Here is a 530,584-nt window from a genome sequence, read left to right on the forward strand (position 1 = left end):
CGGAGCCCCGCCCAGCCGCCCTCGAGAGGGACCCGGAAGCATCCCGCATGCGCGCGACTCTTCTTGGAAAGTCTACGCCGCTGCGGGGCGCGTCTTTTCAGCAGTGCCGCGACGTCACCGCCCGCCCGCCCCTCTATTTCCGCTTCCGGTTGCCTTGCCCCGGGTGCTGACAACCCACGCTACGCCACTGGCACTCAGGTGAACTCACACAAAATGGAAGATGGCTTCTTCCTGCAACAAAGGTACAGAAACTCAGGATTTTACATGGAAACTTTATATATGTATAGAAAAACAGACAGACAGAAATTGGTGAGAAAAGTCCAACTAGGGGCCATTTTGTAGGTAATTCTCAACTCTAGTAAAGGAAGTCTTTTCTATCTCCAGATTACTCTGCTCATTTAACCTACCGTAGTTACTATCTTGCAAGTTAACACAGATTCCGGGCAATGTAGCATCAATCGGACTCTCAGAAGAGAGGTGGGAGGCACCTGCCAGATGAAGTGGTTCATTTCATTCAGACATGGAGGAAGAGACCTTTGCTTCTGCAGAAAGACTAGTCAGTGGGTAAGAAAGGAAAGGTAGGCAGGGGCTGGGCCCTGAACCTGGTTGTCGTGGCAACATTTTCTGTGCTAACTCACAAACATATATGTAAGGTGAGCAGCGCTCAATCTCATAGTTTTGGGGTTACTTGTTTGTCCTTATGGAATCTAGATAGACTGCTCAATGTACTATCAATGCTGGAAAAGTTGCAAGAATTGCGCATTTCCCATTCCTTACAGGGAGAGATTGCAGCCACCTCCTTCTGGTTTAGCTGTTGCATTGGATTTTTGAGATAGCTCGTGTCTATAGCAACAGGCTTGCAAGACTGACAGCAGAGGACTTTCTGAGATAACTGTGGGGGAACACAATAAGAGCTGGGGGCGTATGATGGAACTGCAGGCAAATTGAGTTGACTAGGAAATAAGTGTCCTGTTGTTTCAACTTGTTGGTCTACAGGGAACAAATCCTTATCAGACAAGCTTTTATCTAATATCAATCTTTGTCCTTTTTTCATCTGTCCATATTGCCCATAAGGGTGCTTGCATTTGCTAGGTAACCTGCCAGCTTGTTTTGGGAACCTCCCCTCCTGAGGAGAAACACCAAATTTGCATTAAATGGGGTCTGCAAGTGTTTGCAGCCAGTCTCTTTTTCATGGGTTCAGAGGCAAATGGTACCAATATACTGGTCATCTCCATGGATGTTACTGTCAGGTGAAAGCATTATCATGGAGTAAACCTAGCAATTTTATTCAGTCGGAATAAAAAATGACTTTGTAGCACATAATCAATTTATCACTCAATCAATTATCAAATTCCTCTAGTCCTGTTTCTTTCCATACAATTTTGTGCCTACTAAGAGAGAGGAGGGGAGGGAGAGAGGGAGAGAGAGAGAGAAAGAGGCAGAATTTCAGCTTTGTTTGGGCTTTGTGTGGGCATCTTGCACTGATTTGAAGAATTAGAATCCTTAATTTGTTTTCAAAACCAGGATAAAATTTGGACATCAGTTCTCACTAAAGATCTACTCTTGTCTGTCTCTCTGTCTACATGTTTTGCTAATTGCAGCAAAAAAATCTGAAGAAAGCAGGAGGAAACAGAATCTTCAATAAGCAAAAGAAAATCAGAAATTCTCATTCTTTGAAACAGTATCATTGTTCGATACTCTTCTTCCCTTCTTGTGTATCATACTTATAACTCAGCAGTGGAGTGCAGGAAGGCACAAAGTCACTGCTCAGTTGGGAGATGATGCCATCTAGGAGAGCATAGTGGCTGAAATCCAGGACAAATTCCTAATGTTTGAAGTGCTGTGAAGAGAATACCATCAGAAAGTTAACACAATGAGCAAAATTTGTAGATGGAAAAGAAAACAAGAATATTAAACCAAAACATGAAAAAGCACCTTGTTCTATTTCATTAGATCTACCACCCAGACAAAGAAAGGAAAATTCTCTTGTGAAAAGGCAGGTAGAAGGCCTTGAACTCTGGAATTTAGCTCTGACAAAGCAAAACAATTTAACAGGCTATTTTAAAAGGGGCAAGAGCTGAATCAAGTTAGGTTTAAATTACCCAGTGGCATTAATTCAAAATAATATTTCAAAATGGATCTGGTTTTCATGGTTTCATTCTGTTAACAGGATGTCCAGTAGCTCATTCTGCTTGAGGAATGTGAAGTGAGAAGATACCAAGGAAACTAGCAGATTTCAAAGTTTCTGGAACAATAAACATAGAGATAGGCTCCCACCAGTCTCAACAACACTCAATATAGTGACTACCTCAGGTAGGTCTGCGCTACTGGGCAAGGGAACAGTAAAACTCCCCACCTCAGGCATGTCCCCTGCCATTCTTCGATGGCTTTTCACAAATTAATTGAACATTTGGGTAGGAAAGAGAATAATTTTTATCCAACATTTTAGTTTAGCTACTATATTTGACTTATTTCAGGATGTACTGTAATGGAATTCTATGCACAGATATTTGTAACGTATTGCTATGTATGAGTCGTAATAGCTGTTAGCGGCAACACTTTTAACTACATGAAATCCAGTTTTTACGTACCTGATTCAGGAATGACAGATACAGGGCATCTCGATGAAGCCTAGAAACTGTTCTGTACCAGCCTGCTACCGGCCTTGCAGAAAAGGCAACCCCTTTACAGACGGCAAGAGGCTGGAATACGTCTGCCAAATTTATTACAAAAACAAACAAGACACGAACCAAGATACCGGAGCTTTGAAACACTATCTGAGCGGTTGCTTTCAGCAAACCAGCCCTCCCCAAACATTCCCTTTATAAAGAGTTCAGGGCGTGGCCTCTCTCTGCCTCCTTCCGAGAAGCCCCACAGCCTTCCTCTGTTTACTCCTACTTGACTGCCTCCTGCGTCGGGCGTCCTTGAACAGGGCCAGCTGTGGGTCATCTTCATCCACACTGTCAGGCTCACACAGCTGGGTCTCCATGGTGACCAAGTGGGAGGGGCCTGCCTGAGGGCTATCATCAGCAAGATCTTCAACCCCCTCAGCAAGGTCTTCAACACCCCCCTCCTCCTCTGATTCGTCTGACCCAACTGCCGAACCCACAGGCTGACCCTGAATCACAACAGAAACATCTATGGCAATTATAGTGACAGGGTGCTTTCTTACCATCTGTAAGTCTGTGAAATCTTCTCCACAACACTCACAGTAGCCTTTTTGTGCTTTGGGCACAACGGAGAGAGAGTTCATGGTTTACTGGGTGACTTTTCTGTTTCTGCAGAGATAGAAAGAGTCATGTATAAGAACTTCCATTTCCCCTCACACAAATCCAAAAAGATGTATAAAGATTTGTACAAACCAGTGAATGAAATCAATTAAATAAGGAAACGTCAATATATAGGACACAGCCAACTCAAATTTTCTTTTTGGCTAATTTAGGTAAGACAGTAAAGGGTTTAAATTAGTTCCTGGTTAGAGAATTAGCTGGCTGAAGTCAAAATGACTGAGGCTCACTCTAGGCAAAATGTCTATGAAGATTCTCAGTCATCCAGGTCATAACTATCCCAGAGATGCTTTTTCACAAGGCAACTGGACTTTCTTGTTTTTCTTTGAAAATGTTTCACTTCTCATCCAAGAAGTTTCTTCAGCTCTGACTGGATGGTGGGGAATGGAAATATTTATATTCCTTGCAGACAGTTACAAGACAGCACCCTAGGTAATAGAACCAACCTCAGCCCAGACCACATATCTGCCATGCTGAACTTTTGCCTGACCACTACCTATTTTCAATACAGTGAAGGTTTCTACAGACAAAAACATGGCTGAGCTATGGGCTCACCTGTGTCCCCCATTGTGGCCAATCTCTACATCAGGGTTGTCAAACTCAATTTCATTGAGGGCTGCATCAGCATTGCGTTTGCCCTTGGGGGGCCAGGTGGGTGTGGCCAGGGTGGGCACGACCTACTGGGTGGGCGTGGCTGGAATGTGTATGGCTTACTGGGTGGGCATGGCCAGCTCTACATCATTCACATCAAGGGTGCCTATGGGGGCCTGGGCAGAAGTGGGACAGATCTGAGGGTGTCTGGCAGAAGGAGATGGGACCGGGGCAAGTGCCAAGACATGGTCCACTGGAGGAGCCTCACTGTTCCTCTCAGGCCATGCGGGGGAGGGAGGCTGGACAGTGGTGCGGAGGTCAAATGCCCAGCCCTCAAGCACTAAGCCCAGCCTCACATTTCCAAGGGGGCGCCCAGCTGCACTTACCTCCTCCTCAAGGCTGCTGCTGCTGCTGTGCTTGCGCTCCTTAGCCAGGTTGCTCATGATGGGTAGGAGGGCAAAATCAAGAGGGAGGCCCACTCCCTCTCCATGTGAGGAGACCTGGCTTTGTATCCAAAGCTTCTTTAGCAATAGGATTGGAGACCCCCCCACCAGGATAGGCAAGGAGGAGGGGGCAAGGGGATGGTGAAAGGGCAGCAGGGCAGGGCTAAGGCAGGACTTCCCTCAGGGCCTCCCTCTCCTTCCTTCCTTCCTTCCTTCCTTCCTTCCTTCCTTCCTTCCTTCCAAGAACAGAGTGGTGGGAAAATATTATATCTGTTTTATCTCTCCCCTATAAGTAGTTTTCCATCGGTGTCATAATCTTTTTAATTAGCTTTATCAAGCCAACCCATCTTAAAATCCAAACAGACAAATCTTACGTAGTTCTTATCTTTCTATAATACTTTTATAATCCAATATGTTTCCAATTGTCAAGGCACAGACACCACTGAAATCAATATTTTGTGACAGTTTTTCTTTTCAGGGGTCTTGTAATTATCAACCAGTCAGGATTCAGTCCAAAGTATTTGACCATCTAAAAGTTTTCCAGTAATTTCTCCTTTAAAAGATTAGCCAAAGGCCAAGATTTTTCTTTCTCTGCAAACAGTTCTTAGATTTAAGAATGCAGGTCAGTGTGTTTATAATCCCAGAAGGTCAGCAATTTCTAACCATATGTAGTTTCACTCAGTAATAGATAGATCAATGCTTTGTTCCCAGCTGTTTTTTGCTATTTCTAGGCTTCTTGCCAAATTCTAGGTCAATGCTGCTATAGTTTTCTCTAATCCTCCACTAGATGTCACTGTTCATTTTTCAACTTTTTAAAACAGTTATTTTTGTTCTTTTTATATATATATATAATATCATCAATGCTTTTTTAGGTACAGAGTTTTAACAATTTTCTTAGCTTTCAAATTTATCCAAACTGTAGTGTTTTATATTTTTATTCCCCATAAGGGTTTGATTCGCTGCTTGCATCTATAAAAGCCTGAGGTAATTCCCTCCCTTCTCACTTTGGGAGGCTTTTTGTTTCTTGTAGAACTTTTCCAGGAAATCAGATATAAAATATCTGGGCTGGTTAGCGCCTTTGGACTTCAGCTGCAAGTAACTTGGGCAGAACAACCATTCCAGAATTGTTGGGGCACCCTTCTTTTCTTTGCCGCCCCTCTGGGGTGACTTAGACCCATTTAGGGTCCCCTGGCAGGGCAAAACTAGCTGTGGGGTGCGGAGGTCCACCATCCCGCAACCGTACAGTATGGCGCAAAACTGGAAGTCTCAATATTTACATTTTGATTCACACCACCCACTGGAGCACAAAATGGGAGTTATCAGAACCCTATACCACAGAGCTGAAGGCCTGCCTACCAGCAAAGAAGGAAAAGGAAAAGAAATAAAACACATCAAGGAAGCCCGTAGAACAGGGGTCGCAGGGCACGCTGGCTGAGGAATTCTGGGAGTTGAAGTCCACAAGTCATAAAAGGGCCAAGTTTGAAGACCCCTGCCGTAGAACATGTGAGCCTTCATCCAATCTCAAAAAAGGCCTAGCAGAGCTCCTCTGTAACGGATGAAGAAAACAATAAACAAAGCAACGTAGTCATTCCATATGTTGCAGGAATATTGGAAAACCTCAGGAGGATCTTCAACCAACACAACATTTGTGCACACTTCAAACTTAAGAATAAGGCAAAAGCTTGTCCACCCCAAGGATAAAACACCCAGACACAAACTGAGCAATGTGGTACATGCAGTACAATGCAGTGAGACATGTGCAAATCTGTACATTGGAAAATGAAACAACAACTTCATAAACGTATGGCACAACATAGGAGAATAAACACATCAGGATAAGAATCAGCAGTCCATCTGCATTTAAAAGACAACAGCCACTCTTTCAAAGACAGCAAAGTCCACATTTTGGACAGAGAGGACAGCTGGTTTGAAAGAGGGGTCAAAGAGGCCATCTATGTCAAAACTGAATAGCCTTCTCTCAACAGATATAACATCATCTATCTCCAGTCTACAACACAGTCCTTTCAGCAGCTCCAAGAAGGCTCCACACCCCTTTTCAGGTGACTCTGAAGACAGCCTCCAGGTAGCTTTAATGACTCGTTAAAAGAATGCAAATGAACAGTTGTCTGCAAGGAATATAAATCCTTTCATTTCCCACCATCCAGTCAGAGCTGAAGAGGCTTCTTGGATGAGAAGTGAAACATCTTCAAAGAAAAACAAGAAAGTCCAATTGCCTCATGAAAAAGCATATTTGGGGTCATTCTAAGCAAGTTGAAGTGTCTTTAAAAAGGTGGTATATCTATCCAAATGACTATGGCCACTCTGTTTTGGTTGAACATCCATTATGAAAATATATGTTAGGTTTAGTTATCCAAACTAACTGTATAGCCAGCTTGTAATGGTTAAGGTGCTGGCCTAGAAATGACTATGGCCACTCTGTTTTGGTTGAACATCCATTATGAAAATATATGTTAGGTTTAGTTATCCAAACTAACTGTATAGCCAGCTTGTAATGGTTAAGGTGCTGGCCTAGAAATGACTATGGCCACTCTGTTTTGGTTGAACATCCATTATGAAAATATATGTTAGGTTTAGTTATCCAAACTAACTGTATAGCCAGCTTGTAATGGTTAAGGTGCTGGCCTAGAAACTCAGGAGATTGTGAGTTCTAATCATACCTTAAGCATGAAAGCAGGCTAGGTAACTTTGGCCAGTCATTCTCTCTCAGCCCAGCTCGTCTCACAAGGTTCTTGTTATGGAGAAAAGGAGGAAGAGATAGGAATTTTATATAGGTTAAGCACCTTGAATTAGTTATAAAAGTAATAAAGGTGGGATAAAAAATTAATAAACAAATAAATCTCCCGTAATTTCTAGTTTAAATTACTATATGTAATGTATTATATGTAGGATAGCCTTTGATAAAAAATTTAAAACTCTGGTTAAATAAAACTATAGCAACCGAATGACAACATGTAACAGGGTTTGGATTTTTATGATCATGTTTCATTGAAGCTTCACTACTCAGTTATTCCTTCTCTGTTTCAAGGGGTTGTTTTTTGCACTAAAGGTCCTTCATCAGTTTCTGCCTCAATTCTTAAGATGACTTTTAAAAATCTTCCAGAAGATTTCTACCTCTTCAAATGTCTATTAGACTAAATAAAAGGAAGGATAAAAATGTCTATAACTTGTCCATAAATTACAGCTCTAAAACCAATTGTAATTCAGGAGTTACTGTCATTAAAGAGAATTGCGCTTTTAATTTTAGGAGATAATCATAATTATCTCAAAATGACAGATCATGAAAGGAGTGGACAATTTCAGCCTATGAGTCGGATATAGCCCATTAATCGTCCCTATCTAGTCTGCTGAAACATGGAAAGAACCTTGTACCACCCTTTGCTTTGTGCCCTTCTAGACTTGCAAAAAATGGACTGGGGATTAGCTGTGAGAAATGAAGTTCCAGAGAGGAGCAAAGGCCTCTTCGAAAGATCAGATAAAAATCTTAGGCTGCATCTGAATCACTCTAGCTGCATTCCCTAAAAGTGAATGAACTTGTGTGTTAGGGTGCACCAAAATCTTATGTATTCAACTTTAAAAAGCCAGAAAATGAAATTCTACTATGCTCCCCTTACCTCCTATGGTCTTCAATTTTCGCAAATGGTGGTCTTAGCCTTGCTGCAAGAAATAAAAGATAAGAGTGAACAGGGAGAAACAACTTTTGACAGCTATCAAAATAATAGAAACAACATAGATATCAATTTCCAGTTTTGAACTGAAATAAGATTAAAGGAAATCAGAAAATCTGAGCTCTACCGTTTTTCTTTAAAGTTAAAATAGTGAGCTGTCTCAGGCTGGGGGTTGTTGCTAAAGCAGCCAACTCTGCAAGAAACAGCTGAGCAAGCTAATGCAGGTGACCGTTACTTAAACGCTGTGCAACAAGACGATTATTATATTAAAACAACAGTCTGCCTCATGAGTAGGCACAGTGCCAGCACTAAGCCAATACAGCATTGTTAGTGAGTGGGACGCTGTCCAGGGCTGGCAGCCACGATATCACATCTCCAGAGAACAGGAGATGTTAGTCGTACAATGAAAATCCATCAGCAGATTCAGATATCAAGAAACACTTAAACATTTTCCAGAAGAGGTAGCCACTATGGTAAGGAGAAGTTGGATAGGCAAAGGCAAAGCTAAAATTTCCAAGAGTGAAAATTCCAGATTCTCACTGGCATTAAGAAAGGACTTAAAAACATACAAGTCTCAGGTGAATCAATTGTGGTAGGTCTATTCGGCATTTTTCCCCACAAAAGATTATTCATTATTTCTCCTGCTTGTTGTCACCAAATCTTCTGTAAGTTCTTTCGTTATTATCCCTTAACTGAATTGGTGTTTTTGACTTCATCCACCCACCTTTCTTTCTCTGGTGCCAGCAGGCAGACTGCTGTTTGTTCAGGACACATTGTCACTGTACAGTTACGGTACATTTCACTACCAGCCAGTTACTGTGATAGGTCAAAATGATCTGGCAAGAGTGATGTTTTCCATCAGAAAAGGCAATATAACTGCCTAGACAAATGTTCTGGTCGGCAGGGAGGATGAGCCTGACAAGGAATTGCAATCTGATTGGTTCCACTTGGCCTGCTTCTGGAGCAACTGCTCCCATCCAGTTATGGAGTTCTATGCCTTGGCAGCTGCCTGGCAATTACCCTCCCCCTTCCCACTCACATACACACACACACACACACACACACACACTTTTGAAGGAAGAATATCAACCTCCAGGAAGGCATTCCTCAAGGTTGATATTTTTCTCTGTAATCTCCACCCAAACTCCCCATTATGTTTTTCATTTTTCCAGCAGCTGTGTAGGTTTGTTAGAAGGAAAAATAAATGTGGCATAGTATTTCAGTTCTCCAGCAAATATGGAGAGAAAGCAGGTGGCTTTTCATATTCTAGGACAGGGGTCCCCAACCCCTGGTCTGTGGACTGGTACTGGGCCGCAGCATGCCAGCAACCGGGCCGCACAAACAACCAAAGCCCCATCCGCAGGAGGCAGCACACTAAACCACGCAGCCTCTGGTCCATGGAAAAATCTCTCCAAGGAACCGGTCCCTGGTGCCCAAAAGGTTGGGGACCTCTGTTCTAGGAGACATAGAACTTGGACAAAAAAAACCCTAGGGAAACAATGATTCTTCACTCTCCCCATTTTGGTGCTTGTCCCACAGTCATAGTCTCATCCTCAACCGGGAGTAACAACTTTATCTCATTTTGGAAGGAGTGTTCTTCTGAAGCAGTGTGTTTTCTTCCCATTTCAAAAACAGAAAAAAACGTGTTGCTGGGGAGTCAGGGGAAGTGTGGATTTTAAATGAAATTGCTTCCTTTTCTCACTTTTCTCATTTAAGCACAGTGTCCACAAAGTATATCAAGAGGTGCAACCAAGTCACAGTGAAAAGTCAGAATCTCAGCCAGGTTGCAACCAAACGGTAACAAAACAGATCAATATATCAATCATTTCTAAACAAACAATACTTTCTCTACTCGCTTTTTAAAAGTAGGGATCCAGAAGCAAGCACTTTCTCCTAAACTAAGAAGACTTATTAAGATAACGCAAAACTCTCAAACCAGAGCAGGCATTTTAAAAATATGCAAACTATACATGAAATATGAATGTTTGATTGTTATGAGTTGCCCAGAGTCATTGAGAGCCAGGCAGTATACAATTTACCATATAATTACTATAATGATTAATCCCATTATGACTAGTGTATCTTTATGATTCCTGGAATCAGTCTAGCCATAAAGAGCTTATGTGGCAGACAACTGAATATCAATAAACTAGTGGAGATTTTTACAGATGGTATTCATTGGGCAGTACTGAGCTTCAGGTTTAGTAGCTATGGTCTAGGTGACTGATTTTCTGACATTTTGCCAGCAACTGTGGCTGGCATCCTTAGAAGCAAGTGGTCTGTTATGCAGATCTGAGGCAACTAAACAGGGACTGACTGTACTCGTGTTTTTAAGCAGTCAGGTCACTAGGTATCTGAACTGTTTATGCTCCTGTGTCTCCAAAGCCAAGAGATGATGGTCATCAGACTTTTGCTCTCTTCAAATCAAGTCTAATTTCCATCAGCTGCCCTATATTATCTTGGAATTTCTTTGACGTTCTGCCTGTCATTTGATCATTTAACATTATGCAATCAGCTGAAAGAAAAATTAAAGGATCTTTTTATTAACTTTTGCTCTCATGATGAGACCCTTCCCCCAATTTCTATGATAAGCAAGAACTAAAGGAGTCATTTGTATGAGGTGAATGGAAGTCATAATAATTTCAACCTTGACAAACGTTGGTAGGCATTTGTTTGGCACAAGAAAGAATGCTCTATATCCAGTGCTTTTTTTCTAAAAAAAAATGTGCTGGAACTCTCATCTTGGCAGGTGCAGGAGGCGGGGGGGGTGGTGCTGCTGCAGTCACAGGTGCGAAGGGTGTTGGCGGCGGGCTCCCCTCCCTGGGGCCGGAGCCGGTGTGGCTGGTGCTGTGGGAGCAGCAGAGCCCACTCTATATGGCGGGGCTGCGCAATGCAGGCAGCGGAGGCAGTGCAGGCCAGGCGATGTTTTAATCTTATGATTTTAAAAATATATTTTTTCTATTGTAAGTTTCCCCAAACCTCGCCATGTGGATTGCATACAAATATTATATAACTGGTAAATAAAGGTAGAACATATGTTAAATATACATCAAATGATAATATGCTTCCCTACAAAGTCAATTCTTGCTCAATGACAGACCAAGGAGTTAACTCGGAAAGGCAAGAGGAAAATCTAGAAGAGGTCTGTGCAGCTCTTCAACATCTTCATCAATGATTTGGATGAGGGGATAGATGGGGAACTCATCAAATTTGCAGATGACACCAAGCTGGCAGGAATAGCCAATACTCCAGAAGATAGGCTTAAGATACAGGAGGATCTGGACAGACTCGAACACTGGGCACTATCTTACAAAATGAAATTCAATTGTGAAAAAAGTAAGGTTCTACATTTAGGCAGGAAAAATCAAATGCTCAGGTATAGTATAGGTGGTACCTTGCTCAATAGTAGTAACTGTGAGAGAGATCTCGGAGTCCTAGTGGACAATCACTTAAATATGAGCCAGCAGTGTGCTGCAGCTGCCCAAAAAGCCAACACAGTGCTAGGCTGCATTAACAGAGGGATAGAATCAAGATCACGTGAAGTACTAATACCACTTTACAATGCCTTGGTAAGGCCACACCTGGAATACTGCATCCAGTTTTGGTCACCACGATGTAAAAAAGATGTCGAGACTCTAGAAAGAGTACAGAGAAGAGCAACAAAGATGATTGGGGGACTGGAGGCTAAAACATATAGGGAACGGTTGCTGGAATTGGGTATGTGTAGTTTAACGAAGAGAAGGACGAGGGGTGACATGATAGCAGTGTTCCAATATCTCAGGGGCTGCCACAAAGAGGAGGGAGTCAAGCTATTCTCCAAAGCACCTGAAAGCAGGACAAGAAGCAACGGATGGAAACTAGTCAAGGAGAGAAGCAACCTAGAACTAAGGAGAAACTTCCTGGCAGTTAGAACAATTAACCAGTGGAACAACCTGCCTCCAGAAGCGGTGAATGCTCCAACACTGGAGGTTTTTAAGAAGAGACTGGCCAGCCATTTGTCTGAAATGGTATAGGGTTTCCTGCCTGAGCAAGGGGTTGGACTAGATGACCTCCAAGGTCCCTTCCAACTTCTTCTTCTTCTTCTTCTTCTTCTTCTTCTTCTTCTTCTTCTTCTTCTTCTTCTTCTTCTTCTTCTTCTTCTTATTATTATTATTATTATTATTATTATTATTATTATTATTATTATTATTATTATTATCATCATCATCATCATCATCATCATCTTGTAGAAAGGAAAGGCCCACACTGATAAATTAAAAATCTTTGTGGTCTGCAAAGGAATACTGGTGGGCTAATCAATGATTTGGTGACTAGAGGAGCATCTACAGTGTTGGAGCTTGTGGTCGTGGTAAGCCATGGAGGCACTAGGCAACATGACTTTCAGGGCAGTGGTGGTGATTTTATTACTTTTTTAAAAAAAATCTGTGCTCTGTCCAAAGGTGCTTGGTAGGCTGCATGTACAGGCCTGGTCTAGAATTTATTTTGGAGCATTCAACTATCTAGAGCAGGCATGTCAAACTCATTTTGTTTGAGGCAACCTTTTATGAAAGAATTGCCATTAATTTGTTTTGATAAAATAATTTAAATCAATTTTTCACTTGGTTTCAAATTAAATGAATGAGATTTTTTTTCAGTACAATTGCCAAATGCAATAGACTGGTTTTAGGTATATGTTACTGGAAGGAAAAAGCAATCCCTGTTGCGTTACTGATTCCAGAGAAACATTTGCATGTATGCAGGTATCCTTAGGGTGCCATAATTATGGATGAGAAATATTGGTTGCAAACTTGGCATTTCTGGATGTAATACAGATATTTTGGACTTATTTTTGTTTCTTTGCATGTTTGATATTTTTAAAAAGGCATATGCTACTGACTACGCTTATGCACATATGTAACATGATCACTGCTTGTCCAAAATTTTACTATACAGATAATACCCCCAGAAATTATTTTAGCCTTTTTAATAAATGTTGTTATTGATGTTAAGCTCAACAGGGAAAACATCATATATTGTTATGTATATACTAGGTTAATTATTTAAAGACTGAAGTGCAACATAACTAGATTCTAAATAATCTATTTTTCAAAACACACAACAGTCCAAACAGTAAAAGTAAAGTCCAAATTAAGAATATTTCATTCTTAAGAATTGTTTAGATTCAAAATAGTTTTCAAGAGTGTACAAAAGATACCGTATTTTCTGGCGTATAAGACGACTGGGCGTATAAGACGACCCTCTACATTTCCTGTTAAATTATAGGGTTTGGGCTATACTCACCGTATAAGACTACCCCTCTTCCAACGCACACCAAATAAAAATTAAAAAAACATCAGATTTGATTTTAATATGGTAATTTTAATTCAAATGTTTATGACATGCAGGTACTTAGTAGGAAAACTGTCACTTATAAACATAAGGCTGTTTGTCATCCAACATATAAACATAAAACAGTGCAAGTGGATTAAACTTTTCCTAATTCACTCTAAAGCTTTCCCTGCGCAGACCAAATGGGAGATCTGCTCCAGGTTTTCCAGCCAGCCCGCCCAGTTCCTGAGTCAAATGCGTCCTTAGAGCTAAGCAGCTGCTCTGGCTGCTGCATTCCCCACCTGCCTTTCAAGTTGGGATAGACTGCAGCTGCTCTTCAACTTTAGAAGGAAAGACGCCCAGACCCCAGCCTGTAAAAAATTACAGACTGCAGCTTCTTCTCCAATTGGTCCCATTTTCCCTGCGCAGACCAAATGGGAGATCCGCTCCAGGTTTTCCAGCCAGCCCTGTCCCTAAAGTTTCAGCACCCGGCGTATAAGACGACCCCTGACTTTTGAGAAGATTTTCATGGGTTAAAAAGTCATCTTATACGCCAGAAAATACGGTACTATTTTTTTATAGAATCAGCTAAATTAGACATATTACATTGAGAAAAATGTTTCTCATTTCTTTCCTGTTACCTTTGATTTCATTGCAGAGATGTTAACATAAGAAATAGACTATTTTGCTATCTTAATTTTACCTTCCAAAAGACAGAAGCAAATGAAAAATGTGAGGTTCTTTCCTGTTGGCTTTTCTAAATTAGCTGTTTTAGATTCTAAAAGTTTAGTTCCTAAAGAAGTAATCCTATAAATAATTTTAATGTCCTCCTCTAGTGCAGGCTCTTTTATGACTCAAGGACTTCAACTCCCAGAATTCCTGAGCCAGCATGTCTCAGCTTGGAAACCTCTCCCCTCAGCATGGCTGACTCAGGATTTCTGAGAGTTGAGGTCCACGAGTCATAAAAAAGAGCCAAGATTGCTAGCCCTGCAACAGGCTTAGGAAAACCAATAGGGGAGCTGGGTTGTTTTTGTTTGTTTGGTTTTTTTTGCAAAAAAAAGGTTCCGGAACGCAGTTCTGAGCGTTCTATGAGAAAAAAAAGCCCTGTCTATATCAGTGTTTCTGATTCTCTACAACTTTAAGATGTGTGGACAGAATTCCCCAGCCAGTCATGACTGAGAAACACACTAGTCGACATCGTGTCTCTCTTATTGCATGAAAAAGCATCTGTATCTTTAAAAGAAGGTGTTTTCCAATTGTCCTATTCCATGGCATAAATCTTCCTCTACTCCTATAATCAATCCTTCCTGCATAACCTTTCTTTGCAGAGGCTACTTCTTGGATAATCTTTCTATGAAGGATAACATTTCTTGAAGAAGAGCATTAAGGACAAATATCTCTTTTTTCCCCCCCCAAAGATAGTTGAGGGAAACAAAGCAAAACATTTCTACTTAATTCTTTGTCTTAGTAAAGAAAAGGGAGAACACAATAATCACAAATTAGTTCTATGTCAGATTATCAACTTTTCAATGCTATGCTATGTCTTTAAGCTCCAAATGCAGATAAAAGTTGAAATAAAAAAGATAAGATAATCTTTATTGTCATTTTTTTACTGTGGTCACAATGGTGCACATCAAAAATGAAATTTAGTTGCCCACTCTCAAAGTGAGACACATACATGACACACCTAAAATATACTACATACAACATATGTATAGACCCACATGCCTACATATACATAACAATAAAATATTAAATACTGTCTAACTTGAATATATAACGGAAGGAGGAAGCCTGAGAGTTCACAAGGTTAATGCTGTATGGAATGAAACTATGGTTGAATCTAGATGTTCTACTACGGATACCATGAAGCCTCCTCCCAGAAGGTAACAAGGAAATCAGGTTGCAGCGCTTTTCAATTAGTGGTACGGGTACCACCTGTGGTACATTGGCACCTGGTAGGTGGTACGTGACCATCCTAGAAAAGTGGTAGCAGGGGAGGGGAATGAGTTGAATTGGTGGCAGCACCACACAAGCCTGAGCAAGAGATGGCTGGAGCTTCAGGGCTGTCAGGGCTCAACTGAAGTGCCAGGATCAGCGCTTCTTCGGGGCTGTCAGGGCTCAGTGGAAGCACCAGGATCAGTGCCAGTCTCCAGCTGGAGCTCGGCACTGATCCTGGCGCTTCTGAGCCCAGAAGAAGCGCCGATCAGCTGGAATGTTGCAGCATCCCCAGGGTCTTGTGATTTACATTCAGATGCTTGGCAACTGATTCATATTTATGTTGGTCACAGTGTTTCAGGGTCATGTGAAGTGACCAAAACCTGCTGAAACCACCCAGCAGATGGGGGGAATAAAAACCAAACCCCACCCCCACTGCCAATCCTGCTCACAACAATGAAAACCTCGGACAAGAGGAAGAGCGCCGCCGGGCAGCAGGCATGTGTCTTGTTCGGCTGTGGCTTGGGGGGCACTTTTTTCAGTGCCATTGTAACTTCGAACAATCACTAAGTGAACTGTTGTAAGTTGAGGACTACCTGTACTTTTTTTCCTTTTTGGGGGGTCATCAAGTTTATGGCACCTTGCTAGGCGACTGGTGGTACTCAGATGTTGCCATATCCTAAAAGTGGTACAATGGGTGAAAAGGTTGAAAAGCCCTGGTGAAGAGGATGAGTAGTGTCCCAGATAATCTTACGGACCCTGTTCAAACAACACTTCTGTGCTATGTCCTGGATGGGAGGGAGGGAACTGCCAATGATCTTTTCGGCCATCCTCACCACTCTCTGCACTGCCTTTCTGTCTGAAGCAGTGATGCTTCCAAACCAGACTGTGATGCTGTATGACAGGATGCTCTCAATCGTCCCCCTGTAGAAAGTAGTCAGAACAGGGGAAGGGAGATGTGCTTTTTCTTTTGACACAAAAAGTGCAGGCGCTGCTGTGCCCGTTTCACCAGTTTCTCACTGTTGATCGGCCAAGCCAGCCTACTTGTTAGCTGCACACACAGGAGTTTGATGCTGGTAACCATCTCCACAGGTGAATCATTAATACACAGAGAAGTGTGGCTGTCCCTGCCTTTTCTGAAATCGACAATGATTTCTTTGGTTTTACCAGTATTTAAAACTAGGCTGTTTTCTTTACACCAGTTCACCAACCCCTCAACCTCCTTGCAGTAAGCTTCCACACTGTCATCATGAATAAGGCCCACTACTGTTGTATCATCTGCGAACTTTATAATATGGTTGGTAGCAAACCTAGCACAACAATCATGGGTCAACAAGGTGAACAGCAGTGTACTTAGGATGCAACCCTGAGGAGAACCTATGCTCAAGGAAATGGTATTACTGTAGAAGTATTAGTTCCAGCTCGCACATATTGGGGCCTGTTGGTAAGAAAATCCAGAATCCAATTGCACAAAGGGGTGTTTAAGCCTAAAAGGCCCAGTTTGTCTACTAGATGCTGGGGAATGATTGTGTTAAATGCCAAACTGAAGTCGACAAACAACAAATGTACATGAGCATTTCTTTCCTCTAAGTGCTTCAAGCTCAGATGGAGAACAGAAGAGATAGTATCCTCCATAGAGCGATTTGGTCGGTAGGCAAACTGAAGCGGGTCAAATGCTGGTGGGAGGCTAGATACAATAAAGTCCTTTATCAGCTTCTCAAAGCATTTCATAATGGTGGATGTTATTGCAACCGGATGGTAATCATGGAGGCTTGTAATTGTGGACTTTTTTGGCACTGGCAAGATGATGGCCGTCTTAAAACACGATGGGACCACTGCCTGCTACAATGAGAGATTGAAAATATCTGTGAGAACACAAGCATAATCTCTAAGGACACATCCAGGGATGTTATCATGGGGAGGCTGAGCACCACCACATGTTTATTGGACCCGTGCCCTTCCTGGCTGGTTTATGCAGCCCGGGAGAGGACACGCAGCTGGTTCCAGGCAGTTATATCGGCTTCTTTGAGTGAGGGTATCTTCCCCGCCGTCTTGAAGGAGGCGGTGGTGAGGCCTCTCCTCAAGAAGCCTGCCCTGGACCCGGCTGTATTGAATAACTTTCGTCCTGTCTCCAACCTTCGCTTTCTTGCGAAGGTTGTTGAGAGTGTGGTGGCGCATCAGCTCCCTCTGGTCCTGGATGAAGCGGATTATCTAGACCCGTACCAATCGGGTTTCAGGCCCGGGCACAGCACGGAGACGGCATTGGTCGCGCTGGTGAATGATCTCTGGAGGGCTCGGGACAGGGGGCATTCCTCTGTCCTAGTCCTATTAGACCTCTCGGCGGCTTTCGATACCATCGACCATGGTATCTTGCTGCGGCGTCTCAGGGGATTGGGAGTGGGAGGCACAGTTTTACGGTGGTTCTCCTCCTATCTCTTGGGACGTTCGCAGTCGGTGTTGGCAGGGGGGCAGAGGTCGACCGCGAGGTCTCTCATTTGTGGAGTTCCTCAGGGGTCGGTCCTCTCGCCTCTCCTGTTCAACATCTACATGAAGCCGCTGGGTGAGATCATTCGTGGCTTTGGAGTTGGGTATCATCAGTACGCTGATGATACCCAACTTTTCTTTTCGACCCCAAACCACCCCAGTGATGCCCTCGACGTGATGTCCCGTTGCCTGGAGGCGGTTCGGGTCTGGATGGGGAGGAACAGACTCCAGCTCAACCCCGACAAGACTGAGTGGCTTTGCATATCTTCATCCCGGGTTTATTCGGACATTCCACCTCTAACTATGGGGGGTGAATTATTACCCCCCGTAGATAGGGCTCGCAACTTGGGGGTCCTCCTAGATTCACGGCTCACCTTGGAAGATCATATAGGAGCCGTGACTAGGGGGGCCTTTGCACAGGTTCGCCTGGTGCGTCAGTTGCGGCCCTATCTTAGCCGGGATGATCTGTGCACGGTCACTCATGCGCTCGTGTCCTCTCGTCTGGACTACTGCAACGCTCTCTACATGGGGCTGCCCTTGAGGACCACTCGGAAGCTCCAACTGGTACAGAATGCAGCCGCGAGAGTGGTGTTGGGAGTCTCCCGATACTCCCACGTTACACCTCTGCTCCGTGAGCTGCATTGGTTGCCAGTTGTCTTCCGGGTGAGATTCAAGGTACTGGTAACGGTATTCAAAGCACTCCATGGCATGGGGCCGGAGTACCTCAGGGAACATCTGCTGCCGGCATCAAGCTCCCTGCGCCCTGTGCGTTCCCACAGAGAGGGCCTCCTCAGGGTGCCACCGATCAGAGAATGTCGATTGGTGGCCCCCAGGGGGAGATCCTTCTCTGTGGGCGCTCCGGAGCTGTGGAATCAGCTACCGGTAGAGCTCCGGATGGCGCCCGATCTTCGCTCCTTTCGCCGCGATCTCAAGACATTTTTGTTTGTACAAGCCGGCCTAGCCTGAGGGGGAGTGTTGGGGTTGTTTTATTTTTTGTTTTTTAATTTTTCTGGGGGTTTTTAGCGTTGTATTTATATTGTTTTTAACTAGGGCAATTGTTTAATTTGTTTTTAATGTTTGTATTGGTTATTTTATTCTGCCCTGTGAACCGCCCTGAGTCCTCAGGGAGAAGGGCGGTATATAAATGTTATTAAATTAAATTAAAAAAATTAATTATCTGGGCTTGCTGCTTTCCAAATGTTAACTTTCCATAGTGTTTTCCGGACATCAAAGCTTAGTACTTGCTCATCAGGATGGGGCACAGCTTTCCTAGCAGGAGTGCTTTTTGATGTCTCAAATTAGCAAAAAATGCATTGTTTGTTTAGGAAGTCCCATGTCGTCCTTGCATCTCGGTGGATTCACCTTGTAATCTGTAATGGTCTGGATTCCTTTCCACATTCGCCTGGTGTTTGTGGGGTCTTGAAAAAAGTTCTGAATTTTCTGGCAATGGGCTTGCTTTGCATCTTTTATGGCACTTTTCAGATTTGCTCTGGCTGTTCTAAGTGCCAGCATGTCGCCAGATTTAAAAGCCACGTTCCGTGCTTTCAGCATCTTGCGGACCTCATAAGTCATCCACGGTTTATCATTTGCCCTCACAACAATGGTTTTCAGGACACAGACATCATCTATGCACTTTTGGATATATGCAGATACCGTGGTGGTATACTCCTCAACATTTGTATGTTGGTTATCAGTAGCTGCTTCCTTAAACATGCCCCAATCTGTGCACTCAAAGCAGTCTTCTAATGCTTCTATAGCTCCCTCTGTCCAAACCCTCACCTGCTTTACTGCAGGTTTCACTCTGACTAATATATGCTGGAATAAGCAGCACTGAGAGATGGTCAGAGGAGCCCAAGTGAGGGCAGGGGATAGCTTTGAAAGCATTCTTGATGTTGGAATAAGCAAGATCCAGTGTATTTTCCCCCTCTGGTTGCAAATTCCACATATCTAGGTGGTGGCCTGGCAGTTGCAGAGAGTCTTGGATGAAATGGATTATCTGAAGCCCTTTCAGTCAGGATTCAGGCCCAGTTAGGGGATGGAAATAGTATTACTAGCACTTGTGCTAGCAAGAGCGGGATGGGAATAATGCAACCATCCTTGCTTTCCTTTACCTCTTAGCGACTTTCAATGGTATCCTTTTGGGTGGGCTGTGGGTTGGGAGGCATAATTCTGTGCTGGTTCAGCTCTTTACTCGGTGGGTGGTCCCAATCGGTACTGATAGGGAGTGAGAGGTCCAGTCCTTGGCTGCTATTTTGTGGTGTGCTGCAGGGCTTGATACTTTCTCCACTCTTCAACATCTATATGAAATTGCTGTGTGAGATCATTCCGTCCCCAACCTTTGCGGCTTGGTGGCCCAGGTGGGGGAGGGAAGAGGGGAAACAGGGACACACGAGCAGCAGGTTGGTGCACATGTACACAGAGCTTGACTGCAAGTTCTGCTGCACACTCATGCAGGTCCTGGCCCGCTGCTTGTGCGAGTTGAGCTGCAGGCATACCAGCCTGTCACTCATACAAGTTGCATGTGCACCAGCCTGCAGTGTGGTTGTGAATACACCACAGCCCTGTTCCACTGTACTCACAAGTCCTGCTCAAGGAGCAGGTGGCATTCATGGCTAGGAAAGCCTCGCTTCTGCATTGTGCACCAGATGCGACCTTTCTTGGATCAGAATTCCCTGCACTCAGTTGTTCAGTCCCTGGTCATCTCACAGCTGGTCTATTGTAATGCACTCTACATGGGACTACCCTTGAAGAGGTTTTGGAAGCTACAGCTGGTGCAGAGTGCGGTAGCACGGGCAGTTTTGGAAGGCCCAAGAATGGCCCTATAACACTGCTGCTCTGCAAGCTGCATTGGTTGCTAGTCTGCTTTCAAGTACAATTCAAGGGGTTGATCACCTTTAAAGCCCTTTATGGAATAGATCCAGGTTACTTGAGGAACTGTGCTACCCCATTCAGATTGACCCGTCACATTCATGCTGGCAGAAGAAGTATACTGTGGGTCCCATCAGCCTGATTTTCTGGTTGCCAAGGTACAGGAGGAGGGCCTTCTCTGCTGTGGCTCCTATCCTCTGGAATATGTTCCCCCCAATGTGAGGTTGGCCCCAACCCAGCTATCCTTTTGTAAGCACCTAAAGATGTGGCTCTGCCAGTTGGCTTTGGTACCAAAGGTGAAACAGCACAGTAGAGGTGGTTGATCGAGTAATGACCCCCCCACCCTCTCCATGTAACCTTTGATTTTAATTTATTTATATTTTAATGTATATGTATAGACATATTTTAATAACTAAATTTAATAAATAAATAGAGGGATGGATGGATGGATGGATGGATGGATGGATGGATGGATGGATAAAATATAATTTTTCCTCCTCTTAACTAGATCTGTTCTTTAATTTTAATTTATTGCACAGATGTTTTTAATTTTATTTTTATCTTGATTTCTGTACTTATTATATGTTTTGTTGTTAGCCGCCCTGAGTCCTTCGGGAGATAGGGTGGGATATAAATCCCATCAATAAATAAATAAATAAATAATTGACAAAGAGATTAAAATAAGATATGAAGGAGCATTGGTTACCCTTTTAAAGGTATGGATAGTCCTCCATTTATGAACACAATTGGGACTGGAATCTATCACTGAGCAAAGCAAGACTTTACATGACTGCTTTGCTCAACGATCAGAAATTTGGCATTCTTAGTTGTGATCGTTAAGCAAACTTGCAGGTTAAGCAAATGGTGTTCCACATTAAGAGCATGGGATGCCTCAAATGGGGGGTGGGGGGCGGGCGGGAGAGATCCTGAGAGGCTCTACTCAGAAGCTGAAAATCTTCCTTACTGAAATCGAAGCAAGATTTCAGATAGACATTTTGTAGTGTATGCTGGCATAGCATACACGTGTGACAGCTGAATAAGGAGGTGCGGAGCTGGAAAAGCTCTGTGCAGGAACAACGTTCAGCGGGAAAGCCGGATTTAAAGGGATTGGCTGCCCAGCTGGCGGGAAACCTGAGTTTAAACCTATTGGCCAGGCATTCACCTGGTCAGGTATAAAATAAGGCAGGTATAAAATATTAACTGAGGAACCTTTGTTCCTCAGTTCTGGACCACATTTCCTCCTAATAAAGTCATTGCACGCCTGAAGTCTGAGTCTCTCTGATTCCCGAACCGACACAACACATTTGGCATGCAGCCTATGCCAGTCCTCCTCTACCTCCCTGAGACACTCACACTCTTTACTTATATCATGCTGCCTCTCCATTATCTGCTTGGATTTCAGCTCCCTCTTATTTCTTGGGGCTGGCTAAAATAGCTTCCTGCCAAAAAAAGTTCACTCCTCAATGTGCACAGAAAGGAAATTTCTCTGACAGGGATAGCGCTTAAACATTCAAGATTTATGCTCTATTTCTACACCCCACCAAAGATGTCCCCACAGCAGAGAGCTCTTTCAATCAGTCCTTAGAGACAAGGGGGAATCCTCTTAGCAGACAGCAGCAGTTTACAACCATTCTCTACTGGTTTCCCCACTGTCTTTGTGGGGAAACAGGCAGGGATTACAAATGCAATCACATGATCACAGGGTGCTTGGCAACCAGTCCTAAGTGCAAATAGGTTGCCAAGCACCTAGATCACAATTACGTGACCACAGGAATGGCAGTGCAATATTTTAGAACAGCTGGATGTGTTTTATAGGCTATAAAGTACCTTTTCTAAGGCTGCATAATTCCAGATCGTCATTAAATAAGCAGACATAAGTCAAGAACTATTCGTAGTATGAGTCTAACATTATTGGTCTATATCAGTGTTTCTCAACTTCGACAATCTAAGATGCATGGATTTAAATTCCCAGGACTGAATAGGATAGTGTAGCATAGTATAATGTATTTTACCTACATGTAAGTATTAGTATGCACTCTGTAATGCCCATCACAGAAAAAATATTTATGTTATCCCTTTATATGCTTAGTTGCTTTCTGGCCCAGTTGAGGCTATATTTGCTAGCTGAGCAGAAATTAGATATTCTATGTCTTTAACAGCATCTTGACACCTTCCCACCCATCCACCCACCCCCCAAAAAGCCAAACCTTCCCCACTGCTTAGTCTTTTTAAGACAAAGATTATCATTACCTAATAATGATTACAGTACACATGACACTGCTGAAGGCATAGGTGTTACTGACAGTGAAATATTTGTCAACAATAATCAAATACCATACAACCCATCACCCCCTGAGTTATCATTTAAGAATTATTTACTTAACAGATTCCTCAATGCTTTCAACAATGACAGAGCTTTCAATGTACTGCCTTTACTGCAAAAGTTCTTAAAAATTCAGGGAGATATTCATAGATATATCTACCTTAGAAACAGCCCACCTTGAACTATAAATCACAATCAAACTTCACAGAATTGACCACAGGAAATGTTTTATGCTATTTTGTATTCGGACAGAAAATGTTTTATGATAATTTTTGTCATAAAATGTTTTATAATGTTTGCCAAATTTCAATTCCACAGGAGTCATGGATCCCAGATTTTGGACACATCTGTAAGTTAACCCATTGGAGGTATCTTGATTCAAAAACTGTTGTCCTGTGAGGCATTTTCACCAATTAAAGGTTACAGGAACAAGAGCTTTAGTACTCCACTATATGGATGAGTTTAGCCAGAGAGCCATTATATTGGTAAATACTTGATTGTTCTGACCTGTCATCTTCTGGTAAGATTAAAATACTACATTATTTTCACACACAAGAAAAAATTAACTACTTATTGTATATCATAAAGTAATGGTCTGATTTTTCTATATCTCAAAAAATCTGGCATTTTAACAAGGGTGCATAGACTTTTTATATCCACTCTAAAATGATTTGCCCCCACTGCTTCTAAGATATTTTGTTAACTTTCCAATTTAGCCACTACACTTGGGATTGACTGATAAACTCTCACAGAACTACTAACTGAGTCTACAATACATTGCTTATCTTTTTCAAGATCATCCAAATCAAGAGCCATTTCAAATAATCTATAAAAATGATTAAAACTGAAAAATTAATATACCAAATTTGAAGACAAAGTTTATCACAAAATAACAGTGTTAAAATCATAAGATTTTCAGTGAATCAATGCAGAGGCTTTTTATGATATTAAAAACTTAAAATATTAATATTACATGGAGAAAAATATATTTTGAAATCTAATGAAAACAAGTTTTGAAGGAGCCAATTATATTTCTTTTATGAGAGAGTTCTATAAATCTGGCCCATTCCTAAAAAGACTCTGCCACTTTTAAGCAAATTTGATGATGGGGCTTCAAGGTAATTATAACTTTGAGACCATTCCTAGAGATAAAATGGTCTTTAAGTAACTTAATCCTCAATACATCCACTTTCAATTGATCCCAGAAACAAATCAGGAACCAAACCTTCTGATATAAAATTGGAATAATATAGTGTGAATATATCCATGCCTTTACATGCTGTACCAACTGAGATTTACAAACTGACTTCAAAAGCTGTAGATAGAATACTGCAATACAGTAGTTGAATCCGCATGTAACCAGAGCCTAACTGAAGTAAGGCTGTTGCCTAAACTGATAAAAACATTCACTACTCCGCCATTTTGTTTGGATTAACTTTTAAGCCTATCCTCATTCATTAAAAAACTGTCTCCAAGCTCCCATTCAACAATTACACACTATACCTAAGATTTACATAGAGAAGTGAGTGGGAGATTAGTATACTATCTTCATATTGGGGATATGATCATTTAAGCCACATGAAATCTTTCATGATCATAATCATTACTACGAGCCACCAAAAGTATCTGGAGTTTTATATAGAGGTTAAACTACATGAAAAACCAACCCACCCCACAAACAATACCACTAACTGGATTCACCATTTTAGGACAGATTGGACACCAGAAGACACCAGAAGACACCAGAAATACTATGCTGCAAGCCCCAGAATTCCCAAACTATTATAGCCAAGTTCTGGAACATTAATACTGAGTTTTGGTGTCATGATGGCATTGACGAAAGAAACCAGGGCTCCGGTTGCCTAGTCCAATTTCTCTATGTCTGGAGACCCCAAAGGATCGGAAAGTTGCCCTGGAGAGGTGATTAGGAGGAAGGGAAGCCTTGGGAGCTTGGAGCCAACAGTGGTCAGCCCAATCGAACTGAGGAAACTCTTTAAACAGACAGGAAAAAGGCTGCCGGTAAACATACAGACAGCCCAAGTCATAGACAACCAGGAAAGAAAGCAAACAATGTGGCAAGCCATGGCATGCCGCTGAACAGCTGATTGTCAACGACATGTTTTGATCTGGGTGAGACTATTTTTTATTTCCTTTTCCCTATGGATTTAGAATATAAATCCCTAGATTGGACAACTTCCAAAAGCAAAGACCCCAGGAAGACATGGAAAGAAGGGAGTTAAAAGCAGCAAAAAATCTTAAATGGGGGAATGAAATTAAGGAATACAAAAGAATATACACAAAAAGAAATTGGGACTGATTTAAAGAAAACTTTGCTAACCTTTATGATGTGGGAAAGTTTCTCTGTTTATTTTTTGAAAGTATTTTTTAAAAAATACTTTTAAACCTGGATATAGACATTACAGTTAAAAGAGGACATTTAGTGGTGAGAAGAAGACACTACAATAATACAAAAAGAATCAGAGAAATTGCTGACCTTGGTTTAACACCTGTTGTAAATAAAAAGAACTTGCGACTCTGTACCAGAAAAGGCTTTCTACAATTATATCTTCTAGCTCTAGATATAGCTATTATAGAAACTATTTGGAGATAGGGCTTTTTATATTTTTGAACTGACTGGAACATTTGGATTAGCCTAAAGCAGTTGGCCTTTTTCAAGACTGGATTATAGCCTAAAGCAGTTGGCCTTTTTTCTTTTTTTTCTCTCCCTGTGGATTTATAAAACTTACTTAATTGAAAAAATGAGTGCTCCAAACCTTATTAAAATTTAAAAAAACTTCATCTGCACCCTCTTCTGGAACATCTAGCTCAGGGCTTTTCAACCGGTGGTACGCATACTACTGGTGGTACGCGAGCACCTGGCTGGTGGTACGAGGCGTCACCTTCCTCCCCCCACCTCCCCCCCGCTCTGTTCCTTCCCAGCTCGCTTGCTGCCAGAAAACATGCTGCTTGGCGGCGGCCTGCAGGAACCCTACCAAGGGTGCATGAAGAGCACAGGTGCAGAGCGAGGCCCCGCCCTCTCCAGGGACTAATTGTAGAGCAACCGGATTGAACTCTTCTTGTGCGGGATCTGTGTCATCCTTCCCCGCCTCTTCTTACTTCAGAAGCAAGGGCAAGCCTGAAGGGGACAGAGCCATCCACTCCCTCGGCAGATAGGTGTTTAAGACCGTTTGCATCGCAGCCCTGAGCACCAACCTCACAACCGCCCCTTTCTTTTTCCCCTTTTCTCTCCCTCTCTCTCTGTTGCGGCCTCAGTCTCTTCCATCTTCTTTTCCTCTCCCCCACCCCGTGAGCTTGCGATACCCCTCACGTTGCCTCCCGGGGCTCGAGACCTTTCCCCCCTCTCCTCTTCCCGAGGTGCCCAGTTTTATGGAGGGTAAAGCAAAGTGGCCAGACAGCGTGCGGCCTCTTTGAGGACTCATCCCGCAGCAGCAAGTGGGAATCGAGGCCCACGTTTGTTTTGCTAATGCGCACCAGGCAAAGCCATCAGAACGCAGGTGTGGAGGGAAAAACGTGCCCGCCTGACTCCCTCCCCCCAACTGTTGGCGACTCTGTACAGCTGGCCCCAACCTCCACTATCAGGCTCCAGTCCATGGAGAGCTCCGGCGGGTCAACACAGCAAGGCTGGTGCATGGGTGCGACACTGTGCACCCAGGAGGCCGCATCTGGGGCCGCCGATCAGCTGGTGACTTCGTATGATTTCAGGAGATTTCAATAGCCACCATACCCAATGGAGATATATGCTTAATGATACTAATGGCGAGACCCTCTGTGAATGGGCAGAGCAGAACAACTTATACCTAGTTTTTGATGCTAAAGATCGAGGTACTTTTAAATCAGCTGCATGGAAGAAAGAGTATAACCCTGACTTAAGTTTTGTTACACAAGATAAAACCAAACCTGTACCTGCCTCTCGGCAAGTGCTACCCCCATAGCCAACATAGACCTATTATCATTAAGACAGGAATAAAGATACCTATTATCAGATCTATACCCTGACCAAGGTGGAACCTGAAGATGGCCAACTGGGAAAAGTTTACGATGGACCTTGAGAACACAATAGGACGTATCCCGGCAGTTAGTAAAAGCTACTATCACTTTGTCAAAGCAATCATGTCATCGGCTAAAAACTCCATCCCACGTGGCTTCCGCAAGGAATATATCCCAGGATGGAATGAAACCTGCGAAAACCTGTACCGAAAACATCTAGAGAATGGTGATGCTGAGATAGCCGATGAACTTCTTCATAACCTTGACCTGGCGCGCAGGCAGAAATGGGAGCAAACTACATCTGGATTAGACTTTAAACACTCAAGCAGGAAGGCATGGAGCCTACTGAAAAAATTGGGAGGAGACCAACCAGCTCAACACAAACAACAAGAAGTTACTCCAGATCAAGTAGCAACTCGAATTGTCAACTTAACTAGAGTACCCCATAAGAAACATACTAAATTAGTGAAAAGAGAACTAAAGCACTTAAAAACTTTGTGCTCGCCTAGCCAGGAATATGCTCGACCCTTCCAAGTGGCTGAAATAGATACTGCCCTGAAGAATGTCAAAGCTGGAAAATCTCCTGGTTTTGATGGAGTAATGCCTGAATTTATCATCCATTCTGGGCCTCGCACAAAAGAATGGCTGGCAAACTTCTACACAGATATCCTAACTTCCAGTAAGCTCCCTCCAGAATTTAAGAGAACCAAGGTAATCGGCATATTAAAAGCTGGAAAAGAAAGCAACAATCCAGAAAACTATCGCCCCATTGCTCTGTTAAGTGTTTGTTATAAACTACTTGAAAGGTTGATACTTAACAGAATTGGACAGAAAATTAACGAACAAATACCGATTGAACAGGCTGAGTTTAGATCTTATCGGAGCTGTGCTGATCAAGTCCTTAGTCTTACTAGCCACATTGAAAGCAGCTATCAGAATAAATTGAAAACATCTGTTGAATTTATGGATCTCACAGCAGCATACGATACAGTGTGGAGGGATGGTTTATTAAGCAAATTCCTCCACGCTGTCCTTTGTAGTACCAAGGGCCGCCTAATAAATAACATGCTCTCAGCAAATACCGTTCAAGTCATCATGGGCGATAAGCAAAGACATCTGAATAATGGACTCCCTCAGGGCTCTGTATTGGCCCCATCCTTATTCAACTTATATATTTCCGATTTACCACCCAAACTATCAACAAAGTTCTCTTATGCTGACTTGGCATTAGCATATAGCCACAATGACATCGAAGTTACAGAAGGTGTACTTACAGCCGACCTTACAACTCTGAGCACATACTTCCACCAATGGAGGTTAATCCCAAGCGTAAGTAAGACAGTCACATCATGTTTCCACCTCAATAATAAACTGGCAAAAAGAGAACTCAATGTATACCTAAATAACAAATTGCTCCCATATGAGGCAACTCCAAAAATATCTGGGGGTCACCTTAGACAGGACCCTGTCTTTTAAAAAACATATTCAGAATATGGCTGCCAAGGTTAACAGCAGAAACAACATTCTGCAAAAACTATGTGGAACAAATTGGGGAGCTTCAGCTCCAACTCTTTGATGCGCAGCCCTTGGGCTTTTCTACTCTGTAGCGGAATACTGCGCACCTGTATAGATAAACAGCTCACATACAAGACTTGTTGAGGTTCAAATCAACCATACGATGAGATTAATTACTGGGTGCATAAAATCTACACCTATTCACTGGCTACCAGTTCTTAGCCACATACTTCCCCCGCACTTACGACGACAAGAAGCTCTCATTCGGGAGTATAGTAAGATCCTGCTAAACTCCTCTCTACCCATTCATGCCTATACCTCTGATCTCTTAAGATGTCGATTACAGTCAAGAAATCCACCACTCCTCCCAGCGCTTAAGCTGCTGGCCGAACATCAGAGCACTATACAAAAGTGGATGGAAGCATGGAGTAGCTATACCTCCCAAGATATTTCTGAGCATATTAGTCCTAATAGTATACCTCCAGGATTTAATCTACCCCGACACATATGGGTGACATACAATAGAATTAGAACGACTCATGGGGTATGTGCTGATTCTCTGTAAAAATGGGGAAAGACACCTTCAGCACAATGTGATTGCGGGGCTCCCCGACAGACTATCGAACACGAGGGAATGCATTAATAGAAGATACCCAGGAGATTTTAACGACTTCCTCTGCTTTACAACGGCAGCTACTGACTGGATCTCCAAACTCAACATTAAACTCTGAAATGTTATTTCTGTTTTCCTCTTAGGTTTTATAATTGCTTCTTTTTTTAAAAAAAATTGTTTTAACTGTTCTAACTTGTAAATATGAAGTGCTTTTAATTCTGTGTGTGACCAGCCATACACTAAATAAATAAATCCGTATGGCTGGCCCCGATCTCCGCCAATGGGCTCCAGTTCACAGAGAGCAACCAGCGGAAGGAAGGAAGGGACAAAGAGGGAAGGATGGAAGGAAAGGGAGGGAGGGAGGAAGGGAGAAAGAGAGAGGGAGGGAAGGAAGAAAGAAAGGAAGGAAAGAAGACATGAGGAAACCCCAGATGCAGGGCAAGCCAGGGAAAGTGTGTGTGTGAGGTGGGGGGGGGAGAAATCCCCGGCTGCAATTCCTGTGCAAGATTTCCTGCTTGAAAAAGGAAGGGACAAAGAGGGAGGGAAGGAAGGAAGGAAGAAAGGAAGGAAAGAAGAAAGGTAGGGACAATGGGAGGGAAGGAAGGAAGGAAGGGAGGGAGGGAGGAAGGAAGGGAGGGAGGGAGGGAGGGAGGGAGGGAGGGAGGGAGGGAAGGGACAAAGAGGGAAGGAAGGAAGGAAGAAAGGAAGGAAGGAAAGAAGAAATGAGGAAACCCCAGATGCACGGTGTGTGGCAGCGGGGGGGGGGGGGAATCCCCGGCTGTAATTTCTGTGCAAGATTTCCTGCTTGAAAAAGGAAGGGACAAAGAAGGAGGGAAGAAAAGAAGGAAAGAAGGAAGGAAGGGCCAATGGGAGAGGGAGGGAAGGAGGGCACCCACCTCAGTCCCACCCCCCTCCACCAGAGACCAATGGATTCTCCCCACAGAGGCACCCTGCAACCTGAGTGATGAGCTGCCCCCATTTACTTCGCTTGTCAAAAAGTTGCAAAAGGTAATCACATGACCCTGGGGCACTGTGAGCGTCAAAAGTATGAATCAGTTGCCATGCATCCAAATGTAAATCACATGACCCTGGGGATGCTAAAAACAGTCATAAGTGTGAAAAATGGCCATAAGTTACTTTTTTCAGTGGCGTTGTAACTTCAAACAGTCACTAAACAAACTGTTGTAAGTCGAGGACTACCTGTACTTTATCATTTTTTTCCTTTTTTTGGAGGGGGGGTCAAGTTTTTGACACTTTGCTGGGCGACTGGTGGTACTCAGATATTGCCTTATCCTAAAAGTGGTACAATGGGTGGAAAGGTTGAAAAGCCCTGTCCTACAGTATAAAGAGAAACTATTACGTGGAATGCCTGGATAATTTTCATTAAATCCTAGGGTACTGTTTGAATACCACTGATATAAGCCAACACATATATCAGGAGTAAATAATACAGAACAGGTCCTATTGTTTCCCCTGGCATCTTTGTCCTGGCCTAATTTTTAAAAAAAAGTTTAAAAATTTTTTAAAAACTTAAATTGGAAGATAGCGTGCTGTAAAGCAAAACACTTGCGCCTAGAAGAGCTATCTCTAATCTGATGCATTCCAAATGGGTTGGATTGCGAGAATCAAATTTTTTAGCCAAAAGTTTGGTGATGAATTCTGGGAATTAAAAGTCCTAAACTACAGTATTTGAAATGGTATAAACAGTTTCTAAATATCTACAGATAGCATTGTTTATGAAAATAATTACCCTACTGCACCTGGGAATAGTTATTAATGATTGTTTCACTAAGAAATCCAGTTTAATGAGTATGAGTTCACAGAACACACTGAACCACAAAGTAACAAGATGAACTAAATTTATACAATATGGTAGACTAAATGTATTGGGTATTTTGTGGTTCTGCTTCCTATGAAGCTTAAAATGCTTAATATAGGCACTTATTCTGGGCTGCAAATATCCACATGAACACTAAATGGCAACAAAGAGATATAGTAAAATATATTTTGCCATCTAATGGTTCAGACTTTTGCAGCTTAGATCTGATAACAGTACAGTACTTTACTTCTAGATGGACTAGATCTGGATCTCACATGATATTCATGTTTGGGAAGACCTTTAACCACATCCCTTTCTAGTTTAAATTCTGAAATGAACTACATACTGTTGAAAGAAAAATCTTCATCAGCGTCATCAAAGCAGGGAATAAACAAAATGGAGAATGCTTTAGAAAGAAGGTTGTAATTTATAGAATAGCAAAGCGAGACAAAAGCATGGCTCTAGGAAAGTTGACCACATGTAGCATGGAGTGGTGGGTTTTTATACCTTCTTGAGCTTTTGTTTGGAGTTGTTCCTGTGGCATGAACTTTGACCTGAGGCTGAGTGTGTCTTTCTGGTATTCTGATGGTGGTGGGTTAATCCTATTACGTCCCAAAGGTCATATCCTGCTTCCTTGGAGCTGTGGCTGATGATTATGTCCTATGTTGGATTTATTTTAGTGTGAGGGATTGTTGATTCTAGAGATCTGTCTTTCTAATCCCAATTACCTGGCTCCATTTTTTCTGACAATATTATCACACCTGCATTTCTGCAGACCTGGTTTGTGTTTGGGGCAGAGAGAATTGTTGGGGGGGGTGGAATTGGTTTCTGCCTTTAAGATCCTTTGAAAAAAATATAATATTCTGCCTTTTAATATTCCCGAAAATATTTCTTTCTCGGGGAGGTGGGGGCTGACTTCGCATAATATCTTATATTCCTTTGATTTGAATGAGCCTGTAATTCTACTGTATTTTTCAATATGTACGTACTCTAGATTCCCATTAGATGCCCATCCCTATTCAGTCTTAGATTATCTCAAAAATCTAAGCAGTCTAATTTGTTTAATACTTGCTAGTATTTTATTTGTACAGGACACACCAGTTATAAGAAGCACCAGGTTTAAACTCTTTAGAAAATATAAAAGCCAATATCTTTATCCTCCCCAATACAAAATATCTTTGTATTGGGGAGGATAAAACTAATGTGTATAACTTCATATACATTTTGGATCCTGATAAGCTGAGGATCCAAAAGGATCTTGACAGACTTGAAGAAAGGCCCCTATCCAACAAAATGAAATTTAATGTAGAGAAAAAGTTTTACACTTAGGCAGGAAAAACCAAAGGTACAAGTACAGATTAGATGAAGCCTCGCTCAAAAACAGGAAGGGACCATGGAGTCCTAGTGGATGATCACTTAAATATGAGTCACCAATGTGCGGCAGCAACCAAAAAAGGTAATGTAATCAAACAATGAATGGAAACTAATCAAGGAGAGATGTAACCTAGAAATAAGGAGAAATTTCCTAAGCATGAGAACAATTAACCAGTGTAACAGCTTGCCTTCAGAAATTGTGGGTACTTTCGTCACTAGAGATTTTTAAGAAAAAACTGGATAGCCACTGTCTTGAAATGGCTACTTGAGCAAGGGGTTGGACTAGAAGACCTCTAAGGTCCCTTCAAACTATTATGTATGTATATGTATGTACATGCAATATAGCTGAACACTGGTGACTATTATCTTTGCAAGTCAAGCTAGGCACTTGCACTTGATTCATGATTTATTTTTAAGTCCAAGTGTAAAGCCTGACAGTAGGTTAAATTTAAATTTAAAAAAATTCCTAAGAAGGCAATGTAAAATACTTCCAAGTTAGAAAAAACAGTACTTCCTACTGCTTGTTGCTACTTCCTTTGAAAACAAGACTTTTTGAGACACAATTACCGCTAAATTAAAAGCTTGCACTAATACCATTTTCTGTCGAGAGTTACCAGATGACAAGGCTTATTTTTTCGAAGCGTACCCTCCAATCCGAACACTTTGTTCGAACTTCCGCCGCCGGAGCACTGCGCATGTGTATTAATACGCGGCTGCTACTTCGGGCAGGTTATGACCCAAGATGGCGGCGCCCTGTGCTTTTGAGCTTTGGCTTGAGAGTCGTCTCGAGGCCCTGGGATTAGATGGAGATGTATATTGTGGATATATACGAGGCGTACTGCGGGAAGCGGAGTGCGATGCAGAGCGATTGGAAGGGCTAGCAGGGGCCTTGGCTGCGGGGGAACAGGTGAGAATGGACGGCTAATTGGTCCTGACCGGCTTCCGTAGCTATTTTTTTTCCTTCCTTCCTTCCTCCCTCCCTCCCTCCCTCCCTCCCACTCTTTCTTCCTTCCCCCTCGTATGACAGTATCAAAATGGATTTCGTATTTTTCCTTTCTTTTGGGATATATTTTATCCGTATGTGTAAAATGTATCCAAAGTGCGCATGATGAATTCCAGGAACAGCTATCTGTTTAGGTGTATTGCACCGAGTATAGTTTTAATTTTTGTCTCTACTTATTATTCACGTGACAAGTTACGTTTTCAAATTTGGTTTCAAATTTTGTTTATTCCTAATATTCACTGAATAGGTTTAGGCAAGAGTCTAGGTTCCATATCAAACATCCTCATTCCTTACATTAACAAATAGGAGCTTCTACTCTTCTGTCCTTGATTTCGTCAAGATTGTATTAAGTGTTTTGAAAAGTCTTAATGTAAATTTTATTGTTGCAACCACAGATCAAACCATATAGTGTGCCATAAACTACAATAGCAGTAAAATAATAACCATAATAAAAGTATTAAATGTAAAAAGGGTACAGAAATAAAACCAAGACTACAGCTAAGAATGTATGCATTTCTTTTTGAGTTTAGGGGATAAGAACAAAAATAGCAACTTGGCTGCTGACAGTTGGAAACATATCTGCAAGAAAATAGTTCAATTTTTTGAGATTGGAATTGTGTGAAAGTTATTTATTTATCAAATTTAATTTTAATTTAATTTAATTTAATAATATTTATATACCGCCCAACTTACTTTCAGAATCTTTTTGATTGCCTCACAAGTTTTGAGTCTTTTGTGTCTCAGGACTACAACTCAATAATGTTTTCTTTTGATTTCCACTATTAAAAAAAAGCCTAATAACACACCAGCCTGTTTTGTGGTAATGCTGCAATCCTGTATCAGTGTATTTACATTGAATAATAAGTGGTACTTGCATTCATAGCCTATCATCTACTTTTATGTAACTGTTTCAAAATACTTTCTTCTGAGTCACAAAATTCTAAGTTACCTCTCCTGTTCTGGTAATCATATATTTATTTGTTCTATTTTTCTCCTGCTACAGTTCAAGTGATTCAGTTTTTATTAGGAAGCAGTTTAAATCAGTCCATAGTCTAAAATATAATTCTGTTTATGAGCTGATTTCTTCACTAAATGATCAGGCTATATGATAAATTTGGCATCAACTAACATTAAAGGCTTCCCTATTAAGACACACTTTCAACCATTGATAGTGTAATAATTACACACATAATTATAAAAAGGTATAGATTTGCATCTTTAGTGGATATCAGATTACAGAACATATAGAATTATATTTTTGTTTTAGATAAGATTTTGATTCAACTGACTAATTTCTCTGATCTTGATCAGGATGAAGATGTATTACAAGAAGTTTGTAAAGAAATAATTGAAAAGTGGTCAGAGGCCCAAGATGTTGAAATCAGTGAGAAGAAAGAAGGTATTAAATGGCATTCTATGGTATTCAAGGTGTTGCTTGGATGTGGATAATTTTCCATGATTTTCATTGCAAAAATTACTTTTTTATCGCTCTTGTATTTTTTTTACCATTTTGATTTCATGAGACGGGCTCCTGTACTCAACTGTGCAGTCTCTTTATTTTATTTTTATTCTGTTTCATTTCATTTTTCATTGTTTTTATTTTTCTGAATAGTGTTATCTTTCTGGAATTAATGTATTTCACCTCAGGCTGTAAATTGAAGTTATTGTTATAATTCTGACTTTTTAAACATTGCATTCCAATTGGAGGAAATAACTGACTTCTGGAAAGCATCATGTTCCCATGCAAGGAAAACAAAAACTTCTTGGATGGACTTAATAATTACTTATTCTTGCTTCCCTCCCCAGATGAGATCCAAGCTATCACGAACATAATTGAAAAGCAGGCACAGATTGTGGTGAAACCTAAAGAGGTCTTGAAGGAGGATACACTTCAGAAAGCTGCTCTCCTGGCACAATATGCTGAAGTGACAGATGATGAGGAATATCCTTTCTGTGCTGTAAGTTCTGAAAGTGTCTATTCTTTAGCTGGCTGATTCAGTGATTCAGGGATGGGGTGAATTGTATTCTTTAGTTAGCTAGGTTTTTGTTATAACCTGTTCTGTTATAAATTTAGAGTAGAATGTATGCAAGAATTTTAAATGTGGGTCAGAGCAAAGATACTCCATAATGATTGGACAAGGATCAATAACCAACGGGTTTAATCAGAAAAGAATGGAGTCTCATTATTCATCTATTTAACAGATGTTATCTTTATGATTATGTCAAAAATAATAAGGGTTGTATACCCATATGATAAGTACTATTGAAGGTACAGCATTAAGTAGGAAGCTACTTCAAAATAATTTAAATGACTTTAGCATGGACTAAACATGCTTATGTTGATAAGTTCTTTATTTTAACCATGGTAGTTTGGGATAGAATTTCTTGTATTCCTAAGAAATCTCTGGTTAATACATACCAAGAACAAGTGGAGGTTGAAGATATCTATATTGCCATCCTTGATGGAGGAAAAACTACAAGCAACTATTTCTGAATATTTCAGTAGGAGAATGAAAGATTATTTCTGGCCTCTTAATTATTCTTCATAAGCATTTAGTACATTTTTCCATATTCCAAATATTTTATGATCCTTAACTCAGTACACTGAAATAAATGTACATGAAGATTTGGGAGCAGCAGCAATGCCTATTGCTTCTAACAAATGTATCCTTTTGTAGGATAGTTCTTGAAGTTAAATTTAGTCATTCTTGGAATAATAATGGGGAAGCATATTGGGATAAAATTTTAAAGAGTGTTCAGTCCCTAGAAGAGAATCTTGGGTAAAGAAGAATGGAATTTCCTTTTATTTCAATTATTATAGGAAATATTTTCTTGAAAGATATTCCAGCTTTCTTCAATGTCTTCCTGATGGGTTAATTGATTAGGTGCAGATCATGCTGCAACAGCAGCAGCAATTTTCTTGATAATTTCTGGTGCATCTTCTACTTTGTTAAATGCTCTTATTTTTCTTTATTTCTCTTCAGAATAAGCTTAGTAAATTGAGAAATAGTTATATTTTTTCTCACTGAGAAATGCAAGTCTGAATTGAGATTTGAATACTAATTTGAATACTAATCTGATTTTCCAAAGAACCATGTGAAATTGTATATATATATACAAAATATATATATATATATACTCTGTTTATATGGCTTAAGTAGAAGTTGCATATAAAGTCAAAGTCTTTATACGCTCAAAAGGTTTGTTCTCCTCAACTCAATTCTTGTTAGCTTTGTTCAAAAATACAAACCTGGAAGATGTTATGAATGCTCGTAAGCTGGAAAGAGAACATCTACGGGATGAATCCCAGCGAAAGAAAGAGCAGGACAAACTCCAGCGGGAGAAAGACAAGTTGACCAAGCAAGAACGCAAGGAGAAAGAGAAGAAGAGGACACAAAAAGGCGAGAAGAAGCGGTAGCCAAGAACAGCTGCTGGACTTTCTTCCCCTCCATTATCTAAAAGATGGCATAGCATGCACATTCAGCCAGAGTGATCAGCAGACAGAAGCTTTTTGAACATTTTTCTTTGTTTTTCCAAAGCAGCAGCATGCACTTGGCAAAATTTGCAGGGAGAGGGGATGGTTTCTCTCTCACGATAAAAACTTTTGATTTAAAATTTTGTGTATACAATTTTGCTGTCCAAGCATTTGGCTGCATTGTCATAGCCAAGATGTATAACCAAAGAACTGGTGACTTTTTGTTTTTCCTCATCACTTTCTATTCTTATAAGTATTTTCATGAAAACTAAAGTTAAGGAGCTTCTATAATATTCAGTCTACCCAAAGGTTACTTATAGGTGGTGGAATTGTTGAGGAAAAACCTGGTTTGCTACATGTATTTGTCAAGAAGAGATACTACACCTTGATGAGCATATAAGATTGGATTTAGAGCAATGCAGTAAACATCTGACATCAAATGTGAGACAACCTATTTCATTTGTTTAGGATTGGCCTAATAAAGTTTTGTGTAATTTCAGCAAAGCTGTACTGTTGCTACCTTAGGTACAGTTCTGTGAATTTAACTAGTATGTTACATGCTTGTTTGCTTGCTCCATGCATTCTTTATAATTACCGTACCATATTTATCCCAAACAAAGACTACTAAATTCAATATGATTTCTATCTGTAAAAATCCCTAATGTTTATAATAATAATTTTAGCAAATCTCAGATGACTTCCATTTTAGAGGGAAAGTATTTTGGAACAAGAATAATTTTCCTTTCATAGAAATACAATGTTTTGTATTTTTATGTGTACACATTGTGTTTATAGCAGTGAAGTCTCTTGCTTAAGTTTTGCTATAATGCAGAAGCATGATCATCTTAATTACATGGGGCCTAGTTATTGCTTAAAAAAAGGGACGCGGTGGCTAAGTGGGTTAGAACGCTGAGCTTGTCAGTCAGAAGGTCGGCAGTTTGGCGGGTCGAATCCTGAGTGCCGCGTAACAGAGTGAGCTTGTCCCAGCTTCTCCCAACCTAGCAGTTTGAAAGCACATAAAAATGCAAGTAGAAAAGTAGGAACCACTACTGTGGGAAGGTAACAGCGTTCTGTGCGCCTTTGGCGTCTAGTCATGCCGGCCACATGAGCACAGAGACATCCTCAGACAAGCGCTGGCTCTTCGGCTTTGAAACAGAGATGAGCACCATCCCCTAGAGTTGGAAATGACTAGCACGCATGTGCGGAGGAACCTTTACCTTTACCTTTAGTTATTGCTTTGCTTTCCTCTTTATTATAATAGATGCTCCCAAAGCATCTTTTTTATCCTGCTACTTATCCTATTATTGTTTTATAGTGTTAGTACAGCATCAACATTTCAGCATCCAGGATTCTGGCTACTTGATTCCAGACCCTTGTTTGATGCAGTCACTCTCTTAAATGTTTTAGAGTAATTGCTGTACCTTCCTCATTATCACCTTTTCCTTGCTGATACATTAACTGATGATTTATTGAAAATTGAAGGCCACAAACAGGAGAACATCAAGTAAAGGAAGGCTACATTAAATTTGCCCCATTCTTTTATTTATTACAATAGGTCTTGGTATTAATTGCAACATTTAATCATTTTGAGATATTAGCAAAGACATACTTAAAGTGACAATAAAGTTATTATTCTATTCCAATAACTATCTGATCACAAATAAGAAAATATTTCTAACATTTTGTTGAAAGAACTCACTACTTCATCTCTTACTTGATTAATACTGTGTTCCAATAACTTCATGTCTTGAGATTTTTTTAAGGATACAGCTGTTGTGACATATACTGTTGGCATTGCTGTCAAATCATGTTTTCTTTATATCTGCAGTACTAAATTTATTTTAAAAATAATTTCCTTGTCAATGCTCATAGGACACTATTACTTGTTCTTTATACGTATCTTCTCTCCAACTTGTTAATTGTGCCATTACTGTACTAAATGTAGCTATATTAACTTTCACATAACTTTTCCAAATGTCAACTTGGAGTTTTATATGTTTCATTCCCCTGAGGAACCTATGCAGGAAGAGGCTTTGCAACAATTAGTTTCAGAGGGTCTTGATTAAAAAGGTACATTCTAGCACCTGATGTGAATAATATGGGATGGAATGGGAATGGGAATGTAAAAGAGTAGAGTAGGTATTTTATTGGCCACATGTTATTGGACAAAGAAGGAATTTGTCTCCGGAGCAAAAGCTCTCAGTGTACATACAAAGTAATATAATCTTAAGATACCATTAGGAGAAGGTAGTTATTGGTATGGAGAGAATGAGCACATAGCCATTGGGGGTGGGGGTGCCTGTGCTAATTGAATGGGCATTCGATGTGCCTCTTTCCCGTTCTTTGCAATGGACTATCCTGCCTTGCCTTTGGCATGGGAAGGCTGGTTTTTATTTGTCCCTTGTTTTAGCAATTGCTAGATTTCCTGTTACAATATAAATTTTTTTTACTGACAACTAATTCTAACAGTTCAGGTAATGGAGAGCAGGTGGCTAAAAAGGAGAGTCACACTGCTATCTTCCCTGTCATTTTCACAGCAGCAGAATTGAGTTAGGAGAGATGTCCCTTTATTTCAATTACTACAATATCTCTTCCCCAACCAAGGAGAGGTACCAAGGAAAAAACAGTTGCCTTTTGGAAAAAAAGCACCTTTGAGAGGCTGGCAATGGTGCTGGTAATGCTGTTGAATGGGGTAAGAAACTGCAGCGTCAAAGGTAATGTAATGATGGTGGCCCCTCTTGCACCTCTCCTCCACTACTGTTTCTACCACAGAGGAATTTCCAGGACAAAATGACAAACACCCTGAATCTGTGATTATGGTCTTTATGATATGTGACACAGCATACAGGTTTGAAATAAGGAAGCTTGGATATATACACCTGCTGCCAGCATCAAGTTCCCTTCGTCCAGTGCGCTCTCACAGGGAGGGTCTTCTCAGGGTGCCGCCGGTAAAAGATTGCCGGCGGATAACACCCAGGGGGAGAGCCTTCTCAGTGGGTGCGCCTGCCCTCTGGAACCAGCTGCCCGTGGAGCTTAGGACTGCCCCCGACCTCCGTTCATTTCGCCAGGACCTGAAGACCTGGCTCTTCGAGCTCTCTGGCCCAAGCTGAGAATTTTAATTTTATTGGGGGTTTTATTTTTTTCAGGGATTGATGTAATTTTTAAAATTGTTTTTAACTTTTGTATTCCTTGTTTTAAATACCCTGTAAACCGCCCTGAGTCCTTTGGGAAAGGGCGGTATATAAATCTAATAAAATAAAATAAATAAATATTTGAAATAATAGTATTTGGCTGATGTACTCCAAAGAAATGTGGTGTGATTAATAGCCAGCTTTTTGGTTTGGATGCATCAATGCAATTAGTACATCAGTTGTTAAAAAAGTGTCCCCTGGTAATTAGCCAAGGCCCAAAATCCTAGAAATGGGAACAAGGTTGGATTATGTTTGATGTATTCATATGCAGCAGATTGTGGTCTTTGAATTCCGAGTTGAGAGTTGTACAGCTACATAATTCATTGCCATCAAAAAGATTTCTCATCTTTGTCAAAATCTTTTATATAAATACATTGACCTCAATCATTTATTTTATTTATTTATTTATTTTATTAGATTTATATACCGCCCTTTCCTGAATGCTGCTAGATGATCACCACCAGTTGTATAGGACTGAAATAAAAATCATATTTAAGAATGGATTTTTGGTGTTTTAGCATTGTAAAGGCCTCAGAAATGTATTGGATGATTTTTCTTGACTAAAAGCGAGTAATGAGAAATATCTCTTCCTTCTTTTCCTTAAGAGTTTTTAGTATATCATACTGTATATAGCTAATGCAGCAGCTGAATAAGTTTGGCAATTTGCTGAGTTTAATTTTCTGTTCTCTTTAATTACCAGAACAATGTATTTTTTGCTCCTTGTTATGTTTTGCTGTTATGGAATGTTGATAGTGATGTTGGAAAAAGAAATTGCATTTATCTTTTAGTCTATGTGCACTTCAATTTCCTGGAGTAGGAGGATAAGTGAGCAAAACAGAATATAGGCAACTAGAGTTTAATCAAAATGAACAACAAAAGCTAGTGTCAGGATAATGATTTAAAGGCTAAACAGCTAATGTAATGATGTAACATAAGGTAAGGTGGATGATGCAATGATAAGAATGACTCAGCAGGTGTGTGTATCCTTTTAAGAGTCTGGATATAAAAGGGAAGGCTTTGCTGGAGTCTTTCTCATCCATTTCCTGCTGTAATTGCTTTGTGTTGGAGTTTGCTGTATTACTACGTGAATGTATTTTATTCCTAGTGTATATTGTAGATAGTGTAATATAAACCCACAGAGTTTATATTACACTATCTACAATATACACTAGGAATAAAGGGTGCCTCCTGTCAAGGAATGTCGACTGGTGGCCCCCAGGGGGAGGGCCTTCTCTGTGGGTGCTCCGGCGTTATGGAATCAACTGCCGGTCGAGCTCCGGATGGCATCAGACCTCCGATCCTTCCGTCGCGGGTTGAAGACCCATTTATTTGAACTAGCGGGTCTGGCCTGATGGGGGTACTTGGGTTTTTTATTGGTTTGTTTTAGTATTCTGGTTTTAACTTGGGCATTAATTTAATTATTTTTTTTAATGTTTGTATTGGTGTTTATATTTATGCCCTGTGAACCGCCCTGAGTCCCTTTGGGAGAAGGGCGGTATAAAAATCTCAAAAAAAAAAAAAAAAACCACCATTTAATGCAAACCACTGTTTACTGTATTTACTCCTGAGTTACCTCAGCGCAATAAGACTGTGCATGCTCTAACATAAAGAAATAAGTACTGTAAGTTGGCTTTGTTGAACATCAAATCTAGAGTTCTGGCAATGTAGATGTAGTTATTACAAAGTTCAGACATTAGATGCAAACAAAAATCAGAATTAGAATCCTCCCTATCAGAAATGAAAAAAATGCATAACACTGATGTTAATATAATGAGAAGTTCACATGAGTTTGATGGCAAGACTTCCAGAAGATTTAGTAATACAACGTAGGAGGAATCAATAACATGGGCAGTGTCAGAATTTATGAAGCATCCTCAGGAAACAACTGGAAGAATTTTTACTGGAAATTTGGAGGAAGAGTCTCTTTGGCAGCTAGAATTTCATTGCAGAATCTGACCACAAGATGATCAGGGAGACAGTTTTCCGAAGATATAATAGGAGGATAGCAGGCATATTATGAGGAACCAGAATTCTATTTAAAGTTTGTTGAAAACTAAAATCTGTCCCATCATGATAACTGACAGTACATCTGTATTGATTGATATATTAATCATGGCTTCACAAACTTCTGATCTTCTGTAATGCAGTTCTGTGAATTGAAAACTGGCTTACTGGCTGGACTCAGCTGAAGAGTTTAGGCTTCAGACCAATTGATAGACAGATAAGGACATGATCAATGTAGGAAACAAAAGTCCATAACCAGGAAAAAAAAGTTGCAAGATAGCAACTGAGATGATTACTTTGAAGGTACCAAAGGAAACATTTGGTATCTTTTTTCAGAGTTCTCAGATGATTCTAGGTTTTTTCTAATGCTTGGGAAAAAATTTGTAGAGTGAGCAGATGTTATGGAGCTGATGAGATTAATAGTATTTGTGTAGCTTTGAAGTTAAGATTCCTTGTTTGATGGAAATTGCTTTAAACTAATTGTAATGAATCCAAAAGGCTAGAGAATGCTGATAATTTCATCTTCAGGGGTCTTTTTCAAAGGATGATCTGAAACTAAGCAGTCTTTTATAAACTATTGGCAATTTTTACAACTGCCAATGATACAAGATTCACTCAGGAATATTAGACACTGAGTGGCTCTCAGAGACAGAAGTTTGTTGCAACAACCCAAACATTACAGAGGTGATTTTGAAGTGATCACAACATCTAAAAATACTGTTAACATTGACCAGTCATTCTCAGCCCAAATCACTCACTTCAGATTTTTATATGGGAAAAATAGGAGGGAGAATTGAGTACTGGGTATGTTCATCACCTTGAGTTATTTATAAAAATAATAAAGGTAAAGTGTAAATAAACATCTATTTTCAAGGAAACGTAGATTACCCAATTCATTAAATAGGAAATAATCTCTCTTAAATGTTGTATTGATCTATCCAATAAGAACTGGAAGTTTACGTTTTGTGTTATGTTATTTCCAAATATTGGCCAGGTCAAATTTTGTCATTTCTACTGAACAAATAGTACTAAAATTCTCCATACGAGTGTGCAAAATGGGAAAGTGCATTGGATCTGATATTTATATGGTCAAGTTACCTGTCACTCCTTTTCCTGGGCTTGCAGTTCCAGGACATTCATAGTTTGTTGAAGGAACCAATGATAGGTACAGGAAGCACACTATGCTGGGTCCAAAACGCCTCTCCCACCTAAATTGAATAGAAGTGCATCCCTAGTTCTCAGACCCATTTAGAAAGTACAGCTAAAAGCTGGTAAAAATCTGGAAAAGCGAAACATGTGAGCCTAAAATTTTTAATTTATAAAAATCTATTTGCTACTATTTTGTCTATGAAAGACAAGGCAGACATAAGAAAAAATTATTGCAACAAAATCCAGTTTATTAATTGCGAGACTGAAGTCAGTACAATATTTGTTTTCATAACATGAAACATCAATGTCAAAACTCAACCCATCTTTTGCAGTGGCTACTATAGCATAGTGGTATGAATTTGCTGCCATCTGCAGTTTATTTTGGCAGCATGGAATGTCATATCAATGATCAAAATTGTTCCCTATATTTTCTCTTGCAATCTCAATCAATTCCTCTCATCATCTAAAAGGCAATTTATGTGGTTTGATTATACTTTTTAGCGCACCAGGATTTCTAAACGCTGGAAGAACACAAATATCTGTGTACCTAGCGAAGGGCAGATTAATAAATTTTATCCAGACATTATACAGTTTATGCTCATGCTATATTTTTAAAACCCAAGATCTCCTGAGCCACATAATAACATGCTAATTTAATAAGTTACTCACATTCAATAAAAAGTTATTAAAAGATATTAAGACAAAAGCAATTGTTCAACAGTGCTAAAGTATGCAGAAGCAAACAAAGGAAACAAAATATACATTAAACAATTTCAAACCAAACTGGCTAAAGTGTAACCGTAAAGAAAGTGCATTTCAGAACTTCTTGATACCCTTAAAGTAAACCAAGGGTATTAAAAATAATACTCATTATTTTAGTTGCAGCACAACTGTAAGGACACAGATTACATAAATGTAATTTTTGCTTACATTTAAATACTTTGAAACAGGCAACGCTTTATTGATATTATTTAAAATAATAGGTACAAATGATTTCAGAACTTCTTTTTATGTTCCCTAACATGCATGGTTGGATAATAACTTTATGACAGTATCACTAATTTGAGAAAATCAATTAATTTTTGGTACTTAAGCTTAGAATAAGATTTCAAATTCATAAATACATCTTCCTTTAAATATTTCCATTTTTTTAAATTTTCATACCGGGTATGTTTAGCTTTTTTTTCTTTCTGTTTCCAAGTACTCATTGTCTAAATGAAACCCTTTTTCTTTTCACAATCAAAGCTTGTCTCACTAGACTGCGCACACGATAATATGTGACAGTAATTCAGTTCATTATTTGAAAGTAATATTGTAATCTAAAATAATTTTTATTATACAACCAAACTCTGTGTGTACTTACACTGTAGAATGGATTTAGAAGTTTAAAATGTACTGATTTATTGAACCTAATACAATAGTTCAACCTCATTAATATACTGATTCCTACAGCTCTTAACATGGACATTGTGGCTTATGTTAACTGATACTTATCAGCTGCTGGATTCACATAAGCCAACTTTAGTTTCTTGTATTTATTTTTAATTTGGACAGAATGTTTAAACATATATTTACCGTTTTTAGTATACTGCTATATGTGTTTGTGTTTTGCCTTTGCTTTTCAATGCTTTTTTGTATCTCCCCTTTGAATCATAGGATTGCCACTATTTATCTGATCATACAATTTATCTTGAGATGTTACAAGCTCTTGTAGAACCTTTTCCATTTCAGCCGGTACAGATGTATAGGTTGTTTTAGGCAATGTCATCTGAAGAGCACACCACAGTGTAGTACGAGCTTTACGTGTTGCTATGCACATCTCTTTAATAGCCAATGCAAGAGCAAAGACATCTACAAGATGAGAAAAAATAGAAAATATAAATTCTTATGAACTACTCAAAATCATTACTAAGATACAAACCCACACCAATATCTGCTATTCATTTCAGCAATACTGCATTATTTTTACACTACTGTGGGAGAAAAATATTATATCTGAATCATACAGATCTGGTAACTATAATATTACCTATTCCTATCAAAAAGGAACATGAAAGGAATTCCCATTTGAGAAATCCTGACATTGCTTTGACAATGTAATAAGAGTAAAAATTATCTGTATAGTTTTCCCATTTTTAATGGAATATATTTCTAACTAAAGTGTACAATAACTAATCTGAAGTGGGCAAGAGTGCTTTGAATCTGATGCGGGCAGTCTCTTTATATCTATTGGCACCCCAGGTACAGAGAGTGCACCCATGCCAGATATGAAGTATTTTGTCCTGCTTTCAATCCAGTGCTGCACACTCATTTCTAAGTTTAATAATTATGCAGGCTAGAGAGAAGCTCCCTGAGAAGATGGAGGCTCTAGCACGAGTCCGAAAGCTCGGAAGAAAAAATCCTCTAGTCCTGGCAACCGACCCACATTGGATCCTGCAACATTATCCTGAAACACATATATTTGCTTTCATTCATAACTATCTTCCATTTTATTAATCAATACAGAATATGCCAATAACCATGGTTTCAAAGGAAGAGTAAAAAAATACAAGAATTATAATTCTATCTTTGAAAAGGTACATAATATAATATCTCACCATTTTTTATTATTACGGCAAGCGTACTTGCACTCTATTTTGATCTTTTTAAATATTTTTATAAATCCTATAAAATGAGCTTAGTTTCATGTAATGATGCATCAATCAACAGCAACTGTCAATACATGGTTTTGGAGATATTAAATAAATAGCTTATTTTGTGCTAAGGTGGAAAGTTGCAAATTATTATTAAATAAACTTTTTCCTTTCAGTAATAAATATTAAGAGCTAACAAGTTTTTGTTAAAAAATATGCAAAGATAGAATACTTTAATAAGTGTACCTTTTTTGCTCAGTTAATTAAGATATGCAAGAAGCACATCACAGTAATATTGGGGGACTTAACTATCCTAATATCAATTGGAAGGCAAACTGTCCCTAGTTAGAGATCAAATAGATTCTAGAGAAAACTTTGTCTCCCAAAATGTAGAGAAAAGAACTAGAGCAGGGGTCCCCAATCTGTGGGTTGTGGGACGGTAGTGGGCCGTGGCCTTCTGGACACCAGGCCACGGGACAGGCTGGCCAGTATGCGCACATCTGCATGCAAACCCTCACGCTAGTGCCACGGCTGTGGCGTGCAAAAACAGGCCGTGCCATGGGGCGCAAAAATGGGTTGCCGCTGCACCACAGGGTGCGAAAATGGGCCACTGTGGCGTACAAAAACAGGCTGACACATACTGCAAGGTGCAAAAATGGACAACACACCATGGGGCGTGGAAACAAGGCGCTGCGCCCCACAAGAATGGGGCAGGGCGAGTATCACAGGTGTTAGCCCTGCCCCATTTGTGGATCACGTGTGCTTATGGCCCAAACTGCACTCACGCATGTAAAATGCTTCTCCCTCCCTTTTCCTCTGGTCTGCCAACTACAAGGTCAGCTATACTGAACTTAATTCTTACTAACAGAGTTGAAAAGATAGAAGAGATTGAAGTTGTGGGACCTTTGGAGGAAAGTACCATGTCCTTTTGGAATTCAGTATAATATAATATAATAGGGGTGACATGATAGCAGTGTTCCAATATTTCAGGGGTTGCCACAAAGAAGAGGGAGTCAACCTATTCTCCAAAACACCTGAAGGCAGGACAAGAAGAAACGGATGGAAACTAATCAAAGAGAGAACCAACCCAGAACTAAGGAGAAATTTCCTGACAGTTAGAATAATTAATCAGTGGAACAGCCTGCTTCCAGAAGTTGTTAAGAGACTGGAATAGGGTCTCCTGTCTGAGCAGGGGGTTGGACTAGATGACCTCCAAGATCCATTCCAACTTTATTATTATTATTATTATTATTATTATTATTATTATTATTATTATTATTATTATTATTAACACAAGCAATAGAACAAAATCAAACTAGTGTCTTAGACTTTAATAGAGCTGATTTCAACCAACTTAGAATTTGGGAAGAATTCCATGGATGAAAATCTTAAAGGAAAAAACAACTCAAGAAGCTTGAGAAATCAGAAAAAAAATGAGATTATAAAACCCAGTCCAGCATAATACCACTGAAAAGAAAAGTAAGAGATACAAGAAGAAATTAGCATAGTTGCATAAAGAACTCTCTGTTAAACTTGAAGACAAGAAGGACAAGTATAAAAAATGGAAAGAGGGACCCATAACTAAGCAGAATACCAGGATATAGCCTGAAACTGCAAAAGTAAAGTCAGAAAAGCTGAGGCTCAGAATGAGCTAAGACTTGTAATAAATGTCAAAAATAATTTTTTAAAATTCTTTCAACATGCAAAAAATAAAAAAGTCAAGGAAACAATCAGTCCACTAATAGAACATTGAAGAAGTATCAGAGGACTAGAAAATGTGATTCCCATCTTTAGGAAAGATAATCAAACAACAAATCTGTGAACACCTAGAAGCAAACAAAGCTATTACTAAAAACCAATACATTTTGTCAAAACAGATCATGCCCAAATTTTATTGCATTTAGACAAAGTGGCTAAATTAGTGGACCGGTGAAATGTTGTGAACATGTTGTGAACACCAGTGAAATGTTGTGAAATGTTGTGAACATAATACTTACCAGATGGCTATGTAACTGGCTGACAAACTGTACTCACCATGTAGCACTTAATGGAACTAGATCTATATGGAGGGAAATATGCAATGGGGTACCCTAAGGTTCTGTCCTAGGCCTAATACTCTTCAACACCTTCACAGTTGATTTAAATGAGGGAATAGAAGAACTCATAAAATTTGCAGACAACACCAAGTAAGGGGGAATAGAAAAACACTTTAGAAGATAAACTCAAAATCCAGTGGGTGCTATCCAACAAAATGCAATTTGGCAATGAGAAAACTAAAGTTTTAGACTTAGGCAAGAAACCCCAAATACAGAGGTGCAGAATAAGTGGTACATGACTCTACAACAGTAATTGTGAGATGTATCTAAGAGTCCTAGTGGACAATCATTTAAGTATGAGCTAGCAGTATGCTGCTGCCAAAAAACCAATGTAGTCCTAGACTGCATTAACAAAAATTACTTCAAGTTCACAGGAAGTATTAGTATCGTTATATACTGCCTTAGTAAGATCACAGTTAGAATACTGTGCCCAGTTCTGGTCACCACAATACAAAAAAGATATTGAGATTGTAGAAAAAGTGCAGAGATGAACCAAGATGATTAGGGATCTGAAGACTAAAACATATGATGAACAGATAGGGTTGACATCATAGCAGTCTTCCAATATTTGAGGGACTGTTACAAAGAAGGGGATGTGTCTTGCCCTCAGGTGCTTCGGAGAATAGCAAGAAGTAATATACTGAAACTTGTCAAAGAGAAACAGAAAATAATGAGAAATTTCCGGACAGTGAGAAAAATTATCCAGTGGAATAGCTTGCCTTCAGAAGTTATGGGCGTTCCATCACTGGAAGTTTTTAAGAAGGGATTGGACAGCTACTTCTCCAAAATGATATAGGATCTCCTGTTTTGGCAGGTAATATTATGTATTACCTCTGTCATCTTGACACCGGGGGCCTCCTTGTCTTTGTCGATGTGAAGCATTGACAATTTCGTCCTTTCTGCGGGACTGTACAACATGTATTGCTTCCAAGTGCTTATCAAGAGCAGTACAGATATTAGCATGAAGGGGAGAACTTCGAAGCCGCTCCATCTTCCCCAGCAGAGTCACAACCTATGAATATTAATAGAAAACAGTTTAAACTCCATCATAATTGACTTCTGTCAAGAGACATTTAACCCTTTCTCAAAAATATTGAAAAGAAAAAATATTATTGAAGGCCCCACTATAAAACTATGAAATTTCTTTTTAAATATTTCAAAGAATTACATTTCTGTGAATCCAAGGCAACTGTCCTATTTGTGTTTGCTAAAGTATCCCCATGCCATTTTTTTTGTTTTTTGTTTTATCCCATTTATATCCCGCCCTTCTCTGAAGACTCAGGGCGGCTTACAATCTAAGAAGCACAAATCAATGTGCTTAGCAATAGCCTTCATTCTATGTATATGCCTGCTTATACACTACTCTGAATTTAAGAGTTTCAAAACATTTTGTTTTTGAAAATTATATTTATAGAACAATATTTCAGAGGTTGTCTTTTTTTACTGATAACTACAATAATTGGATCATGATAAAGTTACCTGTACCTGCGGGACCACTTACTCCAGCCAGTATCAGCCCAACCCGTTAGATCTATTAGGAAAAATTGTTAAAAATTCTTCACTTCTGGGAGGTTGGGGGAGGGACAAGCTGAAGCAAGATGTCACTGCTCTATAACAGCATAGAAATTGTGGAATAACTTCCACAAAGTAATTGCCTACCTTTTCTTTGCTTTTTAAAAACAAACAGTGAAAATCAAACTGATTCAGAAGGCTTTGCCCAATTTGATGTTGCCATTTTTATTGTCTATTTTTATGGTATTGCTGTGGTTATTGCTTAATGTATTTATTGCTATTGTTTCTACTTATCACTGTGTTTTTAGATTTTTTTCATGAATGTTCTAAAAGTATTTTTTTAATTCTATGTCCTCTGCCAAGACAAGTCATATTGTGTAACTTGTTTCACTTATTTATCTCCTTGAACTGTTCTTCAGATCTTAATAAACTTCAGATTAATGATATGAAGATAATTGTAGAATTAAAATATGCAAGCAAATACTTTTCCTCAGTGTTTGAAGGTACTTACTCCTTTTTTTAATGTGGTGATGTTCCCTTCCCAACACATGCCTGCTTCTACTTTCATCACTAACCCAAGAGCACAAGCAGGAGAAAAACCAGTAAGAGGGAGCAGGAATGCCAGCTTATAGCAAGAAAAGTTGATGGAAACTGCATTCAGTCCTCCTTCCTTAGAACTGACAGGACTGAAGATGAAACAAACTGTGTCCAACATCAATGAATTATATAAAATTGTTTTGTGCAGTCATGTCTATTAGGAGTGAGGTGGAGGAGCAAGGCATAAAAAGTTAAAGAAACATTTCACTGCATGTAAAGGTCAATCTTTCTGTTTAGCAGAATGTTTGCGCTCATTTGGGGAAAGTAACAAAGCTGATAAAATATGAGATTTGAAATTTAAATAACTCACTCTGGCTTGCTCTCGTAACTGATCCACAATTAAACGGTCAACTCTGGATGGATTTGATGTCAGTCTTGGGATAGGAGTGTTATTAGTGCTAGATACCTTCTTCCCAGGGTAATTCTTGGCAAGAGCAGATTCAGTCTGAAAAGCAGAATAACTAATGTCACATTAAGACTATAAACTAGTTATTTGCATCCACTTCAGGGATGCATATAGTGATATCAGCTCCAAACATAACTGCTGGATTCCAACTGTTAAATGTGTGTATGTGTGTGTGTGTGTGTGTGTGTGTGTGTGTGTGTGTGTGTCTAATATATATTCCCTAGCAGAAGTTTACAGTTCAAAATTTCAGTCATACAATCTTAGAAGAGAATAACTTGTTAAATTTAATAATAGGGAAAAAAACATTAAAATTTTGATATTGGTCAGACGTAAAGTTTTTTTCTGGTTGGCATGGAGGAAGTACAAAATTATATAACCTGTAATTACATAACCATGTATGTTGACTCAGCCTTCCTTTCCTTTGAGATGTAAAATGAGAACCCAGATTGTTGGGGGCAATGTGCTGACTCTGTTAAACCACTTAAGAGAGGATTGTAAAGTGGTGTATAAGTCAGGGCTTTTTTTCTCATAGAACACTCAGAACGGAGTTCCGGCACCTTTTTTGGATGGAACCTTGTAGGGTAGGCAAGGCAGGTTGTATAACATGTGTGAGTTCCAGCACCTTTTTCTTTTACAAAAAAAGCACTGGCTATAGCTGTTGCTATATCTTCTACTTTTCTACAGCCAAACTTAAATTAAAAATGTATATGAGGATAGCATTAGTAAGACAAAAGGTTATTATTTTATCATTAGTACCTGATAAACCTAGTTGAAGCTGAAATAGTGCTTAATCTTAGATAGTTCCTTTATATCAAATTAGAAGGAACCTTCAGATTAAATGTGATACCAGACTGGCATGTGAGTAAGAACAGATCTGTGGCAAACTGCATCTACTAAAGTTGCTTTTTAAATAAGTTAGTATGAAATAATAACTTATATTATTTAATGAAAGTATGTCCAGAAAGTTGCCATGCATATTTCCAAAAAGGAGACATAAGAAGAAAATATAGTTAAGGTGACAATCTTGTCAAAGTGCATGGGCAACAAGGGAAAGTTTAGAAAATTTGCTATCATAGGATCTGTAATTTAATATCTTTAAACTAATTAGCCAGAAAAGGGCTAGCTGCTTTCTTTCCTAGACAACTGGAATTAAATGGCACAAAAATGGAATCAGTAAGACAAAATAAGGATATATATTTAATATTCATTTTAATATCTTGCTAAAATGTGTAAGAATTTATAAACGGAAAGGGGAATCAGCTTGGAGATTCTTTTGGTCAAATTAATGATTATTTACCTGTACTACAGAAATGGGCCTGGAAGATATCAGAGATTCAGTGCGAGGTCTTGAGAATAATATTTGTTTGTTTGTTAAAAATTATTTGCTGCCTATCTTGCCATTAGGATGCTTAGGCAGCTTACAATAATAGTAAAATTTCTGATCAAAATACCATCTGTGCATCACAAGAGGATAAGAAGTACATTTCCATTCAGGAAGCGCTTGTGGATGGTATGGATCTGACACCTTATCAATATTTTTTCTAGAGATTAAAAAAACCCTAATGTATTCTAGGTATGTTTTTTTAAATGATAGGCGTAACGGAGATCACATACAGCATACATTGGAATATTAACCTTAATTCAAACCTGCACTCGAACTAAGAAGGATGATTAATGGATTCTCCAGGTATGAGTAAAGTCTTTTAGAGACTTAGTTACTAGGGGTTATCCAGATCTCAATCTGGGATCTCCCCTGAGAGATCCAGATGGCCCAGATGCTGTTAAGATCTTGTAAGGATCTGAAGACTTAGCTCTTTTTCCAGGCTTTGGAGCAAAATAGCTAGATGAGCAACATTGATGTGGTGATGTGCTTTTGTTTTGGGGATTATTGTTTAATTGGGACATCGTGAGTTTGCAATTTGTGATATTTTTAAAACTTTGTATAACACCCATTGTTTGAGATGGACAGCTATACAAATTGTTTAAACAGGTACATAAATAAAATATAGAAAACACCTTTGGGGCCCACGGCAAATAAAAAAATAAAGCTTAGAACTCAAGATGATTGTTTTGATAAGAAAATCAGAGAAATGTTTCTGCCACTATTATGGGAAAGTATCTTAAATCTCTGACAGATCAAATTAAATAAATAAAACCTAAAGTTTACAATAATAGTAAAATTTCTGATCAAAATACCATCTGTGCATCACAAGAGGATAAGAAGTACATTTCCATTCAGGAAGCGCTTGTGGATGGTATGGATCTGACACCTTATCAATATTTTTTCTAGAGATTAAAAAAACCCTAATGTATTCTAGGTATGTTTTTTTAAATGATAGGCGTAACGGAGATCACATACAGCATACATTGGAATATTAACCTTAATTCAAACCTGCACTCGAACTAAGAAGGATGATTAATGGATTCTCCAGGTATGAGTAAAGTCTTTTAGAGACTTAGTTACTAGGGGTTATCCAGATCTCAATCTGGGATCTCCCCTGAGAGATCCAGATGGCCCAGATGCTGTTAAGATCTTGTAAGGATCTGAAGACTTAGCTCTTTTTCCAGGCTTTGGAGCAAAATAGCTAGATGAGCAACATTGATGTGGTGATGTGCTTTTGTTTTGGGGATTATTGTTTAATTGGGACATCGTGAGTTTGCAATTTGTGATATTTTTAAAACTTTGTATAACACCCATTGTTTGAGATGGACAGCTATACAAATTGTTTAAACAGGTACATAAATAAAATATAGAAAACACCTTTGGGGCCCACGGCAAATAAAAAAATAAAGCTTAGAACTCAAGATGATTGTTTTGATAAGAAAATCAGAGAAATGTTTCTGCCACTATTATGGGAAAGTATCTTAAATCTCTGACAGATCAAATTAAATAAATAAAACCTAAAGTAAGATACAAAGTCCCAAAATGAAATCCTTATTTGATTGTAAACTCATTTCATCCAGAATGGACTTCTCCCTTTGGAAGATAACAAAGAAAAGAGGCTCTGGAAATATTAAGTATCTTAAAATTCAACTAACAAATTATTCAATTTCTTGAAAGCAAGAAAAGGATTGGAGTCCACACATCGACTTATGACCACAACTGAGCCCATAATTTCTGTTGCTAAGTGAGACATTTGTTAAATCAGTTATGTTCCATTTTATGACTTTTCTTGCCACATTTGTTAAATGAATCATGGCAGTTGTTAAGTTAGTCACACGGTTAAGTGAATCTGGTTTCCTCACTGACTTTGCTTCTAAGAGACATGACCCCAGGACACTGCCATAAATATAAGTCAGTTACCAAGCATCTGAATTTTGTCCATATGACCATAGGGATGCTGTTATGGTCTTAAATGTAAAAAATGGTCATAAATCACTTTTTTCAGTGCCATTGTAACTTTGAAGAGTCACTAAACTGTTGTACGTCAAGGACTATCTCTATATATGTATTCTGATATCAGATATCAAATACCATGAGTATCATGACATACCCAGCAACAGAACATGTTTGCATAGAAATAAGCATGGAGATTATCTTGATCTTTATAATTTGCGTTCTACCCACAAGAAAGAAATCTAGAAGAGGATGTTAATGAAGCCAAAACTGCTGTTTTATGGACTTTCTTAGAATTTAATATATCATCTACTAGGTCCACTTATGTAATACAATATACAGATAGTGTTTGACTTATCACAACAATTGGGATCAGAATTTCAGCCGTTAGGCAATACAGTCATTAAGCAATTCGATCATCATGTAACTGGACTCAATTTTACAACCATTTTTATCATGGTTGTTAATCAAATCACCATGATTTGATCAAAGTCATGTCATTATGTCAATCAAATGGTCATTATATGAATTTGGCTTCATCCATTGATTTTACTTGTTAGACGTTGGTTGGGAAGATCATAAATCATTACCATAAGACTTCAGGGTGCTGCAACCATTGTATAGTCCTCATGACCAGTCACTTAGAAATTGTTCAGTTACACTGACCTCCCAACAGATATTTATGACCTGGTTCCAAAGTTTCAAGAGCTGTCCTACCCCAATCATGTGACCACATTTCAGGTGCTTAGCAACTGGTCCACATTTACCACTATTTGCAGCATCCATATGTCACATGATTGTGATTTATGTTTTTGCCAGGATATATTTCTGGTTTTCAGCAAAAGCACAACAAAACAAACAAGTGCCATTGTAATTTCAGTCACTAAATGAATTGTTGTAAGCAGGGCTTTTTTTCTCATAGAACGCTCAGAACGGTGTTCCGGCACCTTTTTCTTGTAAAAAAAAAAAGCTCTCTATTGGCTTTCAAAAGCCTATTGCAGGGATAGGCAATCTTGGCTCTTTTTTATGACTCATGGACTTCAACTCCCAGAAATCCTGAGCCAGCCATGCTGAGGGGAAAGAGAGAAGTTTCCAAGTTGAGCCACGCTGGCTCAGGAATTCTGGGAGTTGAAGTCCTTGAGTCATAAAAGAGCCAAGATTGCCTACCCTGCACTAGAGGAGGACATTTAAATTATTTACAAGGTTACTTCTTTAGGAACTAAACTTTTAGAATCTAAAACAGCTAATTCAAAAAAGCCGACAGGAAAGAACCTCACATTTTTCATCTGCTTCTGTCTTTTGGAAGGTAAAATTAGTAACAAATAATCTATTTCCTATGTTAACATCTCTGCAATGAAATCAATAAATTTAACAAGAAAGAAATGAGAAACATTTTTCTCAATGTAATATGTCTAATTTAGCTGATGCAAGAAAAAATAGTATCTTTTGTAAATAATCTTGAAAATTATTTTGAATCTATAACCATCTATTACAACTAAACCACTTTAAATTAAACAATTCTTAAAAATGAAATATTCTTAATTTGGACTTTACTTTTACTGTTTGGACTGTTGTGTGTTTTGAAAAATAGATTATTTAGAATCTAGTTATGTTGCACTTCAGTCTTTAAATAATTAAGCTAATATACATAATAATATATGATGTTTTCCATGGTGAGCTTAACATCAATAACAACATTAAAAAGGCTAAAATAATTTCTGGTGGTATTATCTGTACATTAAAAAAAATTTAGTCACAATCTTTCACTTTTCACATTCTGGACAAGCAGTGGTCATGTATCCTAGCAAAAGATGTTACATATGTGCATAAGCGTAATCACTAGCATATGCCTTTTTAAAAATATCAAACATGCAAAGAAACAAAAATAAGTCCAAAATATCTGTATTACATCCAGAAATGCCAACTTTGCAACCAATATTTCTCATCCATAACTATGGCACCCTAAGGATACCTGCATACATGCAAATGCTTCTCTGGGATTAGTAATGCAGCAGGGATTGCTTTTTCCTTCCAGTAACAAATTGCTGGGAAATACCAAACATGGCACTGAGAATTCCAATGTTTGTTACAAATTTTTCTGGGTGTGGTTGGAAAGAGGTCTAGAAATGCCAGCACAAATACATTACACTTGCTGAACGTGCACACGCAACTAATTACAATCTTCAATTATATGTGATATACCGTATCTAAAATGAGATGGGCTGTCACAATTGCAACTCGCAAACCGTTCCGTTTTACGGCAAAACAATCCAGGACAAGCTGATTAGCAGAGGTTAGAGAGGACTCATTAACATAATTTTTGGGAAGGAAAGAAACAGAAGGACAGTTTAACGTCTTCCAGTTGATGTTATGTTATGTTAATATTATAGAAAAGCAAAAAGTTGAGGTTCAATGTTAATGCCTCCTTCTACTCCTGTAACAGAGGAAGTCAGAAGTCAGTGCTTTTTCTTTTTCCCTTCTCCCCTTTTCTTTTTCCCTTCTCCCCTTTTAATCTCACCCTTTGCTCGCAACCCCCCCCCGCTCACTTTGCTCACTAAAGCCTCCAGTCGCTCTCACTCACTCCTCCATCTCTTTCAAAGGCCTCTTGCTCACTCGCTCACTTACTGCCCCGTCGCTTCCAAACGCCATTTGCTCGTTCACTCACTCACTTACTGCCCCGTCACTTCCAAATGCCATTTGCTTGTTCACACACTCACTTACACTGCCCTGACGCTTCCAAATGCCATTTGCTCATTCACTCACTTGCCTTATCGCTTCCAAACGCCACTTGCTCGCTCACTCACTTACTGCATTTGGAAGCGACGGGGCAGTAAGTGAATGAGTGCCGGTGCCGGAGGCCATCTGCTGTTTGGCACCAGAGACCACTGCCACAAGGAACACAGCTCTGGGTCAGGGTTCGGAGCAGCTCCGGGTGGAGACTCAGCATAGGCCACGGTGTGGCAACTGCGGGGAGGGGAATCCCCACAGCATGTGGCTCCAAGCCGCAGGGGCGGGGATGCAAAGGACGGGCAGCGACACCATAGCAACACACCAGCATCACTCCCAGTGATAGCACTTCTGACTTCTGGCACCTTTTTTTTTTAAAAAAAAGCACTGGTTGTAAGTCAAAGACTACCTGTAGTAGGAAAGTAAATTGATAGTGCATCTTTGCCATCTGTAGGTAATCTTCAACTGGCAATAATTTGTTTAGTAAGCATTCAGAGTTACAACAGTGCTGAAAAACTGACTTAAAACCATTTTTCACACTTACAACTATTGCAGCATCCCCTGGATCCCTTGATTTGGATGCTTGGCAACTGGCATGTATTTATGACTGTTGCAATATCACGTAGTCATGTGACCACCTTTTGTGACTTTCTAACAAGCAAAGTCAATGGGGAAGCCAGATTCACTTAATAATCGTGTTATTATTAATTTAACAAATGCAGTGATTCACTTAACAACTGTAGCAAGGTCATAAAATGGGGGTAAACTCACTTAATAAACTTAGCAACGGAAGTTTTAGGCTCAATTGTTGTAAGTTGAAAACTACCTGTATTGTATTTTTGTTCCCCTCTATGGGATTCCTTTAGTGATGGCCTGATGGCTTATAGGTAGTCCTCAACTTAAAACAGTTCAGTGACTATTCATAGTTACAAGAGCACTGAAAAAACTGACAATACTTTTTGACACTTATGACCATTGCAGAATCCCCATGGTGACATGATCAAAATTCAGATACTTGGCAACTGACTCACTCTTATGACAGTTGCAGTGGCCCAAGGTCATGTGATCACCTTTTGCGACCTTCTAACAAACAAAGTCAATGGAGAAGCCAGATTCACTTAGCAACCATGTTACTAACTTAACTACTGCAGTATACACTTAAGAACTGTGGCAAGAAAGGTTTAAAATGGGGCAAAATTCACTTAACAACTGTCTCGTTTAGCAACAGAAATTTTGGGCTCAATTAAGGTTGTAAGTCAAGAACTATCTGTATTCAATTTTTGGATGAAAGCAGTACTTGGGTTCTCAAGTGTAATACTTTATTCTTCCATATAAAAATAAGATGCTACTTTCATTTTACGAGGAAAAGAGATAAATTTTGGAGTACCACTGTTGGGAAATCTAACACATGACCAAAAATAAGCCCACTGAATTCAATTGGATTAATACTAGAGAAAACGTATACATGACTGCTGCTCCTTTTCTTCTATTAAGGTAGCTATTAATAATTAATTTTTTCCATTGTTTTATATCTTGGGGTCTGGGTTTTTTAGACAGTAGAATATGGATATTTGGAACTTCTATTTCTTGTAGAAATAATAGTTTAAGAAGAAACTTAAAAATAAGACATATTATTTGTAATAACTATTCTACTCTGCGTTAAGTTTCTTACCTTTTTCCTTTCTTTTTCTAGAGCTCTCCACTGTTCATAACATTCTTCCAATCTAATATGAAGCTCACTGGCTGATCCACTTCGAGTTTTCACTGGTCTTTGAAATCCAAATGTTGGCATGAAGCCGGCGAAAGAATTGTCTCCATACATCATATCATTAAAATATGGGTAAAAATGGCTTAAATCCTCATAGGAAAACAAATCATAGGAATCCATCAAAGGAATAACTGACGGTCCAAAAGCATGGTTGGATTTCAAAGGAAATCTATTTGAATTTAGCTGTTGGGCATTTGGGCTATGTCTCAAATCACCCATCATATTTGAGAAACAAGAAACCTGGTTGCGATTTACACGGTTACTGACAATATTACTATCTCCACTTCCTTGTCTATGACTATTTAAGTGGCTTTGAGTCTCCAATATATCTTGGTAAGAATTTTGAGATAATCCATCTAAATGTTTTTGGCCTTCCTCAACCTCATAATGTCCAGTCTGTGGTTTAACTTGAAAATTGTGCTTGTTCACATTTTCAATGATCCCATATTGCTGTGAATAGTTATCACAAAAACCATTTGGTGGCTTAATTTTTTTGTCAATAATGCACTCAAAAAGGCTTTCTTCTACTTTACTTAATCCTTCTGTATGACTGGAAGCTCTGTCTGCAGCACCACCATCTTTGAAATCAAAATTTGAAAATACTGTAGGTGCTTCTTGGCGGTATTTCTGAAGAAACAAATTATTATTTAAAGTTACATTGGTTGATGATAGCTGAGAAAAATCGTAAGAATGATTGGAACCTTTTGAACCTGTAGATAAATTACCCAATTTTATCAAGGTGCTTTGATTCCGAATAGGGAGAGATGAACTGTTTTTAGCTTGTATATTTATCCATGTTGGTCTCAGATTTGTGCTTGGTGAAGTAGTTACCGGGTTTGTTGCTAAAATATTCAGTGATTTGAAATAATCTGAATTTTCTGTAACGTTTGCAAAATCACCACTGCCTGGAACAGTTATATGAGATTTCAGGGTAAAATCCGACTTTAAACCAAAATCAGGGCTAAATGAATTTTCATTCACAAACTGTTTTTCTGATATGAGTCCTGTAGTCTTTTGAAATGTAAAACTTTGCTGTTCTGAAGATATATCTTCCATTTTCTTTTGAACAACTTGTTTGTTTTGAAAAATTTTACTATAATTATCTGTATCTAACATTGGTAGCTCAGGTGTTCCACTTGGTAATTTTTTACTTTCTTGAACACCATAATTTATGTTTTTATTTTGTTTTACTTTATTAAGATGAGAATAATCCAGGTATCTATAATAATCAGCACTTTCACCATACCTATTAAATTGTGAAAGAAACATTTCAGCTTTCTTTTGATGTTGTGAATCATGTCCCTTAGGACCCATTTTATCTCTTCCATAAGTGTAGGTATCTGCTCCTGATTCTTTTATTGCTTCTAAAAAATTGCTTTGTGGGGTAAAACATGTTTTCACATATGGATAGTCTTGAAATTGTGATGGCTTTGCATTCTCATTGGACTGAACATTGTAACAGCTGAGATTATCATTCCTGGAAGGAAACAGCCATTGCTCATCAAGGTCTATATTAGTAAGCTCATGGTAAAGGTCATCCACCTTCTGCTGCGAAGTTACATTACCAGTGTGCAGATACTGTTTTTCAGAAACTGGTAATTCTCCACCATAAAAAGCCTGTTGAGGAATGACTCCATCTATTGCTCTTTTTGTTTCAGACAACAAGTCAGGGTGGTCTGTAAATCGAGTAGTGCTCACAGGCCATACAGATTTTAAACTGGAGGCACATGCTCTAGAAGAATGAAACATAAATAGTTTTGGCAATTCCTTACTAGGTTTTAAACGTTATGCTTTTAGTTTTGATGTGTCCTATAATTAATGTATTCAGAGAGCTATTAAAGGCTATTACTATTATAGTCTTAGAACAACATATATATATTAAAAATAAAAATAAAAATTAAAAAGGTAGGAATGCTGCTAATATGAGGAGGTTGCAAGTAACCTGCATACATCTTATTTAAGGAATAAATTCAAGAACATAGATTTTTGAAATAGATCCAATATACTATTCAAGACTTACTGAAAGCTGAAAAAATACTTAAAAATTTTAATTTTCAAATATGTATCTATCAAAGCTTTGCTAAAATAGGAACCGAAATTGCAACCTTTTACTATTAGAAGTAGGTGAACTACTGAAAAAGTGGCTATATATGATGAACGCTGCTTATAACAGTGAGCATCTATGTCAAATACAGTACTAACCCTTCAGTAAAATATGGCTGTGATTTATCTTGTTCTTCCAAGATGTTAGACACAAGTCCATATAGGTCTGTTTCACTGCCATAGTCATTTCTTTCTGTTTGAATCCTGAGGACAAATAAAGTGAATTGTTGCTTATTATCTAAATTTCTATTGTGTTTAGGCTTTTTAATTGTATAGTCTATACCTATGATATAATGAATTATCCAGAACTACAACTTATTTCACCAAGTTCCTTCTTACATAGCATAACTAAATTTTTTCTATATTTTACTCTACTAGCTTTCTATCAGACAACAACTGATAAAAATGAATTTCACAACCAAACGTGATCCAAATGACATATAATTGTACATTAATTCACATTTTAATACCATACAAGAACTTCTATAATTCAAATATATCCAAACTGCTATTGAAGGAAATCTCAAATGATTTAACAATTTGTCAGCCTTGCATTCATCTGACAACATATAAGCTTTGTATTGATTTGTATCGTAAAAGCCTGCTAAGATGACAGTTGTTCAGCAGTGCAACTTGGGAAATAACAGAATACTGTATAGTATCTCCATGTTTGATTGCTGCACTTACTTTAATAGTTATTCGGAGCAAATACATCCACATTAAAAATATAAAACTGATGTAATTTTCAAAGGCAAAAACAAGTGTCAGAGTTAAATTAAAAAACCTCCAAGATTCCATGGGTTGGAAAGGCCAAAACCACTTTTATTAATCCCTTTTTATAAATACAAGTAGTAATGCCAGAAAATTTACCCAAATTCCAAAATTCAGGCCCATATGATTTTATAAACTTCAGACCATCAAAATCATTCCTTAAAAGATTTTGCTGCCCTCATTCCCTAAACATTCTCACTAATGTCTTTTATAAATATAAAATGCAAGAGGAGACTTTTTTTCCATCTTCACTTGACTTCTCAGACTCTGTCATTTAAACTAACAAAATGATCAGCCACAGTAGAATACAGTACAACATAATGGGATATGGTGAAATATACAGTTCTAATTCTTAAATTATTCTCTTGCTATTAGAAGTGGAGAGACATTTGAAGGCTTTGGTTTTTACATCTATCACTGTATTTCTGTAAAAGAAAGGGTAGATCAAAGGCAAATATGTTTACAGAATGGAAGACATAACATTATTTGGAGCCCTTTAGTTTGTTTGTTTTTTTGCCAGGTTTCTTTTTTCTTTATCATTCTTTAAAAAACAAAAAACAAAACCCAAAGTTAGTAACAGGAGAGTATTTGAAATTTCACCCATTGTATAAAAGTTAAATATATGTTATAGATTAGGGGCAAAAATAAAAGTGCTCTGTGCAGATTGTTACACATTACAAACAATTTAGAAAATCCACAACATAATTCTGTCTTATGCCAGAAAGCAAAACAAATTTCAAAGTTCATTTAATTCTTAAATCATATACCTGCTCTTTACACTAATTTGAGAATTTGAAGGTTGTTTATTATCATCTGCATAAGTGGACCATGGGACGTAGAAAAGAGAAGAGTCATTGTGGTTTGAATATTCAGAGGTTGTAGAAAGTGAAGTACTGTAAGTCTGTCTTAAGTCTACATTCTCTTCATTCTGTATTTTAAAGAAGAAAAAAGAAATATACAAAGCAATATACAAAGCAGTACTTTTCTTTACTTACAATGTAAATTTTATAGTTACTTTCCATTATTGAGGTTAAACAGGTTGTAAAATGGAAAAGAACTATAGATTGTTTGCCTAATGGTAGGAAGTAATAGATTTCTACAAATGAATGAAGCTATACATTATTATTCAATTCAATTAACTAATTTCAAGCAAATTATTTCATGATCTTACCACTCCATAACTATTTATATTTCAATAGGTACTCAACATTTTACATTTTATAATTTCGTTTTTAACAAATGATATAAATTAGTTTTGTTTTCAAATTAAGCATTGGTAGAAAAAAAAATTCAAAATTGTACTTGTATTATATTAACTAATGTAAGCAAGAAACAGGAAGTGAAATACAGTACAACTTCCAGAAAATCCAGGGCATATAAAAAATTAAAAATGCAATTTGGATTTTACTTGTCAATAAAGCACTGAAAATATCATTCTTTATAATTTATTCTCACAACTAAAAATGAGTTTTATATCATCACATAATGAAAATCCATCCTCAAGCAAAAGTAGTAAACTGGATGTTTAAAGTCACTTAATATAGGAGTAATAAATATACCAATGGAATAATATATATAGCACTGCCAGTTAAAAAGGAACACTTTATCAAGTAATGCAATAGTGTGATACAGCTACCTATTATTTTTTGTGACATTGTAGGACTATTTTTGAAAATCTAAGCATTTATGTAATTTATTGTATTTTCCAAGATCAGTAAAAAACCAAGGTACAAGCTTTCCTTCAATTGCTGCCTTCAGTGGCAACCAGTCCATGAGACTACTTGAAACGTTTCCATCCCAGTCATCCCCTCTAGTTTCTCCCAGGTTCTTTCCCTGAAGTGTCATGTCATTTAAATTAGCACACTAAAACTACCATTTTCAAGCACAATACGTATTTTCTCCTGTCTGTAGGCTCAGCAGATTCTATAATAAAATAGATAACCTGACCAATAAAACGAAATAGTTAACCTGAACCTGACCAATAAAACGAAATAGTTAACCTGAACCTGACCAATAAAACGAAATAGTTAACCTGACCAATAAAACAAATTAAGTCAAGTTGATAGAAAACATCTGTATATTTTCCTCTTATTTATTCAGCCTCTATGTTGAGTATATACTTAGGAATGCTGGATTTGATGGTGAGCATGGTTTTAAAGCTGGAAGAAGAAACATAAATTATTTGCTATGGTGATGACACTATTCTGACTGCAACATCTAGTCATGGGTCAATGAATATGGTAAAAAATCAGATTAAGATTATATGTAAAGTAAATCAAAATTACGACAACAAATATAGCTACCAGCTTTAGAATGAGCAAGAGTCTAAAGTATTGAATATTCTTTTTCCTGTTATAATCTGCCTAGAATAGCCCCATATAGTGACAGGTCGCAAATAAATTAAACAAAGGAACAAATTCTGCATCTTCGGGTGAACCATCAATAGTAATCGAATTAGTAATCAAGAAATATTATGCAGACAAGCACTTGGTAAAGTAATAATAAAGTTCTTGGCAAAGCTATTTGGATGCCATTTCTGACTATATTCACAAAGATCAAAATGGTGCAGGCAATGGTTTTCCATGTGACATTCTATGGAAATGAAAACTGGGATTTGGAGAGGACAAAAAGGGTACTGATGTTATTGAATTTAAATGTCAAACAAGTCTATCCATTTTCATTTGAGGAACCAATAAGGTTCAAATTATTATATAAAATGAAGTCCTAGCTTTCTGGATAATGCTGGAGAAAGTAGAATAAAAGAGAAGAAGAACAGTAACAGGTGTATCACAAAGAGGTCAAAGGACCAGGCTGAGAACAGATCAGGGAGAAAATTGCTAAAAATAAAGAGCTGGTCATTAATAGTCAACATTGACTTAACAAGACATAATCATCACAGTCAGTAGTGAGGGCTGGAAATATTTGGTTTACTCCCAGTAATAAATGCTTGATTACATGCACGATTGTGTTCATTCTATGAGTGTGTCTAAAGCAGGGGGTAGGCAACCTCGGCTCTTTTATGACTCATGGACTTCAAGCTGACTCAGGAATTCTGGGAGTTGAAGACCATGAGTCATAAAAGAGCCGAGGTTGCCTACCCCTGGTCTAAAGCATGCTCACAAAATTTCAAAAGTACAGAGGTTTAATGATTTAAAGCCAGAAGTCTCCAACCTATTGGGCACCAGGGACTGGTTCTGTGGAGAGAGGTTTTTTACGCAGACTGGAGGTTGTGTGGTTTTGTGTGCTGCCTGCATCACGTGGATGGAGCTTTGCTTGTTTGTGCAGACCGGTTGCTGGCATGCCACGGCCCGGTACTGGTACATAGACCGGGGATTTAGGACCCCTGATTTAAGCTATATTCAGTTTTAGTCAAAAAGCAGAAAAAATAATTAAACTTCCTTAATTTTACATTTATTTTATACAAATAAGGTCCAAGAATGATACACCAAAATCAAATAGCTAAATAAAAGCATGAGTATTAGGAATGTACTTGTCCTGAACTTTATTTTTAAAGGGCTTAATTAACTGTAGTTAATTTTATAGTCATTTAGTAGAAAATGACTATAAAACTTACAAAAATTCTTCAATCTCATATTGCTTGGCAAGGCTATTATTACAAGGGCAATTCAGAAAAAACTGATTATCAATGACACTCGCAGATACAGAACTTTTATTACAGATTAGAAAACTACATTACTTTTTGACATAATCACCATTCAAATTGAGGCACTTGTCATAACGTCTTACAAGTTTTGAAATTCCTTAGTAGTAGTCACTTTGCACCAAATCTGCGGCCTGTGGGCAAGAATTATTGTGAACCAGCACATCAGAAGCGGTGCCATAGAAAATCCCGACAAATGTGAAGATGCCAAAGGAGTACTGCTAGTGAAATTCATGGAAAGTGGCTCGACCATCAATTCAGAAGTCTACTGTGAAACGTTATGAAAACTCAAATGAGCCATCCATAACAAGTGTTGGAGCATGCTGACTTCAGGTGTGGTGTTGGTTCACGATAATGCTCGCCCGCACACCGCTAGACACACCCAAGAACTTTTGAAGCAGTTCTGTTGGGATGTTTTTGATCACCTCCCCGCACATAGCCCAGATTTGGTGCCAAGCGACTACTAGAGAATTTCAAACATTGTAAGACATCATGACAAGTGCCTCAATTTGAATGGCAATTATGTCAAAAAGTAATGTAATGCTGTAGTTTTCTAATGTGTATAATAAAAGTTCTGTATCTGCGAGTGTGTCATTGATAACCAAACAGAGGTTTATTTCTGAATTGCCCTTGTATATGCAACTGTCCCATAGCTATGGTTCTTATAACTGCCCAATGCATAATGCAGCCTTTGACAATGTTGCAGTATTTTACTAACCGCTTTTAAGATCTAAATAAATCTCTAACCAGTTGCTTTTAGAAAATTTAAATCTTGGCATGACATCAATAGACATGTGTAGGATAAACGGCCCTCCAGATGTAGCTGAATTAGAATTTTCAGCAATCTTAATTTGTATGACACTTCATACATTATAATCAGATTTGAAGTTCAGAAATATCTGGCTTCACAGTAGCATGTTTGCAGTTGCCTTGCTCTTGATCAACTTATACTCATTCACCAATATATCACTGTAGATAGTCCTCGACCAGAATGTGTCTTCTTGCCACACCCAACTCGCCAGGAATAATTCAACAATTCAATTATTTAAAATAATTTTAAAAATTATTTAAATTTTTGTCATTCACATTTTCATTTCCCTTCTTTGGCATCCTTTCTTTAATGATTCTATTCCACCATTTCTTTGATATTAGTGTAACTCTTGTCCTGCAGCAAGTTGTCCCATGGTGTGTTGGCTATGGTGAACTGTCCCACAGCAAGTTGGCTGTGGCGAGTTGTTTAGACCCATCCTCGACTTATACAATTCACTTAGTGATTGTTCAAAGATACAACAGTGCTGAAAACAGTACTATATTTCACACTTAGAACCATTGCAGTAACCTCATGGTCCCATGTTCAAAATTGGGATGCCTGGAAACTTCCATGTATTTATGATAATTGTTGTATCCTAGGGTCATGTGATCACTGTTTACAACCTTCTGACAAGTAAATCTGGGAAAGCCAGATTTACTTAACAACCATGTTGCTAACTTACGTAACAACCGTGGCAAGAAAGGTCATAAAGTGGGGCAAAACTCAATTAACAACTGTCTTGCTTAGTAATGGAAATGTTGGGCTCAATTGTGGTCCTAAATTTGAGGACTACCTGTAATACAGTAAATTAATTGTATTATGGCCAAAGATCAGAAACATAAAATACAATCAAAAGCTGCAACAAGATTACACAAACACATCTGAGTTTCAAGTATCAACTTTCATGGGTCCACTGGATCCTGTGATCTCTTCATCTACTAAACTATAACAGAACAAAATGTGTCCTTAATACATTTTTGCTGTTATAGCAATGTACTGGAAAGCTGCATATCTATGAATTATGAAGATGAAAGAACAAAATACTATTCATTGAAAATGTTTATTAATTTTGGTATAAACACCATACTGGTTTGAAAGCAATTTAGTCAGAGCCTCCACAAGACCTAGATGAGCAATCACTTCGCAAGTCCCAACGCTTCACTCTGAGTTCCTGGAACACATAGTCCATTCAAATGCAAATATACTGGTGCTTTACTGTTCAAGTAGTGAAAATTTGGAGGCTTTTATTAATTTGTTTTTATTCATAACTATTAAGTATAATATACTGAATTCCCATTTAGTTTTCTTAGAATAACCACACAGAACAAAATATAAAATTAAAAAAGCAAATTAAAGATATGTATCTCCTGAATCTCACAAGAGACTATATAGTCAATCCTTTTTTCTGATACAGAAGTATTGCAAGGATAGCAGAGTAAAAAAAGTGTAACCATATTTAAATATTATTAACTTATTTGGGGGCATGGACTGTACATCTATTTTCATTGACCAAGAATCACAGGATGTTGAAATGAATCTTTAGAAACAGTACAGTAGAATATTCAAACCATTACCTTTGCTTAAAATTTTGAGATAAGATTTTTTTAAAGACATTGGTGTATTAAGCCTAACAAAATTGTGCCTTTTTTATTTCTCCCTGAAAATAAGTGGAACAGTCTATATTTATACTTTACTGCAAAGAAAATGGCAGTTTTGCTAACAAAAACCCTATAAAAACAAGATATCATTGTTATATGACTGATGAGCTGCCCATTTTATGAGATTCTGATAGCACTCCAATACTGAACTCACTCATGAACTCACTCACTTATTTCATAATGTATTTTAAATACAAAGTTTATTTTGAAGTCAATATAATAGAACTATACTGTCATACAATGCTTCAATGTGGTTACTTCCTAAAATGTTTTTGAAGTAAAATTATCTTTAAAAAAACTGATTGAACCTGCAATTTGTAGCAATCATAGAAGGAGCTGCAACCTGTCATGATAACGTTATTGAACACATCCGTCAGTCTTCCACTGGATTCTGTACTATTCAGATAACGGCTGGTACCTCTGAAAGCTAATTTAGGCTGGGATAAAACAATGAAAGTAGAGAGACAATTAACTCACATCTAAATTGTTTGCTTTACACTTAAAAATTGGTCAGTACATTTCTATGTGATGACTTTTTGGGAATCAGCCTATTAAAAATATCGCTCTCCATTTTTTTTTACATTAAAGAATTATGTACATAAAACATTTGGAAAGAATTGCACAAGAGTATCTGCATTTCCAATTTGGATGAATTCTGAGTCAAAATTTCTCAGAGTTTTAAAACCCACAGATTTGATTAGTTAGCAAAATGAATAGCTAAAGTCCAGATTTTTATTCAAATACCCACATATAACTGTAAATATAAATGAGCCAAACCAAAGGAACATTTTAGATTCCTCCACTGAGAACAGTTGACCCATGTGGAAAAATGTGACTGGAAAAACACTTCATTCCATTTGCTAAATGCAGGACGACTATATTGATGTGTAATTAAGGATAACCCCGTTGCTTCATAGTGATGTTTGCTTGTTAGGTTTTACAACTTCTGACTGTCAGTTTCCAAGTTCCTGTGTTTCCCCTTGCTTTGTAGTATTTGCACATCCCATTTATTTTTCTTAGCTACATTTCCAATCCTTAAAAATCTGCTAGCCTCCACTTTAAAACTCTTCTAAATTCTCTAGTTTGTACCCATTCCGTATTTTTCCTCTTGCCCTTCATCAATTCCTCATTATACTGCCCTTTTCAATTCCAGACGCCCCTTCTCCCGCCTGCCCTTTGCCTGACCCCCTCCGCTTCTGCTTCATACCTCAGTCTACCATTCTATTGTTCACCATTCTTCCCCTGCTGCTCACCCCCATTCCCCCCACCCCCTCACCTCCATCCCTTTCCCTACACAGTTTTAAGAACGCCTCTCACTCCCTTCCTTCAGGGAAACCTGGGGACAGAGAGACTTCGTGGAATCCCCGCCATATCCAGGGAAGCCGAGAGCGTCTCTCACAGCAGCCGGGGGAATGAAAACAACCGTTACCACACCTGACAGACTGGGGGAAGGGAGGGGGCGGGGAAGAGAAGGAAGCGACTTCCCAAGGGAACACACTCCCCCCCCCCCACACACACACCTCGCTCAGGCCTCCCCACAATTGGGTGCCGCAGATAAAATGACGACCAATAAGAAACGGCACTTCCCCCTCCCCCTCTCATATCCTTCCTTCCCCAGCAGCTTCCTCGGCGGGCAGCCACAGGGATAGGAAGCTCAGGGATGTCATTGGAGGGCCCCTCTAACTTTTTATCTTCTCTTCTGCTGAGCTCATGCCTGTAAGAGGGGGCTATTATCCTCAGTGCTCCTCCAGAGAGCCAATCAGATAGCAGGACACCATACCAACTTTGCCCAAATTTGGCCCCCTGGAGCATTGCGCTTCTTTTATAGTCGGTAGTGGTATTCCCGTTCTTTCTCCCCGCCCACTAATCTTAGTGGGCGTGAACTTCTGGCATGCAGTTGGATGAACTTCCTCCTACCCAATGAGAAGCCGGTGGATGATACTAATCACCCGGAGATAAGCAGAGGCAGTTGAAATAAGTTTTAACTTAAACCAAAACAAAACGCGAGGGCTAGAAAGGAATAAAACTCAGATGTTAATATGTTGCATTTAAAACTAGAGGAGGGAAAAGGAATTCCTCGCATTCCAGGCATGCTTAATTTCTCTTTTCTCCTGAGGGAGAAAGGAACTTTGGAAAGGGGAAGAGGGAATAAACCTGTGGTGGGATTCAGCCTGTTCGCACCAGATCAGCAGAACCGGTAGCTAAGTGGCATACACACAGAGAAGCGGTTGTTCACATATCTGAATCCCGCCACTGGAATAAACCATGATTTACAGTGGGAGATGTAGTATTCTGGTCTGTTATTAATTATCAGTCATGGAAAGCAAATCATAATTAAGGGTATAGTGGGGTCCCAGTGAGACCCAAAATGTCACAAGTTAAATATAAAGATTGGATTCCAACATTCCATTAAGTCATGGTTTGCTTAACCAAAATTTATTAACATTTGGCTATGTTCACACATACTTAGCCATGATTGTACACTCAATGACTGGGTTCCTAAAACAGACTTACTGTAAGTGGAAATCAAACACTGAGAAACTATATCTGCAATATAGAAAGTAGCAATAATGGAAAGTATTTGATGAAAAGTTAAAACACAGGATTTTTCATTTTGCTTTATTCTGAAATAATATTTAAATATTCATATATCGTATTTCTAGCCACAGTCCAGGATTTTAGTCAAAAAAATTTTTTTAAAAAAAGTTTGGACATAAAAATGACTATTATTCTGATTCTGCTTAGCATTTGAAATCATCCCGAAGTTAGCTAAGTGCTTCCTCATGATTTGTGGAACCCAGTTTTAAAACTTGGGGGAATTCACATTATGAATCCATATCGGATCAAGATATCCTTAGGCTTTTCTTTTAATTTTTTGTCCATTTTTTCTCAAGTAGTTTTAGCCTTCATTATAGGAGCTGGCTAATTATATCTATTTTTGTTATATAAAAAAACCTTGTGCAGTTCTAAAGCTGGATTTTAAATGAGATTCAATGTCAGGGTTAGCTAACTGCCCCAAATCCTTTCTTCTTCACAGAATTTTGCAGAATATTTTGCATAAGATTTAACCATTACATCAGACATGTCAAACTCGTCATGTCACATGATGTCACACAATGTATCCGGACAGTTTTGCCATTGCCAATAATGGGGTGGGCGCGGCTTCCGCATGACACATCCAGCCCGCAGGCCTGCAGTTTGACACCCCTGCATTACACTAACCTGAACTGCACACTCATGTAACAACAAAATGATTTTACAACAAAAAATAGCTAAAATCTAAATTCAAAAATTAAACATACATTAAATACTTTAAAAATAGGAATCTTGATCAGCAATAATTCCTAAGAATACAGTTGACCTTTCCAGAGAAGCATTTTCCTTAGGGCCACAAAAGAATAGATTGTATCTTTTCCCAATGTCTCATCCCCCCAAGTCTGCTACATGGAATGATTTTCTAATTTTTGTTTTCCCAGCAATTTTGTGCAGAGTACTAAGCAACAGATTTAAAACCTAGGATGTGGAGGAATATGTTTTACTGGATCAACTGGGATTGCTTAGGATCAGCTGTATATAAGCATGAGTTTGGAAGTAAATTACTGTATGTTGAAAACATGCATAATAGCAGTGATTCTTCATTACAAAAGGAAATGGGTGTCATAATATGAGTAAAGTTGGGTGGGATGGTAGGTCAAAAGCTCTGTAAAGAGTTCATTATGCCACTGTAATTTCTGTCTTGGCATTTTACTGTCAGTAGTTCAAGAGTGCCAGTTTGGTGTAGTGGGCTGTGAGGTCTAATCCCACTTTGAGCACAAAGCCAGCTGAGAGACCTGGGGTGAGTTACTCAGCTCTAGGAAGGAGGCAGTGGCAAACTACTTTTGAAAAACCTTGTCAAGTAAACAGCAGGGACTTGTCCAGGCAATCTTGGAAAACTGGATATAATTCAACAGAAAGGAAAAAAGGTTGACTGATCCAGTTGATCTTGAAAAAATTAAGCAAGGTCTGCTGATACTGAGATGGGAAACTAAAAAAATGCTCTGAATCTCAAACATTCCCTTCTCTGTCAATTCCAGTAATAACAGATGGTCTAATTCTCTTTCCCCTTACTCTTATTCTCCAGAATTTTTGCTTTGCTGTTAATTTGTTTTATAGCTCCAGATTCTTGTTTTACAGAGTTTTCCATCTTCTTAATTTGTTCTTTCATCCAGTGTTTCACCTTTACAAGTTTTTCATCCATACAGCTGTTCCAGTTTTAAAGTAGCTTTTTTTTTCTTTTGCCTTCTCCCAACACAATTGCTATATGAATGAACTACAATGCCTCACTGATGATATTGGCGCTAATAAGATCTACCCAATTCCAAATGACTATTTGACGCTGTTATATTCTGCTTCTCATCCTGGACTCTCCCCTTCTGGACCATATAGCCTTGATTGCCAGAAATACCAGTGTCTGGCTTCTGCAGAGGTATCTGCCTGCGTATTGCCTGTTTGCTGCTTAGAAAAACCACCATGTTGGTATCTTATATAGTACTGGACTTTTTTAAAAAAAAAACATGTTTAGTGTTCTTTTGAAAGAGTACCAAATCTTCCTGGGGGGAAAAATATTGGCAACTTCATCAATTTAAATCTGATAAGGGAGGTGGGTTCTGCTAGATGTATGTTGCTGATTCAGTCCCAAATGAATGTGTTACAACTTTCCATTGGTTCTGGGAACTGATTTCTTACAGCTGCCAATTTTACTGTTTTGGAAAATACCATTTTGGCCACTTTATCAGGTATTTCTACATTATGCCTTTCATTCATTCATTCATTCAATTCATTCGGACTTAGATAACTGCCTATCTACAGAATGCCATGTGATGAACAAAATATAAACCCAAAAAAGTAAAAATAAATAAATAAATAATGTTGAGGCCCCAATAAAACTCATATTCACCAACCAACTACCCCATTTAACTGTATAAAACATCCTGGCCTGTGCCTCAGGAAAAAGCCAGGTCTGTGTTGCTTTCTTGAAGACCAACCATATGTCTGTTCTATAAAGCAGGTACCATGACAGAAAAGTCACACTTCTAAGCCCTACTAGAAATGTAGAAAATGCTCACCTTTCTGGATCTAGTAGGATGAGCAGAAACTAGGGTAAGTGGTCTCACAAGTAACAACTCCATGCCATTTAAGGACAACTAGCATCTTGAACTGCACATACTTGGACTTCATTTAACAGTGGAGTTACATTAGTGGGTACACCTTTGTGTACTAATGCCCATGCTATTGTACTCTAGACCTGCTGCAGCTTCTGAATGATCAAGAGCAGCCCCATGTAGAATGCATTGCAATACACCAACTAGGAAGTATCAAAGTATAAGCAATATCCCCCAATCCAGGAAAGGATGCATCTTCTTGTGGTCCATCGGCTGCCAGCAGAGCTAGCAGCGGAGTCAGACAAGGAGGAGGGATAGGGGAAGCCACTGAAGCCAGCTTCTATTACCTGTTTTTCACTGGCACAGCTTGGGCTGAAGCCGCAAGAGGCCCCAGGAAACCACCTCAGTAGAGTGATTGACGGCCGAGGGGATGAGCAGGACTAAGCCCGCAGAGTGCCATCTGATTGGAGGAAGTTGCCTCCCTTGTGTGATGACATGGCCACTTGTTTTACCGCCACTAAAGATGTGGTTTGTTTAATATTTAAAGTGTTGATTTCTGAATTTTTGTTTAGAAAATTGGGGACCGTCTTATACAAGGGTGCGTCTTATAGACAGAAAAATACAGTATGTTAATCTTATCTTCCAGGTCTCTCTTTCCCAAAACAAAGATGCCTTGGGAGCAACAAAGATGATTAGGGGACTGGAAACTAAAACATATGAAGAATGATTGCAGGAATTGGCTATGTCTAGTCCAGGGGTCGGCAACCTAAAAAAGGAAAAGAGCCACTGGGAACCGGTTCCATCACAAATTAAAAAAAGGGGGAGCCGCGTGCATGTGTCCATGCACGCGCATGCGCAAAAAACATTTTGTGCATGCGCAAAACTGTTTTTTGTGCATGCGCGGACGCACACGGTTGCCAATTTTTTTAAAGTGAGATGGAACCGGTTCCCGGTTGCCTGACGGCGACGGCCCGTCTGCAAAGCTGCCACTTTCGGCAGCTTCGCAGACGGGCCGCGGCAGCTTCCTCAAAGAGCGGCACCGCTGCCCGTTCGCACGGAGGTATGTGCGCACCTCTCCAAAGGTTTGGGGAGGTGCGCGTGCACCTCCGGTCGTTCTGAGAGGTGCGCGCGCACCTCTCGGAATGGGCAGGGCGCCGCTCTTTGAGGAAGCTGCCGTAGCCCGTCTACAAAGCTGCCGCTTTCGGCAGCTTTGCAGACGGGCCGCGGCAGCTTCCTCAAAGAGCGGCACCACTGCCCGTTCACGCGGAGGTACCCGCGCACCTCTCCAAAGGTTTGGGGAGGTGCGCACGCACCTCTGGTCATTCGGAGAGGTGCACGCGCACCTCTTGGAATGGGCAGGGGCGCCGCTCTTTGAGGAAGCTGCCGCGGCCCGTCTGCGAAGCTGCCGAAAGTGGCAGCTTCGCAGACGGGCCGCGGCAGCTTCCTCAAAGAGCGGCGCCGCTGCCCCTTCACGCGGAGGTACGCGCGCACCTCTCCAAAGGTTTGGGGAGGTGCACGCGCACCTCCGCCCATTCGGGGAGGTGCACGCGCACCTCTCCAAACCGGCGGTGCCACTCTCCATTTGGAGAGGTGCGCGCGCACCACTTCCCTGTTCGAAGAGGTGCGCGCACACCGGGCGGCTGGGAGCCACAGGAGACGGCTCAAAGAGCCACATGCGGCTCCAGAGCCGCGGGTTGCCGACCCGTGGTCTAGTCTAATGAAAAGAAGGCCTAGGGGTGTGTCATGATAGCAAGTCTTTCAATAACTAAGGGACTGTTATAAAGAAGCACTTCTCCAAAGCACTTGAAGGCAGGACAAGAAGCAATGGGTGGAAACTAATCAAGGAGAGATCCAACCCAGAAATAAAGGGAAATTTCCTGACAGTTAGAAAAATTAATTAGTGGAATGGCTTCCCTTCAGAAGTTGTGAATGTTCCATTATTGGAGACTTTTACGAAGAGACTGGACAGCCATTGGTCTGAAATGGTATAGGGTTGGACTAAAAGACCTTTGCGTCATCACAAAGCCATGCCCACCCCATTGCCTGCAATGGCAAAAAAGCCCCGATATGTTGCACGACGTCATGTGACATCGCAAGTTTGACATGTCTGTTCTAGGGCAAGGGCGGAGTGCAGTGGAACATATGATTGTAATACTGGTACAGTTTTCTTCTCTAGTCAGTATTAATGTGTGAGAAGCACTGAAAGACAGAAATATGTAGGCCTTTCTTACAAAACAGGTAAGTGGCTGAAATTCTGTATATACTGTATTTCAGTTTCTATAAATGATAAGCAGCTGGTAACCTGAGGTTTACTGCTTTTGCCATCCAAATTCCTGTGAACCAAAGCTTTCTCCTCCTTTTCTATCACAGAATTGCACTTTAATAAAAGATTATTTCAAAACTTTGACCACTTTTTTGATCCAGGTGTCAAAAAGAGTCTGCAACATATTGCTTTCTGTCCTTTCTTTCCATTACAAATATTCTTCACATCATTTCTGCTCCTTCCAGTGGCTATTAGTGTCCCAAACCCAGACACCACATGTGTCAATAAATTATAGTTTTCATGCACCATTGAAAATAACACTGTTACTGTTACTGTTACTTGCATGTAAACAAGTATTATAACAAAACTGGGAGTTCAGGTCAGAAGATGCAATACTTGGCTACGTGTAAAATAGGAAATGATATCTCATAGTTCTAGTGCAGTGTTTCTCAACTTCAGCAATTTTATGATGCTGGCTGGGGAATTCTGGGAGTTAAAATCCATATATTTAACATTGCTGAGGTTGAAAAGCACTGCATTTGAAAATCACCATTTTTGTGTTAGGCCTATGAAGATGGAACAGAATCTACTCCACATGTAGAGAAGCAACGCATCTGCAGAAGCTGGAGCTGGATATGTTAATCAAGCTGCATTGTGCTAGGTCAGTGGCCCCCAACCTTTTGGAAACCAAGGCCTGATTCCAAGGAGAGAGGTGTCTTTGTAGGCCGGAGGGTGCGTGGTTTCATGTGCTGCTTGCATCCCACGGATGGAGCTTTGCTTGTTTTCTGGCATGCCATGGACTGGTGCTAGTCCACAGACCGGGGTTAGGGACCCCTGTGCTAGGCCACTTAATCACTAGTTCCTGGCAATCAAGAATTACAAAAGCACATAAATCAGAATGAATAACAAATTCAAACTAATTTATCTGATTATTCAATCATTAAACAATTGTGTTTTAAATTACATCTTCTCTACCTGTATGGGCTTGGTTCCTTCACATCTGTGTGGTATTTTAATTAATAAGGCTTTCTTGATGAAGATTTATCATGCTTCCACAACATTTTTTTGTTGTTGTTCTTTTAACAACCCTATAATTCCTTGCATCAGGGTGGATTCGGGGTGACTGAATGGAGCTCAAGAGGTTACTGGCTGGATGTCCTTCCTAATACATATTCTTCCACAACATACTACCCTTCACAAATATGTTCTCGCTATTTAGGAATAATGGAAGCTGAAGCTGCTTTCCTTAGTAGCAGGAATTAATCCTAGCACAGGAGAGTTGTTCTGTTTACGGCTATGCTCTAAGAATTCTAGTTCAGACTTTATATTCAGAAGTAGTTTTATTCTCCCTAGTGGGAAGGCTGATCTCGAAAGCACAAGATAAACAGTCTTCCCACAAGGCAGAATAAATCTACTCCTACCACAAACATTTAAATGCCTTAGGCTGGCCTGAGTAGTATGTGTATTCAGGACCACAGGGTAGGGGAGAGCAGCTTATATGTTTGTATTTATTAATGGGCTACTGGACTTCATTCCAACTCTGGGCAGTGTACATCATGAGACAAATTAAAATAGAATATTTCAGAGATTATACAAAACAAATGTTCAGAAGAAAACCACTTAATCCACCAAAGCAAGAAGTTTGCTCATTACTCTAGCCCAGACATGTCAAACACAAGGCCCGGGGGCCGGATCCGGCCCGCAAAGTGGTTTCATGTGGCCCGCAAAGCCATCCTGGAAACAGTGAGGGAACGGCCCCCACTGCCTTGGCCCTGGCCCAGAGACCCTCCTTCTGCCAGAGACCCTCAGATCTGTCCCACTCCTGCCCAGGCCCCCATAGGCACCCTTGATGCGAACGATGTAGAGCTGGCCACGCCCACCCAGTAGGCCATATGCACTCTAGCCATGCCCACCCAGTAGGCCACGCCCACCCTGGCCACACCCACCCGGCCCCCTGAGGGCAACCGCAATGCTGATGCGGCCCTCAATGAAATTGAGTTTGACACCCCTGCTCTAGCCCAAGGACTGGACAAAAAGTCAGGCTTTAAGGACACAGGGTCAGGATGGACACCATAGGAAAATGGTTTTAGGAAAACATCATTCTGGCATAACTAAATGTGGTAGCAGAAAAGCCCTGCTTCCGGGTCCCATTAGGTGACACTATTTAATCAATGGGATCCAAATAATGTTGATTCTTCCTGATCGTATAGGACAGGGAGGAAAAAGAGAGAAGGAAGAAGAGGCTGAATCTAATCAGTAACACCCGAGTCTCCCCCCCCCTTTTTTTTTTAGTCATCAGGTTTTTGAGACCTTGCTACCTGGTGGTACTTGAATATTGTCATGTCCTAAAAGTGCTACAATCTGTGAAAAAGGTTGAAAAGCCCTGTCATAGATGATTGCACCCAGAAGCTGACTGGTAATCCCTGTAGCTCACAAAGCAATAGCCTAATATTAACCTATTATGGCATGCACTTAACTACCCATGCTTATGGATTCTGGACTAGATACAGGTTCCAAGTGGATTTCAAGGATAAATATATAAAAAGTGCATTATAATAGTCTGTACATGAGGAGAAAATAGAATGACTAATTATCATATAGGCCTCCTGGTCCAGGTATGGGTAAAACTGTATGAATTTGGGCAAAGGCTTTTCTGGTCACAACTGCAGCCTAGTTTTTGAGCAGGAACTGTAAGTCCAGGACGATCCCCAAATTGCGGAATACTCCCAGAGAGAGAGGTGTAAACTCATTTCAGGTCTAAAGGTGGGATATTTTCAAATCCAAATGGTTCAAATACTTATAATTGCTTTGTCTTGTCAAGGTTGAGTTTAAGCCTGTTCCTCTCCACCTAGACTTGCACAGCTTCCAGATGCCAGGACAACACCTGGACAGCATCTTCTAGTCACTAAGGGTTTGAGGTGTACCACAGGAGGCCATCAGCATACTACTGGTATCTGACCCCAAACTAATAGATGATCTGACCCAAGTCTCACATGAGGAAGAGTGAGAGGGTCAAGGAAGAGTGAGAGGGTCAAGCCCTGAAGCACTCCCCATGTCAAGGGTCTCTGGCTTGATCTCTAATGATCAGTGCTCTGCCAACAGCAACTCATTGAAAAAGAAGAACCGTCACAATATGATACCAGTTATTACTAATCCCCATAAACGGGGGATTGAATGATAGCGTGATTGATGGCATCAAAACTCTATTTAATTCTCAGCAGTATTCTCAGCCTTAAAATAGTAGTAGTCAGCAAAAAGTTCTTTTAGGACAGAAATTGTATGTGGAAGCAATGGGCCAGCATTATTTGTACTTTCTTGCAGCTAAGTTCAGGCTGCCAGTTTATCTGCACCTGTGCCTTTTGTCCATTGCTATTGACCTCTGCATTTGCAAAAGTGATCATTTACACCAGTTGTGAACTTCTGTCTGTTTGATACCCCCAGAGTGTGGGCATGGAGAGAAATTAGAATAATGCTCCCAATAAAGGAAAAAGGAGGAACGAAGAAAGAAGAAATTATGAAGAGCTATGGATAGAACAAAGAAAGACTCAGTTCATGCTGTGAACTGGGAAGTAAGGGCAGGGCCCTTGAGACAAGCAGATGAAAGAAAATCCTTCTGATGTCCCTTTAAAAGGCTTCTCTTGACATCTGAGTTCCTGAGAAATTCTTAAGTCAGGAAGGCAAAGGGGAAAGGGGATGCCCTTCTTATCAAGAAAGTAAACAGAGCTGGGTTGATTAATGTCTAGCAAGCACTGTTATGTTATGATGTCTGTTTTCTTTTTTTAAAAAAAAAACTTTCTGCCAAAATAACCTTTGCTTTATTTGTTTGTTCTAAAACATGTGCACCCTTTTTTCAAGCTGGAAAGACTTGTATTAATAAATATTTTCCTTAAAATCTCTTGCTCAGTTGCTGCTATGTCAGACCTCACAAATATATGAGAAAGGTGAAGCAAATATAAATTAGTGTGTGTGTGTGTGTGTGTGTGTGTGTGTGTGTGTGTGTGTGTGTGTTTGTAGAACATAATATGCTGGTGAAGGATCACTCTATCCCTTCCAATCTAACTTAATTAGTCTTGCAAAACAGGCCACAACTCTTTTTCAGCCCTAGCCAATAACCATGTTAGCATTGGTTTTTAAGAGTTGGAGTCTATCCCTTTCTTAATGGAGTCTTCGTGTTCAGGACTGTTGGAAGATTTACCCTGACAAAACTCCCATATTCTCATGCCCATTAGAAAAACATGCAGACACACTTTTTTCTGTAAAAGCCTTTTGCTGAACTTCTGTGACACCTCATAAAATGTTGTAAAACCCCCGCTTGCCTGAGGCAAGCCAGCAATTGGGAAAATCAGATAGCAAAGCCACCAAGAACTTCTGCCCCTACCCCTGATGGGATTAACTCCCAGAATAGAAACTGGACAAAAGAAATATCACTTAAGACAAGAAAGGGAACATTGGACAACCATTAAAACACAAAAGAAGGAACTAGCAAACCCACAGCCCTAGGGCAGAAAAAGCATACAAAAATCACAACTCAGGACTGGGAGACCACCTTGCATGGCAGGAACGCTGAAGTCACTTCTCTGTCCCTTTTTTGCCTTCCTGAAATAAAGACCTGCTTTGCGGTAGCTGCTGTCCTTAAATTTCTTCACCATGGGCTTTCCCCAGCTGGAAACGAACCCAGGAAATTCTTCTGACAGGACAAAGTGCTTTTGAGGAGCAGATACAGGGAACAAAAAACAAGTGAAGACTGATGCATCTCTTTTTGAGATTTCCAGAGGCATTCAGGTTATGCCAATAGACAGAACACACACATACGCACAGACACTTAGTATGGTGCATGAGCCTTGCTACAATGCTTTGTAAACCATGGTTACTGTATAATTTGAAGGTGATACTAGTCATTTATGGATAATATTACAGAACTATTTAATCAAACTGCAGTTTAGTGTTATGAATGCTATCAACTGTTAGAGGTCAAATACAAGACAAGACAAAACCTTTCGTTTCATCTAGCAGAGCATAGTTAATGCCTTCACCCTGTACCCCATCAGTACTTAACTCCAGATTAGGTAATCAGTTGCAGAACTCATTTTTAAACCAGATGGATTTCTATTAATGAGTATCAGTGAGCATATACAGAGCACGTCTCCAGTTATCACTAATAATTTATTTATAAAAATATTTGGAGAGCAAAAAATATTGGGAAGGGCAGTGGCTGGGTTCAGTATATATGGTTGGCTTGTTATATTGCATAACATAACCAGTCTATTATCATTTATTCCACAACCATGATTAAGACATACTATAACTTTGCCATCCAGAGTTACCCTATGGAAGATGGGTGACAAATAAATTTAATAAAATAAATAAATAAATTTTAAAAACCTAGCACTACTTACAAACCCAGGAATTCCAGTGGCCACTCTACCAGTAGATATAAGACTGGTAAGATATTATTTTCACCAGAATGACACTGACTCAGCCTTCCGTCCTTCCGAGGTAGGTAAAATGAGGACCCAGATTGTTGGGGGCAATAAGCTGACTTTGTAATAATGCCGCTTGGGGGCCCCTGAAAGCCCTAATAAGCAGGCATATACATAGAATGAAGGCTATTGCTATAAGCACATTGATTTGTGCTTTAAATTGTAAGCCTCCCTGAGTCTTCGGAGAAGGGTGGGATATAAATGGGATTAAAAAAAATAAATAAAGGAACAGTTTTACATTTCTTTCAGTTAGTATTTCAGTATATATATATATAGGTCTTGGTTAGCTGGTAGATTTCCTCCCCGTAGAGGTAAGATATTTGTTTTCTGAGGTTTTCGCGGGTGCCTGTATGTGGATCCTTGGTTTTTCGGGTTTTTCCCCGCGTAGAATTAAAGGTGTAGGCGCAACGTTTCGACGGAATCCCATCCGTCATCATCAGGCTTCTGCTTCCTTCTTCTGGGAGAAGCATGTGGCTGTTTGTTCCTCTTTTTTAAACTGCCAGAGGGGGTGTGTTCTGTGGAGGTGTGCTCTGATTGGGTAGGGGACCAAGTGTGTTCTGATTGGGTGGGAGTGTGTTTTGAATGGTGGGTGTGTTCTGATTGGGTGGGGGTGTGTTCTGAGTGGATGGGCTGGTCTCAGCTGCCAGCTCCAGACCTGAGCTGGTGAGTTGTGCTGCTTTTGTTCGGCTTCGTGTTTGTGGTGGTGCCATGTTTTTATAGTGGGTGTCAGTTTGTTTATTGTGTGGTTTGGAGGGGTTTAAAGTGGCTGATGTTGCAGCTGTTGCAGCTGTAGTTAGGTTTCTGTTTTGTGGTTGTGTGTCTTTATCATTGTGGGTTCGGATTTGCTTTTTGAATGGTTGTGTGGTGGTGATGTCATGTGATGTTATCATGAGTTTGGGTCTGGTATCATTCTTGGTGGTTGGGCCCAATCAGAACACACTTGGTCCCCTACCCAATCAGAGCACACCTCCACAGAACACACCCCCTCTGGCAGTTTAAAAAAGAGGAACAAACAGCCACATGCTTCTCCCAGAAGAAGGAAGCAGAAGCCTGATGATGACGGATGGGATTCCGTCGAAACGTTGCGCCTACACCTTTAATTCTACGCGGGGAAAAACCCGAAAAACCAAGGATCCACATACAGGCACCCGCGAAAACCTCAGAAAACAAATATCTTACCTCTACGGGGAGGAAATCTACCAGCTAACCAAGACCTACGAAAAACTCGAAGTACGAAGAGCTTCCATTCTGTGTGACCTCACATTCCTACGCAACTGCCGAGATCAAAATTTAATCCCCATATCCTTCCAATTGAAATTCCACTCCAACTCTGCAGCCATCAAACGCATCCTGACAAGAACAGAACTGGCCCTAATCAGAAACGAACTCCACACAAAAAGATTCCTCTTGGACCGAATCAACAGAGACCTCCTCACACTTCACCTCAAACTCAGCAACAAGATCCACCCCACACTTTGGGACAAATTCAAACAAATCGCCGTCTGGAGAGCTGAAACAGAGACTGCCTACAAAACAGACACACACACCAATAAACTCCGAAGACTAAAGGAACGCCAGAAACAAACCCCTCCTCTCCCACAGCAACACATGAAACAAACTGTGCACAACATCTCAGATAGGATTCTCACCAAAGCCGAAACCAACGTCCTGTCTAAAGGATTTAATTTTGCAGTCGCTCCCAAACACATTCCCACGGAAACCATTATATGCGGAGTCGAATCCAGCCTGACCAAAATTAACCCTGATGACGCCAACAAAATCAGACTCGAAGTTACCAACATCCTCTGCACCAGCAAACCACCCAAAAGCAACTTACCCAAAGAGGAACAGACAGCACTACTTAACCTAAAAAATGACACCAGCATAATCATTCTGCCAGCAGACAAAGGCAACGCCACGGTGGTAATGAACTCATCTGACTACCATACCAAATTACCCAACCTACTCCGAGACTCCACATACAAACTCCTCAAGACAGATCCCACCACCTACCTGGAAAAAACCACAAAATCAAAAATAAAAGCCACCCCCATCAGTGAAGAGATCCAGAAAACAATCATTCCCAGAGAAAAATCATCCAGATGTCCTAAGCTCTATGGTCTGCCCAAGATACACAAAGAAGGAACCCCACTCAGACCCATAGTCAGCTCCATAGGCTCACCTCTACAAAATCTAGCCAAATTTCTTGCCAAACAACTACAGCCTTATGCAAATTCCATCACCTCACACGTACAAAACTCATTCCAATTCATAGAGATCATAAGTAAACTAAACTTACAGCCCTGGGACCTACTTGTGAGCTTCGATGTTGTATCCCTCTTCACCCAAGTGCCTATCAAAGAAGCCTTGACAGCTATCCTAAATAAATACAACCCCCCAAAACACATCCTAGATCTGACCAACCACTGCCTATCTAACACATACTTCATCTACAATGGACAAAGATACAAACAAATGGAAGGAGCACCCATGGGATCACCCCTCTCACCTGTCATCGCAAACCTCTACATGGAACACTTTGAAACCCTCGCTCTAGAAAAATCCAACCACAAACCCAAACTCTGGCTCAGATACGTAGATGACACCTTCGTAATCTGGCCACACGGCAAAGAAAAACTGGATGACTTCCTCATACACCTCAATAGCCTACACCCCAAAATACAATTCACCATGGAAACAGAAGCTAACAATCAACTTCCCTTCCTTGATGTCTTAGTCTACAAGAAATCCAACGGCTCCCTAGGACACACTATCTACCATAAAAAAACACACACAAACCGCTATCTGAACGCACTCTCACACCACCACCCAGCACAGATCAACTCCGTAGCCAAGACACTCATCTCCAGAACAAAACACCTAGCTGACGAACAACACCTAAAAACCGAACTACACACTCTCACTAATGTACTAACAGCCAATGGATTCCAAAGAAACACGATTACCAACTTAATCCGAAGAGAGACACCCACAAAAACCCAAGACAGAGAACAAGAAAATGGCAAAGCCCTCCTCCCATACTTAAAAGGGACCACAGACAGAATCAGCAAGGTCCTCCAAAAACACAACATCAAAACAGCATTCTACACAGACAGAAAAATATCCACCATCCTAAGAAACCCCAAGGACATAATTGGGTTAGAAAACCAAGGAGTATACGAAATCCCATGCACCACCTGCCCCACCACATACATCGGACAAACCAACAGAAGAATAAGTGCACGCATTGAAGAGCACAAAAACTCACTCAGAAAAGGAGAACAAACTTCATCCCTGGTCCAACACTTTGAAGCCACGGGACATGAAATTGATTTTAAAAAAACCAAAACTATCGCCAAAATTGAACATTTTAACAACAGAATAATCAGAGAAGCCATTGAGATAGAAAAACGCCCCCACAGCATGAATAAACGAGATGATACCTCTCGTCTACCAGCCATTTGGAAACCCGCCTTGATTGACAGACGAAGCCCAACCACCAAGAATGATACCAGACCCAAACTCATGATAACATCACATGACATCACCACCACACAACCATTCAAAAAGCAAATCCGAACCCACAACGATAAAGACACACAACCACAAAACAGAAACCTAACTACAGCTGCAACAGCTGCAACATCAGCCACTTTAAACCCCTCCAAACCACACAATAAACAAACTGACACCCACTATAAAAACATGGCACCACCACAAACACGAAGCCGAACAAAAGCAGCACAACTCACCAGCTCAGGTCTGGAGCTGGCAGCTGAGACCAGCCCATCCACTCAGAACACACCCCCACCCAATCAGAACACACCCACCATTCAAAACACACTCCCACCCAATCAGAACACACTTGGTCCCCTACCCAATCAGAGCACACCTCCACAGAACACACCCCCTCTGGCAGTTTAAAAAAGAGGAACAAACAGCCACATGCTTCTCCCAGAAGAAGGAAGCAGAAGCCTGATGATGACGGATGGGATTCCGTCGAAACGTTGCGCCTACACCTTTAATTCTACGCGGGGAAAAACCCGAAAAACCAAGGATCCATATATATATATATATATATATATATATATATATATATATATATATATATATATATATATATATATATATATAAAGGTTGAGATCCTCCTTCTCAATAGTTGCTTCATCCACCTGGTTAGTTTTTTAACTCAAATATAGGTGTTTTTCCTAAAAAGCTTTCAAATATGAATAATAGGATTGCCTTCTGAATGCCTCCATTGAGGCATTTTGCTCTTTTAATTCTTCCACAGAGCACTTTTCAGCATTATAATTTAATTGGTCTATAAATTTGTCCTGAATATATTCATGACCTACTTTAGGATTAAGTAATGGTGCAGGTCTGCATATATCACTATGGACATATGTGTTTTCTTTCCAATTTATTTTGCCGTCTTGTAGTGTTCATGACTGTGGAGTGGCAGATATTAACAGACAATTGTTCAAAATTACTGCAAGTGGAAATGGAGATGGAGAGAAGAAAGGGAGAAAATAAATTTATTATCGATGGTACCAAATAGTATTCAAAGCTTGGTTATTTTGAACATCATTGGGTGTGTCACAGAGTCAAATTCTCAGTTACTTATATTTATGAAATATTTGTAACTGATTTTTGGGATACCTGGGCACATGCTTCCCGCTTCCTCGCTCCCCCCCCGAAAATCATTATGATACTTCATCAAAAATTCTCCTGTAGTTTCAGTGGACTGCCTTATCTATACCTGACACTTATGCATAGAAGTGGCAAAAATCAGCTGCTGGCTGCTGCAATGGTTCAGTCAAGAGATGGTTGCAATTGAGCAGTGCAAATGTGGCAGAATGAGGAGAACCAGAAATTGAAAGAAAAAACAGAAAAAATGGTTTTCTGGGGGCAGCATTGTGTGTTACAAAGGACTGTTATATTGTGCCAAAAACTAGGGTCTCAGCAGGTGGCAGCATTTAGCCAGCTTTGTGCCCCAAAACTAAACAGGACTGAAATTCATCTAAGAAATACTAAAATTACAGGTTAGACAGAGAAATTAAAAAATAATTCTAGAGGAAGGTAATAGCAAACCATTTCTACATTGCCACTAAACAAAACCCTATTGCCCCACTCATTTGACTGCTTGAATTGTCACTTCCCAGCTCTCCAATAGCCCTTTAGAAATATGGTAATCAGCACTATGCACACATTTCAATATCTACAGATTATATACGCAGATCTGTTGTTTGATTATCTTTTCCAGGATCTTCCCAGGTATTGATCTCAGGCTGCTTTTTTGAAATTGGAACCACATCAGCTCTTTTCCAGTTCACAGGTAGTTCCCTGGTGCTCCAAGATCTTTGAAAGATGTGGCACAATGGTTCATAGATCATGTCAGCTTCAGAACTCTGGGATATAATCCGTCAGGTCCTGGTGATTTGAACTCTTCTATGGCAGACAGGCATTCTTTTACCATTTTCTTGCATATTTTAATTTGTATTCCTAGTCTTGTCCTCCTTCCATGGAGGATTTGTGCCTTCCATGAATTCATTGCTTATGACCTGCTGCAAATCCTGATAGAGAATATGCTGATTTGCTGGCTTCAGTAACTCAAGCAAAACAAGCATGGGTGAAATTTACTCTTTTGTGTGAAGGGAATGGAGGGAGTGGAGATTTTTGTAGATCCTCAATCTGCTTTTGAGAGAGTATAGAAGTGACTGGAAGGAGCTCCTTAAGATACTCTTTCACTCTTGTATTTCTTTTTCTCAAGCTCTTTTCTTTTCCTCTGAAAGGTGTTTTCAATTAATTTGGAGTGATTAATTTTTGTAAGACTTAAAATATTGCATGCAGTTTTGGTTACCATATTACAAAAAAGATGTTGAGGCTGTAGAACAGGGGTGTCAAACTGCCGGCCCACAGGCCGGATGCGTCACAATGAAACTGCACTTTGCCAGCAATGGGGAAAAAGTTCCGATACGTCACACAATGTCACGCAACATTGCGAGTTTGACATGTCTGCTCTAGAAAGACTGCAGAGAAAAGCACAAAGATGATTAGGGGACTGGAGGCTAAAACATAGGAAGAACAGTGGCAGGAATTGGGTATGTTTTAGTCTAATGAAAAGTAGGGCTAGGGGTGACATGAGTGCAATGTTCCAGTATTTAAGGGGCTGCCACAAAGAAGAGGGGGGTCAACCCATTTTTCCAAAGCACCAGAAGGCAAGAACAAAAACAATGGATGGAAAACTAATTAAGGAGAGAAGCAACCTAGAACTAAGGAGAAAGTTCCTAATAGTGAGAACAATTAATCAGTGGAATGTATGGGTGCTCCATCGCTGGAGGCTTTTAAGAAATGATTGGACAGCCACTTGTCTGGAATGGTACATGGTCTCCTGCTTGAGCAGCGGGTTGGACTGGAAGAACCCAAGGTCCCTTCCCTTCTGTTGTTATTATTCTGAGTATAACTGGGTGGATAAATCTGTATCATTTTTAAAGCTTGAATAATGCTGCATATTGGCTGTTTAGTTGTTTTAAATAATGCTAACAGTGGTTAATCTTGTATACATAAAATGCTATTCAAACAGTAAAACTATTATTATAGTTTAATTCAATTAATTATGGAGCTTTAGAATGTAACGCTCAGCCTCGCCAAGGGCACTTAAATAGTGCTCATAAAGAAATTGAAAGAGTCGTAGGGCCTTCTTACCAATTCCAAGCAGAAGGCCCAGATGTTATTTTGGCAATAATTATCTTACAGTGAATTCTGATCATGAACTGAAATCCAAGACTGTAATCAAAAAGTAGTAAGAAACTACTTTATTAGTGACTGTACTGAATTTATTTGGAATTTTGTTTTCTATCTAGAAACTGGACTTTATAACTCACTTTTTTTCACATGAAAAAGTGCATAGCTATATCTTTTTTTTCCAAGACTGGCACAACGTCTGGACCAAAGAGCCTTCTTTTCTATTATTCTATAGCAAAATAAATAGATAAATCATTGGTAGAAAACTAAAAAGTCCTCAGCCAACTGTGGTTACAATCTACCATAAATATCTTTTACTCAGGGATTCTTGCAAGAAAGGGTCTGCTATGAGGTTTTAAAGTGTCCCTTTTCATTTATTAAAAGGCACCTATATAAAGAGTTAGATGCATTGTCAGGTAAAGTTTTGCTTTCGAATTGAGAGGTGTTCAGCATTGTCTCTATTAGTGGCTAGTTGGGGAATTCTGGAACCTGGAGTCCACACACTTTAAAGTTGCTAAGCATGAAAAACACTGTTCTCAATCATTATCTCCAAATTTCTGAAAAATCTTTCATCTGGGCACACCCGTAAACCTCGGGATACATTCGGTCTGGTTTTTAACCTCATTCCTCTCATTATGTACATACATGATCATTACCACAATGGCCACATACACATCTCCAACCCTCCGGTAAGCAATGTACATAGTGAATTAACCTATTTTGAGACTTTTGAAGGAGAATGAAAACTCCTGTCTGCAAAGGTTTAACGGCAGGTCTGCAACAGACTCCCTCTCACAATGATTGTAGATATATGCAAAGTACAGTCTGCAAGAATAATTTTGATACGTAACTGGTCATGGAAAAATAAGAGCCAGTTTGTGTAGTACTTAAGGTACTGGCCTGGAAACCAGGGGGCATGAAAGCTGGCTAGATGATTGGCTGGGCCACTCAAACTCTCCCAGCACAACTCGTCTCACAGGGTTGTTATTGTGGGGAAAATAGGAGGAGGAAGGTGTATATGTGTATGTGGACATTAGGTATATTAGTTATAGGTATGTTCACCTCCTTGAATTACCCCCAGCTTAATTAACAAAGGCAGGATAAATATTAACAACAACTTTATTGATTAGCCCTTGGGTCATATCAAAGTGCAAATTTCCAGCACAAACTGTTACTAAAATTTGATACAAGCAATTTAAAATTGAATTTGATAAAATACAATTTAAAATGGAATTAGAATAAAATACGATTTAAAATGAAATGGTAGTAAAATGCAATCTAAAATGAAATTGTAATAATGTACAATAATTTAAGATATAAATAAAATATGATAAAATTATATTTCGGAGTCGCCCTTGCAATCTACCCCAATCAGCCCCACATATGCAGATCTCAGCTGGACCATTTTGTTTAGGTACTGTGCTACATTAAATGTTATTTTCAAGTTCTGGCCAGACATAAAGTATGTTGTTTTGATATGGGGATCCCAATGGGTCATTCGTTTGGTATATAAACCAAGATACCTGTGTCTCACCTTCTTATACAGGCAACAGTCAAATAGGATGTGAGCCAGGTCTTCTAATTCTGCTGCTCCGCAAATGCAGAGATGTTCATCATAGGGTATAGCATAAAATCTCCCATATCTGACCATTGTGTCAAGCTTTTCGAATCTCGCTCACGTAAATATCTCCCTGAGATGTTTTGGGAGGTGACTTCAAATAACTCTCTACTTGAAAAGTATGTTTGTATTTACTCAGCCATTTCAAGTTACCCACCTTACCAAGGATAGCTATATCAGTTTGTGCTTCTATATCCTTAATTCCTTGGGCAACTCTTTTTTTTTTTTGGATTGTTCTCCTGTTATGCAAGAGACAGGAAGGCCACAGCTTCTTACAAAATTTGTTAGTTTGGTGATCCAGGAGATTTGTGATAGTAGTTTTATTTGCTCTAGTAGGCATACCTTGGGGAGTCTATCAGTCTCCATTTCATTAACTTTGCACCAGTAGTTATAAGCTCTAATTTTAGATAATGCATGAATTATATGAATGCCAAATTCAGCTCTAACTGCTGCAGCAGATGTTCTTGGATCTACACCCAAAATACATCTCAAATGCTGGGACTGTGTTTGTTCTAGGGCTGTGGTTGAGTAAAGACCCCAAATGTCTGCTCCATACAAGAGCATTGTGGTTACCTTAGCCTTATAAATCTTGATTAACGGGGCTAGGGACCCCGGGTAACTATGGTTCTTTAGTATGAGCAGTGAACTCAAATGGGCTTTTGCTCTAAATGTACTCCGTTGATGATGGCAGGTCCAAGATCCAGTCTTGGAAAAAGTTACACCCAAATATACAAAGGTGTTAACTTGTTCAATTGGTTCACCATCTAATTGCCACTTATGTCTCTGATGGTTTCTTCCAAACACCATTATTTTTGATTTAGATTTGCTAATGATTAGGGATAAGGGACGCGGTGGCTCAGTGGGTTAGGACGCTGAGCTTGTCGATCGGAAGGTCGGCAGTTTGGCGGGTCGAATCCCGAGTGCCGCGTAACAGAGTGAGTGCCTGTTACTCGTCCCAGCTTCTGCCAACCTAGCAGTTCGAAAGCACGTAAAAATGCAAGTAGAAAAATAGGGACCACTACGGTGGGAAGGTAACAGCCTTCCGTGCGCCTTTGGCGTCTAGTCATGCCGGCCACATGACCACGGAGATGTCCTCAGACAAGCACTGGCTCTTCGGCTTTGAAACGGAGATGAGCACCGGCCCCTAGAGTCGGAAACGACTAGCACGCATGTGCGGGGGAACCTTTACCTTTACCTTTACCTAATGATTAGGGAGTTATCCTGGCAATAAGAGCTGAATCTTCTTAATAGCCTATGTAATCCTACTTGTGAGTATGATAATAAAATCATATCATCAGCATAAAGCAAGCTGTTACAGTAAGTATTTAGGATCATCGGCATGTGTACCATGGTATCCTTGATTAACCCAGGCAAGTCATTGATGTATAAATTAAATAATAATGGGGCCAGGATACACCCTTGCCTTATCCCTTTATTTGTGTGAATCCTGTTAGTCAGGGCCCCATTAATCCCATACCGCACCCTCAAACAGGTACTCGTGTAAAGGGCTTTAATCAAAGCCAGGAGTCTGGGTTCTATTTTAAGGGATGTCAATTTACTCCATAGTACTTTTCTATTTACCATATCAAATGCTGCTGTAAGGTCTATGAAAGCAGCAAACAGGGGTCTCCTCTTATAGGCATATTTGGCAATGAGATGGTTCAAGACAAAGCAGTTATCAATAGTAGATCTGTTTTGTCTAAAACCTGCTTGTTCTTCTGTGATGATGTTGTTTTCCTCTACCCAGATTTCTTTTCTGTTCAAAAGGTACCTAGCATATATTTTTGCTACAATGTCAATCAGGCTGATGGGCCTGTAGTTACTAGAATCCTTTTTATTCCTTTTTTTATATATGGGGACAACTATTGCCATCTTCCACCCATCTGGTATATGGCAGGTGTTATTTATGTGTAAAAAGACCTGCTAATACAGGGTCCCACCAATTGGGTAATTTCTTAAATAATTCGGCTGGTAAAAAATCCTCACCTGGGGCTTTATTGCTCTTTAAGCTTTTAATGATGGACTGTATCTTCTTTTCTGAGACTGGTGGGGGGGGAGTTTTAGGGTTTGCTAAATCACTGTTTAAAAATAGTTTCTTTACTGGTTTGGTGGGAGCAAACAAGCACTGATAATAATTCTCCCAGTCCGCAGCAGAGATTGGTATGTTGAATGCAAATCTCCGTTCCTTCAGGATACCTGCTACAGAGTGCCAAAATAATACTGAGTTATGACTTCTGGCAGCCAACTCGAGTTCTGACCAGATTGAAATGGCAAAACTTTTTTTCTTTAATGTTATAGGTTTTTTTTATTTTCCCTTGTGTGCAGCATTTTAGCTTGTATATGGGCAGTAGGATTCCTCTGGGCAAGGCTCATGGCTGCCCTCAATTTCTTTTTCAGTTGCTGGCAATCAGGATCAAACCAGACAGGTCTACCCACTCAGGCTCTTTTTGTAGCAGGTTTAGCTGTTAGGTGTTTCTTCAGTATGTTACAAAGATTGGAGAATGAATTGAAGGCTGACATCCAGACAGTAGTAGATGACTGGATTGTTCTAGCCCACTTAGTAGCATTCTCTGTTTTAAGGCATTCTAATATTGCCTTAGTATCAACTTTGGCCCAAATTAACCTTTTATTTTGGGTCACCTCTACCTTTTTGGTGAGCCATCTGTCAGCCATATTATATGGTCTTAAATCTGAGCGGCCTCACAATGTCACACTTACAGACTGATGGTTGCTATTGTTGCTAAGGTGTACTGTGACCTCCGAAAAGAGGTCACCCTTATCTCTAGACACGCAAAAGAGATCCAGTACGCTACTTGAATTGGCCGAGTGGTATGTATAAGGGTATATGTAATTCTTATCCTTATCCCCCAAAATTTGGAGGTTACCCTTAAAAATTAAGGAGACTAGGAGCAGGCCAGCAGCATTACTTTTACAGTCTCTCGAGAGCCAATGAGAATGGTTATCAAAGAACTCCCCTGGGATTCCCTTCTTCTGGGCAAGCTCATACAGAGAGGGACCCATCCTAGCATTCAGATCTCCTAGTAATACCACTATGGACTGAGGATACAGTAAAGATATATCTTCTAGGATAACTTCCAAGCCCATCCAGTATTCTGAATTATAGTGCTGGGATGTGCTTGGAGGAATATACACATTTATGAATATTAACTCAAACTGGTCATATTCAAATTTAACAGCTAGGAAGTACAGATACTTATCTTCATTATATAATTTCTCCCCCTGCCATTGCAACTCTTGCTTTAGAAGAATGCATAGCCCACCATAGGGTCTCCCTTTGTTCTCTGTTTTTTGGGCTGGGGAGGCCCATCCCTGAAAGCCTGGCAGCTGTACTTGTTCATTCACTTCAGTTAGCCAGGTTTCTTGAAAGGCTATTACGTCAAATATAGAGAGGAAGCTCATTAGTCCACTATCATCCATCCCTTTCCAGCCAGCTACATTCCAGGTCATCAACTGTATGGGGTTCTCGGAGGCAAGATGGTCTGGCTTGGTTGATTGGCTAGATCAGGGGTGTCAAACTGCCGGCCCGTGGGCCAAAGCGTCATGGAGAAACCGCGCCCATCCCATTGCCGGCAATGGGAAAAAGTTCCAATACATCATGCAACGTCACGTGACATCGTGAGTTTGACATGTCTGGACTAGATGGTAAAAATGCCAGATGTCAACTTGACATTGGAGCCAGGTCGATATCATCTATGCTTCCCATATAAACACAGTTGTTGTGAGGTTCTATATTTCTCCTTGTGGGTTGCAGGACTTGTTGCTGCTCCTCTATATCTTGGTTGCCAGTGTGCCTCTGCTCTTGCTCCAAGAATGACTTTTTTCCAATGGGCAGGTACTCCGGCTTAAGTCTATAAATGTAGATTTATGTCCATTTTTGGAGGGGCATAGCTGAGGATTCATCTTGTGAAAAGATGTTGTGGGAACTTCTAAATCAAATGAGGATGGAAGCTGGACTATATCCTTAGTGTTTGTCAGTTTAGGGGGCACTGTGTGATGAAGCCCTTTGTCTTTCAGTTGTTTCTCAGACTGGGTCAGTCAGTGCAGTTACCCCATTGTCAGCCTGTGTGATAGTACCTTTTTTACTATTGAGGTAAAGGCAGATTGTTGATTAAATATATTGTCACAAGGGTGCGTGGTTAGTGGAGCCAAATTAAATAGAGGCTTTGCTGTAGATTGAGTTGTTGTCAGTGCCTCTTTTAGGTCATCCAATATTTGAATGATATTAACTTGCTCAGGATCCAGCACTGAATAGGTCAATCAGCATTTCTTTTGGCACATCCTTAGCAGTTCCTGCAGCTGTGGGTAACACAGTTTGTATATTGCTCCTTTGCCTTCTCAGGGTCAGTTCAGTTGCAGTAGCCTCAGGCTTAGTAGTATGAGGGCTGTTGCAGCCTGGATTTAAAGTGATGGTTCCCTCTTGGTGATGCTGTTTCAGGAGTGGGCACACTTTGTCTGAGCAAAAGACCCTTATTGGAAATATTGAAAAGGTGCTCAGAAAGGGCTTCATTCTGAAGAGCATGGAGGGAATTGTGGGCTGCTTGAACGACAGGAGAATTCTCATACATTGCGTTCTTGCTGGCAGCCACTCTGCATGTAGTACATCTATCAGAGTGAATTCACAGTGAAGCAGCTGACTCAGGGACAGCCTAACAGTTTCTCTATTACTCCAACACCCTCTATTTACTCTCCTGTCATAAATTTGCAAAGTAACCTGGTTAGTTTGCAGACTGTAGTTATATTGGTCATCTCTTAGGCCTTTTCCTGATTGAGTGTTTTCTCTATGTGTGTTCAAATTTTTGGAATGAAGGCAAGGTCCTTCTCTACTTTCATTTTCTGAATTAGCCATCCCATGTCTATCCATGGTTGTCTTCCCAAGTCCTTCTACAGTATTTGGGTGGCTCCTAACAAACTTTGCAAAAGATTCTTTCAGGCAGTTGACCTTATTTATGACAATTGACAAAATATCATATATTGAGTTTACAGTTTGAGCTGTAAGCAAACATTGTCTGGAGAGGAAGTCTGGCACATTTTCCTCCTTTAAATTTGTTACATCTCCCTCCTGTGCAAAGAAGGCTGTTGCTGGGTTCCAAGGAGGGGAGCCATTCTCTGAGAGGGAGGAAGACAGCTCTACATGCTGTTTGCTTTACAGTTCAGTTTGTAAGTCCCATTCCAATGAGTCACATAAATTTATCTGATAAGGTGCCTGCGAATGAGTTACTTACTGGAACAGACTGTCTGTTTGCAATATAATCTTCCATTTTCTCCTGCTTCAATGGCTTGGATAAACTCTCTGCTGCAGAGTGCTGTCGCTTCCTTCTTTTTCCCATTCAAGTTTGTTAAAACAGGTTTAAAAATGTTTAAAACTAGGTTTAAAAAGGTTAGAATGGGTTAAAAATGGGTTTAAAAGGTTTAAAAAGGTTAAAATAGATTAAAAAGGGGTAGGTTAAAAATACAATATTAAAAGAGGTTAAAAAGTTAAAATAAAAATAAAGTAAAATAAAATAAAGCTTTTACTTTTGGAGGAGCTCTTTACAGCCTTTGCTGCCTGTCTACCATCTTGATTCCTCCCCCCAAGAACCTTAATTCCTGTTCTGATAGCATCAGGATAAATATTACCAATATTTCATACATACATAACGCGAGTCCAGAAAATCTTGAGATTAAAACTGAGTGGAGGAAATATTATAAAGTCGGTTAACACCTGAGCAGTGCCTATAATACGATCCTCAGCTGGAATAATTGATTGGACTCAGCTAGAACTTGATAACTTGGATTGAAAGATAAGAACACTAATGACAATACACTATGCTCTGCACCCAAAGGTGATATTGATTTGTTGCACTTGCCAAGATCTCAGGGTGGCAGAAAACTCTGTTAAGTGAGACAAACTGGAAGAGAGAAAACACGGCTTAAATGACTACATAAAAAAAGCAAAAGAGCCTCTGATGAAGGAGATGAACAAGGGAAAATTGTTGAAAACAACAAGATTGAGAGCAGAATATCAAAAGGAAACAATTGAGCATCAGGTTTCTAACTGAAAAAAGAAGCCTATGCACAGTCAATACCTGGAGGACATTGAAGGAAAGGTAAATACAAAGCTAACATAGAGATGGTTGAGTTCAGGGCTGCTAAAGAAAGAAACTGAAGGCTTTATTTTGGCTCCACAAGAAGAAGCCTTGCAGACCAATTCCATGAAACCAAAAATTCAACTTATCAGCAACAATAGCAAATATTGCTTATGCAACAAGAAAGATGAAACAGTGGATCACCTTATCAGTGGCTGCAGCAAAATCTCACAGACTGATTATCTACAACATCATGATCGAGGTACCAAAATCATACATTGGAACCTTTGCCAGAAGTTTGGGTTTGAATGAGCAAAAATTACTGGGAACACCAAATTGACAAACTTCTTGAAAATGAGCAAGTCAAGATCCTGTGGGACTTTCGGATTCAAACAGAGACATCTGGCCCATAACATGCCTGACATCACTATTGTGGAAAAGAAAAAAGTCTGGTTCATTGTTATTGTAATACCAGGTGATACATGAATTGAAGGGAAACAACTAGAAAAATAATGAAATACCGTGATCTGAAAATAGAAGTTGAGCTATTATGGAGGAAGAAATCAATGGTTGTACCAATAGTAATAGGAGCCCTTGGAGCAATACCCAAAGGTTTGTCTAGATACATGGAAATTGTGAACTTATTAGAACTGAATAATCTGAGTTTGCAAAATCCCACCTTACTCGGAACTGCTTATATGCACAGATAATATGTTAACAGCTCTTTGGTTAGGACCTGAACAGTTAAGTTTTTACCTGTCCCTGACTGTGAATCAAATAATAATAAATTGGTAAGCATATGTAGAGCTTACCCTTGGCAAGATATCATTTGGTAAACAGAGTATTAGTAACATTTCCTGTCACACCTGGATAGAGGCCACACTTGATTTAGAATTGTTTAAATTCTTAGGGCTTTTGAAAATAAAAGCTACAGGTTTGAAGATGATGTTATCTCAGAACCATTATACCATATATTTCAAAACATCCCAGAGCACTGGGGAACTACTTGAGTATTCTGGATCAAAGCCGTTGTACTGTAATTAATCCCTTGTTAAGACTTCTATGGTCTATATAAGCAGATGCCATTACCATTAACAGCTCTCTCTCCAGATAGTTGAACTCATGAAAACACCTTTTATCATCTAAAAATACCTTTATTGCTTGTAGAGTAGGATACAACAGGTGGGGTGCGTTAAGATGATGTCTGAAGCATTTCCAAGGTCAGAAAATGGTAATACTCCCAGTGTTACAATTTTTAGCAAAATGGTCATATGATGCACAGCACCTGTAGCATATTCCACGTTTTTGGAGAACCTCTTTCTGCTCTTGTATAGTCTTAGCTCTAAGCTCATGACATTTCCTGAGAGGGTGAGGTTTTTTGTGAATAGGACACTGACGATTAGGATGTTCATCTCCACCAGCTGAACCACTCCATTGAGGAGGAGATGGTACAGGATGTGAGATGCCACTACCTGAATCACTCCATTGGGGAAGAGGGTCTGACTGCCCACATTGTAATTTCTCCAAAACAGCCACGTGGTGGCAGCACACTGAGGATTGAAAAAGAACTGATGTGGTTCCCATCTTCAAAAAGTGGGAGAAAAATAGACCATGGAAACTACAGATCAATCAGCTTACATCAATATCTGGGAAGCTATTGAAAAAGATAATAAAAAAGCAGATCTGAGAACATCTAGAAACAAAGTTGTAACTTGAAGCCAGGACAAGTTTGTTAACTACAGATCTTGCCAAACCAATCTTATTTCATTCTTTGACAAAGTAACTACATTAGTAGACCAACAAAATGCTGTGGACTTAATATACTTTCAGTAAGGCATTTGACAAAGTACACCACAACCTACTTCTTGATAAGCTAGAAAAATGTGGAGTAGACAGCATCACCACCAGATGGATTTGTAACTGGCTGACAAACCCTACTCAACGAGTACCGTAATCCTTAATGGTACTACATCAACATGGAGGGAAGTAAGCAGTGGGGTAGCACAAGGTTCCGTCTTAGGCCCAGTGCTCTTCAATATCTTCATAAATGACTTACATAAAGAATAGAAGGGGAACTTATCAAATTTGGAGATGACACTAAACTGGCAGGAATAGCCAACACCCCAGAAGACAAGCTCAGGGTCCAAAAAGATCTCAATAAACTTGAACAATGGGGCCTATCCAACAAAATGAAATTTAATGTGGAGAAAAACAAGGTTTTCTATCTAAGCAGGAAAAACCTGTACAGATTAGGGGAAACATGGCTCAAAAACAGTAATTGTGAGAGGGATCTTGGAGTTCTAGTGGATGATCACTTAAAAATGAGCCAGCAGTGTGCAGCAGCAGCCAAAAAAAGCTAATACAATCCTTGGTTGTATAAACAGAGGCATAGAATCAAAATCACATGAAGTATGGAACACTGCATTGAGTTTTGGTCACCACACTACACTACAAAAAAAAATGTTGAGACTTTGGAAAAAATGCAGAGAAGAGCAACTAAGATGATTAAAGACCTGGAGACTAAAACATATGAAGAGGATTGCAGGACTTGGGACTGGCTAGTTTAGAGAAAAGAAGGACTTGGGGTGACATTATAGCAGTATTCCAATACTTGAGGGGTTGCCACAAAGAAAAGTGGATCAACTTATTTTCCAAAGCACCAGAGGGCAGGATAAGAAACAATGGATGGAAACTAATCAAGGAGAGATGCAGCTTAGAACTAAGGAGAAATTTCCTAACAGTGAGAACAATTAACCAGTGGAATAGTTTGAATTCAGAAATTGTGCATGCTTCATCACTGGAGGTTTTAAAGAAGAGACTGGACAGCCACCTGTTTGAAATGGTGTAGAGTCTTGCTTGAGGTAGACTAGAAGACCTCCAAGATCCCTTCCAGATCCTTTCTATTCTATTCTAAATGTCAAAAAGGATCTTAAAAACCCTACATATCTTTGTACATTAATGGAGATAACCTCCAGCACCTAGAACAACTCAAGATCATGTTTCTCAGTATTCAACAATCTATACCCTCCATGGAAGGTATAGGCACTGTTGACAAACTACAGTAAAATCTCTTTCAGAGTTATAGATAGAGTGGAGTGGAGCGGAGTGGGTGGGGTGGGGTGGGGCGGGACGTAATGTAACGGAACGGAACAGAACAGAACAGAACAGAACAGCTTTATTTTGCTGTGTTTAGACCTACAAGGAATTTGTCTCCAGTGCATAAACTCTCTATGCAGGTGTAAAACAACAGAGTAATACTAATCATAATAATGATACCAATAAGATATGGTAATAGAAAAGATGAGAAGGATAATAGAGTAAATATAGCTAGACATAAAACAGTACTGTGGTAATTAGGTGTTCAGCAGAGTGATGGCACGAGGAAACAAAACCTGTCTTTGTGTCTGGTTTTCTTTGGCATCCAATGCGGCATCCCAAGGGGAGGAGTTGAAACAGTTTATGTCCAGGATGTGAGATTTAATGAAGAAAATTGTTACTTCAGATTGATCTTATTTGGTCATTGTTATGTACTGGGCTTGTGGTGTCACACCACATGCGTTGCTGGAGCAGCCAACGGCTCTCCAGCAACCCAGACTGGCCGTCTCCGGTCCTGCAATTGGCTAGCCCCAAGCGGCAAGAGTGGGTTCAAACCCATTGGCTGCCGCCTAGGGGCTAGACTATATATTGTGGCTGGTTGCAGCCTAAGTTTCAGTACAGTTCCAGCAAGAATAAAGTATGAGTTATCCTGTACTCAGCCTCATGTCGTCATTCCTGCACCCAAGAGCCCACAACTTAACAGGCATCATTAGCTGTGCTGCAATTCTGTTGAAACTAAACAGAGGGAAATTGAGATAATATCATGCAATACCTATTGGGTAATATCCCACCCTTTAGATAACTGACAAGGACATAAATAATTGTTTTTAAATTTCTTGTTATGTAAATACAAGCTGCTTGACATCATCTTAAAAGATATGATTTATGTTTTATAATTTCTGAATCAACATCACCTATCAGTTTGAGGCCCTGTTTACCTTACTGTGGTGACTCCTGCTACAGCATATTTTCTGATTTTCCTGATTTGGTAGATGAATATGACCCCATGGTAGAAAGGCCACACTAGACTGCTGTCATTCCAGCAAAAATTAGCTTGATTGTGGCTGCAGCTTTCATTCATTTCATTCATAGATCAGACAGAAAAGTATACATTTTATAAAACAGTGTGATACAAAACTTGTTCTTCTAAAGATATTGATGATATCCAGTGATGTAGAAATGCCCTCTATATTTAAGTTGTCAATAAAAATATGATTTTAAGTTGACCTGCAATCATTTCTCCAAATCCTTTAAAATGTTTGAATACGAAAAAAAATGTGGAGCATTTATTATATCCTTGGTCATGTACAGAGTTATGGGATGTGAATTCCCTTCAGGGCAAAAGACTTATATCTTCATAAAACCTACAAAATTTTCCAGAGAAATCATGGAAAAAATTTGTCTTGTCATTCACAGATGTACTATTCTAAATATGGCGTCTTCTAAATGCATGCTGAAAATTACAAATAGATGCAGGTGAAGAACTCTTAAACCACCCTCTGAAGGAACTTTTAGAAATATTATTGTATTTATCACTTGGTCACTCAGAGTGAAATTAAAATAGCTGTAATGAAGACACTTCATTGCACCTTGAAAAGTAAACTATGGAGATATTTTACTGCTAGAAAAGCCCACCAGTTCATGGACATTTTAACGAATTTCTTCAGTACTACAGTATCACTTACCACCATAAAATCTGGGCTGCTTATGACATTGTAATCCTAGCTAATGAATGGGATCTGAGGGTAAGACTATACAAGGAAAATTTTATAGGCAAAAGGAAAGAAATAGAACAGGCACAAGAGAGTATCCATACTGAAAAGGTAATTAGAAAAAAGTAGACAGATGAAATATATATTATCAAAGGAATAGGGGCATGGGGTAAAAGAGCCCTTTTGCAGACAAGTTATAAAGGACTCTTTTTAGCCAAAGAGCCCTCCAAAAGATCTCCACTGCCCAACAACATTTACTACAGAACTGAAATGTTGCTTATAAAAGGAAGGTAGAAGAAACACAGACAATTTCTAATCAATTAGGCTGACTGGCCAGAGATGTTCCACAGCTGAGCTGAGACTGAGGTTACAGCATCTTTGACATAGCAGGTTTTTACATCCAGCAGTGGTTTCCTGTGAAAACAAAAATTTAAATTTTACTATTCAGTTAGCAGTCCCTAGACCATGGGAAATAGAAGTAGCAGTTCTTTGATACCGTACAGGTAAGATCACATTACACTCAAGTGCATATTTTGAAATTGCTAGTGAATTGGAAGCAGATAGAAGCAGGCCAATATCAAAGCATTTCTGGATTGCATGAAAAATCTTGTATTAGATGCCAAGGATGGCCCTAAAATGACGTCACAGGATTATCTGATGGTCCAAAAAAATTACTTTTAAAGGAAATGATATAGTTGCCTTTATAGCTTGTGAACAATTTTAATAATACAGGTAGTCCTCGACTTACAACAATTCATTTAATGACCATTCAAAGTTACAACAGCACTGAAAAAAGTAACTTATGACCATTTTCCTCACTTAACAACTGTTGCAGCATCCTCACGGTCACACAATGAAAATTCAGACGCTTGGCAACTGGCTCATATTTATGTCCCAGGGTCACGTGATCACTCTTTGCAATCTTCTGACAAACAAAGGTTCAATAGAGCTGCCAGATTCACTTAACAACCATGTTAGTAACTTAACAATTGCAGTGATTCATGTAACAATTGTGGCAATAAAGGTAATAAAATGGGGCAAAATTCGCTTAACAAATATCTTGCTTACCAGCAGAAATTTTCAGCTCAATAGTTATTATAAGTCAAGGACTACCTGTACATACTTGAATTAGGTCTGTTCTTGAAACTATTGTTTCAAAATATTCCTATTTGTAGCAGACATTACTGAAGGCTTCAACATGTTACAGATAGTCCTCAACTTACAACAGTTACTGAGCTTAGAATTACAGTCATAAGTTGTGGCAGTTGTTTTTTTTTATTTAAAAAGTTTTACAATACATTTTAACTTTAATCCCCCCTCCCCCACCCCTATCCAACCCTCCCTGTCCCTTTCCCCCACTCCCTCCCCCCCCCCGACTTCCCAGAGCTAAGTACAGGGCATAAAATCAAAAAACAAACATAAACACCCCTATGTTATCAACAATAAACTATAAATTCTATCTCTCTCTAGCTCATATAAAATGAATACAAACAATATTAACTTTACAAATAAAGTAAAGAAAAAAAGAGGAAAACAGAAAAAAAAGCTTTACTCAAAATAAATTTTCTTAATCCCAGTCCTTATTCATATTAATTTCAAAAAAAGAAAAAAGAAAAAAGAAAAGAAAAAAAAACAAAAAAACTTTCACCTGCAATTTGCATTCTCCCACCTTTCTCTAATTTCCAAACAAATTCTCAATTACACGCCAAAAGCGCCTATCTCTGTTAATCTTAATAATCTCCAACCAAACTAAACTACGATCAAAAATAGTTCTTGCACGTATCACGCCAAATGTCTCGCAGTTCCAAATCATCCTTAAGTTCAAATAAAAGTTCAAATACAAAGAATATATATAAAAAAAGGCAGTCTCTAAGACAACTTAGGTCCTATTAGACCTCTCGGCGGCTTTCGATACCATCGACCATGGTATCTTGCTGCGGCGTCTCAGGGGATTGGGAGTGGGAGGCACAGTTTTACAGTGGTTCTCCTCCTATCTCCGGGGACGTTCGCAGTCGGTGTTGGCAGGAGGACAGAGGTCGACCGCGAGGTCTCTCATTTGTGGAGTTCCTCAGGGGTCGGTCCTCTCGCCTCTCCTGTTCAACATCTACATGAAACCGCTGGGTGAGATCATTCGTGGCTTTGGAGTTGGGTATCATCAGTACGCTGATGATACCCAACTTTTCCTTTCGACCCCAAACCACCCCAGTGATGCCCTCAACGTGATGTCCCGGTGCCTGGAGGCGGTTCGGGTCTGGATGGGGAGGAACAGACTCCAACTCAACCCCGACAAGACTGAGTGGCTTTGCATACCTTCATCCCGGGTTTATTCGGATGTTCCACCTTTGGCTATGGGGGGTGAACTATTACCCCCCATAGATAGGGCTCGCAACTTGGGAGTCCTCCTAGATTCACGGCTCACCTTGGAAGACCATATAGGAGCTGTGACTAGGGGGGCCTTCGCCCAGGTTCGCCTGGTGCGCCAGTTGTGGCCCTATCTTAGCCGGGATGATTTGTGCACGGTCACTCATGCGCTCGTGTCCTCTCGTCTAGACTACTGCAACGCTCTCTACATGGGGCTGCCCTTGAGGACCACCCGGAAGCTCCAACTGGTACAGAATGCAGCCGCGAGAGTTGTGTTGGGAGTCTCCCGATACTCCCACGTTACACCGCTGCTCCGTGAGCTGCATTGGTTGCCAGTTGTCTTCCGGGTGAGATTCAAGGTACTGGTAACAGTGTTTAAAGCCCTTCATGGCATGGGGCCGGAGTACCTTAGGGAACATCTGCTGCCGGCATCAAGCTCCCTGCGCCCTGTGCGTTCCCACAGAGAGGGCCTCCTCAGGGTGCCACCGATCAGAGAATGTCGATTGGTGGTCCCCAGGGGGAGATCCTTCTCTGTGGGTGCTCCGGAGCTGTGGAATCAGCTACCGGTAGAGCTCCGGATGGCGCCCGATCTTCGCTCCTTTCGTCGCGATCTCAAGACGTTTCTGTTTGTTCAAGCCGGCCTAGCCTGATGGGGATTGGTGGGGTTTTTATTCTTGTGTTTTAATTTTAACTTGGTGTTTTAGAACTTGATTCCAACTGTTTTAATATGGGCAATTATTTAATCTTGTTTTAACGTTTGTATTTAGTATTTTATTCTGCCCTGTGAACCGCCCTGAGTCCTCAGGGAGAAGGGCGGTATATAAATATTATTAAATTAAAAATTAAATTAAATTAAACTTGTTGTTAATTCTTAGTTCAACACATACTTTAAGTCCATTACCCTAATATACTTTTCTAACAAGCAATCTTAAATTGTGTAAAATATTAACAAAAAGAAGAAAAAAAGAAAGAAAAAAAACCTTCTTTCTCCTCTATAATAATTTTACTCCATTGTGGCAGTTGTTAAGTGAATCACCACACGACCACTCCCAATTATATGACCTTTTTGCAGCAACCATAAATATCTGCAGCAGTTGTTAAATGAGTCCACTTTCTCCAATGGGTGTTTACTGCTGAAAACTGGGATTAAAACCAGAAACTGGCAAAAACCACTGAAAATCATAGTCACATGATTGCAGGATGCTGCAAACATAAATGTGAACCAGTTGCCATGTGCCTCAAATGCCAAATACATACCATGGTGTGTGTGTGTGTGTGCGTGTGGGTGTGGGTGTGGCTGTGGGTGTGTAGCTGCCAGAACTTCAAAAATGCATCATAAGTAACTCTAGAGAGGTTAGTCATAACTTCAAATGATCCTTAAGCAAGGATTATCTACATTTGTTTATGCAACCATTGCGACTTCTGTCTCTTATTACTGTGTATCTATATATCTTGTATAGAGCAAACATTATAACAATATTTTTACTGCGGAAATTAAAACTGATCCAAAACAAAAATAATAATCATTTTTTTAATCATGGGAAAATGGTTGCTAAACTTTATTTTAGGTTGCAGAAATGTGAAGCACGGTTTTGATCATGGGTCATAGAAGTCCTCAAATTTCACTGCTTACTACAGAACACAAGCTAGTGGAGATCTTGCAGGCTTCTGAGGATCTCTTATCATGTATTGGGTAAGTTTAGAAAGAGTGTGGACTTTTTTAAAAAAGAAAAGCCGTAACTTTGTTAAGCAGCACGTGTACCCTGCAGCTGGAAATTTGATTAGAGATGTGGGTGAGCTCATTTTGTTGAGGGAAGGCAGAAGATCAGATATGGCTATAATCTGGAAGAGTTATGCACCAAGTTAAAAAGAAGAACATCATGAAATAACTCTACTTTACAAATAGGAGAAGTTGATGGAAGAAGAAGCACTGTGACAAGCAGGACACATTCTAATTCAAAATGACCTTTATCCATGAGGTCTCTGAAGAATGTGCTTAATCTGAGCTGAATCTTTTTCAAGTGACATTCATACAAACCAGATCTGAAAATGGTATGTATCTTGAAATCCCTCAATTATCCACCCTCCCTTTGGAATGCCCCTTGGAATTTTTTTTTATCCCTGGCAAACATTACTCTGACTTAAAATCTTGTTGTAACATTGTTAAGGCTGATAGTACAGAATTTGAAAATGGTCCGTGAGTGGCCTTGATCACTACTCCAGCTAGATGTTACTATGAGAGACTATTTCCTCACATCGAGACACCATAATACACATTAAATTCCTAATCTCTACCCATTTTTCCAGCCACTGATAAAATACATCCCGTATTTGAAAATATTTCTTTAATCTTCAGTGTTAGTCTATCCATTTCTGCACAGTCCAATATTTTCTTGATTATCTCTTCTTCAGACGGTGTTTTTTTCATTTTTCCAATACTGAGCAAATACAATTCTTGCTGCCATTAATACATGCAACATTAAAAATACACTTTCTTTATCATATTTTCCTGATAATATACCTAATAAAAAAAGTTCTGGTTTAAAATCTACATGTTTTCTTAACATATTTTCTAGCCAGATATGTATTTTTATTCAATTTTTTTTTTGCTTTAGGGCACATTCACCAAAGATGGTGGTATGTGCTTGATTTTTTATTACACTTCCAACAGTTACTAGACATGTTTTTAAACATTTTTGCTAATCTCATAAGTAGTAAGTGCCATCTATAAAATGTTTTATAAAAATTTTCTTTAAAGCAGTTGCCATTGTCAATACCATTAGTATTCTTACTGGGCTATGGTTGAACTGGTCCTAAACTTTGGTAGTGATGCATTGGGGACTCAGTTTACACCTAGAGCATTTCAGAAAGAATTCATACAGGATACCCTGTTGCTGCCTGAAAGAAACCCCAACTTCCGGGCTGCAGCAAAATATACAACTTTGAATCATCAATAAAATCTGCTGGGCTCTTTGCTGGCTTTTTCCCCCTGAGACAAACTGCTGATTAATTGTGTTACTATGAAAGCCAAAATCAGACTTGATACAGGATACCAATGAGAATTAAAAGTGCAACTTCTGGCAGTCTCTCTTATTGTAAAGCTTATAAAAGTAACACCTGGGATGCATTTGGGCTATGCAGAAGTCTTGCTAATAGATATGCTATTGATCAAATGGGTATGAAGTATTCTGGTGGGCAGCCTTATTTGCAATCAGGAAAATCTTTTTCTGGAGCAGTTGTCTAAGCAAGTATTGATCAGCCTTCTGGACTATATAGTCTTCAGTGGTGATTATAGAGCAAACATATTCAATCCTCAGCAAAGCTTTATGTAAAGCAGTGGTCCCCAATCTTTCCAGCTCCAGGGACTGGCAGTGGTGGTGGCAGCAGGGGGGAGGAGATGATTTTGCATGCATGCCTGCCACTTCCACAAATGAAACTTCACACACTCGTCTCAAATACTGATATATAAATGCTCAAAGTTTGGGGAACATATAGGCGAACTAGAAGCATTAGTAGAGAAGGGTAGATATGATACAGTTGGTGGGATGAAACTCATGACTGGAATTTACTGATAGAAGGATACCAACTATTCAAAAGAAACAGACCTAACAAAAGAGGAGATGGAGTTGCATTATACATAAAATATCACTACATATCTACAGAAATACACAAGACCAAAGATGAAAACCCCCTAGAATGTATATGGCTCAATAATGACATTGCTATAGTGTATACTATAGGCCACCCAACCAGCAGAACTTTTTGCTAACCAGTCAACAAATATATGTGGGAAACACAGCACAATAGTAATTGTATATTTAACTACCCTGACATCAGCTGGGAAACAAACTGCATCAAGGAGATTGAACAGGTTTCTAACCATCCTAGCTAACAACTTTGTAATCCGAAAGGTAGAGGAAGGAACTAGAGGGAAAGCTATATTGGATTTAATTCTTACTAACATAGAGAAAGTGATAGAGGGGATTGAAGTCACTGGAACTTTGGTTGATAATGACCATGCCATATTGGAATTCAACATAATGCATACACAAACAACAGAGAATAACCAAACCAGTGTCCCAGACTTTAAAAGAGCCAATTTTTAAAAACTCAGAGAGAACCATGGACAAAAATCTTAAAGGGGATCCAAGAAACTTGGGAAATTCTGAAAAATATTATCAAAAAAATCTCAGTCCAGCACAATGCCACTGAAAAAAGGAAAAAAAAAGGAAACCCAAAAGGAAACCAGCATGGTTAAACAAAGATCCCTCTGATAAATTAAAATACAAAAAGGATACATACAGAAAATGGAAAGAAGGACACATAATTAAGACAGAATACCAACAAATAGCATGAATTTGCAAAGATGATATCAGGAAAGGTAAGTCTCAGAAGGAAATAGGATTTGCAACAAATGTCCAAAATAATAAAAAAAAGTTTTTTTAATCATAAAAATAGCAAAAAAATATCAAATGAAATAATTGGCTCACTAATGAAAATGGTAAGAAAGCAACAGGTAATAATAGAGAAAGCAGAACTGCTCAGTTCATTCTTTTCACCTAAAGGTAAAGGTAAAGGTTCCCCCGCACATGCATGCTAGTCATTTCCGACTCTAGGGGCTGGTGCTCATCTCCGTTTCAAAGCTGAAGAGCCAGCGCTTGTCTGAGGACATCTCTGTGGTCATGTGGCCGGCATGACTAGATGCCAAAGGCGCACGGAACACTGTTACCTTTCCACCGTAGTGGTCCCTATTTTTCTACTTGCATTTTATGTGCTTTCGAACTGCTAGGTTGGCAGAAGCTGGGACGAGTAACAGGCGCTCACTCTGCTACGCGGCACTCGGGATTTGACCCGCCAAACTGCCGACCTTCTGATCGACAAGCTCAGCATCCTAACCCACTGAGCCACTGCGTCCCTTTCTTTTCACCTTATCTTCATACAAAAAGAAAATACAACCCAACATACAAATAACACAACTATAAAAGACAAGGAATGCAAATTAAAAAAGGCAAAAAACAGTAAAATAACACCTGTCTGCATTACACATGTTCAAATCACCAGGGTCTGATGGATTGCATCCAGAGTATTTAAGGAACCAGTGGAAAAGATATCAGAACTACTAAACCATATCATTCAAAGCTTCTGTAGAACTGGAGAAAATAGCCAATGTGGTTCCCATCTTTAGGAAAGGGAAAAAACAGATCCAGAAAATTATAGACCAATCAGCCTGACATTAATACCTGGGAAGATCCTGGAAAAGATAATCAAACAACGGATCTATGAACACCTAGAAGCAAGCAAAGCTATTACTAGAAGCCAATATGTTTTGTCAAAAACAGATCATGTCAAACAAATCTTTTTTCATTCTTTGACAACATGAAAATTAGTGGATCAATAAGGCATTTGACAAAGTTGATTACAACCTACTTCTTGGCAGGCTAGAAAAATGTGGGATAAACTGGCTGATAAATTCTACTCAACATGTAGTCCTTAATGAAGCTACATCTACATGGAAAGAAGTAAGCAGTGGGATAGCAAAGGTTCTGTTTTAGGCCCAGTACTCTTCAACATCTCCCGATATTCCCATGTAACACCTCTACTCGGCGAGCTGCATTGGCTCCCGGTTGCCCTCTGGGTGAGATTCAAGGTGCTGGTGATGACCTATAAAGCCCTAAATGGCTTGGGTCCGGGATATCTGAGGGAACACCTGCTGCCAGCATCAAGCTCCCTTCGTCCAGTGCGCTCCCACAGGGAGGGTCTTCTCAGGGTGCCACCGGTAAGAGATTGCCGGCGGACGACACCCAGGGATAGGGCCTTCTCAGTGGGTGCGACTGCCCTTTGGAACCAGCTGCCAGTGGAGCTTAGGACTGCCCCCGACCTCCGTCCATTCCGCCGGGACCTGAAGACCTGGCTCTTCGAGCTCTCTGGCCCAGGCTGAAAATTTTAATTTTAGTTTTAATTTTAACTGGGGTTTTATTTATGCAGGGACGAATATAATTTTTTAAATCTGTTTTTAACTTTTGTATTTTTGCTTTTAATCACCCTGTAAACCGCCCTGAGTCCTTCGGGAAAGGGCGGTATATAAATGTAATAAAATAAATAAATAAATAAATCTTCATAAACAATTTAGAGAAGAAAAGAGAAAGGGAACTCATCAAATTTGCAAATTATACCAAGCTGGCAGGAATAGCCAACACCTCAGTAGATAGGCTCAGGATCCAGATGATCTCGATAGACTTGTTCACTGGGCCCTATCCAACAAAATGAAATTTAATGTAGGGAAAGCAAGGTCTTACATTTAGGCAAGAAAAATCAAAAGTACTGGTACAGACTAGGTCAGGCATGTCAAACTCGCGATGTCACGTGACGTCGCACGACATATTGGAACTTTTTCCCATTGCCGAAAATGGGATGGGCGCAATTTCTCTGTGATGCTCCGGCCTGTAGGCCGGCAGTTTGACACCCCTGGACTAGGTGAAACCAGGCTCAATACTAGTAACTGCAAGAAGGTTCTTAGGAGTCCTAGTGGACAACTATCTAATTATGAGCCAACTCTGTGTGACAGACACTGAAAATCCTAGGTTGCATTAATAGAGGAATAGAATCAAGATCACGTGAAGTGCCAGTACCCCTGTACAAAATCTTGGTAAGACCACATTTAGAATACTGCATTGAGTTTTGGTCAACCCAATACAAAAAAAGATGTTGAGACTTTGGAAAGAGTTCAGAGAAGAGCAACAAAACTTATTACAGGCTTAGAAGCTAAAACATATGAAGCATGATTGAAGCAACTGGGTATACCTAGTCTAGTGAAAAAAAGGACCAGGGGTGACATGATAATAGTCTTCCAAGACTTCAAGAGCTGCCACAAGTAAGAGGAGGCCAGCTTATTTACCAAAGCACCTGTAGGCAGGGCAGGTAAAATATGGATGGAAATAACCAAGGACAGAAGAAACCTAGAACTAAGGAGAAAATTCCTAACAGTAAGAACAATTAATATATGGAACAAATTGCCTTCGGAAGTTGTGGGTGCCCCATCAATGGAGGCTTTTAAGAAGAAACTGGACAGCCATTTATCAGAAATAGTACAGGTCTCCTGCGAGAACAGGGCACTAGACCACCTCCAAGGTCCCTCCCAACTCAGTTACTGTTACTTGGTGTCCATGCCTCTTCCTTGCTGGTAAAGATATTTGTATCATGATACAAAGAATTCTCACCTAACCCCCCCCAGAGAAGTGTGCAATTCCAATAAGGCATAAGCTATGGTAAAACAGGCAATGAATATGTTAATGCACATGGATTTGATGGGGTGTTTTTTGACAATGTATTGGGGTGTTTTTTTTCCCAACATGGTGGATGTGCAGGCGGTCGTGTGGGGCTGAGCTCTGCAGGTCCGAGAAGAGAGGCGTCCTAGGAGCCCCTCAGGGTTTTTTATGCCCTGGGTTGGGGTGAAGTGTAGTGGCGATGATTTTGGCAGTTGGCCAAAGCTTTTGCTAACTTGGTCGGCGTTCCGCTGGGCTGTCGGTTTGCTGCTCGCCGAGCTGGTTGTTTGCGGAGTTTCCTGTTATGTCGGGCGGCCTCCGGGCTTTCTTCGGCGGCGTCTGGTGTTCCCGGCGGCCGGCGGCGGTGTTTCGGCAGCGACGGAGCTGTTTGCAAGCTGCTCTGGCCCGTTCTCTTTGATCGGTCTGCCTCTGCTTTTGCCTGTATCGACGACGACGCTTTTGGTCCATCTTAATGGCGACGGCGACGGTGGCAGCGGCGGCATTGTTCCCGGGCCATTTTCGGGCCACTTTATCATCGACCGCTGCGGTCTGGCCTGCTTCTTCCGGACTGTTTGTCCCGCTACCGCCTGGGCCTTTTCGGCCCGTTTTCCATCGGCAGTGGCGGTGGCTTTTCCCGGATTGTTTGCGGCTTCGGCAACGTTCCGGTGGCAATGGTGATGGCGGCGGTGGCGTCCGTAGCGGCGCTTCGGCAGTGGCAGTGGCTCCGATGACTCAGCGGTGGTGTTATGGCCAGTCTGCCTGTTCCCCGGCTTGTTCTGCATGTTCCAGATGGTTTGGCACCCCCATTGTTCCTGGTGGCCCCGAAGGTTCCTGGGTTAGCCGGTTGACCCCGGTGGAGCCCAGTAGAGCCTTGTGGACCCGGGTTATTCCGAAGGATCCTGGAAGACCTGCACTCCCCAACGCACTCGTTGTGATCTGGTTGGTGTCTCTGGATTTCGAGGGGGCTCCGGGGAACTTAGTGGACTTGGGGGAGTCAATCTTTGTTGACCACAGTCTGGAAGGCCCAAATAACTATAGAACTGAGGGCCCATGGAGTTGTGGTCAGTTACAACCTCCTGGAATGGCGGAGCAGCGGGGGACTTGGCCGTTAGCAGACCTGACTATGATGGCTTGTTACCTTGCTTTATTCCTGCCTTTACAATCGACTGTGCATTGTCCTTTATACAACATCCCCAAAGGATTCAGAGAACTCTGGGTATTAGCCATCGTGAGAGGGTGGCTTGAACTTACATCTGCTGCCCCTAGAGGTGAGAGCTCTATGGGGCATGCTATACCCAGAGTGGTTGTTCCAGACTACCATCCCCCTGAGAATTGGTTTTGCGGCCGTCGTGAGAGGACAGTGGTGGGCCTGCCCGGGGGGTTTACCCAGCTGAGTGGCAGCGGCTGGGCGGAGGTCTGGGACACCTATCTACCCTCTGAACAGATCCTCCTCACGGACTATTATCTATGGACTGCCTTCTATCCGGACTGCTTCTTATGCCTTCCCTTAAATATTCTTCCACGGACTTGTTCGCCCTCAGGGGTGCTCCCCCTTCCTGGGTGCGACCCGCCTTTCTAGCCGATTATAACCTCGAGGAAGGGCCCATTTATTGGGACCCTGAGAGCTGGCTGGGCACGGGTAGGGGCCTTCGACGTAGACCTAACAAGAGGCCCCTGATTATTTTTCTGTCTAAATTTTTTAGGGGGTTAGGGAGGGGGGAGGGTTCTTTTGGTTGTTTGGACAAGGGGGGCGGTCCAACAACCTCTGTTCAGGCCAGTGCCGATGTAGATCGCAGGGGGGAGGAGCGGAGGTCGGTTGCCTCCGGGGCTTCAGGGCTGGTCGTGGGGTTACCTATTCCCACGACATCAGGGAATGGCAGCAGATGTAGGAGCAGAGGGCCGTATCGATTTCAGGGAAGGCCTCTCCGCTGCTTACAAGCGGTGGGGCACTCCGACCCTCTGGCTCCGCCCCAAGGTCCCGGGAGTGAGGATGTGCAGCCTCCTGAGCTCCGGCTGGTGTACCTGAATGCCAGGTCTGTCGCTAATAAGGCTCCTCTCGTCCGTGACTTGGTCGAGGGTGAACAGGCGGACCTGGCTTGCATCACGGAGACTTGGTTGGGCCCAGAGGGTGGGATTCCTCTGGTTGACCTTTGCCCACCAGGTTTCCGGGTGCTACACCGGCCTCGGGCTCAGGGTAGGGGTGGGGGTGTGGCTGTTGTTATGAGGGAGACTTTGTGTCCGCGGGAGGCCACCGTTCCCCAGATAGTCGGGTGTGAGTCTCTCTTTCTGAGATGCAGCCCTGGTGCGCAGTTGGGCTTGCTGCTGATGTACCTTTCGCCTAGTCATGCAGCAGCGGCCCTGCCTGAGCTGCTCGATGTCCTCTCTGGGCTGGTGATTGAGTTCCCGAAACTTATAGTTTTGGGGGACTTCAATCTACCATCACTGGGAGGATCATCTGAGTTGGCTCGGGAGTTCATGGCTTCCATGACGGCCATGGACCTGACGCAAGTAATTTTGGGACCGACTCATGAGGGAGGCCACACCCTTGACTTAGTTTTCTTATCTGGACGGTGGTTAGATGATCTTGGTGGGGGCTCTCCAATTACTATGCCCCTGTCATGGACCGATCATCATCTCCTGCGGCTGGTCTTCCGTCTTGCCACCCCCCATCGTGGGTGTGTGGAACCAATTAAATGGTACCGCCCCAGACGCTTAATGGATCCCCAGAGGTTCCAGGCGGCGCTGGGGTCCCCACCTGCCTCCCTGGCTCACAGCTCGGCAGATGCCTTAGTGGAAGCCTGGGAAAGGACAGCCACTGAGGCTCTTGACCAAGTTGTACCCCTGCGGCCCCTGACCCAGTGCAGATCCCGTCAAGCTCCATGGTTCTCCGTGGAGCTCCGGGAGATGAAGCGTCGGAGACGGGGCCTAGAGAGCGGTTGGAGATCCAGCCGATCCGAATCCGACCGATTGCGACTAAGAGCCTACATTAGGTCTTATCTCGCTGCGATAGGGGAGGCGAGGTCTAACCACTTCGCCACCCTTATCGCGTCCGCAGATAATCGCCTGGCCGCCCTGTTTAGGGTGACTCACTCCCTCCTAAATCAGGAGGTGAGGGAGGATCCCTTGCAGGGTCGTGCCGAGGAGTTTAACCAACATCTGTCAGACAAAATCGCTCGGATTCGGACCGGTCTGGACTCTGACTGGGCAGGGTCTGACGATCAGGACACGGGCGGTCTTGTTGATATCACCTGGGAGGAGTTTGATTCTGTGACTCCGGAGGAAGTGGATAGGATCATGGGGAGGCTGAGCACCACCACATGTTTATTGGACCCGTGCCCTTCCTGGCTGGTCTATGCAGCCCGGGAGAGGACACGCAGCTGGTTCCAGGCAGTTATATCAGCTTCTTTGAACGAGGGTAGCTTCCCTGCCGTCTTGAAAGAGGCGGTGGTGAGGCCCCTCCTCAAGAAGCCTGCCTTGGACCCAGCTATATTGAACAACTTCCGTCCTGTCTCCAACCTTCGCTTTCTTGCTAAGGTTGTTGAGAGTGTGATGGCACATCAGCTCCCTCTGGTCCTGGATGAAGCGGATTATCTAGACCCGTACCAATCGGGTTTCAGGCCCGGGCACAGCACGGAGACGGCATTGGTCGCGCTGGTGAATGATCTCTGGAGGGCTCGGGACAGGGGACATTCCTCTGTTCTAGTCCTATTAGACCTCTCAGCGGCTTTCGATACCATCGACCATGGTATCTTGCTTCGGCGTCTCAGGGGATTGGGAGTGGGAGGCACGGTCTTACAGTGGTTCTCCTCCTATCTCCAGGGACGTTCGCAGTCGGTGTTGGCAGGAGGGCAGAGGTCAACCGCGAGGTCTCTCGTTTGTGGAGTTCCTCAGGGGTCGGTCCTCTCGCCTCTCCTGTTCAACATCTACATGAAACCGCTGGGTGAGATCATTCGTGGTTTTTGAGTTGGGTATCATCAGTATGCTGATGATACCCAGCTTTTCCTTTCGACCCCAAACCACCCCAGTGATGCCCTCAACGTGATGTCCCGTTGCCTGGAGGCGGTTCGGGTCTGGATGGGGAGGAACAGACTTCAACTCAACCCCGACAAGACTGAGTGGCTTTGCATACCTTCATCCCGGGTTTATTCGGACATTCCACCTCTTGCTATGGGGGGTGAACTATTACCCCCCGTAGATAGGGCTCGCAACTTGGGAGTCCTTCTAGATTCACGGCTCACCTTGGAAGACCATATAGGAGCTGTGACTAGGGGGGCTTTCGCCCAGGTTCGCCTGGTGTGCCAGTTGCGGCCCTATCTAAGCCGGGATGATTTATGCACGGTCACTCATGCGCTCGTGACCTCTCGTCTGGACTACTGCAACGCTCTCTACATGGGGCTGCCCTTGAGGACCACCCGGAAGCTCCAACTGGTACAGAATGCAGCCGCGAGAGTTGTGTTGGGAGTCTCCCGATACTCCCACGTTACACCTTTGCTCCGTGAGCTGCATTGGTTACCAGTTGCCTTCCAGGTGAGATTCAAGGTACTAGTAATGGTGTTCAAAGCCCTACATGGCAGGGGGCCGGAGTACCTCAGGGAACACCTGCTGCCGGCATCAATCTCCCTGCGCCCTGTGCGTTCCCACAGAGAGGGTCTCCTCAGGGTGCTGTTGTGACTCAGGGCCAGCCTGTGGGTCCGGCAGCCGGCTCAGATGTCTCGGATGACTCAGATGAGGGGGAGGAGGAGTGTGTGGGAGACGAACCGGCTGATGATGGTTTGGAGGCTTCGCAGAGCCCCCAGCCGGGGCCCTCTTCTCAGCTGCGTGAGCCCGATAGTGCGGAGGATGATGACCCACAGCTGGCCCTGTTCAAGGACGCCTGACGCAGGAGGCAGTCGAGCAGGACCAAACAGAGAAAGGCTGTGGGACTCCTCGGGAGGAGGCACAGGGAGGCTACGCCCTGATCTCTAAATAAAAGGAGTGCTTGGGGAGGGGCTGGTTGCTGAAAGCAACCCTTCCGTTTGAGGATTCAAGTTCCAGTGTTTTTGTTTCTTGTTCTGGTGTTTGAGTAATAAATCTTGGCAGACGCTTTTCAGCCTCAGACGCTCTCCAATCTCTACTGTTTGAACAGGGGTTTGCCTTATTGCAAGGCTGGTAGCAGGCTGGTTCAGAACAGGTGCCACCGATCAGAGAATGTTGATTGGTGGCCCCCAGGGGGAGATCCTTCTCTGTGGGCGCTCCGGAACTATGGAATCAGTTACCGGTAGAGCTCCGGATGGCGCCCGATCTTCGCTCCTTTCGTCGCGATCTCAAGACGTTTTTGTTTGTACAAGCCGGCCTAGCCTGATGGGGGATTGGTGGGGTTTTTTATTCTTGTATTCTTAATATTATCTTTGGGGTTTTATAATTGTAATATATCAATTGTTTTAAAATCGGGCAATTATTTAATTTCTTTTTAATATTTGTAACTTTGTATTTTCTTCTTGCCCTGTGAACCGCCCTGAGTCCTCAGGGAGAAGGGCGGTATAGAAATATTATTAAATTAAATTAAATTAAATTAAATTAAATTAAATTAAATTAAATTAAATTAAATTAAATTAAATTAAATTAAATTTGCATGATGAAACTTCAGAAACAAAACATAAAAATTTGAAGAACCTCTGTGTATTTCTCACTGGGATGTTGCCCCTATTTACCACATTTTGAAATTATTTTAAAAAGACCTTAGAAATCTGTATTTTGAAAAGATTCAGCAATATGACCTAAACCAGATTAGCAGAAGAGAGTCTAGCAGAGAAAACCACCTACATGCCAAAGATAAGGCTGCTCAAGTACTCTGCACAATCAGCTATTTAGAAGCAACAACCGTGGTCCTCCAGATTGCTTCTACTGTAGGTGCTGCCTATCCACAGAATGGAACTGAAAAGAGTCATGTTGGCAGCTGTAGTGGTGGTGGGGTTGACCCATTTCATAGAAACATGGGTCCCTTGTTTCCAATTCCAATTCCCAAGAGTTAAAACAGATCTTGTTTTACAGGGGTGTCAAACTCAATTTCATGGAGGGCCGCATCAGCATTGCGGTTGCCCTCAGGGGGCCGGGTGGGTATGGCCTGGGTGGGCGTGGCCTACTGGGTGGGCGTGGCTAGAGTGCATATGGCCTACTGGATGGGCGTGGCCAGCTCTAGATCATTGGCATCAAGGGTGCCTATGGGGGCCTGGGCCGGAGTGGGACAGATCTGAGGGTCTCTGGCAGAAGGAGGGTCTCTGGGCCAGTGCCAAGGCAGTGGGGGCCGTTCCCTCACTGTTTCCAGGATGGCTTCGCGGGCCACATGAAACCACTTCGCGAGCCGGATCTGGCCCCCGGGCCTTGTGTTTGACATGTCTGTTGTTTTACATGAAAATAACTTTTATTATAAAAAGCCAAAGAGGTTCAGCTCTGTAAAGCCCAAGCAAAAAGTTTTAATTAATTCTGTTTCAGCACAACCATCAACTTGTTCAATATCCTGAGACCTCACAGTTTCTAAAAATAACACAAAAAATATAATTAGGGTATTGGGATTAGAACTAACTTGAAATACTATTTTTGTTACTGTTTATACTTAATCATTTGCTGTGTTGCAGAGCCTACAAAAACAAGATGGTATAACTCCAATTTATACATTCTCTTCCAAAAAGACTGTGTGGTTCAAGAATGCAGACTCTCCTACTCTTTACTTTGAAGCTTCAGAAGTTAATTTCACGTCAAACAAATCAGCTTCAACCTGACTTGAAAAAATGCCCATGCATCTGCCCAGGTGTGCTAGGATTTGTAACCAACACACGCTTTACTAAGTGACAGACAATTACACTTTCACAATATCTGCTGCAAATGTTTAAAACAATTACTATGGGCAGCCTAGGCATATACGTTGCCTCCTCTTGCATATGTTTTGCATATCTATGCAGCCATTGTGAAAATATTTTTTTACTCAGTTGTAGATCTGAAGCTAGATCTTTATTCATAGAAATTTAGATGGGATTTTTTTTTACTAGCTTTGATTTTCCTTCAGAAAGGCTCAAAATAAGCTATGCTTGTTGTCTTTATTTTTTTTCATTGCTTGCTGAAGAAAGGAGAATATGTGTGTTTATGTGATTTCAGTTCCATTTTGCAAACTTATGTGCACGTATGTTTGCAAAGTTTCAGAGAAGACAAAAAAAGTAGGCTGTATTTTTAAAAGTTATTTTTCTCTTTATTTAAAATGTTGGCTTTAAAACCAGAAACAAAACTTTATTAGGGCTTTGTTTACTTCAAAAACAGTCAAAATAGGTTTTGTTTCAAAATATAGATTTTCAGTACAACCAAGCCTTAGGGAGACAGGAGGTCAGTGCAGTCAAATGGAAGGTTATGTTAATCATTAACTTTAGGGCCAACAAGCAGCCTTTCCTGATGGATTGGATGACTTATCATATCCATCTGGGTTTGTCACCTGGTGATGGCCACACCATATGGGTTCTGATTATTTACTTTGATGATATCACTGTTGTAAATTGCATGTAGAAGCATCCTACTATATTTGCTCTCACATTCAGAGTTCATTCAAGAGAAGTCGGTTGGAGAATGATCATCTTTCTGCTCAGCAATTCCTTCTTTGCTGTTGCTTTTGTCCTTAGCATTATCTCAGTTAATTCTGCTATATGGTAAATTTTAAAAATTTCCCATTTCTTAAAGATGTTATCCCTGTAATAGTATCATTCCAGATGTGGCGGGTCATATTTTATTGTACTGTACATTTTGTGAATCTTTAACAGGAAGTTATCTGGCCTATTTTAAAATCTGAACAGGAAAACAAAACTTCTGAGTATGTAAAATTTATTAGCCAATGAAAATCTTAATGCTATAGTGGCAACAGCCAAATTTTAAATATGGCTATAAAAATAAGACTTTTAAAAACAAATTAGTAAGCTGGGGTTTTGAATCTATTATGTAATTTATTAAAATTTTCTTTATTAAACTGTTGTATTCAATGTCAGATTTAGATTATATAAGGGATGGTCAATTTTCCCAAGGGCCATATAAGAAACTGGGACTGTGATGCAGGCTCACTGCCACCCCCCTCCCACCATACCTTCTGCCCCCCCCCCCATCACCTGCCACCATCCTACCCCCAAGGCTACAGCAATGGACTTGACAGGAACAGTTAAAGGGGTGGATGTGACCCATGGGCCGTAAAATCTCCAGGTTTGGATATTGTAACTTGCATTTGAGCCATAGGGCTGGAAATAAAATTGATTAATTGAGAAATAAAGATTAGACTGGCTGTTGCAGATAAAATAACAGTGAGTTGAACTTACTTTCCCAACAGCTTTCATAAAAGTCCTGACTAGTTTTTAGAGTTATGTCTTTGGATGGAAAATATATTTCCATACCTTTCTTTGGAAAGTAAAGGTTAAATCCCATGTATTCTAGCCATTCAATATTGACCCAGCTTAACAGATATTTTAGAGAACATTATTTTTTTTTATTTTTTTTATTTAAAAAGTTTTACAATACATTTTAACTTTAATCCCCCCTCCCCCACCCCTATCCAACCCTCCCTATCCCTCCCCCCCACTCCCTCCCCCCCCCCCGACTTCCCAGAGCTAAATACAGGGCATAAAATCAAAAAACAAACATAGACACCCTTATGTTATCAACAATAAACTATAAATTCTATCTCTCTCTAGCTCATATAAAATGAATACAAACAATATTAACATTACAAATAAAGTAGAGGGGGAAAAAAGAGGAAAACAGAAAAAAGCTTTGCTCAAAATAAATTTTCTTAATCCCAGTCCTTATTCATATTAATTTCAAAAAAAAAGAAAAAGAAAAAAGAAAAGAAAAAAACAAAAAAAACTTTCACCTGCTATTTACATTCTCCCACCTTTCTCTAATTTCCAAACAATTTCTCAGTTACACGCCAAAAGCGCCTATCTCTGTTAGACTTAATAATCTCCAACCAAACTAAACTACAATCAAAAATAGTTCTTGCATGTATCACACCAAATGTCTCACAGTTCCAAATCATCCTTAAATTCAAATAAAAGTTCAAATACAAAGAATATATATAAAAAAGGGATTTAGGCAATCTCTAAGACAACTTGTTATTAATTAGGAGCTTACATACCCATTCTTAGTTCAACACATACTTTAAATCCATTACCCTAATATACTTTTCTAGCAAGCAATCTTAAATTGTGTAAAATATTAACAAAAAGAAAAAAAAAGAAAAAAAACCTTCTTTCTCCTCTATAATAATTTTACTCCATTGACATTCTAATCTAAAAATTAATCAGCAATCTTAACACCCCAAAACTTTTGGAGCACCTCTGTCATGACCCCCAAAACTTCTTTAGACCACTCCTCTCTCACATCTTCACTGTAAGCACGCTTTGGAGATTCCATAACTTTCTGCTGATCTTGCTCTTGCTCTCGTCTCGCTCTTCTTAGGGCGGCACGCGTCATCTTCTGGCCTCCTGCAGCAACCGATGAAACTGTGACTTGATCCCCTCCAACACCATTGTCCTCTGTCTGTCTATCTGCAACATCTTGAGGCTTTCCCCCACCGTATCCTTTTGCAGCTTCCAAAAATGATAGGGGGGTTGCTTTTAACACATTACTATAAAAATCACGTGCCTGAGCCACAGTAACCAAACGATGTCTTTTACCTTCATACGTCGCCACCAATCCAACTGGAATCTCCCATCTAAACTTAATATCACGTTTCTTAAGTTCCTGTACCAAAAATGCAAAATCTTTCCTTCTCCTTAGGATCTTCGGAGGGATCTCTTTTAAAACCAAAACTTCTTGCTCATCCACTACCAAATTAGTATCATAAGCAGCTTGAATAACTTCATCTCTCGTTACTCTCTTTGTAAAATAGACCACCACATCTCTGGGTAACTTCTTCTGTCTTGCAATCCATGAATTTACACGAAAAACTTTGTCCATATTTCCCTTAATTTCAGATGCTGACTGGCCCAGTACCCCTTCCAGAGCCTCAGAAATCAGCTGCTTTAAATCTTCTTTACCATTCTCCTTTAAACCCCTAATTCTAATAGCATACTGCATCTGATTATACTGAACAAGGCTCAATTCTTCGTCCATTTTATCCCTTATATTTTCATTTTCTAATACCTTTGCTTCTAATATAGAGTTCTTTTGACTGAGATCCTCCACTTTTATATCCAGCTGTAGCACACATTCAGCTACGGATTCAACCTTAGACAAAATGTCCCGCCTCATTGCTCTCAGCTTCTCTTCTATCTTCTTCTCCAATTTCTCCATTTTCTCCTCCATTTTCTCCTCCAGCTTTTTCAACTTTTCATCCATCATATCAGACATCAATTGTACATACTTTCCAAGAGCGTCTTGTAAATCCTTAAGCGTCAATGCCGGGGGAGATGCAGGAGGAAACAAAGCTTGCAATGAGGTCTCTTGCACCAGGGAAGACCCCACATTCCGAAGAGCTTTAGAAGTTTTAGCCGCCATCTTCCCCCACTTTCACTTATTACTCACTTTCACTTTGAAGCTATAAAATCCATTGAGCTAGAGAGTAAAAATAAAGAGTCCACTTCACCTTGACCTCCTGTACCGCTCTGCCTGCTTCTTGATAATCAAAAGTATTTCCATTTGGCAGGGGTGGTTGCTAACGCCTGGCTCTGCTCCAATAATCCCAGAGCAGAGGCGCTGCGCAGCTCGGAGCCACCCAGGCTTCGGGGGGGCTCATCCTTCAGCCGCCCAAGCTCTCAGCTCAGGCGGCCCCAGAGAGCTCAACCCCTACCTGGGGCCTCACCCCCTCCTCTTCTCCCGAGGAGGGGGCTTCAAATCCATCTAAACAGCTGATCGGCGCTGTTTACGATGGAAAAACACAGCTGCGGAGCGGGCAGCCCGAAAACGGCTGTCTTCGGCGTCGCGTCGCCACCGGAAGTCCATTTTAGAGGACATTATTGTGTCTTGGCAAAAACGGGGGTTTTGCCTCCGCCTCATGCTCCCTGAGTTATATAGCCCTTATGAAGAACCCATGGTTTCTGAGCCAAACGCAGGGTTTTTTAGATACTCAGAGAACATTACTTGCTGTGAAAAAGGCTTCAGGAGAAATGCATACTCAAATGATGCAATTATGCAATCTTCCACTGAACCTACAGCAGACCTGGTACAAGATTGGGAGAGATGTAGAATGCTAAAAAGGACAACTTGGAGAAACCATTGATGTAACACAGAGTTTGCAGGGTTTTTCTTATTGCTGTGCATGGTGTCCTGCTGTGCCATTACTGCTGTTGCTTCATGTGGTTTTTGGCTGCTTCTCATCACAATTTCTGTTGCTGCAGGTGATGTTATATCCTGGCACACAGCATCCCAATGGCTGCCTAGAGCATTCTATTGCAATTATGTTGTGCATGTCATATTGTTTTCAACTGTCAAATTCTGTATGATGTGCTCCTTTGTGTTTGTGTCAGTCTGTTAATCTGTGTACTTGTGCATGTCTGCCAGAGAGAGAGAAAGCAGTGCCATGTAGACTGGATATTATATTTGCCCAAAGCAAAATGCCTATTCATTAAGAGGTCTTCATTCAAATCACTTTGAAGCTGTAGAGCTTTGCTTTTGACTGCGGAGGGGAGGTTACATGGTTGAATACTTTTGCACTAAGACAGGGGTGTCAAACTCAATTTCATTGAGGGCTGCATCAGCATTGCGGGTGCCCTCAAGGGGCTGGGTGGGTATGGCCAGGGTGGGCGTGGCCTACTGGGTGGGCGTGACTAGAGTGCATATGGCCTACTGGGTGGGCATGGCCAGCTCTACATCATTCACATCAAGGGTGCCTATGGGGGCCTGGGCAGGAGTGGGACAGATCTGAGGGTCTCTGGCAGAAGGAGGGTCTCTGGGCTAGGGCCAAGGCAGTGGGGGCCGTTCCCTCACTGTTTCCAGGATAGCTTTGTGGGCCACATGAAACCACTTCGCGGGCCAGATCTGGCCCCCCCGGGCCTTGTGTTTGACATGTCTGCACTAAGATAAGACTGCAACGAGATGTACACAAGGCAAGTACTACCAAGTGAGTAATGTGTCACCCTTTGTTTCTGTTGCAAAGAGTAGTGAGGCATGAGGCAACTGATACCAACAAGTTCTAGTTTGCATGTTGAGTAGCAAATAAACGACATACACTGGGACAAAATTTTCTTGTCAAAATGCATTGAGTATCGAATTTGATGAATTTAAGTGCAGTTCAGGGCTAAGCTACCAATGTGTTTCTACACTTTGAACTGCCATATTTTGAGTCTTAGGGTTACATGTATCCCTCCAAAATTTTGAACACAGCTATCCCTATAACAAGTTGTCACCAAATTGTAAAATTTAATGTGACAGAAGAGATACATGCATTTAATTCAATCCAAATATAAATTGAATTTAATTTTCATAGTGACTCATTCCCTTTTTTATAATCCCACCTATTTAGAGAGTAAGGCACTTAAAACCGAATATGGTCCTTGTTCAAAGCCATTTTACATTCCTCCTCTTCTGCTGCAGCATCTACATACTGCTGTTTGTCAAGTACTTGGACACGTTTCTTGGGACCTATTGAAATCAGTTGTGATATTTTAGGCTGCAGTCCCAAGCCCACATATGGAATTTAGTTCAGTTCACTGAAGTGGAACTTAACATTATCCAAGAGAAAATCCCACTGAATATACTAAATTTAATTTTTTCATAGGGATTAAAAAAACTTACACAAAATATTTATCTAGAATTAAATAGGACTTAATTCCATATAAGTACCGGTATATTTAGGATTGCAGCCTAAATTATAGTTATCACTAGGATAAAAATAACAAATCATCTTAAACATTCTCAAAGAAAATTTCAATTGCACAGGAAGTATGCAGTAAAATTACATGCAGGTTCACCTCAGTGAACGTTGTAAGAGTTACTTCTGAGTCAGCATGCATTGATCAACACTAAGGCATTTTCACATACCACCATTTTCACTCCTCAAAAAGTAATTTAAAGCTAATACATATTTTTTTCAAATTTGTTGACCTCAAAACACCATAAACCTCCATTCCATTGTCTAACAGGAGAGTGCAAAAAACAAAAAGGGTGAATGCAATGCTCATTATCCATCACCCTCTACTGCTTCATCCTTCTCTGTCCTCTGCCTATCAACTGGGCTAGGTTGGAGAGCTTAGAGAAGAGCTCTCAACCCAACTCCAAAACCAAAGCAATTGAAGATTATAGTTATGGAGCCCCTCTGACTCTGCAACCTGTTTGACAGGGCAAATTGCTTTTCTTGCTTTGTCTCACATTAAAATAGCAAAGGCAGCACAATTGCTGGCCTCTTTACTAAGGCAAAATCCAGCTCAGCAGTAAAGGGCAATGCATTAGAAGAACACTTTAAATGGAGTAATCCAGCTGCTTCCTAAATCGCATTAGGATGAAGAAGCATTAGATGGGGAAAGAGACTGGTTTTGTTTAACAATCAATTACTATCTATAATGTTATTTTTTTTAATAAAAAAAGGCAACCATAAGCAAGTTCCTGCCAGGGGGTCTGGGAACAAGGCATCCTGGCAGAACACAAATAAAAATGGATTTGATGGTATAGGTATGTCTTTCCTAATTCTGCATGTGCTGCTTCTGGACAGTTTGACCTGTATAAAACTCCACATAGCTGAAACTCTTTTGTAAGTGTTGGGAAGTGATTATGGCTAGAACAAGAGACCCTGGGATTCAGAACCTGGTGTGAAAACTTGGGTTTTCAAAATTATAGTGTAGGTGTATAATTTGTTGCCACTATTTTGAACTTTTGTAAGGGGTGTGAGAATATATCAGAAGCATTCTAGGGGCATGGGCTATAGAAAAGGTTGGGAACCACTGTACTACAGAGTTCCGGCCAGCTGCAGATCAAACTGGAAATATGAAGAATTAAACTGCAAGCCCTAGAGATAGCCCTGAAGTCACAATGCACCTATTTGCACACATGGGTGAGCAAGCGAGTATACACATGCCTGCCTGTAGGAAACTCCAGCTCCTTTTGAGCTTTAAGGCTGGGATTAATAAAAGGAAAGGATCCTTCCTCTTTAATAGACTGCAGCTGCATAAACATTCCCAGCATTCATAGCCAGACCCATTGCTGACAGCCTCCTCCCTTCACAACTCTGAGACCAAGGCTAATTCCATCCTCCTCCTCCTCCTGCAAACTCAGGGACAGCTGTTCCGGAACTTCTCTCCCCAAAGTCTGCAAGCCTGGGGAGGTTTGCTTTCCATTAGGACATTATTTTGCCGAAGGTGAGAGCCCTTGGGAGGAAGAACTGCATGTTGGGAAAGTTAATTTGTGGCTGATGCTCGCCAAACCACTGTCTGCGAAGCTACCTCAGCTTGGAAAGGAAGCAAAGCTACTCTTTCAGGTCCTGAGGAATGTTCCCAATTGTGGGCAAGGAAGTTTGCATGAAGTCCCTTACCCAGGCAGGGCAAGCAGCAGCCCAAGTATTTGTGCTGTTCCAGTTCTTGCCTCTTCTGGTGGGATAAGGGCAGGAAGTGAAGCTACTAGTATCAGCATGACCAGGATGCTAGGCAATGTATAGCTTGTGAGCACAGGACCTCTGTCTCTCCTGAAGGACAAATAATCTCCACCTGGTTGACAAGTCTGGAATGGAAAGAAGGCCACAAATTATCCAGTGTCAACAAAGTGTGATCATAATACAGGAAGAGAACTGAATAATGCCAGAAGATTACAAACTAAGCTAAGATTTAAATATAATAGAGAAATGATATACTATGAATGGACACTCCTTGCCCCTTTGACTCTTTACTAGTTGCATAGCTGAGTTGATCTATTAAATAATCAAAGATAGATAATTGGGGATGAGGTTTAAAACTTTCATTTAAATCCTTCAGTCGCAAGGCAGATATATGATATTTTGCCATTACAGAAACCTGTTGGGATGAAACCCAGAAATGGAACATACAGACCAAATAAAAGAGGAAGTTGCACAGCTCTCTCTATATAAGAAATAACTACATCTCTACAGAAATAGAGCACAACATTGATGAAAATTGTGTTGAGTGCATTTGGGTCAATATAAAAGGTGAAAAAATGACATTGCCATAGGTGTATACTATAGGCCACAGAGGAAATAGATGAACTTTTTCCTAGTCAGTTAGCTATGGTACGTAGGAAGCATTTCACAATAGTAATGGAGGACTTTAACTATCCTGACATCAACTGGGAGATACACTCTGCACCAAGTGGAAGATCAAACAGGTTCCTGACAAACCTAGCAGACAACCTTGTCTCCCAAAGGGTAGAAAAGGGAACTATGGGATCAGCCATATTGGACTTAATCCTCACTAACAGAAGTGAAATGATAGAAGGTGTTGAAGCCACAGGAACCTTGGGGTAGAGTGATCATGCAATATGGACATTCAACATTATGCAAGCACAAGCAATAGAACAAAGTCAAACTAGAATCTTGGATTTTAAGAGAACTAATTTCAATAAACTTGGAGAGAGAATCTTCAAGGGGAAAGCAACTGTCAGAATCCATTTATATCATATTCATAAATGGAATGTTTCAAACATATCCCATGGATTCTGTCATCTCCCGAAGAGAAGAGGATAGATGTGTATTGAACCGGCAATAGGCATTTCAAAGGAAAGGAGAAGCCTTTTGAACTGGGAAAACAAAAGGGGGGGTTAGCATCTGGGTTTTGTCAGCAATAAACAAAAGGGTCCTAACTTCCTCTTTCCCACGAGATGGATGATACGAGAGGAAGGATGGGGGGGGACTGACCAAATGGGGATTAAGGGGGGTTAAACCGGGAACTCTTTATAAGGGTTTACATCGTGGAAATATTAAGCCCTGTCTCATTTCCTACAACCGAGCACGTCATAGTAAAGATTTCTTTTGGACTAAAATCCTGACTCCAAGAGTTTTTGTCTTCCTAAGACGTGGTTTGGGGTGGGTCCTGACATTAGACAGGGCTTGCAACGAAAGTCAACCTGGGAAGAAGAACCTTACCGGGGGACTTTGCAAATAAATATGATGTCTGACGATGAAGCAAGAAGGGAAGAAAGCCCCACGGAGAAGGAGCCTTCCCCCCAGCCGAACTCCCAGAAACATTGGGAAACTGAGGCATCATATTCCTCCTGGGAAGAAACGGCGGAGCAGCACGAACAAAAACCCCGGTGGTCGATGGGCGTTGGAAGGAAAAGTGAGTGGAAAAAGGCTTCGAGAGAAGTGACCCTGAGACGGAGCGACCACCAACCGGAATGGAAACAAGAGATGGAGAACTCCCTGCACGCCAGTGAGGAAGAGCGGATTCTGGAAAAAGCTATTGACTTGATGAAAACAACCCTGAGCTCACTAAGGGAGGAGAGAGCTGGAAACCACAACACCTGGGGTCGCAACTGGAGGGGTAACGGAAGGGACCCAACACCTGAAACCCCAGGGCTGTCCAATGGAACAGGAGCCGCTGACTCAGCGGTACCCACCCCCCCCAGACCCACAGATGGGGATCGAGATGAGGAGCGATACACTCCGCGGCGCAGACAACGATCCAGCCAAAGATTCCCACCCCTGGAAGCAAAATTCAAGGGGGAGCCATCACGACTGGGATTTTTCCTAACCCAAGTCCTCAGCTACATGGAAGAGTACGGACGGGACATCCCCAGTGACAAAACACGCATCCGAATTGTGCAATCTGCCCTGGACGGGACGGCCGCAGACTGGGTGGTGAACCTGCATGACTCCAACGCCCCAGAACTCAACGACTTCAACCGATTCATGTCATCCTTGAGGCGACGATTTGAGGACCCTTTGGCTGACCGGAAGGCCCGGGAGAGAATCAAGACGGTGAGGCAGGGCAGGAGAACAGTGGCCGAATATACCCAAGAATTCCGAGCCATCGCCAGCAAGCTGAACTGGCCAGAAGACATCCTCCTCAGCCATTTCAAAGACGGTCTAAACTACGACCTGTATGACGCTTGCCTGCCTCGGGGAGACCCCTACCATCTCGATGACTGGTATGTCCTGGCAGAGGAAGTGGAAATAGACCTATTGAAAAGACAACGCAGAGGAAAACCATGGGGCCGCCCGCCACTCGAGCAAACACGTGAGGGGGAAAACCCACCGGCCACGGCTAAAAAATCAAAGGGATGTTTCAATTGCGGGAGAGAGGGCCACCGTGCTGCAGAATGTCGTTCGAAAGCCCCTCCACGCAAAACAGAGGCACCATCTTCCAAAAAGCTGGGGAAGTCTCAAGGCAACCCAAAAGAATCTTCCATGAAGGGGACAGAGGCTGTAGAGTCCACAATTTCTGCCAAAACCTGGGATTGGACTCCGGCCTACACTGCAGGGGCGGTGGACACCTCGGAAGACAGCTCAGAGGGAGAACCTTTGGTAAGTGGACCTCTTCCACCCATACTTAAGACAGTAACTATATTAGCTTCCTCTGCACCAAAAGCCAATGAAATAAAAGCTTTGATAGACTCTGGCTGCATCCGCTGCCTCATCAGCCCAACACTGGTGGAGGAACTGAGCATCCCAGTGAGGAGGCTAAAACAACCAATCTCCTTCAGTCAATTAGACGGGTCTATAGCAGGGGGGGGACCAGCTACCCTAGCCACTCTACCACTCCACATGTCCCTGGGGTCCCATGAGGAAGACATAACATTTATAGTGGCCCCAGGCATGGCATGCCCAATGATTTTAGGACTGGAATGGCTGAAGAAATGGAACCCCGGGATAAACTGGAGGACTGCAGAACTCAACTTCCCAAAAGGGGAACAGGAAAACGTAAAACCCCCAAACACCCCCCCAACCCAGAGGGAGGAAAAAGCAGCAGTGGGGGAAGAGAAGGGGCTAACAGAGATACCGGAGGAATACAGGGACCTGGCTGAGGTTTTCAGTGAGGAAAGAGCAGATGAGCTCCCCCCCCACCGCCCCACAGACTGCACCATAGAATTCAAACCTGGGGCAAAACTCCCAAAACCCAGGATGTATGCCATGAGCCCAAGGGAAATGGCAGAAATGGAAAGATTCATAAAGAAAAACTTAGAAAGAGGATTTATTGAGCCCGCCAAACCCAAAGTAGCCGCCCCGGTTCTGTTCAGGGAGAAGAAGGATGGTTCCTTTCGTTTGGTTGTAGATTACCGGAACCTAAATACAATTAGTGAATGTAATCTATACCCCCTTCCCCTAATGAAGGATATGCTATCCCACCTATCGAAAGGAAAGATTTTTACCAAACTAGACCTGAGGGAAGCATACTACCGTATTAGGATTAAGGAAGGAGACGAATGGAAAACTGCATTCAACTGCCCAATGGGGTGCTATCAATTCAAAGTACTGCCATTTGGACTGCAAGGGGCCCCCGCAGTCTTTATGCAATTAATTAATGACGTACTGAGAGAGCACCTATATAAGGGGGTCCTGGTTTACCTCGATGACATCCTTATCTTCACAGAAACCAAAGAGGAACATATCAAACTAGTCAGAGCAGTCCTGAAGAAATTGCGAGCTGCCCATTTATATGCTAAATTATCGAAGTGTGAATTTCATAAGGAAAGAATCGACTACCTGGGATATCGCATATCCCCAGAGGGCATCGAAATGGACCCAGAGAAGGTCAGGGCAGTACTAGAGTGGGCACCCCCCCGCACACGGAAGCAATTGCAAAGTTTCCTGGGGTTTGCAAATTTCTACCGCCAATTCATCCCTGCATTTGGCCAAATAGCCATGCCCCTCACAAATTTGTTGAAAACGAAGGGGGGGTCACCCGTGAAGCCCAGCCAGCCTCTGAAATGGTCAATGGAATGTCAAGCAGCATTTGAGAGGCTAAAGAGACTCTTTTCTGCGGAACCTGTACTTAAACACCCAGATCCCAACAAACCTTTTGTAATACAGGCAGATGCGAGCGACGTAGCAGTCGGAGCCGTATTACTACAAGAAAATGATGAGGGGGCGTTGCAACCTTGCGCATATACATCCAGGAAACTTACAGAAACTGAACAACGATGGCCAATATGGGAGAAGGAAGCATTCTCATTAAGGTGGTCATTATTAACTTGGCGTCAATTTTTGGAAGGAAATAAAATACCTTTCCAAGTCTGGACTGACCACAAAAATTTAGAAGCACTAAAAATGCCCAGGAAGCTCACTCCTAAGCAAGCCCGCTGGTCCCAACACTTTCACCGATTCAATTTCACTCTCAAACACTTACCGGGGGGAAAGAACTTCCTGGCAGATGCATTATCCCGCATGCCCCAATATAACAGCACAAGAGTTACTGACTTTAAACCACTTGTACCGGAACAACAACTGGCAGCACCAGTCACCACCAGGGCACAAGAAAAAATGAAACCGAAGGTAGATAGCCAAACTGGAATAGAATTCAGGAAATCTTTGGAAAGTGATGAATGGTTCCAGAAAAATAAACATGTGTGCACAATTAAAGATGGACTGCCGTGGGTGGGGGAGAAGCTATATATACCTGCCACACAGAGAATCAATTTCATGCAACTGTGCCATGATACAAAATCAGCAGGACACTTTGGCTTTGTAAAAACCTTACACTTAACTAAAAGGCAATTTTGGTGGCCATCTATGAAAAAGGACATAGAAAGCTATGTGGGTAGCTGTCAAATTTGCGCAATGGCCAAGAGGTTACAAGGGAAATCGCCAGGACTGTTACAACCAGTGGCGAATCCCTCAGCCCCATGGAAAGAAATAGCCATGGATTTTATTGTGGAACTACCAGAAAGCAACGGAAACACCGTTATCTGGACTGTTACTGATCTGTTCTCTAAGCAAGTCCATTTCATACCTTGCCCAAAAATTCCTACTGCAAAAACATTAGCAAAACTTTTTGTACAACATATTTACAGATTGCATGGAGCACCACTACGCATCATATCTGACAGGGGGGTGCAATTTACCTCAGCATTCTGGAAGGAATTTTTATCTCTGTTAGGAACCACCCAAGGACTGACATCTAGTCATCACCCTCAGGGTAACGGGCAAGCGGAAAGGGCTAACTCTGTACTTGAACAATATTTAAGATGTTATGTACATTTTCAGCAGAACAATTGGACAGACCTGCTGCCTTTCGCAGAAGTGGCATATAACAACGCAATTCACTCCAGCACAGGTTACACTCCTTTTCAAGTAGCCACAGGCCAGAGCTTCAACCCCATACCTGACCTAACCCCAAAAGAACCAGTAATTCCAGAACTAAAGGAATGGATTGCTCAGTTACAATACACCTGGCCTATTGTCAGAAAAGCATTAACAGAGGCTAGATTAGCACACAAGACACAGGCAGACAAGAAAAGATCTGATCCCACACCGTTCAAGGTGGGAGAGATGGTATATCTGTCTACAAAATACCTTAAGTCTCTCCAACCCTGTAAAAAACTAGGACCAAAATACATTGGACCTTTTCCAATTAAAAGAATCATAAACCCAGTAACAGTTGAATTAGAACTACCTAAAAATCTTAGACGAATACACCCAATCTTTCACTGCAGTCTAATAAAGAGAGAACAACAATCTCCCCTACGAACAAAAATTCCACCACCACCACCTCCCATCATGGTGGAAGGAGAACAACATTTCGAGGTGAAGGAAATTCTGGATTCCAGGAGACATCATGGAACAACTCAATATCTAGTGGCTTGGAAACACCTCCCCTCCTCAGAAAATGAATGGGTCAGCAAACACCACGTTAAAGCACCAAAGCTGCTTAAGAGATTTCATACAGAATATCCAAACAAACCGAGTTAACATTTACACATGTTATTTTTTCTTCTCTTTTCTTTTCTCCCCCTACAGATGGACACACCTTTCTTCTAAGGAGAGCGGACTGTCAGAATCCATTTATATCATATTCATAAATGGAATGTTTCAAACATATCCCATGGATTCTGTCATCTCCCGAAGAGAAGAGGATAGATGTGTATTGAACCGGCAATAGGCATTTCAAAGGAAAGGAGAAGCCTTTTGAACTGGGAAAACAAAAGGGGGGGTTAGCATCTGGGTTTTGTCAGCAATAAACAAAAGGGTCCTAACTTCCTCTTTCCCACGAGATGGATGATACGAGAGGAAGGATGGGGGGGGGGACTGACCAAATGGGGATTAAGGGGGGTTAAACCGGGAACTCTTTATAAGGGTTTACATCGTGGAAATATTAAGCCCTGTCTCATTTCCTACAACCGAGCACGTCATAGTAAAGATTTCTTTTGGACTAAAATCCTGACTCCAAGAGTTTTTGTCTTCCTAAGACGTGGTTTGGGGTGGGTCCTGACAGCAACCCAAAAAGCTTTTGGAAACTTTAAAAAGTGAGATTATTAAAGTCCAATCTAGCATAATACCAATGAAGAAGAAAAATAACAGCTCTCAAAAGAAACCAGCATGGCTGCATAAAGAACTCTCTGATAAATTGAAAGACAAAAAGGACAAATATAAAAAGGGGAAGGAGGGGCACATAACTGAGACAGAATATCAGCAAATAGTCCGAGCCTGCAAAAGTGAGGAAAGCTAAGGCTCAAAATTAACTAAGGCTTGCAACAAAAGTAAAAAATAACAAAAATTCTTTCAACATGTAAAAAACAAGAAAAAAGTTAAGGAAATGATTGGTCCATTAGTGGGAGAAAGTGGCAAGAAGGTGACAAGCAACAGGGAGAAAACAGAAGTACTTAATTTGTTTTTTGCATCTGTCTTTACAGAAAAGGGAAAAAATAGTCCAACCTATCAAAAACAGTACCATAAAAAACAGATTAGAAACACAAGTTAAGATAGGCAAGAAAACGGTAAGTGAGCACCTGTCCATTAGGTGAATTCAAATCACCAGGACCAGATGGATTACACCCCAAAGTTCTGAAGGAACTGGTAGATGTGATCTCAGAACCACTAAGCTATATCTTTTAAAGATCCTGGAGTACTGGGGAACTACTAGAGGACTGGAAAAGAGCTGATGTAGTTCCTATCTTCAAAAAAAGGGGGGGGGAATGGATCCAGGAAACTACAGACCTATCAGCCTGACCTGAATACTTGGGAAGATTCTGGAAAAGATAATCAAGCAACAAATCAGCAAACAACTAGAGGCAAACAAGTCAAATCCCCTCTACCTTGCTTCTGGGAGTCTTGCTTTTGGGGTATTATAGAGAAGATTTTTACAGTTATAGAGTGGGAGAGTTAGTCTCACCCAGTTTCAGATGTGATGCTTTTCTGCTTGGTCGTGCTTTTTTCTGGCTGTCAGCAACTTCCAATTGTCTGCTTGCTTGCAGGCAGTGTTTGCCTGATTTGGATGAGGGGATAGATGGGGAACTCATCAAATTTGCAGACGACACCAAGCTGGGATGAATAGCCAACACTCCAGAAGATAGGCTTAAGATACAGAAGGATCTTGACAGACTTGAACATTGAGCGCTATCTAACAAAATGAAATTTAATGTGGAGAAAAGTAAGGTTTTATACCTAGGCAGGAAAAACCAAAGGTACAAGTACAGATTAGGGAAAACCTGGCTCAAAAACAGTAATTGTGAGAGGGATCTTGGAGTCCTAGTGGATGATCATTTAAACATGAGCCAGCAGTGTGCAGCAGCAGCCAAAAAAACCAACACAGAGCAAGACTGCATTAACAGAGGGATAGAATCAATATCATGTGAAGTGTTAATACCACTATATAATGCCTTGGTAGGGCCACACTTGGAATACTGCATCCATGTTTGTCACCATGATGTAAAAAAATGTTGAGACTCTAGAAAGAGTACAGAGAAGAGCAACAAAGATGATTAAGGGACTGGAGGCTAAAACATATAGAGAATGGTTGCTGGAATTGGATATGTCTAGTTTAATGAAGAGAAGGACTAGGAATGACATGATAGCAGTGTTCCAATATGTCAGGGGTTGCCACAAAGAAGAGGGAGTCAAGCTATTCTCCAAAGGCAGGACAAGAAGCAATGGATGGAAACTAATCAAGGAGAAAAGCAACCTAGAACTAAGGAGAAATTTCATGACAGTTAGAACAATCAGTGCCTCCAGAAGTTGTGAATGCTCCAACACTGGAAGTTTTTAAGAAGAGATTGGACAACTATTTGTCTGAAATGGTATAGAGTTTCCTGCCCGAGCAGGCAGTTGGACAGAAGACCTCCAAGGCCCCTTCCAACATCATCATCATCATCATCGTCATCGTCATCATCATTATTATTATTATTATTATTATTATTATTATTATTATTATTATTATTATTATTATTATTATTATTATTATCCACATTGGTTTCATTAGGATTTTCCTCCCCAATGAACATTGCAGCTTTGGAGAGGCTACCTTTGTCAAGAATCTAGTAGAGTTGAATACCTTCTCACTTCTCACTGTCACTTCAGGAACAATCCTTCCCCAATGCCTGGTATTGAAAAATTTTCAGCAACAAAGAGTGCCAACATATAGTTTGTCATATTTTTTGCCCTAAGAGAGGATCCTCTAATACAGGAGCAGGCAATTAATTTTCCCAAGGGGCCACATGAGGAACAGGGACTGTTGTGGAGGTCTGAAACAACAGTTCCACCCACCCCTCCAGTAGTCTGCAAGGTCACACTTAAACCAAGGTAGTGGTAGGTGGCTAAGCCCAGGTTCCCTCCATGCACTTACTATGTTCCAATATTCGAAGGGTTGTCACAGAGAGGAGGGGGCAGCTTCACCACCCCCCCCACACACACAAATGCTGCCTTGTCATGAAAGCAGGATGAAAATTCTGAAAAACACCAGGAAAAAAGGTTAAAACAGAAGAGTGTCTCTTCTGAACAAGAAAAAAATCACATCTGCATCCAGCTCTTGGGGGTGGAGTGGGGGATTTTTATTTTATCCCTCGTTTTGGTCTTTTAAAAAGACCACCCCCCACAACACCAGAAGCCGTGCACCATCACCTGTTCGCCTGCTGTACCCCCCACAGACCCAAATCCCCCGCCCCCCCAATCCTACCATTCCTCCCTTCTGAATTACAATGAAAGAAAGGTTTTTTTTTCCTTTTGTGGTCTTTACGTATTTAAATTGGTAGAAGGAAGTGGGAAAGCAAACCATCAGGAGACACTTCTGTTTTAACATTTTTCCCTTGTCCTTTTTTGGAGTTTTCATCCTGCTTTTGTGAGAGGGAAGCATTTGAGGGGGGGGAAGCTGCCCCCTTTCCCCCCCACCCTCAAGCCACAGCTGAGCAAGACCCCTGCCTGTCCACCCAGTTCCACTCTTCCTCCTGTCCTAGGTTTACGTTGTTGTGAGCATTTCTGTTGAGAACAGCCATTTGCCTGAAATGGTATAAGGTTTCCTGCCTGAGCAGGGGGTTGGACTAGATAACCTCCAAGGTCCCTTCCAACATCATCATCATCATCATCATCATCATCATCATTATTATTATTATTATTATTATTATTATTATTATTATTATTATTATTATTATTATTATTATTATTAAGAGCCTTGGGCTAATGCCTCCTTAAGTAACACCAGCTGCCTGCAATTAGTGCAGGTTCGCATCCCACCAGGCTCAAGGTTGACTCAGCCTTCCATCCTTCCAAGGTAGGTAAAATGAGGACCCAGATTGTTGGGGGCAATTAAGCTGACTTTGTAATAATGCCGCTTGGGGGTGTGTGTGAAAGCCCTAATAAGCAGGCATATACATAGAATGAAGGCTACTGCTAAGCTTGTAAGCCGCCCTGAGTCTTCGGAGAAGGGCGGGATATAAATGGAATTAAAATAAAAAAAAATAAAATAAAATAAAATAAATAAATAAATTATTATTATTATTATTATTATTATTATTATTATTATTATTATTAGAATTGGCAGCGGGGGGAGGGGGCTGTTTGGTTTTTATTACACACACACACTGTCTACTGGGTGGATGCAGCAGATTTTGGTCACTTCTGTTGCGCTGGGAGATTACCCACTAAGCACATTTGTTTTGGGGGGCATCCCCACTCTGGTTGCTAAGCTTGCTTAAATTCTGTTCCTCTACCTCCTCCTCACCAGAGCCCCGAGAAAGCACTGATCAGCTGGAGCCTGGCGCTGATCCTGGCGCTTCCGCTGAGCCCTGACAGCTCTGCAGCTCCAGCCATCTCTCGCTTAGACTTGTGCGGTGCTGCTGCTGGTTCAGCTCATTCCCCTCCCCCCACTACCACTTCTCTAGGATAGTCACATGCCACCTGCCAGGTGCCAATGTACCACCGGTAGTGCACATACCACTGGTTGAAAAGCCCTGGACCAGATGACCTACAAGGTCCCTTCCAACTTCGTTATTGCTGCACATTCTAAAGCAAGCAAGTCAAATAAATTAAAGATACAGGAAAATATAGTTGCTGGGGTTGAAAAGCACTGAACTAGAGGATGCTCATAATATTCTTTGCCTATTCTTAGTGTTCCAAGATTAGCAGAAATAAAGATAGTCAAATTGTCAACTTTAACATTGTTTATTTGTATGTTTCTATTTAGTTTTCGGGCCACCTAACTCCACAATGACTTGGGACATATAACAGCGAAAAGGAATATAACCTCATAATAAGGAGGGGGGAAAAACAGTAAAAATGCCAAAAGCCAAAGGGATTCCACCACCATCAATCCCAAAGTCTAGGAGAACAACCAAGCTTTTAACAGTTTGTGAAAAACCAGTAAGATGACCAGTTGGGCCTCTGCGGACAATGTCATTCTAGAAAGCAGGAGCCATTATTGACAAGGCACACTTTTTGGATTCTGCAAAATAACATTGTTTAATCAACTTAGAGCATGCCCAGTCTAAATGACTTCATGGGATGGGGAAAAACATATAGAGATAGGCAGGGTTTTATAGGTAATAACCTGCACCTTGTATTGCACTTGGAAGCCACGTTGGCTCCAAAGTAGCTATTAGGTGCAAATAATCAGGAGCATTCATTAAGTCCAAAACATAGAATTTATTATTGTTACCTCTACACAAGAATCTAGTGAACTAATGGTCAAACTAAATTGGCCCTAGATAAGGATCAACAGAATTCAAGAGCGTTGCACTTGGTTTCTTGTGCCAATGCAATGACTCCAAACTCATGATATGTTTAATCCTATTTTCTAGTTTGGCCTGCTCTTCTCCTACAACATGACATGCTCTTCATTGACCATACTGCTGCATTCTGGACCAGTGGAAGCTTCTGAGTTGTCCTTAAGGACAGCCCCATGTTGAGCACATTACAGTAAGGCAATTGAGACAAGATCAAGACATGGGTGACTGTCTGTAGGGCCTCTGTCAAGAACAGGTGCAACTAGCACACTGTAAACCTATGCAAAGGTCCTCTTGGCCCCACCTGTTCTTGAACAGAAACTGGGAATTCAAGAGGACCCCCAGATTCCATACCAGTCTTCCATGGGGAAGTATTAAAGATGGAATATCCCCACAATTGGAAGGAGGGCAAATAAAGTCACATCATCTGGTCAAGATTAAGTCTGAGTTTATTCCTCCCCATCTGGCTCTGCACAACCTCCAGGCACTATCCAGGATTTCAACAGTGACAGATTGTTCCTGGCTTCCTGACAGATCACCTCACCCACTGGTTTGACATAGATTTTAAAACAGGAGAATCAAGCCCTCCCCACATGTGAGGAGTTATAGGCATGACCTCTTACCCCTCCACCCTATTTGAAACTAGCCATAGAGAAAGGAAAACTATTGCAAAGTGGCACATCCCACTCCCAGCCCCAAAGCTGTCCCAGAAGGGTACCATGATTGATGAGCTCCTGTGAAATCAAGGAATGGATACACACACACACACCACACCAGCTATATCATAGGCCATTGAGCAAAGTGGCCAGTTTTGTCTATGTACTAAACCCTGACCTGAAACACAAGTAAAATAAGTCTAGACTATACATGTCAAACTCGCAACATCACATGACATCACACAACGTATCGGAGCCTTTTCGCCATTGCCGGCAATGGGGTGGGCGTGGCTTCTGGATGATGCGTCTGGCCTGCGGGATGGCAGTTTGACACCCCTGGTCTAGACAATCCATTTCCTTCAGGGTTCTCTGGATCTAGAGCCTGACTTCCTTCCTAAAAAGGGAACAAAATTATTCAGGATGGTTGGAACCAGCAAATGGCTTATTAAGGAATGAGCAAGTGAGTCTCCTTCAAACTTGAGGATATCATACCTTCCATAGAGAAGCAGACATCACCCACTGCAGACAATTTGCAGAATGGAAATGATGCCATCTAAAAATATCCTAAATCATTATGTAGTTTGCATTTTGGCTCAGTGTGGTATATCAAACTAGTTCTTGTACTTTCTAAAACACAATTTAAATGAATCCAAGTCAATATAAACAAATCAGTATAACTGGGAACTCAGTTTGAACTAGTGGTACCATTAGAATATCAGGCTAGAAAGCAGGAAACCATGAATTTAAATCCTGCCTTAGCCATGAAAGCCAGCTGGTGACTTTGGGCCAGTCACTTTCTCTCAGCCAAACACACTTCACAGGGTTGTTGTTGTGGGGAAAATAGGAGAAAGGTATTTTAGATATGTTCACCTTGGGTTGTTTGTAAAAATACTAAAGGCAGGTACAAATAAAAAAAGACATTGTCAGATAGGTTTGACGTGAATTAAATCTCAGTGCTTTGACTCAGCTCTATAAATAAAATGTCTCCACATTCCAAGTGAGTAGCCTCTTTTATGGTCGGGACATCAGTAGAGATTGAGGGAGTGCTTGGCCTTTCAGAGTGTCTTCATTTCAGAGTTTATCTTGAGACCTTGGAAGTTATAATAGAAAGCAAATGAAACATGTACAGGATATTTCTTTTCTCTGTATTACATAGTCCAGGCAAGTATCTTGTGGATTGCAAAGTTTTCCCCAGCATTATGACAAATTGATCATGTTCTACTGCTCACAGCCTTGTTAGATATATTCAAAGGGCACTTCTCGCATTTGTACAAGTTTTGATGTGATATTAGTATTGCTTGTAGTCATTTTATATGAGCTAGAGTGCGATAGACTTAATAGTTTATTGTTGTTAACACATGGTTGTTTATGATTGTTTTTACCTTTATACCTTGTATTTAGCTCTGGGAAGTCGGGGAGGGGGGAGGGGGGAAGGGGTGGGGGGAGGGGGAGGGAGGGGGAGGAAGGGTTGGGTGGGGGGAGGGAGGGAGGGATTGTTAAAGATAAAGTGTATTGAAAAACTTTTCAATAAAAAAGGGCACTTCTCTATGATTCAACATTCCCCCATCCTCCAAACATTGCTTCATTTAGCCTAGCTAAAATAACACTCCCTCCAGCCAATCATTCAAGGAGAGCAGAGATTGACCTCCTGCCAGTGCACCCTCCCATGCTTGTGTTGATCAGCCTGTAATAAGGGGTGGGTGAGGGGAAGAGAACAGTCTGCCTGCACTGTAACGTTCTGGAGACATTGCAACAAGGGAAAGCTATGCATTAGGAGGTAGGCACTGGCAGGAGTTTCAGCCATTGGGAAGGTTATTCAGCTCCAAGTCCTGCAGAGTTCAAGGATTGCAGATTGCAAATTGGAAGTTTTGCTATTTGAGATTTGGATAGCTGAACTAGAAAACATTGTTTGGGTTGCCCACAGAAGACACTAATGTGGAAACAAATGAATATAGGGGTGCCATGGGAGGGATGCTGAAGTACTATGTGGAAATGCCCCCAATGTGTTCCATTGTGGAACCACAAAATACTTAACATCAAAAATCTTATGCTCAGATTATGCCAATCAGAGGATAGGTCTGCTACTGTGCCAGTCAGATTCCAATTTATGTTGATATTGGTTAAGTTACAGCAATGAAGTGGCAGCATTACATTATCATAAACTTTAAAGCGTTTCAATTAAAGTCAATATTAACAGTGTGATAGTATGGGAACAAAAGAGAAGTGGCTAACTTAAAAAAATAACCTATGGCACTTTAGTCAGCAAATGTACAATACACTATTTGAAGATGGTGATTCCCTGAACCTATTTTTTTCCCAAAATTTTATTGAATATAGATTATTGGGGGCAATAAGCTGACTTTGTAATAATGCCGCTTGTGGGGGGGGGCGAAAGCCCTAATAAGCAGGCATATACATAGAATGAAGGCTATTGCTAAGCACATTGATTTGTGCTTTAGATTGTAAGCCGCCCTGAGTCTTTGGAGAAGGGCGGGATATAAATGGGATTAAATTAAATTAAATTAAATTAAATTAAAAACACAAAAAACACAGTGGACATGATACAACTTCCCTGGCTTAAGCACTACTATTAGTATTACCTTGTGAAAAGAAAAAGAAAAAGGTCTATTTACAATATAACAAAAGATACGTATAGAATCTGTGAACTCTCTAGTAAATTCCTTGAATCTATTGAAGCATTGGATCGCCGACAAGTCTATAGCAAATCCTGAATCAGCACAGCAGTAAATAATGCTAACTTAGCCAGGAAATGATAATCAAGATGGGAGGGTGGAAGTTTAACAAAGAGGGATCTGATCTAGAATTAAGGAGAAATTAATCAGTGGAATAGCTTTCCTTCAGAAATTATGCGTGCGCCATCACTGGAGGTTTTTAAAAAGAGTTTGGGCAGCCATTTGTCCAGAGTTATATATAGGGTCTCCTTCATGAGCAAGAGTTGGACTAGAAGACCTCTACTTGTAATCTCCTTCTTACTCTGTTATTCTACATGCTGTTACTAAGATGCATTGTGTGAAACTCTCTCACTGTATACATACTGTATACCAATGAGAAGCTGATCATGAAACTTCAGTAATGAGATTGCACCATCACCACAATCTACAGTGTAGAAGAATACAATAAAGATCACATTCTCAACTCTTTACCACAGTTTTCCTTAAACTATCATACCTCTAGGCTGCTGTATAACTCCATCATCCATCACTCAGCAGGAACATGCCACAAAGTGGCTTAATGATTTTCAATCCTTTTTTCTTGGGGGGGAAAAGTCTGTGTAATTTCTTAAGAATCTAATCTCCCCTTTCTGCTTTCTGATATTAGGACTTTAAAAAGTAAAAACGGGTGGAAATGTACATACTTGACAGAACATTTTTTTTAAAAAACTACTCAATTCATAACTTGAAATATTGTCCAAAGTTGCTGTGCACAAGAAAAAAGTGAACTGCTCTGAAGTGGGTGCAAGGTGGCCATTTGATCTGTTTGAATGGCTATCCGATCTAAGATTAGTTTAAAGGTTAAGAATTTTATGATGTCAAATACAGCAGCATTAAGTTATCTATTATCATCATGTAGACAAGTCACAAAATTCCCATGTTCCTCACTGTAATGAAATTTATATCTATTTAAATTATAATTAATCTTTCCAAATTGTCAGTTCTAAATTTGCAAATTTGATGAAAATGAACAATGAGTAAATAGCCACTCTAGGTGGCTGATAAAAGATGTCTGATAAAGGGAACATGAAGTGAGTAAAACTAATAGTGATGACTAAGGGCAATCATGGAGAAGTGCGAAATCTTGAAGATCTGGGAATATATTCAGTGGCTGGGTCGAGTGCTCACTGCCTGTTAGCTCCCTTAATGTGAGTAATGCAGCTAGGGAGCAAATTTTTTGCGTAGTAACCCTATGCTTGTCCATTGGTCTGATTCCACTAAAAGTTTTTAAATTCCATAAACAGTGTCACATACACCAAGCAGGAAAAATGCATGGCAGCTGAGAATATCAGAAAATTTGTCTGGGAAACATTTTTATGAGTATTGTAATCAAAATCACTTAAACATTTTGAAGGAAATTGAGGTCCATTGCTGGACTCAATGATGCAAAGTGAGTGCAGCTATTTTTGTCTTTCTTTTTTAAACTATTATAAGCCTATTTTAGGAGTTGCACTATGTTTTTCATGTTGTTCGATTTCAAAATGATGAGAAATAATTACTATCATTTTCAGTAATAGCAACAAGAAGATATTGTTGGAGCTTCGATGAATAGGATTTAGGAATACAGGTGCCATTGTGGAACTAAGACCATGCTTGATGGAGTGGGAAACCAGATTTTTGGACTTGCTTCCACTGTCCTGTGTCAAGTAACAACACTGGAGTACCTCATCAGATCACAATTCTCTTCTGTCTTCCAGGCCTTTGATACAATCAGATTTCTGAGATTCTTTTGAAAGGTTTGCAGAGATGGGGCCAACCTTTGGGGGAGTGATGATCCATAGTGCAGATGCCTATAGCAAAAAAGGCCTGTCTCCTGGGATCTGCCAGTTGTACCTGTTCTGCCAGACCTGAAGGGAAAGGCAAATGTAATTGAGAAGGGGCAGTCTTTCAAACAACCCAGGCTCAGGACATGAAAAGTGAAAACTAGCATCTTCAATTAGAGCTAGTAGGAAACTGGCAGTCAATGTGGCGCAAAGGTGTAATGTTTGCTACTGTAGAGCTATACATAACTGCCTACACCACAACATTTGTACCAGCTGAAACTTCTAGATATTCTTCAAAGACAGCTTGAAGAATATTGCATTATAGTGGCACATCTGGGAAGTGACCAGGGCAGACTATGAGCAGAACCTCTAGTTGCAGGAATAGTTGCAACTGATGCACAACGCAAAGCTATGCAAGGGCCTCCTAACCATGATGGCTACCTGTTCTTTAAGCAGACTTTATGAGTGTTGAAGGACTACTAAGTTGCACACCAGGTCTGTTTGAGCAGACCAACCCCATCAGTGCCAAAGATGGCATAGTCCCATAACTGGCAGGCCCCAAACCCAGATCCCCTCATTCTTGACAAGGTTTAGTTAAAGCTTGTTGTGGTTCCCCATCTAGATCCCCACAACTTCTAGGCACCAGAATAAGACATTAACAGTACTTTTAGATATCTCTGCAGCATGCTGTATGATGCTGCAGTTGGGTCTGTGTGAGTTAGTGCCAGCACAGCAAGTCTTTCATGACTTTAAATGTTTTTCAGAGAGCTCCACCACAGCCTCTTCCTTCTTCCCTGGGGCTTTCCTAGCTTCAGTAAAAATGTTGTGGAATGTAGAGACATATTCCAATCCTGGGCACTCATCAATCACTTCTTTCTATAACAAAACATAGTTCCCTTCTCCTTCTCTGCCTCCTGCTTCCTTCCCCATCACCCCTCCCTTAATGCTGCTTAGGTCATTCCCCCTCACACTTTTTTTGTTTTTATGCTCTGAACATTCTTCTCTGATCTTTTTGCTACATTTCTTTGTCCTCTCTGCTTTCTTGCCTATTTAAACTTTCGTCAGTCCTATTTCTCATCATTTATTTTGTGTTCTTTTACTTATTTCATTTTCCTCTATACAGTCACCCTCCCCTTCAATCACATGGAAACCCCACCCCCTTCTGTCCATCTTGAGGCCTCAGCTGTTGGCTCAGTGCGTGTCTCAGCATCTGGAGTTGTTTGAAGAGAGGAAATAAGCCCCCTCCATCCCTCATGGGCTTTGTTCTCTATGCTCCCCCCTCCCTCCCTCTTTCTCTTTTCTTCTGTTGTTCTTTTCATAGTTGGCTTGGCACTGAGAGGTACAACAGAAAGTGGGGAAAGTGGTGGAGACAGGGTGCTTGCTAGGTGGAAGCAAATAATGTTTGGGGGTGGGATAGGAATCCAGCAAGATAAGGGATGGGACATTACCTTCTAACTCCCTCCCCCACCTGAATCGCCTATATTAAAATTTCAGAACTGATCTTTAAGGTTTTATTTCACTATGCCAATTTAAAGTCAGAACATAGGACACATATTTTCAAGTTTTCCTGAACTTTTTCATGGGAAAGATGATTAGAAAACTGGGGAAGTGGCTAAAGAACTGTCTACATATGGTTATAGACACCAGCCAAACAGTGAAAGACCCAATCCACACATGGCAGTGGGAAGATGTCCACTTAATGTTACCCTAGTCTTGCCCATGCATATACAACTGGCCAAGTACAATGATGCCACAGTGCCCTCCAGTGCATAAATCACCTGGTTGCAGAGAGCAAGAACTAGGATTCTCTGTACAGTTCTAAACCTACATACTGATTGCTCACAGTTACTCTTTTGTTGCACACTAAACAATATACCACCCTTAAGGTGCTTGCCAGCTATCCCAGCACAAAGCTTAGAATCACTGAGTCATTGTCAAGTAGTTAGGGGAGGGAGGAGCTAGGAAAAGCAACAACTGAGGAGCCTAAAATTCTGTGACCAAAGGAATGGGACAACTTGCAAAATATTTCTGATCAGGGCTAAGGGGTAAGGGGTAAGTTGAAGCTCGGCAGCAAACATTAGAAGCAGCCAGAGCCTGCTGACATTTTGCTATTTTTGCCAGCAATAATCATTTTAGAGGAGAGGGGGGAAAGCGTTCCTTTCATTTACACCTACCCCCTTATACTCAAAAGCCAGTGCTTACAGCAATTATTATGGACACCTATTGACCTCCAGCTGCTGTCCTAAAGATCCAATAATCTGTGTTAGGGTCATGTTGGTTACATTAAGAGCTGGAACTTACCGTATTAATGGACAAATACTCAGATTTTGCCTGAGAGGAATCTCAAGGTAAATGTCACCTTCTGCAGACATAGGGGAGAGAAATGGAGCCTTAGTCAATCAGAAAGAACGCCACAGAGTTTGACTGATTTCACCCATCACAATCAGTCACAGTTTGCTTAGCCATGAATAAGCCACAGCTGATATTCCAATGATAATTTGTGCATTACAAGGCTATTCACATAACATGCTTAGCTATAAACAATGATTTATAAGTCATAATGGTAGAATTCACTATAACAAGTCAAATTATAACAAACCACATTATGACTTAGAGCAGGCATGTCCAACCCAGGGTCCGTGGGCCATATGCAACCCTGGACAGCTACCAGTAGTAATGCAGCTCCACAAGATATAATAACAATATAAATGTAATGTACTGGCCTGATATGCTGTAATTACTTGTTTGTGTTTAAACTGTTGTTAATGATTGACTTTACTTGCATGTTTTGTAACGGTTGCTGGGCCGAACTAGACTGGCTGTGTCCAGCCAGTTAAGTAGGTTTTTGGGTGGGAAACTGCTGCTTTAAATCTATTGGTCGCCGCCTAGAGGCCAACTGTATAAATAGCTGCACAGCAGCTATTAGCTTGCTTCTGTTATGTTCTGACTCTCAATAAAGCCTGTTGCTGTTTGAACCCTCCCTCTCACTCAGTGCTTGCAAGAACCAAATACACAACACTGGTGACGAGGATGGGATGTGCTGCTTCATTGTAAGAGTCTGAGGTCACTAGGGGGTGAGGCCAGCACAGAGCCTGGCAAAAACTACGTTCCACCTCCTTGGTCTGCCGAGCAAGCCATGCTGGAGATCACCCTAAGGATCCATCCTAGGGCCTATGCAGAAGCCAGCAGCACAAGGCAACATGAGACTCGAGCCATGAAGACTACTAACCATGGCGAAGGTCAGAAAGCTTGAAGAGTTCGATGTGACGCACCTGGAGAGATGGTTGTCCTACATTTCCCATGTGGAAAACTACCTCTGTGCCAATCAAGTCAGTGAAGATGGGCTGAAGGCCACAACCCTCCTCTGCGTGTGTGGCCCAGCCACCTTCAATATTGCCAAGAACTTGGTTGCCCTGGTGTTACTGGAGACCATCACCTATGCTGACTTAAAGAAACAACTCTGTGACCACTTCAAGCTAAAGTTATCTGTGATAGTGTGGAGGCAGGCCTTCGTGCAACGTGAAAAACAACTCGGTGAGTTGGTGATGAAATTCATCGTAGCGCTTTGGCAAGCATCACAACCTTGCAATTTCACCAACTTAGAACAGAGACTAAGAGACCGCTTAGTCTGTGGACTCAGGAACTGAGAGCTCCAACAAAAACTCTTTGCTAAGGAGACTCTCTCGCTTCAGGAGGCCTTGAAGGAGGTCATGATGGACGAAGCCGCTGGAGGACCTGTGAAGGTGCTGCGGCCCTCCAAAAGCATGCCAAACACAGAAACCATCCATCACGAGGACACCGAGTGGATGGAAGACACCGACTCCAACCATGAAGTTGACAAGATTCAGAGGCACCAGGAGAAGGGACCGAGGCCATCTGACAAGGCAGTTCTGTTCCCCAGGTACATGGGCTGCGGAGGCTGCTATCAACACGCGGATTGCCATTTCAGAACAGCAACATGCCAGGTGTGCGGAAAACCAGGCCACAATCCCGCCATCTGTCGAGGTCGCCAGAGGGACCGCCAACCAGATGGGTCATTCAAGAGAGGTACTGGGTCCACGGAGCAACACCGAGAAGGGTTCTGCTCCAGTTGTAGGAGCGTGTTCTGCACTGGTGCCCACCGACCTCTTAAGCAGAAGTTGCCACTGCAGGTTAAACTTCAGGGAGTTCCATGTAGAATGGAACTAGACACAGGCTCTGCTGTGTCCATATCAATCAGAATCTTCCGGCACATTTGCAGCTGTAGCAACAGATTGGTCAAACTTCAACCATCTACATTTTACTCACAGACTTTCAGAACTCCAGAGTGGCAGTCAAAGGTGAAGCCACACTTGCGGTGAAATTCAAGGGGTTTTCAGGCCCACTAGATGTTATTGTGGTGGAAGGCCAACATACAAGCCTCATAGGGCTTGATTGGTTCAATACATTGGGCATCCAAGTAACCGGCATTCACCGGACACAAATGACAGACTTGTCTTCAGTCTGCAAGGAATTCGCAGATGTTTTCAGCCCAAGCTTGGGAGAGTACAAGGGCCCACCAATAGTGTTTAAACTTGATCCCCTGGTAGCACCAATCTGGCTTAAGCCCCGTCAAGTGCCTTTTGCATTAAAGCATAAAATCAATGCAGAGCTGGACAAGCTTGTCATTCAGGGGGTTTTGCAGCCCGTAGACAGTGGGGAGTGGGAAACCCATATTGTCACACCACTCAAGGTCAACAGAGAGGTACGAATATGTGCTGACTACAAGTGTACCATTAACTGGGCACTAGAACAATAGCGTACCCTGTCCCAGTCATCAGCCATATTCTGGAGTCATTGCAAGGAGGCCATATGTTCGCTAAATTAGATTTAACACAGGCCTATCAACAGCTGCCGGTGGACGAGGCCATGGCAGCCGCCTAAACCAGGGCTTTTCAACTGGTGGTATGCATACCACTGGTGGTACGCGAGCACCTGGCCGGTGGTACATGGTGTCGCCTTCCCCCCCCCCCCCCGCCACTTTTCAGACAGGTTCTCTTTTCAGACAGACAGTTCCTACATTCCCACAGTCAAAAGTATTCTCTTAAAGTAAGCACTTGCTCCATCCTACTGGACACCTCTCTAAGTTTAGAACACAAGCTTTGAAATATTGAAACACAGAACTTGATGGGATGCTTTATGATAGTACAAGTCATCACCAATGATTTCAGTTGGAAAGTTATTGAGAGCTGTGTTAATACAGCCAGTAAGTATTTACTGGCCTCACTTAAGAAGCAACCTCAAGCTCCCAGAGAAGGGAGGGGAAGAGGGAGGGAGAGATGGGAGGGAAGGGAAGGGCTTTGACATTACAGATGTTCTTCTTGGAGGGGAGGTCTCCAGGTGGACAGAGCAAGGCAGAAAGGAGACTTCTGGAGACTTCATCTTTGCAGCAACTCCTCTGCCATTATACCACATCTGATAATGGAGAGAAAAGTGGACTTTCTAAGGATGTTTTCCATTAGAATTCCCTTTCTAGTGAGATCTACCCTGACATCTTCACTACATGCATTGTCTCTCTTGTTTGAATCTGCTTAATTGTAATTTCCTTGATTAGCTACAGTTTTCAAGCAGTTATAATCTCTTTTAATCTCGATCTATTTGATTTATCCAGTTTCTTATTTCTTCTTGTCAGTTGTAATACTGTATGTTACACATCAAGATCCTTGGCCCCCAAATTTTAATTACTTTACTTTTCATAGCAAATTTCTGCCAATTTGAATCAAAGCATAGCGCTCTCTGAGCTTGGTTGCAAAGAAAGAAAAAACCTTTAAGATCACTCCTCCCTATACTAACAGGGCAACCCACTACTAGAATATAAATTAACAGCAAACCCCATTCCCTACTAGCACTGCTGATGTTTCATAATTTGGGTAATGAAAATCTGCAAGAAAACAACCAAGAGAGAGCGTAAAGGACTCCTCATGTCAACCCTTAGCTGTAAATACTCTCCTTGATCAGTTGAATCAAATTGTTATTCTTTTCAATATTTCTCAACTTACTGCACCCTTCTGGGATGAATTATCATTATCATCATCTTAACTTTATTGCAGTCATTAACCAGAACAAAAGAATTGGTATTCAAATACTCAGAATATCCAAAGCTAATGTGAGAAATTCAGGATAGTTAAAAAAGTACTTTCAGACAACATTTTGGCTAAAAAACAATATCAAATCAGAATATGTTAAAAGGGTTATTTGTACTACAGATATACAGCAAGATGAAATTTAAATAAGCAATGTGGATAATATGAACTTTGAATAGCACTATAAAATATGAATATATGCACAAATAGATATGCATATTCACATACATTCTCCCTCTCCCTTTCTCACATACACACACTCACACACACACACACACACACACACACACACACACACACACAGGGAGCCCGTTTATCCTGGGGCTTCACTTAGCAAGCAGCATATTTGCCCTTCAGAGTATAAACAGTAACATGCCTACTGAAAAGTTTGGTTTCCCTCCTGCCCATTCACAATAGTAACAACTTTTGGGGTGTCTTTTGTGGTGGGTTGTAGTTCTTACACAAAGGCTGAGATTTCTTGCACCAGAATCTTGGCATGCAGTTTTTGCAACTGTTCCTGTATCAAGAGATTTAGTCATTCCTTTATATTGGACTTAACACTGCTCATCTTAATTATTACAGTAGCGGGGAGAGAGAGAGAGAAAGAGAGAGAGAGGGAGAAAGAGAGAGGGAGAGAGAGAGGGGAAGAACAGCCGACCAGCCATCTCACCATGAAGGTAGTGGTGCATATTAATATGGAGAAATTCCTTATACCATCATCAGTGCAAAAGGAAAGTGATTCAGCGAAGGAACCACCACCGAAGAAATCAAAACTGGCACCAAATCAAAAATACAGTGAAGATTATTTGAAGTTTGGATTTCATTTCCTGGAAGAGAATGATCAGCAGCTTCCTGTTTGTGTTATCTACAATGAAGTTTTATCCAAGCATTCCATGAAGTCTTCTTTGCTCCAGAGACATTTTACAACAAAACATAAAAAGCACACTGAAAAGCCAGTAGCATCTTTTGTGAAGAAGAGAAATGAATTTATAAAACGCTGTGCTGCTTTCAAGAAGTCCACTACTATCTCCCAAAAATGTCTGGAAGCATCTTCCATGTTCTGATAACACCGTCCAAAGACGAATACAAGATATGGCCAACGATGTTATCCAACAAGTGGTGGAAAAAAATCACAGCAGCAGAAAAATTTGCATTTCAATTAGATGAAAGCACTGACATTGGTTCACTTTTTTCCTGTTTTTGATTGGTCAATAAAGTTTTTGACACCTTGCTAAGCCACTGGTGGTACTTGAATATTGTCATGTCCTAAAGGTGGCAGTCTCTCTGCCTCTGCGCGTGCACAGGGAGGGCCATGATTTTCTCCAGGCTGGGGTCTGGGTGGCGTAGCGCTGGACAATGGGAGAGAGGGAGGGAAGGAAGGAAGGGACAAAGAAGGAGGAAAGGAAGGAAGGAATGAAGGACAATGGGAGAGAGGGAGGGAAGGAGGGTACCCACCCCAGTCCCACCCCCCTCCACCAGAGACCCATGGATTCCCCCCACACAGGCACCCTGCAACCTGAGTGATGAGCTGCCCCCACCTGGCCATTGACTTTGCTTGTCAAAAAGTTGCAAAAGGTGATCACATGACTCTGGGACACTGTGACCGTCATAAGTATGAATCAGTTGCCAAGCATCCGAATGTAAATCACAGGACCTTGGGAATAATGCAACAGTCGTAAGTGTGAAAAATGGTCATAAGTCACTTTTTTCAGTGCCGTCGTAACTTTGAACAGTCACTAAGCGAATAGTTCTAAGTCGAGGACTACCTGTACTTTATCTTTTTTTTTTCCTTTTTTTTGGGTCACGTTTTTCACACCTTGCTGGACGACTAGTGATACTCGGACAGTGCCTTATCCTAAAAGTGGTACAATGAGTGAAAAGGTTGAAAAGCCCTGGCCCAAACAATTGTCACACATAGGTGGGCCTTCAAGGTCAAGTGTCTACAATTTGGGGTGAGTGTAGCCCCAGGGATTTTTCAAGAAGTAATGGAGTGTATGCTCAAGGGTATTCTGGGGGTCTGCCCCTACTTCAATGATGTACTCATTGCCGGGGAGTCCACACAAGTTCTGGCTGAGCGGCTCAGAGCCATCCTTCAGCAGTTCCATGCAGTTGGACACAAATTAAAAAAGGAAAAATGCAAAATTGGGGTTCAGTCCACTGAATTCTTGGGGTTTCGTATCGATACCGATGGCATCCATCCTGCAGAGTCAAAGCTGAAGGTGATTCAGCTGGCACCCAGCCCTAGGTCCAAGGGGGAGCTTCAAGCCTTCTTGGGCCTTCTAAAATTTTATCATACATTCCTCCCAAACAAAGCCGCAGTGGCAGAGCCATTACACCGGCTCCTAGAAAAAAAACACTCAATGGCAATGGACCAAGGTCCACGAAAGAGGTTTCCAGGCAGTCGAACTCAGTGCTCACACACTTTAACAAAAAGCTGCTTATTTGCATCGCGTGTGATGCATCCCCTTATGGGGTTGGGGCTGTGTTGACCCATTTGTTGGCCAATGGGAAACAGTCTCCCTTCGCTTATTACTCGAGGACCCTGTCCTCTGTGCAAATTGACAAAGAGGCCTTGGCCATTGTGGCCAGGGTTAAAAAGTCCAATGACTATTTGTACGGGTGACATTTCACAGTCTTTACTGACCACAAGCCCTTGCTAGGATTGTTCACAACGAACAAGCAGACACCTCAAATTCTGTCACCGTGAATGTTGAGGTGGTCTATATTCCTTTCAGCCTACAGCTACAGGCTGATCCACAAGCCGGGCAAAGAAATGGGCCATGCAGACGGCCTTAGCAGATTGCCCTTTCCACACGTGGAGCCAGATCCAGCTCCGGCTGCATGCATTTTAGCCATACAGGATTTGCCAGAGTTCCCCCTACATGCGGGAGACGTCGCTGCAGAGACAGCAGCTGATAAAACCCTCAGTCATGTGTTGAAGTGGATTCATACAGGATGGCTTGAAAATAGCCCAGGACCAGAGTTCCAAAGTTTTTTTATACATAAAAATGAGCTGTCAGCTCATAAGGGGTGTATCCTTTGGGGCAGTAGGGTTATAGTCCCCAGCTCACTCAGGCCCAGGGTTTTCCAGTCTCTGCACGAAGGCCATCTGGGAATCATCTGGATGAAGGCACTGGTGAGGAGCAACCTCTGGTGGCCAAGGCTAGATACAGCTATCGAGGCCCAAGTACACGGGCGTTACATGTATCAACAATCCAGACTGGAGATGCCACAGGCCCCTGTCCACCGATGGGAGGAAACACACACACTGTCGTAAAGAATCGACGTAGATTTTGCCAGGCCCTTTCAGGGACAGCTGTTTTTAATAGTGGTTGATAGCCACTCTAAATGGTTGGAGGTGGTTCCAATTTCCAATATGACTACTGATAGGACCATCTAGGTGTTGTGGTCACTGTTTGCAACACATGGGCTTCCGGACATCATAATCTTCGACAACGGGGCCCAGTTCACCGCGTCAGAACTCCAGTCCTTTCTCAGGGCTAACGTCATAAGGCACGCCACGTTGGTTCCCTTTCACCTGTTGTCAAACGGGCAGGCAGAATGCATGGTTCGCACAACCAAGGAATTCCTGAAATGCATTGTCACAGGGGATTGGCACCATAGGCTGGCCGATTTCCTACTATGCCAGCACACAACGCCTTGCACCACCACAGGCAAGAGCCCAGCAGAGCTTCGCTGGGGCAGGCGGCTGATCACAAAACTGGACAGGCTGCACCCCAACAGAGTAGCTTCGGACTCGGCATGTCCAAAGGCACCAAGGAACTTACAAGTGGGGGACCAGGTTTGGACCCGGAATTATGGGCAGGGGGCCTTATGGGCAGTGAAGGTTGTTAAGGTGACAGGACCACTCTCTTATGAGTTGGTCCTGGGAGATGGGCAAGTCATTCGCCGACACATTGATCAGTTGCATCGGCGGTTAGCAGATCAGTTGCTGGCTCAGGACTTCCAAGAGGGACAGACATTGGGTCCACAAGCCAGTAATCCACCAGAGCAGTTTGCATGCTCTGAGAGAACTTTTGCACAAGAGAACAGGGAAGGGGCCATAGAAGCGTTCCCCCCAGAGATACAGACTGTATCACAGGAGCTGGACAGTCATCCTAAAACCAGTAGCAGCCCTGCCAATTTCGCTGAACAATTGGACTTTGGTTTGGGCTGACCAGGACAGGCCAGCCAAAGAGACTCGAGTCATTTTGACTCCACCGAACTGCAGAGCCCGGGTCTACTCAGCCTGGTAGGCAAGCAGGTAGACTGGGAGTTCCCGGTAGCCCCCTGACATTCCGAACGAACATGCAGGCCACCTAAGTATCTACAAGATTATGTAAGCAAATGAGAGTTTGTGCTATCCAGGGGGAAGGGGTGTAATGTACTGGTCTGATATGCTGTATTTACTTGCTTGTGTTTAAACTGTTGTTAATGGCTGACTTTACTTGCATATTTTGTAATGGTTGCTGGGCCAAACTAGACTGGCTGTCTCCAGCCGGTTAAGTAGTTTTTTGGGCGGGAAACTGCAGTTTTAAATCTATTGGTCACTGCCTAGAGGCCAGCCATATCAATAGCTGCACAGCAGCTATTAATTTGCTTCTGTTATGTTCTGCCTCTCAGTAAAGCCTGTTGCTGTTTGAACCCTTCGTCTCGCTCAATGCCTGCAAGAACCAAATACACAACAATAAAAATAAAGGAAGCTTGTTATATAGATATATACATGAACTACATTATATATTTTACATGCTGTCCAAGACAATTCCTCTTCACTCAGTGTGGCCCAGGCAAGCCAAAAGATTGAACAACCATGACTTAGAAGTCCAAGGAATAACTGTGCAATCTATTAGTCTTACAGGGGGCTGGTTGGAGAGAAGTCACCTGGACCTCTTGTTTGGGTACGTTATAGGCAGGCCTACCTTGTTCCTTCTAGCTTTTCTTTTCTTCCATTACCCCCCCCCCCACACACACACACACAATTTTTTAGACTATAGGCGATAAGTGAAAGCCAGGCTCTTTGAAGATACTGATTGTTCCTTTGCCCAATTAAGGGTAAAGTTCCACATACAATGTCCTGGAAGCAGTTCACAATTAGAAATTAACTAATTATCTAAACACACCTAATGTCATGGTTCCAATAGATGAAACCCATCAAAAGCATTTCAAGGCAAGAATTCTTCCTTAAAGAACATTTTATTTAGGAAACAAAGTATCAGCATTACATAGTTGAACCCAAAACTAAATTCCCTTCCCCTGGATAGAAAGTAAGAAATTGCAATTTCCACCCCCCAATAAGCAATCATAAATCATGTTCTCCAATTAGCTTGAAACTTGGGCTTTCTCTCCAGCTCCTCAGCCCACCAAACCATTATCGGTTTGTCCTTGAGTTCCCACAGACCAGCGTTATTATTATGGCTAGCTGAGCTCAAGCATTCATCCCAAAACCCTTCTGCACCTATTTCTAAATAGAAGAAAAAGCATGTTAAAAGCAAAGCGGAAATGGCTGCAATTTTCATCAGTTGTCAGAGCGGGAACATTCAACGTTTACAGCATTGACACCTTCCTAATAATCTTTGCTAAGGCATTCTTTGATTTTCACCAATTATACTTTTGTGTAGGTGGGCTTACATAGAAGAGGATTTTGGGGGGAAACAAAACCCCTATTCCATCTATTCCAAGCACTCAGCATGGAAAAGAGTTTATCAGTTTATACCAATATGGGTGTTTCCTATGGGGAAGACATTGCTTGTAAGGAAGAAAGGATTGTTTTAATAATGCAACCTGTTTCCACAAATAGCATTGGGATGGGGATGGGGAGTGGGAATACTGTAGGCATGTGACACATTTACAGTGGTTGATACCTTGTACTGCAATGTGGATCCTCACTTCCCAGGATGGGAGGTGCTGCTGGTGCCTGGACTTGGAGTATTGAACCAGAGAAGTTGTGAGGCTATTTGCAAGTTGCTCTTGTTCTAAGACAGGCTGTTTGCGTGAAGATCTTTTTCTCATTGGTTTTCTCATCTCCAAATATTATCTCTGTGTTCTACACCACAGGCCAGAGTAATATAGCTCAAGGTCTTATTATCTGAGTTGATTATTTCCTTCACTGGAGCTTATACACTACTTTTGGGACACTGTGAGGGAGCACAGAATCAGACTGAATGAATGCCCTGGGTCAATCTGAAACACCACCCCATGCATCAGACAATCCTTTAGTCACTTGGTCACAGTGTAAGCACAAACATGTAAGCAATTTGCAGATCACCTAGAACTGGAGGAACTAGTTCTTTGAATCAAGGCTTTTACAGCATTGCCTCTTTAACTGAATCCAGTTGATATGTTAATTAAACCTCTCCTCCTCTAAAGCTGAGAAAATTAAGTTATTTCAGGCTTCTTAAGAAAGCAGATTGCAGTGCCCAGTCTGTTTCATTCTTTATTACCCTCTCTAATGAAGGTTTGGTAATTTGTTGACCCAGCAATGTGTAACCAGATTACTTCCAGGTAATGGATTGGTGGGCTTGTTTCTGTCTCCCTTTTTCTCCATGAGAGCTGGCTAAAGGGTAGAACTGCCCTCTTGCCTTTTCGTTACCAGTCCTCTGACGGACTAGGTTACTCTAAATGTTTATGGTGGCAATCAAAATATATTTCTACTCTACAGAGTAAAGAGCAAAATGCCACCCTGCTACTTCTTTAACTTGTTCTATTTTGAAGATGTACTGAAAAAGCAAAATCTCTGAATAATACTGTGAAAATTGACTGGAAGGGTCCACAATCTGGAACAAATGCCAGTAACATTTAGGGCAGAGCTACTTTCCAAAACTGATATCTAGAAGTGACAATCAACAATGACCATAATGAGTATTTCAGAAAAGTGGGTGGCTCTGGAATTTCTCATTTACATTCTACTTTTAGTTTAACTATTGTCATTTTTCTGTGCATATATATTCTCTGCAATGCAGTAAAATGAATCTGCATTACATGGGCTTCTTACACTTGATAGTCTTGAATCATATATGCAAGTGACACTTCCTGGAATCCATCAAAGCATTCCTGAGATTCTTAAAGGAAGGGTGGAAAGATATAACAGTGAGAAATAGCACTGTGAACAAAACTCTAGAATAAATTTGGGCAGATGACACTTTAACACAAGGTGCTCGGATATGAATAGCTAATTCTCCATATGGTTGCTGATGTTTGTCTACATCTCCCTCACATTCAAATGTACTGAACAAAGGTACAGAACAAATATAAAATGTAACACATTCTCACATCTGGTTTGCTAAATTTGTCCACTCTTAAGTTTTGGTTTTAAGTTATTTTCCTTTCTCTGTCTATGCTGTTTAGTTTATGGTCCTTCTCATCTTCATTAAGATTTTCTAAATAACACTCCTATTTTTTAAAACATATTATTTTAAACATTTTACAGTTTGTGCAGAGCAAAATTCATTGACCGAATTTCTGATTGTTCTATAGATTTTGCAGGATTTTGATTCCTTTACATATTAATCTTTTCTAAATCTAGTTGCTTCATAGTTTATATCATAACTTGCCTTGTAACAATACCATAGGTATGAATCGTGGCATAGCTCATTTTCCCCAAAAGTATTGGGCTACTTTCTTGTAAACAAAACTACTGCTAAAATTATAAAATGATAATCTATTGCTCTACCATAAACATTAATACACATTTCAATTGAAGAAAAATACATTTACTATTTATAAATGTACAATATGATTTATAGATTTTTTTGCTGTGATCCATACAAAACATACTTGCAAGATTGTCCGGTATATTAAGACCACAAGATACTTGTTTGTACAATTGGCTTATATGTTGCAGCCATGCACTTTACCCCATTAAGACTTTTTATTTTGTATGACACACTAATTCACAAATGTCCACAAAGGCTAAAATTGGCATAGCTAATTGGCATTCAATATGTGGCTCAAAAAAGGCAGAGATTCACTCTGATGTCATGAAATAGTTCCTGGCGAAAGGGGAACTTATTTCAGTGATATTTTGCTTTGCAAATAAGTGGCTTAAACTGTGCCTACTACATTGGAAACTGCCACCTTTTCGGTGTGATAGAAAAGTGCAGGAAAGTATAGCAAAAACTAATGTTGCAGATTAGTATCCATTCCTCTAGGTTTCTTTACTGTACCACCTGTGATTTATGCTTGGTCTTTACATATTCTTCCCATTTAAAAATTGCACTGAACAATGTCTCATTACTGATGATCCACCTAGGTGTTTCGCCCTCTTCAGATTTGTTCTGTGCAGACTGAGCAGCTGGGGTGGAAAGGCAGGAAGGCTTAGCAGCCAGTCCCTCCCTGACTTTGAATTATAGTGATATACCCAAGAATTATGCTATCAATCTGTCTGTTTAAATGCAAAGGGTGCTTTTCTTCAAGAGAAACCAATAATCCAATCCTGTCCGCAACAAAGAGTGGGTGAAATAGTGGAGTTCATATTTAACTTCATTTGAGAAGTGGGGGAGCAATCAGCTGAATATCTACATTGCACCCTTCTTCCACAATTATCCCTCAAAGGTTGCAATTACCATAAATTAACAAAATAGTCAGGTCAAGGCCAGATGGATTTTACTTCTTGCCTACTTTTTTTAAACCAAGATTTAGTGTGTTTTCCAGACTGGCATGTTAATTGGGGATTATAGGAGCTGTAATTCAACGCAGTAGCAGTGCACATTTCCCTTAGCAATGACTTTTTCTGAAGACAAAATAATGTTAATTATCATAGTCTACTCTCTAGTTTTTGGTACCATCTACCATGGTTTCTTTCTGGATAAGATGTCTAGGTTGAGTGTAAGAATCATTGATTGTCAATGGTTCCTCTTCTGCTAAAATTCTATTTTTAGAAAAGGATGCTGGGAAATGTCAGATGATTATTTAGCCTCTTAGGAATTGGATATTAAGATTCTGTTCCTTCTTCTATTTCATATCACTTTTAAAAACTGTTGGGAGATTCAACTAGAAGATTTGGTTTGAGGCACCTCCTCCTCCTTCTTCCAACTAATTCTTGAACGTGGGACTGGATTGAAAAAAAGCTAGCAAAAAACCTTCATTCAGATGAGATGGAAATTGATCCTCACTACTGAGTGATGTTCAGCCTGTTTCAAATGGAATTAGTCTAAAGAAGAAGTGGGCAGGAAATCTTACATTTGCCCAGGAAAAACCCTTTGGAATTTATGAGTAAATAGGTCTATCTCATAGACATTTGGAGTGCCCATACCCATGTCAAACTGAACCATAATTTATTCTGCTTTGCTAGTTTCCAAGATTCTCACAACACAACACACCTAAGTATTTAGGATGGGTTTTTACCTGAAAGACTAGTTCATGGTTCAGTGCACTAGCAATGCACAACTATTCTCTAGATTTCTGAAAAAGAGTTCTTGATTTAATATCTCTCAAGGATCACGATAAAAGGAACATCATTGTTTTCCTACTGCTGTTGCAACAATTTTGCTCAGGTTTCCTAGGATAGAAGGAGGTTTAACATCTTCATCCAGTGATCTTGAATAAGCTTGCTGTGTATCATACAGCTGTGTATGAGCAGCTGTGTGGGGAAACCATGGGTACAATTCCTCGGGGCTCCTCAACTATAGAGAAAGCTGATGGGGGCTGAATGGAGTTCAAGAGCTATTGCAGTTCACTGTATTCACTGTATTCTAATGAACCAATTTTGTACTGTTGAGATTTGAAGTGTTTTCATCTGCTTTAGCTATTTCCCACTGTACCTAGATATTGTCCTTCTCCTGTTACTGTTACTGAGAAGTAAGGTAAAAGTAAAGATTTCCCCTGTATAGTCATTTCTGACTCTAGAGGGAGGTGCTCATCTCTGTTTCCTAAGCCAAGGGAGCCAATGTTGTCTGAAGATATTTCCGTGATCATGTGGCCGACATACGCTGTATGCTGAAGTGCATGGAATGCTGATACCTTCTCACTGAACTGGTACATATTTATCTACTCATGTTTTCATGCTTTCGAACTGCTAGATGAGCAGAAGCTGAGGCAAGAATGGGTGCTCACCCTGTTGCACAGCACTTGGGTCTCGAACCCCGGCTGTTAGCTTTCCAGCTGACAAGCACAGAGTCTTTAACCACTGAGCCATTGCACCCCCTTACTGAGAAGGAGTAGCTTCTAATTCAGCAACACTGATTTAGGAGATGAACCTAAAATGTGGGTGAATCTTTGAAGGCTTATTCAGTTTGGGAACAACCACTTTCTTTCATAATCACCTATAGACACCTAATCAGATTTTCAGACACTTTGTTTCTAGTAAGTAACCCCCTGGAAGTAAGATGGTCCATCAGCTTAATAAGATAAGTAACCATTAAGATGTAAGATAAGTAATCACCTAGAATTTCCTTTCCTAGGAAGAACATCTTTGTGGCTTTGGAACATTAAAGAAAGACCTTTTTGTTTACCCAGGGCTTTAAATTAATTTCTGCAATATAACTGTTTAAAAATGTATGTTTAAACATTATGGCTGAAATAGGTTTTATTTTCTATGGCCCTGTTTATTATGTTTTCAAAATGTTTAAGTCCATTATATTGTTTTAGTATTTTTTTATTGTCACATAGTGAAGTTTATTTTGGGGTAGTATACCAATATTGTTAATCAGTAAACAGTTCCTAAGGGATCCCAAAGGTGCTTTTTCATGAGGCAACTGGACTTCCTTGTGGCATTTTTCTTTGAAGACATTTTGCTTCTCATCCAAGAAGTTTTTTCAGCTTCTTTAGTTCCTAAGGGGCCAAATAGGAACAGAAATGGACAGCTTCAGCTGCTTTATTAGTGTTAAGAAACAACTGGATTTAGGGTGGTGGAAGTAAAGAATATAATGGAGGAGGAACACTTAGATTCTGGCACTTTGATTGGCTTTTCCCTAACTGAGCCATCTGGAAAAACATAGCAGAGGTAATTAATCCACATCAAAGCAGAGACGCTTTACCTAATTCCCCTGTCTGGCAAATAGCAGGAAGGCCCTCTTTTAAATAAAATAGAATACTTCTGCCTTCAACTCCAGTCATCAAAGACCTGCTGTCAAGGGGTCTGCCCCACTCCCATTCACCTGGTTCATTGTCTACCAAAACAATTAAGTAGAACATTGTTACTCTCAGTATCTTGGAGTAGAGGTCAAGTGTATGGATTATATATGTTTGCCAGTTTGGTCTATGGTGAAGGCACCAGGCTAAAAAGGCAGAGTTCTAGTCCTTCCTTAGCTGGGTGTGTTTGGGCCAGGCAGTCTCTCTCTCTCAGCCAGATTCACCTCACAGCATTGTTGTGGGGAAAATAAGACAAGGAAGGTGTGTTTGATATGTTTGCCAGCTTGAGTTATTTGTAAAAATAACAAAGGATATATAAATAAACCAGAAAAAAACATAATATAGGTAGTCCTTGACTTATGACTTCAGTTGGGACATTGCCAAGGGACATGGTTGTAAACTGTGTCATGCCTGATTTTATGACATTTTTTGCCATTATCATATGAATCACTGCAGTTGTCAAGTAAATAACATGGTTTCTAAGTGAATCTGCTTTTCTCTCCACTGACTTTGCTTGTCAGAAGCTAGCTGAGGATGTCACAAGTGGAGATTACATGATCCCAGAACTCTTCCAACTTCAACTTTCAACTGTCCTAAATATGCCAGTACCAAATGCCCCAATTTCGATCACATGATGCTTCTGATGGTAGTAAGAGGACACATTTTAAGTCACATTTTTCAGTGCTGTCGTAACCTTCAATGGTCACTAAATGAATGATTGTAAGTTGAGGGCTACTCGTAGAGCTGGGAACTGGTACAATTGGACCTAGGGTAGCCATTCCTTCCATATCCAGACTGTGAAAGTTCTGATGAGCAGAGATGGCAGAAAAAGGGATTGTTTTTGCAATCAAAGGCAGTTTGTATAACTTAGGGTCACATAAGGGAACTCCCACCAAACCCTCAGTTCCTGGGCATTTGTTGGCCTAGCTCCAACTTAACTATATTGTTTAGTGGAGATTTCCCATATGTGGACTCTTTAGGGCTCAAAAAGGGCCCCTTAGAAGAGTTTGGGATAGAGTCACCATAAATGGACTCCAAATACATGGGTGTACACTACAGTAGATATAAAAAAATCTACAGACTCCTGTTAAAATGCCAGGTTTTTGAGATGTAAAAAAAAATCAGACCAAGATAAATCACTTCAGAATTTCCACCTTTAATATAACATATAAGCTGCACAATTCAATTGAAAAACAAACTGAAATATTTTAGGGGGGAAGGAAAATAAAAACTTATAACAATGTGATTGCATAATGACGCACACCCTTAAACTAATACTTTGTTAAAGCTAATTCTTTGATTTTATGACAGCATTCAATCTTTTGGGGTGGGAGCCTATCAGTATGACACAACTTGACTTGGGAATCTTTGTCCTCTCTTCCTTGCAAAGGAGCTCCCCAAATCTGCCAGACTGCGAGGGCATCTCCTGTGCCTTCAGGTCACCACACAGAATTTCAATTGTATTTGGGTTCAGTCTCTGGCACAGCCATTCCCAAACTTTGATCTCCTTCTAGTGAAGCCATTCTTTTGTTAATTTGTTGAGGTATGCTTTGGATTGTTGTCATGTTGGAAGGTGAAATTCCTCTTCCTCTTCAGCATTTTAGCAGAGGCCTGAAGGCTTTGTGCCAAAATCGACTGATAGTTAGAACTGTTCATAATTTTCTCCACCTTGATTAAAGCCCCAGTTCCAGCTGAAGAAAAGCAGCCCCAAAGCATAACGCTGCCACCCCCATGCTTCACATTGAGTGTAGAGTACTTTTAGTGATGCATCAAACACACTTTTGGGAATTATGGCCCAAAAGTTGAACCTTGGTCTCATCAGACCATAGCACATTTTCCCACATGCTTTTTGTCAGAATTGATACAGAGATTTGCAAAATATAGCTAGGTTTGGATATTTTTCTTTGTAAAAAAAGTTTCCTTCTTGTCACCCCACTTTACAAACCAGGCACAATACAGGAGACTTTTCACAACCAGGACTCAGCAGAAATTCCTGCACCTCCTTTAGCTGTAGCTGTAAGGTCTCCTGGCAGCTTCTGAGACCAATTTTCATCTTATTTTTTCATCAACTTTGGAGGGACATCCAGTTCTTGATAATGTTACTGTTGTGCAACATTTTTTCTACCTTTTGATGACTGTCTTTACTATGTTCCATAGTATACCCAATGCCTTGGGATTTTTTTTTTGTATCCTTCTCCTAACTGATACCTTCCAACAATCAAAGAGAGCCCTTTAATGCTGTGTAAGCTTTTTGCAGATCATGGCTTTTGCTGTAAGATGCAACTTAGTAAATGTCAGGAAAAAATCCTGCTACCTCAGTTGAATATTATATGAGTTTAATTAGAGTCACTTTACTTGATGGCAAGTGTGTAGTGATATCAGTCGGAAAGTGATTAGTTCAACTTCATTCTGAACACAGTCACATCCCCACTTAGAAGAAAATGTGAAAATGCAGCCACATTTTCTAGTTATTTATTTTTTTTATTTTCCCCCTAAAAGATTTTAGTGTTGTTTTGCAACTGAATTGTACAGCTTATATGTTATATTAAAGACAGAAGAAATTCTGATGTGATTTATCTTGGTCTGATTTTTTTTTTACATCTCATAAACCTGGTATTTTAACAGAGGTTTACAGACTTTCTATATCTACTATATACGGCAGCAAGAAGTTAGAATGTTCTGGACCCCTTTGCTGCTATTTATTACTATATAGCTATCTGCCATATATTCCTTTAAGTGGACCTAAGCTATTTTGGCGCACTGTTGGTGCTTTTCCTGAGTCTTTCATTAGTTTTAGTGCTTGGGAAATAATGTTGCAAAACTACAACTTAAATCCATAAACTTTAACATGGGATTCTTCAGCATGCTTTTTTTTATTAAAGAGTTTTACAAAAACAAGATTTTACAATATATCCCCAAATCCCCCCCCACCCCAAACCCGCCCACTTCCCCCCCCTTCCCCAGCTAAATACAGGATTATAGTTATAATAATCATATTCTAAATAAAAATTATGCAAATATACAATTAACCAAATTCATAATGTGCTTTAACTCCCCTTTAACATAACTACAAACAAAGTACCAATAACAATATCCCACTAAAATCTACTCATAAGCTAAATGGAACTTTTTAGTCCCATATTTGTTCTGAATATAATCTATCCATCTCCTCCAAACTGAAATATATCTTTCCTGTGAATGATCTTTCAAATAAGCAGAAATCTTAGACATTTCTGCAAGATTAGAAACTTTAAACACCCATTCTTCTATAGTAGGCAAACTATCCTTCTTCCAATATTGTCCCACCAGTAACCGTGCTGCTGTTATCATATTCAACATCAAATTAGTTTCTTTAACATCACAATCTACAACAATACCCAATAAAAAAATTGCAGAGAAAACTTTATCTTTCTCTTAAAAATCTTTTGAATGTTCCACCAAATTTTGATCCAAAAAGCTTTTATATTTCTACAAGTCAGCATGCTTTCTAATCCTATATGCTTTCCGACATTTATTTGAAACTACTGGCTAATTTCTGCTGGAACGTAAAGAAATCAACATTCATTTATCCTTGTTCTAAATGTTTCTTTGGTTCAGATTCTCTTGATGAAACTCTCAATGAAAATTCTGAATTGATCTCCAGTTTATTTATTCAATACTTATTTATCTGCTTAATTTTAATATAGGACACAATAGGGTAGCAATAGTCTCCTGGAGGGTTCGTCATTCAAATGATGACCAAATTGACTTGCTTATCTCCAGCACATTGGCTGCATCAGTCGGCAACAGGCAATAATCTTGGCACTTGCAGTTTAACAAAGGTTAGCTGAGCTGGACTCCTTTGACAAAATGTTCAGCTGGCCCTATGAAACTTTTCCAAAGTCTGACTTTCTGGCCAATAGAACATTTTAAAATAAAAAAAAATCATCTGACTAAACACAGGCTAAGGAAAAAAAGATAAAAATGAGAAGTGTATATGCATAATTCGTTGCCGTTATTTCAAACTTTTGTAAGGGGTGCAAGAATATATCAGAAGTGTTCTAGAGTGCAGGGTATAGAAAAGGTTGGGGGCGGTAGTGAGGCTATTCTACAAGCATTTGGTCATATCCATTAATTCATCACCCGGGCTGTACCCTGGAAAGAGAAAAAAAAGTTTTGCAAGTTTGAGTCAGAGGATAGCTGCAAATACAATGCTGGAACTTTCCCTGCATTGCCACAATTCTGCCTCACAATATCATCATGACACCAAGAATTCTTTGTTTTGTACTTTAAAATATATTTCTTTAGCACCTGCTCTATTCCTGTGAAGCTTTTTAAAAGCTCTTAACAAGATGGCAGATTCACCTGAAGCATAGAAGGAGCAGACTGAACTGACATTCAGCTGGAGCTCAATTGCTGGTATGCGCACCTGTCATTTCCATCAAGTCCAGGCACAGCAGTTGGGTGAACAATCTTGAGTTGACATTATGCCTGCCTTTATCCTGCATTATGGATTCCTAAATTCCAGGGGAAAAACGAGTCACTGGTTTGCTTCATTCATCTTCCCAGAAAATCCTGATCAGCCTTGTCGGATAGGAGCTAGCCAAGCTGGCTTGATGAGAGGAACAGGATTTCTGCTTACCCACACTTTGGAAATGAAAATCCTTACTCACGACTCTTGGGTCCCTATCTGAATTTTGAGAAAAATATTGCAGTGCCCTTTAAAAAGACACATTGAAGCCTCATGGAGAATCGAGGCTTTATTGAGGAGGTAAGAGACAGGCATGGCAGCTGCTCTTCTCAACTGCCTGTCTTCGATAGAAATTGCAACTGAAGCCTGGTTAGGAATCCAGTTGTTCACCAACCCCCCTCCTTTATGCTATTTCATGAAACAGCACTGGTTGACTCTTTGCAAATGTGAGTCATTTAAAGAAAGCTTTTTTGTCTGCACGACTGGACAGCCTTCCCGTCTGCTGCAAAGGAATTTCATATTCCATCCTCTCCCCCCCCCAAATAGCTCTAGGTCTGTAACAGTTTATTGCAGGGAACAACCCCCACACTCTTGTCTTTTCAGTGGGGGCGGGAAGAGGAGAGGAATCCACCCTGCACAGATCAAACCTCTTCGCTCTCATTCCCTGGCAGCTGGGATTCTTAACGTGTTAAGCAGGCCTCTGCTTCACTGGGGGAGAAATCTCCATTTCAAAGCCTGTGTGTCAGTTTTAAGTGGGAATGCAAAAATGTCCAATGCAACATACTTTGGGGAGGAGGAAAGGGGGATGGGTCAGAGATCGATTCATTTGTTTTAAGTTAAATTGATTTAAAACAAAAAACAAAAAAAAACATGCTAGCTTCTGAGAGGATAACAAAAGTTTATTTCCCTCCCCCCTTTCTTAATAAGCCCTGCAAACAAAAAGGGGGCAAGGGAGCCAAAGGAGGATGGGGTTGAAGAAGTTGAACTGACCTGGAAAGAGGGTAAACATGGAGCTGGAGGGGAGGGGCACAATAATAATAATAGAGAAAGAAATGAACTTTAGACATTTGTTAAAATACACACGTATGTGGAAAAGAGCTTGCCCGATATAAACCATTCTGACATGAGATGGTCTTTCTTTTCCATAGGCTTCTAAAACCAGGAGGATTAAATTAAGAACAAAAGGGGGGAGAGAAACCCATGGCCCCAACATTCCTTGGCAGAGGAAGCCCACTCTCAGCTCTCCTCTGGTCCACGTTGCAAAGTTCTGTCCAGAGGAGAAAGAAAGTGGGGCGGGGGAAAAGGGTTTTTATTAAAAGTTTGGGTGTAGTCCCTGCTTGTGTGGGGCAAGCAGCTGAAAGACCCTTTGCCAAAAAGGGGACTAATGAGATCCATCTGTTGATGTATTTGCAAGGTTCATAAGACAGGTTTATAGGAAATGCTGGGGGGGGGGGAAAGAACCATATACCATAGATATAATTGGCTATTTTAAAAAATGGAAAAAGGATAGCAGAACTAAATTGGGTTTTAATATGAGCTTTAATATGAGCTAGAAACACACACACACCCCAAAAAACCCACTGGATCTTGAAAACGTAATGAGGAAAGGGAAATGCCTCTCTCATACTGAGAATTTTAATTTTAATAATTTTAACTGGGGTTTTATTTGTTCAGGGACAGATATAATTTTTTTAACTGTTTTTAACTTTTGTATTTTTTGTTTTAATCACCCTGTAAACCGCCCTGAGTCCTTCGGGAAAGGGCGGTATATAAATATAATAAAATAAATAAACAAATAAAATACTGATAGGAGAAAAAAATGTGTTGGGAGGTGGGGGTGGGAAGAGACGTTTGTAGTTGAAAGCTTTGGACAAAATGTTGTTCTTGAATTCGGGAGCTCTACTGGAATCTGTGGAAAACACCTCTAATTTACAACTTCTTGTCACCAGATGCTTTGGAAAAACCCAGTATTATGGTAGAAGGCAAAATACCGTAACTGGAAATAATAGAGATATTGACATGCTTCATTGCATAGTAGGCAATACTCAAGTACAAACTATATGCAGTGTTGCATTACACAATAACATTATTTTTTTTAAAGAAATAAAACCAGATAGAATGTGTGTTTTTTTTTGGTCCTAGATGGACACATGTTTATAGCATTCCAGGGTCCATCTGGTTCAATTTAGTCACCCTTTGATTTGGGGCTTTAAACCACACTCTTTTTTTCTCTGCTGAAGAGAAAGAGAGTGTATATCTGTTTGTGTGTGTGCCCGCACGTGCATGCAAGTAGTGTTAAGAAGAAAAATTAGAGGTTTTCATTTCCATCTCGTTTTAAAATGCAGGATTCAGAATAAGAAGCCTTTCTTACTTACTTCCTCCTCTTACCCCCCAGTATTATAAATCCCATTTTGCATTATTGTTTCCTCACCCAACCAAAATTGTTTCCTTTATGATCCTTTTGATGCAAACTGAGTGGGAAATTATTTATTTCTTTTAAAGTTTTAAACCTGTTCACACCAAATGACACAAGAAAGCAACCAACACCATTAGCAATACAAAAGCAGTCTTAAGAAAGACAATTTGCAAAGGGCAGGAGAGGGAGGAGAGGCCAGCAGAGTCTGCCACAGGGGAAAATTTTGAGATTTAATGGGAGTTTTTTTAATGCAACAAGGGGTTTCCTTTTTTCTCTTAACTTCTTCCAAGTATCCTTTAGCATCCTGTCCCATCTTTAGACTCAATTGCTAAGAGCTGTTATCATGCTTGAGAAATTGATGGAATTTGCTAACTAACTTCTAGGTAGGTAAGGACTGGAGCATTTTCAGTAAAGCCTTTTAGAAACTTTAACTCAGAAATGGCATTTTGTGTTTTTTTTTATAAAGAATTCCAATTGATTCCAATTCCACCCCGTTTCAAATTATCCAAATACTCTGAAAAAGTTCAAAAGAAGCAAACTGTTAGAAACATATTATTTAGAATATTGATCATTTTTCAAAATAAAACACCAAATTTTAAAACTGAAAACCTTCCTTCTACTATAATAATTTAGAGAGCAACTCTTAATTCTCATAAAAAATGCTCAGGATCCAATTGCTAAGATATATACCCTTTCACTGAAATGATACAGGCTTGCCAAAATTCTCAACATATTGGAAGTAAAAAGAGAAAAAAATTACAGCAGCCATATCTTTTCACAGCTTGCATAACAGATGCAAAACGCATACGTGTGCAGTCATCATATGCAAGGACTCAAAAGAAGAATTTCACATTTTGTTTGATGCTTTTTTCATAAAAAATGGTAAGAAGTTAATCAATCTACAGTGATTTCCATGGAAACTTTAGACTGTTCCTTAATGTTGTCGGAAATCAATTCCAAATCAGAGACATTTGATTTAGGGAAAAAATGGTTTAGATATAATGCTTTTTTCCCCCCACTGACTATATTGCTTTTTTGCTATTACAATTGTTTTGTTGAATAATGAATTGTTACTTTCCTATAAGAGGCATTTAGAAAAATTACCCAAACATCTGAAATTTCTTGAGAGCTGTAATAGAAGTTGAGAAAGGTATTCAAAAGAAGACAATTGTAGGAGGCAAAAATGTAGGGTTTTTTCCTCCTATATTGGGAAAAACTGGTAAAAAAAAGTTTCCTATGCTTCTCAAAGGACTGTATTTTTCAAGTGAAATAAATTCCCCTTAAACTTTCTAGAATGCCACCAAGCATGACCCAATAGCTTTTTTTTATAAAAAATGTTCCTTTTTTTAAGATCCTTCTCTTCAAGCAAATGGATATTGGCTGTGAAATATCAATTGCATTTTTAGTTACCTTTTAGAAGCTAAGTGGGTATTTCACAAATGAATTGCTTTAGAGGCCGTCGCTGTTGCTTTTGAAAAATACTCAAACTGAATTTGCAAAGAACAAGTCTGTTTAATAAAGGAAATGTCATTTTTAAAAAGCTACCTTTTGTACAAAACATCTAGGAAAAAAATAGAAACATACAAATGTAACAGAAAGAGAATTCTGTGGCTTAAGGCAAGAAAGACTTTCTTGAAGGTCATAATTCTCTAAAAGAAATAAACATAAGAAAATCTGCACAGCCAAGGCCCAAATTTCAGCAAAGGCAAGAAGGCTCAGCCATCTTCCCCAAACCCACCCCAAGTATATTTTCATAGACAAAACATTGCTTGCCAAACTTTCAGCCTCAAAAGGGAAAAATGAGATGGGAGAAGTCTTCCTGGAAATATATCAAAAACTGTAGCCTGCTAAAGGGAAGATGTTTAAGGTGGGTTGGGTGCTGGGAGTGATGCAAAACCTGGCTCTCATGAAAAGCTGAGGCAAAAATAGCCTGTTAGGGGCCAACCCAAACAGCACACAGTCCTCCTGGCTCCAGAGAGAGAGAGAAGGAAAGAAACAGAAAAAGGGGGAAAATAGCATTCAAAGAAGAGATGAAAAAATAGTTTTTCTTTCTTTGACCCCTCCATACTTTCCTGAAAAATAAAGTCCTTGCTGCTTTTTGTTTTTAAATAGAAATATATAATTAAATTTACAGATGCTATTTACAATTTTAATTACAAAAAAGACACCCTTTAATAGTTAATTAAAAACCTAAAACAAAGAAGTTTAGAACTTGTTTTAATTAAAATGAGAGAGTTTTAAATACTTGGGGGTTTTCTCCTTTTTTCCTCTCAGATTGTCAGAGGAGTTTCAGCTTTATGTAGCAAAGAAGCCCCGCTCCCCAAATTGCAGGGAGATTTTTCCAAAGAATGTCTCCTCATACATACAAACAGAATCAGCTCATGGAGGGAGATGCAGGCAGATCTGGTGTTTTCTTGAAATTCTGGAGCTGGCAATCTGCTTCCTCCATTTCCTTTCTCAAACAGTAGTCTCCCCATGTTTGCTGTTAGTTAGCCTGGTATAAAACTTTCTCCAGGAATGAAGGGTTTTCCCGGACCAGATCCAGAAACCTGAGGTGATGCCCACAATCAGCGTCATGAGATACTTGATCATGTAGACAGTGAAGTCAGGGGTCATGCGTGGGGTGTATTGAAGTGGACAAGGAATGGCCAAACTCTTACAGTTTTGGCTAATCCAGCTCCGTTCCCAGTGCTCCCGGAAGGCCTGTTCATAGAAGTAGCAAGCAATAACAATAGTGGCTGGCACCGTATAAAGGACACTGAAGACCCCAATGCGCACCATGAGACGCTCCAGTTTCTCTGTCTTGGTGCCCCCATGTTTCATGATGGTACGGATACGGAAAAGTGATACAAAGCCTGCCAAAAGAAATGAGGTGCCAATGAAGAGGTAGACAAAGAGGGGAGCTAAAACAAAGCCCCGAAGTGGATCTATGTTGTTGAGCCCCACAAAACAGACACCACTGAGGAGGTCACCATCAATTTGCCCCATGGCCAGGATGGTGATCGTTTTGATAGCCGGTACAGCCCAAGCTGCCAAATGAAAGTATTGTGAGTTGGCTTCAATGGCTTCATGTCCCCACTTCATGCCAGCTGCAAGAAACCAGGTGAGGGACAAGATGACCCACCAGATGGAACTGGCCATGCTGAAGAAGTACAGCATCATGAAAAGTATGGTGCAGCCTTCCTTTTTGGTACCCTGCACCACTGTCCGATAGCCATCATCTTGGAAACGTTCATTGCACACCACCCGTTCCTCCAGTACAAATCCTGCAATATAGGCTACAGAGACCATGGTGTAACAGCCAGAGAGGAAGATGATGGGTCGTTCTGGGTAGCGAAAGCGCTGCATGTCCACCAGATAGGTAGTGACAGTAAAGAAAGTAGAGGCACAGCACAGAACAGACCAAATGAGAATCCAGATACGTGCAAAGTGAATCTCCTCTTGATTGAAGAACATGTGTCCATCATTCTTGGTGGGTTCACATGGTGCCGCACAGTCTTTTTCTCCAAGAAATTTGTAGTTGAGGTAGCTGGGCACTTTAAGGACTCGTGGGCAGTGGAAAGGGCGGTCCAGAGTGGCATAACGGGGTGGCCCAGCAGTGCCATGTCCAGCAATCGGAGTGGCACTTGTAATCAGTGCTGGAGAGCCACCTTCCTCTGAATGGTTCTGTCCCACACAGATCTGCTCTGCCCCATGGCGGGGAAAGTTCTCACAGCGCAGTCGTTCTGGCCACTGGAAGCCAAATTTATTCATGAGGGCTTCACAGCCTTGGCGTGCTCTCTCACAAATGGATCGGCATGGTGGAATGGCTTGCTCCAAGACAGTGCACACAGGGGCATACATAGAGCAGAGGAAGAACTTGAGCTCTGGGGAGCACTGGACCTTCACCAGAGGGTAGAACTGGTGGACCTCCAAGCCAGCATCCTCTTGGCTAGTATGTCCCAGCAAATTGGGCATGATCGTCTGGTTATATGCAATGTCAGTGCACAACGGAATGGATATAGGCTGGCAGAAGCCATGGTCGGGGATAGAAATGCCCTTCTCTCCGTGGAACTGGGCCCAGCAGGATCCCAAGAGCAACGGCAGCAGCAGGCAACGGGCCAAGGACGCGTCGGCAAGGCGCATGGTGGTTTGCTCCCCGTCAGCTCTTACGGACACCCGAGCCCTTTTGTCTCCTCCCCAGGACGAGCTGGGATCTGTCACTTCCTTCGGGAACCCTAGTCCTGGCAAAACTTTTTGGGATCAGCCTCGGAGAGCTGAGGGAGGCAAAACTCCACTCACCCAGCGGGAACTCTTCCTCGCCGCGCGTCTCTCCAAGCGCCTTTCGCTTCCCTTTGTGTCTTCCCTCCCCAATTAGTCTGTTTCAAAGGAGGGCCCCCGGGCTGAGTTGAGCTTCGCCCAGCCTTCTCCTCTTTCTCCTCCTAACTTAATCAATTCCAGGCCGGCCCCTTCTCTCCTTGCCTCCCGCCCCCACCCACCCGCCTGGCCGCTTGCATCTCCATCAAAGAGATGCCTAAACCCCTTCCCAAAATTTATTCTCGCCCAATCAGATTCAAATTCAGGGACCAGCCCTCGACCCGTCCTTCCTTCCTGGGATTGGTCAGCCACCTCGGGGTAGGGGGGGGGGAGGAATAAAGAGATCACGTTATTCTGAAAGCCAAATTTGTTTCCTGCCCTGATGTCCTGTGCCTGTTTTTAAGGAGAAATAATTTACCCTGGATTATCATTATTCACCTCGTCGTAATTAAATTATTAGCAGGCAGATTACCTTAGTTATGCGGCAAACTCAACTCTTTCCCCGTTCCCCAATTTTAATAAATAACGTGTAAACCTCTTCCTTCTGCAATTTCCAATCAAAACACACACAAAAATCTGCCTGGAGCACAAGCTAATATGTTTCACAGAGATTTTTTCCCCCTCCTATTGCTTGTGTTGCTTTTGTTTTTTTAACCAATGAACTCCCTCGTATTTTGTATGGGAAAGCCCTCTGTTTCACACAATAGATTAATTGTTACAATCTAGGTAGAAAGATTATTCTTCCCGATATCTTTTCTGGGTAGTATAATGAGTGAGAGAGAGGGAAGAATGTTCTGCCTATCTTTGCTCTTCAATAAACAAAACTACATGTATGACAGGCTTAGAGGCCTTCCTGACTGTATTATTTCCTTATATAATAACTTGAGGTTTTCCGGATTGGTTCTTTCAGATTAATTAATTTAATTAATTTAATTAATTTCTTTCAGATTGCTAAGCACATTGATTTGTGCTTAGATTGTAAGCCGCCCTGAGTCTTCGGAGAAGGGTGGGATATAAATGGGATTAAAATAAATAAAATAAATAATAAATAATAATAGCCTCTATGAGGAGAAGGGGGGTGGGGTGGAGGAGGAGGAGGAGAATGTAGGTAACCATCCAGCTCCGGTTTGAAAACATTTATCCATCCCTGTTCTAGGCTTATTGTTTCACAGGTTAACCTTCCTCACCATCAGGAAAGCTTCCTATCATTCACATTCAATCTTCTTTCTTTTAACTTTTATTGTCTTTGTCCTGTTTTGGGTTTCAAACAAAAACATGTCCACCCCATTAACAGCCTTCTGTAGATATTAAAAGTTGGCTATCCTACCCTATTTCTTTTTAGTCTTCTGCTTTGCAAACTGTGTATGTAGAATTCTTTTCTCTACTTTTCACAGAGCATGGCTTTCCATTCGGAGTTTTGTGTTGTTGTTTTTTTTTGTTCTTTTTTTTTTTGCGGCAGCTCTCTCCTGAACCAATTCCTGATTATTTGTGCCTCTTTTGAAATGCAATGCTCAGAAGTAGACATGGTACTTCAGGTGTGGTTTAACCAAAGCAGAGTACAATGGAACTGTTACCTCCTGTGATTTGAATGCAATACTGTTGCTAATAGAGATTATAATTAGTCTTATGGCCAATTTTGACTTAATATAGATAAGTATAGTCAAATGCTCCAAGACTGCAGAGAGAATCCAAATTCCAAATGCTGCTGATGCCAAGTGCAATTGCAGCGTAGCTCAGCAGCATCTCAAAAGTTATTTCAAACTCAAAAGAAAGAGGAAAAGACCAGTACCTCTGATGCTAACTGCCAAAATTAATTCAAAAAGTGACCCTTGAAATATGGCCCAAGACTATGAGTGGGATTGACTGGAAGTGCCCACAGGATGGATTGAATAGGGAAAGTGGTGGCTAAACTGGAAAGTTTGCAATAGTGGGAATATCTGCAGCTCAGGTGTAGGATGAGGGTGAAAGTTCATTCTTCGAGCTTGTGGGTTGGTTTCCAAATGTTTCATTACCAGGCTAGGTAACATTTAATGTTTAACACCACTGAAGATGTTACCTGGCCTGGTAACAAAATGTTCAGAAACTGACCCACAAGCTTGGAGAACGAACCTTCACCCTCAAACTGGAAAGTATTCAGGAGCAATGTTAGGCAGAGCAACTTGCATTTCAAAAAGTGGGCTACTTCCAATGCTGTGCTAGGGTTAACCATCTAATCACAATTCAGTAGAAAACTATACTATGCCACATGAAATTTGCTTCCCTTATTGCATCTCTTCTCATTTGATAAGCAAAGTGATTGGCTGATTTCTCAGTATGATTGTCCTCCTTCATTGACACATAACTGTGCTTTTGGGTCTGGCTGTTTAAGAAGGCTACAGAGATTGGAGGAAAGGGCTAACTGCTCTGATCCTACCCATTACTGGTCACTGGATTATATACCAATAAAGGAGAATATTCGAGCTCAGGGTTGAAATGACAGGTGCTCTCTGAGTGTGGTTGTTTTCTTGCAGATGGTGCACTGATGATGTTACCCAGTTTGGGTAATGAAAAATCTGTAAGAAAACAACCACACTCAGAGAGCACCAAGGACCCCTGACTGGACTATATCTCTAATATTTGGTGGTGAAGCTTAACAATTTTTTCACATAGTTGGATGTTCAATAATTAAGGATACCTTAAGCCTATTGTGATCAATGGAGACAAAATCAAGGGGCCAATCAAGGTTAATACAAAGGGCGGAAGGTCAGTGAGTGCCTGCCCAAACCCATGTTCTTCTCTGGCATAGAAATAGCACTATATGCAACATGTGTCCCACAAAGTACAAGACTTGTTGCCATTTCTAGTTACGAAAAATTTAGGACTCAAGGACAGTGGAACTGGTGTTGGAACTAGGCCCAGAATATATTGAAGTGAATGAGTCTCTCATCCAGAAAAATGACACAATCTATGAATACAAGTAGTAATGATATAAGTGCTGGTCAAAACAAAATGGTATAGTATAGATTATTCCCTTCTTGCCATACTTTGATAGAAGAAAATATGGCTGATGAATATTTTTCTTCAATGCCAACTTCTTTCAACAGGAATGGATGGTGTCTAATGTTTCAAACGTAAACCTATGATTTTCAGCATCCCTCATCATTTGCTGTATGTCCTGGGAAAGGTGATAGTTTTCCATGCAACCTAATTTATCTTTTGGAAGAGGAAAGTTGGGAAAGCTGCAAACCTAAGATCTCCTCAAAATTATAGATAACTGAGAGGTGTACCAGTAGCAATCAGTGACAAAAGTTCAATAGGCTTTATATCATCAGAATGGGGAAATCAATAACCTATTTCTTATAATCTCTTAAAAATTTAATTTTTGTATTCAGAGGCAGAGTATCTGATTGTGAGATGCTATGGATAGATGACAGAGGTGAAGAATTTTGATTCTTGATTAAATAAAACAGTCTGTTGCTTTGCAACTGTTCTTTTACAATCCAGAGCACAGCAGCCTGAAATCTACCCCTAACTGCCACTTCCTTATGGGATGGATCTTTCCAATATTGATGAATCAAAAAGGAAAAGTAATGTGGAAACAGTGAGAAAAAAGCACATACAATTCCTCAAATGCTGAAAGCATCACCAAACCTTGGAATTACATTATACCAGGCATGTCAAACTCACGATGTCACGTGATGTCGCGTGACGTATCGTGACTTTTTCCCCATTGCCAGCAATGGGGAGGGCATGGTTTCGTTGTGATGCATCCAGCCCGCAGGCTGGCAGTTCGACATGCCTGCATTATACCCATTGATGATGGCTACTGGACTGAATCTGCCATAGCTCCTAAGTTTATTACCAAGATATAAAATCTGATGGATCAACTAAAAGTATAAAACTAAAAGGCCAAAAAATCTTAAATGCTTATATACAAATGCTCAAAGCTTGGGGAGGAAACAGGGTGAACTAGAATCAATAGTACATGAAGGGAGGGTATGACATAGTTGGCATTAGAGAAACCTGGTGGGACAAAACCCATGAATGGAATGGACTGATGGATGGATACAAATTGTTCAAAAGAAACAGGTCTACAAAAAGGAGGGGGAGTTGCACTATATGTAAGAGAACACTACATATCTACAGAAATGCACATGGTCCAAGATAAAATTTCTCCAGAATATATATGGATCAATATAAAAGAGAAAAAAAGTGACATTGCCATAGGTGTGTATTACAGGCCACCCAACCAATCAGAAGAAATAGATGAACTCTTTGCTAACCAGTTAACAAATGTAAGTAGGAAGCATACCATAGTAGTAATGGGAGACTTCAACTATCCAGATATCAACTGGGGGACAAACTCTGCAGTGAGCAGGAGATCAAATAGATTCCTAACCAACCTAGCCAACAACTTTGTCACCCCAAAGGTGGAGGAGGGAACTAGACGTAAAGCTATATTGGATTTAATTCTTACTAATAGAAAAGAAATGATAGAGGGAATTAAAGTTGCTGGAACCTTGGGTGAAAGTGACCGTGTGATACTGAAATTTAATGTAATGCAAACACTAGCAATAGAAAACAACCCAACCAGTGTCTTAAACTTCAAAAGAGCTGACTTTAACAAACTAAGAGAGAACCTAGGAAAGATCCCATGAGTGAAAATCCTAAAGGGGAAAACAACCCAAGAAGCGTGGGAAACTGAAAAATGCGATCATAAAGGCCCAGACAAGCACAATACCACTAAAAAAGAAAAACAAGAAATTCAAGAAGAAACCAACATGGCTACACAAACATCTCTCTGAAAGACAAAAAGGACAAATACAAAAAATGGAAAGAGGGGCACGTAACTAAGGCCGAATATCAGCAGACAGCCAGAACATGCAAAGATGAAGTCAGGAAAGCAAAGGCTCAGAACGAACAAAGACTTGCAACAGAAATCAAGGATAATAAAAAAAGGTTTCTTTTAATATATTAACAACAAGAAAAAAGTCAAGGAAACGTTAGGGTTAGGGTTAGGGAGAAGATGGCACTAAAGAGAGAAGATGGAAAGAAATAACAGGCAACAGGGAGAAAGCACAGCTGTTTAACTCATACTTTGCATCAGTCTTCACACAAAAAGAGACTATAGCCCAACAAACAAAAAAAAACCCATTGCAAAAGACAAACTAGAAGCAAAAATTAAAATAAGCAAGAAAATGGTAAGAGAACACCTATCTGACCTTGACAAATATAAATCATTGGAACCCGACAGATTATATCCCAGAGTTCTGAAGGAGCTGGCACAGTGGTGGGATTCAAATATGTGAACAACTGGTTCTCTGTGTGGATGCCACTTCCGGAAGTCCATTCTGGGCCTGGGCAACAAAAAATTAGCTACCGGTTCTGCCAAAGTGGTGCAAATCCTACCCCTGAGCTGGCAGATGTTATCTCAGAACCATTGCACCACATCTTTCATAAATCCAGGGGCACCGGGAAAGTACCTGAGGATTGGAAGAGGGCTGATGTGGTTTCCATCTTCAAGAAAGGGAAAAAAACAGACCCAGGAAACTAGAAACCAACCAGTTTAACATTAATACCTGGGAAGATCGTAGAAAAAGTAATAAAAAAACAGATCTGCGAACAACTAGAAGCAAACAAAGTTATAACTAGTAGCCAGCATGTGTTTGTTAAAAACAGATCATGCCAAACCAATCTTATTTCATTCTTCAATAAAGTGACTAAACTAATAGACCAGTGAAATGCTGTGGACTTAGTATACTTAGATTTCAGTATTTGATAAAGTAGACCACAACCTACTCCTTGGGAAGCTAGAAAAAGAGGGAATAGACAACATCACCAGATGGATCTATACCTGGCTGGCAAACCATACTCAATGAGTAGTCCTCAATGGCACTACATCCACATGGAGAGAAGTAAGCAGCAGGGTACCACAAGTTTCCGTCTTAGGCCCAGTACTCTTCAATATCACCATCAATGACTTAGATGAGGGAATTGAAGGGGAACTCATCAAATTTGCAGATGACACCAAACTGGCAGAAGTAGCCATCACCCCAGAAGGCAAGCTCAGGATCCAAAAAGATCTTGACAAACTTGAAAAATGGGGCCTATCCAACAAAATGAGTTTCAGTGTGGAGAAAAGCAAAGTTTTACATTTAAGCAGTTAAATCAAAGTACAGATACAGATTGGGTGAGACCTGGCTTAAAAACAGTAATTGTGAGAGGGATCTTGGAGTCCTAGTGGACGATCACTTGACTATGAGCCAGCAGTGTGCAGCTACAGCCAAAAAAGCTAATACAATCCTGGGTTATATAAATAGAGGCATAGAATCAAGATCACACAAAGTATTAGTACTGCTTTATAAAACACTAGTAAGACCTGAAATACTGCAGCAGTGGTGGGTTCAAATATGCGAACAACCGATTCTCTGTGTGGATGCCAATTCTGGAAGTCGATTCTGGGCCTGGGCAACAAAACATTAGCTACCAGATCTGCCAAACCGGTGCGAACTGGCTGAATCCCACCACTGTACTGCAGCCAATTTTGGTCACCATATCACAAAAAAGATGTTGAAAGTTTGGGGAAAAAAATCAAAGAAAAGCAACTAAGATGAGTAAAGGCCTGGAGACTAAAACATACGAAGAACGGCTGCAGGACTTGGGTTTGGCTAGTCTAAAGAAAAGAAGAAATAGGGGAGAGATGATAGCAGTATTCCAGTATTTGAGGGGCTGCCACAAAGAAAAGGGGGTCATGTTATTTTCCAAAGCACCAGAGGGCAGGACAAGAAAAAATGGTTGGAAACTGATCAAAGAGAGAAGCAACCTGGAATTTAGGAGAAACTTCCTGACAGTGAGGAAATTTAACCAGTGGAACAGCTTGCCTCCAGAAATTGTGGGCGCTCCATCACAGAGATTTTTAAGAAAAGGCTAGACAGTCACTTGTCTGAGATGGTACTATAGGTTCTCCTGCTTGAGCAGGGGGCTGGACTAGAAGACCTCCAAGGTCCCTTCCAGCTCTATTCTATTCTATTTTTCTTGCTTATCTTTTTTACCCTCCTTGTACTTTATTTTTAAAGTGGTAATAAGTACATGTTTAATAAAGAACTCCTTCAAAATCTTTATTCCCAGCCAACCTAAATCTCTTCTTTCCCCTGCCTCATGTATCAAATTTGCAAAGACTACTGGGATGCATCCCTGCAGTTTTCTTGGCAAAGCTTTTCAGAAGTTGTTTGCTACCAACTCTTTTCTAAGACTGGAAGAAGGTGACTGGCCCATAGTTATCAAGCTGGCTTTGTGATTAAGATAGAATTAGAACTCACAATCACCCAATTTCTAGCCTTATCCAGTACATAACACTAGCTCTCCTTTGCCTTCTCTTTACCTTCCTATAATCTCTTGTAAATGAGAAAGGAGTTTGGTTCTTTAAAAAAAGTCCTTTGAATGCAGATGCTGTTCCTTGCTTATAATTGCCCCTTTTCATTAACAAAGAAGGCCCATTATGACTCCTTTCTTTCTCAGGGGCACCTCTGTGCAAAGACAGTCTTTCACACTTTGATGTAAAGATTTATTTGGAAAGCGCAGAATTTACACTGGGATGGAAAAGAAGGAGGTTGGACATAATTATGCTAAATTTAGGGGCCATTACCAAGCAGATCTGAAGGCAACACTGATTGTGTTTTAATTACTGATAATGTTAGGCTGGAATTTTTCATGCCAGTTAGTGAGGTGGGGTGAGGATCTGAAAGGCAATCCAGTACTATCAGAATATAAACTTTGGGTTGGAAAATATGCAATTACAATTCAATTATTAAACAGTTATGAAATTGTGATTGATTAGATATCAAAATAACTAGTTAAATATTTGTATTTGTATATAGTGAGATGAACATACATACATACATACATACATACATACATACATACATAATTTACCTAATTTAGTGAGTCTCGTCACAGATTGACTCCTGATAAAACATGTCAGATATTTCTATAGGCCTACATCCTACCCACAGGGCCATTTTTTGTGCAAGTTCCATTAAAGCAAATGAATCCCACAATCAATTATTTTAGCCCCTGACAAAACTATTTCTCGCTTCCCATGGCAATAAAAATACAACACAAATAAACTAAGTTTCAGAAATTTCTAAATCAGCCGTTTCTGATCAAAACTGGTTTTTATATATAACTCCTTGCTTGTTCCCTTGCTTGCCCTACAGAGTCTCCTTTTCCACTAGGACCCTAAACTGTGGGAGAATCTGGTATGTGTAATAGGATCAGGTTGTATCTTAGCCTTTCTTTCTGAACAACTGACCCTAAGCCTTTCTTCCCTTATCTCTCCCCTTCTCTGCCAACTTAGCCTTCCCTTTTTCCCTTCCCCCTCCTGCCATCTTGACTTACCCTCAACTTCTTATCTTCCTACACTTGTAATTCTTCCCCTGTCATATTTCAAGTCCTGCTCTTACTTCTCTTCTGCCTGACCCAAGGCTTTTATCTGGGCCCATTTTCCCCCTGCAACGTGATCATGGTTTTTTCTTTTAAAAAGCACACCTTCCATTTTGTGCTTACTTTCCTTCCACTTTCCAAGTTTTTTTTTTCAAAACAGCTAGGCTTTTGTCCCTGGTGTAGCTAACCCCAGGAAAGCTGCTTCTATTTTCTTTGAAACTTGGCTTCCTTGTTTTGTTTCAAACCATTTCTGATTTTTTTCTTCATTTAAAATAACCCGGGCTAGGGCAACGTGATCCAATTCAAACCAGCCACAAAACTCTTCAGTTTTACATTCTTGGAGACGAATGAGTTGCCATTCATGACCACCATAAAAGGTACGTGGCTACTTCTGGTACAAAATGACAAGGAAATAGGACCAGAATTCTTTACATGTTCTACATAATGTCTTAGTCAAATTCTTCTGCCCACCCCTCCCCCTGCATACACACAGTCATCACAGTTTCTTGCTAGTGATATTTAATACCTGTCCATTATTGCACCGTTTCTTGATTGAGGGGTGGATCCTCATTGTAAGAGCAATGTCTTATTTTGGCCTGTTAAATGTAGCAACAAAATGTATCTCTAATAAATACCACTTTTCACCTCCAGGTTTTCACATAAGAAACCAAGATCAAATAAAGAACCTGATCTCCAAGCACAGTATGGGAATTCAGACAGAGAAATGAAGTTCTTGAGCACCATTCTTACTGCCTTTGACTTGACATGTCTTGCAATTAAAAAAAAATATGGCTCATACATTGCAGTAAACCATGGTTTATTTAACCATAGTTTATTGAATAAATTGCAATTGGATACTTTCCACCAACAAGTGAACCACACTTTGACTTAGCTTGTTCCATAAATCTAGCCACTGTCAGGCTAAACTGCTCTCCACTCTGACCAAGACTATATCCGATTATAAAAGAAGCATGCTGAAACTGCAAGAAAATTTCTAGCCTAATTATCATGCTAATCTTTCTCCTTAAGGAACTGCTTTATTATAAAATATTTTGAACAGCAAGTTCCCAAATCATTGAAGCTAGTCACATAATAATGTGCCAGAACATAGTGCTCTGTAGAGCAGGTGATGGCCAAACTGTGAATTGGCCCGGTCGAAGGCTGTATTTATTTTTCTCTCCTGCAAAGTAGCCAATTATCACACATGGCAGGAAATCACAGCCTGTCTATTCTGTACAGCTCTTGGGACTATATCATACATCGAGAGAGCCCCCCACCCCAATACAAAAATTAGAACAGTTTTTTTATACACTTTTGGAAAACAAAAGCACATGTTCATTAGCAAACCATAGGCAACAAATGACAAAATATTCACACCCCTGGTAGAAGATTATCCTCCCAGAAAATGGGATCCTTACTAAAACATTACAGCCCTCACAGTTTTGACCCTAACTGATAAGGCTGATAATGAAGTATGCAAAACCTTGTAGCTAATTTACCTGCAATAGGAAAGGGATTTTAGCCCTGAACCAACTGCTGGCCTGGTTTGAGTTCCTTGATCAGGCTGTCAGGTAGCCTTCCAGGAATTTTAAGGTAAGGATGTGAGGCCCAAGAATGAGAGGCCCCAAAGAGAGAAACACGAAAGTTTTTCAACACAATGAGGTTTCTTTGGTTAAAAGTAGCTATACCACTTTTACACAGGGATGGGCAGATTTCAACCATGTTTAATCTACTGTACTTCGGTCCCACCAGTTAGAGACAGGTGCAAAACTTTTCAAGCATGCTATCTAGAAACAGCAGTTGTGCAGGTTCACACAACACTCCAAGCTTAAGGCTTGGATAGATGAAGGATAGGTAAGCCCATTTGCTGAGCAGTATGGCTTTGTATGCAAAGAAAAGGCACTCGCAGAAATATAGATAGACCTCGACTTACCACAGTTTATTTAGTGACCGCTCAAAGTTACAACAGCCCTGAAAAAGTGACTTATGACCATTTTTCAGAGTTATGACTTTTGAAGCATCCCCATGATCATGTGATCAAAATTCAGATGCTTGGCAACTGCTTCATACTTATGACTGTTGCTGTATCCCAGGGTAATTGGATCACCTTTTTGAGACTTTCTGACAAGCAAACTCAATGGGGAGAAGTGGCTCACTCTTAACAACCATGTTACTAACACATCAACTGCAGTGATTCACTTAACAAATGTGACATGGTCCTAAAATGGGCCAAAACTCACTTAATATCTCACTTAACAACATAAATTCTGGGCTCGAATATGGTCATAAGTCGAGGACTACCTGTAACAGAGTGCCTTTGAGCATATTCGGATCTGTAGTATGGTAGAAGAATGAGATCCTAGCCCTTTTCTGCAAGCTATTCTTGCAAATCTTTCATTTCTGCATTTCATTTAGGCTGAAGAAAAAACCTTTGTTGTTATTAGAAGAGTTGATCAGCCCAGTACCTTGTTGATCTTTTTAAAAAAACATGGAGCGTGAGTTTGATTCTATCCTGGAACGGAATCACAGACTATATGTTGTTTCATGTCGCTCTTTTATGTGAAACTTTTCAGGCATTCTCCATTCTTATTGTGGTGAGAAAAAAATGTACTAGCATAATGCTGGAACATTCTTGCATTCCATTCCATCCTGAACTGAAGCTTCTTGGCTGAGCATCCCTGTGCAATAGGGCTGGGCTGCTTTTATTCCCCTCTCCTTTTTATCCCTGGGGCAACACCAACCCACAGTTACATGCTCAGCTGGGTTCATGTACAGAAAACCCTAATCCCAGATTAACAAATCACAATGGCAAATTGCATCTTATGCTATATTATTAGCATGAAGACATTACCTGATTCACACAATATGCTGGTACAATAGCTGACTTCACATAACACCATAATGCTTCAACTAACTGCCTTCATTTTAGACATATTTAATGTGTTGTATGTACTTATCCTTGTCTGCCTTTAAAATATCAAAATCAGAAACCAGAATATTGACTGTCAGTCTGGTTTATCTTTTGCACAAAATCTAGAATGAGTTGTAAAAGGAAACCAAGTATTGTAACGATTTCCATCTGATGGAAGTAATCAGATTGCTTTTATGATTTTCCTGAATAGCAAGCGGCCTTATGTTCCCAGCAGTCCTTGACCCTGGCTAGTGAGAGGAACAAGATTGCTTTCTTTGTTTTCTTAGAGGTTTCACCCTGGCAGCGAGATAAAACTCCTTGCAGCTGCTTCTGAGTCAGTGAAGGATCCCGAACTGGTGGTCCTCTGTAATGATGTTCTTTCTCAGGTTCTTTCTACGTGTAGGGAGGTTGTGTAGTACTTTGGGTTTAATTGCTGATAAATGCTTCAGAATACTCTACGGGAGAATGCAAATGTACCATGTTACTCATTAAAACAGACATGACTCTTCCCAAGAAGGAACATAGCTGCTCAGAGGTGTGAGAATGTCTGTATTTGCACAACAGGAGTTAGCTAGCCAAAATTTCAACCCATTTGCCAGCTTTGTATGACCACAAGAGGTGGGCTAGTAGAAAGTATAAAATTAAATTGTACTTAAATAGTTTGTGATTTAGTCTGTCATGCAAATAATGTCAGTCACTAGATTCATGTGTCATGCTAACTTGTGTGCTTGGTTTGAATTAGGTGTATTGTTTGAATTCCAACTATAAATTACAAGCTGTGATTTTTTTAAAGGAGTGCAAAAATGTGTCACTTGGGTACTGCATGTAGTCTGCAAATATTCCTTTTGCCATCCCTATAACCCAGTGAATGGTAGGTCCGAAAGCTCTGTGTGTCTACTGATAGAGGAAAATGCTCTCTCTTCTTGTGCATATATGAAGCTTGGTTGGTGCTGTGTTTTTGGGACACAGAAGAAAAGCAACAGAGAAGACCCACCTGAAAGAAAACAGGTGGACACAACTCATTGCATAAATACACTGAACTTTATTCATAAGAGACCATTTGCTCTATTCACACAATCTATAAATCATAAACCGTTGTTTACTATCTGCAATTGGTTTAAATCCTAATTAATTAGAAATATAAATTCTCATGGAATTCTAACAATATTTAAGAGGACTGTCACCAAAGATAACCGGCTGTCCCCTAAATCATGGACAGTTGAGAATCTATCAGTTCTACTTGTTCAGAGTGAAGTGTATTTCCAACTTACCCCAGTCGTCCTTTTTCTTTTCAACTACAGGTATGTTCAATAGTTCATTTATAGTAACCATTTGAAGTTACAATGGCCCTGAAAAAAGGGGCTTATGACTGTTTTTCACACTTACAACTGGTGCAGTATTCCCCATGATCACATGATCAAAATTTCAATGCTTGGCAATTGGGTCATATTTATGACAATTCCAATGTCCCGGAGTCACATGATCACCTTTTGCAGCCTTCTGACAAGCAAATTCAATGGGGAAGCCAGATTCACTTAACAACCATGTTACTAACTTAACAATTGCAGTAATTCACTTAACAAATGTCTCACTTAGCAACAGAAATTTTGGGCCCAATTTTGGTTGTAAGTTAAGGTCTACCTGTATAGCTGACATATTAGATTTTCTCTTTTAATTTTCAATGCAAGCCTAATCTGGCTTTGTTAGGTTGCTTGCTCTCATGTTTATAAGGTTTTGCTTGCTGACAGATTTACAAAAACACACAGAATATCAAAGCAGTTCAAATCAGCTTTCCCCAATCTGATGCCCCACAGTTTTGGTATGCAAAGATAGTGGCAGTGGTGGGATTCAGCCAGTTGGCACCACTTCGGCAGAACCAGTAGCTAATTTTTTGTTGCCCAAGCCCAGAATGGACTTCCGGAAGTGGCATCCACACAGAAAACCCGGTTGTTCACATATTTGAATCCTACCATTGGATAGTGGGAATTATAGTCCAAAGCATCTGAAAGACCCTCTGTTGTGTGAGATGAGAAATGGGCTTCCTGAACTACCACTTTCAGCGGCATCCGCCCGCATGGCCAATGATAATAGAGGATGGGATTTGTAGTTTGGCAAATCTGGAGAGCCCTATGTTCTGAGAGGACAGTTTTTTGCACCTACTTTCTGCAAGAAGCTGTTTCTCTTTGATGCACCAGGTGTTAAGATTTTTCTCTTCCAATTATTAGCAATTTTATTTCTGAACTGTATATATTCCATAATTATTTCAAAATTTCCGGACACCGAAACAAACACTTGACAGGATTCAACATTTTGTGACACTCTGCTTTCAGGATGAGACTTTTACACATCACCAAATTGCAAAGGGGCAGCTGAATGGAATAAAGCAGGGACTGGTAACTCTCAGAAGGAGAAATGGAGCAAGCAAGCTTCAGGGAACAGAGCTTCTGTGCTACCCAGAGCTCCTTGCCTTTCCCTTGGCAAGTGGCAACAAAATAAATAAACAATGTAAATAAGGAAGTATGCAAATAAATGCTATTTGCATACTTTACACAAATTGCAAAAGACAGCATTTGGTGGGATAGCATTTCAATTGCCTTGCCGATATTTATTTCTGGAGGAAGAGCAGGAGGAGGCTGTTTGGAAGATTCCAGCCATGAGTGAAATTGGTTAGTGGATTTATTTAACTCTACCTCGTGTGCCTTGGTTAAGATTGCCAGCACTGAGATTTGGTCACAAATAACTTCAAATCAGCCTGATGATTTGAAGTTCTTTGGATAAGTGTTAGTGAAAGGCCACAGGAAAGAATAGACTGGCCCTATTTCATTCCTTGCCTAAACTTTCTCTCTTATTCTCGCTCCCAGACCTTTTTTTCATACTTAGTCCCACTGCTCCACACCTCTTCTTGTTTTCTTTCCGTCATTCTTCTTTCTTCTTCCTTTTCTACCAATTTTTTTCTTTTGGGATTTTCTTCCCCACCCAAGCCTCCCACACTCCCCTCCCTGTGCCCCCCCAACTTCTTTCCTTCACTCAGCTCACTCCTTTTCCTGTAACTTAAGCTTTTGTTGAGAGCAGGAGAAGGCTGGGCTGCCTTCAAAAGAGGCCCCTCTCTGCCTTTCAGGGTGTAATTGAAACCATCAGTGCACTGTTCCTGGCTTCGGAAGGGGGTGGGTACAGGGTCCCAGAATCAAAGATCTGGAGCTGGGATGGGGAGGGGGAATAATTTGACCCTTCAAGACAAACAGTGATTTATGATCCTCTTGCTCACCAGCTAGTCAGTCTACTTTTCCTACTCCAAACTTTGGCAAGCAAGGAAGAATTTCCCCCCACTCCCTGTTCCTAAAAATCAGGCAATTCTACACAGACACAGGCACACATAACACATACACAATGTTCTACTCGCATACCATCAATGAGAATTCCTAGGGCACATTTCATCTCAGGTGACTGTAAAGAGAAGTACTTTTCTGCCCAACAAAAAAATTCATAGCCAAATTAGTTTCTTCACTGCTATTTACCATCCCTCCTCTTCCCCCCCCTAAGTTCATCTATTTCTGCCATTTTTAAAACTCAGCCAGGAGAATTCTTTCTTTGGCTTTGTGACAAAACGGTGTTTTTTTCGTACTGCTCTCCATCTATATACTAGAATATTCAATCAGGACTAACTAGAATTTAGCACAGATATATGATGTCCGGGTTTCTTTTTAAAATTAGGTAAAAATAAAAGAAACAGCAACAACAACAACCACAGCAGAGAAAGATGTAACTGTCAGAGTGGATGGATCCTTCTGAAAAAATGTAATCCCACAATTTTTGAGCATATGCAAATTCTGTTGTGAAATCTGAGTTAAGATTCAAGGCTTGATCTGTTTTGAAGTTTTCATGTTAGTCATGGTTTGTTTTAACTAAGACACAAAACGTCTTTGCAAATGCACCAAACGTTTTCATTAAGGAATGTATCATTTATTAATTGTATTTGCCACCAGATTATCTTGACTCACAGTGGATTGTGACTGTACCATAAAATTAAAATAAAACATCCACAGTAAGAAAATTAATCCACTACCTCAAATAACATAATATAAACTCATAACAAATAAAAATGAAAAACAACAGATCTCCAGACCTTGTTGTGAGCTTGCTTGTATTTTATTTCTTATTGTGTTTTGTAACTGTTATTTTTCATTTTTGTTTTTGATGTTTTATTTGTATTTATTTTCAGTAACTTCCAGAATGTCATTATTAAGGAAGACCCATAAGATGAAATCCACACATCTCCATGTTGACAAGGTTGAGAACCACTGTTCTGGGGACTACAAAGTGTTCCAGAGTGTAGGTGCTAATATGGAAAAAAACAAACATCCACTTTTGGGGTTCACAACCCCACAGAACTGGAGCCCCTCCACTACAGATCCCCCCAGGACGGACTCCTCAGATGGGTAAATTTTAATTGGAGAAGGCAGCCCTGCAGATATCTTGGTACCAGATTACATAGGGTTTTATAAGTTCAAATGAGCACTTTGAATTGCATCTGAAAACTTACTGGTAGCTAATAGGTGTAATATGATTGTACCAATATCAATAGAAAGTGACCTGCTGCATATTACACCAACTATAGTGTCAGATCTTCAATAGTCATAACACCATGAGTCACCATAGCCAGGTCCTTTCACTGAAGAGATGGACTCTACGGGCTCATCAGATGGAACTTGACAAAGGGCTTCAGCCACAGCAGCTATGAATCCAAAAGAATCCCCAAGTCACAGGGGTTTTAAATAAATATAATTCGGCTGATATGGTTAATAAAATGACAGCAACTGAATATTTGGAGGTGTGTGTGTGTGTAATTTTATATTATATATATATGTAAATAATTTTGAACATTGCTTAAACAAGAGTTTTCAAAAGACTTCTGATCTCGTAGTTATTTTAACTTTTAAAAAGATTCTTCCTCCTACTATTTATTAATATATTTACATGTTTTAAGTGATCTTAAAACATGCTGGCTGAGGGAATATATATATATGGGACGCGGTGGCTCAGTGGGTTAGGACGCTGAGCTTGTTGATCAGGTCGGCAGTTTGGCGGGTCGAATCCCGAGTGCCGCATAACAGAGTGAGCGCCTGTTACTTGTCCCAGCTTCTGCCAACCTAGCAGTTTGAAAGCACATAAAAATGCAAGTAGAAAAATAGGGACCACTACAGTGGGAAGGTAACAGCATTCCATGTGTCTTTGGTGTCTAGTCATGCTGGCCACATGGCCACGGAGACGTCCTCGGACAAGCGCTGGCTCTTCGGCTTTGAAACGGAGATGAGCACCGGCCCCTAGAGTTGGAAACGACTAGCACTCATGTGCGGGGGAACCTTTACCTTATATATATATATATATATAATCTCAGATAAAGGGTATGAATGACTGACGAGAACATAAGAAGTTCAAAATGATCATCTCAGCCTCCCAAATTCTTTATTAGCAATTTGAATAATTTACACAAATAATGAGCTGTCATAAGTTGACTATATCCTATGGATAAGCCTTGAGTGAGGCCAAAGCAGGAAAGAAAGAGTTAGTTAGCAAGGTGCATTCAAAAAGCCTTGACAAATTCTTAACACATATTTCCCTTGCCTTCTAGCTAATAAAAGAGAGAAAGAACCTGTGGCTCAGGAAGTTAAAACAACTGCCTAATATATAATCAGCCCAGGTTCGAATCTCAGATAAAGGGTATGACGGACTGATGAGAACATAATAAGTTCGAAATGATCATCTCAACCTCCCAAATTCTTTATTAGCAATTTGAATAATGTATGTATGTATGTATGTATGTATGTATGTATGTATGTATGTATCTCCTTATGCATTAAGGACAATATTTTGTCTATATCATGTTCCAAAGCAGAACAACTGGATTAAATGCTTTTAGTTTGGTGTGACCTGCAGTTGATCTCATGCCCAGTGCGAAATGTTTGCAAGGGACCAGACCACTAGTGGATAACAGCTTATCTCTTACATAGTTTGTCCTGATTAATGCTGAAGTGAACTGAGCTTTGTCTTGCATACCATTCCACTATGATCACTATTATTTCCTGCCATTTTCTGAGCAGAATGACCTATCATTTCTACCAGTATATGCATACAGTGTCAAAGTGAAATAACCATCTTTTAATTTTGTGCAAGAAACCAGGAGACCATTAATTCTAGTCCAGCCTTAGGCATGAAGCCAAATGGGTGACTTTGAGCCAATAATTCCTTCTCATTCTAAGAAGAAAGTAATTGCAAACCTCTTTCAAAAATGCTGCCAGAAAAAAATCCCTGCCAGGAGTCAGGACTGATTCAAAAGAGGGAAGGAACTCAGCCTTTATGTCTATGAAATTCTTTGGCATGGTCTATAGATGTGTGACAAAAAAATAAAATAAAATCCTCACATAGTAAGGACATATATACCCACCTCTACTGCTTGTAGTGGGATGGGACATTTTGGATAGGATTTTCTCACAGCCACGAAGAGTTTCAGAGCTACTCATAGTGTTTCCAGGTTCCCCACGATTATGAAGAGAGTGGGAATACGAGAAAACAGAAGAGGAGAATCAGCAGAGGGCATATGAAATTGGAGAAACGCAAAGGATAACCATCACACATGGCCAAGGGTATGAGAGAATTATAAGCAGTTGATAGGCAATAAATTGACAAGTTTTCTTGGCAGGTCTGTGGGAAAATGTGTAAAGATGAATAAGTATCAGCTTCAGCAATCCAACCCAGTCCATCTGTTAAAAATGCCACAAAAATTCACAATAATTTTAAATACAAGAATTCATGAAGAATTTGAAAATCAAGACAATCCCTTTAATTCATTAATTACATACTAAGCCAGGGATGGGAAAATTCCTGAGTGTTGTATTCCTAAATTGGAGAAACACACGAAATAATGTTTCACAAAGTTGTTGGGGAGAAGGAGATTTTCAAGTTATAGGATCCTGATAAGTAATTCAGAAAAATTAAAGATAGTAATAATCTGAAATTTACTGAAGTAATGTAATTTTCATCTGTTTTAAAAAGTATACTGCAGTGGTAGTAGGAGTGGGATGGACTGGAAGGCAAATGGTCCTTCCTACAGAATTCAGTTGATGTTGTTTGCAAACCTTTTATGTGAAGAAGCCAAACTGATTTCAGCCTTGCCTTCTCAAGACTGAAATTCACGTGGGGAGATTAAACACTACATGCTTAGTAAAGTATTAAGACTTTCTTCCAATTCCCCCCCCAACCCAGTTGTCCAAGCTCAGCAAGAACAGCTGAGGGCCCTCATATGACTCAGCATGGGGGCTACACAGAGGAAAGCCAAGGAGATAGCAGCCAGAGTAGGGATCCTGCAGCTGTGCTTGTCAGACTTAACCTGGTTGGAATTGTGGCATTGGTACTGTAGTTGCTTTAAAGGACAAGGATAAACAGCTTGATGATAGGCAGACAAAAAGAGTCTACGCGGTCTTTTACAGTTCCATGCTGATGCCTGAAAAGGTTGAATTTCTCACATGGGATATAATATTTGCAATTAAGAAACCATATAGTTGCTGTGCTTGAAGAAGCACTTTGTAAAGGCAAACAAATTTAATAAATAAACAAAATACATTTCTCAGCCCTTATCCACATAATGCTGTCTCGAAATAACTGAAGGAATTGCTGTCCCAAAGATGCTTTTTCATGAGGCAACTGGACTTTGTTTTTGTTTGAAGATGCTTTGCTTCTCATCCAAGAAGCTTTTTCAGCTCTTGGATGAGCAGCGAAACATCTTCAAAGGAAAACAAGAAAGTCCAGTTGCCTTGTGAAATTTGGGACAACTATGACCTGGATGACTGAGAATCTCCATAGACATGAAGGAATTGCTGCCTTGCAAAACTGGAATTGGATCTGGGATCTAGGAATACCTGTGCCAGTGTCTTCATATCTGACAACTTTATTATTTGTGCAGTTAAAAAAACACTTGTAACAGATTCCATTTAATACTCCTGCTGAAGCAGTGGCAGCAGCCTGCAATTTAAGGGTGGCTGAGACTTTGGACAGGATTACTCTTGAATAATGAGTAAACCCTCCCCATGGTTTATAGAACTACAGATTCTGAGAAGGGCCAAGAGACGCCAAGAACGCCCCTGGAGGAAAACAAGGGATGACTCCAACCAGACATGACTTAGAGCCACTTATTAAGGCCTACCTTGTGGTGGTAAGAGCTGTGAAACAGCAGTATTTCTCTGCTCTTATTGCATCCTCAGAGTGCAGCCCAGGTCAGGGGGGCTCAGGTGATCTTTTGCAGGGCCAGGCAGAGGAGTTTGTTCAGCATCTGATGGACAAAGTTGCTCAGATTTGTTCCCAGTTGGACCCCATGCGTGGAGATAGCGCATGTGAGATGCCCGGGGAGAGGTCTTGCCCTGTTATCTGGGAACGGTTTGAACCGGTTGCCTCTGATGAAGTGGACAGGGCCCTTGATGCTGTCAGTGCCAGCACCTGTCAGTTAGAGCCTTGTTCCTCCTGGATAGTGAAAGCCTTCAGCATGAAGATTAGCAGTGGGTCCAGACAGTGATTAATACATCACTAGAGGAGGGGACATTGCCAGATGTTTTTAAGTAAGCCCTGGTTCGCCCCCTCCTTAAAAAAACCATCATTGGATCTCACATGTCTGAACAATTTTCATCCAGTTTCTAATTTCCCATTCTTAGCAAAGGTGGTGGCCTGGCAGCTGCAGAGGGTGCTGGATGAAATGATTTTCCCCCCTTTTTTATTAGTTTTCCAATATTACAATAGTATCTTTAAAAACCAACATGATGTCTGGGTTACCATAGTTCCATTTCAGACAAATACATATTATTACAAATCTCCAAATTGTTGTAACTAATACTTCCTCTCTCTTGTTTCCTTTAATACATATTATCTCTTATCTAAATTAACATAGTTCTCATTGCTATCCATCAATCATTTAATAGTTTTCTTATATTTGTCAATACTTTGGTATATTTTATATTTTAACATTTCATCTTTAAAACATCAAACACCTTATATATTTTTCCAGCTTTAATTTTACATTGATATTAAAATTAAAAGTTTAAAGTTTCTCGTTTTCATATTGCTAAATAACCTCCTTTCCCTTTACACAATTTTCTCCGATACCTAGTAATGTAAATATACTTATTTATCTCATTTCCATATCAATGTTAGTAGTACAGTATTAGAATGGTAGTCATTAGGATACCAATTGCAAGGAGGAGAAAGAGGAGGAGGACAATATAATATTCTTATTTCTCATTTATAGTTTCCACATATTAAAAATTAACCAAAATTTCTTCCGTTTCAACATTTAATACATCCTTTCATGTCACTACATCCAAGTATATTAGTTACATTCTATCATTCTTAACATATATACATCTTAATCCATGTCATTTAAAGAGCTCAATATTTCAATGTTAGTATTCATACATCTGTGTTTTATTTTTTTTAATTAGTCAGTATTTTTATCTACTCATCAAAACAATCTCTCGTAATCCAAGTACAATCCTGTCTATTTTGGTATTATCTATTTCAGGCCTCTTAAGGATGTCCATATTTCTTCAATCTTATTCTTGCTTTCTTCCTTTGCCATGTCATTTTTCACTTCTTTGCCTCAGGGTCATCAAAGCATTCTTGTGTTGTTATATCATATTGAAGTAGCCCTCCAGTCTCCATTTTTGAAGTATTGAGGAGTCTGTTAACAGCGCCAAATCTTCTCATTATTTTCACCTCTTGATATAATTGTCCTGGACTGAATAATTTCCCCCCCCCACTTGTTTCCCATTATGGTCTTCAAAAGTCTGTGTTTGTTGAATAGTTAATTTTTCTGCCAATGTATTTGATTGTTCAATTTCTTCTAAGTTCTGTCCCGATAAAATATTAGTTGTAGTCACAGTTTGAGTTTGTTTCTTTGAGATGCTTTCTAATTCTTTTCCAAAAGCTCTTATTTCATAGCCAGCTGTAGAAAGGAACTGATAAGTTTGGTAAGATATTTCCCACATAGCATAGATTTGTTTTTGAAACTCTTCCATGGTGGAGTTTCACATCTGGTGTTCAAGGTTAATCTTATCTTGTTTTTCTTAAATATTTTCTTGATATTTTTTTAAAGAGAAAGTCAGATTGCAATTTCAGGTTTAGCCACTGGGTGTCCCACAAGTACTTTGAAAGTTCTTTTCTTTTAGTCTGTTTCTTTTTTCAATGTTTTTTTTTAAAAACACCCCTGAGCTTGCTTGCTGCTTATTTGAAGGGAGGGTTAAATTCCCCCCTCCCTCTCCACAGGGGGGAAGGTACTTAGCACCTTATTCAGGTGAAAAGAAGAAGATTAAGTTATAAGAGAGGAATCTTACCTCCGTCTCTTCCACGCTGCTTTAATGTTGCCTGGTGGTAAGTTTGACTTCGGCTGTCTGCAGCCTAGTAACTGGCCATATTACTATGGCCAGTCTTTTGTCCACCGGTACAAAGAGAATACAGGCACTAATGGGGGGGTTGCGGCTCCCCCGCATTTCTGCAAAAGCCCCTTCTTTCTGGTTGCCCCTCCAAGGCGACTCTTCAGTCCTTTTAGGACCCCCAGCGATGCGAACCTGGACATGAAAGACAAGAGCCGTCCTACAGATGTCCATGTCAGCTAGCTTGGCAAACCGGAAGTCTGGATGAAATGAATTATCTGGAACCCCTTTCAGTCAGGATCGAGGCCTGCTTAAGCTACAGAGACAGCATTTGTTGCATTTGTCAGCGATCTCTGGTGAGAGCGAAATGGGGGTAGCACATCCATCCTCACTCTTCTCGACCTCTCAGCAGCTATCAATACCATTGACCATGGTATCCTTTTGCGCCAACTGCAAAGACGGGCTAGATGGCATAGTTCTGCATTGGTTCGGCTCCTTTCTCTGTGGCAGGTCCCAATTACTATTGATAGGGAGTGAGAGGTACAGCCCTTGACCCCTATTCTGTGGTGTACTGCAGGGCTCGGTACTTTCTCCACCCCCTTTCAACATCTATATGAAACCGCTGAGTAAGATCATCTGTCACCACGGGTTGAAGTGTATATTGTATGCTGATGACACTCAATTCTATATTTCCACTCTTGGTGACTCAAGTGATGCTGTGGCCACCCTTTCATGGTACCTGGAGGTTCTGGGGGGCCTGGATGGGGGACAGCAGGCTTCGACTGAATCCTGATAAGACCAAATGGCTTTGGGTATGCGGAGCTCTGGGATTTGGGACTTTGTCATCTTTTACTCTGGATGGGGTAGCACTGCCCAGAAAGACCCAGTCCGCAACTTTGGAGTTCTCCTGGACTCAAAACTCCATTAGAGGAACAGGTGGCAGTTGCAGTTAGGAGAGGTTTTGTACAACTTCATGTTGTGCGCCAGTTACGGCCTTTCCTGGAGCAGGATTCCCTGCACTCAATTGTTCAGTCCCTAGTCATCTCATGACTGGACTACTGTAATGCACTCTACATGGGGCTACCCTTGAAGAGCATTCAGAAGCTACAGCTGGAGCAGTGTGGCAGCATGGGTAGTTTTCAGGATCCCAAGAATGATCCCTGTGACACCACTGCTCCGTGAGCTTTACTGGTTATCTGTCTGCTTCTGGGTGCAATTCAAGCCCTTCACGGCATGAGTCTAGGTTACTTGAGGGAGCATCTCACTTCACTAGGATTGGCAGAGGAGGCATTCTGTGAGTCCCATCAACCCCATTATTCCAGCTGGCAAGGTCTTCTCTGCTGTTGCTCCTGCCCTTTGGAACAGCTTGCCTGTGGCTTTGACATTGGGCTTGGGGCCCCAGTGGGGGAACAGCGCAATGCAAGTAGTTGATTGAATAATAACAGATCTCACCTCCCACAACCCCACTCCGCCCCTGCCCTCCCCGTGTGTCTTTAGTTTTAAGATTTGATTTTAACTTTTTATGTTCTAACTTAGATGTAACTGTAAGCTGCCCAGAGTTACCTTATGGTAAGATGGGCAGCCAATAAATTTTAATTTAAACAAACAAACAAACAAATACTATATATTGTCTATTGTTTGCAAAATACAGTCTCTGAAATCCCAAGAGTATATTCATGGATCACGTGGATCGTTGTCATTTCCTGATGAATGATGGGACTAAATTCATACTATCTGCACAAACTATGAGTATATTCTAGATTTAGTTTCTTTTCTATATTTTAAAATCATATGTCTTTCTTTTTTCTGCCTTTCAGGGGCCTGTTTTGTCTGGAATTTTTGATTTTGTCTTAAATTTTGTCTTAATCTTTTCTTGCTTATAATTGCACTTGAACTATTGTGCATAGATATTAATTCCAGAATTTGAAAGAATATAAACATTGCCATATTGTCTAGTTTAGATAGAAGATCCATATAGCTCAGCATTCTGCCTCTAACACCAATTAGTCAGATGCCTAAATGCACAACTGCTTTAGATATTTTTCTGCCCAAGTCAAAAAGCAGACTCTCCTGTCTACTATAAGTAGAAAACGTGAACCCTATCTTGGTATTAAGAAATCAGTAGTGATATACTTTAAAAAAGAAGCAAAAAGTGCTGTTCTTTTCCTTATTATTCTACTGGACAATAAAATCTGCCCCCAAAATTATATTCATTATATTAATATATTCATCATGAATTTTTTATAGTCAAAGAAACGTGCCTTTCTGTTATTAAGTCGAGTTTATAGTCACATCACACAATAATTAATGTTTTAAATAATAATAGAAGAATGAAATTGTATTTACTGTACAACTTAGATTACTTATAGATAGAAGCCTACCTGTAGGGTTGGTCTCAAGAGGCTGAGCCGAGTTAATCTCTTTCTACAACCATATGTAAGACTGTGTTGTCAAGATGCTGAGAACAGAGAGATGGATATGATTTTGTTAGTTTTAATTTGGCAACTTTTAAGACGGGTAGACTTCAAATTCAAAAACTTCCTAGCCAGCATGCCGTCTAAATGCTAAGAACAGAACTAGGTATGATTCCCTAAGTCTAACCCAGTGTTTTTCAAACTTGTCAACATTAAGGTGTGTGAATTCCAATTCCCAGAACTCCTTAGTTAGCGTGCTAGGGAATGTTGGAGGCCCTAACATGTTGGCTGGGAAATACTGGGAGTTGAAGTCCATCCATTTTAAAGTTGCCAAATTTGACAAAAAAAAATCTGAAACCCTGGTCTAAACATGAAAGTAGGTTGATTGAGGGCTGGAGCTACAAACCCTGTGATGAGCAAATAATCAGAATCTATCTGGACCTCATGACTGTATAGCGTGCATGTCTGGGGAATTCAGTTTGCTCTGAGAACTGCAGTCAGTCACAGAGTCCACAAGAAATGCAGCCTGCTACAGATTTTGGCAAAGTATGCCCAGCTGCTGGAATAGTCAGAAACTATTTTAACTCTCATGGGAAACGTGATCTTACAAAACGAGAAGTTTAAAAGAGACTGCAGGTGGGCTTTAGGCTTGTTGAGCCAGTCTGGGCGTCGTTTCCTTTTCCTTCTATCCACTACCAGCCCTTCATGTTTGCATGTGACAAGAGAAATGCCAAAGGGGACAGCTATTTATAAGGTTGGAGAATCTTCTGGGCTGCTATGACAAATTTTTATCCTATGTAGGAAATTTGCTACATGTAGCTAATTAGCTGTACTGTATTCCCCACCCCGAGGGCAGCAACAGCAAGTAGCTTTCCTATAATCTGTATTCCACCCTATCTCTCCCTTCCTCATTCATCCTGCATCACTTTTCTAGGTAGCTTGTTAAACACAAACCTGGGAATCAAGATTTGAAGTTTGGGCTTTGATTACTCAATACTGGAGGAAGAACACCACCCCCCCTTTCTCCTGACTATTACGATTCTCTCCTCTCTTGAAATCTGTGTTGAAGAGTAGCACTCAGGCACGTGGGAGGTAACTGCCTGCTGAGGGAAGCTCATGATTTACCAAAACAGGGTGCAAGGTAAGAATTCACTGGGAGAGAAGACCCAAAACAGTGCATCAAGGGAAGACTGCTAACTTACTGTTAGAATGATGTTGGAGAAGTACAGAAACTTAAGAAAGAGATTTGGAGTACTCTGGAAGAAGGCATAGCGATGGGCAGTCTCATAGACAGGAGCATTCAAAACCATAACTTTTGCTTTGGGATCTTCATCTGAATGTACATCACACACAAAATTTCACTCTGTTAAGACTTACATAGTAATCCACTTACATTCAAGGAGACATGTCTAGTAATCTTCCTTCCATCCTCCCTCATACAATCTCCGTAGGTAGGTTGAGCTGAGAAATTGTAACTGGCCCAAAGTCATCAAGTGAGGTTTCATGGCTGAGGGTAGACTTCAACCAGCACCTTCATCTGTATACCACACTTATGGTAGATGAGCTTTAATACCTTTAATAGCTCTTTTCTTGTTACCATATCTTAAATGTATTTAAGCCTATGAACTGCCTGGCAATATCTACCATTTTTAATTATCTGTAGTTGTGGAAAAAAAGTCATACTGGAAGAATAATAAACTTACATGTGTTAAGAGATTCCTTGGTCTAACAACACATCCTAGATTAGAACCTAGACACAGAATAGGTTTTGCTGAGATCAAATCAAGCTCCATAGCTGATTCCTCTGGCACTGATATAAACTTTGTGAAAATATAAATTCTCCAGCACAATATGGAACAAGGCAGAGGAGATATTTTTGTGGGTGGGAGAGAATTATCCAGATTTAAGTGGGCTTCCAAATTGCACCACATGAATTGTTTACAGCTAAAGATATTGTGGAATTTACAATGTATTTTTTGAGTCCTGTGGGCGATGTGAATGTCTATCCTCATGTGCTTCACTGCTAGGAGAAAGGATTTATCAGTGCATTCTTACAGCTAGCTATCTAGATAATTGATTTTGCTGGTGGAAGATGGGGATGGGCCATTACTGTTGCTAGGTAGAGGACTTTGTTTTCTTCAAATGTTGTAATGGAAGTGCATTAGATCACAACTAAATTACATGGATGTTACAGGAGCATATGCAGAAAGCCAACTTGCTTTCATGAACTTAGAAATAGCTACACATGTAAAGGAAGTACATTTTGTGATTTTATGTTATATTGTACTGTACTATAATTATGTTCTATTTTAATCACCTGCAACTATTTGGGTATTTGAATAATCAATAGCCAGTAAAAGCTATTGCATAAACTAAACTAAAAGTATGAATAAACTAAAAGTATGACACAAGCAACAGCAATGTCATTTATAAACTCATTGACTTCAATGGCAGGGCTTTTCAACCAGTGATACAGGTACCAATAGTGGTACACGAGCACATGGCTGGTGGTACGCGTAGAACCGGTTGAACAGCACCCAGGCGCCCTTTCCTTGAACTCCCCGGCCAAAGCTGCGCTTTCGCTCCCGGCCCTCTTGGTTTCTGCAGAGGGTCCTAAGGCAGCACAGCAGGCGGCCTTCCTCTCCTGCAAATAAGGCCGGAAGCAACATGCTGGGGAAACCGGGGCTCTCTGGAGTGGGGAGATGCATCCTGTGCCCGAGTCCTGTCTTTTTTCCTCACACACACACACGCCCCTTTTCCCAGCCAGGATCAAAAAGAGGAGCAGCCCCGAGTTTCTATCTGTCAGGTAGTAAGGTGGCATCCTGACGTCCCTGGAGAAACCCCCTTGTCCTTCTGGGAACATTAAGGAGCTCCGGCAAGACCAGGTGGTCCTCCAGGTCGCCCGATTCTCACAATTCTTCTTGGCGAGAAAGTACACCAAGCCCCCTACTCACTGGAGGGTGCCCAGTTGAGAAAGCTGCCTTGTCTCTCCTTTTTTCTTTTAACTCCCCTGGAGGGATCTGTCAGACAATTTTACTGGCTGACCAAATGGGGAGGGAGGGAAAGGGAAAGTACGTGGATGGGGAAGGGAAGGAAAAGAAATAAACGGATGAAAAAGGGAAAGAAAAAAAGGAAAGGGAAGAGAGAAATGTGAGAGAAAGCAAGGAAGAAGAGCGAGTAGGGAAAAGAGAGGGAGAAAGGTGAGGAAAGCAGGAAAGAGAAAGAAAAGGGTGAAAGGTGAGAGGAAGGAAAGGAAGGAAGAAAGGAAGGAAAAAAGGGACAATGGGAGACAGGGAGGGAAGGAAGACACCCACCCCAGTCCCACCCCCCTCTACCAGAGACCCATGGATTCCCCACACACAGGCACCCTGCAACCTGAGTGATGAGCTGCCCCCACCTGGCCATTGACTTTGCTTGTCAAAAAGTTGCAAAAGGTGATCACATGACCCTGGGACACTGAACGTCATAAATATGAATCAGTTACCAAGCATCCGAATGTAAATCACATGACCCCGGGGATGCTGCAATAGTCATAAATGTGAAAAATGGTCATAAGTCACTTTTTTCAGTGCCGTTGTAATTTTGAACAGTCACTAAGCGAATTGTTGTAAGCTGAGGACTACCTGTACTTTATCATTTTTTTCCCTTTTTTTTTTGTCAAGTTGGGCGACTGGTGGTATTCGGATAGTGCCTTATCCTAAAAGTGGTACAATGGGTGAAAAGGTTGAAAAGCCCTGTTTAATGGGATAACATAACAAGCATTGTCTGTTGAAGATCTCCTTTTTAGCAAAAGCATATTCTTCAACTTAAATGGATCCCCTACCATGTTGGTTTTTGGAGAAGTCTAAAATATTTTGAGTATAGAATACAAGCTCTCTCCCCCCACACTTGACAATTTTTTGTTTTTTAATATGTTTTAATCCTTCCTCAAGCTTATTGTTATTGTAGGACTTCCATTTTTGCGCGGTAGCGACCAGTCGCAGGCTTGCAGATTGTCTAATTTCACCCTGCTTGGGGACCCTAAATCGGTCTAAGTCGCCCGGGAGAGGCAATGAAGAAAGAAGGGTGCTCCAGCGATTCTGAAATGGTGGTGGCCGTTCTGTTCGGCTTGGGGAAAGCCTTCTAACCTGACAGGAGAAAGGCTGGCCGTATTGCATCGACCAGCCCAAGCTACTAGCAACCAAAGTCCGAAAGCACTAACCAGCACAACTGTGAACAGCGTGCTTGAAACTGGGTGAGGAATTCGATCTTCTCTTTTCTATTCTACATTTAATTTCCTGGAAAAGATCCCCAAGAAGCAAAATACCTCCGAAAGGGAAGGAGTTTTGCCATTGCCGGCAATGCAGTGGGGGTGGCTTCCGGATGACGTGTCCAGCCTATGGGCCGGCAGTTTGACACCCCTGATCTAGGCTGTATACAAAGAGAGAATTATAAATTTCAGAAAAAAATCTTTCTTGAACTATTTGGATTACAAATATCTATTTAATTGGGACTCTAAAGGTATTTGCAGAGAAAAGAAAGGAAGAGAAAAACTCAAGTTCTTGGCCATCATGGATGTAGAAAGAACATATCAAGAAAACATAAATATTTCACAGGAGGAGATATATAGTATACTGCAATGAATTCAAACAACAATGACTTTAAACCACAAAGAAATCCAAAATAACTTTGAAAATATTTCCAAGTTAACTCTACAACAAAAAAAATTCCCAGAAAACAACAACAGAGAAGGAGCAGATAAAACAGATAAATGGATATAGAATTGAGAATAAAGACTTAAAGATGGAACTTAACAAAACAAGGAAACATGATTTAATCCTAGTGGGGGAAAAATCACAAGAATTGGAAAAAAAACAACTTATCCCTTAAGACTACAAAATAAATCTGAGGACAAGAAAACAGACTGGATAAAATGGACTGTAGAGATTTCAGGAACATCGGAAAGAAAGGAAATGATAAGAGAAGCGGAAAGAAAAAGATTTTCAACAAATGTGGAAAGGCAGAAGCCCTGTACAAAGACACTTCACCTACTTTACTTTTTATATCTACAGCAACATTTACGAACATACAGGAAAAACTTTTGATTCAGTAAAATACACTGATTAAGAAAGATACCGGGCAAAGGAAAAAGAGTAAAGTGGAAACCAAGAAAATTAATGATGGGACTTACCAGAGAGAATACTTAAAAAAGAAACATTTGTTTGAATATGGTTAAAGAAATAGAAAAGTTTTGGAATATATATGTCATTCTAAGAGGAATGAACTCCCTAAATAATATAGTATGCTTTTTTCCCTTTTTTTGTTCTTTCTTGATATGAGTAATATAAAAAAGTTGAAATGACTTAGATAAAGGAAATATTTTAGATATTTAAATATGATTGAATTTAAGAAAATTATAATGGATAAAAAATGTTTTGAATAAGAGTTAAAGGACTAGATGACTAGAATATTAAATGGAATGTTTAAAGATTAAACATATTTTTAATTATGGTTAAAAATAATAACAAATAAGAATAAGAAATTTAGGAAATAAATATATATTAGCTTGAGAGAGATATTTATTTTAAGTAGTGTGTTATTTTTTATGTTTCTTTACTCTTGCTCTCCTTTCTTTTTTTCATTGTTTTATCTATTCCTTAAGAAATCTAAAAGTGTTAGATGGTTCATATGGAAAAATAGAGCTAAATTTTTAAATGTAATTAATTTTTGAGAAAATCTTAACCAATAAGAATACTTAGAATTTGGTGGGAGAAACAAATTAAAATAAGGACTGTAACAGGATCTATGATAAGGCAACCAGAACGATTGGATAGAAAAGAAACATTATATTTATGTGATTATTATTTTAGGAATATTGGGAAAAATATATATTTAATTGTTATCTATCAAAACAATAAGAATTGTATTAACTCAATGTCTGCAAAAGAGGATATTTTGGGAAAAGAGGAAATCAACTAAAATCATTATGTGGATTATGGATTATAGAAATCAATTGTTAATAATTGTTTTACAAATGTAACCCAGATAACACACTGTTCACCAATTATTGTGATTTATGTTTAAAAAAATCAATAAAATATATTACAAAAAAGCTTATTGTTGTAATTTGCAGTTTTCTGTTTATTTGTAACCTTGTTACTGTAAAAGCACAGGCAAATACTAATAGTCTCTTGCAGATTAGAGTAATATATAAATTCTAGTAAATAGTTATGCATAATCATATTTTGATTAGCCAAACTTCAGGATGCTTACCTTTGCTAAATCATGCCACAGACAAGAAATCTATAGGGAAGAGAGCTCCATTATTAGAAAAAAGGAAGTGAGAAAAGAAAGATTGCTGATAGGGTTTGGTTTTTTTTAGTTTTTAAAGAAGGTGATACAGTAAAAGTGAATTTTTACACTTTAATTGGACCCAGGCTGTATATAACGTGTAATGTACATTAACATAGGTGATTTTGTATGTTGCTCCCTGTCAACATATGCAATTTTAATGGCAGATAACTTATTTTGAAAGGGCCTCTTGCCTAGATAAAGGTAAAGGTAAAGGTTCCCCTGCACATGCGTGCTAGTCGTTTCCAAATCTAGGGGCCGGTGCTCATCTCTGTTTCAAAGCCGAAGAGCCAGCACTTGTCCGAGGACGTCTCCGTGGTCATGTGGCCGGCATGACTAGACGCCAAAGGCACATGGAATGCTGTTACCTTCCCACCGTAGTGGTCCCTATTTTTCTACTTGCATTTTTACGTGCTTTCGAACTGCTAGATTGGCAGAAGCTGGGATGAGTAACAGGCACTCGCTCTGTTACGCGGCACTCAGGATTCGACCTGCCAAACTGCCGACCTTCTGATCGACAAGCTCAGCGTCCTAACCCACTGAGCCACCGCGTCCCTTTCCTTGCCTAGATACCTGCACAATAAAAGAGCTGTTCAATTATGCAGCAATGAGTTAGGTTGTTATGGGGAAGATGTACCTCAAAGCACAATTTCTTTATTTTCTTTTTCAGGTCCACAGAGCCAGGCTTGCTACTCATAGTGTCCACTCTCCGGGTCTGAGAATGTTTCCTCTTGCTCAGGGATTTAGTACTGATGCCTGTGCGCATTACAAGAGGAAGGGAAGACTCTTCCTCCTGATATTTTATTCTTGCACATACCCCTTCAGCTTTGCTTTTGTTTCTCACTTAAGAGTCTTTTAATTAAAACCAGCTACAAAAGGCCTGACTAAGTGCTGCCCGCCAAGGAGAAAGAGGATCATTGCTATGGAAATCAATGGGAGAGGCTGAATTACCATTACATACTTGGCATCATCAATCTAGCGAAGCTGGGCTGGGGTAGAAAATCACATAACTAGGACATGTGAAATATCTACTGTATTTCACATTTGTAGCCTGTATCTTACCAAAAGCAAGAGTTCTCACAATTCATAGATTGGGCTTGCCCTATTCATAGAAAATAAGAACCCATCTGATATCCTAACCCAACCCAATATTGAAAATAAAAACCACAGATGCGCTCAGATGGCCTCTGTAGAATTCTAGAAAAGGCTGGGATACCCAGAAGAGGTACGTTCCCAATACACCCTTCCTAATCTTGTGTTCTCTAGCTGTGTTGAAACTAAGAGCTACCAAAATTCACCAAGCACCTCTGTGTTTACAGTGTCATGTGTTCACTTCATCTTCTAAGTGGTAATAAAGTCCAAGGCAAGGATAGATATCTGAGTTTGCTTTTCATTATGCTTCATTTATAAATTGGTGGAACACAAGTGGAGCCAAACAGGATATACATTCCCACAATAGATCTACCACATCACATCAGGTATCCATAAACATTTATGCTAAATCATAAGATACTTCCAACTTTCAGCTAATTTTATGCTCAAGTTGGCAGAAGTGAATTTTCCCACATCTTCCTCCTACCTTACCTCATTTAGCAAGAGATGATGGAATTGAAGGAACTGCCATAGGAAAGAAGGGTCAAATTTCTTAACTAAGTTAAATCCTTAGTTCACATGGATCCAGTTTTAATTGTTTCTTTTTGTTTCATTGCACATACAACTGAAGAAAAGTGAATTACTCTCCAAGCTGATAGCAATCTTAAACTTTTCAAAATGAGCAAGCTGCCTGCAATTAGTGCAGGTTCGAGTCCCACCAGGCTCAAGGTTGACTTAGCCTTCCATCCTTCCGAGGTAGGTAAAATGAGGACCCAATTGTTGGGGGCAATTAAGCTGACTTTGTAATAATGCCGCTTGGGGTGTGTGTGAAAAGCCCTAATAAGCAGGCATATACATAGAATGAAGGCTACTGCTAAGCTTGTAAGCCGCCCTGAGTCTTCGGAGAAGACTCAGGGAAATGGAATTAAATGGAATTAAATGGAATTAAAATGGAATTAAATGGAATTAAAATAAAAATAAATAAAAAATAAGTTCTCCAATCATTTCTTACCTATCTGGCTCTACCAACCAGTGATTTTATCCCAATGAAAGAAAGTTTCAATGAACGAATGGCCAATTAACATCTACACTATAATTATATCTATCTTACGTTTACTTAGGCATTTTGTTCTGAAAAAGACTCACAACACAGATAGTCCATGACTTACAACTATTTGTTTAATGACCGTCAGACAATTACATCATCCCTACGATTATGTGATCAAAATTCAGGGCTTGAAAACTGGCATGCATTTCCAACAGTTGCAGTATTCGGAGGTGGGGGTGGGGTGTCACATGATCACTATTTGGAATCTTCCCAGGGGGGTTCTGACAAGCAATGGCAATAAGGGAATCCAAATTTATTAACAACCATGTGATTTGCTTGATAACAGAGGCTAAACAGGTTCTAAAATCTTGTGTAAGTTACTTTACAACTACACTGCTTAATGACAGAAGTCCCAATCCCAAATGTGGTCATAAGTCAAGGAATATTTGTATAAGGAGTGGAGTAAAAAGTGGGGAGGAGGGTTGCAGTTGAATGGCATATAGGAGGCAATACTCCAAAGAATTATGAAACCAAGGCAAAAGTTAATTTTGATTTTAATTAAATAGCTACTCTTCATGTATTTAATATTTTCCCATCATATCAAAAGAACAGTGTAGTCGTACAGTACTTTTTGGAGTGGTTTTGGTAGCCATAGCTAAAGCTTTTGGAGCCCTGCAATCTCTGATCTACATGGAAACTCTGGAAATGAAAGAAGATAAGCTAAAACAATGAATATTGACATTTTCTTGTTATTAAGATATAATTAATATTAATACTTAACTATATTATGTTTAAATTATATTATCTTGCTTCAAAATCAAAATTTCCGTAACACTTTGCTTTTTTTTACCTTCTTCATTCTAAGGCTGCAGAATTAGTATTTATAAGGAAATAAATCATTATTGCCTTTGCATATTTAAGTCATTCTTCAATTTTATCTTTCTTGAATGAGCAGCAACAATGCAAATTCTTGTCCTGTTGATAGTGTGGTGGTGACAATTTATCTTGTGTCTCCTTCTCAAGTCAGGATGAGTTGTCATGTCCTCTACAAGGAGAGCAACCTCAACTCTATGTGGGAAAAGTCACAAGTGGAAATAAGATGATTACACAGGTCTCACTCAGGCCAACTCATTCAATCCCAAACTATGGCACAGAAAATAGGAGTCTTGCTTACAAGTTTGTTGCACGTGGATTGTTATGTGGGAAGCCTTTCACACTTGAAATATGTCACAAAAACATTGTGGAATGCTTTTAGACATATGTCAAATTTAATGTGCCACCAACTTTTCTGATTGTTGTAATAGACTTATTAAGTGGCTACAGAACCAAGATGATTCCTGAAGCTTTTTGTTATTATGCGGTTGGGGGAAAATTGCACTAACCATTTGTATTGTTGTTGTGACTGTTGTTCTTATTAAACAGTAAACCCACCATGGATTGTTAACTTGGAGCCTTAATCTAGATATGGGATAGAGAGGATTTCCAAGACTTGTGAGGCTGTCATAAAAAAGATTTCTCTCTCCTTCTTTCCCTCCCTCTCTTATCTCCTAAAGCTGCCTTTTTCCTGTATTGCAAACTTAGCACCAGGTTTTCTCATCGCCTTATTTCTATGTAGGGAGGTTTTAGCCAGCTATTAAATGTGCAGAGAACAAAAGGCTGGTGGTAGCTACCAGTACTCACTGCTAAGAAAGTAGGGGCAAAAGACTTTCCCAGAAAAGCCAGTAAAATATCCTAGGGAGACAAGTTGGTGGCCCATCTGGGGGCCAGGAGTCTGGTCTCCTTTCCCGGGTAAGTTGAGGGTGAAAGTGAAGAAAAGCTGGTAGTGGCGATGGGAACAAACCCTAGTATTGTTCCTGCACTCCTTCAAAGCTGGCCCATCGGCGCCCGCCGCCCAGTCGAGAGAAGCTGCCTTTAAGCGCACCTTGACCTTGCTGGCGGGGGACGGATCCCTCCACTTGTCCAACACGTCTCCTGCCAGGGAACGGCATTGAAAGAACCGAGAGCCAGAGCGCGCTGAGGAAAGGGCCTGAAAAGACAGCTTAGGGCCTCCCGCAGCGAGGAGCGAGGGATTAGGAGGGGCCTTTGGGGAAAGAGGCAGACTGGCAATTGGAGGGAGGCGGGAAGAGTCACACTAAAGCGGAGGTATAGGCTGGATTTAACCCAGGAGTGGGTTGCTCTAACGCTGGTGAGGCCCTGATACACCGCCCTCTGGAGGAATTCTCCCGAAATTACGTAAGGATCACATCCGAGTAAGGGAGAGAACAAACATCCTTATAGGCCAGGCGGTTGGTGGGGGAACGTTAGCTAGTTGCTCCGGTACGGAGGGGAGCAGGATAGAAAGCAGCAGGCCACCCCACTTGGGAGAAAAATATGTGATCCTCTTAACTATTGGTAGTGTATTTCCTTGCCATCTGGCAAATTGTGGGTTTGCTCAAAACGTTTGTATTCTTTTTTTCTTTCTAGAGGTTAAGGTAACTTACACATAGGATTATCGTGAAACAACCCAGAAGATGGTTTTGATTGAATTAATGAAGTGAATGCTTGGCACTTAATCTGCCAAAATGATAGAAGAATTTTCTTGGTCCAATTTCCTGAGCCAGGTCATGAATAAACACAAATGGTAACTGCTGGAAGTAGTCATTCAACCACAATGGTTGAAGGTACCCTACATTGTTAGGGATCTACCAGTAGAGTAGTGCAATGACTAGTATTCCAGTCTATAGTATACCGGCTCAATGACAAGTGGCCTTTGATGTTTAGATTTGCAGACTATATGCTCCTACCCTGGGCTTTGATCTAGAGATGCATGTTGAATATGTGTAGTAGGTATACTCCAGTTTTACATTGATTTTGTCTGTTTGTGCAAGTCAGTGTTGACTCCTCACAACTAAGGGATTAATCCACATAGTTTTCTTGGAGAGATTATCTGAAATGGCTTGCCATTGTCTTTTTCCTAGAGCCAGTGAATGATTGACCAAAGTCATCCAGTCAGCTTACTTGCCTAAAGCAGGACTAGAACACAGGGTCTGTTAATTTTTAGACTGGGGCCTTTAACCACCATATTTGATTTATATACCCTTCAAATGCTCTAGTTAGGGCAACAAAATTGGTGCAACCATTTTGTTTAAATGGTCAGATGTCTATACAGTACAATATGTCTTTAATACCAACTAAAACCAGTCAGTTTGACTGAACACTGGAATTGCTTTTTAAAACATTTTGACTATATTACTTTAAAATGAAAGAACAAATATAGTAAAGTTTACATGCATCATACTGTATTCTATAAATAAAAAAACAAGGGAACATAAACGGAGAGTGCATAACAACAATAAACAAGATTAACTACTTTTTTAGTTAACATAATTATGGCTTGGGTCTAATTGCTAATGCTTGATTTTAATTGGCACACCCTACTGGTTTTTTTCTATATGAATTCAGTCATAAAATAGAACTTTTGCACTTAAAAAAACTTAGTTAAAAACTAAAACATCATATTGATTATAATGGGTCTATTCTAAATATGAATAAATGTAGATCCAAATGTATGTATAGTATTAAAGTATATAATCGGTTATTTGAGGGTATTTTGTTCTTACTGGTCTGGATCATGCAACACATGTGACTCATGAACTTTTAACATTGTCATACCTCCTGTCTGTTAGATCTGAAGCACAAATCATATACAGTGGTACCTTGGTACTCAACTGCTTTGAAATGCATTGAATTTGGTACTTAACATATTTTGACATGAAAATTTTGTCCTGGTACTCATAGTTTGTTTGGCTGATGCGGCCCTCAATGAAATTGAGTTTGACACCCCTGTTCTAAAGGATTTTTTTTGGTGGGGGGAGACTGTGAACATTGTCCCACAAGTTTTTATAAGACATGACTGATGGAGGAAAGAGTCATTAGTTCACAGTTGCTTTGGTACATTAGTGGTTCACTAATACTGACTCTCCCATATTATGTTCCCTCCCACATTATTTGTAAAAATCATACAGATTATAAAAATTGAGTGGACATAAAATTGAGTTCTTCCAAAATAATAATTTAGACACTATGAAATTGCACAATGCCATTGCTCTGGCTTAACTGTAGCAGCAACAGTTGCTTGGCACCAGCTTTTGCCCAGGACAGTAGGCAAGCAGTTTTCTTTCAGCCTTGCAGCTAATCAGCTCTCAATTGGATCCAGCTAGAGACATATGAGGCATGAACCCAGAGCCTCTTGCATGTCTGAGAAATGGCTCTTGACAGGGTCCTTTGATTCTCTTCTCCTTTTGCCACCTCCTCCTCCAATAATAATAAGAACAAGAACAAGAATGACAATGACAACAATGACGATGATATCATTTGCCTGCAAGCAAGGACTGAAGGGACCATAAAATAGAGAAAGTCATAGAAAATGAAGAAGTGAAATTGCTCTGCGACTTTAGAATTCAGACAGATACATAACACCCCAGACTTAACAATTGTCGATAAGAAAGACAAAAAAAGTCTGGATAGTGGACGTGGCAGTGCCTGGAGACAACAGAATAGAAGAGAAAACTCACAAAATACAAAGACTTACAAATAGAAATAGAATGACTGTGGCAAAGGCAAGCAAGGGTAGTACCAATAGTAATAGGAGCCTTGGGTAGTACCAATAGTAATAGGAGCCTTGGGTAGTACCAATAGTAATAGGAACCTTGGATGAAATCCCAAAACAACTGGAGCACCACTTGACATTGACAAATTCATCATCAGTCAGTTGCAAAAGGTGGCTTTCCTAGGAACAGCTTCCATCCTGTGACGATATCTGTAACACCATCAAACGTCAAACAAGAGTACAGAGAAAAGCAACAAAGATCATTAGGGGACTGGAGGCTAAAACATATAAGGAACGGTTGCTGGAATTGAATATGTCTAGTCTAATGAAGAGAAGGACTATGGGTGACGTGATAGCTGTGCTCCTATATCTCAGGAGATGCTGCAAAGAAGAGGGAGTCAACCTATTCTCCAAAGCACCTGAAGGCATGACAAGAAGCAATGGATGGAAACTACCGGTAATCAAACAGAGAAGCAACCTAGAACTAAGGAGAAATTTCCTGACAGTTAGAACAATTAATCAGTGGAACAACCTGCCTCCAGAAGCTGTGAAAGCTCCAACACTGGACGTTTTTAAGAAGAGACTGGACAGCCATTTGTCTGAAATGGTGTAGGGTTTCCTGCCTGAGCAGGGGGTTGGACTAGATGACCTCCAAGGTCCCTTCCAACTCTACTACTACTACTACTACTACTACTACTACTATTATTATTATTATTATTATTATTATTATTATTATTATTATTATTAATCATTGCACAGTCAGCCAGATGTTCAGACTGGATTTGGCACTTTTGTCTACCTATCGAGTCCTTACCAAGGACCTGGGATAGGCAGATATGGATGTTTGATGGTATTACAAATATTGTCACAGGATGGAAGCAGTTCCTAGTAAGGACACCTTTTGCAATTGACTCTTGGTGAATTTGTCAATGCCAGTGGCGTTCAAGTGGTGCTCCAGTTGTTTTGGGATTGCACCCAAGGCACCTATTACTATTGGTACTATCCTTGCTTGCCTTTGCCACAGTCTTTCTATTTCTATTTGTAGGTCTTTGTATTTTGTTATCTTCTCCAGTTCTTTATCTTCTTTTCTGCTGTCTCCAGGCACTGCCATGTCTACTATCCAGACTTTTTTGTCTTTCTTATTGACAATTGTTAAGTCTGGGGTGTTATGTTGCAGGTGCTTGTCTGTTTGAATTCTGAAGTCCCAGAGCAGTTTAACTTTATCATTTTCTATGACTTTCTCTATTTTATGATCCCACCAGTTCTTGCTTACAGGCAAATGATATTTCTTGCAGATCTTCCAATGCACCTTCGTTGCTACTTTGTCATGCCGCTGCTTGTAGTCAGTCTGTCCAATCTTCTTGCAGCAGCTTACCAGGTGGTTCAGTGTTTCTTCAGCTTCTTTGCATAGGCGGCACTTACTGTCTGTTGCTGTCTTTTCAATTTTGACTTTGTATGCATTTGTCCTTAAGGCTTGGTCTTGTGCATCCAGAATTAGTCCCTCGGTCTTTCTTCAACTTTTCTGTTCTTAGCCATTGCCAGGTCTTGTTATTATCTGCTTTCCCAGCAATTTTTTAAATGTACTGGCCATGTAATGCTTTGTCTTCCCATGCCTCTATCCTGTTCTTCATTTGGTCTTTCTTGTAGGCCAGTTTGGTCTCTCCAGTAGTCAGTAAGCCTTCCTGATATACTAATTTCAGTGCATCTTCATCATTGTCCTTCAGATATTCTTCTAAAGCCATTTTTTCTTCTTCAACCATCTGATGTACTTGCAGAATTCCACGTCCACCTATTTGCCTTGGTAGATAAGAGTCTGCCAATGTCACTGCATGGATGAAGGGCATGATTCATTGTCATTATTTTTCTCGTCTTCCTATCCATTGCTTTTAGTTCTGCTTGAGTCCAGTCCACTATTCCAACTGTGTATCTAATGACTGGAATTGCCCAGGTATTTCCTCCATTGAGTTTGGATTTTAAGATCTTCACTCTGTTGATGTATTCCCCTCTAATCTTTTTCTTGACTTCAGTGTGCTTGATGTCAGCTTGAAGGATACCCAAGTATTTGTAATAATCTTCCTCATTCAGACTCTTAATGTTATTTTCATGTGGCATCTTTATTCCTTCAGTTTTCACTATTTTTCCTTGTTTGAGAGTAAGTGTGGCACATTTGTCCAAGCCAAACTCCATTGCAATATCTTGGCTATATATACAGTGTTCAGCAGCGACTCTATTTCAGATGATGTTTTTCCATACAGCTTCAGATCATCCATGTAAAGGAGGTGGGATAGTCTGGCAGATGTTTTTGATGTTTGATAGCCATGTCCTGAGTTATTCAGTTATTGTTGACAGAGGAAACAGTGCAATAACAAATAGTAGTGGTGATAATGAATCTCCTTGAAATATTCCTCTCTTGATATTAACCTCTCCCAGTCTTTCACCATTGACCTGCAACTGTGTCTTCCACTGTGCCATCGATCTTTGCACAAATTTTCTGATGTTTCTACTGACTCCTGTTATTTCTAGGCACTTGATTATACAGTCATGTGGCAGAGAGTCAATTGACTTTTTGTAGTCAATCCATGCCACATTCAGGTTGGTCTTCCTTTTCTTGCAGTTTTCCAAGATCATTTTGTCTGTTAGGAGTTGATCTTTTGTTCCTCTGCTATTGGGGTGGTTTCCTTTCTGATGATGATGATGATCATCATCATCATCCAGATTTGCCTATCCCAGTGCCTTAGTAAGGATTTGATAGGTAGACAAAAATGCCAAACCAGTCTGAACATCTGACTGACTGTGTGATGATCAATAATAATAATAACTTTTAAAAAGTGATTCGGTAATATCTATGGAGCTTTGGGATGCACAAAATCCATGTTAATAAGCAATTCATTTTTAAAATTAATAATTAAGGCTAAATATGTTCAGAATACATCCAGAAAAGGAAAATATGGGAAAATAATGAAAGAGGGATGATTTGAGCTGTTTCAAATGGAAGGAGTTTACTTCCGCACATGGAGAGATGGCATCGTTTAGAAGGCAGCTCTTTCAGCCAGCCCATAGAGATGAGAGGGAGCTGAAATCCAAGCAAAGAATGGAGAAACAACACAATAAATTAAGTAGCGTGTGGTGTCGCAGTTTGGTGATTGACACCCTGAGAGGTCCAGCATAGGCCCTGCATGAGTGCCTGTCCTTTAAGGGATTTCAGCAGAAAGGATTTTCAGCTCCTGAATAGAACCTCCCAGGTTTCCTCACACTCCTCACCTGGAACTCCATCCATTTAAGGACCCATCTTCCCTGTTAATCTGCAATTCCCATACAATATCTTGATTGAGAATATTAGAAGTAAGCCAGGTATAGAAAATTCACATTCTACATTTGTGTGTGTTTGTGAATCAATGGCTTCCCAGGGGATGAGAAGAACAGCATGAAGAAAGGCAGATGGAGAAAATAGATATGGCCTTTGTGGTGAGCATGTTCTGGCCACTGTCAATTCAATACTGACAACTTGCAGGACCTTTTCAGTTATAGCACCTACCACTGGGAGTGACATCACTCCAGTAATCTGTACATTTCCCACTGTCATCATCATCATTTTAACCATTGTCTATCCACTGTAAGATGAAGGCCTTTTACACATGTTATATTGTTGATCCATCTTGTTTTAAGTTTCTTTCATGCATGCTTTTTATCAAGTGGGATCCATTCTGACTGCCTTGGTTCACCTGCCATCAGTTCTTCTTGCTACATGACCAGCCCATTTCCATTTCAATTTTTTTACTCTCTCGATGATATATACTTTTGTTTGTTCTCTAATCCACATGCAGGTCTTTCTATCTTGTCTTGTAATGTCAAGCATGTATCTTTCCATGACTCTCTGCGCCACTCTTAGTTTTTGTATCAATCATGAGGTTAGTGTCCATATTTCTCCGGCATATGTTAGAGCAGGTAGCACACACTGATCGAAAACTTTTCTCTTCAGGCATAAGGAGAGGTTGTTCTTGAAAATTATGTTTAGCTTGCCAAATACCGGCCAACCAGATTTAACATGCCATTGAGTTCCCTTTATTGTATCACTTTCCATTAAGATCCATTGGCCAAAGTATAGAGTTGGAGGTCAAGGATATGAAGGGACCGTAGCTAGATAAGAGAGATTCTGCCCTAGCTGGGATGTTCAGATGTTCTTTAAGATTGACTAGGGAGTACACCAATAAACAATGCTTTTGCTGTGTGTTATTTCCTGCTTGTTAAAACTGTATAAATACAATAAACTGCGTAGGCAGACAGACATTTTGGGACACCCTGCAATGACTGGTCTCTGAATCCCACACCAAAGTATATATATGTGGTCTATTACATCTAGTTCTTCTCCAGATATAATTGTCTCTTTCTTTCTTTGGTTAATTTATTAAACATAACCTGGCTTTTTTCAGGTTTATTTTTAAACCAAATGGTTCTCCTACTTTGTGCAGCTCTTTAAAGCTCTTCTAGGTCTTGTGAGAAGAGAACAACATCATCTGCAAATCTTAAGTGATTTAAATAGGCACCATTGATTTTTATTCCATCTTTTGCCCAGTCTAGTTTATGAAATACTTCAAGACAAGCTGAAAAAAAGGATAGGTGATATTGTATCACCTGGTTGTACAACCTCATTCTATGTTGATTTTCACTTTAAGATCATTAAGGCAAATTGTTGTCATTTTTTTTCATATATTGATTGTAGTAAGTTTATGTAAGCAGTGTCTAAGCCTCGGTTTAGCAATGCCTTAATTGTTGTTTGCTGGAATATTGAGTCAAACAGCTTTTCCCACTGTATAAATTCCAATAATCATTAAAAATTGCTTATTGTTCCAGATCTTACGATAAGGTTGTGGAATTCCTGTTTTTGGTTCTTACTGTTACTGAATTAGTTTTTCAATCAGGGAACGAGGTTGAAGAATCTCCACCCAGAAGGGAATTACAGCTATGTCTCCCCCACATAGCAATAACTAAATTGGTTATAAATTCCTGTCAATGCTGTTATGCAGTGAAACAAACTAATCCAGTAAGTAATTTTTCCCAGTTCTCATTGCCATGTTATTTTTCTCCAACTGGGAGTCTTCTTTCTTTTTTGTCCTACCCAGCCTGGCTAACAGACTGACTCCAACAAGTGTAAAAGTCAACCATAGATCAGGTTGTGGCTCATTTTTGTCTAGGACAGTGTTTTGCTGACATGCAATGCAAATTGGATCCACAATGAAGGGGAAGTTAAAACAACCTCATCAGAATCATCTTTCTGCAGTCTGGTACCTTCTGGTTGCACTGATCTGCAACTCTGATTTTATTTATTTATTTATTTATTTATTTATTTATTTATTTATTTATTTATTTATTTATTTATTAATATACCGCCCTTCTCCCGGAGGACTCAGGGCAGTGTACAGAGCAATAAAGTAAGAATACAATAAAGCAATAAAGTGAGAAAATTTTAAAACCCAAATCCATCAGGCCAGGCCGGCTTGTTGGAAAAGATAAGTTTTTAGATCACGCCGGAAGGAGCGAAGGTCGGGGGCCATCCGGATTTCAGCTGGTAAGCGGTTCCAAAGGATTGGCGCACCCACCGAGAATGCTCTCCCCCTGGGGGTCACCAGCCGACATTCTCTGACTTTTACAGATGAACTTCATATACTGTTGAATTTCATAATGAGGTTTGATTTTGCCTTGGCTTTTTTTGTGAACCCAGACCATTGTGAGTTATTAGCAAACATGTTTAAAGGATGGCTTTGTACAATACATGTGTCAGCCCTTCAAGATTGCTCAGATAAGGAAACAGGCTTCACAAGAAGAATAGAAGTCTGATTTATAGAATATACTATATTAAAAAATCTTTCAAGTCTGATTGCATTTTCCTTCTTTTCCCCTTAAATCCTTGAGTCAGGGAAAAGCCAGCTTGAATCTCTGCCTAATACTACTGCCTTTCCATGGTGCAAGAAATGATTCTTTTTTGTTTTTGTAACAAAAACAATCTCCATGGCATGATTCTAGTTATAGATTGGAAGATCCAAAATATATTGATCCTCATACAATGATACTTCAGTACACATTGTTAATTGGTTCTGGGAGACATGACGGGTACTAAAAATGATGAATGCCAAACAAACACATGATCCTTTGTTTCAGCTGGGAAGGACTTCCTGTCTGTCCCTTTCCTTATGTCAGTAACCTTCCCAGCATGGCCGACTTCCTGTCCACCCTTTGCAGCCATCCCCCTTGTCCTTTTGCAGCAACCTTCCCGGCCTGGTCAATTTCCTCTCCATTCTCCACAGCCATCCCTCTTTTCTTATTGGAGCATGTTGAGTACCAGGACAATATTTTTTGCATCAAAATATCTTGAGTACCAAATTTGGCAAGTTTTGAAACAGTCGAGTACTGAGGTACCACTGTACTGGAAAATCCAAACAGCTTGACATTTAGATGGTTTCACTCATTAATACTAAAAATTCACTTTGTGTGCAGCCGCAGTTCATTGTAATAGTTTATAAAGAAAAACAGGAATGAATTAGCAAAAAAAAATCACACATGAACAACCTGTTTACAACTATATATGCTAAGTAAGTCTAAACCAAACAAATGCCTAAATCAAGTCATCATATTAAACCATCATGTTTGCTCAATTAATTCTTGTTAACTTGAACACAGCCGATAACTATGTTAGGCCATGGTTTATAGCCTGGAATGTGGTTTAAACATGGGCATTGTATGTCAGAGATTAGATCTGTCCTCAGAATTTCACCTGGTATCTGCAAATTCCAAGAAGCCTACCATCTTATCATATAACTGTCCTCTGACAGTTTGAAAAGCAAGGGTTTTACTGATTTGGGCACATTTTTAATATGGTTAAATGAAGCCCCCTGGTGGTCAATGTTGAAGGAGCGAAAGAAAAACAAGCATGGGAACAATACATGGGATGGGCTGCAATAAATATTCTGGACAACAGTGAGATTGAATATTATCATTGGTGGTTCATTGTGTAGTAAAAAAGACAGCTGTTGTCTTAACATAATCTGCGAATTCGGCTATCACATTAAGCCATAACATGTATTTAACCAAAGCATGACATATGAATGTAAGAATTATGGCTTGTGCCCAACTTAAGGACTGTTACCATGTTGTATGAGCCCAGCCAATGACTGAGGTCACATGTTAGCTCTGGTTTATTTAACTGTGGTTGACTGAATGAATCTAATTACTAGGTTGTACAACATACTGAACTGTGAACTACCCATATTGTTGGATTTGCAAAACAGTTAACATTTGGGTTTGTATAATTAATTGTGATTAATTTTATAGTCTGCAAATCCTGATTTTTGTTTGGTTTATTGAACCAGAAATGAGTTAATTCAGTAAGCATACTCACTATGCCACAAACTAGTTTAGTATATTTTGTGAACTCAGTCACTACCTTACAAAAAGAACTTATTTTTAAAAAAGTTGGGTTTTCACATTGTGCTATCATATGACTTGTTTAATTTTGCCATAGTGTAGTGTGTAGTTTGTAAACCATTGTTCCTATGTTAGCATGATTTAACTATGGCTTGTTCAAATCATAGTTAAAATAGACTATGATTCCATGTAATAAGTCAGACATGTCAAACACAAGGCCCGGGGGCCGGATCCGGCCCGCGAAGTGGTTTCATGCGGCCTGCGAAGCCATCCTGGAAACAGTGAGGGAACGGCCCCCACTGCCTTGGCCCTGGCCCAGAGACCCTCCTTCTGCCAGAGACCCTCAGATCTGTCCCACTCCTGCCCAGGCCCCCAAAGGCACCCTTGATGCGAACGATGTAGAGCTGGCCATGCCCACCCAGTAGGCCATATGCACTCTAGCCACGCCCACCCAGTAGGCCACACCCACCCAGGCCATACCCACCCGGCCCCCTGAGGGCAACCGCAATGCTGATGCGGCCCTCAATGAAATTGAGTTTGACACCCCTGTAATAAGTGATCCAAGGGCGTATCTTTTTTTCACCAGGGTGGGATTTTTGGTCAGGTTTCCAGATAAGGCTTGTGTGCAACAGATCTTTAGGCTGGGTATGAATAATATGTAAGGTAAAATTTGGTTGGTTACACAATAACTTAACTAGGTCTGGTAGTGGGGGGGGCATATGCAGAACATAGCAAGATGTTATTCTTAGATACTGTTTGTGGCTTAGTATGTTGCACAAGTCTAGCCCATAAGGTTAGTTTATAGCTCAGTATGTAGTCAAACGGGCAATGGGGTTAAATCATGGATTAACTTGTGTGAATGTAGCCCTACTGCTTCTCATTTTAGCATTGTTACTAGAAAGGAATTAGACAGTTCTGAATATTCTAATGTCTGAATCCCCAAAGATAGTGACCATGCTCATCATCAGTACTGATAGTCCTTAACTTACATCAGCTCATTTATTGATCGAAGTTACAATGGCACTAAAAAAGTGACTTAGGACCATTTTTCACATTTACAACCATTGAAGTATCCCCAGAGTCCCATGATCAAAATTTCAATGCCTGGCAACTTGCATGTATTTATGACAGTTGCAATGTCCCAGGGTTTTATGATCACCTTTCACAGCCTTCTGACAAGCAAAGTCATTGGGGAAGCCAGGCTCAATTAACTGCAGTGATTCATTTAACAACTCTGACAAGAAAGATTGTAAAATGGGGCAAAATTCACTTAACAACTGTCTCACTTAGCAACAGAAATTTTGGGTTCAAGTCGAGGACTACCTGTATAACATTGGGGAACTGTAACTTTAATATATCTGCAATTGTGCAAAATTGGGACAGTAAGACTGCAGTTAAATAATGTACTTAGGAACTTTAGGTAGTGTTTCATGAGATTTTATGACATATGATAGATATTCTTTCCAGTCAGTGATTGTGGACAGTTGTATAGTTTGGCCAATGTTCTAAATGCTCAAAAACTGATTTATGACACATCCATTACAGCATCCCCAGGGTCATGTAATTGCAATCCAAGCACATGACAATCAGCTCACATTTACAACATTTGCAGCATTTCAGAGTCATGAAACATGATCTGCAACCTTCCCATGGCTTCAGACAAGCAAAGCCAAAGGGGATGCTGGCAGGGAGGGTGACAAATCAAAATCACACAATGTTTCCCATAAGTGTTGAGGCAAAAAAAGTTGTAAAATTGGGTGTGATGATGTGATGCTTCACTTAACAACCGCACCATTTAACAATGAATTTGCAATTGTGGTAAATCAAGAACTGTACATTATGCCTGAATGGTTTACTATACTGGGCCAACGGATGGCAGCATCATACATGCCAAAATATATTCAAAGCAGGAAATTGGAGCAAGTTGTTTTCAGGTCTAGGTCCCCTTCAATGTAAGTAATAACTTATAAATGTATCTCTCCTACATTTTCAAAGCTAGCTTACTGGCACAATAGAATTTGGTGAAAATAAGTGATATATAAACTTAAAGGAGATAATAATAACAGAATAGGTAAAATTATCATTACTACATAACAGTTTTAAATATGTAGACAACCCTGTGATCTGTTGGGTCATTGAAAGGAAAGTAGCGCAGTCGCACGTGAGGAGAATGAACATTAAATTTTAGGCTGACAATATTTTATTTACCCCAGTTCTGCACATTTCCATGATCATCTAAGAAGAATATATAGCATAAATAGAAATTGAATTTAATTGAATACTTTATTGGCCAAGTGTGATTAACACACAAGGAATTTGTCTCCAGTGCAGAAGCTCTCAGTGTACATGCAAAGCATCAGAATAATGATGATAATCATAATAATGATACCAAAGAAAGGAGAGAAGTAAATAAAATAAGAAGGTAAATAATACTAGTCATACTGCATAGTTAAACACAGACATATAACAAAAATAATTATAGTGACATACTTCAATAAGTCAATATTTATTTACAGAGAAACAGACCACGTGTTTGCAAAAAAGAGCAATGGGAGTGGGAGCAACTTCTGATTTCCTCCTGGTTTCTCCAATAACTTGGCTTATGGGAAGTTGGCAGGTAGCGTCAAAAATCATAGTCACGTGACTGTAGAGATGTTGCAACAGTCCAACTTTGGGAATATAATTGGTCTAAACATTATGGATATTTCAATTCCACAGAAGTAATATGTCCTGTATTTTTATGTATTCTTTAATTTAGTGGATTTTAGGAAACTTGATTTAAAAATTCTTAAAGTAAAATTAACACTTAGGCTAACTTGATGTTGCATACAGATAAACAATGAAAGTTTTATTACTATATTATATTATTTATAATGGACAATAAAGTAAAATAAAATTGTAAATGTAAGAATCATGTCTAAGCAAAAATGACTGCTTATTGCAAAAAAAGTAAGAAAGTAGGCATGACTGACATTTTTATTGAACTAATCCAATTAACTGGATTTATATAATCATTGGTTAGCATTAAAGTACAGGTGTTTTAATAAATATGGCTAATTAAAATAACCAAGTCTTTAATGAGACTTATTAAAAGTAGCTGATTTGTAATAGTTCATAAAAGCCTGCATAAAGATGCAGCTGCTTTTTAAAAATGGCTGCATCCCTGTTCCTATAAATTACAAATGTACTCCACAAGATGATTCTTCATTCTCTTTGAAGCAGGCCCAACATAAATTAGCAAAGCAGATCAGCCACAAAAACATAATTACGGTATAAATCATCCACCATCTAAACACATAGGCTGAATTTGTGGGATCAAATTGTCTGGGTACACCACTCTTCATGGATAAGGATTTCTTATATCAATTTTAGATGAGTGATAACTAGTTTCAAATGCAGGAAGCCCACAAAGATAGCTAGAATTACAATTTCCTGCTTTTGTCAAGGCTGGCCCATTTCAGGAAAGAAATCCAATTTACAGAGGAAAATATAAACTTACTTTGCTCATGTGCCTGATGGGGAGATGTAAACGCATCAAAAAGATGGTGTACCTAAACCCTATATTCAAAATCTACAATCAAGTATTTTTTTCTCCTTATAAGTATTTTAAAAAATTCAGTGCATGTTTAGGAAACTAAGCATTCAGTTTATTAATCAGCTATAATTTCTGTATTGATATTTTTATACCAGGTCTATTAAGTGACTCACATATTGTACATCAAACCTTTTAGAGCCTACTAATTTCAGCTTGAAAATTAGGCAAATGCTGACATGTTTCCCATTGAAACTTTTAAGTGGTTAACTTCGGTTAAATCACTATTAATAAGACAATGTGAACTTGTCTTTTGTTGAGATAGCCTCATCAAATCAATCAAATAAATATTTTAGTGGGAAACTTGATACCATTCATTCCTCAGTTCCTTTCCCTCAAAATCAGTGTGGGGCTTATAAACAGCCTAAAAATTGAGGGGTGGGGGGCAAGGAAACTTAAGCATGGCTCAAATACAGTGGATGGCTAGTCCTCTCACGGATAAAGGGGAAAACAATCCAAGAAGCCTGGAAAACTCTGAAAAGTGGATCATAAAAGCCCACACAAGCACAATACCACTGAAAAAGAAAAACAAGAAATTCAAGAAGAAATCAGCATGGCTGCACAAAGATCTCTCTGTCAAACTGAAAGACAAAAAGGACAAATACAAAAAATGGAAAGAGGAACATAGGCCGACTATCAGCAGGCAGCCAGAACATGCAAAGATGAAGTCAGGAAAGCTAAGGCTCAGAACGAACAAAGACTTGTAACAGAAATCAAGGATAACAAAAAAAAATTTCTATCAACACATTAACAAGAAGAAGTTAAGGAAACTGAAAGGTCCACTAAAGAAAGAAGATGGCAAGGAAATAACAGGCAACAGGGAGAAAGCAGAACTGCTTAGCTCATACTTTGCATCAGTCTTCACACAAAAAGATACCATACTCCAACATACAAAAAAAAACACTGTAAAAGACAAGCTAGAAACAAAAATTAAAATAGGCGAGAAATTAGTAAGAGAAAAGCTATCACACGGATAAAGCAGCTCCCAAGAATGAACTAGACCAGTACTGGAAACCACTGACATTTAATCTGGGGGTTGGCTATAATACATGGGCGCAATTTGAAATGGCTTCAGATATTCTCCAAGGAAACGTTTTACTGTATGTATTTAAACGGCGAAGAAGTTTTCAGCTCCTTCAGGAGATCTCTAGCATGAAGGACGTGGGCATGGTAAGGATAAAGGTGGATGGAATCCACAGCTAATACCTTAAGTACGGGACGAGGCTACTTCTTATTCTCGGGCGCTGCACTTACTAAGTAGCTGCTGAGGAAAGTCACCGTGAACCACATATACCTGAGTTAGAGCTGAAGCAGTTAGAGCTACAGAGAGTGAGAAGAATGGAGCCTGGCGCTGTCTCAGCGACCCTCCAATCAGTAGTCAGCTTTCTGAATGGCTGGTATTGGGGTGCTGCTCTCTAGAGAAAAAAAAATGGTAAAACCTAAAACAGCTTTCATTTTTCAAAAGGAGAATCAGCAAGCGAAAGTGACAATATGCAGAATCATCGCTTGGCCGGTGTAACGAAGAATACCTTGCACACGATTCCTTTTTTCTAAATCGTAGTTCTGCCAAAAATTTTGAGTACTAAAACTTTTTAAAAATTATGTTTATGCGGTAAGAGGGCGTTTTTTGATGGTGGCTTTTGACAAATGTTAGGCGAACGTATACTCTTCTTAGCTATCAGATATCTATCGTTCTGATTTTTGTACGTGATATTCCTAAATTAAAGTTGGAATTTTTAACGAATAATCTCCAATACTAAATAATTACTCAGGTCGCAGCAGCTTACTTAAACTGGATCTAGTCCAAATTCAGCGTTCACTAGCAAACAAAACACAAGCTTAGCTTTTTGTTTTAAGCCTGAGTTTTATTTTTCCCCCTCATTCATTAAAAAGAACAGGCAGATCTGTTTTTGCTGCCTTTTAATAGGGAGAAGGTGGGGGCGCTGTTGGCCAATCACAGTCTTGAGAAAACACTGAATTCCCCTCCCCCCCAAAAAAGGCAAAACAGACTCGGAAGCTGAGTCTTTGTATGAATCTGTAAGCGACGATCGCCCTGGGTGCGCGCACGTCAAGTACGTAAGGCCTCTCTTCGTCGCAGTCTCCTAAGATAAAGGCGAACCCAACGAAAATGGCGGATAGGTTTTCCCGCTTCAACGAAGACAGAGACTTTCAGGTACCAATGCCCACGGCGAGAAATGGCGGCTGTATTTGACTGTAGCATATGGGAACTCTCTTTTCTTCCTTTTGGAGGGGGGTCAAAGGAAAAATAGTGGTGCCCACTCTCGCTTCAAAGTGTTATTCCGTATAGTTAAGGCCTCTTCCTTCAGGGTTTCCGTCGCCCATTCTGTTTTCATCTTTGCGGAGCCGTTTGAGGTGTTTGTCCTTTTGCTGCTTTTTTGGGTGGGTGGGGGGGAATTGAGGTTTCCCCTTTCCAAGTCAGATTTCCACCGCAGACGTAGCTCCTCAGGATAGTATAGAATCTTTCTCTTTTGAAGTTTAGTTGGGAATGAGAGGATGCTCTTCTGTTTCATGCTTTTTATCCAGTTTCTTAAAGACAGGTTCTTTGTTTTTTCTCTTTCATGCATACACCTGACTCGAGTAGAGTATATATTCTGCTTTTATTCCCTTTGGCTTATAGGGGATAAGAGAAAGAGAAATGTTTTAGGATTACTAACTATATTTTATTGATCGCTTCCTTGCCTTCCGCCAAGGATTTAAAAATTGTACAGAGGAAATGGCCTCCTTTCCTCTCCCGTATAATGCACACTTTCAGGTAGAATTTCTGGGTAATGAACGTTTTCAATTACTTTTAAGGGGCTTGTAGGACGTTTTCTCCATCTGATCTCCGTTTAATGTAAAAATGGGTATTTTATGGTGAAGGGAATGCTTTGGTAATAAAGATGGAAGTGGAGATGTTAAAAATGTATTATTTAGTATTTTCTCTTTTTCCATCCTTAGCATGTGGAAAACATATTGTATTAAAGAAAAATAAGGTGCTGATTCTTGATAATGAGGATGTCATTTCTTCCATATTGATGATTTTGCATTCTAAAGAAAACAATCCTACACTCATGTTTTTTGTAGCTTTGTAAAATCAAAGTTTTTGCTGCCTGATGCAGATTGAAGAATGGTGATGGGAAAGCAAGGATCAAGCTATATGACCTTTTTCCCCATCCTGTATATATCATTACTTGGCCTTTCTCCATAGGCTTAAATAAGGTTACGTAATTATGTTTCTTATGTCATCCATTGTTTAGTATTTTATGATTAGAGCCTTTAAAATGTAATGCTAATGTGCTTTATTTAAAATGGGGGGAGGTAATCACTATAAGACCTTTTGAAGTTACATATTTACTTAAAATAAGTTGATCTCACTTTTCTATTTGATTATGGGCAGACTCCTCTTTATTACAGGTTTTCTTGCCAGCCAGAAATAAATCTTTGCAGGAGAAATGTTGGGCATGCTACAGCAGTTTAAAATTGTCAAGGTTTTCGCTTATTGAATATTGTATTTATAATTTAAATCTTGCAATAGGCAAATAATAGTCATGATTACATATTGCATAAAACAAAAGCCTTGAACATTTAAGCACTGAACAAAATTATCTCTTGAATCTCTTTTTTGCACTATTGATTCCTTTTGATATAAACATCTAGATGTAGTTTATGTTATATACTTTACATTCAGAATTCTATTTTTTAATGTCAGTGTTTGCTAGAAATGAGTATCTGTATTACTGTACCTTATACTAGCTTTGTGTTTGAAAAACACTGGCTATTGAATAGATAATGGGAATGTGTATCTATATGTTATACGTGTATATGTGTGTGTATGTATGTGTATATATAGGTGTGTGTATAATGTATAGTTCCCTGCATAAAAATAAAGCTTTTTGCAGTTTCAGAAGAAAGTACTGCATTATGCTGAACCTATCTGTAATAGCAATGGGAGCTAGAGAATGAATATTGGCTTTCCTTTCTAGATGTCTGATGAAGACTGAAATGTGAACTCTAGTTTGCAGCAGAAAAAATTCTGGAGTTCTTTCTTCAGCGATAGGACTTTATCTCTGAATTGTCGGAAACAAGAAACCAAGTTGATACATGAATTGGAGATAATTGTACATCCCGTTCCATTTCTTTAGGAATATTTTTAGTAATGGACATATAACATGTTCTACGGGATGACAATATTTTAAACAGCCATCTTCAAAAATGCAACAGCCATCAATATCTGTTTTATTGTAAAATCATATCTCAAAAACTTTTTCTTCCATATAAAACTGGTATAATTTATACAGATTTACAGTTATTTCATAAAAATTTCACAGTTAACTGCTATTTAAACATTGACAGAGATATTCAGTTGATTGTTGGCTTTTTATTTTCCTGAAATTGTCATATAGTAATATGGCATATCTAAAATGTACTGTGTAAGTCTTTTAAGTAGAAACATTTATTATCTTTATTATCTTGAGTTTCTTAATGTAATATGTTAGTAATTGGATCTTATTTTCTTGTTTTAGCTTGTACTTGCAAGGGGCAGTTAGAAAACAGTTCTCTTCTAAGAGCAAGGATACAATTTCTGATGATCTAGTCTTAGAAAAAATAACTGGCAGTATAGAGAGCTTCAAATTAGATCTCCAAAGAAGACAAACTTAGAACCTTAAGGTGTTTGCAACACCTTAAAGCAGCTACAGGATCATGTCACACAGCCCTAAAAATAATATAATTCCTGTACACATGTTATTTGGATAATTAAAGCAATTAATAACTTGGTTCAACCAACTTGCATAAAATTATTAAGCCCCAGCCCTCTATTTCTAAGTGAGAAAAATAATGTACTATGTTTAATAATCAGATTGCTGTGTTGCAGATAAGAGATTCATTGGTAATGCTGTTTAATAAACTAGTTTCATTAAAAGTACTGGAAAGCTATAAAAGCCAAAAAATGCCCATAAAACTCAACCCTCCCCCCCCAACATCTTTTGGATAAAATCTTATAGTTTGATATCTTTGATTGTTTATCCCAATGACTGAAGAGCAGGTCCCTTCTGGAGGAGTGGTTGACCTTTGTGTACTGTTCACCTGTCTAGTCTCAAACTCTTTGCATCTGATTGGTTTTTCTAATTCTCACATAATAGTAATGATGAAATAAAAGTTGAGATAGTCAAGTTTCTTAATTAAAACTATATTTTAGAAGATTTTAAATGTGTGACTCTTGATGTATGTAGTCACAGAAATAAAAAATACTAAAGGTTAACTAAGCACCAATGTGGTATGTACATACCATCAAGATCCACAAACAATAACCATGTCTCAAATCGTGGTTATATGGAAAAAACTATTACTTATGAGTCATTATGTATTGTTAATCCTGTTTTAATAAATTTAAGATAATATACTTCCTTTCCCCTCGATTTCTCTGCTAGCCTTTTCTATGAAAATAGTATAGTTTAAATACAATAAAACCAAAGATTAAACCTTGTTTTTAAAAGGTAAAAACAAAATATCACAATATCCTGTAGATATAGGGAACTACACTGGCTTACTTCAGGATTCAAGCTGCTATTTATGAAGCCTTGCATAGAATAGAAACAGATTATATGTGTGATCTTCCTTTATCCCTCATGCTGCAACAAGAAGGATAAACTCTGGGTCCCTTCTCTGAAATAATATTATCTATGTGATCCAGAAAGCTTGCCTTCTTGGTGATAGTCCCTGACCTTTGGAAATTCTCTCAACCAATATAGTTATGGTTGGTCCTGACCCTGCAGACCCTGGTTCTTTGTCCAGTTGTTTAATCAGAATGAACAGAGCTCCCATTTGATAGGATACTTTTTTTCCAAAATTTTATTTACACATTACAAGAAAAAAAATGACAAAAGACCTAAAACTATACATGCAAAACAACTGTTTGTACTTATTGAAATAATTGTGTTTGTTTTTTTAAATTAAGGGTAAAAATATAAAACAAACCCAGGAAAACTAAGAGAAAATGGGGGACAGTCTAGCTACAAGCATGTGAAAAAACAAGTCCACACCACTTATTTTTTTTAATGTTTTCAGCGTACTTGCTCTTCATTTCACCTATATTGATTGATAGGATATAATGTAACAAATATCATGCACCATTTACATGAATATACAGTACATTGGCCAGGGCTGAAATGTGGAGTCCTTGATGCCCTTCGAGCTTGGTTGCTTGCTTACAGACATTTCGTCGCCTACATAGGTAATATCATCTGGGTTAATGAGTATGAGGTTGCTTCCTGTTTATATACACTAGCTTGGTGTGCTAATATTAGTGGGGATGTGGTTTTCTCCTATATTTATATTATAGGTAAGCAATATTTCTTATGTTTATGTCTTTGTCCTTGTTGCTACGATTCCTTTTTTGATTCTCTTATACTGCATCCCCCATCTTAAAATTTAGCTTCTGAGCCTCTTAGAAGATGATCTTACTATTTTTGCATATTTTATAATACAAAGTGTTCTGTTATTTCAGAAATATAGGTAAATTGATTATATATGAAACTATAATCCAATTTCTCATGGCACCTGTCAGAAGGCAAAATAACATGTAGGATATAACATTTATTTATTTAAGAATTCTGTATGGCTGCCTATAATCAGGAACCCAACTTTATTTTGCACTGTTCCCAATAGGAACTTCTTTCACCTTGACCCTAATGTCAAAGGAAAGAATTAAGTTTTAAGAGTCTTTTTAAAAGGGGTCAAAGCCAATAATGCATTGAGATCATTCCACATGATAAGCATCCCAGTGGAAAAGGCATGCTTTCTGCATTCTATCAGACAATATTACTTCAAGGAAAAGGACTGAAGGATGCCCATCCTAGCTGAACAGGTGGAGCAGACAGTTACTATTGGTAATAGGGACAATAATTCAGTTCTGTGCCATGCAAAACTTTATAACCAGCACCTTGAATTGCACCTGGAAGTGGGTACACTAAGATGCATCCATAACTTCCCATGCCACTGCATTTTGAACCAATTGAAGACCAATCTCTAGAACCAAAACCAATCACAAATCCCAAGAAAACCAATCAAACAATGAGGTAGACAGTGATGAGAAAAAAGAAACTCAAACAACAATCAAGAGATGCAGGAAACATACCCATGGACAGGCATAAAGTCTTAAATTCTTACATACAAATGCTCAATGCTTGGAGAACAAACAGGGCAAACTAGAAGCAATAGTACATAAGAGAGGGTATGACATAGTTGGCATTACAGAAACCCATGAATGGAATGGAATGGTGGATAAAAATTGTTCAAAAGAAACGGGTGTACAAAAAGAGCAGGGGAAGTTGCACTATATGTAAGAGAACACTACACATCTACAGAAATGCACATGATCAAATATAAAATCTCTCCAGAATGTATATGGGTCAATATAAAAGAGGAAAAAAATGACATTGCCATAGGTGTATATTACAGGCCACCCAACAAATCAGGAGAAATAGATGAACTCTTTGACAACCAGTTAACAAATGTATGTAGGAAACATACCACAGTAGTAATGGGAGACTTCAACTATCCAGATATCAGCTGGGGGACAAACTCTGCAGTGAGCAGGAGATTAAACAGATTCCTAACCAACCTAGCCAACAACTTTGTCACCCAAAAGGTGGAGGTGGGAACTAGAGGTAAAGTTATACTGGACTTAATCACTAATAGAGAAGAAGTGATGGAATTGAAATTGCCAAAACCTTGGGTGAAAGTGACCATGTCATACTGGAATTTAATGTAATGCAAACACTATAAATAGAAAACAACCCAACCAGTTTCTTAAACTTCAAAAGAGCTGACTTTAACAAACTCAGAGAACCTAGGAAAGATCCCATGGATGAAAATCCTAAAGGGGAAAACAACACAAGAAGCATGGCAAACTCTGAAAAATGTGACCATAAAAGCCCAGACAAGCGCAATACCACTGAAAAAGAAAAACAAATTCAAGAAGAAACCAAGACAAAAAGGACGAATACAAAAAATAGAGGAACATATAACTAAGGCCGACTATTAGCAGGCAGCTAGAACATGCATAGATGATGATGATGATGATGATGATGATGATGATGATTTAATTTCTATACCGCCCTTCTCCCGAAGGACTCAGGGCGGTGTACAGGGTAAATACAATAAAAATACAGTGTACAAAAGTTAAAAAAGAAATAATGCAGCCCAATTACAATAAAATTAATACAATAATATTAAAATACCCCAAACCCATCAGACCAGGCCGGCTTGTTCAAATAAGTATGTTTTTAGGTCATGGCGGAAGGAGCGAAGGTCGGGACCCATCTGGAGCTCAACCAGTAAATGGTTCCCAAGGTCTGGCGCGCCCACAGAGAACTCCCTCCCCCTGGGGGTCGCCAGTCGACACTCTTTGACCGACGGCACCCTAAGGAGGCCCTCTCTGTGGGAGCGCACTGGACGAAGGGAAGTAGATGCCGGCAGCAGGTGCTCCCGTAAGTAATCCGAACCCATGCCATTTAAGGCTTCATAGGTCATTACCAGCACCTTGAATCTTACCCGAAGGGCAACCGGAAGCCAATGCAGCTCGCGGAGTAGAGGTGTTACATGGGAGTATCGGGAAACCCCCACCACCACTCGCACGGCTGCATTCTGCACCAGCTGAAGCCTCTGAGTAGTCCTCAAAGGCAGCCCCATGTAGGGAGCATTGCAGTAGTCCAAATGGGAGGTCATGAGTGACTGTATGCAAGGCATCCCGGTCCAGATGGGGCCGCAACTGGTGCACCAGGCGAACCTGGGTGAAGGGCCCCCCTAGTCACAGCTCCTATATGATCTTCCAAGGAGAGCTGTGAGTCTAGGAGGACACCCAAGTTGCGAGCCCTATCCACGGGGGGTAATATCTCACCCCCCATGATTAGAGATGGAATAATCTGAATTTCCCGAGATGCCAGCACGTACAGCCACTCAGTCTTGTCGGGGTTGAGCCGAAGCCTGTTCCTCCCCATCCAGACCTGAACCGCCTCCAGGCAACGGGACATCACATTGAGGGCATCACGGGTGGTTTGGGGTAGAGATGAAAAGCTGGGTATCATCAGCATATTGATGATACCCAACCCCAAAACCACGAATGATCTCACCCAGCGGCTTCATATAGATGTTGAACAGGAGAGGCGAGAGGACTGACCCCTGAGGAACTCCACAAATGAGCGGCCTCGATGCTGACCTCTGCCCCCCTGCCAACACCGACTGGGAACGTCCCAGGAGGTAGGAGGAGAACCACCGTAAAACGGTGCCTCCCACTCCCAACCCTCTGAGACGCCACAGTAAGATACCATGGTGGATGGTATCAAAAACCGCTGAGAGGTCTAATAGGACTAGGACAGAGGAACAACCCGTGTCCCAAGCCCGCCAGAGATCATCCACCAGTGCGACCAATGCCGTCTCTGTGCTGTGCCCGGGCCTGAAGCCCGATTGGTACGGGTCCAGATAATCAGCTTCCTCCAGGAACAAAGGAAGCTGATGCGCCACCACGCTCTCAACAACCTTCGCAAGAAAGCAAAGGTTGGAGACCGGACAATAGTTGTTTAAAACAGCTGGGCCCAGGGCTGGCTTCTTGAGGAGGGGTCCAAACCGGTCCGGATCCGAGCGATTTTGTCCGACAGATGTTGGCTAAACTCCTCGGCACGACCCTGCAAGGGCTCCTCCCTCACCTCCTGATTAAGGAGGGAGCGGGTCACCCTAAACAGGGCGGCCGGGCGATTATCTGCGGACGCGATGAGGGTAGCAAAGTAGTTAGACCTTGCCGTCCTCATCGCCGTGAGATAAGACCTCATAGAGGACCTTAGTCGCAATCGGTCGGATTCAGACCGGCTGGACCTCCAACAGCTCTCTAGGCCCCGTCTCCGACGCTTCATCTCCCAGAGCTCCGCGGAAAACCACGGAGCCCACTGGGATCTGCACCGGGTCAGGGGCCGCATGGGTACAACTTGGTCGAGTGCCTCCGTGGCTGCCTTTTCCCAGGCTTCCACTAAGGCATCGGCTGAGCTGTGAGCAAAGGCGGCAGGTGGGGACCCCAGCGCCGCCTGGAACCGCTCAGGGTCCATTAAGCGCCTAGGGCGGAACCATCTTGTTGGTTCAACAACCCCACGACGGGGAGTGGCAAAACGGAAGACCAGCCGCAGGAGATGATGATCGATCCATGACAGGAAGTCAGGAAAGCAATGGCTCAGAACAAACTTGTAACAGTCTTGTAACAGAAATCAAGGATAACAAAAAAAAAGTTTCTTCCAACACATTAACAACAAGAAAAAAGTTAAGGAAACTAAAGAGCCACTAAAGAAAGAAGATGGCAAGAAAATAACAGGCAACGGAGAAAGCAGAACTGCTTAACTCATCCTTTGCATCAGTCTTCACACAAAAAGCAACCATAGCCCAACATACCAAAAAAAAACCCACTGCAAAAGACAAGCTAGAAACAAAAAGTAAAATAAGCAAGAAGTTAGTAAAAAGGAACACCTATCCAACCTTGATGAGTATAATCACCGGGACCCGACAGATTACATCCCAGAGTTCTGAAGGAGCTGGCAGATGTTATCTCAGAACCATTACACCACATCTTTCATAAATCCTGGAACACTAGGGGAAGTATCAAGATTGGAAAAAGGCTGATGTGGTTCCCATCTTCAAGAAAGGGAAAAAAACAGACCCAAGAAACTATAGACCAATCAGTTTAACATCAATACCTGGGAAGATCCTAGAAAAAAAAAACAACCAGATCTGCGAACAACTAGAAGCAAACAAAGTTATAACTAGTACCCAGCATGAGTTTGTTAAAAAAGATCATGCCAAACCAATCTTATTTCATTCTTTGATAAAGTGACTAAACTAGTAGACCAGCAAAATGCTGTGGACATAGTATACTTAGATTTCAGTAATGCATTTGATAAAGTAGACCACAATCTACTCCTTGGTAAGCTAGAAAAACGTGGAATACACAACATCACCACCAGATGGATATGTAGGTGGCTGGCAAACCATACTCAATGAGTAGTCCTCAGTGGCACCACATCCACATGGAGAGAAGTAAGCAGCAGGGTACCACAAATTTCCGTCTTAGGCCCAGTACTCTTCAATATCTTCATCAATGACTTAGATGAGGGAATTAAAGGGGAACTCATCAAATTTGCAGATGACACCAAACTGACAGGAGTAGCCAACACCCCAGAAGGCAAGCTCAGGATCCAAAAAGATCTCGACAGATTTGAACAATGGGCCCTATCCAACATGAGTTTCAATGTAGAGAAAAGCAAAGTTTTACATTTAGGCAGTTAAATCAAAGTACAAATACAGATTGGGCGAGACCTGGCTCAAAAACAGTAATTGTGAGAGGGACCTTGGAGTCCTAGTGGAGATCACTTGACTATGAGCCAGCAGTGTGCAGCAGCAACCAAAAAAGCTAATACAATCCTGGGTTGTGTAAACAGGCATAGAATTAAGATCATGCGAGGTATTAGTACCGCTTTATAAAACAATAGTAAGACCACACTTGGAATACTGCAGCCAATTTTGGTCGTCATATCACAAAAAAGATGTTGAAAACTTGGAAAAAATTCAAAGAGCAACCAAGATGATCAAGACCTGGAGATTAAAACATATGAGGAACGGTTGTGGGACTTGGGTTTGGCTATTCTAAAGAAAAGAAGAAATAGGGGAGAGATGATAGTAGTATTCCAGTATTTGATGACTGCCACAAAGAAGAGGGGGTCATGTCATTTACCAAAGCACCAGAGGGAAGGACTAGAAGCAATAATTGGAAACTGATCAAAGAGAGAAGCAACCTGGAATTAAGGAGAAACTTCCTAACAGTGAGGACAATAACCAGTGGAACAGCTTGCCTCCAGAAATCATGGGCACTGGAGATTTTTAAGAAGAGACTAGACAGTTACTTGTCTGAGATGATATAGGTTCTCCTGCTTGAGCAGGGGTCTGGACCAGAAGACCTCCAAGGTCTCTTCCAGCTCTATTCTATTCTAAAGTTACAAATGCTCTTTAGGGGCTGCCCATGTAGAACACATTGTAGAGATATACTTGAGAGGTGACTTTCTAATTCAGAGATTCCCAGTCTTTTGAACACCAGGACCGGTTCCATGGAGATAGGGGGCGTGGTTTTATGTACTGCCTGCATCCCATGGATGGGGCTTTGCTTGTTTGTGTGGACCAGTTTCTGGCATGCTGCAGCCTGATCCTGGTCCACAGACCAGGGGTTGGGGATCCCTGATCTGATTGGAGGCTCCCAAATCAGGCATGGCCACAATTGGGGCACAAGATCAAGTTGTGCAAAGGTCCTTGTGGTCTCCTGAAAATGTTTTTCTAGAAGAACCCCCAGATTGTACTTTGCCTCTGAATTGGAGAACGCCGCTTTCTCAGCATCAATAATGAAAATCTCCAGTCCAGAGATAAGGAGGATCAAGGATCCATACAGTCAGTCTTGCTAGGGTTGAGTTGAAACCTATTCTTCCCTACTTAGATGCTCACTTTTAGAAACTGGGACAGAACCTTGATAACATTGATTGATCAGCCAGGAGCAGCAATACATAACTGAGTATCATCAGAATACTGATGATATTGCACCCCAAACCTATAGATGGCCTCCTCCAACTTCATGTAGTTATGGGGAGAGGGCAGAGCTATGAGGAACTCTGCAAAACAGAGGGCTAGGATAGACCATTCCCTGGACACCAACTATGACTACAAATGGTGATGAATGAAGGAGAAGCACCGTAACAAATTTCCCAACCCCCTGAGCCAGTCCAGAAATCATGGTCTATGTTATTGAAGTTTATTGAGAGATCAAGAAAAGCCAGGATGCATGGACTTCCCCCATCCTGAACTGGTCAATAGGTCATCAGCAATCAATACTTTCTCTGTACAGTGTCTCAGTCTGAAACCAAAGTAGAAGGACTCCAAATAACCCATTCCTTCAGGATCATTTCAGTAACCTATTTTTTTAAGATATTGGACTGGAGAGTAAAGAACATGATGATGGAAAATGCAGAAATCATTACCTAAGCAAAGTCCAAAACAACAAATGTCATTCAGAAGATAATATTTGGAAGTGGATCAGACAGATACTTCCCTAATTTAGCCATTTAGAAGAGGAGGAGGTACACCACAATCAGACATTTAAAATTCTGTCATTGTAGACAATCTCAATAAAGTAGTTCTAATCATCCATAGGTTCGCCATCACTGCTCTATAGTCTCTTTTTTTAAAAAATACAGCTAGTCCTTCATTTATGACCAATCACTTAGCTGACCACTTGAAATTACAACACACTGAATAGCAATTTACAATCCAGTTTTGGAGTTCCAGCGGCTGCACATTCACTTGCAGTCATGTGACTGCATTTAGGATGCTTGGTAATTGACTAACCTTTATGGCCTATTTCAGTGTTCTAAGCTTTATGATTTTTTTTGCTGGTTTTCTGGCAAAAAATGCCTATAGGAATACATTGCTTCACTTAAAGACTGCTTTATGACCATGGTGTTCTCTTAATGACTGCTGCAAAAAATATCATAAAATCAGATCTGGTCACATGGGGGTCTTATTGTAAAACTGTCATAACTTGCAATGGAAATTCCAGGTTCAGTGATGGGATTCAGCCGGTTTGCACCGGTTTGGTAGAACCGGTAGCTAAATTTTGTTGAGTTCAGAGAACTGGCTGAATGCACACCGCTTCTGGAAATCCATTCTAGGCCTGGAGGAGGCCTGCCATTTCCGGAAATCTGTTCTAGGCCTCAGAGGCCCAGGTCTGCATCCATGCAGAGAACCAGTTGCTTAAGGATTTGAATCCCACCATTGTCCAGGTTCCATTATGGTCATATGTTGAGGTCTACCCGTATATACTATTATGATACAGTGACAAGATGTACTAACTGAAAACGTGGAAGAGACAGGATCAGAAAAAGGAAAGGAGATGAGGTTGTCGTGCAGGAATACAAGCTAATTTGAGGGCTAATCCACATGGAGATCCGTTTCCATCTGTCCTGTTTGCCATTGCCATTGTTTGCTCCCTAAAGGCTAAAATGGATGTTCTGAAACTTGAGCTGGCCACGAACAAGGAGTGTATATTAGAGGTGGTGACCCTTTGAGAGCTGTATGCAACAAAATTTCATTTTGATGTATGCCGATTGGTGTACATTACCTCAGGGACCACCTGCTGCCGGCATCGACTCCCCTCCGCCCTGTGCGTTCCCACAGAGAGGGCCTCCTCAGGGTGCCGCCAGTCAGGGAATGTCGACTGGTGGCCCCCAGGGGGAGGGCCTTCTCTGTGGGGGCCCCGGCTTTATGGAATCAATTGCCGGTGGAGCTCCGGATGGCACCAGACCTTCGAACTTTCCGTCGGGGCCTGAAGACCCATCTGTTCGAATTAGCTGGTCTGGCCTGATGGGGATTATGGGTTTTTTAATTGTTTTTAATCTGTACTACTGTTTTATTGGGCAAGGGTTTAATTCTTTTTTAATTTTTGTATAGTGTTTTTTGTTTTTTATATATGCCCTGTGAACCGCCCTGAGTCCTACCAAGGAGAAGGGCGGTATATAAATCAAATAAACTATAAACTATAACTATAAAGTGACAATAAAGTTGTTGTTATTGTTGTGTTATTGTTATTAACTCAACTGCTAATAAGTTATTTATTAGAAGTCTAAATAGGACCAACTTCTTTTGAGAGTAGATTTTCTTATTGGATCCTCCGAAGACTTCAGCTTCTCTCCTGTGACCAGGCAGATTAATATTCATTAATTTACTTATTCATAGTTTATTTTGTACCTGTAATATAGCATTAAACAGTTTTATTTGAATTGTAAATTGGTCCAATGTGTTTTAAATGTTGTAGTATTTGCAAATCCTTTAATTATATTGCCTACTCACCTACATTCTGTTTTGTTTTGTAAGTACAAAGTAAGATTATTATGGATATAAACATTGGCACCTGTTAAGAGGCAATGACAAGTGTCCATAAATGAACATCTAACCATTCAGACTGAGAAATGTTAACACAGCTGTCATAGATGTGAGTCTGGCTACTTGAGGAATGCTTGCCTCTGTATATCTCCACTCGTCCATTGAGGTCAGCTAAAGGTGAAGATGCTATATAGTTCTCTCAATCAAAGGCTTCAGATCAACTGACAGTTTATGTTTAGATCCTCTACTTCTTCAGGAATTTTATAAAGGGTAAATTGATCCCTGGAAGCATGTTTCTATATTTTTGGTGTCCTTCCCTTCTTCTAGGAACCTGCATAACTTCTTTAAACATTGGTATAAAATTTGCAGCCACTGTGTAAATCCAACTCAGTTTGCCAATTGCCACAACATCCTTTTCCTCCTAACTTGAACAACAGCTCCTTTCCCACCTTCAGATGTTTTTACAGATTGAGCAGTTTTGTGGCTTATATCAAATAAACTTTCTTTTGATTAGAGTTTCACATTTTAACTCTTCTCCTTTTATACTATGATGACACAAAATCCATTCGAACAAGTAATATAACTACTACTCTGTGCTTATATTCGTTTAAATGATTCCGTTCAAGTTCTAACTATTTTTCTGCCTAGAGTCTAGACCTAAATTTGGGGAAACAAAACACAATATATTTGGGACTATACACATCTGGATAACATGATTATAGATGCTGCAAACAACATCCCAGGAGAGTTTTGTTGGATTGCACTAATGTATCTGCATTCGTAGGCTTTATGCATAAAAGGTTAAAAGGGACATTTTTTTATTTGAAGTGCTGCAGTAGCAGGGTTAAAATTGTTCTATTCCTTTGCTAAGCAGAATATAATGGTGAATAAGAGAGTCATCTTCTATTTCAACATTAAATCCTAAACTGATGGCTTACTTTGTATTTTCAAGATTAGAAATAAAGACTATATTCTTGCAAACTAAAAATATGGTGAAATTTTGTTAAACAAAAATGTTTAGAACATCACATGTTACTTGTAAAAATGGTGACATTGTACAAATATGGAATTTTATATAAATAAGGACTAGTCCAGGAAGTTAATAGGAATCAACTCTGAGTTGAAGGGTCCTCCCTCACCCAAATATCACCAACATGCACTTTGCACTATATTGTGCCACCGTGTTTCCCCAAAAATAAAACCAGGTCTTATATTTAGTTGTGGAGCAAAAGACCCATTAGGGCATATTTTTGTGGATATCTTATTTTTCTGTGTATGGAAGGTGGCGAGTGTGTGGGTGCCAAAGGTGCCCGGCAACAGTCGCAGCCCACTGGCCCTTTGGCCGGTGCACTCTGGGGCTGCAAAGCCCACACAATGCAGCTGAGTGGGAACACTGCTACAGTTACGCCAGTCCTTGCCGGACGTGCCTCATGGCCAGTCGCCCACTCTGTCTCACCCTCTGGATGCTCACGGCCACAACGGGGCAGGAGGCTACATGGCGCGCTGATGCTGTTGCTACGAGGTGAGGTGTGGCAGGGGGGTTATGGAGCTGCCCGATGCATCCTGCACCTCAGGTCCCTGTAGCCAGGCTACTGCTCGGCGACCTCCCCCTGCCCATACAATGACCCCGTTGCCTGTCCACCTCTTCTCTTTCACTCCCCTCCCAAGCTGGACACCATGCTATGGAGGATGGGCAGGGGAGGCTCTCTCTCCTTATCCAGTCCCCATCCACAGTTTTAGAGCCAGGGGGAAGTGACGGTGAAAGGCTGCACATCAGTTGCATCAGATGCTGGAGGGGATTTCTTTGGTCCCTGTTGCCCCCACTCCATCCTGCAGTTCACCTGCCCGGTGGTGATTTCCTCCACCACCTGCTGCTTTGGTCTTATGGTGCCATCTTGCACTGCCTGCTCCCTGTTCACCACCTGTATTGTATCATTTGAATGGCAGCAGCTGTGGAGGCCAGTGGTACGAAGCAGTGTTGTGTGGGGGGAATCTGTCTCCATATACACACATAACTCTCCATGGCTGTGTGGGCAAAGCCGTAAAAGGGGTCAGGTGGCTGAAGCTGCCAGCCAAAGGTCAATGCAGAGAGCAGGTGCCGCTACCACCAGCCCCTCCACCACCTGCTTTGCATCACAGCGGTGGCACCCACTTTCTGCATTGTCCCTGGGGTGGCAGTTTCGGCCACCTGGCCCCCTTTGGCGGTCTGTCCACATAAGCCATGGCAAAGTTATATGTGTATGTGGAGAAAGATTCCCCCTGCCCCACTCTCCACTGCTTCACAGTTGCCGCCTTTGAAACCATACAGTACAGGCGGCAAACGAGTAAGCAGCGTGAGGCGGCGCCACAGGACCAAAGTAGCAGGTGGAGGAGGAGGAAGTGGTCACCACCAGGCAGGTGATCTGCAGGACAGGGTGGGGGCAGTAGGGACTTAAGAAAGCCATTCTAGTGGCAGACGCGGCTGATGCGCAGCGGAGGCCTTTCACCATCACTTCCCCCAGCTCCAAAACAGTAGAGAGGGACCAGGTAAGGGGACTGAGCCTCTCCCGCTCATCCTCCATTGCATGTCAGTCCGGCTCGGGAGTGGAGTGAAAGGGAAGAGATAGGCAGGCAGCCGAGTCATTGAACAGGTGGGGGGAGGTCACCTAGCGGGCAGTGGCCTGGCTGCAGGGATCCTGAGGTGTGCTGGTGTGGGGCATGTGGGACAGCCCCCCACACCCCCCCGGGCTCTTAACTGGGGCTTATTTTTGTGGTAGGGCTTATATTAGGCACATACTAAAAATCATGCTAGGGCTTATTTTCTGGTTGGGTCTTATTTTCAGGGAAACATGGTAGTAGATGTTTTAGTCTATCCAGACCACTTCAGTCAACCCATTTAAAATAAGATAAAATTTGCTCGCATTTGAAATAACCTTGTTATTAATCCCTGAGAACAACATTATTGAGAATGGTGACGTAGTTAGTAGATTGGATAATCCAACCTTGTGTTTTAGGAATAGAGCAAGCTTGTTTCGGGGAACCATGGTCAATACTTGATCACTGCCTTCTCTTATCATTTATCTAACAAATATACTTTTCATTCTCAGTAAAATGTTTATGTTGCCTTCATCAATCTTAACTTCTGATTCAACCCCCAATAACAATTTTTGGGAGAAATTGGGTACTTCTTCTGTTGAAGAATGGAATATTGGCCTTTTATTGTTACTTGTTTTGATTATGAAATTACATTAAAACAACCCAGTGCAAGTTCATTGGGGCCCTCGCCATCAGCTTTTTTTTCTCTCTCTTTCAATTCCTATTGAAAAGGGGGTGAAACAAGGATAAACCTTAGCAGCTATCATTTTAAACTTTTATATTAAGTCTATGGTATAATTTTATCAAAAACTGAACTGCTACATTAGTCAAATTAACCTGTCTCAGTTCTTTTGTATATAGAGGCTGCTGTTTTCTTCTGTACATTAAATGTCTCAAACTTCAGTGTCTCAATATCTTTGGGCACTAACTGTACTACTGAGTGGAAATCTAGTCATGAACCACAGGAATCAAAACATTCCATTTTCCAAAAGAACTGTGATTTAACACCATTTCTGGAAAACTGATGATAATTACATCAATCAGTGCAAAATTTTTAAATATTTGGATGTCTCCTTTCAAGTCTCAAATATTTGGAACAGAACTTAAGGACTATTTAACCTGAGCTATTTTTTTGCAAATGCCATTCTGTTAGAAACTGAAATGGTAACAACTGTCTCCTGGCAGCAATAAAAACTTATAAAGTGAAGGTCATGAATAATTTGGCCTACATAACTTGGCTATTTTTGAGGCTCTCCTATTTGAGGGCTTTGCTGTGAGTCCCCTACTATGTTACAAACTCTCTGTTAAGACTGAAATCAACTTTAATATCTACAGAGACTTCCATGTTACTGTTCACAATTTTGGCTCAAATTAAAATTACTTAAGAGTTCTTTTTTCTCCTTGATTTTTGATGTGGAATTTACAAAATAATTTTTACATCCTTTTGGTTGATAGGTATTAATTTAGAACTAATATTTTGCAATTTTTCTACCCAATACTTTGTCAGCCTAGTTTGAGCAGAAGGTGAACTGCATCCAATTTAGGGTAGACTTGTAGGGTAGATCTTTTTCAGCTGCCACTTATCTTGCTATTCTGTGTCCAACTTACAGAAGATCTTGTCAGCCAAATTTGATGTTTGTTTTCCTCCCTCTTAGGTTTAACAGCATCTGCCCAACAGGGGAAGGTGAAGCATTTGTAACTTTGCTTTTATACTGTCCTTTTTATCAACTTATGTCAGGATTTATAATAACATCTTTAATAATAGTCCTAGAAATTAAAAAGAGGATATTGTCTTCCTTTCTCAGCTATTTGGTCAACTGTGATATCTGAAAAATTGTGCATTTTGCTGAACTGGCACTAACATGCTTAATGCAGTATTGTATTGCACTGTATAATATCTATAAGTCCAATCTCACTGTATACATGTACTTCGATAATAAAGGTTCATTCATTCATTTTAATTTCTTTTGTGCATTTTCTTTGTGAAAGCATTATGTTCTCTATTTACAGCTTTTCCCTTGGAGGATATTAAGCAAACACCTACAATTGTTGGTAGAAAAGAGTGGAAATCTAGATAGTCTAGAAATCTAGATGTCTAGATTTTTTTTGTTACAGAAGCAGAACTAACTGGAGGACAACATAGATTGTAAAGAGGGGAAAATATGAATGGGGAAATGATGGACCAAGGACTGGTACAATCTGCAGTGGATTCAGAAAAAGAAGCATTGGTTTGTGGAGATTCTGAAAAGGAAATCATTTGATTGCTTAATTACTTAGATATGCAAAAGAAGGTTTGAAAGAGATTGAAAATGTTGAAGAAAAGAGCCCGTTCCTTTTTTTTCATAAAAGTTTTGTTAATTTTTGAAAATTACAGTCTTTAATGCTTAGTAAACAACATGTCTGGGTTCAAATATTTAACATTTGACTTTTTCAGTATATCTGTTCAATACCAAACAATTTTTTCCCTGATCCTCCTTTCTTCTCCATATTTTTTCCATTTTCTCATCATTACACCATTACTATTTTTGATACTATTAATGTATACAAAGTTAGATATAAGCATCTTCATCATATTTTACTAATATACAAATAATGTCATAAATCAGTAATGTCAATTCATTAATATCCTGATTTTCATGCTCTTGTTAAAGTTTGATTTCCCATCAGTATTTGAACTATCCTTATCAATTATGATTTTATCAATATTAATTATATTTATATAGCTGAAAGTTTTATTCAAATCAATCCTATTTCCCATAAAAAAAGAAAAAAATGTTATCTTAATTCTAAAATATCTTTCATTGTAAAAGTCTAATTATATCTAAAAGTCTTCCATTCTTTTAATCTTATTCAAAAGGTATTTAAACACACAATGCCCCCTCTAGAAGGTCAAGTGTTCTGTTTTTTAAATCTGACTCTTGCTTTCTTTCTTTGCCAAGTCATTTTCCAAACCAGGGCTGTTAAATCGCCCAGGAATTTTCTTTCTATTTCTAGTTACTTGGATAAGGAAAACAGTTTGGGTAGGGTATTTTTTGAGGGGAATTCCACCCAATTATATTCCTTAAACAAGTTCCTTTCACCCTCCATTCCTCTTTTCTTTTCTTTTCTTGTCTCTTTTAACAGCTCCCTTTTTTAAAATCTTTTTTCTTTGCCATCAGATATATTTTGCAGACCTAAGGAGTAAAAAGTCTTTTGCATTTTCATTGTTACAACTAAGTCTTGCAGTTCTTTTATCTCTTTCATCTCTAAATCCATTTCTTCTGTTTCATCTTCTGATTTCTGGATTATTTGTTTATACTTTGTGGTCGTTATCTGGGAGTTTTCTTTCTTTTTTATTGAAAAGTTTTATAAAAGTTACAATATTATCCCATCCCCAAAGCCCCCCAAACCCCCTCCCCCTCCCCCACTTCCCAAGACTGGTTACAGGGTTACAAATATATAATAATCATAATCTAACTAATGTTAATCAATTATATAAATAACCAAATACATAATACACTTTAACCCGCCTATAACATAATTACAAACTCTAATATATATATATATAAATTTTTTATAAAATTATAACAATCTAAAATTTACTCATAAGCTAAATGGAACTGGGAGTTTTCTAGTTGTAGATTTAATTTGGAGATTTGCTTGTTTATATTGTCTAAATTGTTTTTAGTCTTATTTCATTTTATAACCTTTTTGCATTCAACAATTGTTTGGTGGATTAATTGTAGCATAGAAAATCTTTCTGAAAGGTGTTTGTTTTTTCTTGAGGCATCATTCCTAGAGATTAGTTTTCTGGTCTTTATATGTATCCTTTATAATCCAATATATTCCAAAGTATAGATTCAATTCTGAAAGCAATATTTTATAGTATTCTGTTGTCTCAAGTATCCAAAAATCGTCAGACAGGCACGGTTGTAATCCAGAGAGGTTGAACATTTGGAACACTTTGAATATTGTAATCCACAATATTCGAAGTGTTTCAAATGTTCAACCTCTCTGAAAACAGTTCAAAGGTCTCTCCTAGCCAAGCATAGTCCAAAGTCAACTTTTTCTTTCTCTCCCACTAGTTCTTAAAGTTAAAAGTCCAAGTTCACTCTGTAGGTATTTATAATCCAAGAAGGTCAGGATAATAAGTATGCCAAAATATTTTCCTTTATGGCCAGCTGTTCTCTCAGGGTAGGAATCACCAAGCAAAGCTATGCAAATCCACCACTAGATGTCAATCAAAGTCACTCTTAAAACAAAGGATTGATTTTTTATATTTTGCTACATTGGTTTTTTTCTTTTTTCAAAGAGAAAATCTTAAGAGTTATCTCATTCTCAAATTTATCAAAACTAGCTTTATGTTACTTCCACTTCAATGTTGTATGTTTCTGTCCCCTATAAAATTAAAACACCGCTTCCGTTTACATTCAGAGGTTTTTCACTTCTTGGAAGCCTTTCCCAGGAAATTCAGTTGTAAAATTGTAAAGAAAGGATCAACATTCTCACCCACTTCCAGACATTAGCTGTTTACAATGTATTAAATAGTCCTTTTTTCCCCTCTTTGGTTGTCAGCAGCTAATGGCTGACCACAGGAATGTAGCTGGTCTTTCCCCTGCTGGTTTGGAGCGTTTTCCTTGGATTGAACGGAAAGACCACCATATTTCTGTGATTGACAAGGCACCCCTCCTCTTCATTGCCTCTTCAGGGCGATTTTAGGCCCTTTTTAGGGCCCCCAGCAGGCCAAAATGAGGCGTGGAAGGCAGAGCCCTGCCTTCCTGCATCCCATCCCACTTCAACGCAAATCAGAAGTCAAAAGAGCCCATCCCTGACTGTTTCAGTTCCTCCCCTTTACCTATGTCTCTCTCAAGGTTACCAGGCTTATCAAAAGACAATGAAAAGAGGAATCTATTAGATTTACTACTATGTGTTCAGTTTGACTTCTGCTGGATCTATTCAGCTGATTATTTTTTTCTCCTTTGAGAAAGAACCTCTGTCAAGGTCTTCTACCCAGTCCAAGGGCTTCACAACAACAGATGTCCTTTTTCTGGAACTTCAGTTCCCTCCCTTCAGTGAAGCTACCTGTGGACTCTTCTCCATCCAGGAACGAATAACTGCTCCATACACTCACATAACCTCATTCTTTTTTTTTACAGCCACTCCATTTTGTAGTCTTTCCCTCTTCTTTCTCTTCCCATTTTTCTCTCTCTAATTTTGGGTCAGATGGCCAGCATGTCACCCAGCAACTGAGAAGATGAATGTCCTCCCAGGGCTCTAGTCCCCAACACCTACCTACCAGACTAAACCAATGTCTAGCTGTCTTAACAGTTGTCTCTACATTTCCCCACAACAATCTTAACTAGGAGCCAGGTCAACTCATTAGCCCTTGCAACAGTGTCGCTCCCTCTCAAGTCCACAATTGAACTGTGTTGTTTTTTTCTCCCTCCATTTGCTGACTCATGCCAGCACATAAAAACAGGGTGGATTTGATTGAAATCAAGTCAGTTTAAATCATGATTTAAATCATGATTTAAATCACTAGTAAAAAGGCTTGATTTAAAGAGCAGCTATCATCGCCGTCCCACAGTGATTCCTCCTCTGATCCGCTGTTGACTCATCGACAGTCCCACTCACTTTAATGGGACGGCTGGTGATGCAGCAGTGACACAACAAGGTGAGGACTGTGGTGGGCAGCAGGTGAGTGGATGCCCACTACCAGGTGCTGCCATGATGGATCTGAAATGACAGGTGCTCTTTAAAACTAAGGACTCATTCTTGCTGGTAGTTAGAATATTTAATAATATTTGCAAACAAAATGAAGGTTTCCTATTTAGAATAATGTCAAGTTAGTAAAACAGTGATATCAGAACCGATTTTAGGTTGATAGGTTAATCACACATAGTTGGAGAACTACTCAAATTCTTCTATTTAATTAAAACACTTGGAGCCTGGTACAAATGCATTTCTCTTCAAAAAATCATGCAGTTTGTAGTGTACATAGATTTGCAAAACAATGGGATAAAGGAATATTCCTGAGCTTTGTTTTATGATTTATCTCTTGGTTACTATGAAATTGTGTGAATGCAATGCAGTGCATGTTATCTCAGCTTGCAGAGCTTGGATTCATTGAATGAGTTTACCAAAAATGTAAATATTGCAGAATATACAGCCTCGTGCTACATAACTAAGATCCATTTCATGCTGAATATACTAAATTATTAATGTATCTTAAATAGAAAACTATATTTAGATAGATTTTTACTAGCATTTTTAAAAAATAAATTTGATAAAAATAAAAAAAATTGATTTAAATCAAAAAATTCCCTTTTAAAAAAAAATCGTCAATTATCCACCCTGCATAAAAACCATATTGCATACTATACATAGAAAGTTAGCTATCTGGGAAATAGTTGTTAGAATTTTTCAATAGTAAGATATTCGTACTAAGTGCTATAAAGCTGCTTACATGGCATTTATTTTACAAATGAGGTTTTCAAGCTGGAAATAAAGTAAATGAAATTGTTTACTGTAGTATTTACAACTTTTACTATTTAATGTTAAGCTGCATAGTTTTTGTCCTGGTCCATCCACTTTTTGAATGCATTCAATTGAGCACTTAAAGGCAGTTGCACTGAAGCTGGCTGTATTTGAGGGCTAAAAGAATTGGAGGCAAGCAACATGTCTTTCAGACAAAAGGCTACCAAAGATTGACTTCCGGTTTGCGTCGTGGTGGGACAGGGCGCAGTAAGGCAGGGTTCTGCCTTCTGTGTCCGATTTGGAATCTATTGGATTATAAAGGATACATATATACACAAAAAAACTAGAGGAAACTCTGATTTACTCTTACTGAGACTGGAGATACTAGAGGATCTCCAGGAATGATAAAAGAAGAGAAATATAAACAACTATAAATAAAACACTGCAAGACTTAACTATAACAATGAAAATGCAAAAGACCTATTTTTATGAAAATAGAAAATTCCTGGGTGATCTAATTACCCTGGCTTGGAAAGCTATATGGCAAAGAAAGAAAGCAAGAGTCAGATTTAAAAAATGGAAGATCTGATCTTTTAGAGAAGGTATTATATGTTTAAATACTTGTTTGAATAAGATTAAAAGAATGGATGACCCTTAGATATCATTAGACTTTTATAATGAAAGATATGATTTAGAACTAAGATAGCATTTTTTTTCTTTTTTCTTTTATATGGGAAATATGAAGATAAGAGGATTGATACGAATAAAAAAAACTTTCAGCTAAGTAAGTGTAATTAATGTTGAGAAAATCATCTGATAAAGATATTTCAAATATTGATGGGAAATCAAACCGTAACAAGAGCATGAAAAATGAGATATTGATTAATGAGTTAACATTATTGATTTATGAATTAATATTATTGTTATTTGTATGATATTAGTAAAATATGAAGATGCTTATATCTAACTCTGTTTACATTAACAGTACCAAAAATTGTAACTGTATAATAAGGGGAAAATGGGAAAATATGGAGAAGAAAGGAGGATCAGGGAAAAAATACTGGATTGTGTAGTATTGAACAGATTTATATTGAAGAAGTTAATGTTAAATATTTGAACCCAGACAACATGTTGTTTACTAAGCACTAAAGACTGTAATTCTTAAAAATTAATAAAACCTATTTTAAAAAGGCTACAAAAATTAGTTGCCAGGGATCCTTTCTGGCAGCAGTGATGCTTGTTAGTTATGGGCTTATTGAGTTTTAAGAATCACTAATGAGGCACACATGACTGGTTGATGTTGTGGGCCGTATGTTGTGCAGGTCTGGTATAGCATGATGCAGGGAGTAAGTTACTTTTTGTGGTTTGTGTTTTCAGTTATGTGTAGTATTCAGCTCTGTAATGTGACCAGGTAATCACAAAATATGTTCTATTCTGTAGTAAACCTTTTTATTGCTTGCCTTGATAACAATTTGATCTTAGATTGCACCCATATCTTGTATATTTTGATGGATTGTTGTATATCAAAAAACAAAAATAATGTGAAATCACAGCTACCAGTTTTTTAGCTGTTGTTGGCCTACAGATACATAAGTTCATCCCAAGAACCTAAGATGTTGTAATGTATCATCATAGTGTGTGTGTGTATCTGTGTATATATATGTGTACATGTGTATATATGTGCATATGTATATAAACAAGCAGTGTAGTCTTTTGTAAATGCCAGATAGAAATTTTGTCAATGCACAGATTTTTTTGATATGGCACTCAGAGTGCCAATAACCACTGTGGCCAGTTACTTCCATAATCTTTTAATTTTAATTTTCAGATATTCTTTAATTCTTTGTATTCTATAATACTGTCCACTACTATTGCCCTATCAATTAAGCACACTTTCTTCTTTTCAACCACAGTTTAAATCTGGTGTGTTATGAGCCAAAACTTTATCAATTTCTATTTGGTAATCCCAGAACATTTTAACTTTCTCCTTTTTAACTACTCTACCATGTTTCCCTGAAAATAAGACCCGGGGTTTTTTCCCCCTTCAAAAGTGGCACCAAGTCTTATTTTCGAGGGTTGCCTTTCCCAGTCACCGCAGCAGTGGCACTGATAGCCCTGCCCAGCTGGCCCACTTCTGCAGCCGAAGAAGCAGCTTCATTCTGCCACTGAGAATGGAAGTCCAGCCTGCATTTCACAGTAATTGAATTGAATCCATAGCTTGATTCTTGGCTGTAGAGGCCTTTTTGAAAGGCCAGACTGTGAAATGCAGGCCAGGGGATGCCGCAGAAGAATGGGCCGGTGAGGAGAGGCAGGTGTCAATTCATGGGAGGCCCTGTAAGTGGGTGCAGGGTGCATGGGGAAGCTCCACCTCCCTGCCCCTGCCCTAGCTTGATTTTTAGGCATGTGCCTCACCCAAAAACTAGACCCACCCCCAAAAATCAAGCTAGGCCTTATTTTTAGGGTAAGTCTTACTTTTGGGAAAACATGGTATCTCTATTAAACCAGAATATATGCTAGCAGATAATTTTAACCAATAGTGACTCTTGAGACTCATGTAGTCATAACCATTAATACTAATGTATGTTCTTATGAATTAGATATACATCTTCTAATTGTTAACCTATATCTCAGTAACAAACTATATGAATTTTTCATCCCTCTTGTCACAAGATGACCCTTTGTACTTTAAATTTGTATTTTAATTTCATTCCTAGTACCAGCAAACATTTCACTGAACCTTCTTGCAGCTATAATGCTAGGATTAGAGATATTTGATAATACATACTGTGATTCCCAGTCCAGGAAGTCAAACATCTGACATACAGTGACTGATGTAGTCTAGAATTCTTTTTCTTTTTTCTCACTATGTGATGGATGCACTTTATTTATTCTTCTACTCTGGCATGATTTCATGCTTAAAGGAGGCCTAAAACTCAGTCTCCTAATCTATAGGCCAGCTTCTTAACCACTATCTCAGACTGGTTTTCTAATTTTTAGGAAATGTGTAGAACTAAAATATTTAATTTTAACATGTTATATTTTTAATCATGTAACTTGAAAGTTACTGTAATTTTTAAAAGTGAATTAATATTTATATATAGTTGCTGTGGCATTATACCTAGGGTCCACTTTCAAAGCCTGTAGTTTTGAATGTAGCTTTCTGAGGCTACAGCATAGAGGGGTTGGAGGAGGGTGCACAGATATGGGAGTCCCATTTGACTTTCTGAGGGAGCCACCTTGGAAAGTTGCATGTGAAAATCATGTGATTGTAGAATGTTTGACAAGTAGTCATAAAGGTGAATAGGTTGTCAAGCACCCAGACCACAATCATATGATTGTGAAGGTGCTGGGATGTCCGGAAATCCAAGGACTGGTCATAACCACCATTCATTCAGTGTCATCTTAACTTTGAACAGTTATTGAATGAATGAATATCAGGGAAACTTTTTTCAGTCTAGAAAAAGGAAAGCCAATCCAGAGAATGTGTGGACATATTGGCTATTGGATGAGGAAGTAGAAAATGATATCTGGCAACTTCAGCAATGACAGACAATAACCAAAGCCCCTGTTAGAAAAGAAAGTCCTGTGCTTGAATCTGAGCCAGGCCACATACTGGACAACTAACTACTTGAAATGGAGATGGTTTATTCCAGGTTTTTTCAACCGTGGTACGCGTACCACTAGTGCTATGCGAGCACATGGCTGGTGGTACGCGAAGGACCGGTTGAACAGCACTGTAAAAAGAAATTGTGGGGGAAAAAGTTTTTAAAAGCATTTTTTTACTAACCTGCTTTCAGCTGCATTCCATTTCTCCATTCGCCTCTCAGCTTTCAGTGTTTGTGGGATAAAAAAAAAGTTCCATGAGACTTTCTAACTTCTCGCGAGATCTTGCAAGAAGTTAGAAAGTCTCATGGAACTTTTTTTCTTTTTTACCGATAGTCCCACAAACATGGGCAAGACTGAGAAGGGAACAGAGAAACAGAATGCAGCTGAAAGCAGGTTAGTAAAAAATCGCTTGGGGGAGGCGAGGGCATTGGGTGGGGGCAGGGCCGGTCACCTTACCCTGCATCGCTTCTCCCTGCGATGTCCTTGTCTCGGCATAGATAAGGCTGAGTGAGCATGCAGGAGGCAGCATCCTCCAGGCCTGCGCTGGGAGCCACAGGAAGGAGCAGCTGCCCTGGACGGAGCTGCAGTGCAAGAGGATCAGGAACAAGCTCAGCTTCCTTCTTCCCAGCTCTGGGAAGCCAAAGCCCTCCATGCCTGCTGCGGCCACCGCCTGGCCTGCCGGCTCCTCCTGGGGACGGAAGCTGTCCCACCCCGCCCCTGAGTTGTCTTTTCCCGCAGCTGTGGGAAGCGCCCTGACTATGCTTGCCTTCGCTCACTGGCTTTTCTCTGCCGCTTGGGCTGTCCAATTGCAGCAGCCGGAGCAACCCCTGAGCAGCTCTGCTGGCTCAGGAATTCTGGAAGTCCATGAGTCATCAAAGAGCCAAGGTTGCCTATCCCTGCATTAGCCCTAAGGACGCGCCTGACTCAGGAACTGGACGGGTGGGCTGGCAAGCAAAGGTGCCCTACTCGAAAACCTGGAGCAGATCTCCCGTTTGGTCTGCACAGGGAAAGTGGGACCAATTGGAGGAGAAGCTGCAGCTGGAGACAGAGTCCAGTGGATTCTCTCCGCTCTCTCCTCACCAGCCCCTCCCCCCCAAGCCTTAGACTTAGGGAGGGAAGGAAGAAAGGAAGGAAAGAAGAAAGACCTTTTGAAAAGTTTGGTTTCTCTCCTGCCCACTCACAATAGTAACTCATGGATGCCCCCCCCCACACACAGGCACTCTGCAACCTGAGGGAGGGAGGAGGAAGGGAGAATGGAAGGGAGGGAGGGAAGGAGGAAGGGACAAAAAAGGAGGAAAGGAAGGAAGGAATGAAGGAAGGGACAATGGGAGAGAGGGAGGAAGGAGGGCACCCACCCCAGTCAAAGCCCCCTCCACCAGAGACCCATGGATTCCCCACACACAGGCAGCCTGCAACCCCGTCCATTGACTTTGCTTGTCAAAAAGTTGCAAAAGGTGATCATATGACCCTGGGACACTGTGACCGTCATAAGTATGAATCAGTTGCCAAGCATCTGATTGTAAATCACATGACCCTGGGGATGCTGCAGCAGTCATAAGTGTGGAAAATGGTCATAAGTCACTTTTTTCAGTGCTTTCATAACTTCAAACAATCACTAAGCAAATTGTAAGTCGAGGACTACCTGTACTTTATCATTTTTCTCCTTTTTTGGGGCGGTCACGTTTTTGACAACTTGCTGGGCGACTGGTGGTATTCGGATAGTGCCTTATCCTAAAAGTGGTACAATGGGTGAAAAGGTTGAATATTCAATAGGGTAACGTACGGTATAACTCTTGAAGGCCACAGGAAAAAAAGGCTCAGGGCAGTAATATTTATAGAAAAGTTGTCTAGTTGTTTGAATGGTATGTGGATATGTCGGTTGGGGTTTTCATTTTGGAGACTGCAAATTTTGGTGGAGAGGAAATGCCACCTTTCTCTCCCTGCAAGGATTATAATCTCTATTCCCTTGTCTAGGTGTTTGTTTTGTTTAAAGTTGAGGGAGATAAACTGTCTTGTGTATTCTGAGAAATGTTAACAACTTGCAGATTTTTTTCTTTCTTATGATTAAGAAATGCTGCATTTACTCAGTTATTAAAAGGAAAGTTTCAGCCTACATATCTGCAACAGTATGTTTCTTTGTAACATTGTTGGTTAGTTCACTGGAGAGTTAGAGGAGATTACTTGTGTGTGGAATGTAGCGTGAGGGGTGGCATGGATAGCATGCCCTATTTTTTTGTTTTTATATTCGCACACCCCAAGCTATGGATTTTGGCTTCACGCTCAGCATCAAACCTGCACAGAACACAGCTTGGAGCCTAACCTAGAGCTTTATTCCAAAACTTGATTTATGTAAGAAGTAATCTAACTGACATCACACAGAAATCCCAATATGTCCAAGAAATTGTGGAAGGAGGCAAGGAATTATGTGCCATTTTAACCTCTAAGGTTTTTAAGAGACCAAAAAGGGCTAAGTTAGCTAAAGTCTAAATACCTGTTTAGGTAACTCACTACAACTGGGAAAGTGAATTTAATCCTTTTTTTAAATAAATGTTTTATTAATTTTCTATTTTCACAAACAAGTGCTCAATAGACAATGTGACTGAGTCCATTAAGAATTTGGTGATACATATAAGTTTTCCAAGTAGGTCCAATGTTACACCTGTCAGTATATCCTCTTTTTCTGGTAATAACAATTTTTCCGCATTAAGCAAATACAATTCTTATTATTGTTAGTAAATATACAATTACATATCAACATTTGTTACATTTTTCTAATAATATCAATAATATCAGTTCATTATATCTTTCCTAGCCATTTGCATTCAATTTCCACTTATTTAATCCATATCCTATTCTTGCTTTTTTTCAGTTTTAATTTCCCATCCATGTTCAGAGTATCCCAAACAGGTTATATTTGGGTAACCAAAGGAATCCCTTATTCAAGGTTCTCAACATATTTTTATTTCCCTTTTCATACCAAGATATAATATTCTGATTACAAATCCTAGCTATCTAGTTATAAAAATGCTTCTATTTCTAACAATCTATTCTTAACCATATTCAAACCTCTAATCAATAATATAGCATCCCCTCTATTAGGTCAAAGCTTCTATTTCTTTCACTCTAGATTTTCTTTCTTTGCCAACCAACTTTCCAAGTCAGTGCATTTGGATCATCAAATAATTCTTCCTCTATTTTTATACATATTATTTGGAACAAGAGAAACAATTTGGTTAAAATGTTTTTGGAAGAGCTAGCCCATTGATACTCATTAAACCGCCTCCCTCCTTCTCTGGTACCCCACAGTTCTAATAACGACTTTATCTTCCATTCCTTCAGCTATCCTTCCTTGTCATCAAGTACGTTCTGAAACCTTGGTTTATAAAATGGCTTTTCTGTTTCCAATATTATCGTTATATCTTCTGAATTTTCATTTATCTGAGTCTGGTCATTTGTTTCCTTCTTTGGATCATCAATGTTTGTGTCAGCATTCTCTAGTTTTCCTTCTATTTTCTGGGTTGCTGGTTCCTTCTCTGCAGTTGTCTTCTGAGTTTGTAGATTTGAATTAAAAAATGTTCTTTTATCTTCTTTGTGTTATTAGTAATCTGCTCACAAGCTAGAATCATTATTTTTTGTATTAATTTCAGCACGGAGAGAATTTCTTTCGGTATTTCATCAATAGTTTCTTGATATGGCATGTTAAGGCTGCTAGGAACAGGTATTAAAGATGATGTTTTACTATTTAATGCTGAGTATGAAACATCCATTTTTTTATTTTTTTATTTTTTTTTATAAGCAGCCTTTATAGATTTATCCAAACGTCTGTTCCTGAATCTCCCCTAAGCAGATATAAATAAATTTCAATTTTTTCTGTATATAAAAAATATATCCTTTCTGTCCAGGAAGAGAGAAGAGTTGTTTATTTTTATTTTTTAAAAATAAATTATTCATTTTTTCCATACATAAAATAATTTTTCAACCAATGTACTGTCTTGAGTTTACACACTAATACATATTTAATCTCCAGCCAATGGTAAAATAAATTACATGTTTGATAATAGTCCATTTCTTCTTTTTCTTTCAGTCTCATACTCAATCTGTCCATCTCTGTGCATTCTAGTATTTTTTTAATTATTTCTTCATTTGATGGTATTCCTTCATTTTTCCAGTGTTGCGCAAATATAATTCTTGCTGCTGTTGTAGCATGCAAAGTCAAGTGTAAGCTTTGCTTATTAGTCTTTTCTGGCATTATACCTAATAAAAAAGTTCATGTTTAAAATCAACATATTCTCCTAACATCTGTTCTAGCCAAGTACCGTATATACTTGGGTATAAGCCGAATTTTTCAGCCCACTTTTTGGGCTGAAAAAATCCACTTCAGCTTATACTCCAGTGAACAAAAAAAAAAAAAGAACTGTCCCTTCGTTCGGGCCAGGCTGCTGAGAGAAGGGAGCGGCAGAGCCTTGCAGAGCTGGTAGAGGTGGCGGCAGTCCAGCGTTGTTTCTCCCCCTCGTGCGTGCGTGTGTGTGTCAGACCCACGGGAATGGCTGGTAGGGAAGCGGCATTCCGGCATTCCCCCCCTTCCTGTGTGTCGAGCCCACGGGGCTTGACACACAGAGAAACGCAAATGCCGGACTGCCGCCACCTTTACTAGCCATTCCTGTGGGTCTGACACACACACACACACCTGCACACACGCTGCCGGGCTCGGCTCCTCGGCAGGAGGGGCAGCCCCCGCCGTGCCCCCCTCCCCTCCTGGCACACAGCGCCCCGCTGCCGCCGCCACTTCCTCCGGGCAAGTCGGGGGGGCTTGCGGGGCGAAGGCACCGGCCGGGGGCAGGCAGGGCGGGAGGGCGGCCGCACAGCTCAGTGCCGCCCCGAAGCTACAGCCAGCCACTGCCGCCCGCGTCCCGGCGGAGAGAGCCTGCCCTGCGGAGCGCGCTCAGTCGCGCAGCAGCCCAGCCAGCCCACGCCCCCCCCTCCCGGCCCGCAGCGCCGCCGCCGCCTCCTCCGGGCAAGTCGGGGGGGCTTGCGGGGCAAAGGCACCGGCCGGGGGGAAGGCAGGGCGGGAGGGCGGCCGCGCAGCTCAGCGCCGCCCCGAAGCCACAGCCAGCCGCCGCTGCCCGCATCCCGGCAGAGAGAGCCTGCCCTGCGGAGCGCGCTCGCTCGCTCGCCCGCTGCCTCGCCCAGGACCAGGCGCCGGGCGGAGCTCAGTCGCGCAGCAGCCCAGCCAGCCAGCCCGCCGATGGGCGGAGAGAAGCCCGGCCCGGAGGGGAGGGGGCGGAGTCACCGGGGGCGCAGCCCGGGCCCCACGTGGGGACACACCGGTCCGGTCGCAACGAGCCTAGCCCGACGTCCACCCCCCCAGCCGGACTGATCTCTGCCGAAGCTGGGGGGGGCAACCCGAGTGGCCGCGAATGGGCAGCCGGGCTTCCTTGCCAGGGAAGCCCCCAGGGCGACCCAAGAGGGCGGGCGGGCGGGGGGTCTTCAACTCTCAGGGGGCTGCAGCCTCCTTCAGAAACCAGCCCCCACCTCAACAGAAAGAGGCCTTTTGCCCCCGAAAGGCCTTGGTCACTGAATTACAGAAAACAAAGAAACCTGTAGCTGCCCTACAGAGGAGTGGGGGGAATGAGGAGGGGAAGAGACAGATAGCGCTCCCCACTATGAAAGTCACCATGCTTTCAGTCCAGAAATAATTAAGGCACAGCAGAAATCCAATTCCTTTGAATGGAAATGAGGTTGTTTCTCCCCCTCGTGCGTGTGTGTGTGTGTGTGTCAGACCCGCAGGAATGGCTAGTAAAGGTGGCGGCAGTCCGGCATTTGCGTCTCTCGTGTGTGTCAAGCCCCGTGGGCCCGACACACAGGAGGGGGGGGACACCGCTTCCTTACCAGCCATTCCCGCGGGTCTGACATACGTACGCATGCATGAGGGGGGGAAACGCCGGACTGCCGCCACCTCTACCAGCCGTTCCCGCAGGTCTCACACACACACGAGGGAAACAACGCTTGACTGCCACCTCCCTAGCAGACCTTCCCTGCGGGATGTGCTGCCAGGAAGCCTGGCAGCCTGATGAGCAGACCCTGCGAACCGCGGCCGAGCCAGCTCCGGGATGCTGCCAGAGTCAATGAGCGGCTCGTCGTGGCACAGAATATAGATATGTTGCTAAGAAGGGGCCAAGCTTATACTTATACTCGGCTTATACTCGAGTCAATAACTTTTTCCAGTTTTTTGGGGTAAAATTAGGGGTCTCGGCTTATACTCGAGTCGGCTTATACTCAAGTATATACGGTATGTATCTTTTTCCAATAATTCTTTATCACATGTCCACCAAACATGATAATATGTGCCTGACTTATGTTTACATTTCCAACATCTATCTGACATATTTTTAAACATTTTTGCTAATCTTGCTGGTAGCAAGTGCCATCTATAAAACATTTTGTATAAGTTTTCCTTATAGGAAGTTGACACTGTCAATTTATAGTTTCTTTCCCATAAATTTTGCCATTTTTCTAATTCTGTATTATAACCAAAAAAATTTGCTCATCTTATCATTGTTTCTTTGACTTGTTCACTTTTCATTTCTAAAGTTAATAAAAAATACACATTTTCTTAATTAATTTTTCAACTGGAGTCAACGATGTCTTATCAAACACAGTTTGTTCCTTATAAAATCCATACATTTTAACATCTCTTATATCTAGTTTGCGTTTGTAAATGTGTCCACCATGTTAGGTTGATGCTCTGATTTTCCATTTCTTGTTTAAATTTTAAGTTTCCTTCAGAGTTTAGAATATCTCTGTATGTCCAGATTTTTTCAAAGTCCACTAAATTTGGGTGTACAAATGCTTCCATTGTTGACAACCACCCTGGAATTTTTAAATATATTGTACTTTTTATTTTTCCCCACTTTTTTAACAGTGCATTTCTTATATAATGATTTTTGAAATATTTATGAACTCTATTTTTCCCATACCATAAGAAAGTGTGCCACCCCAATTGTAAATCATTCCCCCTCCAGATATAACAACATTTTGTTTTTAAGAATTATCCATTCTTTTGCCCATGTTAATACAGATGCTTGATAATATAGAACCCACTCCGGTAGGCCAAATCCTCCATTTTCCTTGGCATCTTGTAACAATTTCCTCTTAATTCTACCTTTCTTTCCTTGCCAAATAAATTTCAAAATTAGTGAGTTCAAATTTAAAAAAAAAAAATCTCCAATTTTATAGGTATTGTTTGAAATAGAAATAAGAATTTCAGTAGTAAATTCATTTTCACTGTGGCAATTCTTCCTAATATTGACAGTTGCAAGTTTTTCCATTTTTCCAAATCCAGTTTTATTTGAGTCAATAATTTTGTGTAATTATATTCTTTTATCGTTAAGCATCTTGCCCTTAACTATATCCCCAGATATTTAACCTTTTTAACTATCTGCAGTTCTGTCTTTAACAATATTTGAAGGGGTTTTGCTTATCTGTGAGGTTTTTAACTATTACTTTAGTTTTTTCTCTATTTCCAATCCTGCCATTTCTCCATATTGTTCTATCTTTCCCAATAGTTTAGGAATCATCTCCAGAGGTTCTTCTAAAATAAAACACCAAATCATCAACAAATGCTTGTAATTTATATATTCACCTTTTATTTCTAATCCTTTTATTTCTATATCTTGTCTAATATTTCTATTCAACACTTCCAAAGTAAAAATGAATAACAGCGAAGATAATGGGCATCCTTGCCTTGTGCCTTTCCTTATCTCAAATTTCTCCATATAGTCTCCATTCACAATCACTTTCACTGTTTATTATATATCGTTTTTATCATGTTTATAAAATTCTGTCCAAAGTCCATTATTTGTAATTGTTGAATCATAAATTGCAGAAAACATTATCAAATGCTTTGTGGACATCCAGAAATGCCATTTGTTTTCCTGGATGCAATTAATATTTAGATTTTAGATTTTATTAGATTTATATATATAATAATATTCTAATACATCCATTATCACTCTTAGATTGTTTTTAATTTGTCTCTGGTAAAAAAACATTCTGTTCTCCAGCATGACCGATGGAGAATCCACAATAGATGGGTTAATCCTTGTCTTCCTGCCCAGAGACCAAGTCAATCAACGCTTTGCCACGCCTCTTCCCTTGGGCTAGGATACCCAGTCTTGACTTGTAAAGCGTGGCTCAGTCTTTAGGCAGAGACAACAATCAGGTTGTATTTTTCCTTTTTATTTTCCTCTCTTCTCCCATCTATTGTGGTTCTTCCGGCTGCTGTGATAATAGTGCAGCGTCAGATCGCCCGGCTAAGGGGGATTTGAGGCTTCAGCCGGCCGGCGTAGCAGGCGCCAGTGAAGCACCATGTAGAGGCTCATTCATTCCCCTTGCTCGCTCCCTTTTCTTCTAGCTGTTTAAATTGCTGTGAAGTGTTTGGCAGCATGTGAGAGCCTGTTGTTTTGTAGGCTTTCAAGCGGTTTTAGCTTGTTTTTTCTTTTTTCCGGGAGCCAGCTGGAGCAGCTCCTTCGGTTCCGCAGTTGGCGGTTGCCATTTTGGGTGCCGCATTTTCATGCTGCACAGAAGGCAGTGATTGTTTTAGGGACATAATACCCTGCCTTGATCGTTGGACTTAAGGTTACAGGCACCAGTGGAAGGCAGTAACGAGCCTTTCATTCCGGCTACAAATCAGAACAAGGTCCTAGATCTCATTAATTCAGAGCGGCGGGTCTTTTGGAGGCTGCGAAGCAACCAACAATTGGACCTAATTTTACATGACAGCTGCATGCAACACTGCAAGCTCATTGCCCTACACTTTGGGCTAATACTGCATGGGTACGTGATTCAATCTCACTGTTCCTTATTGCTAATTTGTCAGACCTTAGGTGGAATAGGCCTACAAGCAGACATAAGCAAGACAAGCCGCCATATTTTTTGGGGGGGCTCAAACAAGGCCTCAAAATATTCCCTGACCATTACATTGAGCTGGCCACCGCTAAGTGAGACACATGTGACCTGGCTGTTACCATTGAATTAGTCTTACAGTCACTAAATAAACTACATGTGACTGAACGTACCATACTACATGTAACTGAACATTATCATTGAATTGGTCTTGCCGTCACTAAGTGAACCACATGTGGGTTTGCTGTTACCTCCCTTCATAGGACTCTTTAATCCATCTCTCTTTAAATCAATGTTCCACAAGGCCAGTAGTATCACAAAGACTGGCTCTAGTCTAGTTCCCCAAGAAAGGCCCTCCACTAGCCAGGACACCAGTACGGTGTTCTCACAACCCACCTTTACCCAACAACACATTCTCTGTCCCCCCCATTCCTGGACACAATACAGGCTCAGTGGGGGATACCAGGCACCTTCCCCCCATGGGGGGGAATGGATAGAGGCTGTTTAACATGGATCCCACGCTTTCAGCAGTGTTAGATGCTCCTGTTGTGGATGAACCCTTAACGCCATTGTTCTCTTCCTCCACGATATCAGGAGATATGGTAGAGGCTCTGAAGGTGGAAAACAAGAAATCGGAGCTTACCTTCCGCAGAACTCACCAGGCCGCAGCATGGGCCATAAGAGCGGCTACTTCCGCCTCCTTTTTCACCAGATCCTCCATTCTCTGGCTCCGTCAACTGCAGGCTAGAATCCCACTGGAGGAGGCACAAATACACAACGATTTGAGCAAGTTAGTGGCTGCCTCTGAATACATGGCGGATGCGTCACTACATGCTGCCAGATTTTTGTCTCGATCCATGCATTCCAATGTCACCGCTCACAGACACTTGTGGCTTAAACATTGGTGGGCTGATATCCGGTCCAAGTGGCATTTAGCGGCTGCTCCGTACCATGATGGACAGCTATTCGGTGAGGTACTGAACCCTTATCTGACGGAAAACAGAGAGAAACGCAAGATAATCTCCCACCTTTTCAGCAGAGCAGATAGGAGGATTACCCCCTACACCCGTGGGCACTCCTTTCAATAAGGGGCCATTCCTCCTGTCCCTTTCCTCACAGGCCAGAACGTCAAATTGACAGATCCAGCAATGGGGACAGGCCTAGACAGCAATTTCAGTCCAAGCGGCCTTTTCAAGGCACGACAGGCCAACCCTTCTGGCGGTTCAAGTGACCACAGGGAGGGCTCTCCCATAGGTGGCAGGTTGGCCCTCTTCACACACGTATGGGAAACCACCACCATGGACCTCTGGGTCCTCAACACCATCAGATTCAGCCTATCTCTGGAATTCATATCCAACACCCCCCCCCCGAAACATTTTGTCCCTTGCCCATTGGCAAAAAATCTGGTCAAAAGAGGACTCATTAAGGAGGCCATCCGACATCTTCTGGACATCCGGGCCATAGAACCTGTACCAGCAGGGCAAAAGGGATGGGGGTTATATTCCATTCTGTTCGTAGTTCCCAAGACCTCGGGAGGATGGAGGGCAATCTTCGATTTAAAGGGGTTAAGGAGGCATATTTACACATTAACATCCTCCTTGGTCACCGAAAATTCTTCAGGTTCTCTATGCAGGCCACCATTTTCAGTACAGGGCCCTACCCTTCAGTCTATCATCGGCTCCCAGGGTGTTCACAAAGGTCCTGGCAGCGATAGCTGCACATCTGAGATCCGTTCCAGTGCATATCCAGTGTTATCTGGACAACATCCTCATTCAGTCCTCCTCAGTTCAGTCGGCTCACTTGGACCTGGATTTGGCAGTCAAAAGCCTTCAAGACCATGGGTTTTCTATAAATTTCAAGAAGAGCCAGACAGTTCCCTCCACCCGCCTCCTTCACTTGGGGGCGGTAATAGATGCAAGGAAATGCGAGGTTTACCTCTCTCAGGAATGTCAGGACAGCATCTGGTCCCTTGTTCTCCAGGTCCAAAGGGAACGTGTAGTCGCTCTGGCGTTGCTTTCTCAATTTGTGGGCAAGATACTGGGCACCAGTTCTTCCAAACAGAGGGTGCGGGTTCTGTCATGGACCCTAACATCCCTCCAGTGGTGTATTTCCCCAGTGAGACCTGCTGGTGTTCGGGCGGAGGTCGGACGGCAGTTTGGAGGTCCCAGGGGTGGCTCCGGCGACGCCCGGGCTGAAGGCGGCGCCGCAACCCAGCACCCGTCACCACGGAGACCCGTCGCCGCTGGTGTGCAGGTGCATCCACCGGCACCAGCAGGTCTCCAAACCGCTGTTCGAACACCTGTGTCGAGACCTGCTGGTGTTCGGGCGGAGGTCGGGTGGCAGTTTGGAGGTCCCGGGCTCCGGCGACGCCCGGGCTGAAGGCAGCGGTGCAACCCAGCGCCCGTCACCACGGAGACCCGTTGCCGCTGGCGTGCAGGTGTGTCCACATAAAAAAAGTGGAACCGCGCGCGTGTATCCACCCATGCACATGCGCAAAAAACGTTTTGCGCATGCGTAAAACATTTTGTTTTATGCTCATGCGCGTGCGTGGATGCACGCACGTGGCTCCCACTTTTTTTAATGTGTGATGGAACCGGTTCCCAGTGGCTCTTTTGCTTTTTCAGGTTGCCGACCCCTGGCTTAGTATCTCTTGTAAATTCTTATATAATTCCGCCAGAAGCCCATCTGAACCTGGTATTTTTCCTTTTTTTTATGGCCTCTGATATTTCCATCATTGTAACCCCTTCATCTAACATAATTTTAAATGTCTATGAAATCTTTGGAAGATTACTTTCTTCCAGATATTTTATAGTTTTCTCTCTTGAAGTTTCCTCCTTGTCATACAATTCCTTATAGTATTCTTTGACTATCTTTTTTATTTCTTCATTTTTATATTGTAAATAACCTTTCCCATCGAATAAGTTATGTATTGTGTTTTTTTCTTCCTGTTTTTTAAGTTTATAAGCTAACCATCTTCCCGGCTTATTGGTATTTTTTTAAAAAAATCTGTTTCGCTCTTTTTATCTGTTTTTTTATGTTTGTTATGTCCATTTCTCTTTTCAAAGTCTTTTTGTGAACCCTAACTGCAAAAAAATCCACAAAAAAGAGTGCTTCATTCCTTGTCTGCTGGTAATGGTGAGTCTTGTAGCAAAATCTGAGGAACCTCCGGTGGGCGGGAAGGATGGGAATGTGAAGGTATGCTTCCGTAAGGTCTATGGAGGTCAGGAAGTCTCCCCTCCTGATGCTGGCCAAGATGGACTGTAGTGATTGCATCTTGAACTTCTTGTGTGCGAGATGAGCGTTTAGCCCCTTTAGATCGAGTATTGCCCTCCATCCTCCAGACGTCTTCGGAACGACGAAGAGGATGGAATAGAGCCCCCTTACTAGCTGCCCATCCAGTACTGGTTCTAAGGCCCTTATTTCTATAAGAAGTGCTGAATAGCCTCTGACATGAGAGCCTTCCTGACTGCATTTTTTGATAGTGGACAAGGAATGAAGTGCTCTTTTTTTGTGGATTTTTTTGCAGTTAGCTACTGGGCAGCTCTCAGTATAATCACAAAAAAACAAACAAACCCGGAAACAACAGCCTCTAGGCTCACATCTTTTACGGAGGTGTGCAATCACCCAGGAATTTCTAAGGCTTCAGAGCGTGGCTGAGTGCCTGCCCTAGCTATCTTCATTATTAGCAGTATCACTATTCATAGTGTGCTGGCTACCCCATTGAATTAGTTTTGCCATCACCAAAAGAATATTGGAGTATGCTGGCCGTACCATTACATTGGTCTTGCAGGACCTTACGTGTGCTGGCCATTACCATTAAATTGGTCTTGCTGCCACCAAGACTTACGTGTGCTGGCCGTTACCATTAATCTGGTCTTGCCGCCACCTCCAGGACAGCATGTGTGCTGGCTTGCATCGCCACTGCTGCTAACCACAACTCAGCTCTTCACATTTGAGTTCACCTTGCTTTTGTAAACGCATTGTGATTGCCATTTCCAGACTATCTCTAGTGTCACAATGGCAGACGAATCTACAGAAGTACAGGTACAAGGTGCCTCCAGCAGGCCACCCAGAAGTAAGAAGCTCAAATCAGCCAAGTAGGAGATGGCTGGGAAGCTCAAATCCAGAGCTATCTCTGGCAAAAGGTCTTCCAAAGCTGCAGAGAAAGAGGCAAATAGGAGACACCGGGCCTTGGAAAGTCATTTCTCCAGAGCTACAAGGCAAAGGACAGAAAAAAAGTTTGGTCAGAACACCTCTGTTTTTATGGAGGCATCGGTTTTCAGTCCTCAGCAAGCTCCTCCTCCTCGGCTGTACCTAGTGTCTGTTCCCCAGAGGGTAAGGCAGGTCAGTTCAGCTTTCCTGCAATGGAACAGGTGGAGTTGGCTTCCCCTCCCAGTGAAGGGTTCGGCCCTCAAATCCCTGCTCCTTTTACCATAGCTAAGTCTCTGCGCCCAGAGGCCACATTCACTCCCACAGCGGCAGGGCTTCGCCCTCCAGATGCTCAGGAGCCAGAACTGTTAGAGAGACTACAGTTTCTGATTTCTCAGGCCATTGCCCAAGGCATAGCTTCGACCATACACCAGGCAGCTCGGCCTGAATCAATAGCATTGGAATATCCTTCTCATAGCAACGTGTCATATTTTCCCCAGGCAGAATCCGCCACATATCGGGTCGGTTTCCCCCTCACATTCCTCCAAAGTAGGATAACGTTCACAGGGGACGAGGACCAGAGAGAGTAGGGGATGTTAGAAGATGAGGACTTATCTCCTGACCCCCCCTCCCCTTCATTGGCCTGTCTAATCCGGCCCTCTTCAAATCCTTGCTGCACAAGGCCAGGAGCACTGCCCAACTTGTGCTTCGCAGGTGGAACCTTCCACAGCCAAGCGTCTACCAGTCAGGTTTTTTCGGAACCAACCTTTACTCAACAGGACATCCCCTGACCTCCCCTTTTTCTCAATGTTGTCCAGAGACAATGGGGAGCGCCAGGTACCTTTCCATCCCTGGGGGGAACAGATAAAAGCTTATTTAATGTGGCTCCAGCACTGTCAGAAGTACTAGCAGTCCCCACAGTAGATGAGCCCTTAGCTCTTTTGGTTCAGTCTTTCGCTGTGTCCGAAGATATAATAGAGGCCCTGAAGTCCGAGGATAAGAAGGTGGAGATTAATTTCCACAGGACCCATCAAGCCTTAGCATGGGCAGTGAAGGCAGCTTCATCTACTTCCTTCTTTGCCAGAACTTCTCGTCTCTGGCTTCGCCAATTGCAGACCAGGGTCCCACCAGAAGAGGTACAGATGCACCAAGATCTAAATAAATTAGTGGCTGCATCTGAGTATATGGCTGATTCCTCTTTGCACATGGCCAGATTTTCCTCCCGGGCATTAGCATCTAACACTGGCAAGCAGATGCTAGATCCAAGAGGAGGTTGGCCTCAACCTCTTACAAGGGGGGGCAGTTTTTTGGAGAGGCACTGAACCCTTATCGAGAATAAGGATAAGCATAAGATCATGCCGCCTCTGATCAGGAGAACGGACAGAAGAGCTACCCCTATGCCCGCAGGCAGTCCTTTTGCCCGACCTACACAGGATCGGATTTTACACATTACTCCCTACCCCCCCCAGACCAGAACGTTAATTCGACATATCTGATAACAGGGACAGACCCAGACAGCAACTTCAGGCCAAACGGCCCTTTCGGGGCACGGGAGGCCATCCCTTCTGACGATCTAAGTGACAACAAGAATACTTGTCCCAGAGGGGGCAGGTTGGCCCTTTTTGCACACAGATGGGAGACCATCACTACAGATCTCTTGGTCCTCAACACCATAAAATTAGGCTTGACCCTGGAGTTCATTTCCCCGAGGCATTTTGTCTCTTGCCCATCCTCCAAAAATCTGGTCAGGCGACGCCTAATGAAGGAAACAATTCAACATCTCCTGGAAATTCAGGCCATAGAACCAGTACCAGCAGGGCAAAAAGGATGGGGGATCTATTCCATTCTGTTCATTGTTCCGAAGGAATTGGAAGGATGGAGAGTGATCTTGGATTTAAAGAAACTAAATACCCATTTAGTATACAAGAAATTCAAGATGCAGACGCTCCACTCCATCTTAGCGGGCATCAGAAGGAGGGACCTCCTGATGTCCATCGATCTGACAGAGGCCTACCTGCACATACCCATCCTTCCTGGGCATCGCAAATTCCTCAGGTTCTGCTACTGGATGCCAGTTTGGATGCCTGCACTCCCAGTTGGCTCAAGGTCGGTGGTCCCAGTTAGAACTGAAACACAACATAAACTGGTTGAAGCCCAGAGCTATTCATCTGGCTCTACGCTAATTCCGCCACACATTGGCAAGGCAACACATTCTAGTCCTCATGGACAACGTTGTGGCAAAAGCCCATGTCAACAGGCAAGGGGGTACCCACTCCAGGTCCCTCATGGCCGAGGCTCAATTATTGGGAACCTGGGCAGAGACCAACCTCTTGTCCCTCAAGGCGGAGTACATCTTGGGAAAGTTGAATCGCCAAGTGGACTTCTTAAGCAGGGCAACAGTGAACCACTCTGAGTGGCGCCTGCACCCAGATCTCTTCAGGGAAATATCAGAGATGTTCGGTCATCCTATGCTGGACCTGTTCGCTAGCCAGGCAAATTCTCAACTCCCAAGGTTCTTCTCCCAGTTCCCATTCCGGGGGCGGAAAGAGTAGATGCCCTCTGCAGCCCATGGCCTAGAGATCTCCTGTATGCGTTCCCTTCTCTCCCTCTGATCCAAGCAATTATCCAAAAGATACTGCAGGAATGGGCAGAGGTGATACTCATTGCTCCCCACTGGCTACAACGACCGTGGTATGCCGACCTTGTAGGGCTATCAATATCTCCCCCATGGGGGATACCTCAAGGTTGGATCTCCCTCAGCCAAGGGTTTCTACAACATCCAGAGTCTCAGTGGCTCCAACTAACCACCTGGCATTTGAAAGGCAACTCCTAGCAAAGGAGACCTACTCATCAGGCATCATTAATATGATTCAGGCTTCAAGACAGCCCGCTACGTTGCCTTACCTGAATGCTTTTTCTCAGCATGACGATGGAGAATCCACTCCCCACCTAGGGTCCATTTGGTCCTGTGTCAGGGGAAATTGAGCCACCACCTTGTATAATCATCAACTGCTGCACTTTCGTCGTGACTGGGGATTTCTAGCCAGAACGAGAGAGGTGTAGCAAAGGTTGATTGACTTAGTCTCTAGGACAGAAAGGCAAGATCAACCCATCTGTGGATTCTCCATTGTCATGCTGAGAAAAAGCGTTCAGGTAAGACAACGGCCCTTCTCTGGCCATTCCTTCACTCTCTTGCTCAAATTTCTCTTTCTGTTCTAATTGTGTAGGTGTTTCTTCAGTTGCCTCTTCCATTTGTTTCTATTCTTTTCTCTCCTCTTGTCGATGTTGTGCTCCTTCATCTAGAAATGCTCTTATTTCTTTTGTCAAAGTCGTCTGCTTTCCAGACTGAATCCAATTGGTATCTTGTGTTATTTCAGTTGATTAAAATCCCTTCTGGCATTAACCATCTAAATTTTATGCCTTTTGCAATCAAGTTTGTAGTTAAAAAATGATATTGTTTTCGAGTATCTCTTACTTTTTTGGTTATCTGCTTTAGGACCAAAATTTCTTTACTCTTATATTGTAATGGTTCCTCTCGAACTCTTCTCAGTATTTCATTCCGTGTTGTTTTCTTTATGAATCTCACATGCACTTCTCTGGTATGTTTTCTTGCATAGCTTGAATTCATTCAGAATATTTCATCTATCTCCATTTGCATCTCTGATCTGTCTGCTTTCACAGCCTCTGCCAAAAGCTTAATAATCACAACAGCTATATTTTCTTCTCCATCTTCAGGGATATTTTGAAATCTAAGGCAGTGTTCCGCTTTTTCCATTTCTAGGATCGTCACCGCCCCTTTGAGATTTTGATTTGCTTGTTCCAGTTTCTCATTTTCTTGCAATAGTATTTCTAGTTTTTTATCAGTATCCTCTTTGAGGGTTGTTTAACAATCAAGATTTAAAATCAAAAGCGTTCCAAAAAATATCCACAATGCAGTTCTGAAAGTCAGTATTTATGTTCAAAATTCAGACAGGCCAAATTTAAAATGTTTATCATCTCTGCCACATAGATAAGCAACCCCCAAGCCTGTTCCTTTTTTTTCTCAACTGTAATTCTCAATAATAAAATAGTTTCAAGGCCAACCAAAATCTTATCTAGTTCTGGGCTTCAAGCCAGGTTTCTTTTAGGCATAAATAAGTTGTAGTGCCGTAATTCATCACTAGATGTCATCAACGCCACTTTCCAGTTTTTAAATCCAAAACTTATATTGTTAAACTTTTCAAGTCTTTTTCTTTAGGAAAAAAAAGTCTTAAAAACACTTTTGGTCTCCAAATTTTCAAGCTGTAAGTATATTTTAATTCCAAATAAGTCTTTCACCAGTTTCTCCAAGTATTAATTCACCGTTGTTTTTTTCTGAGTGGGGTGGAACTTCCCTTCTACTTTCATTGGGGGGGGGAAACACTTTGGGTAGATTTTCAGGAAAAGACCTTAAAATCATGAAGAAAGGATCAGGTCTCACCCAGTTTCATCCATGTTGCTGTAAAGATGCTTGGTGGTGCTTGTTGACTTCTGTGTCTGCAGCTTACGACTGGCTACACAAACGCAGCCAGTCTTTCCTCTGCCAGTTTGGAGGGCTTCCTCAGATCAAATGGGAGGGCTGCCACCCCCTGCAATCAATGAGAGTGCCCTCCTTGCTTGCTGTCTCTATGGGGCGACTTTTGACACTTTCCAGGGTCCCCCAGTGGGGTGAATGCAGACGCAAAAGATGGAGCCCCATCTTCCTGTGTCTGCATCGCCGCGAGATCCCAACCAGAAGTTGGAAAGTGAATTTAATTCTGACCAGCCACGGCAAAAGCTTTGTATCTGGAATAATGTAAAGCTGTTGTCAAGCTTTGGTGTGTCCAGTCATAACCAAAAAAATCTGCATGATTGCTGGGATCAGATGTCCCATATTTTGAAAAGAATGTGAATTAACAAAAGGTTGGATCATTTGCCACATTATCAGATAAGTGAGAGTTTCAGATCTGCAAAGAATAAGAATACATTCAATAGATTTACCTGGCCTATTGATTAAAAAGGGAGTGAAACCAATGTTGTGAGATAAAATGAATAAAGCAAGAGATTGTGATTTACTGGTTGGACTTTGTTCCCCAAGGGGAATGGTGCAGTATCATATTCGGAGCAATGCTGAGGAGAAGACACTCAAGCTAGTGTGAATGCTCTGCATTATTTCCAGGTCAAAAGCTTACCCTTTCTTTTTCTGAAAAGATTCCAAATCTTCCAAAAAGCTGACACCTGCCAAAAAGCTCAGATATGTTTGCTTTCCACCATGAAAATTTTACTGTCAGAGAACCTCTAGCACTCTGACACGCCTGAGAGATTAGAAAAATAAAGGAGAATTCCAGAATCTAAATCATAACGGAAAAAGTTACGATTTTAAGCAATAATTAAAAGGGCGGAGGTACAAAATCTATCCATATGGTGTTGTAACAACAACTTGCACCTGAACATCGGCAAGACGAAAGAGAATGTGCGAGACCTCCAGAGGAAAAAGGAGGAACCTACCCACTTTACATCAGGGAGGACTGTGTCTGACTGTGGTCAGAAAGGCCCAACAGAGACTTCACTTTCTCAGGGTCTTGCAGAAGAACAGGGTAGAACAACAGCTAATGACCCTCTTTTACCAGTCTACTATAGAGAGCATCGTATTGTACTGTATTGTGGTTTGGTATTGTGGTCTGACAGGATAGGATAGCATTACAGAGGGTGGTGAGCACAGCACAAGACATTGTGGGCTGTCCCCTGATACCACTGGATGACATCACCAGGGCTCGCTGCCTTGGAAGAGTGAGGAAAATTCTCAGGGATGACTCACATCCTGGACGGTATCTCTTTACTCTCCTACCATCGGGTAAGAGATATAGGAGTATAGCCAGCCGTACCAACAGGCTGAAGAACAGCTTTTATCCATGGGCTGTTAGGCTTTTGAACGGGATATAATTTTATAAACTTTATGCACGATTGACTTGTGAGGCTGGTGTTGTGCAATTAGCTCACATGGTATAATAAGATGGAGGGTTTATGTCACTGTAAGTTGGGGGTGTGGGCACGAAGGGAGGCTCAGCCTCTCTGTCAATGTATACATGGTTGTACTTTGACAATAAAGGTTCATTCATTCATTCATTCATTCATATGCAAGGGCTGGCCTCAAACAGAATTGAATTTGTTTCTAACTATAGTGCATTAGGGCAGGGCTTTTCAACCTTTTCACCCATTGTACCACTTTTAGGATATGGCAACATCCGAGTACCACCAGTCACCTATCAAGTTGTCAAAAACTTGATGACCCAAAAATAAGGGAAAAAGTGATGAAGTACAGGTAGTCCTCGACATACAACAATTCGCTTAGTGATTGTTCAAACTTACAATGGCACTGAAAAAAGTGCCCCCCAAGTCACAGCCGAGCAAGACCACCTGCCTGCCTGCCTGGCAGTGCTCTTCCTCCTGTCCGAGGTTTTCACTGTTGTGAGCATTTCTGTTGAGTATTGGCAGTGGGGGTGAGGTGGGGGGATGTTCGGTTTTTATTGCCCCCCGTCTGCTGGGTGGTTGCAGCAGATTTTGGTCACTTCACATGACCCTGGGACACTGTGTCCATCATAAATATGAATCCGTTGCCAACCATCTGAATGTAAATCACAAGACCCCGGAGATGCTGCAACATTCCAGCTGATTGGTGCTTCTTCTGGGCTCAGAAGCACCAGGATCAGCGCCTAGCTCCAACTGGAGCCTGGCGCTGATCCTGGCGCTTCCACTGAGTCCTGACAGTCCTGAAGTAGCGCTGATCCTGGCACTTCTTCTGAGTCCTGACAGCCCTGCAGCTCCAACCATCTCTTGCTCAGGCTTGTGTGGTGCTGCCACCAGTTCAGGTCATTCCCCTCCCCTGCTACCACTTTTCTAGGATGGTCGTGTACCACCTGCAAGGTGCTAATGTACCACAGGTGGTACCCGTACCACTGGTTGAAAAGCCGTGCATTAGGGATTCTTACAGTATTTATGCTTAGTAATACTCCCATCATTGTTCCATTTATGTTGGAACTGATATTTGTATCTTAAGTTGTTTCTGAAATATGAACCCAAATAAAATTAGACAAATCAAATTTAAAACTTTAATTCTAAATAGAATCATATTGTGATTGAAAAGGATTCTAATTAGGAGTTTTTAAAAATAATTTAAGTTACTAGGGAAAAAGCCTAAATACAAAATGTAGATTGGTATATTAGATTTCTTAGCATTATTCACTGTATCAGAGATGCTAAATTAAATATTCGAAAATTTGCAGCAGCTGAAAATGCTGTGGCATTTTAGGCAACATTTGTTTTTATTTATTTAATCACATTTGTATTGCCACTCATTTCATATAGTACCTCTGGGCAGTTTATTTATTTTTTATTTATTTTATTTTATTACATTTATATACCGCCCTTTCCCTGAGGACTCAGGGCGGTTTACAGGGAATTAAAAAACCAACAATACAAAAGTTAAAACCAATTTAAAAAAGATTAAACTTAACTCTGTGCAATTAAAACCCCAATTAAAATAAATTACTCCTCAGTATACATAGTAATAATCAAGAATGTATAAAAAGATTTTTTAAAAAAGCAAAATGGCAGGCAACTTTCAGAGTACATTCCATTAATTGTCATACCATTACATTACATCCATCTAACAGCTTCCATCTATCGCATGATCCCCAAGCTAGTTGTCAGCGCTGCTAACATCGAATGTTCTTGCTTTGACAAAAGATGAAGAAGCAGCTATTTCATATGGTAAACTTGTGTGTTACTCTTAAAGCTAGAATTAGTTATTGCTGGGAGGGAGGAGGAAGAATGTGGCCAGGCAGTTATGAAATAAGAGAAGATAAGAATTTGGTGGGTTGTCTAACAGAAGAGAAAACTGACCCTTCAAATTAATTGGAGAATGTGATTTATGACAGCAATGAAAAGGAGGAGAATTGAACTTAACATATTGTGCTAAGGGGGAGGGGAATTCAGACTCCAGCTTCTAGCAAGGATTGCCAATGTTACAGGGCTAATAAAAGACTTTTAAGGTAAACAATGCCTCAGAGTCCTTTGAAAACCTCATTCCATCAGAAACTTGACACTAGTTGATTAACCCATGTTTTAAGGGCCTTTTAGAAGGTAATATGGGGGAATGATGCTTCTCTCATGCTGGGAGTTGTGGCAGAAAATGTTTCTTCCTAGGTTCCACCCAATGACACTCTCTAGCTAGTTGGAACCACAAGATCTCTCTCTTTCCGGGCCTAATGGAATGGGTAGGTATAACTGGGGAGAAGTTTAAGTCATGCTTGTTATGTGTAACATCAGACATTTCTGGGCTTCACAACTCCTCTCTGTGATGTCCAAGATACATAGCAAGCCAGATCTTCAGACCCTTCTAGAAGTCATTCAAAGTCAGAGCCACCTGACCTTGGGAAAAATGATATTCCCTAGGCTGGATGTAGCAACAGATATTAAACAATTAAGAATTAAATTTAAGACTTTACAAGATATAAAAGAAAGCAGAACAGGATATGCCAAATCTGGAAATGTATTGTCAGGTCATCTATTTGATCTGGAACACAGACTGGATTTTAGCACGATATAAGCTGCATTGCATTTTGGAAGAAGCAGAACTCGGGAGAGGCCTACATAAATATGAAATTTCTATAAAAATTATAGTATGGACTTATTTTTTCTGTCCAATGTTAAATGTATATTTTCATGAAGAAATATTTTAAAATCAATTAATGGAAAGAAAATCTATTGTCTACTAGATTTAATCATTAACAACAAAAATGGAATCATTAAAAACTTTTTTCTTAGAATTTCAGCAGTGGCATTGTGGTTTTATTATCTCCAAATGAGCAATAATCTAGAAGAAATGATAAAGACAAGGTGAAAACCTCAAATTCAGTTCGATTGAATTTCAAATATTGATAACCCATACTACAAAACATTTAGAGTATATACATATATTGTTGCTGAAACACAATGTAGACTGAGCAAATTAAAGGTCACATGATTAAATTTATATAGAACTTAAACAATATGCAATTAATATGCAATAATGGAAGACACGTTTTTCCAAAACAAATGATATAATTATTTATTCTGTGTGTGTGTGTGTGTGCGCACACGCCCCCACACACATACACACACACACACACCTGATTTTTACTCAAGGAATTTGATAGTCTTTGGACTCCTTATCTATATAGTTCTAAAATTCTCATTGTTATCACTTTCTGGGTGAAATGGTGCATTGTAAAGCAACAATTTTTGAACCAAGGTACCTTAAATGGGCTAATTTACAAAATGTGTCCAAAATTCAGATCCATGACTCCTGAGGGGAAGTAATGCTTCAGTGCTATTGGCTGTAGCTGTAAACAATTTTGTGATAGTTTCCTTATCTTGCAATCCCCCTCACTTACCCAGCAGCAGCTTCTTATATGACTAATTGGTAGGGTGGGGAAGGCGGAAGGGAAGGAAGGTTGGTTGGTTGGTTGGTTGGTTTCTAATGCTCCCTGCCAGATACTTCCAAGGAAACAGCCAAAATCAGAAGTCTCTTCTGATCCCATTTCTTTTTTGTCTGTCCTTGATTGCTGTGTTCCTCTTGTTTAGGTAAGGAAATACTGTACTTCTGATACAATAATCCAAGAGAATATGGGTTGTCTAGTAGGATATATTAATAGAAAATTGAAAGCCTGACAGAGTATTTCTCTGCGCCCTCTTATATCAAACATGTGCTATTATTTTGAGTTTCTTATCCCTTTGTCTTTCCCAAGAGTGTGCTGTTGTTTCTTTAATATTAATTGCATTCCTTCTTCAAGATTATCTCCATATTTTACACTATGATCATTAAAAATACAAATGATAAAATTTAGAAATAATACCAAGATAATTAAAAGCAAGAAAAATGGAAAAGATAATATTGTAGAAATCAGTCTTAATGAAGGATTGTGAGGTTTTGACAGCTTACAATATCTTGGGTGAGTGGGAAACCAAATGTATTTCCTTAAAGAATGTATTCCATTGCCTGTAGCTGATCAGGTTAGCACCTCTGGCTTAAAATAGATGAGCTGCTGGTGGAGGAGGAGGTGGTGAAAGCATTAGGAGCTAATCTAGTTAATTGGGTAGGTTCATCAGAATATAAACTATTTAGGATTTTAAATTTTATAGCAAAATTTTAATTGAAATTCCTCCCCCCCAGTTAGTTAACTGTAGATGCAATGAATCGGAATTCTATCTGAACATCCAGATAGAACATCCCTTGTACCCAAGGCAAAGACAGTGTGTTCTCTATAGAGAAAGCCTGCATTTGGGCAAATTTTCAGCAGTCTCAGTTCTGCAAATATTACTATTAAGTACAGTTGTTACTTTTATAATAATTCTTAAAGAGGTGCTAGATTTAGTAGGCATGGACAACAATAAAAATGTAACCTCAGAGGAAAAAAGCAGCTGAAAATCTCTTATTTTACATAAGTGTAAAATAAAATTATGATTCTGGCTTCTGTTTTTGGCCAGTAATCTCAGCAGATTTAATAGAGTTCACTATAGAGAAATAGAAACAAAAATTGTGGACTTTAATTCTTTTGGAATTTCTTTAATTAATTTTTCAAATTTGTGAATATTAATAAACAGACTCAAAGGCAAATAAAAATATTTGAGGCTAAAGAAATATGGCAAAATTCAAAAACTACAACTATTCTAAGCTATATTTGTCTTTCGTGGAAATTTATTTGTGGCAGCACAGATACTATGTTATTGTGATATTTATAAAACTTATTTTAATAACTGCTTAATGAGCTTGCTTTATATAAGATTTGCAGAAAAATATGAGAACTGAATTGCTTTGAAATGTGATGCATCTTCCTCTAACATTCAGTTAACTGTTGCTCTGTGGAGCAACAACTACATTTGGGTGACTTGGTATGTCTGTAAGTAATCTCAAGATATTTAAAGTCTAGTCAAATATGTCATGCAGTTGTTGTATTATGTGACAGATACTGAAAACTAGATTAGTATTCTTTGTCTTTTAAGACATAGTAAACTGATAGTGCTGAGCTAATACAAAGATTTTAATTAACAGATGAAGTAGACTGAGAAACTATAGGTAGTAATTGTTAGTGAACATTTTAACAGTAACTCAGGCAAAATTGTTTTATGTCACAATGAGGGACAAATATATGATTCTTCTCTTGCAGGGTAATCACTTTGATCAGTATGAAGAAGGCCACCTGGAGATTGAGCAGGCGTCATTAGACAAGCCTATAGAATCGGTAAGACATATTTTTTTTATTTTCAAGACTGGCAAGGCCAGGTAGTGCTCACATATTCTTTGTCTTAAATGCAGCTTGATTAGTCACATTCTTATTAGAAGGGATAGATACTAGTTTATTTGCCTATCTTGCATTAATGTTAAAATAAGATAGATCATTAAATGTTCTTTTGAAAAGTATTTAAATCACATTAATAAATCAAAAGCCTAACAGATAACAAAATAACTACTTTAATTTCCAGATTAATGAACAGTGAGAAGTCTTATATATTTAGTTTGGCCTAGGCCCTAGGGGAGAAGAATACAGAATAAAACCAGCAACATTAGCATAAATAAGTGGCAATCACAAAATAATATTACTGTCAATAGTTTTTTATATTTTAAAAGATCTGTTATGAATTTGCTAGAGAAAAGCTACAGAGAAGGAAAGATGAAGTCGCTGCCTTGTTTGCTTCTCCACTTGTTCTTTCTTTTATGTATCTTTCATTTTTGAATTTTTCCTCATATCATGTATTGCTTTCTTCTGAAAAAGTTTCTAATGCGTAAATATCTATTTGAAATTCAGCAATTTAAAGGATTTGGATGAGGCTCTAAAAATAAAAACTAAGTAACTTGCCTCCTTCCAATATTTTCAGAACTGGAATAAAGAATATCCCTTTAGTTTTTTGGATGTGCAGTATCTTTTAGCTTAGGAGTCCCCAAGCACCCTAACCTTGTCATCACCTGTTAGTCTCAGAACAGATTTGCATTTGCCAACCTCCTGCTCACAGGTAGCACTTGCTTAACAATGCTAATTGGAACTGGAAACTGATGTTAAGCAACACGGTTATAAATTTTTAAAAGTCACATGGCCATGCCTGTTCTGGCAGTCCTGGTTGCTATCATTGAATGATGACATGTCACTGTGATGTGTGACTTCCTGTTGGCTTCCCATTTGAGAGCTGTATGCAATGAAATTTCATTTTAATGTATGCCAATTAGTGTACATTCAAAGTGACAATAAAGTTATTCTATTCTATTCTATTCTATTCTATTCTATTCTATTCTATTCTATTCTATTCTATTTGTTCCTATTGACTGCTTGTCAGAAGTTGACAAGGAAATCATGATCACATGACAACGATGAGGACAAAGCTCCAGTGGCTATAAATATGAGGATATAAATATAGTTATAACCACTACTTGTTCAGTACTGTTATAAGTTCAAACAATTCCTAAACAAATAATTGTTGAACAAGGGCCACCTTGATTACCTTCCTCTTCCTCATGACAAATTGTAATTGTCCTTGGAATTTTGTACTATGGGTAGACACATAGCCTGACCAGTTCTTAGCATAATCTGTAAGGGAATTCTATATTAAAGAACTAAGAAATAAAAGGCAATCCCATGAGAACCTGGAATCTTTCTTAGGAGTCTTGGAATCAATGGAGCCCTAAGAATACTACTATTTTGCCTTGTTTCTTTTTTATTATTTCAAAGGTAGATTATCTAAAACTATAGGGAAGAGAACAAGGCCAAATGGACCTTTGTCTGAATCAAGTATGGGTAGTCCTCAGTTTACAACAGTTCATTTAGTGACATTATGAAGTTACAACACTAGAAAAAAATGTTATGGCCATTTTTCACACGACCACTGCAGCATCCCCTTGGTCACGTGTTTACATTTCGCAACTGTTTCATAATTATGAGGATTGCAGTGTCATGTTCATAACCTTCTGACAAGTAAAGTCAATGGGGAAGACAGATTCATTTAACTGTGCTACTAACTTAACAACTGCAGTGATTCACTTAATAACTGTGGCAAGAAAGGTCATAAAATGGGGCACAATTCACTTAATAGCTGTCTCGCTTAGCAACAGACATTTTGGTCCCAACTGTGATCGTAAGTCAAGGACTACTTATATTGGAATGGGAGGGTAACTTACCCATCATTATTAGCAGTGGTTTCCTTCCTCAACTTTTCTGATTAATTTTTCAAGCCATAGTATTTATTCCTTACCCTGTATTAAGTCAGTTCCTACCATTTCACAATGTAGTGTACTCTCTGGTAATATCTTCTTTGGATCATTGATGCATATAGCCCTCAGCTGTGAAGTCAAGGCAACTCAGTTGAAAATTGTTCTAAATTTCATTGCATTCACGAATGCTTAAAAATCTATAATATTAAGAAGCCATATATTCTATATATTTTTAATCTGTGTATATATCTGTATCCATACCTACACAGATTAAATATATATACACAGATTAAATATATATACCTGCTTTCCTGTTTAATAGATCGATGTTTGTGTGTGTATTTGTGTGCGTGTTGAGATGTTCACAGAAATTTACACAACTTGGGGTGTTCGACATTTTTTCTTTCACAGCAGTTGGTCCAAATTAGCTAAGCAGCCATGACCTGGTTTGTATTTGCACGGTCTGCATTTTTAATTTCTTTTCTAGGGTTTCCTTTCTTCCTTCCCTCCCCTTTCTCTGCCCCCCCCTTCCCATTTCTTATTTCTGTTCTTCTGTTCAACAAACACTGCATTCAGTATCTATTCATTGTGCTGGCATGATGCTAGAATTAGGCATGATAATCATTGGTGACAAAGAAATAATGCTGCAGAGAGGGTGGGAAGGATGGTGGTGATGCAGCTGCATTTGATTCTGTTGAATAATTCAGTTTTGTTTGCATGCATAAGCACACACATCAATTGAAATGCAAAGCCAGTTTCCCTCTGTGCAAATGTCATGAAATACCGTAGTTAGTATTGGAGCAATATTGTATGGCATATTGGAAATGTTATTACAAGCTAAATGCCTCTGTGATCCATAATCATAATGCTCATTATATATATATATATATATATATATATATATATATATATATATATATATATATATATATTGCTGACCATCCTAAAAGAAATATAATTGGAAAGCCCCAGTGCTATTTTATTGCAGTGCATCAAGATACATTGCCACTTTCAAAGGATCACAAGTGCCCAAAAGTTTGATTCTGATCCACAGATCTGCATAAAAAATTAAATCCATATTCTTAAAAAGCAACCTTCCCCAAAGTCTAAAAACATGTTTTGAGTTTACATTCTTTCTCAGGAGTAAAGATTCTAGAATCTGCAAGTACTGCTAAAATGCTCCATGCTATATCCTTTTCTTAACTTTCTGCAAATGATTAATTCTTGTTCTTTTGTATTGGTTGGATCCAGAATAAGTTATTTAAATTTTTGAATTGGACACATTTATTACAGATCCTATTTAAACTTCATTGATTTTAGTGGAAACTGAATACAAATTTATAGAACTCAGATTTCAGTCAATTTTCAGTCATCATAATTTATCTCAAAAATAGGTTATTCAAATTTGATGTAAAAAATTTGAACTAGATTTTTGGAATTCAGTGGCTGTCTCTGATGTTTAGAAATTTAAAGCTGGTGTGATCTCAACCAAAACTTCTTTTGATTATTAAAGTAGATAACTGTTGTTATATTGCTTCTTGAAAAAAAAGACTTTTTAGCTATGCTACTGGTAATACACTGATAAAGCACAAAGGTTGCTTTATTCTGATACAAATAAAGTCCACTGTGGCTTGTAAACAAAAGTTAGGGCTTAATGGGATATATGAATTCTGCCTTTTTACAGAAATATTTCAGAAAACGTCAGAGAGGAATTAAGATAAATATATGAGGATAGAATTGAGAACTGAAAAGATCAAAACTATTTAATCAACTGACTTTAAGGTAGTAACAAAATAATTAAGATTCTTTCATCATTAACAGGAGAAAAATACTTTTACAGGTTCACCATAATTTAAATCCATTGTTTAGAAGAATGCCTTGTGACTTGCTATTTCAATGGCTTTATTTTTTCAGCTCTGACTGTTTTTGCAGGCGAATGTCAGAGCCAGCAGCCACCTCATAGAGAGGGATGGTTCTTGCAGGAAGCTAGATGAACCAACTGTGGGTTGGTTTTAAGTGAATGACACTTGTTTTTGTCAACTCTTTTGTTCCTTTTTTTGTCTAGTAATGAAAGTACTGAACATTGTGCTACATTACATATTTATTTCATGTGTTTATATTTGGTGCAAAAGTTAAGATTTTATTTCACAAAGTATTTGTTCGCTTTCAGGTAGTAATACAGTAATGTTTATTTGTGTTGCAAACATTTTCCTAGTAAATAAAATCCTTTTTTTCAGCTGGAACTAAAAAGTGGTTTTACATAGCACTGGACAATAATAGGTAAAGTCTTCTAAAGTATAAGTGGGTTTAACTTGTTGAAAACTATTGAGATCAGTTGGATCTGGCAGTAAAATCCAAGGGGGAGCACAGATAATTTTAGAAAATTCTTTGGGGAATGGCTTTGCTTGGGAACACAATTAAATTTATTTGTGGCTCTGCAGCATTATCGTTTGATGTGACCCTGATTTGTATTGCTACAGAACAGAACTGGATGGTAGCTGTAAAAAGATTGGTTTGGGAGTCTGCAGATCACTGCATTGATTTAAGAATGATGCAGTTGAAATTAGTATTCATCATTTAGTAATGAAAATAGGAAAAGTAACTTACTTTCCACTACTGTGCTATACACACAGGTAAGCTTATGTTTTAAGTCCATTTCCTTTGTGATACTATTATGAGAGAATATATTGCTTAATATTGAGAAAGGAAATTAGGTTGGTAACTAGGCAACTATATCTGCAGGTTTGAAGAGATTTCCGATTATCAGCCCTTTAACCAAAAAACTACTTATTTTAAGGATGGGATGAATCCCTCCAAGTTGGAACATTCTTTAGCACCTGATTTTATAGAATTCAGCTTATCTTCATATTTTTTTCTTATTTTTGGTAACCTATCTTATTTTGTAGTGTTAAATGTGATAGGATTAAATCTAGGGGTACTATTCTGCTGATAGATCTAATAATATTCCACCCATATGGACACAAATTTACCATCTACCCCTTTGAACAGAAATCTGTTTCTCATTTCCCAGAACTGAAGGTTTAAGAGAACATTAGTAGCTGTGTGAGGCAAAGAAAAACTGAACAGCCAGTTGTGTCCATTCTTCTAGTCAATTGATGCAGTGGGGTTTAATACTTTTGATACTTTTTAAAAATTGATTATTACAAATATAGATAGCACTCAAAAAATATTCAGGAAATAGGACAAGTGATATTCTAATCTCTGTCTTATTGTGAGTGACATACAACTATGTAATTCTAGCATCCACTTTTGGCTCAAAGTAACTTCTGTAAAAGTTGCTTAAGATGAAGTATTATACTTGGGGCAGGCTGATTTCCTAGTAAAATCCTCTTTTAACAAAGACTAAGGGGTGAGACTGAAGCTGAATCCTTGTCTGATACCTCTTAGACTTTACCAATTTCACTTCTATTGGACTGTTTGGTTCAAACTTTCTTTTTTTAATCCTTTGCTATGCAGAGCCTGACTAGATATTAGATTTTCCCCACAGGTTAGCTCTTATCCTGTAATGATTTCAGTTTTAACCATTTATATTGAGAAAGGGCAGCAGTTTTAGAAAACACTTAACAAACAATCCAGTCTCCCCACCCACCCCTTTTATCCAAATCAATTTAATATGCTTCATAGTAGGCAAGGCTCTTTTAACATTTTATTAAGAGATAGTTTAGTTTCATATTTTTTTTTCTTTCTTGCTCTACTCGTGTCATACATTAGCGTTTATGACAATCAAATATTGTAGGCAAGATGATGCTGATCCAAATTATTTCACAAGCCCCCTTGTGGAATGCAAAAAGAAGAATATTGTGGTAATTCGGGGGATTTAGTTTTCATCCCATTGCACATCTATACTGATCTGTGGACTCCCTGGATCCAAAATGATATCTGTATAGCGCTGCCAATTTGATACTTTGCAGCAGCCTGTATATTGCCAAGCACTCTAAATATTGTGCTTTCTGCAGATGCTGATTGATGTAGCACTACTCTTGGACTTTTTCTCTCTTGCCTTCATTGGGTCATTTTGTTTGGGGCTTTTTTTTCCCTCCTATTTTGCATGGAAGCACCCTTTATAGCACCTAGCTGTTCCCGCTTTTAAATCCTTTGATGCACAGTCAGTATCCCTTTTGGAGCCACTCAGGAGGTGATAGTGACAGTATTTTACCGTATTGAACACAAATCTTTTTTGAGCTGATTTAATTGAACTTTGTATTCATAAGCCTTTATATCTCTATATTCCCTCAAACGTGTAACAGAATTTAATAGGAGACAAGTTACTTGCTGAAGATACCTAGTGAAGCACCCTTACCTATTACTTTTTTTTAAAGAAATGTTTTGATCTGAGTGCCTGTTTTATCCACAGAAAAATAATGTAAAATCTGAAAATTTTGCACATCTCCATAAGTCATAGGATTTTTATAGACTAGAAACTTGATTTTGTGTGTTGAAGAGTACAGTCTCTTGAGTGGCTTGGCAAGTGTGGTGCTAATGTGTATAACCACCCTCAGTTTTATTCTCTTTCCCTATGTTCAGTTTTAAAGTTTGTTTCTCTCCCTGCTCCTCCTCTTTCACAATGTCAGTCACAATGCTGTTAAATTCCCTGCTAGTCTTGTGTTTATTTTATGCGTTTCATTCTTTTTAAAAACATTATTTGCAAGCAGTGAATAAAAACAAGACGAACAAATTAAAAACAACAAATTACCACTAGCTGGTTGGACAGTTTCTTACTTTGTGTTACATTTAACTGTTCTTTTGACAGCCCAGTTTTTAAAGCCAGGTTCGTATGGAAATGCTTTCACTCCACCTGCACTGCTTCTGGAAGTAGCATAATGGCTTCATTTGTCTGTTACTTTTTAGTGCCTTCTCATAACACAACATGTTTAGCACAATGTCTCATCTGAGCAGTAACTGTTTCTTTTTGCAAGAATGGAAGTAGAAATACAGGTTTTTTTTGTCAGAACTTATTAGTCTGATACTAACACTATTCAGTTAATAACTATCCAAAATGGCTGCATTTTTCTATATGTAGAAAAGTCAGTATTTAAAATTATTTAGAAAAGTTTTAAACTGAAAATATCAACCAAAGAGGCAATCTCTCTTTCAGCCACTAGAAATCAGTAAAGCAAACACTAAGCATGGACAGCAGAAGCAAAAAACAATAAATGTCATTGAAGGTGGGGAGGGGGAGATAGATAACCTGGGGAAAAAGGAGAAGCTGATGAGCCTCTGATTTTTTCATACATATGGTCCCACTATTATTTTCAACCCTCCAGTAGTCCTAAAAAAACTATTATATGTAGTTATTTAAAAATAAGTTCCACTGATTTTAGTAGGATTGATACCTAGGTAGATATGCGTGGAATTATGTATATGTGTATCAGCTATCACCTGCGTGCATGTACACACACACACACACACACACACACACACACACACACACAGTTGCCCTCCGTTGAATCAAACTTCGCTTATCGAATCAGCTGTTTTATAGTATGTCTGGTAGATTTGTTTGAGATTTTAAGAAGGAATTCATTAGCTTTGTCATCTGAGAGTCTGGGGATCTTATATCTGCATTACAGGTGCAGATGATGGCCAAATTTCAGGGATATTCTTACATACAATTAAAGTGATAACAATTGGCTGAAAATACATCTTAATAATAAGAGCCTCACATTGTCCGTCTCTGGTCTAGTGAGTGATAGAAGTTATAGACCAACAGATATAGAGGCCACCTATTTCTACAAGGCTGCCTGAAGGGCTGGATTTAAATTAGGATTCATCCCTGAAATAAATAAATGAAACAATACTGAATCCAGGTAGAAGAAATAGATTGATAGAGTTATGGTTCTTTTTTAAAAGCTCTTCTGTCTAATAGCATTAAAATCAGGCTTAATGCTGAGATCCATTGCTGAAATAAGAGGAAAGGATTATGGAAGAAGATACATGATAGTGTTAAGAAAGGGAGGAGTTAATTTATATTTAATTTCTTCAGTTTATATTCCAGATGAAGAAATTAATTTTAGGGAGAGTATTTAAGGGAGATTCATTAGGGAAGAATTAATTACCATATATGTTCCCTGTAATTTCTCTCCTTCCTGTTAATATTACTGGACTTGGGAATCCTAGCTATGTATATGCTAGCTTCTTACTTTATCTGTAAGCTAACGCAGAATTACTATATTCACCTCTTATTAATGTCAGTCCATTTTGATTTTCTTTTTAAAAGATGAGACATTATGCTTGTTGTGTTTTGTCCCTACAAGCACTAATGGTTTCTTGCTGTTTTAACCTGTTGCTAGGCCTGTTCATCCTAACATACCAGTATTTCTGTTAGTTTACATGTGTAATGCATCATCCAGTCTATGCTTGAGCTGATTTTATTTATATATATTTATATATATTTCTAATTTGTTAATATTTTAAATTTGAACTTTGTATTTTTACTAACTTTGCTGTATTCTTTCAGTTTAATAATGGCTGCATGTTTTAATTTTCATATATACGTGTGTGTGTAATGTGTGTGTGTGTATGTGTGTGTGTATATATATATATACACACATACATATATATATATATATACATACACATATACATATACATATATATATACATATATATGTGTGTGCGTGATTGTCTCTGTGTGTGCTTGTATATATGTATATATATGCTTATGTGTGTGTGTGTGTATATACACACACACACACACATATATACACACACACACACATATATACACTACATATATAGATATTTGTATGTATGGTGGGTTTTTTTTATTTGTAAAAAACCAATCAAATCTAACATGGATTTTGCTCTGATTGTGTTTTGGTTTCTAGTGGTGGGGCAAGTCTGACACTTAACAACTTAATGTGGTCTCTTCAAAGTCTGACACACAAACAAGTAAACTAAACACATTGTTAGTTTTTTTTTTGTTTTTGTTTTTACAAAAACCAAGTGGTGCTTTTTAGGTGATGGATATGATTGTATAAACTAGATTAATTTAATGCTTTTTAAATGTCAATTTCTTCATTTTTCCCCATTGCTTTTTTTTTCCTGTTATGCACAAAAGTTGCCCAGCACACCATCAGAAAGTATGATGATCCTTCCTGAACTCTGTTCCTGTGGAAAAATCTTACCAGCAGGTGTTCTAGTTTTTTGTTTTGTTTTTATATAAATATCTTTTCCCTTTTATTGGGCAATTGTTGTCCCTAAGTAGTTCTTATTTCATTTATTTTGCATGCATACATGTAGAAAATTACCTTGTTCGCCATGTGTTGAAATGTCATTGTAAAAGAAGAACATATTATTGGAATATTTTTGGTTTGTTTCTCTCTTCTGTCTATCAGGATAATATTGGACACCGCTTGCTACAGAAGCATGGTTGGAAGCTGGGTCAAGGCTTGGGGAAATCTCTTCAAGGTAAGTAAAAAAAAACCCTAAACATTAAAATATTCTTGTCCTTCAAGTCAGATTTCCACTTAAGATTCTTCCCCTCCTTGCCCTTGTACTTATTGAGTTTTACATTTATCATTATTACACTGAGTTTCTCTTCATATATATCAGTCAAGTATGTGGTCTGTATTCTGACTTATGTATATATATATATACCAGGTTTTATTTAAGGGAAGTTGAAATATTGCAGGAGGAATATTGTATGGATGGGAAACCTATGCATCATTCTGTTGTTGACACAATTGTTTCGTCCTAGTGTCATCATGATTTTATTATCACCTTTGGTGGATGAAACAGAAGAAATAATGCAATAAGTCTCCTCTCCAGAAAATAGTTATTTTTTAACTTAGATTAATGCAAATTATTTGTTACTGCAATTTATTCACTTGAAGTTGCTTATGAGAGGTTACACATTTTGCTTAGAAGAATATTTACTATAATTAGCATTGACCCAATACAAACTTCTGATTTTTTCTTCCTAGTTTGATTCCCCATCCCATTTCACATCAGCCCATATAACCTAGGTATATTATATGTATATATTGAGTGTTACTTTTTTCTTCAAGCTGTGGGACATTTTAGTTAGGTATCAGATTTTTTTGGATAACTAATACATATTTAGTGAGTAGCCGCAAAGCAATTTAGACAACAGCATGACAAGGTCATTCTGAAAGTAGAATCCAAACATAGATTGGAACTTAACTACATTGCCTATCCTCTAATATGTTTCATTCCTATTATGCCCCAGTGCAGGTTACTTATTAATTAAAGGAGTGAGGGTTTTTTGTACTGCATGAACAATCCAGAGTAATTATTAAGTAAGTGCTGCCTAGCAAGCTAAGCTATATTTATACGACTAAGGTATAGAAGTGGTTTCATATGATTTCAGAATTGAAAAGACTGTTCTTTTCAAACAGCAAAATTAATTGGAAAAAGTTATAATGAGAACCTGAATTCCCAAAATAACGGTGTTTGGTGTTTATTTGTGCAACTACAAATTAGTTTAGATTAAACATGTGTGTGTGAGAGAGAATGTGTGTGTGTGTATTTCTACTTTATCACATACATTTAACAAATTCTGTAGTTACTGAATTTCAATTTAAAGCTAAAATCTTGGGGAAATATTTCAGAGAGGTGCTCTGGAATGCATACAAGAATGTTTTTAGTATTTTTTTTAAATTATTAAAACGTGTATTTTCTCAGGTTTGCAATGGCATCTCCCTTCTGTCATTGCATTTGTATGCATGCATAGTTACTTTGTTTCACTACATGTTACAGAAGCAAAACAGATGTATGCCTGCACATGCAGAATGCAGGAGCAATTTCTAAAGCAGCCGTGTGAGTCTGAAAAGTCTATGGTTGCTATAATGATTCAAAAAGGGCTTCATAAATACCGTAGTGCACTTTGAAGAAACACTTCTGAAAGCTATTGTCTATTAGCTTTCATTATTTATATGTTCCTGGTGACATGAATCGGAATATAATCTGAACTGCATAGAAGCTCTATCTAGAAGGCTCATTTTAAGATTCCTGTCTAATGAGAATTGGTATATTAAAATCTAGCCAGCACCTTATGGTACATTAAAGCAGGGATCTGCTTTACAGCCTGCAAGCTACATCTGGCCCTACAGAAGGTTCCTTCTGGCCCACCAGCAACTCCCATGTATTGTGCTTCAATCCTTTCCAAACAGCACAAGGAAAGAAACCAGGGTTGTATTCACCACTATTTGGAAAGGAAGGTTGGATTCCTTTAATTTCTCTGATGGGGGAAGATGTATGTGTGAGCCAGCTGGAGGATTACTGGATGAGGAAGGGGAAGCATCTTGTCTTTAAAATTTGCCCCAGCCTTGGGCCAGTTGGAGGATTGCTTCCTTTGAGGGAGGGTGGTGTGCCCCTTGGATCTTTTCCCTGCACACATCATCATGTCCTGAATTTAAAATATTTTACAATATTTCCTCAGATATGTCTATCCAAAAGACTAGATTTACTGAAACTCTAGGATTGTCCATTTTTGTTTCTTTATAATGTTTGCTTCTGAAAAGCAGTAAATAATTGCTGGAGTCATCTATTACTTTTAATTCAAAATTTTTCTAATAATGGGCTATATTTTTTTTTAAAAAAACCTTTCATTAGATATGGGAAATTGTTATGTTGCTAATACTGAAAGAGCTTAGCTTGCAGATATGCATAGGAATATCCAGATTTTTGGTAATACCTGTAATATTTTTATTTATTTATTTATTTTATTTATTTATTTTAATTCCATTTATATCCCGCCCTTCTCTGAAGACTCAGGGCGGCTTACAAGCTTAGCAGTAGCCTTCATTCTATGTATATGCCTGCTTATTAGGGCTTTCACACACCCCCCAAGCGGCATTATTACAAAGTCCATTATATAACTTTCTAAAGTAGCTATAATACAATACGATTATTAAATATTCCTTTTGGTCACTTTTAATATTTCCATTTGTAATGGTGGCAGTGTTCTGAAGCAACCATGATAATTATTAAATTATTAAAAGTAATATTAAATCTAGTATTATAATGCACTTTAGCTCTGAAACATTCATGTTTCATGCAAAAGTGTATTACAAGGAATCACCATTAATACTGGTAGTTAAAGCTACTCTTCATTTAGGGAAAATTGGACTCTTATTACATTTATGTTGTGCATAATGAGGGAAAATGGCTGCTATGGTAGAGGCTTTCCCATTTACAATGTTACCACCACAACAGGTATTGCCAGTCACAAAACATCAGTTTACTTAAAGACAAATGCAAAGTTGTTTCTGCCACTTTTTAAAGATAACATAACTCTCCTTGTCAGCCTAAGGTTTACCTTTATTATCTTATGGCCATTTGTGTATTTATAGACAAAACCTACCTGCTACCTACCATTTTTATTTTATTTTCTAAGAATTTCTATTATATATTTGTGCTATCCAAGATTATTCATGAAAATAAGATGAATCAGAGTTTGATTTGATGTTAGTCTATAGTTTAAAGTTCTGATTGAATTTACCCAGTCTCTTCTAAACTGAAGCCAACATTTTCAGTGTGCTGCATTCTTCATTTGATAATTTCTATCCTATGTGATGCAATGATAAAGTCTAATATTAATTGCGAAGTTCTTGCATCGTGAAGTAACTGAAACAGTGGTGGGTGGTTCAACATTCATGAATATCACAAAATAGGAAAGTTTATATGTTATACTGAATCCTATACCCTCTGTTTACAAACACAGTAGCTGAGTTCTTAGAATTGCTCTCTCTCTCTGTGGTTTAATGCAAGGATGGGCAATTAATTTTCCCAGTGAGAAATTGGGAATTAAATTTCCCCTGCACCCCCCATTGCCATTACTGCTGTGAGCCAGACAGGGACAGCTTATGGGCTGGATGTGCCCAATGGGCAGTAAAATGTCCAAGTCTGATTTAATGCCTAATAAAAAAAACTTTGTCCTTCCAAACAATTTTCCCAGAAAATTTCAGCTATATTTATTAAATGATGAGCAGATAAAATACTTTTCTCTGAGAACAGTAACTGAAATTTCTGAAAAGTAAAATAGAGGTATTTTAACTCTTTTTTTTCTTTAGAGAAAATACTGTATAGCAGGATTTATTTTTTTAAAAAAACATAACTATTCCATACTTGTATAAGCATTTAATGTAGCTAATTCAGCCACTTTATTCTATTTTTCATGCTAGATTTTTGCAAAATTCTACTTGTCTCTAGTTAACATCATCTTCTAAGTGATCTTGCTGCTCTAAAAATAAACTTATATGGTCACCCATCTTAATTTGGTCAAGGTGGTTCCTAATAATACATAAAGTAACACAGAATAAATAAACAGTAATGCAATCTAATCAACCTTCCTGGTAAACCATAAAAATAATATTCCTCATTTTCTTTTTTACTGGCTTTCTATGAGCTAGCAAACTGGCAGGTCTTTTGTTTGATAATGAAAGCTGTTCAGTAAAAAAAATCTTAACACTCAGAGTAGTAATAATTACATTCATATTTGAAGTACTATACAATACAGAGTGCTAATCATTCACTTCTGGCATATAAATTATTTCCCTAAATTGGGGAATGTCTGTGGATGGTGAGAGCAAGAGATCATGTTGAAACAATATATAGATATTTTTCATTTAGAAATAAAGGGATCGAAACTGAAAATAAAGTTGTTTCCCTAAATGGAGACAGTAACCCAAAACCAACCAGGTTGATCTCTAGAAAAGCAAAGTAGGTATGACATAATTAGTGTTTGTACTGGTTCTTACAAGAAATCCTAGGATTGAAGGCTAGGAAGTTGAAAACATTACATGGGCAAAAATATGAATTTGTTCAGGTAATAATTGCCAAAAATATGAATTTGTTGAGGTAACAAAAAGCAAGAGAGTGTTTTTGTTTTACCTTTTTCCTGAAACATCCCATGGTGACATATAAAAAGAAAGGATAATAAATAATTTATAAAAAATAGTTTGTTTCATAAAGTGATTGACAGTAAAACAAGATGGGAAATTCATTAAAATGATTCAGAAGGATTAAGTGTTTGTCGTACTTTAATGTTCACAAGATTATAGCATTGCTGCATTGATGGTCAAGATATACAATTGCAAGAAAAAGTATGTGAACCCTTTGGGATTATGTGGTTTTTTGCATGAATTGGCCATAAAATGCGCTCTAAACATATTTATATTTATATTTATTAAATTTTTATACCGCCCTTCTCCCGAAGGACTCAGGGCGGTGTACAGGGCAATAAATATTAAAAAACAAAGTACAAAAGTTAAAAACCAATTAAATAATTATGCCCAATATATACAATAATTAAAACGATGTTAAAAACCCAACCCCAAACCCATCAAACCAGGCCGTATTGCTCAAATAAGTAAGTTTTTAGATCCCGCCGGAAGGAGCGAAGGTTGGGGGCCATCCGGAGCTCAACCGGCAAGCGGTTCCACAGGTCTGGCGCACCCACAGAGAACGCCCTCCCCCTGGGGGCCACCAGTCGACATTCTTTGATCGGAGGCACCCTGAGGAGGCCCTCTCTGTGGGAGCGCACTGGACGGAGGGAAGTTTACGCTGGCCGCACGTGCCGCCGTAGGTAATCCGGACCCATGCCATGTAGGGCTTTGTAGGTCATTACCAACACCTTGAATCTCACCCCGAGGGCAACCGGCAGCCAATGCAGCTCGCGGAGCAAAGGTGTAACATGGGAGTATCGGGAGACTCCCAACACAACTCGCGCGGCTGCATTCTGCACCAGTTGGAGCCTCTGAGTGGTCTTCAAGGGCAGCCCCATGTAGAGAGCATTACAGTAGTCCAAACGAGAGGTCACGAGCGCATGAGTGACTGTACACAAGGCATCCCGGTCCAAATAGGGCCGCAATGGCGCACCAGGCGAACCTGGGCAAAGGCCCACGTAGTCACAGCTCCAATATGATCTTCTAAAGAGAGCTGTGAGTCTAGGAGGACCCCCAAGTTGCGCGCCCTATCTACGGGGGGCAATAGCTCACCCCCCCATAGCAAGAGATGGAGTAATCTGAATTTCCCGGGATGCCGGCACGAACAGCCACTCAGTCTTGTCAGGGTTGAGCCGAAGCCTGTTCCTCCCCATCCAGACCCGGACCGCCTCCAGGCAACGGGACATCACGTCGAGGGCATCACTGGGGTGGTTTGGGGTCGAAATGAAAAGCTGGGTATCATCAGCATACTGATGATACCCAACTCCAAAACCACGAATGATCTCACCCAGAGGCTTCATATAGATGTTGAACAGGAGAGGCGAGAGGACCGATCCCTGGGGAACTCCACAAATGAGAGGCCTCAAGGTCGACCTCTGCCCCCCTACCAACACCGACTGCGAACGTCCCAGAAGGTAAGAGGAGAACCACTGAAAAACTGTCTCCCACTCCCAACCCCCTGAGACGCCGCAGCAGGATACCATGGTCAATGGTATTGAAAGCCGCTGAGAGGTCTAGGACAGAGGAACAACCCCTGTCCCGAGCCCGCCAGAGATCATTCACCAGCGCGACCAGTGTCGTCTCCGTGCTGTACCCGGGCCTGAAACCCAATTGGTACAGGTCTAGATAATCAGCTTCATCCAAGAACAAAGGGAGCTGATGCGCCACCACGCTCTCAACAACCTTCGCAAGAAAGCGAAGGTTGGAGACCGGACGAAAGTTGTTTAATATTTCTGGGTCCAAGGCAGGCTTCTTGAGGAAGGGTCTCACCACCGCCTTCTTCAAGGCGGCGGGAAAACTACCCTCACTCAAAGAAGCAGTTATCACTGCCTGGAGCCAGCCTCGTGTCCCATCCCGGGCTGCATAAACCAGCCAGGAGGGACACGGGTCCAACAAACGTGGTGGAGCTCAGCTTCCCCATGATCCTGTCCACGTCTTCAGGAGTCACAGGGTCGAACTAAACATCATGTAAGTCACAACAATAGAAAAACGCAGTCTGCTTAAAATAATACTACACAAACATTAGCTGTTGTCATGTTTTAATTGAACATAAGATGGAAACATTCACAGTGCAGGGTAGAAAAAGTATGTGAACCTTTGGACTTAATAACTGGTTGACCCTCCTTTGGCAGCAATAACCTCAACCAAACGTTTCCTGTAGTTGCAGATCAGACCTGCACAACGATCTGGAGTAATTTTGGACCACTCCTCTGCACAAAACTGTTTCAGTTTCTTGGGATGTCTGGTGTGAATCGCTCTCTTAAGATCATGCCACAGCATTTCAATAGGGTTGAGGTCAGGACTCTGACTGGGCCACTCCAGTCAATTTTGGTTTCATCTGTCCACGTTTGAAGTTTGCAAAAGAGCACCTGGATGTTCCACAGCACTACTGGCAAAATATACTGTGGACAGATGAAACCAAAATTGAGTTGTTTGGGAAAAACACACAACACTATGTGTGGAGAAAAAAAAGGCACAGCACACCAACATCAAAACCTCATCCCCACTGTAAAACATGGCAGAGGGAGCATCATGGTTTGGGGCTGCTTTGCTGCCTCAGGGCCTGGACAGATTGTTGTCATTGATGGGAAAATGAATTCCAGAGTTTATCAGGACATTTTGCAGGAAAACGTACGACCATCTGTCCGCCAACTGAAGCTCCGCAGAGGATGGGTGATGCAACAGGACAATGACCCAAAGCATACAAGTAATTCAACAAAACAATGGCTTCAACAGAACAGAATATGCCTTCTGGAGTAGCCCAGTCAGAGTCCTGACCTCAACCCGATTGAAATGCTGTGGCATGATCTTAAGAGAGTGATTCACACTAGACATCCCAAGAAACTGAAACAGTTTTGTGCAGAGGAGTGGTCCAAAATTACTCCAGATCGTTGTGCAGGTCTGATCTGCAACTACAGGAAACGTTTGGTTGAGGTTATTGCTGCCAAAGGAGGGTCAACCAGTTATTAAGTCCAAAGGTTCACATACTTTTTCCACCCTGCACTGTGAATGTTTCCAGCTTATGTTCAATTAAAACATGACAACAGCTAATGTTTGTGTAGTATTATTTTAAGCAGACTGTGTTTTTCTATTGTTGTGACTTACATGATGTTTAGAGCGCATTTTATGGCAAATTCATGCAAAAAACACATAATCCCAAAGGGTTCACATACTTTTTCTAGCAACTGTAGTGAGGGGGAAAATTATTTGATCCCCTGCTGATTTTGTACATTTGCCTACTGACAAAGAAATGATCAGTCTACAGTTTTAATGGTAGATTTATTTTAACGGTGAGAGACAGAATAACAAGTCCAGAAAAATGCATTTCAAAAAAGTTATAAATTGATTTGCATTTTAATGAGTGAAATAAGGATTTGACCCCTTTGCAAAACATGATTTAGTACTTGGTGACAAAATTCTTGTTGGCAATCACAGAGATTAGACGTTTCTTATAGTTAACCACCAGGTTTGCACACATCTCAGGAGGGATTTTGTCCCACTCCTCTTTGCAGATCCTCTCCAAGTCATTAAGGTTTCGAGGCTGATGTTTGGCAGCTTGAACCTTCAGCTCCCTCCACAGATTTTCTATGGGATTAAGGTCTGGAGACTGGTAGGTCACTCCAGGATCTTAATGTGCTTCTTCTTGAGCCACTCCTTTGTTGCCTTGGCCATGTGTTTTGGGTGATTGCCATGCTGCATTACCTATCCACGACCCATTTTCAATGCCCTGGCTGAATGAAGGAGGTTCACCCAAAATTTAACAGTACATGGCCCTGTCTATTATCCCTTTGATGCAATGAAGTTGTCCTTTCCCCTTAGCAGAAAAACACCCCCAAAGCATAATGTTTCCACCTCCATGTTTGATGGTGGGGATGGTGTTCTTGGAGTTATAGGCAGCATTCCTCCTCCAAATACTGCAAGTTGAGTTGATGCCAAAGAGCTCGATTTTGGTCTCATCTGACCACAGTGCTTTCACCCAGTTCTCTGAATCATTCAGATGTTCATTGGCAAACTTCAGATGGGCTTATACATGTGCTCTCTTGAGCAGGGGGACCTTGTAGGCACTGCAGGATTTCAGTCCTTCACGGTGTAGTGTGTTACCTATTGTTTTCTTGGTGACTATGGTCCCAGCTTCCTTGAGTTCATTGACAGGATCCTCCCGTGTACTTCTGGCTGATTTCTCACAGTTCTTTTGATCATTGAAACTCCATGAGATGAGATCTTACATGGAGCCCCGGACCAAGGGATATTGACAGTTATTTTGAGTTTCTTCCATTTGCAAATATTTACACCTACTGTTGTCACCTTCTCACCAAGCTGCTTGACAGTAGTCTTGTAGCCCATTCTAGCCTTGTGTAGGTATACAATCTTGTCCCTGACATCCTTGGACAGTTCTTTGGTCTTGGCAATGATGGAGAGTTTGGAATCTGATTGATTGATTGCTTCTGTGGACAGTTGTCTTTTATACTGGTAACAAGCTGAGATTAGGAGCACTCCCTTTAAGAGAATGCTCTTAATCTCAGCTTGTTACCTGTATAAAAGACACCTGGGAGCCAGAAATCTTGCTGATTGATAGGGGATCAAATATTAATTTCACTGTTTTTCATGGTGCTATTTCTGATAGGTTGAACTGTTTTTTTTCCTTTTGTTTACTTGAATTTTTTCTTGTTTTTTACATGTTGAAAGAAGCTTATTAGTTATTTTTGATTTTGTTGAAAGCCTTGATCCATTTTGAGCCTTAGCTTTCCTCAGTTTATCTTTGCAGACTTGGGCTATTTGCTGATATTCTGCCTTAGTTATGTGCCCCTCTTTCCACTTTCTATACTTGTCCTGTTTGTCTTTTAACTTATTTGAGAGTTCTTTGTGCAGCCATACTGGTTTCTTTTGAGAGCTGTTATTTTTCTTCTTCATTGGAATTATGCTAGACTGGACTTATAATTTCCTTTTTCAAAATTTCTCTTTTGAAATCAGCACTCTTATAGTACAAGACTCTAGTTTGGCTTTGTTCTATTGCTTGTCCTTGCATAACGTTGAATTCCAATATTGCATGATCACTCCCCCCCCCCAAGTTTGCTGTAACGTCAACACCTTCTGTCATTTCATCTCTCTTAATGAGAATTAAATACAATATGGCTGACCCCTAGGTCCCTTCTCTGCTACAAAGTTGTCTGCTAGGTTTGTCAGGAACCTGTTTGATCTTCCACTTGGTGCAGAGTTTGTCTTCCAGTTAATGTTGGGATAGTTAAGTCCTCCATTATTATTATGATGTGCTTGCTACATACCTTAGTTAACTTACTAGCAAAAAGTTTATTTCCTCTGTTTGATAGGGTGACCTATAGTATATTACTATTATGATGTGCTTGCTACATGCCTTAGTTAACTTACTAGCAAAAAGTTTATTTCCTCTGTTTGGTAGGGTGACCTATAGTATATACCTAAGGCAATATCATTTTGTTTCCTTTTATATTGACCCAAATGCATTCAAGACATTTTTCATCATTGTTCTGTTCTATTTCTGTAAAGATGTAGTTATTTCTTATAAATAGTACAACTCCACCTCCTCTTCTATTAGGTCTGTTTTTTTTTAAAAAAATAATTTAAATCCCTGTAGCAGTATATTCTATTCGTGCATTTCATTCCCACCCAGTTTCTGTAATGGCAATAATATAATATCTGCCCTCATTTATTTGAATTTCTAGTTCACCCTGTTTATTCCTCATACTTTGTGCAATTTATGAAATTACATCTTAGAGAGTAGAAGCAGACTGTATCCCATGAGGCACATGTTAGGATAACTAGTATATTCCCTGTCACCAGAATGATGAAGTCAACTGGAAGGAGAATTCTTCTAGTGTAAAAGCAGGTTTGAAAAGAATTCCTCCCTGACCCATGAGAGTAAAGCTCCTTCAGTCTTTGGCTATACTTTCTCAAAAAGAACAATAACTTGTGGTTAGCTTCCACTTCTGGAGAAGAACATGAGAAGAAAAGAAATAAGTCAAGATCACAGGAACATCTCACAACAAGATCTGTTACCTGACTTTGTTACAGTGATGAAGCATTAAGAGCAGATTATATAGAGAATGAATAAGATTAAGTAACATGGGTTAGTTATGGACAACTTTTTTACTGAGTTAAAGGCACCTTCAACATTGTTCTTTAAATGTGTACATTATGAATGTTTCCTAGTTGACCAAATTTTCAGCTCAAAACTGGAGATTTTCTATGTTCATAGAAAAAGAAAGCAGTTATGCTCTCTATTTCTCACATAAGCATGTCCATAAGCTTTTCCCTCAGGGACAAAATAACGAGATCAAATAGAGGTTTGCACTATCTGCATTCCCCATAATGGTTCTCCTCCCTCTCCATAGACACACAATTGTGGCTGCTCCTTCTCCCCACTGCATTCCTGAGAGTAGGAGATAGCAGAATTAAGTATTTAATTCAAGGCAGTCAAGAGAAACAACCTCATTCTTAATGCTGTGTGGGAAAGCATTTATCTGTGATGTCTGGGAGGTCCATATAAGGGCTTTCCAGCTATATTTCTGTGTTTGGTGACTCTTCTATTTCTCAGTTAATATATGAATGGGACTATCTCCCTTCTACTTATTGGTACTGTAAGGCAGCATGCCAGAGGATACAGCAATCCACACTCCCCAAATGTCCTTATAATCCTACTACAATATTTCCTACATCTCCTTCCTCCTCCTATCTCTCATTTTAATCTAGCAAGAACAGATGGAGGAGACAAAGATTCAAGAACATGAGGAAGAGGAAGGATAGATGTGGGAAAGATGTCAACCACCACCACCAGCAGTTCACTCAGGATTTATCAGAAGTATCTACCGTAGGTTCTGTAGTTTCAACAGCAGTCTCAAGCTCAAGTGAAATGGAAGCAGGAAAGTCTAGGGAAACTCTGTGATTTCTGCTGTGAAGGGGAAGAGAGTGAATATTCTAAAGATGATACTTGCCTATTCACCCTTCGTTTTGTTCAAAACAAAGCTATATTCCAAGTTGCTTGGCAAAGTGACGAGGATTCTCAAGACAGTAATAGGCAAATGTCAAAGTACATTCAGTTTGTGCCTAGTAATCAGATGCTGTCAGAAATCTTCCCAGAGAACTTTATGGTAGCAAATTTCTCTTTAACAGTCCTCAAAGAAATGAAGGGAGAACCAATCAAACCTTCATCCTTCCCCAGCCCTAATTAACGTCTTGCTATAGAAAATAGACATATTGAATATCCTACGTAGATGATCCAGTCATGACCCTTGTATTCAGTAGATTAAATGGAACTCTCCCAAGGATCCACACAATTAGATCATAGGTTTCATGAGGTTGCAATTCAAGCAATAAAAATACTTTAGTTATGACTAAGGGCTCAGTTCTGTGGACATTCACTGAATGGCTTTGTTCCAGTTATGTTCTCTTGGCCCATTTACCTCACAAGAAAAAAAAATGAAGGAGTACAATATATGTTGTCGTGAATTCCCTGGGAAAAGATTAAATTTACCAGGAAATTTATTGGCTCCAGCAGATTTATCAAAAGCCTATCTCCATGTTTCTGTCAGCCTTGCTTACAATGTTCCAAATCAATGGGATTTCCTTTGACTGAATTCAATCCCATCTATATGCCTTTATTTCCACCTAGTTCACTCACTGCATCTGATGAAATGACCTGCAGCTCACAAAACTAAGCCTTTTAATTCTTAGGAAAGAAGCTACTAGGGTTTCCTGCTTGAGCAGGGGATTGGACTAGATGACCTCCAAGGTCCCTTCCAACATCATCATCATCATCATCATCATTATTATTATTATTATTATTATTATTATTATTATTATTATTATTATTATTATTAATCGTCGCACAATCAGCCAGATAGATGTTCAGACTGGATTTGGCATTTTTGTCTACCTATCAAGTCCTTACCAAGGACCTGGGATAGGCAGATGTGGATGTTTGATGGTATTACAGATATTGTCACAAGATGGAACCAGTTCCTAGTAAGACCGCCTTTTGCAATTGACTAATGGCGAATTTGTCAATGCCAATGGTGTTCAGGTGGTGCTCCAGTTGTTTTGGGATTGTACTCAAGGCGTCTGTTAGTTGGTACTACCCTTGATTGCCTTTGCCACAGTCTTTCTATTCTGCTGTCTCCAGGTGCTGCCACGTCCACTATTCAGACTTTTTTGTCTTTCTTATCGACAGTTGTTAAGTCCGGGTTGTTATGTTGCAGGTGCTTATCTGTTTGAATTCTGAAGTCCCAGAGCAGTTTAACTTTTATCATTTTCTATGACTTTCTCTATTTTATGATCCCACCAGTTCTTGCTTACAGGCAAATGATATTTCTTGCAGATCTTCCAATGCACCTTCGTTGCTACTTTGTCATGCCGCTGCTTGTAGTCAGTCTATCCGATCTTTCAGCAGCTTACCAGGTGGTTCACTGTTTCTTCAGCTTCTTTGCATAGGCGGCACTTACTGTCTGTTGCTGTCTTCTCAATTTTGACTTTGTAGGCATTTGTCCTTAAGGCTTGGTCTTGTGCATTCAGAATTAGTCACTCGGTCTCTTTCTTCAACTTTCCTGCTCTTAGCCATTGCCAGATCTTGTTATTATCTGCTTTCCCAGCTATTTTTTTAATGTACTGGCCATGTAGTGCTTTGTTTTCCCATGCCTCTATTCTGTTCTTCATTTGGTCTTTCTTGTAGGCCAGTTTGGTCTCTCCAGTAGTCAGTAAGCCTTCCTGATATACTAATTTCAGTGCATCTTCATCATTGTCTTTCAGTTATTCTTTCAAAGCCATTTTTTATTCTTAAACCATCTGATGTACGTGCCGCATTCCACGACCACCCATTTGCCTTGGTAAATAGAGTCTGTCAATGTCACTGTGTGGATGAAGGGCATGATTCATTGTCTTTATTTTTCTGGTCTTCCTATCCATTGCTTTTAGTTCTGCTTGAGTCCAGTCCACTATTCCAGCTGTGTATCTAATGACTGGAATTGCCCAAGTGTTGATTGCCTTCACGATATTTCCACCATTGAGTTTGGACTTTTAAGATCTTTTTCACTGTCTTGATATATTCACCTCTAATCTTTTTTGACTTCAGTGTGCTTGATGTTGTCAGCTTGAAGGATACCCAAGTATTTGCAGTAAATCTTCCTCATCCAGACTTTTGATGTTATTTTCGTGAGACATCTTGATTCCTTCAGTTTTCACTATTTTTCCTTGTTTGAGAGTAAGTGTGGCACATTTGTCCAAGCCAAACTCTATTGCAATATCTTGGCTATATATATGGACAGTGTTCAGTAGCGATTCTATTTCAGATGATATTTTTCCATACAGCTTCAGATCATCCATGTAAAGGAGGTAGGATGAGCCTTGGTGGAGCAGTGGGCTAATGCCTCCTTAAGTAACACCAGCTGCCTCCAATTATTGCAGGTTCGCATCCCACCAGGCTCAAGGTTGACTCAGCCTTCCATCCTTCCGAGGTAGGTAAAATGAGGACCCAGATTATTGGGGGCAATAAGCTGACTTTGTAATAATGCCGCTTGGGGGGGGGGGGGAAAGCCCTAATAAGCAGGCATATACATAGAATGAAGGCTATTTGCTAAGCACATTTGATTTGTGCTTGGATTGTAAGCCACCCTGAGTCTTCGGAGAAGGGCAGGATATAAATGGGATTAAAATAAAAAAAAATAGTCTGGCAGATGTTTTTGACGTTTGATAGCCATGTCCTGAGTTATTCAGTATTGTTGACAGAGGAAACAGTGCAATAACAAATAGTAGTAGTGATAATGAATCTCCTTGAAATATTCCTCTCTTGATATTAACCTCTTCCAGTCTTTCACCATTGACCTGCAACTATGTCTTTCATTGTGCCATCTATCTTTGCAGAAATTTTCTGATGTTTCTACTGACTCCTGTTATTTCTAGGCACTTGATTATCTAGTCATGTGGCAGTGAGTCAAATGCATTATTATTATTATTATTATTATTATTATTATTATTATTATTATTATTTCTGATTTTTGTATCTTCTTATACCAACAGTACCTACATCAGTGGGGGTGGTGGTTTCTGTTTGAGAAACAAATTGTCAAAAAGTACACTACCAGAGAAAGCAGCCCAATTCTACATTGGTAACTCATTCTAGTCAGTGTTTTTCAAGAAATTCTGCTCGGGAAACCAATCAGAACAGAACACTAAGTGGGACACCCCCTTTGAAAATAGATGACGTGTTCATTCCATGAGTACTTATTTTCTATCAGTCAACTAGAATTCAGAGCTGTGCATCTGACTTAAATTGCCCTGATGCCCAGAGTGTCAACTCTTGATGCATAAAGGCAGCATCTCAATAAGGGCTAGGTAAATCACAAAGGAAGATTGAGATTTGGGAATCACCAGAAAGTGGTCACTTTAGCACAGAGGTATCTTCTTTCGATACCAGCAGAATACATAAAGGTATCAGGAAATATATAGTACATATCCAATCTCAAGGAGAATTGGACCTCAGTTGTTGATCTTTTTGCAAATGCAAACAAACAAAAATATTTTTCCCAGAACTGCAGAGAATAAGTGGTCAATAAATCCACTCTTTTGGCCTCTGGGACTATTCTGTCTATTCCCATCCTGTACCAGAATATCCCATAACATAATTTTTTTTGAAGGGATTTTTTTTTCATTTTTCTTTACTGGCATAGTTTTGAGATCTGATGAATGTGAACAAGGAACACAAATGGCATCCAGACACCTATTCTAGGGACCAATCATTGAAGCTTAGCCTGACTATGTCTCTCTAACATATTAACCAGATGTTATTCTTGAGCAGTACCCTAATAATGGGGTCAAAAATTTCCATACCTTGAGGCATTTAAATACAACAGTAAGCCCATTGATCAAGATGGAGATATTTTAAGGACAAATTCTTGCTTCATAACCAAGATACATTTGAATTCCATAGGTTGCAGTTGTGCTTTTGGATTTCTGCTCAGCCTATCTCATCTCAGGGAATATCTATTCTATGGCATAAAAAAATGTCCAAGGCCCCTGTGTAAAATACGTATTACATTTCTGTGAGTTGGGCATTATGTTTTAACTCCTGAAAATTGGGGTATCAAAGAAATTGGGTGTCCTGCTCATTACTAGCCCCAAGATAAAATAATTGCATTGACTTATCTGTGAGTGACTAAAAACTCTATTGGAATTGTAGTCCATTTAAGGTGATTATAGACATCGGCTATCCTAGTTGCAGAGGTACGTGGTATCTCTAATCAATTTTTACTTGCCCCTGCCTTTTTACCACAACAGAAGCTAACCTTTTTTCTATTGAATAATAGAATAAAAAATTAGTAATCAGAAGATTATCTAATACCATTCAAATCTGTCTTCATTTGGATTCAGTTACTGCTTTTATTGAATAATTTGAGGATCCAGAATTCTCAATATAAAATGTAGCAAAGTATGTATAATCTCTTGTAACAGTAAAAAAAAAAATCTGATTGGAAATGTAGAAATTTCTTTGTTCTATTATTACCTCCCCACAAAAATGGGGAAAGCTCATAATCAATTTAGTAGCATCTTTTTTTTTTTGCATTTTCTTGCAACTGGTATTAAAATACTATTTATTGCCTCTGATGATGTGATAATACCTATCACCAGAACTAATAACCATGATCTTCTGTTAAAAAATATTTGGTAGAATAATATTGGAGGGTATTTGGTGGACAGGTTATCAGTAAGTGCAGAATTTGAAACAGTCTGAATTAGGAGGTCCTGAATTATTTCCACAGATGGTTAATATTAATGTTCTTTGGATTTAAAATCTGCATCTAGCTCGTGGGCTAATTAAACGCTATCCTCCACATTTCTTTCTGTAGAAGACATAGTGGAGCATATTGAAGGCCTACTACTACTGATTCTAATTGAGATGCTATAGGTAGAAACATTAGCAATGCTCCTTTTGTTTTACTCTCCCATGAAGAAAGAAGCAATAATGTAAAAGAAACAGGAAAACTTCAGAAGAACTGACACCTGCCAATACTGATCAGAAGGCCACCTCTTCTCTTCCTCTTTTTGTTTTTGTAGCTTATCTTTCAGATATTTGCAAATGTTAAAACAGGTGTTAAATAAATATAGCCTGGAATTCTGTATTTTAAAGAATAATGTGTAGTAGAGATAATTCTCCTGAAACTTGAGAGTATGGGCATAACAACTGTACACTAGGCTTTTCAATCTTGCTTTGATGATTATTAGTTTAGTTCCTCCACTTCCTTCATTTGGTGGCTATTACCAAAGGTGGTCTTGCTGTGTTAAAATTGCCTTCTATATTCAGTAAGACAAAACATGCATACTTGAAGTTATGGATAACATTAGGATTTTTGTAAAATGTAGTTAAAATGGATATGTTGTTAGTCACATGTATTGCAGTCCATTGACTATTTCAGTTGGGTCTGCATAATAATTCAGTTGGGTATAGCACGGAGACGGCATTGGTCGCGCTGGTGAATGATCTCTGGAGGGCCCGAGATAGGGGTTATTCCTCTGTCCTGGTCCTATTAGATCTCTCAGCGGCTTTTGATACCATCGACCACGGTATCTTGCTGCGCCATCTTGAGGGGTTGGGAGTGGGAGGCACCCTTCTGCGGTGGTTCTCCTCCCTCTCAGGCCGTTCGCAGATGGTGTTGGCAGGGGGGCAGAGGTCGACCCCTAGGCCCCTTAGTCGTGGGGTGCCTCAGGGGTCGGTACTCTCGCCTCTCCTGTTCAACATCTATATGAAACCGCTGGGAGAGATAATCCGTGGCTTCGGAGTAAGGTATCATCAATATGCTGATGATACCCAGCTTTTCATCTCCACCCCGAACCAACCCAGTGATGCCCTCAATGTGATATCCCGTTGCCTGGAAGCGGTACAGATTTGAATGGAAAAGAACAGGCTCCGGCTCAACTCGGCCAAGACTGAGTGGCTTTACGTACTGGCATCTCGTTTAGTCCAAGAGGTTCCATCCTTGGTTATAGGAGGAGAGATGTTACCTCCCGTTGATAGAGCGCGCAATCTGGGCGTCCTCCTGGATTCACGACTCAGTTTTGAAGATCATATTGGAGTCGTGGCTAGGGGGGCATTTGCCCAGAATTGCCTGGTACGCCAGTTATGCCCCTTTCTGGACCGAGATGCCCTACGCACAGTCACCCACGCACTCGTTACCTCCCGTATAGATTACTGCAATGCTCTCTACATGGGGCTGCCCTTAAAACCACCCGGAGGCTTCAGCTGGTGCAGAATGCGGCTGCACGGGTAGTGATGGGAGCACCCCGATACTCCCATATTACACCCCTCCTGCATGAGCTGCATTGGTTACCGGTTGCCCTCCGGGTGAGATTTAAGATGCTGGTACTTACCTTTAAAGCCCTACATGGCTTAGGACCAGGATACTTGCAGGACCATCTGCTGCCAGGAATGAATTCCCATCGCCCAGTACGCTCACACAGAGAAGGCCTCCTCAGGGTACCATCAGCTAGACAATGTCGGCTGGCGACCTCCAGGGGGAGGGCCTTCTCTGTGGGAGCGACACCCCTGTGGAACCAGCTCCCCCATGAGCTTCGGATGGCCCAAGATCTCTAGTCCTTTTGCCGTGGCCTCAAAACACTCCTTTTCCACCTGGCTGACCTGGACTGATAGGGATTTTAATTATGTTTTTAATTTTTAACTCTAATTTTTAATTTATTTTAATTTTAATTTATTGTACAGAGGCCTTTAATTATAATTTTATCTTAACTTCCATATTTATTATATGTTATTGTTGTTAGCCGCCCTGAGTCCTTCAGGAGATAGGGCGGCATATAAGTCCCAATAATAAATAAATAATAAATAATAGAGTGATCATAAGCTTGTGTTGTGCTGGAAGCTTTTCTTGGTTCCTGGTTATACAATTTGTCAACACATTTTGAAATCCTGGCAAGATTAGCATTAAAAATAAGTTTGTTTAAATATTTAGAGGTATATATGCAGTGTCATATGCATATGCATAGTAATCCAATTTCTGTAAATCACAGGCCATCGAAAGTTTTGAATATATTTTACATTTTTTCCCCTTCTTACCATTTATACTACATGTTCTGTTATATCTTTTGAATCTATTGAACATAAAAGACTTGGGAGGCTAGCCAGTTCCCTGGCGATCTTCTACCAAATACTTAATTCATTATCATACCATTTTTAGGGGGAGGTAGCTATTCCTACAGATGATATCAATGTTTGTTACTTAGCAATAATGGTAGTGCTGCAGACATCTATATATGGATTGTGTATTTCATTTTGTTATTGTTTTTAACCGTATAAATAGAATTGTAGATTAGATAATAGTTTTTTAAGCAATAGAAAATAAAATGTATCTTTTTAAAGACATTTTTATTATCAGAAAAAATCAAAACAGTTTAAGACAAGTTCAGAAAAGCAAGATATGTGAAAGAATTTTGAAGGCTGAGCTGTTGCAGGTGCAGTCAACATAGATGGTGAATTTGGTGCTAATATTTTATAAGGAAGACCATAAGAACTTAACAGGCAATAATTATAACTCAGGTTAGAATAGTGAATAGTGTTTTTAAGTTCAAATTAAATCATTTTTCTTAATTGTCTTTGCTTCTTTCAAAATTAGTGGGTGACTTAATACAAAATTATGTGTCACTTTTGAACATCGTTTGAATTAATTATTTGGGAAAGTTAAATTCTCTCATATTAAGTTAACATCTCTAAGGCTTCAGGAAGGCCTGGAGGAACATTGTCGCGATGGGTCGGACACGACTTCGCAACTAACAACAACAACAAAGTCTTCCTAGGAGAAACAAGGATTGCCTAACATCTCCATGTATATAACTGAGTTCTTTAGAAGCAGGACTGAGCAAATGTAAAATAGTAGAAGGAATATTATTTGCTCATCTTTTGCCTCTTTTTGATATTTCAGAATTGGCCAGAAGCTGTTATATTTACCTTTTTCTAAGATGAAGATATAATTTTCCTTTTTAAAAATAGGCTTGAGGATACAATATTTTACAACACATAACATATGTGGAAATGAATATGTAGACGCACTTAGGATCTGTAATGTCTTTAATTTAATCAAATCATTTTTCACTATCATGGAAAGTTAAAATTAGCAAGTGTTCTGTTGAGAATTTTCAATAGCATGATTATTAGATTGCAAAACTGGAATGTTTTATATTATACCTTAGTAGGAGGAAATATGTGGGTATTTGAGTGTTCTGCAGAGTGTGTTTCTTTGCTCTTCCTGAATGCAACTAATCCTTTGAGTGTAAGCTTCTTAAAACAGTAGTCTGGTATTCTTTAACACTGGGTTATGTACAGTAATTTAAAGTACCTGCTTTGGTCCTGATTAGGGAAAAAGTAGTAAATATGATGTACACTCTGCATGTGAATTCAGATAACCAGATGAATTTACATGGTAGCCTAATACTTTAAAACTTACAGTGAGGTAAAAAATTATTTGACAGAATAACAACAAAAAAGTGCAGAAAAATGCATTTCAAAAAAGTTATAAATTGATTTGCATTTTAATGAGTGAAATAAGTATTTGACCCCTTCGCAAAACATGACTCAGTACTTGGTGACAAAACCCTTGTTGGCAATCAAAGAGATTAGACGTTTCTTGTAGTTGACCACCAGGTTTGCACACATCTCAGGAGGGATTTTGTCCCACTCCTCCTTGCAGATCCTCTCCAAGTCATTAAGGTTTCGAGGCTGACGTTTGGCAGCTTGAACCTTCAGCTCCCTCCACAGATTTTCTATGGAATTAAGATCTGGGAGACTGGCTAGGCCACTCCAAGACCTTAATGTGCTTCTTCTTGAGTCTCTTCTTTGTTGCCTTGGCTATGTGTTTTGGGTCATTGCCATGCTGGAATACCCATCCACAACCAATTTTCAGTGCCCTGGCTGAATGAAGGAGGTTCTCACCCAAGATTTAACAGTACATTGTCCCTTTGATAAGTGAAGTTGTGCTTTCCCCTTAGCAGAAAACACCCCCAAAGCATAATGTTTCCACCTCCATGTTTGATGGTGGGGATGGTGTTCTTGGGGTCATAGGCAGCATTCCTCCTCCTCCAAATACTGCGAGTTAAGTTGATGCCAAAGAGCTCATCTGACCACAACGCTTTCACCCAGTTCTCTTCTGAATCATTCAGATGTTCATTGGCAAACTTCAGATGGGCCTGTACTGTATATGTGCTTTCTTCAGCAGGGGGACCTTGCAGGCACTGCAGGATTTCAGTCCTTCATGGTGTAGTGTCTTACAAATTGTTTTCTTGCTGACTATGGTCCCAGCTGCCTTGAAATCATTGACAAGATCCTCCTGTGTAGTTCTGGTTGATTTCTCACAGTTCCCTTGATCATTGAAACTCCATTTGCAAACTTCCATTTGCAAATATTTACACCAACTGTTGTCACCTTCTCACCAAGCTGCTTGACAATAGTCTTGTAGCCCATTCCAGCTTTGTGTAGGTCTACAATCTTTTCCCTGACATCCTTGGACAGCTCTTTGGTCTTGGCAATGGTGGAGAGTTTGGAATTTGATTGATTGATTGCTTCTGTGGGCAGTTGTCTTTTATACAGGTAACAAACTGAGATTAGGAGCACTGCTCCTAATCTCAGCTTGTTACCTGTGTAAAAGACACCTGGGAGCCAGAAATCTTGCTAATTGATAGGGAATCAAATACTTATTTCACCCATTAAAATGGAAATCAATTTGTAATTCTTTTGAAATGCGTTCTTCTGGATTTTTTTGTTCTTATTCTGTCTCTTATTGTTAAAATAAATCTACCATTAAAATTATAGACTGATCATTTCTTTGTTCGTAGGCAAACGTACAAAATCAGCAAGGATCAAATATTTTTTCACTCACTGTACTTGTTAAATAATCTCTCATTGAAAAGATGGAAATTCAAAAAGTCCATATTAAAATGAAATGTGAGTTTTGCAAATCTTGCATTTTGTCTCTGGATTGAGGGGTTTTTTTCCCTTTAAAAAGCACCTATATAGTAATGTTGCCTGCCTGCCTGCTTTCATCTCTAACGATGGGGGGTGAGGTGTTACCCCCCCCCCCCCGTTGATAGGGCTCGCAACTTGGGAATCCTTCTGGATTCACGACTCAATTTTGAAGACCGTATAGGAGCCGTGACCAGGGGGGCTTTTGCCCAGGTTCGCCTGGTGCGCCAGTTGCGACCCTATCTGGACCGAGATGCCCTACGCACAGTCACTCATGCGCTCGTGACCTCCTGTTTGGACTACTGCAACGCTCTCTACATGGGGCTGCCCTTGAGGACCACTCGGAGGCTTCAACTGGTGCAGAATGCGGCCGCGCGAGTTGTGATGGGGGTCTCCCGATACTCCCACGTAACACCTCTACTCGGCGAGCTGCATTGGCTTCCGGTTGCCCTCCGGTTGAAATTCAAGGTGCTGGTGATGACCTATAAAGCCCTACATGGCTTGGGTCCGGGATATCTGAGGGAACACCTGCTGCCGGCATCAAGTTCCCTTCGTCCAGTGCGCTCCCACAGGGAGGGTCTGCTCAGGGTGCCACCGGTAAGAGATTGCCGGCGGGTAACACCCAGGGATAGGGCCTTCTCTGTGGGGGCGCCTGCCCTTTGGAACCAGCTGCCAGTGGAGCTGAGGACTGCCCCCAACCTCCGTTCGTTCCGCCAGGGCCTGAAGACCTGGCTCTTCGAGCTCTCTGGCCCAGGCTGAGGACTAATTTATTTTAATTGGGGTTTTATTTATACAGGGATAAATTTAATCTTTTTTAAATTTGGTTTTTAACTTTTGTATTTTTGGTTTTTAATTACCCTGTAAACCGCCCTGAGTCCCTCGGGAAAGGGCGGTATATAAATGTAATAAAATAAATAAATAAATAAATTGCTATTTCAGACTTGTTCTGATACTAGTTACTTTCCCATATGCTATTTTAAAGATAGTTTTAAATTCATTTGATACTTTTTATTCTGTGATACACTTTTTAATTCTCTAATAATTCATTGTATTTATTTAAGTTTCTTACAGATTAAAATTTCTTTTGTAAATTACTGAAGGGTCTTTGTTAATGAGCACTGAATGGAGTTTAAAGATTAATAGGCAGCGATAAAACCAATCTGCAGAATCGCTTTAAAAACTTACTTTAAAATAGATTTGTAGCATCAAATATCCTTCTACTTGTGAAACTTGCTTCTTTTTTTAAGGCTCTACTTCAGTTAACAGCTCACAAAAAATCTTGATTATCTCATGAGGTACATCTCCCCCAATATTCAGTAATCAGAAAACCATTAAAAATGGATTGTGAATTGATAAATCTAATTCATAAATGATATTAGACCCAGTTTTGTCTGATTTCTAGTTTAGTTGGAGACCAAGGCTGCTTTGATGGGCTATTTATGCTGGAGTGAAAACTGAAAATAAGCACTATATCTTTGTTCTGTTAGATTTTCTGAAAGTGTTTGGTACTATCAATCATACTATTCTTTCAAATTGTCTGGTTAGGTTTGGACTTGGGGATTAGGGTCGATAAGAGGCCTAGCTTGAGGGCAGGAAATGAATTTGTACTCTTATACTGGCCATAGAGAATTATCGTCTTATTTCATTCTAATATTTATATGACATTAGTGGGAAAAGTTATCCCACAAAGTGCAGAATCATTGGTTTGAATGTAAAAGAAACAGAACAGAACAATAGAGTTGGAAGGGACCTTGGAGGTCTTCTAGTCCAACCCACTGCTCATGCAGGAAACCCTATACCATTTCAGACAAATGGCTGTCCAGTCTCTTCTTAAAAACTTCCAGCATTGGAGCATTCACAACTTCTGGAGGCAAGTCTTTTCACTGATTAATTGTTCTAACTGTCAGAAAATTTCTCCTTAGTTCTAGCTTGCTTCTCTCCTTGATTAGTTTCCATCCAACTCAGTTACAGGTAGTCCTCCAGCTATGACCATAATGGAGTATCCTCATAATGGTCATATGTCACGATGGCCATTAAGTGAAACATCAAACTTAATGATTCCCCCATCCCAGTTCTCCCCAATACAATTGTAAAACAAACAAGCAAATTGTTAAGTGCAGCACTGGGTTTCTCAGGGATGGAGACCTAGTTACAGCCCTGGCCTGCTTGCCCTGGCCTTCCCAAGGTCTCCCCCATCCTCCAAGACACCCCATGCTCTGCTTTCTGCCTCTTGAGTCCTCACAGGCTTTTTCCTACTCCCATCAGGTCTCCTCATGCCCCAACCTTATTCCCACCCATCAGGCCATACACCCTCCTCCTCACTTGTTGAAGCACTCTGAAGCCTTCCAGAGCACTGAAATAGATAATCTCATCACATAGCCATGTTATGCAATTCCAGAAGCGACAGCAATATTTACAGCTACCAGAATGAAATTTGGCCACTGGAAACATTGCGCCTGCTTCTGTAACTGCACCATGTGGTCAAGGGACAAAGAGACCTTCTGCTTTGCGAATATGGTCTACATAGCCTTCTAGAAATCTATAGGCCTTAACTTTGTTAAGACAGCAAGACAGAACAATTTGAAAAAGATTTCCAGCCCCTTTATAGGCATAATACCACTTTTTCCAAATGTTTCTCGACTTAGGTTTCTTAATTGGATCATGGGAAAGGACAAAATGGCAGCCATGAGACAAACCATTCCATTGTGCTGCTTTACGAGGTTGCACAGTGCTGCAAGAAGTTATAGAAAGCTTCTGCAGCACTGCAAATCCTTTTAAGGCAGCAACATGGGGCGGTTTGTCCAAGGGCTGGAATTGCGCCATATAGCCAAGCAACAAAGCGACCCTTTCCAGCTCTGTGGAAGGGTTCAAAGTTCTTCCAAAGGTAAGTGAGGAGAATATTAAGGGTTGGTAGGGTGGAAAAAATAGTTTCAGGCCACAGAGAGCCATTGGGGAAAGGATATGCTTGCAGGGACCTGATAACTTTGGGGATGGGGAGGAGAGATAGTTATGGCACTGCAGCAGCCATAATTTGAGAGCCAGGTTGTAGGTAGCTGTTAAGTGACTAATTGTAAGTTGAGGACTATTGCTTTATAAAAAGAGGGAGTAGAAACTTTAAGCCTTGGAACAACCCCCCACCCCCCACCCCAAATTTAGTTAAGATAGAAATTGGTTTTTAAAAAAATATATTTTATTGATTTTTTTTACTTGGTAAACAGCGTGTTTTCTGGGTTCATATATTTTAAAAACAATAATTTCTATAATTTCATAATCAATGTATTAATATTTTGTTTCCTTGAGCTTCTCTTCTTCCAATAATATTCTCCTTTGTCAGCATTAGACAGATAAAATTTTAAATATTTTCAATGCATTCAGAATTTGATATAGATTTTTGTTTGTATTTATACAAGTAACAATGACATCCATATATAACATCTTTTCTGATTGACTATATTTCAGTTGTATTTGTAAAAGTCATCTTATTAAATCACTATGCATCCTGTTTTCAGAATTCTTATTTATGCTTAATTTCCCCTCAATATTCAGACCATTCTTATCAGTCAAATTTTCTCAAAATTGATTACCTTTAAATATCCAAACTTTTCATTTACTTATACCATCCCAATATTTTTATATTTCATACATTATAAAGATACTATATTACTTATATATCTTATAGCATCCACATATAACATCTTTTCTGGTCGGCTTATGTTTCGATTATATTTGTAAAAGTGATTTGTTAAGTCACTATATGTCCTGTTTTCATAATTCTTATTTAAGAGTTTTCCCTCAGTCTTCAAATCATTCTTCTCAGTCATACTTCTCTCACAGTTAATTACCTTTAAATGTCTTAACTTTTCATTCACATACACTGTCCCAATATTAAAAAAATATTATACTACTTATATCTCTTATCCCTCTTACTATAGCTCCTGTATTTTTGTAAATATTGTTGGGAGTGAGAAAGACAGGTTGTATATGATGTACGCTTTGCTTTGATTAATAATCTAGGAATGGGTTTTCAGCCTTTTTAAAGACATGATAGCACTTTTTCAAAATGTTTCTGAATGTGGGTTTCTTACTTGGATGGTCAAATTGCAGTTATAACATTTATACAAGTTAACTTAGTAGGATCTCATCCTTAACAGGCAACTGTTCACACTCAGATTAGCATATTACAATTTCTACATAACACTCTCTTAGAAATATATTTGCATCTACTACTAGAGGAGAATACTACTCCTATGGTAGTAGTGCTAACACAATATCTGATCAGATACTGCTCAGTTCCAAGAATTGGTTACTTCTTTCAAAGTCTGAAATGGTGTCATGTAAAAATACCCCAAATGGGTTTTTCCATCAAGTGGGATAAGAGAAATTAAGTTCTAAAGTAAGGCTAAGTCAGTATATATATTGGACAAAATTACCATGGTTGTGAAACCTATCTAGATGTTTATTCCTTGCTAGAAATATAACAGAATTGTATTCCCTTGCTTGGGTTGCCATTGCTCAATATCACTTCTGTCTTGTTTTAATTGCTGCCCATTTTATTCTCTATTAGTCTTAAATATTTTTTTACATTCTGTTATTACATTGAAACCTCTAAGGCTCTTGGCCAAAAGTGGCAAGTATGTTTTAATACAAATATATAATATTAGTATAATTTATTTCAGAAGAGTTTTGTATAGCCTGTAACCATGACTCTTAATATTTTATATTTTAAATGATAAAGGACAATAGTGATAATTAGAGAATGGGATAAAGGGTACATAAAGACCAAAATAAATGTATTATGTTGCAGTTTTGTTTATTTTTGCAGTATTCAGTATCAGAAACTTTAAAATTATTTTTCTAAAGGCTGTTAACTAGAATTATAGTAATAAATCCATTTAGAATAGTCACTTATTTCTTTTGCCATGTGGTGCTTTCTGAATTTAAAAAACAGCTGCTTAGCCCTTTATATTTGACCCAGCTGGAGAAAGGATGTTGGCAAGAGGGATGAGAATAGTTATTCCCTCCCTCTGTACCACTTGCCCAATATTCAACTACTTATCTCTTGGCTGTTTTAAAATGCAGACCTGCAAAACATTGGAAAATTGAACTTTATTCATATTATTGAACTCTGGTCAATTTTTTTGAAGTAGTGAATATATTTTAGAGCTGAATGATTACTAATTTAGGTGAGGGTTCTCAGTTGGGGGAAAGTTTTGTTGTATTTTCCCATCAACCTACTAATTTTTAAACTGCCCAGAATTACCTTATTTGAAAGATAGGCGGCATATAAATTACATACATACATACATACATACATACGTACATACATACGTACATACATATATACTCTATGCAAAAGAGCCTTAATTTTCCTCAGATGTGGTCCAGTGTTTGCTTTCAACAATTTAATGTTATTTACTATTTGGATGAGATTATCAGAAGTTTGGGGAACATTCCAAAAAAAGTTATTTCTTAGCACTTGTTACACTGCAAAACAGCCATCCCTGCCCCCTAACTAATTTAATATGAAAAATTATGAATGCCATGTTTATTAAAACTCTTAGCATTAATGTTCAGTATCAGTTATATGCTGAATGCATCTTGAAAATAAGCTAGTGTTATTCAACATACACTATTTCCAGAAAAAGGGTGGCATGGGATGGGTGGAAATCTTAGTGTCAGTCTGATTTCTCCCCCTCCCCTATATTCCCTGCCCACCTGCCTACTGCATAGGGCCTATTTTCTGCCCCTTGACAGTTTCTGCCTAACAAATGGTGTTTCTTTTTTACAGCATAATGATCCGGGACTTGTTGTGGTGATGGTAAACTTAGTGGTAATTTTTAATTTTCAGACTGAATTTACTTCTTTTTTGTCATCAGAGCACCAAATATGTTAGGCTTACTTTTCTCTGTTGTAGCCTTCATCTTTTCTGCTTGGTCTTTTCGTTTCCCTTTTTTTCCTTTCCATTTCTTCATGCACTCTTCTGTGTCTGATCCTTGTTCATTAAGGGTTTAATGCTCAAAAGGGATGTTTGTGTTAGAACTGCCAAAAATTTGTGGAGATTCACTTCAAATACCAAATCTCTAATACTGTCCAAACTTGATCTCCCCCCACCTTTCCCAAGCACATACTGATTGTTAGCAGTTGCTATGACAATTCAATAGATAATTGAAATTGAAAACATTGACTGCCTTAAGAAGCAAAAGTACTAATGTATTCTTCATATTATAAAGGAGTCTGTCATATTCATTTGGACAGAACAAATATCACTCCTATCGAAATATAGTAAAAATCAAAGGAAAAGTATGTAATTTAAAATACAGTATTACAAATGTGGTTCTTTTGCTCAAAACTGCAGTCATCGTTTTGTATACAATTGGGCATAAATCCCCTTTGTCCCCTACCCTTCTTACTGAAAATGTGTGTGTGTATATATATATCTATATATATATCTAAATAAAAATTGTACTTAAAATGCTTTTTCACAGATGGCTAGTGTTTACAAATTTGATCACCCTACCCAGGTTTCTAAATTTGAGATACAGCAAGAATTTCTCTCTAGAAGAGTTGTTCAATCTGGAAAATGTTGAAACGTATTCCCAAATTAAATTTACATTGGGGATTGGTTTGCTTCTATTTTAATGGCACATCAAGGGCAAAACTTTATTTAAACCTCATGTTAAATATTGTGAGGAATTACAATTCCTGTTTTATAATTAAGAAATAGAGGCAAAGCTAATAAGTCCTCTGACAGTAGTGAGACATGAACTCGGATTTCCCAAGTACAGTCTTGTCAGTTGGGCTACTTGTCAAAAAAAATAACTCAGTTTTTTTTAGAAATGCAATTGCTCAAGTATTCAAAAATATTATCTGTTATGCCACATGAAGTCCAGTTATTTCATCACGATTCAAGCTTGGACATCTTTTGGCCCAAGGGTATAATTATGTATTTTTGAATGAGAGGAATATTGTTAACACCAATCCCCCCCCAAGTTTGATAATGAGGGAAGTAAACATTTTGTTTTTTCACTCAAGGTATGCACCAGATAAGGTAAGTAATTCCTTTTTACCAGTGCCCTTACATCACAACTCACAGCGCATGTTGTGATGTAAAAATAAACACCCCCCCCAAAGGCTGTGATAGTCAAAGTGCTCGTCTGCCCCATTTTGCTTTGTTTGGCTGGTTATGAGTGAATTAAAATACATACGGAATCTTCAGCATAGTTTGATTAGTTCAAAGTCAGTTTTCTTCGCAACTAGTCCTTTTCACAGCTTATAAGGAAAGGATATGGCAGAATCCAAAAAGCCCATTTTGAGTCTAGCAAGGTTTTAACATCAAGGTTAATCTTCCAAAACTCTGAAGTAATTGCATGCTAAATGGGTGTTGGTGGGTATTGATAATCTGTGTCCTATGATCTGAGAGAATGCATCTTTTCCATTCTGCAATTTTTTTGATCTTCTAGTTGTAAAGATCATTAATTTTAGTATTAACTTGCTCAAATATTTGGGCCAAAAGCTAGAAGCAACAAAGAGAAAATAAGGCTAGGTCTGGGCAATCAGGATATGTAGGCTTATGATTGTAAGCTGTGAGAATGGCTTGTGTTTGGTTCTCTGTAGCTTTCTGGTCTCTGCACTCCAAAGGCAAGATCTCTAACCAACCCCAAACCAATGTGTACAAAGCGACTTACCAGAGGATAATCATTCTGTCCTACTCACTCAACTGATAGATCTGATTCCCTTGCAGGTAGAACAGATCCCATCCCTATCGTTGTCAAATATGATGTCATGGGCATGGGACGGATGGAAATGGAGGTAAGTAGTCCCTGCAACATACACTTTGTATCAGGCAAGATTAAGTGTCTATACATATTTAAAATTATAAAACGTATCTAAATGTTTCTCGAACTGGTGTGCTTCTGGACTAGTTTTCATCATCAAACCCCAAGAATTATGAATTTTATAATCCAACGCACATAGAGGGCATCAGTGGGAAAGAATCTTTTGGTCAAAGAAATAATAGTGCTTCAGTATAATATAAATGTATAATAGACTTCAATTAACAAATCTGAGTTTCCAATTAAAGCTCATTTAATTAATGTAAGCACATTTTAAAAATTAGTTGGGGCCTGTATGGCCCCTGTATATATCAAAGTGGTGTGTTTTTTTTCTGGGTTTTTTTGCTTGCAAAGAACAAGTTTGCTCAGCTCATTACTATCAGGACACACTCAGAAGTAATATATGTAATTTAATGCCTGAAGAATGCAGCAGGTTTTATTTATTAGATACATTGGAACAGTACTTTCTCTTCTTCAGATATGGAACCAGATATCCTAGCATTAGGTCAGAAAAGAGTCCTTCTGATTTCCACACAAAGAATCTCTTCTTTAGCTATCCCAGGATACAGGCACAATCTGTAACAGATGCGCATTTTAAAGAATCTACTTGAAACATAACTCATCTGAAAATTAGAACTCCTGTATCCATAGATAATGGTAGAACTTTTTAAATAGACTTTGCAGAACATTTGGAAGAAGTTTTCATGAAGGAGATGGAGGGCCTCTGAGGAGGGCCTCAAAAGATTGTGTTCTTTCTAAGGGTTGATGTCACCTGTGCAAAGACTTCTTCATGTTATCTCAATACAGGTAGTCCTTTACTCACAACAGTTCATTTAATGGCTGTTCAAAGTTATAACGGCACTGAAAAAACTGAATTATGAGCATTTTTCACATGTACGACCATTGCAGCATCCTCATGGTCATGTGATGAAAATTCAGATGCTTAGTAGCTGGTTCATATTTACGATGGTTGCAGTATCCAGGGGTCATGTGATTAGCTTTTGGGACCTTCTGACAACCAAAATCAATGGGAAAGCTGGATTCATTTAACAACAATGAAACTAACTTAATAGCAATGATTCACTTAACAACTGTGGCAAGAAAGATCGTAAAATGGGGCAAAACTCACTTAACATGTCTCGGTAAAAATTTTGGGCTCAATTGTGGTTGTAAATTGAGGACTACCTGCATGTTCATATATGTGCAGGAAGCACCCCAAGAAACCCATTCTGAGCTAAATAGTATAGATATGCTGTTGAAATGGCCACAGAAGAGTACAAGACGTTTATCAAATCACAACTTGTTCATAGAGAACAAGGTTGTTTTCTTAAAATATAAGCTGATTGACGTTGCTAGTAAACTTAAAATAAGGTTGGGCAGAATAAAATGGTGGTTCGGATTCTGCTCCTTCTGCCTGCACTTTCTGCTGTTACACAGGCCTTGAAAATATATTTCAATGTGAGAGGAATTTTTTTCATTCAGCCATGCAAGTATGTGGAATTAGTTTATGTACATGATGTAAAGATTAGGTTATAGGTTTGAGAAAGGTAACCAAATTATCACAAAGTGGAAAAGGCAAGGTTTTTTTTATGGGCAGATCTGCTGGCTGGAGTTTATTTTCCTCCATGCAAAATTAATAGAAGGAAAATTTCCTATACTACTTCAAAAAGTGATGTATGTTCAACTCCCAGATTTTAGAAGGTTCTTTAATTTCAAAAATATTTTCTATTTAACATCTTTTTAGGGATTATCAATGGGAGTTATGTACCATGGAACTTTCTGTTACTGCATCAAATGTTTCTGAAGTAGATATTGGATGTTTTCATTAGAAAAAAGGCTTCATGTGCCTCATCCCAATTTTCTTAAGCCAGTGGAATTACTTTTTTCTCTATCAAATGGAATTTCATTATTCAGAAGTAACATCATTAATTGCTGGCTGCAGTTAATATCCTGTCACAGAATATATACTTTTTCTTTAGAAGTTCCTAATCTTATTTTGTAGTTGGAAGTTTTCATTCAACAGCATACGAAAGAAAAAAGACACTATATTTTTAATTGGCGTGAGTGGGCATGTACTTTGTACATTTTTTTTTCCTTGAGGGAGAAAGTAGGTTTCTACTATAAAAATAGTCAGTCCTCTTTTTGGGCTCCAAAATAGATCAGATTTTCTTGAAATAAAATGTGTCTAGAGATTTTTAGCAGGAGTAAATTAGTACATTATTGCACATTTTTATTCATCTTGCAGATGAAGTAAACTGAGATAATAAGATACGTTATTATTTATTAATATTTCCTACTCACTGAATTTTAATGCCCAATGTGTATGACTACCTAATTGTCTGCTTTGATAGCTTGATTATGCTGAAGATGCCACAGAAAGGAGGCGGGTCTTGGAAGTGGAGAAGGAAGATACTGAAGAACTCAGGCAAAAATACAAGGTACTGTTGAACTAGTTAAAGAATCATGAAGAATTTTCCATTGTAGTAGTCTATCTTAGCTAAAACATCTAAGTGTAGAATCATTTAATATTATGTAAGGTACAGATTTTATAAGCCAGGCATGCCTAAGAAAGATTTTGTGATATGACAAGATACCTGTATCACCTAAAGTATAGGCAAATTTGCAAAATGGGATAAATCATTTTAATTTGGTTTGGTTAATAACATGTTGACATTATCAAAATGATGTATATAATTTTTTGAAGGGGGTTGCCATGTTTTTTCAGCTTTTTAGGTGTGTTAAGGTCTAATAGAAATCATTTCCGGACTTCCGGTTCCTGTTTCGTCAAAGTTCTTAAAAAACGCAGCTGTGTAAACAAAGTGAGAGTAACAAATCCGAAGCAATGAATATTTTACAAAAGGAAACATGATAAGCGGCAACAATTTCAAAGGACTGATTTTAAACCACAAAGAAATACAGAACAACCTTGAGAGTATGAATCAACTTATCTCCAATTTAATTTCACTCCAAAGAAATTTCCCATGAAAATACAGTAGAGATGACTGAACATAATTCTGAGGATAGAGACTTAAAGATGGAGCCATATAAAATAAAAAATCATGATTTAATTCAAATGGGAAATATTTCAACACGTCCAAGCAACTTTGAAGATAAGGAAAAGAATGAGAAAAAATACTTTACAGGGAAATGAATGATGCAGCAAAACATACTGATTAAGAAATGCAATGGCCAGAGAAAAAAGATTAAAATGGAAGTCTAGAAAATAGATGATGGGACTTATCAGAGAGAATACTTAAAAAAGAAATGTGTTTTTTTCTTTTTCCTTTCTGTAAAAAAAAGTTAAAATGATTTAAACAAAGTAAACGCTTTAGTTATTTAAATGTGATGATAAGCATAAAATGTGTTTTGAATGAGAGTTAAAGGATTAGATGATTAGATCTATTGAATGGAATGCTTAAAGTTTAAATAGATTAAATACATTCTCAGCTATGGTCAAAAAGAATTAAGAAATTGAGGGAATAAATATATATTAAATTAGGAGGGATACATATTTTAAGTAGTATGTTATTTTTTGTATTTCAGTGCTTTTGTCTTTTTTTTTCTTTTTCTCCTCTTTTTTGTGTCTCTCCTCTTTTCTCCTTCTACCTTTTTACCTGTTGATTAAGAAATATAAAAGTATGAGAGGGCTTATATGGAAAAAATAAAATTAAATCCACCAATGTAAATGTAGTTAATTGTTGAGAAAATTGTCACTAGTAAGAATATTTAGAATTTGGGGGAAGAAATAAGCTGAAATAAGCACTGTAACAGTTTTTACAATAAGGCAACTAAAATGACAAATAGGAATATTGGAAAAACTATATATTTAATTGTTGTTTATCAAAATAATGAGAATTGTTTTAATCTAATGTTTGCAAAGAAAGATACTTTGGGGAAAGGGGAAATCAACTGAAATTAACATATGGAATATAGATTATAGAAATCAATTGTTAAAAATTGTTTTATAAATGTTACCCAGACAACATACTGTTTACAAATTACTGAATGATTTATGTTATGTTAAAAAATACCAGTAAAATATATACAAAAAGAAGAAATCATTTACACATTTTTCATTGAAATTTTCCTTCCCAAATAGTTTGAAATTGTACAGTTGGTAGTCTGATGCCAGATTTTGGCAATGTGATTTCTGAAAAAAAAGTTCTTTTATGTAGCAAGCAAAAGAGAAAGTAAGAAATCACATTGCGTTGAAATCAAATTACTCTCCGTGTATACATCTTTTTTGGGGACATTTTTTGTACTCTTTAGCCAAACTCAAGTGACATTCCTTTGAATCCTCCAAGAAGCATCTTATCCAGTTACTTTCTTCTCCATCCTCATCTGTACAAGTCTCACTGCTAATATCAATCTACTATATTTTCCTGTCTCCAAAATGCTTACTTTGTTGATGACCTAATATAGGTTGTAAGTACTCTGAACTAGTATCAAATAATTTTAAGTGCTTAATGTTTGTTATCTCAGCAATGAGTTAAGTAGACTGGTAACTGGGAATTACACTTAATATTTTTGTTTAAGTAGTAAACTTTAGTGGGTGAGTTCAATGAAATAAAGCGAGAAGTCAAACCATACTTTTTAATATCTACAAAACTGCTGTTTTGTAAATTCTTTCTTGAAACAATGGAAAATTGCTTCATCAATTTTCTATTATTGCACCGCTGAACTTTGAAAACATGGTAAAAATTATTCAAAAGGTACAAAAGTGAGTGTAGAGCTTAGGACCTGTACCAGGAAGCTAAATATTGTAATGAAAGCATTCCCTGGTCATTTTTGTTTGATGATAGTTCTTCTTAGGGTTTAAGGCTTATCTCCGTTTGCTTTTGCAGGAGTACGTGGACAAAGAAAAGGCAATTGCCAAGGCACTTGAAGACCTTCGAGCCAATTTTTACTGTGAGCTGTGTGATAAGCAGTATCAGAAACACCAAGAGTTTGACAACCACATAAATTCCTATGATCATGCTCACAAACAGGTAAAAAGCATATTTTTCTTTCATTATTTGTGCTACATGAGTGTCAGTTTCCAACACAGTGATAACTTCCTTTGATCTGCTTAATGTTTTATCTTTTTCCTTTAAACCCCCACCCCCCAGCAACTACATCTTGATGTTTCTTGATTTTATAAGATCCCATTTATAGCTTGACCCAGACATGTCAAACACAAGGCCCAGGGGCCAGATCAGGCCCGCGAAGTGGTTTCATGTTGCCTGCAAAGCCATCCTGGAAACAGTGAGGGAATGGCCCCCGGTGCCTTGCCCCTGGTCCAGGGAGCCAATGTACAATTTCGTGTTGGTCATCTATGCTGAAATACATTCAGTCTTAGCTCCACAAGGCAGGCTGGAAACAGCGAGGAACCGGCCTGTGCCACATCGGCACTGCCCCCTGGGTGCACCCTGGGGAGGTATCACCCATTGTGAGGAATGAAGAAATACGCCATCGCCTGAAAGTGGCCAGCATATGACCCTGCCTACTTCGGGCAGGCTAGGGGTTGCGCTTCTCTTCAGATTCATGCCACCTGGCTCAGCCTCTCGGCAGTGTGATGAGAGCACCCTGCTGCCTGCTGAAACTGGGCAGGCTGGGGGCTGGGCAGCATTGCGCAGGTTAACATCAACTCTCACGTTTCTCATGGCATCCCCTCCCCTAGAGCCCACCAAGCCAGATATGTAAAGTAGGCGAGGGTCATATACTGGCTACTTCCAGGCAATGGTGCATTTCCTCATTCCTCACGAAGGATGACACTTCCCCAGCTGTGTTTCTTACCTGTTTTTCTCCCTCCCTCATCTCAAATATTTTCCCACCACTCTGTTCTAAGAAGGAAGGAAGGAGAGGGAGGGTCTGAGGGAAGTCCTGTCTTAGTCCTGCCCTGCTGTCCTTTTACCATCCCCTTGCCCCCTCCTCCTGGCCTATTCTGGAGGGACTCTGATCCTATTGCTAAGGAAGCTTTGGATACAAAGCCAGGTCTCCTCACATGCAGAGTGAGTGGGCCTCCCTCTTGACTTTGCCCTCATACCATCATGAGCAACCTGGCTAAGGAGAGCAAACGTAGCAGCAGCCTTGAGGAAGAGGTAAGTGCAACTGGGCGCCACCTTGGGGAAGTGGGGCTGGGCTTAGTCCTGTGGGTGCTTGAGGGCTGGGCTGGGCATTTGACCTCCATACCACCATCCAGGGCCCCCCCCATGGCCTGAGAGGAACAGTGAGGCTCCCCCAGTGGACCATGCCTTGGCACTTGCCCCGGTCTCATCTCCTTCTGCCAGAGACCCTGAGATCTGTCCCACTCCTGCCCAGGCCCCTATAGGCACCCTTGATGCGAACGATGTAGAGCTGGCCACGCCCACCCAGTAGGCCACACGCACTCCAGCCACGCCCACACAGTAGGCCACACCCACCCAGGCCACACCCACCCAGCCCCCTGAGGGCAACTGCAATGCTGATGCAGCCCTCAATGAAATTGAGTTTGACAACCCTTGTCTTAGCTCAACAAGTCAAAGCAGCATCTGTTTTTTTTTTCTTTAACAGGAATTACTGTTGTTGACTAGAAAATTGAAATTGGGTTCCTGAGGGGGTTTTTTGGATGCTTTTCTGAGTTACCTACAGAGAATTGGTGCTAGAACCTCAAATGCTGATGTTGTAAGGACAGTTTCTGAGCAGGTTAGAGTTGATGAGGTAGTTTATGCTTTGGTCACATCCTGAAATGTGTACTGGGGTTACCCATAAAAAATATCCAAAAGCTGCAGTTGGTGCCAGTCTGTTCTGAAGAATCTCTACTGGTTGCACTGTTCATGATGTTGATGTTGATTTTACATCCCTCATTGATCTTACTGATTGATAGCTTATTTTCCATTACAAATCTGTCCAGCTGATTAGTTCTTTGGAAGAGTTCCTTTTGAAGGCTGGCCTGCTGCCAGGCCTGCTCCAAGATCCTCTGAAGCCACAATTTGACACAGTTTTCTCTTAAAGGAAGATTGTAAACTAATAGTTATTCAGAATGGAGGGGTCCAGCAGTGACCTTTTGAGGAAGGGCATACCACTCCCTCCTTCAAATCCAGCTTTACTATCGTCTTCCCTCAAAAGAAGTTGATACAATCATATTGACTCAGTCCTTCATTGCTCCTGGGCTACTTTATCAACCCAAGAGGGGCCAGGATGTCATAGGGTGATGGCCAGACTGATACATTTAAGGAATTTGTCGACACCCTTGAGAATCACAAAATTTAACACACTCCAGAAGATCTTACAAAACTGTATTCTGGAAACTCACTTAGACCTACCCAGTCAAAATTCAACTCAGAGCAAATCCAAACAACTTTAGCCACCAAATAACAAGAAAACTATGGACTATACGCCTGTAGATGGTCCTGTGGCCAAATTTTCCCCAATAGGGAGCAGATCACTTGAAATAAACCTCTAGATGGCTATTAGTAGATGCAAGAAGGGCACAGAAATCACAGTGTTTCACCGCCTTTATTGCCATCTCGCTCATGTTCAGTCAGGTTAACTCTCTGCCTTTCTCCAGTGGCACTCTAGTTGTCACTTCTGGTGCAACTATTATACTGTAAATACATGCCAGTTACCAAGCACCCAAACTTTGATCACAAAACCTTGGATATGTTGCAATGGTTGTAAGAGAATAGGTTGTTAATCACTTCTTTCAGTACCATTGTAACTTTTAACAGTTGCTAAATGAATGCTTGTAATTCAATGCCGGCGTCAACTCCCCTCCGCCCTGTGCGTGCCCACAGAGAGGGCCTCCTCAGGGTGCCTCCGGTCATGGAATGTCGACTGGTGGCCCCCAGGGGGAGGGCCTTCTCTGTGGGTGCTCCGGCATTATGGAACCAACTGCCGGTTGAGCTCCTGATGGCATCGGACCTTTGCTCCTTCCGGCACGGGCTGATGACCCACTTATTTGAACTAGCTGGTCTGGCTTGATGGGGAATATTAGGGTTTTTTAATGGGTTTTTTACTATTTTTATTGTTATTGTATTTTAATTGGGCATTGGTTTAATTTCTTTTTAATTTTTGTACTGTTATTTATATATGCCCTGTTAACCGCCCTGAGTCCTTCGGGAGAAGGGCGGTATAGAAATTGAATAAAACTAAACTAAACTAAACTAAACTTGTTTGTATGCATTGCCCCTGTGGTCTCCTGTCCCAGGCACATCCATCCATGTCTCCCAAACCCCCAGCACTATATCTAGTCACACTAAACAAGCACAGAAAAATAATATCCACCCATCCTTCATAAGCATTCTGCTGAGTCTTCCTGATCCCCCAATGTCTAGAGGGAATGTTTGATTGGGCTTCCTTTGCTGAACTTCCCTAGTAGTCTCCTTTTAATTCTCTATGTTTTTGCTAACTTCCTGAAAGTTCCACTTTTCTTTCTGATACATAAATATATATTTTGTGGTTGGCCGTTATAATTATTTGGGGGTATGTATAAGTTCCCATGATTGCTAATGTCATGGTTCCTATAGATGAGACTAGTAAGAGCCTTGGTGGAGCAGTGGGCTAATGCCTCCTTAAGTAACACCAGCTGCCTGCAATTAGTGCAGGTTCAAGTCCCTCCAGGCTCAAGGTTGACTCAACCATCCTTCCATCCTTCCGAGGTAGGTAAAATGAGGACCCAGATTGTTGGGGGCAATAAGCTGACTTTGTAATAATGCTGCTTGGGGTGGGGGGGCAAAAGCCCTAATAAGCAGGCATATACATAGAATGAGGGCTATTGCTAAGCACATTGATTTGTGCTTTAGATTGTACGCCGCCCTGAGTCTTTGGAGAAGGGTGGGATATAAATGGGATTTTAAAAAAAAAGCAGAACTCCAAAGCAAGTGGTTTCCTTAAAGAACATATTTATTGGCTACAAAGTATCAGCATGGTCAAAAGTGAAACCAAGTCTGGAATTCCCTCCCAAGCGTTACAATGTTAACAAAGTTGAACTTTCCACCCCAGCACTATGTCATTATCCATGTTCCCCAATAGAATACTTTGGCGGACTTTCTAACGGAAGGCTCAGCTGCCAAAGGTCAAGCAGCAATGACCTTGGTTCCCACAGGACAATTTATTGTTTAGTCTAACCTTAAAACCACTCATTCCCCCCTCCTAATACTGTGGCAAATGAAAATGAAGCAAAAATGGCTTCACCCAGGATCGTTGCAGTGTTGGCAGCTATTTTGTGAGAAAGCAGCTAATGTGCTATCAAAATTCCAGATGCTCCAGCAGTCTCCAAAAACTGCCTATTCCTATTTTTAAATGTCCAGATTTTGTTACCCCAGTAAAGATATTCATCGAGTAGATGCAGTCTATGGAATAATTTATCTTCTCCTTTTTGTTACTGTGATTTGAATCTTTTATAGTTAAAATAACGAAAAGGCAACTTTCTAGATGTTTTAGCAGTCTCCAAAATTGTAGGCAACTACAGCAGCATAGAAACATTGTTTTGTTCTGGTGGAAGAATCAATGCTGCCTCTTTGGCTAAAACTTTAGAAAGTTTTAAAGATAATTCTCACAGATGCATATCATTACTTTTTCTTCAACTGTTTTTTTTCTTTGCTTTCTCTTTTTTTCCTTTTACAAAAACGTATGCTAGTCAATTTCTTCTGGAGGTCTGCTCTTGACCTCTGTTTACCCCAATCTCTTTCCTAAAAGAAAAGCAGCTTGATTTGTTCTATTTATACCCTGAATTTTTGGCCAACAGATGGAGCTTTGCAGCTAGCAAAAACATATATATACATTTTTAAACTAAGTTTTATTAATGGTTATAAGGTGACTGGAATCATTGTATGAGAGAGACAGCCATATAAGTTCTATAAATAAATGTGACTTATTTATATTCTGAAATATTGAAGGTTGTATTACATATTCGTCTTCAAATACCCTTGTAATAGTTTGGCTTTTTAGTCTCATTCCCTACAAAACCAGACTATTTGAATGTACTTTTTCTTGGGGACTTGCCTCTTTCCCTATTTCTAGAATGAACAATTCAGGAAATATATTTTAGAGACTTAATAGTAAGTTAATTCTTGTCTCTTCCCTTGCCTTTCCAAAATGAGGTATAAGTTTTTAAAGAAAATTCTATTGTGCTATATTTTCCGAAACACTTTTTTCAATATTAGAAAATTCCACTGGCATTTTTCCCCTTTTTTGCTAGTTAAAAGAGCCTCACCATCAATGCTCATCAATTTAGTAGACTGGAGGCGGTGGGGGTGCTCCTGCATTTTTGCTTCTAGGATAGGAAGATAATAAAAAAGGCTAAATACTCCACCGTTTGTGGAGTATTTGTGATTTGAATATTTGTAAACGGCTTTGTCAATACATCTAAAATCCTGATAAAAATTTCTAGCATAGTATGTTCACAAAATTATTTTTAAGATGAAGGTGGGGTTCTTCATGAGAAGGGTAATCAGAAAAAGGGGAAAATTATTTACATAGGCCAGTGATGGTGAAACCTTTAGAGACTGAGTGCCCAAACTGCAACCCAAACCCCACTTATTTATTGTCGGATGCCGGGTGGCCATATCCCAGTGGGTGGACGTGGCTGCAGTGGTCATGGCAGACTGGGTGGGCGTGGCCGGGGTGGGCATGGCCACCTCAATGTTGCTTGTGGGGTGGGACGCCTTTGGGGCTGAGCATGGTTGGGGGACATCCAGGGGGGTCTCTGCAGGTGGGAATGGTGGGCAGGGGGCTTGTCCTGCGGGGTGAGGCGAGACCAGGCGGGGCAGGGTAGGGATGCCATTGCCGCAAGGCAAGGCAAGACAGCAAGCGCATGGGGGCCAACTGTGTCCGTCAGCAGACATAGCCTGCCAGCCCCTCAACCAGCACACGCTGAGGCTCCGCAGCCCACTGCGAATACCAGGCCAGCCCTCCAGCAGCAGTTTTCTTACCACCGCCTGGCTTGTTCTGTGGCCTCATGGCAGCAGCATTGGGCAGGAGGTGGCAAACGGTCGGTTTCAGCACGGCGCAGCTGTTTGCTGCCTTGCGTATTACTGTGGAACAAGAGGGAACAAGATTTTTTTTTCCCGCGAGAAGTTGAATTTGATTGATTGAACTTTTTTTTTTTTTTTGCACACAGGGGAGGCCTAAAATGAAAAGATTTTATAAAACCTAGCTTAAAAAGTCACTTGCCCGGGGAGGTTTTGATGCAGGTTGCTCATGGACAGGACTTAAGGCCTTGGACTGGGGTGACGGTGCGTGTGTCCACAGAGAGGGCTCTGCATGCCACAGGTTCGCCACCACAGAGATAGGGCTTCAAAAAATTTAGGTGCTTGCTAAAAAGCAACAAAAAATATATCCTCAATTAGTGATCACAATTTGTTTCTTGAATCAAGCAAAATGGTCACCAAGTGATCATGAGAGAGAGAGGAGAGAGAGAGATGCTACAAAGATCACTGGTTGCTCTTATTTAGGTAAAGTTCTCTCGCTCTAGCATGCATTGTTGTCAGACGCTCAAAATTTGTTTATGAGTGCATGCACTGGTCAGAAAATGATGTTTTAATCATTAGGCTCATACTTGCTAATGGTCATTAAGTGTGGCAGCTGCTAACAAGGAATGGCTATCTTGTCTGTGTTGCTTAACTGTTGGGTTATGGTTGTTATTTTCAACTGAAGTATGATAGCTCAGATGACTGTATAGCAGATTTTCCCCCAATTCTCTTCATACCTATACCTACTTGTATAATTGAAGATATGTACACAGGTAATACCTCCTTATTTTGGAATGATTTCACATTATTTTTAAATGCCAGTCTTCAATGAATATAAAGTGGATGTGAGTAGATAATTCTAATGTCTGACAGAGCAAAAATAATTCTAGCATTTTACTGTTTGTTAGTTACTATGAAGGAAGAATACACTAAGGCAACTGTGACACTTATAATGCATTGGATGACATGGTTGTGGTCTTTTACAAAATAGTAATATGTAATAGAACACGATTGAGAAATTATTAAATACCTGACCACTAAGTAATCATTTTAACTGTATTTTAGTTACATTTAAATGTACATTACATTGAATATAGTGTTTGTTTGGGTTCACCAATTACTTCTAGAATGCATTCTCTAGTATATCACTCAAAAGTCAAGTGTGGGTCCCAATAAAGTTGTATATCATTGAAATGGGTCATGACTAAGACTTGAGTTTTTTCTAATTACTAGGGATGGGGAACTACTAGGGCTAAGTCATCCTATCAGTCTGACAACTCATCTGTCTTTGAGTGAATCTGTATCATTTCCAACATGATTATTATATCTGCTCTTATTCTGTTTTGAAGGGGAAGGATAGGGTATGCATAAAACAGAGAAATACTGATAAGGTAATGGAGAAGGAAATGGCAACCCACTCCAGTATCTTTGCCATGAAAACCCTATGGACAGTACCAAAAGGCAAAACGATATGACGCTGGAAGATGAGCCCCTCAGGTCGGAAGGCGTCCAATATGCTACTGGGGAAGAGCAGAGGGCTAGTACTAGTAGCGCCAGAAAGAATGAAGCGACTGGGCCAAAGCCGAAAGGACGCTCAGCTGTGGATGTGTCTGGTGGTGAAAGGAAGTCCAATGCTGTAAAGATTTTTTCTCCATAGGAACCTGGAATGTAAGATCCATGAATCAAGGAAAACTGGACGTGGTCAAACAAGAGATGACAAGACTGAACATTGACATCTTAGGTATCAGTGAACTAAAATGGACAGGAATGGGTGAATTTAATTCAGATGACCATCAGGTATACTATTGTGGGCAAGAATCCTTCAGAAGAAATGGAGTAGCCTTCATAGTCAATAAAAGAGTAGGAAAAGCAATACTGGGATACAATCCTCAAAATGACAGAATGATCTCAGTTCGAATCCAAGGCAAACCATTCAATATCACAGTAGTCCAGGTCTATGCCCCAACCACCAGTGCTGAAGAGGATGAAATTGACCAGTTCTATGAAGCACTACAGCACCTTATAGAACTAACACCAAAAAATGATGTTCTTATCATCATGGGGGATTGGAATGCTAAAGTAGGAAGCCAAAAGATAACTGGAATAACAGGCAAGTTTGGCCTTGGAGTGCAAAATGAAGCAGGGCACAGGCTGATAGAATTCTGTCAAGAGAATACGATGGTCATAGCAAACACTCTTTTTCAACAACCCAAGAGACGGCTCTACACATGGACATCACCAGATGGTCAACACAGAAATCAGATTGACTATATGCTCTGCAGCCAAAGATGGAGAAGCTCTATACAGTCAGTAAAAACAAGACCAGGAGCTGACTGTGGCTCAGACCATGAGCTTCTCCTTGCAAAGTTTAGGCTTAAACTGAAGAAAGTAGGGAAAAGCACTAGGCCACTCAGGTATGAATTAAATCATATCCCTGTTGAATATACAGTAGAGGTGACAAATAGATTTAAGGAATTAGATCTGATAGACAGAGTGCCTGAAGAACTATGGACAGAGGTTCGCGACATTGTACAAGAGGTAGCAACCAAAACCATCCCAAAGAAAAAGAAATGCAAGAAAGCAAAATGGCTGTCTGAGGAAGCTTTGCAAATAGCTGAGGAAAGGAGGGAAGCGAAAGGCAAGGGAGAAAAAGAAAGATACGCCCAATTGAATGCAGAATTCCAGAGAATAGCTAGAAGAGATAAGAATGCCTTCTTAAATGAACAGTGCAAAGAAATAGAAGAAAACAATAGAATAGGGAGGACCAGAGATCTTTTCAAGAAAATTGGAGAAATGAAGGGAACGTTTAATGCAAAAATGGGCATGATAAAGGACCAAAATGGCAGGGACCTAACAGAGGCAGAAGAGATTAAGAAGAGGTGGCAAAATTACACAGAAGAACTATACAAGAATGAGCTTAACGTCCCTGATAATCACAATGAGGTGGTCACTGACCTCGAGCCAGACATCCTAGAATGTGAAGTGAAGTGGGCCTTAGAAAAGCTGAGCAACAACAAAGCTAGTGGAAGTGACAGTATTCCAGCTGAGCTATTCAAAATCTTAAAAGACAATGCAGTAAAAGTGCTACACTCAATTTGCCAGCAAATTTGGAAAACTCAACAATGGCCACAGGATTGGAAAAGATCAGTTTACATTCCAATTCCAAAGAAAGGCAGTGCCAAAGAATGTTCAAACTATCGCACCATTGCACTCATTTCTCATGCTAGTAAAGTCATGCTTAAAATCCTACAAGCTAGACTTCAGCAGTATGTGGATCGAGAACTACCAGAAGTACAGGCAGGATTTCGAAGAGGCAGAGGAACTAGAGATCAAATTGCCAACATACGCTGGATCATGGAGAAAGCTAGGGAGTTCCAGAAAAACATCTACTTCTGCTTCATTGACTATGCTAAAGCCTTTGATTGTGTGGATCATAACAAACTGTGGCAAGTTCTTAAAGAGATGGGAGTACCAGACCATCTTATTTGTCTCTTGAGAAACCTATATGCGGGTCAAGAAGCAACAGTGAGAACTGGACACGGAACCACTGATTGGTTCAAAATTGGGAAAGGAGTCCGGCAAGGATGTATACTGTCGCCCTGCCTATTTAACTTATATGCAGAGCACATCATGAGAAAGGCAGGGCTAGATGAATCAAAAGTTGGAATTAAGATTGCCGGAAGAAATATCAACAACCTGAGATACGCAGATGATACCACTCTAATGGCAGAAAGTGAAGAAGAACTAAAGAGCCTCTTGTTGCGGGTGAAGAAGGAGAGTGCAAAACTTGGGTTGAAACTTAACATTAAGAAAACCAAGATCATGGCATCTGGCCCTCTCAATTCCTGGCAAATAGACGGGGAAGAAATGGAAGTAGTGACAGATTTTATTTTTCTGGGCTCCAAGATCACTGCAGATGGGGACTGTAGCCAAGAAATCAAAAGACGCTTGCTCCTGGGGAGGAAAGCCATGGCAAATCTAGACAGCACACTAAAAAGCAGAGACATCACCCTGTCAACAAAAGTGCGTATAGTCAAGGCTATGGTCTTCCCAGTTGCAATGTATGGCAGTGAAAGTTGGACCATAAGAAAGGCTGAGCGCCAAAGAATTGAGGCCTTTGAACTTTGGTGCTGGAGAAGACTCCTGCGAGTCCCTTGGACTGCAAGGCGATCAAACCGGTCAGTCCTAGAGGAGATCAATCCTGACTGCTCTTTAGAAGGCCAGATCCTGAAGCTAAAACTCAAGTACTTCGGCCACCTAATGAGAAGGAAGGACTCCCTGGAGAAGAGCCTAATGCTGGGGAAGATCGAGGGCAATAGAAGAAGGGGACGACAGAGAATGAGGTGGCTGGATGGAGTCACTGAAGCAGTAGGCGTGAGCTTAAATGGACTCCAGAAGATGGTAGAGGACAGGAAGGCCTGGAGGAATGTTGTCCATAGGGTCGCGATGGGTCGGACACGACTTCGCAGCTAACAACAACAACAACAATGTCTCCGTTGTATATTTTTACACTAAAACTGAGGAAATACTTATACATGTGCTTCCATAGAATCAACAATGGCAATAGTGGCATGAATTCTATTTGATTTAGTCTAACTCTTTCATTCTTGCAGTTGAAGACTAAAGCATAGATAAAATCTGCAGGATCTGTGTTTTCCCTGCAGTGTCCAGCATATATCCTACCTAGTGGAGAAAGTCCATTGTATATAAAACTCTTTGTTCCATGCAGGAAAGTAAAAAGAGGATTTATCTGTGCAGGATAAGGTTTTCCTTATCCTGCACAGATAAATCCGTGATGGCAAGTTTAACTGATGTTAGTTGGGTGTATATGAACCTTCAGCCACATTTGGTTACTTATTTCTGAGTTAAGTGTGAAAATTAGTGGAAGTAAAATTCAATATATGGAGACCTTAAATTGAGGACAAAAGTTGTAGTAGCAGCATCCCATAGCAATCCAGAGAATTAAGAGGCAGTGTTTACCAGTACATGTTCTTCTTCTAGAAGAACCTTGGACAGAATGAGTATCCATTGAAGAAGCGGGTTTTTCTTGGAGTAGAATTGTGTTATTTCAAATTGTGTTGTTTCGGTACAAAGTGCAGGGTTTAGAATTAAGAATGTTCACAGCTTTAGTAACAGTAGCTGTCTCTTCTGTGCACAGAAAATGATTTCAGTATATAAAAACAATCTAAGCTAACCACTTGAAACATAAAACAAGCTCCTTTAAACCCATCTCATGACATCCAGTAAAGGTATAGCCATATAATCATGCAAAACCTCCCAGATGTGCACAACTCATAGTGCTCTTCATTCCCCACTTGTTAAACTACTATGTAAAAAACATTCTCATGGCCCATCATTAAAACTGGGCTATAATTTTATTTAATAGCAGATCTCTGTTGTTTGGGGCTCACCAAGAACTTCACTGCTGTACAATTTGCCAATTTGGGTATTGTCTCCATCCTTTACATGAAATTTGACTTTCCTATATTAATATATATGTCTGTGTTAAAATGAGCAAAGTAAACTATCCACTTGGGACATTTACACATTACAGAATCAAGATAAGAGAGTTCTGCAGCTTTTTCTAGTTAAATTTTATGCATTTAATTGATTTATATATTGTCCTTACAAACAAAAATATCCATATATTTCATATAGCTGTTAGGGGGGGAAAGTTGAGCTTTCTTCAGAATTCCTATTACAAATCAAATGTAGTTTCATAGATATCTCCCAAATATTTTAGGAATAGTGATTTCTAAGAAGGAAACAATTGCACAATTTTGGAATTGTGTACATATCCACCCAGCTTTGTCTTTTCAAGTGACCTCTAAATTACCCTTACAAAAGTCTCTTATATCATTCCTAAGGAATGTATTTGTTATTAATTATCTTACAAGAATAATAGCCTCTTTTTTCCAGATTTACACAGTTTGAATATAAAATTACTGCTTACCGTAATATAGCAGCATTTCTTTTCCAAATGAAACTGGTTCTTTCGTGCTTTTGCTCTTGCATATTGAATTCAGCTTCTAAGATTTGATTACTATCCAAGTTGGACTCCATTTCCATCCTTCCCTGACCAACGTGGCCGAATTTGCAGGGGAGTTTGTGAATTATGGACAAATAAATTAGAGTAAAATACTGCAACAGGCTGCATAGAAATGAGTATTTAGGCAGGCTGAACCTTTACATTTATAAATGTTTTTTTTGTGGTGTGCTTTTGCCATTTCCATCTTGCACTGATATTTAATACATTTGCATATATATCATAATGTGATAATGAAAAGGAGATTGTGAAGGCTAAATTAGTAAAGTGTTTAGAAATTAGAGTGATGCTGCTAATATCAGTCTTTTTTTCATAAGATATGATGTATTTTAAAGAATTGTCTGTTTTTCTCTCCATAAATTATACCATCATTTTCTTCTCTTATTTTATACAGAGATTAAAAGATCTCAAGCAAAGAGAATTTGCTCGCAATGTTTCCTCAAGATCCCGGAAAGATGAGAGAAAGCAGGAGAAAGCCCTTCGCCGTCTGCATGAACTGGCTGAACAGAGGAAGCAACCTGAATGGTGAATTATGACCTACTACAAGGATGCAGAATATTTAAACTAGAGTTTTGGGGGTGGTATTTAAATAGAGCTTTTGGCCATTTTGTTCCGTAAAAACACTCAAGCTGCCTACTATGGTTTCTGGTCCCTTCCAGTTTTTTATTTAGTCTTCAATAATCCTTGTAAAACCTAATGTGGTATTTGAGCTGACAGAATTTGCACAGTGCTGATAAAACAAAAGGCAGTTTTGTTTCAACATGCACGTTAGACTGACATGTAACTAAAAATGCAATTATTTAAGTCATAGACTAAGACAGAATGGAGTGTTGCTGTAGTTGCTTAAATCTTTGTAGACCAAAACTTTAATGTGCCACTTTCTCAAAAAAGAAATGCCCACCTCCTCTCTCGAACTTATTTAGGATGACTTTTTTTAAATGCAGGGTGTAATATGAGTGCAAAAATGAACTGGAATTATTAATGCCAACAGTTCTGGTATTTTATATGAAAAAGACCTAACCCAAAAACAAATAGGGCATTTATTCATACAAAGTTCTTTGTATGTATCCGAACTGTGTGTTACTTCATTCCCAGTCATTTTGAGGGTTTTTTTTGCCCTTGATTTTGAAGGCTGGTATTGTATACATCTAGGTTTAAATTTTATGCTGAGTTAATACACTTTCTCACAAATGTATGCTTTAGAACAGAGTTACATTTCCATTGTGCTTGTAAGAGTAACTTGTTAAACAAATTCTATAGGGAAAGAGAAATTTCAAAATAATGGTTACTGAATATATTGCATATGCATAGAGTAAAGTTTAGGGTGTAACAGTAAGGTGAAAATGTTAATAATCATGTTTTCTATTCTCTTTTTTGGCCTGCTTTTTCTCCTTCCCTGTCTTCCAGTGCTCCAGGAAGTGGGCCGATGTTTAGAACTACTACTGTGGCAGTAGATGAAGAAGGAGAGGATGATGTGGATTCAACCTTTCTTGGTAGTTGCTGCTCCTCCTCACCAGCTTCTGGGCAAGCTAGCAACATGACCATGGATAAGGGTATAACTTACAGTAGTGGGCAAATCAGTAATAGTCCTGGACTTTCTCAAGTTCCTGCCCAGATATCACAAGCTGTTGGACTGGGAATTAACAAGACAGGTGTTTCTTTCTCATTTGCTAAAAAGGCCCCTGTAAAACTAGAATCAATTGCTTCAGTATTCAAAGACCATGTGGATGAATCCAGTTCTCCTGATGATGAAGTTAAAAGTGATGAAAGAGCCTATTCAGATTCTGGAACTTTGGGAAAAATTGGAGAAATTGAGGGAACAAACAGCCCTGACAGCAAGGGAGAAGAAGATGAGCAATCACATGAGAAAGATGTCACATTATCAAAGCTAAAAAAGATGAAACGGGATGATGGACCAGTGACAGCAGAACCAGAATATTATCATTATATTCCCCCTGCACATTGTAAGGTGAAGCCCAACTTCCAGTTTTTGCTGTTTATGAAGGCAACAGACCAAGTAGAAGCAGAAGCTGCAAGCAAAAAAATAGCCCGTGAAAGGAAACAGAACAATTCTCCCAAGCTCAGAGTGGCAAAAAGTGATGAGAAGGAGACAGCAGCAGAATGTGTGATCCCTCAGAAGGAGCAGAGTCCTGCCAACCAAAGCAACAAAGTGGAAGGTAAGGACATTTTGGGGGAAACAGGCAAGCAAGAAGGAAAACAACTTAAGGAAAATAATTCTCTAGATTCAGATGTCATTAAAGAGATTCCCCAGGCTCCAGGAACTAGTAAGGAAACCACAGAAGGGCCTAAGCATTTAACAGGGCCGTTCTTCCCTGTTCTGAGTAAGGATGAGAGCACCACCCTCCAGTGGCCCTCAGAACTGCTGATCTTCACTAGAGCAGAACCCTCTGTGTCATATAGCTGCAATCCTTTATATTTTGATTTTAAGCGGTCTCGTAACAAAGACACTAAAATGAAAGGAACAGAAAAACAGAAAGGTACGATAAATCTTTCTAAGGAGAAAATACAAGCTGCTGAAGATAGTGATCCAAGCAAAAGCAAAGAGAAGGATATTCTAGCTGGAGGTTCAACTGCAGTGCCAGAAAGCAAGACCTTGGTAATGTGTGGCAAGCAGGAAGTCAGCCCTATAAGAACTGGCAAAAGTGAAAATCTGGAAGACAGCAGCAGAGGCAATCTTATTAGTCGCAAAGACAAAATGGGGAAGTCTCACAAACACAAAAAGAAGAAGAAGCACAAAAAATCCACCAAACGTAAACACAGGCGCAAATGTGAGGCAGAGGAGAAAAGCAGAGAAGAGGACTTAGCAGAAGATAAATCTAAGAAGCAGAAGAAACACAAGCACAAAAAGAACAAATCATCTTTTCCTACTGAGGCTGAACGGATGCAAAAGACTGAAGATACTGGCTATTCTAAAAAAAGAAAGTGGTGTGTGCAAGACTCTCAGAGGAAGTCTCTTTCTATTGAAGAAAGCAGTAAGAAAGAGGATGGTGGTACTTCTTCCCAAGATTATGGCAACAAAAAAACCAAGGGAGACTTGCAGCAGACTTTGTCTGCAAGCAAAAGACGACCTTCCACCTCCACTTCAGTTTATCTCAGTCATCGAGGCCAACAGAGCAGTGGTGGCTATGAGAGTGATGGAGATTCCTCCTGCCACAAGCACTTCAGGCAGAAATCAGCATCACAATATAGTGATGATTATGACTCTGGCAGTGACTGTTCACGAAGCCGCTCCCGGTCAGGACATAGACACTCCTCAAGAAGATCATCTCAGAGATCCTACACTTCAACTTCATATGCTTCCTCTGACAATAGTCAGTACAGTCGGCGTCATAGCTACTCAGAAGACAGCTATAGCGACTACAGTGACCGATCACAAAGTCATACTAAGCACTCCCATGACTCAGAGGATGATTCAGATTATACCAGTTCCAAGCGCAGGTCAAAGAGGCGCAAGTACTCCTCTTCAGAAGATGACTACAGCCTAAGCAGAAGCAGGTCCCGGAGCAGGAGCAGAAGTCGAACTCACACCAGAGGGAGGTCAAGGACTAGAAGTCGAGGAAGGACGCGCAGCAGTAGCTGTAGCCACAGTCGAAGTAAGCGTCGGAGCAGGAGCCGAACAGGACATAGCTGGAAACGGAGCAGAAGCTACAGCCGAGAACGTAGTCGGAGCACAAGAAGCCTTTCACAGAGATCTCTCTCACGGAAGGGATCCCGTGGTCATGAAAGCCCTGGGGAGAGAAGATCTGGCCGTCGTGATTTCATCCGGTCCAAGATCTACCGCTCACAGTCTCCTCATTATTTCAAAGTCAGACAAGGTGAAGGGTTTGCAAGAAAGGACGAGGGCAGAGGAGAAGAAGCTACAGGAGCCTCTAGTCTCTCTCAGAATATCAGCAGCTCTAACTTTGGGAACAGCTGTAACTCTGAGGAGAAAAATTCTGCCACAGCTAAGCTCCTTTTGGAAAAAATACAGTGTAGAAAAGTAGAGAAGAAATCTAGCAGCAATGATGATTCCATTGCAGGATCTCACAAGGTAGGAATTAAACTGAAAGATCCACCACAGGGCTACTTTGGCCCAAAGCTTCCTCCCTCATTAGGCAATAAGCCTGTTCTTCCATTAATTGGAAAACTTCCTGCAGTTAGGAAACCAAGCATCAAGCAGTGTGAGGAATCTGGTTTAGAAAGAGAAGAATTGGAACTAACCGAGATGGATGAAACAACTCATGAGAGTGGAGACATTGTTTCAGCAAGCCAACCTCAAGTGGAGGAAACCATAGTGATTGGAATACAGGACAATGTTTCAGCTGATCAGAACCCAGAAGTAGCCACAAAGCTAGTTCCTGTTCCTCTTGAGGCCCCAGTACTCCCAGAGCAGTATGGAACTGGAGACCTGGTTGTGCCGCACAACTTCCTCCCTGATTCCAATGAAAATGAAGCTTTAGAGCCTCTTGACAGTGGAAACCAATCTGTCTCTATAGAAGGAAGGATGGTACCTTTAGTCCCTGATGTCGAGCATTTTCCTAGTTACGTAGCACAAAGTGGGGAGCCTACCATCAGTGGGGAGCCTGAAGGCACTGAGGACTCTTCCCTGGCACCTCTGGAGAGTCAGCCCATCACCTTCACACCAGAAGAGATGGAGAAATATAGCAAGCTTCAACAAGCAGCTCAGCAACATATTCAGCAACAGCTTCTTGCCAAGCAGGTCAAGACCTTTCCAACCTCAGCTGCCCTAGCTCCTGCCACAGCCCCTACCTTGCAGCCCATTCATATCCAACAACCTACGGCAGCTGCAGCCACTTCCATTACCACTGTGCAGCATGCCATCCTGCAGCATCATGCAGCTGCAGCAGCAGCAGCCATAGGAATCCACCCTCACCCACATCCTCAGCCTCTTGCTCAAGTACATCACATTCCCCAGCCCCATTTGACGCCTATATCATTATCCCACTTAACTCATTCAATCATCCCAGGGCACCCTGCTACATTCCTGGCCAGCCATCCCATCCATATTATCCCTGCTTCTGCCATCCACCCAGGTCCTTTCACGTTTCATCCTGTCCCCCATGCTGCCCTGTACCCAACTCTCTTAGCTCCCCGACCAGCAACCGCTGCTGCCACAGCATTACATCTCCATCCCCTTCTGCACCCCATTTTCTCAGGGCAGGATTTGCAGCATCCCCCTAGTCATGGCACATGAAGAAATGAGAAAGATGTGGCCTCTTTGGGGGAAAAGATAAGGGCATATATCTCTGTGTGCATTGGTGTTTTGTACAGACTGTCTGAAGGCCATGACTGACACCACCTGAGAATAGTGAAATGGGAGAACTAGGTGTGGAAAGGGGAAGTGAATGTAACATATCCATGCAAAGGGGGGAAATGTTGCTGGAGTCCTGCTTGTCAGTATTTTCAGGGTCCTCTGCACCCAGAGAGGTGACTTATTCACATCTATATGAATGTGAAGTTCTTCAGCAGTTATGCCCCTCTTAATTACTAATGCTTGTGTTTTTAAATCATTTCCTCTCCACCTTGAAATTCTGAGTGAATAATATCTAAATTATTTGCCTTCCTTATTTGCTATTTATTTGAGTTCACTTTAAAGCTTAAGCAAAAGAGTCAAAATATAGTCAACATCCAACCCATTCCTCAGTTCGTCTCCTTACCCTACCAAGAACCATTTTCAACAACCTGCTGATTATTACAAACAGCAAGCTTTCTTCTCAAGCGAGCCTGGCCCTGCTATCCTCCCTCTGCCACTGCCACAAGGGGAAGGAACAGAAAATAATTCCTTTATTAGTCTTTGAAGCAATATGTTGTACTGGAATCTTGGGAACATCCAGAATATGACTTGTATTCTGTCCTCTGTAATATTTGATGGCTCCTTATTAACTTATGATTTTTTTCAGAAGAGAAAAGGTTTTTAAAAATTGCACTGAACTCTGTACATGTCAATGCTGCTTTTTGTAGCTCTTCTGACAAATGTTCCATAATGATAGTATACTGCAATAACATTTTTCTAGCTAGCTCTCTGAGTGGTACTTATTCAGGTTGTTTCGGTTATCTATACATTTTGATGTAATTGGAAAGAAAGCTTGCAACAAAAGTTCCAGAGCTTGTTATGGCAAAGGCATAAGAAGACTCCAAGCATGTGTATTCAAGCTCAGTTTTGTTTTCTTGGGTGCCATGAAAAGGGAAAAAATAGGAGTTACTTTTTACTGGAGAAAATTGGGAATAAAGTAAGGAGCAGTGATACAACCCTTTTTGTACCATAGCTAATGAATTTCACCAACTATAGTGACATACCTTGGAAGATCTGTGAAGCCTGTCTGATACTTTGATTTTTACTCTTGTCAGGAGCCAGGCTGCTATTTGGAAAGAAGTAGCCCATTGGACGGGCAGAAAAGAAAGTCCAAATGACTTTCCAATCAGAAGAAAATTTCAAAAGTCTAATAATTTTTCTTGGGACCTAAGTCTTTGCAGCAACAAAGTTTCGATATAGAGGTGTGTGACTGTGTGTGTGTGGTTTTGTGTGTGTATCTAAGCACACACACTTGTGTTTATGTTAAGGCTGTTGTTAAAACGTGTGCCTTTACTGTATATGCTTTGGAAAGATTCTGAGTGGTGTGTTTTTATTTGGATTCCTCCCAAATGAAGTGATAAGTTACCTGATTTCACAGCTATCCCTTTTAATGGAGAGAATGTCTGCCTTAGGAGAGAGACTAATTTTGTTACATTTAATTCTTTCACTTAATTTCTTCATCTTTGGTGGGGGAAAAGAAGGCAAGAAAAGAAAGTGAGCTTTCTGTGAAACCACGGCTATTTATAACATAACCATCCAACTCCTGATAATGTTGATCATGGAAAATGGCCTCCACTTCAAAACTTCCAATTGTTATTTGCTTCTCTGAATATATCAGACTCTAGGCTCCTGATACTTTGCTAGTTAAAAAAAAGCACTGGAAAAGAAAAATGCTGTTCTGACCAAGGGACTCAGTATCTAATTGCTTAGATAACTGGGGTAGCAAAACGTATTTCTGTAATTACTGAGTGCTTCATTCCCCTAAGATTAAGATCCAGCATTCCAGTGGGGCATAAGAGGAGACTGGACTTCTGCAAGAACTGTTCCAACAAAGAACACGCTATTATTTCAGTCTCAGCAGGCTATATTAAATTTTGACACATAAAAGTATGTAAGTGTGTATGTGTATGTACACACACACATATACGCGTGTGTACATATACGCATACATACACACAAACACTGTAAAAATGAGAAAAATAAACACTATAATCTTTCCAAATAAGCAGAATCAAGTTGCTAGTTCTAATATGTCTTAGCAAAAAGAAGTCCTATAAACCTGGCTCAGTACATTACATATAGTTTATCTAACCATATGTAAACATTGCATATTGTGTGTGCAATGATGTTCATTCTGATATTTTGAAGCATATGAAATACAACTTATAAAAATACTCGGGTATAAAATACCATTCACGCTGATGTACCAATATACTGGCTATTCAAACATCACTTTACAAAAACCATGGAGAAACGTGGAAAAGAAGATTACAATAGAAAGCTTTTGTTTACCATCTTTTGCACTTTGTCTAGAAAAAACACTCAGGTCTACCCCAAGAATTAGTAACTTAAGGCAATGAAGAAAATGACTCCATTCCCCTGCAGCAAAATTCAGATACTGTATTAATTAGCTCAGGAGGAGAGAGTGGAATTGAAAAGTGTGTGGAGAAGCTGCTACAATTGTCATTCAACCTCCAACATCTGTCAGGAAGGGCAACTCCCTCTATTACCATAAAGATCAATACTATATGTTATCTCCTCCTAATTGACTTAACAATTCTTTTTGGCATGAGGACATATTTTTAGGCAAAGGACTGAGCTATAACCAGCCATTTTCACTTTTCAAGAAAAGTTACGGTTTCCATCAGGGTGTTATTCTTGAAATAAAAGTGCTTTTACTTTGCTTTGAAGCATACTAGCCTCCTATTTTTTGGTGTTTTTTAATGTTAAAAAGCAGATGGAATTCAACAAGCCCCAAGAAAATATGTGTAGATATGTGTGTGTCCCCAGCTGCTATTACCACAATTAACTCATAAATGGTTGTGACTATCCAGAAGGGATTATGATTTTATACTAATTTGTAGAAAGCTTTCCATGCATTAGAATGTTTATAGGCCTGCACCATCAAACCTGGATCAATGAATATCAACAAGCAGTCAATGTGAGCATATTAAGGAATCTCAAGCACATCCAGGTCAGACTGGATACCAGCATTAAGAATAACTGTAGCACTGACACCTGGGTTAATGCTTATGTAAAGGAAAAAGAATTGTGAGTTGTCAAGATTGAAAAACACTAGAGGAATTTCATATTTCATATTACTTTTTAAAGGGAAGCCTCTAGTGACTAGTCGGTATTCTGGCTTTTCGATAAGGCCTATCTATGCTGGTTTCTCCATGCATAGTGGAGCAACTGCACTAAGTTGATAACAAGGCCTGTTCATGTATGCAAAGCAGGAACTGTTCTCCCAATAGATAAGGCTACAAAGTCAATTTTACCAAAAAAAAAAAAAAAAAGGTCCTGCAAATCTAATTGAGCCATAGTTTCAAATGGGAGAGAGTCATTTTATGTTTAAAAGAACTATTGTCAGTTAATACAGACTTTGAAAACTAATGTTCAAATTAAAATCCTATCTCAGAACTCTTAATATCCTTCTCATGTCCTGTGTTGTACAGTAAATACCTTAGGTTTGAAAACTACACAGCCTACTGTTTGATCCTTATTAGTAAAGGCTATCATAGTAATGCCAGATCTATTACTCTACTTACTTTATTAACTGATTAAAGGCTTAATATATCTGATTTAAAAATACACTTCAATTCCTTATTTTCATCACATTATTTGCTTTTGGCTAAAAGTTATTTGTAGTCATTTCAATTGGCACTCTTCAAATTGAGGTAATGTACTCTTAAATTTGGTGCCACATGCAGCCTTTCTATGTGATACACTATTACTATATAAGATTGCTTCATAAGCAAGTACTAACAAGATTTCATTGTTTTAAAAATGTAACTTGAGAAACTATATATTATTTTTAAATATTACAAGTAATACAGATAATTAAATAACTTATATTCAACAGAAACCTGAGGCTGATCATAAACTCATTTCTAGAACCCAGTTGAAGTGAATTAAATGTTCATCAGATGGCAATTTTAACAGCAGTGCAAAATAAATACAGGATGGTATATGTATTGTTCTTGTCAATAAATACCCCTTGGGACTCTAGTGATGTTCTGTTGAAGACACATTATTGTTACTATTCTTGCTATTTTTTTTCCCTAAAGTACAAGACATTATTTGGTATTAACCTTCCTCTGCCTAACTTAATTTGGAATTGCTGTAGGTAGACTTCAAATGTCTTTTTAAAAAGAAAAAAGCTTGTAATGACTGGAGAGTTTTGACCTAATGCAATGGCTATGGTGTCAAGCATGCAAGTCTTGTACCAAATGAGAGTCACAATTTTATCTGCTGCACTGTACTTTACAAGTTTATTCTTAAAAGTGTAGAATTCAATAGCAACATCTAAGCTTTTATTCAAAAATATGTATTTCTAGTCTGGTAAATTGGTAAAAAATTGCTTGAAAGATACCAGTGCCTGACAAAAATTGTTTGCAGGAAAGGCAATAAATAATTGTTTAGTGGCTAAGCTGGTGGTGTTCATCTCAGAAAATAGACTCCTTAAATATTTTTTTTAAAAAAATCCTTTTGTTTTACATCCCTTAAATTCAGTCGGTTTGGTTGGAAAAGCTTCTAAATCCAGTGAATAAAAATAACAAAAAATTCTACAACAATTTTTAATTATAACTATGAAGCATGTTGGGAACTAATGTTGATAACAGTTGTTTCCTGAAAGTTAACAGTCCATGCTCTTTCCTCAGGAAGAAAATGGAGGCTGCTTGGCGATTTAAAAAAAAGCAGCCCTCTTAGTGAATTTGCTCATTATCTGTGATATGAATCATATCATGGGAATCTTGGGGAGAAAAAGTATTATATTTATAAGGTTGACACTTGTTTCCTCTTAGCATCTTACATAAGGATCTATCCGAAACCCAACATCTGCTATCTCGGGGGGGGGGGTTGTGGGGAGGGCAAGTTTGTAATATCTCAGCATTATCTAACTTGTTAAACATTTTTTCTACCAAGCTTACCTGCTCATAGAGTCACCATGTATTAGAGTTAGGAAATATGTTACAAGGGCTTTGTAAATTTACAGGAAATTATCCCACAAAGCATACTAAAAATATAATAATTTTATTTCCATTTGAGTGGAAATAAGAAGAGGTACTGCTTTCACAATACAAATGATACCTAAGACACTTCTCTGCTGGACTTTCCCAACTCTTCTGCAGCCCTTCTGAGAAGCAGCAGTAAAAAAGTAAAGTGGGGATTTGATTTATATATGCTTGATTAAGCATCACTGGCACAAGCAGGATGGAGTCTTCTATCTTCAGCCACCACCATCATCCCAAATTGCCCATGTTTCATTCATTTACAGTCTTCAGATACCATCTGGCTTTGCCTCAAGTTCCTCAGGATCAGTTAATCAGTTCCTCCTGGAATAAACAGCTTTGTCAGCCAATACTGCTTACAATTTTGAATTAGAATCCATCTTTTTCCTTACCTAAGATTGCCTAAGTTTCCTGGCTAGAATATTAACAAATTCTCCCCCTACTTTTCATTTGTTAAAAATTTTATTTTTATTGAGAAAAGGCTGTACATTCTCCCTGCTAATTTATCAGTTTAAAGAATAGTATGTATATAAAAACTGGCTGCCACTACACAGTTTAGTGTAGTGGTGAGGCATCGGGCTAGAAACTGGAAAACTAGTCCTGCCTTAGGCACTAAGCTGCAAAACTGGGTTACCTTAAGCTAGTTAAACTGACTTGAAGCACCTGCCTCTCCATCCCAAAATCTGTCACAAGATACTTAAGCAGTTATCTATTTTAAGAAGTCCCCATCCAATCCAATCAATGTATGAAAATTGCAGTTCATAAATATGTAAATTAATAAATAATGGCAATGGAGGGTTAATAATGCTTCTTTGCAACAATTATTGGGCCCTAATAGAAGTTTGCTTCAGCTTGTTTCAAAGGCAGCCATGACATCGTTCCCATGTTTTATTGTTATATTCATGGAGGACCTGCTGGGGAACCTCTGCAGGATGTCTGATAAATTGATATCTTTAGCTCATGATGACTGCAAGGAGGAAGCAATTTAGGAAGTGTGTCATGGTTGTGGTTATTAGAGGTATGATAGAGTTAGTTTTATAGCATGAACAGCATATTGCCAGGAAAGAAGGAATACGAAGAAGATGGTTAAAGGCTACAGGTCCTTGGGTTCGCTGGTCACGGTCTGGCCCTTCCTGGTGGGATTTCTATTCCTTTGCCAAAGAGGATGGACCCTCAATTTGTATGCAGATGCCCCCACTGTGTATTCTGGCCCTACTGGAAGCTATTTTGGATTTGCCTTGGACTTCTTCCAGGACAGTAAAGGAAGGTAGGACCATATTGGGCAGAGAATAGTAGACTGGCATTGTTAACGTTACAGGAATCAGGGAATACAAGGTAATCAGTTTCTTGTGACATCGTCAGCACAATTTATTTTTGGATAAATACTAGAGAGATATTCCCAAGCAGAGAACTTTAATGATGTTCTGATGTTTGTGAAATCTTGAATATGGGTTTAAAAGCTAAGTTTTTTTAAGATTATTAAAATAATTAAAATTAATTTATAATTAAAATAATTCACACAAATTCCAAGACAATACTGTGTTATCTGGAAAGATTCATTAAAGCTGGACAACATAAGAGTTGGGCCTCAATATTCCATGGGAATACAAAAATAATTATCTCTTCCTGATTCTCGATATCCAGTAGCTACATATAATTTGTTTCTTAAAAAGAGAGTACTTTTCCAGATCAAAAATGTTATTTGGAAGAATGAAAGTCAAATGATTATTCTTAAGCTAGCAACTAAGCAAAGTTCATTACAATATACTAAAGTTAAAGAAAATAGAATGGTGTTTTGTTAATATACAGACAGTACTTGAATTAAACCACTCACTTCGTGACCAAAGTTAAAATAACACTGAAAATAGTGACATAATCAGTCTTCACACAACCATTGCAGTATCTCCATGGTCACATGATCAAAGTTTGGGTGCTTGGCAAATGGCATGTATTTAAGAAAGTTGCAGCATCCTGGGATCATGTGATTGTGCTTGCAACCTTCCCAGCTGACTTCTGCCAAGCAAAGTCATTGGACATCATGATTCACTTAATAACTGCAGTGATTCACTTAACAACCATGGCAAAAAGGTCATAAAATTGGGTATGACTCACTTAACTGCTTTGTTTAAGAATGAAAATTCTGGTCTTAAACGTTGTAAATTCAGGACTATGATAGTACAATTACACACTGAAATGGAATACCACCAAGTGCTGCTACAGTGGCCAATAACCCTCAAGATCAGCACTTGCTTTAGGATTTTTTAAAACTGTTCCACAGAAAACTAAAATTTCATGAGAACTTGATAAGAGTCCATGAGAGATTAAGGGAGGAAAAATTGAACACAGCTGATTTTTCATCATTTAAAGTGTTATTAGAGATTTGGGGTTTTTTAATTAATAAATTCCATAGAAGTTTGAAAATACCTGGCCTAACTTACTCATAAAGCTAAGCTATAACATTTATCCATGATTCTCTAACAATCTATCATGCTATATTATGGCTTAGTGTTCTCTGTGAATCACATTAACATCTCCACTGATGGCTAATAAACCTGTTAGCCAAGTTACCCATCTCCATTTTCATCTTTCTAGATAATGTTATAACATCTCCTAATATTGTAACATTCTATAGGCTTCTTTAGATATATTGGGTTTGGAAATTATAAGGCCACTATAGCTGGAGTTTGCTCTGTTTGAAGAGGCTGAGTTAGATTACTTATCCTCTGCCAGTTTCTGCTTTCCAGCATTATTCAAAGATTGAAGGTGGCTCTTGACTTGAGTTTGATGGATGGGCAGGAGGAGCCCACTCAACTTGATTATGACACAGATCATTTTGTGGATACACATTGTTTCCTAGAAGTGATTGAGAAGTTGATTCCTGTTACTTGTTCCAAATGCCATGCTATTTATGATGATAAATAGCAACCTACTTTCTGATCAGTGGACACCAAGCAACTCCAGGCAGCACAGCCTAAACCAGGAAGTGCTGATAAATGTAGTTTTATAATATATGATAGGTCTACGTATCTCATTTATACAGACATCCAATCTAAAAATTGTGTAGTGTCCACTCTTCAAAAGATTATCAAAGGTGAAAGAAAACCCTTTCTGCTTCAGACTCTTCAGTAGAGAAATTTAATGATTTAATTGCAGCAAACCTGCTCTCTGTTACACATGCAATATATACTCCCCTTGTTCTCTCCACTTATTTAGAGCAGAAAAAAGATGGTCCATATTTGCCCATCATCATTTATTATTTGTTTTTATGATGCAACTGACCTTTCAGAAGAGAGAAAGCAAAAATCAAATGCAATAAACATACTTTTAAAGTTAACATTCATGCCATGCTTGTAATGTCCAACTTACACTAACACTAGGTGTAACTGAAATAGAATAAATTCAAATAATCAAATCTTTGGTATTCAGGATAAATCATCCAGTATCATATGACCACACTTGTCTAAACATGCTGACAACATTGCTAGGACAATTATAACGAATTGTAGGTGGAAGAGCAAAGCTCATCTTTTTGCAGTTTTTACATTGTTCTAAAAGATGAATATAGGAATTGTTCTTAAGATCCTCCTGCATGTTTCTTGCAGAATGAGGTTCATTCCAGTTCTAAAAATAACAGATCTGTAACTAAAAAAAACCAAACATTAACAGTGCAATCCAAAACATTTGTTTATGCAGCCGACATATTTTTGTCTCACAGAATACAATATAGTGATTTTTAGGAAAAGCACATATGTATGCAATGATACTAAAAATGAAGCACAACTTTAATCTTGTGAGGTCATGTCTTGAAACAAATATAAAAAACCAATCAATGAATGTCTGCAGAGTCTAGATCAACGGCCCCCAACCTTTTTGGCACCAGGGATACGTTTTATGGAAGACAATTTTTCCACAGACTAGGAGGGAGATGGTTTTGATTTCGCTTGTTCACCACCTGCTCACCTCCGGCTATGCAATCCAGTCCCTAACAGGCACCCCTGGTCTAGATGATCCATCACCATCACCCATCATTCTGGGTAATTCATAGAATTAAATACTCCTGAATCTAATTTGGAATCTATAAGGAGTCATACGCAGCAGACAGATTGGAAGCAACAATCATAATGCCATTGTCTATGTGGTAAAAGAATATACACTTTAGTTTAAAAGGAGAGCCATATCTACTAAATTCTTATTTCAATTCATCTTGCCTGCTTTATAACCTCATGTCCAAACACAACAACAGAATCTTTTAAGTGAATAATATACATCCTCAATTAATTTTTTTCTTCAGGAAAATGCAATGCAAACTTAACAAAAGTTTAATATAGAATAATATCCAAAGTATAATAGAATTCCTCCAGCTGTCAGAAATATCCATTCAGATTTTTGGTCTTAATGGATGGTCTTGTCTACCTAGATACTAACACCTTTTTTTCCTCTAGTATGAATGTAGTTGTGGGGGCCCCTCGGGCCAACACATCCCAGCCTGGTGTGATAGAAGCAGGTGCTGTCTATTTGTGCCCTTGGAAGCCTATTGGTAGTAAATGCATCCCTATTGAGTTTGATACTAAAGGTGAGTAGCTTCCCACAATCTGGTCATAAAGCTATTGTGAGCAGTTGCTACCATCATCAGGAAGTGGGAAAGTGGAGGAGGAAACCATTTGAAAGTTTTGGGGATAGCTAATCAATATGAGGAATGAATGAATGCAATCCTATCTTTTTGTACTCATGTGACCTGAGATCCTATGTGGCCTTTGCTCTAATTTTAAAAACCATATCCAAATGATCGGTTCACCTCTAGCTTCACTATCTTGGTGCCCAAAGGGGAGAAAGAGAAGAGTTGTAAGGAAGTATGTTGGGGAAAGAGAGAAGAGAAGGAGATAATGGAGACAGGATAGGGAAGTTGCAGAAGATATGAGAGGAAAGGAGAATTCTACTCATTTGTCACAAAGTGCCAGCATACTGATCTGCAACAGATTAGGGACCGTAATTTTGATAGAGTAGTACAAGATCACAGATCCATATAGCTCAGGAATTATTTGGGGTGAGGCCAATGCTTACTGTATTTATCTTCTTTAATTGTTTGTATTTGTCCATGCCTTTATTGCTACCCAGGTGATCAAGTAGCAAAACTTGGTCTCATTACTGTGAAAACCTTCAAATCTAAACAGTGGTTTGGAGCATCTGTAAACACATGGAAACAAAGTATCATGGTGGGTACTGGTTTTTGATTCTCTTCAAGAATCTCCAAAATTAAAATAACATTTAGCAAAAGCTGAACATTTAGCCAAATGATTTCAGATTTAATTTTGACAGGCTACTTTGAAAATATTGCCCCTCAATTATTAAAGCTCAATTTAAAGAAATAAAGCCATTTTTAAAATATGAGGTGCCTTATAAGGGCTAAAATCAATTAAAATAAAAATAATTTGCTAACAACAAATTATAATAAAAATCCCACAAGACATTTGGGAGTTTGATAAGGAATCGAGAATTGTTCGTTGGAATTGCTTTGCTTCTCTACTGATTACTCTGAAACAGTAAATTCAGACTGTATTTTCTGCATCTCTGGTTCATTTTCAAGCGGCATGCTGAAAGAAATTCCTGAGTAAAGTCTTCTATGTGTGGTGTTGGCTCCTCATTCTAGTTGTGACCCACACTCATTTGTACATTCCTATTTTTCTAACCAGAGGTGAGAAATCGGTTGCCTTTAATCTACTACAGAAAGACAGGCAAGGTGTGATCCTCTGGATGTTTTTGAATTCCAAATCCTTTCAGCTTCAGCCAACAAAGTCAATGAGAGATGAAAGGAGCTGAAATGAAAATCCGGAGAGCTATTATCTACTGGTATTATCCACAATAGCAAAACTTCCTAATGTGAAAGAAAAATGAAGGGAAAGAACATTAGATAAACAGTCTGACCACTAGTCTTGTCCCCACTGTCCATATGTTTAACCTCTTTGTTTGTGGCTGAAAATCATAGATTTTACAATAAGAGGCCCATACAACTCTGGGTGTGCAAGTATGTAATAGAATCTTAAACATAGGTGGGATCTTCTAACCGTCTACTACAAATGATGGTTCTTTTAGGGAGTGCCAAATGACAAGTATGATTTTGGCTTGAGAAAATGCTCAGTTGCTAGCGTTGACTTTGGCTTGATCCTTTTGCTGATTTAGTTGAAATTATTTTGTTTGGCCACATTTACTCCACAACAGGGTCATTGTGTCTCACTGATTGTTAGCACTACAACATCCCCTTTCCCTCCTTTCAAACTGTCAGGCCTGTGCTCCACTGCAACACTGGAATGCCATGGAAAATGAGGAAGAGGCCACCAAAACTCCAGTGGGCAGCTGTTTCTTGGCTACAGGAGACCGTCAGAAATTTTCTGAATACTCTCCATGCCGTCATATCCAAATGCATTCTGTTTACAATTTAAGCATAGGTGGGTGAGTATTGCATGCATATGGTGAGGAAAGGAGGAAAGTGGGTTAAAGGAAGATGCCATGCCTAAAACTTTCCATGAACTACTAACCTGTTGAGACTACAGTCAATTAACAGGTTGTGAAGATGCCTTAAGGGAAGCATGGCTATTTTGTCCTCAAATTTCTTCAAGAGTCAAGCCTGGTTATGCAAATTGACCCAGTAGTCCTGTGCCATATAAATAAATACTTCACAAATGGACTGTCTGAATTGTATCACATAAGCCTTCTTAGAAACACTGATGATTACTGTATATACTCATCAATAAGATGAGAATTTTAAGTGCCAAAACATGTCTCCTACAAATTGGGTTTGGATTATCGAGGGAGGGGCTTATCTATGAATATATACAGTAGGCTTTTCTCTCAGCTTTTAAAAAGTACCCATGTATCATGTAATAAAATAAAAATAAAAAATAAAATAAGTAAAAAATAAATAAATAAATATGTATACATTTGCAGATAAACCCATCCCCTGAGAAGCAGACTCTCCAAATTTTAATCAAAATACCATGGAAAATCTCTATCCTCAGAAAAGTGCATTTTTCATAATATTTTGGTTTTAAAAATTATAATTCATTTTTAGTGTGTATTTTCTGAGAGAAACACAACTGAGGTCAGTCTTGCTTTGAAGTCTATGGCTCTTATTTGCTGATGTGGGGAGGGACTTGCAATTATGAACACTCAAACATGAGAGGAAAAGTGCATTCTGCACATGCCAAGTGGCACTCTTGCATGCTTGAGAGTTTGTTTATTTATTTATTTGTTTGTTTGTTTGTTTGTTTGTTTGTTTGTTTTTATAAACCGCCCTTCTCCCGAGGGACTCGGGGCGGTGTACAGAGTAAGGTAGGCAAACATAATGAAACATTACTGAAAAACAATAATCAAAACAAACTGGGACCCCAATTAGAGCTATCAGGCCAGGCCGGACTGCTGGAATAGGTAAGTCTTCAAGTCGCGCCGGAAGGTGCGGAGGTCGGGGGCCATCCGGATTTCAGTTGGTAAGCAGTTCCAGAGGGCTGGCGCACCCACTGAGAATGCCCTCCCCCTGGGGGCCACCAGCCGACATTCCTTGAGCGGTGGCACCCTGAGGAGGCCCTCTCTGTGGGAGCGCACAGGGCAGTGGGGTGTTGACATTGGCAGAAGGTGCTCCCGTAGGTAGTCCGGACCCATGCCATGTAGGGCTTTGTATGTCATTGTTAGCACCTTGAACTTCACCCGGAAGGCAACTGGAAGCCAGTGCAGCGCACGGAGAGGTGTGATATGGGAGTATCGGGAGGCTCCCAAAAGTGTCCGTGCCGCTGCACTTTGCACCAGTTGAAGCTTCCGAGTGGATCTCAAGGGCAGCCCCATGTAGAGAGCGTTACAGTAGTCTAGGCGAGAGGTCACAAGGGCATGGGTGACTGTACGTAAGGCATCCAGGTCCAGATAAGGCCGAAGTTGGCGCACCAGTCGAACCCGGGAGAAGGCCCCCTTGGTCACAGCTCCTATGTGATCTTCCAGGGAGAGCTGTGAGTCTAGGAGGACACCCAGGTTGCGGGCCCTATCAACAGGGGGTAGTAACTCATCCCCGATGTTAAGGGATGGGATGCTCTGAGTAACCTGGCTTGCCGGTACGTACAGCCATTCAGTCTTGTCCGGGTTCAGTTGAAGCCTGTTCCTCCCCATCCATTCCCGGACCGCTTTCAGGCAGCGGGACATCACGTCGAGGGCATCACTGATGCTGTTTGGAGTTGAGATAAAAAGCTGGGTGTCATCAGCATACTGATGGTACCCTACTCCAAAGCTACGAATGATCTCACCCAGCGGTTTCATGTAGATGTTGAACAGGAGAGGCGAGAGGACCGACCCCTGAGGGACTCCGCAAACGAGAGGCCTCAGAGTCGACCTCTGTCCCCCTGCCAGCACCGACTGCGAGCGACCCTGGAGAAAGGAGGAGAACCAACGCAGAACCGTGCCTCCCACTCCCAGTCCCCTGAGGCGCCGCAGCAAGATACCATGGTCGATGGTATCGAAAGCCGCCGAAAGGTCTAATAAGACTAGGACAGAGGAATGGCCCCTGTCCCGGACTCTCCAGAGATCATTCATCAGAGCGACCAATGCCGTCTCCGTGCTGTAGCCCGGCCTGAAGCCTGATTGGCACGGGTCTAGATAAACCGCTTCATCCAGGACCTGAGGAAGTTGGTGCGCCACCACGCTCTCAACAACCTTCGCAAGGAAGCGAAGATTGGAGACTGGATGAAAGTTATTCAATGAGGATGGGTCCAAGGTGGGCTTCTTGAGGAGAGGTCTCACCACCGCCTCCTTCAAGGCGGTGGGGAAGTGACCCTCACTCAGAGAAGCAGAGATGACCGCCAGGAACCAGCCTCGTGTCCCCTCTCGAGCCGCATAAGCCAGCCAGGAAGGGCACGGGTCCAGTAAGCATGTGGAGGAGCTCAACCTCCTCATAATCCTGTCCACTTCCTTAGGAGTCACAGGATCAAATTCCTCCCAGATGACGTCGACAAGACTGTCCATGTCTTGTTCTTCCAACTCAGCCCAGTTGGAGTCCAGGCCGGTTCGAATCCGAGCAATTTTATCCAGCAGATATTGACCGAATTCCTCGGCTCGACCCTGCAAGGGTTCCTCCCTCACCTCTTGGTTCAGTAGGGAGCGAGTCACCCTGAACAAGGCAGCCGGGTGATTATCTGCGGATGCGATGAGGGTGGAAAAGTAGTTGGATTTTGCCACCCTTATCGCAGCGAGATAAGACCTGGTGAGGATTCTTAATCGCAATCGGTCGGATTCGGATCGACTGGATCTCCAACGGCTCTCTAGGCCCCGTCTCCGACGCTTCATCTCCCGGAGCTCCGCGGTGAACCATGGGGCTCGCTGGGATCTGCGCCGGGTCAGAGGCCGCATGGGTACAACTCGGTCCAGAGCCTCCGTGGCTGCCTTTTCCCAGGCTTCGACTAAGGCATCCGCCGAGCTGTGAGCAGGGAGTGCATGTGCGTCCCCAAGCGCTGCCTGGAACCTATCAGGGTCCATTAGGCGCCTAGGGCGGTACCATCTGGTTGGCACCGTGCACCCATGGCGGGGGGTGGCAAAGGGGAAGTCTAGCCGTAGGAGGTGATGATCGGTCCATGACAGGGGCGTAACAGTCGTGGCACCCCCACCGATATCATCACGCCACCGTCCAGACAAGAACACCAAGTCTGGGGTGTGGCCTCCCTCATGAGTCGGTCCAGAAATTATTTGCGACAGGTCCATGGCCGCCATGGAAGCCAGGAACTCCCGAGCCAGTTCGGACGATCCTCCCAGGGACGGTAGGTTAAAGTCGCCCAAGACCATGAGTTTTGGGAATTCAACCACCAACCCTGAGAGGACATCGAGTAGCTCGGGCAGGGCTGCCGCTGCACGATTAGGTGGTAGGTACGCCAGCAGCAGGCCCAACTGCGCCCCCGGGCCATATCTCAGAAGGAGAGACTCACACCCGACCGTCTGAGTGACGGTGGTCTCTCGCGGGCTAAGGGACTCCCTGATGATAACTGCCACTCCCCCGCCCCTCCCATGGGTCCGAGGCTGGTGCAGCACCTGGAAACCTGGCGGGCAGAGGTCAACCAGAGGGACACCACCCTCTGGGCCCAGCCAGGTTTCCGTGATGCAAGCCAGGTCCGCATGCTCGCTCTCCACTAGGTCACGAACGAGGGGAGCCTTGTTAGCTACGGACCTGGCATTCAGGTAGACCAGCCTTAGCATAGGAGGCTGCACACCTTCGCTCCCGGGTCCTCCGGGGAAGTACAGAGGGTCGGAGCGTCTCACCGCTTGCATAGAGCGGAGATGACACTCCCGGTGACGATACGGCACTCTGTTTGTGCACCTTCTGCCGTTCCCCACCATCCTGGGAATAGGCTGTTCGTCAGTTCGCCACTGGGTTTTGTCGGCGACTGGTCCTCGTTTTTCACCATCGCGAATGGTCGTAGGCCTGGCCTGCGTTATGGTAGCTGGAAGGCCTGCCTTTCCCGAGCAACCATAGTCTTTTTCCGCCCCCCTCCCTAACCCAACAAAAAACTTGACTAGAAACTTAACCAGGGGCCTCTTGTTGGTCTTGTGTTGAAGGCCCCTGACCCTGCCTGGCCATCTCTCAGAGGCCCAATGGTCGGGCCCGTCATCGAGGTTCGATGTATTGAAGGCAGGACGAACCCAGGAGAGGGGGGAACTCCTGAGGGCGAGTAGATCTATGCTTGAATATTGGAGAAGCATAGGGAGCATTGGGAAGCATTGGGAAGGCGGTCCCCTGGGTGGAGCATTGGGAAGGAGGGTCGAGTCGGGTAGGTGGATATCTGGACCATCATCCAACCACTGCCACTTGGCTGGGTGAACCCCAGAAGCAGGCCACTCCCCATCCTCTCACGATGGGTTGTGACTCTGCTTCTGGGGGTGGTCCAGGACCCACTCTGGTTGAAGCATACCCCATAGAGCTCTCACCTCTATGGGGCTGCAGGTGTAGGACAGGCCACTCTGCCACCGTGGCTTGCACGCAGGCCCATCATGTCCTGTGGGGCGAGGGGAGGGCAGGGGGTTCGGAGCTGGTGGAGGCAAGATGATGATGGCCTCGGTGGTCTAGTCGCCATCATCTCCACTGGTCAGCTGCATCATGGCGTCTTTAGGTTGTTGATCGGCACGGAGACACCGTCGGCACCCAGGGTGCGGGCCGGAGACGCCACGCCGCGTCTAGTAGTGCTGCCGTCGAGGGTTTTTGGTGAGTTGGTCAACCGGGGCCTGGAGAAGCTTAGCGCCGTTGTCAAAGGCCCCTCGGTGGTGGTCGATCGGGTCCGCATAGCCGGTCTGCGGCGTCTCCTTGATCCCATGGAGACGCCGCCGTTGTTCAGGAGCAGGCCAGGAGATTGAGGCAGAGTAACGACTCCGGTCCTGCTCAGGACGGTTGCTGCGGCTGCCTCTTCCGCCGCCTAGCTGATCCATTTGATCTGCGGGGTCTTTCCTGATCTTCCCAGGTGCCGCCGTTGCCCAGGGAGGCATAACAGGGAGCCGAGGGCGGAGGCGCCGGCCCCACTAAGGATGGCTGCAGCAGCTGCAGCGGCTCAGGGGCGGGTCAGAGGTGCCCCACCGCCACTGCCTCCGCCGGTGTTCAGGCCCGTGGGGAGACGACAGACTAGGGCCCCACGGGGTTCTCGCCGTCGCCGTTGCCAACGATGCCGCTGCCTCCGCCACCCAGCTGGTCCGCGGCGCCTCCGTTGATCGATTGGAGACGCCGCCGCAGCCCGGGAGTCGAACAGGGGGGGTCGGGGCAGGGCAGAGATGTTGGCCCCTCTTGGATGGCAGCAATGGTTGTGGTGGCTTAGGGGCGGGGCGGTGATGCCCCGTCGCCACTGCCATCGTCGCTTTTAGGCTCCTCGGACAGACGGTCAACTTGGGGGCTGGAGAGCCGTCGCTGCTGCTGCTGTTGATTTCGTTGCCAGCGCCTCCGCCGCACAGCTGGTCTGCGGAGACGCCGCCCTTGCCCGGTGATCGGGATCGTGGGAGACCACAGACCAGGGCCCGCTGAGCTCTCACTGCCGCCGCCGCCGAAGATGCCGCCGCCACCCGGGAGCCGGTCAGGGGGCCGGGGCAGAGCAGAGCCTCCGGCCCCTCCTGGATGGCTGCGATGGCTGTCGTGGTCCAGGGGCGGGCCTCTCACCGCCAATGCCGCCAAAGATGCCGCCGCCTCCGCCACCCAGCTGGTCCAGCTGGTCCGCGGCGTCTCCGCCGATCGCCTGGAGATGCCGCCGCCACCCGGGAGCCGGTCAGGGGGCCGGGGCAGAGCAAAGCCTCCGGCCCCTCCTGGATGGCTGCGATGGCTGTCGTGGTCCAGGTGCGGGCCTGGAGACGCCCCGCCGCCACCGCCACCGTCGCTGCCAGGCTCCCTGAATCGACGACCAGCCTGGGGGCTGGAGAGTCGTCGCCGCCGCCGCTGCCGTCCTCGCCGTCGGCGCCTCCGCCGCACAGCTGATCCGCGGAGACGCCGCCCCTGCCCGGCAGTTTGACAAGCGGTAGAGGCAGGGCGGAGGCGCTGGCCCCATTTATAACGGTTGCCAACGGCCCAGGCGGCGGGGCGGAGATGTCCCGGCACCCCTGCAGCTGATTCGGGAGGCAGCGGGCGGCACAATTGCCCAGCTCATCTGCCCGAAATTCTAACCTGATCTTCAAAATAGGAAAGTCCCACTTGAGTTGAGAAAGCAAGCAAAAAGTCCGAGGAGGGGGGACATAATACAAAAATGGCCTGTCTGTTATAGGAAGATTATCAATGTTTACCGAAATTATCAAAAGATCCCAACATATATAGATGAAGCAGGCAGTCACCCCAGGCCCTAAGATAATTAGAGTACTAAAATTCTAAGGAGAAAAAAAATGAAATCTGTCCTTGGCAGTTGATGCACCAATTGCATGCCTGGCCTAGGCTACAAACAGAATGGGTAAGCTTGAAAAATGAGTTAGGGAAGAGCATCAAAATCCTCCTTAGAAATTTATTTATTTATTTATTATTAATATTTCTCTACCGCCCTTCTCCCGAAGGACTCAGGGCAGTGTACAGGGCAAGAATAAAACACAGAGTTACAAAAGTTAAAAGGTAATTAAATACATGCCCATAAAAACAGTTGATACATAATAAAACCCCAATAAAATGATAGTAAAAACCCCACCAATCCCCCCTCAGGTCAGGCCGGCTTGTTCGAACAAGTATGTTTTCAGATCGCGGCGAAAGGAGCGAAGATTGGGCGCTATCCGGAGCTCAACCGGTAACTGGTTCCATAGTTCCGGGGCGCCCACAGAGAAAGACCTCCCCCTGGGGGCCACCAATCTACATTCTCTGACCGGTGGCACCCTGAGGAGGCCCTCTCTGTGGGAACGCACAGGGCGGAGGGAAGTTGATGCCGGCAGCAGGTGTTCCCTAAGGTACTCCGGACCCATGCCATGTAGGGCTTTAAACACCATTACTAGTACCTTGAATCTCACCCGGAAGACAACTGGTAACCAATGCAGCTCACAGACAGTGGCGTAGCGTGGGGGGTGCAGGGGGGGCCGGCCGCACCGGGCGCAACATCTGGGGGGGGCACCCATTAAGCTCGCCGGAGGGGGACGATTCCGCTTCGCCGAGGGTCGGTGGTAGTGGGGGGACGGCAGCCGGTCAAGCCCGGCAACGCGTCCGATCCCGCCACCGGCACGGCACCTCTCCGTCCGCCGACGCCCTGTTGGGATCAGGCCAAGGCGCGTTGGGACGGGGCAAAGAGAAGAGCAGCGCCGCTGCCGCCCTTTCCGTGCCGGATTCACACCCGGGGCCAAAAAAAAAAATAAACAAAGGCGCCAAGGAGGGCCCGCTCAGCGGCGCTTCGGAAGGCCCGAATGGGCTCTGCCGCTTCGTCTCTGCGATCGCGCGTGAAGCCAAGCTGGGGATGGAGGTAGCCGGCAAAGGCTCGGCTTACGAGCCTCGCGGAAGATCAGCCACCCACTCGTGGGAGGGGCGGAGCGGGACGCCGCAGTGTCCACGTGGCTCCGCGCCGTGGTTAATCCCCGCTGCACCTGCACTCATTCGCCCCGACCCACCTTTATTCATGGAGGCGTGCATCACATGCCAATTTTTTTATTTAGGGTTTTGATGAACACACGACAAGGGGAGCAATAGTCGTCCCTGGCATTCCTTTAAGCCAGTGGTGTAGCGTGGGGGGGTGCAGGGGTGGCCGGGCGCAACATCTGGAGGGGCGCATTAGATGCATTTTACTTTAATTACATCAGTATTTTCATAACAAACAATACATGTGCTTAGGGGGTAAGGGTTTCTTTAACTAATCTAGTGGAAGAGACTCGAGTGCTAAAATCCACGGGTTAGGGGGCGCAAATTACTTGCCTTGCCCCGGGTGCTGACAACCCACGCTACGCCACTGCTCACGGAGCAGAGGTGTGACATGGGAGTATCGGGAAACTCCCAACACAACTCTCGCGGCTGCATTCTGTACCAGTTGGAGCCTCCAGGTTGTCCTCAAGGGAAGCCCCATGTAGAGAGCGTTGCAGTAGTCCAGACGAGAGGTCACGAGCGCGTGAGTGACCGTGCATAAATCATCCCGGCTTAGATAGGGCCGCAACTGGCGCACCAGGCGAACCTGGGCAAAAGCCCCCCTAGTCACAGCCACCATGTGATCTTCCAAAGTGAGCCGTGAATCTAGGAGGACTCCCAAGTTGCGAGCCCTATCTACGGGGGGTAATAATTCACCCCCCATAGAAAGAGATGGAATATCCGAATAGACCCGGGATGAAGGTATGCAAAGCCACTCAGTCTTGTCGGGGTTGAGTTGAACTCTGTTCCTCCCCATCCAGACCCGAACCGCCTCCAGGCAACGGGACATCACGTTGAGGGCATCACTGGGGTGGTTTGGGGTCGAAAGAAAAAGCTGGGTATCATCAGCGTACTGATGATACCCAACTCCAAAGCCACGAATGATCTCACTCAGCGGTTTCATGTAGATGTTGAACAGGAGAGGTGAGAGGACCGACCCCTGAGGACCTCCGCAAACGAGAGACCTCGCGGTCGACCTCTGCCCTCCTGTCAACACCGACTGCGAACGTCCCTGGAGATAGGAGGAGAACCACTGTAAGACCGTGCCTCCCACTCCCAATCCCCTGAGACGCCGCAGCATGGTCGATGGTATTGAAAGCCGCTGAGAGGTCTAATAGGACTAGAACAGAGGAATGTCCCCTGTCCCGAGCCCTCCAGAGATCATTCACCAGCGCGACCAATGCCGTCTCCGTGCTGTACCCAGGCCTGAAACCCGATTGGTACGGGTCTAGATAATCCTCTTCATCCAGGACCAGAGGGAGTTGATGCGCCACCACACTCTCAACAACCTTCGCAAGGAAGCGAAGGTTGGAGACCGGACGAAAGTTGTTCAATACAGCTGGGTCCAGGGCAGGCTTCTTGAGGAGAGGCCTCACCACCGCCTCTTTCAAGACGGCAGGGAAGCTACCCTCACTCAAAGAAGCTGATATAACTGCCTGGAACCAGTTGCGTGTCCTCTCCTGGGCTGCATAAACTAGCCAGGAAGGGCACGGGTCCAATAAACATGTGGTGGAGCTCAGCCTCCCCATAATCCTGTCCACTTCCTCCGGAGTCACAGAATCAAACTCCTCCCAGGAGTAAAAATACTCTTTAATGTCACATGATTGTTGAACTTCTCATCTGTTTATTTCATCAGGAAATGACAAGCGCTACTGTGAAACTGGATTCAGCTTCACCATCTCTCAGGTGAGCTTTGCAGGGGGAAAATGCAAGGAGCAGTGAGAAGGATCAAGAGACAATCATTCTATAAACACCAAGTGACTGACAAGCACAGTTACCACTAGAAAACACATGCCAGGATATAATACTTGATGGAATTGCTTATAACTTTGTGCAAACTTAAATGCTTCCTGTGTTTCCAGTAATCTGGGGAGGCAAGACACTGATTCAGCTGACTGTAAAGTAAAAATGCTATTATATGTGTGCCAGCCTCTTGACAGGGAGATGAAATTGATTTTCTTAGCAATGAGATAAGTACCCTTTGGTCTTCTTGGTGGTTGGGGGAATGGAAATTGGGAGCATGTGTGCCATCACACAAACAATGTGACTTGGTTGGTGTAAGTACATAATTACATCATTTGACAATGGCATCATGATACCTGAATCATTTTGACACTATTATTGTTTGCTATGGATATCTGTGTCCCACCAGGGGTATGTAACTCAACAATATACTGTATATCTATGGTGTTCAATGACTTTTAGCCTTGGCTGCCATGACCATATGACTCAGTGGTCATGTGAACAAGCTTGCCAGACAATAGGAGCTTCTACAATACCAATTTTGTTATCATTAGCAGATTCAAGATGGTTCTGAAGAAAGCTATCTGTAAAGAGACAGCACAGCAGGTATTTCTCCACTTTGGTGATATACAGCCAGCTTACACTAAATATCTACCACTAAAAGCTGGAAACATTGATAGTGGACATGAATCTTTCTTACAAAGTCCTAAACAGGCAAGCATATAAAAGCTAGGTTGATTCACTTCACTAACATATGTTTTGTTGTTGCATAAACCATAATTGTTCTTGCATTCATGAATGAAGGCAAATTTTTATGTCCCAGGATAATGTTGCAGAATCCAATCTGGGTTGGTCACCGGGACCAGAGATCTAAACTTCTGGTCCCAGTGACTGACCCAGAATGGATCCTGTTTTTACACTCAGCCATTATGCCATGGTTTATGTGGCATAATGACTGAATCATAATCCAAATATGTCTTTTCCATGCTCTTTTTTTTGCAAAATTCAGGAAGATAAAAGCAAAAACTGATTGTGAAATAGACACAACACATAATTTTTATATATTTCTAGTACTCTGACTGACTTGAAGACTATACTTTCCCCCCCCCCTTATTTTGTCTTCTTCCCACAGTCTGGGAGGGTGATGCTTGGCGCACCAGGTGGATATTACTTCACAGGTAAATGTATCAACTGTTGTGAACACCAAGAAACCTGTTGTCCTCAAAATACTATGTCCTGTTCTTGTCAATCATTTCAAAAAGGATATTGCAGATCTTGAGAAGTTGCCAAAAAGAGCAAGAAAAATAGCAATGAATTAGAGCGGCACCCTCTGTGAGGAAAAGTTGTGCTTTTGTCTGTTTAGCTTAAGGGGGAAAACAAGTAAGGGGGTAGGAGGCATTAATACTAATATAATATACCTTGTGATGTTTTGTTTTCCCAGCCTCACAATCTTAGATGTAAAGCTAAAACTATTAAATTAGAAAATGGGAAGGACAGGCAGTAGGAAGAACTCCTTCCTGCATTATGGGAGGGGAGCTGAATATACCACTACAGAGATCTGATTTGAATACCATTCATGGATGAAGATAGTAGTTATATGACTATTATCAGCCCAGTATCAGAGGCAGTACAGGTAGTCCTTGATTAACAACCATTCATTTAGTGACCATTCAAAGTTGCAGTGGCACTGACAAAAGTGACATATAACCATTTTTCACACTTAGAAACACTTGCTGTATTCCTATGGTCACATGATCAGAATTTGAATAGGGCAACCTGTATGTATTTATGACAGTTGCCCTCTCCCAGGTGACATGATCACCATTTGTAATCTTCCCATGCGGGCTGCTGACAAGCAAAGTCAATGGGGGAAACCAGATTCGCTTAATGACCACATGATTCATTGGCAAAAAAGATTATAAAATGAAACTCAGCTCACTTAACTGCCTCGCTTAGCAATGGTCATATGTTCAGGGGTATCTGTTAGCTAGTTTCTGGAGAAGGATGGATCTAATTGTACCTACCCATTGAGTACAACTACTCAATTAAACCCATTGTATTAATTATATTTGTGAATACAGGCAGATATCTTATGACTATTGTAGGAATAAAATGCTAGACTGAAAGGCTTTTGCTCAGATCCATCATGGTATTGATGTACTAAGGTCAGAAACAGGAAAGGAAGTAAATATGGCTGGAGATTTCTGGGAGTTGGTCCACATATTTTAAAGCTGCTCAGATTGAGAAATACTTACATAGATGTTCTGGACCTGCAGTCTCCTATCTTGCCTTGTCCAATTAGAGTCCTGCTGCCATTATAGAGAAATGTGTTGCTTGGTTTCTTTTAGGTTTGTTCTATTCAGTTGGCCTATCAGAGATTGAAGCAAAATATCCTCGTTCAACTTCTGCTTTGCTGTGGTTCGTGAGCTCAGAACTGGTAACAGAGGATTATACAATGAAGAAATATGAAGATGGCTACCGGGGTGAGTTGGCATTCTTTTCCTACAGCAGACTCATTGTGCATACAGAAGGTCAAGGTGGCATGTACCAGAGGAGTTTAGGAATTAGGCCTAAAATACTTTGCAAATGTTCCTCTTTTCCCCCCCAGGTACCTCTTTTTCCTTTGTGCTTGATGGCCAAATCATGAATTGGCCCAGTCAAATGCTGGATTTGTTTTCCTCTGGTGCACAGTAGTCAATTATCATATCATATAGGAAATCTACAGTATTTATTCTGTAGGAAACCTATTTATTCTATACAGCGCAAAGCGTGGTCTTGGGACTACATCACAAATTGTGAGCCCACCAAAACACAAATTAGAATAGTTTTCTATATACTTTTGGAAAACAAAAGCACATGTTCATTAGCAAACCATAGGCAACAAATGACAAAATATTCACACCCCTGGTAGAAGATTATCCTCCCAAAAAATGGGATCCTTACTAAAACATTACAGCCCTCATAGTTTTGACCCTAACTGATAAGGCTGATAATGAAGTATGCAAAACCTTGTAGCTAATTTACCTGCAATAGGAAAGGGACTTTAGTCCTGAACCAACTGCTGGCCTGGTTTGAGTTCCTTTTTTTTATTAAAAAGTTTTACAAAAACAAAATTTTACAATATATCCCCAAATCCCTCCCACCCCAAACCCACCCACTTCCCCCCCACTTCCCAGAGCTAAATACAGGATTATAGTTACAATAATCATATTCTAAATAAAAATTATGCATAATATACAATTAACAAAATTCATAATGTGCTTTAACTCCCCTTTAACATAACTACAAACAAAGTACCAATAACAATATCCCACTAAAATCTACTCATAAGCTAAATGGAACTTTTTAGTCCCATATTTGTTCTGAATATAATTTATCCATCTCCCCCAAACTGAAATATATCTTTCCTGTGAATGATCTTTCAAATAAGCAGAAATCTTAGACATTTCTGCAAGATTCAAAACTTTAAACACCCATTCTTCTATAGTGGGCAAACTATCCTTCTTCCAATATTGTCCCACCAGTAACCGTGCTGCTGTTATCATGTTCTGGTTTGAGTTCCTTGATCAGGCTGTCAGGTAGCCTTCCAGGAATTTTAAGGTAAGGATGTGAGGCCCAAGAATGAGAGGCCCCAAAGAGAGAAACACGAATGTTTTTCAACACAATGAGGTTTATCTGGCTAAAACTACCTATACCAGTCCTTCTTGCTCATTGGTGATATGCCAAAAGTGAACCATCTATCACTTTCATACTAGAAATGGCCCTTGACCTAATTTTAAATCGGGTGTGTCTACGTGGAGGAAGGGTAAAAAAAAACAACTCAAGATGATAGGCATGACTGAAACTGAAGGGCTATAGAGGCATGTAAATTGCCTAGTCAATTGACTACCATGAACACTCCTGTTCAAATGGCTTCTACAAGAGATCAGCTCAACTGTGTGCCAAATCCATCTCCTTGAAACATCCTTGCTGGCCAAAAAAAGAGAAAATGAGAGAAAACAAGGGAGCAAAATAGAGAAAAGCCTGCCTGCCTACCTACCTACTTTAGGCCCTGACCTTCCTTGACATGCCACACTGTTGTTAAATCAGTTTAAATTTTTAGTAAACAGCAGTTACTATTCCCTTTCAAAATAATGTTCTAAACCCTGCTTTTCATAGGTCTAACGTTTCAATTGTTACTCCCTCCTGAGAAATTATCTCTCTTTAATTTCAGAAATATATCATATGCTATCCGCATATTATTTTCATCTTGCTCCCCGAAGTGAGGTTAGCCCCAACCCTCCTATTTTTTTTGTAAGGGCCTAAAGACATGGCTTTGCCAGTTGGCTTGGCAACTGGCAATGGAAGTGGTTGATTGAGAAATAACAGATCCCACCTCCCATTCCATCAAAGCCCTTCCCCAGGTGTCTTTGGTTTTAAGGATTGATTTTAACTTTTTATGTTTTAGCTAAAATGTAACTGTAAGCTGTCCAGAGTTCCATTGTGGTCAGTTGGGCAGCAAATAGACAGACAGACAGACAGACAGACAGACAGACAGACAGACAGACAGACAGATAGATAGATAGATAGATAGATATCCTTAACGATATCCATTCATTTAGAAGCATTATAGGCCACTCACCCCATTTTGTGGCATAGCCCAGGGAAGTTTAGTATGAAATCCAAAATGCTCAAGATGGAGAATTCTGTGCTCAAGATCATATTCTTGATGTCTGCTCTTGTTTGGATGAATACATGCTCTAGGTGAGAGCCAGTTTGGTGCAGTGGTTAAGGCATCAGCTAGAAACCAGGAAGCCTTGAGTTCTAGTCCCAACTTGGGCACAAAGCAAGCTGGGATAGTTATCTTCTCCCAGCTCCCAGTGTGTGTAATTCCATATGTGCAAGCGATGGGAGACCGCACCCACCACTCACACAAATGGAGCTGCACGTGCATGCTCATCTGAAGCTTGTGCAGGCCAGTTCCGAATGGACTGTGGCCCAGTAGTGGGCTGCAGCCTGGGGGTTGGATCCCCAGCTTAAGAAAAGACAGTCTAAGCTAGGGCAGTTGAAGTTGTGGTTCTGCCATGTTAAAATTGTGGAATCTGGAGACCAGATGATTTCAGACAAAGGCTATGTAGAAACACATACTGAGGTGAGCAAAATAAAAATTACCTGATACCTAGATGGTCAAACCTTTCCAAAATGACTTACAATATTTGCAGACAGGAGCATTGTCATGTTGCTCGATTCCCTATGGATTATTTTGATTTCCTTGCCCTAGGATTCAGGGAACAGATGCTTCATGTTCAAGTGAATTGTCCAAAAATTGCCCAATCTTTCCTTCCATGCAGGGTACTCTGTGGCTTTGGGGGAGTTTAATGAAGACTCAACATCATCAGGTAAAAGAAGTCCATTTTTCCTCTGGAATGGAGTAGGTTAGAATCAACAGAATTGGGAAAAGAACTGCTTCCTGACTATTTTGTTGTTTAGTGAATGTTATGACCTTTTTGGCAGGAATTCAGAACAAAACAGAATAACAGAGTTGGAAGGGACCTTGAAGGTCTTCTAGTCCAACCCCCTGCTCAGGCAGGAAACCCTATACCATTTCAGTTAAATGGTTGTCCAGTCTCTTCTTTAAAATTTCCAGTGTTGGAGCATTCACAACTTCTAGAGGCAAGTCTTTCCACTGATTAATTGTTCTAACTGTCAGGAAATTTATCCTTAGTTCTAGGTTGCTTCTCTCTTTGGTTAGTTTCCATCCATTGCTTCATATCCTGCCTTCAGGTCTTTGGAGAATAGCTTGACTCACTCTTCTTTGTGGCAGCCCCTGAGATATTGGAACACTGCTATCATGTCACCCCTCGTCCTTCTCTTCATTAAACTAGACATATTCAATTCCTGCAACCGTTCTTTATATATTTTAGCCTCCAGTTCCCTAATCATCTTTGTTGCTCTTCTCTGCACTCTTTCTAGAGTCTCAACATCTTTTTTACATCATGGCGACCAAAACTGAATTCAGTATTCCAACTGTGATCTTACCAAGGCATTATAAAGTGATATTAACACATGACCTTGATTCTGTCCCTCTTGTAATGCAGCCTAAAACTGTGTTGGCTTTTTGGGCAGCTGCAGCACACTGCTGGCTCATATTTAAATGATTGTCCACTAGGATTCTGAGATCCCTCTCACAGTTACTACTATTGAGCAAGGTACCACCTATACTGTACCTGTGCATTTAGTTTTTCTTGTGTACATTTAGAACCATACTTTTTTCACAGGTGAATTTCATTTTGTTAGATAGCGCCCAATGTTCAAGTCTGACAAGATCCTTCTGTATCTTAACCTTATCTTCTGAAGTGTTCACTATTCCTGCCAGCTTGGTGTCATCTGCAAATTTGATGAGTTCCCCATCTATCCCCTCATCCAAATCATTGATGAAGATGTTGAAGAGTACTGGGCCTAAAACAAGGCCTTGGGGTACCCCACTGCATACTTTCCTCCATGTACATGCTGCTCCGTTGAATGCAGTTGGTCAGCCAGTTATGAATCCATCTGGTGGTGATGTTGTCTAACTCACATTTTTCTATCTTATCAAGTAGTAGGTTGTGGTCTACTTTATCAAATGTCTTACTGAAGTCCAAGTAAATTATATCCACAGCATTCCTCTGTTCCACTAATTTTGTCACCTGGTCAAAGAATGCTATAAGTTTTGTCTGGCTTGATCTGTTTTGAGAAACCCATGTTGGCTTTTGGTAATGACTTTGTTTGCCTTTAGGTGTTCACTGATTTGTTGCTTGATTATCTTTTCCTGAATCTTCCCAGGTATTGAGGTCAGGCTGATCGGTCTGTAGTTTCCTGGATCAATTTTTCTTCCCTTTTTTGAAGATCAGCAATTTTCCAGTCCTCTGGTAGTCCCCCAGTGCTCCAGGAACTTTGAAAGATATAGCTTAGTGGTTCTGAGATCACATCTACCAGTTCCTTCAGAACCTTGAGTGTAATCCATCTGGTCCTAATGATCTGAACTCGTCTAGCGTGGAGAGGTGCTCACTTACCATTTTCTTGCCTATTTTAATGTGTTTCTAATCTGTTTTTTACAGTACTGTTTTTGATAGGTTGGGCTGTTTTTTTCTTTTTGTGTAAAGATGGATGCAAAAAACAAGTTAAGTAGTTCTGCTTTCTCCCTGTTGCTTGTTACTTTCTTACTACTTTCTCCCATTAATGGACTAATCTTTTCCTTGACTTTTTCCTTGGTTTTTACATATTGAAAGAAGGGTTTTTTGTTATTTTTGACTTTTGTTGCAAGCCTTAGCTTGCAATTTTGAGCCTTAGCTTTCCACACTTTTGCAAGCTCGGGCTATTTGCTGATATTCTGTCTCAGTTATGTGCCGTCCTTCCACTTTTTATCTTTGTCCTTTTTGTCTTTCAATTTATCAGAGAATTCTTTATACAGCCATGCTGGTTTCTTTTGAGAGCTGTTATTTTTCTTCTTCATTGGTATTATGCTAGATTGGACTTTAATAATCTCACTTTTCAAAGTTTCCAAAGCTTTTTGGGTTGTTTTCCCCTTGAAGACTCTCATCCATTGAATCCTACCCAAGCTCTCTCCAAGTTTATTGAAATTAGTTCTCTTAAAATCCAAGAGTGTAGTTTGACTTTGTTCTATTGCTTGTGCTTGCATAATGTTGAAATTCCATATTGCATGATCACTCTACCCCAAGGTTCCTGTGGCTTCAACACCTTCTATCATTTCACTTCTGTTAGTGAGGATTAAGTCCAATATGGCTGATCCCATAGTTTCTACCCTTTGGGAGACAAGGTTGCCTGCTAGGTTTGTCAGGAACCTGTTTGATCTTCCACTTGGTGCAGAGTGTATCTCCCAGTTGATGTCAGGATAGTTAAAGTCCCCCATTACTATTGTGAAATGCTTCCTACGTACCTTAGCTAACTGACTAGGAAAAAGTTCATCTATTTCCTCTGTGGCCTATAGTATACACCTATGGCAATGTCATTTTCCCCCCTTTTATATTGACCCAAATGAATTCAAGACAGTTTTCACCATTGTTGTGCTCTATTTCTGTAGAGAGGTAGTTATTTCTTATATATAGTGCAACTCCACCTCCTCTTTTATTTGGTCTGTTTCTTTTACATAATTTAAATCCCTCTAGCTATACATTCCATTTGTGGGTTCACATCAGTTTCCTTCAGTAACAGTAGCCAAAAATGCCCAGGTTTTCAGGAGTATCTGTTTAATATCTGATTAAGATGTTTAAGCTTCTATAGTCTTAGTACTCTCCACCCAAATACTCAGGAATTTAGTAGGACACTAGGATTAAGTATGAATTCTATGCCTAGCTCATGGACAACTTAGCCTGCCAAGTGTTTGGCAACTACTGATATATTCTTCTTTTTGCAGAATATGTAGTGGGCATTCCTAACATGAGCCTGACACAAGGAGGGGTGAGTACAAGACACAAAGCAGGAGAATTATAAAGGGAGGGGTGGTGCACCTGTTTAGTCTCTTCCAGAAAAAAAGTGGAATCCAAACAAAAACAGCTTATTTATTGTATGTAAAAGGACACATAGCAGCCTTTTTAGGGAACCCCCTTAGGCTCAGTTTATGTACTGGATTTGATACTGGGTTGCATGTCTGAACAACAGCACAGATTATGGTCTCCTTCCACATATGCAGAGAAGCGTTTTGTATATGTCCCTATTGCATTTATTCTAGGATTGAGCAATAGCTTATTATTTTTTCCCTCCACTACACTGGAAACAAGTCTTGATTCATAAGAAACAGTGATAGTCACTTAGCAAGTGTTTCCACCTGTTTGGGGCCAGTGAGTGTGTTTGAAATTTTTCTAGGGGGATTTGTCGAGAATGGTTGCACAGGGGATGCTTGTCCATTTGGAATGTCAGCCTTACAATATAGGGTTTTTTATTCCCCAAATGCCCTCTTGATCAGGACCTCTGTTTGTTCTGCTTCTTACCTCTGGGGCATGCGTGCAACTTTTCTGATGGTCAGGCTAAATAACCTCTTGGACTCCAGCTTCCATCTGCCAAGCCAGCATGACTGACAGACAAAGCTGTGGAAATTTTGGCCAAGCAATATCAGGTTTTCATAGTGTTCAGTGAACACTCATGGACATGAAAATATTGTATATTCTGGTTTCTTGAAAAACAAAAATAGCTGGATCTCTTTAATCTACTTGATTCTTTGCCCCCATTTCTTATCTTAGGTGGAAATTCTTACCAGAACTTATAAATTCCACATTCTCTGGACTCTCCTCAGTGAGCAGGTAAAAAAAAATATCTTTCACTTGCATGGTTTCCTTTGCTTTTTCTAACCCATCAGTAATGTTCTAGTGGTTCCTTCCAAATATGTTTGCAATGCATGCTAGCTGGGAATTCTTGCTTTTGTAATCCAATCTGAAAAGCAAGATGCGTGGGAGGACTTCCTTATACTCTTTCCCCAGCTGGACAGGGTGGAGGATAACTAGAAGATTTAGATAATAAATACAGCTTCCCCGGTATTGCTTAAATGTTGCACTATGTTGGTTCTACTCACTTGGTTCATTGTAAACATTTTTCTTTTTCATAAAGCCAAAAATACAAATGGGATTCCTGGATAAGTAAACCTGAGTCCTTATTCCTCATGGCTCTTAAAATTTTCCAGGTCACTGGGCTAGTAGAATTGGAAATAAGCCAGTGCTTCCCAACAGAAAGTAATTCCCATGTGGCAATTTGTTTGATGGGAAGGCAAGCTATCATTGTATCCAGTGCTTTTTTTGAATAAGAAAAAGGTGCCGGAACTCACACATGTCATACAACCCGCCTTGCCTACCCTACAAGGTTCCATCCAAAAAAGGTGCCGGAACTCCGTTCTGAGCGTTCTATGAGAAAAAAAGCCCTGATTGTATCAATTGCATAAGTTCCCGGGATGTTTTTGTCTTCATCTCTTTCCTTTTGCAGGTGGCATCATATTTTGGGCATACAGTGGCAGTTGCTGATATCAATGGAGATGGGTAAGAACAAAGGAGGGGGTCAAAGTAGTCTAAATTTTAATTGGATCTGAGGCAGCTTGAGGGGTGCACAGCTATTAAATTCGCAAAACTTTGGTCTGAAATTAGGGACTTCATCATCCTACTTTGTGAAGGCTTAATACAAAGACTGTTCTAAAGCTGAGACCTCAAAGAGTAGGTTCAGAAGCATTAGTGTGTTAGAACTAGATACTAGGGTGGAAATCCAGGGTTCACAGATAATGGGGGTCCTAGACAAACTCACAAAGTATTAATGCTTTGGTGAATATGGACAAGCCTAGCTAACAAGAGTTGATGCTGCCTGATGACACCACCCTTTATATTTTTCTCATTACTTTTTTTAAAATTATAGCCAAGGAGTTAGCTACATAATCATAGATGCTGGTTTATTATTTCTACTTTCAAATAAACACCAAAAGAAACCTACTGCCAGATCCTACGGCTGTCTAAAAAGGGTAGATAAGACCACATAGCCCAAAGTTTATCATTCAACCCATGAGTACAACAACAGAGCCGAATGGTAAGAGTTGAGATTTGTCAGGAAGCTCTTCATTGCTTCATCCCAATTTTGTCCAACTCTTTGAAGAGTTGCAATCCTTACATTAACCTGGTCTGATGCCCTCCAAACATCTCACTCCTTTCACCAACCCTATTAAATAGCCAGTGTACTGAATGGCCATAATAGAAGCTTTATTCAAATGCTTCAAAAGAGGGCCAACTAGAATTCAACACTAAATGGTAGGCTGTGTTAATTGTGCCAATTTATGGTTTAATGTAATGAGAAGGGAAGAGATTGGTTTTTCTTAAAGTTAGAATTAGTAAATGCAATAAAAGTGTTTAAAAACAAAGATAAGGAAAAGAAAGAAATAGGAAAAACAAAAGTAGATGAAGATAATTTTCTAGATTACAACAGCAGTTAAGTCCTGGTCTATGTGGACTACGTATGTACTTAGTTTCATATCATAAAGGACAGGCAAGAGAACAGCCATCCGAATCATTTTTTCTTCTACAGCTTGATTAGCTGTAAGCAGCAGATGAATAACCAAAATAGAGTTTCCTGTCCCCATTACCAATTCTAACCACCTCAGTTGGTTGCCCTTGTTTCCAGCCAGTGCCATTATTTCCTGTCTAGAGAAGATTGTCTTCTCCCAACCCATCAGGCCCTTCATGACACCACTTGATAATCATAGCCAAAAAAGATTGCTGCTGTGAATAGAAACAAAAGGCCCTAAATTTTTGAAATTCTTTCTTTTTAACGTAAATAGTCAATTTGGTAACTAAATAATTTTGGATATTGATCTTAATGGTTCATGTGGTGAGAAATAATTATTTCCATTATATCACAGGCATTCCGAACTATCCCTTAGGTTCCAATCATCCACCATTTCATTTTGAACAATTGCTTCTACATTCTGATAAACTAGAAAAACAACCCACGGAATGTGTTTGTTATCTGTTTACAAAAAAACTTTTGAGAATATGGAGTGTTTTGGTTTGAAGAATATTTAAATCATAAAATCCTCTTGATTACATGAATAAAATAGAATTTACTGCTCAAGCCCTGAAGCTATACTCAAATTCTTAGCAACCACCATAAATTGTCCCTGTTTTCTCTGTGTCCTGGTCTGCTATCTGCACCTCTCTGAGTGGATATTTGGAGGAGCGCTGAATGCAGCTCTTTGTAATTTGTCCCTAAAGTGCAGCTACAAATGCTTGCTTCCTCCATTTTTCTTTTAGGGTTTCCTTTTGCATCCAAAGAGATTCATGTGCCCATTTTGGGAATCTGCTGCCCTCTGTTGTCAGCTAGCTATTGTTGAAATTTTGGCAAAGGGAATAGGAACCCTATTCCTACTACCGTGTTTCCCCAAAAGTAAGACCTACCCCCAAAGGGGGTACCCTAAAAATAAGCTCTAGTTTTGGGGTGAAGTGCATGCCTAAAAATCAAGCTGCGACAGAGGTGGAGTTTTACCATTGCAGCCAGGCCTCCCATGGATTGACACTTGTCTTGCTGGTCCACTCACCTTGAGGCAGCAGCATCAACAGCCTCACCCAGCTGGCCCACTTCTTCTGCAGCTGAAGGAGCAGCTTTAGGTCCAGCCTACATTTTGCAGTCAGAGGCCTTTCCGTAAGGCCTGTGTAGCTGAGAACCGAGTTACAGATTGAATCCATAGCTCGATTCTTGGCTGCAGAGGCCTTCCAGAAAGGTCTTTGACTGTGAAATGGAAGCTGGAGCTGAAGCTGCTCCTTCGGCTGCAGAAGAAACGGGCCAGCTGGGTGAGGCTGTCGGTGCCGCTGCTGCAATGTGAGTGGAAAAACACACACACACCCTGAAAGTAAGATCTGGTGCCTGTTTTGGAGCCAAAAAAATATATAAGACCGGGTCTTATTTTCAGCAAATCCACTGTAACTTAAGTTCTCAGTATTAGGCAGCAGGTTACTCTTACCATTGTTATACTGTATTTGCTCTGGCTGAGCTGGAGACTGTATCCTGAATAACCTCTTACAGATTGTTTTTCTGTGTCCCAGGAAAGATGACATTTTAGTGGGTGCCCCCCTTTTCATGGAGCGCTACTCAGATGGGAAACTCTATGAAGTGGGAAGAGTTTATTTATACCTACAGCGGAAGAGCCCACACCCTTACAGAACTCCTTGGCAGAAGTTGACTGGCACAGATACCTATGGCCGTTTTGGCATGGCTATTGCTCCTTTGGGTGATATAGATCAGGATGGCTACATTGGTAAGAAGAAGTGAATGAGAAATAAGGAAGAAAGTAATCTGGAAAATCCCAGTGTTGTATCTCTGCTCAGTTACCTCCCTCTGTTGAAAGAGAGACCATTGTATCATCACATGAACCAGGATTCATTGTGGCTGAGTCTAGATGCCTATGGATGACTGAGTATAGATGTTTTAAATATTTAAACATTGCCCAGAGTTGCCTTGAGGTAAGATGGGCAGCCTATAAATTTTACACATGAACAAACAAACATTGGCCCCTGTCTTAGAATAGTTTAGATGGTAATAAGTATGCATTTGAGGTTGTAAAGAGGCTCCATTCTTTGTTACAGCGAACCTTTTCAAAGATCTACCTGAAAGTAACCTTAGTCATTTGTAGTTTCTTTTCACCACCCTATTAGTATCCATATCTATTAGTCTCTTACAACCTAAATTTGGAGGATACTCAGTTTAATCTTCTGTCTTCCTAATGCTTGAAGATGGTCTTGTCATCACCCATCTGCACCTGTCCATGGCACAAACACTCATTTATTGTTACAAATAATATGGAAACAAAATACAAAAAACTGTCCTGGCAATGTGGTTGTTGTTTTGTCATGTCTTTATGATTTTGTCTTCATCTAGTCTTTAGCCCTTAGGTGAGGCAGACTTAAGGCATCATTCATTGTGCTGGAGTTAAAAAACTTAAAACTAGAGTGTCCAATAACAGCTACAAGTGTGTAAAACCTGCTAGGCTTTGCCACTTAGTTGGTGAGTGAGATCAGAGAGGTTTTTGATCTCTGGCCACTCCATCTGTTGCTGTTCTGCTGTGTCTCAGAGTTAGACACACTGGATGCACTAGTGAAATATCAGAATTGTACAATGTCAGATATCAGAATTGTGCAATGCCCTCAGCTGCTCAGCTGGCTGTTCTGTACATGCTTTAACCTGATAGTCTTTGCTGGCTTAGTGGAAGGTTGATGGACCAACCCTTTGTCCCTCTTTGCTTCTTCAGAACAGTGAGAAATCTGAAAGTATTAATTGCCTGCTTTGGAAAGGAAAGAAAAGAAAAGAAAAGAAAATAAAAGAAAAGAAAAGAAAAGAAAAGAAAAGAAAAGAAAAGAAAGAAGAAAAGGGAAATCCTGAGTAAAAATAAGATTAGGCTACATTTTTTTACACCAATCTGTTATTAGTTTCACTTTATTTAACTTGGGTTATGACCAAAATGAGTGTATGAAAAGGGGCACCAAAAGTTATGGATATTCATAATCAAAATAGCACCATTTGACAATGAGTCAGAGCAGAAGTAATAGGGGCAGGATAGGGATTCACAATGGGGGTACCAAGTTTCATGCTAGAGTAGTTTTCTGCCTAAAGATTGAAGGACATCAGTTTAATTCAGCATTGGAAAATACCCTTTGTATTGCTTCTGCCTGCCCTCCTTTTCTTTTTCTTTTTCACCTTGTTTCCCCATTATATTTGCCATTGTATTCTGTTTCCACAGACATAGCTATAGGAGCACCCTTTGCAGGCCAAGATGGAGGTGGCCAGGTTTATATCTACCGTGGGCACAGTGAAGGATTGAGTGCATCTCCAAGCCAGATCCTCAAGAGTCCCTTTTCTGAGTCTGCTGGTTTTGGCTTTGCCATCCGTGGAGCCTCTGACATAGATGTTAACGGTTATCCTGGTAATACAATATTTTGTTATGTTATATGTTCCCCTAATAATCTATTTGAGCCAAAGCAGAACAATGTTGAAGTTTCCCAAGAGTTTTGTTTTTATCTAAACCAGCTTTCCTCTAGCACAGCCCTTTTAAATACGTATCATGATGACTTCCAGCATCATCATCATCGTTGTCATCATCATCATCAACATCATTTAACATATGATGAAAACATCACAAAAAAGTAAACATATATAAACAATCCACATAATTACATTCAAAACATCTACAGGAGGTATAGCAGTGGCCTCATAATTGGATGTCCAGTTCAGTTACCCAGCTATCCTGTATGGTTTTGCTTCATGTAGATCTTCTAAAGAATCGGAGAATGCATGTCATGGGCAGTCTTGCACAATATGTTTAATAGTTTGTATATCAGCACCACAGTCACAACAAGGGGAATGACTTCCATAATTCCAAACTAGCATGACTTTTGATCTTGTAGACTAGATACCATAAAACAGACCAATGTAGGAGAACTTTGTTAGGGAAAGACTAATTTAGGCCACAGGTAGATTGAAAAAAATGTTTTAATTAGTCAAAGATATGAATATGTGCAAAATCCTGTGCTTTTTACTAGGAAAGCTTAGATTGACTGCTATTCTTTTCAGCGGAATGGGTACCACTCAGTCTCAGAACGATGGCTGATGGAATGCTGCATCCTTAATGCCCTGTTTTTTATCTTGTTCTTCACATCCAGATGTGCTAGTTGGTGCTTTCAGGATCAACAAGGTGGCTGTCTACAGGTGAGTGAATGTGGCCAATACCTTTGGGCCTCATAATCTGAAGTACCTGTCAGTGCTTTTTTTCTGAAATTTGTGACATCATCTTTCTGTTCTAAGAACCATCACATGTTCTCTCAAGAGCCCCCACTCTTTAGTGAAACACATTGGATACTTGTGAAAACTAGTGCTGAAAGGGTTGCAAGGAATTTGCACCAATTGGTTTAGTGTGGGGACTAGAAAATGTCTGGAAAATACCAAAATCTCTTCATTTTGACATGTTTTATTCTATGCTCCTTTTCTTTTATGGATGGAAAGGAAGAGGTGAGTGATAATCTCTTCCTCTTTTTATTTTTCATTTTTACTTAACAAATGCCTGTGAATTTATACATGAGGATGAAATTGTATAGGAAGAAAAAGAAATCAAGGAACTATTGAAAAGGCAAATAGGTACCTAAAATATCTTATTTAATATTGACTTTTTTGCTTAGCCAAATTTACAAATATAGAATTATTTACAATATAGGATTTTGTTGTATCCCATTGATTTTAGGGACATTGAAATTATGAATAATCTACAATTTTACCATGGGAAACTCTAAATTAAATTATAGATAGGTCAGTTTCCTAGGGAAAACTTATAGAGTTATGGTGATTGTTGTTCTTACTTTGCAAATAGAATTGTTGGGTTTACACTTTGACAAGTTTGGTCATCATGGAAGGTCAGCTCATTGAGCAAACAAATAGTTGTAGGCAGTAGTGATCTATTACCTGAATGTCTTGGAAAATCTCTTAGCACTTTTTTCCCATCTTGTGCCCAGAAATGGATAATTACTTCTTTTGACTAAAACCAAGTCTATAAAAGCTATTCTCTATACTTGGGTAAGTGAAAAGTTAATCTTATGACTAAGGATTAGAACTAGTTAGAGGCCACCCAAATTTTTTATACTGCATTATAATTTTGCATATAACTTAGTGACAAACTTCACAAAAGCATATGCTGGCATCCCCCAACCTTATACAATGGGAATTCTACAGTTCTTGTCTCCACTCATACAGAAGCCCTTTGGCTGAGAAAAGTCAAAGTAGCTCTACTGAGAGGAAGGTCTGTGATGTGATGCAGCTCTTGACTCTAGAACTTTTTCTTTAATGCAGTATCTTCTAATGGATTGATTTATTGTTCCCATCAACTGTAGAGAGACACTACAGAAGATCATGAAATTGGAGAAAGCTGGCCCAGGGCATGGATGCTGTTGAATTAGCTAATTAAGGGCAGAACATTTTATTGTAGGGAAATTTTACCCATCCATCAGCATATATCCATGATTAGAAATTTTGGAAAAGTCCTTTGTCTCATCCACTGAGGATGAATAAGAGGATCATTTAGTCAGCATTTATCTCAGCTGCATATGCACATCTGTTATGTTTGTCTTCCTTAGAGCTCGGCCGATGATTATACTCAAAGCCCACCTTTCCATACCTGATGTCCTTGATTCAGAGATGAAAACATGTCCAGGAGCACAGGCCAGCTGGTAAGCATAGTGGGGAGTGCATCCATGTTATTATAAATAATTAACCATGGTCAAATGAATTATGTGCTTTGCTCAACACCTGAGCCTACCCACTGAATTTCCTTTCCAAGTAGAAAATCAAGAGTGACAGGGTTAATTTCTTTGGAGGCATCTTTTCCCTAACTAGTATTCTCCAGATATAGTGGGACCTCAACTCCTAGAATTCCCAACTAGCTGTAAGAAAATGACTAAGAATAATAATCATTATAATTCAGCATGTCTAGCTGGCACCAACTGTGAGTAGGCTGGTTAGATGTATTCATTAAAAAAAGATATTCTCTAATATGCTGGGAAATGGAGAATGGTAATGTGGGAACTCAGCTCTCCCCCCCCCACACACACACAGAGATGGAAATATTAAAAAAGCAGAATATTATATTTCCTCAAATGATCTTTAAAAGGCAGAAAAACATGCCCAGTTTTTCTTAATAGCCCCAAGTCTCCCTCCCCCAAGCAGAAACCAGCTCTGTAGAAATGCAGATATCATAATCATTTCAGAAAGATTGGAGCCAGGAAGCTGATGAAATTAGAAAGACAAAGATCTCTAGAATCAAAAACCCCTCACCCAAGAAATCCAACACAGGAAGTAAGCCATCAGCCACTGCCCCAGAGAAGCAGTATATGACCTTTGGGACATAATAGGGTTAGCCCACTACTATCAGAATACCAGAAAGGCATACTGAATCTCAGGTCAAATTCATGCCACAGGAACAACTCCAAACACAAAAGTCCAAGAAGGTATAAAAACCCACCACTCTCTGCTCCATGTGGTCAGCTTTCCCAGAGCCACGTTTCTGTTTGGCTCTATTCTTCAATAAATTACAACCATCTTTCTAAAGCAGTCTCCATTTTGTTTATTCCCAGCTTGAACTGGACCCTAATGAAGATTTTTCTTTCAACAATAACATAGGATATGAAGTCTAACCAATAAATCAGAATAATCAAAAACACAAAACTAGTTGGAGTTTTCAGAAATCTTTGCCATTTGGCACTGTCCCACTGTTGGATTATAGTTACCTTCTTTCTATTAAAGATGTGAATATGTGGGGAGGGAAATAAAAAGGATTTACTATGTGTTCCTTCTTTGTTTATTAGTTTGCCTGTTCTGTGTCTAAGATGCTAATCTGAGATCACTTTTTTCTGCCTTTCTTCCCAAGTACAAAGCACATGCTCTAGACTTTACCTGTATCTATAATATATTTCTTGTAATCAAATCACCTTTCTGGTATATTGTAGTTATAAAATTTGTTTTGCTAATTATTGTTCAGGTCAAATTCCCATTCTCTACATGCACAAAACACTTCAGTCTCCAATACCTTTAAAGTTCATGAACTTAAATGTATAATAAGATTTGCAATTGTACAGGTGGGATTGAGAAAAGCAGGTTCTATGGTTAGTTATTTGCCAGTTGGGTATACTCTATTTGATCTGTGAAATGAGCCTCATTCTCTTTTTTCTTATCAATGTAGCTTCAACATCCAGATGTGTGTAGGAATGTTGGGAAAGAACATTCCGTCAGAAATTGGTGAGTGTTGAATCAGTAATTTGGAGGAACAGAGGCCATTGTGGTCATGATTATTTACATAGATATCAAGAGGGATGAGATAAAAATCCAGACAGTATGAATTCTGAGGTTTCAGAGTTGTCCCAGGTGAAAGATTTTTCAGAAACTTGGAAGCAATACCCTACAACAGTGTTTCTCCAGCTTAGCAACTTTAAAGTATGTAGATGTCAAATCCAAGAATTCCCCAGCCAACCAGGTTGATTGGGGATTTCCCGGCAATTGAAACCCACATATCTTAAAGTTGCCAAGGTTGAGAAACACTGCTGTAGAGATAGTATTGCAACACACAACACATTTTTTTTATTATGCAGAGTCTCTGATGATGCAGGATTAGTAAGATTCATTAGTTCTCAATATTTGTAGAAAGTTAAGTACCGTACTAGTTCTCCTGACACAGCTAATAAATGTGTGCAGCTTTGCCTGATTGCCACAGTTTTTGTTTCTATGATGAGACAATTTTGGAATTTATTTTTAATATGTACATGAAAACATGGCTATTTATTGATGTATCAGCATGCCTAGCATTTCAGAAAGAAAAAATCAGGATGAATCTCTTTTTCTTAACTCAGCTGTGCCAGAAATGAAATTAACTAGTCCAAAAAGTATTTTGCTGATTTCTTTGAGAAAGTATCTGAAAGTAAGAAATGAGTTATTAACTCATGTTTCCCATGCATCCACCAAGAGGTACTTTCCACAGCACAATATTGCTGTCAAGTTAGAGAATAGTGGTCTTCATTGCTATATGAGTGTACAGTTTTTCCGTTACACATTCCTAAATTTTCTGAATTCTCACATAGTGTTAATAAAGAACATAAGTCTGGACTATAAGAACACTGCAGATGTTTGACTCAAAAGCCTTTTCTTGTACAATAGAAGACAAGAATTTGGTATTCTAGTTATCAATATGTATATTGCAGATTGTGATTTGTCTGTTAATCATCATCACTATCATGTTGTTTTCTGCTTGTTTCCTTGCGTCTGCTAGAATTAAATGCAGAGTTACAGCTGGACCATATGAAGCAGAAATTGGGGAGGCGGGTTTTCTTGCAGCAAACCAACCAACCAAGCCAGATATTCCAACTGAAACTGTCCAAAAAATTTCCCCTGACCTGTAAGAATGTTACGGCTTACTTACAGGTAGGTATCTCAAAGTGTGTCTTTGTTTCTGTGTGCATGTGTTTGAAATAGTAAGGAATGGTTGAGCAATAGGTTCTTCTTTACTTTGGAAATTATGTTCAGCTTTGAAAGTTGCAGCCCAAGATTTGCAGGGAAACAAAGAAGAATGCTGAGTGCATTTTCTCTTCTCTCCTTTGGGAGCTACCAAGGCTACCTTCTTATGTTTGAACTTTTAATCTGTCATTTTACAAATCTGGTCTTGGAAGTTTTGGCCCATTTGTGGTACTTTCCTGTCTTGGAATAAAATTCTTTATGCTACTGTATCAATATGAATATCCCAACACCTTCAGAAGAGGAGAATAATTTCCAGATGTATCTATAAATCTCAGCAGCCACAGCCAGCAAACATAACTGATAGTAAGGGATTTTTAAGAATCATAGTTCAATAAAAACTAGACAGTTTCTATTCTTTTTTTCCTAGGAAATATGGTTGGTATCTTTGCTTTTGGCAAAGCTTCTGCATATTTTTCACTGCATAAATCAAAAACAATTTAATTATGGCTATTATGTTAGCCTACTATAATGCAGAGATTAACCATTCCATGGCGATGTTGAGCCTGTGAGGAAATTTGAAATTGGGAGAGAGTTTCCTGCTCTTAGAATTATAGAGATGAAAAACAGTGTTATGGATATTAGAATTACTGCCTTTTTGTTTTGGCAGGGCTTTGGTATCTTTCAGTTTGACAAGTACTACTTAATTCTTTTGTGTCTCTAGAAATTTCTCTTTGCTGAGATGAGAATTTGTGGCTTCTAGAAAATCAAAAGTTCCCCACCTCTGTGTTAGAGTTACAAACCTTCCAAAAATATGTAATTTGAGCACATATTTTCCAGTTGGATGTCCTCCAGATTTGTCAGATTACTGGAGATGATGGAGCTGTAGTGCCCAGCAGGGAAAAACTTACCCCATGGGATCTGTAAACTGCTTTTTACATATACCCCTTCCCAGGATCAAGCTGATTTCAAAGACAAACTGAGTGCCATAGTTGTGAGCCTCAACTTCAGTCTGGCATCCTTCTCCAGAGCTGAAATTCTGCAACCTATTCTGTCTGGCCAATTGATAGTCCAGGAACAGGTGAGACTTCTTTCTTCTTCAGATGAAAACTGGGAACTACCACATTCTGCTTATGAGTTTGGTTTTTAATTTTATATTGTAGTTATTATTTTGATATGTGGTTTGCTTGCTTGTTTGCTTGTCTGAATGCTTGTTGAGCATAGGGTTTATATCTAAAATAAGTGTTTCCAAAGAGGTGGCTTTGGTAAACATAGCCTATGCATGCCCAAGAACAAGTCTGAGTAGATGGAATATTCCTCTTCCAGAACTGCGTGCAAATTGTAGATCACAGACAATAATAAACTGTTTAGTCTTAAAGTGCCATGAGACTTTTGTTGCTGTTATTACTAAAATAGATAATTTTGAATTATTTAGCTAGCTACTGTCTATAGAAAGACTGGAGCAGTCCCTTCAGGATTTGGATGCCAGCTATTTGATTAGAAGTTATGTATGTCACATGGAAAATAAATGGTTTTTGTACATAAAAGGTTTACAGACTGAGGATCCTAGTGGATTTAAATGCAACTTTGGAGCCACCAAAGCTGCCATAAAATGATATTTTTATGTGAAAGAATGGGAAAAATTATTGAATAGAAAGGATCTAGTCATATTAATTGTAAACATAAATATAATGTTAATTCCATTCAAAAGGAGATTAATCTAAATTAGATGTAGTTTTTGTCTGGCTTCATTCACTTATTTATTATGAAATTATCTTACTTAAGAGATGGGTAGTTGCAGAGGTATGTAGAGAGTTAACTGGACTTGGTGAGTGGTTCTGCATACTCTGAATTTTCTACTTCATATCTGTATTTTCATATCTCTAGATTGAAGGGATTTTTCTTATGTATCCCTTGATTAGGAATAACATGGAATAGCATGGACTGTGTATGTAGCAGTCCATACTCACCTCCAAATTATATTTGCTATTCATTCAATGATAGCTGTTTAGGTTTCCTCTTATCCACAGACCCACATCATTCTAGACTGTGGAGAAGACAACATCTGCATTCCAGATCTCAAACTCTCTGCTCACACGTAAGCACCAATAGCTTAGATTGTATTGGCCACAATTGTTGAGGGGTGAGAAAAAAAGCATAGTAATATGGTGATAATGTTTGTAGTTTTTCTGTGTCTTTTATTATTTATTTTATTAATCAAATTTACGTGGCTGCCCATTTTACATAAAGCAATTCTGGGCAACCATCTTTTGTAGGACTTCCATAAATCTCCAATAGTAAAACATGTCATTAAATTGCAGAGGTGATCTACAGTTGATAAGAAGGACAAAGGTCACCATCACTAAATTTTTATTATTATTGTTAAAAATAGTTTCATTAGTCCATTTTTAAATAAGCGTATGTAATACAAAATGAACAATTCACCCCAAGCAAAGAAAATGAAAACACAACAAAAGAAAACATAGAAACAAGAAATGGTAGCTGTAATTACAAACATATTCCAAGTTCATCTGAGGTCTTTAAAAGGAGACACTAAGCTTTCATGTTCATCAAGCCCGTCCAATAATTTTTTTTCAAAGGGAGAAATAATGTGACATTTTTCTAATTGACAGAATATATAATTTTCTCAAGAATTGCTAAATCATACCTCTCTGGAATCCAATCCATTATATCTGGGGTTATAGCATTTTTCCATTTCATAAGTATTATGATATCATAAATATAGTATTTTTCCTTCTGCCAATTCCTTTTTGCTATTCCTGGTGCACAAAAAATCATCTTTGTTCAGAACATACTAAATTCCAAATACAATGTGAGCGTCTTTAAAAACCAATCTATGATCATATTGTATAACATTACTCCAAAAGAGTAATGAAGAACATGACCATAACATTAAAGTGCCAGAAATTTGTCAGTGAATATGATACTTATAGTTTCAATTAACATTAAGTAAATGCTAAGACATTGCAAGAAAAATACATTCTGATGATTAAGTTGGCTAGAAGCTCAGATTTACCAAATATTTCTGCAGAAATCTGTTTATGTTCATCAGTATCCATGTAACTCTTAACAATCTGGTTGAGACAGATCTTTAATACAAAGTAAAGGTAAAGGTAAAGGTTCCCCCGCACATGAGTGCTAGTCGTTTCCGACTCTAGGGGCTGGTGCTCATCTCCGTTTCAAAGCCGAAGAGCCAGCGCTTGTCCGAGGACGTCTCCGTGGTCATGTGGCCGGCATGACTAGACCCCAAAGGTGCACGGAATGCTGTTACCTTCCCACCGGAGTGGTCCCTATTTTTCTACTTGCATTTTTACGTGCTTTCGAACTGCTAGGTTGGCAGAAGCTGGGACGAGTAACAGGCGCTCACTCTGTTACGCGGCACTCGGGATTCGACCCGCCAAACTGCCGACCTGATCGACAAGCTCAGCGTCCTAACCCAGTGAGCCACCGCGTCCCCTAATACAAAGTAGACTTAAGCAAAAAATGTTGCTGGATTTTGCATCTTCCTTTTCTTTCAGACAGTTCAAAAACCATATGCCATTCATTGTCTTAAATGAATAAAGAAAGGCAGTCAGATGTCAATGAGTGGGAAGGCAAAATATGTCCTTTCTAATCCAGCAAAATGTTTCAACTTCCACTGATCTTTCAGTTGACCTTAGTGCAGTGGTGGGATTCAGCCGGTTCACACCACTTCAGCAGAACTGGTAGCTAATTTTTTGTTGCCCAGGCCCAGAATGGAGTTCCAGAAGCAGCATCCGCACAGAGAACCGGTTGTTCACATATTAGTGCATACTCAAACCTCAACTAACAATTTTGCCTTGCCAATTGCAATATTCTAATTACTGATGCAGAAGAATAATGCAGCCATTATTTAGTAATCTTTCCTTTCTATGTTTTTATGTCTCAGGAATGAAGCTTTCCTGCTTGTTGGGGCTGAGAATGTGGTTCTCATCCATATTACAGCAACAAATGCTGGAGAAGGAGCCTATGAAACTGAGTTAGTGGTGGAGCTGCCATTTGGGGCTTACTTCCAAAGAGCTAACAGCAGTGCACAGGTGAGGTCAGATACAGTTGTTGCATTTTAGTTTCCAGCATCAGTCACTACTGAGTACTTTGGCTAAAGTTGCTATGTATTGTAGTTCAGGAATAGGCCAATTTACCCAGTACGGAAAAAAGGTTTTGTCACTGTGGCTATACACTGACAGAAAATGCAGTCTTCTAGTCTTTTATGCCTCTTATGGAACAGAGCCAAGAAAAACAAATGTTTTCACTTCCTTTTTATTCCATTCTTAAAAGTGTGTTTTAAACATTATTTCCTAAAAATATTTACGTTTTCTTGCTTCTTGTGATCACAGGTCAACCCTGAGTTGACTGGAAGCTCAATTTTATCAAACTTGATAATCATGTTGATCATCCTCTCCCTCTGAGGGAGGTGGATGCTTAAGAAATAGAAAATATAAATAAATAAAAATAAATAAATTTGGATATGTTAAATTATCTGCAATACATTTGGTTGACATCAATTACTGCATATTAGAGAACTGTGCTATATAACAGTGCTCAGGCTCTAGGGGCATCAAACTGCCAGCCTGTGGGCTGGCTGCATCATACAGAGGCCACGTCCACTCCAGCTCCAGCAATGCAAAAAGTCACGATACGTCGCGACACATCACGTGACGTGGCGAGTTTGACACCCATGCTCTAGAATGTGAGTATAATCACACAGCAACTCTCTTTCAGTTATATTGCTATATTTGCAAGTATCCTAATTCAAAGCCATGTAGGATTTTTTGCAGCTGGATACCACACATGGGAGCAGGGGGTTGGACTAGATGACCTCCAAGATCCCTTCCAGCTTTATTATTGTTGTTGTTGTTGTTATGTATTATAAGTTTTTCTGAGATTTAACTTTCTTTGATTTGTTTTATGCTAAAATGCATGAGAAAAATCTGCTACCATATATAACATATTAGTTTTGTTTCAAAAGGGGCTCTGATGACCTAGAAACAACCTTTCCAGTTGAATAGCAATAGTATGAAAATCCTTTCATTTTGTCATACTGCTCATTCAGTCTTCCAAGGTTAAATATACTTAAACACACTCCATCCCTTTTGCCTGCAGAAACTGATCTGTAATTTCCGCAAGGAGAATGAAACCCGATGCGTGGCTTGTGAAGTGGGTAACCCAATGAAATCCCATACAGAGGTAGGGGGTACATTTCTAAAATGAACTTGTTTTCAAGTTTGCTGTGAAGTCTGAAAAAGTAGCAAAAATCTAGAAAAGAATGGAAAATGTTTTTCTCCATGTAATACACAAAATTATACTATATTTCCTTTAACTTGGTAAATAGAACTGAATGGGATCTAAATAAAACTAATTTAATAAAGGTAAAGATAAAGGTTGCCCCGCATATGCGTGCTAGTCATTTCCAACTCTAGGGGCCAGTGCTCATCTCCGTTTCAAAGCCAAAGAGCCAGCGCTTGTCCGAGGACGTCTCCGTGGTCATGTGGCCAGGATGACTAGACACCAAAGGCGCACGGAACGCTGTTACCTTCCCACCGGAGTGGTCCCTATTTTTCTACTTGCATTTTTATGTGCTTTCGAACTGCTAGGTTGGCAGAAGCTGGGACAAGTAACAGGCGCTCACTCTGTTACGCGGCACTCGGGATTCGACCCGCCAAACTGCCGACCTTCTGATCGACAAGCTCAGCATCCTCACCCACTGAGCCACCGCGTCCCTCTCAATCTAATAAATAAATCTAAATAAAACCAATGCATGACACTTTTATTTTTTGCATATAAACAGAACAGAATTGTTACTAATATCTTTTGATTAATACATACAAAGGCAGTTACTAAATTCTATTTTAGTATAAGCAGGATTATTGTCACATGACTTATCTGATTCATATTATACCACAAATCCACAGTCTAGCATCTACAGGCACATAGATAAGTTATTGAGAAATTGTAGCAGAAAGCAAACCATTGACATCAAACAGCATTTAGCTTGTTACAAAGTTTTTTCTTAACCTATCAGTCTTAAGCTCTCCTCTACTCCCTGATTTTAATGTCGTCATTCTCACTTTTCTTCTTGTCCCTTATTATTTGCAGATCAAATTGGATTTGGAACTAAGTATTAGCCAGCTAGAAGATGCCAATAATAGCACTGACTTTGTGCTGCAACTCAAGAGGTAACACTCAGTCAGGCCTCACTGACTTAATCTCTGAAACCAATTTCTCTTTTTTAACCTGGAGCTTCCCAAATTAACTATAACTTCTGGATTCCAAGCCATTATCATTCAACACATTTCCATGGAAATTGTAATCCTGGCAGATTACAGTGGTGCTAGACTCAGGACTGCTATTGTACCAACGTCCTTCAGCCTTCTCCAACCAAAAGACAGAGAAACAACCCTATATCTGTTTTATCTATTTTTATTTTATTAAAAAAAGGTTAAAATTCAAAACTTCAAAAATTTTTAACATAAACAAACAAAAATAACACACAAAACAAGCAAGACATTGAAAAAAGTGCATTAAAAATACATGAACCTATATATATATATACATCTTATCCTCCTCCAAGATAGGTGCTGAATGGTAAGTACTTTTCTTTTTCCTGCTGATGATATACTGATTTTGCTGCCAAAGTTGGTTCTTTGGCAATACTGCTCCCTGGATTTGAATGGGAGCATTCATGAACGGCCCAAAATGGCTTTTGGATGGCCGTGAACTCTTCTGCGAAGAGTAATCTTGAAGACTGTAGTTTCCTGTGGCATTAGTTCCATTGTGGGAGCTGTCAGGAAGTGAGCGGTTATCCATCTTTGTTCTCGGCAGTTCATTTTCTTAAACATGCCTGGGTTTTAACTTCACTTTTGAAGCTTCTGTTTCACTTTGCTCTTTATCTTTAAAAGTTGACCAGGTTGTGGAATGTTGATCTATTTTAATCCCCTGCTGGACCTTATCTAGGGTTTTTTTTCCCTTTTCCCTTTGATTTATATTGTTGTTTTAAATAATTTTGCTTTTCCATAAGGAAATCATGTTCCTGTGTAGTGAAAGTGTTTTCATTTGATTTACATCTATATTGGACTCTCACCACAGGAATTTTGCATTTTATTAATTTCCAAAAACATTAGAGCTTTTTTATTTTTCTTTTAATTTTGTATTGAAATATCTAGAAAATATCTTTCCCGCTTCTTTATTTTTTCACCCTGAAAAATATTATTTCTCTATTTCCTGTGTTCTCTTATTATCTATTGTTGTTCAGTTACACAGAGCAACAATGTATCAAATTACAGACAGGCAAATGTGGCTGACATCTGAAAAAACATAGTTTGGTAATGTATAATAGAAAGTTTTTTAAAGAAGTTTGATGAAATGATAAAGGTTACAAAAAATATTCAGATGCAAGTAACTGTAGATAAATCAGATTCACAAAAAGAATTTTATTTAAAAGTGGAAAATTTTGTCAAGAATATTGAAAGAAATATGGATCTTACAGACTTTGAACTGAGTGGATTGCACATGCCTTCCTGAAGTTCAAGCCTGCATTCCTTTACAACAGCAGAAAACTGAATGAAGAAATGATAAATTGTTTTTCCTAAAGGATTGAAGGAGATTGGGGAATGAATTTTTAATGCTTAACTGGAAAACAATTTCATTTGGACTCTTTGGGAAGATAAGTTGACTTTGGAGAATAGCCTTATTATATTTAACTAGATAACAATTGTTAAGAGATGGTATCAAAAGTAAATGTGGACATATGATTCAGAATGAATCAGTGTTAACTGTTGGGATGATTTAGGAAAGATAAGAAACCATGGCAAAGTTTCTACGAGTTGATTACAATAGCAGTTTGTTAACAGAGCGCTTTGAAATTTTAATCTTGCTTTTTTATTATTGTTCTACATGTTAACTATTTCATCATTAATATAGTAGACAGATGACAGATTAATAATCTGCAAATGGAATAAATAGTTTAACATTTGGGGGGGCTGTTTTGCAAGGAATGGGAAACTAATATTGTTGTAATATATTTATCAATACTCAACCAAGGGGAAATATGTGTATATGTGTTAGTGTTTTTAATGCCCTTTCCCCCCAATATCTTGTTTATTTTGTGAAACTGCTTTACATCGTGAATCCTTTTATGTTGCCAATTATTCTCCCATTCCCCCACTATTTTCTGTATTTAGCTTTCTTATCACAACACTTTTCCATCCTTTATTCAAGTTGATTTGAATGTTCAAATACTGTAAAGAAATCTTGGGGGTGCCTCAAAGGTGAGAACCATTCTGACATCTTCATCATAATTTCAAATTTCTTCTGCAGTAAGAATAGCCAGAACCCCAACAGCAATATAAAACGGTTGCAGGTTCCAGTCAAGGTTGATGCACAGGTAGAGCTGTTTGGGTGAGTGCAAGCCATTTTGCTCAATCTCTTCCATTAGAATATTACTTTTTTTGTGAGTGAAGTTTATTTTTTTAATCTGCTGGGCTGATAAGAGGGATACATTTTAATTCTTGTATTTTGTGCTCTTTGTTCCCAGAATCTCTATACCAGCTGCAACTGTGCTCCCATGGACTCTTGAGGGCTTTAAGAACAAGAGCAATGAAGTTGATGAGTATGGACTGAAAATAGAGCATATCTATCAGGTATCAAGAAACATACATTAATTGGAAATATGGAAGTTTTAGCCTAAAATTGATACTTTTCCCTATTAAAGATCTCTTTTCTTTCTCTTTCTCCATGCCTGTCTTCCTCCCACCACCATTCTCCAGTTGCAGAATGCAGGCCCTAGCACAGTATCTGGAGCTGATCTGCTTGTGTATTTCCCCAGTCACTTCTGGAAAGGCTTTTTGCTTTACATCACAAGAGTGAGCACAGAAGGCAACATCATCTGTTCATCTACAAATGAGACTAACCCTCTAAAGGTAGGACTAACAATAGGAAATAGACTTATTACACAATGCTAGAACATCTCATTTGCATTCATGAATTAATCCTTGGCACATTCAGGTTAAGGATTCAAGAAGTTGAAAATGGGGAGGGCGGAGCCAGCTGTCAAACAGAATGGCTATGTTGAGACGCCAGCATGCCGATTTCACAGCCATTTCTCTGTTCCCGGTGGGTTTTGTAAAAGCTCCTGATCTCTCAGAGGGAGAGCAGAAACAGAGGTGCCCAGCTAAGCGGTTCAGGACAGCGGTCCGAGCCGCAGAAAGTAGGAAAGCCTAGGAGAAAGCTGGGTGAAGGAGATGGCCCATTATGGCGGCCGTGATGAAATGACAGCTGTCAGAAACAGCGGTGAACTAGCAGGAACTTGAAGAGTGATAGTTTGGACTGAGCAGAGAGAATCACTGTCAAGGGATTGACTGTAAAACCTGGTCTTTATTGCTAGTGAACTGAATACTGGTTACAATATTGAGGTAATTTAATGGTTATATTATGGTTACATAATATGGTTACTATATAAATAAATTAGGATTGTAGTGGAATATAAACACTTGAAATTGATTAATATTGATTATTGTGTATTAGAAGTGTTAGTGTAATAGGTTTCATATTGTGTTAGCAACAAAATATATCATTGTTAAGATATAAGGTACTAGTGATTATAACCTTGGAAGAATAATAAATTCTCCAGGTGTGGCAGAGGGAAAGACAAAGATCGTGTATAAGTGGGAGGGTTGGTTGACGTCATTTAGAAAGATGACAAGCACCCCAAATCTAACAAGAGTTGGGACTGGAAGAAGGCAGATAGCCCAAGGCTCATTGGCGGAATTAAGCCCAGCAGGGCAAAGATCCATAGAAGAAATGATGCCACGGGAGAGAGCAGGCTCACTTAAAGATCTACAAGCAATGCTACAATCCATGCAAGAGGTTATGCTGAAAAATCATGAGGATCTAAAAAAAGAGATAACTGAAATAAGGAATGATACTGGAGAACCTCAAGAGAAGATGGGAGCAATGGACGGAAAATTTGAATGTTTCCAACAACAAATATTGAAAAATGAACAGAAATTGTTAGAAATGGAGGACAAAATGAATAAGGAGGAAAGAAGAGTAGATGAAATGAATGAAAAACTCTCACAAGCAAACAAAGAATTAGAAAACTTGAAACTGAGAAAGCAGACCATTATCTCCATTTCCAAAACATGAAAGAAGAGAAGGGAGAGGACCTCCCAGAAATGATGACGGACTTGTTAGCAAAGGCCCTAGGGACAGGGAAAGAAGAGATGGCAAATGAGATTGATGACATATATAGAATCGACACAAACTACGTGAGAAGAAATAACCTACCCAAGGAAGTATATATTAGATTAGTGAAGAAGTCAATTAGGGATGAGATTCTGCACAGAACAAGGGACGACCCAATACAGGGGTGTCAAACTCAATTTCATTGAGGGCCGCATCAGCATTGCGGTTGCCCTCAGGGGGCCAGGTGGGTATGGCCAGGGTGGGCGTGGCCTACTGGGTGGGCGTGGCTAGAGTGGGTATGGCCTACTGGGTGGGCGTGGCCAGGTCTACATCGTTCGCATCAAGGGTGCCTATGGGGGCCTGGGCAGGAGTGAGACAGATCTGAGGGTCTCTGGCAGAAGGAGGGTCTCTGGGCCAGGGCAGTGGGGGCCGTTCCCTCACTGTTTCCAGGATGGCTTCACGGGCCACATGAAACCACTTCGTGGGCCGGATCCGGCCCCCGGGCCTTGTGTTTGACATGTCTGCAATAGAATATAGAGGTAAACAACTAACTCTCCTTAAACAAGTCCCCAGGAGGATAAGAGACCTGAGAAGGCCCTATCAACATATTACATCGAAATTAATAAGACAAAACATCAATTTGAGGTGGCTGATGCTGCAAGGGATTCTGGTGTCCTGGCAAGACAAAAGATATAGGCTAGATTTGATTAACAAAGCAGAAGAGTTTTTCCAGCAGCACCTACGCAATGAAGATGAACTAGAAGAAAGAGAGTTAAGAGAAGAGAACAATACAGAGATATATAATAGAAAGATACAAGAGTCAAAAGGCACAGCACGGGAAACGGAGAGAAGAGAAAAAATGAGAATGAACTATGACAATGATGAAAGTAGACACAAAGAACTCAAGGAAGATAGACTGACAAGAGCGACAAGATCAAAACATAGGCAGTAATGTGGAAATATTAACAGTATTATCATTAAATGTAAATGGACTAAACTCCCCGGCTAAGAGAAATATAATTTTGAATAAGCTTAGTAAGAAAAACTTAAACATAATAATTTTACAAGAAACACATATAAAGAATCAAGACCAAGATCTAATAAACTACTCTAAGCTAGGAATCAAATTTGCATCGCTTTCACAGCAAAAGAAAGGAGGAATTGTGATATATGTTAAAGAAAGAATCCCAGCAAAACAAATCTATCGAGATGAGGAAGGTAGAATACTGATTATTGAAATTTCCCTGAATGAAAAAAAGGTTGACGTGATAGGAATTTATGCCCCCAATGAAAAACAAAGACAATTTTATAAGAAACTGCATAAGGTTATTGCTGATATTGAATATGAGAACATTTGTTTAATTGGCAATTTTAATGCAATTATAGACAGAGAATTAGATTATAAGAGTGAGGAAGTAAGGAAACGAACCAGAAGAATATTACCTGGTACTTTTTTTAAAATGGCGCAAGAATTAAATATTTAAGATAGTTGGAGGGAGAGAAATCTGAAGGAAAAGCAATTTGCATATTATTCAGGGCGGCACCAATCGTTGTCCAGAATTGATATGTTCTGGAGAAAGAAAGAATTAAATTCAGATATAGAAGACTTAGTAATAGACATTAATACTTGGGCAGACCATAATTCCATTATAATTAAATGGAAAGAACAGAGGACAACAACAAGGGGGTGGACTCTAAAAAAGGCAATCCTAAACCAAATAGAATTTAAGCATAAGATGGAGGAACAAATGCGGACATTCTTCCGGACAAATAAGAAAGAGGAACTAGCACTCAAAATTTATGGGATACGGCCAAGGCTCTTATGAGAGGAACTGCAATTGCGTACATGGCCAATGAATATAAAAAGAAAAGGCAATATTGAAAAAGTTTAAAGGAAGAACACAAAAAATTAGAATTAGAACTACAAAAAAATCCACAATGTAGAGACCTAAAACAACTAGATTTAAGCATAAATTGAACATTATAGAAAAGGAAGAAATGACACAAAAAATAAAAAGGATTAGACAAAAAAATTTTGAACAGGCAAACAAACCCGGGAGATGGTTGGCCTATATAGATTGAAAAAACAAAAAGATAAAAGATGGATTAGTAAACTACGCAATCAAGCAGGGGAGATGGTACATCAAAATGAAGAAAAAAAATGGGTGACGTATTAATTTTATAAAAATCTTTACAAAGATGACGAAAAGATTACTGAGGAAAGAATATCACAATATCTTATCCTGCGCCAAAATGGACAGGTTAACTCTAGAGATTAAAAATAAAAGTGAAACAAAGTATTATGAAATTTGGAAAAATTTGTATGATTGGTTCAAGATAAGGAGGAACGCTGGGATGACTATCGATTGATTAGTTGATAATGTAAAGACTTCTTACTAGCACCTATATCAGGACACAATTGAAAGATATTTAAGTACAACATAGACGACCAAAAATGGTTTACCAGAAAATTTACAGATGTTATATGTACATTTTGTCATACTCTGGTCCGTCATAGAATGTATGTTAATTTTCTGTTTTTCTTTTTGTCACATAAGGTAATACTAATAGTAGTGCTGTAGCCAGGGAAGTTGAATCATGTCCACTTTTGTTTTTAAATGTACATTTAATAAAAAAAATTCAAAAAAAGAAAAGAAGTTGATAATGGAAAGACATGTCATCAAGAGCCGATCAAGAGTAGACTGGATTAGTTAGAGTGTGTTTAATTTAATGAGGTTGACCAATGGCATAACCTGCTTGCTATCAGGAATGTTTTATGCCACAAACTGATTAGAAGAAATGGAAAGGTTCTGGAGAAATTACCAACATTCAGAATCTACAAATGTCTCTTCCCTTGACAGTCTGCAAATTCTGGCTTCAAAAGTTCCAGTTGATTGCATACATTCAGAATTTGAATCAGAGAATTAAAAAAAGGGAAAGGGACTGTGGTGATCAAACTATATCAGCTTGATTTGTTCTAACTTTGGCTAGATTTTTAATATGTTTTATATATGGTATTAAAGCTACTCAGGAAAGATAAGGTATCAGAAGGCAGGACTTCTGATTATCCAAATCAGCTGACTAAAATTTGTATCAAAATTATCCATTATGGTACCACTTTTTACCCTGAACTAAGCATAATGGGGCATGTTGGATTTTGGTTGAGTATGTTGTATCAACCCAATCACTGTGGTATACAATAGGCTGTAGTTTAGCCTATTGTGGATACAGTATATTGAACAAATCATTAGTAGGTAGACATAGTTCCCTAGCTAGTTATTTTTCAAATTCAAATTTTCAAATTCAGCATGGAAGAGCACTGTGCCATAAAGAACTTGTCTCCTTAATAATAAACATATTATTATCTATCTATTGAGGAAGTCCTTAATATTTTCTTCATCATAAAAGCAGACATGAAGTAAGGAAGCAAGGAAAGAGAAGAAAATCATAACTAAGTGTCTCTTTTTCATCATAGCTAAAAGTCCAGGAGCCCACAATTGCTCCCAGCAACCTGACCTCATGGCGTTGGCATGAGAGGCGTGATGTCAGCTTTTCAACATTCAAGGAACCTATTGAGATGGTGAGTCTTTGCAGGAAATGCTTAGAGATTGCCGTAATGCTCTTTGTTGTTTAAATTTTATAGGGTAATCCAAAACAAATAGACCCTGGATCTGAGTCCCATTTCTTTGCTCTTCATAAATAAGATTTATGAGATCATAAATGAGATACTGACCCAATCTGTACACTTACCTATGTTGCAGTGTTGATCTGAAAGTAAATGACATAAGTATTCTATATATTACAATTCCATAAATATTAAGCATAACTGCATACTATTTCAATTTGAAATATTTAGGTGGGAACTTGTTTGTTTTTAAAATGTCAAGATTTGGAAATCAAGAGGCTTTCCAGCTCTCCTCAGTTACTTAAACAAACTGGCAGATTCTGTGAATGCAAAAGCTAACCCATCTCTAACCCACATCTGCTCCCTCTGCCTATAATTTTCCCTAAGAAAGAAATTGTTACCACTGAAATCCAAAACATTATTGCCTAGTTAGTAGATGTTCAGTCACAATTCTGCTCCCAACTGGAGTGTTCAGTTTAATACTGCAATTATTTCCCACCATAACTTCTCTTCTATGCTATTCTATTTCTTTATGAAACAAAACATAGAGTGGATTCATCATCTGCAATAATCTTTTTCTCTCCTGTCCTCTAGTAAAGATTTAAAGTCTAGTTCATGGACTTTCCAATGTCCTAGTTTTCCTGATTTAGAAGCATCTTTTGTGTCCTGATTTTCGCGATTTATAATTGTCTTCCCCAGCTGTTGTGCTATTCAGAGATTTAAATTGCAAGTTTGCAGTCACATGCTCCAATAGCCTGTGAAAGGCTCCTGAAGCTTTTTAATACGTGTGAAGGGATCTTTAATTTTTGTTCATTCATGAGCTAATGCATGGGTGGGGAAACCTTGGCTCTTTAATTGACTTGTGGACTTCAACTCCCAGAATTATATATACATACATACATTATGTACATACATACCTATATATAATTTGATCAGACTTTAAAAAAAACTTTAGTTGATTTTAAAACATTTAATCCTTTCTGTCTTCAGAATTGCAGCAGCCAGTTGTGTGCTGTCATTCGCTGCCAAGCGGGAACACTGGAGAGGGGCCATGGAGCTATGGTGACTATTCATTCAGTACTGTGGCTGCCAAGTTTCCAGGAGGTAAGAAATCATAATTTAATAGATATAGACCAGTTTATATACCTCCTGGAAAGGTCTGCTCTGCTAAATCAAAGCCTTGCTAAAAAGGTATTGAACTAGCTTACCAAGAGACTATAGATATGTTGCATTGAAATTATAAACACAGTTTACTCAATGTGTTGTCTGAATGCTGAAATGGTGTGGTATCCAAGAGGATAGGTACTTGTCTCATGGAACTGACAATGGAACATTCAGTGCAGGATCAACAGAAAAAGAAGAGGCAGCGGAGTAAATGGAGAAACAATGGGATGGTTTGGGTTCTATACATATGCTGTTAAGAGGCCATGTGAACTAGAGAGCTGTGCCCAAGTCTTTAAGGAAAAGAGGCCCAAGGAAAGATCTGAAGCAAATTTTTAAAAAGGCAGCCAGATCCAAGCATAAGAGGTAGCAAGTGAGAAAGAGTAGCATTGCATGAATAAACAGAAGCCCTTTGAACCATGAAAGTTGTGGAGCTGAAAGAATAATGATCCTAGGACAAGACGTACTGGTGGATGAACGTAGAGCATTGTAAGTGCAATATATTGCTTTGATTAAAGGGCTGAAGTAGGGCTGAAAATAAATTAGGCAGAACTCCCCAGTTATCTCGTAACTAATCTTGAGTCAGTCATGGTCTTGTAGCCTAACCTACCATATAGGATTGTTATTGTTTTATATCACATTAGGCTACTGCAATTGGTGTGTTAGATCTTAGAGCAGGTGACAAGCCAGCAGATGATCCACAAAGCAGCAAATGTTTATAGTCTCTTTCTGCCTTCTCCCACTCCACATATTAATGAGCCCCCCCTGCTACTTCCTTCTTACACAACAGCTTCCAAAGCACCTTCTTATCCAATCCTGGGCTAAGTTTATTGTCACAGGGATGCCTTACAACATTCAGCCAGAGGTTCTACCCAGTGGGGCTGCCCTGGTAAGTCCAAGATTATCAGCATTATTGGCAAATGTGAAGTTTTCTATCAATGCCAACATTTGTTCAACAGGCTTTGAATTTTGGCTTAGAAAATCAAAATATTTTTTTGAATCATAGCATTTATTAATTTCATAAATCCAGTGCTAAATCCAGTCTGCCTGGTTTGACTCTTTTCTTCCTTTTCCCTCTCTATAATCTATATATTCTAACTTGAATGCTGAAAGTGCTCGACATGGACTGAAAGTTAATAGAACATTTTCCTGAATAATTTCCATTTTAGAACTTTAGAGCACTACCTTATTCATTCCTGGATAGTTCTGGAAAGTTGCTGACACCTGAAGAATTACATAGTATTGTGTCATAAGGATGACTATTCTGGTTAATAACCTGAGATTATCAATGGTCCATTATACACACGTGCAGCTCTTTGTGCTTCTCTTAATGATCTCAAACCATGAAGACCCTGATTAGCCATTTCCCCCCCCCCAAATCTAAATTGGGCAAGTATATTTTCTAAAACTTGAGAATTTGATAGGATTTGCTATATTAGGAATACCTTTATTTAAAGTTTCAGTCATGTTGTTGGAGACTTCCTGGCCTTACAAAGGGGGAAGCAAATGGATTATTTGTAGAGGCAAAACAATACTTCATATTTCATTTTCCTAAACCAAGATATGTTTGGCAGAGTGACTAATAACAATTTAGCAAAATCTTCCCTTCAAAACATAACTGCAGTTCCATCTTTTAGCAGCCTTGCAAGTATGGGTTGGGAATGACAATCATTATTTTATTATTTCTTCTTGGCTATAATATCAGCCTGTTAATTCATCTAGTTTTCTTTCTCCCATCTTTTTCCTGCTGCTCACAGGCTAAAACGTTAGTCGAATGGGTGAACCCTGATGCCGAGATAGACATCCCTACAGGGTGGATCGTAACAGCTGTGTTGGTGGGACTTCTCCTCCTTGCAGTCTCCATTATTGTTCTTTGGAAGGTACATGAAACCCTGGGCAGGGAAGCCTGACCTGTATAAAGCACAGGATGCAAAAGTCCAAGAGCATGTTCCTCTTCATGCATGCAGCTGCACTGGAGAGAGAACCAGGCTCTGCTTTTTGGAGGCAAGGTAGCCAGGGATACATCATATTATCTGGAGAACATAGCTGATGAACTCTCTGATGTCTGCTGGTTGCATAAGCTTATCTGTAAACAACAGAAAATAAAAAGCAACATATAAGTAAAGTTAAGGATGGTAACAAAATTGTAAACATCCAGTCCTGGGACTAGCCCCTCTGACTGCCAATTCCAACCTAGTTTTGGCATAGAAAATGCTTTGATGGGTCTGAGCAAATGATCAAACAGATGATTTTCCTTCTGATACTTAAAATGAATAAATAGTTGACAGTTATGAGATTGCTTAGACAGTTAGTAGGTGGAAGGTACCCTAGCTTCGCTTCTGCACTCTTCAGTTAATATGCTAAATAAATACATAGCTTTGTGTGGTATATTTTAGCCATGTCAGAAGTATCCACCTATGAGAAACTACTTCACGCCTAAAGTGACTTGTTTCTTATTCACTCCAATTTTTCCCACTTTCTTTTTTTCAATAGACAGGCTTTTTCAAGAGAAAGCGACCACCCACCGAGGATGAAGAGCAGCTAACTCATGATCCTGGAGTTCAGTCAGCTGGAGAGGGGCAATAGGGTATCCTATTCCTCCCATATCTAATCTCATTATTAAATGGATCCATTCCTTTCCTGCTCATATTCTCTAGTGTTCTGTTACCAGCAACAGGCAGTTTGTAGAGAACATAATTTACTCACTCTCTGGATGTGCAAATCACATTTTCATCAGCTCCTCAATTTCAGAAATCATGTCCTGGCTGCAAAGCTTTGTTATAAACCTACCAAGTGGATGACCAATTGCAGATTCAAAAACTCATCTATTTATAATAGTAAACAGCTAGTGGAAGATAATGTTATAAAAAAAATCAATGCTTTAAAGAATCCTTCACAACCTAACTTAAAAATAAACATTTTGCTTATTAAAGGGAGAGTCAGTGGGTATTAAAAAATGCCTAATGTATTAGATGCACATGAACATTGCCTGATTCCATCAACATTCTTGCAGCTAGGAAAATTCTAATTTTCTTTTAAAAAATTATATTTTTGTACAGTGTACTTTGTTCCTTTTTATATCATTTCCCTTTATTATATAAATATGTTGCAGACCGCAGTATTCCTTAATAATTAAGGTATGAACACTCTTGTAAAAAATGTGTGGGCTGATCTGAGAAACTATTAACCATTCCTCATTCACAACCGATCGGTTTCCAGGTACAATTCCTTCCCAATATTAAAAAAAAAGAGTAAACATTAATACTTTTTACACTAACAATATTGGCTTCTTTGACTCTTTGTGGTCCATGGGGAAGTCAGGTGATTACAAACATCACCCCAGCAATGTCTAGTCCAATAGAGATTAAAGACATTTTGGGTCTGTTCCAAAGCTGAAGATGTAGACAAGAGAAGTCTGCTGAATCTGTTCCCTTAGGCGTTTTGTTTCTTCCGGGGGCTGTTGAACTCAACAACTAGTTATACAAGACATGAAATATATTCTGATTTATAAAATACTTTGCCCTTCAATCAACAAAAGCTACGCTTTAAATTCTTTAAAGGTGTATTTTGGTACTGTAGCACAACACTCATAGTGTTTTGAAAAAAACTGCAAGTCATGTACAGACTTCTTCGAAAGTTTATATTTATTGCCTTCTATTGTCAATATCATGTCGTTCTTTGCGCAGTAGTTGGGAGCTATTAATTTGTAACTAAAGCTTGTTTTCTTCATTGTCCCAATTAGTTAATTAAAACGGGAACATTTCTTTTGAAGGGGAAACTATATGCAAATAAGAAGTGATCTCTCCCCCCCCCCTCTTTCTTTTCTGGGAAATTTTTTGAAAACACGGTTTTTGTTATTCAGAGCATGTAAGAAGCAAGCCATGTGATTGCTGAAGTTTGTTAATATTCAAGCCGTCACTACCTTGAAATGGGAAGGAGGGGGATAGGGAGAATGTATATTGTTGTCATCTAAAGCCAACTGGAGCTTTTGTTCTTCAGAAGTACAACATTGTTCAGAAGATAGAGAGTTTGAAGAATCCCTGGATTTGGTCTGAAGAGCGAAGGATTTTCACTTTCTAACTAAACTTTGATATAGCAGTTTCTCACTTAAGAGCCTTCAACTGATGCAAAGAAACACATGGACATGATTTCAGCAATTAGCAGTTTTTAAAGGAAAAGTAGCTTTGGGAGAAGTGCCTGAAAAAGAGCAACAATACAGACCACCGATAACTCTTTCCTTCCTACTTTCATTTCCTCTATAAGTAATTTTTGCCCATATTCCTGATATATGCTTCCAAGGAGAACAGATTTTTGGATGCTCCAGGAACAAAAGCAACTCTATTGCTGAGAGACTTTTGGTTGTGATGGTATAGAAACACATCCAGCCATACTAGGCAAGAGAAAACCATCTGTTCATTCAGAAAGGCTTTTTTATTTTAAAAACATACCTGCTGGCATACTGATTGTGTACAACGGCATAATCGAATTCAAGATTGGGAAGTGTCCCTCTCCTCTCAATTTTCTGTGTTCAGGAACTTTCCTAACCCCAAGGCATCCTGAAAGCAATCAAGAACCTTTAGGGAATCAGGAAGCATTTCAGGTATATGTTGCACACTCAGCAAGCTACAAGTCTGGATTAAAAATGATAACATCTGGATCAGGTTTTTCCCCCCAAACCTGACAACCTTTGAGGATCTAGGGCAGGGGTGACAAACTCGCAATGTCACGTGACATGTCGCAATGTCATGTGACATGTTGTGACATATCGTGACTTTTTTTCCATTGCCGGCAATGGGGTGGGTGCGGTTTCGCCATATATCTGGATCCGATGTATCCAGTCCGCAGGCCGGCAGTTTGACACCCCTGACTAGGGTTAGGTTCAGTTCCCCAGCATACTGGCTTGGGAATTCTGGAACTTGAACTCTACACATATAAAGTTCCATATTTGAAAAACACTGATCTATAAAAAAAATTCCACTGAAATCAATAATCACTAGGTTTGCCCTAAATACTATATGACTAAATCTGGTCCAACCATTATATTAAATTTATTATATTTTTATCCATAGTACCAACAGGCATCTTTCTACAGTTATTTTTACTTAGGAAGGTTAAATTATTCAATTAATTTCCTAGCTGATAACATGTTTGCCTTTCCAGAATTCCATTTAAAAAAGAAGTTTTATTCATTTCCTTGTTGTAAACTCCCTGTCCCACAGTTGGGCAGTCTGTAAAGATTACAAATAATTTTTAATATAATTGTATATAAAGTTTTAAAAACAAAAATAAAAACTACTACAAACTAATATAGAGTGAGGAAGAAAAAAAGAAATCAAAGATAGAGCTAAAAATGCAAGGAAGGAAGAAAAAGAAAAATAGAAAGAAAAAAGGGGCACAGAAGTGGCATCATCTTTACAGCAGCCATTAAGTACAATTATAAATTTATCTTTCAGTAGTAACTGAGACACCTCCTTAATTCACAGAAATATAATGAGGAGAGGTACAACATAATCATATTTGCAAGATACTTTGATCATAACCATAATCAATAAAAGTAGTTTTAGCCTTCCTACAGAGTTGATTTCTTGCGCTGGTCTCTCATAGGGTTGAACAATCCTACCCCAAGTCATCAGTGAGAGCCACCCCTATGAATTCAATCCAGGATACAGCCTGCAATCCTGTCTGCCAAATAATCCAGTGTTATTTGTAACTGCTGTCCTATCACCTTCTCATCATCTTCCATACCTGATAGAAATAGGGCAGTAGTTGTCTACAAATGTTGAATCCTCTCTTAAGATTGCTGGTTTGGCATCTCCTCCTCCTCCTGCAAGTACAGTATACAGGTGAAACTTGAAAAATTAGAATATCGTGCAAAAGTTCATTTATTTCAGTAATGCAACTTAAAAGGGGAAACTAATACTTGAGATAGACTCATTACATGCAAAGCAAGATAGTTCAAGCCCTGATTTGTCATAATTGTGATGATTATGGCTTACAGCTCATGAAAACCCCAAATCCACAATCTCAGAAAATTAGAATATTACATGCAATCAATAAAACAAGGAGTCTACATAGAACAATATCAGACCTCTGAAAAGTATAAGCATGCATATGTACTCAGTACTTGGTTTGGGCCCATTTTGCAGCAATTACTGCCTCAATGCGGCCTGGCATGGAAACTATCAGCCTGTGGCACTGCTGAGGTGTTATGGAAGACCAGGATGCTTCAATAGCAGCCTTCAGCTCTTCTGCATTGTTCGGTCTCATGTCTCTCATCTTTCTCTTGGCAATGCCCCATAGATTCTCTATGGGGTTCAGGTCAGGCGAGTTTGCTAGCCAATCAAGCACAGTAATCCCACGGTCATTGAACCAGGTTTTGGTACTTTTGGCAGTGTGGGCAGGTGCCAAGTCCTGCTGGAAAATGAAGTCAGCATCCCCATAAAGCTTGTCTGCGGAAGGAAGCATGAAGTGCTCCAAAATCTCCTGGTAGATGGCTGCATTGACCTTGGACTTAATGAAGCACAGTGGACCAACACCAGCAGATGACATGGCTCCCCAAATCAACACAGACTGTGGAAACATCACACTGGCCTTTAAGCATCTTGCAGTGTGTGCCTCTCCATTCTTCCTCCAGACTCTGGGTCCTTGGTTTCCAAATGAGATGCAAAAGTTGCTCTCATCAGAAAAGAGGACTTTGGACCACTGAGCAACAGACCAGGTCTGTTTTTCTTTAGCCCAGGTAAGACGCTTCTGATGTTGTTTGTTGTTCAGGAGCGGCTTGACAAGAGGAATACGACATTTGAAGCCCATGTCCAGGATCTGTCTGTGTGTGGTGGCTCTTGATGCACTGACTCCAGCCTCAGTCCACTCCTTGTGAAAGTCCCCAACACTTTTGAATGGCCTTTTCCTGACAATCCTCTCCAGGCTGCGGTCATCCCTGCTGCTTGTGCACCTTTTTCTTCCACACTTTTCCCTTCCACATAACTTTCTATTAATGTGTTTTGATACAGCACATCCAACTTCTTTTGCAATTACCTTTTGAGGCTTTCCCTCCTTATGGAGGGTGTCAATGATGGTTTTCTGCACAACTGTCAGGTCAGCAGTCTTCCCCATGATTGTGATTGCTACTGAACCAGACTGAGAGACCATTTAAAGGCTCAGGAACCCTTTGCAGGTGTTATGGCTTAATTAGCTGATTAGAGTGGGACACTTTGAGCCTACAATATTTAATTTAATTTAATTTAATTTAATAATATTTCTATACCGCCCTTCTCCCTGAGGACTCAGGGCGGTTCACAGGGCAAAAGTGAAATACAAAATACAAACATTAAAAAGAGATTAAATGATTGCCCAAGTTAAAACAATTGATATACAATTATAAAACCCCAAAGATAAAATTAAGAATACAAAAAATAAAAAACCCCACCGAAAGGAGCGAAGATCGGGCGCCATCCGGAGCTCTACCGGTAACTGATTCCACAGCTCCGGAGTGCCCACAGAGAAGGATCTCCCCCTGGGGGCCACCAATCGACATTCTCTGATCGGTGGCACCCTGAGGAGGCCCTCTCTGTGGGAACGCACAGGGCGCAGGAAGCTTGATGCCAGCAGCAGATGTTCCCTGAGGTACTCCGGCCCCATGACATGGAGGGCTTTGAACACCATTACCAGTACCTTGAATCTCACCCGGAAGGCAACTGGCAACCAATGCAGCTCACGGAGCAAAGGTGTAACGTGGGAGTATCGGGAGACTCCCAACACAACTCTCGCGGCTGCATTCTGTACCAGTTGGAGCTTCCGGGTGGTCCTCAAGGGCAGCCCCATGTAGAGAGCGTTGCAGTAGTCCAGACAAGAGGCCACGAGCGCATGAGTGACCGTGCATAAATCATCCCGGCTAAGATAGGGCCGCAACTGGCGCACCAGGCGAACCTGGGCGAAAGCCCCCCTAGTCACAGCTCCTATATGGTCTTCCAAGGTGAGCCGTGAATCTAGGAGGACTCCCAAGTTGCGAGCCCTATCTACGGGGGGTAATAGTTCACCCCCCATAGCAAGAGGTGGAATGTCCGAATAAACCCGGGATGAAGATATGCAAAGCCACTCAGTCTTGTCGGGGTTGAGTTGAAGTCTGTTCCTCCCCATCCAGATATTGCACCTTTTCACAATATTCTAATTTACTGAGATTGTGGATTTGGGGCTTTCATGAGCTGTAAGCCATAATCATCACAATTATGACAAATCATGGCTTGAACTATCTTGCTTTGCATGTAATGAGTCTATCTCATACATTAGTTTCCCCTTTTAAGTTGCATTACTGAAATAAATGAATTTTTGCACGATATTCTAATTTTTCGAGTTTCACCTGTATGTTGATTGCAGCTCGAATCCAACTCCTTGTTCCTTTTCTGGACAAGGCTAGGGGAAAGATTCCAAGGCAGGCTCAGACTGATGACAAACCAGCCAAGTTTTAATCCAGCTCATGCTTTCCCTAGGGTCATCTGGAACCATCCAACCACCGCTTCACCCCATAACCATTCAGGAAGGCCCAGAAGGGCAGATACAGATTACATCAGACTAGTATTTTTGATACTAGAGCTTGTGAAGAATTTCAGAGTCGGGAAACATTATAGTCTACCGTATTTTACATTATTTTACATGAGTAAAAGGTTGTTCATTGCTCATTGTTTCAATAGGATGTCTGTTCATTTCTGTGGCTTTCTTTTTCCCATTCGGTCCCTATTAGTCTGAACAAAACTTAATCAGAATAGCAGCCATGTTTTGCACATGCTCAGAGACACAATGTTGGAGCGTTGCTGATAGGAGATGCGCCTCCTTACGTGCCTCAGGACCCCAGGTCGGTATTGATCACAGTTTCTAGGTGAGGTAAGGCAAGGGCGGAGCGTTGGAAAAGAAGGCGGCGGCAGCCGTGGCTGCAAGACCGAGACGATCGCGGTGCTCGTTCGCCCAGTAGGTGGAGCCGTTTGAGCTCCCCCAATCTTGTCGCTGGACAGGAGGGGCTGCTGGACGGGGCCAGCATCGCAGCGCCGCCTCTGCTGTCGCCGGCGCATAACCGGATCCTGCAGAGCCAGCTCGGTTGCTGCCGAAGGTTCTCTGGACGCGCCATGGCCGGGTAGCAGGAGCCGGTGGGGGCGGCCAGAATGCTGCGGGCGCCGGCTGTGGCGATGCGCTTCGCCATCCTCTTATCGCTGCTCTTCGGCCCCGGCTGGTCAGCTCTGGGCAAGACGCAGCCGGGGGAGCCTCCCAGCCCGCAGGGTAAGCGGCTGCGAGACTAGCGGGGAAAAGCCCACGGGGCGCGGCGGGGTGGAGAGAGTATAGGGGATTGTCGAGGCCCCGCTCGTTTTCCGCGGCTGGGGTGGGTGGGGCAGCTTGGAAGGATGGGTGCAGTGCCTTAAAATGCTTCGGGTGGAAGGGAGCTTGGAGTCTGAAATTGTCGCCTTCCTGTCCCTTTGCGCTCTCGGTCAAGGTGAATCGCGCCGGGGTGGGGGAAGATGTACGTCCTTTTATTCTTGCCGTTTTTTGAGCGTTTCGACTTTCTCTGCAAGAAATCAGATGGGGAAGATTGGAAGAGGTTGTAGCAGAACGAAGGAGATGCGACGCACGAAAAGGGGAAGGAAAGAAAATGGATAGGTTCACGCTTTTTTTTCTCTTTCAAATCCCGCGTCCTCCACCCTGTATCCCGCCTTTCTTGATATTGGAAGCCGCATTGTCTTCTCCGCTTGGAGGGCGCCCCTCCCGGACAAAGAAAGTCAAAATGGGGCAGGAATCAACCAGCTGCTTACTGGGGTTTTTGATTGGGTACCCTTACATGGCTGCAACCTGCACCTCCCAGGCATGGAGTGAGAGGGGAGAGGAGGAAGAGGAGGACTACCTATATTAAGGGTAGGGTAAATCTCCGATATTATCGCTCAGCCATGGTAGCAATCCCCCCTGCCCATCTCTTTTCTCCTCCCCCACTTTGCCCGTCCATCTCCTTACATGGCGATCTTGATTCCCCCTACCCACACAGCCACAGCTGGGTCTTTTCCTCCAGGTTCTTATCCTCCTATTTCCTTCCCCAGGGCTTTGCCTTTCTGTCCTTTTCTGTAATAATGTGCCCCTTTTCTTATCCTGCTTTTCTTATCCAGCCTTCTTCCTTTCAGATTCCTACGTGGTCCACACCCATTCTTTCTCTGTATATCCTCTCTGACCTCTGTTGCTGTACCTGTTGATGCTCCAGCATTCTCTTTGTTTGTCTTCCCTCGTTTTTAATACATCTACACACATTCCTGTGTATATTGTCCTCAGATGTGTCAGCTTTTTCACTGAGTCTTTATTGTCTGAAATTTGTGGCATTCAAACACAGATGTAGGCTGAAGCTATCAGCTTAATTTAAATTTTAGTTGTTTATCTTACATTCTACCTTTCCATGTCCATCTTTCTATCTCCCATTAATTTTGTTTCTTCTCTCCACCCCTATTTGGTATTTTTCCAAATGGCACAATAACTTAATTATGGGTCCTTCTTTGCACCATATACATCCATCAAGGGAACCTCACTTGGAATATGGCACCTGCCCCTGAGTCTCTGTGACCACTTATGGAATAGGACCTAAAGGGAAGCATCCTCTCATGCTGGTGAGAAATGGCAGCAATGAAAGTCCTAGGAGGAGTGTCCCCAAATGAGTCTGAAAATCAGAAGAGTCTGGCTACACCATATAAGTATATGTTGCTTTTGTGTAGTTGCATCTCATTTGATTTCAGTGGCCTTCCATGCACTTGTTTATGTCTTGGGTTTACATGGCAGAACAGAGACAGAATTTCTGTTTATTCTGGCTGGTGAAATGCATATTTTTGTAAATGGATGACCAAAATAATTAAACCTTCATGTGTGGGTAGATGTGACAACTGTTTCTTATATGCGATGCAAATAAGTTATTAATTCATTTTTATCTCAACAAGGGGATTTAATAAATTCTGTGATTTTTGGAAATCAATGTCTTCCCTAGAACTGCCATTACATTTTGGAAGAACTGGTTCCGCCCACTTATTTGCAAGTTGTCTGTGCACCTGCTGCTCCTAAGAGCCACACCAGCCTATTCATGTATCAACAACATCTAGAGTTGGCTGGCTGGCAGTAAGCCACAAGCTCTCCAGCCTAATCTTGTATTGTGTGGTTTCATAGGAAGAATAAAGAAAAAAACATGATACAAGTCTAGTTTTAAAAAGGAAGACTTATCTGTGCCTTTTTATATAAAACTGGAGTTGTGCTCAATCTGGTTTTCTTTGCTTAAAGAACAGAACAAGGAGTACTGCATTACTCTGTATCTGGAACAGTTCCTGTTCTCCTTTTATATTTGGGAAGACGTGTGATTTAATGTGTCTTATCTTTAGACTATATTAAGTTAAAAGTTATATGTTGCTTACGGTCAAAACTATTCACAATTCAGAAAAATTATCAATGCTAATTTATGAATATCCTTAGATAATACTTATAGCTTTGCGTAAATGTCTCTTGGACCATAAAATATGCACAATAAAATAGTTGAATACTTAAATGTCTTAGTTGCTTTTACTGTGCTATGTTTAAAACACACTTAAGTATTTTATCATTGGGACATACTAGTTTAACTGTCGTGCCATTAAAATCTCCTGTCTCTATATTAGCAGTAGCCCTTGACAATGTTTCCTTAGTTGGCTGCCATGTTGCCTTAGTAGTTAATTCCATGTTTCCTTAGTCATTAAATTGCTCTGAAAGTCTCCATTCCAAATTAAACTCTGCTTCAAATTTCCTCCTTTGCTTTTGTTCTACAAATCTACAACACAATTGTTTGGGAGGTACCCTCATTATGGATATCCTGCTCCTTATAATCCTTATGATTGTGGTTTATCACCTTACTTAGTTCAAAAGGGAGCCCTTTTAAATGCACTTAGATATTCTTTGCTTTCTTACTATTGTCCAGAACTTGATCCTGATAACAGATTGCAAACAGATTTATATACTGCCCATCCTGCTATCCAGTAAGATTGTTAGTATATGTTTGTCATAAATGCACGATATTGTTTTTTGTTAAAAGATCTGTGTATTATAAATCTCTTGCAATTTTGAGTGATAGTAGTATTTCATTCTTCCATACTTAAAGTATCTGAATAGGAAGTAATCATGGAGCAGAGTAAAAGGGAAGACATACTTCCATCGAAGTGCTCTTTCATCCCAGCAAAGTATACAATACAGAAAGGTCATTGTAAAGAACCTAGACATCTTAGTGAGTTGGAAGGAGACTACCTCACTTGACAAATATTGCTTTGGCTGCCACCATCTCTCACTAATGGTTTTACTCTAGTGCTAATTTGTGTCCAGATATGCCACTAAAGCCTCTTCTGAGTCCTGGATTTTATAAGTATTAGCTTTCATTCCCTTACTTTTGACATCTATAGCTCTGAAAACCCAAAAATCAGTGACATGGTCATGGAATGCAGTGCTGCTGAGATTAGGGCATTTCCTAAGTAGGTCTTCACTCAGCATCTATTTTATTGCAGACATGATATTTTTATTTATTGCATCCAGTATTTCTTTGAAATCCAAGCTTACTACATCTAATTTCCATTGCAGAAGTGCGAAGAAATTGGAGGGAATCCGGCTAACATATATATTTTCTTATCAGGCAGACTACTAATGAGATAAGTATGAAACAGAAATCAATATCAGTCAAGATTCAGGTGGAGTTGAAGTCGCTTGAACATTTCCCCCCAAAGGGATTAGTCACTAGTTAGCAAAATCCTTTGTATCCCATATAGACTTCCTCAGCTGCACAGATGCCTCTGTAAGTACAATGGGCATTTATTGTTGCCTCAGAGACAATGATATAGTATCCCTTAGGATTCAATCATGTACTACCAGATAAAGTGAGCTGCAGTTCATGAAAGCTTACTTTTAATACCATTAGTTATTTGGAAAAAGTGCTACAACAGTCCTGTTTTCATGTGTCCTAGACTAACACAGCTCTCCTCCAACAGCCAATCAGTAGTACATATAATGAACCAAGGTAGGCAAACATTGAGCACCACCAAAGTACACCAGTAAACCAAATCTAAATGTCCTGAGGTATGTTGATACAGCATTTGGGCTATAGCAGAATATTGCGTGGTAGGACTTGTATTACCTAGGGGAAAGGAATCTCAATTTTTAAAGGTAGTCATTAATGATAGAGTATGACAGACCTAATAAATAGTAAATGGAAAGTTTTCAACTTTTATGGTAGCAGCTGCTAAAGGATTTTCATGTGGCATTCATTGGCTGCTGCTTCTTTTTCTGACTATCTGTGTATAGTTTCTTGTCTTTTTTCCCCCATGTGTGAAGGCTGTTCGTTCTACCCAAGCTTTGGCCCCTCCAGAGCCTGCAAAAGTAGATTAGGCCATTTGAATTTTGTTTGTTGCTGGAGCAAGATGAACATCTGGGAATCATCTGATTCCAACAGTGTTCCTCCTTGCCTGCTATGTTGTTAGAGGGTTGGGCTACTGGATTTGCTATCATTTTTCTTCTCATTAGAACTGTCACATTTTGAGACTTATTCCATTTCTTCTAACACAAAGAAATAGCAGAAAACAGCAGCTAATTTAACTATTACACTTTTTTAAGGTACTCTGGAAATAGCTATTTGAAGGATGCCTCTGTTCTCTGCATAGACCCTTTTATTGACCTTAAAGTGGTTGCTACACAACTTTTTCTTGTGGTTCTCTGTATCACCATTCCTACTGTTAGTCACCTGTTAGTCTATTTGGAACCCTATCCAAAAATTAGGGAAGGATATTCTCTTATTCTCTAGGAAAAAAATGAGGGAGGGAATGGGAGGACAGGGTGAAAGAAAGGGAGGGAGGGAGCAAACAAAGGAAGTTCATGAGATCAGCCACTTGATGAAATTAGTATGACTCTGTTAATATGCCCCTGCTGATTCAAGGCTTGTTAGCAAGCCTGTGGTAGAATCACAGTTGGAAAGGGTTATTCAGGCCATCAAGGCTAATACTTCGCTCAGGTGCAAAGCTCCAAATTAAACCATCTGAGAGATTATAATCTAGATCTAACTGAACACAGTCAAAGAAGAACCTACCATCTTTCAATGCATTTGGTTTCATGGTTGGACTGCTTTAACTGTTACAATTTTTTCCCTAACACTATTAAAATCTGTCTTCCTATATCTGAAATCTATTCATGTATTCCATATTCTGTGCTACAAAAGATCAGGTAATATGTGTAACATCCTTTCATGTATTTGGTAGATATTACCTGTATATACCTGTATAACTCATTCAATCTTTGTTCATTGGTCTTAATTTTCCCCCTCTTCATTGTCCTTCAATAAAAATGTTTCACTTTATCTGGATTCTTATTACAGTGTAATACCGAGAAATAGGCCTATTATTTGTGTTGGGATCTAATCTATACATACCGGTAACCGAGTGGAATAATTATTTAATTGTCATATCTTTGAGGACATCCTTTAACTATTTTACTAATCTGTGCCATGAGATACTTTGATAAATGTGTTACTGATACTGAATTATATTATGTCCACATTTCCACAATCTATTAAGGAAAAATTCCATTGCTTTTTTAAAATAATGGGATAAAATTGATTTGTTCTTGACATTTTTATTGTAATTTCTTATTTATACTTTGCTTTAAAGGTACTTGCAAATCAATCTCTTTTTGATCAACTTCCCATAAAACATTGTCATACTGACTACCGTAATCTGTTGGAGTTTATTTTTCTTCTTTCTGGAGATTGAAGCAATAGTTTTTTCCTGTTATGTGGCCATTCTCCAGGATTTCTAAAAGATAAATATATAAAGGTTTAGTAAGACAATCAGCTGGTTCTTTTATTCCTCTAGGATTGTAATGGTATATAGGAGTGACCTTAGGTAAAGGTAAAGGTTCCTCCGCACATGCATGCTAGTCGTTTCCGACTTTAGGGGCTGGTGCTCATCTCCGTTTCAAAGCCGAAGAGCCAGCGCTTGTCCGAGGACGTCTCCATGGTCATGTGGCCGGCATGACTAGATGCCAAAGGCGCACGGAACGCTGTTACCTTCCCACCGTAGTGGTCCCTATTTTTCTACTTGTATTTGTACGTGCTTTCGAACTGCTAGGTTGGCAGAAGCTGGGACGAGTAACAAGCGCTCACTCTGCTACGCGGCAAAGAGACGCTGCCAGGGAGCAATCAAAAAGGAGAGGGAGGAGGAGCCCCAGTTGCTTAATAGTCAGAGAAAGAAACTTCTGCCCTTATTGACTTGGCTGTAATAAGAGATGATGGGAATTCTGTATTTGCAAATTTGGAAGATTCTGTTAATGTAGCTTTACAATAACATAGAAATAGTTTTTCTGCTCATGTTTTCCGTCTGGTTTACCTGGGAGAACTGACAAGGGTGCAGTTTATCTGATTTGAGAGATTTAAACTCAAAGGAAAGGTGTTTTCTCTAAGTTTCTATCAATGTCCAGTTTCAATTTTCCCTTTTATCCCATTCTTCACAATTCCTTGGGATACTTACTTAGTTTATATTGGAGAAAGCTGTACTCAACATAGAATTCAATTAGCTCTGCTTTTTTTTACTATTTGTTAGCATCTTTTCTTCCTCACTGAGCATCTGATATATTGATCTTTGTTTTTTCTCTCCTGAGCTTACAGTCTTTGAAAAAGTTGGTTTTTTTATTTTTTTAAAAAAATGGTCTTTACATCCTAAGATTTAACTTTCCTGTTACTGGCTCTGCAGTAGTGGATTATCTGCCTGTATTCTTCCTTCGAGGCAAGATTCTTCTTTTATTTTCCTTCTTGTAATCTTTCTCTTTTCAGATCTTCAACCAGCATTTTGGAGCCACATTCTTCTCTTCTCCATTCTTCTCAGTAGAATTGTTTACTGTTGAGCTCATCTACTTTAGGAACTCATTTTGAGTCCCTTCTGCTATTAGATTCTTCTGCCATGAATTCTAAATATTATTGCTCTGAGTTTATTAAAATCCTCTTTTCTGAAATCCAGAATTTGTGTTTAAGTAGACTTCATTTTAGATGCCCCCCCAAAAATCAAGATCTTTATGGTCACTTTAGCTACCTCAGCTAAAGAGACAGCCAGTTTAATGCAATTGCTTCAGGCTGTGAGATAGCCTGTAAAGTATGCTGTCTTTAATCTGCTCTATTGACATAGCTGGTCTCTACTCTGCTTTAGTAACTAGGGCAGCAAATGATGGTTTTCTAATAGTTTATTGTTGGGCAAGTTAATGTGCAACAATTAATGCTTTTCCCAGCTGACATAAAAAAGCCCTATTAGTCTCTCCCACTAATATGAGCTGGAAAGGGGAAAGGAGGCAGGTTTTGTTATATGGCAAAGTGACAGGTTTAGCCATCTCCTAGGCCAGGGGTAGGCAACCTCGGCTCTTTTATGACTCGTGGACTTCAACTCCCAGAATTCCTGAGCCAGCTATGCTGGCTCAGGAATTCTGGGAGTTGAAGTCCACGAGTCATAAAAGAGCCGAGGTTGCCGACCCCTGTCCTAGGCAATCTGTGGCCTTTCGGTCATTTCAATATCATTTCAGAGGTATTTCCTTACCTAAACAGAAACAGAATGACACCGGGACTTGCAAAAAGGCAGTGGGCACAGGAGCAACTTCTGACTCCCTGCCAGCTTCTCTATTGAGTTTCCTTGTGGGACGCTGATAGAGAGCACCTAAATCCTCCCTCCCCTCCCTCCCAGTTCCCAATCCCTGCCACTTCTTCACCATAGTCACTTCTAAAGATCGAAAAACCACAAGGACATCAGCTTCTGCTCTGAGAAGAGGAAAAGCTCTACATACACACTGGATCAGAAAATCCCAAATTTATATGATGGGAATGAGAAGATACGCATGTGTCCTTCAAGAATGGCTAGCTAAGTGTCCTGAAGTCAAAATTAAGAGCTGTCTTTCTTGTTGATTAGTGTCAGGAACTCTATGTTCTCATGCATGTCATAATTAGTTGGAGCGCAGTGCAATTTCTTCCTCTAGTTGTGGGTGCCTCCTGCCTATTGCCTTCTCCTTCTTGACTTTATCTGATACTCTGCCTGTCACCAGGTTTGCATTCTTGACTATAGGGACAAGCACCAGAACTGCAAGCTTCACTGCTGCCATGTAATAAGAGGTTCAGTACTGATTGGGAGGACACTCTTTAGGGTTTATTAACTGGCAGCCAGACAGAAGGAAGGTTTTTAGAGACTGTCCACAGCTGTCTCGTGGGGATTCCAACAGACTGCCTGCCACGCCTTTTCTCATAGCACAACTTGTTTGGACCACAGTTGGCAAGAACGATGCATAGGAAAAAAAGAGCTGGATATATTGCCTGTAATGAACAACATGTACAATACGTAGAATGTAAGCTACCAAGCTTCTGTGTTTATAATAGAAAATATAAAAGAAAGAATTGATCTACTCAAGCACCTGGAAAGGAATAATAAGCATTTGTTGTTGTTGTTAGCTGCGAAGTCGTGTCCGACCCATCGCGACCCTATGGACAACATTCCTCCAGGCCTTCCTGTCCTCTACCATCTTCTGGAGTCCATTTAAGCTCACGCCTACTGCTTCAGTGACTCCATCCAGCCACCTCATTCTCTGTCGTCCCCTTCTTCTATTGCCCTTGATCTTCCCCAGCATTAGGCTCTTCTCCAGGGAGTCCTTCCTTCTCATTAGGTGGCCAAAGTACTTGAGTTTTAGCTTCAGGATCTGGCCTTCTAAAGAGCAGTCAGGATTGATCTCCTCTAGGACTGACCGGTTTGATCGCCTTGCAGTCCAAGGGACTCGCAGGAGTCTTCTCCAGCACCACAGTTCAAAGGCCTCAATTCTTTGGCGCTCAGCCTTTCTTATGGTCCAACTTTCACTACCATACATTGCAACTGGAAAGACCATAGCCTTGACTATACGCACTTTTGTTGACAGGGTGATGTCTCTGCTTTTTAGTGTGCTGTCTAGATTTGCCATGGCTTTCCTCCCCAGGAGCAAGCGTCTTTTAATTTCTTGGCTACAGTCCCCATCTGCAGTGATCTTGGAGCCCAGGAAAATAAAATCTGTCACTACCTCCATTTCTTCCCCATCTATTTGCCAGGAATTGAGAGGGCCAGATGCCATGATCTTGGTTTTCTTAATGTTAAGTTTCAACCCAAGTTTTGCACTCTCCTTCTTCACCTGCAACAAGAGGCTCTTTAGTTCTTCTTCACTTTCTGCCATTAGAGTGGTATCATCTGCGTATCTTAGGTTGTTGATATTTCTTCCGGCAATCTTAATTCCAACTTTTGATTCATCTAGCCCTGCCTTTCTCATGATGTGCTCTGCATATAAGTTAAATAGGCAAGGCGACAGTATACAGCCTTGCCGGACTCCTTTCCCAATTTTGAACCAATCAGTGGTTCCGTGTCCAGTTCTCACTGTTGCTTCTTGACCCGCATATAGATTTCTCAAGAGACCAATAAGATGGTCTGGTACTCCCATCTCTTTAAGAACTTGCCACAGTTTGTTATGATCCACACAATCAAAGGCTTTAGCATAGTCAATGAAGCAGAAGTAGATGTTTTTCTGGAACTCCCTAGCTTTCTCCATGATCCAGCGTATGTTGGCAATTTGATCTCTAGTTCCTCTGCCTCTTCGAAATCCTGCCTGCACTTCTGGTAGTTCTCGATCCACATACTGCTGAAGTCTAGCTTGTAGGATTTTAAGCATGACTTTACTAGCATGAGAAATGAGTGCAATGGTGCGATAGTTTGAACATTCTTTGGCACTGCCTTTCTTAGGAATTGGAATGTAAACTGATCTTTTCCAATCCTGTGGCCACTGTTGAGTTTTCCAAATTTGCTGGCAAATTGAGTGTAGCACTTTTACTGCATTGTCTTTTAAGATTTTGAATAGCTCAGCTGGAATACTGTCACCTCCACTAGCTTTGTTGTTGCTCAGCTTTTCTAAGGCCCACTTCACTTCACATTCTAGGATGTCTGGCTCGAAGTCAGTGACCACCTCATTGTGATTATCAGGGACGTTAAGCTCATTCTTGTATAGTTCTTCTGTGTAATTTTGCCACCTCTTCTTAATCTCTTCTGCCTCTGTTAGGTCCCTGCCATTTTGGTCCTTTATCATGCCCATTTATGCATTAAACGTTCCCTTCATTTCTCCAATTTTCTTGAAAAGATCTCTGGTCCTCCCTATTCTATTGTTTTCTTCTATTTCTTTGCACTGTTCATTTAAGAAGGCATTCTTATCTCTTCTAGCTATTCTCTGGAATTCTGCATTCAATTGGGTGTATCTTTCTTTTTCTCCCTTGCCTTTCGCTTCCCTCCTTTCCTCAGCTATTTGCAAAGCTTCCTCAGACAGCCATTTTGCTTTCTTGCATTTCTTTTTCTTTGGGATGGTTTTGGTTGCTACCTGTTGTACAATGTCACGAACCTCTGTCCATAGTTCTTCAGGCACTCTGTCTATCAGATCTAATTCCTTAAATCTATTTGTCACCTCTACTGTATATTCAACAGGGATATGATTTAATTCATACCTGACTGGCCTAGTGCTTTTCCCTACTTTCTTCAGTTTAAGCCTAAACTTTGCAAGGAGAAGCTCATGGTCTGAGCCACAGTCAGCTCCTGGTCTTGTTTTTACTGACTGTATAGAGCTTCTCCATCTTTGGCTGCAGAGCATATAGTCAATCTGATTTCTGTGTTGACCATCTGGTGATGTCCATGTGTAGAGCCGTCTCTTGGGTTGTTGGAAAAGAGTGTTTGCTATGACCATCGTATTCTCTTGACAGAATTCTATCAGCCTGTGCCCTGCTTCATTTTGCACTCCAAGGCCAAACTTGCCTGTTATTCCAGTTATCTTTTGGCTTCCTACTTTAGCATTCCAATCCCCCATGATGATAAGAACATCATTTTTTGGTGTTAGTTCTATAAGGTGCTGTAGTGCTTCATAGAACTGGTCAATTTCATCCTCTTCAGCACTGGTGGTTGGGGCATAGACTTGGACTACTGTGATATTGAATGGTTTGCCTTGGATTCGAACTGAGATCATTCTGTCATTTTGAGGATTGTATCCCAGTATTGCTTTTCCTACTCTTTTATTGACTATGAAGGCTACTCCATTTCTTCTGAAGGATTCTTGCCCACAGTAGTATACCTGATGGTCATCTGAATTAAATTCACCCATTCCTGTCCATTTTAGTTCGCTGATACCTAAGATGTCAATGTTCAGTCTTGTCATCTCTTGTTTGACCACGTCCAGTTTTCCTTGATTCATGGATCTTACATTCCAGGTTCCTATGGAGAAAAAATCTTTACAGCATCAGACTTTCCTTTCACCACCAGACACATCCACAGCTGAGCGTCCTTTCGGCTTTGGCCCAGTCGCTTCATTCTTTCTGGCGCTACTAGTACTAGCCCTCTGCTCTTCCCCAGTAGCATATTGGACGCCTTCCGACCTGAGGGGCTCATCTTCCAGCGTCATATCGTTTTGCTTTTTGGTACTGTCCATAGGGTTTTCATGGCAAAGATACTGGAGTGGGTTGCCATTTCCTTCTCCAGTGGATCACGTTTTGTCAGAACTCTCTGCTATGACCTGTCCATCTTGGGTGGCCCTGCACGGCATAGCTCATAGCTTCATTGAATTACGCAAGCCCCTTCGCCACGACAAGGCAGTAATCCATGAAGGGGATAATAAGCATAGGAGGGAATAAAGGTTGGGCAGAGTTCAAAGTGTACACTGTAGAGTTTACGGCTCTGCCTCTATTTGAAGTATTATATGGGTATTTCAGGTAGAAACAACACATCTTTTCTCTTTCTTACTCACTGGAATGTGTCTATTCTATATAAGGACACACACACACACACACACACACACACACACGTAACATATGTAACAAATTTCAGTGTGAAATTCATTAGTCTAAACCAGGGGTAGGCAACCTTGGCTCTTTTATGACTCATGGACTTCAACTCCCAGAATTCCTGAGTCAGTCCATGAGTCATAAAAGAGCCGAGGCTGCCTACCCCTGGTCTAAACTGTAATGAAGCAGAGCACAGCAGAAAAAACTGCTTTATTTCTTCCTGCTCTGGGTTCTCTCATATACCCCATGACAAGAGCAAAAGAGTTCAGAATATGCTGCAAAAGTATGTTACATCTCATTAGTTCTATCTTAGTTAGTCCCATCTAATTGGAATCAATGGAACTGGCCTAAAATAAAGGAGTATTGTCTTCATACTTGCATACCGAGAAATGTCTGTCGTTCAGAGGAAAAAATTAGAACAGATGTGACAAGAACCTATGCAGCTTTAATGAACTATCAAGGTTCATTTCAAACACATAAAAGATATAATATTCTAGAGATGAAAATGGAATTTTGCAGATGTAGTTTGTTAGGTTAAGAAACTTTATTTTATTACTTTATAGATTTTGATTTCAAGGGGAATCTTTCTCTGTAACAAATTATATTAAAAGGCATAAGTTTTCAGGAGGTGCAGCTCATTTCATCACATTCATAGAAGGACTAAATGGAGGATTTAAATTGGGATAACGAGACTAGGGAAAGGAGGAGGAAAGAGGAAGGAAGACAGGTTGGTTATGCAGATGCAAATTATGGGTGATACAGACTGCAAATGATAACAGCTTACCAATTAGCAATTGCAATGAATTAAAGACATATTGTGTTTGTTGAGATGTTCTGATATTGTTTGGAACCTTTTGATGTGGGTCCAGCAATTTTATTCCTCAATGGTGCTTTTAAAATCTCCTGATTTCAAAAGCAAGTGAGCTAATTTTATGGAATTTCCATCACTACTAATGCACTTTTAAAGTGCAATGTTACATGAGCACATCACTTAGCAAAGGCAATCTTGACAGTCCCATGACTCTGCAAGTTGTTAAGCAAGGGCCTCACATAACTGACATGGGAAGAAGCAAAAGTCTCTGGCAAGCAGGCTAGTGGGCATCCCAGTGGGTAGGGAATGTGGACAGGCAATGCAGAGCGATCTGGAGTGTGGGTGGACAAGTGCCATAGGTAGGTACTAGGGAGTATGAGCAGCTGGATGGGTGGTTGCCACAGATAGGTGCTATAAAGCATGGGCAGGAGTTTGGGTAGGCACTATGAAGGGTAGGTGGGTGCTGTAGGCAGGCTATACAAAGCACAGGTGATCAAGTAAAAAACAGGTAAGAGCAACTTGCAACCTCTTGCTGGCTTCCGCATTGACTTTGCTTGTGGGAAGTGGGCAGGGAAGGTCGCAAATGATGATCATGTCACCATAGGACACTGCAACCGTTGTAATTGTGAGCCAGCTGCCTAGTGCCCAAATTGCAATAATGTGACTATTGGGGTGTCGCAATGGCCTCAACTTCAAGGACCAATCATAAGTCCTCCTCTTTCAGCACTATTGTAATTTGAATAGTTATTGAACAAGTGGATATAACCCAAGGACTGATTGTACCAACTTTAAGACTGGTTATTCTTTATGATAAAAAGGTGGACAGGGCTTTTAAATCTCATATTCTTAGAAGTGCCTTGCGTGTCTGGAAAAAGTATTATTATAAGTTAAATTATAAAATACCAATTTGGGGAATTCCCGGACATGCGATAGAAGGTGTATCTATGGGAGTGAGTTTGGATATGTTTTCCTATAAGGAATTACTTAGATTGGAAGGGAATAATTGGCAACTTAAATCATTAGATGAGTTAAAACAAGAAAATATAAGTTACTCTTGGTTCCAATATACCCAACTGAAAGCTAGGTGGAAGCTAGATCAGAAGGTTGGCATCACAATTACAGATGAAAGTAAAACAAATTAGAGATTTAAATCGTGCACATATAAAGAGGATATATAATGTTTTAATTGAATTGCACTCGGAGACGGAATTAGTTAAAGATTGTATGATAATGTGGGCACAAAACATACAGGAACCAATTCCGTTGGATACTTGGGAGGTAATCTGGGTCAGAAATGTTAAATTTACTCAGGCTCAAAATTTAAGAGAAAATTTTTATAAAATGTTTTATAGATGGCATTTGGATCCCAAAAAGTTGTCCAACATGTATCCTAACCTACAGTCTAAATGCTGGAGATGTGGTAGTTTAGATGCTACTTATTTTCATATGTGGTGGACTTGTAGAAATATAAAAGCTTTTTGGATTAAAATTTGGTGGAACATTCAAAAGAGTTTTAAGAGAAAGATAAAGTTTTCTCCACAATTGTTTTTATTGGGTATTGTTGTAGATTGTGATACTAAAGAAATCAATTTGATGTTGAACTTGATAACAGCAGCACGGTTACTGGTGGGACAATATTGGAAGAAGGATAGTTTGCCTACTATAGAAGAATGGGTACTTAAGGTATCGAATCTTGCAGAAATGTCTAAGATTTCTGCTTATTTGAAGGATCACTTGCAAGAAAGATATATTTCAGTTTGGAGGAGATGGATAGATTATGTTCAGAATAAATATGGGACTAAAAAGTTCCATTTAGCTTACGAGTAGATTTTAGATTGTTATTAATTCTAGTATTAGTATTGATTATATTTTTGTTTAAGTTTTTATTATTATGTTTTTAATAATTTGAATGTATCTATGTTAAAGGGGAGTTAAAGCACATTACGAATTTGGTTAATTCTATAATGGATAATCTTAGTTAAAGGTTCCCCCCGCACATGCGTGCTAGTCGTTTCTGACTAGAATATGATTATTATATCTATAACCCTGTATTCAGCTCAGGGAAGTGGGGCGGGGGAAGGGGGTGGTTTGGGGTGGGTGGGTTTTGGGGATATGTATTTTAAAAAAACTTTTTTGTAAAACTCTTTAATAAAAAAAATCAAGACTGGTTATTGCCTGGCAGATTTTGATATGTGTCCCCACTCATTCGTAATGTTAAGGTATAGAATCCTGTTAATTAGCAAAGTTGAAATCTCTTTCTAATATCTTCGTTCAAATTTTTCAGTTCTTTTGGAAGAAAACCCTGCGTATTAACTGATTCAGGATTGTCATACAGGCTTGGCCAAATTACAATTCTAAAGCAGAGAAAAGTGTTTGTATAATTTGGAGATAATATATGTGTCTGCCATGCAGAAGCAAAGGCACACTTTGAAGCATTGGACAGAAAGCATTCTGTGTCAAAGGAAGCAAGGGAAACAGCTTGGAGATAATAGATTAGGAATGATGTGGAGTAGGTGGGTGACCTGAATTCTGGTGCTGGTTCACTGCTATTGTAGTGATGCCCTTTTTAATTCTGTTGATACTTAACAATTTTGAATATTTTTGCAAAAATAGAAATGTTCAAGAATACTCGTTTCAGGGGGGGGGAAACTCAGTGTTTGTTCTTTGGGGAATCACTGCCTCTACCGACTTTCAAATCTCTTGGAAACTTTCTAGAGGTGATTTCAAATGAGTTTTATATTTATCAATAACTTCTTTATCAAAGAAGCTATAGTAATATCTGTCCTCTATTCCAGAGGTCAGTTTATTTCCTAAAATCTGATGTAATAACTGGATATAATATACTAGATGTATTTGGCCAATGTAGAATAGAGAGCAACAACAATTTCTCTTGATCTTGACACTATATTTCTGTAGATGCAGTTTAGGACTGAATTTGGTTTGGGGTTGTTATTTGTTTGCAGCTATATCAAACTATTGGTACTTGTTTAGCTTGTAATCTACCAAGATATAGTCTAATGCTGCCCGTTCTCTATCATGTATTTATTATTTTTATTATTTTACATTTATTATTTACAATTCCAATGAAAGTCATTGCATTTCTCATCTTTCTAGTTTCTGCCCATTGTTCCAGTTTGTTAAGATTCTCCTTGATACCTGTCCTCTGGGATGTTTCTTATCCCCACTGCCTTTGGGTCTTCTGTAGATTTAATATTTTCTAACCACCACCACCACCCTTTCAAATTTTTTACAAATACCGTATATACTTGAGTATAAGCCGAATTTTTCAGCCCACTTTTTGGGCTGAAAAATTCCACTTCGGCTTATACTCCAGTCAACAAAAAAAACTTACCGAGGACTTGTGCGCGGCCGAGGCTTTGGTGCTTCCGGGATCGCCCGCACCTCTCCCAAGCCACCGCCGTCCGAGACCTGCCGAAGTTTGGGGAGGTTTGGGGAGGTGCGCGCGCACCTCCCCAAACTCCGCGCCTTGCCTGCCTGCTTCTTTCCGCAGCGGAAAGAAGCAGGCAGGCAGGGCGCGGAGGAACGGAGACTTGCCGACGTTTGGGGAGGTTTGGGCGTCTCCCCAAACCTCGGCAGGTCTCCGTTCCTCCGCGCAGACCTGCCGACGTTTGGGGAGGTTTGGGCGCCTCCCCAAACCTCCCCAAACCTCGGCAGGTCTCCGTTCCTCCTGCCGACCTTTGGGGAGGTTTGGGCGCCTCCCCAAACCTCCCCAAACCTCGGCAGGTCTCCGTTCCTCCTGCCGACCTTTGGGGAGGTTTGGGCGCCTCCCCAAACCTCCCCAAACCTCGGCAGGTCTCCGTTCCTCCTGCCGACCTTTGGGGAGGTTTGGGCGCCTCCCCAAACCTCGGCAGGTCTCCGTTCCTCCGCGCAGACCTGCCGACGTTTGGGAAGGTTTGGGCGCCTCCCCAAACCTCCCCAGGTCTCCGTTCCTGTTTGGGGAGGTTTGGGCGCCTCCCCAAACCTCCCCAAACCTCGGCAGGTCTCCGTTCCTGTTTGGGGAGGTTTGGGCGCCTCCCCAAACCTCCCCAAACCTCGGCAGGTCTCCGTTCCTCCGCGCAGACCTGCCGACCTTTGGGGAGGTTTGGGCGCCTCCCCAAACGTCCCCAAACCTCGGCAGGTCTCCGTTCCTGTTTGGGGAGGTTTGGGCGCCTCCCCAAACCTCCCCAAACCTCGGCAGGTCTCCGTTCCTCCGCGCAGACCTGCCGACGTTTGGGGAGGTTTGGGCGCCTCCCCAAACGTCCCCAAACCTCGGCAGGTCTCCGTTCCTCCGCGCAGACCTGCCGACCTTTGGGGAGGTTTGGGCGCCTCCCCAAACGTCCCCAAACCTCGGCAGGTCTCCGTTCCTGTTTGGGTAGGTTTGGGCGCATCCCCAAACGTCCCCAAACCTCGGCAGGTCTCCGTTCCTCCGCGCAGACCTGCCGACCTTTGGGGAGGTTTGGGCGCCTCCCCAAACGTCCCCAAACCTCGGCAGGTCTCCGTTCCTGTTTGGGGAGCTTTGGGCGCCTCCCCAAACCTCCCCAAACCTCGGCAGGTCTCCGTTCCTCCGCGCAGACCTGCCGACCTTTGGGGAGGTTTGGGCGCCTCCCCAAACCTCCCCAAACCTCGGCAGGTCTCCGTTCCTGTTTGGGGAGGTTTGGGCGCCTCCCCAAACCTCCCCAAACCTCGGCAGGTCTCCGTTCCTCCGCGCAGACCTGCCGACCTTTGGGGAGGTTTGGGCGCCTCCCCAAACGTCTCCAAACCTCGGCAGGTCTCCGTTCCTGTTTGGGGAGGTTTGGGCGCCTCCCCAAACGTCCCCAAACCTCGGCAGGTCTCCGTTCCTCCGCGCAGACCTGCCGACCTTTGGGGAGGTTTGGGCGCCTCCCCAAACGTCCCCAAACCTCGGCAGGTCTCCGTTCCTGTTTGGGGAGGTTTGGGCGCCTCCCCAAACCTCCCCAAACCTCGGCAGGTCTCCGTTCCTGTTTGGGGAGGTTTGGGCGCCTCCCCAAACCTCCCCAAACCTCGGCAGGTCTCCGTTCCTGTTTGGGGAGGTTTGGGCGCCTCCCCAAACCTCGGCAGGTCTCCGTTCCTCCGCGCAGACCTGCCGACCTTTGGGGAGGTTTGGGCGCCTCCCCAAACCTCCCCAAACCTCGGCAGGTCTCCGTTCCTGTTTGGGGAGGTTTGGGCGCCTCCCCAAACGTCCCCAAACCTCGGCAGGTCTCCGTTCCTCCGCGCAGACCTGCCGACCTTTGGGGAGGTTTGGGCGCCTCCCCAAACGTCCCCAAACCTCGGCAGGTCTCCGTTCCTGTTTGGGGAGGTTTGGGCGCCTCCCCAAACGTCCCCAAACCTCGGCAGGTCTCCGTTCCTGTTTGGGGAGGTTTGGGCGCCTCCCCAAACGTCCCCAAACCTCGGCAGGTCTCCGTTCCTCCGCGCAGACCTGCCGACCTTTGGGGAGGTTTGGGCGCCTCCCCAAACGTCCCCAAACCTCGGCAGGTCTCCGTTCCTGTTTGGGGAGGTTTGGGTGCCTCCCCAAACCTCCCCAAACCTCGGCAGGTCTCCGTTCCTCCGTGCAGACCTGCCGACCTTTGGGGAGGTTTGGGCGCCTCCCCAAACGTCCCCAAACCTCGGCAGGTCTCCGTTCTTCCTGCCGACCTTTGGGGAGGTTTGGGCGCCTCCCCAAACCTCCCCAAACCTCGGCAGGTCTGCGCGGAGGAACGGAGACCTGCCGAGGTTTGGGGAGGTTTGGGGAGGCGCCCAAACCTCCCCAAACAGGAACGGAGACCTGCCGAGGTTTGGGGACGTTTGGGGAGGCGCCCAAACCTCCCCAAAGGTCGGCAGGTCTGCGCGGAGGAACGGAGACCTGCCGAGGTTTGGGGACGTTTGGGGAGGCGCCCAAACCTCCCCAAACAGGAACGGAGACCTGCCGAGGTTTGGGGAGGTTTGGGGAGGCGCCCAAACCTCCCCAAACAGGAACGGAGACCTGCCGAGGTTTGGGGACGTTTGGGGAGGCGCCCAAACCTCCCCAAAGGTCGGCAGGTCTGCACGGAGGAACGGAGACCTGCCGAGGTTTGGGGAGGTTTGGGGAGGCGCCCAAACCTCCCCAAACAGGAACGGAGACCTGCCGAGGTTTGGGGACGTTTGGGGAGGCGCCCAAACCTCCCCAAACAGGAACGGAGACCTGCCGAGGTTTGGGGACGTTTGGGGAGGCGCCCAAACCTCCCCAAAGGTCGGCAGGTCTGCGCGGAGGAACGGAGACCTGCCGAGGTTTGGGGACGTTTGGGGAGGCGCCCAAACCTCCCCAAACAGGAACGGAGACCTGCCGAGGTTTGGGGACGTTTGGGGAGGCGCCCAAACCTCCCCAAAGGTCGGCAGGTCTGCGCGGAGGAACGGAGACCTGCCGAGGTTTGGGGACGTTTGGGGAGGCGCCCAAACCTCCCCAAACAGGAACGGAGACCTGCCGAGGTTTGGGGACGTTTGGGGAGGCGCCCAAACCTCCCCAAAGGTCGGCAGGTCTGCGCGGAGGAACGGAGACCTGCCGAGGTTTGGGGAGGTTTGGGGAGGCGCCCAAACCTCCCCAAACAGGAACGGAGACCTGCCGAGGTTTGGGGAGGTTTGGGGAGGCGCCCAAACCTCCCCAAACAGGAACGGAGACCTGCCGAGGTTTGGGGACGTTTGGGGAGGCGCCCAAACCTCCCCAAAGGTCGGCAGGTCTGCACGGAGGAACGGAGACCTGCCGAGGTTTGGGGAGGTTTGGGGAGGCGCCCAAACCTCCCCAAACAGGAACGGAGACCTGCCGAGGTTTGGGGACGTTTGGGGAGGCGCCCAAACCTCCCCAAAGGTCGGCAGGTCTGCGCGGAGGAACGGAGACCTGCCGAGGTTTGGGGACGTTTGGGGAGGCGCCCAAACCTCCCCAAACAGGAACGGAGACCTGCCGAGGTTTGGGGACGTTTGGGGAGGCGCCCAAACCTCCCCAAAGGTCGGCAGGTCTGCGCGGAGGAACGGAGACCTGCCGAGGTTTGGGGACGTTTGGGGAGGCGCCCAAACCTCCCCAAACAGGAACGGAGACCTGCCGAGGTTTGGGGACGTTTGGGGAGGCGCCCAAACCTCCCCAAAGGTCGGCAGGTCTGCGCGGAGGAACGGAGACCTGCCGAGGCTTGGGGAGGTTTGGGGAGGCGCCCAAACCTCCCCAAACAGGAACGGAGACCTGCCGAGGTTTGGGGACGTTTGGGGAGGCGCCCAAACCTCCCCAAAGGTCGGCAGGTCTGCGCGGAGGAACGGAGACCTGCCGAGGTTTGGGGACGTTTGTGGAGGCGCCCAAACCTCCCCAAACAGGAACGGAGACCTGCCGAGGTTTGGGGAGGTTTGGGGAGGCGCCCAAACCTCCCCAAACAGGAACGGAGACCTGCCGAGGTTTGGGGACGTTTGGGGAGGCGCCCAAACCTCCCCAAAGGTCGGCAGGTCTGCACGGAGGAACGGAGACCTGCCGAGGTTTGGGGAGGTTTGGGGAGGCGCCCAAACCTCCCCAAACAGGAACGGAGACCTGCCGAGGTTTGGGGACGTTTGGGGAGGCGCCCAAACCTCCCCAAAGGTCGGCAGGTCTGCGCGGAGGAACGGAGACCTGCCGAGGTTTGGGGACGTTTGGGGAGGCGCCCAAACCTCCCCAAACAGGAACGGAGACCTGCCGAGGTTTGGGGACGTTTGGGGAGGCGCCCAAACCTCCCCAAAGGTCGGCAGGTCTGCGCGGAGGAACGGAGACCTGCCGAGGTTTGGGGACGTTTGGGGAGGCGCCCAAACCTCCCCAAACAGGAACGGAGACCTGCCGAGGTTTGGGGACGTTTGGGGAGGCGCCCAAACCTCCCCAAAGGTCGGCAGGTCTGCGCGGAGGAACGGAGACCTGCCGAGGCTTGGGGAGGTTTGGGGAGGCGCCCAAACCTCCCCAAACAGGAACGGAGACCTGCCGAGGTTTGGGGACGTTTGGGGAGGCGCCCAAACCTCCCCAAAGGTCGGCAGGTCTGCGCGGAGGAACGGAGACCTGCCGAGGTTTGGGGACGTTTGTGGAGGCGCCCAAACCTCCCCAAACAGGAACGGAGACCTGCCGAGGTTTGGGGACGTTTGGGGAGGCGCCCAAACCTCCCCAAAGGTCGGCAGGTCTGCGCGGAGGAACGGAGACCTGCCGAGGTTTGGGGAGGCGCCCAAACCTCCCCAAAGGTCGGCAGGAGGAACGGAGACCTGCCGAGGTTTGGGGAGGTTTGGGGAGGCGCCCAAACCTCCCCAAAGGTCGGCAGGAGGAACGGAGACCTGCCGACGAGCCGCGGCTACACAGGGTATTCCTGTGTATTCAGGCTTGCAAAATGGCGGATCGAGCCTCTGCTGGCGGCAGAGGCTTGCAGAACGGCGGATCGGCTTATACTCGAGTCAATAACTTTTTCCAGTTTTTGGGGGTGAAATTGGGGGTCTCGGCTTATACTCGAGTCGGCTTATACTCAAGTATATACGGTATGTGGAGCAGAACTAAGCCTAGAACAAAGTTCTATGATATGCCAGTTGGTGCTTCTTTCTTACTTGATGTGGAGCTATTGATGTAAAATAAAGCTGTTTAACCACCTCAACATCTGTCTAGCATTAGCAGAGTCCAGCCAACAGTTTGACATCTTCTCTACTAGGATATCATGGAAGTCTTTGTTGAATGCCAAATCTACCATATTCCTGCAGTCAGTTGAACTGTTGCTGTCAAAAAGAAAGATCAGGTTGATTTGGGATTATTTGTTTTGATAAACCTATCTTACCAAGGAATGCACTTTTATCTAAATGCTCACATATGAACCATTCCCTATACATCCACCATATGTTCTAAGCTGTCTCTCTTTTTTATTGGAATTGTATGCAGTTATACATCCAATATCTTATTTTCAAGACATTCTCAGTTCTGCTGTTCTCCCTTTGATCTTTGGAATTCTGTCCATGGGATGGTATCTAGTACTTCTCTAAACTTGTTGAGATGAATTCTTCTGAAATTGGGAAATTTTCATTTCTCATTATGTAATAACCTGACACACAGGATGATACGTTGACTCCTTCCATTTTTACCTCCTCAATTGGATAGAAAATGAAGCAGCCATCATCACCTCTGAGGAACTTTGAGAACCTTGCAGCCTTGATCAAAATGATAGATGCCTGTCTTATCTGCCAATTCTAGATCTGGAAGATATTTTCCAGATCTTCTGCCTGACTTGTTGGTCTAGACTAGAGCATATAAGCTCTTCAATAACAGTGTTGCTTTCTTTTCCTCCTACTCCTCTTTTGACTGATATAATCATTTGCTTTCTCCTCATGGTTTTTTTTACTACCAACAAATCTGCAATCACATTGGGCAATTAGAAACCTTTACAAAGAATCAGAAGCAGTCAAGAACAAGATTCCTTCTAATTTTTGATATGTTGGATATAGAAAAACATGTTTTGTGCAGCTTTTCCCAAACAAGTACAGATTTGTGCACAGCAAAAGAGTATATTCATATGTTGGTACATTTACATATTTCTTAGTTAAAATGTAGTATATAAACTAGAAAATATAATAGTATAACTGTAACACATATATTCTTAAATCATTTTAACTCATCGTGACCGCCCCCTGTATTTTTCAGAAATGGCTTGCCAGTTCCTTCTTTGTCCATCTAGTTTTGTGCCTAAGGTGGGACTGGAACTCTTGGTTTTTAGCCTGTTCTCTTAATCATTACACCAGATTGTGTCTACATATACATACTTACAGATTTTAACATAAGCTCACCAGTCACTAATAACTAATCAGTATTTTGTAAACATTTTTCCTGGCTATTGTAATCAACATTTTTAAAGGAAAAAAAAAGTATTACACAAGAATATTTAAATAGCCCCTCTATCTTTTTCCCCATTCGTTCTTTCTTTTGTTGCATTTTAACCTTGTTAAACTTTAATTATTATTTATTTAAATTTTGATATTGGTATAAAATTAACAATGATCATGGACTTTGTGGATTTCAAAACTCTGTAGATATTAATTAAACTTTTATTTTTGAGGAAGGAGGGAAGCTCTGGGGTCACATCTGGCACCTCTCTAGCTGGGCATGATCTAGAGTAGTTGTATTGCAAGAGCAGGATTGCTTCCCTGATGTTCCAAGCAAAAGATTATTGTTGTTGTTGTTATACTTAATTTTGTGTGCATGGGTTTGATGTATAGTATGCACACATGTGTTCAAATGCACATCTAAGAAGGAAGATAGGCCAGGAATCGGCCAGCAGTCCCTTCCCCTTGGGGCTTCTTGTCTTTCCTTTTTCCTGAGTATTTCAAGCATGGCTTCATTATACTTTTTAAAATCTGCAGGAAGGGAAGGGAATCTTACATTGGTAAGGACGGATTAGTGAATCTTGAAAGATTTAATTTCAGGGGATGGTGGAGGAAGGTCCCAGTATTCCTTTATTCACAGGCTTACAGCATTACTATATCCAGGATGCAAAACTACAGAAGACGCTAGGTGGAAGCAAAGAGTAGAAGAAAATAGTAATCTTCTGCTGCCATCTAGAAGTTTATGACCCAGAAATGGTGGGCCTATTATTTGATCAAATACTTAAATCTTAATTAGAAAGTCTTGGGGAAATTACAGCATTGAAACATTCTGGAAATACTTTTTTCTCTGTAACTATATACTATATTGGAGAAGGGAGAAGACTCATCTACCCATTGTAAACACAGAATAATTAAAAAGTGTGAAATAATAAACAACATTTTGCAGTTATGGTTAAGGAAACTACTGTTCTACCCCATGATTACTCCAGGGCTTGCTGAAAGATGTGACTTAGGTCTTGCTCTTGGATGCAGTTCCCATGGCAACAAATTCCAATAATAAAGAAGAGGTTATTCACATGCTGCTATCTAGATCTAAATGTAACTTGAAGGGCGGGAAATACTTTGTAGGACAAATGAGGCTGTTGCCATAGTGATGGAAGCACAGCCTCAGAAATGGTGGAGATTGGGCTGGCACAAGCATTTCGACCATGGGAAGCCGCCAGGTGTTTGGGATGGCACAGAATGGATTCTTCTCAGAACAGAAATGCTGACACAACATATTACTTGGTACTCTGCATGCTGTGCACTGCAGTTCTTAACAAACATCATATTGGAACTTGCCAAGGTCTCAAGAGGTGCAGTCAGCCAAGACACTCTGCCTATCCCTTACTCCAGGCTAAAATCCTGGATGATTTACAAGAGATTGCAAAGTTTTTATTTATTTGCCAATTTATATGTAGGCTTTATCTGATGACCCTCAAGGTTTGCCTAATAGGCAAAAAATTAAAACACTCAAAAGTATATTAAAACATCAAAAACAAATCATAAGCAACCAACAGAGTATTACCTTAAAAATAACAAAAATAGTAAATAAAAAAGAGGTGGCAAATTGAATGAACATCATTAGAATACTCTCTAGAAAAGCTCAATGTTTAACAACTGTGAGGTTCCAAGAATCAGGATATGTAGAATTACATCTAAGCAGTTTTCTTTCTGGTTTCTCGGCTATGGTCAGAAATCTTGCCAAACTAAAACTATTTACATCATTAAAGTTATACTCTGAGCTCTTTTTCTCCCAACCACACTATTTAAACTTCATTTCCTCTTGGCCCACTGGAATGCAGCCCCTCCTGGAATCCAGACTACATTCCATTACAGCAACCTGCTGAAAGCCTTCAAAGAGCGGACTAGCTTGTTCTCTGTAGGGAGTCAATTTGACAGCACTATCCTTGCCCTGAGAGATAATGTCTTCTAGCTTCAGTTCCTCTTAGCTCCTAGAAGTGTGGGACCACAAGGAGTTTCTCCTCAATACTTTACCAGGGCAGAAGGCAGTGGGTGGGGGCTTCAGTTGTGCAGCTGAACAAATGAATTCTACATCCCTGGTAGTTGGTTTCACCTGCAGTGACCTCTAGCATTTGCTCACATTGGTAATAGGTTTACTTTCAAGCTAAATCAAAACATTTGATTGGTTTTCAAGTGCTACTGAAAACAGCTGTCTTAAAATAAAATCTAGATAAAGGATTAGTTGAATTGGATTTTGATTTCACCTGACTGTGATAACTGGAAATGGCCATGCTTCCTTTTTGAAAGTCCACTAGTTTCCCTAGCTCTCATTACTGAAACCATTTTGCAGGACAATTGTATGGTTTCATTAGTCTTTCTTTAAAAAAAACATTTTATGTGTTTTAACCCAATTTTTCAATGTCATGCTCTGTTGAAAATGAGTATAAATACTATATATGAGCATTAGTTCTCCTCATTTTACTATATTCAGCCGTTCTTGTCACAAAATGTAGACCTAGGATGGAGAACCTATAGCTTTCCAGATGTGCTTGAATTATAAATTAGTTTTCTTTCAGATGTTGCTGAATTACAATTCCTGGTAGCTTCCTCAAACTACTCAATTTTGAGAGATGGCTCTCAAAATTGAGTAGTTTGAGGAAGCTACCAGGAATTGTAATTCAGCAACCTCTGAAAGAAAACTAATTTATTATCCATTATTGAAACTATCTGGGGGATTTGGTTGTTGTTTTTGAAAATTGACATTGTTCAGTAATGACATTAAATTGCTGTTTGTGTGTTTCTGTGTGTATTGTTAAGTGTTACAGAATTGCAGTTTTTATCTGGATCTAGCTCATAGACATTTTGGGTTTAGTCTAATTGGGAGATGATGAGATTTGTACTTCAGAACCTCTAAAATCATCACATTGGGGAAGATGTGTAGATGTTAGATATGTGACATTGGAAAAGCACACATGCTTCTTGTATTCTAAAGTTATCTACATTTCTTACAAGACTGCTTGAGGAAAAGGTTCTGGAGGCTAATTATATCTGATTGTATACCAATTATTGTCTCAGATCCCCCTTGATCCAGTGACTTCTTTTGAGCTGGGGTCTTGTCCCCAGAGAACTGAAATCCAGAGCCAATTGGAGTTGAATCCATATCTGTATTGAAAGATCTTTCCATTTGCACACAGGATGGAAAGGATATTTGAGGCAACCAGCCAGCAAAGTGATTTTTGCCACATGTGACCAATCATCATATTTCAGTCATAGAATGAAATGGGTTGATGTAAACCAGTCTTTCTTGATGTATAGAAAGTGACAAGAGATTCAATGAGACAAAACACATACTGGGGAAATAGAACAATTGAGTACTTTATTTTCAATTTCTATGTCTTCTTTACTAGCTCTGCTTCAGGTATTTGTTTTGTTTGTTTTGTGTCTGAAGTAATTTTCCTTTACACAAGTTCTTGATTATATTAAGGGTATGGAAAGTGAATAGACTTTGAAAATCCACTGGTTTGGGCTTGAGTTTGTGATCACTCTTACCCCTCTTGAGGAATTTATTTACTAAATTTAAACCTTTCTTTTAATTGGGGTGCTTTAAAAATAGAATTGGAGTCAGAAGGAAGTCTATTCTAACTATAAATTGCTTGTTTATGAGACTGACAATGTATAAATTAAAACCTAACTTCTTGTGGTGTTCCAAAAGAATTAAAATGTGCAAATGTCAGCCACAAAATGCTGAAAGAAAAGCAGTTTCAATGAAGGAACTGAGAGATCGTATTGTCTGAGAAAATATATCCTATTTTGTCCCAGAAACAATAGGAGAAATATTGTTGTCAAACATTAGAGAAGCAAATAATGTATTATACTGGTATTGCTATTGAGTAACCAAATAAGAAGAAACTTTAAAAAAAACCAGATGAAATTCTGTAGGTAGAAAGGAAGTAGAATATAGAGGCTGTGGATTGTTCCATATTAATGGCATATTTGTTATATCTCTAACACAATTGGATTTGGTAATACAATTACCAAAGATGATTAGAGTAATAAAAATGCATAAATATTCAAATCATGGAATAGTGGGAGGAAGATTTGTATCCTAACATGTACTTTTCTATGTCTCTCTCTCTTTTCTCCAGAAGTGGTGATCAAAGTTCAAGTCTACGAAAATGGAGATTTATCCCCACTTTCCCAGGCAGCTGTGGAAGTTTATGGCAACCAAACATCTTTAGCTTCAGGCAGCACTGACCATGAGGGTATCAGTATGCTCCCCATCAATTATCGCTTGGGCACCTGGGTCCTTGTCATGGCCTCCAAGCATGGCTTTGTTACAAACTCTGTTCCTTGGCGTGTCAACAAACTACCACGTGAGTGTTGGTAACCATTGATTGAAAGAACTTGGTGATTGGGAAATTGGTTGAAAGACCTGGGCGTGGTGTGCACTTCATGGGTGGATAACAAAAAAATACATCTTTTATCAAGATAGTTTCCAGTGTTGCAAGAAAAATGAAAAATTATGAAGTTTAGTAAATATATGGAATGTAGCATATTATCTTCAATAAAAGAAGAGTACTTAATATTTTTCAGATATTTTAAGCAGCAATTTCTTGGAGACAGTAGCATCATCCCAGAACTTTGGCCAGTTTTCTCACTATTGCAAAAGGTAGATTCCACTGAGTTACATGAATTTCATATCAACATGTACGCGTCTTCAGAAAACTGCATGAGAAGTGTCTTAATATAAGAAAAAGGGAGCTTATTTAGATTTAGCAAACTTTATCTAGTCTGGATTCTGCTTCTCATAATGACCAACTGGATATTGATCTTCAGCTGCATAATAATGACTTAAGAGTTGTTCAGTGTTTTTGATATCATGTAGTTATTATGGCTAGTAATCATGGATGATGGAGTTATTTTCCATGGTCATGTGTAATATTCCATTAAAGCCATCTAAGAATAAAAGATACAGAGAACAAATTGACAAGTGTTATTCCATCTCTGTTCATCATCTAGAGTGTGTTGTTGCATAATTAGATGGTTGGTAATCCCAGTGAGAAATAGCTGGTTGTATAGTGATAAAAGTATTGCTGTCATCTGGCTTGGACAAAAATGGCCTGGAGCTAGACTGGGATTGCTGTTGCCTTAGTATTTATTGGAAGGCTACTTGCAAAGAGTCAGAAGATTGATATAGATAGTGGTTTGTTGAAATATCAATAGTTATTTATGAATAGAGAAGAGGAGAAAGAAAATGGAATCAATAGTAAGACAGGTTTGAAGGCACACACAACACTCCTAATATATCGCAGCTAATATCATATGAAGTATAATGTTCCAGTAGTAGGCTGAGACAGATCTCATATGGTTTTAAATTTCACATTGATACCTTTCTCAAGCTGTTTTAAGTAAGACTTTATTAGGAAATACATCCATAATTTATTTTCCAGGCCAGAATTCAGTCCTCTGTTACAAAAAATCCTTGTACAGAATGTGCATCTAGACAAGGGCAAACTTTCATTCTTTTACCAAGTTTGTAACAGCAACTAACCAGAGGTACATATGCAGGGGAGGTAAAAATGATGTAAAAATGGTAGGTGCAAACAGGTGATCAAAACCCTGTTCTTTTTACATGTGTGATGAATGTAATTCACATTAAAAAGGATGTTCCTCTGATTGCCTTGTTTAATCTACTTGGACACTCCTACAAGAAACCCATATTGCAGGAAAACAGAAAAGTGTAGCTGTCGAGAAAACTTTAATCTTTTTTTAAAAAATTAATTGTTATTTAATTAAGAAAATCCTTTCCTTAGGGATAACTTGGTACAATATCTATTGTCTAGGATTTAAGACCGCAAGTAGTCCTTGACTTAAGACCAATTTGAGCACAAAATTTCTGTTGCTAAACAAGACAGTTGTTAAGTGTGTTTTGCCAAATTTATGGCCTGTCTTGCCAGTTGTTAAGTGAATCACTGCAGTTGTTAAGGTAGTAACACATTGTTAAGTGAATTTGGCTTCCCCATTGACTTTGCTTGTCACATGATCACAAAAGGTAATCACATGATCCCAGGACAGTGCAACCATCATAAATCATGCCAGTTGCCAAGTATCCAAACTTTGACCATGGGGATACTGCAGTGGTCATAAATGTGAAAAATGGTCATAAATTCACACTTTTCAGTTCTATTGTATCTTCAAACAATCAATAAAGAAATTGTTGTAAGTCGAGGACTACCTGTAAATAAAGAAGACCAGGCAGTCTATTTTTTCCCCAGCAGTTTTCTCAAAGGGGTAGGATTGGAGGATGTGGAGATGAAGTGGTCAAGATCTTTGGACTTCTAAGTCATTAATCAGTTGCAGCATCTAATAGTCTGCCAGTTTTAATTCCTTGGTGCTGCATTTGGGTGTCTGGGACTGTGTAGGAATATTATGTACCATATATACTCAATCCCTTGAGCTACCTAACCTGATCTTGGATCTGATGTTGGTTTGCCCTGGTCTCCTTGTCAGTGAATTTCAGTGTCCACTTTGCCCAATCAGAAGCATCTTAAGATTTTATGTCTTTCATGATATCTATATCCTAGCTAGCATCTGGCCCCCCATGCATGTAATCATACTGGATTTAGTTATTTGTGTGGAGGTGATACTGCAGTGTGAATGCAGCTTTCTTTGGTATTTATAATGGACAGATTACTCTCCAGTTGGTGGCTGTTACAAACAGGTGAAGATATGAGAAACTGATTAAAAAGACTTAACCCTGGTGCTTGGAAATCAGAAATGGATAAATCCTTGACACAGGTCAAACCGACCTAGGAATAGAGTCCATTTAAATTCCTAAATAGTGATGATTATATTTCTTTGTGTATTTGTTAATCATGGATAAATTCAATGAGTTCCATCTAAGATTGAATGACATACTGATCTAATTTCAGCAATCCCCAATCTTGCAATTATGAATTATTTTCAGTTTGTAGAACATAAAGTTATTAATGTTATGAAAGAAGTACTGGTCCAATAATTATCAGTGCCTCCTTAAGATTGCATTAAAGATATTTTATAAGATCCAAGGGTTCTGTGCAATCATAAGGTAGTCTAAAACATTCATTTTCTGGAAAAGATAACTGGGAATATGATGGCTCTGCAACTCCAAATGCATCTAGCTGATTCTCATTATCGGAATCCATTTCAATTAGACGTTTAATTATTATATTGAAACTGCAATTTTGCTATATCTGAATCTCGCAGTAACTTAATACTAATCTTGGTATTTTATGGACTATGTAATTGGATTGGGCCTTGGAGGCAGAGTCTTCCATTGTGACCCTGGTCTCTGTGTTGGATGAATGCTGAAAGGTTCAGTCTTGAATATTTGAAATTTGATCAAACGAAAGGGAAAATATCTCGGATGCCATTGAAAATGCAGGTTTGCATAGAAAGCAAATATTCTTCCGCAGAGAAAAACTGAATATCACTGGAAGTGAGACTGCACTGATAGCCATTGTTTATGATGTTACTTCTATCTGTGTTTGTACGGAATAATGCTGCAGGAATTCTCATTTACCACAAGTGAACTGTGAAATTGTTTACTCCTAGATGGCTCATTCCAAAATTAGAAGTTGAAATCATCCAAAGGTGAATTGAAGCTCCTGACATTGCTTTTTTTTTTTAGAAGCCAAGAACAAATTCTTTGGCTTCTTAGCTCTTTTCCATGAAAATATGGATCACATATACAAAATAGCAAGGTCAAGGGTAAGGTCTTAAGTTTCCTAAGTGGTGAAATTTGATGGGAAGAAAACTATAAGAAATCAGGAGTTACTTGTAAGGTAACCAGGGTGGATAATAACTGATGATTTTTTAAAATAATAAAAACAAACAGATTTTTTTTATTTAAATAAAATACTTTAATAAAATGCTTTTGGAGTAAAAACCTATCTAAATATAGTTTTCTATTTAAGATACGTTAATAATTTAGTTTATTCATCATGAAATGGAACTTAGTTATGTAGAATGGCTGTACGTTCTGCAATATTTACATTTTGGGTAAACTCATTCAATGAATCCAAGCTCTGCAAGCTGAGATAACATGCACTGCATTGATGCATTTACACAATTTCATAGTAACCATGAGATAGTTCAGGAATATTCCTTTATCCCATTGTTTTGCAGACCTATGTACACTACAAACTGTATGATTGTTTGAAGAGAAATGCATCTGTAACCAGGCTCTAAGTGTTTTAATTAAATAAAAGAATTTGAGTAGTTCTCCAACTATGTGAGAATACCTATTGACCTAAAATCAGTTCTGATATTGCTGTTTTACTAACCTAACAGCTTATTTTTCTAAATAGGAAGCCTTCATTTTGTTTGCAAATAATAATATTAAAGGTTCTAACTACCAGCAAAAATGAGTCCTTACATTTAAACAGCACCTGTCATTTCAGATTCATCATGGCAGCGCCTGTTAGCTGCTGCCCTCCACGTCCCTCACCTTGTTGTGTCACTGCCGCATCACCAGCCATCCCATTAAAGTGAATGGGACCGTGGGTGAGTCAACAGCGGGTCAGAGAAGGAGCCGCTGGGGGACAGAGATGACAGTTGCTCTTTAAAAAATTATGATTTAAATCGAGTTGATTTAATCAAGCCTTTTTACTAGCGATTTAAATCGTGATTTAAATCGTGATTTCCACCTGAAGGTAACCCATTTCTTCCCTGCTCTTTTCCTAATTCAAGTTTCAGTTTTTCTTCTTTGCTTCAGCTCTATTCAGGGATAGTCTATCTGCATTGAGATTAAAGTTAAGTTCAGCCAAATTTATTTCATTCTGCTTGTGATTTTTAGCATGTTATAGAGTCATCCAACCATCATTCATTGTGGTCATGTAATATTAATGAGAATAGGTTTTAAGCCACTCATAGTGGCAGAGTGATACCAGAAAAAAATCTGTAAGGAAATTGTCTGAATCAGATTTTTAAAATGCATTTGCAAATTTTGATTAAAATTCAGGCTGACTCATTATAGAATTGCTTTATTTGAATAGAATATTCAGAATCTATTGTAGATTTAATGAATATTCCTACTCTCTCACTGTATTTCCATTAAGCTTTTCCTTTACCATCGGATTACTGGATCAGTAAATAATTTTCAATTATTAGTTCTGTAAATAATTTATTAGACTGAGAAAATTTATTTAAGGGGAAAAACGCCAAACTTTCCTACTCTGATAAATACTAATAAAAGCAGGGCTTTTTTTGTCATAGAACGCTCAGAACAGAGTTCCGGCACTTTTGGATGGAACCTTGTAGGGTAGGCAAGGCAGGTTGTATGACATGTGTGAGTTCCGGCACCTTTTTCTTTTACAAAAAAAGCACTGAATAAAAGAGATGGATAAACATAATGCTTCAATTAGCTTTGAAATCAAAGCTTGATTTAAAAAGCTGTCTTGTTTAAATATGTTTGAATTAGTAATATGATATAAATAGCAAACCGAAACTGGGAATGATCAGAGCTGGTTGTTACTAGTGGCTGGTATTTTGTCCTGATTTCATTGGAAGTAAAGCTAACTAATATTTACTGTGGTATTTGAACCAATAAATTGTGTTTTGCATTTAGAACAGGGCAGCTATGTCGCTTGACAACAGTGCCAGAATTACAGTCATAAAAGAGCAATGGAAGCTGTGCCACTATTTATATATGTACGGTGCATTTTAAAGGAAGGGGTATCATTTTGTTTCTACCTTTGGGAATCATTGACTTTCCTTTCCTCTCTAAATGTCCCTGATTTGGAAATTATTGCTCCTAATGATTGTAGCCAAAGAAAATGAAAGGCAGTTAGCAACTTGAATCCACAAATTATATTTTGTAAATTTGGATGTTCAGTCCATTGTTTGAATAGTGAGAATTCAGTTGAGCCACTGCAAAAGATTAAAACCACAATCTAGGGGGAAAAACATGTACATTCCCCCATATTTTTGATCAGGTTTTTTTGCCATCTGCCTCCAGTTGAAATCTTTCATTTGTACTATGCCTCAAAAGATAGGTTGTATGTTAGAATTAGCCTCTATTTCCTTTAAAGTAAAAGGGAGTTTTATATTAATTCAGGTTTTTTTCCCTTGCAGTCTATGCTTCTGTAAGTCTCTATCTGCTTCCAGAGCGTCCTGCAACACTTATCCTTTATGATGACTTGATACAAATCCTTGTTGGTTCTCCAGGTAGGTCCTAAGATCCATTTTGTCAAAAAGAAAAAAGAAAGTAGGGCATATAACTGGCACTCAGTCACTGCACTGGATTCCACCTAATTGAAATACTGTTTTCTGGATACAGGGAACATCGATTCTGCCAATGACTGCAGAATAGGCTAGTGCAATTTCTGTGCCCTATTATTAAATGATGATCTAAAATAAAAGTTTTCAATCGGTAAAATATAGAATTGCTGGGATGTAGAAGTTGTGATTCTGAGCCCTAGAATAAGTCACTGAAGCTTCAAGCAAGTTCTTAGTACTTTTATATTTATAAACTAGCTAGACAATAAAAAATACGCTGGGACTTCATCTCTACAAGCTTTGCACCTCCATAGCAATGTAATATCAACTTATATTTAAAAAAATCAGCTCATGTGCTTTTGCAGAGACTTTGGGAATAAAACTCTTTTAAGATGTGAGTTATTTGTTGTGGGTGAAGTAATGGGAGGAGCGAATTGGGCTTTTGCTAAAATCATAAGCAAATGAGTTGAAACCTTACCATTTCTCAGTAAGTCCTGACAGAGATAGGAGCACATATAATGAGAGTACTGGTAAGTGGGGGGGATGATAAAATGAGTGTGGTGTGTGCTTTTAGAATTTCCATTTAAGATTAATACCAATAACAGATAACTGGATTTGATTTCTCCTGAAAATATTCATTGGCCTCCAGCATTTCTAGCAATATGGCATGTAGTAAAGCTCTAGTCTATATATGTGTTAATGAAGTTAGTGAATCCATTCAGTGCTTAGCTTGTGCATTTGCTACTATTGAAAATGAGAAATTCATTCATGGGTCTTCTGATACTACTTTGAAATAAAATTCCTGACAATATCTCTCCTGAATTTTGGAACAATGAACAAAATGAACACACAACAAAACAAGAAAGGGATTTATCAGCATACTGATTCCATCTTCAACAATTAATTTGTGTGTATAAGGATTTTCTATAGCTGCTGCTTATAAAGAACAAAAGTGATCAGAAATAAATGTGGCAGCTGTTTTGAAAATGGCACAATATATGCAGAAGTTTGTTTAAGTTGTATGTTTCAGTTAATCACAAAATGAACAGACTTGCATTCAGCCTCTTTGTCATGCAAAGATAAATATGATTTCTTTCTGCAAAGTTGAATGCATGCTTACTATTTATGTGCAGCTACAGATAACAAAATTTTTAAAAAGTGAATGCGAATTTAGATATCCTTTCAGTAGACTCCTTTACGCTTGTTGGTAAAAGCAACAGCTTCTGAAAGTTTCTTATAGCTCCCGTATTCCTTTTGAAATTTTTGCCCATTCTTTCTCATAGAACTCTTGTAGCTGAGAAATATTTTTAGATCTCCTTACAAATACTGCACGTATGAGATTTCTGCAAAGATTTTTAATATTATTTAACTCCAGTAACTATGAAGACTATCACAAAATCTTTATTTTTCTTTTCTGTAAATGCTTTACAGTTTGAATGTATATTTTGAATCATTGACTTAATGACATTTCCAACCTTTTTGCACATGGACATTAGCTTCTAAGCTGGTTGGTTTTAGTTGTATTCAGTCTACCCACACAACCTATGCTACGAGCTGCCACACAACCTGAATATATTAACATCTACATAAGGTAATAAGGTATACTTTTATTTTAAAAAATGTGTTATTTTTTGTTTCTCTGCCCAAACCACTTCACTCTAAACAATTCAGGCTTTACAAGGTTTTTTATTTTGTATGCTTTATATGATGATTTTGAGGATGAGGTCAGAGAATAATTTTCTTTCTATTATGTGGATCATATTGCATAAGACTGTTGTAATGTGGACTTTTGGACAATTACTTCAGTTAAACTATTCAGTGATCTGCAGGTTCTGTTTATCAGTTTGAGAACAGTTCTAGTAGAAATTTCTCTTGATGTTCTGGATTTCCTGCAGTAACCTCTGGTTGTCTGAAATTCCCTTTAGTTTCTTCAGTAATTTCAATTTCTCATAGTTGAAATTGTTCGCAGGAAGTATTTAGATATTGTTTTTAAAGCTGTCTAGTTTGTAAGACTTATTTATTTCTGTCTTCACTGCTCAGCCTTTGAAGGGCCCAATGGTTGTTGTTAAAAGAGGACAGAACAAAAATGATAACCTTAAAGGTTGGAAGGGTCACATACTCATTAATTTGTGAAATTGTCTTCTGCTGTCTAATTGTAGATCTAATGAGATAATAACTTTTATGGACTTTATTGACAACTTTACAGGGGTAAATAATACTGGAACAATTGGAAGGGTACTCAAACTTCTGCATCTACTATATTCAGTTTTCTCATTTTGAATCTGTAAACAACTGCACACAAGCTTCTGTTCCAATTTGCAGAAAAATGTAGTGTTTAACTTCATTCCATATACAGATAGCTCTGAATATACAACCATAAATTTAGTGACCATTGAAAGTTACAGTGGCACTGAAAAAAGGTGACTTATAACCATTTTTCACACTTACGACTATTGCAATATCCTCGCGGTCACATGATCAAAATTCGGCCACTTAGCAACTGGCTCATATTTATGATGGTTGCAATGTTCCAGGGTCATATGATCACCTTTTGGGACCATCTGACAAGTAAAGTCAATGGGTTTCACTTAATAATCATGTTACTAATTTTAACAACTCAATGATTCACTTAAGAACTGTGACAAGAAAGATCATAAAATGGGGCAAAACACACTTAACAACTGTCTTGCTTAGCAACAGAAATTTTGGGTTCAGTTGTGGTCATAAATCAAGGAGGTTGTGTCATCTTTTGGACACTTAGGGGTTTATTGAAACATACAGCTTTCGGTACTCTTTCCGTATTTCAGAAATTGTGCAAAAATAAACAAGATCATCCTTTGTATTAAGTTATGGTTTTAAATTTGATTTCAAATTTCAATTGAAAAGTTCTATACTAATTTCTTGCCTGATCCTGACTTCAATGCAATTATTGATTTTATTCATGGGGAGGATATAATTAATTTGTCATTTCAGAAAATCATAAAGCACCAAGTTTGAGAACTTCTGCAGTTTTTTTATGTTGGGCTCATATATAGAAATAAAATACATATAGCTTTATTTTATTAAATTATCTAGGAATCTGGAGAAAGGTAGTACACAATTAACATATTTTTATTGTATGTAATTGATACATTTAAAACAGGCAAAATAAAAATAGAATACTTTATTTGGCCAAGTGTGATTAGACACATAAGGAATTTGTCTCTGGTGCAGAAGATCTCAGTGTACATGCAAAGCAACAGAATAATGATCATCATCTTCATCATCATACCAATAGGAAGGGAAAGTAAAGAAGATAATAAGAAGGATAAAAATGCTATAGCCATGGGTAAATATACATAGACATTAGACAGCACTGTGAGAATTAGATATTCAACAGAGTGGTGGTCTGAAGGGGGGAAATGTCCCTTTGTCTAGTTGTTTTGTTTATCTCCAGGATGTGAGGAGTCTGCAGATATCTTCTCAACCTTCCTTCTGCGCAATAGGTAGGTCTTCTATGGGAGGCAAGCCGGTTACAGTTATTCTGCAGTCTTAACTATCCACTGGAGTCTGTACTTGTTCTATTTCATTTCTGCACCAAACCAGACAGTTCTAGAAGTACAAATGACAGACTCAATAATTCCCCTGTAAAACTGTATCAACAGCTTCCTAGGGCAGTCTGAACCTCCTGAGTTGTCACAGGAAGAACATTCTTTGTTGTGCCTTTTTAATAATGGTTCTAATGTTAAGCATCCATTTCAAGTCCTGGGAGATTATAGAACCCCAGAATTTAAGAACTCTGGTGTTAATACTATGCTGTCAAATATGTTGAAATAGAAGGGCTCCTCCTAAAATTTACTCTCATCTCCATAGTTTTAAGTGTATTCAGCTCTAGCTTGTTATGCCTGCACCACAATTGTTCAACCTCCTGTCTATATGCAGACTCATCACCATCTTGAAAAATGACTGTCGTGTCATCTGCAAACTTCAGTACTTTAATAGAGGGCTCCCTTGAGATACAGTCATTGAGGAAAAAAATGGAGGAAAAAAAGCAATGGAGAGAGCACACAGCCCTGAGGGGCACCTGTGCTCAATACCCTGGTACTAGATATAATTTTCCCTAGCCTCACCTGTTGCTTCCTATCTGTCGAAAAACTGATTATCCACCTATAACTATGAGCAGGTACAGTAAGCTGGATCAGTTTAGAGTAGAGAATTTCTGGAAGAAATTTCTGAAGAAGCTTCTTGGATGAGAAGCAAACATCTTCAAAGAAAAACAAGAAAGTGCAGTTGCCTCTTGAAAAAGCATCTTTGAGACAACCATGAGCAGGATGACTGAGAATCTTCATAGACATTCTAGAATGATATATTGAATGCTGAGCTGAAGTTCACAAAAAGGGCCTGTGCATAGGACCCTGGAGATTCAAGATGCTGCAGAATGTAGTGTAATTACCTATTGACAGCATCGTCTGCTGATCTATTTGCTCGGTAGGTGAACTACTGATAATCCTTGACTTATAACAGTTCATTTAATGACCATTCAAAGCTACAACAGCACTAAAAAGGTGACTTATGACCATTTTTCACACTTTACGATCATTGCTGCATCGCCATAGTTATGTGATCAAAATTCGGACCCTTGGCAACTGACTCCTATTTATGATGGTTGCAGTATATATTTATGATGGATGCAATGTCCTGGGGTCACATGATCACCTTTTGGAACCTTGTGACAAGCAAAGTCAAGAGGGCAAGTCAGATTCACTTAACAACTGTGTTAACAACTGAAGTAATTCACTTAACAACCGTGGAAAGAAAGCGTAAACTCGAGCAAAATTCACTTAACACATGTGTCGCATAGCAACAGAAATTTTGGGCTCAATTGTGGTCGTAATTCAAGAACTGCTTGTACAAGGAGTCTTATCAGTGGATCTGTGATGACTTTCAGGTGACATGATATTACCACCTTGTCATCTTTGCCATTAAAGCATAATGGAACTATTCAAAGGCTTTCCTATTTCCAGGACCTTGCTATTGCCTGCCTGGCTGCAAGCAATAAGAAAACTAACAAGTTTTTATGTTTTTAGGTGTCATTTGGATTATCAAAGAACCTTAGTAAGGCCAACTTAGGATCTAATATTATGACCTGGGTCATAACCTATTCTATTTTGTACAAATTTAATTCAAAAAAGCTGAACAATTTTATACGACTGTCATATAGATAACCTATTTCTTTATGTTTTCTCCAACACATAGGGGTTATATTAAATCTGAATTTATTGAAGCCTGCATTTTGTTGTTAATGACCAAATATTTATGGATACTTTCTTACATTGCAAACTTGTGTATTAAGGCCCAGCACCAAAAAAAAGGATTCTGTGGTCTTTTATCAGTACTGCCCAATTAGACCAGAAGATTTAAGTATTGATCATTGCAGGAGCTAAGAGCCAGCCATGGGCACAGTTCCAGCGCAAATCTGCTCGCCTGTCCCGCAGTTCCACCTACAGCCAGCTTTCAGCCACTTTGACTGCCGCCAGTGGTGGGCCAGACATGAGAGGGTTCCCGTCCTTCATCGGGGCTGAAAGTAATGGCAGTGGTAAGGGGCCATCATGGAATGTGGGATAGGGAGGGGTGGAGCATTGAACTAGGCATTATATTACAGCTTGTCTCTGACATCAGATTTGGAGATATGAAATATATATTTAACTAGTTTGTTGTAGTTGTATTGAGGATGGGAGGAAGAGATGTTTGTTATTAATATCAACCCTAGTCTGCTGAAGTCGTCTTCACTTTCATATCCTTTATATCTGAGTTTGAGATGTTCAGCTACAGAGTTCCAGCTGGGCAGGTAGTTACACTGCCACCATCTGTTCTTGAATAGGAAGATACCCCACTACCATCTGGAATATGGAACAGAACATCAAATCCCCTTTATTCTGGAATATGTTGTTAAATAAATTATAACTTATAACCACCCCCAAACGGTTTTGGAAGGTATAAAAAATAAAGTAAAGACTTGAAAGAATAAGTAATTGCTATGAATTACATGAGGTTGAAACCCAGCACTCAGTAATCTGTAAAAATCTGAGTGAGCACATATCCACCAAGCTAACAAAATAAATTAAATAACCCTCATGCAATCAACTAAATGTCCCCTTCCAACTTTGCTAGCATTCTACTGTTTCGACTTCAATCTTTAGCCCAGTCACATGAAATATGTTTTCTTAAGTGCCCGATTCCTACAAGGCCTCCAACAGAACAAAGAAACTTTCCCTCTCTCTGAATTCCATCCCCCCCCCCGTTTTTTGTAGAGATTAGGTCTGTATTTTAACAATACATGATTATAACTAAAAATCCTTTTAACCCTCTACAATTCATACACTACCGTCCGCACAGGTAGGAATAGGAGTATCTTTTGGATTTTCTCTCTTGAAAATGCATATCCAATGTATACATAGCTGTGGGGCCTCTGGGGATATGAGAGTCATCATTTCTTAATTCTCTTTCTACAGCTAGTAATACATGGTTGGAGTTGGTGCCTATTGTTGCAGTCAGCGTTCACCTCTTTACTGCAAATAGTACAGAAGTCCAGCTGTCTGGCTCAGTCCATCTCTCCATCCCGCTGCCACTCAACACAGCTGCTGTGGCAAGTTCCAGTGTGCCAGCCTGGCGCTTTGACCTCAAGAGCGGTGAGTGGTGGAATGCTTGTGAATCATATTTTTAATGGGTTGATCATTATTGTATCCAATAACTACAAGCATATGAAGCAAGAAACAATACTGCTTGTATAAACGGAGGCTTTGACAGTGATTAATAAGATCCAAACATCCTCTCCTTCACCCACAGAAGCAAGTTTTCTGCAGGATCATAAAAAATTTTTAAGTGCATCTGGAAAAACATTAGGAAATTGTGCTGGCAAGCAAGAACCATGCCTACAAGAACCAAATCCCATGTGGAAGCATTTTCTTCCCAGAAAGAAGATGAGGATGAGATTGATGGAAGTGTTTTACTGTAGTAGTTTAGAGGACTAGGTTCCTGGTGCAGATCTTATGATACTAACCAGTAGCAATGAAGGTGGGAGGTAACTTCCACTTTTTTTTCTCTTTATCATACTTTTTCTTTCCTCTTGCTTTTTTCTTGCACTTTTTATTCTTTCTTTCTATTTTCTTTTTTTAAAAGTTTAGTTTGCATTGTGCCTCAGCCTTCCAATTTAGAATTGATATGGGTATATATGTTTTATTTCTATAATGCTCTCTAAATCTAAACTCATTTTCTTTGTTTACCCCCATGTTTGATAGCAGTATAAGCAAAATGTTGTCTGTTCAATACCAGAAATCATTGTTCAGTGCTGTTTGGTATAGGAGTAGGCAGGGTCAGTCAAGCCTCCCAGCCTCTTTCAGGTTAGGGGTTAGGGTTAGGGTTAACGTTGAGATGCTGAAGGTATTAAATGAAGTGATGGTTAGAGTTAATACTGAAGTTATTAAGTGAAATGATGGCACTAGAATTCCAGATAGGGGAGATATTTTGAGAGCCACGCCTTATTTCTAGGTTGCCTATTCCCAGTTCCAATATTGTTTCTCTTCTGTACATGAAAACACAGGTGTGGCACGATACAGACACTGATTACCATATTACAATATGCTCTTGAATCATTTTGATTATAAGGAGTTGTGGGGGGGCAGTTAGTGCTGGTGAATAGTTCTCTTCCTCTGGTGGCCTTTTTAATTACTTCAGATTCAGTCATATACTCTCTTCTTAGGGCTGTGGATCCGGAATGGAACTGGACTCATCCGGAAGGAGGGGAATCAGCTTTACTGGACATTTGTGTCTCCACAGCTGGGCTACTGGGCAGCCGCTTTGCTGTCTCCTGTATCAGGTAAAATTGCCACAGTCAAAGTCTCTGAGAAGTAAACTGATCTCAGTGCACACAAGAGGTTTTTTGCATATCTGGTATCATGATATGAGGAAGATTAACATGTTGGCCACTGGATCAATTGTCAGTTAGGAGAATGGCCCTTTGCACAGTTCCCATAGTGGTCCTTTGTAAGACTGAAAATAATAATAATAAAACATTTATTGTCAAAGTGCAACATGTGTACATTGAGATTAACTGAGCCTCCCCCCGTGCTCTCTCCCCCCAACACACAGTGACAACAAACCCTCCATCCTACCACACCATGTGAACCAACTACACCACACACTGGCCTCCCAAGTCAATTCTGCATACGTTCACAGAGATTATGTCCCATTTAAAAGCCTAACAGCCCACGGATAAAAGCTATTTTCCAGCCTGTTGGTACGGCTGGCTATACTCCTATATCTTCTACCAGATGGTAGGAGAGTAAAGAGATAACGTCCAGGGTGTGAGTCATCCCTGAGAATCTTCCTCACTCTTCCAAGGCAACGAGCCCTGGCGATGTCATCCAGTGGTGTCAGGGGACAGCCCACAATGTCTTGTGCTGTGCTCACTACCCTCTGTAATACTTTCCTGTCTGCGGCTGTCAGACCAGCATACCAAACCACAATAACATACGAGAGGACGCTCTCTATAGTAGACCGGTAAAATGTCTCTGCCTTAACTAATTGAGGGATAATTTGATTTCTGAAAAGTAAATCTATCTGAGATTTCTGGATTTCTGTAACTTTATTCTATTTTCTTCAGTAAATCTTGCTAAACTGAGAGAGAATCTTGCTTCCTGTTGCAGTAGACTGCCAAGAGGTTGATACTGGTGGGAATTGTTTTGGGGTGTGGCATTTTTTGGACTGTAATTCTAGATCAATTCTGTTTGAGTGGAATGTTTTCCTTCTAACTTTGGGACTCATGCCCTGTCTGGTTCATTGTACATGTAATATCATGACACATGTGCAAAAGGGGTGGGGGCTTAGCACACAGCACTGTTTATTATCCCCCCCCCCCATCTTTCCTACAGACAAATTTGCCAGGGGAAGATCTTATTCTCTAAATCTTTTGGTGCTTTGGCCTTTTTAATTGTTATTTATGTTATTTTGATTAAGCTGCATTTTTTAAAAAAAACAACCTGAATGCTATTGTAAGCCATCCAGAGAATGTAATTTAAAGGACTTTATATAGATTCTCATAATAGATAGCAAATACCGTTTCCAAGTCATAAAGCTGTTTCTTTGCAGGGCTGGCAACTTCAACAACAGGAATTAAAGATATTGCCACCTACCATACTATCTTTCTACTTACTATCTTGGGTGCCCTGGCATTGCTGGTCCTCATTTTGCTCTGCCTGCTTATCTACTATTGCAGGTAAATGCCACACTTTCTCCTGTCTGTTCTTCTGCTTCACCGCTTGTTTCTAACTCGACCCCAATTCTAAAACCATTTTTCATAGTCCTATGAAGCATCAGTACTTTTTAACAAAGGCTCACTTATTGCACATTATTTCATTTCATATTGGATATTGCTATATTCACTTTATTTGAGTTATTGCAGTAATTGATCCTGAGTTCATGAGACTATGTGCATCTCCTGTTTCCACCTAAACTCAGAAATTACAACTGCCCACCCTCAGTAAAATCGGCATCATAGAATGTTTACTTAAGGGAGTTTCATACAGCACATTTTGAAAACCAACACACCCCTGCATGCAGTCAGTTGCGGCAGAGTGTAGGCATGGCAGCTCAGCTGAGGGTTGCAGGATTACAATTCTTTGGAATTTGATACTGGTCACTGGACAATGTCAGGCAGTCTTTGTGGTTGATTAGTAATGGATCAGCCACTTTCCTGTCCTCATCTCCAAGGCCCACTTTTTTCAATCTCGGCCTTTATTTTTATTTTTTAATCCCATTTATATCCCGCCCTTCTCCGAAGACTCAGGGTGGCTTACAATTTAAGCACAAACCAATGTGCTTAGCAGTAGCCTTCATTCTATGTATATGCCTGCTTATTAGGGCTTTCACCCCCCCCCCCCCCAAAGCGGCATTTTTACAAAGCCAGCTTAATTGCCCCCAACAATCTGGGTCCTCATTTTACCTACCTCGGAAGGATGGAAGGATGAGTCAACCTTGAGCCTGGTGGGACTCGAACCTGCACTAATTGCAGGCAGCTGGTGTTACTTAAGGAGGCATTAGCCCACTGCTCCACCAAGGCTCCTTTCTTCCCATATTTTAGTTAAGTTAAAGGGTTTCAAACTTTTTCAGACCGTAGAACTTGTTGGCTAAAATTTCAGTGTACCAGCCCTTTCTTTTTCACTATATAAAGAAAATATGGATATTCTGAAGAGTGGGATTAGGGCATGGGCAGACTGCTGAGTGCTTTCAGTTTTGTCCCCTCACAGGGAATTTTATTTTCTCCTTAATCACTGGGAAGAAAGGTCCTCCTCTTCTTAGTCGGTGCAGAACTATTCAATTCCTTATGGAACATTAGGGTTCGAAAGCCAGATTTATCCACTTATTCAAACCGATCTCCTTAGAAAGCCAGAAGTGTCACAAATAGAAGGCCTGATATATTTCTATGCAGTTCAGGTAAATTAGATCTGAAAATTATCTGGACTTGGAAATGAATACTTTGTCAACCCCAAGCATTCTCTGAACACACAGAGAGGATACATTTAAGTTCTGTTACTCAGTATGCTGAATTTAAATTATAGAATTCCCTGATACCCCAAGAGAGCCAGTTTGGTGTAATGGTTAAGGCATCAAGCTAGAAACCAGGAGACTGTGAGTTCTAATCCTGGCTTAGGTGCAAACCCAGCTAACTGACCTTATTATGCACTTTCTCTCAGACCTAGGAAGGAAGCAATGACAATCCAGTTCTGAAATACTTTGCCAAAAAAACTTGCTGGGTTTGTTCAGGCAATCTCCAAGAATTTGATATGATTGAATGGAGCAAAAAAAAAAGTCCCAAAAGAAAGGAAGCAGGAGAAAGAACACAATTTAAAGTCCTGGACTATTACTAAAAAAACAAATCCTCAATTCACAAGAGTGGAAGAACAATTATTTTCTTTGGAATAGATCCATTTTAATCTTTGTTTCCACAAATGAAAACATTTTGGCAGTGAATTATACATTTAGTGCTGATAACTATGTCACCCTTTCTTTGCTTTCTCTCTGCCCCTAAGTAGATACTTGGTTTGGATGCATGAGAGAGATCTCAGGTATATTCTACACTTGATCAACCCTTAGAAAAAGTTCCCTAGAGCTACTTCATTGTCATTAGTTCCAAATGAGAAACAGTGATAACTTTTCCTGGGCAATTATCACTATTATTATTTTGGTTCAATGCATTCAAGTGCATTCCAATACATTTATTTTAGGGGCAAAAATAAGTCTTCACTTAAATATATTTTACTTGGGAGGAGAATTATAGTTTGCTGGGATCCCAGAATTGCCAGCAGCTTATTTTTAAAAGATGTTTTATTATATTTTATTAATGCTTTTATTTATGCATGTCTGCCTGTCTTCTATTTTGGGTATTGCTTATTCTGGAGGAAACAATTCATTGAGTGGAAATGTTCTTTCCTGTTGTGACGCTATGTGAAAAAGACCTTAAGAAATAGGATGAAGAGATGCTGCCTACGGAATTGTCAATAAAGCATAGACCATAGATTCATAATGGGTAGAGAAAGAAGCTCAGACCTGACCCTCTCTAATTTCTCTGGCCAGCTCCCATAAGAATTCAGGAGCATTTGTTGAGCTGTCGTCTGTTATGCTGCAAAAGGTTGAAACGAAGTCTGCCCCAGCCGTTAGTTATATCGCAACATTCTGCAAATTGGTCATCTGTGCATCCACTGCTGCTGGTATTACAACGTAGCAGCCAATGCTCAACAAACAGCAGATTTCCTTGAAGACTGGAGGCCATTTCTGAAATTCCTCTCCTTGGAAGGGAGTAGCAGACTTGCAGAGTGGTCAGCCTTCCCAGATAAACCAGACAAGAAACACAAACAGAGGAACTAATTCTACTTCATTGTAAGGCTACATCACAGATAATCATTGACTTATAACCACAATTGGGACCAAAATTTCTGTTGGTAAATAATGCAGTCATAAAGTGAAACATCATGTGACTGCATTCCTTAGTGACACCAATCTTAGCAGTTCCAATTGCAGTTGTAACTCCAGGCATGCAAGTCATTACTCAGGAAGTGGGGGGAGTCCCTGATAAGCCCCAACAGTGCAGTGAAGAGCTGCTACACTTCAAAAAGTGCCAAGTGCTTGGGAAGCCCCAATGGTGTTAGCACAAAGCAGCTGCCCCAGGCTAGCCACGTTTGCTGCCCTGCACTCTACCACCTTTGCCATCTTCATTCTGCTACTGACAAATTTTCCCAGCCTGGCCCTTTGCAAGGCAGCTGCTGTCATTGCCAGGCCTTCTTCCCAAGGCCACTTGCTCTGTTCTCCAAGTAGCATAGAGGCTTGTCCAAATTTCATGTGGCCTTGAGGTTTTGGAAAGCTTCAAAACCTTGCAAGAAGTCTGTATGTAACTTGATCAACACTGCACATGATCTCTGGAAAGCTTGGCATGAGCAGGAAGGCCATGGAGTGTAGGGGAACCAAAAGGGCAGAGATAGGGGGAGATGGAAGAGAGGAACTGAAGCATCCCTGCAGTCATAAGTGCGGGCATATTGCCAAGAGCCTGAATTTTGATCACATGACCAAACAGGCACTGCAGTGGCCATAACTTTGAAGAACAATTAGGAGGCAGAGTCAGCTGTCAAATGGAATGGCTGTGTTGAGACGCCGCTCCAAATGAGCGTGCCGATTTCATAGCCATTTCTCTGTTCCCGGTGGTTTTTTTTTAAAAGCCTCTGATCTCTCGGAGGGAGAGCAGAAGCGGAGGTGCCCAGCTGAGCGGTTCAGGACGGCGGTCTGAGCCGCAGAAAGCAGGAAAGCCTAGGAGAAAGCTGGGTGAAGGAGAAGGCCCATTATGGCAGCTGTGAAGAAATGACAGCTGTCAGAAACAGCGGTGAACTAGTAGGACAGGGTTTCAACTAACCTGGCGGAGTGAGCACTCAGCGAACTCTTGTAAGTGTTCCAGATTGTGAAATCATTCCGGAGAATTTCAAAGAAGAGAAGAAACGAGGAGAAGCCCCAGAGCAAAAGGGGAAATCACCCCCCCTGTCAGATAGCAGTGAAAAGGAGACATGGGGAAAAAGAGATCTGACCTTAAAGCAACAGACTCACAGGCTGCAAGGACTGGTGACCAAGGGCGGTTTCTCTTTCTGGCTCCTGCAGCAAAGCCAAGAAGAAGTTTAACAAAACAAAAAAAAACTTGAAGAGTGACAGTTTGGACTGAGCAGAGAGAAGAGCAGACATCTTGAATAAAAACTAATGAACAATTAGCATTAAATGAGGGAAGAGTGATAACTCATAACTTAAGAAGTGAATTATTTGTTTCAAAAAGTTTCTAAAACAAAAGGGATAAATTGTAATTGTCTTGAGAGTTTAGACCAATAAGAATTAACTGAACATAACTTATTGTATGATTGAATTGGAGGAGGCTAACTAGGAACAAAAGGTTGAATGCCCAAGGAGGGTGAGAAAATTTATTTACTTGTCTTTTTGTTGAATACAATAATATTTATCACTGTCAAGGGATTGACTGTAAAACCTGGTCTTTATTGCTAGTGAACTGAATACTGGTTACAATATTGAGGTAATTTAATGGTTATATTATGGTTACATGTTACTATATAGATAAATTAGGATTGTAGTGGAATATAAACACTTGAAATTGATTAATATTGATTATTGTGTATTAGAAGTGTTAGTGTAATAGGTTTCATATTGTGTTAGCAACAAAATATATCATTGTTAAGATATAAGGTACTAGTGATTATAACCTTGGAAGAATAATAAATTCTCCAGGTGTGGCGGAGGGAAAGACAAAGATCGTGTATAAGTGGGAGGGTTGGTTGACGTCATTTAGAAAGATGACAAGCACCCCAAATCTAACAAGAGTTGGGACTGGAAGAAGGCAGATAGCCCAAGGCTCATTGGCGGAATTAAGCCCAGCAGGGCAAAGATACATAGAAGAAATGATGCCACAGGAGAGAGCAGGCTCACTTAAAGATCTACAAGCAATGCTATAATCCATGCAAGAGGTTATGCTGAAAAATCATGAGGATCTAAAAAAAAGAGATAAATGAAATAAGGAATGATACTGGAGAACTTCAAGAGAAGATGGAAGCAATGGATGGAAAATTTGAATGTTTCCAACAACAAATATTGAAAAATGAACAGAAATTGTTAGAAATGGAGGACAGAATGAATAAGGAGGAAAGAAAAGTAGATGAAATGAATGAAAAACTCTCACAAGCAAACAAAGAATTAGAAAACTTGAAACTGAGAAAGCAGACCATTATCTACATTTCCAAAACGTGAAAGAAGAGAAGGGGGAGGACCTCCCAGAAATAATGACGGACTTGTTAGCAAAGGCCCTAAGGACAGGGAAAGAAGAGATGGCAAATGAGATTGATGAAATATATAGAATCGACACAAACTACATGAGAAGAAATAACCTACCCAAGGAAGTACCTATTAGATTTGTGAAGAAGTCAGTTAGGGATGAGATTCTGCACAGAACAAGGGACGACCCAATAGAATATAGAGGTAAACAACTAACTCTCCTTAAACAAGTCCCCAGGAGGATAAGAGACCTGAGAAGGCCCTATCAACATATTACATCGAAACTAATAAGACAAAACATCAATTTTAGGTGGCTGATGCTGGAAGGGATTCTGGTGACCTGGCAAGAGAAAAGATATAGGCTAGATTCGATTAACAAAGCAGAAGTTTTTCCAGTAGCACCTACGCAATGAAGATGAACTAGAAGAAAGAGAGTTAAGAGAAGAGAACAATACAGAGATATATAATAGAAAGATACAAGAATCACAAGGCAAAGCACGGGAAACAGAGAGAAGAGAAAAAATAAGAATGAAGTATGACAATGATGATGAAAGCAGACATAAAGAACTCAAGGAAGATAGACCGAAAAGAGCGACAAGATCAAAACAGAGACACTAATGTGGAAATATTAACAGCATTATCATTAAATATAAATGGACTAGACTCCCTGGCTAAGAGAAATATAATTTTGAATAAGCTCAGTAAGAAAAACTTAGACATAGCAATTCTAGAAGAAACACATATAAAGAATCAAGATCTAATAAACTACTCTAAGTTAGGAATCAAATTTGTATCGCTTTCACAGCAGAAGAAAGGAGGAATTGTGATATATGTTAAAGAAAGAATCCCAGCAAAACAAATCTATCGAGATGAGGAAGGTAGAATACTGATTACTGTAATTTCCCTGAATAAAAAAGGTTGCCATGATTGGAATTTATGCCCCCAATGAAAAACAAAGACAATTTTATAAGAAACTGCATAAGGTTATTGCTGATATTGAATATGAGAACATTTGTTTAATTGGCAATTTTAATGCAATTATAGACAGAGAATTAGATTATAAGAGTGAGGAAGTAAGGAAATGAATCAGGAAAATATTACCCGGTACTTTTTTTAAAATGGTGGAAAAATTAAATATTGAAGATAGTTGGAGGGAGAGAAATCTGAATGAAAAGCAATTTACATACTATTCAGGGTGGCATCAATCGTGGTCCAGAATTGATATGGTCTGGACAACGAAAGAATTCAGATATAGAAGACTTAGTAATAGACATTAATACTTGGGCAGACCATAATTCCATTATAATTAAATGGAAAGAACAGAAGACAACATTAAGGAGGTGGACTCTAAAAAAGGCAATCCTAAACCAAATAGAATTTAAGCGTAAGATAGAGGAACAAATGCGGACTTTTTCCAGACAAATAAGAAAGAGGAAAGGTAAAGGTAAAGGTTCCCCCGCACATGCGTGCTAGTCGTTTCCGACTCTAGGGGACCGGTGCTCATCTCCGTTTCAAAGCCGAAGAGCCAGCGCTTGTCCGAGGACGTCTCCATGGTCATGTGGCCGGCATGACTAGCACGGAACGCTGTTACCTTCCCACCGTAGTGGTCCCTATTTTTCTACTTGCATTTTTACGTGCTTTCGAACTGCTAGGTGGGCAGAAGCTGGGACAAGTAACAGCCGCTCACTCTGCTACGCGGCACTCGGGATTTGATCCACCAAACTGCCAACCTTCTGATCGACAAGCTCAGTGTCCTAACCCACTGAGCCACCGCGTCCCTTAAGAAAGAGGAACTAGCACTCAAAATTTATGGGACATGGCCAAGGCTGTTATGAGAGGAACTGCAATTGCGTACATAGCCAATGAATATAAAAAGAAAAGGCAATATTGAAAAAGTTTAGAGGAAGCACACAAAAAAATTAGAATTAGAACTACAAAAAACCCCACAATGTAGAGACCTAAAACAACAGCTAACTTTAAATAAGCATAAATTGAACATTATAGAAAAGGAAGAAATAACTCAAAAAATAAAAAGTATTAGACAAAAATTTTTTGCACAGGCAAATAAACCTGGGAGATGGTTGGCCTATATAGATTGAAAAAACAAAAAGATAAAAGATGGATTAGTAAATTATGTAATCAAGCAGGGGAGATGGTACATCAAAATGAAGGAAAAATGGGTGACATATGAATTCTATAAAAATCTTTATAAAGAGGATGAAAAGATTACTGAGGAAAGAATATCACAATATCTTATGAAAGCAGACTTACCAAAGTTTCTGGAAGAATTTCACAATATATTAAATAAGGACATAACAGCCCAGGAAATTATAGAAGCAATTAAAAAGCAAAAAAAGTAATAAAACACCTGGCCCCAACGGATTACCGTCCGAAATATATACGGTAAGAAACTCGAAGAACTTTTGGCCCCAACCCTATTGGACATATTTAATGATGTACTAAATACAGCAAAACCCCCAAACTCATGGAAAGAAGCAATCATCTCACTAATACCTAAAGAAAACTCTGATTTGACCTGCATTAAAAACTATAGGCCCATCTCTTTACTGAAGACATAAATTTATAAATTTAGGAAGAGTAATCACATATAAAGACATCTTAGACGAGAATGGAGACTTGAAAACAACGAAAAGACTATTAGAAGATGGTATAGAGTTGGAATGGTGGGGATACTTACAAATACAGTCACAATACAGAAAAGATAAAAAAAGAACCAGGGATGAAATTAGAGCATACACAATTAGATAAAATCCTTCTAGGAACAGAAGATCAAACGATAAAAAAGATATATCAATATTTATTAGAACAAGATTTGTTAGAAGAACAGGTAAAAGAAACAACGTTAATCTGGAGCAAAAAATTCAGTTACAGTATTGACCTAGATAGCTGGCAATCACTAAGGGATAACGCTAGCCACCTCCTATAAAGAAAATTTGTACAAGATCTTTTATAGATGGCACCTTCCCCCTACAAGGCTAGCAAAAATAGACAAAAAAATCTCACTGACATGCTGGAAATGCAGAAGCCTTCCAGGGACTTACTATCACATGTGGTGGGAATGTCCAAAAGCGCAAAATTTTTGGCATCGGATAAAAAATTGGTTGGAAGAAATATTATTACAAAAAAATTGATTTAAAACCAGAAATCTTCTTATTAGGGATTATTAATGATAAACTCAGCAAAGCATCTTTCTATTTACTATTGCATATTTTAACCGCAGCAAGATTGGCCTATTCCCAAAAATGGAAAAGAAAGGAAACTCCCCCTGAAGAAGAAATAATAAATAAAATTTTATCCTGCGCCAAAATGGACAGATTAATTCTCAAGATTAAAAATAAAACTGAAACAAGAGTATTATGAAATTTGGAAAAATTTGTACGATTGGTTAGAGATAAGGAGGATCACTGAGATTACTATTGATTGATTAGTTGATAACGTAAGGACTTCTTAAAGGTAAAGGCTCCCCCGCACATGCGTGCTAGTCGTTTCTGACTCTAGGGGCCGGTGCTCATCTCCGTTTCAAAGCCGAAGAGCTAGCGCTTGTCCGAGGATGTCTCCGTGGTCATGTGGCCGGCATGACTAGACCCCAAAGGTGCAAGGAACGCTGTTACCTTCTCACTGTAGTGGTCCCTATTTTTCTACTTGCATTTTTACGTGCTTTCGAACTGCTAGATTGGCAGAAGCTGGGACAAGTAACAGGCGCTCACTCTGCTACGCGGCACTCGGGATTCGACCCGCCAAACTGCCGACCATTTGATCGACAAGCTCAGCGTCCTAACCCACTGAGCCACCGCGTCCCTTATTAGCACCTATATCAGGACACAACTGAAAGATATGTAAATACAACGTATATGAATGAAAGATGGCTTACCAGAAAATTTACAGATGTTTTATGTACATTTTGTTATACTCTGTCCTGTCATAGAATGTATTTTAAGTTTCTGTTTTTCTGTAACATAAGGTAATACTAATAGCAGTGTTGTAGCCAGGGAAGTTGAATCATGTCCACTTTTGTTTTTAAATGTACATTTAATAAAAAAAATTCTAAAAAAAAACCCTGAGGAACAATTGTAAGTCTATTTTTTGCAGCACCATTGTGACTTTGAAAGGTCGCTAAATGAATGGTTGTTGAATGACTTGTTACAGATGTCAAGGACTATCTGTAACATATTTTTGCAAGTCTAAAAGTACAAATCTCCCACCGTCTCCTTTATAGCCTAAGAGGTCAGGGGAGAATCCCTTCTGAACTTCTTTCTCCACCTATTTTGCAGCTGTGGGCTATGCCTGCCTTCTCTTATCTGACAGTTCTCTAGGCAGCATCTTTTCATTCTGTTTCTGAAGATCTGTCTTACATACATTACATCCATCTTATTAAGTGAGACCTTTCCAGAGGAATACCTCTGGACAACTTTTGTGCAGAGATATTCCAGATGAGATTAATAAGATGGGAATTTTCAGGCATCATAGAACTTTTCTGTGCAGAGAATGGAGTATGTAAGAACATGAACTATGATATCTTTCCATTATTACAGATCTTTATAACCATTTTCTTTCTTTACTTCTTCTTCTCTAGGAGACTATGTCTTAAGCCACGCCAACAACATAGAAAGCTACAGCTTTCTGGGGCTCTGGATGCATCCAAGAAAGATCAAGCTACATCAATGTCACAAATTAATCTTATTTGCACTAGCCATATGGAGACAGCTTCATCCAATGGAGACATAGATGTGCATACACCCATCTTCAAATCAGCCTTCTCCTCTTCCAGGGAGTTTGAGAGCTCCCGTGAAGAATTCTTCAAGCAAGTGCCAAACCAGAAGATTCGTCATGCCAGCAAGGCCTCCACAGTAGATACACTGAACCAGCGAGGTGGTCCCAAGGATGACTATCCCCGAATGATGGAGGGCTATTCACTGAAGGCAGCCCGGTCCATGGATACCCCTGGCACGTTAGAACCCCCTCTCTTGGACGATTACAAGCGCAACTATTCACATCAGCGTGTAGAAGACAAGAGCAATGAGACACTGCGCAAACAAACACGGAATGATAGCAAGCCTTATTTGCAGGAGCCCCCATCACCACCTCCCCTCCCAGCTCCTTTTGACCATTATATGGCCCATAAAGCGGATGCCAAGCCTCCTGATTTCATGATGTCGCAGTCTGTAGACCACCTGGCCCGTCCCACCTCTCTGAGTCAACCTGGACAGCTAATCTTCTGTGGTTCTATTGACCATATGAAGGATACAATGTACCGAAATGTCATGCCAACTCTCGTAATTCCTGCCCACTATATGCGCCTGGGTCCAACAGAGCAAACTACCATGGGCTCTGAAAATCAACCAGATATGGACCCAACTGCCATGGGACTCCCTCATCAATTTGGTCCCCAGGAACAACAGAGGCAGCAGCAGCTCCTCCAACAGCAGCTGCAACATCCACAGTTCCAACTACAGCAACATCAAGTGGAAGACCCAGAGGGGAAGGGTTGGGGCCCCCACACACAATCTGTTAGTGGTTCAGTTACCATACCTGTGTTGCTGAATGAGTCCACTATGGCCCAGCTGAATGGGGAGTTACAGGCACTAACTGAGAAGAAGTTGCTGGAACTGGGTGTAAAGCCACATCCACGAGCCTGGTTTGTATCTCTGGATGGACGTTCCTCTCAAGTCCGTCATTCTTACATTGATCTCCAAGGCCCTGAGAGGAATCGCAGCAATGATGCCAGTCTGGACTCAGGTGTGGATGTCAATGAAGCCAAGCCCACCAAACGCCTGAAGGAGGAGCGCATGGGTCCAACGTACTCTAAATTGGTCTTTGCTGATGCTGACACAGAACAAAGCAGCAGCGAGAGTCGCACTGCTGTTTGTTCTCCTGAGGACAACTCACTCACCCCTCTGCTGGATGAAAACACTGACCACCGTGCTGCTACAATTCCACGACATGGGCGCAGCCGTGGCAACAGCTCTCGCAGCAGCAACAGCAATAGTGAACTGCGCCGTGACTCAATGACCAGCCCAGAGGATGACAGCAATGAACCTTCTGAAGGAACTGATGACCAGGGAGACAAAAAGAGTCCATGGCAGAAACGTGAGGAACGACCTCTCATGGTCTTCAATGTGAAGTAGTCAGCAGGAGAAAGACAGTTCACCCTCATTGCATACTTTCTTTGGGGGAGGATGAGGCACCAGAACCATGGAGATCAGTATTTGCCTTTCAGTCTGGTCTGGCTTCTTTTTCTCTCCATCTCATCAGATGCTCAGCTGAACTGAAGCCCTTATTTTTTGACAGAAGAGATGAACGAACAGAGCAAGAAGCAATGCAGCCAAGCTGCATTAATGTTTTTTTTCCCAGCCACTAAAGATGCTGTCTTGCTCAAGGCAAGTTAAGAAGTGCCACAGCAAACTACCTAAGAAAATTTGGCCTCTTTCTGTTTCCACCAACCACTGTGAACCAAGCAATCTGGGGCACAGGAATTACAAAGATGTAATGACAGCGAAGGAAGTTTCATTGTTCTGTAACTCTTCTCAATCTGTGGAGAGGATACTGCTTGTCCTATGTGGTTCTACTTCTAAAATCCCTTATTTTCCACCCAGTTTGGTATAACCAGAACTAATGCTGTCCCCTTGCCCTGACAGTTTGATAACAGAGGTGCAGTGGAAAGGCATGACTCAATTCTACAACCCTCTTGCCTTCAGGGCTTTGTACAGTTCTTTTTTTAAAATTAAGTCCTGTGGATTTTCCAAGCCGGAAACTTGAAGGGATGGATGCCCAGGGCTGTAGGTTGATGTCCATCTGTGCCTATCATCCTTTTATGATCCAAAACCTTGGATTACAGTACAGGGCCCAGACAAGGGGGGTGGGTTTGGGGAAATTTGGGCATTAGTGTGGGTAATATACATATGTGTGTGCATGCGTGTACGTCAGTGGTGGATGGGAGTCTGAGCCATGTGTGTGTGGATAATGTGTCTGACCTCGCTGCCAAATGAACTCCTTATTGGAGTATATCTGTGGCCCCCCCCCCTTTTTTTCTCCTTGTGCCTGCAAGTCCTCTGTCTCTTCCAAGTGCCTTCTGGCCCCAATGTCTCCCTCCCTCCGCCCAACCAGGCAGCTGTGAATGAAATCTTGATATCCATAGAGGCATACAGGCGTACCATCTGTTCATAGCTCCTCAGATCTTCCTTTCTGTATAATCCCCTTTTTTCCTGCAGTGAATGCTTGGCAGAGGGATCAAGAAGGGGGATTGCTGAAGGAAAAAACAACTGGCACATCTCTGCTTGTAAACACAAGGGCCAACTTGCTAAGCCATCAGAACAGACTTAGGGAACTGAGCCAACCAGCAACACAGTTGTGAGGATCCTAAAGAGCAGCAGGACCAGGTCTTTATTTGGTCTTACAAAAGTAACAATATGTATGATGAGCAGTTCCAAGTAAGGCGTTTGTGGAGATTTTGGAGCCCATTGTGGCACATTATGATTTCATCTGAAGAAGGGGATGGGGAACTACTAGCCAGCCCCACACTGAAGTTTTGGTCAATCAAATTGGAAGATAATAAATGGGGATGGGCATATTGTAGCTGCAGATAAGAAGGTGGAACCTAAGAATCTTTTTAGCTTTTTGCTTTTGTGTTTGAGGACAGTAGGGCTTTTATCAATCAGGCTCAGATCCTTTTGTAATAGCAGAAAGCAGCAAAGACTGAAATAATTTAGGGAAATACTTTATTTCAGACTCACCTTTATACCAAAACTTGAAGATCTTAAAATAGGTGGAAATTCTTTTGAAGGCAACATTCTTTAGAAATAAACTGGGAGGCTACATGTTAGTGACAGCTGGGTCAGAACTGAAGGTGGTTAGGGTTTTCTCCCATCCTTTTCCTTTCAAACCCACATCCCCAGCCTTGCAAACTTCTAAGGACAGATCCATCATTAGAGGTCTAAGTTGGTTACCTAGAGCACATCTTCCCCTACTGCTTTAGTTACTTGGATCTATTTGTCTGCATTTCCTGGTTTTCTTATTTTTTCTATTTCTGATTGTCATTTTTCTCATTCTGCTTGGAGATACAGTCAGGTCCAGAAATATTGGGACATCGACACAATTCTAACATCTTTGGCTCTATACACCACCACAATGGATTTGGAATGAAACAAACACAATGTGCTTTAACTGCAGACTGTCAGCTTTAATTTGAGGGTATTTACATCCAACTCAGGTGAACGGTGTAAGAATTACAACAGTTTGCATATGTGCCTCCCACTTGGTAAGGGACCAATAGTAATGGGACAATTGGCTTCTCAGCTGTTCCATGGCCAGGTGTGTGATATTCCTTCATTACCCCAATTACAATGTGCAGATAAAAGGCCCAGAGTTCATTTCAAGTGTGCTATTTGCATTTGGAATCTGTTGCTGTCAACTCTCAAGATGAGATCCAAAGAGCTGTCACTATCAGTGAAGCAAGCCATCATTAGGCTGAAGAAACAAAACAAACCCATCAGAGAGATAGCAAGAATATTAGGTGTGGCTAAAACAACTGTTTGGAACATTCTCAAAAAGAAGGAACGCACCAGTGAGCTCAGCAACACCAAAAGACCCGGGAGACCACGGAAAACAACTGTGGTGGATGACCGAAGAATTCTTTCCCTGGTGAAGAAAACACCCTTCACAACAGTTGGCCAGATCAAGAACACACTCCAGGAGGTAGGTGTATGTGTGTCAAAGTCAACAATCAAGAGAAGACTTCACCAGAGTGAATACAGAGGGTTCACCACAAGATGTAAACCATTGGTGAGCCTCAAAAACAGGAAGGCCAGATTAGTTTGCCAAACGACATCTAAAAAAGCCTTCACAGTTCTGGAACAACATCCTATGGACAGATGAGACCAAGATCAACTTGTACCAGAGTGATGGGAAGAGAAGAGTATGGAGAAGGAAAGGAACTGCTCATGATCCTAAGCATACCACCTCATCAGTGAAGCATGGTGGTGGTAGTGTCATGGCGTGGGCATGTATGTCTGCCAATGGAACTGGTTCTCTTGTATTTATTGATGATGTGACTGCTGACAAAAGCAGCAGGATGAAGTCTGACATGTTTCGGGCAATATTATCTGCTCACATTCAGCCAAATGCTGCAGAACTCATTGGACAGTGCTTCACAGTGCAGATGCACAATGACCCAAAGCATACTGCAAAAGCAAGCAAAGAGTTTATGAAGGGACAGAAGTGGAATGTTATGCAATGGCCAAGTCAATCACCTGACCTGAATCCCATTGAGCATGCATTTCACTTGCTGAAGACAAAACTGAAGGGAAAATGCCCCAAGAACAAGCAGGAACTGAAGAGTTGCAGTAGAGGCCTGGCAGAGCATCACCAGGGATGAAACCCAGTGTCTGGTGATGTCTATGCGTTCCAGACTTCAGGCTGTGATTGACTGCAAAGGATTTGCAACCAAGTATTAAAAAGGGAAAGTTTGATTTATGATTATTATTCTATCCCATTACTATTGGTCCCTTACCAAGTGGGAGGCACATATGCAAACTGTTGTAATTCCTACACCGTTCACCTGTGTTGGATGTAAATACCCTCAAATTAAAGCTGACAGTCTGCAGTTAAAGCACATTGTGTTTGTTTCATTCCAAATCCATTGTGGTGGTGTATAGAGCCAAAGATGTTAGAATTGTGTTGATGTCCCAATATTTCTGGACCTGACTGTATTGTCTTTTCTGAAGGGCACTTTTTTCTTTGCCAAGATCTGGTTATTCTGACTTAAAAATAGGTCTTTAATCATTTCAACTTTAGTTGAGATTTTCAAAAAAGAACATAACTCTTACACAGTGTGAGTGGAGCACTTACTATATGCTCAGAAACATTGGTTTTTATTTGCTTGCTCCAGGGTGAGCCTTATTAATGAAAAAATGGTTCTGGGGCTGAGCCCTATTTGTATAAAGACTATTTTTTCCATTATAACTCCAATTAATTTTTTCAGTTTAATTGCCTTGGGATGATTTCCTTTTAATTATTTGAGAAATTTCCATATTTTGCCTTCTTCCACAGCATTACATTGAATCATTTTTGTTCATAGGATTTTTTTCTGAAAGAACATCATTAGAACCACCGATGTGTCTAATGCAAGATTAATACTTGTCAAAGTGCTTCAGAAATAATCAAATTACATACATGAAGTCTTCGCTAAAAATTGCAGAAAATGTTCATGTCTGATTAATTTTGCATCCTATTCATTTGAGAACTATTAATGTTCTATAAATCATGTATAAACTTTTTCCAACTGCTGATGACACTGCAAGAGCTGGCTGACCATTCTCTCAACGCATTTTCTCTCTTTCCATGTTCCACTAATACCAAATGATAGATATGATCTGAGTAATGCAAGATAATCCTGCATTTGTAACCAGACTGCCCAGCCAATCACTAAATTTTCCCAAGAAAACTGTGCCTAATATGACTTTAAAGTATCACGTTGATCTGATCTGACAATTATAGCTCTCTACAAAGATAGTGGGATTTTAGTCAAACCTGAAGAAAGTCTTTAAAAAGTCAATGAAGTATTAATCGCTCTATTACCCCACACAATCAAAAACCCAGAACCAGAAACCTTTTACTTCCAATCAATGCACAATGCTACTTTCTGTAATTTTATAGCCGAAGAAAAACCTTGCATCCAGGGGCTAATAGCAAGGTATTCCCTCTGATATACATGTATCTTTAACTATGTTAAATATCGTCTACTTTCTCTAATAACCTCAAACTGCCAGACAAGCTTTAGAGGGTTTTTTTTTAATTATCTGAAGAAAAAATAGTTGGACAAACTTGGCAAAACGGAGAACTCGGTGGCTACTGTTGGTGAACCTTCCTATTTGTTCTTTAGAATGGTATTAATGTATAAATCTTCTGAATTTATCACAGCAACATTGCACAGTGGTGATTTCCTCTCCCAAGAAGATTTATTTTCCTTCTAAGTTTTGGAGTCCCTCTGAAACTGGTAAGGAGGATTACATTTTTCGAAACACAGATCTCACACAAGAGAGGGTTTATTGGTAGCTTACTCATTTGTCTCCTTTCAACTCTATAACTGTTTAACAATAACCTAAGATCTGGATTGCAAGTGCAAGAGACAATATTAGGGGGGAACTTCATTTCTAAATTACAATTACTGTTAGGGAAAGTAATAAAGTAAATACAGCTATCTTAGCAGTCTGCCCTCTTCCCCTTCGCACACACATCAGAACTGAATAGACACAATATGCTAATCTTAACATTTACACATGGAAGCAGTGAAAATTATTCAGTCAGGAAAGGACATATGTTTGCCTGCACAAGAAGAAGCAGCCTTCAAAGTGAACTGCAGTCTTAGTTACTGCTGTGTGGGTGGGAAGGAGAGGACTAAAGTGGGATTGCCTGCTCTAGACTCCATTCTAAATGTTTGAGCTGCTTAAAAATACAGCAGTTTCAAAAGTGGTGGTGCATAAAAATTTGGTGGGAGGAGGGAACAGAAGGAGCTTGCATGAAATTTGGGAAAAATGAGCCGTGGGAATAAGGATAAAATATTTTTTAAGATCTTGGCTAGCCTATGTAGTCCTTGGATTGCAAAAAAATTCAGATAGTCTATAACTGAAATAAGTGAGATAAGAGAAAAGTCTTGGCTATTAACTAGTATCTGACTGGATTTGTATAACCTAAAGTTTTAGTTGTTATTTGATTCATAACAAGATGCAGTTCTGTTCCAATCCATGGGTTTAATAGTGGCTGCTTTAAAATGTTAGAATGTGCAGCACATAGACAGTAGTCCTCGATTTATGACAACTGAGCCCAAAATTTATGTTGCTAAGCAAGTTATTTGTTAAGTTAATTTTGCCCTATTTTAAGACATTTCTTGCCATAATTTCTTGTCAGAAAGTCACAAAAGGGGATTACGTGACCCTGGAATGCTGCAATCATTATAAATACGAGTCAGATACCAAGGGTCTAAATTTTGATCACTGACCTTTGGGATGCGGCAACAGTCATGTGAAATACGATCATAACTCACTTTTTAATGCCATTGTAATTTTGAACAGTCACTACTAAATGAACTGTTGTAAGTCAAGGAATACTTGTACATTGTGGTTATATTTATGGAATAAAACCACATTTCCATAAAAGCAATACTGGCATGTAAGGCACCTAATTGCATTAACGCATTTTGATGCCAACAGTGTTTGAACTTCCCAGAGGCTTTTGATTTCAGTAATAGAATAGGAGCCAAAATTAACAGAGGTACCAGTGTGTGGAAAAATAAGGCTTACAGAAGTACTGTATGTATTTAAAAATAATAAAAAGAATACATAGACTCTCCTCCCCACATCCAGCATGTCTGCAGATAAAAGAAACAGATTCCCTCAGTGTGACTTCTGATGATTTTAAGGCAGCTGTTCACACAGTTCTCAGACCTATATAGAGCAGAACAGAAGAATGGATAAGGGAAGGTTGCTGGCCTATAGGTAAATAAAATTAGAATGTATTTCAAGTTTCAATATTTCTTCTGTCCGTTTATCAGAAACAAGAGGTAATAGTTGCTATTTATAGAGAAATTTTTTTAGAATGGCAATACCAGAAATAATTAGGTCTTTAATAAAACCTGTCTATAAAAGTAGCTTCATACTATTGGGCTAGCTTATAAGTGAGTTACCCATTATTCTTTTAACATTCCAGTCTTCTCCCTTTTGTATTTGCTGATGATAGAGACCTATGAGTAATGGTTTTTAAAGTTTACTCTATTGAAGCAGGAAAAGGAACGCATAGTAATGTGCACTGTATGTCAACGATGCCTTGCACTGTGGAGAGGTAAATGTAAAGTGTCTTTCAGATCAGATATTCCAGTAATGCCAGTCTTTTCTTGCCAGCCATACAAACATGGTTTCCCCAATGCCTTTTTAAAACAGTGGGAGGGGTTCATAGCCCATAGACCCAGATCTCCCATCCCCATTATTAAAACTGGTTTCTCACTGTATAGCCCTGTGAGGAGGATGTTGTAAAAGCAGTGTAGCAGCATTGTTCTCAAGTTGGAAATAGACTACATTATGTTGATGCTTGAAAATACTCCCCAGCCCTATTGTGCTCTCAATAAATGTAGGTAAGTATTTTGATAATTTGCATGACAAACTTGGAAAATGGAGATCAGCAAGTTTCTTTACTAGTTTATATGATTAACTTTCTCCAATTTTTACAGATGTTTTACAAGTGTGTTGAACTATTGGCTGAGGATGTGGGAACAGTGGTTCAATACATCCCAAAAACAAGGTTAAGGATGATCATATCACCTCACCAGTGCAAAGTCTTCCTTTCATTTAAAGAAGAAAATATTCCCTAATGCCTTCCCTGTGGTTAATTTCCAGAAATAAAGGTATTCTTGGAAGGTACTGTTAAAGATCGTATTTGGAGGACATAAACGCCATTCTTAGTACAATTTATTATAACACACCTGTCAAAACAACCTTTTTAAAAAAATTATCAGCAGAGGTAAGGTCATGTCATTTTAGTATAATAGCAAAAATAAACAGTTTTATTCTAGAAAAAAGAATCTCTTGCAATTTTACTTGTGTGTACTTCTCTCCTAGTACTCCGGCAACAATTTATACCTTATTAACGAGTTACCGTTACCTTCCCCTGCCAAAGAAAACCTTTGCTCTCCGTCAGCCAAGACGGATCCTCCTTCCACCCCCACCCTTTTTACTAGCACTGAATGTCTGCACAACTCGGGAGGGGGGGACCAGCCACAAATCCCATTGGCTCATTTAAATCGGGAGTCGTTTCCAGGTTGTATCTATCTATCTGTCCTCCACTTACCAACCCCGCCCTCAGCTTCCCGAAGTTAAGCTTCCGGTCAAGCCAGAGACTAATTATGGTATATTTGTTTCTCTCACACATACCCCCGCCCCCCATGCACAAAGATGCTAGTACCAAAACCCTTCCATGATAAGTCCATATGTGTTATGCTATAGACTAAATAAATCCATGACACTTCTTCGCTCATTTCTGAACATATAAAGCAGGGGTTTTCAAACTTGGGGCTTTTATGACTTGTGGACTTCAACTCCCAGAATTCCTCAGCCAGCGAGCCTGGCTGAGGAATCCACAAATCATAAAAAGGTCCAAGTTTGAGGACCTTTTTCATATGAGCTTCTTATGACGCAAGGAATCTGCTTATGCGTCGAGATGGATTAGCGAGCAGTAACTTCTAGGAGGCTGGTGGCAGCTAAAAACTGAAGCTTCCCCCCCCCGCCCAATAGTTCCCGATTACACAGCTATCGCGAGACTTTCGAATAGGGATTCGCAGCGAAGGACCAAATTAGGATAGCTCTGTATTAGTCATCTATTACGAATAATGAAGGTGAAGATTTGTGCATTATAATCTGCACTGGCAAAATCATTTTCAGCTTAAAAATCTACACCAAAAATTACTAATATATTAACTATACTAGTTAATATTTCAACTTTAGAAATTCTAATAGCACGACAACCATAAGTTGCCCTTACTAAGCATTCTCCTAGGTGCCCAGTACACATAAAATTTTCTGTTGTTCTAATTGCATGTTAAGATCAAAGGAGCTATTTAAAAGAATCTGCCACTTGCTTGCAAAACAGGATATTCAAGCTCGTTATTTAAAAATGCTTCTTTCATCTATTTTCTAATTTTAATAAATAAAATTTTTTTAGAAGCAACAACTAAAGTCCAAATAACAAGAACTTGAAAAATCGTTTTAAGTTGAATCCACAAATCCGGTTTTAAGTTGTGGGAAAACCTGCTTCAATAAAACTAAACTGGTTCAAAGTTAAAATATGAAAAGCCCAATTTATAACCTTCAAGGGTTTATCAATTACTGTATTCTTAAATCAGAAATGTCTCATGAGTTTTTAATGAATAATGGATATAATTCTTATAACACATTTTCCCATGTATATCTTGAAGTATATCAATACCATTCAAAATTCAACAAAAATTCTAAAAAGATTGCATAACACTGGATTTATAGACAAAAGGTGTTTGAAGTACATGGGACCATACAAGTAACACCTGTCTGCAATTCCTTAAGGACATTTTTTCTGGGATTGCCTTCTGTTCTGGAAATCTTGAGAACAGTAATTTAAAGGTGTTCAAGATAGGTGTTACCTATTCCAATAAAAGATATATGTAGCTCAGGGTTGAATTGGGAATCCTTGTTGAATTTTGAGCTTGGTTGTTTGCCCTGGAGATATTTCATTCCCAACTAGATAACATCACAAGTGAGTACTGATTATGTTATCTAGTTGGGTATTAAAAAGTCTACAAGCACACAATTAAGTTCAAAGAACACCAAGAAAAACAGTGTTATGTGAGTTTATAAGCCTTCAATCTCATGCACTATAATCTTGTAGAACAGAATTTCCATGAAGTGACATAATAATTCAGATTGACAACTGAATTCTAAGGACAACTGAATTCTAAAAGTTTTTATTTTAAATTGTTACAGCTAATGAGTGTGAAAATGATATTAAATTATCTGCAACTATTGAATAATCAGACAAGATTAATTTGTCAGATTATAGAAGTAGAATTAAGAATAGAAATTCCTGGTGTTATCAATGACACATGAAACATTATTTGTACACAGCATCAGCTTTATTTTCAAATTCATTAATGGTACAAGCAAGCAATTCTAAAATCCAATTAAAAAGCAAAGGAGAAATAGGCTATTTTTAGTTGTATGACTACATAGTTTTTTAAAAAGGAAAACAACTTTGGGGAACCCTCAGTATAGCAAAATTTATTTTAGAAACAAAGTTTCTTAGTGTTCCAAGAAATAATAGCAAATGGATTTTTGCCTAATTTTACTTCATGTATGAATCTATCAATATGTTGATGCCACTGTGTTAAATATAATTTTAGCTGGATGGATAAAAGGGAAAAAGCTTGCTGTAAAATATTTATATCCACACTTATCAAAGCACCAGATCTATGGCTAGTAAGCTTATCTGGTATGAAAATATATAAGGCTCATTATATAATAATTGTTTTTACTGAAAAGCTAAACAACATGTTTTTTATAGGTATCAATTGTTACTCCATCTAGGCCAAGGGTTTTCCCTAATATTAAAATTGCAATTACTGCCACTTATTCCCAAAGAGAAAGATAAATCTGATCCTGTGGAAGACTCATAATATGCATTGAAATTTAAATGGCTTAAATGATTTTCTTCCTTTTCTGAAATCCTAACAAATTCTTCATCAGTTCAGTTCTTTTTATTAGCAATTTATCAGTATCACTGACAAAACATTTGTCTGATCTATATCAGCTTAGTTTACAAAAACAAAGGGAGGCATTTACAAAATAAAATGTTCCTCCACTTAAAAAGAAAAAAAACCCTTTCCATATTAAAAACTATGAAAAATTAATCTCATAGAAGAAAGTACCATGTGCTATATTCCTGGTTACTCTAAGAATTAAGAGATTCAGATGGGCAATGTCTACTATTATCAACCAAAAGTCACTGTGCAACTATTGTGTCTTTACTGTAAATTACTGAATTAAGCAAGCTTATTACAGGATAAAACTTCAGAGAAAAATCCCATTATTCTGAATGCTGGAAATACTAGAAATTGCACTCTCTAGTGGTTCATATTTACATGGTCACATATTTAAAACATGATTTCAAATATTCTGTGGCTCCTGCTTGATACAGACTGCTGGCCTTTGCCCATTGTTATAAACAATGAAACCCTAACTGTTCTGCAATTATGGGAAACTAACGCCACAAATCAGCAAGCGATAACGGGAGATAATCTAGTAAGAAGAAACAAAGCATTAAAGACAAAAGGATAGGACAGAGCAGTGTTTCTCAACCTCAGCAATTTTAAGATGTGTAGACTTCAACTCCCAGAACTCTCCAGTCACGCCAAGCATAGAGCAATGCATTTCCGTCTGGAGCACAAAGGGTAGCATCCATGGACAGAAGCATCTTCTTTTCCCACGAGTCTCTTTTGCCGAGACATTATAAAATAGTCATAGCAATATAACTCAAGAGACTTAGAAGGAGGGAGCACGCCTGACCATGTCGCATTAAATAAAACAAACTACGATACTGAATCTAAATAACAGGGAAGTAGTCTCACATGCCTTGTGAAAGCTACAGCCCAGGGCCATAGACCTTTCCTCCACTCCTTTCTTTGCAGAAATATTTACTGTTTGCCTAAAGTGCCCGAAAGACTGAATGCCCTGCCATGTCTTCGAAAGGGCCCAATAAAACCATCGCCTTCACATTTCTGGAGCAGAGACGAGGGGACTCCAAATACCGTACACCCTTTAAGAGACGCTTTTCTTGATTACCACTTCCGGGGTGCGCCCCGGCAGCCGCACAATCAACATAACAATTTCCGGTGCTTGAGACGACCCTCGCCCCCCACCCCCGTAAGTACCTCCTCCCACCTTGTCACGTGCGCCCGAAATCTTATTTGAACCTTAGGAGGCTTTGAATCGCGTTGGCCAATATGATCTCATGGTATTTTTGCACTCGGGTGGGGAGGTGGGATTTAAATAAAAAGCACCAATCCAAAACAAAGAGCTTTCGCCTCCACGCCCTTCTGGAGAAAAAGGAGCCAATCGCAATGGAGTAGTCAGGGCGAGAGGGTCAAACCTAATTAGAGAGGCGTGGCCTGGCTTGAGACTTAGTTTGCTGGTTTACATGCAAGGTATCTGCTGCGGAGTTTTACTAGACCAACATCGGGATCGCCGGTGCTAAAGGTGGGCTTTCTTGACGGAGCGTTTCGGAGACGTGGAAAGTCTTCCTTTCTGAAGGCTGCTCCGTTAGCCTGTCTTAGAAAAGCGGGTGCTTCGGAGTGTATGATATCGAAGAGGGGGAACCAAAGTTGGGTGCTCACTCCCAGTTTTTGCCGCTTGTTTCTGTGGGAGACAAAATGGGGGTGAAGGGAATCTGATGGGGCTCTACTTGTCCATTATCGCGTTCGTTCGGCGTCGCCTTTCTCTATTCCCCCCACCCCCTATCCCTGGGTCATCTCTTTAAGGGATATCCTTAGAGGCAGCTCTTGTAGATGCCGACACAGCCATCCTTGAAGGTATTGGCTTGAGGCCAGTACTAAAGGCCCTCTTCTAAGCTGTTGATTCCTCCGTGAGTCACCAGACTGCCCGGGGGGGGGGACCCACCAGGTCCGAGTCTTCTATCCAAAGGGATTTCCTCCTTAGTGCTTTTAAAAGATACTTTTTCTGTTGGAGATAATCAACCCAATCAGCTTGTTGGGTTTGATTATGATTATGTCAAGCAGTTTGTTGGCTCTGGGTGTGAGATGCACAAGTATACGGCTGGACAAATTCAGACTTTCAGCATTTGAAAATATTGTGGTTCTTTAATATACAGCTCTACATGCAAGTTGCTACATGAAACATTTACAGTTTTCTCTTAAGTAAATATCTGACACGTCCTTCTGATATTGCTGAGCCTTGATGAACAGACAGACAAAAACATGGTGGAAAGCGTTAGAGCAGAGGCAATGAAGAAATAGGCACACACAAAAAACCCTGTAAGACATTTCGTAAGAGGGGAAACTAGCACTCTTCAACAGCTCCCATGAATTCTAGAATAATAAATGGAGTACCTGGATTTTCAAATGAATTTCTGCCTTGTTTTCTCGCTGGAGCTTTCTTGCAGAAGTCAGAGAAAGAAACTTTGGAAGGACCACTCTAATGTATCAAGCAGTTAAACTTGCATGTTTCAGTTAATGTAGCCTTATAATAAAATAGATTTATTTCGCCTAATCACGTTTCTTGGAGGACTGACAAAAATCTGATCTTCCTTACTTTCTTTTTCCAGTCTTGCTTAAATCTTACGTAAGGTGGTGTGTGTGTAAGCTGTTACATTACATTTGACAAACTCAGCTTCTTCTCTGGGCCTCTTCAATGCCCTCAAAGACAAAGGGGCTTACTACTGAACAACTGCAGCTCTGAGATTGGAGCAGTGAAAAAAGGGAAGTTTTCTTAATGTTGGAACAGACTAAATAGTTACTCCTCAATCAATCTGAGTCATCTGAGGAGAGGCTATGAATTTTGTGTGCATATGTGATTGAGATTGGAAAATGCATACATTGAGGAACTGTGTGTAAGTATCTAAAGCACAAACTTGCTGTGTCATGTAATGTGTTGTGACATATCGCAACTTTTTTCGCATTGCCGGAACTTGGGGTGGCCTGGCCTCTGCATGATGCAACCAACCCGTGGGCCAGCAGTTTGACACCCCTGATTCTAAAGCATCTGTATGAGAATGGGGACTACATGCTTTTAGCAGTTTTCAACCATCTACTTGCAATCAATTTAAATGATTCTTCATTGAAGTGCCAGTTGCTCTGGAGCACCATGGGCTTTGGGACCAGAGCTTGTGGGAACAGTCTTTAGTGTTGTGAACATAGGATCTGGGATAAGTACATGCACATGCATTTTAACTAACATTCTTGGAATTCATTCACAATTGTCAAATGGTGCAAGAGAATATGGGAACAAAAAGAAAGAACTGGTAACCAATTTCAGCATTGTCACAAACAAATGTTTCTGAATTGTCACTCTGCATGCACAGGCATTCTCCTTGTTTCAGTTTCCTATGACATTCTGATAATGATATGTAGCTGCTTATTATTCTATGGGGCAACTCATAAGCTGTAATATATTATGAAGCATATGATAAATATGTGAGTAGTACAACGGGACTTGCTTAATGATAATGACAAGTTGTATTGGGTTGGATCATTTTTTCCAGATCAGTGTACAATGAGATCTGGTGTACATATGAACCTGGATATTGTTTTTTTGCAAACGGCTAAATAGCTAAAATTTGTGAGCTTCTGTAGCAGAGGTTTAGTTGGCCCTTTTCTAAGTGGCTTCTGCATCAATTGAAAATGCTTAGATGTATAAATTGTAAAGAAAGTTATAATTGTAATAATTTTAATTTTTTTCTCCTGTCATAAGAACTTTTTATTGACAATTTAGCTTCAGTTAAATCAGAGAAAAACTTTGACTTTATGGTCTTGGATACAGCCAACTCTGGGATGTCAGAAGTGGGATGCTATTCAAGTATTAAAAGCAGCTAGGATATCAGTTGATATGATTTGTTTCTTAAGAAAAACATTTATGTGTTCATTTAAAATTCTAGGCATAAATGGCACCATGAGGCATTTTAATAACCTCTGCATAAATTACAAGAAGTTCTGGATGTAATAATAATTTCAGAATGTTAACTACTGGGGCTTGGGTACTCTTCCAATCAGCAGGATCCTGGAATGCATATGTAAAGCTTTGTAGGGAAAGCCAGTAGGATGTCTCAATTTTCTCCAATTTCACATTTTTAGTGGTAATTATGGATTACAGCTCTCATCTCTTGCTCTGTAAGGGGATAGTTAGAATTTTGATCTCTTACGTGAAGGGAACACACAATTGAACAAGGCTGGGTATGGTTTCTTCTAGCAGGGTATTGAATCAGTTACCGGTATGTACTTTCATGGGGTATTCATTTTTAGGGAGATATGGTTGGGAGAGAGAGGGCAAGAGTGCACATAGGCATGTGGGGGGGTGGGTATGTGTACGCACACGAATACCACTGTTTTGGAATGAATACAAAATGTTTCATAGTATTAAAAATTGAGCCCTTACAAATTACATTAAATGTTCAAATGAATTGCTATTTTCTTCTAAATGCTTATTTGTTTGACTCATAAACATTACATAAATATAATGCTGAAATATTTTCTGAAAGGAAAAAAACCTAATAAAGCATTGTCCTTACTGTTGATACACCCTATATATCTCCTGTTATCAGGTTTTCCTGGGCTTTGCAACAAAAGCTGATCCACATGATCTTCCCCTGTTGCTTTTAATGACTGTCACATGAGGTTCCTTTAGCTGACTTTCCTAGCTGAGTCATTAAATAGCTAATAAGTTAGAATTCTGTGCCATAAAAGGTTATCAGCAGCTCTTAATTTATGAGGAGGGCTGTGTATTTCACAGCAGTGCAGGCCTCTGAAGTGCCTTCTCTTTATTCTTCTGTCTAGGTTCATGGCTAGTATGTGGGTGCACTTCCTAGTCTTCCTGGTACTGAGCAGGACAGCCTCTTCTTTGCAGTGCCCTGATGGGCAGAAATGTGAAGGGTCTTCAACATGTTGTAAGCTCCCTGAAGGAAGTAAATATATCTGTTGCCATCAGCCTCAGGTAGGAGTTGTTATGTTATTCTTCTAAGGAAGGGGCAGAAAATGGTTTCCTAAACAGATGGAAGCATTTTCATCAGCAAAGCTTGTGTTGCTTACATGAATAAAACAACATAAGGAAAAAAATGTCAATAGAAAAGAATATATGTAGGTCAAGGGGATATATGCTCCCTGAAAATATCAAGGACTTCATTAAAAAAAGATTGAATATTGCTGTTTTAGTAACCAGCTTTGTTACCGGGCATCCAGCTTCTCTGGAATGCAGAAAGAGTGCAGAGAAGAGCAACAGAGATCACTAGGAGACTGGAGGCTAAAATATATGAAGAACGGTTAGAGCAGACATGTCAAACACAAGGCCCGGGGGCCAGATCTGGCCCGTGAAGCCATCCTGGAAAGAGTGAGGGAACGGCCCCCACTGCCTTGGCCCTGGCCCAGAGACCCTCCTCCTGCCAGAGACCCTCAGATCTGTCCCACTCCTGCTCAGGCCCCCATAGGCACCCTTGATGCGAACGATGTAGAGCTGGCCACGCCCACCCAGTAGGCCATACGCACTCTAGCCACGCCCACCCAGTAGGTCACGCCCACCCTGGCCATACCCACTCGGCCCCCTGAGGGCAACCGCAATGCTGATGCGGCCCTCAATGAAATTGAGTTTGACACCCCTGGGTTAGAGGGACTGGGCATGGCATAGTCTAGTGAAGAGAAGGACCAGGGGAGACATGATAGCAGTGTTCCAATATTGAAGGGCTGTCAAAGAGAGGTCAACCTATTTTCCAAAGCACCTGAAGGCCAGGCAAGGAATAACAGATGGCAACTGATCAAGGAGAGATTCAGCCTAGAACTAAGGAGAAATTTTCTGACAGTGAGAGCAATCAACCAATGAAACAGCTTGCCTTCAGAAGTTGTAGGAGTTTCATCACTAGAACCTTTCAGGAAGAGACACGGCTGCCATCTGTCAGAAATGGTGTAGAGTCTCCTGTGTGGAGGGGGTTGGACTAGATGACCTACAAGATCCCTTCCAACTCTGTTATTCTATTTTTTTATGAATCCCAAAGGTGCTTTTTCAAGAGGCAACTGAACTTCTTTGTTCTTCTTTGAAGATGTTTCACTTCTCATCCAGGAAGCTGCTTTGTCTCTGATTGGATGGTGAGGAATGAAAGGATTTATATTCCTTGCAGACATTTGCATTCCTGAGGTCACTTGGAAGTTTATCTCTGTCCTCAAGATCACCTGAGTTGTGCAAATGGGTGTGGAGCCTTCTTGGAACTGCTGAAAGGACAGTGTTGTGGACTAGAGATAGATGACGTTGTGTTCCTCCCCCTCTGTTCAGAGAGGGAAGTTGCCTCTTGAAAAAGGACCTTTGACTGATAATCTCCATAGACACTTCTTTGGAGTTGTTGACAATTCCTGAAAGGATATACTGTATTAAGCCTTGCAATTTGCATAATATCTTGGGAAACAAAATTAGTTATGTTGTTGCCTCATCTTTTTTATTTACAGTTCACAGGAGCATCCCTCGGCATGTTGCCCCCAGATAGCAGGAATGAGGCATCTGGCGTTACGTGTCCCGATGCTAGCACATGTCCAGTGACACACTCCTGCCAGCCCAGCCTGAATTCTACCTTTGCTTGCTGTCCTTGGGAGGAGGTGAGCTTCAGGCTTGAAAACGAGATAAGGGCTGGCAATGATCAGAATACCTTTCTTAACAGAGCAAGTTTAACTGACTTTCCCCATACCTCCTAAGTTGTTCTTATCTGCATGCCATAACTACTTTGCTCTATACTGAACTGAAATGTAACAGATCAAAGGAACAGCTTTTAATTTCCAGTGGCCTTCCAGTGTAGGAGATTATAATTACTATTCTTTACAGTCCATGTATCCAGTGATCAAGCTATCTGGGAATGTTGGATATGGAGTCCCTAGCATCTGGAGATTTAATAGGTCAGAGAAACTAAGATAAATATTCTAATATAGGGCTGAGGACCCTGGGTTCCTCACATATTATTCAATTACTGCTCCTTTTAGCCAAATTATATCGGGGAGAATAGGCAATAACAATACTATCATTTCCAGAGGGCCATATATTTCCCATCACTTTCCTGTTTGGATTTGATGCCTAAGTGGAGGTTAAGTAGAAATGAAAAACTGTGAGGTTGAAATGTTCATTTCATTTCCTAGTTGTGCAGATAACTGATGTCTTTGGAAAGCTTTTATTTTTATTTATTGTATTGTTTTATTATAGAGAATAAAATACAAATCAGTGAAACAAACAAAATGAAACAAAACAAAAGCATACATTCAACCCTAATAATAACAAAAAAGAAAAAATAGTGTACAAAGCTTTTATTTTGACTTCTCAGAATTTCCATGGCACTTGACCACCATATTAGTTGAAATTCTGGAAATTATAGTTCTAACACACTTGGAAGGTACCAGAGAAAGAAATGTGTTGGCTAAGAAGGGCTGTAGTTCTAGAATATGAAGGCATATTGCAATCTTAGCAAAAAGTTATAGAAAAATTATTACTGAAAGGAAAGGAAAAAAAACCTGAGGACATATACAGTGGCTTCATTTACTTCTCTATCCTTACTACAGCAAGCTAAAATGGCAACACGTGTCCTTCGTATCTCTGCAACTAGTTCACAGTCATGGTTGGTAATTGGCACATCTGTTTGAGAAATTAACCTTCAGGGCTTATAACACTCCAGTTTCCACTGAGATCTTCTGTATTTGCTGTTCCGAAAAACTTTAGGGCCTTTGGCTCTCTTTTATCTCACTTCCAGGCCATTTCTTGTGCTGATGGCCATCATTGCTGTCCCCTTGGCACCCACTGCAGCACTGATGGAAGACTCTGCATAGAAAATGAAGGTATTTGGAGACAAGTAACAATACTTCAGTAAGAAAAATATCTCCCAGTTAATTCAAGGAACTCAATTCAATGCTTCTTTAGAGGGATATATTTGTTTCCCCAGGGTAAGCAAATAAGAAAAGCTAAATTTGCTTTTTTTTAACAAAAGGATTTAGAATAAGTTATTTTAGCAGTTGAGACTGAAATGCACAATCTGAGACTCCTAAGCCTTATTGCAACCGCCCAAAGCCTTAGGGATGTGATCTCCAGAGTTGTTGCCAGTTATAATAATAAATCTGATCACTGGATTAATGATTAAACTGATGTTTACAGCATAATCCCATTCAGTAGATTTAATTTTAATGTAAGTTAAGTTAGATATAAGGCCTAGTTCACTCAGTATATTGCCCTTCATGTATTTATACTGCCAGGGAGTTTATTTTAAGGTGGTTTTGATTTGAAAAAGAATCTTATCGTGCCAGAGGAACCTCATGGTATAGACAAATCAAGTGCCTGTTTTATGCAGAAGAGAGAGAGAGACTTTTAAATTTCCAGGTCTTCAAACTTAAGATGTCCCTTCTAAGTTTTACTTATTTTGCATTCCAGATTCAACCTCAGCTGTCATAGTCAGGGCTGTTCAGTGCCCAGATAGCGAATGGGAATGCCCAGATGGCTGCACTTGTTGCTTAATGGCTGATGAATCTTGGGGATGTTGCCCAATGCCAGAGGTAGGGAACTTAGATATGGGCAAGTGAAGGAATTTTCATCCAGACAGGTAAAATCTGGCTCTTTGATTTTTTTAAAAAATGAAGAAGTCACTGAATTTCACTCTCCTTTTCATCAGCCCAGAGACTCTTTGTGGTCAGAAACTTTTTGGGCCAAATATTTGTGGAGCAAGCATCTCTGAATGACTTGAATCACTTTTTTGTCACCTAGGTTTTTTTTGTTATTTCTGTTATTTCTGCTATTTTTTAGTCCTTAAAAGGACTGTGGAGTTGTGTGTGAAGCCAGGAGATCCTTGCAGATGTCTGGCTACCAGTCTGTCTGTTACTCATTTAGCACCACCCAGGAGGCAGGTGTGGCTTAAGGTTTGCCACGGACGCGAGTAACTTTGCCCCCCTGTCACCTAGGGATTACATTAACTAGAATCTTGTGAAGGCTAAACTTCAGAGGAATATTCTGTTGCATTTGTGTCTTTTGGCCTACAAACCGACGAGGCTGAATGTGGCAGATAATTAGTGACCAAATTCCGATAACGTGAATTTTTGGTGCTTTCCTAGCATTGGGGATAGGGAGAATCGTAGATGTTCCTCTCGGAGGAATTCCAATCCCATTTTTATTGTTCCTCCTGGCAAGCATATGCCCCAAAACAAAACATTCCAGTCTCCCACTACCATGGATTTACTGGCTGGCCTCCCACACCCCCACTTCCCAAGTTCCATGGTCCCTCAAAACTTATCCACGCTGCACTGACTTTCCTAAAACAAAAGAAAGTGTTGGCCAACATTTAGGTTCTTCAGTTTGCTCAAATGTCATCAATACTTTAAAAAATTTCTCAGTTGCACGGTTCATTTGGGGTTTTAACAAGCAGAGGAAGCACTGAATCACATTCTTGCATCACTTTCTGCTCACCCAGAGTTCTGAGCAGTTTGTGTCAGAATCCAAACAAAGAAAATATTTTCACGTAACTGGGCAACTACTGAGGCTAGATGTACTTTTTTTTAAAAAAAATATGAAGTAAGATTTCTACCAGCCTTCCCATTACCAGGTGGAGACATCTGTAAAACAACATAGAAAATGAAAAAAAAAAATAGTGTGTAACACTATCTGGGTTTTTTTTCTAGGAAAGTGACTTCTATACCTAGCCTGCCAACTACATGCTTTATTTTGCTTCTCAGAAAAGTCCAGCTTTCTTTTTAAAATAATTTAATGAATCTGTTGTTGGCCTAGAAGTTCATATTTGTTTAGACTATGAAAGAAACAAATCACAAAGCAAGTTGCAGTGTGAAATCACTGAAGTAAACAAGTACTCTTAATAATCAGTGTTGCATCCCGCATGCAGTAAATATTAGGGTTTTGCATTAATATTCCAGTGTGCTGTTTTGATTAATAATTTTTTTAAGTAGTGTGTTGGTACAAAGCTGTTCGTTGAGCACTATGGGAAAAGATAACGGTGGGGAATGATGGTGCACTCATCCCCTTCTTTTCCCCAGGCATCCTGCTGTGCAGACAAGATACACTGCTGTCCCCATGGCACAACCTGTGATCTAGTTGAGGCACGATGCCTTGAAACTTTTGGGGAACAGCCTCTTTCAAAGAAGTTTCCAGCAAAGAAACGGACCCTGGCGTTAAGTATGGAGTAAAGAAATAGAACTGGGTTTATTGTAGCTTTTCTATTATTCATGGTGAGATCGATACTTTAATCCAGTGGTCCCCAACCTTTCTGGCACCGGGAATTAGTTTCAGAAGAAAAATTGTCTTCCACGGACTGCTAGGTGGAGAGGGATGGTTTCACATGCAACCTAGATCCTGCACATGGACACATGAAGCTTCACTCCTCTCCCACCGCTTCTATAACCGGTTCCGAACACACCATGTACTAGTACCAGACTGCGGCCCAGGGTTGGGGACCCTGCTTTAATCCATTATAATTGCTAGATTAGGTAGGCTGGGTGATGCTTGCTCTTCAGCATCCTATGCTCGCCAAAAGGGATAGCAATCCATTCCACTGCCCATCTTTCCCAGAGACCTTTTATTTCACCTCTTGAGAAGGTAATCTTTGCTAACCTTGCAGATCTGACTCAAAAAAACTTCTGTCCTGGTAATCACTCTTCCTGTCCAGATGCTGCCACTTGCTGTGTGCTTCCAACTGGCCAATATGGTTGTTGCCCTTTACAAAATGTAAGTATAGGGTAGGATTATCCAATTAGCAAGCTGGTGTCTAGTTTTAAAAGGAATTTCCTATGTGTGTCTGTTGACATTTGCAGTGCTGAGGTGGAGTTAAAAATGCAACATGATATATGTTAAATTTGTAGTGCAACTCCAATCCCTTTTTTATGTGCTTACAAAAGGGGCAGGGCTTTCATCACAGTGCTATCTCAGCCATCCTGTTTTGGTGACACACAGCCAAGCCAGGCTGCAGTTCTGAATGTCATGTAATAGATTTTGGCCAAATGTGCAAATGGCTAGGAGTGCCTGCATTGTTCAGTCAGGGCATCTGTCCCTGCTCATGGTGGAAGTGAGAGATATTGGAGGATTCCATCCACACCCGACTTCATCACTGGGTTTTTCTTGAGAAAACTGGGGTGGCATCTGCTAAGTAATTTGGCTTGATGCCTTACCTTCCAGACACTTTCCTTAGTATTGGGATTTGGGAAGGTATGAAATTGATCAGAGGGCCTTTTTAAAAGGTGGTCTTTTGGCCAAGGAATATTTAGTAGCATAACTTCATTAAAGGTTTTCTGCCTTGTTTATTCTCCCACAACTTTTGCTGGTATCTTAAATGAATTACTGTGGTGTGCCATGAATTACTTGTTTTCATGGCTATCAGTATATGTTGTGATGCTCCATGAGAATTACTTCTGGTTGGTGATCTGGTTTTTTCTTTTATCTTCTTTTCATACTTGGTTCTATCTTCTTTGCACATTGCATTTTATGTTTACTGTATTTTGATCGTTTCAAATTATTTCTTTCAATGGTTTACAATATTTTCAGGCGTTAGGACCCAAGCAATTAAAATTAGGGGTAATTTTAAATTGCCAATATTTTTCAAGTCTTTTTAGTCTTCTCCACCCTACCTCTTGTTCTTATAGGAAAATAATACAATGATACATACAAAAAACCTGGTAGGTTTACTTATTGCTCTGAGCTTTTCCTTTTCTCACCAGGCTGTGTGCTGCAGTGACCACCTTCACTGTTGTCCACAGGGCACTCAGTGTGACCTGAAGCATTCCATGTGCACCATGACACCTGAGGGGTCATGGCCCATCACTCACCTCACTGCAGGCCTCCAGACAGGTGAGATGATTAAATGCTATGATAGGTCACCAGCTAATAGGAAGTGTCATATGTAAAACAAGGGTGCCAGAAGAAGCTTCATGTGATTGGAGAGGACTGATAGTGAAGAGCCAACTTTTAAAGGATTGAATGCGAACTTCTTGGGCGGAAAAGGCATGAGCTTTTTGGAGCAAGGAGAAAGGCAGCCTAAGGCTTCGAAAAGAAAGAAGTTTAGAATTTATTTATTTTTTCTTTTGGCTTAAAATAATATTTCCCATGTTTTGGATGTTGGACTAATTGCTATTTTAGATGATCGCTGATTGGGTAGTTACTGTGTTTCCCAGAAAATAAGACCGGGTCTTATATATATATATATATATTGGCCTCCAAAAGAGGCACCAGGCCTTATCTTTTATATTCACCTCCCACACCGACAGCCCTGCCTAGCCAGTCCACGTCTTCTGCGATTGAAGGAGCAGCTTCATTCTGCCGCTGCATTCCGGACTGCATTTTGCAATCAGGCCTTTCCAGAAGGCCTCTGCAGCCGAGTACCAAGCTATGGATTAAATCCATAGTTCGGTTCTCAGCTGCAGAGATCTTGAAGAACCAAGCTATGGATTGAATCCATAGCTTGGTTCTCGGCTGCAGTGGCCTTCCGGAAAGGCCTGTGACTTGAGAAATGCAGGCCTGGCTGCAAAAGACACCGCAGAAATGGGCCAGCAATGAGAGACCTGGCTGCAAGGTAAGTAGGTGCAGGGGTGCATGGGGCAGCTCCACCACCACCCCCGCCGTAGTTTGATTTTTAGGTGTGTGCCTCGCCCCAAAACTAGGGCTTATTTTGGGGGTAGGGGCTTATATTAGGCCTGCCCCAAAAATCAAGCTAGGGCTTACTTTTGGGGTAGGCCTTACTTTCGGGAAAACATGGTAGTGGGGATTTTTGCCAGTTCAGTTCTCAAAGCAGCTGCTTCATTTCCCCATATGGCCCTTGTGGCCCATTTGGGAAGCTACCGGTGAGGGAAATGAGATGCTGAACTAGATAGCTGGTGGATATAATTCAGAAATCGGGGTGAGTGGGTGTTGGGGGATGATTCTTTCTCCACCGGTTTAGAAAACTGTAAAATATGGCATGAGGTGCAGAATCTAGTTTTTTGAGAAAATATGCTTTCTTCCAAAGGAAGTTTATACCTTTAAAGTTTGCAAAAGTTTCCTGTTCTGAGCAATGTCTATAGAAATACAGGAAACCAGAAGCATTGTTCACTAAGAGTTAATGTGCAAGAGACTAGGATGCTTGTGTCTTGCCCAATTTCTTGTTTCTGTTCTACACTTCCTAGCAGAAGAAGTAATTTTTGCATTAGCATTAAAGAAAACAAATTAAGCACATTAGACACTTTATAGTACTTTGTTTCATATTCTGTACAAATCAAGTGAGAAACTCATGGCTACAAACATGTAAATATTTGCTTATTGCCAAATTTAGATACACTTTACATGCCTAACTGATTAGGTGAGTGCACTTGTATATGACCGTGTTAGGACTTTACCTCACATTTTCTTTTCCCAAATTGAGCACTTAGGGTAGTTCCCTCCTTAGGTTCCAGGAGCAACCTTAATTTTTGGTAACATTCCTTCTCCTTTCCATATGCATATATTCTGGGTTTTGTGGAGGAATTGCTGGGCTGTCATTCACAGAACCCAAAGCCAGCATCTTGGTTGACAATTTTGGAAGTTATAATGTAGCCAATCTGGAAGGTGCCAAATTGGGGAAAGCAGGTCTATTGGTTGCTTAAGAAAGGAGAACACTTTGTGTTCTTTGAACAAAACTTCTTTTTCATCTTGCAGCTCACGATATACAATGTGATGAAGAATTTATGTGCCCAGATGAAAATACTTGCTGCAAGACAACCTCTGGTTCTTGGGGGTGCTGTCCACTAGAGGAGGTAATATGTTTCTCAGAAAACATGGTTAATTAATTTGGAAGCTTGGGAGGGCATACTTGGGGTGCTGATAGGGATTCCTGGTGGTCTTAGAGGAACTACCAGCTTTCATCCTGGTATTTGCTATTTGAAAGTGTCCTTCAGCCAAGACTCCAAAAAGCATTTTATCAGTTGGAATTGGCACAACTGGCCAGATGGGTATTCAGTAAAAAAACAACCTCCTACCTCCTCTTTGGGCATAGTATTCTGATTGTGTTTTGTGTCCTTCTCAGGCTGTATGTTGCCCAGATCATATCCATTGTTGTCCAAAGGATTACCACTGCAGATTGTCAGAAGGGACCTGCTCAAAAGATGGCCAAAGTATTCCTTTGGTGTCAAAAGAAGACACGAGCTCCACAACAACCTCAAACATAGATTCAAGCTCCACAGCAGCCTCAAAAATTGACTCAAGCTCTACAGCATCTTCCATAGGCCAAATGGTCCAGTGTGATCCCTACACAGCTTGCCAAGGTGGTCAGACATGTTGTCAGCTTGTAACAGGTGCTTGGGGATGCTGCCTGTGGACACAGGTGAGAAGAGACCTAAGCTTATTTAATGCTACTGTGAGGAACAGAGGAATTGTGAAATTGCTTTGTTTCCTGTCAGGAACTCCCTAGCATTTGCATAGTTTTGTAAATAGATGCAAGAAAGGAAAGGGTGGAATTGAGTCTAGTCTATGAGTGAAGAACAAAAGGGAATTAATTTTGGTAAGTGCTGTTCCCCAGGTTCTCCTTAGCTTCCACTGCTAGTTCAGTCCACCTCTCATTTCTCACCTCTCATTCATTGCTCATAGCTGGGACCCTTTCAGGTGTTCACAAAATTATAATTCCTTCTTCCAGGATGTTCCTGTGTTAAAATTTGGGGGGAGTGTCTTGGAAAGGAGAAGGGGGTTTATTTTTGTTTACTTACACATTCTGCATCATTTGTTTCTGCAGAAGTGCAGCAGAGTTGTTGACTCCAATACTGCCCAGTTATGGTTTTACAACTGTGAGAGGCCTAGGTCTATTAAAAGGTCAGGCAATTTTTTCATAGCTGAGAGCAACACTTTTTAAAAACTAGCATTTTGGGAACCAAAGGTTTCTGAGGATGTGCAGTAAAATCACCAGTGAGCATATTTCAGTCCTTTCTTTGATGTGGTTTGAGATCTGGAGACAGAATGGGGACTAATGCAAAAGCAAATTCACTAATTTTAGCACTTTTTAAAAAATTCTAACACTGGCAATTTGATATTAGTTCCTGAAGGCCAAACCAGCAGTTTCACATGGGTTGCAGACTCTTCAAACTTTGTTTCCTAGGAATGGCTCTTGGGGAAAAAAGGTCTGTCTGTCTTATGCTTTTTCATATTATTTGGCCTCTTGCAGTTGGAGAGCAAGAAATGGGGTATCATCAGTTTTGGCCTCCAACCAGAAATGGTTTTAAGATGAGGTTAAGGGACTTTGGTTTGTCTACTTTAATTCAGGGTAGGAATTCCTTCTGGTCCAGTAGGCCACTAATGAGTTTTAGCCCTTAATGTGACTTTTCTTTCTCTTGCCAGGCCACTTGCTGTCAGAATCAGATTCACTGCTGCCCCAGGGGTTACATCTGTGATTCATCATCAGGCACTTGCCTAAAAGATGGAGATCGTATCCCTTGGGTGGAGAAGATAACAGCAGTTGTTGGCAACCTCCCTTCAAGCAAAGATGTGAAGTGTGATGACCAGTTTAGCTGTGCAGATGGACAAACATGCTGCATGCGCTTAGGAGCCTGGGCGTGCTGCCCCCTCTTTCAGGTAAATTGAGGATTTCAAGGCATAGTAGGCAATTTTCCTTCTTGGATAGATCGTTGACTTAATCATCCATAGAGTCTTATAGGAAGAATATATTTGCATACATTACTTTTGGGGCATTTGGGACAGCCTGACAACAGGGCATTTTATTGGATGGATACTCTGGAAAATCTGCCACGAGTGGCTTAAGTGAAAGTCTTTTTTTGGTGAATTAGTCAACGAGCTCAGCCTCCCCAACCTATACTCTCCATGTGTTTTGCAAGGTAATTTCCATCCCCTACTCCTAAAGCCATTGGGGCTTGCCGATGGAATGGGATCTTGAAAGGTGGATTTTAGAAACCCAGATTTCTAATGCCCTTTCACATTCCTGTTATGGCTGTGAATTAAGCGTGGAGGCCAAGCTAAGGCTTTCCTTGTTAGCAGAACAAGCACTATCTCTGGAGAGTCACAAAGAGTCTCATCTATCAGCCATTAAGAGCTTTCAGCTGTTCTTTTTTTCTTTTCTTTCTAATTAATATCTTAATTCAGACATTTTAAATTTAACATGGAAATGGGAAAAAGAAGGAATAAAGGGGTGCTTCTGCCTTTTGGACAAAAGTTTCTTTGAAGCAAAATGGAGCCATGATAAAAATAAGTTTTATTTAGGTAAAGGTAAAGGTTCCCCCGCACATGTGTGCTAGTTGTTTCCAACTCTAGGGGCCGGTGCTCATCTCCATTTCAAAGCCCGAAGAGGTAGCGCTTGTCCAAGGACGACTCCGTGGTCATGTGGCCAGCATGACTGGACACCAAAGGCGCATGAAACGCTGTTACCTTCCCACCGTAGTGGTCCCTATTTTTCTACTTGCATTTTTACGTGCTTTCGAACTGCTAGGTTGGCAGAAGCTGGGATAAGTAACAGGCGCTCACTCTGTTACGCGGCACTCGGGATTTGACCCGCCAAACTGCCAACCATCTGATCGACAAGCTCAGCGTCCTAACCCACTGAGCCACCGCGTCAAGTTTTATTTAGTTCCCTTAAAACGTTCCACCATAAAGTGTATTTTTATGTCAAACCAAGCAGTACCTCCTTTTTTGTATATACAGGCAGTTTGCTGTGAGGATCACCAACATTGCTGCCCCTCTGGCTATACCTGCAATGTGGCAGCCCAATCTTGTGAGAAACGGCACTGGCCAGGCCCTGTTGCTGCTGCAGAGGGGCTGCTGACTTGCTCGCAAACTGCTGCATCCAGCCAGGATGTTTTATGTGATGAAGAACACTACTGCCATGAGGGCCAGACCTGCTGCAAGGCCAAGAGAGATGGCTGGGCCTGCTGCCCATATAAAAAGGTTAGTGCCCAGACTTATAGATTCAGTCGTGGTGAACAGTTCAAAGGAGACCATGGATGGGTGGGCAGACAGGATGGGTCTCCCCAAATCAGTAAAGCAATGTACAGTATGTTGTTCCTCTGCACAGTAAGAAGACCAATATTTTACTACAATGTTGTCTTGTCATTGTAGAAAAAGTAAAGGCAGCCTTGCAGGAAATTAATCAAATTCCACCATAAATTTTCTATGCAATGTTTTGAGTTCCTCAGAACTTACATGCATTGATAAAACCAATAAGGCAGGTGAAGTTATATATATCATTATATTCAGATTCAAGGGATACATATTTTTTCCCCAAAATGTGCACATTTTTAATTTTGTTAAGGCTAATTAGACTACTGAAAAATAAACTACAGTTCTTCAGAACCTGAAGAACCTACTGTTGCTGTGACATAATGTAAGCCACTGCATTACACATCAACTGTATTGTACATTCAGATCTAAAGCTATTTCTGTCTTTTATTATTAAATATTTTCCCAGGTCATTCTTCCTCAACTTGTAGATTTATTGAGAATCGTGTAAGAATTTTGAGTAATATTTCTTCATTAAGGATTGCTGGACTTCATTATCTCTTTTATTTCATAGGGAACCTGCTGTTTTGACAGGCGCCACTGCTGTCCTTCTGGCTTCTATTGTTCTATGTTCGGATATCATTGCTACAGAAAGAAGCCTCTCCGTTGGGACACTGGCAGCATCTCCCCACGTTCTATTGAAGCCCATGTTCTGCTTTGAAGTGCCTTTTTGAGTGGATTTGCTCAAGGCCTTGGGTTAGAGCAAGCTGTTTCAGGAAGAGTGGCGTAAGGTGAACCAGGGCCACTTTTGCCAAATTGCTATTCAGATCCTGAAGGATGCCTTCTATTCTACCCCTTGTCACCACTATGGGTCAAATAGGCCATATTCACTTACATTAAGTCAACCCTTTTACTTCTACACTTTTCCCCACCTTTCCATCCAGGATTCAATGCCCTGTCCAAGGTCATGTGGGCTATAACCTGGAATCTGAAAAAGTCACCCTCCTGAAATTCTGCTCTGAAGACTTCACGGGCGCAATGATTTTCTTTCTCTGTCATTCCTTAACCTCGAAAGAGGGGAGTTTCAATGCACTTTCCAAAAAAAGGGAAAAAAATGTAAGATTGGCAGATGATTTTGCCACGTTGCCCTTTCCAGCCCTGTCCCACCTCATCCTATCCTTTCCACTTACCCTAGTGTATTGATTTTCTGGATGGCATCACCTGATTTCTGAAGAGCAAAAGTGTCTCCTTTTTCTGGTAGCGTTTGCAAAATACAGGGATACTAATTGTCTGGATGAACCACTGCAGGTGTCTTGAATCACTTTTGCTTAAAGGAGGGCTGCCCAGCAACTCTTTCATGAAGTATAACAGCAATTTCTACTTTCTTCTTAAGATTTTGCTCTATTTATAAACAGCCTCCAATTTTTAGAAAGGCTTACTTAGCACTTTGCAAGGAGGTGTAAGCTTGTTTCTGAGTCAAGTAACAGGCATTTGTTTCGTTTCAGTTGATAACATGGATTTTGGCAGATGGCAGGGAAGATGGAAGTCTTTGATTATCTTTAAGTGTTCTGTGATCCCCCATGCAGAATCAGCACACCTGATGCTACTCCCTCCCTTTGTTTTTAACAGGGGAACTTCAACTTACACGTGACAGGTGCTTTCTCTGTTACCAGACCTTGATGCTATGTTGTGTGGAAAAATCAAATAAAATTTGATCAAAGTAATAGTGCAGTTTTATATTTTTAACTAACTTTACTTGCTAAGAAATGTAAAGAAACTTACAAAAGGGTTTTCAGAATATTACACTCATGGATTAGGTTAATGAAATTTTTTTGGGGGGGTTCACTTGACTTTGAGATCAGGGGAGAGAATTCAGTCTTTCTTTTTACACAGTATCTTTTGGGGATTAACAGCTTGGTCCTTCCTTACAAGGATAGGTATCTCCTACATAACATTTTGTTGACTCCCCCTCCCCTTGTGAGTGCAAAAGGCAGGTTGCAACAAGTATATCCTAAAAGTACACCTAAGGAGATGGTATATTTGCTCAATAGGGTCAAAATGCATTGGATCCATTGTTGCAACTCTTCTAATAATTTGAAGACACATACATTCTGCTGTACTTTTAAGGACTTCAATGCATTATTGGAGAGTTGGGGATTTGTTAAGTGAATTAAATAAAGGCAAGTCTAATAACTGTATTGAGTTACTTTCTAACATTCATTCTACCCAAAGCTGTCACTGAAAATAGTAATGGGAAAACCTTTTCCCATTGCCTCATCTTCAGAGCTACTTATCTGTAGCTAAAATGTTTTCTAAAAGTATGAAAACCTTGATTTTATTACTTGGACATGGGGGTTGAATTGGCATGTGACCCAACCCACCCACTTTGCTTGTCTAAAAAGGCTTTGAGATAAATTAAAATTTAGCTGCCATTTTATCCAATCAAAAAAGGAAGAAGTAACATTATCTTCTACATTTGAAAGGCAATATTGGGATCTGCAGTCATGCAAACAGCTACTGTTACACATTTGATTATTACCATATGATCTTTCATGTCCTAAAACACTGTAGGTGTGCCACCCATCTTTCGGTGCAAGAAGGAATGTATGAGTGCAAGTGTTAGTAGATTTCTTGTATCCAACACAGGCTGTATTTTATTCAAGACAAACTTCAGACTAAAGCTCATGAGCTAATTTCTTGTATTTTCATTTATAGCACCATCCCAATATTTGACTATAACTATGTTACTTGATTAAATTCAGTTCAATGAAAAAATATTTACTTGGTAAAAATTTCCAGCTTCTCATTGAGTGTAGTTTTGTATTGAAATAGTCCTTGAATAGCTGAGTGTTTCCTGCTGGTATAGTACTTCTAAATCCTGCATCCAAAGTATCTTTGTTAAAAATTGCAGAATTTGGTACAATATTTTTCCGGTGTGGGGGGTCCTAGAATGGCAAAGCAATGATGTATGTTTAAAACAATCTTTTTTATAAGGTACGCATCGATCAGATTCTCTTTTAGGAAAACTTCATAGCTATTATGCTACTTCTAGAAGAAGCCAGATGCTCTCCAAGTATCGGCCTATCAGTTCACTATCTTTATACCCAGTCTTGTGCATTTAAAGATAAAAGATGGCAAACATCCCTTTTTAAAAAATGCTGAAATTCTATAAAACAGAAGCACAATCAGACGCCTCAAAAATGTATTTGATCACAAACCCCATCAGTTACATTCAGCATGATTAATGATCAGGATTATGGGAGTCCCGTCTTAGAAAGGGAAGCATCAGTTTATCTAATCCTAACCCTTTCTAGACCTTGGTGTTATTTTATTTTAAGCACAGGCTTTCCATTTCTGATTCATATATGTTCATAAACTGAGACTTGCTTCGAGAAAGGTAATCTATAAATTTTGAGAATAAAAAAAGCGAAAATGTCAAACTTCTCAAAAGGCCCCTAAATTCTAGAGAGAGAAAATAGAAAATAGTTTCACATCGGTGCAGTTTCTTGTCACAATGGAGAAGAGGATGGAGCAGTTCTACAAATCTAATGATCAATGTACAAATATTCATTTTTCTCTGCCCTAACTTCCCTTGCCAATGTGATGTTACCAAATACAATAAACATTGCATTCTATGATTATAAAAACAAATTGAATATTAAATCTTGGCTGATTTTTTTCAGTAAAACAAAAAATAAACATGCACCTAGCTCCCAAATTTCTTGGTGTAATAAGAAAAGCAGCTTGGGTGAAATTTACATCATTCAATCAGAATGGCCTCTGCAAAATACCAACATTAAAGAAATCTTAAAACATTTGCTTAAATAATTTTTCGGATAGATTTTTCAATAGCAGAAGAAGCATGACTGTTCTTATTCAAAAGCTATCATATTTCTCAATGCAATTTCTCAGGTTTTAGACACAGCAGCAGATAGGTGTGCATTTGTATCTAGGCCTTTTAAAATATTGCACAAAAAACTAGAGATTCTGCTAAATGAGACAGACTTTGTGTGTGGTGGATGGAGTAGTCAGATGTAGCCTGTACAATTTGAACATCACACACAAAAGATGCCTCTGTCCAATTTTGGAAGAACCCGTCCTTTCCCACATTGCCTACTCTGCTTGTTAAGTATCTCCAACCAATACCTATTTCAAGCAGCTCCATTTGCTACCAAAAATGGGTTGAATGCATCTAAATTTGGACATAACCCCATTTTCCACTTAAATAGCTGTTAAGATTTCTCGTATAGGTTCTGAAAAGCCAGTTTATTCAGTGATTGTATCACAGCAGTAGGAAAAATGACAAGCACTTGGGGTACTGTCATCGCTACCCATTGTTTTTAATTCAGACTTTACTGTATCTTGAATGAAGTAAAGTACTCAAAGCCATTTTCTATTGAGCACATATTGCATTAAATCCAACTCATCACTTACCAAATTTTGCAAATATTAGCTCAGCACCATAGTAGATAAAACCATAGCAATTCAAATACATTGAATCTATGAACCAAATAATGGGCAAACTCCAAAAACTATTTTGTTCTCATTAGGAAAGTAGTTAAGACTTCCAGCTTGCTGTATGGAGCTGAAATTCTCCTTCAAATGATTTACGGTATGTATTTAATTAGAACAGCCTGCAGTTTCACAAGGCTGACTAGAATACACTGCTCCCAAGTAGTTTCCTGCTGCTTTTTGTATGAAATACATAAATAGTAAGACAGGAATTTAAAAGACCACGGAGGAAGACTGACCTTGGACACTGCTAAAATAAACAGATTTTTCAAAGTACAAATTTTTCCATCACTTCAAATTCACAATTCTTCATTACGTCTCACAATAAAGAACTTCCTGAAGAACCATGTTATACATTACATGCCTTTAAAGTAACATTTCCCCCTTCAAAATAAAGTCAAATATTTTTTAATTCTATATTTCCCTTAAGTCAAGATGTTTTTCCCCACCATTTGAGTACTGCTTCAAGTTTCAAGAAAGCAGGCCTTTCTTTGGCTCAACAATAGTTTAACTTGCCTAATTTTTTTTCCAAACTTTAAATTGTTTCCAAGCTCAAGAGGTGATGAAATCATTCCTAAATCAGGGATAGGCAACCTAGTACCATTTAGATTTCTGGACTATAATTCCAAAGTAAGTAATATGGGAGCTTCAGTATAAATTATCTGAAGGATATCTAATTGCTGTCTAAACTGTGCAGTATCAAATATATGTTTTAAATTAACCATCAATTTATTTATTTATTTTAGTTTTACTTTCAGAGCGGTTGAACTCTTACTTTTTTTAATTCATAAAACATCAATTCCAGGCACTTTTTTCTTGACTTTCATAAACTGAATACAAGGTTATGTGCCAGAAGCAGCCAGTCTGAATTTTTTTTTTGTTCATTCAGATTCAAGGATATTCACTACAGGGGGAAAAAAATCTGACTACCGTACATCTGAAGACATATTTCACTAACCTAAAGTTTAATTTAATTTATTATGCAGAAGCTTAAAGTCATGACAGTCATCCAGAATTATCTGCTCCATAATTCAAACCTCTATAAAATATAAAGTAACATCAGCCATCTCTATGAAATTGAGGAAAGCTTCAGAAGAACATTGAAAATTCCTATTTGATTCCTTTTAATATAAAATGTGTAATTGAGATATCCAATGTACAAATACAAAAATGTGCATAATAAAAGGTGCCATAATACTGTACATACAATATAAACTGTTTTAACAAAATAATTGAAAAAAAATCCCTGGGACTTCTGCAGATCTGGAAGAAACATGAATACAAGTTTTGGAAACATCAGTAGATGAGCATAACTACTTTTCTCTTCTGTTCTTTTGCACAATACCATTTAGCAGCATGAAATATCTCTGAATTTTACTAAGGCCAATTATTTTTCTACTGGAGATTATTTCGCACCGTTTGCTAGATATAACACGCTGTGAGAAAAAGGTATGCATTCTCTCTCAAGTGAAGAGCATCAAATCCAAACGGAGGTTTTCCCATCCCCTGATTTACTACTGCCACTGCTTTTGTTTGAGCTGCCTCTACGCTTCTTCTCCTTGGAACAGGATGGATTATTCTGATTATTGTATGCATGGATGGCAAGATCTAAGCGTTCCTGAGCTACTTTGATTTCTCGCTGGATGTTCTCCAGTTCAGTGGGAATGTTCTCCTCATTGCTGCCATATTGTTGTTCTTGGGCAATATTGGCTTTATTCTGTTTATGTGCTATTTTGGCATTAGACAACTCTGTGTACTGTATCTGATCAGGTTTCATTGCAATATTGTACCCTGGAGGAGCTGATGGGGTATTCCAAATAAAAGGATAATGGTAAGTTCCTGAATCTTCTAGCTCCTTTCGCCTGCTGTTCAGTGTGTCCCGAATGGTGCCAAATCCCAAGTGAAGCATTTCCCAGATGTTCAGAAGTAAACACAGACCACTCACACCATACATGATGAGCAAGAATATGGTTTTTTCTGTGGGCCTTGAAATGAAACAGTCAATAGTATGGGGACACGGATTTCTGCTACAAAGAAATGTTGGACTGACTTCAAATCCATAGAGTAAGTACTGGCCTATCAGGAAGCCAATTTCAAACATAGTCCTACTCAGCAGTTGAAAGATGTAAATCTTCATAAGCCCATCTTCTCGGATTCGCCTCCTACCATCATGCTTTATTTTTGCGAGGGATGGATTTTGTTTGTTCTCTTGTTCACTCTCTACCTCAATCTCTGGATACATCATTGGATCTTCCTCATTATCATCTTCTGCTTCTTCTAAACCTCGGTGTTGTTTCCAGCGCATTTGAAGAGGTTTGCTTCGTAACTTCCGTTCCGTTTCACCATGTTGCACCATCCGAGCTATTTTGTGAGCAGCATAGCCTAAGTACATTACTGAGGGAGTAGAGACTAGGATGATTTGAAATACCCAAAACCTCACATGGGAGAGGGGGGCAAAAGCATCATAGCACACATTTTCACAACCTGGCTGTTCTGTATTGCAAACAAATTTGCTTTGTTCATCATAATAGATGGATTCCCCTCCCACAGCAGTGAGAACAATGCGGAATACAATCAGCACAGTCAGCCAGATCTTCCCAACAAATGTGGAATGATTGTGGATCTCCTCAAGTAGACGGGTCAAGAAACTCCAACTCATTGTGGTCAAGGATGTTTACCTAAGAACAACAAGGGAAGGGAACAGATTAGGTTTTAAATATATTCTTTTAAACAACAGAAAAATATGCCAGCATTGAATTTGAATAATACATGATTTTATCATTTTCTATATATTGCTTTTATTGCACCCTGAAATAAATTAGAAAATAAATGTCTAAAATTATTCCATTTAATATTTATTAACATTTTATAGTGACATGATTTAGTTCTACTTTTATTTTGTTAATGTGAACTTGTCTAAGCTCAAGCCAGAACATATTTATATAAATATTCAATTTTATCAAACGTCCCAAATTCAGTCATGTGACTGCACAGGAGAATGAGGGGAGCTGTCAAAACTTCAAATCCAGGTTGTAAGGACCCCTTTTGGAAGCAGTTGTAACCTCAAGCAGTTGCTAAGTGACTGATCATAAAAGTTGAGGATTCTCTGTAATATCCAAACAGTTTCCAACAAAGGACAGATAGTGTCAGGACCCACCCCAAACTACGTCTTAGGAAGACAAAATTCTTGGAGTCAAATCTATTCCAAAAAGAATCTTTACTATGACATGCTTGGTTGTAGGAACGAGACAGGACTTAATATTATTCCACGAAGTAAACCCTTATAAAGAGTTCCCGGTTTAACCCCCCTTAACCCCCATTTGGTCAGTCCCCCATCCTTTCTCTCGTATCATCCATCTCGTGGGAAAAAGGAACTTAGGACTCTTCCTGTTTATTGCTGTCTTCCGTGACAAAAACCAGATGCTAGCCCCCCCCTTTTGTTTCCCCAGTTCAAAAGGCTTCTCCTTTCCTTTGAAATGCCTATTGCCGGTTCAATACACATCTATTCTCTTCTCTTCGGGAGATGGCAGAATCCATGGAATAATGTTTGAAACATTCCATTTATGAATATGATATAAATGGATTCTGACAGATAGCCTAGTACAGGGGTAAGCAACCTCGGCTCTTTTATGACTCATGGACTTCAACTCCCAGAATTCCTGAGTCAGCTATGATATGCTGACTCAGGAATTCTGGGAGTTGAAGTCCATGAGTCATAAAAGAGCCGAGGTTGCCTACCCCTGGCCTAGTAGAACATTTTAAAATATATTTCCACTGTTCAATGTTATATTCAGATTTTGCCTGAATTTCCCTGAAAAAAATATAAATTCTAAAATTCTATGTAAGGTTTATATTTTAATCTGAAGAATACTTTATTTCATTTTCATTATCTAATTCAGGCTTCCTAAACTTTTTGCCCTCATGCCTCCTTTCAGTGTAATTTTAATGTACACAATTCTCCTAAAAATCCAAACATAAGATAAATACAAATGAACAATGAAAAGAATACAGTCAAACTTTGGAGGAAAAGGGATCTTTCTAACTGGTTTCCTGAAGAAAGCACACTAACTGAACTGTATTGTATAAGTTTAAAGGCATGCTTGCCTTCAGCATGTACATTGCTAATTTAAACAATTCTCCATTATATCTGAAGTACGAAATTGCACTTTCATTTCATTTTCTAAACCTGAATATGAAGCTGTTAAATGAAGATTATAGACAAAAAAACTAATCTGAACCAATCCTAAATATGTTCTATGTTACAGAAAGCACTTACACTACATATTACTTCATAATCTGAAAAATAATTGAAACACATCCAATTCCATTTGCAACCCTGAAAAAATATTTAAATCAACTTCATTTATAAAGTTTCACCCTCCCAGTTTAGAGTCTTGTGTCAAGTTAGGTTTAAACTGACAGAACTGATTTTTGGTTTGTTAAATAGTACTTATAAACAACTCTAATGTTTAAGTTGTATTTTTGTGATTAACAGATTGTGTTCCATTTGAAACGGATTATCCTTTTTTAAGTTTGATATTCAGAACCGCACTACTGGAGTTTTCTTTAAGCTATGGTAAAAGAGTGAAATATATTTAAAATCAGCATAAACTAAGCAGATACGTATCTGTCACGGAAAGAGCAGTAAGAAATTAAGCAAGGATGTCACTTATCTATGGAACTAGTACAACAGCAAATTGAGGGACATAACCATTGTTTGATTATCAAATCACACACGGTAATATCAGTTACTTTGACATTTAGTATAGATTTCCTATTAGGAAAGGAAGAAAGGAGGGAGTAAGTCCAGTAGCAGCAAACTTTTATCTTTAAAACTTTTAAAATTCGATTACTGTAGATTCATTCAATCTATGTGCATATACACTTGCTATCCAGCTAGGTGGCAGCACCTAGATGATTTTAGCTGATCTCTTAGATCAGGGCTTTTCAACCAGTTGTACGCATACCACTAGTGGTATGTTGGTACCTGGCAAGTGGTACGCGTACAACGGGTTGAAGAGCACTGTAAAAAAAATGTAAAAGTGGATGAGGTGAAGTGGCAGCAGCGCCACACAGGCTTGTGGGAAAGTCAGCTGGAACTGCATGTTGCCTGGGTGTTTCTTAATTTTTATTGTTGTGAGCCGCCCTGAGTCCTTAGGGAGAAGGGCGGCATATAAATTTAATAAATCCTAATCCTGCCAAAAAGGGCATGCTCCAGATTTTCTCCTTTAAAATCTGCCACCTTATGGGTCCTGAACCACCACCTTGGTGGTGGCCCCTGTGCTGTAGAATGCTTCCTCCCACCCTCGATATAAGACAGCCTCCGCTCATCTTTGGGAAAGGGTTGTTATAACCAGTTTTTTTCCCCCAGGAATTTGGGTCCAGTTGAACAGTTTCATTTTGGTTGTTTTTATTGTTATGCTTGGCCAGTATTTTTTTTTATTTTATATTTATTCAATGTTTTTTGTTATTTGGATTTTCCCCTGATTTATAATTTCTTATTGGTGTATGCCATACACAGTCAGATTGAGTTGGGCCGCCTTATAAATCTAGTAAATAATTAAACACAACAAATAACCACACCCAATTTTCTGTGGTGTGAAAAAAAAAAGAAGTCACATTAGAAAATACACTACGGTATATAGTTGCTATATATATAAAAAGAAATAATTCCATAATAAAAAAACCATGTTTGGAAGTACCTTGCCTTCAGAACAGAGCAATTCACATGTACCTTCCAAGAAAGCCCAGATAATTTCTAGTTCTAGTTTCAACATTTTCATATCAAAATGAGGATTTTGGAATAAAACTACCTAAACTCCCCTTTAAAAATGAGAGTTGCTTATCAATAAATTTTCTTAAAAATTTAAATTCTTGTGCTCTTATATTTGTAATTATAACCCTACTTCCAAATCAATTATGAAGTCCTTACAGGAAAGAAAAATAAAAGTTTTGAAATATCTTTACAATCCCAGACTTTACTGTTATTGACAATCCCTTTTTTAAAAAATTCCATTTATATCCCGTCCTTCTCCGAAGACTCAGGGCGGCTTACAAGCTTAGCAGTAGCCTTCATTCTATGTATATGCCTGCTTGTTAGGGCTTTCACACACACCCCAAGCGGCATTATTACAAAGTCAGCTTAATTGCCCCCAACAATCTGGGTCCTTTGGAGATGGGGGTGCACAGAAAGAAGCAAAAGGGAGCAAGTGACAAAGTGGGCATTGCAACACTAACACTATCCCCCTTTTATATATGTATGGACATCCCATGAAAATACACAAAAAGTGGAGTTTGTGTCAGGAGGTCACAGCACATTTCATCATTTTGGCATAAGCATTGCTGGCTGATATGTAGAGATCTCATACATGTAAAACATTTAAGGAGACCTAGGAATAATTTTGAGCTAGAAGAGAGTTCTACAAGGAAAAGTTGACAAAAAAAAATCCAAAAGCAAAAAGAGAAAGTCTCTTAGCTAGCTACAGAAAATGTTGGGAAACTACATATTATTTTTGCCAATGGAAGCATTACAAATTAGGCCCGAATACGTCCATTTTTTTTTACACCTGCCACATTGACAGTTTTCTTATTTTGAATTATAGAAAATGACACAAAAATAGTTAAATATATATCCAAATTTTCCAAGATCTCAATGTCACAACTTTTCCAGTCAGCTCTGTATCATACGACCTCCAAGATTATCTTTCTAGTCATTTCATTTTCTAAATAAAAGGGTTATTCAGTTCATGCAAATTTATCTCATGTGACATGTTATAAAGAAAAGCTGCATTTAAGGCGACTAGTTCTCAGTTCTCAACAGAAGTTTTGTTTTGCCAGCCTGCTTTGGTATTTTAACAAACCATGGCTTATCTCCCCCCACACCCACCTTGAGGCAAATTCAGGTATTAAAGGAAAATAAAAAGGGAGCAGAGAAGCAGCTATACAGTCACAAGCAATTTTCTTCTCTTTCTTCTTTCCATAAATCTATCCATATCGTTAGAAAACAAGAATGTGTATGTTGTATGTCCCATACCAGGAATTCAAGATGATTTTATGATTTTTTATGATTCGTAGGACAAATACTAAAAAGAGGAATGTAATTTTTAATAATATTAACATTTGAAGAGTATCTCAGAAACCCTTTTTTTGCTTCGTCTGCCATTCTGTTTTTACATTGCAGAAAGCAAACGGTAATTCAGCCAATCTGTTCCTCAAAAATAAACTGTTACATGTTCTTTCTTCAACTTATGAAATTTATTTCTGGACACTGAAAAGGCTGATTTTATTAAACACATTTAAAAATACTACGCTTCCCCCATCTTTTGTTCATCGGGTTGCCACTTAGCAAGTGGCTAGATTTATTACAAAAGCATTGTAAGAAGATATGTTGGCTATGTTCACCACCTTGAGTTATTTGTAAAAATAATAAGTTTATTTATATAAATAAACAAATAGATAGGTAGACAGACACAACTTCAGGTCATATATTTAAATTTCCCATTAAGTCTTTGGGGAAAAATTACTAGTAATATACATTTATAGTAGCTAAGGCCCCTAGAATATGTTTCTAACCTACCAGATGTTCAACTATTGCATTGGATCTTTATTCTAACAGTTTTATTTTTCTGAAAGTATGTTATGATGACTTTCCCCGTTGGGTCCATTTGGAAAACAAATGTGTAAGTCTTTTGAAAATATTAGGATCTGGGTGTATTAAACTAAAATCTTCATTTCCAACCTTGAAAGCTGATGGGTATATTTAGTTATTAACAGATAAGCAGTTGTGATTTGATCCACTTCACATCAGAATATGATATTATACTGTATCCTCAAATCTGAAAACTGGGGGAACAATGTTAACGATGTCATAAACATTAAACAATAAGTACCCTTTTCTCCATCTCATGCTAAATTATGCTAAAAACTTACAGAAGCTTTTGTTAAGTTTATGCTTGCTTCTGAGAAGAACAGATTACTGAAAACAAGTGAGGGAAGTACAAATGAAATATAAGGACTGCAGACCTAATGGTTTGGGTTAAAGACAATAAAGTATTTGAAAGGATTGCCTGCCTGATTTTGAATTGGTTTGGTTTCCTTTTTCTTGTGCAACTACAGCCAAAGAGTTCCAGCTTTGCTTAGAGCTATGGCCATAATATTAAACAAAACTGCATGTTTTCACCTAGGATTAAATGGACATGACAGCAGCAGAGACAACACACAGAATGAAACATATCCTGCAGGAAGTCATGTACCAAGGGCTCTAAATGCATCCAGACTACTCTGAAAATCTGGTTCAGCAACTGACCACTATCCTTGACATATCCAGCTTTGCAACTATGCAGAAAATATTTAATCATCTCAAAATCATGTTACTGCTATCCTATTACATCATTTGGGACATTTAGAAATCTAAAAAGAAAATAGAAAAATAAAAACACAGTTTCCTACAAGCCATGTATGGGTAGCATTCTTGTAGTCTGTCTCCCTTCGGCAGTTTTATGCATTTAGTTGAAATAGCCCTACATGGCTAATTCAGTTTTATGGAATATCCACATGAAAGCAACAGCAGGAGCATGTTCATTTCCTTAGAGTTCACTCACATTTTCTCAGATTGCAGCAGTCTGATTGGAAAACCAAATATAGTAACACAATCTTCAAAAGCATGGATAAATGTTAGAACTCTCTATCTCCCCAAATGACATACTAAAAATTATTATTTCCTGAATAGAGGCATTATATTGTCTTACATGTTTTTCCCCCTTCATGGATTACTGCCTTGTCGTGGCGAAGGGGCTTGCGTAATTCAATGAAGCTATGAGCTATGCCGTGCAGGGCCACCCAAGACGGAAAGGTCATAGCAGAGTTTTGACAAAACGTGATCCACTGGAGAAGGAAATGGCAAACCACTCCAGTATCTTGCCATGAAAACCCCATGGACAGTACCAAAAGGCAAAACGATATGACGCTGGAAGATGAGCCCCTCAGGTTGGAAGGCGTCCAATATGCTACTGGGGAAGAGCAGAGGGCTAGTACTAGTAGCGCCAGAAAGAATGAAGCGACTGGGCCAAAGCCGAAAGGACGCTCAGCTGTGGATATGTTTGGTGGTGAAAGGAAAGTCCGATGCTGTAAAGATTTTTTCTCCATAGGAACCTGGAATGTAAGATCCATGAATCAAGGAAAGCTGGACGTGGTCAAACAAGAGATGACAAGACTAAACATCGACATCTTAGGTATCAGCAAACTAAAATGGACCATCAGGTATACTACTGCGGGCAAGAATCCCTCAGAAGAAATGGAGTAGCCTTCATAGTCAATAAAAAAATAGGAAAAGCAATACTGGGATACAATCCTCAAAATGACAGAATGATCTCACTTCGAATCCAAGGCAAACCATTCAATATCACAGTAGTCCAAGTCTATGCCCCAACCACCGGTGCTGAAGAGGATGAAATTGACCGGTTCTATGAAGCCCTACAGCACCTTATAGAACTAACACCCAAAAATGATGTCCTTATCATCATGGGGGATTGGAATGCTAAAGTAGGAAGCCAAAAGATAACTGGAATAACAGGCAAGTTTGGCCTTGGAGTACAAAATGAAGCAGGGCACAGGCTGACAGAATTTTTTCAAGAGAATACGATGGTCATAGCAAACACTCTTTTCCAACAACCCAAGAGACGGCTTTACACATGGACATCACCAGACGGTCAACACAGAAATCAGATTGACTATATGCTCTGCAGCCAAAGATGGAGAAGCTCTATACAGTCAGTAAAAACAAGACCAGGAGCTGACTGTGGCTCAGCTTCTTGTTGCAAAGTTTAGGATTAAATTAAAGAAAGTAGGGAAAAGCGCTAGGCCACTCTGGTATGAATTAAATCATATCCCTGTTGAATATACAGTAGAGGTGACAAATAGATTTAAGGAATTAGATCTGATAGAAAGAGTGCCTGAAGAACTATGGACAGAGGTTCGCAACATTCTACAACAGGTAGCAACTAAAACCATCCCAAAGAAAAAGAAATGCAAGAAAGCAAAATGGCTGTCTGAAGAAGCTTTGCAAATAGCTGAGGAAAGGAGGGAAGCGAAAGGCAAGGGAGAAAAAGAAAGATATGTCCAACTAAATGCAGAATTCCAAAGAATAGCTAGAAGAGATAAGAATGCCTTCTTAAATGAACAATGCAAAGAAATAGAAGAAAACAATAGAATAGGGAGGACCAGAGATCTTTTCAAGAAAATTGGAGAGATGAAAGGAACGTTTCATGCAAAAATGGGCATGATAAAGGACCAAAATGGCAGGACCTAACAGAGGCAGAAGAGATTAAGAAGAGGTGGCAAAATTACACAGAAGAACTATACAAGAATGAGCTTAACGTCCCTGATAATCACAATGAGGTGGTCACTGACCTCGAGCCAGACATCCTAGAATGTGAAGTGAAGTGGGCCTTAGAAAAGCTGAGCAACAACAAAGCTAGTGGAGGTGACAGTATTCCAGCTGAGCTATTCAAAATCTTAAAAGACGATGCAGTAAAAGTGCTACACTCAATTTGCCAGCAAATTTGGAAAACTCAACAGTGGCCACAGGATTGGAAAAGATCAGTTTACATTCCAATTCCAAAGAAAGGCAGTGCCAAAGAATGTTCAAACTATTGCACCATTGCACTCATTTCTCATGCTAGTAAAGTTATGCTTAAAATTCTACAAGCTAGACTCCAGCAGTATGTGGATCGAGAACTACCAGAAGAACAGGCAGGATTTCGAAGAGGCAGAGGAACTAGAGATCAAATTGCTAACATACGCTGGATCATGGAGAAAGCTAGAGAGTTCCAGAAAAACATCTACTTCTGCTTCATTGACTATGCTAAAGCCTTTGATTGTGTGGATCATAACAAACTCTGGCAAGTCCTTAAAGAGATGGGCATACCAGACCATGTTATTTGTTTCTTGAGAAATCTATATGCGGGCCAAGAAGCAACAGTGAGAACTGGACACGGAACCACTGATTGGTTCAAAATTGGGAAAGGAGTCCGGCAAAGCTGTATACTGTCGCCCTGCCTATTTAACTTATATGCAGAGCACATCATGAGAAAGGCAGGGCTAGATGAATCAAAAGTTGGAATTAAGATTGCCAGAAGAAACATCAACAACCTAAGATATGCAGATGATACCACTCTAATGGCAGAAAGTGAAGAAGAACTAAAGAGCCTCTTGTTGCGGGTGAAGAAGGAGAGTGCAAAACGGGGGTTGAAACTAAACATTAAGAAAACCAAGATCATGGCATCTGGCCCTCTCAATTCCTGGCAAATAGATGGGGAAGAAATGGAGGTAGTGACAGATTTTATTTTCCTGGGCTCCAAGATCATTGCAGATGGGGACTGTAGCCAAGAAATTAAAAGATGCTTGCTCTTTGGGAGGAAAGCCATGGCAAATGTAGACAGCACACTAAAAAGCAGAGACATCACCCTGTCAACAAAAGTACGTATAGTCAAGGCTATGGTCTTCCCAGTTGCAATGTATGGCAGTGAAAGCTGGACCATAAGAAAGGCTGAGCGCCAAAGAATTGAAGCCTTTGAACTATGGTGCTGGAGAAGACTCCTGCGAGTTCCTTGGACTGCAAGGCGATCAAACCGGTCAGTCCTAGAGGAGATCAACCCTGACTGCTCTTTAGAAGGCCAGATCCTGAAGCTAAAACTCAAATACTTTGGCCACCTAATGAGAAGGAAGGACTCACTGGAGAAGAGCCTAATGCTGGGAAAGATTGAGGGCAATAGAAGAAGGGGACGACAGGGAATGAGGTGGCTGGGTGGAGTCACTGAAGCAGTAGGTGTGAGCCTAGATGGACTCCAGAAGATGGTAGAGGACAGGAAGGCCTGGAGGAACATTGTCCATAGGGTCGTGATGGGTCAGACACGACTTCGCAACTAACAACAACAACATGTTTTTGATACCTGAAAACTAAATGACTTTTATACACAAAAGCATTAAATGAAAGGTAATTAATATATTTTCTCCCAACATTTGAAAAATACTTTTACTTAAAAACTTCCAACTAAGAAACACACCAAATAGACAGTCCTCAGTTACCTCATGTGATGGTAATTGGGACTGAAATTTCCATTACTAACTGATGCGATACTAAGTGTGAAACATCACATTGCTGCCTTAGCAATAGCAATCCTAGCACTCCTTGTCACTGTGTTAACCAAATTTCACCAGTCATTAGATGAGGAACCATCCCAAGCCAGGCCACTTCCAGCTTAGCTCCTTCCATTCCCAAGTCTCCATAAGGCAAGAGAAGACTGCCTCCTTTTCCAATACTCCTCCTTCCTGTGTCCGACAGCCTTTGCCACCTTGCACTCCATTTGTTTTCTCGGCCCTGGCCATGTGAGATGAGCACAGGACAATTCTCTAAACAGGACCAGTAGAGTGCAGGATCAGCAGCGTTCAGGGTGGCAGAAGTGACGTTTCCACAGATTGGCTGGCCCAGTGAGGAGATGAGGCAGCACTCCTTAGTAGCAATAGGACAGGGGTTGAGACACAGGCCTAGGGATGGTGGCAGCTGGCTGGGGTCTGGGCTTCCCTACCTCAGCCCCAGTACTGACACTACTGTATACCACTGTGTAGGATGGCTAAAAGGGCAACAGTTGGAATACCCCTTTTAAGTGTGGGTGGGCTGCCATATTCCCCAATTTTGATCACATGACTGCAGAGGGCACTGCAATAGTCGTAACTGCAGGGGGCACTACAATGACCATAATTTCATGGACCAGGCATAGGTAACATTCATTCAGCACCACATACTTTTGAACTATTGCTGAATGAATGGTTGTATATAATTCAAAAACCACCTACGCACATTATAGCTAGAACAGGATAACTGTGTTGTTTTTTTTAAAAGCCATGTTGTAAATTAAGTTTTAAAAATGGATTAGTTCAAGCAAACAATATTACCCACTTTCCCCACAGATAAATGCTATATCGCAAAAAAAACAACAGCATAAAATATGTGCACAGAAATAGAAGCCTCTCCAGAGAGTAGGACATAAATTATCTTTAAATCAGTGAGAGATTTCAAAAACACTTCCCAGAAAAATGGGGTGTACTTATTCATGGCAGTGTTTGCCTTGTTTAAACCAACCTTCATCCATTGGTATGTCTGCCTTACACATCAACAAGTGGAAAGTTAAATGATACAGTAAGGTTCAAGACTGTCACAAAAGAAATACCTCCTAATTTGGTCATCTCTATCTCCAATTGAGTCATTTTGGTGTAGTGGTTAAGACATCAGGCTAGAAACCGGGATAGTCCTGCCTTGGGCACAAAAGTCAGTTGGTTGAATTTAGGCCAGCCACTGTCCTTCAGCCCTAGGAAGGTGGCAACGGCAAATGACTTCTGAAAAATCTTCCCAAGAAAACTTCAGAGACTTATTCAGGCAGTCTCCGAGAACTGGACACAATTGAATGGAAGAAAAACATTCCAATTACCAATATTTGAGTGATAGAGTGATGGTTATTCTTTGACAAAGGAAATTTCCCTGGGCTTAAAACTACATTGGATACAGCTGGATCAATGCATTAGTATCCTTTCACTGAAGAGGGAAATCTCTCTTTATCTGTGGTGGAAATGAGGTAAAGATAAAGTTGCTTTCACAGAACAAACTGTTCTTTTGGCACAAGGCAAACCATTTAGGGGATAAGGAAGGGAGAAAAATGTTAGTGGGTCAAGCTGAATATACATGCTGAGTTAAAGCCCTCAAGCTTCATATTCTGGGAGATATCATTACTGATTATTGAAGAAGTTATTCCTAATGTACAAAGACCATGAAAGAACTGTGGACAGCCTAGACAAGAGAAAGCTGTTGACAATTTGGGGAACTTGAAGAGAAAAAAAAGAACTTATGGCAGCTTAGTGGTTTAAAAGATTTCCATAGACTACGATACATTCACCAAACACAAGCACTCTGTAATTCCTGAAGTTATGCAATAATAACTAAAAAAATTAATACATGTATTAATTTGTCATGCATATGTCTCCCCCCTTTAACAAAAATATTAGAAACTGGTCCAAATTCCAAAGGTCAGAGAAATTCAACTTTTGTGAATACTGCTACCCTTCCACTAAAGCACACATATATCTGAAAATAGTCGGCCCTATTTCCAAAGACTGATCTTTTATCATACCGAATGTCAGTTTTATTCATTCTCTTATTATTCATCTTCTGAGGAAAAAAAGACAGCAAGTGTCTTTCTGTTTATATTGAATCTTAAGATATCCATTAGCACAAGGGTCACCAACCCCCCGGGCCGGGGCCCACTACTGGGTCGTGGCCTACTCACAAGGCCATGCAAATGGCAGGCCAGCACACACACACACACACAGCTTGACTTGGGTGAGCAATGGGCCGGTGTGCACGCACACACACGTCCAACCTAACTTGCGCAAATCAAGCTGCGTACACATGCCAGCCACTGCTCGCGCAAGTCCTATCCTCCCAACAATTTTGTCAAATTGACATTGATTTAGGATCATGAATGTACAGGATGCATCAGCACAAATGCTGCTTATACACTTGGACCTCACCAAATGGACTTCACAGTAATCATATTGGCTATCATCAACAAACAAGCTCGGGCCTTATTGTTAAGATATATCCAAGTGTTGATTGTGGTTCAGATTATGAACTGTTGGCGGCCAAGATTAAAGTCAAACTATGCACCATCAAAGAGGCAGTGTCTCCAAATAAATTTGATGTTATCAAAATCCCTATTAAATATACAATTGAGGTGAACTGTAGTAGGAAATTCAATTGATCATAGTTGGAACTGCACCATACAAGAAGCCAGAGAAAAATTATTACAAGTGGCATTCAGATGAAACCATAGATGAACAAAGAAGAAGCAAGAAGACTAAATGCATCTTTCCAGAGGGCAGCAAGGAAGTTTATTGGGATGAGTGATGTAAACAGCTTGAAACGGACTACATGAAAAGGTCACACCAGGAATGCATTATGCAAGTCAAAAAGATACAAGCACCATTTAAGGTAGTCCTTGACTTATAGCCACAACTGAGCCCAAAATTTATGTTGCTAGGTGAGACTTTTGTTAAATGAGTTTTGCCCCATTTTAAGACTTTTCTTGCCATAGTTAAATGAATCATTGCAATTGTTAAGTTAGTAATATGGTTATTAAGTGAATCTGACTTTCCCATTGACTTTGCCTGTCAGAAACTCACAGAAGGTGATCACATTACCTCAGTACACTGCAACCGTCATAAATATGATCCAGTTGTCAAGCATCCAAATTTTGATCTCATGACCATGGAGATGCTGGAAATATCATGTGTGAAAAACAGCCATGAAGTCACTTTTTTCAGTGCCTTTGTAACTTTGAACGACCACTAAATGAACTGTTGTAAGTCAAGGATTACCTGTATTGCTCCTAAAGGCATCATGAAAAAGCAAGAGGAAGAAATGTCCAATCTTCATCAAAAACAGATGGCAAGAATGTACAGAACAGCTGTATGCAGGTAGCTAAGGAGTCCAGCCTCAGGATGACAAGAGAAATAGAAAAAAATATCCTTGAGGAAGGATGATGAGCCAACTATCAAACAAGTTTCCTGGTATTGACACCATCCTGCAGAATTACTGAGACCTGTATCACCCAGAATCATTTTCTTCTGCCAGAAAATCTGGGAAGCCAAAACTGGCCATAGAATTGGAAACACTCAGTGTTCATTCCATTGCCAAAAAAGAGTGACTCTAAAGCAGACATGTCAAACTTGTGACGTCACATGATGTCGCACAATGTATTGGAGCTTTTTCCCCATTGGCGGCAATGGGGTGGGCGTGGTTTCCTTGTGATGCATCTTGTCCAGGGGCCGGCAGTTTGACACCCCTGCTCTAAAGATTGCTCCAATTATTGCAAAATAGCTGTCATCCCTCACTTCAGCAAAATTCTGCTTTAAATTATACAACATGGCCTGGGTCCGGGTTATTTGAGGGAACACCTGCTGCCGGCATCAAACGCCCTTCGCCCAGTGCGCTCCCACAGGGAGGGTCTGCTCAGGGTTCCGCCGGTGAGAGATTGCCGGCGGGTGACACCCAGGGATAGGGCCTTCTCGGTGGGAGCGCCTGCCCTCTGGAACCAGCTGCCGGTGGAGCTGAGGACTGCCCCTGACCTCCGATCATTCCGCCGGGGCCTGAAGACCTGGCTCTTTGAGCTCTCGGGCCCAGACTGAGGAGGAATTTTTAATTTGGGGTTCTTTTTAACTGACTACAGGGTTAATTTAATATTTTTTAATTTGGTTCTTAATTTTTGTATTTTGGATTTTTAATTCCCTGTAAACCGCCCTGAGTCCTCAGGGAATAGGGCGGTATATAAATATAACTAAATAAAATAAATAAATAAATAAACAACACCTAGCACCAACCATCCAAAGGGAATTACCAGATGTCCACGCCGGCTTCTGAAGGGATTGTGGCAGCTGTGACCATAATGCAAATCTGCACTGGATCATGAAAAACTCTCATGGGTACCAAAACATCATGTACATATGCTTCATCGACTACAAGATAGCTACCGATTGTGTTGATCATGAGAAGCTATGGAGAACCCTACAAAACTTGGGACTACCAGCACATCTGGCTAGGTTGGTGCAATCACTATACATAAATTAGGAAGCCACTCTACCCTATGGAGACACTGATTGGCTTAAGATAGAGAAAGAAGCACATCAAGGTTGCATTCTCTCACCTGTCTTATTCAACCTGTATGTCAAAGTGATCATGAGGAAGCTAGATCTTGAAGAATTAAAAATTGGGGTAAAAATAGGAAGAAGAAACAGGAATAATCTTCAATATACTGCTGATATAACTCTCCTCTCAGAAACCAAAGAAGGCCTGAAACATTTGATTAAGAAAATCAAAGAAGAAAGTGAGAATTTTGGTCTCTTTCTGAACATGCAAAAAGACCAAGCTCGTGACCACTGCAAGGAAGGGAAACCTCAAAATAGACATTCATGGTGAAGAGGTGGAATATATGGAAAAATCTATTTCCCTACAGATCGCTCAAAGCAGTGAATGCAGCCCAGAAATAAACATCAGATTGCACTGAATTGCACAGCCATGATGAACATGAGCAGAATATGGAAATGCAAGAACATCAGCTTGGCAAACAAATATATATTAAGTTTGCTCTATCATGTTCCCCACAGCTAGCTATGGCTGTGAAAGTTGGACCTTAAAGAAGCAAAACAGGAAGAAAATCGACTCATTTGAGCTGTGAATCACAAAACTGCATCTCACTTATTTTGCCCCATCATGTGGGGGTATTCACCGGAGAAACAATTACGTTTGAAAGTTAGTGGTAAATCAGGCTACTAAAGAATATGATAGCTGGATACCATCAAAGGTGACACTAACCAGAGCATAGAACAACTCAAAGAAGTAGTGCAAGACTGGAAGATGTGGAGAGACCTGGCCCATAGAATCGCCAAAAATTGGACATGACTGAATGGAAAACATCATCATCATGCTCTCGTAATGCAATATAGTCTGAAAACATACACATTTACATTTTCAACATGTAAAATAGTGAAATAAATAACTCTCACTAGAGTTCCATTTCTTAAGGAAGGTAAACAAACTAACAAATATATTATGGAAAAGAGAAGATAAAGTTAATCCAGTGGATCCTAAGAACATATTATTATGCCCCAATAACAAAGCGTGTCCTTGCAAGAATTAGAGTTATCAGTTTAAAGAAATAACCAAAAAACCTGAAGTTTGTCTTTGGGAATTAAAAACCTGAGTCACTTTAGAATGTGCTATGGAGACAGATAGGGAGATGGAGAAAGATATTCCTAACCTCTGGCTATCAGTAGAATTGTTACATAAAGGTAACTTTCCAAATATACATAAAGTATAAGTCACTATTCAATTAACACTTCCAAAGTGCCATATTTTTTGCCTTCTCTCTCTCTCAAAATAGGCTTGCATTCTTCATACAAGACCACTGTTTTCCATGAGTTCCCTTTTGCCAGAATAAAAGTACAGCACTGCAGAAGTAGCACCTAAATCCTTCAGGCTTCTCTACCTGTGTAAACAGCATCAAAAGCAGATTACCAGCTTCCTGGCAGATTCATTACTTTCAGACACTAGTAATTTTTGTTTGTTTGTTTGATTATTATAATTCATGCTTGTTAACTACCCATCTCCCTCAAATTTCCAAGGCCCTATAAGTTGGAAGTTATCTGCAGCTATATTTTATATATAAAAAAGTGATTCCATATAGTTCAAATAAGCAGATTTTTAAACTAAAAGGCACACTTTTAGAATCAAATTCTCATCCTTGAAATTAGAATAGTACAGAATAGAGCTGGAAGGAACGTTGGAGATCTTCTAGTCCAGCCTCCTACTCAAGTTAGGAGAACCAATACCATCTCAGACAAGTGACTGTCCAGTCTCTTCTTAAAAACCTCATTGTCCGACAATTGTCTGACTAGCAAAGCCAACAAAACTATAGAAAATTTCCTCTAGGTGAGGAAATTACCTTTGAGTCCCAAAGGTAAAGCTTTATTAGATAAACCATCTCGGAACTAAAGAAGCGAAACCAGCTCTAAGTTTTCCTGCATGGAAGCTTGCTTAATTAAACAATAGGTTCCTGTTCCTCCACCCACCGAGTGTTCACACTATCCAATAGTAATACTTTTTTGTTATGGGAACAGTTCACTTCTCCATTGAGCACCTGCCGCAATGACCTTGACATAGTGCAGGCTCTCATGGTCTGTGAACGGCTTCTTGGCATTTCATTTCCTCCACTCGTTTTCTACCCCTCCCCCCTTTTCTATGGCAAGTTGATTAGCAATAGAAGCTAGCAGGCATCATAGTGATTCAAGTTTTGATACTCTGCTTTTAAAAATCTTCATACATTTTGCTCCCTCTCCTATAACTTTTGAGTTATTAACTCAAATCAATGCTTCATTATGAAACTGTTTAAATATACCGGTATTTAAACATGTTTAAATCTGTCAAACAGGAAGCAGCACCTAAGGTGGAGTAGGTATCAATGTTACATGTATAACCTGTTCTCTGGTTTATATGGATATGAGCAACAAACCAAAAGTAAAGGTTTATATATTGCATTTACTTATGCCAGTATTTTGAATATAAGCAAATAAAACATTTTGCTGCCTTATGACTCCATGAGGAAATGTCTCTTGGATTAACTCACCTGATTCAAATTTTATTTATAACTCAGGAAGAAGCCCCAATTCATAATACTTCAGTCTACAACCCATTTAATTAACTGTATTGTTAATTCACACATCTGGTAGGCAGGAATGTGAGCATTCTATTCTATTCTATTTGATAAATTAGGAATCTATGAAGAAATTCTGCCTCCTTCCTTCCTTCCTTCCTTCCTTCCTTCCTCCCTCCCTCCTTCCAATCCAAAAGGATCTGAAAAGACATCAAAGCATTGTGAATGATAGGTGCACATTCAGGATTTTTTTTTACTTTTATTATTATTACTTTTTATTATGAAAAACAATAAACTGTTCTTGCAATCTACCACATTAAATCCAGGCACTCCTGTGCCTTTTCTTTCTCCACAGACAATACTGCAAAATCAACAGTAGCCAAGGATTCCAAAAATATTTAAAATTTTCAGTTAATAATTGAGCTTCAATCATTATCATAAATGTATGTTTGAAGCCATTTGAAAATCTGCTGTTTAAAAAGTTTAAAATCAAGTTCTATTATGTCATTAGATATTGGTAAACTAGAAGCCTCAAATACAGGTCTTGAAAGTTCAAGTCTGGATTTTAAAATAAGTCATGAAAAAATTAAAATGTCAAAACAGAACTATGTTTCAGATCATGTTAGATTACATTGCTGAGTAGTATTTTGATTATTTACAGGTTTTTAAACTTTGCATAAAGTAGGAAAAAGACACTATCACATTACAGTTGAGCCATCATTATGGGAATCCAATACATCATTTTTATTCATTACTGAAAAAAAGGAAGTTATACACTAAAATAATGAGCCATTCATAGGACAAGGATAACAAGCACATGCTAGCCTTTTGTGACGCATGTGAAAAGACAGAGCTCCCAACGCAGCTCAATTCTATTTGATGTTCCTAGCCTGCACGGGGGAGGCAGGGCATAGGGCAATGACAACATTAACATCATTTACAAAGCATTTTTGTCCTTTTCCCCAAAGATTGTGAGCAATATTCTTAGAATGTATGAGGGCTTTTTGTTCAAACCTATTCATATACTTTATTTCCATGCAATAGCCCTATGATTCAATATAATTAGTGAATATACTGAAAACATAGTAGATCAGGGATTCAGGCTAAATCAAGCAGCAACTACCCTAAGATCGTTTATGAAAGTGTGGCTGCGGAAAGATTTAAGCCAAACAGAATCCAAGACTCACAAAACACCTTGAAACCAGTATGGTCTTGAAGACAGAGGGAAGATTCATTGTCAAGGCAACTATCACCTAAACAAGATCTGAGCACAGACCAAGAAAGCAGTTTACAAAAATACTTCAGACAGTTCCCCCCACTACCCCAATTCACATGAAGATGAAAGAGGGCAGAAGGAGAGTATATTCAGATTTGCAAGAATTTGTTACTACACTTGCTTTTATAAGAGTAGCTTTAGCTCTATATGGTATCTGTTTCTTAGTTGGTCTATTTTGTAGGTATGACAAATCCTGAATTCAGGTTTCTCCCTTGATAAATAAGTGTATAATTTATCCATCCATACACAGCATTACTGGTGAGATAAGTAGATTTTGTTGCAAAGAAAGGGAAGAGGAAGGTTTGACATGGGCTTACCATTTCACAGTAGCTCTGACTTCCTTTAAAAAATGTACACTTTCTTTTTTAGCTTCTTAGTGCCCAGCCCAATCATACCCAGAAGCAACACTAAATATTCTGAATTTACTGCTGACACATAGGATCCAGCAACAAACGTCAGACCATTCTTTGCTGGATCAAATCAACAATACACTAAAAGTAGTGCTAACCAGCTGGTCATAGGAAACACTAGCAAGCACAATGATGGTTTCCATTCTTGGTTGTTAAACCTTGTGTATCTGCTGTGAGAATAGTTTTCACTGCTACTTATCTCTACCAGATCTATCCTCCACATACTTATTTTGTAAGATTTATGTGGAAATCTAGTAACTTCTACATACCATTATATTTTGCATGGCCAATGGCTTCTGACAGTTACGATCCCTCAAGATTCAAATGCCATTTTAATAGACATGTGTATACAATCTATCAGGAATACTTTCTACAGCAATTAAAGATGCATGATGTGTTCTACAGTTCTTTCATGTTATTTTTAACAATATATTTCTCTGATAGCATTGTAAAATTGTGTGCAATGAAATAGCCCCCCACAGTAATAATTCTGTTATTGGACCCAACTAAGTGGGCATTATGTATCCAATTCTATTTCCTTTCATGTCTGCCAAATTCCCTGCCCAAAATGATTTTATTTGCTTTTATTGAATTAAAAAAGACTAGAATGCTGCAAAGCAAAACTGCAGCCTTAGCTTTATCTGTATTTTCAATGCATCTGAGCTCAACAAAGATCTCACAGGCATTCTTGGAAAATGCTGGATAGTTGCAACACAGTGCTTTATTAGGAGAAAGGCCCATTTCCCCTCCTCTCTCTACTAGGCAAGATAAATTGGGGCAATGTAGAAGTATCTAGGGTAGCTAAGGGATGTAATGGAATATTTTGAGGGGCAAACATAGTTAATTTTATATTCATGCATTTCTTTTTCCATAGTAATTTGTTATTTGTTTAGGCGTGAAACACTTCAGGGCAATCATTACATATTTTTCAAGTTCCAAATGTATTCAGTAACCCCCAAAAGCTGAAAAACACTGATTCATAATGATTTGACATTATTATGACACTATACATCTCAGTAAAATAGGAAAGGAGATTAATGAGCAATAGGGATCTTCAGTAATCCATATTCAAAGAAGGTGATTTGGAATCCATGGGACTGCTCAGATAGCATCTGTCAACACTCCTTAAAGAACCTGTCATTTTTCTTGAGTTTCCACATATTCCCCTCGTGAAAAACATTTGAGTTAAGGAAGTGTGATAAGTGCCCATCCATGTTGTAAACTGCTTTTTCCACTCTGAATCCTGGCTACTGCACAGTTCTAATAAGCACTTTTCTTCCCATACAATACTTTTAATTCAGGGACATTATAAAAAGTCAAGTCTCTCAACTTTCTTATCTTACAAACTAAGCCTAGACAAAGTTCATTTATTTAATTTCAAATCCAGATTTAATTACGCTTATGCAAAAATAAAAATTCATTACTTGCTAAAATTAAACATTAATTCAAAATGCCAGGAAACAACAGGCTATAGAAAGCTGGGTTATGGTATAGCCAGTTCTCTAAAGTGATCTTTACTAACCTCACTGAGTAAGGACACTGATTCTTTCAAGTCCATTACTGATCCCAGAACATTTACCATAGTGTTATGGAAAAAACTCAGTGAAAGAAACACAAGGCAACAACACAAAACAATAATTCTTACTTTAAGATTCGGAGGTTTATTTTGCTAATAATTTGGAACATAGCAAACATAATAACACAACATCACTTACATTAATAACCCATTGCAATGTGGTCCAGTGACATAGCAGTTCCAATAAGGATAGCTATAGGCCAATGGCAAATCAACCAGGTCCAGTCCCAACTTTTTATACCCCTTCTCATCCTAAGACCATAGAAAGACGGTCAGTTGCATTATGCAGAGGAGAAACTGAGCCTTTTATCAGAGAAATTAATAATTATAAATGGACGTATAATAATCCATATGCCAGATGACATTCAAAAGCAACAAGTGATAAATTGAGGAGCATAAAAACATTTTAGAGACATTCTTAATAACTGGGCAGTTATTATAAAAGCAAAATAAAATGCAAAATTCTGCAAATAAGGAAACAGTAGGGATGAGCAGCAAAAATACATAGTTGCACAACTAGAAGACTGACACTGGTTTATTTTTGTGCTAATGTATGCATTCACAAACTACTTCATATTATGTATGGACCAGTTATCTATCTATGTAATATTCAGAAGTTCAACTGGGTCCCAACTCTATCTAGAACGTAAGACAAACACTGGGTTCAAACACATTTTAGACAATCATGTCTTAGGCTCAGTTCTTATCAAATTTGCAGATGACACCAAACTGGAGGGAATAGACAACAATCCAGAAGGGAGGCTCAAGATACAGAAGGATTGTGACAAACATGAATACTAGTCCCTATTTAACAAAATGAAATTCAATGGTGGGTGAGAAAAGCAAGGTTTTACATATAGGCAAGAAAAGCCAATTGCAGACATATACAATAGGTGGTACCTGGCTCAATAGTTGTAATTGTAAGAGGGATGTAGGAGTCCTAGTGGACAACCATTTAAATTTAACCCAGCAGTGCATTGCAGCCAGCAAACAAAGCTAGCACAGTCCTAGACTACAGTAATAGAGGGATAGAATTAAGATCCTGTGAAGTGCTACTACCATTTTATAATGCTTTGCTAAGACTTGGAATATTGCATCCAGTTTTGGTCATCACGATGTAAAAAAGATGTTAAGATTCTAGAAAGACTGCAGAAAAGAGCACAAAGATGGTTAAGGAATTGGAGACTAAAACATGGTTACACGAATTGATATGCCTAGTCCAGGGGTAGGCAACCTCGACTCTTTTATGACTCATGGACTTCAACTGGCTGGCTCAGGAATTCTGGGAGTTGAAGTCCATGAGTCATAAAAGAGCCGAGGTTGCCTACCCCTGGCCTAGTCTAATGAAAATGACGGGGGTAATGTGATAACAGCATTCCAATATTTGAGGGGCTGCCACAAAGAAGAGGGAATCAACCTATTCTCCAAAGCAGCTGAAGGCAAGACAAGCAGCAATGGATGGAAACTAATCAGGGAGAAAACCAATCTAAATATAAGGAGAAATTTCCTGACAGAACAATTAATCATTGGAACAATTTGCCTGCAGAAGTACTTTATCACTGGAGGTTTTCAAGGAGATTGGACAGCCGTTTGTCTGAAATGGTATAGGGACTCCTGCCTGAGCAGGGGGTTGGACTAGAAGACCTCCAAGGTCCCTTCCAACTCTGTTATTCTGTTATTATTTTGTTACATCTCATCAAATTGTTTTTTTTTTCATTTTGACTTACCATAATTATGGGAATTCAGTAACTGTAGTTCATAATCCATAATTAGTGTACCTTCTAAACCAATTAATTATTTGTTTAATAAACCATGGTCCAATAAGTCATGTTTTAGGTTAATATGTGAATCCACTGCATAATACATAATACATAATACATAATCTAAACCAGAAAGTGTGCTTCCAAAGGATTGCTCTGTAACTTGCAGCATGGATTAATTGCTAAAGCAGCAAATAGCCTCAGGAGCAAACCCCCTCCCCCCATATCCCTATCAAAATGCATCAGCCTTCCATTCTTCTGAGGTCAATAAAATGAGGACCCAGATTGTTGGAGGCAAAATGCTGACTGTGTAAACCACTTAGAGAGGGCTGTAAAGCATTGTGAAGTGGTATATAAGTCTTAAGTATTATTGCTTAGAAGACAGACTTGACTTGTCCTTTAGAAAAAAGATCGGTTTTTTTCAACATAGCCAAGGGCAGGGTTATTTGTGTCCCTGTATGATATATATTGTTTTATATTATTATTTCCGAATTTGAGAATGGTATTTACCTTACCATTAGCTATGTTATGGTTGTTTTTGAGATTAGTATTGCAATCTTTGTATTTGTTGGCAATTGAAGCAGCTAATTAAACCTTAAACAATAAGGACTTCCATATAGATAACATACATTTAGACATTCATTTCTGAAGGCATGGGTTAGGGAAAATTAACCTTAATTTTCAGGTATTATGCTAAACATTAAAAAAAATTGAACCCTAGAATCAAACACACAGCCCACCATTGGTTGTTTTGAAAGTATTTCCTGTGGTTTTTAGATTCAAAAAAATTGATGTGAAATTTACTATTAGTATGTAGTTTTTCTCCAGTTCTTCCTCTGTTAACAGATAAAAGGTGGATACTTTAACTCTGAATTTAAAAAAAAAACAAAGGAAGCAACAAGATTAGATGTAACAATACATCTGTGTAAGATGTAATTTTTTTGGAAAAAAAGTCCAGCTCTGGTTTCAATTGACATTTGAATCATAAGCTTATAAGCTAGCAATACAAAACATTAATAATTTAATGGATATTAGTGCTTTTTTCAATACTTTGGCTGTAAAAATATTATCTATTTAAAAAAATATTTTTATTTTTTAAAAATAATTTTTTAAAATTACATCCCAGTGAAATGTGTTTTTTAAAAAATAAAGTCGTAAAAAGGAAAGTCTTAAGACCACTGTAAACCACCTTGTGTCCAACGATTTTGGTGGGATACAACTCACTGTGATAAATAAATAATAAATACATCCAGAGAATGAGAATGGTAAAATAATTTATTTTTTCTGAGATTTGTCATTTTGCTTTGAATATCCAAAAATCAGGAATAAAGTTCTGCTGTAATAGTCATCTGTGTTCAGTTAACTGCTGTTTTTTCAATTATTGATATGCCTTCCATAAACACTTTTGATTCAATAAACATTTTTCCAGCAGTGAATTTAAATCATAAAAGTTAATTGTAGAATTTTGTACTATTTCAAAAGTCAAGAAACTAAAGATCTGCAAACCAATATATTCCTCACATCAAGCATACATTACATATATTTTAATGTTATTTTTTAAAAAGCAGAATTTGCTTGAAAGATTTACATTACCCTATTTTTATTTCCTTTAAAGAAACGGATCCACACTGTACAAATATACTTATAGTCTCCAGCTACTTACAGTCTCCAGTGGTTTCCAGGAGGGTAGGAAAAGAAACTCAGCCCCAAGAAGTCATCAAGAAATATGCGATAAAAAGGGACCCACAAAATAAGATGCTGAACATAGGAATGTTGCCCAAGGAAGCAGTCTTAGCACTGATATAGCAAACATCCTTGAGAAGGCCAAATGTTTTCTGTGTTCATCAAAAAACAAGTTTTGACAGCCACCGAGATACGTTCTAAGCCGGCTATTGTTTGAGACAACACTGCACAACCCTTTTCTCCTCCCCTTATTACAGTGCATGAACATTATATGCATCTCAATCTCAGCCATTCGCCAGGGGGACATTAAGTTCTGTTTTCACAGTGGTTTTTGAGTAATAACAATGTGAATGTGCAGTCCACTACTTTGCAGATGTAGACTTGCACCCTCCTAAAACCTACAGGTCAAACTGATTATTTCATTAAAATAGTTTGGGTCATATAACATTTTGTTCGTGTTTTTTTTCTTCTATTATTCTCTGCAATTAAAGGAAATGTCTCTTCTAACAAAGACAGGAGAACCACAATGGAAGACATTAAGAAAGAAATTCCACTGAAATAGTGCCTGCCATGTTAAGCATTTTTTGTTAAGCAGTTTCACCGAATGCAGTGAGAATTATTTCTAATCAAGTCAGATAAAAATCAAAATTAGACATCTTTGTCTTAAGCCAGAAAACTGTCTTAAAACATTTTAGGAACATTTTATAAAATTAAATGTACAATACTTCAGTGAAACAATTGTGAATATAACTTCTAATTTCTCATTTAATAATATAGAGGTAGGTTAACAGAACTGACACTTGTTTCAAGCAAGATGTTTTATGCAACTGAAAAACTGACTTATCATTCTCAAAGAGTAAAGAAGTACAACTGAATTGAACATACACCGAATCATCTTTAAATGACCTTACAAGTATGTATTTCTTTGCTAAAGATTTGCAAAACTTACTAATTCAGGAACAGAGAATTTTGCTTGCCCCTCTGGCCATGCTGCTGATGCTTCTCAGACTATGAAGTTCCAGGGACAGTGTAGCAGTTTCTGGAATAAACCCTGCAAGCCAACAGGCTGTGTTTGTGTATGTGTTTTGGGACACAGTGTTGTGTCGCAAACACAGCACTCTGACCTAAACAAGCATGTCCCAGACACAGCTCCCTGACCAAAACACAGTTCAATTTATGTCAGGAAACTGCAGAACTATGCCTTGAAATAGCATGAGGGGGAGGGAGGGGGGGATGAAAAATTCCAGACAATCCCTATTTAGTAATCATTAAAAAATTCTTACATTTTTAAATTAAAATTATTTTGTACAACTTATAAGTTAGTTACATTATGGCATACACCTTTTAAAAATTAAATCTACATCTTTTTGTGAGTACTGACAAATATCTGCTCAGATTATATTAAATAAGAAGGCATTTCTATAGAAAAATTATTCCAGATGAGTGAATAAATCATGATTTAAATTATTAAAATAGAATCTTTCTTAGTGGTTTAAATCAATTAACAAATTTACAATTATTTGTCAGTCAGTGCAGTACAATGGCTGGATGTAGAAGCAGGAACACTAGACTGAAGTCAACTGTGAGCCGTGGAAACTCACTGGATAACTTTAAGGCAGTTATTATTTCTCAACTCAAACCTGGTTGTTGCCGCAAGAAAAACTGGTAAAAAGGCTAGATATGCAACCTTGAGTTCCTAAGAACAAAAGATGAGGCATAAATAATATTTTAATAAATTAATAATAATCAAGTCTAGCTTGGTTCCTATTATAGGTGTTTGATCTATAATGACCCATGCTCATTACTTAACACTTGATAAAAGTAGTTATTACTTATTAGTTTGCACTTATTCTGGGGAGTTACAGGTCATAGTCTACTTAACCATGGAGATTCATGAACAATTATAAAGAAAAATACCAGTTTCATAAAGGTTTTCTACAAATTGTTTAAGATTTTAAATAGAGGACATATATAAGGGGGCAATTGAAATGGCTAAACACTGTGGAAATGCATAAAATAAAAATGTTGCATGGTGATGGAAAAGGCGCTGTCAAAATATTTTTCTACTCTTTTTTATCATGCAAGAAAATGGCACCATCCAATGAAGTTAAAGGATCAGAAATGTAAGACTGAGTAAAGAATTTTCTTTAAAATTTAAATTTAAAATTTCTTCAAACAAAATATTAACTAAACCAGCTGTTCCCAACCTTTTCTATACCCCACACCCCTAGAACGCTTCTGATATACTCGCACCCCTTACAAAAGTTTGAGATAATGGCAATGAATTATGCATATACACTATAATTTTTAAAACCCAGGTTTTCACACCCCCTGGAATATCATCTCACACCCCCAGTTGGGAACCCCTGAACTAAACTATGGAATCCAGTATCAGCATATATAACAATGGCTAGCAGCTTGAGAAAATTAGCCATATTTATGAAGGATAAAACTATCAGTATTAGAAATCCTATATTAAAAACATTATTTGGCAGACCAATTGCAGAGAATAAAATTCTTATATCCTACTATGGGAGTTTCCAGAAGCTTTTTTTGGCCAGTGTTGAAAACACTGAAAACAGATAACATGTTCATTGGCACAAAACTGTTACTTTTTTTCTTGATTATATTATTCTGCAAAGTGGCATGTATACAAGAGTGGTAGTAATAATTATAATATTAATCATCATAATTAGCATCATTGGGATAATATTGTACATTACTATTTGCACCTATATAAAGCAAGATTGCCCTTGGTTTTATTCAGAAAAGACTGGTTCATCACACAAGATACCTGCCCCTCCAAAAGCAACAGAAGTACCAACAGAAAAAGGAATGCACTATTTGAAAGCCAAATCATAATAGCCTGCACAAGTTAAAGCTTATAAATAGGTTCCCAAGCCCATTAGGAATAAAGTCTTAGCTGGGTGAAATTATTCATAAAAGTTTACAAATAAAATCAGATTTCTACATTTAATATGCAGCACAATTCACTTTTGTTGCTAAAGCTATAATAGAGCAAGGGCAAATGAAAGAAATTAAGTGAGCTAGCTGAACTAATGATTTGGCTCCATATAAGCCAGTTTCCCGAAGAAAAAAAGGTGCCCAAAACTTAAAAACCTGGATCTAATTCAACAGGATTCATCTCTTCTCTGACCTCTCTCCACTTCCTTTCTGCTTAAAATGCACAGTTCGAATCCCAGGAATTACCCGCCTTTCTACCTTCTATCCTGTCCTCCTTGTGGGTAGAAACTTCATCGCAGGCTTCTTCCTCCCTCTACAGGAGCACCCCCTCTAAGTTGTCCTCATCTGCTCTCGATTTTGTTTTATTATTTGTACCATTTACTGTTCTATAGTTACTGCATCAATATTACTGCATCAATATTATCATGTGCAGGGGAACTTGTTGCAGGCCCAGAGGCGGAATATAAACTAGATAGCAACAAGCCTTCTTCCTACTTCTGCCCTTCCTTGATTTTAACAACTGAATCTCGCTTGTTGTTTTTTGTTATTTTTTTAAGTTTTGGCTACTTAAGTAATATTTCATTCCAGCACCGCTCCCTCCCCATAACATTTTCTTTAATCTAACATTGAGAGATTCTATGGAACGAAATTCTGTTATCCCGCCTTTTGCCTCTGCTTCGCCATTTCCCGGCCTTTCCATAAGTACTTTAAAATGAGGATTCCGGCCCCCCCCCCAGACCCCTCAATGAAACTTCAAAATGTCTCAACTATTTCTGCTCACCTTCAAGAGCGAAAACAAGACCTTTTCCCCCCATCCCCTGTCAGGCGTCAAACTTTATGGTTAAGCCTCCCCGTCTCCCAAAGACCCTGGTTGGAATTCGCCTCTGATTAGCCTCCCCTATTTCCCACGTGGCGTCCCCCCCCGCACCCAATCTATCTTTTTCTCGCCCTCCTCTCCGCTTCCCCTCTACTCTTCTCCTCTGGACTCACCCGCCTGCCTTAGGCCATGTCATCGTGCGTGGATGTTCGACTTCTCTCCGGATCCTGAGAGAACGAACCGGCCACCCCCACAAGACCCAGCTTTTTGTAACATCTCTCGTGCTCTGGAGTCAGCGAGCAGGTCTGGATACGATCTCCGAGGCTTCCTTCCCTCCCGCCCCAGTCTCCATTCCCAATGAAAATCAACGAAGACATGTCTAAATCTCTTTGCGAAAGAACCCCTAATAAGCACAAAAGTGAGATCAAACTTTGGTTCCTTATAATGCACTTAACAGTACGAAATGCTGTTCAGCCTTGTTTGCAGAACTGTTTACCGTGCCTTTTTGGGGGGAAAGTTGCAAAGGTTGCAGAAATAATACTACAAAGTGCAATTGGCTATTGGTAATTTTTGTCATTTTTACTTTTGCAAACAACATCCAGAAAATAAGCTTTGTTTGTATTTGTGTAATCTCAATAAATGTCTTATGATATACACCAGTCTGCCACACTGGAAATTTTTAGCTCCTTTTCTCATAGCATCTTCTCCTAAGCTTTCCTAAGCTTTATTTAGAATACTTAATACATTTCTCTATACCAAAATAAAAGGACAAATTCAAAACTGGCACCAATTTGAGCGTGGAGTGATTGCTAGAGAATTGAACTCTGGAGCAAGCAAGCCTCAGGTTCAAACTTATACACAGCCATGAAACTTTGTGTGACTTTGATGCAGCCACCCTCTTTTACCCCACCTACTTTACAAGGATAAAATTGCTCTGAACATTATCCAGGTTGCCTTGGGTTTTTGGAAGGAGAGAATTGAAATTATATATATTTGCACATGCAGCTTTTTTAATAGATTATTAATAACAACTAGTAATTATTTGCAGTAAAATTCAGCTAATTTTTCACTTTGTTTGTTTTGTGTATAATATATATATATAAAAGAAGCCTTTAATCATAGTAGTGTGGAAATAAGTGACTTAGAAATAAATTGAAGTTTCTGCTGAGCTGGAGTGCAAATTAAAACCTGCATTCTACTTATATATCTTTAGAAGCACATTAATTGACTGATAGGTTTCAAAACTCAGAGCTGAGCCCTGACATAAATCAAACTCTGCTCACAATTTCTAAGACAAGGAATAACTAAGCCTCTATTAACTCCACTACGGCCATCCCCCTGGCAGCAATGATCAGAGAAACTGAAACAAAATTTTTCTTTTTTTTACTCCTTTCTCCCTTAGCAGGCTGTCCCCCAAGAAGTCTATATTTAGCGCAGCTGCCCAGTTTGTGCCAAATGCTCTGGGCAGCTCTCAGATATGTTGCTTTGCTTTGCTCAAGCAAGCAAGCCTGTCTCATCAGGGATCACTCATAACCACAAAGTGGCCAAAGGGCTGGCCCAGAGCCACCAGCTGCTAGCCAAAATTAAGACTTAAATCATGGGTGGATAGCTGGGGCAGAGAGGGCAAAGAGTGGAACTTCAAAGAGTGGGCATTTCATGAAATGCACTCTGCGCATAGTGACTTCACATTCAACCTTCAACATGCTGTAAGGAATCCTAGGTTTGAAAATAGGTCTTTGAAACTTTAAATATTGAGTGGGGAGCCAAAGAAGCTGAAATACCAAGGCTCCATGATTGGATTCATCTATGACAGAAAACCAGGCTTCTCCCATTAAGGCACTTCCAAACTGTGTAAACTTCAACTCCCTAAATCCTTAACATTAGCTATTTGGGGGATGCTCTTTACTAAACTATAATAATGGTTTCTTTATTTGGCTTTGCAAACTGATATGAATGTAAACATTATGGTTTCATAAGTAAACTATGGCTTAACAAAATTATTTTTTTTAAAAAATCAATCAATCTGAAGATTTATCATTTGGACGTATGCAGTATGTTGGAATATATAGATGAGCCTTAAGCATTATTGGCAACCTCTTATATTGTCATTCGCAGTGACAGGCAATGGAAGTAGCTCCAGGATATATTGCAATGAAGACTCAATTCATTAAAGAAGAATGGCAGAAGTCTGTAAGCATTTGCAGAAAGCTGTTTCCTATCTGACAAAGAGTTATGATGAACTTTTCTGCCAATTATAGCTGGCACACTACAAAAGTACAGGTTTCTTGTTTTGTTTTTGGGGAAGAACCATAATTGTAATAGCTAAAGCCCTTCTCCAACTGGTTTGACTTAGCTGGCATGCAACTGATAAAGGCAGCATGCCTTCATGAATGGAAAGTCCAGCATATCCACCAGTGCTGTTTTCTTGCTATTGCATGGCATTTTGGCTTGCCAAGAGGCTGAAACAGTCTTCTGGCATCACATAAACATTGTTAACCACATTCACCATTAGATGTGCAAAAGTCAGTCCTCAGGAAGGAATATTTTATAGTCATGCAGTTCATGATATAGAGAAAAAGGAAAGAAAGGAAAAATCAAGAAAATGGTTAAGAGACAAAGTAATAGCATAACTTTAGAGGCAGGAGATAGAATTATTTGATGAATACAATATAAATGAACAGCTATTTTTTATCAGTGGAACAATTATGTACTGTATGCTTATTGCAGATTTAACTTTGTAGGCTTTTCAACAAAGTCATATTTTTGTATATGAAGAAAACAACAAGAGCTACAATAGTCAAGGTCAGTGATAATCAATAAAATTTGCCATTTCAGAAGATTGTTTTGAATTTTAAACAATATGAAAATAGAAAAGATCTTTATCGCACATTTACAGTATGTCTAAATGTCCTTCATTGCAAATTTGACTTAAACTTTGCCAACTTTCTTCAATCAAAAGCCCTCCATACATATAGGACTTTCTCTTCTAATTCCTAATTATGCTGGCTAAAGATTATGGGAAGTAACTTATGTAAAGTCCACCAATTTGGAAAGTCACATTTAATTATATATTAATATTTGAAATATTGCCTAAATAGATAAGTTAAACCAAAAAATATGGACATCTGGCAGATTTCAATATACCTAGTTTGGGATATGGCTATCAGAGATGGAAAAATTCAGCAAAATACTCTGATTAGATTAAATATTTGTTTGGTTTGGGACAAATACTCTGTGGCTGTATTCATATAATTTACTAGCCTAAAATATACATGTATCCATGCATTGTATTAGACAGTTTTTAATTTTGTTTTTCTTCCTCTGTATTATCTAAAACTGAGACATTTTTAAAAGGGTGCAAATATTGCATGAAAGAGCAAAATAGAAACTTGTGAGATACTTGGATTGGGAAAACTGGGAGTTGTAATGTGGCACATTTGAAATGCACCAGGTGTGGGTTAGTTGTGTTATTTAGTAAAGGAAGGATAAACGATACACCAGAAAATGAAGCAGCAGTGACACCGACCCCAGCTTTTGTGTCAGACCCTCCCCTTTCATTCCCATCAGGTTGACCCTACAATGATATCCCATGTAAAACTTACAATGGAAGGTTTCATGGTATGTAATAATTAAAGACAAGTTTCAGTTTCTGATACAGTCATAGAGTCCACTGACAGATCCTGGGAAGTCATTATCATTCAAAATAACCTACAGGTGAAACTCGAAAAATTAGAATATCATGCAAAAGTTCATTTATTTAAGTAATGCAACTTAAAAGGGGAAACTAATATATGAGATAGACTCATTACATGCAAAGCAAGATAGTTCAAGCCGTGATTTCTCATAATTGTGATGATTATGGCATACAGCTCATGAAAACCCCAAATCCACAATCTCAGAAAATTAGAATATTGTGAAAAGGTGCAATGTTCTAGGCTCAAAGTGTCCCACTCTAATCAGCTAATTAAGCCATGACACCTGCAAAGGGTTCCTGAGCCTTTAAATGGTCTCTCAGTCTGGTTCAGCAGGCATCACAATCATAGGGAAGACTGCTGACCTGACAGTTGTGCAGAAAACCATCATTGACACCCTCTATAATGAGGGAAAGCCTCAAAAGGTAATTGCAAAAGAAGTTGGATGTTCCCAAAGTGCTGTATCAAAGCACATTAATAGAAAGTTATGTGGAAGGGAAAAGTGTAGAAGAAAAAGGTGCACAAGCAGCCTGGATTGGATTGTCAGGACAAGGCCATTCAAAAGTGTTGGGGATTTTCACAAGGAGTGGACTGAGGCTGGAGTCAGTGCATCAAGAGCCACCACACACAGACAGATCCTGGACATGGGCTTCAAATGTCATATTCCTCTTGTCAAGCCGCTCCTGAACAACAAACAATGTCAGAAGCGTCTTACCTGGGCTAAAGAAAAACAGACCTGGTCTGTTGCTCAGTGGTCCAAAGTCCTCTTTTCTGATGAGAGCAACTTTTGCATCTCATTTGGAAACCAAGGACCCAGAGTCTGGAGGAAGAATGGAGAGACACACACTGCAAGATGCTTGAAGTCCAGTGTGAAGTTTCCACAGTCTGTGTTGATTTGGGGAGCCATGTCATCTGCTGGTATTGGTCCACTGTGCTTCCTTAAGTGCAGGGTCAACGTAGCCATCTACCAGGAGATTTTGGAGCACTTCATGCTTCCTTCCGCAGACGAGCTTTATAGGGATGCTGACTTCATTTTCCAGCAGGACTTGGCACCTGCCCACACTGCCAAAAGCACCAAAACCTGGTTCAATGACCGTGGGATTACTGTGCTTGATTGGCCAGCAAACTCGCCTGACCTGAACCCCATAGAGAATCTATGGGGCATTGCCAAGAGAAAGATGAGAGACATGAGACCGAACAATGCAGAAGAGCTGAAGGCCGCTATTGAAGCATCCTGGTCTTCCATAACACCTTAGCAGTGCCACAGGCTGATAGCTTCCATGCCATGCCTCATTGAGGCAGTAATTGCTGCAAAAGGGGCCCAAACTATGTACTGAGTACATATGCATGCTTATACTTTTCAGAGGTCTGATATTGTTCTATGTACACTCCTTGTTTTATTGATTGCATGCAATATTCTAATTTTCTGAGATTGTGGATTTGGGGTTTTCATGAGCTGTAAGCCATAATCATCACAATTATGACAAATCAGGGCTTGAACTATCTTGCTTTGCATGTAATGAGTCTATCTCATATACTTATTAGTTTCCCCTTTTAAGTTGCATTACTGAAATAAATAAACTTTTGCACGATATTCTATTTTTTTGAGTTTCACCTGTATATGGTAGGGCTAGTTTGAAAATACTGTGAAATTAATGTTATCCACCCATTCTTTACCCTGAGCTCCTAGGACAAAGTAATAATGACACAGTGACACATCTGAAACTGAAATGCCACTGGAGATAGGCAAAGGTTATGGCAAGACATTGTGGCCCTGGAGGCTGCAAAACAAGGCTGTCACAGGAATGGTGGAGTACAAATACAGCAACAATGGTGCTTTCTCTCCCTGCACACAGCTTGCTTGTGCATATGTTACCGTCTTATTGTTCTTCATTATGACAGCACCAGTAGTTTTAAGAATCCCATCACCCTATAGTTTGCTTTGAGTGTGTGCCTATGTGTGTGAAAGAGAACACAAAAAGAAAAATTAACTGCCACGCAGTTACACTGATAGGTCATACACACCCATTCAATTGTATAACCCAAAAGGAAGGAAGGAAGAACACCCAGCGGTCAAATTGTCCCCATGAGTATAGCTTGAATAGAGAAAGCACGGGGTTCAAGCCTTCCTTCCTGGACCTTTCGGCCAGGAAAGGAAAGGGACGAGCTAGCTTAATAAACAATGGAAGCCACAATGGCATCCAAACCCTCCCTTTGCTCTTTCCATAGGGCGTAGAGATAGGAAATAAAGAATTCTCATTGTGCATCCTTGTCTGACAACTGTCTGATCAGAGGCAAAGGAAAGCAGTTATCCAGCTCCCACCCAGCTGCCAGAGTATTGTATTAGCTTGGGATTCCTTTGTACATGGTCTGAGGTCAAACTGTTTGCCCCAAACGCAGTAGTGGGAGTCAAATATGTGAGCAACCGTCTCTCTGTGTGGATGCCGCTTCCGGAAGTCCATTCTCGGCCTCGGCAACAGAAAATTAGCTACCTGTTCTGCCGAACTGGTGCGAACTGGCTGAATCCCACCCAAATGCCCAAATGCCTTTTTCCCCCTCATTTCTCCTCTCTCTCCTTATTTAGGATTTGCTACCTGAATTCACACATCATGATGAAGGATCCATTTAATCTAGGTTTGCCCTGATTGCCTCAATCTTCCCATTTGGTTGCATAATGTCTTAATCTCATAATTAAAGGTAAGTTAAACAAACCTTAATCATATAGAGAGTAAGGAAGATGGCCTTGACAGAGATATGGAGGAACTACTATCTAGACAAAAAGAGCTGAACAATTTTAAAAGTCCAGAACAAAGATAATATTTGGAAGTGACTCAGGCAAATGCCTGCCTAATTCACTGGACTTAAGAAAGGGACGCGGTGGCTCAGTGGGTTAGGACGCTGAGCTTGTTGATCAGAAGGTCAGCAGTTTGGCGGGTCGAATCCTGAGTGCCGTGTAGCAGAGTGAGCACCTGTTATTCGTCCCAGCTTCTGCCAACCTAGCAGTTCGAAAGCACATAAAAATGCAAGTAGAAAAATAGGGACAACTATGGTGGGAAGGTAACAGCGTTCCGTGCGCCTTTGGCGTCTAGTCATGCCGGCCACATGACCACGGAGACATCCTCAGACAAGCGCTGGCTCTTCGGCTTTGAAACGGAGATGAGCACCGGCCCCTAGAGTTGGAAACGACTAGCACACATGTGCGGGGGAACCTTTATCTTTACCTTTAAGAAAGAGAAGGAGGTGTAGCGCAATCAAATTTCCAGGATTCTTTTATTATAGCCAATTTAAATAAAAAACCACTCTAGCCTTTCTGTTCACTAGATTTCCTAGTCTGGTCTTCCTGGCAGAGCTGATGGTCATCAGTAGGAATTCTTTCCACTTACACTGCACCATGCCAGAAACATTCTCCAGAAGCTTCGCTTCTGCCATGTCATCCCCAACTTGTTTTCACTGCAACCCAACCCCACCTGAAACAGATGAAGGTTGTCCTTAGTTATTTTGGCATTCCAATAGAATGCTTGTACAATGTACAGATTGTAGTTCCTGGATGGAGTAAATAGGGAAATAATAATCTTCATCCAGTTATAATTCCCAATATTTATAAGTGTGAAAGTAGTTAAGATAGATCTAATACTGAATCAAATTGAAATATGTAATAATATCTGTAATAATAAAACATTAGCATTCCATAATATATCACTCCCATGACATAAGTTGTTAACAATTATATCAAAATATCAATTATGTCAATGCAAGTAGTCCTCAACTTACAACAGTTTACTTAATGACTGTTCAAAATTACAACAATGCTGGAAAAAATTATGACCATTTTTCACACGATCGTTGCAGCATCCCAATAGTCACATAATCAAAATCCACAGCCGTAGCAACTGACTCATAATTATGACAATTGCAGTGTCCCAGGGTCATGTGATCACCTTTTGCAACAGAAATATTGGTCTCAATTATGGTAAGTTGAGGACTACCTGTATGCAAATTTTGTCTACCTCAGTCTGACTTCAATGAACATTTCGCTTTAATAGGCACTCTGCCCTAATAAAGGTTTCTCTACACCAAGAATGTTATAGAAACAGCCCAAAGCAAATTTCAAAATGTTGGGATATTTTCACACGTTAGAAAAGCCAATTTGGTGTAGTAGTTAATGTAACAGGCTAGAAACTGGGAGAGCTTAGGTCAAACATTCCCAGCCTTGGGAAGAAACAAGGACAAACCACTTCTGAAAAGCCTTGCCAAAATAAACCATGCAGGAACTTGCCTAGGCAATTGCCAGGAGTCAGGTTTGACTTGAACATACACCCACAAAGCTAAAAATATTTTAGATAAGATAAGTCATTCTGACTATCAGAAAATCTGAAACCAGGAAATTACATCTAATAGTAAAAAACAATATGTCAAGCAATAACATTCGTCGGAAACTTGACACAATACATATATGTAGCTCAAAAGAAGTATGGCACCAAAATTCAGAAGATGTTATTTTCCTCATTGTTGCATTCCTAGCCCAGGAAGTTCACATATGGGTGTGATACACATACTATGATACGATTTGTTTAATTTTGGTTTAGAAGGTGGTTGAACATAACATAACATAACATAACATAACATAACATAACATAACATAACATAACAACATAACATAACATAACATAATATAACGTGGTTATTAGTTTTGTTTTATGGTTTATCATTATGGTTGGATTAAATATATCTTCATTTAATTATAATTAGAATGAACCATGGCTTAAGTTCAAGCGTAAACCCAGTCACTTGAACTTAGTTGAATTCATCAAACTTCAGGTTGTCAGTGTTTTTGAGGCTTTCTTTTCTAAATTAAACCATTCATCAGTGTTCCAAAACATCTGGGATCATTGGCAGCAGGTGAATCAGGGATTAAAACAAAAGACTTGCAATTAATCTATAGGGTGCACTACCACAGGATGTTATGGGAGTGATACATGGAAAGATCTTGTGATGCAAAAAGATCCCTTTGGTTCAAGAGCTAGAGCTAGAGTTCCACTGACAGGATGGTAGGATGGTACCCTCAGTCCCTTTGCCTTCAGTCATGAGAAATGTGATGGAAAACATTATCAGGAAACCTGGGAGTCCCAGCAAGAGATTGGTGAGTTTCTACTAAGATCCTGTCCCAGCAACGGGAGGCAGCATAAATGATTACAAGAATAATTTCCTGTCCTCTCTCAGCAACAGTTAATGCACAAAAAGAGAAGTACTTGAGCTCCAGTTTTGATTAAGTAGGAAGCAGGATTTTTACCAATCTAATCTCTCAGGGAGGGGAGGGGGGAGGTGATGTTGTTGAGGGTGGGTAACACAACAGAAAAGCTTCTCTATCTGGGCCCTGCCAAATAGCACTCCTTAATGAATGGTACCTGGGGCATGCCACTTCTGTCACACCTAATAGGATGGGTAACATAACTGGGGATAAGAACTTTTTAGAAGTCACTGCCAGCATCTTGAATTCAACCCTGGAGCATACCAACAACCAATGCAACTTGTGGAGTAGAGTCTAAGGTGCTGATTGAAGGTTTGTATAACTGCCTGCACCACTGCATTCTGCATCAATCACAGCTTCTATGCACATTACAGTAGTGCATTTGGAAGGGGACAAGGCATGAGTGAACATGAGTAGAGTTTCCTGATCCAGGAATGAGTGCAATTGGTACATAACAAGTGGTGCAAAATCCCTACTGGGCATCTTTGAATAGGAGCCATGAGTTCAGGAGGACCCCCAAATTGCATACTGGTTCTGTCCAAGATAGTCAACCTCATACAGAATTAACAATGGAAAATCCCCAGACTCAAGGGATCATAAGACATTCAGTTTTGCTAGGATTGAGTTGAAATCTGATGTTCCCCATCCAAATCCTAGATACTGAGCCTGCAGGCATAAAGACACAACCTCCATGGTATCACTTGAGCAGCCAAGGGGGAGATGTAAAGTTGTGTTCCATCAGCCTAATACTTCAGCCTATGTCCTCAGATGATCTCACCCAGTGGCTTCATGTGGAAATGTTGAGAGAATATTGAGCCCTGAGGAACCTGCAGAGCAGGAGCTGTAGCTGGAACTGGAGTCCCCCCTCCCATAAAGAACACTGACTGGAACTGGCTCTGGCGGAAGGAACCAGCATGGCACAATGCCATCCACTCCCAAACTGCAAAGCCAATCCAGAAGAGTGTTCAGATCAATGGCATTGAAAGCTGCTAAGAAATCAAGAACAAGGATGGATGCATCCCCTTCAACCCAGCTCCAATATATGCTGGAGATCATATGTTTAGTTCGGCTCCTTCATTTTTTAATGTGCTCATATTATTTTATTTATTTATTTATTTTATTCATTTGATTTGTATACCGCCCTTCTCCCTAAGGACTCAGGGCGGTGAACAGTGACATAAATGTCAAAATGCACAAATACAGAAAATTGAGAATAAATTAAGCCCTACTGCCCAAATGTAGAAGATAAGTTAAAACCACAATTAAAATTAAACCTGTCAGACCAGACCGGATTGCTTAAATAGATATGTTTTTAGATCGCGTCGGAAGGAGCAAAGGTCAGGAGCCATCCGGAGCTCAACCGGTAAATGGTTCCATAGGTCAGGTGCGCCCACAGAGAACGCTCTCCCCCTGGGAGCCACCAAGCGGCATTCTCCGAACGGTGGCACCCTTAGGAGGCCCTCTCTGTGGGAGCGTACCGGGCGGAGGGAAGTTGATGCCGGCAGCAGGTGATTCCCAAGGTACTCCAGACCCATGCCATGTAGGGCAGGGGTGTCAAACTCAATTTCATTGAGGGCCGCATCAGCATTGCGGTTGCCCTCAGGGGGCTGTGTGGGTGTGGCCTGGGTGGGTGTGGCCTACTGGGTGGGCGTGGCTAAAGTGCATATGGCCTACTGGGTGGGCATGGCCAGCTCTACATCGTTCGCATCAAGGGTGCCTATGGGGGCCTGGGCAGGAGTGGGACAGATTTGAGGGTCTCTGGCAGGAGGAGGGTCTCTGGGCCAGGGCCAAGGCAGTGGGGGCCGTTCCCTCACTGCTTCCAGGATGGCTTCGCGGGCCGCATGAAACTACTTCGTGGGCCGGATCTGGCCCCCGGGCCTTGTGTTTGACATGTCTGATGTAGGGCTTTGAAAACCATTACAAGCACCTTGAATCTCATATTAGAGTTTGAGACTGACATAATCGTCTGAACTTTTTATTTTTGATGATTTCCATTGTTTTCCCTTACAGCACTCCCTTTTCTGATTTTGGGTACCATGTATTGTCCAGCCACCCATTATGGTTTACTCTTTTGTTTTGTCATTTGGGAGGTAAGTGTACAATTTATTTGTGAGTAAAAATTTATGGATGTGAAAACTACCACAATAAGATTGGTGTAGTACATAAGATTTGCCCACTAAAAATGACAAGATTTTTTTTTTATTTCGGCAAAATGTCTGAAATTCCCAACTGTCCAAAACCTGACAGGAAAAATGGCAGAAAGTTGGCAAATGTCAGAAAAGAAATAGACACAGAAATTAGCAGCTGAACATTCCTCCAATATACTGCTTATTTTTTCTTTTACAGTATTGTCTAGATTCTTGCTCCCTCATTGAATAAACTCAGAAGGATGTTGTATCCCTCCCCCTTTGTGAGACAGGGCTGTTCAATTTTGACATAGATGGCCTCTTTCAAACTGGCAGTCCTCTTCTTGCCATCTTCGAAAGAGTGGCCTTTGTCTTCTAAGTCCAGGTGGACTGCTGAATCTTGCCCTGATGGGTTTGTTCTCCTATGTTGTGCCATATGTTTATGACGTGGTTGTTTTGTTTCCCCAATGTACAGATCTTCACCTGCCTCACTGCATTGATGTGGTAATTTTCACATCCATAATGCAATGAGCCACGTGCAGATCTGTATGTTGGGGAAACAAAACATCCGCTTCATAAACACAGGGTACAACATAGGAGAACAAACCCATTAGGACAAGATTCAGCAGTCCATCTGCATTTAAAAAACAAAGGCCACTCTTTTGAAGACACAGTGTAATGTAATAATCAAAACTGAATTCCGTATTCCAGGTGTAGTCTTACTAAGGATTTATAAAATGGTACTAATACTTCAAGTGCTTTTGATTCTATCAGCCTGCCTTCTGGGGTGTTGGCTATTTCTGCTAGCTTATTATTTGATGAGTTCCCCTTCTCATCATATTATTTGATGAGTTCCCTCATCTAGGTAATTTATGAAGATGTTGAAGAGTACTGGGCCTAAAATGGAACCCTATGATACCCCACTGCTTACTTCCCTTCATGTAGATGTGATACCATTAAGAACTACTCATTGAGTACAGTTTGTTAACCACTTACAAATCCATCTGGTGGTGATGCTGCTGTCTATCCCACATTTTTCTAGCTCACGAAGAAGTAGGTTGTGGTCTACTTTGTTGAATCCCTTACTGAAATCTAAGTATACTATGTCCACAATATTTTGCTGGTCTACTAAGTTAATCACTTTGTCAAAGAATGAAATAAGATTGGTTTGGCATAATCTGTTTTTAACAAACCCATGCTGGCTTCTAGTCACAACTTTATTTGTTTCTAGACATTCATGTTTTATGATAATCTTTTCCACTATCTTCCCAGGTATTGATATTATTCTGATTGGTCTGTAGTTTCCTGGGTCTGTTTTTTCCTCCTCCCTTTTTTGAAGATGGGAACCACATCAGTTCTTTTCTAATCCTCAGGTAGTTCACTGGTGCCCCAGGATTTTTGAAAGATATGATTCAATGGTTCTGAGATAACATCTGCTGAGTCCTTCAGAACTTTGGGATGTAATCCATCAGGTCCCAGTGATTTATATTTATCAAGATCAGACAGGTGTTGTCTTACCATTTTTTGCTTATTTTAATTTTTATTTCTAGTCAGTCATTTTTTTGTGTAGTTTGTCTGTTTTTGATGCCTTATTGGTCAAACTGTTCTTTCTTTTCTTTTTAATGATGCCTTTATGAGCAATAAATGGTGCTTAGATCTTTTTGACTTGCATAATGCATTCCTGGTGTGACCTTTCATGTAGTCCGCTTCAAGCTGTTTAGATCGCTCATCCCCATAAACTTCATTGTCCTTCCTTGCTGCCCCCTGGAAAACTGCATTCAGCCTTCTTGCTTCTTTCCATTTGCCTGCTGTCTTGGCTACTTTTCTTTGCTCAGTTATTTTGATGTTTTCATCTGCGAGGCAATTGCAGTTTTTCTCTGGGTTCTTGTATAGTATATCTTCTTCTGCAGTTCCAATAATGGTCGATTGAATTTTTTGTCACAGTTCATCAGTTCACTGCAGTTTCCAATAGTTCAAACATATATTTTACCTCCAATGTCTTTGGAGCCACTGCCTTTTTCACAGTGCATAGTTTACTTTAATCTTTGCCACTGACAATTCATGATCTGAACTGCAATCAGCAAGGACTGAACTGATCCATCAACGACTGCATAGGACATTGTCAATCTGATTATGGTGAAGTCCATTTGGTGAGGTCCAAGCAGCACTTGTGCTATTTGAACCATGTATTCATGATCCTAAATCTGTTTTCTTGGCAAAAATTTACCAAATCGTTACCTGCATCATTCCTCTCATCTAGTCCCAAACGACCAGTGATGTCTTTCTCTGCTTTGTTTGCCAGTTTTTGCATTGAAGTCACCCAGAATGTAAACAATGTCTTTTTTGGGTATTTGTTTCAGAGTTTCTTGGACCATGGCATACAAGCCCTCTATTTCAAACTCTGTAGTAGCAATTGAGACATAGACTTGGATAACTGTGATGTTGAGGGGCTTGGCACAAATTCTGATGGTCATAATTTGGTCACTGATAATGGCCACTGCTCTAGCAAGTTTCTTGCTTAAAATGAATGCCACTCCATTTGTTTTCCTGGTATCATGTATCATGTCCTGAATAATAGATGGTGAAGTTCTCAAACTAAAAAGCCATTATCTGACCAGTGTAATTCACTGACATCAAGGAGATCATTTTCCAACCTGATAATCTCTTGTTTGACAATATCTAATTTAGCCTGACTCATTTTTCTGACATTCCATGTGCCTATCAGACATATCTCTATACAACACAGACATTATGCCACTGGCTGCCTTAGCAACTGGGATTCATGTTGTCCATCGTTGGGCACCCCATCTAACATGTTTGAGACCCTTACCATAGAATTTTCTTGGCAAGTTTTTTTGTGGAGTAGGTCCCCAGGTCTTTCTCAAACCATTGTAACTCACTTTTTGACAGCTGCCCAAGGATCCTCGTTAACCCGGATGATGACCAATCTGGTATGGATTTTTTCCCCCTGTTGTCTCATCATGGTAAATGAGTTTGTTGATACTCTTACTCTGGCTCCTTAGTTGACATCTGTCTGGCTTAGGAGCTCTCAACCTTTACAGAACACATAAGCCTCTTCCCCACTCCCCGACAAGGAGATGTCCACATGAAGGGGTCTGCAAGTGTACTGTTCTCTTATTTGATGTATTGAATTAATAAAATGTATTTTATGAAAATGTATAAAGCTGTCTTTATTGTGCACTCTTAAATGCTGAGTGTTTTTCTATTAGGTATTCAAAAAGTGATAGCATGGGAATTAAGGATTCACTTCTCTTTAGAATAGGGAGTAGATATTAGCATGATTATTTTGGGCAGAAGTCTAATTAGGAACTTTGTTTCTATTATCCCGAATGGGTGGAACTAAGAAAGGAGGGTGAGACTTTTGATGTGTGTCAGGAAAAGCTGTTGGAGGAGCTGTTTTGTGTTCCTGCGGAACTATGTTTAACGCATCTTCAGTTTGAAAAATGAAAGAGAAAATTTTAGTCCTTTTCCTCAGGCTTTCTGTTTATTTGTGAAAAATTAGCTGCTTTCCTTTTTAGTACCTCCTTAAAGAATGGCAAACATGACATAGTCATAGCCTTTCCTTTTCTTTCACAGAACTCTTTGCTTCTTTCCCTGTGCTGGACTGATAACCATGTTAGAGGAAGCATGTTGTGCTTCTGGAAAAGGGAGTTCTGGAGTAATAACTCACTTTGCTATATATTGCCAGGCAGAATTGCAAGGAAACTGCTCCTTTGTATGTGTACGTACTTAGGGAAGAAAACAGGAAAGAAGACTCCAAAGTTAGTAATCTTGTTTTAAAAAGAACAAGTGCAATTGAAGGTACAGAGGAGATGCCCAGTTATGTCTATGTGCCACTGTTCTTTTTGGTAAGTAGATTAGGAGGCACTGAGAGATACCCCAAATCATATCTTCCACAAGACAGGCCTGCACAACATATACCATGCAGGCCATATGCGGCCCACCAAGCGTAAATAAATACATGAATAAATAAAATAATAATACATATGACTAAATGCATTTCTGTTTACAGAGGCTTACCAGATTCTTAACTTGCTGGATCATGGTTATCTGTAAACCAAATTTATCCTGCTGTTTTTATTAGAAAATTAAATAGCGTGCAGCTATCTCTGCCCTTTTGGGGGACTCTATGCAAACTTCCAATGAACGTAGGAAAGGTGCAGGACTTGTGACATTGTGATATTGTATGCATCATTCTGACTTCCCCCTTGCTACTCCTATAGACATGCAACAACATGGGTATTGCATCATAACATCATGCCTGCCATCTTGCATATCCGCCTTGCCCATCAAATTGTTGTTGTTGTTGTTAGTTGCGAAGTCGTGTCCGACCCATCGCGACCCTATGGACAATGTTCCTCCAGGCCTTCCTGTCCTCTACCATCTTCTGGAGTCCATCTAGGCTCACACCTACTGCTTCAGTGACTCCTTCTAGCCACCTCATTCCCTGTCATCCCCTTCTTCTATTGCCCTCAATCTTTCCCAGCATTAGGCTCTTCTCTAGTGAGTCCTTCCTTCTCATTAGGTGGCCAAAGTATTTGAGTTTTAGCTTCAGGATCTGGCCTTCTAAAGAGCAGTCAGGGTTGATCTCCTCTAGGACTGACCGGTTTGATCGCCTTGCAGTCCAAGGGACTCGCAGGAGTCTTCTCCAGCACCATAGTTCAAAGGCTTCAATTCTTTGGCGCTCAGCCTTTCTTATGGTCCAGCTTTCACTGCCATACATTGCAACTGGGAAGACCATAGCCTTGACTATACGCACTTTTGTTGACAGGGTGATGTCTCTGCTTTTTAGTGTGCTGTCTAGATTTGCCAAGGCTTTCCTCCCCAGGAGCAAGCGTCTTTTAATTTCTTGGCTACAGTCCCCATCTGCAGTGATCTTGGAGCCCAGGAAAATAAAATCTGTCACTACCTCCATTTCTTCCCCATCTATTTGCCAGGAGTTGAGAGGGCCAGATGCCATGATCTTGGTTTTCTTAATGTTTAGTTTCAACCCAAGTTTTGCACTCTCCTTCTTCACCCGCAACAAGAGGCTCTTTAGTTCTTCTTCACTTTCTGCCATTAGAGTGGTATCATCTGCATATCTTAGGTTGTTGATGTTTCTTCTGGCAATCTTAATTCCAACTTTTGATTCATCTAGCCCTGCCTTTCTCATGATGTGCTCTGTATATAAGTTAAATAGGCAAGGCGACCGTATACAGCCTTGCCGGACTCCTTTCCCAATTTTGAACCAATCAGTGCTTCCGTGTACAGTTCTCACTGTTGCTTCTTGGCCTGCATATAGATTTCTCAAGAGACAAATAAGATGGTCTGGTATGCCCATCTCTTTAAGGACTTGCCAAAGTTTGTTATGATCCACACAACCAAAGGCTTTAGCATAGTCAATGAAGCAGAAGTAGATGTTTTTCTGGAACTCTCTAGCTTTCTCCATGATCCAGCGTATGTTAGCAATTTGATCTCTAGTTCCTCTGCCTCTTCGAAATCCTGCCTGTACTTCTGGTAGTTCTCGATCCACATACTGCTGGAGTCTAGCTTGTAGAATTTTAAGCATAACTTTACTAGCATGAGAAATGAGTGCAATGGTGCGATAGTTTGAACATTCTTTGGCACTGCCTTTCTTTGGAATTGGAATGTAAACTGATCTTTTCCAATCCTGTGGCCACTGTTGAGTTTTCCAAATTTGCTGGCAAATTGAGTGTAGCACTTTTACTGCATCGTCTTTTAAGATTTTGAATAGCTCAGCTGGAATACTGTCACCTCCACTAGCTTTGTTGTTGCTCAGCTTTTCTAAGGCCCACTTCACTTCACATTCTAGGATGTCTGGCTCGAGGTCAGTGACCACCTCATTGTGATTATCTGGGACGTTAAGCTCATTCTTGTATAGTTCTTCTGTGTAATTTTGCCACCTCTTCTTAATCTCTTCTGCCTCTGTTAGGTCCTGCCGTTTTGGTCCTTTATCATGCCCATTTTTGCATGAAACGTTCCTTTCATCTCTCCAATTTTCTTGAAAAGATCTCTGGTCCTCCCTATTCTATTGTTTTCTTCTATTTCTTTGCATTGTTCATTTAAGAAGGCATTCTTATCTCTTCTAGCTATTCTTTGGAATTCTGCATTTAATTGGGCATATCTTTCTTTTTCTCCCTTGCCTTTCGCTTCCCTCCTTTCCTCAGCTATTTGCAAAGCTTCCTCAGACAGCCATTTTGCTTTCTTGCATTTCTTTTTCTTTGGGATGGTTTTGGTTGCTACCTGTTGTACAATGTTGCGAACCTCAAATTGCCCATCAAATTAAGTATGTCATATTAAGAGAGACAATATGTAGTTTTATGGATTTGATAATTTCCCTCCTAAGGCCACCAACCTCACAACCAGGTTTTTTTTGGGGGTGGGGTGGGGTTGGCTTCTGCTTTTCAGACTAGAATTTCTTTGAAATATACTGAAATCAAACTCAAAAAGAATTAGGGAAGGAGAAGAAATACTTTCCCTGCCCTACATGATGAGAAAAGATGGTTGAATGCAGCACATACTTAGTCTATCATATTAAAACAAAGTATAACAAATCAAGTGAGAAAGTTATTAGAAATAATAGATATTATAATAATAATATAAATTCTGCCATAACAAGACAGAGGCAAGTGCTATTTCTTTGTTTTGAATGTTAATTTTGATTTTCTTTCTTGATTTGAAGATGATGATAACAGTCATTATTTTGAGTGTTTGGGGTTTGTTTGATTTTTTGTTATAGTAGGCATGCACAGATCTGCAGGGTCACAATTGAAGGGATGCGGGGGGGGGGCAAAAATTCAAGATGCTGGCTGCAGTTCAGGCTCTGCCATTTTTTTGTATGTGTGCCTTACATGGCTATAATCCACAAATAAGAAAAGCAACAGGGTTTAATTGTGTGGTCATGACTGCAATCCTGAAGTTTATCTTACTTCTCCTCTCCAGAGGGCACTGTTGCTGTTATAGTAGCCCCAAAGATGAAAGCTGGATTTAAAATCAATAAAAATAAAAAAGAGGGTATATGTTTTCAGGAAGATATAAAATAAAATAGCATGAACAGAATGATAAGACAATAAGCAAGGAATTTTTCCCAAAACTGATCATTCAAAATATTGGCTCTCAATTTTTGCATTAAATTTCCTATTGTGTTTTCTATGCTTTATGGTTTCATTTAAAATGTTATGAAAGGGTTAGTACTGAATATACAATTAAAAACAGAGTTGTGATTGTTAGCTTGATTTACGATAATAGAAAACATATGTTTTTACTTTAGTAACTAAAGAGATGCTTTTATAGCTAAGGCTGTGCTCTGCACCCTGTTCTTCATAGGGTAGCCTTGGAAACCATACACTTATTTTGTTTTCTAAGTTTCCATGACTCAGAAGGCTTGTATTTTAGTTTTCCCAGAGTACACCATTCCAGATGTCAGCAATTAGTAAGCTTGAACATAAGAATGCAGGTCTCATAAGCTACATGCAGCTGCAATGTGGCTGGTTTTATTTTAATTTAGTATGATTAACCATGTGGTTTGTAAATCATGGTTCAGTGTGTTACAAATCTAGCTAATCAATATACTATGGTTAGGGAAATCACAGATTAGCATAAAGTGTGAAGCCAGCTGATAAACTGTGAAAACAAAATTTATTATTTGAATTAGATTCAGGTGTTTTTAATGCAACATTCTCAACTATGTCACTTAGTTAACAGAAAATGTATGCCATTATCATAACCTCATCCTGTAAAACTTCCCGACCATCACAAGTGATTTGGCTGAGATTCATCATGTTGGTTGAATCTGGAGAGGCTATCATTTCCATTTATTGCTATGTAGAGTGTGAAATCAATAACAAACCTCGATTTCAAATTCTGTTTAGAACTAAGCAGAAATGGCATGTGTTCTAGGTTTAAGCCACATGCTACATCTCAAATAAACCATCTATGAGTGTAAAGAATTGTACCAGACAGAATGAATACTGCTGCATACCTGCTTTCTGTTAATTAACTTCTTGGATTGAGCATGTTTTGTGAAGCTGCTTAGAGCTATTCATTAGTGATGAAATTGATAGTTCATTACTTTAAGGATTTCTGCTATCATTTCAGACCAGGATGGATTTAGAATTGGACAATAGAGGGAATTGTTAATTTGCTTGTATAATAATTTATATTGCCTTGGGCTGCACATAATGAAAAGTTTTATCTAAAGTGTGTTCAGTATTTAAAATGAGCTGAAGGAATTGTTTTATTTATGGTAGTAAAACTGATAAAACTCAATCCTGAGAGTTCAATATTTTGCATTTTGTATTTTCTAGATCAGACATGTCAAACACAAGGCCCGGGGGCCGGATCCGGCCCGTGAAGTGGTTTTTCAGCTTCATTCTTCTGAATGGAAAATTGTGCTCCACTTTTTAACTGAATCATTGATGATACATTTGCACACACCACCACTGAAAGTTTTCCACTTGACATTGTTTCTACATCCAGCAGACCTGGAATTTGATTGTTTTTAATTACATTCCTTCCATCACAGGCCTGGGGAGTGGATATGAGCAGCTGCTTGCTCCAGCCGAGGCCTTTGCTGTAAACATCCTGTGTGTGAAATGCATTGTAACACATATCTAGTGGGAAGATAGAAATTCATGAAAGAAAGAAGGGAGGCAGCCAGGCAGAGGAAAAGAGAAACAGAGGCAGATAAGAGGCATGTCCTGTTTTTCTATTGAAATATTATTCTTAATTCAGATTTTGAGGTCTGGTTTTCTATTATATCTATGGTTTTGCTTAGCTTATATTAAACAATTATTTAAAATCTCGTTATGTTACTTTTCTGTCATAATGGTTGTTTGCAAGACTCATACCCATGATTAGCCCAAATAACAAATTTTCTGTTAATTATACACACCTAACTGCTAAGTGATCACCTGCTTTATATCAATAGCAAATCAATCTTTGGCCATCATTCACTACAATATGTTGTAAAAATACAGCCAGTCTGTCACAAGAAGAAATTAAAGAACCAAATTGATGAAATGACCATTTCTAGGAGATAAAATAAAGTTAATGTTTCAGAATCTTTTCAGCAGTCATCAGAGCATTAAACAGTCTGTTCAAGTGGATTTGTAAGAGATACAATGGACTTAAATTTAGCACCAGAAAAATGACATCTTTTTTACCAAAAGCTCAGGCAAGCAATTAGGTTTCTTTCCTCTTTCCACTGACTTTTTTTGACGGTATAAGTGATCTGGAAATAGCTTTCTTTAGAACTTCTCATTATCCATTGTAAAATATATCAATTTTTATTCCTACTTTTGATTATACAGTCTTTTTAATTCGGGGAAACATCCTTACCTGCGCTTGAGGAAATAATTCCTTGAAAGAAATTGATAGATAGACAGGCATCAAATTGGTGTTAGCTCTTAGTGACCATGTAGAAATAGCTTTATTTCAAGATGACCTCTCCTCAGCTATCTAATTCTTAATAAAACATGATGTAGTTTTGCTACCTCCTTCCACAAGATGGAAGGATTTCTTACAAAGAAAAATATCCAAGCCTGGCTACATTTTCCAAAATCTATATCAATCTGACAAAAGCATGTGGGAAAATGTGCTATATGGGATGAGACTAGATTGAACTTTTTGGCTATAATTGTATGTTTGGTGCAAAACCAACACTCTGCATCACCAAAAGTACTCCATATCCACAATGAAGCATGATGATGGCAGCATGATGCTTTGGGGCTGCTTTTCTTCAGCTGCAACTGGGGCTTTAGTCAAGGTGAAGGGAATTATAACAGTTCCAACTATCAGTCAGGTTTGGCAGAAAACCTTCAGGTTTCTTATATAATGCTAAAGATGAAGAGTAATTTCACTTTTCAACACAACAATCCAAATCATACCTCCAAATCAACAAAAGAATGACTTTACCAGAGGAAGATCTTAGTTTTGGAATGGCTCATGCAGAGCCTGTATCTGAATTCAACTGAAAATCTGTGGGGTCACCTGAAAAGGGATGTACACAAAATAACAGTTGCAAGGGACATTGGAAGTCTTCTAGTCCAACTCCCTTCTCAAGCAGGAAACCCTATACCATTTCAGACAAATGGCTGTCCAATCTCTTCTTAAAAACCTCCAGTGTTGGAGCACCCACAATTTCTGGAGGCAGGTTGTTCCACTGATTAATTGTTCTAGCTGTCAGAAAATTTCTTATATTTAAGTAGGTTCTCTCCTTGATTACTTTCCACTCAATGCTGCCTTCAGGTGCTTTGGAGAATATGTTAATTCCCTCTTCTTTATGGCAACCCCTGAGATATTAGAACACTGCTATATGTCACCCCTATTCTTTTCACTCTTAATTCTTTTCATTAAATTAGACATATCCAATTCCTGCAACCATTCTTCATTTTAGCCTCCGGTCCCCTAATCATCTTTACTCTTCTCTGCACTCTATTTTAGAGTCTAACATCTTTTTTGTATCACAGCAACCAAAGCTGCATGCAATATTCAAGTGTGGTCTTACCAAGGCATTATACAAGTGCTTTGGTAAGACCATAATATAATACCACATAATACTTTGTGTGATATTGATTCTATCCCTGTTAATGCAGATTAGAACTGGCTTTTTTGGCAGCTGCTGGCTCTATTTAAGTGATTTTCCACTAGGATTCCAAGATCCTTCTCACAGTGACTACTAATGAGTCAGATACCACCTATTCTATATCTGTGCATTTTTTTCTTGCTTAAAGATAGAACTTTACTTTTCTCACCACTGATTTTCATTTTGTTAGATAGGGTCCAGTTCAAGACTGACAAGATCCTTCTGTATCTTAAGCCTATGTTCTGCCAGCTTGGTGTTGTCTATAAATTGGATGAATTTCCCTTCTATCCCTTGATGAAGATTAATTGATGAAGATATTGAAGAGTACTGAGCCTAAGACAGAGGCATGGAGTACTCCATTGCATACTTCCCTCCACGTAGATGTTTTTCCATCAAGGACCTAGATACTTGGCAAACAATTTGGGATAGGAATAAAAGGATAACACTGGCCTCATCGTATAA

General features: G+C 40.1%; 8 protein-coding genes and 1 long non-coding RNA gene across 13 annotated transcripts; 5 read left to right on the forward strand and 4 right to left on the reverse strand.

Moving 5' to 3' along the window:
- Positions 1-3,214: 3,214 nt before the first annotated feature.
- LOC310649767 lies at positions 3,215-32,922 on the reverse strand. The gene is made up of 4 exons (XR_014494305.1): positions 32,851-32,922; positions 7,954-7,996; positions 7,000-7,070; positions 3,215-3,278 (listed from the first exon to the last, which is right to left on the reverse strand). It is a non-coding gene; the product is annotated as an uncharacterized lncRNA (long non-coding RNA).
- Positions 32,923-32,971: 49 nt separating this feature from the next.
- On the forward strand, positions 32,972-38,608 carry CCDC43 (coiled-coil domain containing 43). Its single transcript, XM_083378522.1, has 5 exons — positions 32,972-33,163; positions 34,571-34,658; positions 35,066-35,201; positions 35,865-35,923; positions 36,490-38,608. Exons 1-5 carry the CDS (start codon positions 32,999-33,001, stop codon positions 36,675-36,677), a joined length of 636 nt encoding a protein of 211 aa, XP_083234648.1. The 5' UTR covers positions 32,972-32,998; the 3' UTR covers positions 36,678-38,608.
- Positions 38,609-43,329: 4,721 nt separating this feature from the next.
- MEIOC (meiosis specific with coiled-coil domain) lies at positions 43,330-68,552 on the reverse strand. Its single transcript, XM_083378513.1, has 8 exons — positions 68,435-68,552; positions 67,467-67,595; positions 61,796-61,956; positions 60,357-60,461; positions 58,059-59,886; positions 50,227-50,361; positions 48,639-48,819; positions 43,330-44,929 (listed from the first exon to the last, which is right to left on the reverse strand). Exons 1-8 carry the CDS (start codon positions 68,438-68,440, stop codon positions 44,700-44,702), a joined length of 2,775 nt encoding a protein of 924 aa, XP_083234639.1. The 5' UTR covers positions 68,441-68,552; the 3' UTR covers positions 43,330-44,699.
- Positions 68,553-166,355: 97,803 nt separating this feature from the next.
- Positions 166,356-168,458, reverse strand: FZD2 (frizzled class receptor 2). Its single transcript, XM_083379119.1, has one exon. It carries the CDS (start codon positions 168,261-168,263, stop codon positions 166,596-166,598), a length of 1,668 nt encoding a protein of 555 aa, XP_083235245.1. The 5' UTR covers positions 168,264-168,458; the 3' UTR covers positions 166,356-166,595.
- A 50,311-nt stretch (positions 168,459-218,769) lies between these two features.
- On the forward strand, positions 218,770-332,265 carry GPATCH8 (G-patch domain containing 8). Of its 3 annotated transcripts, none has more exons than XM_083378510.1 (9): positions 218,770-218,834; positions 268,513-268,587; positions 277,904-277,976; positions 307,201-307,268; positions 309,643-309,729; positions 312,136-312,279; positions 324,663-324,793; positions 325,676-328,988; positions 330,638-332,265. In XM_083378510.1, the coding sequence occupies exons 1-9, from the start codon at positions 218,790-218,792 to the stop codon at positions 330,698-330,700; spliced, it is 3,999 nt and encodes a 1,332-aa protein (XP_083234636.1). In that variant the 5' UTR covers positions 218,770-218,789; the 3' UTR covers positions 330,701-332,265. The 3 variants fall into 3 exon arrangements, with proteins under 3 accessions (XP_083234636.1, XP_083234634.1, XP_083234635.1); XM_083378509.1 differs by adding an exon at positions 305,248-305,289 and having other exon boundaries at positions 218,774-218,834; positions 325,676-332,265; XM_083378508.1 differs by having other exon boundaries at positions 325,676-332,265.
- Positions 332,266-335,482: 3,217 nt separating this feature from the next.
- ITGA2B (integrin subunit alpha 2b) lies at positions 335,483-387,533 on the forward strand. The gene is made up of 30 exons (XM_083378511.1): positions 335,483-335,861; positions 339,037-339,167; positions 339,710-339,807; positions 340,875-341,037; positions 350,299-350,348; positions 351,538-351,583; positions 352,754-352,888; positions 355,736-355,783; positions 358,798-358,841; positions 359,621-359,680; positions 360,354-360,406; positions 362,948-363,159; positions 364,639-364,821; positions 365,558-365,603; positions 367,019-367,111; positions 368,620-368,675; positions 369,700-369,851; positions 370,837-370,962; positions 371,912-371,979; positions 373,810-373,957; positions 375,024-375,107; positions 376,017-376,096; positions 378,237-378,317; positions 378,454-378,559; positions 378,686-378,838; positions 383,578-383,682; positions 384,718-384,831; positions 385,679-385,777; positions 386,646-386,768; positions 387,382-387,533. The coding sequence occupies exons 1-30, from the start codon at positions 335,677-335,679 to the stop codon at positions 387,472-387,474; spliced, it is 3,135 nt and encodes a 1,044-aa protein (XP_083234637.1). The 5' UTR covers positions 335,483-335,676; the 3' UTR covers positions 387,475-387,533.
- A 6,428-nt stretch (positions 387,534-393,961) lies between these two features.
- Positions 393,962-447,796, forward strand: FAM171A2 (family with sequence similarity 171 member A2). The gene is made up of 8 exons (XM_083378514.1): positions 393,962-394,155; positions 420,530-420,757; positions 426,498-426,590; positions 432,058-432,216; positions 433,133-433,309; positions 434,380-434,496; positions 435,768-435,894; positions 445,585-447,796. The coding sequence occupies exons 1-8, from the start codon at positions 394,041-394,043 to the stop codon at positions 447,134-447,136; spliced, it is 2,568 nt and encodes an 855-aa protein (XP_083234640.1). The 5' UTR covers positions 393,962-394,040; the 3' UTR covers positions 447,137-447,796.
- A 10,886-nt stretch (positions 447,797-458,682) lies between these two features.
- GRN (granulin precursor) lies at positions 458,683-476,394 on the forward strand. Of its 2 annotated transcripts, XR_014494159.1 has the most exons (14): positions 458,683-458,776; positions 462,085-462,241; positions 463,738-463,884; positions 465,021-465,105; positions 465,692-465,813; positions 467,299-467,437; positions 467,880-467,986; positions 468,973-469,102; positions 470,921-471,018; positions 471,288-471,584; positions 472,589-472,822; positions 473,903-474,145; positions 474,771-474,987; positions 475,826-476,394. XR_014494159.1 is itself a non-coding variant. In XM_083376927.1 (13 exons), the coding sequence occupies exons 2-13, from the start codon at positions 462,089-462,091 to the stop codon at positions 474,915-474,917; spliced, it is 1,902 nt and encodes a 633-aa protein (XP_083233053.1). In that variant the 5' UTR covers positions 458,683-458,776; positions 462,085-462,088; the 3' UTR covers positions 474,918-476,394. The 2 variants fall into 2 exon arrangements, 1 of the variants encoding a protein (XP_083233053.1); XM_083376927.1 differs by having other exon boundaries at positions 474,771-476,394.
- Positions 476,395-479,905: 3,511 nt separating this feature from the next.
- On the reverse strand, positions 479,906-505,712 carry GJC1 (gap junction protein gamma 1). 2 transcript variants are annotated; one of them, XM_083376491.1, is made up of 2 exons: positions 505,619-505,712; positions 479,906-481,386 (listed from the first exon to the last, which is right to left on the reverse strand). In XM_083376491.1, exon 2 carries the CDS (start codon positions 481,365-481,367, stop codon positions 480,186-480,188), a length of 1,182 nt encoding a protein of 393 aa, XP_083232617.1. In that variant the 5' UTR covers positions 481,368-481,386; positions 505,619-505,712; the 3' UTR covers positions 479,906-480,185. The 2 variants fall into 2 exon arrangements, with proteins under 2 accessions (XP_083232617.1, XP_083232616.1); XM_083376490.1 differs by lacking the exon at positions 505,619-505,712 and adding an exon at positions 504,650-504,859.
- Between the last annotated feature and the right edge of the window lie 24,872 nt (positions 505,713-530,584).

The sequence above is a fragment of the Vipera ursinii genome, assembly GCF_947247035.1.
Source record: "Vipera ursinii genome assembly, chromosome: Z".
Classification (NCBI taxonomy): Eukaryota; Metazoa; Chordata; class Lepidosauria; order Squamata; family Viperidae; genus Vipera; species Vipera ursinii.

Coding starts and splice junctions, on each gene's coding strand:
- MEIOC (XM_083378513.1), bottom strand. Junction 61,957..67,466: donor ATGATTGCTACAAATTGCAG/GTTCAATCAGTT, acceptor TTTAAAATACAG/AATGAAGAGAATGTAGACTT. Junction 48,820..50,226: donor AGTTACGAGAGCAAGCCAGA/GTGAGTTATTTA, acceptor TAATATTCATAG/GTTGTGACTCTGCTGGGGAA.
- GPATCH8 (XM_083378508.1), top strand. CDS start 218,790: ATGGCGGATAGGTTTTCCCGCTTCAACGAAGACAGAGACTTTCAG. Junction 268,588..277,903: donor TAGACAAGCCTATAGAATCG/GTAAGACATATT, acceptor TCTGTCTATCAG/GATAATATTGGACACCGCTT. Junction 312,280..324,662: donor ATGATCATGCTCACAAACAG/GTAAAAAGCATA, acceptor TATTTTATACAG/AGATTAAAAGATCTCAAGCA.
- ITGA2B (XM_083378511.1), top strand. CDS start 335,677: ATGGTTAAAGGCTACAGGTCCTTGGGTTCGCTGGTCACGGTCTGGCCC. Junction 339,168..339,709: donor TATTGAGTTTGATACTAAAG/GTGAGTAGCTTC, acceptor ATTGCTACCCAG/GTGATCAAGTAGCAAAACTT. Junction 355,784..358,797: donor TGAAGACTCAACATCATCAG/GTAAAAGAAGTC, acceptor TTCTTTTTGCAG/AATATGTAGTGGGCATTCCT.
- GJC1 (XM_083376491.1), bottom strand. CDS start 481,367: ATGAGTTGGAGTTTCTTGACCCGTCTACTTGAGGAGATCCACAATCAT.
- GRN (XM_083376927.1), top strand. CDS start 462,089: ATGGCTAGTATGTGGGTGCACTTCCTAGTCTTCCTGGTACTGAGCAGG. Junction 465,106..465,691: donor ACTCTGCATAGAAAATGAAG/GTATTTGGAGAC, acceptor TTTGCATTCCAG/ATTCAACCTCAGCTGTCATA. Junction 471,019..471,287: donor GGTGCTGTCCACTAGAGGAG/GTAATATGTTTC, acceptor TGTCCTTCTCAG/GCTGTATGTTGCCCAGATCA.
- FAM171A2 (XM_083378514.1), top strand. CDS start 394,041: ATGCTGCGGGCGCCGGCTGTGGCGATGCGCTTCGCCATCCTCTTATCG. Junction 394,156..420,529: donor GGAGCCTCCCAGCCCGCAGG/GTAAGCGGCTGC, acceptor TCTTTTCTCCAG/AAGTGGTGATCAAAGTTCAA. Junction 434,497..435,767: donor TTTGCTGTCTCCTGTATCAG/GTAAAATTGCCA, acceptor GTTTCTTTGCAG/GGCTGGCAACTTCAACAACA.
- FZD2 (XM_083379119.1), bottom strand. CDS start 168,263: ATGCGCCTTGCCGACGCGTCCTTGGCCCGTTGCCTGCTGCTGCCGTTG.
- CCDC43 (XM_083378522.1), top strand. CDS start 32,999: ATGGCGGCGCCCTGTGCTTTTGAGCTTTGGCTTGAGAGTCGTCTCGAG. Junction 33,164..34,570: donor CCTTGGCTGCGGGGGAACAG/GTGAGAATGGAC, acceptor GATCTTGATCAG/GATGAAGATGTATTACAAGA. Junction 35,202..35,864: donor GAAGTGACAGATGATGAGGA/ATATCCTTTCTG, acceptor AACTCAGTACAC/TGAAATAAATGTACATGAAG.